Source organism: Giraffa tippelskirchi, chromosome 5, assembly GCF_054371585.1.
Source record: "Giraffa tippelskirchi isolate mGirTip1 chromosome 5, T2T-mGirTip1v1.2.pri, whole genome shotgun sequence".
Taxonomy (NCBI): domain Eukaryota; kingdom Metazoa; phylum Chordata; class Mammalia; order Artiodactyla; family Giraffidae; genus Giraffa; species Giraffa tippelskirchi.
In genome coordinates this window covers 2,465,979-3,042,694 of record NC_137279.1, presented here as the reverse complement: position 1 = coordinate 3,042,694, position 576,716 = coordinate 2,465,979, and the positions used below count along the sequence as shown (strand labels likewise).

Genomic DNA, 576,716 nt, shown 5'->3' with positions numbered 1-576,716 from the left:
TTCTAGCATTAACCTCAGTCACTAAACCACACAGATTTAAATAAAACTGGAATCTCCAATGCAAGAAGTGGACATTTAATTAAAGATGACTTCTGCCATTGAGTAAGCCACATTCTTTACATGGTGGCCAAAACCACGGTATTCTCCTGTCTCTCCATAGTATTCAATTTTCTCTCCTGGAGAAATTTTAGCTTTGAACTATTCCTCTGGAAATGCAGTGTGGGCAGTAAATATTAATGACTCTAAACTTACCAACACTACTAGTTCTGGTGGCATCTTCTTCTGAGAGCTAAAATCTGCTTCTTTGTAGAGTCTGTGGTTCTTTCATTTTGCTTAAAGACTAGCTCTTGAGAGTGGGACACGGCTGAGCGCGCACACACACACACACACTCCCTCTTGACCCTTTATCCCCCCATCTCTAAGTATGCAGTGGTGTCTAAAGTCAGTGAGAGTCTGCCTTCTGTCCATCAGACGGAGTCTTTGCACATTTCTTCATCTTTCTTGCCCTCAGGTTGCTGTTAAAACAAAGATGTAGGTCTTTTAAAGAACCTCCATGCTATTCTTCATAAGGATTGTATCAATTTACATTCCCACAAAGAGTGTAGGAGGGCTCCCTTTTCTCCACACCCTGACTGGGGTTTTTGAAATTGGGTCATTTGTAGTGACGTGAACGGACCTAGAGTCTGTCATACAGAGTGAAGTAATTTAGAAAGAGCAAAAAAAAATCATATATTAGCACATATATGTGGACTCTGGAGAAAGGGTACAGATGCCCCTATTTCCAGGGCAGGAGTAGAGACACAGATGGAGAGAGAGGACCCGCGGCGGGTTAACCGTGGGAAACCGCGGTGCAGCAGCAGGGAGCTCAGACAGGCGTCCCGTGATGACCCACAGGCGGGAGGCAGGGGGCGAGGCCCAGAGGGAGGGGAGGTAGGCGCTCATACAGCTGCTTCACTTCCTTGAAGAGCAGAACCGAAGGCAACACTGTGAAGGCATTCTACTCCAATAAAAACAAACGAGCAAGTATGTGGGAAGGGGACGGACGCACGCCGCCGGGAAGCGTAGGTGTTACTTCCTCCAACCACTCCACGTGTCACTCTTTCTTTTCTCTCTTCATTCACTGTCTCTGACCCTCTTCTCAGTAGACACCTTCCTAGGACTTCTCCTGGAATGTTATTTTTTTTCATCATTGTAAATCTAGAGATTCACAGTTTATAGCTCTTTGTTTCACAGTCTTCAAGTTTATAATCTGACTTTTTGAAAGAAGCTCCAGTTCTGGTGTCTGATTTTGTCCATCATTCCACTGAAATAGATCATGACATTTCCTTTTTAAATAAAGGGAATAAATTATCCTCAATCGATCATTAGTGTCTACAGTTCTTGAGTGTAGATATTTGAGAGGCTACTTATGTGTGAAGCACTCTGTGGCCCACAAGGAACTGTGCGTGTGTGCACGTACAACTCTTTGTGACCCCGTGGACTGTAGCCCACCAGGCTCCTCCGTCCATGGGATTCTCCAGGCAAGAATACTGGAGTGGGTGGCCATGCCCTCCTCCAGGGGATCTTCCTGACCCAGAGGTAAACTCAAGTCTCTTATGTCTCCTGCTTTGTAGGTGGATTCTTTTCCACTAAAAGCCACCTGGGAAGCCCCCACAAAGAACTTTAACCAGTACCAAACTCAGTGGAAAATAAGACATGTACAAATAAGATAAATTACCAGGAAATAAGGAAAATTTTGATAACATTGAAATGACTGTGCAAAGTCCACAAAGGAGGGGATGTAGGTGTACACGTGGCTGCTTCCCTTGGCCCTACAGCAGGAACAAATACAACACTGGAGCAAGCAGACTCCAGTAAATTGGTTAAAAATGCAAAAGCAATAAATAAACTGAGTGTACAGACCAGAAGACAACGTGGCCGCCAAACGCTTGCTTCACGCTCATCATTTCCCAGCCTCACCAAGACACTTGGAATGTAAAACCGACTCAGGAACTGCCTTGTTCTTCTTTGAAGAAAATCGAAAATCTATCCATGTTTTGTGTTCCAGCCGTGAGAAATAACTTTATGACGGCAAAGGAACAGCCACATGACTGAAACCGTTCCTTTTCAAGGCCCTGAGATTCACAAAGCCCTGTCTCAGAGGCAAACTGTGGGCATAACTCCTCACTCTTTCCAGAGGCCACATTTCCATAATAGAAGCTCCTGCCAATTAGAGGCACCAAATTAGTAGGAGGAATAACCAGAACGGAGTAGGCCAGGCATACCTAACAATTTCAAATCCATTCCCAAACTATTTTTAAAATGTTTACGAGTAATTAGGTTCGGCATTTCACCACATTTTACTCAACAAAAATCAAGACCAAATGTTCCAATTCCCTTCTACAAACAAGAATTAGCAGGTAATAACAGCACTTTTTGCGAAATGTATACCATGTTGGGTAAATTCTGCAAAAACACTGGGGAGTTTTGCTGTGAGATGACCACCGCTTACAGAGCTCACCTCACATTCTGAAGGACACCTATGAGGCATCTACATCCCTGGGGTGAGGAGGGGTCTTTCCTGAGGGCTGTGCCGGCGCGTAGGCTTGTCTGAAGGGTCCCTGCTTATGGGCACTAAGGTGTCACACTTGGCATTCTCAGGCGTTCTCAGCATCCCGTGCTCTATTTTCCACGTGCAAAGTCAAGTTCTCTGTGTAAATTTCATGACCACCAGCCTCCCACTCGGCTTGGGGATATTTTTGACGATCTTTATAATAGCTCTAGTATCATTTCTTCTACAGTTGTACCCAGTTTTTCCCTTTCATTTTTCACACTCAAATTGCCCACTTTTTATTTCTCATATTAATTTAAATTTGTGTTACTTGCAAGTTATTTAACCTTTCTGAATTGTTATTTTTCCCATTTGATGGGGGAAAAAAAGTAGCTTAATGACATCTAAACTACAAAGTTTGATGAAAAATTATGAAGTTAAATGTGATAAGCTACCAAAAGGCAGAAAACTGAAAACATCCCTTTAAGCCAAATGCTACCTTCTTGATTTATCCTTTCACTTTCCTTTTACTTTTTCTTAATTAGAATGCTGTTTTTATAATACATAATAGATTTGCATTTCCAATTTGTGTATCTGATTTGAGCAGACTCAAATCAACTAACTTGCACCCTGGGGTCCTGCTTTAGATTTTTTTATATTTCCTTACGTGTCTGTGGCCTTATTTGTTTGATCTCCAACAGCTAGGAATTCCAGGAGGCCAGTGTGTTTAAAATAGGCTTGCTGGTGGCCAGGGCTGGTCAGCGGCCACAGCCTCAGCTCCATCCGTTTGAAAAGGCGTGTGGCAGAGCTGGGTGTTTCTGACCCTGCTCCCCAGCAGGGTGGGGCTGTCCAGGGTATGTGTGGGATCATGGTCAAAGGCGTTTTCGATTCCATGGCTCATACCTGACCTACCAGTCCTTCATAACCCTCATCACTGCCAAGTGACTCCCTCAAGACTGCCGCCTCCGGCCTCAGCCACAGCCCCCAGCTCATAAGTCACCCATGTGAGCCGCTTGGGGAGAAAATGGGAGCACATCTTATATTCCATTATAGATCAAATGTTTCCATCAGCCGCGCAGGCCTTTACCGCTGCAAGAAAGAAGCGAACAAACAGCTCTGTTCACGTGCTTAGTTCCCTAGGTTCCAAAGCTCTCTTTCAAGTAAGAATAAAAGCTCAAGTGTTCATTGTTTTGTTTTGTTTTTTCTCTAAAGAGCCACCATCTCATCCCATTAGTTAAAGAGGGATAGTTAGGGAGTTTGGGATGGACGTGTGCACACTGCTGTATTTAAAACGGATCACCAACAAGAACTTACTGTCCAGCACTGGGAACTCTGCTCAATGTGAAGTGGTAGCCTGGATAGGGGGCAGTTTGGGGGAGAATGGATACTTGTATATGTATCACTGAGTCCCTTTGCCGTCCACCTGAAACTATCACAACATTGTTAACCGGCTATACTCCAACACAAAATTTTTTTAAAAAAATTAAATATTTTTTTAAAATTTAATATTGCAACATTTTAAAGTTAAAGATAAAAAACGATGTAAACTTTTGAAAAGAATAGTGGGTTTCATAGGTTGAATTTAGAAATATAGATGCTTGCAAAGCATGAAGTCTATTTACCCTGGTCAAAGGCTGGGAGGCCATCGGAATTGAAGCGGTATTGTGCGAAATTTTTGCTGGATGGTTGTTTTATTTCTTTGATTCTTGCATGCAGTTTCTGCAAAGTTGGAACAGTAGCTGTTTGTGATGTGGCAGCCGCTCCTTCCAACAATACCAAGAGTTGGTCTTTTGTCCATACACACCGAGGGCAGTGCTGGCTCTGTCTGAGGCAACCCCAAGGCTGCTGCCTATTTTCTGCTGGGTTGGAGATGACCTTCCAGGCTCGGGAAAACTGAGTGCTGCTGTTACGGTACAAACCCTGGGCTTTCCTCTCAGCCAGCACTAAAAATAACCCACCGAATTTGTAATTTTCAAGATAATTTTGGCTTTGGTTTTGTAAGCAATGGCATGCATCTGGACTATGTCTTTCAAGCTTGACTTCGTTTTCAGCACTATCTCTGAATCCATCAGTTCTCAGTGTGGACTAAGCAAATGCATATTAAATTATTTTGGTTTAGTAACTATGTGAAAAAAAATAGAAATCTAAATATTTTGAAGTTTATTCTGTATATAGTTTACCTAACACTCATGTCATTTCAGAAAAATGGGGAAGAATAAATCAATGAGCAGAACATATTCATTTACTAAGGCTTAAACAGTTTTTGTGGTCAGTTAATGAGATATTTTTTTTCCAGCTACTTTTCTGATGCTTCAGACATAGGGGAAAAAAGAGGTGTCGCTGAAAAGTAACTTAAGGTATTTTTAGGCTCTGCCAAATCTTCAAGTTTTCATTCTTGTACCGGAAGGTGAAAAAGTCTTCCTTCGCTGCCCTCGGGATCCTGTGACACCCGGGAGGAGAGATTTCCAGCCGCCCTGCAGCCTCTGCCCAGAAGGATGAGGGCATGTTGTTTAACAAGGAACTCGGGGTCTTCCCTGGGAAGCAGAGGAGTCAGCTGATGCATCACCCTCTGCCCCCTGACCACCGACCCCACACGCCTATGCACCACCGGGTCAAGTATTTCAGTGGCGTGTGATGAGAAACCCTGGGGGTGGGAGCAGAGGCTGGACAACCGTGGGCTTTCCCTCAAGTCCTGAAAAAAGCCAACTCCTGCCCTTGTCTTCCTGTGCCCACCCAGAGCTTTACACATGATCCATTCATGTCATAGATGCCTGTCCTGTCCTGAGCAAGGAAGGTCAAACTACACACAAAATGGATCTGAAATTTCAACTTGGTCAGAGTGAGCTGTGAAGGAAGGAATGCTATGTTCTGACTTCAGGAAAGATGTATTATGGACAGAGAAATACTCAGGAAAACTAAGAATTTCCTCCTTAAAAAGTCTTATCTTGATCTTCTTAGGTCTTCCACCCATTTTTTGATTGTGTTGTTTGTTGTTTTTGATATTGAGCTCCAAGAGCTGTTCCTCTATTTCGGAGGTTAATCCTTTGTCCATTACTTCCTTTGCAAAAATGTTCTCCCATTCTGAGGGTTGTCTGGCTCATTGTTTCCCTGGCTGTTTAAAGCTTTTAAGTTTAATTAGGTCCCCAAACAATAGAATATTACTCAGCCATAAAAAAAGAAATGAAATTGGGTCCCTTGTAGGTATGCAGATGGACCAGTCCATCATACAGAGTGAAATAAGTCAGACAGAGAAAAAAATACAGTATATTAACACATATATGTAGAACCTAGAAAAAAGGGTACAGATGGACTTTTTTCCAAGGCAGGAGTAGAGACGCAGACATAGAGAATGGACATGTGGACACAAATGGAGAAGGGGAGGGAGGGGTGAATGGGGAGATGAGGATGGACAGGACCAGGGTAAATAGACACCTAGTGAGAAGCCCCCTTATCAGAGCACAGGGAGCGCAGCTCTGCGATGACCTTGAGGGGTGGGAGGGGGTGGGGTGGGAAGGAAGTCTGAGAGGGAGGGGTATATGCACACAAATAGCTGATTCACTTCACTGTACAGCAGAAGCTAGCACAACATTGTAAAGCAGTTATCCTTCAATTAAAAAAAAATAACTTTTCTCTCAGGAAGTTGGGGAAAGCATATAAACAGATTTTTCTTGATTTCATCAAACAGTTAAGTTCTATTTTGATTGTATCTGGTAGGAAATGACAAATATGTAAGTAGGTTTATCAGTGTTTCTTTTTTTTTTAAAGTTATATGGCGATGAGTAATAAATCTAGGATGGGAATGATAGCTTACAGTGAATGATGTCGGATTCATGATCTCCGAAGAAGATTTAATTTCAGGACCAGGGATCAGGCTTGATCACTGAAGAGCTTTTGTGAAACAGAGTTTTATTCAAGTATGAAAAGGGGCAGAGAAAGCTTCTGACACAGACTCACGGGGGTGGAGAGTGCCCCCCTTGCTAGCGTTACCAAGGGAGTTATATGCTTTTTAATTAGTTATTACAATAAATCAAAAGAATGTCTCAAAGTTGTAAAGATCTTACTAGACCCACGCCCATAATTTACACTGTAAGATAACAGGATTAGAATTTAACAATAGAAAGATCCTACCAGACCCACTCCCGTAATATACATTCTAAAGATACCAGGATTAGCCAGAAGGTTTTCAGGAAGGAAAAACTGTCCTCAAGCAGGATACATTGTTGTTATATAATCATTAGTACAGAGTTTAAACTGAGTTGTTTGTTGTGTAATCATCAGTCCCGGGTTTAAAGATTAAAAACTTATATGACTAAGACTAAGGAATGTCGAGAAAAAAAAAAAAGATGTTTGTCCTTTCCTCCTCCTCGAGAACCCCAGACCCCTCTCTCCTTGGGGACCCCCAGACTTCTTATCATCCTGCCCAGGAACTGCCTCAGGAACCACGATCCGCAGCCAGTAATTGATCTAATCACTAAGTCAGAGGAAGACTGGTTAGGAAACATGAATGCCAAGATGAAGGGGGAAGTGGCAACACTGGGGGGGGGGGCGTGTGCAGAATGGCAGACAGAGGAGAAGACAAGAGAAAAATACATCCAATGTGAGAAAGATTGTCCTGGTGACATCTCAGGGAGTAGATGTGCTTATCACAAATGGGAGGAGGAGAGAATAAACGTGCCTGGCACAGGTTCCCTAAAGAGCGGTGCAGCCACGGGGGACTGGCTGCTGCTGTGACTTGACAAGAGGGAAAGCTTCACTCGGCTCTAAAATACGACGCATCTTTTTCAGATGAACTGACACCAGAAGTTGGCTGGTGTGAAGAGTCAGACTGCCTCTGAAGCTCCCAAGAAGCATCCGTGGGGCCACTGCAGCCCCCGGAGCGGATGTCTCAGCAGCAGTAATGGGCGCTCAGCCCTGAGAGCGCCCCCCACCCCGCCCTGGGTGGGAGAAGGAGTGGCACCCCGTCCAGGTGACCGCGCGTCTCAGAACTGACAGCTAAAGGCAGCGACTGTCTATTGGAGAATTACTGGGGAAATCGAAGGTTTCAGTGCATCTCCAGGCCCTCGGACAGGCTCCAGGATGTTTTCTCAGCGTGTTCCCTCCACACCCGGGACAGTCCAGCCAGGAGGATCACAGGGGTCCTCTGGATCGGATCTCTGATTGAAAGAAAAAGGAGGAAAGGGAGGATGGAAGGAAAGAAGAGAGGGAGGGAGGAAGAGAGAGAGGAGAAAGAAAAAGCGTAGCCAGAAATAAAACACAGCTGACACAGGGTCTGTCCCATGACCACCAGGGGCAGAAGGGCTATTGAACCATCTCAAGTGGCTCACGGAACTGAAAGCTCTCCGCTGAATTCCACATGGTATCTTTTATTCATTTTATTCAATCAACTGACCAGGACAGACACCTGATCATCTGCGGGCAAATGAAGCAGCCTGGCCTCTGCTCTTTCTCCACACAGCTGGAAAGGTGACGCAGTGCCCGCACCGCAGTGGGCTGCGAGGGGAGGTCCTCGGGCCACGCGCGGTCAGATCCACCTGACGTTAGATGTCATGGACAGCCTCTCTCAGAGGCTCCAATCCAATGGGAAGAGTAGATAAGATTTAGGACTCCTGAGAACCACCCACCAAGTGTCACACACAAAGGAAGACCCCAGCCACTCAGCTCCAGAACTTATGCTTCCATCTGGGGGCATACCCTCCGTTCTAGGAAAGAATTACAATCTTTTCTGGGCCTGGAATTTTTCTTCCCTACTTCTTCCAGAGGTAAGAAGTCATCTCCAAGACACAACAGAAGGATGTGGATGTCTATCACCGACCCCAAAGCAAAGATGTTGCTTCCTCTGGGTGTCTCGCAACAGTTTAATGGAGGCATCGTTATAACCTGACCTCTTGGTACAGAAATGATGCTGTTCAGGCTCTCTCTCTGGCTTCTCCAGAGCAGGACCCGTGTCTTGTTTATATATTTCAAACTGATTTGTTGTGTCAAGATAGCAATTTTTCTCAAAAGTTATGTGATACAAATAATGACTGTAGAAGGTCAGGAGATACGGAGAGAAAATTATCAATAGATTTTCATAAATCGTCCAATAAAACTTGATTCTCATGAAAAGGAAGGGGAAGGTATAAATTAAGAGCGATGAAGTGAGGGTGTGTTTAGACAGAGGAGGGTGGGAGGGTAGGTAAGTGGAGTAGAAATAAGGAGGCGGAACGTGAGAAATAGAGACGGGGCAGCGTGTGAAGCTGGGGGATGATGCCGGGGAGCCTGTAACTTGAGACTGTGGGAATCCAGTCAAGGGGAAAAGTTGGTCACTTTTTGTGAGGAGGGAAGGAAGCATCCGTGGGAAAAACGTTGAAGCCGACACAAAAATGCTTGGCTTGAGACGAAGGGGTCAACTGGCATGTAGTGAGCTGGACCCTGCGGGGTATGTTGGGGGGGCAACACCAATAAATAAAAGATCTCAAGATGGTTCACATTGTTACTAGGACTTTAGTCACCAAAGGGACTTTTCTGAGCTTTGTATCATCTGGTCCTCATAACAACCCCATAAGGAAGGCAGAGCGGTGATCACTACCTTCACTCCATACATGACGACGTGGTTCCTGTTCTCAAGAAGCTGATGACCAGCTAAGGTGAAAGAACTCAAAAAAGAGAAATAAAAAGATAACAGCAAGCACCAGCAGTGCCTGAAGGACAGGAAGTGTTTTGTGTGTTCACACCTGGAGCAGGGGCGGGGGCTGCTACCAGGATCCAGAGAAAAGAGCCTAAGGATACAGTTAATCACCCCCAAAGCTCAGAACCGACCCCCAGCTAACAGCACTCAGTCTAAAACGTCAATAGAGCCATGGCTGAAAACTCTTGGTACGTGGAAACCCATTCAAGTTATTTATTTAGACAAACTGTTTATAAAGCCAGATACTTTGGCATGTAAGCACAAATCTCAGATTGCACTCTTCACTTGGGTCGTATGGCAGTAACTCGCTTTGGTTCAGTGTCTTAAAAGATCAGTAATTTTTTTAAAATGTCATGTTTAAATTGAAAGTAATCATTGTTTCTAATAACAAAATCCAAACCATGGGGCTCTCTACAGAATGAACTAGCTGCTTCAACCAATATCTTATGCGGAAACCACACACAAAAGAGAAGGGGAACCCTCAGTGGAAAGAGACTGAAGACTCAGATGCTGACAATGTATAAACTTCGCTTAAATTCTAGTTTGAATAAAACCTCCTTTAAAATTTCTAAAACAATCAGGACAACTGAGCACTAAAGGGACATTCGATAGTATTAAGAGGCTTTGAGTTTTAAGGTGGAGCTTCCCTGGTGACTCAGTGGTAAAGAATCCACCTGCCAATGCAGGAGATGCGAGTCCGATCCCTGGTTTGAGAAGATCCCCTGGAGAAGGAAATGGCAACACACTCCAGTGTTCCTGCCTGGGAAATCCCATGGAGAGAGAAGCCTGGCGGGCTACAGTCCATAGGATCACAAGAGTCGGACACGACTTAGCTACTAAACAACAACAAAAACAGTTTTTAGGTGATAATAACATACTAATACTATGATATATTATAAAAAGAGACCTTCTCTTTCAGAAAGACATATGGAAATGCATGTGTGCGTGCTCAGTCATGTCCGACTCTTTGCGACCCCATGGACTGTCGCCCGCCAGGCTCCTCTGTCCATGGGATTCTCCAGGCAAGAATACCGGACTGGGTTGCCATTTCTTTCTCCAGGGGATACTACTGAGCCACCTGGGAAGCACATATGGAAATAGCAAAGGATAGAAGCATGTACACTCTGAGATCTGTCGTATATGAAAAGTGATTGGTCATGAGTAGATAATTTCTGAAGCTGGGTGATGGGTAACATGGGTTTACTATACTATATTCTTTAAGTTTGTCTATATTTGATATAATTACTAAAATAGTTTTTAAAAAGTACTTCTACCTATACATACAGGTCAACCTAATATTTCGTAAAAGTGACACCTCAGTGCAATGGGAAATGCATAATCAGGTCGATAAACAGTGTTGAATTAATTGATCATCCATTTCAGAAAAGAAAAACAGTATCTTAATCTCTGTGCACCCAAGTCACAAAAATCAATGACAGGTAACTGTGATCTAAGCATGAAAGATAAAACAATAACAGTTTTAGATGAAAACATCAGTGACCATCTCCAGGAGTTTGAAATAGCATGACTTCTCTTAAATGAGACACAAAAATAGCTCAAAATTAACAAAGATTGAGGACTTCTGTTCATCAAGTGACAAAATTAATAGAAAAAGAAGATATTCATAAGATATCTACCCTACTAAAAACCACATCTAAGCTATATAAAGAGCATCTACAAGCCAAGCAAAAGGACAGAAAATGTAGCAGGAAAGTGATCAAAACGCTTAAGTGATTCACATAAATACAGAAGAAGGTACTTTGTCGTTTATTGATAAGATGCAAATTTAAACTACAGTGTCCAGGGTCTACTAACTCACCGGAATTGCTAAAATGGAAAGACATACAGACAGTATCCAATGTTGGAGAGGATCTGTAGCAACTCTAAGTTTCATACACTGCAGGCATGAGATAGACACTCATACAATCTCTTAGGAAAGTCACCAGGCAGTATCCTCTGAAGCTGAATTTACGTATACCATGTGACTCATGGTACGCACAACACAAAGCTTAGGGCTGGATTGCCCTGACAGAAATGCAGATGCATGCTCACCAAATTCCTGTACCAAAATGTTCAAAAGTATACTGGCAACCTAGGTATCAGTAAAAATGGAAGCCTGGCGTGCTGCAGTCCATGGGGTTGCAAACAGTTGGACACTACTTAGCTACTGAACAACAGCTACAGCCATTGGCAAAATCCTTCTCTCTCTATCTCCCAGGTGTGATGTCAGATGAGAAGATGCGTGCACGAAGTCGATCCAGTATAATTTAATTGCAATGACGTTTCTGCCTGTGTGCTCAGCCGTGTCCGCCTCTTTTGTGACCCCATGGATGGCAGAGCCCACCAGCCTCCTCTGTCCATGGGATTTTCCAGACAAGACCATTGGAGAGGGTTGCCATTTCCTTCTCCAGGGGATCTTCCCAACCTGGGGATCGATCGACCTGTGCCTCCAGAATTGGCAGGTGGATTCTTTACGCTACTGAGCCACCTGGTAAGCCCAAGGCAAATCTGTGTGTTAAAGCCTCAAGCGTGCTATGGGGCAATTAGATGTCCTAGAGAATTTCTTGTGATACTTCTGGAAATGTGATGTGGTGGCAGAATAAACATGTCCTTAAAAATAGAAAAACTAAACCATGATAAAAAAAAATCAAATATTGCCATAGAACAGTGACGGATATTAATTCTGATAAAATATCAAAGAAACTGGAAAGAAAATTATTATTGTATTCTTATGAGTTTAAAGTAATATTTCAATAGAAGATGAATCAATCCAGATGTGCAAAGATGTACTTGATTAAGCTATGTAATATCCTATGTAATTTGAAATATTAAAACTTGGAATTTTCTTTCTTTACTAGCCCTTACTGAAAACAAAGCGGGAAAGAAAATGTTGTAATCAAAGTGGTGTTTTGCAGAAATGGCATTGTTTACAAACGAGGAATCATTCTTTTAGGTGAGAAGTAATGCTTTGATATCAATCAGTTGGTTCTCAATATTTTTAATCTCAGCAGTGTGCAATCATGGTAGGAAAACAATGAAGTACATACGAAAAAGTACATCATTAAGAAATAATTTCTCTCTAGAAAGACTGGTGCTCATAAAACTATGAAATGGTAGGCGTGACTGATTAATAGAAGGAAAAAATTAAACTCTATCAGGTGTTTATCATGTTCTAGATTTAATTCTTGGTGGCATATATGTTTTTTGTTTTAACTCCTAAAAGAAACCATTGAGGGTGATAACATTGTCCTATTGTGCAAATCAGTAAGTTATCTAAATATGAAAAGACAATAAAAGGTGGAAATACCAGTGGAGGTGTGAATCACACAGAAGGTCATGATCTGTGTGGACCAGAATGAACAAGAGTATTTTCATGACTAATTGATTCTGAATTGGACCCTGAAGCATAGGTCATATTGAATTTTGGAGAGAGTTCATAGCAGAAATAGGAGTTATAAAATTAGATATAGACTGTGTTTGCCTTATCTTGGAGGTTTACGGCAGGATGAAAACTGGTCCCCAAAGGTGCCCAGATCCTAACCCCTGAAGTGTGTAAATGTTACCTTATATGGGAAGAGGGTCTTGGCAGATGTGATGGAGTTAGATATTTTCCTAAGTGGCCCCCAAATGTGACCACAAGTACTCTAACAATAAGGAGGCAGGGGAGGCTTCACTTAGAAGCAGAGGAAGCAACCACAAGGCCAGGAAGGCCACAGAGAGCTGGAGAAGCCGGGAAGTGAACTCTGCCCCAGAGCCCAGGGGCAGCGCAGCCTGCGAAGACCTTGCTTTTAACTGAGAAAAATTATTTGGAGCTTCTGTCTTCTAGAATTTTCAGAGAATGAATTTGTGTATATGTGTTTAAGCAGCCAAGTTTATGGTAATTTGTTTATAGCTACCACAGGAAATAATTTGCTGTTGTTTAGTCACTGAGACATGTCCAACTCTTCTGCAACCCCATGGACTGTAGCCCGCCAGGCTCCTCTGTCCATGGGACTGTCCAGGAAGGAACACTGGAGCCGGCCGCCATTTCCTCCCCAAGGGGATCCTCCCCACCCAGGGATGGAACCGAGTCTCCCGTCTCCTGCAATGGCAGGCACATTCTTTACCACTGAGCCACCAGGGAAGCCCCACGGGAAATAATACAAGGCTTAAACAACCTTAGCTTGATCCCAGTGATCGGTCCCGAATTTCTACCTTGTAGGGGCTGACCCCCAACAGTCTGATTCGAACGGGGCCCTTGAGACTTCCCTTGTGTTTCACAGTGAGGGTGAATGTCACTTGAATGACAGGTTTCGGGGGAGGGAGTGGTGAGTGGCGGCTCCTCTCTAGCTGTGTTGCACCGGCCTCTCCTGGTGGAGGCTTCTCTTGCTGTGGAGCAGGGCTCCGGGGCAGGCGGGCTCAGCAGCTGAGGTGCACGGGCTTAGCTGCTCTGAAGCACGTGGGATTTTCCAGGAGCAGGGATGGAACCCACGGCCCACAGTCAAATCCGCATTGGCAGGCGGGTTCCTATCCACGCTGCCATCAGGGAGTCCAATCCTATGCTTTCTTAACCTATTCTGTCCTTTGTCAAGAAGGGTGCTAGCTTGGGGCTAAATGGATATCATCTCATTTAATCCTCATGTAACCCTGAAAGGAAGGTAGTTTATCTTCGGTCATCAGATGAAGAATCAGCCTTCAAGAAATTAAGTGACTGCTGACTATGACAGAGAAGGGACTTACTTTGCATTTATCAAATTCCAAAGAACATGTGCTTTCTGCTTTGAAGTGTGTAAAAAAATCTTACCAAACCTGAACTTTCAGCAGAACCTGGGCACTCTGTCAATGGATGGGCTTGATTAGGTCCATAAAAGGAGAAGATGAGGACTTGTGAAAGTCTGCATGGCAAAGGATTAATTTTGTGAGTGTCAAATAAATGCAGTGTCAATGTTTACCTGGTTCTGTTTGAAAGAAAAACAACAAGTTTATTCCAGAAAGGGAAATTTGTTTAAAGTCTTTTCATGGATACCTGTAATATAGCTAGCGAGGTTTTGACACTGTACCATGCACTCTCACAATTTACTTAAAAGACAGGTAAGAGCATTAATGTTTCAGCTACAGAAAATTGGTGGGAATTGGGTGATCAGTTCTGGATAAATACCCTCCCCCTTAAATGCAGATCAATGAATCAATGCAAAGGAAGAGGATGTGTGTGCAATTTGCAACCCCCTTGGACCCTTGTTGTACAGGGTGTAACTCTTTGCAGAAGAGCTAGAATCCAGTGTTTCTAAAACCCACAATGATTCAGGATTGAAGCAGCCGCTATTGAAGGCATAGGAGAAACTGCTCCATATAAAACGCACAAGCCACCTTCCAGGTGGACAAGGAATTTGCCGCTTGTATACAGGGAGCTGGTAAGAGTCTAGAGGAGAGAGACTTATCACAATACAGAGGGTCTTCTGCAAAGGAAGGAAGATTTTGTAGCAACACAAGACAGAGATTCATCCATTTTATGATCCAGCAATATTGCAATGAATTTGCTCAAAGATAAGAGTTTATTGTGTAATAACGTATCAGATATGGAGCTAGAAGACGCAGCTTACTGTTCTTCTGACCCTTCTTAGCCAGGTGATTCTAACCAAGTAGCTTCTATTTTCTGAGTTTTCATCTTTTAAATTGAATACAATATTGCATATTCTCTATAACTGTGAATCGTTGCCACATGATGTACAGATATTTTTAAATGATGATGTGGCTGTTAGATTGGGGATTCTCTTTCTGTAGGACCTCTTAGGATGTTGCTGTAGGATGTTGCTTTTTTATTTCCCAACACATGAGAAGAAAAAGGTAAATGTGACAGGATAAAGGGAAAGAAATGTCCTTGATGCATCAAAGAGAGCGACTCCTCCTGGGCTGATGGCAAGTTGCCTTGTTGAGAAGAAATATGGCTGGTGGGTGGCTCCATCAACATGGACTTCCCTTCTGGGCACCTGCACTACTTTTTTTTTTTTTCTTTTTTTATTAATTTATTTATTTTAGTTGGAGGCTAATCACTGCACTACTTTTTACGTAGAATTACTGCACATGGTAGCATCAGTTTTTTCCCAATAGGCCATTCCTGCTAGTTCTCTCTTTCTAGCTAGATAATTAAATCTTTGAGGCTCTGTTCCCCGGGTTAGCCTTCTCTCTTCCTGCCATGTGCTTAACACAGTGCGAGGCACACAGACCATGCAAGAAATACGCTATCGTCTTTACGGAATAAATATTTAGGAAAAGCAGAATATACAGAGGGTAAGTGTGTATTTTGACATTAGATAAACCTGAGCTTAAGTTATGCCTCTCACAGCTTCAGGATTTTCAATGAGATACATAACCTCTGAAGTCAGTTTTCCCATCAGAAAAGTGGAAATAATGTGAACTACCCACTCCGACTACAACGAGTAAGGAAGATGATACGTGTCACATGCTTAGCCCAGTGTAGATGTTGGATATTATTTGTATTGTTTCCACCAGACTTGGCAACAAAAAATCGAATGGTCATGTAAGCAGGGAAAACTTCTCCAATAGCAACAAAACCCATTTCACACTTGCCCTAATTTCATCTTATTGTATTATTTACCATCTGAGTCACCAGGGAAGCCAATTTCCTCTTATTGCACTTTATTTATGTTTATCACCTCACTCATATTCTTTTGAAAATGCATAGGTTTTAAATAAAGTCAAGGAAAAAATGCAAGGAGCTATATTTATACACGTAGTTAATTTTAGGCACAAGCATATTAATGCTGTAACATTTGGCATACTTGGCATTGTGAGGTAATTACAAATGGAAAAAATGAAAAAAAAAACAATAATATTTTTACTTTCATGACCCTGTTGGTAGGTAGCATTTTTGACCTCAGTGAAAGAAAATTCAGTGACGTGTCTAAGAGATGAGCAATATATGAAAAAAATAAAATTATTAAAAAATTTTTACAGCTAAGGAATCCAATCAGTATTGCAAAATCTTAGTAAATTATAATTATATATGTAATATATAATGTATATGTTACATTCTTTTAACCCATATTTTCACAAAACCCAGTTTTGTTAATGCTCCATTATGTTAATATTCAGAATAACCTGAAGTGGAGACCAAGATATCATTACATTTTGTAATCTCACGTCATAGGAAAGAAAACTAAGGGGAAAAGGCTGAAACCCACCAAGATCATGCGGGAAATTAGAAGTTCTAGGAAGGGAAATTGGAGAAGGCAATGGCAACCTACTCCAGTACTCTTGCCTGGAAAATCCTATGGACGGAGGAGCCTGGTAGGCTGCAGTCCATGGGGTCACGAAGAGTCGGACACGACTGAGCGACTTCACTTTCACTTTTCACTTTAATGCATTGGAGAAGGAAATGGCAACCCACTCCAGTGTTCTTGCCTGCAGAATCCCAGGGATGGCGGAGCCTGGTGGGCTGCCGCCTGTGGGGTCGCACAGAGTCAGACACGACTGAAGCGACTTAGCAGCAGCAGCAGCAGCAGCAGGAAGGGAAATGCAGGGAAAAGTCAGATTATGAATGGCCTGGTGTGACCTTCAAATGACTTTGGCTCATAGAGGAAAAGGGTACTTATCATGAAGTTTTGTACATTAAAACAGCCTGGTCAAAATGGGAATTAGCTGCTGCAGTGGGGAGTTTTAATTAAAGAGGAGCAAGACAAAGACCATGAGCCACTTAGTGGTTATTCCAGGAAAAACATATGTTACAACAAAGGTGTCAAATGGGGTCATGGTCCTTAGAATAGAGAAAATGCCCATAGAAATAGGATCCTCTTTCCGTAAACTTGCTTGAGAGGTACTACAGAGAGACAGAGACACAGATTGCAAGTGGGGTGATTGGCAAGATTTTTTAAACCTGGATAAGAGCTGAGAGTGTTTAAAACTGTGGGGCAGCGTTTCGGCAGAGAAAGAAAAGTTGGGAAAAAGTGAGAGGTGGGAGGCTCGGGCGGCAAAGAGGAGGGTGAGGAAAATTCGAGAGCACCAGTCGGATTTGAAGCAGGCGGCATCCTCCCGCCAGAGTCTGGGTGGACATCAGGTCTGAACGCGCAGCCAGACCGGGAACCACTAGGGGGCAGCTTGCGTGTGCTGTGCTCAGTCACTCAGTCGTGCCCGACTCCTTGTGACCCCACGGACTGGGCCCGCCAGGCTCCTCTGTCCATGGACTTTTCCAGGCTAGAATACTGGAGTGGGTTGCCATTTCCAATTCCAGCAGGGTGGTAGCTTACTCAGTAGTAATTTAGTACCTACTGTGTACAAAGCACCGGGTGATGGCATTTGCATCAATTCAACCTCTGGCTCACACAAAATGTTGGGCTATTTTGTTTCTGTCTCAAGAGCAAGGTGTTGCCTTAAGGAGCATCTGTTTAGTCATCAGAGCAAGGCTCTCAATGTCAGGATGTTTTGTTTCTGCTATTGGTTCTTCTCTGCAGAGTACTGAACGCACAGCTGAGGGTGAATCCTTAACCTCTTAAATACGACCTCTACCTGTTTCCTTGTGAAAGAGAGACATGTACTTATCTGTGAAGTAAAGGTTTTGAGACAATTTTCAGTAATGTCTCACTTTTCAGGAACGAATGAAAACTTTCAAAATGGACAATATCTTAAGACTCCTGATCTCAGGAAGTCCCCAACCAGAGCATATAATTATTATTATTTTATTGCAGAATGAGGAGCAATGCTGCCTGTGATGAGAGGTGCCAGAACTAACATCCAAGACCAAGATAGCAAAGCAGACACCAGGCGCAGGGTGCTTTTCTGTAGAACAGCGTCCACAGTTTTGCCTTGGTGTCCTGTAGCTGTGACCACGGTGCTAATCTCTCTTGTCTCCGGATATGCTGACCACTGCTAGAGTTTTGCTGTGATGCAATAGATTAACTAAACAAGCTCTAGTAACCTTTTCAAAGACCGTGGTGCAACTGCAGCACGATGCAGTCATTGTTTCTTTCTGTTCAGGCTGATATCCACGAGAATGATGGTCCACAGATCACAAGATAACATGACAGGGAGCCGAGCCTGACTTTTATGATGCTCAAGAGTGGATACTGTTCAACTACAATGGGAAAAAATACAAATGACTTGTAAAGACACCATTTGATGATAATTTTCATTCTTTTCCTTTCCTTTAAAACTTTTGAATCAAGTTTTATTGGATCAACACATTCATTCCATTTGTCAAATATTCACATGAATGTATGAAATAGAAGATAAAGTAAACAGCTAGCCAAAGGGCAGTCTTAGAATTCAAAACCAAGGGTGTCTGAAAAAAGCTTAAAAGCTTTCTCGTTATGTTGCATTCTTGAATAAGGTATTTGAATGTATCCTGCATATATTAAGGGTAAAATAAGTGTCGTGTTTTATTCTTAAAAAATGATTCAGGCAGGAATTGATGGCTTATGTAGGACCCTGGGTATTTTCTGCTCCTGGTCCAAGTGTCTGATGCCTCCCATTAAGACATATATCGTCACTGTGTGCTATCAGTTCAAGCTGCCTTTCATAGAAATCCTTTCAAGTCTAAATAAGATCATACACATGTTCATAAAAAGATATGAACTTTCCTCATTTATTCAAAAAATAATAGCAACATTTTGTATAAATAGTGCATGCATGCTAAGTTGCTTTACAGTCATATAGTTGCAATCCTATGGACTATAGCCTCCCAGGCTCCTATGCCCATGGGATTCTCTAAGCAAAAATACTGGAGTGGGTTGCCATGCCTTTCTCCAGGATCGAACCCACATCTTCTGCATTGGCAGGCGGTTTCTTTACCACTAGCACCACCTGGGAAGCCTGTATAAATAGTAGCTGTGGGGTTTGTGCATCTCCAGATGGTGCTAGTGGTAAAGAACCCACCTGCCAATGCAGGAGACACAAGAGATTTGGGTATGATCCCAGGGTCAGGAAGATGCCCTGGAGGAGGAAATGGCAACCCACTCCTGTATTCTTGCCTGAAAAATCCCATGGACAGAGGTGCCTGGTGGGCTACAGTCCATGGGGTTTCAAAGAGTCAGACGTGATTTCGCACACACACACATGAGATTTTTACATGAATTATTCAAGTACGAAACAAAATATCCGGGGTTTTGCTTTGTTTAAATAAACCATCTATTTTTACTACAGTAGAGGATCAAAGACATTATGCTTCTAATACTGACATGGAAAGGGATTAAATCATGGGTTAGGTGAAAGAGATTAAAGGGGGAGGCTTGGTTTTGCAGGCTAATTGGTATCTAGGCTCTGTGAACCTATGTTTTTGATGGTGATACTGCTAAAATTCTGCATAAGGGCTCCAAACTTAAGATACTGGAATGAAACTATGTTATTTCCTTTTCTAAATTGCCTGCTTTGCCTCTCAATACCGAAGCTAATAAAAGCTAAGAGCATCCTAGTGGAATACCTAAGCTAGCTTTTTGTTTTCCTGGCCTGGACCTACTCAAGAGTAAATCAGAACAAAAACAGCTATTTCAATCAACATTAATAGCATACAAATGTTAAACGTTAAGCTTTTACATAAGTTCAAGTGTAAAAGGTAACCAGAAAGCAACTATGGCAAAATGTAGTTGAAAGCTAATATTGTTCAGTAACATTTTGTACAATTGTCCAAGTTGCTACAATTTTAATCTAAGTGATTTCTTTTCAATATTAACCAAAATCTGGATTCTTAATGAAACATACACAAGGAAATGTATACGTTAGGACCTGAACAGTGGCCTTGATGGAGAAATTATTTTGCATTGATACTTCTCATTCTGGAGTTAATAAAAATTATTTCTATACTTCCACACGGATTTCATATTTTCAAATGACATTATTCAGATTAACTGTAGTTGATTATTAGTTCCAAAGTGTGCCTGTCAAAGAGCCAGCCTCTATGAGCCTGGACCTTACCTGTTATCTTTCTCTCCAGTCTTGCAAAATGAAAGCTACACTTAATTTCAAACAACACTGTTTAGTTGCTAACTCATGTCCAACTCTTTGTGACCCTATGAACTGTAGCCTGCCAGACTCCTCTGTCCATGGTATTTCCCAGGTGAGGATATTGGAGTAGGTTGCGATTTCCTCCTCCAGGGGATCTTTCCAACTCAGGGATCAAATCTGTGTCTCCTGCATTGCAGACAGAGTCCTTACCCGCTGAGCCACCAGGGAAGCCCCTCAAACAACTCTAAATAGGTTTAATTGTTTTTTTCAATTAAACACTAGACTAATTGGAGCACAGTTTTCTGATTCGTTTATTTCAATATTTATTTGTCTTTGTTAGTACTCAAAATCTTTCATAAGAAGATGTCTTTGTCCATTAACTTGTTCGCAGTCTGGAGCCAGAGGCTTCTCAAATTTTTAGAAAATAAGTTTAATAAATAACTGTTCTTGGGTGACACGCTGCTATTTTCTAAGTTGCTTTTACTTTTTAGAATTACATTGATGATTTGTGCCATGCTGAAAGTGGGTTTGAGAAAGCAGATGTAATAATCTACCTGGAAATGAGCCAACCCCTTCAGATACCACACTAGCAAATGGCCATGGGCATTGAGGGCAGAGAGCAGGCAATTCTCAACGACAGGAGGTATTTTTGACTCTGGCTATAGAAAATCTTTAACCAAAACCACTGTCAGAGTAGCAGGAGGAGCAAGAAAGATCACTGTTCACAGTCTGTATGGTGAAGGTGATGCAATCTCCTTTTTCTCCACTAGGGTGACAGGCACCTGTCCCCACTGCTTTCAATCCCTTGACTGATTTCTCACAAATCAATACTTTTTAATGGATGAAAATTTTTCCTTGTGGTTGTTGCATTAGTAACTTGAGACCACCTTTCATATGCATTGAAACAAGCATATTCTATTCTATTATTTTTATTATTATTAGGAAACCTGTTAAGGAAAGAAAGAAAATGGTCACTGTTTGCAGGTGACATGATATTGCACATATAAAATCCTAAAGACATCACCAAAACACTTTTAGAGCTCATCGATGAATTCTGTAGAGTTGCAGGATATAAAATCAATGCACAGAAATCTGCTGCATTTCTATGCACTCACAATGAATTATCAGAAAGAGAAATTAAAGAAACAATTCCATTTACTGTTGTATCAAAAATAATTAAATACCTAGGAACAAACCTACCTAAGTATATACAAGACCTAGACTCGGGAAATTATAAGAATCTGATGAAAGAAATCAAAATTGACACAAACATATAGAAACATATACTATGTTCTTGGATTGGAAAAATCAATATTGTTAAAATGAACATAATATCCAAGACAAACTACAGATTCAATGCAATCCCTATCAAATTACCAATGGCATTTTCCACAAACGAGAACAAATAATTAAATATTTTTTATGGAGCCACAAAAGACCTTGAATAGCCAAGCAATCTTGAGAAAGAAGAACAGAGTTAGAAGAATCACATCCCCTGACTTCAGATGACGCTACAAAGCTACAGTAATCAAAGTAGTATGATACTGGTACAAAAACAGAAATATAGATCAGCGGGACAGGATCGAAAGCCCAGAGATAAACCTGCACACTTATGGTCAATTAATCTGTGACAAAGGAGGCAAGACTAGACAATGAAGAAAAGACAGTCTCTCCAATAAGTGCTGCTAAGAAAACTGGTCAGCTGCATGTAAAAGAATGAAATTAGAGACGATGCTCTAACACCACACACAAAAATAAAGTCAAAATGGATTAAAGACCTAACTGTAAGACCAAATACTATAAAAATACTAGAGGAAAACATAGGTAGGATACTCTTTGACATAAATCACAGAAATATTATTTTTGGGGATCTGTCTCCTCAAGTAAAGGAAATAAAAACAAAAATAAACAAATAGGACCTAATTAAACTTAAATGCTTTTGCACAGCAAAGAAAGCCATCAATGAAACAAAAAGACAACTGAATGTTAGAAAAATGTACAAAAGATATGACCAATAAGGGACTAATACTCAGCGTATACAAACTGCTCATACAACACAACGTCTACTTTTTAATTTATTGGAAAAGTCAGAGAAAATTTTCTGCAGCATTCTCTCTTTCTCTCTTTATAGATATAAAAACACTAAACAGTAAACTAAAATGCAGGGCTGCCTTGGTGACTCACTGGTAAAGAATCTGCCTGCGATGCAGGAGATGCAGATTCAATCCCGGGGACAAGAAAATCCCCTGGAGAAAGAAATGCCAACCCACTCCAGTATTCTTGCCAGGAAAATCCCATGGACAGAGAGGCCTGGCAGGCTACAGTCCATAAGGTCTCAAGAGTCTGACACGGCTTAGAGAGTAAACCACCACCACCATCAAACTAAAATGCAAATCACTAAAAACAAACAAAAAAACCCCAAACACCTGATTTTTTAAAAGCCTAATTTCAACACTCTGCACTTACTAGAGACATTTCAAATTCTCACGAACCTATTTTGTCATTCATATAAAATACTGGCTAAAAGACCTAAGCTGTTGGGGTCACAGACATTGTGGACCTCTGAAGAATCCTATTCTCAAATAAACAGGGCTACTTTTACCCTAGGTAGAGAGTCTTATTCTGATGACAGCTGAAAAGTATAAACTTCTAGCAAAGTGGAAGTCTCAGGATTCTCACCAACAGTCAGTTCTTGCTTTGAAACTCCCAGAAGCCCATTGAAACACCACGGATGACAACACTGAGGCTGGTTTCCTAATTCACTCTGTGAATTCACTGGACTTTGAGCAAATTACTTCCTCACGGTTCTCAGTTTCCTCAACTGTCATATGAGGAATGTCAGATCAGAAAACTGCCAAGGGCTTTTACCTCTTAAAAATTCTAGAAACCCGTGATACTAGAATTTGCTATTCAACATCCTCTCTACCTAAACATTTTGAGTACTTATAATGTGTTAGACACTTTTTAAAATGTTTTACATGTACTAAGTCACAATATCTTCACATCCTCATCAGGCAAGTTATATTTGATACCAATTTTATAAGTAATCTGAAGTATATAGCTTAAGTATCATGCCTGAAGTCACAAAGTTAGTTTGTGATAAAAATGGGATTTTGACGCAGGTGGTTAAACTTATGCATTAACTATCCCATGATACTTTCTCTAGATTTCTCCAAAGTGTTCTGTAAAACATTAGTTCTCTGAAATTATGGTGAGGGAAAAAAAAAAAAAGACTTGTGGTCTATTAGTTAGAACTGTTTTCATTTTAAATGGCAGAAATATTAATCCAAACCCGCCTAAGCAAAAAAGAAATGAGCTCAAGATGCCAACATGTCCAGGGTGGGAGGTGACTGGCTTGATTCAGATCATATCAACAGCAATTCTAGTCCTCACATCCTCAGACCTTCTCATGACGGACTAACAGACTTTCTCAGGAGTCCCAATAAAAACATAGCTGTGTCATATTATCTCTGATTAGCTCACATGTCCCTATCCAAGTCCGTCACCGTGGCTGGGAAATGCCAAGAGCTGACTGGTTTTAAGCCTGTATCTTATGCTCCACCCTGGGGTTCTTGGAGGAAAGACATCACCAGAACAACAAGGACGAAAAGTGAGAGACGCGTTTTTCCAGAGAGAAGTCAGGGTGCGGTCATGAACATTGGTTGATGTGTACATGTGTGCTAACATTGGTTGATAGATATCAGTAAATGTCCAAGACATGTAGTTAAGCTTATTTTTAAAATACTCCATAATTCATTTTTATGTCATATTTGTATATCAGTTCAGTTCAGTCGCTCAGTTGTGTCCAACTCTTTGCGACCCCGTGAATCGCAGCACGCCAGGCCTCCCTGTCCATCACCAACTCTGGAGTCTACCCACACCCATGTCCATCGAGTCGGTGATGCCATCCAACCATCTCATCCTCTGTCGTCCCCTTCTCCTCCTGCCCCCAATCCTTCCCAGCATTAGGGTGTTTTATAAGCACCTTGAATTAGCCAAGAAGTTCTGCAGTAAAGAATTTGTTTCAACTCATCATTTTCCAAATTTATTTGGTATGGAACAAATTATTCACGTAAAATTTATTAGCATCTCTTTGAACTAGTATTTATGCAGAACTTATTTTGGAGGATGACACTGAAGTTCAGCTTCAGACATTTAGAAACTGACATAATATATACGACACGCAAATGATTACTCATTTCATGTTTCATGTTTCCTACACCATCAACATCCTCTGACTCTCATAAATCTGCCTTGTATTGAGCAGCATTAAAAATAAAACTCATACAGCATATAATAGTTTCAACAATGCTCTTCATTAAACCATTTCAAGATGTGGCTGTTTGATTATTAAAACGTCGGTGGAAAGCAGGATCACAAGTTAGAATGTCCATATGATTGATAAGGAGTTTGCATCAGCTTTTGCAAAATTGGAACAAGCTTCAGTGGTTTCCCTGTGTGGCTCAGACAGTAAAGAATCTGCCTGCAATGCAGGAGACCCAAGTTCAATCCCTGGATCGGGAAGATCCTCTGGAGAAGGGAATGACAATCCACTCCAGTATTCTTGCCTGGAGAATCCCATGGACAGAGAAGCCTGGGAGATTACAGCCCATGGAGTCCCAAAGAGTGAGACACGACTGAAAGACTAACACCTTTTACTTTTCAGTGGTTTAAACCACAAACATTCATTATTTGTTATGACTTTGTAGGTTGACCAGGCAGTTCTTCAGGGCTGGGTCAAGTCAGCTGGGCTGGGTGGTCCAGGATGGTCTTGGGCTTCCATCTGGTCTTTGGTTGACTGTCTGGTATGACATAGCTCATCTCTGTTTCATGTGGTCTTTCTTGTCCAAGTAAACAAGCATGGCTTCTTAACATGACTGCTTCACATTTCGAAAAAGATCAATAAATGAAGGCAAACTTCAAAGTTCAAACACTCTGCAAGCCCCTGCTTCCATCATCTGTATTGTCTTGGTTACCGTCCCAATTGCTGAAGTAAGTGACATGATCACACCCAGCTGTCAGTGAAAAACGCTGCATGGGCACATGACAAAGTGACGGGGCGCCGATGTAAGATGGGGGGGCTCGGGGCCATTTTTATCATCTACTGCAAAGCTCTTAAAATCTGCTTACCTGAACCCCAGGTTTAGTTTGTTAATCAAATGGGTTAACTGCTTAAATGAACTGCAAATATCAAGCTTTCACTTATTATCAGAAAGTATTTATTAGCCATATATTTGTATTTCTTCCTATGCTGGTTTTCAAGCAGGTAACTACAATAAATGGGCTTCTTAGGTGATGTTAGTGGTAAAGAACCCGCCTGCCAATGCAGGAGAAGGTAAGTGATGTGGGCCTGATCTCTGGGTCAGAAAAATCCCCTGGAGGAGGGCATGGCAACCCACTCCAGCATTCTTGCCTGGAGCATCCTATGGACAGAGGAGCCTGGCGGGCTACAGTCCATGGGGTTTCAAAGAGTCAGACATGACTGAAGCAATTCAGCACACACACAACTACAATAACTAGACTGGTCCTCATTGATCTGTGTTTACAAACAGATGTGGCTTATGGCAATGTCTATCTGGTACATATATTTGATCAATTTGCAGCTAAAACAGTCATTTTGAACAATATTACCACTAGGTACTTAGTCATCAGTATAGGGTTCATCTGACAGTTTCATCTTAATGACTAAAATGTCTAGTTGACCAGTTCAGTTTGACCGTTTATAAAGTAATCAATTGTTTTAAATATTGATCTGTAAATTACATATCCAGGAAATCACATAAACCTCATCTCAGGCTCTTTATAATTTAAATGTACTTTTAGTCAACTATGCCTCTGATTCACTATGTACCAATGTAGATTTGAGTCACATGAAGAACTAAGAAAATAAAAGCTTCAAGTCCTCTAGTTTGATTGTTAAGGTGGAAAGTATAACTGGAAGGTGTGTGTGTCTGTGCGTGTGCTTCGTTTCAGTTCAGTCAGTTCAGTCGCTCAGTCGTGTCCGACTCTGCAACCCCATGGACTGCAGCACGCCAGGCCTCCCTGTTCATCACCAACTCCTGGAGTTTACTCAAACTCATGTCCATCGCATCAGTGATGCCATCCAACCATCTCATCCTCTGTCGTCCCCTTCTCCTCTCGCCTTCAACCTTTCCCAGCATCAGAGTTTCTTCCAATGAGTCAGCTCTTCACATCAGGTGGCCACAGTATTGGAGTTTCACCTTCACCATCAGTCCTTCCAATGAATATTCAGGACTGATTTCCTTTAGGATTTACTGGTTGGATCTCCTTGCAGTCCAAGGGACTCTCAAGAGTCTTCTCCAACACCACAGTTCAAAAGCATCAATTCTTCGGCCCTCAGCTTTCTTTAGAGTCCAACTCTCACATCCACACATGACTACTGGGAAAACCGTAGCCTTGACTAGACAGAAATTTGTCGGCAGAGTAATGTCTCTGCTTTTTAATATGCTGTCTAGGTTGGTCATAACTTTTCTTCCAAGGAGCAAGTGTCTTTAAATTTCATTGGTTCAGTCACCATCTGCAGTGATTTTGGAGCCAAAAAATAAAGTCTGTCACTGTTTCCACTGTTTCCCCATCTATTTGCCATGAAATGATGGGACCGGATGCCATGATCTTAGTTTTCTGAATGTTGAGCTTTAAGCCAACTTTTTCACTTTCCTCTTTCACTTTCAAGAGGCTCTTTAGTTCTTCTTCACTTTCTGCCATAAGGGTGGTGTCATCTGCGTATCTGAGGTTATTGATATTTCTCCTGGCAATCTTGATTCTAGCTTGTGTTTCTTCCAGCCCAGCATTTCTCATGATGTACTCTGCATATAAGTTAAATAAGCAGGGTGACAATATACAGCCTTGACGTACTCCTTTCCTGATTTGGAACCAGTCTGTTGGTCCATGTCCAGTTCTAACTGCTGCTTCCTGACCTGCATACAGCTTTCTCAGGAGGCAGGTCAGGTGTTCTGGTATTCCCATCTCTTGAAGAATTTCCCACAGTTTGCTGTGATCCACACAATCAAAGGCTTTGGCATAGTCAATAAAGCAGAAGTAGATGTTTTTTCTGCTTTTTCAATGATCCAGCAATTTGATCTCTGGTTCCTCTGTCTTTTCTAAAACAAGCTTGAACATTTGGAATTTCATGGTTCATGTATTGCAGAAGCCTGGCTTGGAGAATTTTGAGCATTACTTTACTAGTGTGTGAGACGAGTGCAATTGTGTGGTAGTTTGAGCATTCTTTGGCGTTGCCTTTCTTTGGGATTGGAATGAAAACTGACTTTTTCCAGTCTTGTGGCTGCTGCTGAGTTTCCAAACTTGCTGGAATATCGAGTATAGCACTTTCACAGCATCATCTTTTAAGATTTGAAAGAGCTCAACTGGAATTCCATCACCTCCAGTAGCTTTGTTCATAGTGATCCTTCCTAAGGCCCACTTGACTTTGCATTCCAGGATGTCTGGCTCTAGGGGAGTGATCACACCATCGTGATTATCTGGGCCATGAAGATCTTTTTGGTATAGTTCTTCTATGTATTCTCCCCACCTCTTCTTAATATCTTCTGCTTCTGTTAGGTCCATACCATTTCTGTCTTTTATTGTGCTCATCTTTGCATGTAATGTTCCCTTGGTATCTCTAATTTTCTTGAAGAAATAATTGCTTAGTCTCTGCTATACTGGGGAAGGAAGAGAGTTCTCAACAGGTAAACACTAAAATATTTTTTAAAGTTTAAAAATTCATTTCTGGGAAAGGGTAGAGTTATAAGGGTCCTTTATGTATTACTTCTTTGTTTTTTGTATTTTCTGAATTTGTTTTTGCAATTAACATATATCAACATATGATCAGAAAAGGAAACTATGAAAGCACAAACAAGAAATGGGTAGATGACATATCTGAAGAAAATTTACATCCTTTTAACAATATCTCGCTTTTTAAAAAAAATTACTTGATGTTTTTCTCTACAATTTTCCTGTGAAATGGATAGGGTAGGTAATATTGATCTCATTTACTTTGTCAAAACATAGTCTTACCAGAGATGTACTCAGGGGAGTGCATTGACTTGGAGGTGGACTTTGGGTAGAACTGAAGGATTCATGGTTTCTCTCTCCCCAAACATTGAGATGAGAATCATAGTTATTACTTTATCTGTTTCTCTGGTGGTATCATCTCTCAATACAGCTTTTTTTTTTTTTTCTTTTCCTTTTTGGTCATTCATAGAAATTTTAGTTATAAAAATCAAATTGGAAAGACTTTGAGGCTTCATTAAATTCTATGCACACAAAATCCACTCAATGGAATAATTTGAGGATATAATTTGTTTTAACTCTCTGCCTTCACAGCTTTCTGAAAAGATTACAGTATTAAGGGCAGATAATTTGCTTTAAGATACTGTCAATTACTTTTGAGAAGATGAGAATTACTGAGACATGAGCATTTTGTATAATGTTAAGAGAAACTTTCAACTCTATTTTGAAATGAGTTGCAGTGTTCAATAGTTTTTCAGTAATTTGATATTTTTATTTAACTTAGAGAAAACAAAAACAGTAGGACCTAAGAAATAGTGTATCTTAGTGTTGTTAGATATGACTCTAAAATCATAATTGACAAATCCTTCCCGTCTAACATCAGTGTTACAGACTTTGTCATTGTGCTTGTGGTTTAGTTACTCAGTCATGCCCAGCTCTTGTGCAAACGCATGGACTGTAGCCCACCAGGCTCCTCTGTCCATGGGATTTCCCAGGCAAGACTACTGGAGTGGGTTGTCATTTTCTTCTTCAGGGGATCTTCCTGACCCAGGGATGGAACCCGTGTCTCCGTGGCTGCTCTATTGCTGGCAGATTCTTTACTGCTGAGGCATGGGGGAAGCCTTTTAGTGATTTTTAAATTTATTATCTTCAAGACTCAAAAACTCATGAGATAAATAATTACAATGATAAGGAACTTTTTGGTCTGAGTTGAGATCATGATTTGAGCCTCTTTTGTACTCATTCAGCCTCACTGATTTAACTATACGGTTTGTGATCCACACAGACTGCTTTCTATAAGGGTCTGGACAATCAATCTGACCACAGTCTTATGTCTTGGGTTTGTAAGTAAGAGAAAAAAACAAAACAAAACTTTAATTAGTGCCTATTATGTTCTCAGTGTTTTATATTTATTTATCTTGATTAAATCTTAATTCAAAACTACAAGTTAGGTATTGAAACCCTAATTTTTCAAATGGGGAAACTGATGCTTAGAGAGGCTAATTAACTTGTCCTCAGTCGTGTTTATAAATGGCAGGACTGGAATATGAAACCAGCTCATTTGTCTTTAACGCTGGTGACAGCTTCACTGTTTCTCAGTGCGGGGACGCACCCTGGCACCTGCATCACAACCGCAAAGGAAATTTGTTCCTTTCCAAATCCCAGTGCATCGGTCTCTGCATGCGGCCCTGGGAAGTTCCAGCTGACAGTAACTCAATGGATGCTTACACATTTTATTCATGGTGCATCCATAAACCTTCCATAAGCCCTAATCAAATGCATCTCCCAGAAGGTGATGACCCTGGGATATTTGTTCACTTCTTTGGTCGGTTCTTAATCCTTAATGATGGAGATCAAGAATCCCCGGGCAGAGACTGTATGAGCATTTTATCAATGATTGGATGAAGGTATGGATTGTATGCTGGATCAGCATGTCGGCTGAGAGTCATTTACAAAATCAAAATGGTCTTGACAGAACAATTAACCAAACTGGGCATTAGGAAATGTTGGAGAGAGAAACCGTATATACACTGCAATTGGGTTAGTCACTCAGATCTGTCTGACTCTTGGAGACCTCATGGACTGTAGCCCATCAGGATCCTCTTTCTGTGGAATTCTCTAGGCAGGAATACTGGAGTGGGAAGCCATTTCCTTCTCCAGGGGATCTTCCCAACCCAGAGAGCGAACCTGGATCTCCTGAATTGCAGGCAGACTCTTTACCATCTGACTCACCAGGGAAGCCTATATACTGCAAAGAGGGCCAAAAAAACTGACCACAAATGAGCAGTAAAGAGAAGATAGTTCTAAAAACAGTATGGAACATATCACTCCTCTTGATAAAATAAAAAATTTGACACAATCGTCTGTGTAGTCAAGGCTATGGTTTTTCCAGTAGTCATGTATGGATGTGAGAGTTGGACTATAAAGAAAGCTGAGCACCGAAGAATTGATGCTTTCGAACTGTGGTGTTGGAGAAGACTCTTGAGAGTCCCTTGGACTGCAAGGAGATCCAACCAGTCCATCCTAAAGGAGATCAGTCCTGGGTGTTCATTGGAAGGACTGATGTTGAAGCTGAAACTCCAATACTGTGGCCACCTGATGCGAAGAACTGACTCATTTGAAAAGACCCTGATGCTGGGAAAGATTGAAGGTGGGAGGAGAAGGGGACAACAGAGGATGAGATGGTTGGATGGCATCACCGACTCGATGGACATGAGTCTGGGTAAACACCAGGAGTTGGTGATGGACAGGGAGGCCTGGCGTGCTGCAGTCCATGGGGTTGCAAAGAGTAGGACACGACTGAGTGACTGAACTGAACTGAACTTAGACTTTATTGATACATGTAATAAAATACGAGAAGGCACAGTTTCACCTCTTTGAATCTGTGTGAGATGGACTGTCTTGGAGTTTGGTTAAAGGTTGTCAATACCAGCCCTGAATGATGCCACTGACAAGTTGCATTGCATCCGGAGGACATGACTGCAAGGCGAGGAGACGCGATTCCAGGACATGCGTGGGGTGCATGACGACACTATGTTTAGCCTTAGAAAGTAGTCAATAGCTATGAGATGTGATAGCAATTGTTTTAAACATGAAAGTCTACTCCATAAAATGAGGATAGGTTTACTCTATAGGGTTACAAAGTCTGAATTACAAACAGGAGTGGAAGCTTTAGAGATTCCAGATCCACCTAAGGAAGGATTTTTTTTGATGCATGGAACAATTTTATGGACTCTGAGGGAGAAGGTGAGGGTGGGACGTTCTGGGAGAATAGCATTGAAACATGTATATTATCCTATGTGAAACAGAACACCATTCCATGTTCGATGCATGAGACAAGGGCTCAGGGCCGGGGCAATGGGATGACCCAGAGGGATGGGATGGGGAGGGAGGTGGGTGGGGGGTCCAGGAAGGGGAACACATGTAAACCCATGGCTGATTCATGTCAATGTATGGCAAAAACTATTACAATATTGTAAAGTAATTAGCCCCCAACTAAAATAAATAAATTTATTAAAAAAAAAAAAGAATTGATAAAGACAGGAACCAGCGGTCTTGATGCAAACCTACTTATTTAAGGTATTGCAGAGGGTTAAGCGACACCTGGCCACTTTTGCTCCATCTTGGCCTAAATCTCGCCTGTCTTGATCTCCATCTCATCTCCAGTATCTCATACAAAGTCATTGCTTAATAACTATTTTTATTTATAAAAATATTTTATAATATGATAACTGCAACTTTTATGCATATATCTACTACATCTGGCAACTCTCACTAGAAAAATCTCTTGAAACCAAATTGATTCATTATGGCTATTTATAATTGGGCTTCCCTGGTGACTCAGTGGTAAAGAATCCTCCTGCCAACGCAGGAGACATGGGTTGGATCCCTGGGTAGGGAAGATCCCCAGGAGGAGGAAATGGCAACTCACTCCAGTATTCTTGTCTCGGAAATCCCATGGACAGAGGAGCCTGGCAGCAGGCTACAGTCCATGGGGTCGCAAAGAGTTGGACATGACTCACTGACTAAACAACATTTATAATTTGCTTTGACATCTCACTGCTGCAAATTTATTTAAATGATGAGGTTTGCCTTGACAATGTAAATTGTGACTTCTGTTTTACATGTGGCTTTCTATAATTCGGGCTTCCCAGGTAGCTCAGATGATAAAGAATCTGCCTGCAACGCAGGAGACCCAGGCTCGATCCTTGGGTCAGGAAGATCCCCTGGAGGAGGGTATGGAAACCCACTCCAGTATTCTTGCCTGGAGAATCCCATGGACAGAGGAGCCTGGCGGGCTACAGTTCATGGGGTCGCACAGAGTCAGACACAACTGAGCACTTTCACTTTTCTATATATTTAATTTTCCAGCTTTTAAGATACAACACGTTTTGTGTAATTTGGTATAATTTTTAATTTTTTATGTTATTTTAAAAGCCCAGAATACCACTCTGAAATGACTATAAATACATTTAAAATTCTCTATTTTAGATATATTAATAAAAGTCACCACTTAATAAATACTTTAATGCATTAATGCACATGATTCTATGATTCTGAACAGTCAAATGCCTATTCCACATCTACCCATGTTATGAGGAAAGAATTAAATTCATTTTTCTGCCAACCCTGTCCCAGTGGCCCATGCTCAGTTTTCATCCACTTTTAGACAACCAGGAAACAGCTGCCTCAGTCTGATTAACTGTGATCCATAATTGAGAGTCCTTTCTTACCAGCATAATGCTGCTACCTAGAATGACACCTAGAAATCTTGGGGTTTTATGATTTTTGCAAGCAAATCACTCAAATGGTCCAAATGAGTTGGCCACTTGACTAAACTCCAGTAAGCTACTGCTAAGAACGCATGCCAGAAAGACACAGACTTCAAAAGGAAAAAAAAAAAAAATGAGATGATTGCAAATAAGTCTCTGCTGGTCGTGAAAAGAAAATTTGAGATATCTGACCCACAAAAGTGTACATGAGTATCCTTAAAACAGATACTCAAGGTCACTGTAAAGCTATATATATTATGTATATAGTTAATAAATGCATATTTATATATAACTGAAATATTTTGCTATATACCTGAAAGTAACTAAAACGTTATAAGTCAACTATGGTGGTGGTTTGGTGGTTTAGTGGTTTAGTAGCTAAGTCATGTCCGACTCTCCTGACCCCATAGACTGTAGCCCGCCAGGCTCCTCTGTCCATGGAATTCTCCTGGAAAGAATACTGGAGTGGGCTGCCATTTCCTTCTCCAGGGGATCTTCCCAATCTAGGAATCGAAGCCGGGTCTTCTGCATTGCAGGCAGATTCTTTACCGACTGAGTTACGAAGGAAACTTTAACTCAACTGTATTTCAGTTAAAACAACATGCAAAAAATAATAACCTCCCAGCTAAATTATGTATAAAGTTGCACCATTAGAGTTTAATTTACTTTAATTATTCTTATTTTGGGGGCCATTTTAACATCTTGGGTCAGGGGAGGAATGAAGTTTGGTGAATTATGAAACATCTACTTTACTGTTATACAGAAAACAGCACTGCCTCAGTCAGTGTGGAGCAATAGGTGGTCCCAGCCAAGACTTGGTCCCCTATATACTATAATTATATATTATAATTCTTCATGACAAGCATGCATTTGACTTCCCTGGTAGGTAACTAACTTGGAGGCACGCCATACTGATTTGGAGGGACACCATATTGACTGAGGGCTTCGCCGGTGGCTCAGTGGTTTAAGAATCCACCTGCCAGAGCAGGAGACGCAGGAGATGCAGGTACAACCCCTGAGTCAGTAAGATCCCTTGGAAGAGGAAATGGCATTCCCCTCCAGTATTCTTGCCTGGAGACTCCCATGGACAGAGGAGCCTGCGGGGGGTTACTGCCCATGGGGTTGCAAAGAGTCGAAAGCAACTGAGGGACTAACTCGATTTTTCTTATTGATTGAGTTACACATGAATTCAGATTTGTTTCTCTTTAGTAGATATAGCACTTTTATTCAACTCTCAATAATAGGTATGCAGGTTTTTAGGGTTTGGATTAAAGTTGAAGTGCTCACTAAGCACTTATTAATGATGGCATCGGCCCCTCACTCATCTTGGAAGAAACAGCTCTCACTAGTAATTTTCCCAAATTAACCCCCTTGGGTTGTTATGCATTACTCGCATCTCAATTTCAGCTATTTATAGGCTCTATTTAACTTTCCTCAGTCGTGGCCAGCTCCTTGTGACCGTTACAGTCCCATGGACTGTAGCCCATCTGGCTCCTCTGTCCATGGAATTTTTCAGGCAAGAATACTGGAGTGGGTTGCCATTTCCTCCTTCAGGGGATCTTCCTGACCCAGGGATCATAACTGTGCCTCCTGTGTCTCCTGCATTGGCAGGCAGATTCTTTATCACTGAGCCATTGGGGAAGCATAGGGTAAGGTAGTATAAATATATTCAAGATCCTTCAGAATGTTTTATTCCAGGGGGTTATATTCTGTAATACAGTTGTGGTTGGAAGGTAACAATGGTAACTAGACAGCAAATTATAAATCTCCTGTAAACATCTTAAGTCAGAAGACATTCTTGAATGTAGTACTTACTGAAAACAGGTAAATTATCCAGTAATAATTTGATATACACCAGAAACCATAAGCTTTTTCCAATTATTTTATCATATAGAATTTATCAGTGCATTAGTCTGGGAAAATACGGAGTAAAGGCATCTTCCCTTTTGTTCTAAAATCAGAGAAATTAAGGCATGAAATGAACAATTCATCTTCAGACATGTTTCATTTTGTACACTAACAACATATTTTCACTATACATTCTAAACAGCTGGTGGTATCTAATTTAGTATTTCTTTCAACAAGCTTTATGTCATTGGACGTTTATCTTATTACCTTGTGAACCAAGAACGTTATTAGTTGGTTCTCAGAATTTTGAATATTCTTGCTACCTGACAGCTTTGGTCTGCATCTGGGACCTATTTTTGTGTTGGATTCTGTGTATTTCAGGAACTTAACCAACAATGTGATGTCTCCAGGTTTTCTGTTTTCTAATTAGTATCAACTTTATAGCTGACTCTGCATTCTGCTTTCTTAGGAGGACCTGTACCTTTTTATACACACATGCTCACACACACGCTCACACACACATGCATACACACGCACACACACATTACAGCTTCCCAGATAACTAGTTTTATCAGAATCAGAACTTAGTGGAAACATTTCCTCCAAGTAGGCGGGATTTACCTGTTGGGCCAAAATATACTGATGGGAAGGTGAGCGAGGGGACTGTCATAGTGGCCTAAACAAGCAGTATGGTGAAGGGCGGTCCCAAGACAGTAGCAATGAGTGGGGGGAAATTAAAAATTATCAAAGTGGCGTAGAGAACAGACTTGCAGACCAAGAGGAAAGAGAGGGTGCGGGGAACTGAGACAGTGGCACTGACGCATGCGCATTACCGCATGTGAAACAGCTGGCCAGCGGGGATGCCGCACAGCACGGGGACTGGGCAGCTGGCTCAGCGCTGGGGGTGACCTGGAGGCCTGGGGCGGGGGGCGGCGGGAGGGAGGCTCCAGAGGCGGGGGTTATATGTATACACACGGCTGGTCCACGCTGTGGTCGAGCAAAAGCTAACACAACACTGTAAAGCAAGGATCCTCCAATTAAAAAACAAATAAGTAAACATAAGGGTCAATAGAAAATAAACTGTCAAGATGGTAAGTTGGCAAACCTTCGTATGAAGGGCAGCAGAGAGTGTCACCCTCCCCTTTGCTCTCACGTTTTCCTCCCCTTGATTCTTCTCTCCGCACCCTCTCTGGTAGCTGTTCTGTTTCTCTGAACTGACTGCAGTACCACGTTTGTCCTTTACGTACTGACATTTCCCACAGGTTTTTCCTCAGTCTGAGTATTCACTTACGTAATCATTCCTTCGCTTACTGTTCACAGTTTCTGAGTGCACACAACCCACCCTTTACGGTAGTTGAAATACAAAGAGTTACAGTATTCACTCTATCCTGAAATCAGTCCTGGGTGTTCACTGGAAGGACTGAGGCTGAAGCTCCAATACTCTGGCCACCTGATGTGAAGAACTAACTCATTGGAAAAGACCCTGATGCTGGGAAAGATAGAAGGCGGGAGGAGAAGGGGACGACAGAGGATGAGATGGTTGGATGGCATCACCGACTCAGAGGCCATGAGTTTGAGCAAGCTGCGGGAGTTGGTGATGGACAGGGAAGCCTGGCATGCTGCAGTCCATGGGGTCGCAAAGAGTCAGACATAACTGAGTGACTAAACAGCAACTCCATCCAGAAAATAAGCATCTAATCTCAGAGGTGATAAAATCAAGTAATAAAAAAGGTAAAAAAACTTGGTAATCATGAGTTTGCCCCCAGATACATCTCTTCCTGCTTATCCAAGTGTTACCTGAGAGCAAGGTTTACATATGCTTTTTCTTTCCAGTCTAAATGTTAACATCGTGCCTGACAGGTAAGAAACTAAGTAAAATTTTCTCTGAATTCTTTAAAGTTAATTGTTTTATTCTCACAAAATTAATTTTCACTCCTCATTCTAAATAACCAGTGAGTTGCTTAAGCACTTAACAGTAAAGCTCAATGTCATTTGTCCTTATTAAGTATTCATGTTTCCTGGGCCACTTTAATCAATATCATCATAATGATAGAAATACAAGATGCCCATTGCGTGTTTTCTGTTAAGGTATCCAGTGCTATTACTTTGTATTTCCCAAATGAAATAATGATGATTACAATCACCAGTGGAGTTATCCACATGTCTCATCACTGCATCATCTTAGTGTGTGTATTTTCTTAAATACGGAATTGATTGTCAGTGTCAGTAGAAGAGACTGTTAAGTGGGTGTTTGTTCACTTGCTCCACGGCTTCATATTAGCTTGTGCTTGGTGAGTGATGATTGAAAAAGGAGATTTTGCTGTGACTAAGAGCTGGTTGACTTATGTCTTCGTTTCTGTCCTCTTTCCTTGGTACTCCAAAATGGAAACCAGAGATTGACATGCATTGATGGACAAATGCTGCAGTGGATAACACAGTTGAAAAAGGAACAATTTTTTTTTTTAACATTATCACATCTGAGATGCTGTATTGGACTCTGCCGAGATGAAGACAAAGATACGGACTGCACATGTCTTGCATGTTAATATTATACAGAGACGCAACTGTAAATATTTCTCCATAAAAGATCTTACAGCCACATTTTGGATTTGATCTCTGCTCAGAAGCCTTTTCATAATTTGTAAATCTCTGTGAGATTACTAGTGATCTTTTCCAGGTGAAAGCTCTTCCCTCAGTTTACCTTTTTCCTCCACACGGTACAGAAAGCAGCAAGAAGCAGCTGTGTAGCTCCTTCACTTCTCTGCCGGACGTCAACCGAGCACCCTGTCCCTTAGGGATCCCTTTATTTTCTTTATTTTCCCACTAACCTCTGGTAATGGTGTTAGCCAGCCTTTTGCCACTGTATGCCAAGCTTCCCGCCAGCTCTCCAAAACCTTTTCCTCACTTACCTTTATTCTTCACTAGCAGCTTTCTTGAGGGCCATCGAACATTAACTAATAGCCTTTTTGCGGCCCTTTAAAATTTCTCTAACATTTTCTTCCAGGTCTTTCCAGCTTTTTTCACCCCTCTTACAGTCCCAAAGTGACACATTTTCAGTTGTGTTATGGCAGTTTTCTACTCCTACTACAAAAATATATTCCAAGTAATACGACTGCCTAAGAAGTTGCCACAAAACTTAGTGGCATAAATCAACCCCACATTATGGTCCCGAGTCAGAGTTTCAGGCAGGACACATGGGAAAAGGCTCATCTCTGCTCCATCCAGCTTCAGCCAGACTGTTCCAAGCTCAGAACCAAGATCACCTGAAGGCTCACTCACCAGTCTGGCAGGTGGAAGGGGGCGCGAACACTGGAGCTTCTCAGGCTCCTCCCTTTACTTCCACGTGTTCCGCCCATGTAAGCCTTCCATCATGTGCGGTCAGGGTAGCCACGCTGCTTCCGTGTCAGCTCAGTGCTCCCAAAGCACGCATCCTGAGACAGAGCTGGGCAAAGGGTGAATCACCCGTCCTAAGCTATCCAAAGAGGTCACACAGCATCACCTCTGCCACATCCGACTTACGTATTTATCCTCACTATCTCTGAATGCTTGCGTGTACTCAGTCGTGTCTGACTCTTTGCAATCCCATGGACAACAGCCTGCCAGGCTCCCCGGTCCATAGGATTTCCCAGGCAAGAATACTGGACTGGGTTTTTGTTTCTTCATCCAAGGGATCTTCTTGACTGGCCCCCTCGATTGTCACTTGGAGGAGAGCTGCCTAAATCATTAGAATTCCTGCCTGAGATATTTGTAAATGAGAAATAAGCTTAAATGATGTGAAGCTTCTGAAGTTTGAGGGTATATCTGTTACATCAGTACCCAATCCATTACCTAATGGAGAAGGTGCTTTTGAGTTAGGAAAACCAAATAGAGAGTTTCTGCACTTCTGTCCTCCATGAGCTTTTATCATATTCTTGAAAGAGAAGCGTGTCCACCTGGCAAGTTTGCGACCCCATGGACTGCAGCCCACCAGGCTCCTCTGTCCATGGGGATTCTCGAGGCAAGAATACTGGAGTGGGTTGCCATGCCCTCCTCCAAGGGCTCTTCCCAACCCAGGGATCGAACCCAGGCTTCCCACATTGCAGGCAGATTCTTTTACCAATTGAGCCATCAGGGAAGCCCTAGTGAATAAAAAAAGGGATATTAATATAAAATCAATACAAGTTCTGTGGAAATGTATCAGTGGGTATTTAGCAATTCTTGAGGAGGTATTAATAGGATATTAACTAGGTTATTAACTAGGTTTTTGGAAATTGGCAAAGTTACTCATGGAAATAAAGAAGGAAGGAAGGAAGAATATTTTAGGATGTGGTACTGATGGAGATGGGCTTCCCAGGTGGCGCAATGGTAAAGACCTCCCTGCCAACTCACAAGAAGCCAGAGGTGCGGGTTCAATCCCTGGATCCGGAAGATCCCGTAGAGAAAGAAATGGCAACCCCCTCCAGTATTCTTGCCCGGGAAATCCCATGGACAGAGGAGCCTGGTGGGCTACAGTCCATGGGGTCACAAAGAGTGGGACACGACTGGACATGCACTGGCTGGACTGTTGAAGGTAGGAAGCAAGACAGATGCCTGGTTCAGCAAATCACCACTAGACATGGTTTGCCGGCATTCAGGGCTGAGCAGGATGGCAGAGATCATTATGTATATAAAGGTATATTGAAAACAGACTTCAGAGATGCTTCCATACAAAAGAGGGGATTTATAATTTATTTTATCTGCAATAAAAATATTTTGGATAGAATCGAAATGGTGATGGCAACATTTGGGGAAAAGGGAGACACGGGACAACAGGTGTCCTGAATACCAGTGAGAAAAACATTGAAATCCTTGTCATGTTGGCAGGACATGCCCAGCCTGAGATGCAGGACACTTCTGCTTTTAGATGGATTCATCTGCATGAGACTAAGCCTCCCCCATAAGCAACTATAAAATCGGGGGAAACATACAGGAAATGTCTGCTTCAGGCATCAGACAACAGAAAGGATGAGAAGAGGTTCCTGTAAGGAGGGACACTGGTCCCTGGGGGTGCCATGGTGCTCTGATCAAGGACAGTCTATCAGCAACGGGACCGCACGCTGGAGTCCAAGAACAGCAGGGTGGTCTCACTGAGATCACAGAGGCGGAGGTCAGAGAACAGAGACTCTGATGTGGATGGGAGCTGCCCACGAGGACTGGGAGCTGAGGAGCTACACAGAGGAAGGGTCTCAGAAGCCTGTGTGGAAGTTTCTTGGAAAAAACAAGTTTGGGATTGACGTGTACACACTGCGATATATGAAACAGATGACCAATAAGGACCTACTGTGTGGCACAGGGAACTCTACTCAACACTGTGATAACCTATATGGGAACAGAATCTGAAGGAGAATAGAAACATGTGAATCTATAACTGAAGCAAGCTGCTGTACACCTACAACACACAAAACGTTGTGAATTAACCAAACCCCTATATAACATAAAAATTAAATGAAAATAATTTTTTCTTTAAAAAAAGGAAAACATGACTTCCTGACATTAGAGAGAAAAGAAGGAAAGAAAGTCAAATAGTTCTCTATCTACAGAGAACTAAAACTCATCACCAAACCTTCCCACAAAAATAACTGCAGATCCAGGTGATTTCATGGGTGAATTCTATCAACATTTAAAAATGAAATAATATGAGACTTACATAAACTCTTTCAGAATCTAGAGAAGGAAGAAACTAAGAGCATAATCCTGATAACACATCACAAGAATGAGGTTATAAGAAAAGAAAACTGAAGACTAATATCTGCCAAGAACATAGAGTTTTGCCAAGATCCTCAACCAAATATTAGCAAAATGAGTCCAGCGACAAAAAAACAATAAGATTTTATAGCCAAGTAGAATTTATTTAGGAATTCCACATTTGTTCAGCATTTGAAAGCTTGATAAAATTCACCAAAATAACAGAATAAAAGAAAAATATCATGTAGATCAATAAGAAAAACAACGTTAATCAATTGTGTCCACAAATGGACCTACTTGATTAATTTCTGACAGAAGTTCCAACATATGCAATGCTAAACATTTTGTCTTTCTTCAACCAATGGTGCTGAAACAACTGAATAGTTACATGGGAAAAACTGGACTTTGACTACTATGTTATAACACTTAAAAAATAATTTGAAATGGATTATAGATCTAAGTTTAAAAGTAAAAGCTGTAAGGCTTCTAGAAGAAAACACAAAGGAAGATCTTCGATTTGGTAGAAAAGATTTCTTAGATCTAAAAAAGGGCCTAAAATCAGCATTAACCACTGGCAGTGTATCAAAATTAGGGTGGTGGCAGAGACTGCCCCAGAAGTTAGATGTTGCATTATTTGTGGAGAATTTAAAAACAATAATACAACTAGCTAAATTTAGCCTGCTTTTTTTTATCATCATGTACTCACAATTCTAATTAATGTCTGTGATAAAATACTCTTCCAGAGGGTAACGTGGAATTTCCCCTTTTTAGGGCTAAGTTCTAAACAATCACTAGGATTACTTTGAGTTTTAATAATACTTATGTAAGCTTTATATTGTTGCTGCTGTTTTCCAGTCGCTAAGTCATGTCCACTTCTTTGCGACCCCATGGACTCCACCATGCCAGTCTCCTCTGTCCTTCACTATCTCCTGGAGTTTGCTCAGACTCATGTCCATTGAGTCGATGATGCCATCTAACCTTCTCATCCTCTGTTGTCCCCTTCACCTCCTGCCTTCAATCTTTCCCAGCATCACGGTCTTTTCCAATGAGTCAGCTGTTCACGTCAGGTGGCCAAAGTATTGGAGCTTCAGCTTCAGCATCAGTCCTCCCAATGAATATTTAGGACTGATTTCTTTTAGGATTGATTGGTTTGATTTCCTTACTGTCCAGGGGACTCTCAAGAGTCTTCTCCAATACCACAGTTCAAAAGCATCAATTCTTCAGTGCTCAGTCTCCTTTACGGTCCAACTCTCACATCCATACATGACCACTGGAAAAACCACAGCTTTGACTATATGGACCTTTGTCAGCAAAGCGATGTCTCTGCTTTTTAATATGCTGTCTAGGTTTGTCATAACTTTCCTTTCAAGTAGTAAGCAATTTTTAATTTTGTGGTTGCAGTTGATACTAATTATATATCTTTTAGCAAACATTATATTCCACATGGAGGTTAATGCAACACACAGTCTACAGCTGTTGGTTACCCAGTCAGCTCAGAACATGTCTAGAATCAGCTACCCATGTTCATTTCAGGAGGAAGTCCGTTTTGTTTCAGAGTTGTCCATGCCTGAACTGGGCTGATATCATGCTCATTCTTTGATACTGCTCGTACTCCTGTGTCTAAATAATCATTTGGAAATTAAAATGATAGCAAAGTGATTGTAAGACCAAGAAACTACCTGAGCCTATTCAATTCTGTCATTTCAGTGTCAATGGTTGGAATTTTATTTGTGAAAAAATTTAAACCAGTGAAACAGACTGTGAAACATGGGGTGTAATATTTTTATTTTCAAGTGAAAATTTTTGTTCATAGAGGAGATATTTTCTGAATTTGAATACTATTTTTAAAATTAATATTTCTTCTTTTGGTTGTTAATGATTTATATTAAAACTAAATGGTGAATTAATGACACAGGGATTGCAATGTTATTATTAATTTCTGTGAAAGATCAAGAGGTTGATTAGGTTATTTTCCTTTTGTAGAAAGTCTACTTTTATATAGTTAAAAGTATTGTGGCATTATGCTTTCCTTTTCTCCACTGTAATGTTTATTTCATACTTTATTTTGAAATGACTATTTTACGAGTATTGATATGTATCAGTAAATCTATATTGTTCACACTTTTCAGTTCAGTTCAGTCGCTCAGTCGTGTCCGACTCTTTGCGAACTCATGAAATACAGCACGCCAGGCCTCCCTGTCCATCACCAACTTCCGGAGTTTACCCAAATACATGTCCATTGAGTCAGTGATGCCATCCAACCATCTCATCCTCTGTCGTCCCCTTCTCCTCCTGCCCCCAATCCTTCCCAGCATTAGGGTCTTTTCCAATGAGTCAACTCTTCCCATCAGGTGGCCAAAGTATTGGAGTTTCAGCTTCAACATCAGTCCTTCCAATGAACATCCAGGACTGATCTCCTTTAGGATGGACTGGTTGGATCTCCTTGCAGTCCAAGGGACTCTCAAGAGCCTTCTCCAACACCACAGTTCAAAAGCATCAATTCTTCGGCGCTCAGCTTTCTTCACCGTCCAACTCTCACATCCATACATGACCACTGGAAAAACCATAGCCTTGACTAGACAGACCTTTGTTGGCAAAGTCATGTCTCTGCTTTTAAATATGATATCTAGGTTGGTCATAACTTTCCTTCCAAGGAGTAAGCGTCTTTTAATTTCATGGCTGCAATCACCATCTGCAGTGATTTTGGAGCCCACAAAAATAAAGTCTGACACTGTTTCCACTGTTTCCCCATCTATTTCCCATGAAGTGATGGGACCAGATGCCATGATCTTAGTTTTCTGAACGTTGAGCTTTAAGCCAACTTTTTCACTCTCCTCTTTCACTTTCATCAAGAGGCTCTTTAGTTCTTCTTCACTTTCTGCCATAAGGGTGGTGTCATCTGCATATCTGAGGTTATTGATATTTCTCCCAGCAATCTTGATTCCAGCTTGTGCTTCTTCCAGCCCAGCGTTTCTCATGATGTACTCTGCATATAAGTTAAATAAGCAGGGTGACAATATACAGCCTTGACGTACTCCTTTTCCTATTTGGAACCAGTCTGTTGTTCCATGTCCAGTTCTAACTGTTGCTTCCTGACCTGCATACAGGTTTCTCAAGAGACAGGTCAGATGGTCTGGTATTCCCATCTCTTGAAGAAGTTTCCACAGTTTATTGTGATCCACGCAGTCAAAGGCTTTGGCATAGTCAATAAAGCAGAAATAGATGTTTTTCTGGAACTCTCTTGCTTTTTTGATGATCCACCGGATGTTGGCAATTTGATCTCTGGTTCCTCTGCCTTTTCTAAAACCAGCTCGAACATCTGGATGTTCACGGTTCACGTACTGCTGAAGCCTGGCTTGGAGAATTTTGAGCATTACTTTACTAGCATGTGAGATGAGTGCAATTGTGTGGGAGTTTGAGCATTCTTTGGCATTGCCTTTCTTTGGGATTGGAATGAAAACTGACCTTTTCCAGTCCTGTGGCCACTACTGAGTTTTCCAGGTTTGCTGGCATATCGAGTCCAGCACTTTCACAGCATCATCTTTGAGGATTTGAAATAGCTCAACTGGAATTCCATCACCTCCACTAGCTTTGTTCGTAGTGATGCTTTCTAAGGCCCACTTGACTTCACATTCCAGGATGTCTGGCTCTAGGTGAGTGATCACGCCATCGTGATTATCTGGGTCGTGAAGATCTTTTTTCTACAGTTCTTCTGTGTATTCTTGCCACCTCTTCTTAATATCTTCTGCTTCTGTTAGGTCCATACCATTTCTGTCCTTTATCGAGCCCATCTTTGCATGAAATGTTCCCTTGGTATCTCTAATTTTCTTGAAGAGATCTCTAGTCTTTCCCATTTTGTTGTTTTCCTCTATTTCTTTGCATTGATAGCTGAGGAAGGCTTTCTTATCTCTCCTTGCTATTCACACTTTTAAATAAATACAAAAATGCACAGTTTGTTCTATGCTAAGAGGATGAGTGTGTGTGGGCTCAGTCACTCAATCATGTCCGGCTCTTTGTGACTCCATGGACTGTATCCTGCCAGGCTTCTCAGTCTATGGGATTTCCCAGGCAAGAATGCGGAATTAAACGGCCATTTCCTTCTCCAGGGGATCTTCCTGACTCAGGATTCGAAGCCATGTCTCATGAATCTCCTGCATTGCAGGTGGATTCACCAGGGAAGTCCCAGATAAGAGAATACTAAGAAAAGTAAAACATAGTGTTTGCTTGTAAGAGATAGAAAACAGTATCTATCCTCTGAAGAAAAGAGCTGTTCTTTTCTCCTCCCCAGGTAGACTGGGGAAGTACACTGATGCTGAAGCTGAAACTCCAATACTTTGGCCACCAGATGTGAAGAACTAACTCATTTGAAAAGACCCTGATGCTGAGAAAGATTGAAGGCGGGAGGAGAAGGGGACGACAGAGGATGAGATGGTTGGATGTCATTGCTGACTCAATGGACATGAGTTTCTGTAAGCAATGGGAGTTGGTGATGGACAGGGAAGCCTGGCGTGCTGCAGTCCATGGGGTCGCAAAGAGTCGGACATGACTGAGCAACTGAATGGAATTGAACTGAAGTAGATACATGAAAACCTGCTTAAATGCTACCTCTTTTCTGGTTTACATATGAATATAGCTTCTCATGGGCTCTACAGGTGGCTCAGTGTTACAGAATCTGCCTGCCAAGCAGTAGATGGGGATTTGATCCCTGGGTCAGGAATATTCCCTGGAGAAGGAAATCGCAACCCACTTCAGTATTCTTGCCTGGAAAATTCCACGGACAGACGAGCCTCGAGGGCTACAGTCCATGGAGTCGCAAAGAATCAGGCATGACTTAGCGACTAAAACAAACAAACAATAGCATCTCACACTTAACCTCTTCTTTTATCCAATAAAGTCCATGTGCAGAAATTAGTGATTACACACGTGAACAATGACGGCATGTGGCAAAAAGGCACGAGACCTTAGATCTGGAGATAAACACTTCGAAGTTCCAAACAACTGGGTTACATAGAAAATGGTTTTAAAGTAGTTGTTCTCAATCTACTCTATCTGTGAACTTAGTGTATCAGATAGGTCCATATCCACATGCTCTCAGCACAGCTTTCCATTCCAGCAGGCGTTTCTTGGGTACACAGTCTCCATTTTATCCCATGTAAATCAGAATTTGAGGATAAGCATCAAGATAATTATTATTTATTGAAATTATGTTCCATTCTCCCCCAAGAAAAACGATGAAGTGTGATTTAAAGATTTTAAACTTCATTTGGACAACCAATTGCAACTAATGTGCAAGACATTACATAATAAGACTTTCAATTGTGTGATCCACTCTCTGATTTCAACAGAAATCAGAGAAAGAGGCAAATGTGAGCTAATAGATTCTAGAAAGTCTTTGTGATTATAATATTACTTGAATCTAAACCTTACAGAGTGAGATGTAAATATAATCATTCCTGAAAAAATAATTCAAGAATATGTTCAATCAACAAAGATTCAACAGTACCATTTGTGTCTTAATTTATTACAGAAACTAGCAATTAATGTCTTATCACTTTTTTGCGTATTTTCATTTCCTATAGTATTTCTTTGACTTATGACTTGTTTATACTGTATACCTGCATTTAGGCTAACAATTATAACCAATAATTTTATAAAATACAAGTTATGAACAACATAAAAATCAACTCAGACAGAGTCCAAACAGCAATGAACAACTGGAAGAAAAGTAAATGCTGAATTTTTATAATCTAGAAGAAAATTAAGTGGGTTTTTTTTTTTTCAGTTTGATTATGGGGACAGTGTTCATTAGAATTAATTATATTTACAAAACATGTTTTTATGGGCTCAAATATGATTTTAAATAATGCTTAACTTTTATTTATTTGTACTTTTTCAAAACAATGGAAGACCTATAAAAGCAACCAGTAGATTAAATTGTGGCACAAATCACAATTCACAATGAACAGTGCAATGTTATATGTATAGCAGGTTTAACCACAAATCGCTAGAGTGGAAGAAAAAGAAATGGCCTCTTTAATTAAATTGGGAAACTTTTCTAACCTTAAAGCCATGATCTGGGAAGATAAGAAATGGACGTAAAGGAAGACATAATCCCTAAAAAAACTTCAGAGCAAAACAATAAAGAATATTTATAGGGATATAAGATTTAATCTTAACTATTACAGGACCTTCATACACATTGCCAAAATACTAATGTGCCAAAGAGAACCAGAAGGTTTCTGGTTGCACATATAAGGAGTTTGAGAATTGCCTCTCTGTCTTAATAAGTAAAAAGCTGCCCAGACTTAAAAATTAGCAACTCTTTTTGGATCTTTAAGAGAGAAGAGGACACAGGAAAGAACATTCTCCCCAAGACTGGAGGGATCGGATGGGCAAATACACGGATTAACAGCTCACGAATGGCTCACGGACGGCTCACGAGGGCAGAGATGAGAGGAAGCCGCTGCAGCAGTGCAGGGGTAGAAAAATTGGAAACATAATTGACAAATTACTCAGATGACCCTTGAGAGTTAAAATCTCCAAGGGAGCCAGTCACAGGCAGACCCCTACAATATGGTGAGATTTACCCCCAGGAGCTCGACCAGCTTCCCACAGTAAAGAGCAGAGAAAAATTCCCTTGTGCTTCCAGTAGGGGGAGGAGAAAAGGAACCATTCTGAAATTTGCCAGAGGACTGTTTTTAAACAAGTCTGCTTCCCCCCTGGCGGCTCACGGGTAAAGAATCTGCCTGCAATGAAGGAGAAGCAGGAGACTCGGATTTGATCCCTGCATCTGGAAGATGCCCTGGGGGAGGGCATGGCAACCCCCTCCAGCATCCTTGCCTGGAGAGTCCCATGGACAGAGGAGCCTGGCACCACAGGGTTGCACAGACTCGGACACGATTTAAGCTACTGAGCGGCACACACAGCAGAAGCTAGCTGACCAAAGCCTGGTCTGCTGAGTGATGATCAGACGTAACCACCTGCAAAGGGAAATCCCCAACCCCACCCCATTCTAGCTATCCTGTCCCACCTAAACTGTGAGGAAAAAAATTAACTGAGAAACTCTTGTGAAACTTACAGTGTATGGCATAGGCTCACTAGAAGACTGAGACCTAATTATAGGGCTAGAAGTGCACGCCCTCCCCCTGGACCTCATAGCCACATCACCAAGAGGCTATGTAGAGCAGTTCCTTTTACCCAGTACATCATGTCTGGCTGTCACGAAAAAATTACTTGCTATATCCCACAACAGAAAACAAGAGAGGGCAAGCATCAGAGCTAGACATGGCAGGGATGTTGGAATTATCAGAGCAGGAATTTAAAATAACTAAGATTAAAATGCCAAGGGCACTGATGGGTAATGTAGACAACATGCAAGAACAGATGGTCCGTGTGAGTGGAAACACGGAAATTCTAAGAAAGAACCAAAAAGAAATGCTAGTGATCAAAACTGTTGTAAGAGAAAGAAATCCTCTGATGGGCTTATTAGTAGACTAGACACAGCTGAGGAGAGAAACTCTGGTCTAGAGGATGTATGAACAGAATTCTCAAAAATTAAAAAGTTAAGAGAACAAAGACTAATATAAGACAGGATATCCAAGGACTGTGAAACAACTATAACATGTGCAGTATACACATATTGGGAATACCCGAAGAGGAGCGGGAAAGGAAGAAGAGAAATACTGGAAACAATAATAACTGAGAATTTCCCCCAAATAAAGGTCAGATACCAAACCACAGATCCAGGAAGCTCACAGAACATGAAGCAGGATATACGCCAAAAAGTAAAAAATAAATAAATACACCTTCACATATCACTTTCAAACTACAGATAATCAAAGATAAAGAGGGAGCATTGCTTTTTCAGGCCCCACAGGAAACCTTCTACGTAAGGCTACTCCTTCAAGACCAGGAGACATAGGTGATCCAGCTAACGCGCAGAAGCAGACACAGGAAGCCAGGTTAAATGAGACAACAGAATAAAAAGACAAAGTCTCAGAAATAAACAATGGGATGAAGGTAAAAATTATTCAGGTAAATGTATCTGAAAAACAATTCAAAGTCACAATGATAAGGATGCTCACTGAATTCATTAGAGGAATGGATGAACACAGTGAGAACGTCAACAGAAAGGCAGGAAATATAGAAGAGAAGCAGTTGGAACTTCAGAAAACAAGAACGGAAGTGAAACATACCCTAGAATGAGCTGACGGTGGATCAGAGGATTCAGAAGAAGGAAGCACAGTAGCTCAGCCAATGCGCCACAACCACTGAGCTGGGGCCCGAGAGCCCAGGAGCCGCAACTGCTGAGTCCACGTGCTGCAGCCACGGACGCCCTCCCGCCCCAGAGCCTGCGCTGTGCAGCCAGAGACACCACTGCAGAGACGCCAGCGTGCTGCAACTGGAGAAGAGGCCCCCTCACTGTAGCTAGAGCAAAACCCGGGCAGCACTGAAGACCCAGCACAGCCAAAAACCAATAAATGAATAAGCAATTTAAAAAAAAATGAATGAACCAGCAATCTGGAAGACTGGGTAGGGGAGATTACCCATTTGTCACATCAAAAAGAAAAAAATATCATTAAAAAAATGACAGTTTAAGGGATCTCAAGATACTAACACTTGTACTACAGAGGCACCAGAACAGAGGGACAAAATGTATTTGAAGAAATATTAATGTTAGCTGAAAATTTCCCTAACCTAGTGAAGAAAACAGATATCTGAATACAGGAACTTTGGCCACCTGATGTGAAGAACTGACTCATTGGAAAAGACCCTGATGCTGGGAAAGATTGAAGGCAGGAGGAGAAGGGGATGACAGAGGATGAGATGGTTGGATGGCATCACCGACTCGATGGACTTGCGTTTGAGTAAACTATGGGAGATGGTGAAGGACAGGGAAGCCTGGCGTGCTGTAGTCCATGGGGTTCCAAAGAGTCAGACATGACTGAGCTGCTGAACTGAACTGAGTACAGGAAGGACAGTCTCAAAATAGATAAGCCCAAAGAGGCTCATGCAACCAAATATTATAATTAAAATGTCAAAAGTTAAAGACAGAGAATCTTAAAGGCAGAATGAGAAAAAAACTAGTTATATACAAGGGGACCCCATTAAAAAAAAAAAAAAGCTGATTTTTCAGCAGAAACTATGTACAGGCCAGAATGAATGGTGTGGAACTTTATCAAAGTGCTAATGAAAAAAAAAAACTTACAATCAAGAGTACTCTACCTGACAAGGTTATCACTCAGAGTGGAAGGAGAGATAAACAGTCTTACAGACAAGCAAAATCTAAAGGGATATGCCACTACTAAACTGGCCAGATAATCACGATGGTGTGATCACTCACCTAGAGCCAGACATCCTGGAATGTGAAGTCAAGTGGGCCTTAGAAAACATCACTAGAAACAAAGCTAGTGGAGGTGATGGAATTCCAGTTGAGCTATTTCAAATCCTCAAAGGTGATGCTGTGAAAGTGCTGCACTCAATATGCCAGCAAATTTGGAAAACTCAGCAGTGGCCACAGGACTGGAAGAGGTCAGTTTTCGTTCCAATCCCAAAGAAAGGCAATGCCAAAGAATGCTCAAACTACCGCACAATTGCACTCATCTCACATGCTAGTAAAGTAATGCTCAAAATTCTCCAAGCCAGGCTTCAGCACTACGTGAACCGTGAACATCCAGATGTTCAAGCTGGTTTTAGAAAAGGCAGAGGAACCAGAGATCAAATTTCCAATATCTGCTGGATCATCGAAAAAGCAAGAGAGTTCCAGAAAAACATCTATTTCTGCTTTATTGACTATGCCAAAGCCTTTGACTGCGTGGATCACAATAAACTGTGGAAACTTCTTCAAGAGATGGGAATACCAGACCATCTGACCTGTCTCTTGAGAAACCTGTATGCAGGTCAGGAAGCAACAGTTAGAACTGGACATGGAACAACAGACTGGTTCCAAATAGGAAAAGGAGTACGTCAAGGCTGTATATTGTCACCCTGCTTATTTAACTTATATGCAGAGTACATCACGAGAAACGCTGGGCTGGAAGAAACACAAGCTGGAATCAAGATTGCCGGGAGAAATATCAATAACCTCAGATATGCGGATGACACCACCCTTATGGCAGAAAGTGAAGAAGAACTAAAGAGCCTCTTGATGAAGGTGAAGGAGGAGAGTGAAAAAGTTGGCTTAAAGCTCAACGTTCAGAAAACTAAGATCATGGCATCTGGCCCCATCACTTCATGGGAAATAGATGGGGAAACAGTGGAAACAGTGTCAGACTTTATTTTTTGGGGCTCCAGAATCACTGCTGATGGTGATTGCAGCCATGAAATTAAAAGACGCTTACTCCTTGGAAGGAAGGTTATGGCCAACCTAGATAGCATATTTAAAAGCAGAGACATTACTTTGCCAACAAAAGTACGTCTAGTCAAGGCTATGGTTTTTCCAGTGGTCATGTATGGATGTGAGAGTTGGACGGTGAAGAAAGCTGAGCGCCGCAGAATTGATGCTTTTGAACTGTGGTGTTGGAGAAGACTCTTGAGAGTACCTTGGACTGTAAGGAGATCCAATCAATCCATCCTAAAAGAGATCAATCCTGGGTGTTCATTGGAAGGACTGATGTTGAAGCTGAAACTCCAATACTTTGGCCACCTCATGCGAAGGGTTGACTCATTGGAAAAGACCCTAATGCTGGGTAGGATTGGGGGCGGGAGGAGAAGGGGACGACAGAGGATGAGATGGTTGGATGGCATCACCGACTTGATGGACATGGGTTTGGGTAGACTCCGGGAGTTGGTGATGGACAGAGAGGCCTGGCGTGCTGCAATTCATGGGGTCGCAAAGAGTCGGACATGACTGAGCGACTGAACTGAACTGAAACTGGCCAAACAAAAAAAGCTGAAGAGACTTCTTCAGGCAGAAAAGAAAAGTCTATGGCTAGAAATAAGAAAATATATGAAAGGAAAAACCACATTGGTAAAGGCAAATATATAGTATAAATACTGAATCAAACACTTACAAGGCTAATGTAAAGGTTAAAAGACAAAAGTAGTAAAATACACAAAAACTACAAAAATTAGTAAAATGATACACAAACAAAATGATGTAAAATATGATGTCAAAAATGTAAAATGTGGAGTGTAGTTTTTAGAAGGCATTCAACCTTGTGATGATCAACTTAAAATAGAGTGATATATGTACATATATATATAAAATCTCAAGTGTGTGTTAGTCACTCAGTTGTGTCTGACTCTTTTGCAACCCCATGGACTGTAGCCCACCAGGCTCCTCTGTCCATGGGATTCTCTAGACAGGAATACCGGAGTGGGTTGCCATTTCCTTCTCCAATAAAATCTCATATATGGTCTTTATTATGTTAAGGTATGCTTCTTCTAAACCCACATTGTTGAGAGATGTGTTTTATCCTGTCTGGTATGCCAGAGCAAACATCATAGTCAGTGATTAATGACTAAAAGTTTTTTCCTGTAAAATCAGGAACAAGATAAAGATGTCTACTCTTGCCACTTTTATTCAACATAGAAGTCCTAGTCACAACAACTAGACAAGAAAAAAAAGACAGCTAAATTGGACAGAAAGAAGTAAAACTGTTACTTTTTGCAGATTGCGTGATATTCTACACGCGTGTGTACTAAGTCCATTCGGTCGTGTCCAACTCTTTGCAACCCCATGGATTGTAGCCTGCCAGGCTCCTCTGTCCATGGGATTCTCCAGACAAGAATACCAGAATGGGTCCCATGCCCTCCTCCAGGGGGATCTTCCCTACCCACTGACTGAACCCACATCTTTTACATCTCCTGAATTGGGAGGCAGATTCTTTACCACTACTACCACTTGGGAGTAAAACTACCATGAAACTATTAGAACTAAAAAATGAACTCAGGAAATTTGCTGGATACAAAATTAATATACAGAAATCTGTTGCATTTCTGTGCACTAATAAACTATAAAAAGACACATTTAAATAATTCCATTTATAACTTCATCAAAAAAGAATAAAACACCTAGGAATAGATTTAACCATAAAGGTGAAAGACGTGTACTTGGAAAATTATAAGACATAGTTGAAAGAAATTAAAGATACTTCAAATAAATGGAAAGATCCCACACTCACAGATTGGAAGAATTGGTATTGTTAAACAGTCCATCAGTTCAGTCGCTCAGTCGTGTCCAACTCTTTGCGACCCCATGAATCGCAGCACACCAGGCCTCCCTGTCCATCACCATGCCCCCAAAATATACAGATTCAATGCAAACCCTATCAAAATATCAATAACATTTTTCACAGAACTGGAAGCAAGAATCCTGAAAATTGCATTGAACCTCGAAGGATGACAAATAGCCAGGGCAAGCTTTTCAAAGAAAAACAAAACTGGAAATATCATGCTCCTTGATTCAAACTATACTACAAAGCTATAATAACCCAGCAGTATTGTACTGGTGCAAAAACAGACATGTAGATCAATGGAATAGAACTGAGAGCCTAGGATAAACCCACAAACATTGGTCATTTATGACAGAAGAAGCAAGAGTATTCAATGGGGAAAAAGACTCACTTCAATAAACGGTTTTGGGAAAACCAAAGAGCTAAAAGCGAAAGAATGAATCTGGGCCAGCATATAACACCATGTATAAAAATAAAATCAAAGTGGGCTAAAGACATGAATATCAGTTTGGAAACCACAAAACTCCTAGAAGAAAGCAACAGTGTCAGCTCTTCTCCATTAGTCTAAGGAAATTGCTTTGGATCTGTCTCCTCCGGCAAGGGCATCAAAAGCAAAAATAAACAAATGAGACTACATGAAACTAAAATGCTTTTTCACAGTGAAAAAAACCAGCAGCAAAATGAAAAGGCAATCTACTGCTTGGGAGAAGATATTTGCAAATCATATACTTAGTAAGGGGTTGATATCTGGAATATATATAAAGAACTCATGGAACTTAATATAAAAATTGATTAAAAATTGGGCAAAAGACCTTAACAAATATTTTTTTCCCCAAAGAAAACATACAGATAGCCAATCATCACATGAAAACATGTTCAACATCACTAACTTACAGGGAAACATTTCAGGATCTACAGAATAATGAAAACACACAAATATTAAAAATCTTCAGGTAAGCTCAGTTTGCGTTTGCACATCTTATTTGGCAGACTTGAGTTGATGAAAACTCTTAACTCTATTAAAACCATAGTAGTTCATGGCCACACGGGGAAAGACTTTAGGAAAATAAAAGGGTGATGGAGGAAGTTATGGGTATTTTCTGACAGCATGTATCACCTGTGTTAGGATAACAAAGCTTAGACTCTTCCTTTGGCAGCTAAAAGACTCTCCTCTAGAATATTCATCAGCAATATGAACAGACCTGGCTTTGTGAAACAAGTAAATCCAAAGCTTGAGTGGATTCCTCACTAAAAGGTCTTCATGTGGCTTCAACATAACAGATTTTCATGATTACCAAGGGTGAGATGTATTAGCCTTTGGGGCTTCCCTGGTGGCTTAGTGGTAAAGAATCCGCCTGCCCGTGCAGGAGACGCAGGTTTGATCCCTCGGTCCAGAAGCTCTCCTGGAGAAGGGAATGGCAATCCATTCCAGTATTCTTGCCTGGAGAATTCCGTGGATACAGGGGCCTGGTGGGCTACAGTTCTTGGGATCACAAAAGAGTTGGGCACAACTTACTGACTAAACAACAAATATTAGCCTTTTAGGCCCCTAAATTAAGGACCATTAACATGGATAGTTTTAACTTTGGCTTATATGAGATTTTCTTTTTCCCTGTACAAATTACGTTGCAGGATGTTGCTTGAAATCCAGATCAGGTGAACTGACTGTAGTGGCATCTAATTTCTCTAGCTACATCTAATTAAACATTACCTAAGGATTCACTGTGTGCCTACATGTGTACGCGCGCACTCACTTCAGTCGTGTCCACCTCTCTGTGACCCCATGGACTGTCGCCCGCCAGGCTCTGCTGTCCATGGGATCCTCCAGCCAAGAATACTGGAGTGAGTTGCCATGCCCTCTTCCAGGGGATCTTCCTGACCCAGGGATCTAACCTGCAACCTGAGGTTCCTGCATTGTAGGTGGATTCTTTACCACTGAGCCACCGAGGAAGCCCAAGGACTCACTAGATAATGGCAAATCAGTTCTATAACATGTATAATTGCTCTTTTAGTACTCTCTCTCTAAAAAAGTAATATGAAAGCATTTTCTATTGCTGGACTCATCAACTATTTGCAGGAGACTTTTGGGGGGTTACAAATAAAGAGACCCAAAAAGCATAAATTAGGAGAGTTAATTGTTCTATTTTGACTGTGAAACAGAGTTAATGTCTCCCTACTGTGAATAACATGACCATTGTGAACCGTTATGTGATCATCCCTCCCCTATTTCCCTCCCGATGTATAGACTTTCCATTTCATATCCATTGCTCAGATTAGCTCTTTCTTTGAATTTGATTATAATAGACATATTCGGGTTGGCTGGTCCTTGTTCCATCCTTTCTTGTTAAGAACCCTGTCATCCTGGCCCAGGGCTTTGCATATGACTCAGACGTTGCCTTTCACAGAAGCAACTTTTAACCTGCGATGCAAACATTTTATGGGAGGGGTGAGAACAAATGACGGAGTGAGCTGGCTGTCTTCTGGCTGTGCTTATTGACCTACTTACCGATTATAGCCATCTCGCTTTAACATTGTGTGTTATGGGCACACACAAAGGGCGGCAGAGAACTCAATGCTTATGAAAAAAAGAATCCATTTTAGCATGAGGTGAGGATACTCTGTTTCCTAAAAAAATTTACCCAAGTCGAGTGTTCAGAACCTTAGATGCCAGACTGAAGATCTGGATTAATCTGTAACTGTTTCTGTGCTCCTACTGTGGTGTGACGGACTGGTTAGCATTTTGGTGTGCCTTCAATGTACATTAATGTGAGTATTCATGTTACATACCTATGCTGCTGATATAAAATAAGAGATTTTTACATTTTTTTCTCAACGGTTAACTAAATAGGACTGCACAGTTATCAAAAACATTTTAGAGCAATGTTACAGGAGACATTTGTCACTGGCAGTTTCCAAGTTCACGACATGAGTGGTAAGGGAACCACGCCAATCCACAGTGTCACATCTTTGTCACTTCAAGTGTGACAAATGCAAACAGGTGTGTGTGTGTGTGTGTGTGTGTGTGTAAGTAGATCAAACACTCTTTATACACTTAAGCTTAGTGAAGTCATCAGATGATATGAAAATGGATTAAGAACTAAACTCCATCATTCTCAAAATTTGAAGCTATATTTAGAAGAACCAATCTTAATTATCTTTCCTCAGAAAGTGCCAATAATATCTTACATTAATTCAGGATTTTTTTAATACTTTGAAGATATGTTGATGTATATGTTCATTTTTAGTTTTTATTCTTTTCAGAGGTATACAGTGGATGGAAATTACTTGAGAAACACATATTGCTCAGTCGCTTTAGTCATGTCTGACTCTGTGACCCTATGGACTGTAGCCCACCAGGATACTCTGTCCATGGGAGTCTCCAGGCAAGAGTACAGTGGTGGTTGCCATGACCTTCTCCAGGGCATCTTCCCGACCCAGCGATCAAACTCGCGTCTGCAGGCAGATTCTTTACCCACTGAGCCACCTGAGAAGCCCAAGACACATATTAAGTATGAATAATGTGCCTCAAAAACACAGAAGTGTAGATTATTCATTGTTTTATTATGAACATATAAAAACATTCCAGAAGTAAAAGTTAGCTTAATAGATATGTTAACTAAATTATGAATAATCACAGCCAAGAAACACATCTAACGCCAAGAAAAAATTAACCTTTGATTTTTGCTAGAAAGGTTAGTAGTCACTGAAAAAGTAGGTCAGTGAAATAACTGAATTACTGAAAATAATCAGAACTGACAGGTAGACTACCAGAAGTCTATAGGCTACAGATTTTTGGTTTCTATGTTTTGTAAAAATGGCATTTCTTGAGAGGTAGATGAAAATTAATAAGATTATGTTAATTTACAGCACAAATCAGATTATTTTATAAAACTAATAACATGGAAGATTTTTACTGGTCAATGTTAAAAAGTTAGGTAAATTTAATCATTATTTTTTTTGTATATTCATTTTACATTTTTCAAAATCACTAAATTTCCAAATTAATGTAATTATGTGTAGATAGATAAAACATTTTATAAGGTTCAATCTCTAAATTATGGTAAAATTTCAAGTACTACATTATATTTTCAAGTTCATGCCATGTGAGAATAATCTAATTGATATAAAGAAAATAGATGTAAGCAAGTGTAAACATAGAATTTCATTTAAAAAATAGTTTCTATGCAGATGAACACTTCTCTATTGTTATACTTTACAAATTTAGCATATTGAAAAAGTGTATCAGAAGGTTAGAATTTAGAGAAGAGTGATAATGGATTTACTTATGCAGGCCAAGGTTTAAATTCTGTGTATTATTCTGAAATGACTTCTTATGTTACTTGATCTGTCACTACACTCTCTGGACTTCACAGTGATGGTAAATGTCTTTGCCCCCAGTTGAAGACCCCATGTCGAATATGCTGTCTAAAAAAAAACAAAAGAAGCATCACTCTAAAGTATATTTTAAATCTATTAGTAAGGGCACTTTCCACCCTGATAATTTGCATAGAACACATTGAAGCAAAGAAGCATGCAGTGCCTTCCAGCTAAATGCTAATAAGGCCACAGGGAAAAAAAAAAGAAGTTATTTCAAGTATATGCTGCATAATACCTCATGTCTTCCTCTAAAACAAGCTGAAGATTCCTCTATTGCTTATACTGCAGAAATTTAGAACACTTTAAAATAAAAAATATCTTTACCACTTTTCTGAAGGAAATTATTACATGTTGCCCTTAACTGATCTATTTTTAGGAGCCTAAAGCAGCAGGGTATGTCAGAAAGGACTGGTTCATGAATTATGCATTTGTCCTTTTTCCACTTGGCTACATTGCCTTTATTTTATGAATCCTTGAAATCTTGAGAATGGTAAGTTTTAGGTTGAAATTTTCAATATTTCCTGGCCACATGCTTCCCTGGCCACATGCTTCCCTGTCCAGCTACATCTTTTGGCTAGTCACTTGCTTCTGTGAGAGACCCATTCCAGATCTTTTTTTTGTGAAGAACAATAAATAGATTCATCCCCTTAAGTCAAAGTTGTAGATCATTTGAACTGCTTTTGTTCACATCACAAAGTTATTAATGATTGCTGTTATTTTTCACTTTCCTAAAGTTGTAGTTAAGGGTTCATTCAAAGTGTATGAGCTCCTCAAGGCTTGTATGACATTATATAGCTCATATCTTATTATTGCCTTACTGCTTTGCCAGGAAACAACAAATTATTGAAATTAAGTAAAAATGGAAAGGAAACTGGTTGTACAAATCCTAAAATTCCCATTAGTAAAATTGTGTAGCTACAAAATTATGAACTCCATGTGCACAATTCTACTATAAAACTTTGAGTAACAAAAATAATTCTGCTAATGTCTGTGACTAATACTCCTGAAATAAGAGTCCCTTTTCTGCCCATGAGCTGCATATTGAACATAAAAATATTGATTTGTTCCTCACCCACACAAGAGCATTGACTCGGAGGTGAATGGGAATGACTATCTTCTCGGCCCCTGCATCCTTCAGTCTTATCTGATCCTGTCATCTCAGATACCAAGACAGTGGTCTGCAGTTGCTTGTCACGCATGACCTGCTGTCTTGTCCTTCTTCTTTCTCTGCCCCTGGAAAAGCTAAAGAGGAGGAAAAATAATAGTTTTACTTCCTTCCCAAAGCATGTTCATACTCTGCTCTCTCTGGAGCAGGTCAAAAAAGGTGAAATTCCTTTTCCATAGACTGGGCTTTTTCACCTTAGATGTCCACAGTGTACTTTCATAATATATCAAATGTAATTTTAGCCATTTAATTATGATTCTGAACAGCAAAATTTGAAGAAGTTAGTTAAAATTTATTATAATTATTTCTAATGATACTATTATGAAGTAAAGTAAATGTGGTAGTAAGATCTTTTTTGTAATAATCTCTTTAGAGATGAGGGATAATATTTGTTGATAATTTGTTTGAGAGTATCAGAAACAATATTACATAAAATAAAAGTGCACTGCTTAAACTGAATATTTTTTTTCTTGTAGAACATTTTTTATTGTAAATGATTTTGAAGTCATTTAATTTGCAATAAATAATTATTAAATATTCAATAAAATAACTTTCTAGAATTGCATTCCAATAAAAGTAAAATTTGTACTCGTTTTTCCTATTCAAAACGTTAAAATTTTTGTAATTTCTGGTGGTATTAAAATGTAGCAATGGTATGTCAAAACAAGTGTTAACTATAAACAGAAGTCAATAACGTGAAAAGACAAAATCCAGAGTGTGTAAAGAGGAAATTTATAAATTATGACTCCTATAGTTTAGAAATTATTGTTGGAGAAAAAGAAGTTATTACTAGTGTACACTTATTTTTATTTTTTAACTAATATTTATTGATTTTAGAATTTCTTCCAAGTGTTCATCTATTCTAAACTGTAGTATGTCTCTGTGAACCTATCATACATTTCCTATCCTTAAAGTGAAAACAAAGTTTCAAATTGCTGCTGCTGCTAAGTCTCTTCAGTCCTGTCAGACCCTGTGCGACCCCATGACAGCAGCCCACCAGGCTTCCCCATCCCTGGGATTCTCCAGGCAAGAACACTGGAGTGGGTTGCCATTTCCTTCTCCAGTGCATGAGAGTGAAAAGTGAAAGTGAAGTCACTCAGTCGTGTCTGACTCTCAGCGACCCCGTGGACTGCAGCCCACCAGACTCCTCCGTCCATGGGATTTTCCAGGCAAAAGTACTGGAGTGGGGTGCCATTGCCTTCTCCAAGTTTCAAACTAGGATAGGCTGTTTTTCATACATTATAGATGCATGATTCATAATGAATACTTACTTGATGGTTTTAGAAACTTTCATCTACTTTTATTTGTCAGAAAACAACATTTGTAACCAATACAAGGTAGAACATCCCTCTTGGTGCCAATGTCTTTTCTTTATAGTAGTCACATTTAATGTATATGATAAAATTATGATACATTTATGTGTGATTCACAGCAGTTACTAACAATGTCTATTGGCTCATAACATATAATGAATATTCCATCAACGCTTAACTTTTTTAGAAAAACAAATTGAAGCTCTCCAAATCAACATAAGTATTCACATCTATTCATAAATACATTCTTCAAATTAATAAATTGAGTTTATTTTCAAACTGATTTTTAAATTTTACATTATTAACTGATTAGGAAAATTTCTAAAGGAATAAATCACCTATGGTGTATTAGTTATAAGAATTCATTATGAACTGGTGGTACATACCTTCTTATCCATCCTACGTTTTACTAAATTAAAATGAATCAGAAAAAGAAAGCAGGTGGATAGTTGTAACAATGTTTCATTAAAAAAAGCACGCTGTAGCACATTAAAAGGATTACTCATCGTGATCAAGTGGGATTTAACCCTGAGATGAAAGGATGGCTCAACTTATGCATATCAATAAATGTGACACATCACATTAATAGAAAGAAAAAATCATATGATCATCTCAATTGAAGTACCAAAGGCATTAGACAAAACTCAACATCTCTTCATGGTGAAAACACTTAATAAATTAGGTGCAGCAGGAACATGAAAGGGAAAGTGAAAGTCGCTCAGTTGTGCCCAACTCTTTGCAACCCCATGGACTATACAGTCCATGGAATTCTCCAGGTCAGAATTCTGGAGTGGGTAGCTATTCCCTTTCTCCAGTGGATCTTCCCAACCCAGGGATCGAACTGGGGTCTCCTGCATTGCAGGCAGATTCTTCACCAGCTGAGCCACAAGGAAAGGAACACACCTCAACACAATAAAGTCCATATATGACAAGCCCACCACTAATATCATACTCAGTGGTGAAAGATTGAAAGCTTGTCCTCTAAGATCAAAAACATAATAAGAGTACCCACTCTTATCAACCCTAATCATTCACAGTGCTGGGAGTCCTAGGCACAGCAATCAGGTGAGGAACAGAAATAAAACACATCAGAAGAGCAGAGGAAGAAGTCAAACTGTCTCTGCTGACAACATAATATTATAGATAATCGTAATAACCCCACCAAAAAACTCTTAGGTCTAATCAACCAATTCAGTAAAGTTGTAGAATATAAAACTAACATACAAAAATCAGTAGCATTGCTGTACACTAACAATGAATTATCTGCAATAGAAATAAAATAATTCCATTTAAAATAGCATCAAAAACAATAACATATTTAAGACTAAATTTAACCAAGGAGGTAAAAGATCTCTACACTGAAATCTATAAAACAATGGTGAAAGACACTGAAGGCACACATGAATGTAAAAGTATCCTGTGTTCATGGACCACAAGAATTAATACTATTAAAGCATCTATACTACCCAAAGCGATCTACAGATGGAATACAACCTCTATCAGGAGTTCAATGGTATTCTTTATGGAAGTAAAAACAACAATCACCAAAAGAGGCCCTAAACAACCACAGCAATCCTGAGAAAGGAGAACAAAGTGAAAAGCATCACTTTCTGACTTCAAGTTACATTATAAAGCTACAGTAATCAAAACACTATGGTAGTAGCATAAACCCAGGAACATTAATCACTGGGACAGAATTGAGAGCTGCAAAATAAATACAAGCATTTACAGTCAACTATATCTGACAAATTGGGGGTGGTCAAACAGGAGATGGCAAGAGTGAACATCCACATTTTAGGAATCAGCAAACTAAAATGGACTGAAATGGGTACATTTAACTCAGATGACCATTATATTTACCGCTGTGGGCAAGAATCCCTTAGAAGAAATAGAGCAGCCCTCATAGGCAAGAAAAGGGTCCAAAATGCAGCACTTGGAAACAATCACAAAAATAACAGAATGATCTCTGTTCGTTTCCAAGACAAACCATTCAATATCACAGTAATCCAAGTCTATGGCCCGACCAGTAATGCTGAAGAAGCTGAAGTTGAATCATTCTTTGAAGACCTACAAGACCTTCTAGAACTAACACCAAAAAATGATGTCTTCTTCATTATAGGGGACTGGAATGCAAAAGTAGGAAGTCAAGAGATACCTGAACAAATTTACCAAAGCAAATATGGCCTTGCCAATCAAGTTGTTTTTGAATTAACTGTGTGAATTGACACTCAGCTTCCAACTAGGTCACCTTGTCTCTTCATGAATGACAGCTATGGTTGTGATTGCCCAAATAGAAGAAAAGTAAAAAGGAATTATTCTTACAAAGCACCTGAAATCCTGGTGTAGAAGGTCTTCTTCAGTAGAATACTGAGGACCCTTCCTGGTCTGGACTGTCTTTTCAGTGGGAGGTGCTGGCCACGCTCTGTGTACCTGACGCATAGTCATCCCGGGATGTCGCCTCACCCCCACCCCCCACCCCCACTGCTCCCAGGTCTTCTCTGAGTTCCACTCCTGATAAGAGACCAATTCAAGGAGTATCTCCTCTTCTCCCTTCCTTTTTCAGTCTCCACATTCCAAACAAATCACTCAGCCCTTCATGCTAACATTGTAGCAACTAAGTGTGCATACCACGTCCATTAATTTGTCAGCTTCTCAAAGAAAAGGATTATATATTAGTCTTTTCTGATCCTTTTAGCATCCAGCACAGTGTGTAAATATATAGCAACAGAATAGAATTGAAAAGATATCATTATCAACCATTCATTTGGGCATGGGAAAACTTATTCCTCTTGAATCTTGGCCAAAGATCTATTTTAAAATTAGTACTTTCTATTCTTTATGTACATATAATCAAATATTATCTTCAAAGGAGAAATAGGGACTTCAGCAACAGTAATTTAATTATTGCAAATTTTTTGGCCATAAAACAACTTCTTTGCAAACTGGATTTACATTGTTGTTGCTGTTCAGTTGCTAAGTCGTGTCTGACTTCTTGAGACACCATGGACTGAAGCATGCCAGGCCTCCCTGTCCATCACCAACTCCCAGAGTTTACTCAAACTCATGTCCATTAAGTCAGTGATGCCATCCAACCATCTCATCCACTGTCATCCCCTTTTCCTGCCCTCAATCTTTCCCAGCATCTGAGTCTTTTCCAATGAGTCAGCTCTCATTGGCATCAAGTGGCCAAAGTATTGGAGCTTCAATCCTTCCAATGAATATTCAGGGTTGATTTTCTTTAGGATTGACAGGTTTGATCTCCTTGCTGTCAAAGGAACTCCTTGTAGTCCAAGGGATTTACATACTATAAGGAAATTTGGTTGGCATACTTGATACCATTTTATGTAATAACAACTTAATGGCAACCCTGAAAAAAAATTCCACATGGAGGTCATGAAATCACCCTCTCTCACCCCTGTGCCAAATGCTCATGGTGTTTCTAAAATGAGAGGAAGGAAATAGTTATCCCTAATTATGTCTTGTTCAATTGTGTCATTTAAAGCATTAACCTGCTTTTAGCAAGGCTGTTTTTAGATATTCTCTGTTTGCTAAGCAAATGCTGCTCTTTTTTGCAGTCTTTTCGCTGTGGAAAATAGTTCAGATTATTTGCCAATCATTAACATTAGGAAAAATTAAAATATAAATGTTAGCCCCAATTTCCAAGGTTTGGAAAGAAAATGTCTATGAAAATAAATTATGGACCAGCTCAGGAAGTGTGGTTCTTCCAGAGAAGAGTGTGAGTGCACAGAATCGTGTAAGAAGTCCAGTGTCGTCACACACACGTGTATCTGGAAATACTGTTCACTCTAGCTTGCTCTCAGTGCTTTCCCAAACCAGCTGCATAGAAGATATAGAAAGAGAATGTGCTGGATTTGATTCTGGATTTCTCGACTGTGGCACTATGGGCATTTAGGGCCAGGTCATTCTTCTGCTGGTGGGAGGTGCAGGAGTGGCTTCTGGGCACCACACATGGTCAGAGCCTCCTTGGCTTCTGTCCACTAGTGCTGCCTCCCCTCCCGAGTCATCATGCTTCCAGACAGGGGCAAAATGTCCCTTCTGGACAAAAATCACCTCTGCTTGAGAACCTCTGATTTAATTCAAATCTTCCCAAAGGCTTGAATCCAAGAATTTCTTATAAAAGTCATATTACCACCAAAATAAGGCAACTGGAGAAAAGTTACTGGAAATACCTTACCTCCTTTTGCACTACTGCTAATGACTAACTCTTATGTACACCCCTAAGTAAGAGACCTGAACTCTTCTCAGCCGTTTTCACTAAATTCATGAAATTGACACCACAGTAACTCAAATATTTTTGTTCCTACTGCTTTTGGATCACTGGTTTACACATGAAGATGGACACAGAAATACTGGGTTGGACAAAAATTTCGTTTGGGCTTTTCTGTAACATCTTAGTCTTTGGCCAACTCAATACTTTCTTTTTTTTTTTTTTTCAAGTTTGTTTTTGACACAAAAAGTAGAGGGATCAGGGGAATAAGAAGACAAGCCACAGACTGAGAGAAAATATTTGCAAAAGACACATCTGATAAAAGACTACTATCCAAAATGTACAAAGAACTCTTAAAACTCAACATTAAAAAATGAACAACCCAATTAAAAAATGACCAAAATGAGATCTGAATGAATACTTCACCAGAACAATACACAAGTATGATGGTAAACAAATATAGGAAAAGTCACTCTATATTATATGTCATTAGGAAATTGCAGGTTGAGACAACGAGGTAATGACACACCTATTGAAGAGTGGAAAGCTGGACCTTGGCCAAATGCTGATGAGGATGTGAAGCAACAGGTGAGAATACAGTCACCTGGGAAGATGGTGTGACTGTTTCTCACAAAACAAAACACATTCTTACTGTACTATCCAGCATTTAGGCTCTTTGGCATTTACTCAGAAAATGTCCCCACAAAAACCTGTACGTGGATGTTCATAGCAGTTTTATTCATAATTGTCCAACTTGGAAGTAACTGAGACGTCCTTCGGTTGGTGAAGACATAAACTGTTGTACAACCAGATAATGGAATATAATCCCACACTAAAGACAAACGAGCTATCAAGCCATAAAAAGACATGGAGGAAACTAAAATGCATATTACATACTGAAAGAAACCAATCTAGAGAGTCTGCCTGCTGTATGATTCCAGCTACGTGATACTCTGTTGAAGGCAAAATCATAGAGATAGTAAAATAAAAACTCAGTGGTGTCAGGAAAAGATGAACAGGCAGAGCATAAAGGATTTCTAAGACAGTGAATACATTTTGTATCATACAATAAAAATGGATATATACCATCATCCACTTATCCAAACACATGTACAATACCAAGAGTGAACCCTAACCTAAACTGGATTTGGGGTGAAACTGATGTGTCAGTGTAGGTTCATCGATCAGAGCAAATGTACCATCTGGTGGGGGGTTGACCATTGGAAAAGATATACCTGTGTGAGGTCAGGGAACACACGGGAACTCTCTGCGCTTTTCTGCTCAATATTGTTGTGAACCTAAATCTCTAAAAGATAAAGTCTATCAGAAAAAAATGCAGGGTGTGTGATAGCTGAAGCTTGAAATCTTCCAGGATGATGACCATGCAGCATTGTACACTAGCCCTTCTGCACGCAGGTGGCACCAGTGTGCTGTCCATTTACAGGGCGTCACCAGGCGCAGGGGGCCACTCTCAGGATACATGAGGGGGACCAGGCACTCGGGGCCAGATGACTGCACAGTCAGAAAGGACGAGAGTGGACCGTGGTGCAAAGAAAGACGCTCGAGAGCTGGGCCTGCCTCCTCCCAGGAACTCTCTGGCCTCTCTCAAATGTCTCCTAACAACGTTACTCAAACAGGGGCTCCATATCAACCTGGAGGGCTGGGATGGGGAGGGAGACGGGAGGGAGCTCAAAGGGGAGGGGACATATGTATACCTATGGCTGATCCATGCTGAGGTTTGACAGACAACAACAACATTCTGTAAAAGCAACTATCCTTCAATTAAAAAAAAAACAGTACTTTTCCCCCTTTATTATTTTTCTTCCCCTGTTTTTCTCAAATGCTGGAAAAAGAAGGATTACTATAGTCCTCATAAAGCGCACAGGGGCAGACATTTATAGTTGAGAAAATGACGATCGGTGTAGCTGAGATCTGGGGTGCTGTTACATCTTTAACTCATTCTCCTAATTACAGCCCTCTTGACACTTTCTGCTTTTGAGCTCCAACAACGCATGGTGGAAATGACCTCAGCACATTTCGTTAACTAGATCTCAATTTTTTTTTCCTCCTTGTTAGTCACTTAAGCAAACCATCTCTGAACCCCATCTGTCCTATGAAAGGTGAGGTCTCCTTTGTGATCTGAATGAGCCCTGTGGGGTTTGAGGGTCATTTCCCTTGGGTTAGGACAGCGGACGGAATGGCGCATGTTTGGCTCAGGGTTCTGGCTCGGGGACCTGGGTTGAGAGGCAGAGGGTGGCTTCAGATTCAACCCCACACAAGCTTTCCAGGGCCCTCAACTACTGAAGAAAGCTACGAATGACTATCATTAAAATGTAGGTCCAGAAGTGGTTTCAATAATAAATAATTGCTCCGTTGTTCAATAATAAATCATTGTCACTTCTTTTCTACAACCTAGCAATGGTGGGTTCTCATTTCTTAGAGACATGAGAAGAAAGACTTCCTTATTTGGATGTTTATTTCTTCTGCTTTTACTGTAGCCATGTCAAAACATCATTATTAAACACCTTATGTTTATTAAATAAAAGCCCAGAGAGAACATAATGCATGCCTCCAAATGATCAGAGTTAGTTGAAAGAGATGAGGTGGCTACATTTAGTAGGTGCCTGCTGCGTGCCAGGGGAGGTGCTGGGCTGTTTACAGGGTGTTACCATCTTTCTTTTTCAGTCACTTGATTGTTTTTGTCTCTCTTGGGCATGTGAAAAATTGGAGACTTAGAAATGAGAAAAGTTTGCCCAAGTTTACACAGCTGGTAAATGACAAAGTTGGGATATGAGCTCATCTTCCGTCTCTTACTACCATACTATCAACAGAAAAATGCAAGATGGCGAAATTTGAACCCAAGTCTTCTGGACTTAAGTGTATGTTTTTTTGACTATGCCCACAGTCAGTCCATGGTGTCACAAAGAGTCAGACTTGACTGAGCGACTAACACACAGTCCTATAAAATGCCTGAGAAATGTCTTGTGGAATTAGTACAAAACTGGGAGTGAACAATAAAGTATACTGAAAAATTCATGTATCTTTTGAGCAAGGCTCATGTGGGTCTAAATCTCAATGCAGCAATTTAAGAGATATATGATTTGGGCAAATTGTTTAATCTCTGGGAGCTTCCCAAGTGTCACTAGTGGTAAATAATCCACCTGCCCATGCAGGAGATGTAAGAGACACGGGTTAGATCCTTAGGTCAGGAAGATTCCCTAGAGGAAGGCATGGTAACTCACTCCAGTATTCTTGCCTGAGGAATCCCACGAACAGAAGAGCCTGGTCAGCTATAGTCGGGTTATGGGTCACAAAAAGTCAGACACAATTTAAGCCACTTAGCATGCACGCACAGCTGTAGACAATGGATAATTTTCAAAATATTTTAACATTGGCATAATATAAAAATATCTTGAAAATAGAGTTTGTCTTTCTGAGTCTATTGATCCAAGTTGGAGCCCAATAGCCTATGGAGTAGGGGATGATCTGAAAGCAACGATGATAACAGACATAGGAAACAAACTTATGGTCACCCAAGGGGAAAATATTCATTCAAATATTCATTGGAAGGACAGATGCTGAAGCTGAAACTCCAATACTTTGGCCACCTGATGCAAAGAACTGACTCATTGGGAAAGACCCTGATGCTGGAAAAGATTGAGGGCAGGAGGAGAAGGGGACGGCAGAGGATGAGATGGTTGGATGGCATCACCAACTCAGTGGACATGAGTTTGAGCAAGCTCTGGGAGTTGGTGATGGACAGGGAAGCCTGGTGTGCTGCAGTCCTTTGGGTCACAAAGAGTCAGACATGACTGAGTGACTGAACTGAACTGAACTGAAGGGGAAACTGAACAGGAAACTGAACTGAAGAGGGAAAGGCGGGAGGGATAAATTAGGAGTCTGAGATTAACGTATACACACTACTATACATAAAGTAGAAAACCAACAGTGTCCTACTGTATAGCACAGGGAAATATACTCAATACCTAGTAGTAACCTATAATAGAAAAAAAATGTGAAAAAGAATATACAACTGAATCACTTTGCTGTGCACCCGAAACTAACACAACATTGTCAGTCAACTGTACTTCAATAAAAATTATTTTAAAAAAAAAAAGGCATCTAGTTTCTCAAATGCACAATAGGAGGTGTAGGAAAGGAATGACATTGCAAGACAGATCAATGTCTGGGGAGAAAATTATTCAAATTTCTTCTTCCTTCCTACCTTCTCCCACGTGAACATATTAATGACTTAACCACTCTGATGTGAGTGGAGAAAATGCCAGCATGGCTGTGACAGCCAGGCAGCACCAGCAGTAAGACAGTAAGAGAACCAGATGGAGCATCACACGCACGAGGGGTCCAAGAGCAGAGATGGTCCTCCTGGGCTGCCTCTCCCATCCCAGCCTGGGTTTGCATCACTTGTGCTCTCTTCACTCTCTTTCCAGTGCTCCTGAGCCCAGAACCTAACGCTCTTCATTTACATTTTTTTTTTTTTTTTTTGCCTTTTGGTTTTGGTTGTACTTTTTTTTCTTGATCCAATGTTCTCTTCTTAAGCAAACATTACCACCAGGATTGAATTATTTTGCCCCAGGTTGGTGGTTTCTTCCTCAGCAACAACAAACAAACAAGACAAAACCTATCAAGCTGTGGAGGGTCAGGAGCCTGGGAGTAAGTTCTGATTGGTCATGAATAAAATTTTAAAACTTCTAAGTAAAGCTCTCTTCCCCTCTTCCCCAATTCTCTCTTTTCTGTGTCTTTCAAATCAGCTATACATTCTAGTGAGGGTCCCGTGGAGGAAGCTGGAGTTGGGAGGAAGGACAGGAACCTGGACATTGCCAGGGGTCCGCAGCCACACCATTCAGAGCCAGAACTGGTCTCTGGGCCCCTGCTCTTTCTGTCTCCTTCTCTGGTGTGTACCAGTTTGGAAAAAAAGATTTGTGCGAATCTAGACTTTTCCTTCTCCATCAGAGGGCAGACAGTCTAAAAACAACAATCACAGAAAACTAACCAATCTAATTATATGGACCACAGCCTTGTCTAACTCAGTGAAACTATGAGCCATGCCGTGTAGGGTCACCCAAGACAGACGGGTCATGGTGGAGAGTCTGACAAAACATGGTCCACTGGACGAGGGAATGGCAAACCACTTCAGTATTCTTGCCTTGAAAAGCCCATGAACAGTATGAAAAGGCAAAAAAGATGGACACTGAAAGATGAACTCCCCGGGTTGGTAGGTGCCCAATATGCTACTGGAGATCAGTGGAGAAATAACTCTAGAAAGAATGAAGAGACGGAGCCAAAGCAAAAACAACACCCAGTTGTGAATGTGACTGGTGATGGAAGTAAAGTCCGATGCTGTAAAGAGCAATACTGTATAGGAACCTGGAATGTTAGGTCCATGAATCAAGGAAAATTGGAAGTGGTCAAACAGAAGTGAACGTTGACATCTGATAAATCAGTGAGCTAAAATGGACTGGAATGGGTGAATTTAACTCAGATGACCGTTATATCCACTACTCTGGGCAAGAATCCCTTAGAAGAAATGGTGTAGCTATCATAGTCAACAAAAGAGTCTGAAATGCAGTACTTGGATGCAATCTCAAAAACGACAGAATGGTCTCTGTTCATTTCTAAGGCAAACCATTCAATATCACAGTAATCCAAGTCTATGCCCCGACCAGTAATGCTGAAGAAGCTGAAGTCGAACGGTTCTATGAAGACCCACAAGCTCGTCTAGAACTAACACCCAAAAAAGATGTCCTTTTCATTATAGGGGACTGGAATGCAAAAGTAGGAAGTCAAGAAGTACCTGGAGTAACAGGCAAATTTGGCCTTGGAGTACAGAATGAAGCAGGGCAAAGGCTGACAGAGTTTTACCAAGAGAACGCACTGGTCATAGCAAACACCCTCTTCCAACAACACAAGAGAAGACATGGATATCACCAGATGGTCAATACCAAAATCAGATTGATCATATTCTTTCAGCTAAACATGGAGAAGCTCTATACTGTCATCAAAAACAAGACCAGGAGCTGACTGTGGCTCAGATCATGAACTCCTTATTGCCAAATTCAGATTTAAATTGAAGAAAATAGAGAAAACCACTAGACAATTCAGGTATAACCTAAATCAAATCCCTTATGATTATACAGTGGAAGTGACTATTAGATTCAAGGGATTAGATCTGATAGACAGAGTGCCTGAAGAACTATGGACAGAGGTTCGTGACATTGTACAGGAGGCAGTGATCAAGACCATCCCCAAGAAAAGGAAATGCAAAAAGGCCAGATGGTTGTCTTAGGAGGCCTTACAAATAGCTGAGTAAAGAAGAGAAGCAAAAGGCAAAGGAGAAAAGGAAAGCTATACCCATTTGAATGCAGAGTTCCAAAGAATAGCAAGGAGAGATAAGAAAGCCTTCCTCAGTGATCAATGCAAAGAAATAGAGGAAAACAATAGAATGGGAAAGACTAGAGATCTCTTCAAGAAAATTAGAGATACCAAGGGAATATTTCATGCAAAGATGGGCACAATAAAGGCCAGAAATGGTATGGACCTAACATAAGCAAAAGATATTAAGAAGAGGTGGTGAGAATACACAGAAGAACTATACAAAAAAGATCTTCATGACCCAGAAAATTACAATGGTGTGATCACTCACCTAGAGCCAGACATCCTGGAATGCGAAGTAAGTGGGCCTTGGGAAGAACCTCTAAAAACAAAGCTAGTGGAGGTGATGGAATTTCAGTTGAGCTATTTCAAATCCTGAAAGATGATGCTGTGAAAGAGCTGTACTCAATATGCCAGCAAAGTTGGAAAACTCAGCAGTGGCCACAGGACTGGAAAAGGTCAGTTTTCATTTCAATCCCAAAGAAAGGCAATGCCAAAGAATGCTCAAACTACTCTGCAGTTGCACTCATCTCACAGGCTAGCAAAGTAATGCTCAAAATTCTCCAAGCCAGGCTTCAACAGTACATGAACCATGAACTTCCAAATGTTCAAGCTGGATTTAGAGAAGGCAGAGAAACTGGAGATCAAATTGCCAACATCTGTTGCATCATCGATAAAGCAAGACAGTTCCAGAAAAACATCTATTTCTGCTTTATTGACTAAGTCAAAGTCTTTGACTGTGTGGATCACAACAAACTGTGGAAAATTCTTCAAGAGATGGGAATACCAGACCACCTGACCTGCCTCTTGAGAAATCTGTATGCAGGTCAGGAAGCAACAGTTAGAACTTGACATGGAACAATAGACTGGTTCCAAATTGGGAAAGGAGTACTTCAAGGCTGTATATTGTCACCCTGCTTATTTAACTTATATGCCGAGAAATATCAATAACCTCAGATATGCAGATGACACTGCCCTTATGGCAGAAAGCAAAGAAGAACTAGAGAGCCTCTTGATGAAAGTGAGAGAGGAGAGTAAAAAAGTTGGCTTAAAGCTCAACATTCAGAAAACTAAGATCATGGCATCTGGTTCCAACACTTCATGGCAAACAGATGGAGAAACAGTGGAAACAGTGACAGACTTTATTTTGGGGGGCTCCAAAATCACTGCAGATGGTGACTGCAGCCATGAAATTAAAAGATGCTTGCCCTTTGAAAAAAAGTTATGACCAACATAGACAGCATATTAAACAGCAGAGACATTACTTTGCCTACAAAGGTCCATATAGTCAAAGCTATAGTTTTTCCAGTAGTCACATATGGATGCGAGAGTTGGAGTATAAAGAAAGCTGAGTGCTGAAGAATTGATGCTTTTGGACTGTGGTGTTGGAGAAGACTCTTGAGAGTCCCTTGGACTGCATGGAGATCCAACCAGTCCATCCTAAAGGAGATCAGTCCTGGGTGTTCTTTAGAAGGACTGATGCTGAAGCTGAAACCCCAATACTTTGGCCCAGTGATACAAAGAACTGACTCATTGGAAAAGACCCTGATGCTGGGAAAGATTGAAGGTGGGAGGAGAAGGGGACAACAGAGGATGAGATGGTTGGACGGCATCACGGACTCAATGGACAAGAGTTTGAGTAAGCTCTGGGAGTTGGTGATGGACAGGGAGGCCTGGCGTGCTGCGGTCCATGGGGTTGCAAAGAGTCGGACATGATTAAGTGACTGAACTGACCTGAACTGATACATTCTAATAGAGAATTTTACTTAGATAGCTGAGTGACCAATATACTAATCAATATCCGGATTGGTATTTGATGGTGATTTGAAATAACTAGCCTGGTTGGATCATTTACTATTTTAATTTCCTTGCTCTTCCGCTCATCAGCATGCAGTCTGCTCTGTGCTCATTGCCTTAGGGGAGGGATGAGGCAGAGAACGCAAAAGTTAGCAGCCACAGTTTCATTCATTTAAATAATTAATTCACTCTTTCAATATGTGGAACTCCTGAGAGAATTCCAAACTGGAAATCCCCTTATGGAGTGCCACTATAATTTATGTAGTTGTTGCACATAAGTCCATTTTACTTTCTATGAACATCTAACTGTGGAGGTATCTCTGCCCATAAACTGTGAGCTCTCTGAAGGCAGGAACCAGGCTCACTTCTCTGTGTCTCTGCTGCTTGCAATAATGCTTGGTCTGTAATAAGCATTCAATTCATGTTTGTTGAACTGAATAAAATTATCAGTCTGGCAACACTTCAGGAATCTTTCATCAGGAATCTAATTTTAGAGCATCCAGATGTTTCCAGGCAGGCAAATTAATGTGCCCGTAATTCTTCAGGGACCATCAACGTACACTTCAGCTGATGAGTCTAAGGACTTATCAGATGTTGCTTCACAGATGGGAATGTGTAGAGCTGTTTTTGAGGCAAGATGCTTTAATTATGTGGATGTGCCTTCAGGTTTGTATTCAGTTGCACTATCACCATCACAACAACAAGAATCCCTTGCTTTTATATAGCATTGCATAGTGTACAATGGATTTTCTGACCCATAACAGCTCTAAGACAGAAGCAGGGTAGGCATTATTATCACCACTTTATAGATAACTGAGGTTCAAAGCGATTGAGCATGTGGTCTAATACCTCAAGACTATCGAATTGCAGATTCACGGCTGAACTGAGTTGTTCATCTTGGATTCATGCTGACTCTTGACACTCAAATCAACTATGTTTTTTTGGTGATACTAGGAGTTTCCAATGCAACTGACTTTTTCTAATATTAAATCAAGATGCAGGATGAAGCTACAGAAAAACAGATAAATAGGTCAAGAGTTCTGGTACATACATTGATTTGAAGTGCTCCAAATAAATCAGTTAAACTTCAGCCAATTTCTAGTAGATAAATGAGTCATATACTATAACTGCTACTGAACATACGAAGGCAAGGTAATGGTTACCTAGCTAACTGTTTTCAAATCTAAACACAGGATTTGCACAGTTTAATTGGGAGGAAGAAAGCAAAATCTTCTGGGTGCTTCTTGACCTTTCTTTTTGGTGTCATCTCTTTAAGTCTACTCGATAAACTGAAAACAACTAATCTCCCAATAAGTCTGTTCTGTGCCCATGTCTTATTTCTTGTTTTAGTTGTCAAGTACCATAAAGGTAGCATTAATATCTCATTCACTCTAACATAGTCAATCAACATGGATTGAATGCCAACTGAGCGCCACAATTCTCAGACACTCTGACTAGGGTGTGTATGTGTGCTTGCTAAGTCGCTGCAGTTGTGCCTGACTCTTTGCGGCCCCATGGACTGTAGCCTGCCAGGCTCCTCTGTCCATGGGATTCTCCAGGCAAGAATACTAGAATGGGTTGCCATGCTCCCCTCCAGGGGATCTTCCCAGCCTAGGGATCGAACCTGCATCTCTCATGTCTCCTGCATTGGCAGGCAGGCTCTTTATGACTAGTGCCACCTGGGAGGCCCAGACCAAGGTGAGTAGGACCTAACTAGTCTCTGCTTTTGAGCACAGCATACGATCTACTGGGGGAAAGAGGCCACACTAAAATCAGTGTTTTTGCAGGTCACAGAAACACGTGATATCATACCTGTACCTCAAAGAAAGAGTGAGACAAGCAGTTAAGCTTGGGGAATCCCTGTAGACATCAGAGAGGATCCATTCGATTCCCAGGCTCCAATTTCATGGAATCTCACCAAGTACCTAACATGTAGTCAGTGGACAGTATATACATGATGGTCAAATAATGACATCCCCTGGTCCAACGTAGTTATCAAACCTCCCTCTCCTAGAGGTGTTAACCTCGTAGCCCCCTGCGTTTGTGGATTTGAGCTTATTTCTCTCTACTAGAACCTTCTAAAGGGTAGGACAACAATACTCTAGTGAGACATCCTCCCAGTCCGTGTGGCAATCACCCCCACACCTGTGAGCAGGCGGTGAGCCTCATCTCCCGAGTTCCTCACGCTGCATGAATTCTGTGCCCCTTTTTCTGGGGATCTAGCTCCTCCTACACAAGAGAGGCCTGTTTCTCGCTCAACTTAGTCATTTTCTCCATTGTCCAAAGATTAAAAGTGTACTAAATAGAGGTTCTTCCCACCTACCCCTTTCATAGTCAGATGAATCCACATGAAACAACAAAAGATCGATGATTACTTAAAAATACTCTGTGATCTTTCAGAGTTGATCCTAAGTTAATTATGGCTTCTTTAGATCAAGGCCAGTAAACCGAATGAACCGTCCTATTATATTTTCCCTCCTTTACTGATAGTCCCTGAAAATTTGCTTTAAAGCAAAACATTTCAGTAGTTTTTTTTTTTTTTTAATTTGTTTTGCCATACATTGACATGAATCCACCATGGGTGTACATGTTTTCCCCTTCCAGAAAGCCCCTTCCACCTCCCTCCCGTTTTTAAAAAGACAGTAGGAGAACAGAAATAATTCCAATATTTAAAAGTTTCATGTTCCCCAAAATGGAGTCAAAGACTTTTGAAAACATGTATTAGTGGTTCCAGGAAATCCAAATAAAAGTACTAGTGTTTGAAGACTTCAATAAATTTCCAATGGAGTTATGGTCTTCTGGAACAAATGTGAAATACTTTTTGCCCTTTGGGTGTATTTCTTTTGCACAATTCCTATTTTAAGAATTTCCTAGTGACACTAACTCCAGTGCTACATTAGTTTCCTAGTATAAATAAGACTGAAAACCAAGCTCATATACAAACAGTTGGCTGGATGCTTAAATCCTAAAATTAAATGAATCCTCTATTCATCATTTGTCTTCATCCTCCCTAACCCCTTTCATCTCATCCCCAAACCAAATTTCACAGCCTGAGAAGCAGAGATCAAAAGACTGAAATACTAGTGATATTTTGTAAGTAAAAAATACATAGAGTCCAAATGGATAGGAACCTTTATTGGATTCTTGCAAACATGACCACATGTAACTGTTGCATTCATCTCTGTCATTGGCTTCGTTGTTCTTTTAGTTTCATGGCTTCTGCCAAAATAATCTTTCCAAAATGGGGGGAATATTGTAAAATAATTAATATAGTACTTATATGGAATAAGCTTCAGAAAAACACCTTTCTCAAAAAGTTTATGTAAAAATCTAAAATATAACTTGTTGAATATTGAATAGCGTTAAACAGCAAATAAAATAACCCTACTTTCAATCTTTATTTATGTCAGGTGAAAGCTGAAATGATTTGCTTCCAATCAAAATGCAAGCTAGTGACATGACAGCTAGAAATGTTTTTTTATTTTCTTACTCTTTATGTGAATAAACATTCAATTAGTATCATTATTCTATGATTAATAAATTCAGATACAATTAAGCTGTGCTTTCATCATTTAAATAAGGGTGCCCAATGATCACATATTAACCTACAATTAACTCTTCGGAATAAAGATGAGTTAAAACTTAACGATTTAACTTCTCAGGCATTAGAAGTAACACATAACATAGTAGAAAAAATGATGAATGACACATTAAAAAGACAAAGACTTTTCCTCCAGATCTGTGACTTTTTAGCTGTGGGTACTAAAAGAATTACTAAACATCCACTTAAAAACAAAGCACAACACCACATGAATATAGTTATAATTCCCTAAAAATGTAATTGAGTTTTCATAGCTAGTGGGATATTGTATGTAAAGGAGTTGTTTTATATAAGTCACAGATAATAGAAGAAATACCTAAATCCATTTGTAATATTTGAGACAGATAGAATAGAAATGGAACATATTATCCATAGAAGTAACAGTTAAGCCTTACTGAACCCCTACTGTGTGCCAAGTATCACCACTGTGCATACTAAGTCACTCGGTCGTGTCTGACTGTTTGCGACCCCATGGACTGTAGCCCGCCTCTTCTGCCCATGGGATTCTCCAGGCGAGAATACTGGACTGCATTGCCGTGCCCTCCTGCAGGGGATCTTCCTGACCCAGGGATCAAACCTGTGTCTCCTGCAGCTCCTGAATTGCAGGCAGGTTCTTTACTGCTGAACCACCAGGGAACAGATTTTTATTCCCCAGGATAACCCTTGTTATCATCAGATGATAACAGTGTGATGTTAACACTTAATAGTTAACATGCTAATGATGTTAATAGTCCTCTGTTCTTCCTACTTTCTTCTGTTTGCAGAGCCTCTACATTTGAGTATGGGCATCAGATTTTCAGTCATTCACTTGTTAACACCAAGGTCTTCCTACAAAATCATCTCTAGGTGAATGAGGCTAAAGTTTAGGTAACAAAATGCTAAGTTTCATTTGCGGGGTTTATTCCTACTTTTGGATATTTCTCTCTCTCCCTCCCTCCCCCCAGCAGATAGCGGAGGACAGAGGAGCCTAGCGTGCTGCAGTCCATGGGCACAACAGAGTCAGACATCACTTAGCGACTGAACAACAACAACTCCCTCGCCTCCCTCCACAGATGATAGATAGATCAATAGATAATTGATGGATGGATAGATAGAGAGATGGATGGATACATGGAGAAATAAGTAGATGATATATACATACACACATAGATGATAGATAGGCATCGATTTATCTCCAGAGTATGCCCATAAACAACTGAGCTGACCATCCTTGAAAAAGCTTTGGATCTCTATACACAGCACAGTAGCACATTAATTAAGTGACTTTTAATTTCTTTCAAGCTAAAAGTTAAGTCATAACCATTATGGACTACTGTGATATCTAAAAATGTTTCTTCTTTAGAATTTTTCCTAAATTACTTTTTTAACAAGAAAAACAGTATACTATTACTTCATCAAGAATACAATATAATTGGATAGCTTACACCATCAGATATATTTTCCTTGTTGAAAATATACAAATTCTTTAAAAATGAGATATTCCTTTGACTTTGGTTAATGCATTATTATATTTGGTATCACAAGTAACAATTAAAAATGTTTCTCTGTAATTATTTTAAGGTATCTAATTTTGTATTAAATAGTAGTCAGATATTCAGAAATTTTAAAACAAATGTCATGCTCTTTAACACAGATACTTTCAATAGTGAAAGGACAACTGATGCAATCACTAAATTCTTTTAAAATGTTACCTTATTTTGAAGAAATAAAGATTTCAATTTTTACTCAGATGCCCTGATTCTAAGGAGACCAGACTTAAAGCAAACATTTAAGTCTGGGCAAATAAATGTCATCATATTATTCAGAGTGTTAAATCTCTACACTGTCTAATTTAAAAATATGTTCAGTATTTACAATATGCAATCATATCAATGTATTAAAAATCAGAGATATCACTTTGCCGACAAAGGTCTGTATAGTCAAAGCTATGGTTTTTCCAGTAGTCATGTATGGATGTGATAGTTGGACCATAAAGAAGGCTGAGCACCAAAGAACTGCTGCTTTTGAATTGTGGTGCTGGGGAAGACTCTTGAAAGCTCCTTGGACAGAAGGAGATCAAACCAGTCAATCCTAAAGGAAATCAACTCTGACTATTCATTGAAAGGACTGATGCTGAAGCTAAAGCTTCAATACTTTGGCCACCTGATACGAAGAGCCAACTCACTGAAAAGACCCTGATGCTGGGAAAGACTGAGGGCAAAAAGAGAAGGGAGAAGCGGAGGATGACATGATCAGATGGCATCACCGACTCAGTGGACACGAGTTTGAGCTCCATGAGATATTAAAGGACAGAGGAGTCTGGTGTGCTGCAGTCCAAAGGGTCGCCAAGAGTCAGACATGCGTTAGTGACTGAACAACAACAACAGAAATTATATTTTCAATATTATAGCTCTATCAGCTTGCTGGAAATATTACATACAACATTCAGTCAACTAATAATCTATGTGTATTCAGTGGGTCCAATATTGTGCTAACTGCCAAGAGGGATATACAAAATATTTTAAAAGCCCCTGCCCTTCTGAGCTTATAGTAGGAGGAAACATAATAAACTGTACTGAGGTATATACAGTTCAGTGTTAGCCCTAAAGGAGTTGCCCAAAAATAGACTATGGAGACAAGACTCTGAGCTAGAATAACTTGTCTGATGCATGTAAAATTTACGTCATCTAATGCTACAGAGTCTCTAACAGAAATATACTACAAATTCTAATATTCACCAATCTGAATTCATGCATCCCATAAACATTTTTAAAAATCTATTATATGCCAGGGGGCTTCCCAGGTGGTGCAGTGGTAAAGAACCCACCTGCCAATGCGGGTTCATTGCACCTACCAATGCACCTGCAGGAGATGTGGGTTTGATCCCCAGGTTGAGAAGATCCCCTGGAGGAGTAAATGGCAACCCACTTCAATATTCTTGCCTGGAGAATCCCATGGACAAAGGAGCCTGGCGGGCTGCAGTACACAGGGTCGCAAAAGAATCAGACACGACTAATGCATGCATTCCACATTACATACCAGGCTTTATGTAAGGCGCTGTGGAGGAAACAAAGATAATTAAACTAACAAGCTGTTTGGGAAGGGAAAAAAAATAGAGCAGCAAGTGTCACACAAGTCAGAATGTATCAGCTGCAGTGAAAGCCTTATAGAATTCAGGGAGGGGAGAAATCCACTTCTAATTGCAGTAAAAGAAGGTTCCAAAGACATTTGGCTGAAAACTACAAGTGAGAAAAAGGATATTCTCAGGGATGGATACACCAAGAAGGAAGAATAAGAGCAAATATGCGAAGGAAGGAAGCACACTTATCTGGGGGGAGAGAAAGGTGAGATGAGGATGCCTTTTCATCAGGTAACCAAGAAGCACTGAATTTTGTCTTTTGTGACCCGACTCCTGATTTCCACAAGGTCACCAGAAGACAGGTAGGCACAGAGGCAGTGACCAACCAAAGAGTCACCTTTATTTCTGTGAGGCTGTGACTGCAAACATGAAGGTAATGCCTTAGTGAATGAAGCTGACCTAGGGAGAGAAATCCATTCCCGAGACTAGCATCAGCCTCAAACTCAGGACCAACGTATGCACCGCGCTGTGCTCTCACCCTTTCCCCCAGAAGATCGTGCTCGGGTTTCGGGTCTTCCAATGACACAGAGAAAAGACCAGACAGAGGATACAGAGAGGAAAGAATTAGGAGGGAGTGAAACCATCAGCAGGAAAGCAGGAACTGGAGCTCATGGCCACGTGTCTCGGTCTTCTGAGACCACGGCCTCCCAAAGAGATGGCACAGAGCCTGGCCCTCCTGGTTGATCCAGACACGCAAGAGTCCGGAGACTAGAAGAGGGGGAGGGATGAGTTGGGAGACTGGGATCGGCACACACACTTCTCTCTATAAAGCAGAAAGCTAACAAGGACCTACTGGACGGCACGGGGAACTCCGCTCAGCACTCTGTGAGGACACAACACTGTGAGTTAACTATGCTGTTGCTGCCCAGTCGTGTCTGACTCCCTGCGACCCCACAGACCGCAGCCCGCCAGGCCTCCCCGGCACGTTGTCGACCAAACAACCACATAGTTGACTCACCAGGTTGTGTTAGCTTCACAAGTACAGAAAAGTGCATCAGCTAGAGGTACGCGTATGTCCACTGTTTTTTTAGATTCTTTTCCTATATGGGTCATTACAGAGTAATGAGTGGAGTTCCCTGTGTTACACAGTAGGTCCTTATTAGTTATCTATTTTCTAGAGAGTAGTGTGTACGTGTCAATCCCCATCTCCCAATTCATCTCCACCCCCCTCTTCTGCCCCAAGTAACCATAAACTTTTTTTTTCTTTACATCTGTGACTCTATTTCTGTTTTGTACCACGTTTTTAGAGTCTACATATAAGCAATATCATATGGCATCTGTCTTTCTCTGTCTGGTACATACATACAATGGACTATTACTCAACCCTAAAAAGGAATGGAATGATGCCATTTGCACCGCGTGGGTGGACCTAGAGCTTGCCATCCTGAATGAAGTAAGTCAAACATGAGTTTCTTATCTCATATAATTTAACTGATCCATGAACGCTCATGCTTTTACTTTGCTGATCCAATACATCCCACCAATTTTCCAGCTTTCATGGAAGTGGGCAAAGGTTATCCCACAGTTCAAGAGAATTGAAGAGCTCAGTCTGATTGCAGCTGGAAAAACTAAAGAAACCAGCAGGGATGGGCCAAGCCTTTGCCCAGTGGGAGAGTAAAGAGCAAAGTCTGCTGCTGGAGCCTTGGCCTGAAGGTCTGGGCTCAGGGGAGCCAAGGACACAATGAGGGCTTTTCCAAGAGCAGAGCTGGCCTGGGGCCATCTTACTTCCTGCCTTTTGAAGAGCCCAGGGGTGAGTAACAAGGTTCCAGAGGAGAAAGGCAGTTTGAATGTATCGCTAAAAAATAATCGAGGGTTAACTGAGAAAAATACATCTTATATGTCATGAGAAGCACCTTTGATCCTTCTGAGTGAAGGCGAGATCTTTTAAAAAGGCATAACAATACCCAGGAGAGAAAGGATCAGCTTTAAATATCTGCCAGGCATGGAGGGAGTGCAGTCATTCTGTGACAGCACTGGCCCTGCAGGAATTCACCTACCACCCAACCCCTCCTCCCTCCCACATCTTATATTGACCCCAATGTGAGGCAGAACCCATGGTTAGCCAGATAAGGAAGAAGAGGTAGATGGTACATCCATATCCCTACCCCCTGCTTCCTGCCTACAGACATCTCTAAAAGAGAAATTTTAACTTTAAATAAAGCTTCAAAATGCTAATGATTAAATGGAACAAAGGTCTGTCTAGTCAAGGCTATGGTTTTTCCAGTAGTCATGTATGGATGTGAGAGTTGGACTATAAAGAAAGCTGAGCACCAAAGAATTGATGCTTTTGAACTGTGGTGTTGGAGAAGACTCCTGAGAGTCCCTTGGACTGCAAGGACATCCAACCAGTCAATCCTAAAGGAGATCAGTCCTGGGTGTTCATTGGAAAGACTGATGCTGAAGCTGAAACTCCAGTACTTTGACCACCTGATGCAAAGAACTGTCTCATTTGAAAAGACCCTGATGCTGGGAAAGATTGAAGGCAGGAAGAGAAGGGGATGACAGAGGATGAGATGGTTGGATGGCATCACCGACTCAATGGACATGAGTTTGAGTAAACTCCGGGAGTTGGCAATGGACAGGGAACCCTGGCGTGCTGCAGTCCATGGGGTCCCAAAGAGTTGGACCCAACTGAGTGACTGAACTGAACTGAAATGGCACTGGACACAATTAATGATGTGCTTTTAAATTGACCATAAATGTGACCAGAAAAGCTGTAACCTTGAATAAGTTTTCATTTAGGGGCAGAGAATAAGTATTCAGTGGGAGGTGGAGGGTGGGTGAAATTGATTCCTTTTCACACCCCACAAGTCCCGCTTGGTTCAATCTTCAGGTTACACCTTCATCTCTGGTGTAACAGCGAAACTTCTGAATCCCCACTGTCCTCCAGCCCTTTCCAGTCTAGATCGGGGCATCTTACTGTACTCACCCTTGGGTTGTGGACTGCTGACCTTGCTGAGTCAGCTGCTGAAGCCATTCACTGCCTTCTCTCTAAGCTTGGGACGTGCACACCCATCTCTCCAGGAGGGTCTCAGCAGGCCTTCCTACTCGGCCAACAATCCAAGAAGGAGTGGGGAGAGCCTCCTCAGTGGAAGACCCCTTGACATGGAGGATGGTGTGAATTCCTGAGATGTGGGGGACTCCTCTTCCTGCCTGAGTGCATGGCCCCCTCCGCAGCGCTCTGCAAGCGCACCCTTTCCCTGCGTATTTCAGCTCCCATTCAGACCCCTCACTGGGCAGCAGAGATGTCGGATCTTCCTCACCCATCACTGGACTGGGCAAGGTGAGCAGAATCTCTGTCTCTCTGTTACTGTCTGTCTGTCCCTCTCTCACAATGTAGAACATTCTATGAGGATGCTTCTGTGTGCATGTGTGCTAAATCACTTCAGTCGTGTCCGACTCTTTGTGACCCTCATGGATTGTAGCCCGTCAGGCTCCTCTGTCCCTGGAATTTTCCAGGCAAGAATACTGGAGTGGGTTGCCATGCCCTCCTCCAGGAGATCTTCGCAACCCAGGGATCAAACCTGTGTCTCTTCCATGTCCAGCATTGGCAGGTGGGTTCTTTACCACCAGCGCCACCTGGGAAGCCCAAGGATGCTTCTAACCAGTTCATAACACTTTCTGTGGAAAAAGATGCATGAACCCGGAATATGAAGATTAACACTTTATTCAGTATGCACCATGAACTGGGGTAGATAAGAAAAGAAGATTCAGATCAAGCAAGTATTGATGGACTTTTCCTCCAGGAAAGGTAATTTAACAGGAGACAGATCAGCTAAGGGGCTGGCAAAGAAACCAGCTGAGGTTCAACCAGCAGGACCCGGGTGGCTGTTGGACATAGGAAAACAGATGGCCAGAGGACCTCGTTTCTCCCTGAAGTAGCTGGGAGAAGGCTCAGGTCATAAGCAGAAGTAGAAAACCAGGAGGACGAGCAGATCTGAGTTCTGCTTGGAAGCGTGGGGGACGGGCGGCCACGGGGCCGCCAGCAGGTGTGGAGATCAGGCTGTGATTGGGGCCCGGGGTCAAGGCCTGCACCCTGCAGGTGGAGGCTGCACTAGAGAGGGTCTTCAGGTGCTGCGGGAGCCGATGCCAGCCCTGAGGGGGACAGTGCTGGAAGATACTGCCGAGGTCAGGGCACTGGGGCCCTACAGGAAGGGACTTCCCAGGGGGCGCCAGTGGGGAAGAACCCGCCTGCCCATGCAGGAGACACGAGAGACGTGGGTTCAATCCCTGGGTCAGGAAGATTGCCCTGGAGGAGGAAATGGCAACCCACTCCAGTATTCTTGCCTGGGAAACCCCATGGACAGCGGAGGCTGAGGGGTGTGGTCCATGGGGTCACAAAGAGTCAGACGGGACTGAAGAGACTGCCCACGCACACACAGTAAAGGAAAGAGGAGGAATCGGAAGAAGGAGAAAACATCGTAACACAAAGATAGTATGAGCGCCATTGTTCATGAAAGCTATGCGAGAACATCCTTCAGGGACTTTTCCCTCAGACTCAGACTGCATTCCGGAAGCTGATTTTTTAACAGACATGCTAAACACAAGATACACACCGATAAAATGCCCTGTCTTGCTTAAACAATAAAATGTGTAATATAAATGCAATGTACATCTTTATGACAAATAATATGGTTTTGAAAATAGCTTTGCTAAATCAGTGTGTCATTTCTTCTCATTTTTCCTAAGGATATAAAGTCAGCTCATTTCATCACCCACATTGCTGTAAAATATGGGAAAGTAGGAAAAAATGAAGAAACCTCATTTGTTATTTATAGCTTGTGGTAGCGTGCAGTGAAATGATAGTTCTACTGTTTCTCCAATTTGTCCTCATATCGGACAGAGGGATGGTCAGGGAAGTAAAGTGACTCATAGGATTTTATTAAAGACATGTTAAATAGCTTTTCCCTTTCCCTGTTCATATTTATGTGAAATACACAAAACCATATGACTGGAAAACAGGATATGATGTTGCATTTAGAATAGTTTTCATCATTACACCTCCAATTACTGAGTAAGATAATAAAATATATCACAGTAATTGAAAGAGAATATAAATAAAGACTACCAAGATTGGTGAAAACATTTCATTGAGAACTACAGAGATCAGTGTGAGGGCTTCTAAATGCGTTTATTTTTTCTTTTAAATTTACAAATTACGAGAAATCCTCAAAAATAAGGCTCTCTAGATTTGGTGGTTGAAGTCGGATTACAGTGGGATTAAGCAGTGTGAGGGGACAGAGGAAGCGGAGCTAGAAGGTGTGGAATAGTTTTTTATAAGGTATAATATGCAATGAAGAGGGAAAAAAAGAGATTTTAACTTAATGAGCTGACAGGGCTGGGAAAAGGTTTTTCTCTTTTTGTAGCATAGCAGAGGAAATGGCACCCCACTCCATTGTTCTTGCCTGGAGAATCCCAGGGACGGAGGAGCCTGGTGGGCTGCCGTCTGTGGGGTCGCACAGAGTCGGACACGACTGACGCGACTTAGCAGCAGCAGCAGCAGCAGAGATTTTTAAAATGTTTGTTGAACAAACGCCTGAGTGACTAGTTAGAGCAAGTGACCATGAGATACAGTAATGTCCACAGAGATTTACATGCACGTCCCTGTTTTTCCCAGCCTCCCTCAAGGTTAGGTTCGGCTCACGTGACTGGTTCCAGCCAAGGAACTGCGGGCGGCAGGGAGGTGAGTCCGTCCAGGTGTGGACTCTCCAGGGTCTCTTTTCCACGGTCAGTGCCATGTTGCTATGCTGACACCACAAGGTGCAGCCCCTGAATCCCCAAGCTGGCAGATGTATCAGTTATCAATCGTTACGAAACAAATGACCCATAAGCAAACATTTATTATCTCACAGTTTTTGTGGGTTAGGAATCCAGGCACAGCTTAGCTATCTGCCTCTTGCTCAAGCTCTAACACGCTGCTGCTGTGAGACTCCTCTCTGGGGTCGCTGTCTACTCTGAAGGCTCAGCTGTGGTCAGCAGGATCCGTTTCTCATGTGTGAGGGCATGCCTTGGTCCCTTGCTATGTGCGTCTCTCTTTAGGCTCCATTTGTAACATGGCAGTTGGCCTCCCTGAGGGATATGTGTTCCAGGAGACACTGCGAGATGAAAACCACAGTCTTTTATAACCTAATCTTGGAAGTGATACGCTATACTTCCGCAGTGTTGTATTCACTGAAGTGAGTCAACAAGTCCAGTCCCTACCGGAGAAGAGGAGATAACTTAAGAAGACGTAAAAGGGATAAATACTTCCCTGGTGGCTCAGAGAGTAAAGAATCCGCCTGCAATGTAGGAGACCCAGGTTCGATCCCTGGATCCGAAAGATCTCCTGGAGAAGGAAATGGCAACCCACTCCAGTATTCGTCTTGGAGAATCCCATGGAGAGGCAGGCTGCAGTCCATGGGGTTGCAGAGTCGGACGTGACTGAGTGACGAAGATGCACACGTGCAGAAGGCATAAACACAAAGAGGCAAGGGTCACTGGAGACCATCTTTAAGGTGGTCCTACCTAAGCAGCACCGGATGAAGATCAGGACCCAATACTGCGGTCTGAATGTGTGTGAGCTCCCAAAATCCATGCGCTGAAATCCTCGCCCCCAGAGTGATGGTGTTAGAGGCGGGGCCTCACGGTGCTGATCAGGACACGAGAGTGGGGTCCTCATGAGTGGAGTCTGTGCCCTTATGGAAGAGACCAAGGCAGGTCCCTCATCCGCCAGCCCCGTGCAGTTACAGGGAGAAAAGAGCCGACCGTCGGTGAGGACCTGGCTCTTACGGGACATCAGATCTGCCGATGCCATAATCTTGGACTTAGCCTCCGAAACCACAAGAAGTAAAGTTCAGTTGTATATAAGCCACCTAGTATAATTTTATTTTAGCAACTCAAATGGACTGATATCCACCAACATGCAACTTTGTAGGAATAAGAAGAAAACATTTATTTTATGCTTGTAAGATGTTACTTCAGTATGATACCCTGGAGAAAAGAATGGCTACTCACTCCAGTATTCTTGCCTGGAGAATTCCATGAACAGAGGGTAAAGTCCACAGGGTCGCAAACAGTCCAACACACCTGAGCAACTAACAGTTACTTACTTACTTACTTAGAACTTTATCTAATAGGAGATAGAACTGAACGATACAAAACAAACCATGAAAGTACATGGGGATGATAGAGCATAATAATATATTCAAGTTGTACCCAAATATTATGCTCATAAGAGACTTAAGAATAATTTGTATACTGGTGGAATATTACTTGGTCATAAAAAAGAATCAAATAAGGCTATTTGCAGCAACATGGATAGACTTAGAGATTATCATACTAAGTGAAGGAAGCCAGACAGAGAAAGACATATACCATAGGATATGACTTATATGTGGAATCTAGAAGATGACACACATGGGCTTATCCATGAAACAGAGACAAACTCACACTCATAGAGCATGACTTGCAGTTGCCAAGGGAGAGGCAGGGCTGGTGGAAGACAGATTGGGGGTTTGGGATTAGCACACGTAAACTATTATATGTAGCAGGAATGGACAGCAAGGCTCTACTGTACAGCACAGGGGACTCCATTCAATATCCCGTGAAGAGCCATAATGGAAAAGAATATGAAAAAATGTAAATACATATATATATGTATAAGTGAATCACTTTGCTATACAGCAAAAATTAATACATTATAAATCAAGTATACTTCAATAAAATAAAACTTTAAAATTTATTTATTATATTCACTACTATACTGGGGCTTGCCAGGTGGTGCTGGTGTTGAAGAACCCATCTGCCAGTGCAGGAGACAGAAGAGACAAGGGTTTGATCCCTGGGTCACAAAGATGCCCTGGAGAAGGGCATGGCAACCAACTCCAGTACTGTTGCCTGGAAAGTCCCATGGACAGAGGAGTCTGGTGGGCTACAGTCCATGGGGTCGCAGCGTCGGGACAACTGAAGCAACTTAGCATGCACTCATATTACTATCCAGAGAAGGCAATGGCACCCCACTCCAGTACTGTTGCCTGGACAATCCCATGGACGGAGGAGCCTAGCAGGCTGCAGTCCATGGGGTCGCGAAGAGTTGGACACAACTGAGCGGCTTCACTTTCCCTTTTCACTTTCATGCATTGGAGAAGGAAATGGCAACCCACTCCAGTGTTCTTGCCTGGAGAATCCCAGGGACAGCGGAGCCTGGTGGGCTGCCGTCTATGGGGTCGCACGGAGCTGGACACGACTGAAGCGACTTAGCAGCAGCAGCATATTACTATGCGCACTCTTCTTTTTAAAACAGTTACTCTAACATGGTATCAAACATCATTAGCACTCCAGAATGACATCAGTGTGATAGAATCCTTTTCTGTGGCGAGTACCTGTGGCTGCCTACATATATGAGTCTTGAAAGATGTCTGGAGGCTTCACAAACAGATGGCTCCCTGGCTCTTCCCTCAGACTGTCAGTATGAGAGCACACAGAGCGGCTTTCTGTGATCTTCCTACCTCTGCTTCCTCCTTCAGTTACCAAAGTTGATTTTACTTTCTTTTTTCACACCTCCAGTTTTGATCATCTAAAAGTAGGTCACTGTAGCATCCGAAAAACTCACAGGAGCTCTGTTCAGAGAGGGTGCGAAGTCAGACACTTTTAACTCATTCAAAGTGAAAGCCAGCTCTGGGAACAGAAGCATAAAATGTGTCCAAGTACTTCTCTAACAAAGCAAGATACAACCCAGTGCCTTTAATAGAGTAGAATCGGATAATTTTCAATATGTGATTTCCATAGAGGTTAGGATATACATAGGGGTTAGCCATCATCAGAAGTCTTAGCATCATCTTCTTCTCTCCACTTTTCATATTTCTCAGCCCTGGAACCTGAAAGTGTAGTGAAAGTGTTGGTCGCTCAGTCATGTCCGACTCTTTGCAACCCCATGGACTGCAGCCCACCAGGCTCCTCTGTCCATGGGGTTCTCCAGGCAAGAATATTGGAGTGGGTTGCCATTCCCTTCTCCAGGGAATCTTCCCAACCCAGGATCAAATCCAGATCTCCTGCATTGCAGGCGGATTCTTTACTGCTGAGCCACCAGGGAAGCCCCATCTGGAACCTGAGCCTGGCCCCAAAAGGCCTATTAAAGAGAGACACTATTTTAAATAGTATTCCACCAGAATTCACCTGCAGCTAGAACCTGGGGTTTTGGCCTTTATTTAGAAAAAGGCTCTTTGCAGGTGGACCTGAGTTAAGATGCGGTCATGCTGGGACAGGATGGGCTGTATAAGAACTGGAAAATTTGGACACAGCAAGGCACAGACAGAGGGAAGGTGCCAAATCAAGACAGAGGTGGAGGTTGCAGTGATGTACCTACAAGTCAAGAAATGCTAAAGAGCGCTAGCAGCTGCCAGAAGCAGTGGGGGAGGCTGGGGAAAGATGCTCCCAGAGTCTCCAGGTGCCACCTCTGATGGCACCTTGACTCTGGACTACTAATGCCCAGGTCTGTGAGAGAATACATTTCTCTTGTTTTAACTACTCTGTGTGTGTGTTCAGTCGCTCAGTTATGTCCGACTCTTCACGACCCCATGGACTGCAGCCTACCAGGCTCCTCCATCCATGGGATCCAAGAGTACTGGAGTGGGTTGCCATTTCCTTCTCCAATAAAGAATTCTTTACACACACACACACACAAATAACCCAACTAGAAATAGACAAAGGACTTGAATACATATCAAATATCTAAAGAAAATATGCAAATGGACAATAAGTACTTAAAAATATATTCAACATCATTAGACATTAAGGTCTAAGTCTAATGGACCTGAAACTGAAAGCTGAAACTGAAGCTCTAATACTTTGGCCACCTGATGAGAAGAACCAATCCATTAAAAAAGACCCTGATGCTGAGAAAGGTTGAAAGCAGGAGGAGGAGGGGATGACAGAGGATAAGATGGTTGAAGGGCATCAGTGACTCAAAGAACATGAGTTTGAGCAAGCTCCAGAAGATGGTGAAGGACAGGGAAGCCTGGTGTGCTGCAGTCCATGGGGTCGTGAAGAGTCAGACATGACTGAGCAACTGAACGACAATAAGACATTAAGGAAATGTAAATTGAAATATCAATAATACATCACTTCATATACAATAGGATGCATGCATGCTAAGTCACTTCAGTCATGTCCGATTCTTTGCAACCCTATGGACATAGCCTGCCAGGCTCCTCCGTCCATGGGATTGCCCAGGAAAGAATATTAGAATGGGTTGTCATGCCCTCCTCCAGGGGATCTTCCTGACCCAGGTATTGAACCTGCATCTCCTGCACTAGTAGGCGATTCTTGACCACTAGCACCACCAGGATAAGTATAATAAAAAAGACAGACAAGCAGTGTTGTAAAGGATGTGGAGAAATCAGAATCCTCATTGATGGTAAGAATGGAAACTGGTGTCTCCATTTTGGAAAACCCTTTGGATGTTCTTCAAAGTGCAAAGTACTAAGTTGTTATATGGCTCAGCAATTCCTCTCATAGACACACATCTATATAAAAATAATATGTCCACATAAAATGGATATATACATGACCGTTCATGTCAGTGTTACCCATAAAAGTCAAAAAGCGGAAACCACCTGAGGTCCATCAGGTAATGAGTCAAGATGTAAATGATGAAGTATATCCATATGATTGAAAATTACGAGGCCATAAAGAGGAGTAGGGATGAAATACTGATGAGTGCTGAACATGAACGAAACTTGAAAAGCTTGTACTAAGTAGAAGTCAATCGATGGTTCCATTTATGCAAATTGTCCAGAAGAGGCCAATCCAGAGAAACAGTTGATTCGTGGTTGCCCGAGAGGGTGTGGCTTGAGGGAGCCAGGAACAATTGTTAGTGGGGACAGGGTTTCTTTGGGGGACGAGGACGTTCTTCCAAAACTGGATTGTGGTGATGGCCGCACAACTCTGTGACTGTCCTAAAAACCATTAAACAGCTTTAAAAAATCAAGAGATTATCATTGAAGATGTTATGTAAATTTAAATATTATTAGAGCAAAGTGAATTGTGCATAACATTCAAATTAATAATTTTGTAGAGCTTATGGTATTTTAAATATGATATTAAAATGAAATTATAGAAATGGCCTTATCCTAAGTACTCTTTTAACATTTTAATAGCTATATTTTGTGTGATAAAAATTTATTTTTCAAGTGAAAAAAATTTTATAAAATTACGTCTGTTCAGTTGAAATTTCAAAATCAAACTTTTCTTTGCACTTTTCTCATGGGCGTGACTTAATGACCAGTTTGTATACCATCTGGTTTCTGCACATCCACCTTCTCAGATTCATAGATGCCCTCATATGAGTGATTTTGTCCCAGCTTTCCTTTCCCTGCCTTTTTTGCTTTACTTGTGCCTTGCGGTAGTGAATCAGAACCCAAAAAAGACAATTTGTTTCCCCTTGTTCAGCGATGTTCAGAAAGCAAGCTCCTGTGGCATGGAGCTAAAAATATTTCATTCAGAGTGATGCCATACTTTGATAAAATATCTCATTCAGAGTGATGCCATACTTTGATAGGAGCTTCTGTGGTTTTGTGTTTGAAATGGAAATCTGGAAACCAGAGAGTTCTTTGCAACATTTTTTTCATTTTCAAAACAAAAAAATTGTGATGCAGTGTAACTTTATGTCAAGGTATTCGTCTGTTCAATTAAAGCATTTTTGTGTTCTTGAGTTTTTTAAAAATGTCTCTCCAAATTAAAGCGCATTTTTGGCTAAAGACATGTGCATTTTTGGCTAAATATACATGCATTTTCTTGGGAAGAGTTGATATGAACTGAAAAGAATCATTCTGTTTAAAAATCAAGAACTTCCCCGGTGCCTTTTGAGATTTTGTTATGCTCAGTGTAAGAATCCCCACCAGGAACACCATCCACCGTGGACTTGGGGCCCAACCCCATCCAGCACATGCTGGAATTAAGGTCCCTGGGTGAGCAGAGACTGAGAGTAGGCACAAGTAATGAAAAGAGAAAGGCGAAAACCAAAGGATCCCTTAATAGAGATAGAGGCTAATGGTACTGAGTATTATGGGCTCTCTAATTCCATAAAAACAGGCAAACAAATTATTTTCCTTTCCCAGAGACTATGCGAACACTTCCTCCCCCATTATCCTGAAGTACTACTGTGGAATTTTCTTTTTGAGGCTTTCATGTCTAAGTTTTCCAGCAAGAGAATCTCTTTGAAGTCAGTCCGAAGCAGTGTCAGAATATATAGGCTAGAGCCTAAAACAGTTAAGACTCTGTTTTAAAAGGCTAGGAAATTCCTCTTTAAAATAACAAGTTGAGAGGCAGTAAGCCCTCACAGTGCAAACGCTGGTGCTTTTGTTTTATTTTGATTTTGGAAGGTGGGGCTTATAACTTGTATTACTTTTCTTTTTAACTAGGACTGATGTAGGGGTCTCATGCAGCTCTGGTTAAGACCTGAGTGTTTTCAGATTTACGGAAAAAAATCTGAAAACCATCCTAGGGGTAAGATATTGAAAGAAAAGTTTGACACACACTGGTTTAAAGTAATCATCATTCATGCCTTTACCAGAGAGTAAGACCAGTGAAGCCCATGGCAACAAAATAGTGAAATTAATCAGAATCTTATTCATAAACAGAGTACAGTGGCCATTGGTGATTTCCGCTGAAGACTCGACTAAAATGGTATAATCTTTGGGGAGGATCTTTTACTCCCTACACCTAGAATTAATTGTGTCCACACTTCTCTATCATAAGCACATATTTTGGGCTGTTTTGTATTTAATTTATGCTGCTCTGTATTATGACCTGCTGTCGACAGAAATACCCCACTCTCCCTCCAACTGCATACGCTGCCTTGCAATAAGGTAGGGGTCTCAATTCTTTCAGGTTTCCCAAAGAATCTTTAAAAGACACTGAGACATTTATTGAATTAAATTAAATGCATTTATTTACTTGCATATATATATATTTTTTTAATAAATTTATTTATTTTAGTTGGGGGCTAATTACTTTACTTGCATATATTTATGTTTACTATGTCCTAAAGGTCCCCATCTCTAAATGTCACCACATTAGGGGTTAGTATTGAACAGTGTGTGCACGCTCAGTCATGTCCGACTCTGTGCAATCCCATGGACTGTAGTCTGCCAAGCTCCTCTGTCCATGGGATTCTCCATGTAAGAACACTGGAGTGGGCTGCCATTTCCTCCTGCAGAGGATCTTCCCGATCCTGGCATTGAGCCTGCATCTTCTTTGTTGGTAGGTAGGTTCTTTACCACAGAGCCACATGCGAAGCAAGGATGACCTTAAAGCATTTCTGTTGATAAACCACTTTGTGCCACTTAGAAAGCCCTACATTAGGTGTTAAGGCTTCTATATTCCTCTTTATATAGATCTGCCTCAACTTAGAATAGGATTACATCCCAATAAACTCATTGCAAGTTAAATATCAGTTCAGTTCAGTTCAGTCGCTCAGTCGTGTCCAACTCTCTGCGACCTCATGGACTGCAGCATGCCAGGCTTCCCTGTCCATCACCAACTCCCAGAACCTGCTCAGTTAAACATAACATAAGTGAAATAACATTTTTGAATGAAAGTGAACAATTTAAAAATTAATTTTACTATATATGAAAAAAACATTTCATTATGATGTCATAATATCATAATAAAATGCATTTAATACAGCTGACCTACTGATCATTGTAGCTTAGTCAAGTCGACTTTAAATGTGCTCAGAACACTTAAATTAGCCTACTTTTGGGAAAAATCATCTAACCCAAATCCTATGCTATAGTAAGTATTGAACATTTCATGGAATTTTTTGACTACTGTACTGAAAGTTGTCTGGATGCAGAATGGTTGTGAGTATATCAGTGTTCACCCCTGTGACTGAGGGGTGACTGGGAGCTGAGGCTGCCACTGCCAGGCATATTTTCTACTGAATGCGCATCCCTTTCCCACCATCATAAAGTCAAACACTCATGAGTCGAATTGGGGACCATCTGTATCTATCATGTATGAACTGAATTGCCATGTTGAAATGCTAACCCCCAGTGTGGTGATATTTGGAGACGAGGTCTTGGGACATAATCAAGGTTAGATCAGGTCATGAGATGGAACCTTCACGCTGGGATTAGTGGCTTTATAAGAAAAGGAAGACAGAGAGGAAAAGACTACGTGGAGACAGCAAGAAGGCGGACATCAGGCAGCCTGACGTCCAGGAGAACGGTCTACCCAGAAATGCAATCAGCTCGCACCTTCATCTTGGACTTCCCAGCCTCCAGGACTGGAAATAAAGCTCTGTTGTTTATGGCACCCAGTCTGTGCCATTTTGTTTTGGGATCTCAAGCAGACTAAGATGTAAATACATATAGACAGATATTCATGAAATTATGTATAGTGATGCTCATCTCTAAACATACTTAATAATCTGTATTAAGATTCAATCATTTAAAGCAGGCAGAGAAGGTAACATTGTCCAAATTATTTTTTACAGCTGCAAAACCCAGAGATCTAAGAAAGTAGGTGACAGAACTAGTCTAAGGCAGAAAGGCTCAAAATCCTAATTGAATTGAACCCTAATTGAGAAAAATCACATCTAATCAAATTCCCATGCTTTCTAAAATACTACCATCTAATTAATAATGATATTGCATCTGAAAGCAGTGTGAACTATGTATTACAAATTATAAACTAGACAGAATAATTAGGAGTAGAAGTGGTCATTTCAATAGAAAATTTATATCCATTCTGAGTAAAATATGCAAAAATGCTCACTTACTGAATTTTCAAGTAAAAGAAAAATCCTACTATTTTTTTTAACCTTCTCTTAGTCCTATATTAATTCAATCACATCCCAGTTGTTGAACTGGATCAAGCAAAGGCTGAGAAGTCAGTCCTGGGTTAATTAGGGCATCACTAGTGACAGCTGTGTGATCACAGGTGCCTCCACACCTGCCACGTTGACCAGGAAGGATGCAGGGTGCAAAAGCATAAAAGCATCTCATTTTTATCTCCCCCAGCCCCAACAAGCCTCTTCAGTGGAGCCAGAAACTTTCTCGTCTCTTGGAAGAAATCTAGAGCAAGTTTCGACTTTTCTTGTCGCTCTGTTCATAACAGCAATGCCTACTCCACGTAATAGTGAAAATCTCCAAACTCATTTGAAGAAAAAGTCTCTTTCGTTAACTCTGCTCATTTCCGACCTGGCTCTCGGTGTGGACAAGGGACACTGCCACCTACCTCTTAGTCTTCCTCATGCAGCTCCTCCTTCTCACTGGGCTGCACTGGCCCCTCCGAGGTGCAGAGCTGAGGGGAGCATGGGAGGTGAGGGCAGCTGACCCCATCCGGGCGGTCTGGAGGCTCTGGGACTGAGAGCGTCAGGAGGGCTTTGCTGGCCCACAGTCACTGATTGTGAACATCCACATGTTACCCTCCCCGTCACATGGGTAAGTGCAAGTCCTGGACTCTCAGGTCGGACTCCTTTCACCCCTAGAATTTCAGGAGTCCACCTGAAGCTCCTTTTGTCCATCTAAGCAGAAGTCAGGGAGAAGGATATGAAGCAATATTTTCTGATTTGTTTTTCTCTTTTGGGAATGACTGAAACTTTGTCCTAGTGGTTTGGTTACACTTGCTGACTCTTTGGGAGCATAAACACAGCAAGGTACCGTTGCAAATACAGTAAGAAAGCAGGAATGAATTTGTGGGCTCAAGTTGTCAAATTCAGACACGGTTCTCCTGGGCTAAGGCTTTTTTTCCAGTACATTAGCTTGTTAACAGCAAAGCCTGTTCACCTTACACCTTCAAGGATTGGCACTTAGCTATTAAGATTTTACATGCAAAGTTTATTCTAAAAGGACTTATAAGAACAAAAACTGGAAAGGTCAAAGAGCATGCTGTATGGTTGACAAATTCCTGCTCCTTGGGTTTAATTATCTCCTCGGCAAGAGAAGATGGTAAGAAATAACAAAATTATAGTTTTATTATAAAATAATCACTCCTAGATGAGAAAAAGTCTTAGTTAAAATAACTGTGAGAAAGCAAAAGTATTTACAGGCTTTGTATTGACCTTTCTGAATGCGTTTCTCCTCGACACTGCACTGGGTAAAATACAGTGTTTAGAATAGTGCTGCCTAAGAACCAAGCTTGAAAATGAGGAAGGGGACGAGAGGAAGCCGAGTGACCCTCCCAGGGTGACCCCTGTCATCTCAGCTCCTTTCTTTATGAATCTGGCCTGAAAAGTGAGTTCTGAAGCTCAGTCTGTGTCTGCCACTCTTCCCTATAGCTTGAAACATTTAATATTAGGATAAAACAAATGTACGGATGTTTACAGTAACAAAAAGTCAAAAAAAACTGAGGCAGAACAAGATGACACATGGTAACAATGCATAAAACTTCGCACCATTTGCTTCACTGACTCCAAGCGTTCATTTCCCAACCTACAGCTCACGCAGGCGCAGTCAACCCCTAGTCTCTGACAATGTCAGTTGCCAGTGGGTGTATTTTAGTCCTGATGTACTTCACTGCTTCTTTTTCGAGAACCTTCCTCCCTAGGCTGTGAGCCATCCAGTGCGTGGCAGCACACAGGTGTCTCAGTAAACTGTTAGGGTGACAGATGTTTTGTAATGACAAAAGAAGCTTAGTTTTTAAAATACAATAAATGCATACAATTTGTCATTAAAGTGACCTATAAGCCTTTATAAAATTTTCAAATAATATTTTTAAAGTATTTTACCAAGCATGAATGAAAGTAATATTTCAATTTTATGAAATGGCTATAATGTGTAAATTTGATGAAGATTAATATTCTAATACTATTTTATCTCAATTTAAGGTCAAATTTTTTTTCTTGAAATAGATTTAATGACTTTAGAATTTCCTCTAATGTAACTTTTTTTTTAATTAGTTTATTTTCTATGAAGGTCAAATTTTCATAAATTTCTTTTACAATATTCTTAAGAATGTTGAATAGTTTAGAAATAAATTTCCTGCCACTATAATGACCTACAGCATTTTAAATACTTTATATTTAAATTTATGTACTTCACTAAAATACATATTTTCCAAAAATAACCACAACTTTTTGATTAAAGGTGGCAGGTCATCAGAAACAGACATGGTAATCTAAATGAATAAAGTTACAGTCACTAAATAAGCAACATAATAAAGATAAGATAAAATTTGGATTTATGTGCCTGGTGAATATTCTCTTCTTCAGATGAAATATCTTATTTTTTCTTATTTGCACAGGAAAGTTATCAAAAAAAAAGTAATGAGGCCAAGAAAACTATAACCATATTACACAGAAAATTATGACAAGATTTTTTGAAAGTTCAAAATGCAAAATAAGAGACAAAGTTATTTTCAGAGTTTAGTTATTTATAACAACACTATTGGAACAAGCTCAAGAAGCGAAATACAAGGTCATTCTATCCATATCTGAAGTCAAAATGCCTCAGTTACAGAATTGCTTATTTTACAAGCCTGCTAGGAAACTGTCAACACTATAATATGGGACTAATAAAAATGAAAGAAATAAGAGACATTGCCTGGTTAACAACACAGTAAGTTCAATTTACCCCATTTAATTTTTTAAAACAGTTTTAGTTGTATTTGCTACATAAATTCAATATTAAGTATATTCCCTAATATTAGAAACTTTATTTCCCTTTATAAAAATTATTGTCTAAAGAAAATATAATAATTTGCCCATACATATGTTCCAAATCTACTACAATTTATCCCCCCTGTACTGTAGAAGTATTACTATTTTCTATATGGTATGATATGGAAAAAAGCTCATGAATCATTGGACAAGTGTTTACCAACAGTAGGAATGTAGCTTATTAACCTATTCCAGAAACACCTATAAGTCCTGAAACATGGTGGATAATCAATAAATGTTACATGCATGCAATGAATGAACACACCCTTTTATCTTCACATGACAGGTTTTTCAATGGTAATCAGCTTTGGGTATGGTTCTTTAACTTCATTTTTTAATATTTATTGATTTTATTTATTTATTGGGCTGCCTTGGGTCTTAGTTGCAGCATGTGGGATCTAGTTCTCTCACCAACGATTGAACCTGGGCCCCCTTAGCCACTGGGCCACCAGGGAAGCCCTGATTCTTTAACTTTTTACTATGAAAATTTCCATACATATAATAAAGTAGAAAAGTAAAATGGGCTTCCCAGATGGCTCAGTGGTAAAGAATCTGCCTGCAATTCAGGAGACACAGGAGACGTGGGTTCAATCCCTGGGTGTGGAGGATCCCCGGAGGAGGGCATGGCAACCCACTCCAGTATTCTTGCCTGGAGAATCCCATGGACAGAGGAGCCTGGGGGTGTACAGTCCATGGGGTCGCAAAGAATCAGACACGACTGAAGCCACAGAGCACTCATGCACACAGAAAAGTAAAATAAACACCCACATGTTCACCACCCAGATTCAACATTTGATAATAATTTGCCACATTTTTCTTATGTATGTGTATATTCAATGAACTACTGAAAGCAAATTGCATGAAACTTTGACACAATCTTCCTCGCCCCACCAGATACCAAATATGCCCGGTAAGACATACATACATGAAATGAACACAGGACTAAAGAAAGAGTCTCGTTTTCTTCATTTCTAACATATGTCATCATCATCACTCAGTCTGTTTATTTGAGCTTTTCTCAGTGCAAACATCTGTACATTTGTTTTATTCTGATTTTACATGTTTCAAGTGACAGGAAAATATGGCTAACTCAGACTGAACTTCAGAATCTCATGTACGTATCTCCAGAAAATAAGAGCGTTCTCCTCTATTGTGACAATATCATTTTCAAATTTGACAAAGCAGTTCCTAGAATTATTTAATATGTAATCCATGTTGAAATATACTAGTTATTCCCAGACTTTAATTTTAAAGTTATTCAAATCAGGATCCAATCAATGACAACAAATTATATTGGATTATGCTCCTTCTTTTCCTTCTAATTTCAGCTTTATTAGGTAGGACTGACAGAAAAATTGTAAAATATCAAATTTACCTTTCCTTTTTTTTGGTGAAAACATTTAAGGTCTATGCTTTTAGCAAATTTCAGTTATACAGGACACAATTATCAGCAATAGCCACCATGTTTTACATTAGATCTTCAGATCATGTTCATTTTATGGATGTAAGTTTGCACAGTTTAAGCAACCTCCCCCTAATTCCCCACCCTTAGCCCTTGGCAACCACATTTTTACTCGGTCTTGGTAAGTATGACTTAGATTCCACATATAAGCAATGTGTGTGTGTACGCGTGCTAAGTCACTTCAGTCGTGTCCGACTCTTCGTGATCCCATGGACTGTAGCCGCCAGACTCCTCTGCTCATGGGATTCTCCAGGCAAGAATCCTGGAGCGGGTTGCCATGCCCTCCTCTTCTCTACCCAGGGGTCAAGCCCGTGTCTCTTACATCTCCTGCATTGGCAGGTGGGTTCTTTGCCACTAGCGCCACCCGGGAAGCCACCTCATAGTTGCTTTTTAAGTGGTTTATTCACCGTTGCAATATATTTAATCTTTACTGATGAGATTTATACTTTTACATTATTTCTTGCTACTAATTGGCATTCTTTAATCAACTTGAAGAAGTTCCATTAACATTTCTTGTAAGACTAGCCTGTTGGTGATGAATTCTTTCAGCTTTTTTCTATCTAGAAAACTATTTATCTCACTTTCAATTCTGAAGAAAAACTTTTCCAGGTAGAGTATCTTTCATTGGCAGATTTTTTTTTTCTTTCAACACTTTGGATATAGTAAGCTCTTCTGGCTTGCAAAGTATCTGCTGAAAACTCTTCTAGTCTCATAGGGGTTACTTCGTAAGTAACAAGTTGTTTTTCTCTTTCTACTCTTAAGCCGTTCAACTTTTGACAATTTAACTATAATGTGTTTTGATGTGAGTCTCTTTCAATTTATGTTAATCAGAACTCTATGGGTTTCCTGGATATGGTATCTGTTTCTTAGAAAACAGGTTAGACAAATATTTAGCCATAATTCCTTTGCATAAACTTTTTGCCGCTTTCTCCTTACTCCCTTTGTGACCCCTGTCATGTGTACATTGTTCTACTTGATGGTGTCCTAAACATCCCTTTGAGTGAGAATGTGAGCAGTGGCTTCAGTCGTGTCCGACTCTTTGCGACCCCATGGACTGTAGCCCACAGGCTCCTCTGTCCATGGGATTCTCCAGGCAAGAATACTGGAGCGGGTTGCCATGTCCCCCTCCAGGGGATCTTCCCAACCTAGGGATTGAACCCGCGTCTCCTGCATTGCTGGTGGATTCTCTACCATTGAGCCACTAGGGAAGCCCCATAAGTCCCTTTACTCTCTCTCTTTTTTTTTATGTTATTATTCTTGCCTTTCTTTTTGCTGCTCTGATTTGATGCATTCCATTCCCCTGTCTTCGTGTTAATTCTTTCTTCTCCTTGGTCCACTCTTCTGTTGACTATATTATATTGTGTGTTTCGGTTCACTTCTTATATTTTCTGCTCTGTGATTTCTGTTTGGCACTTTCTTGTATCTTCCATTTCTCTGCTGAAATTCTCACTTTGTTCAGGCGTTGTGCTCCTGACTTCAGTGAGCATGTTTATGCCTGTTGATCTCTACCAGGCATATCCATTACCTCTGTTTCATTAAGATCCGTTCTGGAGTCTTACCTTGTTCTTTTGAAACATACGCCTTTGCTTCTTTGTTCTCCCTGACTCTCTGAGTTGGTTTCTGGGCGTCAGGTGAGACAGTTACTTCTCCCACTCTTGACTGAGTGGGCTTGCGCAGCAGGTGAGAAGCATCTTTCAGCCCGGCTTAGATGCTTGGTCCAAATCCTTTGCTTCTCAGGGAGAAGCTGGCAGTTCCTGTACGTCACTGTGCCAGGAGCGGGGTTTAAGGCAGAGAGCATCTCTAAGCCTTTCCTAACTGTTTTGATGTAAGTATTTTTTCATTTGCTCAATGAGGACTCACTCAGCTAGTTCCTGGATTTATTTCCAAGAGAACCGTTCCATGTGTAGCTATAGATGTGGTGTAACCATTGGAGGAGGTATGCTCAGAAGCTCCTATGCTCCATCTTATACCAGATCCAAACTCTTTAATGGGGTGAAATTTGAAGGGTATGTGCCCTCTATTAAAAATAATAACATTTGAAGCATTTTTGTTGTTGTTGTTTAGTTGCTAATTGTATACAACTCTTTGCAACCCCATGGACTGTAGCCCACCAGGCTCCTCTGTCCATGGGATTTCCCAGGCAAGAATACTGGAGTGGGTTGTCATTTCCTCCTCCAGGGGATCTTCCCCACCCAGGGATCAAACCCACATCTCCTGCGTGGCAGGAAGATTCTTCACCACTGTGCCACCTGGGAAGCCCTATTTAAAACATATTTAATTAAAAAATCCTATTAGTTTTCTAGAGTTAGTTATTAACACTTCTGTTTATGCTTATCACTCTTAAAAATCATTAATAGTTATTACACTAAATCACTTTAAGGTTTTGTTTTCTATTTTCTGACCTAAAAAAGAAATAAACTTGAAAACTTACCAATATTTTTGCAAGAATAATTCAAAGGACCTTGTAATATGCATTTTGCATGCAAGTGATTCTACTATGAACATATTCTGCAATCCCATTTGAAATGTACTTCTCCTATAACACACATGATGCTACATAAAAGCATTATATTTGTATAACACGTAATATAACCAGCATGATAAACTCAGATCCTTCAAATAGATGAATTAAATTCAATTTAGAATAAAGGAAAGGGGTATTATGAGATGCTAAATAAATAAATAACAATTGATGTTAAAGTAGCAAATACCCAAGATATAGTTTAAATATCTAGACCCAGGATATGGATTTACCTGGTGCTTTCAGTAGGCTTTTTAAATGATTTGTTAATAAATGATATTCAACTATGTGGCCTTATTCTCTACAAAGAAGTTTGGAAGGTTAGTAAAAAGTAGAATAGTGTCAATAACCATAAATGAAGTACCCACCATGAAAAAGAGGAAAAACAGGTGCTAAGAGTTTAAGTCAAAAGAAAAGATTAGTGAGCCCCAGATGGCTTCCTAGGTAGGTCAGTGGTAAATAACCCACCTGCCAATGCAGGAGATACAGATTTGATCCCTGGGTCTGGAAGATCCCCTGGAGGAGGAAATGACAACCCACTCCAGTATTCTTGCCTAGGAAATCCCATGGACAGAGGAGCCTGGCGGGCTACAGTCCATGGGATCACAAAGAGTCAGACACTACGGAGAGACTGAGCGTGCATGCATGAACTCCATGCTGTCCTGCATTATTTATCAGGTGAGTTTATGCTGTGATCTTTGCAAGTCAGGTTTACAATGTGAGGGTAAGAATAAGTGGACAAGAGAGCAAATTTCCTTTGTCCTGTTTCTAACCCATTCAGGACAAAATGTGGGGGATTCTGTTGTGCTTCTTCTTCTCGTTAGTGCTACAGATACTTAAGTCAGGAAAACTTTTTAAGAATTTGCTGAGTTAATTCCTGATCAATGACTTTTTTTGAATAAAATTTTGCTTAGGGACCCAAAATGTCAGCCATTTACCAGCTTTCAAAATAAAGCATTCTTAGTGATCTGGTAGAACTCCCCAAAGACGGGAAATTTAAACCTGCATGGAAAGTAAGAAAAGGGTATTGTTGATTTGTATAACAGAGTGCACACACTGATATTCAAATGACATGGTAGATTAAACAGATGTCACTGAACCACGGGTTTTGCAGAATGTCCGTCTATTTTAGTGGAAATGAGGTCAGAGTTTCAGAAAAGATTCAGAGTTTCATGAGTATAATCAAGCCCGAGGTTTCTGAGCTTGCATCTGGGATAAACCTTTTGGATAATTCTGCATTCTTAGTATGGGCTTCATCAGTGTGATCTAGTTTAAATTAAGTACATAAATTAAAAGCCAAATGCCATTTTAAAAAAGCAAAAACAAAGCAAAACAGTCTCACCTGAATTTGGGAAATGACGTTATTGACTGTAATGTACCCTAACTAAACAGGCCCATTAGGAGTTTAAGATGAATTCAGTCTCTTGTATTTATTTTGAGAATGTGTCTGTTCACTGCTACCCTAGCAACTAGCCTAGTTCCTAACATGAGGATATACTCATGAAATGTGTCTGGAATAAAGGAGTGAATACATTAATTAATATTTATATATTTTTCCTAACTGGATAAAGCTTATTTGATGACCAACCTGTCCTTAACTGTGCACTCAAGTATAATCAAAGTTTATTTAATTGTTTTATCCATATTTTGAAAAGTTGAAAGGCTATCTTTTACTACTATTGTGAGCAACATTTGCAAAATATTCAAAACAGACCTACTATAAATTTATAGTCATATGACCAAGTAAAAACATGGAATTCCTAATGGAATTATTTACTTAGGAAATACTCAATAATGCAAATTGGCTGTATATAATGAAAATGATATGGACACATAAAATTTTAAGCTTTGCTTTCAGTTTGGTGATTTAAATAAATAATCAGTACCTACTTTATCATCTGCTATTATGAGAGAAAAACCCATAGAAAAGATCATATATAGGAAGCCAAAGGAGATTATATAAAATAATTATAACCAGAAATGTAATATTTATATTTTTCTATTCTTATTCATTATGTACTTTATTTTTTCTATTCCTGTATTTCTAAAATAAAGTATTTCTCATTTTCTTTAGTATATATCTATCTATATCTACTTCATGTCTATATCTATGTCTATCTACATATATATATAGAATAATAAAAAGAAAAGATAAAAGCTCAAAACAACCAAAGTTTAGTAAAATAAGACATGAGAAAAATAAGTTTATAATCAAACTAAACTGCTTCTATATAGTTAGATCTATATGGATAGATAGCTATGGTTAGAGGTATATGTGCATATATTATATATAATGGTATATGTGCATATATTATATATATACGTATCTCACCATGTGCCAAAGTACAGCACACAAAAAAATCAGTTTCTAAGACCTCAGAGTGGGTCCTTTGGTACTGGGATGACAATAGCTAAGCAGATAGAAAGGGATTGTTCTTTTTAAATGCTCAAAAATTTAGTAAAATTCAGCAGTTCCACAAACACAATCAAATTCTGATTAGTATATTGGCTTAAGTTGGGAATAAGTCTATATAACTCACAGTTAATAGATTGGATAAGGGTGTTGGGACATTCCAAATTTTTTAAACATTCCAATTTATCCCACTGCAGCTGTTGCACCTAAATCTTATAATGGGATTAGAATCTCAGTTCCCACTTGGATTTTTTTTTTTTTTTGGTTGATATTCCAACTGTAAGTAAAATCACAGATACCACCCCCGAGGGCTGAGATACATTTTTAATGGGGATACACATGAGCTAACTAACAAAGAAAGAACAGGATTTGTGGGAGTGGGTCAGAGCCAAAGAATTCTTAGCAGGAGCTACCTTTTCCAGCCACATCCAGATAAACTCACCAGCAATAGGTTTCCATCTAAACACAGAATTTATTCTCTGTGTGTGAGATTATTTTTCAAAAGAATACAGGTTTCCAAAGAATAAGTACAACCTAGAAAAATATGAATTGATTCATCTTTGTCACATTATAGCTATCCATAGAGAATAAAAAATACATATAAGTTAAAAAAAGAAAGGGTAAAAGCTTAAAACAACCAAACCTCAGTAAACTATGACCTGAGAAGAACTGTATTGTAATTGAACTAATCTTCTTCTAAACTTTCCCTGCAACTCTTTTGTCAGCACCCTTCCCCAACTCCTGACCCTAATGCACCTTGTAAGGACTAAATGAGATCATTATCATCATGCGCTCAGTATAGTGCCTGGCATAACTATAACCAGCAAAAGGTGTTCTTTTCATTATTTGAAAGCAGAAGAAAAGGTATGGGTTTTGTTGAATGAACGTGTCATAGTTACTTCTCTCACCAGCTGGGTACCCAGGGGCAAAACTATTATCTTTTTTCCCCGCTTAGTTTTCACAACCGTCAAATAGAAAGATTCTATAGAAAACGAGTGGTTGAGAGAATCATGTGAGAGGATGAATTGAAAACAAATTTGTCAAATTTCAAGTCAACTACAAATGCCAGTGACTATCTCCCGTTCCGTTCCCACTGGCCTGAGACGGAAGTGACCTCCGAGTACGCTGAAGAAATAGGAACTGACAAAACAGAACATGGTTCTTTGTAGGGAATGTGAGCAAAGACTCCAGGTAAATGCTACTTTACGTCTCAAAAGTCTTTCTTTAATTACAGTGAAATGACTCAGTTTGCTTGGAATTAAATTTGATTGGAATGCATAGCCATACCCCCCCTATATTCTGGATCATGCCTTTCTCGCGGTTGCAGAAAATACGTGGATGGCATATAATAAATAGGCTGGTGTTTTCTCTCTCAGATCCATTTATGCAGCTTTCCTGTTTTCTAAGATAATGAGGAACAGAGCATGTATTATTTCACATCTGCATGTAACTAAGTTGCTAAATTATTTTTCAATTTCCTTCCCATCAAGCCCCTTACCAGACTTGTGCACAGGTAAAAGATGAGCTTAAATTCAGGCTTGTTCCATTTCATTCTGTTTTTATGTGAGGATGCAGTGTAGGAACCAAGTGAGTGAGTAAAACACGAGTACTCAAATATTTCTGAAACTGAGCAATTAGTCTCTGAATAATTTAAAATGTACCATCTTTATTTTTATGTATTGTTAAAAGTTCATTTTTAGCTTATAAGAGGTTGAAAAATTATAAAAGAGCTAGTCTCAGTACAAAGGATAGGAAATACTCAGATGGTGCTTACTGTTTTTTTTTTCAGGAGTTCCAATGTAAAAGCTACTGATGCTTGAGACAACCATATTTCCACATTATGGGTGTTTATATAGCTTGGTGCTGTGTTCTTTATGAGAAAAGGAATTAAAACTTCAAAAGAAGCTTGATCTGGGAGCTTGTCATTCAAGCTTCTTGGGACAAAAAGTTTGCACTGTGTGACCATTTTTACTTTAAACGAAAATACATATTTTCCCAACATGCCATTTCAATTCCACAAAGAGGGGCAGTCAGGAGACTTTATGGTGAAATATTTAGAGAGAACCTTGAACATTAGCCAAAAATATGCCTGTAAGCTCTCTTAAAACAACTCAGATCCAGGATTTTATTTGCTCGTTAGGCTTGTAAGGGGCTCAGGCAGGCTTTCGTAAAGAAAGAGAAATTCCTTTCTAGGTTATGACTCTAATGGCTTCATGAATTATTTAAAATAAAAACTGGAGTGAGAGGGGCTCATGGTTTTGAAAAAGACCCTGGAAAGAGAGGGAGCAACTTTGGAAGAGAGAATTCAGCAAGAGAATGCAAAGAGAACTTAAATGTGACGTAAATAAAACACAGTGGCTAAAAGAAATATTTTTACAAACAGTGATTTAAATGAAATCTCTCAGAATCTCTTTGTATGAACAAAGCCACACAAGAGCTGCAAACAGGTCTGGAGGACCAGGGTTGGAACAGGGACAGCTCAGTTCTTATGGCTTCCCTGGTGACTCAGACAGAAAAGAATCTGCCTGCAATGCGGGAGACGCATGTTCAATTCCTGGGCTGGGAAGGTCCCCTGGAGATGGGAATGGCAACACCTCAGTATTACTGGCTGGTGAGTTCCATGTACAGAAGAGCCTGGTGGGCTATAGTCCATGGGGTCGCAAAGAGTCTGAAATGACTGAGTGACCAACACTTTCTCTTTCACTTCAGTTCTCTGCCTTGGTGACTGTTAGAGCTGACCATTACTTGCCGTCAGTCTGCTGTTCCTGGCCCTGAAAAGAGGGGTTCCTGGTGGCTCTCAGATGAGAGGAGGATCCCATAAACTGAGGATAGTAGATTCAGTGCCTCAAATCGACCCACTCAAATCCCTTCCACCCCAAGGCCAACTCATATGTCACTTCTCCCGTGAGTGAAAGTGAAAGTGAAAGTCCCTCAGTCGTGTCCGACTCTTTGCAACCCCCATGGACTATACAGTCCATGGAATTCTCCAGGCCAGAATGCTGGAGTGAGTAGCCTTTCCCTTCTCCAGGGGATCTTCCCAACCCAGGGATCGAACCCAGGTCTCCCTCATTGCAGGCGGATTCTTTACCAGCTGAGCCACAAGGGAAGCCCTCTCCCTTGAAAACGTCACTATTTTCCTACAGAGCATGTGTCTCTGACCTATAGATTCCTCTTTCCATTTACTTGCATCTCTACACAATGTTTGCTTGCACCTCTATACACTGTTGTGCTTTATTCAATGGTCAGTGCCTTTAGGATCTGAACCTGTGTCTACATGTTTTCATCATTTTCTCCCCACAGAGAATTCCGTGCACTAGTGTGCAGAGAATCGGTGCTCAACAAGTTTGAGTTTAATCACATGAAATGAATTGAACCCAAGTTTACACAGAATAGCATGTCCTGTAGTGAAGCATTTAAATATAAGCCCCAGGAGGACAGAGGCCTTGGGTGCAATTCTATATTCCCTGCTCTTAAAGATGTGTCTGTCCTATGGGAGGGATTCTGTAAGGATTTGTCAAATGACTGTCATTCACTGCGTAAGTAAGATTCACCCATGGAGAAGGGAATGGCAACCCACTCCAGTATGCTTGCCTGGAGAATCCCATGGAGAGAGGAGCCTGGTGGGCTACAGTCCATAGGGTCTCAAACAGTCGGACCTGACTAAGTGACTAACGCATACACACAAGATTCACCTAACTTTTCCTGTGTGCAGTCAGAACTCGGTCCTGGAAGGAGATTCTGTAGGAATGAGATACAGTGCTTGTTCTTGAGAAATGGAATGTGTGTGGACGTGTGTGGATGTGCGTAAACTCAGTCACATGCAACTCTTCGTGATCCCAAGGACTGTAGGCCACCAGACTCCTCTTTCCATGGGATTTTCCGGGCAAGAACACTGGAGTGGCTGTCATTTTCTACTGCAGGGGATCTTCGCGACCCAGGGATCGAACATGCTTTTCTCGCGTCCCCTGCATTGGCAGGCAGATTCTTTACCACTGCAGCACCTGAGAAGCCCCCCAAATTTAATATTTCCTGCCAAATTCAAGAAAGAAAAAAAATACCTGCTATCTAGCCAGCCTTCAGACTGCAGTCACTCCCCACAATGAGCTCTGAGACAACTCAGGATGTGAAAATACCACATACTGGCCCCAGACAGCTGGGGTGCGCATCAAAGGAATGATTTCAGTGAGCCCAGATTCTTGCATCTTCCCACACACAGAAAAGTCCTATATTCCTTAACTTGAGATATCTGGTTTTCTTTAATTAACAATAACCTTTTAATGTTCCCTGACTACCTGCCCTTTGTTGCAAAACTCCTATATTTCCTAGCTTCCCCTTGCCTCCTCGGAGCCATTTCTCAGAGCTACCTGAAATGCTGTCTTCTGGGCTGCAATCCTCATTTTGCTCCAAGTAAAACTTAACTTGCAACTCTCATTTTGTACATTTTTTTCAACATTCTCAAGAAGTTTAAAAGCCCAAGAGTCGACACACATGAAAATAGCAGAAGTAATGTGGTGACAGAAGGTAATAAAAGCTGGGAATTAACAAGGTAACTGTCATGAAAAGGAAGGGAATTAGGCACAGATAATAATGCATGGCTTTCAGAAAGGAGTCCCAACACTTCAACCCTACACTCCAGAGTTTAAAGAAAGAAAAGGTAGACTTCAAGGAAAGAAAAAAGAATGAAATTCAAGAGAAAAGAATATATTCAAACCTGCAGGAAAAGCTAGATTACCATTATATGTACATGGTTTGAGTAAAGCCGGAAATATAAAGAACATGTGTGTTTGGGTAATTCTTTGTTTATAATTTGATGGAAAGACAGAAGGATTAAAGTTTGCTGTTAGATAATTGAAAGCCTGGAGATAAGCTGAAAGCAATGTTTACAAATTACTATTTCAGTGATTTTACCTAGATTGACCCCAAAACAATCAAAATGGCCCCTCCGCAGAAGAGATTATAATGAATTCATGACCAGTGGTAAAAGTGAGTGGAAGAGCACGGCAAACCTACCCAAATGGGAGCATTAAGGACTCAGATCCCTTAAAAAATAAAGGACTGGGTCATTTCTCCAGATAAAGAACAGACGAGAGATTTTTTTTGAAAGCAAAATGGATCATGAAACAATTAGGGCAGGAAGAAAGTATAAATAACAGCTATAGCCTTTTGACCAATTACAGATACGAAGACTGCAGTACCTACCCAATATTCTTTCGGTGAATTTATTTCCATTAATAACAATGACAATAATAATACATGAAACCAACTAAAAACATCAAATCAACATAGGAATAAATAAGTTTGTAGATGAAAATTGCTCTCCATGTGATAAGTAGAATTTCATCATGGAATTTTATAAATTGAATTAAAAAAAAAAAAAGACCCCAAAACCTTCCAGAGGAAGAAACAGAATAGAGAAAGGTCATCTTGAAAAGGACTCAGGCCACATCGCCGTCAGTCTTCTCATCGGCACCATGAAAAGAGCGTTAGATGCAAACACACCATCACCACCACAGTCAATAAGATGGTCTCCAAGGCACTTATGGGAGCAGGAGCGCAGAGCTCTATGCCTGGGCGATGTAGCAACTAACTGTCAGGGCCATAAGAAGACATTTTAAATGATCAAAGTCTCTGTAGAAATCATCTCCTATACGTTATTTCCTGGGAAATTACTTAAGAATGTATTTAGAAAACAATGTTAAAATTTGGAAAAGAAAACTATTTGGAGTATATGAACAGAAGACTCCAGGGAATCCTCCTGGGCTAGGGATCAAACCCGTGTCCTTTGGTCTCTACACTGGCAGGCGGGATTCTTTACCCCGAGAGCTACCTGGGAAGGCCCCTAGAAAAAAGCAATAAGCAAGAAGTCAGTGAGCTATAAAACCATCTTAAGGACAAATTGGATGGAAAAATTTTGGAAGGAAGAATTGGATTTTAGAAAATTAAGAGAAAATAATCAAGGTTCTGGATAACTTTGGAGGAACAGTGAAGAAAATAGAATGTCTTGTATCGACCAATAGGAAGAAAGCCATAAAATCCCTGGAGGGAAAGAAAACGTAGAAGCCTGTATAAGAAAGTAAAATGCGGAATTAACAGAAAGAGGAGAACTCCTCGGTGTTAAACGTGAGAGAAAACCTTTGAGTTGGCAGAGGGGTGCTGAATGAGGCAGATAAGGTGACTAGCACACACACGTGACTTGCAGTGAGCAGCACCTGCCTAGACCTAACACCTCATCTAGGCGATACATATCTAGCAGCAGCGTAAATGCTACTTTTATTTTCAGCATTTATCTTCTAGAATCAGCACAAACTTTGCAGGTGGAAAATGAGTGTGGATTCAGAAAAGAATGAAAATGTTAACTTCCATAAAAATGTGGAAAAATGTATAGGTGCCTAAAAACAGGAAGTGAAATGTAGACCCAGACATGGAAAAACTGACTGGTTCAAAATTGGGGAAGGAGTACAAGGCTGTATATTTTCACCCTGCTTATTTAATTTCTATGCAAAGTACATCATGTGAAATGCTGGACTGGATGAATCAAAAGCTGGAATCAAGATTGTCAGGAGAAATAACAACAACCACAGATATGCAGATGACACCACTCTAATGGCAGAAAGTGAAGAGGAATGAAAGAGCCTCTCGATGAGGGTGAAAGAGGAGAGTGAAAAGGGGGCTGGAAACTCAACAGTCAAAAAACTAAGATCATGGCACCCAGCCCCACCACTTTACAGCAAATAGAAGGGGAAAAGTTGAAACAGTGACAGATGTTATTTTCTTGCGCTCCAAAATCACTGCAGACAGTGACTGCATCAATGAAATTAAAAGACACTTGCTCCTTGGAAGAAATGCTATGACAAACCTAAACAGTGTATTAAAAAGCAGAGATACCACTTTGCTGACAAAAGTCCACATAAATCAAAGTTATGGTTTTTCCAGTAGTCATGTACAGATGTGAGAGTTGGATCATAAAGTAGGCTGAGCACCAAAGAAATGATGCTTTCAAACTGTGGTGCTGGAAAAGACTCTTGAGAGTCCCTTGGAGATCAAACCAGTCAATCCTAAAGGAAATCAACCCTGAATATTCACTGGAAGGACTGATGCTCAAGCTGACGCTCCAGTACTTTGGCCACCTAATGCAAAGAGATGACTCACCGGAAAAGATTTTGATGCTGGGAATGACTGAAGGCAAAAGGAGAAGAGGGTGGCAGAGGATGAGATGGTTAGATAGCATCACTGACTCTACGGACATGAATCCGAGCAAACTCCAGGATACAGTGGAGGATGAAGGAGGCTTGGGTGCTGCAGTCCATGGAATCGCAAAGAGTCGGGCGTGACTTAATGACTGAACAACAACAACAAAAACGGGAAGTGGAATGTAGAGGGGTGCACAGGGCTGAATGTTGGCCTCTAAAATATGTCCATGTCCTAATTCCTGGAACCTCTGAATATCACCTTATCCTGCAGAAAAAAGAAGTGTGATTAAATAAAGGATGTAGGGGGTGAAGCTTATCCTGTATTACCTGGGTACCTGGGTGGACCCTAAATGCAGTCCTTATAAGATGGACATAAGGATCCTTATAAGAACTAGGAAAGGAAGTTGAGAGACAGCAGGAGAGGTAGTGGGACCGAGGGAGGCAGAGGCTAGACGGATGCAGCCACAGGCAAGGAACATCTGGAGCAATCAGAAGCAGGAAAAGGCAAGGACCAGACTTTGAAGGAGCACAACTTGGTTGAAACTTTGAGTTTAGACTTCTGGCCTCTAATACTGGAAGAAAATAGTCATTAAGATCAGGAATAAGATAAGAGTGCCTACTCAGTCATTTTTAGTCAATGTAGTGTTTGAAGACCTAGACAGAGCAACTGGGCATGAAAAGAAATAAACAGCATCCAAATTGGAAAGGAAGAAGTAACAGTGTTGCTATTTGCAGATGACATGACATTGTATATAGAAAACCCCAAAGTCCCCCTCAAGAAACTGTTACAACTAATAAAGTTTGATAAAGTTGCAGAATAGGAAATCACTACAAAAAATCGATCACATTTCTACAAAACAGTAATAAATTATCATAAAGAGAAATTAGGAAAACAATGCCATTCCAATTTCATCAAAATTGAACCAGGGTCTCCTGTATTGCAGGCAGATTCTTTACCAACTAAGCTATCAGAGAAGCCTGTAAAATACCTACAAATATCAAGAAAGTGAAAAACCTGTATATTGAAAACTATAAGACATTAATGAAAAAAAAAATTGAAGCATACACAAATAAATGGAAAGATATGTCATGCTTATGGATTAGAAGAATTAACATTGCTAAAATGTCTATACTACCCAAGACAATCTACAGAATCAATGCAATTCCTATCAAAATTCTAGTGGCATTTTTCACAGAAAGAGAACAAGCAACCCTAAAATTTGTATAGAACTATAAAAGACCACAAATAGCCAAAGCAAGCTTGAGGAATAAAGGCAAAGCTGGAAGCATCATACCCCCTGATTTCAAATTATATTACAAAGCTATAGTAACTAAAATAATATGGCACTGGTATGAAAACAGATTCCTAGATCAAAGGAACAGAATAAAGGGCCCAGAAATAAACCCAGGCATATATGATATGCTTAGTTATTTTGTGACAGTGGAGTCAAAGATATACACTGTGGAAAGGACAGTCTCTTCAAAAAATGGTGTTGGTAAAAGCTGAGCAGCCATATGCAAAAGAATAAAAATGGACCACTATCTTACACCATGCAAAAAAATTAACTCAGAATGGATTAAACACTTGAATGTAAGACCTGAAAACATGAAATTCCTAGAAGAAAACATAGGTGGTAAGCTCCTTGACATAAGGCTTGGTGATGATTTTTTGAGTCAGATACCAAAAAAAAAAACCCAACAACAACAAAAGCAACAACAAACAAATGGAATGACATCAAATAAAAAGCTCCTGCATAGCAAAGGCAACCACCAGACAAAGAAAAGGCAGCCTACTAAATGAAAGAAAATAATTGCAAATCATCTATCTGGTAAGGGACTAATATCCAAAATAAATAAAGAACTCATACAATCAATAGCAAAATGGCTCAAAGAGCAAAACATCTGAATATATATTTTTCCATAAAAGATACACAGAGGGCCAACAGATACATGAAAAGGTGCTCAATGTAAGTAGTTATCAGGGAAATGCAAATCAAAACCACAATGAGATATCACCTCCAACTTGTTAGAATAGCTAGTACCAAAAAGACTCCAACTAACAAGCCTTGGTGAGGAGGTGGGGAAAAGGGAACACTTGGGCATTGTTGGCAGGAATATAAATTGGGGTAGCTACTATAGAAAGCAGTGTGGAGGCTCTTCAAAAAAATCACGAATGCAACTGTCATATGATCCAGAAATTCCACGTCTGAGTATTCATCCAAAGAAAATAAAGACAATAACTCAAAAAGATATATACATCCCATATTGCTTGAAACCTTATTTACAACAGAAAAGATACAGAAACAACCTAAATGTTATCAATGGAGAAATGGACAAAGTAATTGTAGTATTCATACAAACCCAATGGAATGTTATTCAGCTGTAAAAACAAATGAAATCTTGCCATTTGTGACAACATGGATGGGCCTCGAGGACATTAGGCTGAGTGAAATGAGTTAAAGACAAATACCAGATGATCTCTTCTATATGTGGAACCTAAAAATACATACATATTTTTTAACAAGCAAAGCTCATAAACACAGAGAACAGATTGGTGGCTGCCAGATGGACAAGAGAGAAAGGTGGATAAACTGTTTTTGTTTTTCTTTAGCTTAAATAAGTCAAACTTTTTAAATGGCAAAAGTTAATATACTTAAGTAGGTAGATATATATGACCTAACATAGAGTCTTTAATATACTTAAGAAAGCAAATCCAATTAATATGATTTTATTTATTGTTAAGGGCTTCCCAGGTGATGCTAGTGGTAAAGAATCTGCCTGCCAACGCAAGAGACATAAGGGATGCAGGTTCAGTCCCTGGGTTGGGAAGATCCCTGGAGCAGAGCATAGCAACCTACTCCAGCATTCTTGCATGGGAAATTCCATGGACAGAGGAGCCTGACAGGCTATAGTCCATAGGGCTGCAAAGACTCACACATGACTGAAGCAAAAAATTCTGCATTTATTGTTAAACATCAAATTAGAATGTGTGTATATGTGTGTGGGCTCAGTCGTGTCCAACTCTATATTACCCAATGGACTGCAGCCTGCTAGGTTCCTCTGTCCATGGAATTTTCCAGGTAAGAATTTTGGAGTGGTCCATATAGCAAAGGTCCATATAGTCAAGCTATGGTTTTCCCAGTAGTCATACATGGATGTGAGATTGGACCATAAAGAAGGCTGAGCAACAAAGAATTGATGCTTTTGAACTGTGGTGTTGGAGAAGATTCTTGAGTGTCTCTTGGACTGCAAGGAGATCAAACCATTCCATCCTAAAGGAAATCAGTACTGAACATTCACTGGAAGGACTGATGCTAAAGCTGAAACTCCAATATTTTGACCACCTGATACGCAGAACTGACTCATTTGAAAAGACCTTGATGCTGGGAAAGATTGAAGGTGGGAGGAGAAGGGGGAGACACAGGATGAGGTGGTTGGATGGCATCACCGACTCAATGGACATGAGTTTGAGTAAACTCCGGGAGTTCATGATGGACAGGGAAGCCTGGCGTGCTGCAGTCCATGGGGTCACAAAGAGTCAGACATGACTGAGCAACTGAACTGAACTGAACTGAACCAAGGTCAGAGTTCCCAATCATCTTGAGTTTTTAGAACATGGTTCTTTAATACCAGAATTCTGTATGATGAGAACATTAGGAAATGCAGGATAGAAAATTCAGGTAAAACTCCCTGATAATCTATCAAAGTGTAGACAACATAATACACAGGTTTAATTTCTCCCAAATCCCTTCTGTTACTCAGATAATGTGCACACCAGGCCAATTATCTCTGTCTGATTTATTTGGCCCATGTTTTACTGAGTGGTAAGCACAAGGCATTAGGGGATATTGAAGTTATTAAAAATATAAAAAAATTGGAAATCAATAATTACAAATTTCAAAATGTAACTATAGAATGAGGTGTAACATAGTAGTGTTTAAAAGGTCACAACTGTAATTCCCCAGATGCACCTACATTTCATTTTATTACCAAAAATAGAATAAAGTAAAAAGGATTATATTTAAGGCTTGATTTATTACAGCAGCAGTGACTAAGTGTCTGCCAGAAGTTTAGAACGCACTGAAAATATGGCAGACTTACATTTTCAGCATAATTAGATCCTTTTGGATCTCTCAGAAATAGCTTACACAAGAAGCACTTAGTTTTTTTGGAAGGCCCAGGACTAAGAACATGTATTAGTAATTAAGAGTTACTGGCAGAAGAAAGAGATGGGGTGTGTAGACAAAGCATTTGTGGCTTCGTATTTTATGCTATGCCAGGAAAGAAAACCCTCTCTTTAACCTCGAATACAAGTTTGCTTTTTAATTAACATAAATGATGTTATCTAAATTAGTTCAAACATATTAACACACAAAAACTCTGCCAAATTCCCAGGAAGTAGAGAGACAAATTCTGATGACCTTCTCCACGACTGGAAGTGCCTTTGCCTCTCATTCAGAGAACTGGGATCTCCCACAGTACACTAATAGCCTAAGCAGATTTCTCAGTAGAGAGCACATTTCCAGGAAATAGTCAAACTTGGGTACATGTTCCTGGAGTGGATATATATATTTATATACTCAATGAGTTTCAGAGACGCCAGGTTTCAGGCAGCAAAAGATATATGCTTTGTATTCAGAGAAAGGGAAGAATGTTAAAAATAAAATCGATTTAGGAACTAATGTGATGCAAAGTGTTATCATGTGCAGACTTTGTTATAATCCAGGTCCCCACTTCATGGTGTGGGAACCACGGTCTGTATGTCTATAGACAGTAAGTCTATAAGACCCTGTAAGATCACTGTCTTACAGACTCAATGTCAGGACTTAATTAAAGAAGGGCGAATGTTAAAGGTTGAGAAGCTTAAATTCCCTGAAAATAGAAATGCTTTTTTACTGCTTCTCTGAACCCATGAAGAATTTCACGTAAGAACATTTAACATTTTAAGAAAACGTACACATTGCAAGCGTGCCTGTGTCTCAGTGACTCAGTGACTCCAGGGACTGCAACCCACCAGGTTCCTCCATCCATGGGACTTTCTGGAGTGGGGTGCCATTGCTTACTCCAGGGGATCTTCCCGACCCAGGGATCGAGCCTGTGTTTCCTACATTGGCAGGTGGATTCTTTACCACTAGTGCCACCTAGGAAGCCCAACTTACGCATTACTTGTTTTCTAGAAAGCTTCTACATTCAAAGTTAACACCATCCCATTCATTTTAAGAATACTGTATATTAATGCATATGTGTGGAACCTGAAAAAATTGGTATAGACGATCAGAAATTGAGAGACAGACGTAGAGAACGAACAATAAACATATGGACACCAAGCGGGGGTGGTGGTGAGTGAGATGAACTGGGAAACTGGGACTGACATATATATATATACATATATACACTATTGATATTATGAACCAAATAGACAACTGATGAGAACCTGCTGCACAGCCCCGGGAGCTCTCCTCAGCGCTCTGTGGTGACCTAAATGGGAAGGAAATCCAAAAAAGAGGGGGTACATGTGTATGTATAGCTCATTTACTTGGCTGTATAAGCAGAAACTAACACTTCATTGTAAAGCAATTATACTCTAATTTTTTTTAAAGACTATTTAGAAAAATATTAGACCAAGAGCCAGCATGTGGTTAAATCTAAATTGTGAAACATAGCAAAGAACACGTTCAGTCTCAGCCAAGTGCTATGTCAGGTGCATCTTCTTCAAGAAGTTGTTCAAGGGAGCTAGAATCCTGGTGTGAAAATTGTTGGGCAAGGTAACAGGAAGCAAAATGTGCTTTGTGGTAACAAAGCAAATGTGTTCGCTTCTTGAGTCTTGCCAACACCCAGGAAAATCTATTCACTGGGTAAGGGCTGTGTCAAAATGCGCTGCCTGCATTAAAAACTGCCAACTCCCTGGCACGTTCAAGGTAGTTTAGAACCAGCTCCCAAAGCTAACTGTGGAGTCTCAGTTCCCACCTCCTCTCTGTAGTGACACCGACTACCCAGTGGGGCTGTGCTGGGGACACACGTCAGTTCGTCCACCAGTGAAGCTGCTCCCAAGCTCCGGCTCTTCCTGAGACATCCTCTGGGGTCCCTGACAGCTGCTCGTCACCCTTCCAGGCCCGGATCAAACTTTACCACCCGGATGACACATCCCCTGAGATTTAGGCAACGCAAGTCACTTAGTACTTTGTGCGTGATGTACCATTCACTCTGTTTATATCTCTTCCTGACCTTTTCACCAGACAGTGTAGAGGGCAAGGAAATTACATTATTCATCTGTGAATTCTCCAAACTTAGCATAGTATTTATCAAAGTGCTCTTTAGGGTATCATTCAGTTCAGTTCAATCTCTCAGTCAGGTCTGACTCTTTGCAACCCCATGAATCGCAGCACGCCAGGCCTCCCTGTCCATCACCAACTCCCGGAGTTTACCCAAATACATGTCTATCAAGTCGGCGATGCCATCCAACCATCTCATCCTCTGCCGTCCCTTTCTCATTCTGCCCCCAATCCTTCCCAGCACTAGGGTCTTTTCCAATGAGTCAAATCTTTGCATGAGATGGCCAAAGTATTGGAGTTTCAGCTTCAACATCAGTCTTTCCAATGAACACCCAGGACTGATCTCCTTTAGGATGGACTGGTTGGATCTCCTTGCAGTCCAAGGGACTCTCAAGAGTCTTCTCCAACACCACAGTCCAAAAGCATCAATTCTTCGGTGCTCAGCTTTCTTCACCATCCAACTCTCACATCCATACATGACTACTGGAAAAACCACAGCCTTGACTAGACGGACCTTTGTTGGCAAAGTCATGTCTCTGCTTTTAAATATGATATCTAGGTTCGCCATAACCTTCCTTCCAAGGAGTAAGCGTCTTTTAATTTCATGGCTGCAGTCACCATCAGCAGTGATTTTGGAGCCCATAAAAATAAAGTCTGACACTGTTTCCACTGTTTCCCCATCTATTTCCCATGAAGTGATGGGACCAGATGCCATGATCTTAGTTTTCTGAATGTTGAGCTTTAAGCCAACTTTTTCACTCTCCTCTTTCACTTTCATCAAGAGGCTCTCTAGTTCTTCTTCACTTTCTGCCATAAGGGTGGTGTCATCCACATATCTGAGGTTATTTCTCCCAGCAATCTTGACTCCAGCTTGTGTTTCTTCCAGCCCAGCGTTTCTCATGATGTACTCTGCATATAAGTTAAATAAGCAGGGTGATAATATACAGCCTTGACATACTCCTTTTCCTATTTGGAACCAGTCTGTTGTTCCATGTCCAGTTCTAACTGTTGCTTCCTGACCTGCATACAGGTTTCTCAAGAGACGGGTCAGATGGTCTGGTATTCCCATCTCTTTCAGAATTTTCCACAGTTTATTGTGATCCACACAGTCAAAGGCTTTGGCCTAGTCAATAAAGCAGAAATAGATGTTTTTCTGGAACTCTCTTGCTTTTTCGATGACCCAGCGGATGTTGGCAATTTGATCTCTGGTTCCTCTGCCTTTGTAAAACCAGCTCGAACATCTGGAAGTTCATGGTTCATGTATTGCAGAAGCCTGGCTTGGAGAATTTCAAGCATTACTTTACTAGCGTGTGAGATGAGTACAATTGTGTGGTAGTTTGAGCATTCTTTGGCATTGCCTTTCTTTGGGATTGGAATGAAAACTGACCTTTTCCAGTCCTGTGGCCACTGCTGAGTTTTCCAAATTTGCTGGCATGTTGAGTGCAGCACTTTCACAGCGTCATCTTTCAGGATTTGAAATAGCTCAACTGGAATTCCATCACCTCCACTACCTTTGTTCGTAGTGATGCTTTCTAAGGCCCACTTGACTTCACATTCCAGGATGTCTGGCTCTAGGTGACTGATCACACCATCGTGATTATCTGGGTCGTGAAGATCTTTTTTGTACAGTTCTTCTGTGTATTCTTGCCACCTCTTCTTCATATCTTCTGCTTCTGTTAGGTCCATACCATTTCTGTCCTTTATCGAGCCTATTTTTGCATGAAATGTTCCCTTGGTATCTCTAATTTTCTTGAAGAGATCTCTAGTCCTTCCCATTTTGTTGTTTTCCTCTATTTCTTTGCATTGATCCCTGAGGAAGGCTTTCTTATCTCTCCTTGCTATTCTTTGGAACTCTGCATTCAGATGGGAATATCTCTCCCTTTCTCCTTTGCTTTTCACTTCTCTTCTCTTCCCAGCTTTCTGTAAGCCCTCCTCAGACAGCCATTTTGCTTTTTTGCATTTCTTTTCCACGGGGATGGTCTTGATCCCTGTCTCCTGTACAATGTCACGAACCTCTGTCCATAGTTTCTCAGGCACTCTGTCTATCAGATCTAGTCCCTTAGATCTATTTGTCACTTCCACTGTATAATCATAAGGGATTTGATTTAGGTCATATCTGAATGGTCTAGTGGTTTTCCCTACTTTCTTCAGTTTAAGTTTGAATTTGGCAATAAGGAGTTCATGATCTGAGCCACAGTCTGCTCCCGGTCTTGTTTTTGCTGACTGTATAGAGCTTCCCCATCTTTGGCTGCAAAGAATACAATCAATCTGATTTCGGTGTTGACCATCTGGTGATGTCCATGTGTAGAGTCTTCTCTTGTGTTGTTGGAAGAGGGTGTTTGCTATGACCAGTGCGTTCTCTTGGCAAAACTCTATTAGCCTTTGCCCTGCTTCATTCTGTACTCCAAGGCCAAATTTGCCTGTTACAGCAGGTGTTTCCTGACTTCCTACTTTTGCATTACAGTCCCCTATAATGAAAAGGACATCTTTTTTGGGTGTTAGTTCTAAAAGGTCTTGTAGGTCTTCATAGAACCGTTCAAGTTCAGCTTCTTCAGCGTTACTGGTCGGGGCATAGACTTGGATTACCGTGATATTGAATGGTTCATTAGGTTATATATTTTTAAAAAAAACTCAAAATATGCTTGAAAAATATTCCATTAAGCAAAATTAAACAGGTTTATTTCCTACAGGACTTCTTAGAATTCCCACTATGCTAATTGACACTCATTCATATCTAATACTGCTGGGTGGCAGTGTGCATGCCCAGGTCACTCAGTCGTGTCTGACTCTTTGCGATCCCATGGACTGTAACCTACTAGGCTCCTCTGTCCATGCGATTTCCCAGGCAAGAGTAATTAACTGGGTTGCCATTTCCTCCTCCAGATGATTTTCCTGACCCAGGGATCGAACCCCCATCCCCTGAATTGGCAGGCAGATTCTTTACCACTGTGCCTCCTGGGAAGCGGAGGTTGTCACCACCTATGTATGATTTCTATGAATAAAAATACGTGTAAGTGGGAAGATATAATATTAATTGTTACTCTTAGCATAATATCCTGGATTTCAGTCCTTGGGTTACAGAATCCTATTTAGAAGAAATCTTCCCTGTAGAATATACTTTGCCAGTTGCCTTCTTCTTAGCATATGTTAGATACTTGGAAAATGTTTGTTAAATAAATAAGGAAATGGTTATTTTTTATACTATGAACTATTTACTTTATCCCAGAGTTTGGATCTCTCTGTGGAAATCCTGCTCAGTGCTTGACCTGCTCACTTGGAAAATGACTATTCCTGCATTTCCTGGGCAATGGAGTTTATGGCAAATCATACAGCTTGTCTGAGTCTCTGTTTTCCTAGGTTTGGAGCAGGTAATAATCACCTCCACGGTGCCTGAGCATAGTTTTGAAGTGCTCTATCCTGTTGAAGTGCAACTTGCAGTGAAGACATATGATTATTAACAGAAGCCATTATATAAAAAAAAAATAACTGCCTGCTCCGGCATGGATAAAAAGACCTGGTCTGTGTCACTTTGCCTGAGATATAATCACTATTTTTGGCCATCGTGAATAAGTCTTTCATTTTGGTTTAATGGGAGTTCTTATTATGAGCAAACCATTTCCTTGGAAAAAATAAATAAATAAGTAAGTCTCCTTACCCTCAACTGTCTACCATAACTAATTCTTTCAAAGTCATTGGGAAAAAAATAGACATATTTTCTGACTTTGGCGTCTGGCTCAAGATCTTTCTAAGTTCCCTGAATATATTTAATTAAAACCCTCATATAAAAATCACATGAAACAGATTTTTGAAGCCCTATAATCTAGGCTGTTTGTAGGAGCCATCACCTTACTCTAGACAGACTTGGTGGAAAAATCCTTTTAACCAGCTTCCAACGAAGGGTTGCTTAGAAGTGTGCTGGTTTCAGTGTGTCTCCAGGCCCGGTTTTTCATTGCTTCTTGTTTCACTGTGGGTATTTCTTAGGCTTTTAAGCTAGCCATTAACCCCATAATTAAAAGGTCTTTCGAATAAAGAAAAACAAACCATTTTATTGCATACTTTTGTATTTTCACTCTACTACAAATTAAATGCATATTTCTTTCTGTTGTTAGTAATAGATACATAAATAAAATAGTTTAGTTAGCTCTTCAGCACATATTTCTAAATAGATTGATTAGACCAGGTAGGGCCGTTTCACACGAAGGGAGCTTGTTGGCAAGAACATCTTGTCCTGGGATATTTCGTTTCCCCACCTGGAGGCTAAACTTCTAAACTGTTTATCTGCTGTCATGGTCTTTGTTCTTTGTATTTCCTGGCAAGTGGTATCCATGGAGAATAATTACTGCAGTAAAACAATCAAATTCCATTGTATTTAGTCAACTTTAAGGGAGGGCATGTGAAATCAACATAATTTCATTCATACTCGCTAAATGAAAATTATTAAATTTGGATTCCGTGACTCATCTGGGAAGTATTAATATTTACTGCAGACCTGCTGTGTTCCGGGCAGTGAGCTAGGCACTAAAGACAGAGCAATGAACTAAACTGACACCATCTCTTCCCTGGTCAAACTTGCTCTTGCTCTGAAGCTCAGCAAAATATGCTTTTTCTTCTGTTTCTGTTGCTCTGGAATGAGAAAAATGATCATGTTAAACTCTGTAAAACTGAGCAGAGACTCAGGTTATAATTTATGGGGGAAAATGAAATGATTTCCCTCCAGTTACAGTGGCTCAAAGTTAATTTGTAGATAAAGTAAGCTCGTATACCTGACCATGCTCACTGAGTTAAATAGACTTTATACCCAGTTTCCCAGCCACCCAGGTAGTTCTTCAGTAAAAGGTGACCCTTTGTGACATTTTCACTCGACACTATTTCTGATCCTTGCAGTGATTTCTGACATATAAGTATACACAGTGTGTATATCCCAATCTTCCAATTTACTGACTTGTATATACTACTACACATAAAATAGAAAGCTAATAAGAACCTGCTGCACAGCACAGGGAACTGGACTCAATGCTCTGCAATGGCTGTATAGGAAAAGAATCTAAAAAAGAATGGATATGTATGTATACATATGGATATGGATATGTATATACGTACAGTCACTCTTTTTTATACAAATGTGTATACATATATATACATATACATCCATTCTTGTTTAGATTCTTTTCCCATACAGCCGTTGCAGAGAATATATATAGATAGATAGATAACCGATTCACTTTGCTTACACCTGAACTAACACAACATTTTAAATCGACTATACCCCCCCAATTTTTTTTTTAAATACACAGGAGACTGGGGCTTCATAGAGTGTAATTTTGCCTCAAATAATTCCTCTAGTATTAGTCTGAACCTTGCTCCCTCATGATACATGCTCTATTAAGGGACACCTTAAAATCTCACAGACCGATACTACACATAAAACAGATGACTAATGAGAACATATTGTATAGCACAGAGAACTCTACTTGACGCTCTGTAATGACTTGAGTAGGAAGGATGTCCAAAAGGGAGGGGATCTATGTGTATGTATGGCTGAGTCATTTTGCTACACCGCAGAAATTAACACAACATTGTAAGGCAACTATACGCCAGTAAAACATAACTTAAAAAGCCTTTGGATTTAGATTCAGCATCTCAGAGCCGGAGGAGACAGCGGAGGTCTTGTCTCCTTTCTCAGTTCTTTGCCCACATGTCCTAGCTGCATCCTCTTTATTCCCAAGAGTCCTTCATCAATGGGGAGAACACGCAGCAGATATCCGCAGCAGACTATCATTATGACAAACCACTAAATCACTTGCGTTTGTAAAACTAGTAGTTTAAATGTATGTTTTGTTTTTAAAAAAGTGAAAGTTTAATTCCACAGAAAGATAAAAAAGTTTCTTTCCCCCACCGCTGACAGCACTGGCTCCAATCCACTAAATAAGCTATTCAGTTATTTAGAAACACATCTTCAGATGGATCTGAAGCCTCCGCTTTTTCCTTCTCCTTTAGTAACCTCTCTCTGTTCCTCCAAGCTCTTCACCTGCTCAACTGGAAGGTCTGATTTGCCTTCTTTCAAACTCTATTTCCCTATACTCTTCTCCTGCCCCAGAGAGTTGTCTAGGCAATTACACCACTTCTCAGCTACTTGACAGTTATAAATAAATGCTTTAATCTATCTGCCTTTGTGTTTGCTAGGAAATGGATCACACTTCCTTCAGAAAGTATAATTAAAGTCTTGTTCTAGTCAAAATAAAATATTCCATAACAGTCAGGGAAAGGAATGTTCTGAGCTTCCACAAGTGGTGGCCAGTAACAGAAGTGTGTGCATGTGTGTGTGTGTGTGTGTGTGTGAATTTTAACACCCTGAGAGTCACCTGAACATTCTATTAGGATTGGCTGGAAAGGCAAATGGGTTTTGGCAATATTTAAATGAGCCACTTACTTCTACTGATGGCACTGCAAGTAATCTAAGGCTCATTTACTAAGTAAACAGGAGTAGCTGTGACAGAAGTTCCTAAATTTTGTGTTTTTAAAGTTTTTATTAAAACGTAGTTGATTTACAATGCTGTGTTAGTGTCAACTGTATATATGTATATATGTGCTTAGTCACTCAGTCGTGTCTGACTCTTTGCAACCCCAGGGACTGCAGCCCACCAGGCTCCTCTGTCCATGGGATTCTCCAGGCAAGAATACTGGAGCGGGTTGCCATGACCTCCTCCAGGGGATCTTCCCAACCCAGGGATCAAACCCAGGTCTCTCACATTGCAGCAGGCAGATTCTTTACTGACTGAGCCACCAGGGAAACCCATTGCAAGGTGATTTAGATATATATATGCATGTATGTACGTATATATGTGTATATATATTCTTTTTTAGATTCTTTTCCATTGTAGGTTATTACAAGATACTGACTATAGCTCTCTGTGCTATACCTTAGGTCCTTATTGGTTATCTATTTGATATAGAGTAGTGTGTGTATGTTAATCCTAAATGCCTAATTTATCCCTTCCCTTTTTCCCTCTTTAGGAACCATAAGTTTATTTTCTAAGTCTGTGAGTTTATTTCCATTTTGTAAATATGTTCATTTGTATCAATTTTTTTAGATCCCATGTGTAGGTGATATCATGTGATATTGTCTTCAACTTACTTCACCTAGAATGAGAATTTCTAGGACCATCCATGGTGCTGCAAATGGCATTATTTCGTTCCTTTTATGGCTGACTAGTAGGCTTAACTTGTGTTTCATGATTATGCTTCGGAATCTTCACTCACATCTTGTGGATGATTGAATCTGATATTTGTTTGTCTCCACCAGCAAATCACCCAAAGAGGAGTTGTTAGGAACACAGTTCTTGCATGCCCTGAGTCCTCAGCTCATAGGCACATGGCTTTCCTTGTCATAGGATCAAACATTTTTATTTATTTTTAGACTTTCTATTTTATATTGGGGTATTCCCTGGTGGCTCAGTTGGTTAAGAATCCACCTGCAATTCAGGAGACCTGGGTTTGATCCCTGGGTTGGGAAGATCCCCTGAAGAAAGGAAAGCCTATCCGCTCCAGTATTCTGGCCTGGAGAATTCCACGGACTATAGAGTCCATGGGGTTGTAAAGAGTCAGAACGACTGAGTGACTTTCACTATAGTGGATTAACAATGTTATGTTAGCTTCAGGTGGACCGCAGAGCAACTCAGTCATACATTTACATATATTCATTCTCCCTCAAACTCCACTCCCAGCCAGGCTGCCACATAACACTGAGCAGAGTTCCCTGTGCTATACGCTAGGTCTGTGTTGGTGATCCATTTTAAATAAAGTAGTGTGTACATGTCCATCCCAAACTCCCTAACTATCCCTTCCCCTAGCCTTTCCTCCTGGCAACCATGAGTTCATTCTCTAAGTGTGCGATCAAATATATTCTAAATAACAATAAATCAACTTGGAAACATAGGCCTTGTAAGAATAGTGCCCCTCCATGATCTTTATTTTAAAATAAAAAGCCTTGCCTTAACTTGTTACCTGTTTATTAGAGTCAAATCTATACTGATTCCAGCTTCACACCTGGACAGTGGATTGACTCCCATTGACTATGTTTTCAGGAACTCAAAGATTAAAATCTCATTGTACCAACAATGAGACAAGGATATAAACAGGTGAATAATTCACTAAATAAACAGCAATAAAAATAGCAGTAAAGGACCTAAAACATTCACTGTGTCCAGATATGGGTAAGATCAACATAGAGGCAGACAGAGAGAGAGTAAGATGGAGAGAGAGAGAGTGAAAAAGAGATAAATCATTGGAATAAACTGATCCGAACATTTTAAGAATTTAAAGGTGCAGGTACATTTTTGATAGGTAAAGAGGGACAGCTAAAAAGGTGGACTGAGGGCAAAATTTGGAGGCTCTTCAATATGAGGTTAAGAACTTTGGATTTCATTCGATAAACTAGGAAACTAGGAGACATTGAATGTGTCTAAGTAGGACTGCAATTATCAAAGTGATACAGTAGGAGGATTAGTTTGGTGACCATGTGGAGGATTACTGAAAATGAGAGAAACAGGGAATTTAAGGTAGAGTGGAAGTGCCAGCCCAAGAGTAGCAAATGATGGATGGAGAACTCCCTAAGGGGAGTACATGGGGAAAGATACAGGCTTGCGAGTCTCATAGGTACACCGACTTCTCGGAACATTAATCTTGTAAAATTTGAATTACCGTTGCCTTAGATTAGCAAGGGCAACTGGCAACATGCGGAGAGTCTGGGGCCAGTATAGACAACTTGTGGGTAGAAACCAGAGATGCTGCTGAACTCCCCACAGAGCGCAGTACAGCATCTCCCAGCCCCCAGCAGAGAATTCTTGGTCCAAAATGTCAATAGTGCAGAAGTGAAGAGACTGCCTTAGAGTGAAATGGTCCCCACTGCTGTTTTGTGCTTTCTGTATTTACTAGGTACATTTGTTTTGTTTTTTTCTCAAGATGCTCATATTTTAATAGAAGCATAAATCATCTTGCTAAATTGGTGGGTAAATATTTCATAATAAATTCTAAAAGAAGGAGAGTGCCTTTAAAACCTACTTATAGGGAATTACTGTAGAGATACAAGAAAATGATTTTTCTAGTCCTCATGCTTAGAATGGTCACTATATTAAAATATCGCAATGACACTACATGAGAAAAATGTATAAAAAGGATAAATCTTGACTATGTCTGTTCTATAGGAACTGATCCATCCTCTTTTTTCATAGCAAATCAGATGTCCTTCATATAGCTCCACCCTTGAGATGACCCAAAAGTCATGACAGACAAGGAGAGGATAAGTGAGTGGCATTACAGATTCTCTGGTCCTCCTGAGGCAAAATAACATCCTGATTAAAGGTTTGTTTCTTTTTTCAAGGTCAACCCCCATCGTGGATGTCTCTTTTATCCTGGTATCTGCCCTTCCCACCCTCCTATAGAGATTACCCAGATAAAGTATGGAAAAGAAATCAAGGAAGATCTGGGATAGTAAAGGTGATGTTTCTCATATTTCAAGAAGGTCCCAGGTCATTTCCATCTTCTGAAACCTCAGCTTCATTAATAAAACAAAATAAATAAATAAAATAGACAGTATTACCGAAAGAAACTGTGTTTTAATGTAATAATTTAGAAAATTACCACTTTTGTCCAAATAATACAAATAATATTGTTCACAGAGATATTAGATTTATAAAACTATCAATTTATAGTCTATCTCAGAGAGTATGCTTTCAAACTGTGATGCTGGAGAAACTCTGATGCTAAAACTGAAGCTCCAATACTTTGGCCACCAGATGCAAAGAGCCAACTCATTGGAAAACACCCTGATGCTGGGAAAGATTGAGGGCAGGAGGAGAAGGGGGAGACAGAGGATGAGATGGTTGGATGGCATCACTGACTCAGTGGACATGGGTTTGAGCAAGCTCAGGGAGATACTGAAGAACAGGCAAGCCTGGCGTGCTGTAGTTCATGGAGTCGCAAAGAATTGGACATGACTGAGGAACTGAACACCAACATCAATCAGAGTATGATCTGATAATGAGATGATGGGACCAGGTTTAAAGTCGCACAATAAAAATAAAAAAAAAAAAAAACTGTCTTCTTTCAAACCTGAGAGTACATCTCCGGAATGTATCTTGATTATCTCAAGATAGTATCAAAATGTCTACATTTGTTAATTGAGTTAGTTATTAGTAAAAATGGAGACCTTCTCTCCCACCTGAACACTCCTGGGCTCTGAGGGAAGCAGAAAAGATGGAGAAGAGCACTTAGAAATGGCAGGTGGGCAAAGAGAGATCCCGTGGTCCTCCTCCAGACTCACAATGTGCGGTGAACGCACAAGGTCGTGTTGAAAAGGGTGGCTGTCAATCACCACTGAAATGGATGTGGATGGTTTGTGTAAGGGGGGAACACCTTAAACTGGAAAAAAGAATCAATTTGAAAATTAATATAATGCTTTTATTAACTTAAGCATTTTAATTTTCTAAATTATTGCTTTAATTTTCTTGATTACTATGAACATTGACTTTAGTACTTTTATATATGTGTGAGCTTTTACAATTTCATTGTATTTTTCTAGTTCTGGGAAGACCAACTCCCCACCCTAGACCTCAATATATGAGGTCTTTCCTCCCAGGACACCCAAGGCTGTTGGAGGCTTCTCTTCAGAGTACTCTCTCTTAGAAGCCTGGCTTCCCAACCCTTCAGATGTAATCAGTGCTGATGTAAAAAGCTCTAGGTCCACCAAGAAGAGCTCCTGACAAAAAACACAGAGCCTCTGCTACTGCTCTTGCCCCAGTTTTCAATAATCGATTGATCGATCGATTGATTCATTCATTCACTCCTGAAGCAAGCATTCACCAAGTGCCAAATGTAAGTGTCAAGAAATAAACCAATACAACACACAAAGATAAATAAGATATCAAAATATTATCATTTTTGAGTGCTGCCCTGAGTTATCATTAGTAATTATCAGGGTCCCAAGTCACCATCTTTGGATCTAAGTCATTTATAACAAACTTCCAATGGACACAGTGAAAAGTAGTGAGGTTTTCACAAGGTTTTAAATATATTAAATTTAAAAGATGGCTCTTTGTTCTGAGAATATGTCCACTATTTCCCTTTTGAGATATTAAATTTATTTATTCTTTTAGTAAACAATGGTAACCAGAGAGGGTGGTATTTTTTCTTTGATTTCTTTGCTTTTTAAAATTACCTATGGCTGATTCATGTTGAGGTTTGACAGAAAACAACAAAATTCTGTAAAGCAATTATCCTTCAAAAAAAAAAAAGAAATAAAAAGAAAAAAAATTGTTGTTGACAAAATAATAGTTTTCATTTCCTGTTGCACAGTTCTTCTTGCTTTTTAATTGTGTGGACTATGGAATCTCATAAGTATGAGAGTCAGTGATTTATGTCTGAGGTCAGGCTTTAAGCTTCTGTAAATTCTGGGAAGTTGTCCTTTCATTCCTGTTGGCACAGTGGACATTTAATATCCCTGGGCACTGCACACCGCATCCAGTCAGCAGGCGTAATCACTCCTTTGGATTCTCCTAAGTTTTCAGAATGTAAGCACATATTTCTGTCTTTCCAATTTACATCTTATGGGTTTAGGTCCAATTCTTGCTGCCAGGGACTATGATTATACTATATTTAGCAAACATCTTCATTAGGCAAATGGCTCATGAGATTTATTACGAGGTAGAGTGTAATACAGGTTTCCCGGATGGCTCAGCAGTGAAAGAATGCCTGCCAATGCAGGAGACACAAAAGACACAGGTTTGATCCCTGGGTTGGGAAGATCCCCTGGAGGAGGCAATGGCACCCCACTCCAGTATTCTTGCTGGGACAATCCCGTGGACAGAGCAGCCTGCTGGGCTACAGCCCATGGGGTCACAAAGAGTCGGACATGACTGAGCAACGAACACACACAAAGGAATGACCAGCATCCACGGGGGGACAACGTCCATTGAGAAAAGAACAGAAAACTTCCTTTCAGCCTCTGAAATCCAGCGTGTGGCCGGTTGTGCACCTGTGTGACTGGGGACAGCAGCTCAGGAATTCCATCACTCAGCTGGAGAACCCACCCACGACACAGGGATCTGGGGTTGCTTCAATCTGACATCTCGGTACCTGAGCAGGGGGCCTCAATGATCACATTTTCAATTGCTGAGGGTTCTGAGCTCAGTTTATCTGGTTTTTCACTTAACAAATAAAGCCAATGGGATCCAGAGGGGTGAAGGGACCTCCCCAAGGTCACACAGCTAAGAAGAGCCGACAGGAGAGATCTGGAAGGCCAACAGGTTTGACACACGTGGACGTTCTCTACGAGCATATTCAATAGGACACTCTGCTGAAACAGAAAATAAACGACCACCAGCTTGTCTTGCATCACACAGAACATAAACATCTTTTAAAGCTTTGATTATGATTTTAATATTTAAAATTTTAAAGTAGTAAAAATGTAGATGAAGATTGAAGACTGTAATACTAAAAGAGATTCATAAATACATTTGGAAAACTTGAGGCCTTAACCTGAACAGGAAGCACAGGATAAGTACAGGACAAGAACAGGAAACCTCTGCCTGGTGACAAACGTCTCTCCTCCGTCCTCCATGGTGACAGCATCACTTAGGAACCTGGCTGACGGCCGAGACCTCACATGGCCTCTGAGCCCTTCTTAACATTGTCCTTCAGGGCTCCACTAAGAAGTGAAGTGACTTGGTGTGCAAGATGCAATCTATCTTTATCCTTGAAGTACCAGCGAGAGAAAATGGGCCAAAAAGACATCCATGTGGGCATACACGGGCCGTTCAAGGAGAGTAAGTTGACTAGGGTTCCTGCATCCAGCTCCCAGACAGCAGAGTGTGAATGTGCTCGAGGAAGGCACTGACCCAAAGCTTAGATGAACCGTATTCTTTGTCGCCTTCCAAGTCATGGCTCCAAGAACCTCATAAGATGGTTTTGAGAAACGTTTGAATTCCTAGACCATTACCCCTTTGCCCCTAGGTGAAGACATGGCTTCCTCTTTCTCTCCCAAGTATTGAATGGGGCAGTTTGAAGGATTTGAACATGTGCTGAATGATCAAGGCGGCTCCCGGAATCACTTACAAATTGAGGCACTCAGATAATCTACATCAATCTATTCCTGTGTCCGCACGTGCCCACATGTCTGAACAAGTAAAGGGCTCTTTTTTTTTTTTTTTAAAGAGCATTTTCAGCAGCTTCAAATGTCTATACATTATATATTCCTGAAACCCTGATATAACTTACAAATTGAAGCACTCTGGAAAATTTGAAGAGCTTGAATAATTTTAAATTGCTCTGTACATGGCTCAGAGTTTATATACTTCACCAGTTGGAGAACCCTCTCGATTTCGAAGCATTTCAATAATTCTGAATCAAAGGATGTGCACCTAGGCATAATTTTGTATTTGAATTTTGACTTGCAGTCACCTGACACTGGCCAACTGAGAAATAGAGACAGCCTTCATGCTGAGACATTCTTCATCATTCACTTTCATCTGCAAGGGTGTTTTTAGTTAGGTTTCTCTCTTCTGTTTGTGATTAATTCAACATGGCCAAAATATCTCAGGCTGAAGAGGTATGTTTGCTCCACAAACAACTTAACCTTGACTGTGTCTGCTACACTTGAACTTGAACATGTCAGTACTACAATGCGCTTTGCTCAGAAAATTAAAGCCATGTTCCACTAAGGCTGACATTTGGCTGTTACACTAAATATCACAATTGTCGAGATCTGACAGCTGCAATAAAACTTTGCCCTGCTCTTAAGCTGAACTAGTGATGATCATGACAGATGGGGAAGGGGGGAATTGAGGCACTAAAGGGTTTTTATTTTAAAAGGTACATGATTGAATTTAGGGTCAAAGAAGCCCCTGAGGTTACGTATCAAGTCTACAGAGTTATACCACACGCCTAAACGAGAGAATAAAAGTTCTGTACATTATAATTTGGGATGCACTGGATCAGCTAAACTCCCCCACCCCCGACTCCCCTATAAAGGAAAGATGTGTAAAGTAGAAGAGTCTGCCATTCAGCCTCACAGAGTAACTCCACAGGGATTCTCCCCATGAGCAATCACAGGATATGACCAGGACAACACATCACCCTACACAGTCATAAATTAAATTTACTGTAACAACCATACAAACAGAGAAAAAGGAACCATGGAGTCACACAATCAAAGCAAGACTAAAATTAAGGGTATTGATCATTTCCTCCAAAGCAAGAGCACAAAGCCATAAAGTGACTAATAGTATTATTATTAGCTGAGTTCACCCAGCCTCCTATGTGCCCAACAAAAAATTGACATTGCTTTCAAGGTTCCACCAACGGTAATTTTTTAATACGTCTTCCAAATGTTTTGTCTCATCAGAAATCAATTTTAATTCAGTCTAAGGATTTAAGAGTTTAAGTTTCATGTTCAGTGGCGAGAAAGCCCACACTTGATCTAATTCTGTATTTTGGGGGGGAGGGTTGCTTTCTTCTTATGTGGAATTCGTAGACAACCTAGTGGAGTTTTGTTCTTGTTTTCGTTTTCCTGAGTAAACATGAGTAAGTCAAACCCAGACTGCATTCCCCAAAGTGAGAAGACTGGGGATGTCCTTTCCCACCCTGCGTTCTCAGATGAACAGCCGCGGGTGCGCCTTAGCAGCTGGGACAAGGGGAAAAGAGATACATGGGAAGTATCCCTCTGTTTTTAAATAAAAGTAAAGGCTTGATTTTAAGTAGAGGTGAGGGTCAGGCCAGGTCAGACGTTCGATTCCCGGGTCAGGCCTCTTCAGCCCGTGAGCCACCAGGACAGGCAGCACGTTCTCACTCTTTTCTGACAAAAGCAGTGAAAACAAAGCATTTTAATACAATCTGGACCAATTAGGCTTCCAAGTTAGAATAAAGGGATGCTTGGGGAAAAAAAAAGGCATAGAGCCTTTCTTATTTTATGGCAATTAAAAAGTGCATTGTGATCAAAGTATGGCCTATTCAAAAAGTGGCATGAAGCAAATTATCCTGTTTTCCAAATTTCAGGAAAATCATTTTCCCAAACTAATAGGATTACCCATCACAAAGAATGTTTGAAACTCTGCTGTTTTATATGCCAACAAATCCAACCATGGAAAAAAGGAAACAGAATGAACAGTCTCAAGAAGACGCATAATGGAAGAGGCTCATGGGGGGTTGTGTTTGGCCCATTATTTACAAGCGAAAAATTCCTTTGTTAGCTGTATGTCTTGAGCAGACTTTATGGCAAAACCTGACAGACCGGTCTCTGACCAAACAAAACCCCTCGTTTTTGCAGGAATTTGACTGGTGTACACTTAAGAGGTCTTGGTCTTAGGGCCTATTATTCACAGGAAAAGAGTTCTTGTGTATATTATAAATAAAAATTATGCATAATTGATTCCATAATGAACATTCCAGCATTAAATGCATGCCACCTCCTTGTGAAATCTGAGACTTTTCTGCCACAGGATTTCTGTTGTGCTTTTGAGGCATATTTAATACTTTTGAGGTTCAAAAAATGTTTTGTCTCTTTACTCTGAAATTCCTATTATGCTAACTTTAATTTTCTGTAAATGAAATTAGTCATATTAATCATCCAGTAAAATAATACTGAGGAAATAAACACTGTAGAAAATACTGAAAATAAAAATGTTGAAGGAATAACTTACATCCTACTCCCATAGGCAACTTTGTAGATAACGACGCTGTAGATATTTTCAAGAATAGACAGAAAATTTCTAAAGTTTCTTTTTCTGGTTCCATTATTTCTTTTCATGTCCAAGCTCTGGGTACATTATTAAAATAAACTGTTTATTTTATTTCTCCATTTGCCTGAGCTGAACAGTAATTTTAGTCAAACCTCCTCAAACAATAAAACCTCACTATGTGATCATCTCCAACAAACTAGCTGGGGGTTGGGGGGGTGGTCAGCTATCATGTTCCCTCATCACACAGTTAACAATACAGAAAGAATTCACAAGTCAATGAGCTAACACAGACTCTGATTTTTTTCACGCATTTCAGAGTTGTTTGTAAATACATTTGACACAACATAGAATGTAGCCAATGGTAGTAATGGTTCCCCTTTCTGTAAAACGCACACTGGTTCTTATATTTATGTGCTAGGCATAGATAAGGACAGTGTAAGTGACTGTAAGGAAGAAAAACTAAGGCTAAAGGAGCATTTGGAAGGCAAAATATAGGTCTTTGTGATGGAGTAAACACCCACAAGAAATAAATGGAGAAATCAACATTTAATCAAAAAACTTCAGGAAAAGAATATTTTACAAAGAATGTATACATAACTGAATCACTTTGCTGTATGGCAGACATTAATACAACATTGTAAACCAACTGTACTACAATTAAAAAAAGGTAACAAAAGTGGAAAAAAATATCATGGATGGAAGGTTGATATTAAAACAAAGGAATGAACTACAAGTGTAGCCTGAGGAATAAGCAGTATTTGTGAAATGTTCAGGATGTGTATGCATTTCTATTTCATTTCTTTTCCAGGTGGAGAGCCTGAGATACATTTGAAAACCAAGACACCAGTCAGTGGACAGACAGAAGGGGCTCCGTAAGACCAACCAGAAAACCAGAGAGCATTTCTTGGATGTTCACAAATCACAGTGATTACACCACAAGCCCAGAGAAAGAGATTTTGGAACAGGCAGCATGCAGATCTCTACTTCCCTTTCAGTTGCTGAGCCAGAGTTTCTAAGAACTGGTGGGAGAATGAGCACCTTTTTGAAGATTCTGAGAGAAATTCCTTGGATTGTCCATGGGACCTAATATTTGTGAGACACAAATTGCTTGGCTTATGTATTACCACTTTGGGAAGTCACATATACATTAGACTCTGGTCTAGGTAAAAAGCAGACACCTATTAATGTGGTACAGATATACTTAGCAGGTCAGGTGGGAACCTCATGCTCTGTTGCAGAGATGACTATGAGTAACATAAAAATTCATGAGTCTCTTCTTGCTGTTTTAAGAGAAAAACCACTTCCAATTTAGATAGCATTGGTTGAGTGGTTTAGTGGAAGTTCACAAGTTAGCCTAATTACTTTTGATAATCAGATTACCATTCAGTTCAGTTCAGTTGCTCAGTCATGTTCGACTCTGCGACCCCATGGACCACAGCAAGCCAGGCTTCCCTGTCCATCACCAACTCCCGGAGCTTGCTCAAACTCATGTCCATTGAGTTGGTGATGCCATCCAACCATCTCATCCTCTGTCGTCCCCTTCGCCTCCTGGCTTCAATCTTTCCCAGCATCAAGGTCTTTTCCAATGAGTCAACTCTTCGCTTCAGGTGGTCAAAGTATTGGAGTTTCAGCTTCAGCATCAGTCCTTCCAATGAATATTCAGGACTGATCTCCTTTAGGATGGACTGGTTGGATCTCCTTGCAGTCCAAGGGACTCTCAAGAGTCTTCTCCAACACCACAGTTCAAAAGCATCAATTCTTCAGTGCTCAGCTTTCTTTATGGCCCAACTCTCACATCCATACATGACTAATGGAAAAACCATACCTTTGACTATATGGACCTTTGTCGGCAAAGTAATGTCTCTGCTTTTTAATATGCTGTCTAGGTTGGTCACAGCTTTTCTTCCAAGGATCAAGCATCTCACTACCATGCTCACTTCATTGTGTCTCACAGCGTCTGTGGATCAGGAACTTGGAAAGAACTTGAAGATGTGGTTTTGGCTCAGGGCGTCTCATGGGGTTAGTCAGCCAGCAGCTGGAACTACAGCTGGGGGGAAGCTGGGGCTGGAGGAGCATTTCTCTCTGCATGTGGTCTCAGAAACTCTCCAAGTGACCCCTCAGGTTCTACTAGTTGAACTTCTTAGCCTGGCAACCTTAGGGCAGTCAGATTATTTATATGTACATAAAGGTCTAAAGGGTCAGTCCTCTAGTAAATAAAATGGAAGTTTAAGAACGTGTTACAATATAGCTGCAGAAAGCACAAGGCATTGCTTCATCAACAGATGAATGGATAAGGAAGATGTGGCACTTATGTACAATGGGATATTACTCAGCCATAAACAGGTACAAAACTGTGTCATTTGCAGAGATGTGGATGGACCTAGAGACTGTCATACAGAGTGAAGTAAGTCAGAAAGAGAAAAAAAAATATCATATATTCAAGCATACATGTGAAACCTAGAAAAATGGCATAAATGGTCTAACTTACAAAGCAAAAGGAGAGACACAGATGTATAGAATGAACCACTGGATCATTCAGGGGGAGAGAGGGTGGGATAAATTGGGAGACTGGGATTGACACATATATACTATTGATATTATGTATAACACAGATAAATAACTAATAAGAACATATTGTAAAACTTGGGAAACTCTACTCAGCGCCCTGTGCTCTGTGGTGACCTAAATGGGAAGGAAATCCAAAAAAGAGGGGATATGTGTGTAAATGTGATGTTCATTTTGCTGTACAGCAGAAACTGACACAACACTGTAAAACAACTATCCTCCAGTCTAAAAAAAAAAAAAATTCATAAAATAAGTCACAGAAGTCTCGTTGGGAGGAGAGTCAAAGTCAGGTTGGAGGAAAAGTGTAAGAGGTAGGAGACACCATTGCCGCCATCTTGGGAAAGCCCAGCTCTGGACAACACCTCTAGCTGACATCATCCATGGCACAGTCATCTTTATGGTCAGCATAACTACACCTGTATGTGCCAACAGATGCAAGTGATTTTCAGCTCACTACATCTCTAGGAAGGGATACTCACTAAAATCATGCAAGATAGAAAGAATAAAATCTATACAATCAGCGAATAAAGTTCACATTTTTGGAGAATTCACCATACGTCAAATGCTACTAAATGGTTTCAATACGTCAGCTCATTTAATTCCACATAATAATCTGTAATAAACATACATATAAGGAATTTGAGATGAGAGAAAAGCATTTTGCTCACATTTCTACAGAGCATGACTAAATTTCCCATGGTCTTTCACAGCTGAAGAGAGAGACCTGACAACTCTAAATTCATAGTCCTAATGTGTCTAACCTCAGGAATAGGGACAAATCATACATTGACTATTATCTGAAGCCTCTGTGATTGTAACAATGTCTTTTCTCAAATAAAAAGTTACAAGACATGAGACGATTCATAACTAGAGAATACCCACGGTGAGCATCGAGAAAAAGAGGAGGAAGAGACTGGAGCTGAAGTACTATTTGAGGAGTAATGACTCCAAGTTTTCCTAAAGTAATGCGAACACACTGACCCACGGATTAGAGTCGCTCAGAAAACCCCATAATGAAAACTGGAAAACAAAAGACTTAGGCACCTCGAAATTCAAATGCTGAAAACCAAAACCAAAGACAAAACCTTAAAAGCAGATGGAGATAAATGACCCATTACTTTTTTTAAAATGTGACTTTTTATCTGATGACTAACTTTTGAAGATAAACAATAAACATAGAAGAAGGGCAATAAAACTACATCTGCTAAAGCACCTAAAGGGTAAAAATCTGCAAGTTCATAATTCTAATCCCTCAATACAGATTCCTCAAAAACTGAGGCAATACAAACTCATGTTCAGATACCCACCCCCCAAAAAAGAGCTAAAAAATATGTGCCAGTTGACTTGCACCATAAGAACTACTAGTGGAGTTCCTTTAGGCTGAAATTATATCATAACAGATAGGAAAAGAATGTTCCAGAAGAAAGGGAGAGCGCTAGAAAAGGTAAACTTGTGGAGAAATACAAGTAACTGTGACTTCTAAAGCCAGACTGATAATTCTGCCTTGTGAGCTTATAACATAAGAGGAGCTAAAACGTTTGTAAATAATATCAGAAAGTGTCAAGGGGTGAGAGGAGATAGTAAATCAAATACTTTTAATTTTTTTAAATCATTCAAAAAGTGGTAAATATTCTAATTTAAGGGAGATCGTAAGAAGTCAAGGATGCATATTTTAAACCACGAAAATAAAACTGTAATTTAAACAACAGAAGAGATAAAACTAGTAAAAGGTCACTAAGAATATAGAATATTTAAACAACCTTATTACACAAGTGGACTTAATTGATATTTATAGAACCTCACAAGAGTTGAAGAGTAGATATTATTTTATGGTACATCATGGAACATCCAAAATAATAGATGCAATCAGTGCTAGAACACAAATATGAACACATTTTAAAATACTAGATAGATATAGAATAAATAGATACACTACATTCATTCATCATCAAACTAAAGCAAATAAAGCATATCCTGATAACAGAAATTAAATTAGAAGTCAACAAAATCTTTTAAAAAGACATAAAAATCGAATGAAACCATAAGTAGAAAATTCCCACATGACAATATTAAGCAGCACATTTCTAAATAACAATGGGTAATGAAAATATCAAAATAAAAATTAGAAAACAAATGATCAAGAAAACACGCAGATCAGTTTGTGGGATGCAGTTTAAACAGTGCTTAGAAGGGGATTTATAGACACATATGCATATACAGAAAAAGAAGACTGAAATCAATTACCAAGAGAGCATTTCAAAAAACCGGAAAACACACATCAAAGAAAGCTAAAGGAAGGAAGTAGCAATGACAAGATTAAAAATTAATAAAATTTAAAACTACATAGGTAAGTATATAGCATATACACAAGTATATAGTATATACAAAAGTTTATGTGGCTTCCCAGGTGGTGCTAGTGGTAAAGAACTCCCCTGCAAATACAGAATACATACGAGACACAGGTTCGATCCCTGGGTTGGGAAGATCCCCTGGAGGAGGAAATGGCAACCCACTCCAGTATTCTTGCCTGGAGAATTCCATGGACAGAGGAGCCTGATGGGCTATAGTCCATGAGGTCTCAGAGAGTCAGCCACGACTGAAGTGACTTAGCATGCATGTATATACTTCTTGACTAAATACCAAAAAATATTGCTGAGAAAAATGTAAGAAAAACTAAATAAACAGATACACCATGCTTGTCCATCATCAAACTTAATACTGTTGAAATGTCAAGTTTTTCTAAATTGAATAAAAATAATGTGATCTCAGTTAAAATCCTATACTCCTTTCTATGGCTATAACCATTTCTATATGGAAATATAGCCATTTCTATGGCTATAGTCCATTTCTAACGACTATCAAGAGGGTGGCTTGAAACAACGGAATTGTATATTTCACACACATCTGGGGCTGGAAGCCTGAAACCCAGCTGTCAGTGTGGTGAGCCTCCCTCCAGAGGTTCAGGGGACAACCTGCTTCTCCTCTCTTCCAGCTTCTGTGACTCCAGCATCCTCTGGCATTCTTTGGCTTGTGGCTGCCTCACTCCAACCTCTGACTACGTCTTCACACGGCCTTCTCCCCTGCGTGTGTCTCCAATCACCCTGGCCTTCCTCTTAGAAAGATTTTTTTTTAAGCTTTCTCTTTATTTATTTGGCTGCACCGCAGAAGTGGGATCTTAACTCCGCCACCAGGGATCAAATCCTCGCCCCTTGCATTGGAAGATGGAGTCTTAACCACTAGACCTCCAGAGAAGTCCCCTAGAAGGATATTTACAATTTGATTTAGGCCCACTGCCATAATCCAGGACAATCTTCTCATCTAAGATCCTTAATCACACGTGCAAAGATCCTTTCTCCAAACAACATTTGCAGGTTGCAAGAATTTGAAGGTGGATTTGTTTTTTCAGGCTACCACTCAGCCCACTACAAACCTCAGTAGGACCTTTTTCTTGGAAATTAATAAGCTGATTCTAAAATTATACAGACATGCTTGGAATAGCCAGGACACTTTTGAAGAAGACGGATGAACCCAGAGTCCTTCCACTATTTGATAGGAAGACTTACTATAAAGCAACCATCATTAAGACAGAATATGTATAAAAATAGATAAACTCATGAAACACAATGGAGAACTCCAAAATGGTTTATGGTTTAAAACAAAAGGTCCATGACAATTAAGTGGGAAAAAATAATCTTTCAACAAAATGATGCTGCAGCAAGTAGATACCGATGCAAAAACAAAGCAAGAAAAAAATAAATGGCTTCTTGTCTTAGATCAGGCTGCAATGATAGAATACCACAGACTAAATGGCTTATGAACAACAGAAATGTCTCACTCACGGTTCTGGAGGCCGATGTTCACCAGCAGGGTGGCAGCAGGTCAGGTTAGGGTGAGGGAGCGCTTCCTGGCTGCAGACAGACAGCCCAACATGCCCTTGTATCTCCAGGTGCTGGGAAGACAGCAAGAGAGCTTCCTGAGGCTTCATTCATAATTGCACAGAGAGCAACACTATGACAAAATGATTATTTTGCGTTGGATAGAATAGAAAAACTGTAGAGTCTCCCCAGTTTTCAGCTTTCTGGGATTACTGCATACATCATGTTTTTCAAACTGAAAAACTTAGAATTTTTGCTTCACAGGCAAAGCTGAAAATCAGCTGTCTGCTATAATGCCTAAAACAGTTGATTTAATCCAAGTTCTCCTAAGGATCCTGTTTTATTCACTGACCTGAGCTTATGTTGGGCTTCCCTGGTAACTCAGCTGGTAAAGAATCCACCTGCAATGCAGGAGACCTTGGTTCAATTCCTGGGTCAGGAAGATTACCTGGAGAAGGGATGGAGTACCCACTCCAGTATTCTTGGACTTCCCTGGTGGCTCAGCTGGTAAAAAATCCTCCCGCAATGTGGGAGACCTGAGTGTGATCCCAGGGTTAGGAAGATCCCCTGGATGAGGGAATGGTAACCCACTTGTTTTCTTACTTGGAGAATCCCCATGCACACAGGAGCCCGGCAGGCTATAGTCCATGTGGTTGCAAACAGTTGAACACAACTGAGCAACTAAGCAAGCTTATGCTGGCTCTGAGTGCAAGGTGACAAATTCACATATGTCATTTTCAATGGTTTAAAGTATAATAAAAATAATCTTCAAAGCAAATGCATGAGAAAACTTTGATTTCTTAAGTCAGCATTCAAAACAGGCAAGGAAAGAAATGGAGGGACATTTAAACTACATGTACCATGCCAGGCACTGTTAATGGGTATGAATTATATTTACTGTGTTTCATAACGTTATGGATAAACATGGTGACCTGATAAAAAGGTCCAAGACTTAGATGTTAGACTCTCCTCTCCACTAAGGTGTGTTACTCCAAGCTACTCACCGAAATTTCTGTGTAACTTAGTTATTTCTTAGAAAAGGCTGCAATGTACAACTGCATTTCCAAATTTTTGTGATGTGGGCCACCAACATGCAAACACTCCCTGTGTTGATAGGGATCTTCAAACAGGGCTGAGGCGGGGTCCTAACTCCCACCCCAGGAGCCAAACAGAAAGAGACGATTCTATTTGTTCTGTCAATTGAAGGACAGGTTTGTAGAGGAGGTTCTAGATCTTAAGTAAGGGCTGGCAGATGAAGAGTCAGGTGGGGGTTCTCGTGGGACAATGGTGAATTAGGAGTAGTAGGTGGCGCTAGCAGTAAAGAACCCACAGGAGACCTAAGAGACACAGATTCGATCTGTGGGTTCAGAAAAGCCCCTGGAGGAGGGCATGGCAACCCCCTTCAGTACTCTTGCCTTGAGAATCCCATGGATACAGGACCCTGGTGGGCTATAGTCTCTTTGGCGTTGCACAGAGTCAAACACAACTGAAACGACTTAGCATGCACACGCGAGGCAGCGCGAGTCCAGAGCCCTGCTGATTTCTTGGCTGCCTCGCCCCAGTCATTTCCAATGTGATTTTCTATAATGTGTTCTCTTGCCTTTCCATTGATGCTGCGAGTGACTCTAAATCAGGTCAATGTTTTCCCCTTTCCCACTTCCCATAAGCGACTCTGGTTTCTGCCGTTTGCAGCCAAGAACCTTGGCATGGAATACGAAACATTTGTCACATTCAACTCAGAAAAGTGAAAGCGAAGTCGCTCAGTTGTGTCCGACTCTTTTCAACCTCATGAACTGTAGCCCACCAGGCACCTCCGTCCATGGGATTCTCCAGGCAAGAACACGAGTGGGTTGCCATTTCCTTCTCCAGGGGATCTTCCCGACCCAGGGATCGACCTCAGGTCTCCTGCATTGGAGGCAGATTCTTTACCATCTGAGCCACCAGAGAACAAACACAGTAATGAAATTCATTAAACCATTTAAATAAAAACTTACAATCTATGAAGAGTTTAATAACTAATAAATTGAGATAACTTGTAAGCATTCACATGTAATAATAAATTATCAAGTGACTTTTATCAAATATTTCCACATAATCAGTACAAACTTGTGAGCTACGAAGTAAAATAGATCTTAGTACATATGTGCAGCTTATTAACTTTTAAAGAAAATTTAAAAACAACAAAACTCTTTATTCAGACATAACGTTCTCATTTCTCAAATAAAAATTCTACCATTTAGCATATTGCGATCTTGGAAAAATGACCTACCACCTCTAAACTTAATTTTCCTCTTCTTCAGAGGGGAGGTACTACAATTTAATATTGGCCATGCTAATACTTGTTATAAGTAGCAAATATATTATGAATTTGAAAGTCAAGCAAAGTCTAGAATACAGAAAGTCACCCTAAAAGTAGTGATGAGTTTCCAACGTAGTTGTGACTTAGTCCTCTTTTTATTATACTAACAATTAACTCACAGAACCTGACTTTGAAATTAATAGCTGAGTGAAGCAAGTCAGAAAGAGAAAAACAAATATCATATATTAATGCGTATATATGGAATCTAGAAATATGGTACTGATGAACCTATTTTCAGGGCAGCAACGGAGATACAGGCATAGAGAACAGACTGTGGACACAGCAGGGGAAGGAGACAGAGGGACGAACTGAGAGAGTAGCATGGAAACGTACACACTACCATGTGTAAAATGGATGGGCAGTGGGATTTGCTGTGTGACTCAGGGAGCTCAAACCTCATTCTCTGTGACAACCTAGAGGGGTGGGGTGGGATGGGAGGTGGGAGGGAGGTTCAAGAGGGCGGGGACATATGTATACTTATGGCTGATTCACATAGGTGTATGGCAGAAACACAGTATTCTTCCAATCAAAAATAAAAGTCAGGAAAAGAAAGAAATTAATAGCTAAGCATGGCTTCTTTTTAGTTTATCATGACAAAACTCCCGGACAGATATCCTCTCTGCACCAATCTGCATTTTTCCCCGGAAAATAAAACACTTGGTTTTATTTTTTGCTTGCAACCCCCTTAAAGATCAGTCCCACCTTCCCTTATGGAGAAGCAGACATGAGCAGGTCAGGTGGTCTGCTATTCCCATCTCTTTCAGAATTTTCCAGTTTGTTGTGATCCACACTGTCAAAGGCTTTGGCATAGTCAATAAAGCAGAAGTAGATGTTTTTCTGGAACTCTCTTGCTTTTTTGATGATCCAAAGGATGTTGGCAATTTGATCTCCGATTCCTCTGCCTTTTCTTAATCCATCTTGAACACCTGGAAGTTCTCGGTTCACGTACTATTGAAGCCTGGCTTGGAGAATTTTGAGCATTACTTTGCTAGCGTGTGAGAATAGTGCAATTGTGTGGTAGTTTGAGCATTCTTTGGCATTGCCTTTTTTGGGGATTGGAATGAAAACTGACCTTTTCCAGTCCTGTGGCCACTGCTGAGTATTCCAGATTTGCTGGCAAATTGAGTGCAGCACTTTCACAGCATCATCTTTGAGGATTTGAAATAGCTCAACTGGAATTTCATCACCTCCACTAGCTTTGCTCATAGTGATGCTTTCCAAGGCCCACTTGACTTCACATTCCAGGATGTCTGGTTCTAGGTGAGTGATCACACCATCGAGATTATCTGGGTCGTGAAGATCTTCTTTGTACAGTTCTTCTGCCTATTCTTGCCACCTCTTCTTAGTATCTTCTGCTTCTGTTAGGTCCATACCAGTTCTGTCCTTTGTTGGGCCCATCTTTGCATGGAAAGTTCTTATTTTCTCCCAGGGTGAGAAGAAACAGCTAGCTCCCAAAGTGACCACCCTTCATGCTGCTCTTTCCCCACCTGCCTGTGTATTCATCTGCCCTGTGAGCCTGACCACCTGTTAGCTCTTTCCCCCAGAGGCAATTCCCCAAGGCCACTTGGCTTACTGCTTTTGTTATAATCTGTGAGTCTCATTCTGAGACACACACCATTCCTTACACAGAGCAGCAGCCAGCACACTCCTTGTCATTTGCCATATTTCTGCCAGCTTCCTATTCCTCCTTCCCTGCTCTATCCCATGGGCCTCTCTAACCCCCATCAAGAACAACTGGCAAGAAACCACTGACTGGACGTTCAGAAGACCAGGTTTCCCAGCTCTACTCTGCTCCGTGAATTCCCTGGTGGCCTCCGTTCCTCAGCTGTTATTTAAGGGGTTTTGACCAGGATCAAACATCCCATGACTCGGGGTTCTGAAAAAGGCAGAGGGACCAAATTCAGAAATGGGCAGGAGAGGAAACTAGGATAAAACCAGAGAGAGAAGAGAGGACAGAAGTGAAGAGGAGGGGAGGGGAGAAGAGAGGGGGAAAGGGCCAGAGGGGAGATGTGATTTGGATGAAGTAAAAGGAAAGCGGTGATGGAGTGACCACGAGCAGCAGCTGCTGCTGCTGCTGGTGAGGCAGACCTGAAGACCATCTTCGCCTACAAGCCCCACCCCCGCCCATCTAGCTCGGGCGTGTCCCCTGCTCCAGGCCTCCTACGGCTGATGAGCACGTCCCAGACTTGCTGGGGCTCCAGCCCCAAGACTCAGGCCTCTCCCTCCGCTCCTGGTCTCTCGACTCCAGTCCCTGGCTCTCGCCCTCTGCTGCTTCCTCCGCTCTGTACTTCTGAGGCCCTGACTCATTCTGGTCACTCCTTTTCCTTATGGTCCCCTCGAGCTGGAGGCAGGATTGGGGGTGTGGGGGCCAGAAAAGAGGGCTGGGGTGGAGGAGAAGGTGCTGCCCGCTGGGGATGGGGGCACTTACCCCGCACCTCCTGCCCTGCTCTTGCTGTCTCTGCAGGCGGCCCCGAAGCTGAGCGTCCCCAGGACAGGGTACGAGGTTGACCCAAGGTAGGAGGCTGCAAGAGTTTGTAGGGCAGGTCGGGGAAAGTGGGCACCAAGAAAGCAGCCTTGCTCTGCTCCAGCAACTTCTTAAGGAAGGCCCTGGCTTCCAGGTCCCATGGGGCCCCTGCGATGGGAAGCCGGGCACCACGCAGGGCTCCGTGGGGTGGGGCTCCGTGAGGGCGGGACTCCGTGCGGCGGGACTCCGTGGGTCGGGGCTGTGGGGGCAGGGCTCCGTGGGAGCAGGTATCCAGTTGGTGGGGTTCCATGGGGCGGGGCCTCCAGGACGGGCTTCTGGTTGGCTAGGCTCCAGAGGGGCGGAGCTCCACAGGAGCAGGGGTCAGGACCCGCTTGGCTGGGGTGCAGAGGCGCCGGGCCCGTGCGCAGGCTGCTCTGCTCTGCCGTCCAGGAAGAACAGCCGGCCAGGGTATTCAGGGCTTCTCTCACCCACACCAGGGTCCTCCCAGGACCTCTTAGGGGTCTGGGGCGCTTCCCCAGTATGAGGGCGGCACAGCCCGCTCCATGGCCCCTGCAGCCCGAGGGTCCCTGGAGAAGACAGAGGCTGGCTGCCACCCAGCCACTGGGGCAGGTGGTCCTGGAGGGAAAGGCCGCACACCTGGAGGAGGCCCTGCACCTCAAGCCAGGTAAGCACCGCTCGAGAGCACGGCAGGGGCGTAAAGCACAGGCGCACAGAATGGGGGGTGGGGTCGCGTGCGCTGGGGTCCAGGCTGCAGGGCCTTGGCCTGTGTGCCCAAAATCCTGACCTGAGGGTGGAGGTTCACCTGCGCTTGGCATCCCTGAATTTTGCCTCCTCGCAACAGTCCGCTAATCTTGTGCAAAGAGCCAGCTGGCTGGGTCCAGCTTCGTTTTAAGATCTTTCCAACAAATATTTGGTCCCCGCTTCTGCTCCTGGTACCATTCTTTTCCCCGGACATTATACACAAAAGCGACCTAGTTTTGCCCCAGGCCCTCCACCTCGCCTTGGTATAATCAGATGTCAAGTTCTGTAGATTGTCCTTCACAATCCATCCGAATTCATTTTGTTCACAAATTATTTTGAAGACCACTAAGCAGAGACATTACTTTGCCAACAAAGGTCCGTCTAGTCAAAGCTATGGTTTTTCCAGTAGTCATGTATGGATGTGAGAGTTGGACTGTAAAGAAAGCTGAACACTGAAGAATTGATGCTTTTGAACTGTGGTGTTGGAGAAGACTCTTGAGAGTCCCTTGGATAACGAGGTCCAATCAGTCCATCCTAAAGGAAATCAGTCCTGAATATTCATTGGAAGGACTGATACTAAAGCTGAAACTCCAAAACTTCGGCCACCTGACCCAAAGAACTGACTCATTTGAAAAGACCCTGATGCTGGGAATGATTGAAGGCAGGAGGAGAAGGGGATGACAGAGGAGGAGATGGTTGGATGGCATCACGGACTCAATGGACATGAGTTTGAGTAAGCTCTGGGAGTTGGTGATGGACAGGGAAGCCTGGCGTGCTGCAGTCCATGGGGTCACGGCTAAAGTGAACCATAATGTAAGGCCTTCCCTGTGGCTCAGGTGGTAAAGAACCTGCCTGCAATGCAAGAGACTTGGGTTCAATCGCTGTGTCAGGAATATCCCCTGGAGAAGGGAATAGCTACTCACTCCAATATTCTTGCCTGGAAAACTCCAGAGGAGCCCGGCAGGCTATATAAGTCCATGGGATTGCAAAGACTCGGACATGACTGAGCAACTGAAACGTTCACTTTTCACCATAATCTAAAATTAATACTTTAGAACTTATTTGGACCACAGGCCAGCATATATGAATATGACCTAAAATAGACCTAAAATATCAACATAGAACCTAGAGTTCCATAGTGTATCTCTCCATGCACAGGAACTAGAGGAAAATGTGGTCACCTCCAGCAGAGAGGGGTACAAGGGGGCGGGCAAGAAGAGGAGTTATTGAGTCCAGGAGACAGGTCTTGCCATAGCTTTGGCATTGCCACTTTCCCTCTCTCCCAGTCAACTTCCAATCTGGTCAGTCTTTGCAAAATATTGCTTTAATTTTGAAGATTAAAAGGGACAGATTACTGTTTCCTAGATGCTAAGTTAGGCATTTTAATTTTTATTTGGAAAAATGAAGAATCATTGTAAGAAATGGAACAGGAGCTAGTAATGTTGAGTGAGCATGTTGGCCTAGAAATCGAAAGGTTTGTTTCCATAACTTGGATAACAAGTTTTCTGGAAAGAATGAAGAAAAAATTATATATATATATATATTCATTCCCTCTAGGAAACTTCTATTTTATATATATATATAAAACATAAAATATATATAATATATATGCATTTTGAATGATTTTTAGATGACTGACAAATGGTTGCAGTAATGTCTAGTAATCTAGATTTTCTAATATGAGGCCAATTTTGGACAAAATAGTGAATTAATGCAGTTTATCTTCAGTGCCTTGAAGTTCTTTATTTGTTGCCACTTGAGGTGTTCCTTTCTCAACTCAACCACCCCAAACCTTCATATCCTTCTATAACCTCCTTTCAAATCCTGTTCTTAAGTACTTTTGGTCATACTAAGGCGTCAGTTACTGATATCAGCTCAAATTGAACATCTTCCCTCTAAAATTTATAGGTGAATATATATAAAATCCTCTACTGGTACTATCTTTGTATTTTTAGCAAAGTCCTTGGCTTTCACTGACTGGGCAAATAAACATTAATACAGGAATAGATGAAAAATAAATGATTGGATGGAGGCGTAGAGGAAAAAGAAACAACAAAAATGACTAGAAAGGCGAACTAGAGTGGAGAATGAAGGGAAAAACCAGCATTAAATTGCTGGTATTAACCATTGGAGAAGGCAAGTCCTGGGGGTAGATAGTGGTGTCTTCCAATATTCAATAAAATAACATCGTATACAATTGTGCTGATGGTTAAGTCACACATATGAATAATAACCACTTTATAATGAAGGATACAATGAGTAGTCCCATGTTTTCTTGTTCTTTAATATTTTTGTGTCAGGCAGCTATCTGCGAGGTGTTGTAAAATAAGTTTTCACCTAAAATTACATGTACTTATCACTAATGCTGTTACATATATGTGCATACACCAATTATGCCTATACATATATACAAATTGAAGCACATGGCTTAATTTAATAATAATAAAAAAAAACTAGACATTTTTGCAGCAGTTAAAAGTCCTCATTTTAAGTCAATAGAATTTTAGGGGAGAAAATTTCCTTAACTAAATTCCATCATTTTAGGGTAAAAATTCTGAATGTGGAAGCATTTTCTGAAACTGAATGTATGCTATCATTGATAATCATATTGGAATAAAAGAATATCCTTTATCCACCTTATAGTGCATGTGACTAAGTAACAAAGCTAACTATACAGTATGGAAAATTTTCTTCTGCTTTCTGACATAAATTCATCTAATGATTTGCCTGGCCTGGAAAGCTATTTTTTTTCCCTAAGCTTTCCTCCTCATGTCTTATTCAGCATACATTTTGAGGACAGCTGGAGAAGTCTATAATGAGTTACATTAATAACTGAAGATGGAGACTGATGGGCATTCTTGAAGGGAGGGGGAGATAAAAACTGAGAATATGCAGATGTTTGGGCACAGCGAGGAGTGAATTAGTAATGAGTGTGGCATAACTAAGATCAGAGATGAAGACACAGTCAAAGGCTGCCAGGCGATGTGACTTAGCACCATAGCAACATCTGACATCCTGGAATGCCACTGCCTTGAAGCCACACAGCACATCAATTCAATTACCCCACCTGGAGAAGAATGGGAGGAAAAATTCACTCAAACTGACTCTTGTGTTTTACCTCTAGGAGAATTTTCGTCAATGGGAAGCTGTTTTTATTTAAAAAGTCAGGCAATCTAGAAGAAGCCAGCATTTCATTATATAAGAGGGTAGACCAGAAGGTAAAAGAATTTGAAAGGAAAATTAATTTTCCACAGAAATCGGGATGGGAGCAGTGCATAGAGTAAGAATTTCACTTAGGTTTTCTGTCACAGTTAATCTTTAATGAGCAAATGATGATCTCTTGTTAAATGATATAAAAAATTAAGCAAAAGTGAGACTTTCATAAAATTATTTTTAAAAAGATTTTCAAGCAGTAAACTTTGACGCTCAGTTGTGTCCAACTCTTTGTGACCCCATGGACTATACAGTCCATGGAATTCTCCAGGCCAGAATACTGGAGCAGGTGGCCTTTCCCTTCTCCAGGGGATCTTCCCAACCCAAGTATTGAACCCAGGTCTCCCACATTGCAGGCAGATTCTTCACCAGCTGAGCCATAAGGGAAGCCCAGGAATACTGGAGTGGGTAGCCTATCCCTTCTCGAGTGGCTCTTCCTGACCTAGGAATCCAACCAGGGTCTCCTGCATTGCAGGTGGTTCTTTACCAACTGAGTTATCATGGAGCCCAAACTTTGATCAGGAATGCTATTTTCTATGCATTTTTATATTTTCTTTTAATATTTCTGTTTTCTACAATGTATCTGTACCCCCAACTGCAGTATTATCTGTCTTAATCTTATCTATTCTACTTAAAATTATATTCCTTGTCAATGCTCTGGGTTTTTTTATTTGTTTTTTGTTTTTTTATCACTGGTATTTCTTAATTCCATAAGATATCACCTATGATAAGGCAAAGCTCTTTTCATGCTCATTTAAATCTCATAAAACTACCGGGACAGAGGTGAGAGAGTTGAAAGCAGATAAATATTGATTTAAGTGTAATTCTTTGTCTGTAGAAACAGATGACTGTGTAGATTTTACCAAAATCGATTTTCAACTCTACTTTTAGGCCTTTTGCAGAGGGAACAGGGAGGAGGGAGTGTTGTGTGAAGCATAAGTGGATGTGTGTCCAGGAAGAGCTCTTATTGAGTGTGTAGTGACGGGCAGAGGGATGTGCCAGGTTTGTGCCCCTACCTGGATTCATCACTGACTGTATCCACTGCAGATGCAGGCGAGTGCATTTGTAATGGAAAAGCTCAGATTGACATTCCTCTGTTCTGGTTCATTAAAGAGGATAAGTAATGCTCTGAGGCCAAATGAAAAAATAACCCAAAAGGAAACTCAAAAAGAAAAATGTTCTGAGGGACTGAAGAACACGTGAAAGAACATGACTCAGCACAGAAAGTGGATATAAAATAGATTGGAAACTCCTATGAACGAGGATTCACGGCTTCTGAAGAAGCATCATCTTGCCTTCAAGGCAGTCAGTCCTTTGTTCCAGCACAACACGTCCAATTACTCTCAGGTGCATCTCCTAAAGCATCCCTGATCTTGAGCAAACACAGCATGTGATGGACACTTTTCACCTGTTGTTGTTTAATTGCTAAGTCGTGTCCAACTCTTTGCAACCCAGTGGACTGCAACAGGCCAGGCTTCCCTGTCCTTCAACATCTCCCAGAGTTTGCTCAAACTCATGTCCATTGAGTCAGTGATGCCATCCAACCATATCATCTTCTGCAATCCCCTTCTCCTCCTGCCTTCAATCTTTCCCAACATCAGGATCTTTTCTAATGAGTTGGCTCTTCGAATCAGGTGGCCAAAGTATTGGAGCTTCAGCTTCAGCATCAGTCCTTGCAATGAATATTCAGGACTGATTTCCTTTAGGATGGACTGGTTTGATCTCCTTGCAGTCCAAGGGACTCTCAGGAATCTTCTCCAACATCACAGTTTAAAGACATTAATTCTTTGCCACTCTTTATGGTACAACTCTCACATCCATATATGACTACTGGGAAAACCATAGCTTTGACTCTATGGACCTTTGTAGGCAAAGTAATGTCTCTGCTTTTTAATATGCTGTCTAGGTTTGGCATAGCTTTTCTTCCAAGGAGTAGGCATCTTTTAATTTAATGGCTGTAGTCACCATTTGCTGTGGTTTTGGAGCCCAAGAAAATAAAATCTGTCACTGCTTCCATTGTTTCCCCATCTATTTGCCATGAAGTGATGGGACAAGATGCCATGATCTTCATTTTTTGAATGTTGAGTTTTAAGCCAATGTTGAGTTTTTCATTCTCTTCTTTCACTTTCATCAAGAGAATCTTTAGTTCCTCTTTGCTTTCTGCCATAAGGGTGGTGTCATCTGGTACCTGAGGTTATTGATATTTCTCATAGCAATCTTGATTCCAGCTTGTGCTTCATCTAGCCTGACATTTCACATGATGTACTCTGCATAGAAGTTAAATAAACAGGGTGATAATATACAGCCTTGACATACTCCATTCCAAATTTTGAACCAGTCCGTTGTTCCATGTTCGATTCTGACTGTTGCTTCTTGACCCCCATACAGGTTTCTCTGGAGGCAGGTAAGGTAGTCTGGTATTCCCGTCTCTTTAAGAATTTTCCATAGCTTGTTGTGATCCAAGCAGTCCAAGGATTTAGCATAGTCAGTGAAGCAGAAGTAGATGTTTTTCTGGAATTCTCTTGCTTTTTCTGTGATCCAGCAGATGTTGGCAATTTGATCTCTGGTTCCTCTGCCTTTTTTAAATCCAGCTTATACAGCTGGAGGGGCTTTCCTGATGGCTCAGATCGGTAAAGAATGTGCCTGCAGGGCAGGAGACCGCATTCTATCCCTGGGTTGGGAAGACCCTCTGGAGAAGAAAACGGCTACCCACTCCAGTGTTCTTAGCCAGAGAATTCCATGGACACAGGGGCATGGTGGGCTACAGTCCATGGGGTCACAAAGAGTCAGACATGACTGAACAACCAATGCACTAATGCACCAGGCAGTAAAAAGTGGGAGGCTCTATGGCCTCTTTTCCTTTCTTCTTCTCTGACTTCTTCAGTCCAAGCTTTGCACTGTTTCTGTTGAAATAATTTTCTAAACAACTTTGTACCATTCAAGTCATTGGCAAAAGTCACATCCACAGTTCTCTTTAAGATAAACCTTTCTATAGGGTGGCCTCCTTCTGTAATGGCTGAGGAGCAATTCCCTTCAATTTTCTTGATGCTCTCTGGTTTGATTGAAGGCCTGTGAAGCACACCGTTTGTCTCTTGGGACTGAGCACTCTGACCTTTTAATCTTTCTGAGGTTTTACCAAAAGTTTGTATCGTCTCATTCTTGGCCTTTCCTCTGATGCATGCTTTCCTGCCAGGAAAAAAAAAATCTTACCTTTAGCATCTTTTGCCATCTGGAAAGGCTAGGAACTTTTAAATCATCAAGCACTGGTTCCTTTTTGTTTGACAGTTCTCCACTTAATTTACTTTACTCCCTTCACATCTTACCATCAGCAGTGAGCAGAAACCAAGTAACATTCCCATGGCTTTGCTTGGAAAGCTCCTTAACTGTATATCCAGCTTTACGACTCACAGGTTCTGCCTCCTGTGCAGGTCCAAGAGGCAATCTCATCAGACTTTCTGCTGCTACATAACAGGGATTCCCATCCCTCTGGTTTCCAGTAACATGTTCCTCCCTTCCTCAAGCATTCTTAAAATCCAGATTTCTATAAACAGTTTATTCAAGGAAAATCAGACTCTCTACCGTGCTCCCCAGAATTCTCTGGGACCAGCCTCTGCTCACTGTCCAGTTTCAAAACCAACCTTGTGTTTTCGGTGTTTGTTACAGCAGCAACCAGCTTTCAGAAGCCCAAACCTGTATTTGCTTTTTTCTTGCTGTGCAACTAAATACAACAAATTTAACTGCTTCAAACACACACACATTTATTATCTCACCGTGTCCATGGGTCAGTAGTCTGGGCAAGACTTAACAGGTACCCTGCTCAGAGTCTTGGGTGGCAATGAAGGTGTCAGCTGGGCCTCATTCTCATCTGGAGACTCCCCTGGAAAAGAATCTACTTCCCAGCTCACATGGGTTGTGGGCAGAATCCATTTCTCAGCTGGCCTCTGATAGAGATGGGCCTTCAGCAGGCTGCCAGCTGCAGACCACTGTTAGGTCCTAGAGGCCGTCTTCCTGTCCTGCGTCTGCCTGCAGTTCCTTGCAAAGTCAGCTTCATCAACCTGACTGCTTTCTCCATCAACTGAGCAAGAAGAATCTCCCACTGCTGTTGGCTGAGACAGACTCCCCTATAACGTCATCACAGGAATGCTGACTCGTCACCACCTTCTGGTTCTGCTGATTCGAAGCAAGTCACAGGTCCCCTCCACACACAAGGGGAGGCGGTCACCCACAGCATGGACACAGGCCCCTCCCAGGGCCTGTCGGCCACACATGGCCTCCTCCACGTTCCTTCCTTGTCATCGTTTGTGCGTATCGTTAGAAAACAAGTACTTTCACGTGGAAGGTGTCCTAGTCCACTTGATCTGCTATAACCTTTTACCATAGATAGAGTGGATCTTAAAATAAATTTATCTCCCACAGTCCTTGGGAGATTAGGGCGCCAGTGTGGCTGGGCTCTGGTGAGAGCTGGGTTCCTCACTGTGCTATCACCTGCTGGAAGAGGCAGGGTCACCCTCTGGGGTCTCTTTCCTGAGGCCACTCACCCCATTCGTAAGGGCTCCATCCTCAAGATGGAATCACCTCCCAGTGGCCCCACCTGGGGCTGAAAATTTCAACCTATGAACTATAGGGAAACATAAACATTCATTTCATTGGAGAAGATGTAAGAAGGGGAACTGAAATTTGACTCTCCTTTTTCCTCCTTGCAACCTCTACAGAGAAGGTTGAAGCTATGGGAAACGTCTGTTCATTTTCAAAAGTTCAGCTATCTGTGTTGTTCCTGGGCCCCGTGACCACAGGCAACCAAGGTGACTACCTTCAGTTTTAAGAAGTTTATACAGTTACATCACGGGCAGTACGTGGTGTGAGTTACACCCTTCAGGGAATCATTAGGACACTGTGACTATCTTCTGTAAGGAAGAGAAAGCTTTATTGGCTGAGAATTTCAGTTTTGAATATTCATCATAAGCATTTTCTGGATAGAAGCAGCTGGACTGTTAAAGCACAGCTATTGGTTATAGAAAATTAAATAATTTGGGGGTCCAATTGTGTTCCTAAAGTGTTTTCCCCAAAATTAAATGTCCTTTAGAGGAAGATTGAGATTAACATATACACACTACTCTCTCTCTCTCTCTCTCTCTATATATATATATATATAAGTATACACATATATAAAGTACTATAGACTCTATATACATAAAATAGATAGGACTCCCTGGTGGCACAGTGCATAAGAATCCTCCTGCCAATGCAGGGAACACAGGTTCAATCCCTGGCCTGGGAAGATTCCACATTCTGTGCAGCAACTAAGCCTATGCACCACATCTACTGAGCCCATGTGCTGCAACTACTGACGTCTGCGTGCCTAGAGCCTGTGCTCCACAACAAGAGAATCATTGCAGGAGTAGTCCCCACTCACCACAACTAGAGAAAGCCCTCAAAAAGCAATGAAGACCCAGCAGAGCCAAAAATTTTAAAACTACAAATATTTTTAAAAGTAGATACTCAACATGGACCTACTGTATAGCACACTAGCGTACTGTATAACTCAGTACTCTGCCATGGCCCATATGGGAAAGAATCTAAACAAGAGTCGATATATGTGTATGTACAACTGGTTCACTTTGCTGTACAGCAAAAGGAGCACAACTTTGTACATCAACGATAATCCAAGACAAATTAAACAAAAACAAACAAACAAACAAATGCTCTTTAGAGATTTAAGACATTGGATCTCAGTCCTTCAGTCATCAATGAGGATTTAGAAGTTATCTTAATCTTTAGTATATTTTTTAAAAAGCCCAAGGCCAGGCCTGTTTTAGCACTGTTCTTTGCTTTTTGAAGATGAAGTGTAAAAGATCAAGAAGAGAACTGAAGAGCCTTGCAGCACAGCTCTGGGCTGAGTTGATAGGGTTTAACTTCCTCCCTGTATCCTGCTAAGGTGCAGGTGCCGGGGGCCAGAGCCTGCTAGCACAGCCTCCCCACCTCCTTCTCCCTTTCCTCATTCCTCTAACCTTTATTGGGCACCTTTGATTCCTGCTGACACCTGGTAAAAAGTTTAACACACAGGGTTGCTACCCTCAGGTGTCCCTCTGAGAAACTTTGCATGGTAGTTTCTGTGCTGTTTTTTTAGCAGAAAAGTTTCAAATCACAAAAAACTTCTCTCTAGCATTTTATTGTTTTGAGATCTGGTTACCAAGTGGCTCTTGGAAGAAAGAAGCACCCGCCAGCCCAGCTCTCAAGTGGGACTTTTGAAATCAGGCTTAAAGGTTCTCAGATATCATTGCTGATTGCTTGACCATATTCACATATCTGGCTTAAGTTCAGAAGGTTTTGTTTGCCAGAATTTTTTTTAATCAGCTCTGTTTCCGTCAGCAGCCGTGTTATGACGTGAGCAGCGCTGTTTCCTGCTCCATGGTTTTGTCTCTCTAACAGGGCTGTCAAGTGTCTTTGGAGGTTCAGGCTGTGTCTTATGAGAATGATGCCGGGCACACAGTAGGCCTTCATAACAAACACGCCCTCAGATAGAACGAATCTCTAATATTCTAATACCACGTACTTTTCCCACTCTTAATTGTAGGACTAAATCCAGGCTGACATTGGAAACTCTGAATTTTATGACGCATTTTTCCTTTGACAAAGTGATCACTTTAATGATTCAAACAAGAATCATGAAGTACAGTACAAATCTCCTAATCCAACCTACAAACTACCGTGTTTCACACAGTATTAACACTCTATCACTAGAACATCATCAGGCCATACTGACTAATAAGGAAGGCATTTCCTGGCAGCTAATGACCAGCACAGGGGAGTTGGCTCTTGACACAAGGCCAGCAGCCCACGGCCCAGCTGGCTACTCCCAAAACCGGACATGCCGGGCCTCCCTCAGAGGTTACAGGGTATTTATTTATAAACTGTTAGTATAGTAACAAGCAGAGGAAAATGAAGTCATGTTTAGGTGCTGTTCAGTTGGAAGTACCCGTAGGTGTGTTATGGCACTTAGCTGTTGTAATTGGATGCCCCAGATTTTTCTTCCTCTGTCTGGGTGACAACTAGTCAACACTTAAAACTTTGAACATTAAATGAAGTCTGCTTTTGGAAGTGCACAAGCTGTATAAAGGTAAGAATAGCAACATCAATAAAGCTGGCATTTAGTTAGCATTGACAGGGTGCCAAGGTCCATGCACTAGTGGTAAAGAACCCTCCTGCCAATGCAGGAGCTGTAAGAGATGCAGGTTCAATATCTGGATTGGGAAGATCCCCTGGAATAGGAAATGGCAACCCACTCCAGTATTCTTGCCTGGAGAATCCCACGCACAGAGGAGCCTGGTGGACTGCAGTCCATGGAGTCGCCAAGAGTCGGACACCACTGAGCATGCGTGTACTGCAGGTCAATGAAGACCACTTTGAACTGGAGGATGGATTCGGCAGAGTGGCTCTAAACCACAGGAAGGGGCACAGCACAGGTGGGCGAAAGCAGCTTGCCCCAAATTCATAAGTAGTTCGCAGCGGAGCTTGGATTTAAGGCAGTGAAGTCCACCTCCAAATGCCTTGAGGTGAACTGCTATTCTGCATTGTCCCATCTCCACCAATAGCAAAACAAAACAGCAACTGTTAACAAAGGATGAAACCCCAAAATCTCGCATGCTCTATACCATATTATGCATATAAAAGATCACCTCAAATTTTTCAATAAAAAATATTTGGAAGTTATAAAAATGTCCTTCAGTTCACTTATGTAACACCCAACACGTGAGACAAAATAAACAATTTTTTAAATTTAAAAAGCACATCATCGATGAGGCTGTTTTCACAATCTATGACAATTCTGCAAGATGTTTTCAACTCACCATGATAACTTTTCCAGAAACTTACAGTGAGAATTTACAAGTAGGGATAACGAGGAGAGAGACACAGGGGACACAGGGAAGTTTCCTTTCCAGAAAGAGCTCCCTTACTGTCTGAAAACTTGACTCTTCTTCTAGCAGTGCCATCCACTTATTGGCAATCCGCTTAACAAATTCCCATTACTGAAATAAAAGCACCCCCAGAGAGGCAGGACAGTCTCCTATGGTGTCTTGCATCAAGTTAAAAGTGATTCCATTGAGCTTTCTTTTAATATCTAGCTAGTTGTTAAGGTATTGCCATGGGTTTGTCTAGTTGTAAATGATGGTTGAGATAGCAGTGGAGGCTGAGCTGTTTTGGAACATTAGAAGCTGCTTGGTCTTAGCTGTCCTGTGCCCGACCACAGCGGTCCTCCCCCAGGACCGGAAGGTGGTGAGGGCCGGGAAAGGAGAGGGGGAGATTCTCTCAGGTGGGCAGCATCGGGGCCTCCACGTGCACTTTCTTTTGAGATTCAAGATATTCAGACCCTCCTCTACTCTTTTATAGTTGAAGTATTTGTTTATTACTTTACAGTATTGTGTTAGTCTCAGGTGTACAACACAGTGATTCAGTTACACACACACACACACACACACACACACACACACACACACACACACACACACACACACACACACACACACACACACACACACACACCCCAATCTGGACAGCACATTAAAAAGCAGAGACATTACTTTGCCAACAAAGGTCCCTCTAGTCAAAGTTATGGTTTTTTCAGTAGTCATGTATGGATGTGAGAGTTGGACTATAAAGAAAGCTAAGAACCAAAGAATTGATGCTTTTGGACTGTGGTGTTGGAGAAGACTCTTGAGAGTCCCATGGACTGCAAGGAGATCCAACCAGTCCATCCTAAAGGAAATCAGTCCTGAATATTCATTGCAAGGACTGATGTTAGAGCTGAAACTCCAATACTTTGGCCACCTGATACAAAGAACTGACTCATTGGAAAGGACTCTGATGCTGGGAATGATTGAAGGCAGGAGGAGAAGGGGATGACAGAGGATGAGATGGTTGGATGGCATCACGGACTCAATGGAGCTACCAGGGAAGTATATATATAATATATATCTATGTGTATATATAGTATAAATCTATATATATTTATATATGTTGTTGTTGTTCAGTTGCATATATACTATATGTTGTATATATCAGTTCAGTTCAGTAGCTGAGTCATGTCTGACTCTTTGCAACCCCATGGACTGCAGCAGGCCAGGCTTCCTTGTCCATCACCAACTCCCGGAGCTTGCTCAAACTCTTGTCCATTGAGTTGGTGATGCCATCCAACCATCTCACCCGCTGTTGTCCCCTTCTCTTCCCACCTTCAGTCTTTCCCAGCATCAAGGTTTTTTCCAATGAGTCAGTTCGTTGCATCAGGAGGCCAAAGTATTGGAGCTTCAGCTTCAGCATCAGTCCTTCCAATGAATGTTCAGGACTAATTTCCTTTAGGATGGACTGGTTGGATCTCCTTGCATTCCAAGGGATTCTCTAGAGTCTTCTTCAACACCAGAGTTTGAAAGCATCAATTCTTTGGTACTCAGTTTTCTTTATAGTCCAACTATCACATCCATAGATGACTACTGGAAAAACCATAGCTTTGACTAGACAGACCTTTGCTGGCAAAGTAATGTTGCTGCTCTTTAATATGCTGTCTAGGTTGGTCATAGCCACTCCAGTATTCTTGCCTGGAGAATCCCAGGGACGGCAGAGCCTGCTGGGCTGCCATCTATGGGGTCGCACAGAGTCGGACACGACTGAAGCGACTTAGCAGCAGCAGCAGCAGGTTGGTCATAGTTTTTCTTCCAAGGAGCAAATGTCTTTTAATTTTGTGGCTGCAGTCACCATCTGCAGAGATTTGGAGCCCAAGAAAATAAAGTCTGTCACTATTTCCATTGTTCCCCCATCTGTTTGCCACGAAGTGACGGGACCAGGTGCCGTGATCTTCATTTTATGAATGTTGCATTTTAAGCCAACTTTCTCACTCTCCTCTTTCACTTTCACCAAGAGGCTCTTTAGTTCTCCTTCACTTTCTGCCATAAGGGTGGTGTCATCTGCATATTTGAGGTTATCGATGTCGCTTCTGGCAGTCTTGATTCCAGGTTGTGCTTCACCCAGCCCGGCATTTCTCGTGACGTCCTCTGCATAGAAGTTAAATAAGCAGGGTTGATGGTCTCCTTTCCCAGTTTGGAAGCGGTCTGTTGTTCCATGTCCAGTTCTGAGAGCTGCTTCTTGACCTACATACAGATATATGTATATAGTATATATCTATGTATAGTATATGTGTGTATTTATATATAATGTATGTGTACAGTGACTAAAGGACAACAACAATGTATGTGTATATTTATATCTATATTCTCTTTCATGTTGTTTCCCCTCATGAGTTATTACAAGATATTGAGCATAGTTCCCTGTACTATACAGTAGGTCCTTGTTGATTATCTATTTTATATATAGTCATGTGTATATGTTAATCCCAAACTCCTAATTTATTCCTCCCTCCAGATACATTTAAAAGCAGGATTTTTGTCTCCTCCAGACTTTAAGTGCTGGAAGCAGGTGACTGGGCCACTGGGCTGGACAGTCTCCTCCAACTTGGCCTGGTGTTGCTGGGACGGAGCCAAAGCCAGGCCCCCCGCCGTGTCCTCTGCCACCTGCCACCTGCTCCAGCCCCTCAGGTGTTCTCAGCTGAGCTGCTCTCAGGCCCGGAATTGTTGCCAGTTGGGCTCAGTATCTGAGGAGCTGTGTTGCCCTTTCTCTGTGTCTGGGGCTTATTTTATTGCATTTAAAACTTTCATAACAGCTCAGAGCTGTCTACAAGTATGGCACAGGTTTTTTTGTCTTTTTTTTTTTTTTAACCTAAATGGGGTATAAGGTTTATATGGGTCTTTGTATTTTCTGGTGAATTCGAGCACAGAGAAGGACCTGACTTAATAGCGTCTTAGGTGTGGGGCTGCTACTCATTGGCTCCTTACCTCTACTCTGCCGTCACCTACCTGGTGGATGAAGGTCACAGGCACATTCCTGCCCCATAGATACCCTGGATTTAAAAACAAACATTAGAGGTGACCCACGATGCCAACAGCAGCAGCTGTGGGGACAGTGGCGTTGGTCACTGTGGTGGCAGAGCAGACAGAGGCCGTGACCTGCAGGCAGCTTCTCAGTGGCGTGACTGCAACACCATAGGTTTCTTTAAGGAAATGCATTCACTTCTTGTGAGTGGGTTACAGGATCATCCTCAAACCCAGCCTTATTTTCCATTTTTTTACATGACTAGAAAACATTTTTTAAAATATGCTAGTTATTTAAATACCGCATGAGGTAGCGACAAGTTAAAACAAGTTACTTTCCACACGTCTCACAAAAGATAGTCACTCAAGGCTTGCTCTGACTCACCATTCGAAATCAAAGGCCAGTACCCGACCTGCTGTGAGTCACTTCTCTATTTGAGACAGTGTAACTGAATCCAGAATTGTTCAGTTCGGGGGTGGTCATTGCTGTAGACTGACCTGTGCCGCCTCACAAAATACACGTTAAACCCTCAGGACCTCAGAATGTGGCTGTACTTGGAAAAGTGAAAGTGTTAGTCCCTCAGTCATGTCTGACTCTTTGCGACTCCATGGAGTGTAGCCCACCAGACTCCTCTGTCCATGGGATTCTCCAGGCAAGAATCCTGGGGTGGGGTGCCATGCCCTTCTCTGGGGGATCTTCCCAACCCAGGGATCAAACCCAGGTCCCCTGCATTGCAGGTAGATTCTTTACTGTCTGAGCCACCAGGGAAGCCTCATTCTAAAGGCCTTGTTTGCTTAGAAATGAGGCCTTTCAAGGAGTGCTTAAGATAAAATAGATCCTGTGAGGAAGCCCGAATCCAATAGGCCTGGTATCTTCAGGAGAAGAGGCTGTGAGGACACAGGCACACACAGAGGATAGGTCCTGTGAGGACACAGCGGGAGATGACCGTCTCCGAGCCAGGGAGAGAAGCCTCTGAGGAAACCAGTCCTGCAGACAGCTTGACCCTGAAGTTCTAGCCTCCAGAACCGTGAAAAACACATCGCTGCTGTTTCAGTTACCTGATCTGTGGCGCTTTGCTGTGCAAGCTCTGACAAACTGTAGTCACTGAACCTCAGTGATTTAACTTTCCTGTTGTCAGATTTCCGTTCTAGATTGATCATAATTTACTGAAAAAAGTGTCTGGATTGAGACTCAAACTATGCGTGTTTTATTCATAGTTTCCTTGTTGATTTCTTTTGTAAACAAAAACCTTCTCTGAACCTAAATCACCTCTCCTGTAAAATCAGAGATTTGACTCAGTTTGTCTCCCTTTCCTGCTTTGACCAGAACAGCTCCACTTGTATTGATATTTTATATTGTGGTCTTATGTAAGACTTCATTTGAAAAAGATGAGAGATGACGTAAGACATTGTTGAAACCCGCTGAACTAAAGGCTCTTGCAGACTGCAGCCAAGTCTACAAGTCACCGTGCCAGCCGTTGACTCTATTTTCATTGTCGCGTGTCAGTGATTTATTCTGAAATGCACACAATGTGCTTCGTGAGCCTGTGATAGGACAAATACTACTTCAGTGACTTGAGCTCCTTACATCCACGGAGGACTTCACTTTGGAGTTGGTAAATAGGTGTTTTATAATTAGCAAACAAATGGAAATTAGGTTCTATAAAAATCCTTCTTTCCTTCATGACTAATTCAAGATAAATCTGTGGGGCTGGATCTCATTTATTATGTGCTTTCATGTTTAAAAAGTCCTGTGGGCAGGGCAGGTCTTATAGGGACAGTTTACATTGGTGAATATCATTTACTCTGTGACCTTCTGGATTTAGTGGCCTTCGAGCAAAATGCAAAAGTCTGTCCCTGTAGCTAGTGTTCTCACTGATTTCCTGAAGCTGTGAAGAGTCATAAAAATCTAATTTTCTAGGGGCCTCTCGATTCTCAGTATGTCTAGGTGTGGCGAGGGTTGCTTTATATTTAAGCACTGGTACCAAGTGGTCCTGCTATGGCAAGAGGTTGGCTCTGAGCAATCTGTGAAATGTTAGTCACTCAGTTGTGTCCATCTCTTTGCAACCCCGTAGACCGTAGCCCTCCAGGCTCTTCTGTCCGTGGAATTCTACAGGGAAGAATCCTAGAGTGGGTAGCCATTCTCTTCTCCAGGGGATCTTCCTGACCCAGAGATCAAACCCAGGTCTCCTGCATTACAGGAGGGTTCTTTACCGTCTGAGGCACCAGGGAAGCCCAAGGAATCGGTACATTTACACAAAGCTGGTCATGGGGCGGGATGGGGTAGGGAGGTGAGAGAAGATCAGAAAAACTTTCTCCTGGGGATGGAGGGGGCAGTGAGGTACAGAAAGGGAAGTGAGGAAGAAAGAAAATAACATCGTGATCAGTAAGTCCCCTATATGTGAACGAGTTCTGTTCCAAGAGCACGTTCGTAGGTCCAATTTGTGTGTAAGCCCAACAAAGTTAGTCTAGATACCTTCTAACACAATTGATTACATAATTCTGTGTTGTAATAGGTCTATAAAACTTTGCACACATGTAGTACATAAAAAGCAAACAAACACAAAAAACAGACATTTTTAATGTCACGGTGTAGCACCTTGAGAAGTACAGTAGTACGGAACAACAGCTGGCACACAGCGGCTGGCATCGAGTGAACAGGCAGGAAGAGTTGCTGACTGGAGGAGGGAGGGGGGTGGGAGATGGTAAAGCTGAAGGGTCATCAGCAATGGGAGACGGAGCGCAAGCTGCGAAGTCACTCACAGCTGATGTTGATGGAACACACAATCACATCTTTGAAAACTGGAAACTTGAAGGTTCATAGGTAGGAGATATACTCTAGAAGAAAACCCCAGATTGTCCAATATTCTGATCTGAATTATTTTATTTATTAATATCACACTGTGCTGAATTCTCCAAAGAATACTGAACACTGAGGTTCGAGTGAAGATTCCATGGAGTGATGCCTCCTCAAACAAATCTTCCTTGAAATGTTCCTCCAAAGGAGAGCTGATGTTTAGAGATGTTAAAGTTGCTGTTTGGGGCTCTGGTTCTAGCCATTGAGTTGCTGAGATGCAGGTGCAGACCATCCTATCAGACACGCAAAAGATGTTTTCAGTAATTACTGTATACCTGTATTTCTTTTTAATTTCTTACTCTTTCAAAATTCTAGACATCTAGCAATCATGGTGGAGAAGGACATGGCAGCCCACTCCAGTGTTCTTGCCTGGAGAATCCCATGGAGAGAGGAGCCTGGTGGGCTGCGTCTATGCAGTCACACAGAGTTGGACACGACTGAAGCAACTTAGCAGCAACAGCAGCAATCATGGAATGAGTCAAAATTCCCTTTGGGCAGGAAGCATTATGTGCTGATTGAGTTTGAGTTAAAGGGGACCCCCCTCACACATGGAAAGGCGGGTGACAGGGTCACCTCCTGGGTGGCAAGGTGAACACCGCCCTCAGCCCAGAACAGTGCAGTTGCTATTTACCATTCGCGACCAGCATCTTCACGTGGGGTGCAAGCAAGAAGTGAAAGGGAGGAGTAAAGAATCTGTATGCTGCACACTTGAAACTAATATAAGGTGGTACGGTAATCATAGCTAAAGGCATGGTAATCATAACTCAGTACAAAATAATTTAATTCAGACAGATATTTTTTTAAAAAATCTCGCCTCCTCTCCACCAGGCGTTCAAATCCAGACTCCCTGTCAATTATAAACATCTCCATCTCTCTTCTTAGCTCTGTTCTCTTCCTTAGCAATTTTTTGACCATATTTTTCTCATCCATAAGCATGTGCTGTGCTGTGCTAAGTCACTTCAGTCGTGTCTGATTCTGTGCGACCCCATGGACTGTAGCCCACCAGGGGTCCTCTGTCTATGAGGTTCTCCAGCAAGAATACTGGAGTGGGTTGCCATGTCCTCCTCCTGGAGATCTTCCCAACCTAGGGATTGAACCTGTGGCTCCTGTATCTTTCCTGCTGAGCCACTGGGAAAGCCCGTCCATAAGCACATTCTTCTATTATTTGGTCTAGAAACCCCCATCCTGCCACCAGAGCTGCTTCTGAGCGAGGCTCTGCTTTTGGAGAAGCTCCTTGCTTTGCCTCAGGAGTAGTGTCATTTACCCTGTGGATCATCCCCCACAGCTGACCCCTGCGACTCAGGAGAAGGGTGACGGGCTCTGCTCCCCCAACCTCATCCCTGCCTCCTGGCTGTGTCTTGCCCACAGTTTCTGGGTTGTTATCTGTCAGTAAGTCTCTGGGAAAGAAGGGCCCAGCATTCTGTGCCCCTTGTCACACTAGGGATAAAAAAAAAAAAAAAAAAAAAAGAGTAACTGACAATAAATATTATAGTATCAATGGCTCAAGAAAACAATGATTATTTTCCCATTATGCAAAAGCTGTTATTGTGTGAGATTTTTTAAATTTTTTAGCCAAGTGATTTTACTCTACAGACCAGCGCTCTGATGGGTGAACATACTATGTTCTACTTCATCCAAGTCACACTGATGTCTTTATGTATTTAAATTTTTTCTTAAGTTCCCACTTTGCCATAATTTAATGGTGCTTTTCCCAGACTCTAAAGAATTTTAATTACCTTAGGCTGGAACCAGTAGAACTGTGAATGGTTGAAACTGATTATTTTCTAGTGATCAGGTTTCCTATTTCTTCTAGGTCAGACTCTCAATATCTGTGTGCTCTTTTTGATTCCATGTTTAGTCTAGTACTCTTCTTAATCACGAGTTGTTGGCAGGCACAATTGGGGGGAAAAACAGTGGATCGTGTTATGTCTTAGGCCGTTTGGAGAAGTAGAAGAGATCGCCTCCACTTGGAATACATCCGCCATGTGCTGCTTGATAAAATTCTATAATTACTTAATCCGCATTTCAAAACAGTGTGAGCTTAGCTTCTCAAATTTGCAAAATGAGAGCCTCTGCAGTTCAATTAGAAATTGAACCAACAATTCATTACATTTATTTACTGGCATGTTTTAATCTCAAAGTAATTTAGACTCCACTGTTTTTAAATTGATGGTTAGAATTACAATTTAAAAGCTACAGTAGAGTATAACACATCTTCCTAGATGTGTCATTTACCTCTGAAGTAGAAAATACACTGTGAAACCATGTAGCCCTATGATCTATAAATGTCTACATGTGCCCTGATCAATTATGAAAATTATTCAAGACACAATCACTATATCTGGCTTTTTTTTTTATGTATTAAGAAAGGTATCACCAACTCAGAATTTTTAATGTTAAAACTCAGTATCTGTTGTCATACCAAATAAAATTTGAAGTATTCTTTCAAAATTTAGTTGTAGAAGCCACAGCATATAATTTAAAGCAATGTTTCCAATCAAAGAGTAAATGGAGTAAATATCTCCTAAGTGTTATTCTCATGATTTGTATTGCTTCTTGAAAATTTGAAGAAACTTTACATGATATGGATCTGAGAAACGTGTTTTAATAACTGATTTCAATTAGTGCACATTTTGTAGTTTGGGATAGATAATCCTGGAAATAGTAAAATGCATTTCATTAAATGTATTCTCTTATCTAAATTTAACCCCACAGTCCACTGTCAATCTTAAAAATCAATGTGATTTTATGATAGTTATACGCCAAAAGACATTCACTTTTGTAATGTAAGGGGATTTTCGTTGTAGATTTTTTTTTTAAACTTCCAAAAGTATCATGTGGTCCTTATGCTCCATCTTTTTATTGTTACCAAAAGTGAGGTCTGGTTGCTGGAAAGCCAACACTTGAAAGGTAAGGCTGGTGAAAAGAAGAGTCTGCTTCACTCCGGAGGCCCGCAACTGGGGGAAGAAGGCAGATATATGTCCAAATGCTGACTCCCTTATTGATGATCAGTGGATAAGAGCTTGTAAAGGGGAGCTTAAGTGCTGGCAGCTTATGTCTCGGCTACAGTTTGCTCATCGTGTAGCTAACTTCACCTGGTGGGGGTTTCCGCGTCTATAAGAGCTACCAGGACATGGCTCAGAATATTATCTATAGCTCTGGAGGAGGAACTAAAGATCCTTGACTGTGTTAAATGACTGAACTATTATTATTTTGTCCATTTGACTGCTTTCCTTTGCTTCTGCATTTTCTCACTTCTCTGATTAAGCTTATTCTTCGACTACAGTTTTTCTGCAGTAAAAACATCAGGCGGAGAACATAGGGGGAAGGACCATAGGGTCCTGTTCTGCTTCACTGTTTATCCATTCAACTAGTATTTACTGAGTTTCCATGTAGAGATGACTCTGCTCATTTCTGAAGGTATACACATAAAATAAATGGACACAGATCTTGCTCAACGTTATCATTTGGTAGATAAGATGTCCATACCTTGCCTTAATAGTTAGAAAATGATGACTGTCAATAAATTGAGTGTGAATTTAGATAAGTTTTAAAGATAGGGTCCAGGGAGTAAATGGAGAGAAGCTGGGTAGAGGAGGTGGTATCTGAAGCGAGTCTTCCAGTCTACACAAGCAGAAGTGGAGTTAAAAGAATGGCTCAGGAAAGACATTAGCAAAGTCAGGAAGAGAGGAAAGGTTGTGCCATGTGGAGGAAATGATTAGTAATGCTGTGGTCATGAAGAAGAGGCAAGGTGAGCATACCTGGGATGTTTGAAACAGCAGGTGCAGGGTCCCCCTGCCATCCCAGGGTACCTGGACTTATGATGACCATGTGGCCAGTGGGATGAGACGCAAACTTCCCCCTTGGGCTTCCAGTGCCTGCAAGGCTTGGTCTTGACCAGCTTTCCCAATAAAGCCTGTAGTTGCTCAGTTACATCTGTTGATTCACACTGAGAGTGACTCCCTAACTGTGAGCCTGTGTTCTTTCCAGTCCCCGTGGACCCCCCCAAGTTTCCTGTACACAGCCTGAGATCTCTGGCTCCCAGTCCTCATGCACAGCTCATACCACTGCCTATCCATTTATTATTAAAATGCTCTGTTATTCATCATCTGTGGCTCACCTCTGATCCCCCAGCTATAAATAAATATCTGTGTTCTCTTTCATTTTCCCTAACACACCTGTGATATCCTGCGATAGAGTAACTTGAATATATTTTTAACTTTCCTATAGAAAAATTCAAAGAGGAGGTAGTTTGCAATACTGTCATTGAATTTCAGTGAAATTATGCTAACACGTATCAGTTAAATAACTGAGAAGACGGAAAGAACTCAGCTGTAGCTAATAGGGATCGAACAGCACAGAGATTTCAAGTGTCAGGAGAGAGAACAGATGACTTCACCTCTCAAATATCGAGCAGACTCAATACACATATTGGGAAAATGCTGTGTTATGTCAGCTTTCTAGAGAAATTGCAGTCTACACTATAGATACATAAGAATTCTCTAAAAGCATCCCCAAACTATTACCTGGCTCCTCCGTTCCAGTAGAAGCAAAGAAAATCAAAGAAAGTCTACAGTTCTGCAGCTCGCACTCATCCAGACCCGGTGAAGGCAGAGTTCCTTGCAAGTCTGCTCTATGAACTCCATCTTTCCTGAGATAGGTTTTCATTGCCCCTGCCAGGAAACTGGGAAATCGTTTAACTTACTAAAACTGATTGATCCAACAGTGTGGCAAGGGTCCTGCTCTCCAGAAATGCCAGGTGAAATAGCAGACTGCCAGATTCGCACAGCTGGGTGTGTTCTGCCTCTCTGGGCTGTCCAAGTTTGCCACACGTCAGTTCAGCAGTTCGGGGTGGACTGGAGACGATCCAGTGGGAAGACAGGGAAAGCTGTGTGGGCTGCAGCCTGCAGGTTTTCTCCTCCCCGTGTTCTTAATTCCTCTCTTTCTCAGATGTTTGTGATTTGTTTGTCTTTTCAGCTGTGGCAGTGGTTAATAGTGTTGATGGTAAAATAATTTGTCCAACCTGGGCAGGTCTTTTAAAGTTGTAAGTTTACTGAATGTTAATCTGCAGGTGCCCAAATATTAGCTATTTGAAGATTTATGTCACCGTTGCATAAACGCTTAAGATTTGCATCCATCAGTGAGATTTGCCAGGTTTTTTTTTAATCCTTTACTACCCACTCAGAGTGGCTAAATTTAGGTTTGTTCCACTGTCTGTTCAGCTCATTTAAATAATTACCATCTCAGCTTAACCTATAAAATAAAGACCCAGAATACGATGCTTACTTAGATCAAGCAACCTTTAATGTGTATAAGAAAGTGTTCTAAGGGTCCTTAACAAGACAAGGGCTAGGCTGAATTTGGAGAACAAGGGGAACCATGCTATTTTCTACTTCCCCAGGCCAGGATGGTTCTACTTGTTTATAATTCCTTCACCGTTATATTAATGTATTTCACCAGATATTTCATACCATTCTCTAATTGAAACTAACCATCATTTTTGTTCCATTACTTTTTTTACCATGTACCCCTTATCATCTCAAAAATATATATTAATATATATTAATACTGCCTTTTTCTATTCTCTCCATCAGAGTCATAAGTAGCAATGCTTATATTTGGTTGTGTAGATGAAGCTTACAGTAGTAGCTTATTTGCTCTTCTGACATAAGGGATATAAAATTAGGGCATCTGGCTTAAGGAGGGCATTGCTGTCTTTCTATGAGCCCACTGTACAAACCTGGGCAGACATTCCACCTGTGCAGGTTAAAGAACTCTCAGATCTAACAGTTTCCCGACAGAAGGTCCTGAAAGGTGCAGTCCTCTTCTACTTTTGAAGTTTCTCATATACAAAAAGTGAAGATAGGTCCAAAGAGTTATGAAAATTACAATACAGATGAATGCTCATACTTAAACAAATCTAACACCCATATCAGAGAAGGCAATGGCAACCCACTCCAGTACTCTTGCCTGGAGAATCCCATGGATGGAGGAGCCTGGTAGGCTGCAGTCCATAGGGTCGCTAAGAGTCGGACACGACTGAAACGACTTAGCAGCAGCAGCAGCAGCAACACCCATATACTTGGTATAAATTCATTTGGAAGTAATACAAAATGTAAAAAACCATAGGTTTTTTGTGACTGTGAGGCTTGGGAAAATGTCTGTTCCCTTTGTCCATCAGTTTGGGTTCTACATTCGGTTCACTCATTTGTCTTAGTCAGGGTTACTGGTTTGTAAGGGTACTGCCTACCTCTACTCTGGTCTCCAAGCGACATCTGCCCTCCATGCTGAGCCAGGCATCCTAATAAAAAATGTGTTTGACATTCCCCATTATTCATCTGGGACTTCCCAGGTGGCTCAATGGTAAAGAATCCACCTGCCAATGCAGATGTGGGTTCCATCCCTGGGTTGGGAAGATCTCCTGGAGAAGGAAATGGCTAACCACTCCAGTATTCTTGCCTGAAAGATTCCATGGACAAAGGTGCCTGGCGGGCTGCCATCCATGGAGTCGCAAAGAGTCAGACATGACTGAGTAACACTTTCACTTTCAAGAATATGCTTGACTCTCTCCTACCAGCCCCCGAATGCCTTTGAGATAAAGTGATGGGTTTGGAAGATCTGTAGCGTAGGACAGAGTTATGAAATAAATACTTTATTTCAGTTTTCTTCTCAGTCTTACCTCTGGCCAGCCACCTTTTAAAAAACAATTTTTTTTTTGGTTCACACTTTACCACATAAGAAATTGTCTCATTTCTGTTTTATCATGGACATTCTATTTCAGTCTCTTCTGAGAAGAGATAGAAGCTCTCCGAAGCCTGACATCACACAGCCCAAGTGATATTAAGTGATTTTGATTAGTTACAGGTATCTTATGTTCCAGAATAGAATGCCTTTGATTAATCTACAGCTAAATAACAATCTAATCAAATATATATGAAAAAGTATTTGGAATTTCAGTGATCTAATTGTTCGTGTTTTACCATATTTAAATCACAATGTGCCTTTCACTGTTGGTATTCATTAAATGATTTGGTGGCTGAGGAGAAAAAAATCAAATTAGAGAAAGAGTAATAGGATGAAACAGGTGATTAAATTCGAGTATTGTGTCAACAAAAGCCTTGCTGAGCCATCTTACATCTCCAAACCTGACTCATGGACAAGGCTTCAGGGAAACTCAATGCCATCAAGCCCACCCTCACGAGGATGACACTTACTGAGGATCAGAAATTCACTCAAGGGGCAAGTCAATGAATGATGACAATGTAAACCTTTAGATCCTTCACAAGAGTATCTCGGGCTTCCCTGGTGACTCAGATGGTAAAGAATCTGTCTGACACGGGAGACCCAGGTTCGATTCCTGGGTTGGGAAGATACCCTGGAGAAGGAAATGGCTACCCAGACTAAAAGTCTTGCCTGGAGAATTCTGTGGACAGAGGAGCCTGGTGGGCTACAATCCATGGGGTCACAAAGAATCAGACATGACTAAACAACTAACACTTTCACTTTTAAGAGTAATTCACAGTTCAGTAGGGCTCAAAGTCTTAAGCTAAACTTAGGAATCCAGGACTAGCATCCAGGGGAGCATTTTAAGCATTAGGGAATCAAAAAGGAAAGGTGTGTAATGTGTGTGTACTTGTACCATTCTCAGCAGTCTGTAATGATTTAAGTAAATTTTTAAACTTTGCCTATGTGTAATGTCTGATACCTGGAGTAGAAAATGGCAACCCACTCCAGTATTCTTGCCTGGAAAATTCCGTGGACAGAGGGACCTGGAGGGCTGCAGTCCACGAGATTGCAGAGAGTCAGACATGGCTGAGCACGCATGCAAAATGTCTGATATGTGAGGATTCTCTTTGGCAAAATCTAATTTGAATATATTTGAGGACCTGGACCAAGTTGTCTAATTTTCTAAATTCTCCAGTGTTTCTTGGTACATGAACATTTGATAAAATTATCAGATGAGCTGATTGATTATTAGATGAGCTAAAATTATCAGATGAGCTTACTGCAACAATGGTCAAGGAGAAAGTTTTATTCTAATACTTTAAAAGTAGTTTTCCCAGCAACTTAAATGTCTATCAACAGATGAGTGGGTAAAGGAGATGTGGGGTATATATGCAATGGAATATTGCTCAGCCATAGAAAAAGAATGAAATAATGCCCTTTTGCAGCAACATGGATGGACCTAGAGATGATCATACTAAGTGAAGTCAGAGAAAGACAAATAACAGATGATTTCACTTACATGTGGAATCTTGAAAAATGATACAAATGAACTTACTGACAATACAGAAATAGACTCACAGACATAGAAAAAAAAGCATATGGTTGCCAAAGGGAAAAGAATATATAAATTAGGAGTTCAGGATTAACATACACACGCTACTCTATATAAAGTAGATAAGCAACAAAGACCTACTGTATAGCGTAGAAACATATATATGGACTGGAGCCTGGAGGCAAGAGCACTGGGGTGGGTGCCATGCCCTCCTCTGGGGGATCTTCCCGACCCAGGGATCGAACCAGGGACTCTTAGGTCTCCTGCATTGGCAGGCAGGTTCTTTACCACTTGTGCCACCTGGGAAGCCATATATATATGTATATAAAATGATACAACATTATAAATCAACTATTTCAAGCAATCAATCAGAAAAATATAACCTTCAAAAAAAAGTTGTTTCCCTGAGTTATAAGCCCCATTTTTTTTTTAAATATCACTGAGGGAAGACTCAGAGGCTTGAGATTGAACCAAGTGAACTTTCAGAGTTTCTTTCAGCTTTCAATCACCCAAGCTGTGCCTAGTCCACGACCCCCAGCAGCAGCTCCTTTCAGGACCCTCACAAGCCTGGCTGATTTGCTGGGCCCAGGATCTAGATCAAGTACCTTCAAAGCCCCCTCAGTCAAATGCAAATAGGATTGACTACCTTAAAGACCCAGCTTTTGATTTTAAGCGCCAAGAAATTGTTTCTGGCTCCACTTTCAAAGAAAACCAGAAAAGTTAAAAAGAGAGGGTGATAGAATATAAATGTTGTTTAAAAACATTTATAAGATACAACATTGCGTTTTGGCAGGGCTGACATTTCTTTTACAATAGTAGACGGTGTTTTGTCGCCTTCCAAGTTGGCTCTGAGACAGAGACTCTGGTGTTGGTGAGTCGCTGGGGAATGCCGGCGCTGTTTCCCACACTGGTTCTCACGTCGTTTCCCCGCTTGCACGCCTGCAGAACAGTCTAACGTGCACAAGGAGACGGGCCGCAGGAACAGAAGTTTCAGATACAATGACCTGAATGAAAATGCCTCCCTGGCCTTGAGTGAAAGCAGCGGCGGCCTGACCCTTCTCTAGAAGGGCTCTCCGGCCGTGACCGGACGAGCAGCCAATGGTGTGCAAAGAACTCGAGGTAAACGCCAGGAAAAACACAGGCGCGGGACAGTACTTTGTACTTTATGGAGTCATAAAAGCTTTGTTCTGGAAAGTTCAAAGCCCCTGACAGACCTTTCATTCGTCCTCCCCCTCTCCTTTGAGGTACACAGGTGGCAAATGTAATTATTGTCATTTTTATGAATGGGAAACAGCGAGGCCCGGGAGGTTAAGGAACGCTTTCAAAGCCACATAGAATCACAAACACGAGGATGACGCCAGCTCCTCCCCGATGCTTGCTTCAACGCCTCGTGACCTTTTTCACTGCTTTGGGCTTATATTATGCTTTTCCTCAAAGACGCTGCCTTAAAAGACCTCTTTCTACTCATGTGCTGTTTCTAAAGTTAAAGAAAAGCGCGGATTGAGACAGCAAAACAACCCCAAGGTCTTGGCACGTCTCCAACAGCCACATCATTCTTTCAATGCTACTGATACTCCTCCTCATCCATCAAATTTATTATCTTTCTAACAGAACTCACAGTTTGGCGTCTTGTGCCAACACTGCCTCTAAAAGCTTCCTTCAACCCGCACTGCTCAGTCACATGCTCAGATTCTCAAACCTTTCTGTTAGGATGAACTCGTCACGACACTGCTAAGCATCTGAGAGGAGATGAGTCATAGGGCCGGTGGTGAAGACCAAGAGGACGTGCTCCCCGGCTTCTGGACGATCGGCAGGCACCACCCAGTGGGAAGCTGGGAGGCCACACTGGCGTCCACCCCCATGTCCTGAAAAGACGTCTTTGCTTGGCAGCTCTTCCAGTAGAAACGTAAGAAAAATAAACGGTAATAGCAACCAAATGGAACAAGCTGGAAGTTACTAGAGAAGAGGAAAGTTTTAACTTCTAAGAAGATATTAGAAAGTGGAAACTTTACAAAATCCCTTAGCCGATGAGGTGGTCCAAAAATCAACCAAATATATTGTGGAATAAGAATAACCAACACTGTACATGAATCAGTGATGATGTAAAACTATATGATATCAACATTGCTAAAGGTTTGTTCCTATTTAATTTACCTTCAAAGTAAGACTTTAGAATGAGGCTCTGCCCTGCATGTCACTATGCTGTGGGCTTTGACTTGGCTATATTACCTCGGATCTGAATCTAATATAGTTTGATGTGTTGAGACTGAAATGAAACCTGCGTTATTTTTTCATGCCTTTTTCATATAAGCACATGGTGAAATAAATAACTAATTGAAGTGTGGGAAGTGTCCAGTTTGAGTTTTAAAGATATCTTTTAGGAGATGATTTTTATCTACTAGTTAGGAGAAATATTATGTAGCCAAATGAAAGTGTTAGTTGCTCAGTTGTGTCTGACTCTTGGCCACCCCATGGACTGTAGCCCGCCAGGCTCCTGTGTCCATGGGATTCTTCAGACAAAAATACTGGAGTAGGTTGCCATTCTGTTCTCCAGGGGATCTCCTCAACCCAGAGATTGAACCCAGGTCTCCTGCACTGGAGCCAGATTCTGAGCCACCAGGGAAGCCCTTATTATGTAGCCAAATCCTGTCTCTATTAGTCCTAAAATATCAGAGTTGAGAACAAAATATTTGGTTACTTCATGAGGATAATTTAATGAAATTTACACTGTCTAGTAATTCACCAAACGAGGCTTCAACACTACGTGAACCGAGAACATCCAGATGTTCAAGCTGGATATAGAAAAGGCAGAGGAACCAGAGATCAAATTGCCAACATCCCTTGGATCATAGAAAAAGCAAGAGTTCCAGAAAAACATCTACTTCTGCTTTATTGACTATGCCAAACCTTTGACTGTGTGGATCACAAGAAACTATGGAAAATTCTGAAAGAGATGGGAACACCAGACCACCTGACCTGCCTCCTGAGAAATCTGTATGCAGGTCAAGAAGCAACAGTTAGAACTAGACATGGAAAAACAGACTGGTTCCAAATTGGGAAAGGAGTATGTCAAGGGTGCATATTGTCACCCTGCTTATTTAACTTATATGCAGAGTCAATCATGTGAAATGCTGGGCTGAATGAAGCACAAGCTGGAATCAAGATTGCTGGGAGAAATATCAATAACCTCAGATCAGATATGCAGATGACACCACCCTTATGGCAGAAAGTGAAGAAGAACTAAAGAGCCTCTTGATGAAAGTGAAAGAAGAGAGTGAAAAAGCTGGCTTAAAACTCAACATTCAGAAAACTAAGATTATGGTATCGGGTCCCATCACTTCATGGCAAATAGATGGAAAAACAGTGGAAACAGTGATAGACGTTATTTTGGGGGCCTCCAAAATCACTGCTGATGGTGACTGCAGCCATGAAATTAAAAGACGCTTGCTCATTGAAAGGAAAGTTATGACCAACCCAGACAGCATATTAAAAAGCAGAGACATTACTTTGCTGACAAAGGTCTGGTCAAAGCTATGATTTTACTAGTGGTCATGTATGGATGTGAGAGTTGGACTCTAAAGAAAGCTGAGCGCTGAAGAATTGATGCTTTTGAACTGTGGTTTTGGAGAAGACTCTTGAGAGTCTCATGGACTGCAAGGAGATCCAACCAGTCAATCCTACAGGAAATCAGTCCTGAATATTCTTCGGGAGGACTGATGTTGAAGCTGAAGCTCCAGTACTTTGGCCACCTGATGTGAAGAACTAGCTCATTGGAAAAGACCTTGATGCTGGGAAAGCTTGAAGGCAGGAGGAGAAGGGAATGACAGAGGATGAGATGGTTGGATGGCATCACCGACTTGGACTTGAGTTTGAGCAGACTCCAGGAGTTGGTGATGGACAGGGAAGCCTGGTATGCTGCAGTCCATGGGGTCGCAAAGAATCAGACATGACTGAACAAATGAACTTAACTGAGACAAAAAGAAAATTTGTTTAGCTTTATCTGATAGATTATTAATGACTCTCACATCAATATATGAATGTATTTATATGTATAAATACCACATTTCCCCCTTTGTCTTTTGATATACTAAAATAAATACAAACTTCTTAAAACTGACATTGAAGCTAGTCATAGACTAGTTAAATAGCTGTCAAATGTGATATTGATTTATTAATAACTCCCATATGGTCAAGAACAATCCTTTCTAGACCTTTAACATCTTTCAATTGCTGCAGCTAATTGTCATGTTGAAATAATTTTCTTGATCATTCTTACCTAATTCCTCCATATGAGATTATATGTACTTATTTTACTTCTTAAAAATTCACGTTGCTTTGGAGTTCATTTCTTTTCTGAAAGTAAATACTTTATTCATGGGAGGGGAGCACAGTGCTTACATATAATACAGCTGTGAAACAAATGTAATATTGTATGCTCTCTTGTACAGAGACCTTCTAAAATCTAATTTCCTAGGCTGATACTAAATGGTATCTATTTCTATGCTTAACAGTCTTTCAAAATACTTTCTTCTCCCTAACAGCAGTGTCTGTCAGTATTGGCACACATTATGAAACACTTAGCCTATTGGAAGTTTCCAGGGCATGAGTTACAGTAGGAGTAAAGCTGGTGTGTTTTGTTACTACCACAACTCCTACTACAATTTATAATTAAAATTTGATTTCACGAATGGCACAACTTGGAAATTTAACTTAAGATGGCTGACAGATGGAAACCCTTAGCCATTTTAAGCTCATCCTCCACACTGTGAAGATAACATTTTGATTTTTCTCCTGTACCTTTTTATCTTTTATATTCCTAAATATACAGCCTTGGTAGCTAGGCTTCCCCGGGGTCCCCCTGAGCATCTGTCTTTGCCTGGGATATGTTAAAGCACATGCTCACTCTCAAGGTACTTCTGCAAACACTTTGCTTCCTCCAGCTTGTCCATATCCTCTTCTTCACGGGCTATTGCTCCAGAAAGACACTTTTTAGCCTCATCTTCCATCTCCTTGACATCATTGTCTAAATTCCTGCATCGATTTTCTACTGCTCATACTAAGTTCATTCCTCATTCACTTTTTATATAATATTTCTAATGTGAAAAGTTAGGTAGTGAACAAAAAATTTATTTCAAAATTAACTGGATTTTGAGCCCTGGCATGGAAGAAGATATATTTCATTTATCTTGGTAACATAGTATCTTATGTACTACCTGTCGTGTCGTAGGTTCCTAAGAATAATACCAATAATAACAATAATGGTAAATGTCTAACGCTTAAAATACTATGTGCCACTACCATGATAATCAGGCTTTCCAGGTGGTGCTAATGGTAAAGAGCCCACCTGCCAATGCAGGTAGATGTAACAGATGTGGGTTCGATCCCTGGGCTGGGAAGATCCCCTGGAGGAGGGCATGGCAACCCACTCCAGTATTCTTGCCTGGAGAATCCCATGGACAGAGGAGCCTAGTGAGGTATGGTCCATAGGATTGCAAAGAATGGGACACGACTGAAGCAAGTTAGCACATATACACCATGATAATCATATTATTATGACAGTAATACTATCTGACACTTAAAGTACCTGCTGTGTGCCAGCACTATTATAATAATAAGGAACACCTGAAGTCTTTACCCTGTGTTTACATTTTGCTACATGTTTTTTTTTTTTTTTTCTCATGGAAGCTTACAGTAGTACTTACTTTACAGAGTAAATGTTATTATTCCCACATTTTGGAGATGGAAAATGAAGTTCCAAGCACAGAAGTAGTTTACCATGGTGGCAGAGCTTGGGCCTGAGTCATCCAGTTCTGATCCTCTGTTCCAGTCACCATAAATGTTGGTCAGAGATGATGTTTGATCGCTCACCATACTTCTCCTGAGTCCCATCCCCCACCACCAAGTGTTTGCTTTGCTCATTAATTCTCAAGGTCGGCTTCTCTCCAGAAATAAATAATCTGGAGGAAGGATGACAGATTTATTTTAATTTTCTTGATAATTGTCCTTTATGGCAAAAGACACATTTAAAACTTTATTTAGAGGAATTGTGAGGTTATGTAGAATGTCTGAGGTAAAGGCACTATAACAGCCAACATTTTGTCTCCCAAATCAAGATGTATCTCTATTTCTTGGTTTTAAAAAAAATTCCCAAATGTCCATCATTCAGGGAAGCTGGACACTGACACGTACTGAATTCCAGCCAAATTTATCTGCCAAGATAAAACTATGATATATTAACATCTCCACTCAACAGTCAGGTAAGGTAAATATATTTGTCTAAGGTAAAATTTACAGCTGCAGACGAGCCATAGGAAAATAGGTTGATTACCTTGTTTCTACATAAAGAAATACTAAAAAAAAATGAATAAATAAAAAATAATAATAATAAATAAATAAATAAAAATAAAATAATAATAATAAAAAAGAAATACTAAGATAACATTTTAATTCAGTTTCTAACCTATCAGTTCCCATGGGCATATAAAGTTTTGTGCTTGATAATAAATATGTGAAACATCAGTATAGATATTGAATGTGGACATTTTCTAATATAATATTAATAAATTTTAATTAATAAAAATATAAAATTAATAAATATTGATAATCTGGTTTACCGAGAGATAATTTAAAACCTAAAACATAACAACTGTGATGTTGAAATTATCTTAAAGATAAATTTTTCCTCTGATTCAGGATGTATTTCATGCCATCTGGTCATCCTGTGAACACTGATTATAAAACGTGGTCCTGACAAAACTATTATTTGAAAAGATACCTGCACCCCAGTGTTTCATAGCAACACTGTTTACAGTAACCAAGACAAGGAAACAGCCTACATGTTCATCACCAGATGAATGAATAAAGAAAATGTAGTCCATTTATAGAATGAAATATTACTCAGCCATAAAAAAGAATAAGATAATGCCATTTGCAGCAACATGGATGTCATACTCAGAGAAGGCAATGGCACCCCACTCCAGTACTCTTGCCTGGAGAATCCCATGAATGGAGGAGCCTGGTGGGCTGCAGTCCATGGGGTCACTAAGAGTCAGACACAACTGAGCAACTTCACTTTCACTTTTCACTTTCATGCATTGGAGAAGGACATAGCAACCCACTCCAGTGTTCTTGCCTGGAGAATCTCAGGGACGGGGGAGCCTGGTGGGCTGCCGTCTATGGGGTCGCACAGAGTCGGACACAACTGAAGCGACTTAGCAGCAGCAGGATGTCATACTAAGTGCAGTAATTCAGACAAAGACAGATCCCATTTGATGCCACTTACATGTGGAATCTAAAATACGACACAAAAAACGTAACAGGAACAGACTAATAGACATAGAGAACAGAGTTGTGGTCGCCAAGGGGGAAGGAGGAAAGACTGTGAGTTACGGATTACCAGATGCAAGCTAGTAAATATAGAATGGATGGACATCACGGTCCTACTGTGTGGCACTGGGAATTATGTTCAATATCTTGTGATAAACCATAATTGAAAAGAATATGAAAAATAATATATATATGTATAACTGAATTACTTTGTCATACAGCAGAAATGAGCACAATTTTGTAAATCAACTATACTTAAAGTTAAATAAAATAAGGTCCTAAAATTGAACTGGGGCAGTTTGCACGGTGGCAGAGCTGGAGCCATGTTTCCTGGGTTGATCTCTTTGCTCCACCATTTTTATTAGCTCTGTGCCTCAGTTTCCTCATCAGAAAAATGGGGAGAAAAACAGTATTATCTACAGTTCTTCAAACACCACTAGCATATAGCAAGTTCTCCACAAGTATTCATTGTTACTGTCATTGTTATAAAGTAGAAAATTGACCCAAATTATTTTTGTAACTGGAAGACAAACACTGAAGTTCTGTGTTTGTGTGTGTGTGTGTGTGTGTGTGTGTGTGTGTGTGTGCATGTGCACTGGTGTATGTGTGCATACATATTTTTTATTTTGGCAAATCCATATTTTGCCCATTTTCTTGTCTTGTTTCTCTTGAGACTAAAAGAACATTTTTTTCATGCACTCTAGGTATTTGCACTTCCTGATATATGACCTGCTAAGATAAGGTGGTATTTTACTGTTTAGTTTACCATGTTATGGACTGAATGTCCTTGTTCCCTTAGAAATTATGTGTTGAAACTCTGCCCTCCAATGGAGTAGGAGGTGGGGCCTTTGGGGAACACTTAGGATTAGGCTGAGGTCGTGAGGGTGGAGCCCTCCTGGGTGGGATTTGTGTCATCATATGAGTCATAAGCTGAGCTTGCTTCCTGTACCTGCTCCCTGCCGTGGGAAGCTAGAACAAGAAGTCAGCTGTCTGCAGCATGGAAGTGCACCCTCACCAGCACCCAGCCATGTGGCACTCTGATTTCAGACTTACAACCTCCAGAACTGTGAAAAATGGCATTTATAAGCCACTCAGTCCATGGTATTATGTTATAATAGCTCTAACTAGGATACCATATCTTCATTTATAGTCAGAAGGAGACAAATTTTTGTTCAATAATATATCTTTAACGTATACTCTCCACCACTAAAAAAAAAATGAGCAGGAAGTTTTGGAGTGACAAACACTGATTTTTATAAAGAAATTATTTGGTAAGAGTCAATTGATAGCCAACTGGTACATGAAAAGATGCTCTACACTACCAGTCATCAGGGAAATGAAAATCAAAACCATAAAAAGATACCACCTCACACTTGTTATAATGGGTATTATCAAAGAGAAAGCAAATAACAAGTGTTGGTGAGGATGCGGAGAAAAGGGAGCCCTCATGCACTGTTGGTGGGAATGTAAATTGGTGTAAACTCTATGGAGTACAATGTGGAGACTCCTCAAAAAGCTAAAAATAAAACTACCATATAATCCAGTAATTCCACTCCTGGGTAGTTATCCAAAGAAAACAAAAACAGTAACCCAAAAAGATATATGCACCCCTGTGTTCATTGCAGAGTTATTTACAACAGCCAAGCTATGGGAGCAACCTAAGCTCTGATGGATGAATGGGATTTTTAAAATTATGGTGTATATATGTACCATGTGTCCGACTCTCAGTGACCCCGTGGACTGTAGCCTATCAGGCTCCTCCGTCCATGGGATTTTCCAGGCAAGAGTACTGGAGTGGGGTGCCATTTCCTTCTCCAATAATTATATATATATATATATATATATATATATATATATATATATATATATATATATATATGCACATATACAATGGAATATTATGCAGCCATAAGAAAAAAAATAAATCTTACCATTTGCAACAGCACAAATGAATCTCAAAGGCCTTATAGTAAAATAAGTCTGAGAAAGATGAATGCTGTGTGATCTCTCTTTTATGTGAAGTCTAAAACAAACTCATAGATACAGACAACAAATTGACTTTGTCAGAAGTAGGGTATAGGGGAGAGAGAAATGGCTGAAGAGCGTAAAAAGGTAGAAAAAATAACAACAACAACAAAAAGCTGGCATTGTAAGACATGGTGATACGTTAAAGACGACCGGCCGTGAGTTAATGGTTGAAGCTGAGTGATATTAAATTGGGTTCATTTTTCTCTTCTTAAGGAACACAAGTCAATCGAACTCCCTTCTTAGACTCTAAAAATGCTATTTCACACTATTTCCTCGTTCAGTGAGATGCTTTTTTATATGTTCTACTTCAAGTGGGAGGACTTTTATTTTAGATGTCATGGGTTGAGCAGGGCATACATGAGCTAAGTGCAAATATTTACCCTGCTTGGGCTCTCTGCTGAATGGGCTGAGAATATTAGAACCAGGTCCTGTGTGCCTAATGAAGAACAGATTTTTATATGAAAACAGAATTCTCTATTTGGTTGTCTTTGATCTAAGACAACTAAACGGAATAGTAATTGTGGTTATAGGCAAGTATCTGTTAAAGATGGGCAAATTAGAACTTAAAAAATAATCACTGGCTTTAAATATCCAAACCAATTTCCAAAAAGAAATACATTATTTAAGTGTGAAAATATTTGACGTTTTTCTTCTCTTGCCAGTGGTTTTTCTCATATCTGTCAGCATGCCAAGCCCTGACACACTATAAAAGTCTATTTTGTCAGTCTCCCATCCCAAGGGACCCTACGGGTACTAAATTCTTAAGTCTAGATGTGTAGGTTTAGATAAGGTTTTGATAAGAATTCAAATACTTTGTTGATTAACCACATCAAATCAAAGCTGTGGATTTAGCCAATCACTAGTGATTCCAAGGAACTTGAATGAGATCATTGTATGCAAATCTACCGGGGTTTAGGGCTTAGCCTAGGACCCTAGAAGGTAAAAGGCAAACCCCTTCTTGGCTGAGCCCACCTGTTGGTTGTGTGTAATTATCAAAGACACCCTGGGAATCTGTCCAGCAGTGGTTCCCAAAGAGAAGCACATGGACTTCACCTGCAGTTAGCACCGCAGATACCTGAAGAGAAGGAGGTCAGGAGGTTTGCTTATGTGAGATGCTCTGGTGCTTTAACTCTGGACCAGTCCAGTGACCTTGGCACTGGGATTGTTGAGGTGTCTAAGAGTCCTCCAGCTCCAAGTGCTGGATCTGGGAATAGGAGAGGGAATGGGTTGATGAGGATTTCTCTTGGACACGGTACTGACGAGAGCTGGACGGGAAACGTCGCTCTGCCAGGGGCACCGCTGTAACTCAGCTGGGAGTCACCGGGAGTCTTTCAAGCCAAAGTGAAGTGTTAGTCGCTCAGTTGTATCTGACTCTTTGCGATTCTGTTGACTGTAGCCCGCTAGCCCCCTCTGTCCATGAAATTTTCCAGGCAAGAATACTGGAGTGGGTAGCCATTCCCTTCTCCAGGGGATCTTCGTGACCCAGGGATCAAACGCAGGTCTCTCACATTGCAGGCAGACTCTTTACCATCCGGGCCACCAGGGAAGCCCCTCTCAAGCCAAAGGGTCTCAGCATTCTGCAGCTCCAGGAGCAGGGAGCTTGTGAATGTGTGCTGGCTGTGTCACAAGCACTCGCATAACCCAAGAATCGGAAATCTTTGAAGGAAGCATAATGCATTGTAGGTGCAAAGCTCTAATTTGTATTTTAAATTTTTCTTAGATTATAAAAGTGGATCCTCTTAATTTTTAAACCTAGTATAGGCTTCCCTAGTGGCTCAGGGGTAAAGAATTCGCCTGCCAATGCAGGAGATGCCTGCCGAACAGAAGACGTGATTCAATACCTGGATCAGGAAGATTCCCTGGAGAAGGAAATGGCAACACACTCCAGGATTCTTGCCTGGAGAATCCCATTGTTAGAGGAGCCTGGTGGGCCCCAGTCCATGGGGTCACAAAAAGAGTCTGATACGACTAAGCGACTAAACAACAGCAGTAAGCCTGTAAGAACTGGCTGCTACAAATACAAAGTAATCTTGTCCCATCTTGTGTGGTAATATCTGTGCAGAGAAGGAAATAGGTTTCATGGTCATCATCCTTGTTTTGTGTTTGAAGACAGTTATTAATAGTATTCAAATATAACTTCTTCAAGTGATGATCTACCAAATTTGATTTGTTAATAGATGACTTTATAAAATATTTTTAAAGATTCTCTGCTACAAAGTAAGAAAGAAATGGCTTTGAAGAACTAAAGGTACATGATGTAGATTAATGAAGTGATATGTCAATTTAAAAATGTATAAGGACTTAGTTCTTAGTGAATTAAAGCTTAAGAATATGACTGAAGCATATTCATCACTTTGTGATTTATTCTGAATCCCCCCCAAAGGGCCACAGACAACACAGCCTTTCACATATCAGATTTTCTCTAACTCAGCAGTTTTCAGGAATCCTGGTTTTCTTTGAATAAAGCAACATCCACCACCCATAAGTGCCTTTTATTTTTCAATTTTTGAAAGAAACACCATGCTTTCCCACTAGACAATCCCCAATCCTGGGTGTGCTAGGACAGAAGATTTCTCCCCCAATATCGGAAAGATGTGAGTGTTTTGGAACTTTTTCAGCAGAAATAAATCCCTGACTGTCATGAAGACATCATGAGCTCAGCCAAGCCAGGATCAATTGCATCTTCTCAGGGGCAGGTGGATTAATCAGAACCATGAATCCTTCCTCCCCCACTTCCAGTACAGAGCACCTTCCATTTTTGTCAAATTTATGTAATTTGCCTGTAGCATGAGGGCCTCTGAATGGGATATCCTTAACATTAAAAATGTGTTCCTTTTGTGGAGGTAATAGCCTTTGTTTTTGTTTTTGCCTGTGTGCTTAAAAGTTTTTTATTTGTGTTTTTTTAAATTCACCAGGTAAACATCCTCTTCTATTCTTCAACTAAATTATTTAGCAGATGCATTCATTCGAGCCTTGTGTGTGCGCTAATGCTTTTCTGATGGGCGCTGCCTCTGCAGGTGCCTTTTAAAAGCTGCATGCTGTTCTCTATGTCTGTTTCTCCGTTGCTGCCCTGTAAATAAATTCTTCAGTACCGTTTTCTAGATTCCGTATATACGCGTTAGAATACAATATCCATCTTTATCTTTCTGACTCACTTCGCTCTGTATAATAGGTTCTAGGTTCAGACTTAAGGACATGAGGAGAGGGGAGGAGAGGGTGAGATGTATGGAAAGAGTAATGATGTAAAGATGTAATGGAAACTTACATTATCATATGTAAAATAGATAGCCAACGGGAATTTTCTGTATGGCTCAGGAAACTCAAAAAATAAATAAATAAATAAAAGCTGCATGCTGTGCCCCTCTGGTGGACGTCTCCTGAATACAGCCAGACGAGGAGGGCTGGGGTTAGCAACAGATGCGCATCAGCTCAGTGGGAAAGAGCAGGCTCCTCTGCTTCCCCCGTGCTTTGTCTTTGTTGTGTCCAACTCTTTGCGACTCCATGGACCGCAGCACGCCAGGCTTCCCTGTCCTTCACTGTCTCCTGGAGTTTGCTCAAACTCACGTCCATTGAGTCAGTGATGCCATCCAACCATCTCATCCTCTGTCGTCCCCTTCTCCTCCCGCTTTCAATCTTTCCCACCATCAGGGTCTTTTCCAAAGAGTCAGCTCTTCTCATCAGTGGCCAAAGTATCGGAGCTTCAGCTTTAGCATCAGTCCTTCCGTTGAATATTAGGTCTGATTTCCTTTAGGATTTACTGGGTTGATCTCCTTACAGTCCAAGGGGCTCTCAAGAGTCTTCTCCAGCACCACAATTTGAAAGCATCAGTTCTTCAGTGCTCAGCCTTCTTTACGGTCCAGCTCTCACATCTGTACATAACTACTGCAAAAACCATAGCTTTGACTATAGGGACCTTTGTCGGCAAAGTGATGTCTCTTCTTTTTAATACACTGTGTTGGTTTGTCATAGCTTTCCCAGCAGCTGACTTTCATACTTCCATGACATGTGATGGTGAGGAGACATTGGTTAGCCCAAATTCCTCATCACTCAAGAGGTTACCAATGACAACTAATAACCCTTTACCGACCTTACTTCTATCCTTGCTCCTTCCACATTACAGTTCTCAGGCTGGTGGCCTCACTGCTGATGCTTCTCTTTTTCAATGCCATTTCCATCTGTTTGATTGTCTTACTCAAAGAATCTCAGGGTGACAGAAAGTCAATGGTGAGGGGGCAGAGATTAGGGGAAACAGCTCCCTATAGTTTTCCCACCCCGCCAGACATGAGAAGGGCCATCATCTGCTCATACCATTTGTAGGGTTGTGGAAATGGATGATTATGTTTAAAAGACTAATGGCTATCAAACACAACCAGCTATTAGGGGGAAGATCCCGTTCCTAGGATTTATGTTGGTAGTAATAACCATTTTCTATATCCACTCAGCTGGCCAATCATGAAAATATTTTGACAGTTGCATTTATTTGATCCATTCTAAGGCTGTAGTCCATGATCCTTTCCAATAAGAAATGTTGCTGTGTTGTATCGCCAACTGGAACCCTCAAACTGGATATTTGCCCTGGATTGCCCACCTGACTCTTCAACCACTTGCATGAACTCAAATGCATGTGTTCTGTTTATCTCAACCTTCTCTTGCCATCTTTGCAGTTACTCACTTTATTTTTCCCTCGGGGTCAAATATAAAATCTATTCTGTCTACAAATCCGTTGATTTCCGTATGCTCTGCTATTGATATCTCAGTGTTCTCTTAATCCTCTTCACCTGTGCCCTGCCATCTTTTCAGTTTCACCACTGTAAGGATTGATTCTCTGTTAATCTTTCCAGTAATTTTGGTGCAATGCCTGCTTGCTCACATGCCTACAACCATTATAACCTGATTCACATGTTCTAGTCTCTGGCTACCCATGTTCTGTTACTCAGTGGACACAGATTGTGTTTTGTAGACATGCAATCATGTCGCTTCCTCTATAGGAAATCCAAGAATCCACTTTCACTGAACATCCTAGAACAGGTACCTTACTGTCACTGGAATTATCCAGGCTCATCAGGATATATACAGTATAGTTTCTGTAAGTCCTTCGTACTCATTTTGCCAATAGGTCAACCAGAGTTATTAATTGCACAGAAGGTCATTCCTCTGCTATGAAAATGATGGTGTTTTGTTTTCCTTCTGGGGGGAGTGTTTATACCCCTTGTGGTTCTGTCCTTCTGCTTCCAGGTGGCTCTGATTGCCCATACCCCCAGTACCCTCCTCTCCCCCCGCCACTGCCAAATATCTTTGGTTTACAAATAAATATCTCTTTTCTTAGACAGTCATCACTGCTTATTGGTTATTTAGTGCTCCTCAAAGGTTTTTGGTGTGTCTTGCAGCCTTGATTTGGTCTTTGTGTTTTCCTAGTTTGAGGCACACCTGTTTGCCTTTGAAGCCATATTTACATGTGCAGTCCAGCCAAGTGGAATTGTTAGAGCAGGGTTTGTGGGCTGGCTGCCTTCCAGAGCTTTGTCGTGGGTGGTCCTGCCTTGTCATTGGCTATTGAACGGGACGTTAGGATTATATTAGGAACACTATACAAGGAGCAGTAAGAGTTTTCCATGGCAGGTCCAAGACCTAAGTGCTGTTTGGAAGAACGTGGGTTAAATGGCCTGTTAATACTATCATCTAGTCTCCTGCATGCTGGCTCTTATGATATGGCTTCCAAATTCTTTATTTGTATATATTTGTTGTTGTTGTTCAGTGGCTAAGTCGTGTCCAACTCTCTTTGTGACCCCATGTACTGCAGCATGCCAGGCTTCCCTGTCCTTCACTGTCTCCCAGAGTTTGCTCAAACTCATGTCCATTGAGTCAGTGATGCCATCCAACCATCTCATCCTCTGTCACCCTCTTCTCCTCCTGCCCTCAGTCTTTCCCAGCATCAGAGTCCTTTCCAGTGAGTTGGCTCTTTGCATCAGATGGTCAAAGTGTTGGACTATGTTGCTTCATCATAAGTCCTTTCAGTGCATATTCAGGGTTGATTTCCTTTAGGATGGACTGGTTTGATCTCCTTGCTTTCAAGGGACTCTCAAAGCACCACAGTTTGAAAGCAATGATTCTTTGGTGCTCTGCCTTCTTTATGGTCCAACTCTCACATCCGTATATGACTACTGGAAAAACTATAGCTTTGACTGTATGGGCCTTTGTCAGCAAAGTGACTGTCTCTGCTTTTGAATATGCTTTCTAGGATTATCATGGCTGTCTTCTAAAACTGTAAAATCTGTTACTTTTAGGTTCTTCTGTTTAACTGAGGTTATGAATGTGAGATGTCTGTTATAAACTCTGTTGCCCTTAAAGTAATTCCATGCACAGTGTTTTGACCATGGAGGAAAGAGAGGAGAGAACTGTATAACATTGAACGATTTTCTAATTTTGAGACCTTTATGGAATGCTTTTTGCATGCTTACTTACAGCAATGAAAGTGTTAAAGAGAGTCTAAACGTTATGTAGTCACATTTTTCTGGGTGTCTTGCTTTATCTTAATCATGATTCTATAAAAGAATTGAATAAATAGGTAATGGTATGATTTTTTTAGACTCTTTCAGTTGTTCACATGACATGATGATTGATATTCATCTTTAAGCCAAATATGTGGTGGGTTTTAGGAAAACAGAACAGCCAGCTACAGTGAGATAAATTCATCTTGGTGGATCCAGGAATATCTCATGGAGAAGATAACTAGGGTGAGTTTTGAAAAATAGAAAGTTTGAGAGAGATGGGAGTGGGAAAAGTGGAAAAAAATCAAGCATCAGGGAACAAGTGTTAAACTTCAGAGGTCTGATTCAGCATAAAATGTTTGAGGAAAGACAAACAACACAGTGATTCTATTTATTGATTGCCTGTTATGTGGTAAGGTCAATTATAATTTCATTCTCAATATGATTCAGTTACCTAAAATTCTCTGTAGGATGAGTTAGAATTTAGATAGATAGATAGATGATCATGGGTATTAATTGATAGTGCATGTGTGCCTGCTAAGTCGCTTCAGTTGTGTCCAACTCTTTGTGACCCCATGGACTGTAGCTTACCAAGCTTCTCTGTCCATGGCATTCTCCAGGCAAGAATAATGGAGTGGATTGCCACGTCCTCCTCCAAGGAATCTTTCCAATCCAGGGATTGAACCCAAGTCTCTTATATCTCCTGCATTGGCCAAGTGGGTTCTTTTACCACTAGTGTCACCTGGCAAGCCCATTAACAGATCACTTCAGTTCAGTTCAGTCACTCAGTCGTGTCCGACTCTGTGACCTAATGGACTGCAGCACACCAGGCCTCCCTGTCCATTGCCAACTCCCGGAATTTACTCAAACTCATGTCCGCTGAGTCGGTGATGCCATCCAACCATCTCATCCTTTGTTGTCCCCTTTTCCTCCTGCCTTCAATCCTGCCCAGCATCAGGGTCTTTTCCAATGAGTCACTTCTTCACATCAGGTGGCCAAAGTATTGGAGCTTCAGCTTCAGCATCAGTCCTTCCAATGAATATTCAGGACTGATTTCCTTTAGGATTGACTGGTTTGAGCTCCTTGCAGTCCAAGGGACTCTCAAGAGTCTTCTCCAACACCACAGTTCAAAAGCATCAATTCTTTGGCGCTCAGCTTTCTTTATAGTCCAACTCTCACATCCATACATGACTACTGGAAAAGCCATAGCTTTGACTAGATGGACATTTGTTGGCAAAGTAATGTCTCTGCTTTTTAATATGCTGTCTAGGTTGGTCATAGCTTTTCTTCCAAGGAGCAAGTGTCTTTTAATTTCATGGCTGCAGTCACCATCTGCAGTGATTTTGGAGGCTCCAAAAATAAAGTCTGTTTCCACTGTTTCTGCATCTATTTGGCATCAAGTGATGGGACTGGATGCCGTGATCTTAGTTTTCTGAATGTTGAGTTTTAAGCCAAATTTTTCACTCTCCTCTTTCACTTTCATCAAGAGGCCCTTTAGTTCTTCGCTTTCTGCTATGAGGGTGGTGTCATCTGCATATCTCAGGTTATTGATATTTCTCCCAGCAATCTTGATTCCAGCTTGTGCTTCATCCAGCCCAGTGTTTCTCATGATGAATGGATAGTACATGTATATTTAACTCTTACAATACCCTCACAATTTGGATAAAATTGTCTTTATTTTATAAGTAATAAAACTAAGAATCAGAAATATTAAGACATATGTCTATACATGTCAGGAGAAGGCAATGGCAACCCACTCCAGTACTCTTGCCTGGAAAATTCCATGGACAGAGCAGCCTGGAGGGCTACAGTCCATGGGGTTGCTTAAGAGTCAAACATGACTGAGCGACTTCACTTTCACTTTTCATTTTCATGCATTGGAGAAGGAAATGGCAACCCACTCCAGTGTTCTTTCCTAGAGAATCCCAGGGACGGAGGAGCCTGGTGGGCTGCCATCTATGGGGTCGCACAGAGTCAGACACAACTGAAGAGACTTAGCAGCAGCAGCAGCAGCAGCAGCAGCCTGCATATCAAAACCACACTCTTATTCCTGTCCTCTACTATGCGTCTGTCTGTCCATATGCACATGTGAAATCGTAGCTATAACTCATATAAAGATAAATCAAGCTTTAGCTTCGTCTAGGCAGTAATTGTATCTTGTAAGTCCTTTAAGTTATCATAGTGACTTAAACAGGACACTTAATAATTCCTTTTCAAAAACTGCCTTTCAACTCTGGGTCAAAGATAATGACTTAAAAAGTTTAAATAAGTCATCCTATTAGATGCAGTTTTGCTGATCTGTTGATCTTTCCCTGCTACACACACACACAACGATCAATGGCTTTTATAGACAGGCAAAATCTGGAACAAGATAATAAGGTAAAAAAAAATATAGTAGTACTAAAAGAAAATATGTCATGAATATGTAATAGGTGAATTCCTTTTGCTATATTTAAAAGAAAAACTAATTGAAATAATATACTGGTAGCAAATAAAAATGTTTTTCAATATAAAATATCAAAATTATATAGAGATCAGTGAAAACTGACCTTTTCCAGTCCCGTGGCCACTGCTGAGTTTTCCAAATTTGCTGGCATATTGAGTGCAGCACTCTCACAGCATCATCTTTTAGGATTTGAAATAGCTCAGCTGGAATTCCATCACCTCCATTAGCTTTGTTCCTAGTGGTGCTTCCAAAGGCCCACTTGATTTCACACTCTGGGATGTCCGATTCTAGGTGAGTGATCACACCATCATGGTTATCTGGGTCATTAAGATCTTTTTTGTATAGTTCTTCTGTGTATTCTTGCCACCTCTTCTTATTATCTTCTGCTTCTGTTAGGTCCCATACCATTTCTGTCCTTTATTATGCCCATCTTTGCATGAAATGTTCCCTTGGTATCTCTAATTTTCTTCAAGAGTTCACAGTCTTTCCCATTCTATTGTTTTCCTCTATTTCTTTGCGTTGATCACTGAGGAAGGCTTTCTTATCTTCCCATTCTTTGGAACTCTTCATTCAGCGGGGTATATCTTTCCTTTTCTCCTCTGCCTTTAGCTTCTTTTCCCAGCTATTTGTAAGGTCTCCTCAGACAACCATTTTAACTTTTTGCATTTCTTTATCTTGGGGATGGTCTTGATCACTGCCTCCTGTACAGTGTCATGAACCTCTGTCCATAGTTCTTCAGGTACTCTGTCTATCAGATCTAATCCCTTGAATCTATTTGTCAAGTGAGGCTTCAACAGTACGTGAACAGAGAACTTCCAGATATTCAAGCTGGATTTGGAAAAGGCAGAGGAACCAGAGATCAAATTGTCAATGTTCATTGGATCATAGAAAAAGCAAGAGAATTCCAGAAAAACATCTACTTCTGCTTTATTGACTACACCAAAGCCTGACTGTGTGGACCACAACAAACTGTGGAAAATTCTTCAAGAGATGGGAATACCAGACCACCTGACCTGCCTCCTAAGAAATCTGTATGCAGGTCAAGGAACAACAGTTATAACCAGACATGGAACAATGGACTGGTTGCAAACTGGGAAAGGAGTATGTCAAGGCCGTATATTGTCACACTGATTATTTAACTTCTATTCAGAGTTCATCTGAATATAAATGTGAAATGCCGGGCTAGATGAAGCACTAGCTGGAATCAAGATTGCTGGGAGAAATATCAATAACCTCAGATATGCAGATGACACCACCCTCATAGCAGAAATCAAAGAAGAACTAAAGAGCCTCTTGATGAAAGTGAAAGAGGAGAGTGAAAAAGTTGGCTTAAAACGCAACATTCAGAAAACTAATATGATGGCATCCGGTCCCGTCACTTGATGGCAAATAGATGGTGAAACAGTGGAAACAGTGACAGACTTTATTTTGGGGGGCTCCAAAATCACTGCAGATGGTGACTGCAGCCATGAAATTAAATTGACGCTTGATCCTTGGAAGAAGAGTTATGACCAACCTAGACAGCATATTACAAAGCAGAGACATTACTTTGCCTACTGAGATCCATCTAGTCAAAGTTATGGTTTTTCCTGTAGTCATATATGGATGTGAGAGTTGGACAATAAACAAAGCTGAATGCTGAAGAATTGATGCTTTTGAACTGTGGTGTTGGAGAAGACTCTTGAGAGTCCCTTGGACTGCAAGGAGCTCCTATCAGTCCATCCTAAAGGAAATCAGTCCTGAATATTCATTGGAAGGACTGATGCTGAAGCTGAAGCTCCAATACTTTGGCCACCTGATGTGAAGAAGTGACTCATTGGAAAAGACCCTGATGCTGGGAAAGATTGAAGGCAGGAGGAGAAGGGGACGACAGAGGATGAGATGGTTGGATGGCATCACCGACTCAATGGACATGAGTTTGAGCAAACTCCGGGAGCTGGCAATGGACAGGGAGGCCTGGTGTGCTGCACTTCATGGGGTCACAAAGAGTCGGACACAACTGAGCAAGTAAACTGAACTGAACTGATAGGGATCAATTGCTTCCTTTATTGGGAAATCATTTTAAGGGATTACCCCCAACCAAGAAGACAACAAAACCCATGATTTCAATATTAAAATATTATACATAAATCAAATGCTTAATAATGGGTGAAGGGTTAAATAATGACTGGCCCTTTTCCACAGTTTGCCCCTCTACTAGAGTGCACCATCTCAGTTTTCACAAAAATAAAATGTCTCACCCTTTGTAATAGGCAGAGGAAGGAGACCTTGCTTTCAATGTAATCTTGGAATATTGTTGGATAGACTCACCCGAAGAGGTGCCTTTGTATGATTCACACCTGTTATTTATTAAAGGCTCACATTCTAGGAACGTACATGTTACCTTGAAGGGTTTTGTTTTGTCAAGATGCAAATCATTACACTGTTATTGAACTTGGGGCTATGAACAAGTTTGGTATCTAAGGTAGTGAGCTTATTGCAGCCTTGCTTCTCTGAGCCTGTATAACTCCTGGCCACCTTTCATTCTCCTTCAAACCAGCGTTACCCATCTCCTGATTTCCTCACCCACAATATTTGTATGAGAGTCATGTTTTTAACTGTCTGAAAAATCTCTTTTGACATAGTCAATGGCATGAATTGCCCAGGCTCAAAATCTTGAAGTCATCCTTTATCTTTCTTTCTCTTGCATCTCACAATTAACCCATGAGCAAATCCTGTTGCTTCTGTTTTCTATCTCACCACTCTTCTCTGCTCAGCCTCGAGCATTAATGGCAGCTGCCTGCTGGCCTTCCCAGTATCACATCTTGTCTCAGTCTCTGACCAAGCTCCTACAAGGAGCTGACTGTGCCGGTCGGGGGAACAACGCCCTCAAACTTCCAAAGATTTTAATACACAAAGAAACACCAGGTCCCACGTATGTGTCCTCAGCCCCAGCCCCGCAAGATTTGGCCTCCTGTTGGTTTGACCCTCTCATTGGACTGAACAATATCTTTGGGCTGACTTCCTTCAGCTTCTGCAAGCCTTAAGTGTGACAGCATCTCAGGGCTTCTGTACTTTGTCTCCCCTCTGCCAAATGCTTTTCCCTCATGAGATTTCATGGAGGAAATCTCCCTCTTCCTTATTTAAATGTCTCCATCTCAGAGAGGTCTTCCTGACTCTCTTACCTAATAGAGCTTCCTACGCTGGTTTTCTATCTCCTTTTGCTGATACACTTTTTTTTCTCCCAAACATTCATCCCTCCCCAATTGGCTTATTACACAGTTATTTACATATTTACCTATTGTCTGCACTTCCCGTAAAATGACAGCTCTAGAAGAACAGAATTTGGACCTTGCATTCTTTGCTGAGCCCACTTCCTTGTTGAAAACATGAATGATTGGCTTAACCATTGACAGAATCTTTTCCAGCCCTTTAAAAGTTTGAAGATGAAGTGAAAACATGTATAATAATTATATAATTTAAATGCAAACATACTAAAAATGGGTTAGAATCATACTGAATGTGATATGAATGTTCTATGCTTGCAAAAATAAATATAAAGAAAAGTGAAATAATGAAAATTGCTTTGTAAGAACAGTAGGAGAAACATGGGTGATTCCCACTCTCTGTTTCTGGAACTTTTATTCTTTTTCATTTGTTTGCTTCAATATCCTCAGAAAAATCATTATGTGATGCCTTGAAAATCCATATTATAGCTTTACACTCTTGTGTCTTTCTTTCTTTCTTTTCTCACATTTCTTTGGTTTTGGATGCTTTAGGCCATCTCTCCTAATATCCAGGACCACCCTTGGCAAAAGTATAAAGCAGGGTAAGTTTCTTTATCCTCTTTCTGTCTTTTTCCCATTCTTAGATCCCCCTTTCTTGATCCTACCCAGAAGATATTTACCGCTGCTTTTACTAATGACTGTATTCTGATAATACTAAAAACCTAATTTATCATGGCTTCTTGTAGAATATTTACTTAAAGGGGAAAGCCAAATCTTAAAACAAAGGACTGACTTTAAAAAGGTGGAATTTGAGAATATGGGCTGATTCATTAAAGAGAGAGTTTGAGCTTCAGTTGTCCTTCGAGGACAAGGCCCTGGTGCCTGTACTGAGGTCAGAGTTTTCTGTTTCCCTGAGAGTCAAGCACACTGATCTTGTCTGGGATATAAGTCTGTCACCTAACCTGCCACTTCCGTCTCACATTCACTTGAGGAGGGAGCGAGCTGGGCATTTGTAGTCACCATGGGCAGCCTCCCAATTTGCAGTCCACGTGGAACTTCAGCTTTAGACACGCAAGCATGTCAAGACATTTTACCTTTGACAAGCAATGCTTTCCAGAATGATGCCTAGTTCTAGCCAGTCAGCATGGTCTTGAACTGTAGTGTCATTTCTGGCAAGAACTTTCAAGCCTGCTTAATGTCAACATCAATTGCCATAATGCACTTTGACACTATTTGGGATTTTCCACTAGGTAATCGGACCTCTCTCGAGTCAAAACTGAAGCGTCCGAGAATACCTTAGATACTGCAAAGTTCACGTATAATCTTGAGTCTGCCTGACCACCGCTTTGGTATATGCTACAGTCAGTATTGCGAGAAAAATCCATGACTCAAATTTTTACAGACTCACAATTTGTGGCAGGGCGGGGGTGGGGTGGGGTTGGGCAGTGCCTGATTTTATAAAAGGTTTGTTTTTTCTTATTCCTTTATATCATATTTTATAAATTCTCCTCCATTCTTTTCTGAAGTAAAGTAAGGTATGAATAAATGAATACATATTCTCCTTTCTATTTCTTTATTATATATTTCCCTTAAATTATTTTACTGCATATTTTTTTCCATTTTGAGGGAGAAGAGATTGATGGAACCCTCATTCTGGTCTGTTCTTATTCAAAAGTTGTGGGTTAATAGTCTCCATGATCTTACATGTTTTCTTCTTGAAACAGTTACTGGGTCAATGTACATTTCTTACAAAGTGTATGAGTTGATAAAATAATAGAAAAGTAAAGTGTATCTTCCCATATGACAATTCGAGTGAGTCAAAGAGGGCAGACCTATTGTTTGACTGATTCATCAAACAAAACAACAAAAAAATTCACTTGACTCACACAGCCTAAAAGCAGCCTACATAAGCCATCTGCTTGTTTGCTAATGTTCAGGTCTGCCCAAATGGAGGAAGACAAACCTTACACCTCAAGTCCTTTCCTCCTCAGTGAATAAGTCATTCTAAGATCTGATGAATATGGATTGATCCAGTGAGATGGAGCTGGGCTCTGTCTGGGGGGAACCACCGCCAGTTTCCGTATTCAGCATCCGAGTGAGTAAAAACAGCCTCTGCTCATGTCTACTCTCCCTCTGGGGAATCAGCTCATTTTCATTCTTCTTCCCCTCTCCTCAATCCTGGAGGTCCCGCTTCCAGGCGTGTCCCTTTGGTTGACAGCACAGGGAGAAAAGAGTGATGCGGACCTGCAGAAGAAGGACTCCAGAGCCTACCTATTTCCTGACTGATATTCCATGTTATCCTGCTGAAACACACGGAATTAAATGTTGAGATTTAGGGGCTGGTTTTATAGCCCCATCTGGCCTTAATTCTGCATATACAATTGTACATCATGAATTGGTCTACAGTTTTGGTTTATGTCCCTCTGTTTCTGTTTGATCTGCAAATGAAATTTTACTCTGCCCTAAATGGAGAAGTTGGCTACGAGGAGCCTTGATATTATTTTAAAATGAAGCAGATAAAATTTTAAACCTTCAAGATTATGTCTGAAATAAAAGAACATTGTCCTTGAAAACAATGAATCATATCTTCCAACATGTATCCACCACGGGATTTTCTTGAGATCAGTTTTTCCTTTTTCATGTATTATTAAACTTAGCAGTATTAATATTTATTAAACACCTATGGGGTGCCAGCAACAACTCAGAGCACATGGAAGAGGTGGTCCCTAATGTCAGAAATCTTAAAAAGCTGTTCTCTGCTATTGTGCTTAATCTCGGGCTGGCCAGAGAGGAAGGGCTTTCATCATCACCCATCAGAGCTGTTGCTTTGTTTTCTTTTGTCAGGATGTATCCATCCTACAAGTATGATTTTGGTTAAATGCTACAAAATTTATAGTAAATTATTTTGAGGGGGCAGATCTATGTCCAGTCATTTTTTTTTTCTACATTAAATTTAAAAAAAGAAAAATGCTGAAAGCTAAGTAACAGGAGCTGTGAAGCAGTGAATCACTGGGACTGGTAGGACAGACCCTTCTTGCTATGGAAATGACACGTCAAGTCTAATTAAAGTGCATGGAATCACAGGTGTAGATAATGCAGGTTACTCTTCCCTTTTCAGCTTCTGTAGCACAGAGGCTTTAATGGAAGTTAAGGAAAATAAATTTAGCACAGACATAAGGAAGCACTTTTTCATTCTGCAAGTAATAAATGTTTGGAATGGCCTTCTGGGCAGGGTTTGTGAGGTGAAGGACGCTGGGGTTATTCAACAATTGAATGTCTCACCGTAGTAAATTCTAATCTGCTAAATAGGCTTTTGCCCCCTACTTCCTATGTTGTTATGACTATACAATCAAGCAGCAATTTTCTGGCCCTGATTAGAACCAAACCTATATCCAGGGTGCTCACAAGAAAGTACATGAGGGCAATGGCAGGAAATAAAAGGAGCTAGAAATGCCTGAAACAGATCTGTGCTCTTTAGTTATTAGGAAGAAAATGTACCAATTCATTACTTTAAGGACTTTAAGGGATTTCAAGATTATTGACTTTTCAACACTCAATTTATGGCTTTAGGACACTTTTTCTGTCTTGGTAATTTGGTAATTGTATCTGTACTATGGAGATCTGTCTCACGTATCCATCTATCTCCTTGTTTATTGAATTATGCACACACTATATATAGGTAGATAGATGGATAGACAGAGTGATTTATGATATATGTCACATCCAAATTAGCAACAAGGATTCAAATGCCTGTGGAAAGAAATGAATGATACAGCAAAGTGGAATCAAGTCCCCAGAGGTCACATTTGCTATGTGAACCCCCTCACCTCTCACCCAACACACACACACATATATGCACATTAGCATTGCATTACACAGTTTAATAATGCTTGCTGGTGCTGCTGCTAAGTCGCTTCAGTCGTGTCCGACTCTGTGCGACCCCATAGACAGCAGCCCACCAGGCTCCCCTGTCCCTGGGATTCTCCAGGCAAGAATACTGGAGTGGGTTGCCATTTCCTTCTCCAACGCATGAAAGTGAAAAGTGAAAGTGAAGTCGTTCAGTTGTGTCCGACTCCTAGCGACCCCATGGACTGCAGCCTACCAGGCTCATCCATCCATGGGATTTTCCAGGCAACGGTACTGGAGTGGGGCACCATTGCCTTCCCCCTTAATAATGCTTACTTTTGGTTAAAAAACAAAATAGAAAAGTCATCAGCCCCATAGTTCTGCATACACAAGTCCACACTCTGTGTCACGGCTTGCACTGTCTTCCCGCTGTGCCCTGATGATGCACTGTGGCTTCATTTTGGTTCTGGAAGTGTCTTCTAGGTCTAAGTAGTAAAGCTTTCCTATATTCATTCTTCCTTCTTTTCACGGATGCTTCATGTGCATTATCAGACTAACCAGCAGGAATATAAACATGATCAAAATACCACCATTGACCGTTAGGAATTTAATTGGCAACATACACAAAGAGAGTATAGACAGATGAATACTAATTATAGTAAGCAAGCAAGTATAACGTCATGAATCTACACACATTATCCTGGAGGCACCAAGGAAGGGCATATAGATCACACTGGTAATTCATTAAAGGACTCTTAGCAGAGAAAATGCTTATGCTGGTCTTAAAGGACAAGTAGAAATTAACTGAACAGTGAGCAAAGCCAAGGACAGTTGAAGTAGAGGGAACAACATGTGAAACATGATGGTGTGTTTGGCATACTCTTAGCTTTCAGAACAGCAGGTGCAAAGAGTCTGCCTAGGACGGTGGCAGGAGGCTAGGCTGGAGAGATACACAGAGCCTAGCAGTGAAGGGCATAGTGTGAAACTGTTTAATTGGCCTCTATCCTGGAGTCTGAAGGAGTCACTGAAGGACATGAAGCATGCCCAGATGTGAATATGCCTGAGGCAGAAAGGACAGCTTGGGGGAAAGTCAGCCTAAGTCAGAGACGTTGTCTCTCTGAGCAGTAGGGTAAGGATGAGAATTCTGAAGGACAGAGGTCTTCCTGGGCACACAGGGGAGCAGACAGAGCTCCTGCACTGTGGCACTTGGTGACTCATCGCTTACACCATTGTATGAGAAGAGGCGATCTGGTATCATTCTCAGTCTTCTCAAATGAGAAATGCAGGAACAAGAACAAATTTCGAGAAAAGACTTAGACATTTCAGGTTGTTCCATTTAACATTTCTATGGCATCTCCAGACAGAGATGACCACTAAGCTAGGTACATGTGGAGACTGTGTTAGGGGTCAGTGATTGCTCATAGCGTGGCTCTGCATGGGAGAGGGTATAAGTGAGATGCACTGATGGCTGTGGATAAGTACGGTGGACTGTGTCCAGGGGGAAAGAAACATTTCTACACGGTGCATCTCAAAAATGAAGATCGTGGATAAAGGAGAGTGGATAGCTTCTCTTGTTAACACATGCTAATATATTTTACAGTTATGCAGTTTACAAATGGATTCCCTTGTAGCCCTCTCAGATTATACTGGAAAGGCTTCTGAAATATCTAATATGAAAAACAAGTGCCTGATTGCAGTAAGACACCCTGAGACTGAGTTTCTAACTAGATGAAAACTATTCATGACCCCTGAGAAGGGGCAAACTTTAAGAGGTGTATAATCCTCAGGCACTGAGGATGCTTACCAAGTATAATTGTTCTCTCAGTTTCATATTTCTGTGGAATCATGATCCTCAAGAGTTCAAGACTTCAAGGATGTTATGTCTAGAACATCATTGAAACATCTGTGCTTTCTCTTCAGCAGTGGTCTATTTATGTGTTCACTCATCTACACGTATTTCTTGAGCACTCTTTAATGCCAGGTACTGTTGTTGGTGCTGGAGATCTCCAGTGACAAAAACCACCACTGCCCTTGATCTAATGTAGTTCACATTCTAGATGAGGGTTTAGAGAGAGAGTACAGGTTTTTGAGAGGGAGGGGGCAGCTTTTTAGATAAATTTGTCAAGGATGGCCTCTGCAATGAGATGACTTTCAAAGGTAAGACTTTTCAAACGAGACCTACATGAAGTGAGAGGGAGAATTACCTAAATATACAGCATGTATGTTCCAGGCTAGGAAACAGCATATGCAGGGGCCCCTTGAGGAGCATCGTTGGAACATCTGAGAACCATCAAGTAGGTAAGTAGGATAAGAAGTCAGTAATCAGAGGGGAGGACGGCATGAGATGGTGACCAGGATCCTCATCACGCACATCCTTCAGGGACATGGGGAAGACTAGAGATGCCAGGAAGATGGAAAGTCTTTGGAGGGCAGAGTGCACCCAAACTGATTTTATTTAGACCACTTTGGTGGCTCTGTACAGACTAGACTGCAGATAAACAGGAACTGAAACAACAACAAAAAAAGTTAGGAATCGACAAGCAGTCCCTATAAGATATTAAAAGACCTGACCTTGGATGGTGAAAGTGAAAGTGAATGTGGCGCAGTCATGTCTGACTCTTTGTGACCCCATGGACTATAAAGTCCATGGGATTCTGCAGGCCAGAATACTGGAGTGGGTAGCCTTTCCCTTTTCCAGGGAATCTTCCCAATCCAGGAATTGAACTGGCGTTTCCAGCATTGCAGGTGGATTCTTTACCAACTGAGCTATCAGATGGTAGTGGATACAATTAGCAACAATTAGTACAATCAGTTAGGTTCATGGAGAAGGCAAGGGCAACCCACTCCCATACTCTCGCCTGGAAAATCCCATGGATGGAGGAGCCTGGTAGGCTGCAGTCCATGGGGTCGCGAAGAGTCGGACACGGCTTAGCAACTTCACTTTCACTTTTCACTTTCATGCATTGGAGAAGGAAATAGCAACCCACTCCAGTGTCCTTGCCTGGAGAATCCCAGGGACGGGGGAGCCTGGTGGGCTGCCGTCTATGGGGTCGCACAGAGTCAGATACGACTGAAGCGACTTAGCAGCAGCAGCAGTTAGGTTCAAGATATATTTTGAAGATGGTTCAAGATATATTTTGACTGGCTAGGTGATAAGTTGGATGAAAAGTAAGAGAGACTCAAAAAATTCATGAATAGGGTTTACTAACAAACTACATTAGAGCTTAGAGGAGAGGGGGTGAGCAATGGTGTAAATTTAGTCATTCTCCATCATAACACATAGAAATAATGACTACTTGTTATGAAACAAAGAAGGGCAGTGTGAGTATACTTTAGTATCATGGAAATATCTTCTAGAAGAAACAGAGAAAATAAAAATATCTCTCCCTGGCAAGTTGAAGTAGGTGGATTGGAAGTGGAAGAGAGAATTGTTGTTGTTATTCAGTTGCTGAGTCATGTCCGACTCTTTGTGACCCCAGAAACTGTAGCATGCCAGGCTTTCCTGTCCTTTACCATCTCATGAAGCTTACTCTAACTCATGTCCATTGAGTCAGTGATGCCATCCAAACGTCTCGTCCTCTGTCATCCACTTCTCCTCCTGCCTTCAATCTTTCCAAGCATCAGGGTCTTTTCTAATGAGTCAGCTTTTTGAGAGAATAGAGTTTGTAAAGTTTTTCTTTATAAATCTTTAACTGTCAGTTGATTTTAAAAATTCATGAGTGTGTATTCATTTAATAAAGTAAGTGAGTATATATGCATATATAATGAATATATTTTTATATTTGTATAAAATGGATAAATGAACACTGGGGGCAGCAAGTATAAATGGCACATTTTAAGGAGTTTGAGGGACTTCCCTGCCGGTTCAGTGGTTAAGACTTCAGCTTCCAATGGAGGGGGTGCAGCTTCAAACCCTGGTCAGGGAGTGAAGATCTCACATGCCTCATGGCAAAAAATCAAAACATAAAACAGAAGCAGTATTTGACAAATTCAATAAAGACTTTTAAAATGGTCCACATCAAAAAAGAATCTTAAAAAAAAAAAAGAAGTTTGATAGAAATAAGGAGTAAGATTGGATGAGGAAGTGAAGGTGGACCCGGAATAGCCACCACCATATGGAAGAAGACCAGCAAAGTTGGAGGACTAACGCTGCCCAACTTCAAGACTTACTCTACAGCTACAGTCATCAAGACAGTGTGGTGTTGGTGAACAGACAAATAGACCAGTGGAAAAAGATATCAAGTCCAATCTAGAACTGCTTAAATATAGTCAACAGATTTTCGACAGGGGAGCAAAGGCAATACAATGGAGCAAAGATAGTCTCTTCAATACATAATGTGGTCACAACTAGATGTCCACATGCAAAAACAATAATCTATCATAGACTTTATACCCTTCACAAAAACTTGCTCAAAATGAAACACAGACCTAAGTGTAAAACATAAAACCATGAAATTCCTAGGAGGCAACATAGGAGAAAATCTAAATGATGATGATGATTCTTTTTCAGATACAATGCCAAAGACACAATCCATGAAAGAAATAACTGATAATCTACACTTTATTAAAAGTTAAAAAATGTCTGCTATTTAAAAGAAAATATCAAGAGACTTAGAAGACAAATCACAGACTGGGAGAAAATACAATATTTGGAAAAAAAAAAAACACATCTGATGAAGCATATTAACCAAAATATACAAAGAACTCTTAAAACCCAACAATAGAAAATAAACTGATTTTTTAAATGGGTGAAAGAATTTAACAGAAACCTCAACAAAGAAAATATACAGATGACAAATGAGCATTTCAAAAGATGTTTTACAGCTTATGTCATCAGGAAAATGCAAATTAGAGCAACACTGATACTACTATATACCTGTGGACAAAATCCAGAACACTGACAACATCAAATGCTGGCTGGATGAGAAGCAACAGGAACTCTTGAACATTGCTGTTGAGAGTGCAAAATGGTGTACTTTGCAAGACAGTTTGACAGTTTCCTACAAAACTAAACATACTTTTACTGTGCATCCAGCAATTATGTCACTTGGTATTTACACAAAGGAGCTGAAAACTTGGATCTAATCAAAAACCTGCACATGGATGTTTATAATATCTTTAGTCTTAATTGCCAAAACTTGAAAGCAGGCAAGATGCCCTTCAGTTAAATGAATTGGGACAATGGAATGTTCTTCAGAACTAAGAGGGAATGAGCCATCAAACCATAAAAAAGACATGAAAGTCACTTAGTCATGTCTGACTCTTTGCAACCCCACGGACTGTAACCTTCCAGATTCTGCTGTCAATGGAATTCCCCAGGCAAGAATACTGGAGTGGGTTGCCATTCCCTTCTCCAGGGGATCTTCCTGACCCAGGGATCGAACCTAGCTTTCCTGCATTACAGGCAGATTCTTTGCCATCTGAGCCACCTCTGCCTAGACATGGAGGAACCTAAAATTCGTATTACTAAGTGAAAGAAGCCAATCTGAAAAGGCCAACTATGGTACAATTCCAACTATGTTGCTTTCTGGGAAAGGAAAAAAAAGAGAGACAGTGAAAAGATCAGTATCCAGCAGGGATGAGGGGAGATGAATAGGCAGAACACAGGAGTTTTAAGGCAGTGAAAATATTCTGCATGGTATTATAATAATGGATACATGTTATTATACATTGCAATAAGGAGTTCATGATATGAGCCACAGTCAGCCCCCAGTCTTGTTTTTGCTGACTGTATAGAGCTTCTCCATCTTCAGCTTCAAAGAATATAATCAATGTGATTTGGGTATTGATCATCTGGTGATGTCCATGTGTAGAGTTGCCACTTGTGTTGTTGGAAGAGGGTGTTTGCAATGACCAGTGTGTTCTCTTGGCAAAACTCTGTTAGCCTTTGCCCTGCTTCATTTTGTACTCTTGAGGCCAAATTTCCCTGTTACTCCAGGTATCTCTTGAGTTCCTACTTTTGCATTCCAATCCCTATGATGAAAAGGACATATTTTTTTGGTGTTAGTTCTAGAAGGTTTTGTAATCTTCATAGAACTATTCAACTTTAGCTTCTTCAGCATTAGTAGTTGGGGCATTACTGTGATATTGAATGGTTTGCCTTGGGAACGAAGATTCTGTCATTTTTGAGATTGCACCCAACTACTGTACTTCAGACTCTTTTGTTGTCTATGAGGGCTACTACATTTCTTCTAAGGGATTCTTGCCCACAGTGGTATATATAATGGTCATCTGAGTTAAGTTCACCCATTCCTGTCCATTTTAGTTCACTGATTCCTAAAATGTCAAGGTTCACTCTTGCCATCTACTGTTTGACCACTTCCAATTTCCCATGATTCGTGGACCAGACATTCCAGGTTCCTATGCAATAGTGTTCTTTAAAGCATCACACTTTACTTTCACCACCAGACACATCCTCAACTGGTGTTGTTTCTGCGTTGGCTCAGCCTCTTCATTCCTTCTGGAGCTATTTCTCTGCTCTTTTCTAGTAGCATATTGGACACTTACTGACCTGGGGGGTTCATCTTGTGGAATGAAAAGGATCTTGTGGGATGTTTTTGCCTTTTCATACTGTTCATGGGGTTCTCAAGGCAAGAATGCTGAAGTGGTTTGCCATTCCCTTCTCCAGTGGACCATGTTTTGTCAGAACTCTCCAGCATGATCCGTCTGCCTTGGGTGGCCCTGCATGGCATGGCTCATAGTTTCATTGAGTTAGAGAAATATCAATCACCTCAGATATGCAGATGACACCACCCTTATGGCAGAAAGTGAAGAGGAATTAAAGAGCCTCTTAATGAAGGTGAAAGAAGAGTGTGAAAAAACTGGCTTATAACAACATTCAAAAAATAAAGATCAGGGCATCCGGTCCCATCACTCAATGGCAAATAGATGGGGAAACAATGGAAACAGTGACAGACTTTATTTTCTTGGGCTCCAAAATCACTGCAGGTGGTGACTGCAGCCGTGAAATTAAAAGACGCTTGCTCCTTGGAAGAAAAGCTATGACCAACCTAGACAGCATATTAAAGAGCAGAGATATCACCTTGCCTACAAAGGTCCATCTAGTCAAAGCTATGGTTTTTCCAGTAGTCATGTATGGATGTGAGAGTTGCCCCGTAAAGAAAGCTGAGTGATGAAGAATTGATGCTTTTGAACTGTGGCGTTGGAGAAGACTCTTGAGAGTCCCTTGGACTGCAAGGAGATCCAACCAGTCCATCCTAAAGGAGATCAGTCCTGGGTGTTCATTGGAAGGACTGATGCTGAAGCTCCAATATTTTGGCCACCTGATGCAAAGAGCCGACTGATTTGAAAAGACCTTAATGCTGGGAAAGATTGAAGGCAGGAGGAGAACGGGACAACAGAAGATGAGATGGTTGGATGGCATCAATGACTCAATGGACATACGTTTGAGCAGACTCTGGAGATGGTGAAGCACAGGGAAGCCTGACGTGCTGCAGTTCCTGGGGCTGCAAAGAGTCCAACATGACTGAGCAACTGAACAAAAACAGTGGAGGAAAGTGAAAGAAGTTGGCTGATAGGCCTGCCTTTAGAAGGTAAGGTTTTCTCCGACTCTGGCTCACTTACCATCTGGAGCGGAGCCAATGCACCCATCCTGCAGGCAGCGGAGAAGAAACACCTCCCAAAGGATGAAAACGTGCCCCTGCAGTTGTCTCTTCCGATCGTGACTGGCTCTGAGAGCGAAACACCAGAGAGACGAGTGGACACGTTTCTCTTCCAAACGTTACAGAGCGAATGGATTCCCTGCCTGAGGTAACTGGAAAGAAATGAGACCCCAGAGAGGTGCAGCTGAAGAGAAGAATGTGAGGGTTTAATCTTGGAGGGTTTTCAAAGTAATGGGACTTAGTAAAAAACCATGGAGAGTGGTTAAGAGAGAAGAGATGCTATTTTCCCTTGAGTTTGGAGGAAAGATCAGCACAGGGATATAAACGCTGAGACGAAGTCCTGTTAGATGCTCTATGTGACGTTCTCAGATTTCTCTCCAGCAAAGGAGAAGCCACCACCTGCTGTGTCAAGAGGGAAGGCTTGGTGGGGCAGGCAAAGAGAGATGTCAAAGAAAATACCTACTTATGAAACACTGTAAACAAGATGCAATTCCATTAATCTCCACGTTAAATAAAAGTAACAGCGAGATATTTTCACAAAACATATGCATCGTGAGACACAATGAAAATAACATCCATATTTAGCATTTCCTCCAAGAGCAAGCTTTCCTCCCTGCACATCTTCTGTGTCTAATACTCCCACACAAACCAAGCAAGAAGTTGGATTGGCCAGAATGTTTGTCTGGGGCTGAAACATCTTACAGAAAAACCTAAAAGGAGGTTTTGGCCAACCCAGTACTACCGTGTTTAGGAAGAGCACAGTTTCTGAAATTTGCCACATGGTCCTTTCCCAGGGGGCTCAGGAGGGGTTGGTTTTTCCAGCAGTCGTGTACAGATGTGAGAGGAGGATCATAAAGAAGGCTGAGCCCCGAAGAATTGATGTTTTCAAACTGGGGTGCTGAAGAAGACTCTTGAGAGTCCCTTGAACAACAAGGAGATAAAACCAGTCAATCCTAAAGGAAATCAACCCTGAATATTCAACAGAAGCTGAAGCTGAAGCTCCAATAATTTGACCACCTGATGTGAAGAGCCAACTCATTGGAAAAGACCCTGATGCTGGGAAAGATTGAAGGCAGGAGGAGAAGGGGACGACAGGGGGTGAGATGGTTGAATGGCATCGACTCAATCAGTTTGAGCAAACTCCAGGAGATGGTGAAGCACAGGGAAACCTGGAGTGGTGCAATCCATGGGGTCACAAAAAGTCATACACAACTCGGTGACTGAAAAACATGAGTTAAGTCACACCGCCTCCCCCTCCAACTCTGTTGTTTAGCAGACACCGTGGCTTCCAGAAACTGAAGGAGTCTTGCTTTGCTCAGCACTTGGCCTCATCCGCTCTCCAGAGCTGACTGCCCTCATTATCTTATAAGCTGTGTCATATAAATGTCATTTTCAATAAAAGGGTACTCTCTTCATTTAGGTAACAGTGTGTCATTCCAAGTGCTCATTAGAACTTGCTTAGCTAAACACTTCTGGCTGCACTTTGACCTCCAACGGGAGCTCTGAAATGTGTTGAGTCCAAAATTTGTGCCATTTCTTTGATACCGGGCTTTGGTTTATTATGTGATGAGTTAATGTATATAATTCTGACTGTCAGCTAACTGATGGCCTTAGTTGAACTTGTAAGTATGTTTACTAATCTGCACCAAAAATCTGATGTAAGCAGTGGAGATAAAGCAGCAAGTAATAGAGTAGAAGGTGGTGGAATTTTGGTCTGGAAGGAGGATGCAAGGATTGAAAGAGGGTAGAACTGCACCATCTGCGAGAAAGACGGGAGGATGGAAAGTCAGGCAGGAGACTGTAGAAGTGTTATCAATACATGGATGAAATGTGGATGCCTTTAGACTCACATACAAGAACTGAGGTCCCTCTCTGAATAATACATGTATCCATCAATAAATACAATTTTGCATATCAGCTCATAACTGAAAGTTGAGATGTCTCACATAGGACACTGTCACAAATTATGTATTTTAAAGACAAGGCATGGCCCAAAGTGAGGGTTCTCTGGTGGCTCGGTGGTAAGAATCCACGTGGCAATGCAGGAGATGCAAGTTTGATCACTGAGTCAGGAAGATTCCCCTGGAGAAGAAAATGACAACCCATGGGTAAGGAAGATCCCCTGGAGTGATAACCACTCTAGTATTCTTACCTGGGAAATCCCACGGACAGAGGAGCCTGGTGTGCTGCAGTCCATGGGGTCACAAAGAGTCAGACGTGTCTTAGCAACTAAACAACAAAAAATGGACCAAAGTATGTGGAGGACATCATCGTGTTTAAAAGGCACAGTCACGGTTGCAGAGATTAAGCTGTGATTTTTTTTACTTCTAATCCAAGGGTAAGAGCTGGTGAAAAATACATCATCATCTTCCCCTAAAGAAAAAAGAACCTGAGTGTGATGCTTCTGGACCGGCGCCTATAGGCTATTAGGTTTCCCATTTCTAGAAATGAAGCAAGTTATTTCAAAAGCTCTGCCAAATCCAATCCCATTTGCTTCACTTTTCCTCGGGCTGCACAGAAATTCCCGGAGGCGGTGAGAGTTCCCTGGAAAAGGAAGCTTCTTGGGAAGACTTTGTGCGGATGCTCACGGTCAACTGAGGCAATTTGGCATCGCTCCTGGCGATGATGACTAACACCACCTCACCGGTTGTTACTTTCCTAATGTTTCTATCTTTAGATAAATGTTCGTGTAAACCCAGAGTGAGCCGTTTCTGGGTTAATGAACAAGCAGGCATACATAGATAATCACAAAGAAATGACAGTTTTTATTTAAGGAACAAGTGTAAATTTAAGAACTTTTACAGTCCTGAAGGCTAAGGATTTAGGACCTCCGTTTTCTTAGTTAGCTAACATCTTCTCTGCCGTGTCTAATAGAAATCATCTAAAAATCGTAAAGTCACTCCTTAGTAAATTTATGTGCATCTTGTAAGAATATCGCACTTTGACTTTTACAGCAAGCTGTAGAACGCTGAGGTATAGGCAGTCTGTTCAGAAAGCTGGTTGTCAAGGAAACTGCACCTTCATCCAATGAAAAACCAAAGGGATCTTCCAACAACATATTGGGGAGGAAATGTTTAAGCTTTCATGGCCCTCATGCATGTTTTGCTTTGATCCATAGGTGGTGATATGTATGTCCTTATTAATGTTACTTCATAAATCAGTAAAAAGATACTTTCCTCCATTTAATTATAAGTAGGAGCAAAACCTGCTGTGGCCAAAGATATTAATACTCGCGTTACATTTCATGGCTTTTCTCAGAGCATTTTTAGCATATGTGAGAAAAAGAATTAAAAAGGAAAAAGTATCCAAATCTCTTGTCTTAAATGGTGAGCAATACGACTATTTAATTTTCTAACTATCAAAATACAAAACTCCAGCACACTCTTCCCCTACTGTCTTTTTTTCCTGGCTGGCTCTACTGTTCTGACATGTACAAAGATCAGATGATGAAAGCAACACAGTGAAACAACTCCAAAGATGTCCTCAAATCAAGTCCCCGAGACAACATTTATTACATATCCCTTCATGGGTTTGTCTCCCTTTTTCATCTGAAAAAGAAAAATGATTAAGATTTCATTAGGTAATTGAGAGAATCACATGAAAGAGTGTGATGGGACAGTATCTCATAAAAGACAGGAGACCAAAGGTGTTAGGATGGGAAGCACATGAAAGGCAGTGTAGCCTCATGGTTAGGAGGGTGTATAGCTGAGTTAGACAGACTGCGTTATAACCCTGACTATATAGCCAAGACAAATTTTTCTCTGTGTATCAATGATCCTGCCTGCAAAATGGCATGATAATATGTATGATTACTTCATGGAAGCATAGTGAGTTAGTCTTTCATGAAATTAGGTACATAAAGCCATTAGCAATGCCTAGAGGATTGATTGCTATCAGAAGCAAAGGAGTAGATTAAGAGGAAACTCTTGAGAGTCTCCTTGGATCAAGGAGATGAAACCAGTCAATCTTAAGGGAAATCAGCCTTGAATATTCATTGGGAGGACTGATGCTGAAGCTGAAACACCAATACTTTGGTCACCTGATGCAAAGAGCCAACTCATTGGGAAAGACCCTGATGCTGGGAAAGATTGAAGGCCAAAGGAGAAGAGGGTGGCAGAGGATGAGATGCTTAGACAGCATCACCAACTCAATGAACATGAATTTGAGCAAACTCCAGGAGACAGTGAAGGACAGGGAAGCCTGGTCTGCTGTAGTCCATGGGGTTGCAAAGAGTCAGACATGACTTAATGACTTTGTTCAGGAGATCCCATTTCAAGTGGAACCAATCCAAGTAATACCACTTGATCTTACTGCTTAAAAACCTGAGAACACTCAGGAAATAACACAATAAACATGTTCAAATGGAGGAGCTGAGAACACCCTCTCACCTCCACCAGATTGTTACCTGACCAAATGTAGGTCCCTTTACCCAACTCACAGCAAAGCCAATCCACTGAGCACTGGATGTGATGAAGGAAAGTATAGCATTTATTGCAGGGCACCCATTAAGGAGAGCAGGTGGCTCTTGCTTCCCTGAACTTCACAGTGGCTTTTGGGGAAAGGTTTTTGTTTTATTGGAGTATAGTTGCTTTACAATGTTGGGTTAGTTTCTGCTGTTTAGCAAAGTGAATCAGTCATATGTAAACATATATCCTCTCTCTTTTGGATTTCCTTCCCTTTAGGTCACCACAGAGCATTGAGTAGATAGAATTGCTCGATCTAAACAGTAGGTTCTCATCAGTTATCTGTTTTACGCATAGATCAATAGTGAATATATATCAGTCCCAGGGTCCCAATTCATCCCACCTCCTTTTCCCCCTTGGTGTCCATATATTTATTCTCAACATCTGTGTCTCTATTTCTGTTTTGCAAATAGGTTCATCTGTACCATTTTTCTAGATGGCACATAAGTGTATTACGATATTTGTTTTTCTCTTTCTGACTTACTTCACTGTGTGTGGCAGTCTGTAGGTCCCTCCATGTCTCTGAAAATGGCACAGTTTTGTTTCTTTATGTGATCTGGCCACCCCTCTCCTGGGCATATACCCAGAGAAAACCATAATTCCAAAAGATACATGCACCCCGATGTTCACAGCAGCACCATTCACCATAGCCAGGACATGGAAGCAACCTAGTGTCCATCAACAATGAAATGGATAAAGAAGATGTAGCACGTGTATGCAATGGAATGTTCCTTAGGAAAAGGGTTTTAAAGGCAAGATGAGGGAGAGGGTTCGCAGGCGGCCTGGTCATCTTGTGGACATTTTTCTGATTGATTTCTGATTGGTGGTGAGGTAATACTCAGTGGTATTTTGGGAGTCAACATTATTAGCCTTATCATGGTTCCAAATGGTCTGGGGTCTATATGCTTTTGTCAGCATGCAGTCAACTTCTTCCATTTGGCCAGGAGGCTTAGTATTTGTAAAACAACTCAAAGATATGGCTCAGAATATTATTTATAGCCCTTGAGCAGGAACTAAGCGTCCTTGACTTTTGTTTTAAGGCTGAATTATTTTATCTTATTTGACAGTTTTCCTTTGTTTCTGCATTTTCTCACTTCTTTGACTGAATTTGCTATTTGGAACTTGGGGAAGGCCCAGAGCCTAAAATTTTTCTACAAAAAAGAGGTGGGTGCATGCAGAGTGAGGGGTCAGTCCTGTGGAAGGCCTCACAGAGTCCAGCTTTAAACTCCATCTGCAGTTTTAGGAAGAAAACTCAATGCCAACTAATGCTGGTGGAATTCCAGCATCTGATGCCTCTAGTTTAAAAAGTCAGTTTCAGGAGGGAAGAAAAAAAAAAGCAGAAAGATGCATTCAGTTTTACACCCAGATGGGGGTGAGGAGCTCTGTGCCGCTGAGAGAATGAGGCTTCTTATGAGGGACAATGAGAAAGGGAGTGGTCCATTTTCAGGGAAAAAAAAAAAAAACAACTTGGGTCTACCTAGAAGTCATAAAGGATGTTAAGCTCTTCAAGCAGCTAATGGCTTGAAGGAAGGGGTGGTTTTTCTATATGATTTGGTCGTTTAGAAAAGGCAGTTGGCTTGCCCCCCACAACAGCAGCTGAATCATGGTGGCACGGCCGAAAGTTACGAATGAATTTGAAAAGGTATGTCACGTATCACAGTTCAGTTCAGTCCTGCACTCATGTCCGACTCTCTGTGACCCCAGGGACTGCAGCACATCAGACTTCCCTGTCCATCACCAACTCTCACAGCTTGCTCAAACTCATGTCCATTGAGTTGGTGATGTCATCCAACCATCTCATCCGCTGTCATCCCCTTCTCCTGCCTTCAATCTTTCCCAGCATCAGGGTCTTTTCCAATGAGTCAGTTCTTCGTATCAGGTGGCCAAAGTATTGAAGCTTCAGTATCAGTCCTTCCAATGAGCAGTCAGGAATGATTTCCTTTATGATTGACCATTTTTATTTCCTTGTAGTCCTAGGGACTCTCAAGAGTCTTCTCCAACACCACAGTTCAAAAGCATCAGTTTTTTGGCGCTCAGCTTTCTTTATGGTCCAACTCTCACATCCCTACATAACTACTGGAAAAACCATAACTTTGACTGCATGGACTTTTGTCAGCAAAGTAATGTCTCTGCTTTTTAATATGCTGTCTAGGTTGGTCATAGCTCTTCTTCCAAGGATCAAGTGTCAATTTAATTTCATGGCTGCAGTCACCATCTGCAGTGATTTTGGAGCCCAAGAAAATAAAATATGTCATTGTTTCCATTGTTTCCCATCTATTTGTTATGAAGTGATGAGACCAGATGCCATGATCTTAGTTTTTTGAATGTTGAGTTTTAAGCCAGCTTTTTCACTCTCCTCTTTCACTTTCATCAAGAAGCTCTTTAGTTCCTCCTCGCTTTCACACTTAGCATTTTTCTCTGCCACCAACTCCAAATCCAGGTTTATTGCTTGACCTTCCTTACTGTTCTTGTTGCTCTCGTTGATCTTGAAAATGGTTATCATATTAATATTGCCAATATAACATTTCTTATCACAGGATTCCCTGGAAAAAGACCTGCCATGGATCCCATTGGGTATCATTGACTCAATGCATATGAGTTTGAATAAACTGCGGGAGATAGTGAAGAACAGGGGAGCCTGACATGCTGCAGTTCAGGGTTTGCAAGAGTCGGATATGACTTAGTGACTATACAAAAACAACAACGGATCCTGTTATGATCAAAACCCGCTGTAATCCCATCTGGCCTGCCTTTGTAACCCAGTCCCCCGCCTCTACCTGACAGGAGCCCCCACTTCATCCAGGTAATCCCACCCTGCCCAAGCATCCTTGGCAGGCTTACCCTCTTTCCTCGTGTTTTCAAGTACTGCTCATTCTTTTAAAGCTCTGCTCAAATTCTGCCTTCTTGTCAAATGCTTTCCCCAACCTTCAGTCCCCCATGGTCTCCCATCGTCTGACAGTACCGTCTCCCTTCCACCCTGCGCTTGGTCAGATATTTTCTTTCTTGTTTTTGAAATAGTTTTGCCTAATCTCTTCTACCAGGACAGTAACCATTATTTTTTTTTAAATCCTCACTGCTAGCACAATGCCTTATACATAACAAGTATTCAAAATATATTTATGGATAGATACAAAATCCTAAAAGAAATCAGTCTTGAATATTCATTGGAAGGACTGATGCTGAAGCTGAAGCTCCAACACTTTGGCCACCTGATGTGAAGAACTGACTCGTTGGGAAAGACCCTGATGCTGGGAAAGATTGAAGGCAGGAGGAGACGGGGACGACAGAGGATGAGATGGTTGGATGGCATCACCGACTCGATGGACATGAGTCTGAGCAAGCTCTGGAAGTTGGTGATGGACAGGGAAGCCTGGCGTGCTGCAGTCCATGGGGTTGCAAAGAGTTGGAAATGACTGAGCAACTGAACTGAACAGCATTAGAAAGTCTAGTCTCTCACATTGTTTACATACCATCTATGTTACATTTTCAAATAAATAGAATTCTCTCCACCCACACTAAAATTAACTGAAGTCTTCTAAATGAGTGTCTGAACAACAGATACTGTGCTTGCAGACTCAGCTGTCAACTCTTATTTCTGAATAGCTAAATAAGCAAATGATCTGACATTTCTAACATTTCAGTACATATCCTACTTTCTTGAGTACAAGAAAAGGTCTGTGAACCTAAAATTCCTAGCTGTGAAATACCCGTCTTTGCCTTTCGCTCAAGTTTTCCTTGAATGAAATGTTATCTCCCACACATTTACCCTAAGAATAAAATAGCAACATATTAGAAGCCAGGCAAAGAGGCAGTCTTTTTATTCATGAAAGCTGCTGCTGCTGCTGCTGCTGCTAAGTCGCTTCAGTCGTGTCCGACTCTGCGCGACCCCATAGACAGCAGCCCACCAGGCTCCGCCATCCCTGGGATTCTCCAGGCAAGAACACTGGAGTGGGTTGCCATTTCCTTCTCCAATGCATGAAAGTGAAAAGTGAAAGTGAAGTCGCTCAGTCGTGTCCGACTCTTAGCGACCCCAGGGACTGCAGCCTACCAGGCTCCTCCATCCATGGGATTCCCCAGGCAAGAGTACTGGAGTGGAAAGCAAAAGGCAAATTTAAGATTTTTTGTAGAAAGCAGTGTTTATAGTAACACTGTAGAATTAGAAATTCTTAGTTCTAAGACAGGTCTTGTTTGACTAGTACCTTCTGTGTTTCTTCACATATTAAGTGGTGGCAGTCATAATCTTAATTAATATTTCACACCTCGGGTTTTCCTACTTCTATTTAGGTGAATTCTAGAGGGAATCATTATGGGGTTTTTTCTTCGCATCTTCTAGAAAATTAGATTTGAATCAACATTTATTCAGTTTCCATACTATTCTCTCAGGTTTTTGATGCAATATAAAATGCAGGCATTCAAAAGGCTATAAATCTAAAATGGGCACAGGTTAAATGAGAGTAAAGAATATGGCGGGTCGAGGGGTGGAGTGGGAGTTGGGATTAGTAGATGCAAACTATTACATGGATGGATAGCAGAATGGATAGCAACAGAGTCCTCCTGTAGAGCACAGGGAAGCATCTCAATCTCCTGTGATAAACCATAGTGGAAAATAATATTAAAAAAGCATGTATATACATGTAAAACTGAGTCATTTTGTTGTACAGCAGTAATCAACACAACATAGTAATTCAACTATTCTTCAGTTAAACAATTAAAAATATATATTAATGAATATGGCAATAAGGCAATTAAAAGAGAAAAGAAACAAGTTGGTGTGGACCAAAACTCTCCTAATGTTAATCCCACAAAACATTTGCCTAAAACTTGTGCATTGCAGAGCACTTTATATTTTCCATTTTGATCCCCCTGACCTTGTGAGGTAAGCCTTGGCTGTATCCACCTTCTTCCCACCCACCCCCAACTCCCAGTTTTTTAAGCATCTGAAGAAAATGGTACTGAGAGGTTAAGTGGTTTTTCAAAGATTTTCCAGTTGTTAGTAGCTGCGGCAGGATGCCAGCTCATAAATGGCAACCCACACTCTTTTTGTGACTCAGGTGACTCCGGGTGCAGACGGACTGAGTGTGTAACTGCTGCATCCTCTAAAGACCCAGATGGAGCAGTCTTCTCACCTTCTCCCCAGCACACCGAGGCTGGGAGCCAACAGGGCCCAAAGAAAGACACTTCATTCATAAGAGGGGAAGGAAAGACATTTGACGGGCATTTAGCCTCCAGGGGCTTTATAAAAATAAAGCCACCCTTGAAAGGTTTATGTGACGCTTTCTAATCACACCCAAGAATGAGGCACCTGGCTCTTGTTTCTGGTTGGAAGTGATTTTCACTGCTAGTGAAATTTAGAACCTCATCATTAAAAAATAAATAAATTGGCACTCCTAAGAAATTCCTCTGTAGGAGAAAATGAGACTTGCCAAACCAGCATAACAATGGGAAGGTCGTATTTTAAAGAAAGACTCAAGCCGTTCTTCCTTCAGCCTGCTGAGCCCCAAGCCACTGTGTTGGCCACAGTGGGAATTCAGTCCTGCCCAGGTCAGCAAAGGGCCAGCAGCCGATGTCCTGTCCTGAGCAGGTCTGTGGACCAGACCCAGCTCAACGGCAAGTCCATCTCAGGTGCTGGCTCGTCCATCCATCTGGCCATAGAACCAGAAGTAGTAACTGGCAGAGTCAGTACTCCAGGTGGTTCTTCTCCAGAGACCGTGCTCCCTGACGCTGCTCACCATTTCTTTCATCAGCAAGACTTTTGCGAGATCCCCTTCTGGATGAAAGTGCTGTTGATATTTTAGGAGGCTGAGAGAGATGAGGAAAAAGTGCAAGACCTAGGGATAACCCTCTGCTGTGGACAATTTCAGTCTATTTCTACTACACTCATGGGCTTCCCCAGTGGCTCAGATGATAAAGAATCTGCCCGCAATGCAGAATTGTAAACAAGGATTTGACCCCTGGGTCAGGAAGATCCTCTGGAGGAGGGCATGGCAACCCACTGCAGTATTCGTGCCTGGAAAACCCCATGAACAGAGGAGCCTGGCGGACTACAATCCACAGAGTCACAAAAAGTCGGACACGACTGAGGCGACTTAGCACGCTGGCATGGAAGACCAGGGAAGCAGTGACGACTGGGACTGATGACCTGGAAAATCAGCTCAGATTAGGAAATGGCAAGTCAGTGGGACTTGAGATGAAAGCAAATGGAATTCTCCCCCACCCCTTTCACTTTTTATTTTTATTTTATAAAATGAAAGGGATGGTTTACAATTTTCTTTAACAAACCATGCTTTAACAAACCCAATTTACTGGTACCATCTGCATTGTATATGCAAGAGCTGCAGATCTTATAGAAAAGAAATAAATAGCAAAAAACTGTCAAGACTACAGCTAGTATTTTGCAAAGATATGTGTACCACAAGTACATCAGAGCCACTAATCCATATTTCACTACACTAGGAACCTGAAATTTCTCATTAAAAATAGCATTTCCTGAAGTGCCACCAGGATATATTGACTGTCAAAGTGGTGCTTTGTTGATTATCTACTGAAGCCCAAGAAAAGTATTATTACACTTTACATCCAGGTCTTTTTTTTTCCAGAAAATAATGAAAACACATTAGTTTGCAGCAGCAGCCTTGATTTCTTCCTATTATATTTGTTCATCTAATCACTTATCTGCCAAATTTAATAGTTTTCTTGCCACTACAAAAATGTCTTCTGAATTTAAGTGAATAGAAAGCAGTTGACTCTTTGTGCTTCCGGAAAATGAATAGACATGTGTTAATTCCAAGACAGATTTTGTGATGTTTATACATTCCTATAATTTGATGTGAGACCTTGTTGTTTCAGACTAATGTGATTTAAGATAATAATCATAGCTAACTTTTGTGGAGTGTTCTCCGTGTGCCAGGCCCTGTTCTAAGTGTTCCATGAGTACTAACTCATTGATCCTCTCATTAACCCTATATAGTCAGTGCTATCATCCCTATTTTACAGACACAAACTGTAGATAAGCTGTTAGCAGCCTTTTTGGCACCAGGGACTGGTTTCGTGGAAGACAATTTTTCCTCTGAAGGGGGGTGCAGAGGTGGTTTCGGAATTATTCTCAAGGAACGTGCAGCCTAGATCCCTCATACACACACAGTTCACAGCAGGGTTCTCGCTCCTGGGAGAATCTAGGGCTGCCACTGATCTGACAAGAAGTGGAGCTCAGGCTATGATGTTAGTGATGGGGAGCGGCTGTAAATACAGACGAAGCCTCATTTAGTCTCCTGCTGCTCACCTCCTGCTGTGCAGCCTGGTCCCTAACAGGCCACAAAGCCAGGAGCGTGGGGACCCCTTGCTGTAGATGACCCAGTAAGTAAGGAGCACACCTAAGACCCAAAGTCAAGCGGTCTCTCAAGTCGGTTTTTCAACCTCAGTGTGACTGACACTTGAGACCAGGTGATTCTTCACGGTGAGGGCCTGTCCTGCCTGGAGCAGGATATGCAGCAGCATCTCTGGCTTCATCCCACAGCCACCTGGAGCATCCCACTTCACACCCTAGCCTGCAATCGCGACAACCAGACATGTCTTCAGACGCTGCAGACTTTCCCCGGGGGTAAAAATGCTCCTGGTAGCAAACCATTGCTCTAGAGTAAGCATTCTCAAAAGGGGGCAACAGCACCTTCAAGAGGGAAAGATTTGGCTCTAGGGCATCCAATACTTTGGCCACCTGATGCCAAGAGCTGACTCATTGGGAAAGACCCTGATGCTGGGAAAGATTGAGGGCGGGGGGAAAAGAGGATGACAGAGGATGAGATGGCTGGATGGCATCACCGACTCAATGGACATGAGTTTGAGTAAGCTCCAGGAGCTGATGATGGACAGGGAGGCCTGGCGTGCTGCAGTCCGTGGGGTCACAAAGAGTCGGACAAGACTGAGCAACTGAACTGACTGAATGAACTGACCAACAATACATTTAAGTAATAGAATTTTACAGGAGGGATCAGGGGGGAAATAAGTCTAGAAAGATTCCTTAGGAGAGAAATAAGGAAAACGGATTGAGAAACGACGAGCCCAAGCTTGTGCCCTTCCTCTCCTTGCTGCACACTCTGAGATGAGTCTTTACTTGAATGACTCCCCCAACAAGATCAGGGCAACACGTTCTCTGATCTCCTCCTAGAATGAGGCCATTACCTTCACCTTCTTGAGGGTTCAACATCATCGCCTTTTCCCTGTGGACTGGAAAATTGGGGGCTTAGAAATTTGGGTTCAACAAAAACTTCAGACTATTTTTCAAACATTTTCATTCCAGCAAGAGCTAAAAAACTGTATCTGCCAAGAGCTATTTTTCTTAAACTTTTTAATCCTGGGTGTATTTCAAAGGAGATTTATCCATATGGTTCTCATTCATTTACTCTTAATTCATCAAGATGGTGTTTTGTAAAAGCCAGTTGACAACCAAGGAGCTGTATGCATGTTTTTTTACCTTGAACCAGGAAGTTGGGTTTTGCTTGTGCGAAATAGAATTTAAAACCTTTCAAGATTTTCCGTATTTGGCTAAATGTAATTTTCCTTCTTTACTAATCATTAATTTGGGGTCTACATTTATGATGCAAAATTTTTATGGTAGAAGAAGCGAGAGAGGAAAGAAAAAAAAACACTTCACTGAGAGAGAAGAACTTTAAAAACTGGAACCTAAGACCAAGGATGTGGCCAGAAAATTGTATGTTTGCAGAATATATTGCTTCTGTAATCTGACTGGCACTGGGTTATACTTAGTAATATAAGAATTGCATACCTCTTTTAGAAGGTGGGATTGTAATTGCCAAGTATTTCTCTGTTTGGGATAATACTGTATATTTAGGAGACTTGCTGGAAGACTCTTTCCTTCTCCCCCAAATCATGCCCCCCACAACCTTCTAGTTTTTCTTTACTTTGAACATAACCACCAAAAGTAAATAGTGGGTTTAATTAAGATGTGCTAAATATAGTTGTGAAACATAATGAAAGAAATGGGATAAAAACCAAGCATTCATCTTTAAAAGGTGCTTTATATACTGCATGGAATAAATTGTTCAACATTGACTCTAAATGTAAATTTTGAAACGTTTAGATACACATGCTATTAAAAAAAAAAAAGACCAGTCAAATGCTTTGGAAAAACTATTTCAAAATCCTTAATAACTTAACTCTTTGTAACCCTATAATGAAGAAATGCACTATTTTATGTGGCAGGAGACTGGGATCATTTCCCTTTTCTATTTTTATCACTATTTCGGCTCCTGGGTGTTAGGTGAATACATTAAAAAACGTAAAAAAAAAAAAAAAAAACAAATTCAAGGAACAAATCATAAAACACAGAAGATTTTTAATAAAAAAGCACATATTTTGCTTTTTTACTAATTAATTCTTATTGGAGTATAGTTGCTTTACAATGTTGTGTTAGTTTCTGCGTGTGTGCTAAGATGCCTCAGTCGTGTCCGACTCTTTGCGACCCTGTGGACTGTAGCCCACCAGGCTCCTCTGTCCATGGGATTCTCCAGGCAAGAATGCTGGAGGGGGGTGTCACGCCCTCGTCCACTGTTAGTTCCTGCTGTTTAGCAAAGTGAATCAGCCCTAAGTGCACACATCCCCTCCCTTTTGGACTTCCTTCCATTCCAGGTCCCCACGGGGCACTGAGCGGAGTTCCTTGGGCGACACTGTGCGTCCCCTTCAGTTGTCTAGTTTACATACAGCACTCATGGTGCATGCGTGCCAGGCCCAGTCTCCCAGTTCCTCCCACCACCACCCCCTGCCCCCCTTGGTATCCACACATTTGTTTTTTCTAAGTCTGAAAACATGAAGATATCTTTAATGCCATGGAAACTTACAGAACTGTGCCAACATAGTACTGATTTAGAAATATTTACAAGTCCTTTTGTCACATACGCATTTCTAAGTTAAGAAATGGGTACTGGTCTCCTCTCTAAATCCACTCAGTCAGCATCTCTAGAAGAGGAGTCCAGGAATCTGCACTTTACAAGCTCCCCAACTGATGTTTATGCATAGACGTGTTTGAGAATCACTGATTTAGGTAATGGTGGTAACTGGCTAAAAGGACTGATTATCACATCAGATTTAGATGATGCAGAGTTCTTAGCCAGGATCATTTTCACTTAATTATTGCAAGGAAACAGACATTCAGAAACCTTAGGTGGAGCAAAGAGTGTCCTGGGACGTGTGGGATGGGCCCCTCTGGCCCTGAATAGATGGGCCTTTCAGTGAGGTCCAGGGGGTCACTCACACAGTAGGAGCATCTCAGCCACAAAGCATCTCCTCCACTCTGCCCCCAGGGACCTGTACAGACTGCGTGCCTCTCTAGGAGCTGTAATCAGAGCCAAGGTATCTTTCTCCCAATAAAGTTTCTTAGCCTCTTCACCCAGAGTCCAGTTGAAAAGGAGAAATGGCGCTTTTGTTTCCCCGAGAGGCATTCTGGTAAAAGGAGTAAGCGGATCACAGGCCGACTGCTTTAACTCCCAAGTACAGAGTACCCTCTGCACTGGCTATTCCGGCTCTGGTAGCACAGAGACCATACCACAGGGTGGGTGGTGTCTCAGGCTCCAAAGACTGACTTTCTCTACCCTAGTTTGCATCCGCAACACTCAGCCAGAGTTTCTTGGAATGAAAACTTTTGATGTAACTGAGCTCCTCCTCTGACAGTATTTCTAATATTTAGTTATGGTTAGTTTTTCTCAACTAAAGGCTAATAGTTTCTGATCAATAACTGCTTCCATTTATTGACATAACACCCAAGTTGTTAGAAATAGAAATACATAAGAGTTAAATTAATCATCATTTTATGATTTTGATGATAAAAGGTAAATAGTGTTGCTCTTTTCAGAGTTTACATTAATTCTAGACATGATAGAGGTTCTCTGTATGTTTGTTAGATAATTAAATGCAAATATAATTTTTAAATAATTTTGAATACTTTCCTCTTGAAAAAAAACACCTTTTCCTTTTACTGAATAGATAATATTAGATTAATATGGCGTAATTCCAATTTGTTTATTATAAAAAGTTTTCAGCTTCAAGTTTGGAAAACTTAGGGTTCAAACTCACTGCATTTTAAAAATTCAAAATGACAAAACTCATTTGTTTTAAATCTAACAGAGTATGTGTAAGGCCACATTACTACAAGAAGTTATTGGAAACTATCTTGATGATTCTTACCAATTTTTTAGGGGCAACCACTGTAAGTGTGTGTGCTAATCGCTCAGGCATGTCCAACTCTTCGCAACCCCATGCAGTGTAGCCCGCCAGGCTCCTCTGTCCATGGAATTTTCCAGGCAAGGACACCGGACTGGTAGCCATTCTGTTCTCCAAGGGATCTTCCCCACCCAAGGATCAAACCCAGGTCTCCCACATTGCAGGTGGTTTCTTTACCATCTGAGCCATCAGGAAAGCTCTTTAGGTGTAATTTTTTTTTTCAATTTTTATTTTATATTGGAGTATAGTTGATTAACAACAGTATTAGTTTCAGGCATACAGCAAAGTGATTCAGATATACATCTACATATATCTATTCTTTTTCAAATCCTTCTACCACTGAGGTTACTACAGAGTGTTCAGCAGTTTCCTGTGCTCTGCAGTAGGTCCCTGTTGGTTGTCTGTTTTACATATAGTAGCGTGTACATGTCCATCCCGAACTCCTTCACTCTCCGTCCCCTCCCCACTTTTCCCCACTGGATACCATAAGTTCATTCTGTAAGTCTGTGAGTCTGTTTCTGTTTTGTAAATAAGTTCCATTTGTATCATTTGAGACGATCATACTAAATGAAGTTAAGTCAGACAGAGAAAGACAAATATCATATGATGTTGCTTATATGCAGAATCTAAAGGAAAAAACCTATACTTAACTATGTAGGAAAATATCCAGAGGCTCCTCTGTGGGTGCCAATGGCAAGTTCAGTATCCACTAAGCAACTAGTGACCACTTAGAGAAGTCCAAAGTTATGGATTGAAGCCCATCCGCCAACATGGGGTCTCCCTGAGCAGGTCCCGTGGAAGCCCTTGGATGGCTCAGTTAATATCATATAGCAATCACACGACATTCAGAATATCTTTCTTGGTTAGTCTAGCTAAAGGTTTGCCAATTATGTTCTACATGTTTAACTCAGTACTACATGTTTTCACAATACTATCCTCATTAAGCAAAATACTAAGACTGAGGAAAGCTTTTGCTTGAGAGTGAGTAAAAACCTTTGGGAAGTAACCAGAGTTCCATGACCACACTTCTGAATGACCTTTCTGACTACCAAAGGGAAGCTTGTATGATGGAAGAATATTCATCATTATACAGTGTATGGAACAATATGATATTAACTGCAAAATCTTAACATTTCTATTACTTTCCTTAGGCATCAAAATCGTAATCAAGCATAAAAGCTTAAGACTTGCAATACTGTTCAAGAATAACACAAGAAAGATTATGTGTTGGTACTTTTTAAAACATACATACATCTGATTTTTTCCAGTAAAATGTGTTAAGTTAGTAGTCTTTCCTACTACCATTGTTGAGGTATTACTATTTTCCAGGAAGTTTACCTTTTTACTGTATATATTTTAAGTTCTGATTATATGTCAGGCACTTGATTTAGCTTCATAACTCTATAAGACTGGACGATGACTTTTTTCTGCATTACAAATGAGAAAGCTTTTACCAAAAGAGAAGGAGAGAGTAAAGGAGGGAGAGAGACAGAGACAGAGACAGAGACATAGAGAGGGAAAAGAACAGATTAGAAGCTCATTCAAGTCCACATGGCTTGATGGTGATAAGTGATAGAACCAGGGTCTGAATCTAATCAATCTGACTTTTCTTAAAGCCTCAGTGATACATGATGTTAACAATGAGACAAATTAAGTACATATATTTTATAATTTTATCAAGACATCTGATATAATATTTTATAAATACCTTGTAAACTCTATGAAGTCAATAGCATAACTTGGTTGTTGTTTTTCAGTGGCTAAGTTGTGTTCAACTCTGTGTGACCCCTTGGACTGCAGCACACCAGGCTCCCCTGTCCTCCACTATCTTCCCAAGTTTTCTCAAATTCATGTCCATTGAGTCGGTGGTGCTATTCAACCATCTCATCTAGGATGAGTTAAAATTTTGTAAGCTTTTGTAACCAGAGTTCTAACTCATCCATTTAATACATGGGTACTGAGCACCTACTGTTGCCAAGGTACTGTATCGGGAGCTGGGAATATAGCAGCAATAAAAGAGGAAAAATGACCCCTATCTTCGTGGAGATGTTTAATGGAGGGACACAGCCAAATGAAATAGTAATAAGTAAACTAGAGTATGAGCCAGATAATGAATGTTATGGAAGAAAGTGGACCATTAAAAGGGGATAAGGAGCACCACCCTCATGGGAGAAAGTGAAGAACTAACGAGCCTCTTGATGAAAGTGAAAGACGAGAGTGAAAAAGTTGGCTTAAAGCTCAACATTCAGAAAACTAAGATCATGGCATCCGGTCCCATCACTTCATGGCAAGTAGATGGGGAAACAATGGAAACAGTGGCAGACTTTATTTTGGGGGGCTCCAAAATCACTGCAGATGGTGACTGCAGCCATGAAATTAAAAGACTCTTACTCCTTGGAAGAAAAGCTATGACCAACCTAGACAGCATATTAAAAAGCAGAGACATTACTTTGCAAACAAAAGTCCATCTAGTCAAAGCTATGGCTTTTCCAGTAGTCATGTATGGATGTGAGAGTTGGACTATAAAGAAAGCTGAGCACTGAAGAATTGATGCTTTTGGACTGTGGTGTTGGGGAAGACTCTTGAGAGTCCCTTGGACTGCAAGGACATCCAACCAGTCAATCCTAAAGGAAATCAGTCCTGAATATTCACTGGAAGGACTGATGCTGTAGCTGAAGCTCCAATACTTTGGCCACCTGATGCGAAGAGCTGACTCATTGGAAAAGACCCTGATGCTGTGCAAGATTGAAGACAGAGTGAGAAGGGGACGACAGAGGATGAGATGGTTTGATGGCATCACCAACTCGATGGACATGGGTTTGAGTAAGCTTCATGAGTTGGTGATGGACATGGAAGCCTGGCGTGCTGCAGTCCGTGGGGTCACAAAGAGTCGGACACGATTGAGTGACTGAATTAATCAGGAGTACCAAGGCTTTGGAGTGAGTTTGTCACTTAAAAGAATGTTCAAGGAAGGCCCTGCTGAGGTGACACCTAAGCAAGGAACTGAGGCAGTGAGGGAAACAGCCTTGGGCATCAAGACAATTTTGAGGATGGACTCAACAATTTGGATGACCTGTTGTTGTTACTTGCCATCAATATGTGTGGTAGCCATTCCTAGTACACTGTTTGATAAAATTAGGACCTAAAGTATCACAGTATTTGAATATGAACCAGATTTGACTCAGTAAACTTTAGAATGAATAAACACACAGCCCTTGTTGTGCATAAGAAAGTAAGTAACTACCTACCCATAAAAACCTGGATTATCAGTGATGTATTTGGAAAATAATTTGTAACTGTAGTCTTTTTGAGCTAGCTGACACAGAGATACGACTGCCAAAAATAAAGCTAATTGGTTATTGGGCATCATTAACAAAAGTGATATCCAGTAATATCAGATTGTACTTACATGTCTTGGAATCATGCTTTAAAAGACGTGCAAGGTGGAGGATATTCATTTACAGAAAAATGACAAAAGGGGTATCTTTACATTTAGGCTTTGGGGCAGCTACATGCCACGAGGAAATGCTCCCCCCAGAAAATGCACTGGGTTAGTAATCCTGAAACTATTAACCTTCCAGTATTTAGAATTACACACAATTACAGATACCAGTTGATTAATTCAACCCCTAACTGGAAAATCTAGTTTATATAAGCAACAATAGAAAGCATTTAACCTAGCTTTTGGTACAACAGTCTTTTTCAGGCTTTCTCAGTCAAGGTTCCTACAGAGGGGAAAACTAATCTTAAAATCAGCAAATGTAAAAAGATAAAGCAAGAGAAAAACGTGGAGATGATTTGGAGAGTAATAATCATATAGACACAAGTTGATTAATTGATAGGATTTCCAATTAGGAGGGTTCCACTCAGTAGAGAAACTTTTAACAGTAAGGCTTCAGCACAGAGGATGTGAATTGAGAGGCATTAACAATATACACAGTGATCTATAATCTAGTTCTCTTAGAAAGATGGTTAAAAACGTTTTTAAAGCGAGGTCTTTTTTTCAAGATCTGACACTTGTAGTCAGAAAAGGGAGCTGTTTGTTTGAAGTTTCAGTATTTACAGCTCTAGGCTCTCTCCATGAAGATCTTTTGGTATCTATCAGCAGAACTGGGGCTTCCCAGGCAGCGCTAGTGGTAAAGAATGAACCTGTCAATACAGGAGACATAAGAGACGTGAGTTGGATCCCTGAGTGGGGAAGACCCCCTGGAGGAGGGCATGGCAACCCACTCCAGTATTCTTGCCTGGAGAATCCCATGGAGAGAGGAGCCTGGCGGACCACCCCATAGGGCCACAAAGAATCGGACATGACTGAGTGACCAAGCACACATCAGCAGAATTAATTTTATCCTAAAATTCAAAGCTAGTAAACTTCTTAGTGCACCAGATTTTCGGTCAACCTACATGTATAAGGGGCTTCAGCATGTGAAGACCAACTGAAATACAATAAATGGGTGGATAAATAGATACATAAAAAGGTAATTAAAGCCAGAGAAAGGAAAAATTTTTTTTTAACTAGAAAAAAATAAAACCAAGATAAAAGCAAAGAAGAAAGGAGCTAAGAAAAATTAAGAAACAAGCTAAAAGATATGGATTTGAGGTGAAATGACGAGAAAAAAAATTTTTTGCTTTAGGAAGCAAAAATGCAAGATAGGCTAAATTCAGATTGAAATAAGCTAATGCACATTTAAAAGCTCACACACCGTGATCAAGTTGGGTTTATTCCAGGGATGCAAGGATTCTTCTATTCCAGTATTTTTTAATTAATATTCATTGGAGTGTAGTTGCTTTAGAATATCGTGTTAGTTTCTACTGTACAGCTATGTGAATCAGCTAATGTATACATATATCTGGGCTTCCCAGGTGGAATTGGTGGTAAAGAACCTGCCTGCCAATGGAGGAGGTCTAAGAGATGCAGGTTTGATCCCTGGGTAGGGAAGATACCCTGGAGAAGGAAATGGCAACCCACTCCAGTATTCTTGCCTGGAGAATTCCAAAGGACAGAAGAGCTTGGCAGACTACAGTTCATAGGGTCACAAGGAGTCCGACACAACTGTAGCAACTTAGCATGCAAACATTTATTCCATCTTTTTTTGATTTCCTTCCCATTCAGGTCACCACAGAGCACTGAGTCAAGCGCCCTGAGCTTTACAGCAGGTTCTCATCAGTTACCTATTGTGTCATAGTATCAGTAGTTTATATGTGTCAATCCCAGTGGCCCAGCCCATCCCATTCCGCCCCCGTGGTTTCCATCTATTCGTTCTCTATGTCTTTGTCTCTATTTCTGTTTTGCAAATAAGATCATCTATACCATTTTCTTCTTGGAGAAGGGAATGGCAACCCACTCCAGTATTCTTGCCTAGAGAATCCCATGGGCAGAGGAGCCTGATGGGCTACCGTCCATAGGGTCGCACAGAGTCAGACACGACTGAAGTGACTTAGCATACCATTTTTCTAGATTCTGTATGTATGCATTAATATAAATTATTTGCCTCTCTCTTCCTGACTTACTTCAGCCTGTATGACAGACTCTAGATCTATTCACATCTCTGCAAATGAAACTATTCCGTTCCTTCTTATGGCTGAGTAATGTTCCATTGTATATATGTACACATCTTCTTTATCCATTCCTCTGTTGATGTGATACATCTATGTTCCATTATTTATAAACTCGTCTTCACAACTCTTTGAGCTGGGATATCTTGCACAACTTATTGTGCTTTAGTCGCTAAGCTGTGTCCGACTCTTGCGGCTGCATGGACTATATAGCCTGCCAACTCCTCTGTCCATGGGGTTCTCCAGGCAAGAATACTGGAGTGGGTTGCCATTTCCTTTTCCAAGGGCTCTTCCTGATCCAGGGATTGAACCTGGTCTCCTGCATTGCAGGTGGATTTGTTACCGTCTGAGCCATCAGCAAAACTTACAGTTCCTGTTTTAAATGACAAGAATCACTTGACCCTATATGTTTGAAAATTCCTCAAAAAAAAATGGCAGCTAACATTTAAGTTCTTACTATGTGACAAGCAGTGTTCTAAATGTACTTTTATCACCTCATCTAATGTCTAATTCTCACCACCACACTATGAAGTATGTATTACTAATATCTCTCTTTTACAGATACGGAAACTGAGGAAGTTAAGGAACTTGCCCTAGATACATGGTATAGGATAGAATCTGGATTTCAATAGCCAAGTTCAAGATAAAGAAAAAAGAAGCATGGGGCTGTGAGAGTGCTGAAAACCAGAACTTTAAAGAAAAGGGAATGTTATTTAAAGAGAAATTTTGAAATCTTTATGATTTGTCAGGTAAACACCCTTATCATCTCTCCATGAAACCTACTGTAACCATCAATGTCACCTTTCAAGGGCTTAGCCTCAGATTTGTGGTTTTGGGATGAATGGGAATGTCCAGATTGGTCTTTAAATTACATCAGGATGATTCCACAAGGCCTGTTACATGAGGTCACGCAAAGATTAATGAAGGTTGTCAAAGCATAACCACATATTAAAACAAAGATGTTTGCACACATCCTCTGCCTCATGCACTTTTTAAATTAATCTCTATTTTAGAATGAATAAAATTATGCAAGCAAACATGACATGTTCTGTGATTTCATCAATAATGTATAGGAAATCCTTTTGCTATAAAGTAAGCTCCAAACAAAGAGAAAAAGAAGGTCAAGGAGAGGAGGAGTGACAGAATTGATTTCATTCGTTTTTGAAATGAATCATGGGCAGAAGTTGCAGAGATGAGTGACAAAGAGTTTTGTCAAAGCATCTCTGTAGATATTCAGCCTTCTTGACACATTTTGTTTATCGCTAAGGAACAATGATAACAATGAAAACAATCTCACATTTGGTAAGCAAATGTATAAAAACCCTACAAATTAAAATATAAGATATTTCTTTCCAGGAGCCAGTTGTTCACCCATTAATTAAGTGAGCTCTGTATTATCATGGAATCAAAATGTTCTTGCTAAATTGCATCCTTAGACAAGAACATATTCTCTACTTTGTCAAGAGTTACATTTGGAAAGAAATTTGCTTTGTTTTGATCAGTATCTGTGGTCATGTAATTAATAATATAATTTAGCCAAAAAAATAGTGTTTCCTCTCCTTAAATTTTTCTTTATAATTACTTCTTATTTTTGCTTTTCCAACTCAGCATTTGAAGCACAAAATGAAAAGAAAAATAATAAGATCATTTGATTCTTGGACCTGTCATATAGATGAACGTTTTCCAAGTTTGCAAAATAATGTCTATTATTGTAATTAGAGCTTGGAAAGCTAATTCAGAGAATAACACCAAACTGAGCCTTTTCCTGAACTGAACTGAACCTTTTAGGGTTCACAGGAATTCACTTCTTCCTAGAACCTTGAAAAATGTGCTGTTTTTAATTACAATGGCTATCAGTAGTAGCTCGTTGTCATCATTCTATATTAACCAGGCATGTGTCAGACAGGCATAGTTCGATGCAGTATTTCATGCTTCTTGCCTTTTGACCGCCATTGATAGACCAAGAAGATTGATGAATGTAAATAACAACGCTAAGATATGAAAGGTTAAGAATGCGAAACATTTTTTATTTAGTAAAAAATGATTTTATACAACCTAGAGGAGGCCAAGAATCCTGAAAAGGCTTGCTGTGCTTCCTGACCCCGGGGCGGGCTGGGTGGGAGGAGCACTGCATGTTGTGTGACTAGTTATTTTTGACAGTGTGATTCCAGTGGCTCTTAGTTCCAGTTTGCAGTTTTACTCCTCAGGCCACGTTCTGAGTTGTTGTTTTTTTTTTAATTCAAAATAGTCCCACTTGTGAAATTCCCCTTTTGTTTTCAACTTCTTCCTAGCCACATCTTCTACATTCGCTCTCTTATAAAAATTGTTCTTTAATCCTTTCATTACCTCCAATTGTTTGACCCATCTAGCTAGTTGATATCATGGCAATCATGATTTTTTACTAAGAATTTTATATATTGTTTCTCATTTAATATTCAAAGGCATGTACTTTGATTTTCTCCATTTGACCAGTGGAGACATGTTGGTGCAGAGAGGGTAGATTTATCAGCGATGCTCTTTCTATGCATTAAGTCTGCCCAAGCAGGAAGCTCATGTTCTGAACCACCGCAAAATATGCCCTCTGTCTTTTTACATTCATCCCTGTCCATCATTGATGTCACAGTCAGCTCGCCAACACTATATATAATATCTTGAAGTATTTCTCTCTCATTTTTGAAGACGCAATATTGCACTACCCTCAAATCCTAGGTAAACCCCTTCGTTTTCTCTGGTTTTGCTCTCAGCTCCTGAGAAATGTTAGAGAAAACTAAGTTCATGTATTCAAAGGCTATATTACAAAAATGTTATTTCAAACTTCAGTTAGAGGCTTAAATATACACGGCAACATTTTCACTCATTTTAAGCTACTTCCTTTTCTCATGCTCCATCCCAGCTGTCCAAAATCTGCAAGTTTTTCAAGGTCTCCAATTCTGCCCCAAGTTATCTTACCCTTAGAAGAACATGGATTCTTAAACTTAAATATTATTTTTTAATCAGGAAGTCCATAAATTTTCTTTCTTCCTCTAAACCTTAAAATAAAGGATATCAATAATTTTCACCCCAGCTTTAGGGACTTCTTCAACTTATTAAATTGTAAACAGAAATCTGGGTTTATGTACAATTTCTTTTGAAAAAAGGACAATAGTATTTATTAGATTCTACAAAGGAATCTGTGATCCAAAACAGATAATGCCTAAAAGATTTGACCTAAATCTTTTCTTTTTAACTTTCTCTTTAATTTCAGAAGCACATGAACCTTTTTCCAAATTTAGAATTATTGTATCTTCCTGATAAATGAAAGCTTTGTATTATAATGAAATACCTACCTTTAACATGCTTCTTGGTTTGAAGTGCTTTTATTTATTAATTTTTTTGAAGTGCTTAAAAAATTAACATAGGTATACGAGATTCATTTTGGTTAGTGTTTGCATGGGTAACTTTTTTCATTCAATTATATTCAACTTACATTAAAGTTATGTGTCTTATAAGTAACATGAGTTGAGTTTTGAATTTTTGACAATCTCCAATTGTGTCTTCAATTGAATTATTAACATATTTTCTAAAATAGTGGGGCTTAAATCTGCTACTTTTTCTTTTAATCTTGCTTTTTATCTCCTTCCTGCCCCTGCCTTTTTTAGGAATGTACTTTTTATTATTCTAATTTTCTTCTCTTCTATTGTGTTACACACTTTTTTATAATTCTTTCTGGTTTATCATGGAGATTCTGGTATTAAGTCTTTACTTATGAAAGTCTAAAATAAATTAGTACATTTCCACTTCTCAGGCAACACAAAAATCATAGAATAACTATTTATCTCTCCCCTAATTTGCATACCATTGTATTGCTGAAATTCCGCAGACATTATGTCTTATATTAACATAGATTTAGACATCTGTTTACTTTTTTCAGTGTTTTTTAGAACTTCTAATATCTCTGGAGTGTTCATCTGGGATTGTCTTCTGCCCAAACACATTTTTCAATATTTCTATATTACATGTCTGCTGTCTACAATTTTTTTTATTTTTTAATTATCTAAAAATACCTTTATTTTATGTCAATTTTTGAGATGTATTTTTACCTAGAATTCTACATTAACAATTCTATGTTGACAGTTATGTTCCTTTCAGTCCTTTAAAATTATCAATCCATTGTTCACTGACTTCCACTGATTCCATTGAGAATTCCATCATTGCTACTTTTAAAATAATGTCTTTTCTTCTCTATTAGTTCCTTTGTCTTTATCTTTGGTTTTTACCAATTTTAGCATACAGGTTAGCTTTTCCAAAACTGATGAAAGACATTAAGCCATAGATTCAAGTACTGTGACCTCTAATTCGTGTAAGTACAAAGGACATCACCTCATTACTTAGGCTTGTTAAGTTCTCAGCAGAAGTTTGTTCTGAACCCTACAATTGCCATTGCCAATTGCACAATAAGTTCTGGAAACTTTTTCCCACATTAACCGGCCATTTGCACATACTTTCCTCATTTATTTTATCTTCTATTCAGGCTTTGTTACACTCAAATCTCTCCCATAGGAAAAATATTTTAAAACCCTGCCTCATCAAAATCACCAGGGTCTTTCTTCATAATTGCAAAGTCACTGGCCTTGCTTCAGTCCATAATCACGTGGGCTTATTTATATGCTCCATTCTACTGACTCATCCCTCTTGTTAAACTTATTCATCCCTTGGTTTCTGTGACTCTGATTGCTCTTATTTTCTCTCTACATACCCTGCATTATCTCCTCTTCCTCTACTTATCTCTAAAATTTGTGTTTTTTATGGTTTTTTCCTCAGTTACCTTTGCTTCTCACTATATTCTTCACCACTATATGGCTACATCTTCATATGTAAACTTTCCATTCTTTCTTCTGTATTATGTGTCTCAAATGTTCACCTAAGTCATTTAAACTTCAATTTTATCATTAGCTACCTCACCTTAAAAAGCCTCAAATTAACATACTTTCCATTCTTTCTTCCACTAAACAAGTAACACTTACCATGCTTTAAATGTCCCATAGCTCATTTCACAGTTTAAAACATCAAGTCTCCAATCTGGATTCAGGTATATTTTATTTTTTTTAGTTTTTTGTTGGAATATTGTTGCTTTACAGTGTTGTATAAGTTTCTACTCTAGAGCCAAATGAAGCCATACGTATCAGTTCAGTCACTCAGTCATATCCAACTTTTTGAGACCCCAAGGACTGCAGCATGCCAGGCTTATCTGTCCATCACCAACTCCAGAGTCTGCCCAAATTCATGTCCATCAAGTCAGTGATGCCGTCCAATCGTCTCATCCTCTGTCATCCCCTTCTCATCCTGCCTTCAGTCTTGAACAGCACCAAGGTCTTTTCAAATGAATCAGCTCTTCCCATCAGGGGGCCAAAGTACTGGAGCTTCAGCTTCAGCATCAGTCCTTCCAATGAATATTCAGGACTGATTTCCTTTAGGATGGACTGGATGGATCTCTTTGCAGTCCAAGGGACTCTCAAGAGTCTTCTCCAATACCACAGTCCAAAAGCATCAATTCTTCAGCACTCAGCTTTCTTTAGAGTCCAACTCTCACATCTGCACATGACTACTGGAAAAACCATGGCTTTGACTAGATGGACATTTGTTGGTAAAGTAATGTCTCTGCTTTTTAATATGCTGTCTAGTTTGGTCATAACTTTTCTTCCAAGGAGCAAGTGTCTTTTAATTTCATGGCTGCAGTCACCATCTGCAGTGATTTTGGAGCCCCCAGAAATAAAGTCTGTCACTGTTTCCATAGTTTCCCCAACTATTTGCCATGAAGTGATGGCACCAGCTGCCATGATCTTAGTTTTCTGAATGTTGAGTTTTAAGCCAGCTTTTTCACTCTCCTCTTTCACTTTCATCAAGAGGCTCTTTAGTTCTTCTTTACTTTCTTCCATAAGGGTGGTGTCCTCTGCATATCTGAGGTTATTGATATTTCTCCTGGCAATCTTGATTCCAGCTTATGCTTCATCCAGTCCAACATTTCTCATGATGTACTCTGCATATAAGTTAAATAAGCAGGGTGACAATATACAGCCTTGAAGTACTCCTTTCCCAATTGGAACCATTCTGTTTTTCCATGTCCAGTTCTAACTGTTGCTTCTTGACCTGCATATGGATTTCTCAGAAGACAGGTAAGGTGGTCTGGTATTCCCATCTCTTTCAGAATTTTCCACAGTTTATTGTGATCCACACAGTCAAAGGCTTTGGCATAGTCAATAAAGCAGAAGTAGATGTTTTTCTGGAACTCTCTTGCTTTTTTGATGATCTAATGGATGTTGGCAATTTGATCTCTGGTTCCTCTGCCTTTTCTAAATCCAGTTTGAACATCTGGAAGTTCACAGTTCACGTACTGTTGAAGCCTGGCATGGAGAATTTTGAGCTTTGCTTTACTAGCGTGTGAAATGAGTGCAGTTGTGCAGTAGTTTGAACATTCTTTGGCATTGCCTTTCTTTTGGATTAGAAGGAAAACTGACCTTTTCCAGTCCTGTGGCCACTGCTGAGTTTTCCAAATTTGCTGGCATATTGAGTGCAGCACTTTCACAGCATCATCTTCTAGGATTTGAAATAGCTCAACTGGAATTCCATCACCTCCACTAGCTTTGTTCATAGTGATGCTTCCTAAGGCTCACTTAACATTGCATTTCACAATGTATGGCTCTAGGTGAGTGATCACACCACCGTGATTATCTGGCTCATGAAGATCTTTTTTGTATAGCTCTTCTGTGTATTCTCACCTTGCTTCTGTTAGGTTCATACCATTTCTGTCCTTTATTGTGCCCATCTTTGCATGAATTCTTCCTTTGGTATCTCTAATTTTCTTGAAGGGATTTCCAGTATTTCCCATTCTGTTGTTTTCCTCTATTTCTTTGCACTGATCACTTCGGAAGGCTTTCCTATTATCTCTCCTTGCTATTCTTTGGAACTCGGCATTCAAATGGGTATATCTGTACTTTTCTCCTTTGCCTTTCACTTCTCTTCATAGCTGTTTGTTGGCGCTTCCTCAGACAGCCATTTTGCTTTTTTACATTTCTTTTTCTTGGAGATGGTCTTGATCCCTGTCTCCTGTACAATGTCACAAACCTCTGCCCATAGTTCATCAGGCACTCTGTCTGTCAGATCTAGTCCCTTAAATCTATTTCCCACTTCCACTGTATAATTGTAACGGATTTGATTTAGGTCATACCTGAAGGGTCTAGTGGTTTTCCCTGCTTTCTTCAATTTAAGTCTGAATTTGGCAATAAGGAGTTCATGATCTGAGCCACAGTCAGCTCCTGGTCTTGTTTTTGCTGACGGTATAGAGCTTCTCCATCTTTGGCTGCAAAGAATATCATCAGTCTGATTTTGGTATTGACCATCTGGTGACATACATGTGTAGAGTCATCTCTTGTGTTGTTGGAAGAGGATGTTTGCTATGACCAGTGCGTTCTCTTGGCAAAACTCTGTTAGCCTTTGCCCTGTTTCACTTTTGTACTTCAAGACCAAACTTGCCTGTTACTCCAGGTGTCTCTTGACTTCCTAGTTTTGCATTCCAGTCTCCTATAATGAAAAAACATCTTTTGGGGGTGTTAGTTCTAGAAGGTCTCATAGGTCCTTCATAGAACCATTCAGCTTCAGCTTCTTCGGCGTTACTGGTCGGGGCATAGACTTGGATTACTGTGTTATTGAATGGTTTGCCTTGGAAATGAACAGAGATCATTCTGTCATTTTTGAAATTGCATCCAAGTACTGCATTTCAGACTCTTTTGTTGACAATGATGGCTACTCCATTTCTTTAAGGGATCTTTGCCCACAGTAGTAGATATAATGATCATCTGAGTTAAATTCACCCATTCCAGCCCATTTTAGCTCACTGATTCCTAAAATGTCGACGTTCACTCTTGCCATCTCCTGTTTGACCACTTCCAATTTGCCTTAATTCGTGGACCTAACATTCCAGGTTCCTATGCAATATTGCTCTTTACAGCATCGGACTTTACTTCCATCACCAGTCACATCCACAACTGGGTGTTGTTTTTGCTTTGGCTCCGTCTCTTCATTCTTTCTGGAGTTATTTCTCCACTGACCTCCAGTAGCATATTGGGCTCCTAGGGACCTGGGGAGTTCATCTTTCAGTGTCCCACCTTTTTGCCTTTTCATACTGTTCATGGGGTTCTCAAGGCCAGAATACTGAAGTTTGCCATTCCTTTGTCCAGTGAACCATGTTTTGTCAGACCTCTCCACCATGATCCATCCATCTTGGGTGGCCCTACACAGCATGGCTCATAGTTTCACTGAGGTAGATAGGGCTGTGGTCCATATGATCAGATTGGTTAGTTTTCTGTGATTGTGTCTGCCCTCTGATGGAGAAGGATAAGAGGCTATGGAAGCTTCCTGATGGGAGAGACTGACTGAGGGGGAAACTGAGTATTGTTCTGATGGGCGGGGCCATTCTCAGCAAATCTTTCATCCCATTTTCTGTTGATGGGCAGAGCTGTGTTCCTTCCCTGTTGTTTGACCTGAGGCCAAACTATGGTGGGGGTAATGGAGACAATGGCTACCTCCTTCAAAAGGTCCCGTGCACTCACTGCTACACTCAGTGCCCCCAACCCTGCAGCAGGCCACCGCCGACCCATGCCTCTGCCAGAGACCCCTGGACACTCACAGCAAGCCTGGGTCAGTCCCTTGTGGGACCAGCACTCCTTTCTCCTGAGTCCTGGTGCACAAGGTTCTGTCTGTGCCCTCCAAGAGTGTTTCCCCAGTCCTGTGTACAGTCTGGAGGCTCTATGGTGGGTTAATGATGGCCTCCTCCAAGAGGGCTTATGCCATGCCCAGGTCTGCTGCATCCAGTGCCCCTGCCCCGCGGCAGTCCACTGCTGACCCGTTCCTCCTCAGGAGACACTCAGACACAGTTCTGTCTCAGTCTCTGTGGGATCTCTGGGTCCTGCTGCGCACAAGGTATGTTTGAGCCCTCTGAGCGTCTCTGGCAGGTATAGGTTTGATTTTAGATGCGATTTTGCCCCTCCTACCATCTTGCTGGGGCTTCTCCTTTGCCCCTTTTCTCTCTTTGATATCATAGAGAGTATCTTAAATATAAGATGCATACCTGCATCCTGAGAGATATGGAGTCATGATATGAGTGGTATTCAGAAGAAATAATGACTAGATCTGTGACTTTTCCTATGTTTTCTTTCCTTCAGTATCTTCCTTCAGCCATTAGACAACTCGCAGTAGCTACGGTATCTATCCATAGGTTGTTGTGACAATTGAATATCAACACACATTCCCTGGTGGGCTTCCCTGGTGGCTCATTGTTAAGAATCTGCCTGCAGTGCAGAAAACCTAGGTTCGATCCCTGGGTTGGAAAGATCCCCTGGAAGAGGACAGGGCAACCCACTCCAGTATTCTTGCCTGGAGAATGCCATGGACACAGGAGCCTGGCGGGCTGCAGTCCATAGCGTCGCACAGAGTCAGACAGGGCTGGAACAACTAAGAGGCAGCAGCAGCACACATTCCCTGGAGACTCAGGCGGTAAAGAATCTGCCTGCAATGCAGGAGACCTGGGTTCGATCCCTGGGTCAGGAAGATTCCCTGGAAAAGAGAAAGGCTACCCACTCCTGTATTCTTGCCTGGAGGATTCCATGGACAGAGGAGCCTGGCAGGCTATATGTAGTCCATGGGATCGCAAAGAGTCAGACACTACTGAGCGCTAACACTTTTACTTATGAAAGTGTAGTCCCTAACACAAAATAAGCATTGTTAAATTTTTTTGTCCTCTGCTAGTAAGACAAAATGCAGATTTAGAGAACAAACTTATGCTTACTAGTGGGGAAGGATGGGGGGAAGGCGTAGCTAGGGGTTGGACATGTACACACTGGTATGTTTAAAAGGGACAGCCAACAAGGACCTACTGTACAGCACAGGGAACTCTGCTCAATGCAGAGCTGCAGCCTGGATGGGAGGGGAGTTTGGGGGAGAGTGGATGCATGTGTATGTATGGCTGAGTCGCTCTGCTGTGCACCTGAAACAGCATTGTTAATCAGCTGTACTCCAGTAAAAAGTAAAAAGCTTAAAAAAAAAGACAGATGCCCAAGGAAACAAACATTTAAAGGACAGGTAAAAGAGGGGGTTGGATGCGAAAGAAGCTGCACAAGAAACTGAGGAAAAGTGGTTGAAGAGGTGAGAGTACACACCACATACATGCTGCTGCTGCTGCTGCTAAGTCGCGTCAGTCGTGTCCAACCCTGTGTGACCCCATAGACGGCAGCCCACCAGGCTCCCCTGTCCCTGGGATTCTCCACGCAAGAATACTGGAGTGGGTTGCCATTTCCTTCTCCAATGCATGAAAGTGAAAAGTGAAAGTGAAGTCGCTCAGTCGTGTCCGACTCTTCGTGACCCCATGGACTGCAGCCCACCAGGCTCCTCCATCCATGGGAGTTTCCAGGCAAGAGTACTGGGGTGGGGTGCCATCGCCTTCTCCGCACCACATACATACATGTAAGCAAACACACATACACACACAAACATGTATGCACACAGGAGTACATAGTCATAGGACCCAAGAGGAGGATGTGGCAAGAAGAAAGCAAGGCAATAGTATTGAATGTACCCATGACATTAAGAAGATGAGCAATGGAAACTGCTCCCTGAACTTAGGGAGTAGGGGATATGTGAACCCTGGAAGCGGTAGCATAAGACCAGGTCAGCAGATTGAGAAGTGAACAAAAGAAATGGAAGAAGTAAAGGTAGGGATAATAGACAATTCACTCAAACAGTCTGAATCTGAAAGAGGAGAAATAAAATAAAAGCTGATGGAGCATGGTTGACAGACTGAGAGTTGTTTTTTATTTTGTACTGGGTTGACCAAAAGGTTCATTTGGGTTTTTCTGTAAAATGTTACAGAAAACTTTTCAGTCACATAAATGAGAGAAACTATTAACAGATGGAGTAACTTTTTTAAGGTGTTTTATAAATATCAACTCATTTCATTTGCACATATTTGAGGTAGACTGTGGTAGAAATAACCCAGTACAAACTTGGAATTACAGGAGAATACTGATGGAGTATCTCTGGGAAATAATTGGTTAACATAACTGCCTTATAAGATAAAATAAAACATTTGTCATTTCTCTCTCTCATTTGTGTAAATATAAATATACTTGTCCTGATTTGAAATAGATGAGATACATATTTATACAAATATAGCTATAGATACGTATATATATCATGATCAATCAGGATCTGTCATTCAAAAAAGACAGAACAAATGCCTAGAAAGACACTGTGTTACAAGAAATCAATAGTTACTTCAGTGATGTATATCCCATATCATGGGATTTATGATACAAAAGAGGGATATAGGAAATGCAGAGACAGAAGGAAGTACATTAATAAGTTTAATACAAGGTGGTAAGTAAGAAGTGATTGTAAATGCTGCTGAGTTTGGAGGGGGAGAGAATTGAGGTGGTCAGAGAAACTTTCCTGGGAGAAGTGACTTTTGCATTTGAACTTTATGAACAACTTGGATTTGGAAATACAGGTGGTGGGCTTATTTTATTCCAGGTAAGAGAGAAATGTTTCATAGAACACAAGAGATGAAAAGGCTATAAAAGGAGGAAATTGAAGAATTTCAAGAACATACATTTTCATATTTTATGTTATTTCCACAAAAGAGCATGCATTTTGAGTGGAAGTCACTTGACCATTAAAAAAGAGAATGGAATAAGAAGAAATGAGCTGATGGTCAACATGTGGACAGTGCAAATTACTATCACACTTGCTGTGCTGTCCTCTCTCAGAGCTTGGAGGGCAGTGGACAACAACACTATAGGACCATACTGAGTCGCTTCAGTCGTCTCCGACTCTGCAACCCCATGGACTATAGCCCGCCAGGCTCCTCTGTCCATGGGCATTCTCCAGACAAGAATACTGGAGTGGGTTGCCATTTCCTTCTCAAGGGGTCTTCCCAGCCCAGGGACTGAACCTGTGTCTCTAATGTCTCCTGCACTGGCAGGTGGATTCTTTACCATTAGCACCACCTGGGAGCCCATAGGACCACAGGCCTATTGAGAAATGTTCCATCAGAGACTTCAAAAATCATGAGATAGAAACTCTAGGCATTTATTATTATTGTTAATTATTGCTATCATTAATATTTATAGTAATAATAAATATTAATATCAACATTAATGTTAATATTAAAATGGATAGAATTCATTTAATACTACTGACAGCAGTACGCATCAGTAACATTAATATTAGTGATGGTAGTAACCCAAAGCCTGGCCTGGCTATGCCACAGCTGATCTGCTGAGCCTGTGCAGGGGGCCCATAATGTGGTAGGTGTGGGCAACTGGCAAGACAGGAATATTTTACAACATGAGAGTCTAGACCAGTCAGCATCTTAAAGACATTTCAGGTCCTCTACGTAAAGGCTCAGTCATTGGAAGCCATTCCCAACCCAAGCTGTATAAACCAATTTAGGTGATGAAGGTAGCAGGCGCTGCAAGCACAAGGGATTTATTCATAAGAATATTTATGGCAAAAATTCTCTGTCTGCCTGTCCCTCCTTCTATGTATGCAGAATTATAGAAAGGCCTAGTGCTCCTTACAATACGGAATTCAGGACTCATCTTAATTTTTTGTCGTGTACGGAACTGCTGATCTGTTCAAAAAATTAAGAGCAGTGTTTAAATTGCTTTTCTTTAATCAATTCGCAAATATTTGTTGGGACATTTAGCAAAATTGGAAATGGTAGAGTTGCCCAGTTTTGCAGAGCTCTAAGCTTGGCAGCAGAGCCTGCTGCCGCGTTCAGGTTTCATGAGAAGCCCAGACTCAGGGTGAGTCTTGAAGGTTGATCCATCGTAAAGCTTCCTCCATCTCCCTTTGTGCAGGGCTGACTGGAGAAACGCTTAAATAAGAAGGAAGCTGGAAGGTGGGGGCGGGCAGAGGGTAGAGGTGGGGGTGGGAGCATGTACAGCTGTGGGTCATTAGCAATAATCACAGCCCGCCAGCAGGAGAGGAAGCCGAGCGTGGTGAGTACCCCCTTTCTCCCTCTCCCTGTAAGAAGCCATCTGGCCAAGGCAGTTTCGAATAAACGCTAGTAAGGGAATTTTATTCTGTTTGACTTTATTTAAGGTCCTAGTGTAGACCACGCCTTGGCTTTGGCTTTGAAATGTGGGACTGCAATAAAAGCACACCTCTGGGTTTGCAGCACCACGGAGTTGTCCTAAATGAGAGTTCACCGCGAGATGGGGCGCGTCTTGCCCTCCGTGGGTGACGGAGGGGAGGGCGAGTCACCCGAGTGCCCCCGTCCACCGCCCCTGGGTTCTGAATGGGGTTGAATGACAAGCACTCTCCTTGCTGTCTGGTAGAAACGTCAGCGTGCTTATAATCACTTTACTTAAAAATCCAGCCCTAATATTTATTTAGAAATGAAAGACACTAAAGGAAATATTTTCAAGAGGAAAAAAAGGAAAAAGAACCAACTCCCAGATTTCTTTTGGAGTATAAAATCTACTGATGGCTTCGCCTTTTTTTGTCTCAAAGTTGTCTTTTATCTCACTCACCAAGGTCATTCTGTGTGAAACTTTAACATATCCAAGCAATTGTAATTATTCATGTGGTGCATGAAGCAGGACTCTGCTACATTAAATTCTTCTTTTAATGCCATCTTTGACATTTTTATTACACTTTGAGGATTGTATAGAAATATGTTCAGTTGAAACAGCCATTTGTTTGAAGACACCATTTTTGATTGGCCAGTTTATTACAGAGAAGCAAAATAATGTGTGATTTGTAATGAAATCATAGAGGCCCCTGAGTTGCCTCTTATTAGGAATGGAGTTGCTCTCTTGTTATATTTTAGAACACACATGTGAGGTTTGACATCGAGAAACCAGTGATGTGGTAAAGATGATTTAAATACTAGAGGATACATGTGTGAACACTCAAAGTTAGTCCTTCAACTTCTCATAAGTTACATATTGGCTCAAAATTGTTGGCCTTAAAGCAACATCTCTGAGCCAGTGGGCAAAAAACAGGATGCTGCATTGTGGCACCATAGATGTCCACAAATAGTCAAACACGCAAAGCCCAGCTGGCAAATATTGTATAAAATTAGCCCAAAACTTAGGCATTCTCACCCAAAAGGAGTAATTTTAGTTCCCCAAAGAATTCCATCTGTCTTTTGCTTGAGCATATAATATATGGTTGAGATTGGAGCAGTAGAATTGAAGATGAGAAAAGATTGTGACATTCAGAGAAAAAGGTGATTTATACATTTCTACCCAGGGGGAAAAGTTTCCTTGTGGCATCTTTATGTAATTTTATAGCATGTTTGTTGTATAATTTGCATTTTAAAATAGTATAGGTTTGGTAGAAAGAAATAAGGCAAATACAATTTTAAGCTTGATTTTTTTAAGACGTTACTTAGAAGAATAAATTTTCTTGTTGTTTTAGTGTTAGCACTAAAAAACACATGCAATTTTATTTTCCCTCCTCTTATCTGATGTCTTTATAAGGTTCTATATTTAGCCCCGCTTAAACCAATCAGTCAAGACATGAAGCTAGAAAGCTGCTAATGGTGCCTTGATGCTCAAAACCTTTTTGTGTGAGGATTGACTTAGTGAATTATGTCAGTTAGAGTTTTCTCCTCAAGATCTAACTGGAGCTCGGTTTACAAAACTCAAAATGAATCCAACAAAAATAAGCTGAGAAAAGACCAGCTGTCCTCATTTGTCCCGCTGTCCTCTTTTCAAGCTATTTTTTTCCTTCGGTGGTAAAGTTTTTACTTTGGGGTTTCTGAAATGCCATAGCTGGCTGTATTTACGTTTTGAGTACCTAGTCATGTGGAAGTTTTAATTCTCTATTGACACAGCTTGGAATGACGTGTTTCTTTGAGAACGGTCCAGAGAGAATGTTCTGGATTCACAAACAGCTGATGCCACCCCTTATGTCTAAAACGGAAAAAAATAAAAAGAGAGAGAGACTCAAACCTTCACAGCCACAGAGTGGTTCTGTTGCTGCTAGAATAATGTGTACAACTAAAAATGATGGGCTCATTTTAAAGGCAGTGTTGTTAGAATGCTTTACTCAGTTCCTGCTGTGGTGGAGGCCCTCCCTACTCGAGAAAGGACTCAGCAGAAATAAACGGTCATTGTCCGGAGATGTCGTGGCAACATGACAGAATGAAAAGAAAGGACTGCACTTTAGAATCACCTAGGGCAGCTTCCCTTGGGAGGAAGGGGCACCGGCGACCATTGAAGGGGGTAAAATACGGATTAGGAGCTCTGCCAGGAAAAGAAACACCAGCTGAGAGTCTGGGGTTTACCAGTGAGTTTCAAGGGGTGGCCTGAGTCTATGGGGAAGCTGGTGCTAGGCTCATCTGTATCACCAGTCCTTGGGGCAGCTTCCACCCTGAGCAGAGGCGGGATATAAGTGGAAACAGCTGATGCCACAGCTGACAATCTTCTTCACCTGTACTGAACCTCGTGCCGGGGATTCTCCACTGCCCACCCCCCAACCCCGCCCCCATGAAAATGCCTGTAAAGGAGCTCTGGCTCCACTGCAGAGTCCATGCCCTGATCTCCAGGGACAGCTTCTCTGCAGGCCCGCCCCTCCTGCTGACCCGGACTCACGTCGCCCCTGAACCCCTAACCGTTTCTGGGACTTCTTTCAGGGAGGCACACAATCCTAGCTTTCTATTTTGACCATGTACTGTTCGTCTACTTAAAAATCTTCCCTTGAATGTTAAAAAAAAGAAAAAAACCTCAAAATGTCTAAAAGCAGAGCTTTTGTATTTTCCATGAGCTTCTGATCCTCATCTTTCCCCTCGATAAACGGCACCACCAGCCTGTCCCGTCCCCTCAAGCAGTCATCCTTGACTTGAATCATCCTCTCAGGCCTATAGCCGGTCCATCGCCAATTCCCATTGGCTGGACGCCCAGCCAATCCACCATCTCCTCTTCAGTGAAACCCATCATCTTGGAGGCAGAGAGCAGCTCGTCCCGCCCCTCCGCCTCCCTACCCCCCACCCGCCTCCCCCGAGCCGACTCGTTCATCAGGCAGCATTCAGGATGCTTGTATGAAACTTTGCTTCCTGTAATCACCTTCCTTTGCTTAAAACCCCTCTGCTCTTAGAGTAAAGTCGGCCGCCTCACCTCAGCCTTCAACATGCTCCATGTTACTTTTCTTAGCTCACCTCCTCAGCTTCGTTCCTTTCTCCTCTCCCTCTTTTCCATTTTGTTACAGCCCCCTTGTCTTCCCTTCTGACAACGTGCTGTTTGCTCAGACCCTAAACGTTTCTGTGAACTGAAGCCAGCCAGCCCACGAGACCCACCAGAGCTCTCCCCTTCTGTCTTTTCCCCGTGGTTCTCGGCCGTCCCTCTCTGCAGTGTCAGCCACACCAGCACTGTATCTGACGTCCTTTCTGTCAGTCTGCACCCTCCCGTGCCCTTGTCGAAGCAGCGGATGTGCTTCTATGCCTCCGTCCTTCAGACATGGTTTTTATGAGCTGGGGGTAGGGGGACTTAATGACTGGATATCAGAGGATACTCACTATGTTGAAGATTTTGCTGCCAGATTTGCTGGGTTTTATTTCTAAGTCTGTCACCGATTAAACGTATGGCCTTGAGAAAGGTGCTTGGACTCTCTGAAGTCCCAACACTCTACCTATAGAATGAAGCAACTAGGCGGTATAACATGTGAGGTGAGCAACACAATTCCGGGTCCAGAGTGAGCATAAGAAAACATAACCTGTAGTTTTCTGTTTCAATGGGTAACTTTAGGGGAAAAGTACCACTGTGTAATCACAAGAAATTCTGAAATGAGTATTTGATACGGGAGGAATACAAACTAAACCCTTCCAGGACACTTGAAACCCATTTATTCAGCCCTCGTGCTCTATTGTCTCTGCTCTTGAACTCTGGGTTGAGAACAATTTGCTCTCAAAATTATGACAAACTAGTGAACGCCAAAAAGCCAAATTTTCCCCAGGCGATAATTGCAATAAATTTAAAATGTGTTCTAAGAGAGTGATACAGTGACCCAAATTCATTGAAGTCGTTCTAATTATGCTGTTGTTTATTATTCTGACAAGTGTTTTGACCACAGGATTGATATTAGAAACAAACAGAGGCTTTATTAACTGGCCATAAATTTTTAAAAATATGTGAGCTGTGTTCTGAACAAAACGTGCAGCTCTTATAATTGCAGGATCGTGTTTTAAAAGTTCCAAGAAATAGATAGACGATCGTTTTTTATTTAAAAGGTATAAAAGGATAAAAAGGTTTAAAAGGATAAAAATATTTTGTTTGGTTTTCTTTTTTTCATAACGTAAAACAACAGAGTTAACTGCTCAGAGGCTGAGATAAGCAGTGAGCCCACAGGCTTCCAGCAATCCTGAGGGAATGGTGAGAGGCCTTCAGTGCAGAAAAAGGTGGGCAGGATTCAGGGAGAGAGAGTAAGAAAGTGCCAGCACACGAAACCTATGTGTCCATCAACAGAGGCATGGATAACGAAGATGTGGTACATATACACATGTGTGTGTGCTAAGGCACCTCGGTTGTGTCTGACTCTTTGCGACCCCATGGACTGTAGCCCACCAGGCTCCTGTGTCCATGGGATTCTCCAGGAAAGAATACTGGAGTGGGTTGACATTCCCTTCTCAGAGGTTCTTCCCTGACCCAGGGATCAAACCTGTGCCTCGCTTGTCTCCTGTGTGTTCTTTACCACTAGTGCCCCCTTACAATCTGGTATATATAGACAGTGATTATTACTCAGCCATAAAAAGGAATGGATTTCTGCCATTTGCAGCAAGATAGATACAACTAGAGATGATCTTACAAAGTGAAATCAGACAGAAAAAGACAAATACCATATGATATCACTTATATGAGGAATCTAAAAAAAAATGGTACGAATGAACCTATTTACAAAACAAACAGAATCACAGATGTAGAAAACAAACTTATTGTTACTGGGGGAAAGGACGAGGGAGGAATAAATTTGAGAGACTGGGATTCACAGAAAGCCAACACCACATATAAAATAAACAACTAATAAAGACCTTCTGTGTAGTACAGGAAACTCCACTCAATACTCTGTAATGGACTATATGAGAAAAGAATTAAAAGAGTAGATATATGTATAATATGTATAACTGAATCACTACTGTACTATAGAACTAAACACTGTAAATCAACTATACTCCAATAAAAATTAATTTTAAAGATTTTTCTTAAATTATAACAGCAAGAGTGTGTTAATGGCTTCTTTTGAGCATTGACCACTTGGAATGCTACCAAGGTTTCTCATTTCTCTTAGGGATTTGACCCCACCATTTTGAAAGAGGGGGAAAGAGGGGGTAGGGAGGGAAGGTGGGAGGGTAATGCTGATAGAATACATTCCCTGGAGGCTCTTAAAAGCAAGGAGAGAGAGGACACCGAGGCGGCCGTGCTGTCCACCCAGGCCTGGGAAGTGTGGGCCGAGCCTCAGGCAAGACTGAGAGATGGCATTCGGAGAGAACCTTCCCCACACACCACCTGCCCTCCAAGGAGGTGAAGCTGGTGCTGACTGCAGTTCCCATTCTTGTCCATGAACTTGTCCAAACTTTGATCTTTGAATCTAGACTTGAGCCTTGACTCACATTTCATTAAATGGGCTAAAAGCAAACAGAAAATCCTACCCAATTTAGAATGATAATGTAACTACAGCTCTCATAGCATTCTTCTCTTTTCCCCTTTGTAATTTCTTTCCCCCAGAATGGTCTTGTTTTCAGCTACAAACAACCTTTCCCACATGGCAGAGATGTGTTTCTCTCGGTGGGAGCAGTGACATCAGGGAGTTAGTAAGCCTGCAGATTCCCAGGCCCTGGCCCAGACCTACAGATCTGCTTAAGTCACTGCTACAATTTGAAAGCTATTGGATTAAAAAAAAAAAAAAAGCCTAAAACCTTGAAGTCTTAGTACAACAGGGTCTGTGTCCTTGTTCATTTTTAAACCCTAGAATATCAAACAGAGTTGCTGGCATATAAGAGACAACTGATCAATAGTTATGAAATAAAATGTTGAATTTTGGACACCAGGACTGAAGAGGGGGGTCTCCCTGTGGCCCACAAGTACTGTCCAGCCCAGCCTTCTGACGTGGGGTCTCCGGGGATGGGAGGCTGGGGAAGGGGCAGCTCCAGGGTCCCAGTTAAGTGAAAGGAGGTCGCTCTTCTGATTTGCAAGGTGAATATTGAGGTAACTCCCCCAAGGACATTCCTGCAGAGAGCAAGAGCTGCTTTCAGGGGAAGCACATTCATTTTCAAATTTGCACAATTGATTGGGGAGTTCTTATAGGCTCTCAGAGGAATTTAGCCAAGTACTTAGTTGTACATTTCTGTAAACTGCTACTTCCCATGGGAGGATTTCTGTAGAGTCTACTTTTTATGATTTTCACCTAAGGAATTTCGTCAGTTGGTGCTCAGATTTATCCAGAGTAATCTTAGCTAATAGCAAAGTGTTTCAGTCTCCAAATGATTTGCTAATAGCACAAATCCAACTGCTGATCCTACGTTTGTGTAGCACTTCATGGATTTTTAAGAATGAGCATAAAAAGATAGGAGAGTTACCATTTCAAGGTAGAGCCCCTGAAGGGTAGTTGCTGCAGTTGGGGTGCCTTTCGTCTTCCTCCTCCATCATGCTTTCTAGGTCCCCTTTGCCCCCAGCTGTCCCCACCATTGGTCTTAGTGGTCTACCTGGTGGTGTGACCCAAGCCCCATTGCTCGCATCACCAGGACAAGATCAACATTTTTGTGTGCAGACTGTGTTGTCTTCTTGTGCTACCATCTAGTACTTCCCTTTTTGTGTTGTGGAATGCAAGATTTAATAATTCATCTTTTACTTTGCAGGGATGTCCCCACATGCTCCAACCACTAAAGCCCAAAGAGAGTACTGATATCCAAGCCCTATGGTGTCATGGCAGACTCCCACCAGCATCTCAACCCACTTATCAGAATCTATAATAATGGTTATCTTATCATTACCTTATGGTCAGGAAACCCATGCCCATGATTATCTCTGGTGATGGTAATGACAATTTCTGGCAATTATTTTCTTGTTCTGCTAGATCTCCTATGTTCTTTTCCAGGATAATGTCAGCAATTCCTCCTCCCACATCAAAATGTCATTCTCTTTATTATTATTGCTACAGCATCTATAACATAGATGCATGTTCTTGTCTTTATTACAGTGAAACCATTGATCCAATTTCTTTGCCACCTAATGAGCTGTTTCTCTTTTTCCTCTTACAACAAAATTCATGCAAGATTTACTACACTTTCTTACAGTTCTCTCTTGAACACCTTCTAACAGATTTTCAGCATCACGAGTATACCAAAATTTTCTAATAGATTTTCACCATCACAACTATACCAAATTTTCTCTTTCCAAACTAGATCAATGATCAGATTTTAATCTTCATCTTAATGATCCTAATAGAAGTAACTGACAAACACACATACTTCATATGGCTTTGAAATGAGAGTAAGTGACTTTGAAATGAGGGAAAGAATGTAGTTTTATTAGGATATGATTTTGCCAACATCAGTTGGGTCACAGAAAAGGCAAGAGAGTTCCAGAAAAATATCTACTTCTGCTTTATTGACTACTCCAAAACTTTGACTATGTGGATCACAAGAAACTATGGAAAATTCTTAAAGAGGTGGGAATATCAGACCACCTTACCTGCCTCCTGAGAAATCTGTATGCAGGTCAAGAAGCAACAAGTAGAACCAGACATGAAACAACAGACTGGTTCCAAATTGGGAAAGGAATATGTCAAGGCTGTATATTGTCACCCTGCTTATTTAACTTATATGCAGAGTACATCATGCAAAATGACAAGCTGGATGAAGCACAAGCTGGAATCAAGATTGCTGGGAAAAATATCAATAACCTCAGATATGCAGATGTCACCACCCTTATGGCAGAAAGCAAAGAGGAACTAAAGAGCCTCTTAATGAAAATGAAAGAGGAGAGTGAAAAAGCTGGCTTAAAACTCAACATTCAAAAAATGAAGATCATGCCATCCAGTCCCATCACTTCATGGCAAATTAATGGGGAAACAATGGAAGCAGTGACAGGCTTTTATTTTCTTGGGCTCCAAAATCACTGCAGATGGTAACTGCAGCCATAAAATTAAAAGATGCTTGCTTCTTGGGAGAAAAGCTATGACCAACCTAGACAACATATTAAAAAGCAGAGACATTACTTTACCAACAAAGGTCCATCTAGTCAAAGCTATGGTTTTCCCAGTAGTCATGTATGGATGTGAGAGTTGGACTATAAAGAAACCTGAGTGCTAAAGAATTGATGTTTTTGGACTGTGGTGTTGGAGAAGACTCTTGAGAGTCTCTTGGACTGCAAGGAGATCCAACCAGCCCATCCTAAGGGAAAGCAGTCCTGAATATTCATTGGAAGGACTGATGCTGAAGCTGAAGCTCCAGTACTTTGGCCACCTGATGCAAAGAACTGACTCATTAGAAAAGACCCTGAAGCTGGGAAAGATTGAAGGCAGGAGGAGAAGGGGATGACAGAGGATGAGGTAGTTGGATAGCATCACCAACTCGACAGACATGAGTTTGAGCAAGCTCTGGGAGTTGTTGAAAGGCAGAGAAGCCTGGTGTGCTGCAGACCATGGGGTTACAAAGAGTCAGACATGACTGAGCGACTGAACTGAACTGAACTAGGATATGTTTAAAACTCCAAATGGTGATTTTGTTTATCTGATATGAACCTTGATGCACAATGTTACTTATACTTATCTGTGAATAGCTCTAGTTAACCAAGATATTACTACTTCCTCAAAAACAGCAGAATAAATTCATCTTAACAAAGTCCATCCAGGAATTATCTTTGGAATTGAATCTCTGTAGCTGTGTGGGTTGTTCTCTGTCTCTGCACTCAGTCCTTCCCTATTTCTGCTCTTCTTTGTGGCACAGGAAGTGACTACTGTGGGCTACATGGGCTGGGCTCCTTACAAGCTGATTTCCAGCTGGGTTCAGACATGGAATTGTACTGGCAGGAAAGCTTCCCTGGTAGCTCAGCTGGTAAAGAATGCACCTGCAATGCAGGAGACCCCAGTTCTATTCTTGGGTCAGGAAGATCTGCTGGAGAAGGGATAGGCTACCCACTCCAGTATTCTTGGACTTCTTTGGTGGTTCAGCTGCTAACAAATTTGCCTGCAGTGTGGGAGACCTGGGTTTGATCCCTGGGTTGGGAAGATCCCAACTGGCAGGAAACTGAAGGCAGAAGAGGAAAAGTTAGGATGTTTCTTCTCTGACCCCTCTCTGTTTGGCAGGGTGTCTCAGAGAGCAGGTATGTTCCTCCATGACAATATAGCTCCTACAGAGAAGCCCCCTAAGTGTTCCACTCCCACCGAATCTCTGTGAAATTCACTTCTCTTCTTGCTATTTCAGCCCTATGTTATCATTACTCAAGAGTGGAGTAATAACTTCCCACTGTTGCTGGTCTGCAATTGTTTCAACATCCATTCTTTTCTCTCTTACTTCTCCTTGTACATATATAAATCCCACCCTTAAAATTCCCTTTACTAGCAGAAATAGAGACACAGATGGAGAGGACAAACATATGGACACCAAGGAGGAATGGGAGGGGGATGAATTGGGAGATTCGGATTGACGTATATACCCTACTGTATGTAAAATAGATAACTCACGTGAGCCTCCTGTGTATCACAGGCAACTCTACTCAACGTTCTTTGTGTGTGTGTGCTGAGGCGCTTCAGTTGTGTCTGACTCTTTGAAACCCTGGACTGTAGCCCGCCAGGCTCCTCTGTCCTTGGGATTCTCCAGGCAAGAGGACTGGAGTGGGTTGCCATTTCCTACTCCAGAGGATCTTCCCAATCCAGGGATCAAACTTGCTTCTCTTATGTCTCCTCCATTGGCAGGTGGGTTCTTTACCACTAACGCCACCTGGGAAGCCCACTCAATGCTCTGTGGTGACCTCAATGGGAAGGAAATCGAAAAAAGAGGGGATATATGTATACGTATGGCTGATCCACTTTTCTGTACAGCAGAAACTGACACAGCAGTGCAAATTAACTATCCTTCAAACAAACAAAACAAAAAAATTCTTTATTTGCCTTTACTGAGCCACGTGAGATGAATTTTTAAATGTGGCCCATATGTGGCTACTGCTTTCAGGCATGAAAGATCTACTAAGGTATCGATGACATGTTACCAACTAGGCTGATCTAAGCCTGTCTACTGAAACCATTTTCCACCATATTTCACTACCGGTGAAACACATGTAGTAATGCTCTCCAGTTCTGAGTCAATTTGATTATTTTGGAAACAGAATTGTACAGAGCCCTAAGATCAGATTCTCTGGGTTATATCCTGTAAACATAAACTCATAAAGATGTTCTGTTTGTTTTGTTTTGTGTCATGAAATAAATTGACTAACATATTAGGTCTTGACTCTCTTAAATGTAAATTAAGGAAGTTGAACTGCCAGATAATCTCCAAGGTGCCTTTAAAGTTTCAAGATTCTTTGGTGAAACTCATCGTAGAAGGGCTGACATTATAAAGTGTCAACAGCCACTGATAGCATTTTTTCAAGTTCCAGTGGATGGAACCATCACAGCAAGACACCAGTTGCTTTTAGTGACAACTAAATGGGACATATACAAAAGAGAAGTTTCCTCTCCACAGATGAACTGCTTTCTCTTGGCTTTTTAAATATGCTTTTTCTAGTGTGTAATAGTGTTTTTAATTAATATGTCCTTTTACAGGTTCTTTTCAGGAATGGTTTAACCTTAATAATTGAGGTAGATGCTATTCTAAAAATGTATTTATAAGTTATTTTGTATGATCACAATGATCATAACCAGTCTTAAAATAAATGTTATCAAGATGTCTAACTGAAATCAGTTGAAGAAACAAATCGGTTGAGCCCTAAACTTTCTCTGACTTACTGTGTTGAGAGTTTCTAAGCTGCAGTACAGGGAGAGGGAACCCAGATATAGACATCCCTAAGGAGAGAGACTTGAAAATATAAGAGACAAAGGAACTGTGTTTGCAGAGCAGAAGCCTGGAGGGAAGAAAGTCACACAGAAATAGAATCCTTCGCTGGGGGGATGGGGGTTGGGAGGGGAGGGGAATGGACACATGTGCACGTAGGACTGAGTCCCTTTGCTGTCCACCTGAAACTACCGCAACACTGTTACTCGGCTATTGTTGTAATCAGTCGTGTCCGACTCTGCGACCTCATGGACTGTAGCCCGCCAGGCTCCTCTGTCTATGGGATTTCCCAGGCAAGAATACTGGAGTGGGTTGCCATTTCCTTCTCCAGGGGATCTTCTGGATCCAGGGATCAAACCCATGTTTCTTGCATCTCCTGTATTGGCAGGAAGAGCCTTTATCACTGAGTCACTTCCAGTATAAATTTAAAAGTTAAAAAAAAAAAAAAAAAAAAGAATTGGTCTCAAGGAAATGGAAACAAACCAACCCTGGAGCCAAAGGCTAACTGTACTTAAAACAGTCAAGGTGACACTGGTCAGACCACCGATGACCAATGTCAAGATGACTGTCAGAGCTGACTGTTCTGTTTCTACACATAGCCCCCTCCCTCCGTCTCTAAATGCTCCAGCCATGGATGGTCAGTGATGGGGAGTTGGCCCTCAGACAGGAGTTTGCCCTCCCTAACCCACCCCACTCCCATTGCTGGCATCCAAAGTAAAGCAAACTTTCCTTTCCACCAAAAAATAAAAAGAATAGAATTCTGGATGTTTGTGGGGTGCTCTCCGCACTTACTTTTCAGCTGATCAATGTAAGAACACGTGCATGTGGAAACCACTTGAGGCCAGGTAAAGAACCACCCGGAAGGGGTCCTCAGGGCTCACCCAGGACCTGTGATCACTGATACTCCCACCAGCCAGAGTGGGAAAGACACTGGACTACATTAGGGAATTAGGTAGAGGACTGAGAGAGCAACATGGGACAAAGTCACCCCAAGACTACAGGTTGCTCTCGTCTTGCCAAACAAACAAGCACAACCTTAAAAGCGAATGTTGAATAAATCAAAATCTTTCTAAGTACCTTAACTACTCCCAGAAAAATAAAAAATGTGGGACAACTTCAAGCAGTCTCATACACATATAATCAGGAGGCTTGAAAAAGAGGAGAGAGAAATGAGTACATAAAAAATATTTGAAAATATGGCTAATTTTTCCTCCAAATTTGACAAAAATTCTAAACACACAGATCAAAGAAGCCCAATGAAGTACAAGTGAAAGTAAATTTAGGAAGCCTGAAAGCATATCAAGCATCTTTTAGCTCAGACGGTAAAGAGTCTACCTGCAATGCAGGAGACCTGGGTTCAATCCCTGGGCTGGGAAGATCCCCTGGAGAAGGAAATGGCAACCCACTCCAGTATTCTTGTCTGGAAAATCCCATGGACAGAGGAGCCTGGAGGGCTCCAGTCCACAGGGTTGCAAAGAGCTGGACATGACTGAGTGACTTCACTTCACTTCACAAGAAAAAAAGCCTGCAGAAAACACAAAGATGTGGAGGTGAAATGATATGCTACTAAACAACCAATGTATCACTGAAGAAGTCAACGAGGAAATAAAAAATACCCGGAGACAAATGAAAACAGAAACACAACAATTCAAAATCTATGGGATGCAACAGAGGAAGTTTTAAGAGGTTAAGTTTTTAGCAATAGAAGCCTAATTAGGAAACAAGAAAAATCTCAAATAAACAAGCTAACCCTAACCTAAAAGAAACAGAGAGAGAACCAACAAAACTCAAAATTCATAGAGGAAACAAACCATAATGATTGGAGCAGGAATAAATGAAAATTAGACTAAAATCAATAGAAAAGATTAATGAAAGAACTGGTCCTTTGAAAGATAAATGAAATTGAAAAACCTTTAATTAAACTTCTCAAGAAAAAGAGAAGGCCTAATAAATAAAACCAGATATGAAAAAGGAGAAGTTACAACTGACACCACAGAAGTACAAACATCCTAAGAGATTACTATAAACAATTATACACCAATAGAATGGGCAACCTAGAAGAAATGGACAAATTCCTAGAAATGTACAACTTCCCAAGACTGAGCCAAGAGGAAATAGAAAATATGAATAGACCAATTACTGGTAATGAAATTGAATCAATAACAAGAAAAACAAAAGAGATCAAATATTGTATGACTTCATTTAGACAAAATGTCCAGCAAAGGCAAATTTACATGGATAGAAAGCAGATTTGTGGTTGTCTGGAGCTATGAGTGGAGGAAGAATTAACTGTGAATTGGCACAAATGACATTACTGGGAAATGAAAATGTTCTAAAATTGATGTATTATCATGGTTGTCACTTGGTAAAGTTACTAAAAATCCTTGAATTGTACATTTGAGACGGGTAGATCTTGTGATATATGCAATTCATATCAATAAATTTGTTAAAGAATGTTAATTTGCTATATGAAGGCAAAAATACAACATTTTTATTGTAGGATTTGTAACCAATGTGGAAGTGAAGTGTGTGACACTAGCACAAGGACTAGAGTGGGAAAAGAAGAAAAGAAATGTATGCTGTGGTGGCTCCTAACCGGCGCCCCAGGGACACAGCAGCGCGCAAGCAGACCGTGATGAGTTCAATGCGCACACCCCAAATACCAAACAGCAGCAAAACAAAATGTCACAGCTGATAAGCCAACAATGGTGAAATAAATTACTTAAAAAATAGTTGATCTAGAAGGCAGATTACGTGTGTAAAAAAAGAAGTAGAAATGAGACCTACAGAAAACAAACTGTAACTGATAAATTTAAACACAACCATAATGACACACATGTTAAATGTGAATGGTCTATATAGCCCATTTAAAACACAGAGACTGTCAAATGTAGAACATAAAAAAGCAAGACCCAGTTACATGCTGCCTATAGGAATCTGTGTAAAATACAAACATAACTAAGTTAAAAGATGGAAAAAGATATATCATGCTAATACTAATCCAAAAAAATCCCCGGAATGGCGATATTAATGTTAGAAAAAGTTGGTTTGAGATCATAGAATATTGCCAGAGATAAAGAAGTTCATTTCAATGCAAAGGTCCATTGGTGAAAAGGATATAAACAATCCTAAATGGTTATGTACTTTATAACAAAGCTTCCCAATATATGAAGAAAATACATCATGGAATATATGATAGAACTGAGAAGATATGGGCAGCCAACAGTTATAGTCAACAATTTCAACATCCTTCTCTTAATAATTGGTAGATGTAATATCAGTTAACCCATAGAAGACTTAAACAATATGGTTAATCAACTTGACCTAATTGATATGTATAGAATATTCTACATAAGAATAGCAGAATGCAGAATTACGTCAAGTGTGTGTGTTTACAAAATATTTACCAAAGAAGACTGTATTCTGACTCATTTAAAAAACAATAAATTTAAAAGCACATAAATCATCAAATTTATTATCTGACTAGTTATTAAGTTAGAAATCAATGACAGAAAGCAAAAGGAAAACTGAATGAAATTAATGTGTGGGACTGAATCATTATATAGATGAAAATTTATAACACTAAATACCTACATTGGAAAATAAAGGTCTAATATCAGTTACCTATGCTACCACCTAGAGACACTAAAGAGTAAAGCAGAATGAGGAAATTATTAAGATAATTATGATAATTACATATGACTATATTTATTATTTAATAGTTATATATGATTATACTAATTATACATTTTTTTAATTATATGTTTAAATCAGTTCAGTTCAGTCACTCAGCCGTGTCCAACTCTTTGCAACCGCATGGACTGCAGCACATCAGGGTGCCCTGTCCATCACCAACTACCAAAGCTTGCTTAAGCTCATGTCCATAGAGTCGGTGATGCCATCCAACCATCTCATCCTCTGTCATCCCCTTCTCCTCCTGCCTTCAATATTTCCCAGCATCAAGGTCTTTTCCAGTGAGTCAATTCTTCCCTTCAGGGTGACCAAAGTACTGGAGCTTCAGCTTCAGCATCAGTCCTTCCAGTGAATATTCAGGACTAATTTCCTTTTGAATGGACTGGTTTGATCTCCTGTAGTCCATGGGACTCGCAAGAGTCTTCAATACCACAGTTCAAAAGCATCAATTCTTTGGCACTCAACTTTCCTTATGGTCCAACTATCACATTCATACATGACTACTGGAAAAATCATAGCTTTGACTAGATAGATCTTTGCTGGCAAAGTAATGTCTCTGCTTTTTAATATGCTATCTAGGTTGGTCATAGCTTTTCTTCCAAGGAGCAAGTGTCTTAATTTCATGGCTAGAGTTACCATCTGCAATGATTTTGGAGCCCAAGAAAATAAAGTCTCTCACTGTTTCCATGGTTTCCCATCTATTTGCCATGAAGTGATGGGACCAGATGCCATGATTTTCATTTTTTGAATCTTGAGTTTTAAGCCAGTTTTTTCACTCTCCTCTTTCACTTTCATCAAGAGGCTCTTTAGTTCTTCTTTGCTTTCTGCCATAAGGGTGGTGTCATCTGCATATCTGAGGTTATTGATATTTCTCTCGGCAATCTTGATTCCAGCTTGTGCTTCATCCAGCTGGGCATTTCGCATGATGTACTCTGCATAGAAATTAAATAAGCAAGGTGACAATATAAAGACTTGATGTGATGACCCAGAGGGATGGGATGGGGAGGGAGGTGGGTGGGGGTTCCAGGAAGGGGAACACATGTAAACCCATGGCTGATTCATGTCAATGTATGGCAAAAACTATTACAATATTGTAAAGTAATTAGCCCCCAACTAAAATAAATAAATTTATAAAATAAAAAAAAATAAAAAAAATAAAGACTTGATGTACTCCTTTCCCAATTTGGAACCAGTCTGTTGTTCCATGTCCAGTTCTAACTTGTTTCTTGACCTGCCTTCAGGTTTCTCAGGAGGCAGGTCAGGTGGTCTGGTATTCCCATCTCTCTAAGAATTCTCCACAGTTTGTTGTGATTCTACACAGTCAAGGATTTAGCATAGTCAATGAAGCAGATGTTTTTCTGGAATTCTCTTGCTTTTTCTATGATCCAAGAGCTGTTGGCAATTTGCTCTCTGGTTCCTTTGCCTTTTCTAAAACCAGTTTGAACATGTGGAAGTTTTTGGTTCATGTACTGTTAAAGGCTGGCTTGGAGAATTTTGAGCCTTACTTTGCTAGTGTGTGACATGAGTGCAATTGTGTGGTAGTTTGAGCATTCTTTGGCATTGCCATTCTTTGGGATTGGAATGAAAACTGACCTTTTCCAGTCCTGTGGCCACTGCTGAGTTTTCCAAATTTGCTGACATACTGAGTGCAGCACTTTCACAGCATCATCTTATAGGATTTGAAAAAGCTCAGCAGGAATTCTATCAGCTGTACTTGCTTTGTTCATAGTGATGCTTCCTAAGGCCCACTTGACTTCACACTCCAGGTTGTCTGGCTCTTGGTGAGTGATCACACCATCATGGTTATTTGGGTCATTAAGATCTTTTTTGCATAATTCTTCTGTGTATTCTTGCCACCTTTTCTTAATATCTTTGTTTCTTTTAGGTCCATACCATTTCTGTCCTTTTTTTGTGCTCATCTTTGCATGAAATGTTCCCTTAGTATTTCTAATTTTATTTTTTATTTTATTATATATTTTATATTTTCTTTAAATAAATATAGCATAATATAAAACATAATATTCTCTTATTTTTAGAGAAAAATCAATAAAATCCCCACAATTTTTTCTTTGAAGAGATCAAGAATATTGATGAGACATTAGTAAGATGTTAAAAAATACAAAAGATAGAAATTGCCTGTATCAGGAATGAGGCTAGGGTCGTTACTACAGAGCCTACAATTACACCTGTTACAGTAATTGAATCTATAGCTGAAAACTTCCCCAAATCAAAATCCCCAGCATATAGTTTCAGCAGTGAATTTCACCAAATATTTAGGGAAGAAATTATAAAAATTCTATACAAACTCTTCCATAAATGTGAGATAAGAATACTTCTCAAGCCATTCACCAAGGGGAGTATTAACTGGATACCAAAATAAGACAAAGAAAATACAAGTAAGTAAAACTGAAGATCATTAGCCCTTATGAAGATAGAGAAATTCCAAATTAAAATTTAGCAAATTGGACCCAGCATCATATTGAAAGGATAATTATTCATGATCAAGTGAGGTTTGTCATAGAATATAAGACTAGTTCATCATTTAAAACTTGATTAATATAATTCACCGTATCAACAGCTTAAAGACAAAAAATACTCAACCTAATAGAAGAGAAAAAAAAAAAGACACAATTCAACATACACTGAAAATAAAAAATTAGCAAACTAAGAAAATATACGCTTCCTCAATTTGATAGAGAGTATTTGCAAAAAGCTTACAGCTAATATCATGCTTAATTGTGAAAGAATTATTTCCCAATAAGATCAGTAATAAGTAAATATGTCATTTTCCACTATTCCTATTCAATATTATACTGGGAACCATAGGCAGCAGAATCTTAACAGAATGAGATAAAAGGCAGACAAATTGGTAAGAAATAAAATTATCTCTATATGTAGGGAAATAATTTTCTATGTAGATTTTTTTTAAAAAATTACAAAATTGCTACTAGACTTTTTAAGTGAGTTTAAAGTTTTTCAGGATAAAAGTTTAGGTAAAAAAATCAATAGTATTTCTGTGTGCTAGCAATGAATAATTGGAAATTTAAATTAAAAGAGCATCAAAATATATGACATACTTTGGAATAAATCTAACAAATTCTGTCCAGAATCTGTATGCAGAAAAGTACAAAGTACTGACAAAAGAAATCAGAGTTCTAAATAAATGGAGAGATAGACTATGTTCATGAATCATGAAACCCAGTATCATTAATATGCCAATTCTTCCCATGGTTATCTATAAATTCAATGTAAATTCAATCAAAATTCCATCAGAGTTTTTGGTGGAAGTTGATGAGTTAATTCAAATATTTACATCAAAAAGGCAGAGGAAGAAGAAGAGCCAAAACAATTTTGTAAAAGTAAAAAATTGGAAAATTCATACTACCCCCAACTTCAATTCTTTAAGATAGATTACAAAACTTGTAGTAAGCAAGACAGCATGGTATGATGAAGGTAAAGATTTATAGAAAACGGGATAGTGTCCAGAAGTGGATCCACACATATGATAAATTGATGTTTCAACAGAACATCAAAGGAAATTCAATGGAGAAAGGATAACGTTTTTCAACAAATTATGATATTTCAATTGGATATTCACATTTTTTTAAATCAGACTCATCCCATACCTTCTACCATACACATACCTCAACTGTTTAGTCACTAAGTCATGTCCAACTCTTTGTGACCTCATGGACAGCAGCCTGCCAGACTCCTCTATCTATGGGATTTCCCAGTCAAGAATACTGGAGTGGGTTGCCATTTCCTTCTCCAAGGGATCTTCCTAACCCAGGGATCAAACCCACATCTCCTGCACTGGCAGGTGGATTCTTTACCACTGAACCACCATGGAAACCCCAATGTGGATCATAACTCTACACTAAAAATCAAAACCATAAAACTGCTGGGGAACACATGAAGGGGAAAATCTTCAAGACTTTAAATTAGACAAAACTTTCTTTGATAAAAGAGTAAAAGCATTTTCCATAAGGAAAAACAGTTTAGTTAGACTTCATCAGAATTTTAAAATTTCTATTCTTCATAAGACACTTTGAAAAGAAAAAACAAGCCATAGATTAGAAAGAAAGTAAAAAGTGAAAGTGAAGTTGCTCAGTCATGTCCGACTCTTCGCAACCCCATGGACTGTAGCCTACCAGGCTCCTCCGTCCATGGGATTTTCCACACAAGAGTACTGGAGTGGGTTGCCATTTCCTTCTCCAGAAGATCTTTGCCGATCCAGGGATCAAACCCGGGTCTCGCGCATTGTAGGCAGACGTTTTACCGTCTGATCTACCAGAGAAGTCCTCCTAGATTAGAAGAAAGTATTTATAATTCACATATCTGATATAGAACTTATATCTAGAATATATGAATACTCTAAATACAATAGGAATAAAAGAAACAGTGATTTTAAAGTGAGAAATGATTTGTAAAGACACTTCACAAAAGATAAATCAATGGTAAATAAGCACATGAAAAATTCTAAATATTAATAACTATTAGAGAAATGCAAACCGAGCCCACAGTGAGCTAACACACATCTATTAGAATGGAAATATTAACAAACAAATGAAATTTATCAATATCAAATGCTGGCAAAGATGTTTAGAGCAACTGGAGTTTTTCAAACACTGCTGGTAGAACTACAAAATGGTACAGGCACTATGGAAATAGTTTTGCACTTTCTGGTAAAATTAACATATACTAATCATGTATTCCAACAACCCTATTGCTCAGTATTTACTCTTGAGAAATGCAAACTTACATTTATATAAACACCTGTACATTAATGTTTGTAACGGTAGTCAAAACCTGGAAACCGTCAAAATGCACTTCATGTGGAGAATGGGAAGACAAATTGTGAGTTCTTACAATGGAACACTCCTCAGAAAAAAAGGGAAAACACACTACTGACAATATAACAATATGTATGAATTATGCACATATGCAAATATGAATAGTAAGCATATCATGATAAGACTCCAGAGGTTTCCTGCCATAGGATTCTGTCCTTATGATGCTTTGGAAAAGGCAAAATTTAGGGATAAAAACCCCAGTTGTCAGAGACTGGGGTTACGGGAGAGGGTAACCATGGGTAAGTTTTGAGGGGTAGTAACTGGTCGGTATCTTGATTTTGCTTGCCTATTTGTGAAAATTCACAGGACTATACTCTTAAAAAGAGAAAATAGTGTACCTTGATAAAATAAGAAAAAAGCCAGCTGAGTTTTTACAAAGCCTTTTGTATGAAAATTCAGGTCTAATAAATCTAATACAAAAATTAAGAACTTGCTTTCTCACTAAAAGTTGCCTGTAAGCCCAAAATCTGTATCTGGGACACTTTCAGGGTCACATGTGGCCACATGTAGATGGCGAAAAATTTGAGTCGCCCAGTGACCATGTTCCCAGCTGAAGCCAAAGAAGGTAATATTCAGGTGGCATGCTGTAGGCAAGGGTCCTTTTCCTGGACTGTTTAGTAAGACATTCACACATTTCTGTGCTTTTTGTTGGTGATTTTGCTCTTAAAATGAAACAGATCACCAGTCCAGGTTCGATGCACGCTCAGGGCTGGTGCACTGGGATGACCCAGAGGGGTGGGATGGGGAGGGAGGTGGGAGGGGGGTTCAGGATGGGGAACACATGTAACCCATGGCTGATTCATATCAATGTATGGCAAAAACCACTACAATATTGTCAAGTAATGAGCCTCCAACTAAAATAAATAAATTAATTTTTAAAAAAATAAAAAATAAAATGACCCCTAAGTATAGTGCTGAAGTGCTGTTTCATGTTTCTCAACTGAGGTGGGCTCAGACGTATCTTTTGGTACCATCCTCTTAAATCCAATTTAAAGAGCATCTCTATCTGTAAGTCAGTTCTTGGATAAGCATGAAATATGCAGACTTTAATAACTTTAATTACTACAATCTTTTCATCTTTAAACTTAAATAGCATCTATTTAATGCATTTTTCATTTGACCTCACTTTGAGATTACTGTGTATAGCTGAAGAAATAATATCAACATAAAGTCAAGAAGTGCTTTGATTGATACTCAATTGAAAGCATTTTGTAGAATAAATTTTAGTAATAATAGGAATTATTAAAGTAGATTTTTAAAACTTCACTTTTACAGTCATTTTATGAAGCAGGAAGATCATTCCCCAGTTTTAGAGATGAAGCGTCTAGACTCAGTGTGGCTGCACCTTCCAGGTAAGAGAGCTGATCCAGCACCTAAGGGAAGGGGGCTAAACCTAGTGGGTCTGACTGCAAAGCCCTTGCCTGCAGCCATTATGAGACAGCAATGTTTGCAGACTTTCTTTTTCTTCTTTTGCCAATGAATATTTAGTTTTAAAAAATAGTCCAAAATGTCAAAGTTCAAAGTTCCTATTGCTTACAGTTCACATCATTTTGCCATCACAGCCAGCAAGTTTAGTTAGGGACAAAGTGTATATTAGAAAACTGTCCCTACAAATAGGTCAATGATTAGATAATCCTTCCTGTTTATCGTTCTGTTCATGCAGGAGCATTCCCATGTGTTGTTTTTATAGCAACAACTAAATGTCTCTTTCTTTCTAAATAAAACTTTCCACAATGCATTTTTTTCATGGGGGTGTAGGTATTGAGAAAATCCTGCATTAACCATCTAAATACATGATGTTTTCCAGTTTACACAAGGAGCAAACAGCAAACTTGTTGGTCCAAGTTTCTCTTCATTATATATGTAAATCTTGTTGGCTCTGATCAAAACCTGGACCTGGTAGCTCAGAAGATACCTGAAATCTGGTTTCTGTCCTGAAACTTCTCCTAGAGCGTGTGTGCCAGCCTCTGTTGAATTACAGAAAAGTATACACAAAAACAGAGAAGGCAGTGGCACCCTACTCCAGTACTCTTGCCTGGAAAATCCCATGGACGGAGCCTGGTAGGCTGCAGTCCATGGGGTCGTGAAGAGTCGGACACGACTGAGCGACTTCACTTTCACTTTTCACTTTCGTGCACTGGAGAAGGAAATGGCAACCCACTCCAGTACTCTTGCCTGGAAACTTCCATGGATGGAGGAGCCTGGTAGGCTGCAGTCCATGGGGTCGCAAAGAGTCGGACACGACTGAGCAACTTCACTTTCACTTTTCCCTTTCATGCACTGGAGAAGGAAATGGCAACCCACTCCAGTATTCTTGCCTGGAGAATCCCAGGGACGGGGGAGCCTGGTGGGTTGCCGTCTATGGGGTCGCACAGAGTAGGACACGACTAAAGCGACTTAGCAGTAGCAGCAGCATACACACAAAAAGGACTTGGCTCATAGCTCAGTTGGTAAAGAATCCATCTGCAGTGCAGGAGACCTGGGTTCAATTCCTGGGTTGGGAAGATCCCCTAGAGAAGGGAATGGCAACCCACTCCAGTATTCTAGCCTGGGAAATCCCATGGACAGAAGAGCCTGGTGGACTACAGTCCACGAGGTCACAACAATTGGACACAACTTAGCGACTAAACCAACCAACTATACACAAAAAAGGAAAACAGCTTATCATTTCTTGGTTTTATTTGGGCTTTATATGGTTAGTTTTGAGAGATAAATACAGAACATTCAATATAGACAATTCAAGTGATTTTGAGAAGTCTGGGTACCATTAAGTGATCTGAGAATTGTAATTCTGAACTTATACCTTTCTCAGGTCAGTGTGATTCCAAACCTGTAAACTTAGTCGTGGGGTGGGTGGAAGGAAGAGGACCCTAACTCTGATTCTTCCTGCATGGGTCCAGTTATGAATTCCTGCATTCTCTCAACTCACTTTAAACATAGTGTATGTGTGTGCCAAGTCACTTCAGTCGTGTCCAACTCTTTGTGACCCTATGGACTGTAGCCAGCCAGGCTCCTCTGTCCATGGGGTTCTCCAGGCAAGAATACTGGAGTGGGGATGCCTTCTGCCGGGGGATCAAACCTGTATCTCTTATGTCTCTTGCATTGGCAGGTGGTTCTTTACCACTAGCACCAACTGGGAAGACCTTAAGCCTAGAACTGTTCATAATTGTCAAATGGGGAAACACTATTTAAAAATAAACCAGTATATACCAGTTATCAGAGGAAGTAATAAGGATTAAGTCACAGCAACATTAATGCCCCAAAGGGAGCCTTTGGTCACTGTCTACCTTCAACTGCCTACTTCTTCTAGCCACAATATTTCCATCTTCTAATCAACTCAGCATATCTGTTGGCCACTGAAGTACTTTGCCAAATAAAGCTATTGACTTTAAAAAAGCAATACCAATAGTAATACATCAGTAGCCAATAGGATTTTTTTTTGCAGTTGTATAGAACATATAACAGCTGTGTTTATAATGGCAGAAAAATTGGGTCTTAGGTGGTGGGGCTGAGAATTGCAGATGTATAATATCATTCAGACATTGGGTGTTTATAGTCCATTTCCACGGGAACATACTATTTCTTATTTCCTTTGATGTCATTAATCACTTTCCCGAGATGTATTTCTATAGCCCTTCTTGTCCTCCTAAATCAATTTATCTTGAAATGCAATTAATGACTCTTCAAATCCACTCTGAAAACAAAATTGTGTTCAGATAGTAATTATTTTTCTTAGGAAAATGCAAATTATAGTAATGTCTAATATATGAAAATGGAACTCCATCACACAAGAGCAAATAACTTGTTTTGTACCCAAAAATCCATTTCACTAATACCATGATATTCTGAAGTGAGCATTCTGTTAAAAAATAACAACAACAACAAAAAGGAGAGTCAAATAGAAGCAGTGAATCAGAGGATGAGACTTTCCCATATTTCAAAGAACTTCTTTCTTTTTTCTTCATGTGGACAGTTGCCATCTAAAGCTCCATTAAAAGCTTGCACTTCCTCTGGGAGAACGTACGATAGGATGTTATTCCAGGAAGAAGGAACTCGAGTTTCTCATGCTTCTTCTTTGGCCTTGCATAATGAAACTAAACACAGGGTGTTTTCTTGGCCGTTGGCAGGCTAGCAACTTTTGGAGTAAGACCAGTGAGTAGATTTGATTTTAAAACTTACCATGACTTTTCTTTGACATTTATAGGCAGAGAGACAGATGTTAACTTGTAATAAACTTGAAAGCATAATTCCATTCTCAGAGCCATGAACCAAATCTGAACTTTCCATGGCTCTATCCATTCAGCCATCACTTTTTAGTATTTAACATAATTCAGTCTAGTAATTTTCTAGAAATTCTTCTATTTAGATGAGTTGAAATACTGCAATACTATCTTTTGTTTTTTAACCAGCTTTGTGCATGTTAAGTTGCCTCTGTTGTGTCCAGCTCTTTGTGATGCCATGGATTGTGGCCTGCTAGGCTCCTCTGTCCATTCTCCAGGCAAGAATACTGAGTGGGTTGCGATGCCCTCCCCCTGGGATCTTCCCAACCCAAGGATCGAACTCGTGTCCATCTCCTGCGTTGGCAGGAGGGTTCTTTACCACTAGAGCCACTTGGGAAACCCTTTTATTGAAGTGTAATTCAAATATCATACAATTCACCCATTAAAAATATATGATTCAGTGTTTTTTAGTATATTCAGAGTTGTGCAACTGTCACTACAATGTAATTTTAGAATATTTTTATCATCCCCAAAAGAAATCCTGTATTCACTAGCAGTCATCCATATTCTATCCCTAAACTCCGGGTAACCACTTACTAGTTTCTGGAGATTTGCCTACTCTGGACATTTATGTAATGAAGTCATACAATTTGTGATCTTTAGTAGCAGACTTGTACTTAGCATAATGTTTTCAAGGTTCATTTAAGTATGAATTACTATTCCTTTCCTTTTATGGCTGAATAATATTCCATTGTGTATGTAAATAGCTATAAATATATAATGAATATTTGGGATTTTTCCACTTCTTGGCAGTCATGAATAGTAGTACTATATATGCTCATATACAAGATTTTGTATAAATGAAGGTTTTCATTTCTTTGGGTATATCCTAGAAGTAAAATTGCTCTAGAAACTCTATGTTTAATATTCTGAGGAACTGTCAGACTGTTTTCCAAGGCAGCTGTACAGTACTGTATTCCCATCAGCAGTGTGTAAGCGTTCTCATTTCTCCACCTCTCCAACACATGACACTGGCTACCTATTTGACTATAAATATCTAAGTAAGAATAAAGGGCAAAAACACATAATCATCACAGTGTGCTTTTGGCTTGCGTTTCCCTGTTGACTAATAACACTGAGCCTCTTTTCAGGGGCTTGCTACCCATCCGTACATCTTCTCTAGAGAAATGCTATTTGGATACTTTGTGCATTTTAAAATTGTGCTGTCTTTGTACTGGTGAGTTGTAAGAATTGTGTATTATATATTCTAGATACAAGTCCCTTATCAGATAAATGATTTGTAGTTTTTCCCTTCCTTTGAGTTGTCTTCACAGCTCTATACTTTTCGCATTTATGGTGTTTTTTGTTGCACCGCAGTTTTTGGTTTGATAAAATCCAGTTTATCTACTTTGCCTTTGGTAGGTTGGGCTCTTAGCACGGTATTTAAGAAGAAATCACTTAACTCAGGGTAACGAAGATTCACTCCTATGCTTTCCTCTAAGAGTTTGATAGTTTTAGCTATTACAGACAGGCCTATGGTCCAATGTGAATTAACATCATGTATGGTGTTTGGAATGGGTTCATTTTTACTCTTTTGCATGTGGATATCCAGTAGTTTCAGTACCATTTATTGAAAAGATTATTTCTCCCCATCAAATTATTTGACATCATTGTTGAAAATCAAGTATCATAAAGGTAATGGTTTCTTTCTGTACTCTAGACTCTGTCTCACTGGCCTGTATGTCCATCCTGTGTCAGCACCATGCTGCCTTGATTATCCTAGCTTTGTAAAAAGTCTTGAAATCATGAAGTGTGGTTCTTACATTTTTATTCCTGTTTTTCCAGATTGTTTTAACTAATATAGGTGCTTTGCAATTTCCTATGAATTTTAGAACTAGTTTGTAAATTTATGCAAAAAAGGAAGCTGAGAGTTTGACAAAAATTGTTTTGAAATTGTTGACCAGGTTAGTGAGTGCTGACATATTGACACCTTAAGTCCTCTGAGCTATGAACACAGGAGGTTTTTCCATTCTTTCATGGTTTTATAATTTCCTTCAACAATGTCCTGAGGTTTTCTGAGTATGAATTTTGCACTTGTTTTGTTAAATGTATTCCTAAGTATTTGATTCTTTTTGATGTTATTGTCCATGGGATTTTCTTAATAATAATTTTCAGATTGCTTACTGCTAATGTATAGAAATACAATTGATTTTTATATATTGACTTTTATCCTGAAATGTTACTGAACCTAATTACTACTTCTAGTGGTTTTTTAGTGAATTCCTTATTTTCTGTATTCAAAATCACGTCATCTGTAAGTGGAGATGTAGTTTGCTTCTTTCTTTCCAGCCTGGGTTTTTTTTACTTCTTTTGCTCATCTAATTGCCCTATCTAGAACTTCCAGTAAAATATTGTATAGAGGTGGTTTAAGTAGACATGCTTATTTTGTTCCTGATTTTATGGAGAAAGCATTCAGTCTTTCACTATTAAAAACATTAGCTGTCAGTTTTTCATAGATGCCTTCATCATGTGGGAAAACTCCTTCTATTCCTGGTTGTTACGGATTTTTACCATGAAAGTATGTTGAATTTTGTCAGTGTTTTCTCTCTATTGACATGATTGTGTGTTTTTGTCCTTTCTTCTATTCAGTTCAGTTCAGTTCAGTTCAGTCGCTCAGTCGTGTCCAACTCTTTGCAATCCTATGAACTGGACTTCTTTCTTCTATTAATAAGGTATAATTAATTTTCCCATTTTGAATCAAACCAGGATGAATCCCCTTTGGCCATGATGTATAATTTTCTTTTTTGTGTTGCTAGATTCAGTTTGCAATTATCTTGTTGAGAATTTTTGCATCAATTATTATAAGAGCTATTGGTATGTAGTTTTATTTTCATGAGTTGTCTTTGTCTGGTTTTGATGTCGTGTTAATGTTGGCCCCACAGAATGAGTCTGAAAGTGTTCCTCCTTTTCCTGTTTTTTGAGAGGAGTCTGTGAAGTATTGGTAATATATTTTTTAAATGTTTGGTAAAAATTACCAGTGAAGGCATCTGGAACTATTTACACATTCTATTTCTTGTTAAGTTAGTTTTGATTGTTAACATCTTTCTAGGATTTGGCTATTTCATTAATATTATTTCATCTGTTGACATATAGTTGTTCACAGTTTTTCCTTGTAATCATTCTTATTTCTGTGAAGGAAGTAGTAATATTCACTCATTCCTGACTTTAGTTATTTGAGACGTCTCTTTCTGGCATGGTCATACTAGCTAATCATTTGTCAATTTGTTGATATTTTCAAATAAATATCTTCTGATTTTTTTCATCTTCTCTGTTGTTTGAGTGCACAAATTTTGGCATATTGTAATTTCATTTTCATTCATCTCAAAGTCACCCCACTCTAGTACTCTTGCCTGGGAAATCCCATGGATGGAGGAGCCTGGTAGGCTACAGTCCATGGGGTCACGAAGAGTCGGACACGACTGAGTGACTTCACTTTCACTTTTTACTTTCATGCACTGGAGAAGGAAATGGCAACCCACTCCAGTGTTCTTGCCTGGAGAATCCCAGGGATGGGGGAGCCTGGTGGGCTGCCGTCTATGGGGTCGCGCAGAGTCGGACACGACTGAAGTGACTTAGCAGCAGCAGCAGCAGCAGCATCTCAAAGTATAATGTTTCCTCATTCCCTTTGTGATTCCTCCTTTGATTCACTGGCTATTTAGGAGTACGTTTTTTAATTTCCACATATTAGTGAGTTTCCCAAATTGCCTTCAGTTATTGAGTTCCAATTTAGTTCCATTGTGTTGGGAGAACATACTTTGTGTGATTTAAATACTGTTCAGTTCAGTTCAGTCCCTCAGTCGTGTCCAACTCTTTGCAACCCCATGAATCGCAGCATGCCAGGCCTCCCTGTCCATCACCAACTCCTGGAGTCCACCCAAACCCATGTCCATCAAGTCAGTGATGCCATCCAACCATCTCATCCTCTGTCGTCCCCTTCTCCTCCTGCCCCCAATCCTTCCCAGGATTAGGGTCTTTTCCAATGAGTCAACTCTTCGTATGAGGTGGCCAAAGTATTGGAGTTTCAGCTTCAATATCAGTCCTTCCAATGAACAACCAGGACTGATCTCCTTTAGGATGGACTGGTTGGATCTCCTTGCAGTCCAAGGGACTCTCAAGAGTCTTCTCCAACACCACAGTTCAAAAGCATCAATTCTTTGGCGCTCAGCTTTCTTCATCGTCCAGCTCTCACATCCATACTCAACATGTGGTCTACTCTGGATAATATTTCATGTGCTTGAGAAGGATGGGCATTTTGCAGGGCAGAATATTCTATATATGTCTGTTAGCTCTGATTGGTTTATAGTGCTTTTAAGGTCTTCTGTATTCTTACTGATGTCCTAAAGAGTTTTCTATTTGTTACTAAAAACGGGTTATTAAAATTTCCAACTACTTTAATTGTCTATTTTACCCCTTTGGTTTTGTCAGGTTTCGCTTTATGTATTCGGAGAAGGCAATGGCACCCCACTCCAGTACTCTTGCCTGGAAAATCCCATGGACGGAGGAGCAGGGTAGGCTACAGTCCATGGGGTCGCTAAGAGTCAGACACGACTGAGCGACTTCACTTTCACTTTTCCCTTTCATGCTCTGGAGAAGGAAATGGCAACCCACTCCAGTATTCTTGCCTGGAGAATCCCAGGGACGGTGGAGCCTGGTGGGCTGCCGTCTATGGGATCGCACAGAGTCGGACACGACTGAAGCGACTTAGCAGCAGCAGCAGCAGCTTTATGTATTTAGGAGATTTGTTTTTAGATGCGTATGTATTTTTAATGATATCTTCCTGGTGGTTGACCTTCTTATGATAAAATGTGTTTCATTGTCTTCAGTAACATTTTCTTTCAATATCTGTTTTGTTGGATATTAGTGTAGGCTTTCCAGTTCTTTTAGGATTGTTATTTGCATAGTATATAATTTTCCTTTCTTTTACTTTCAACATATTTTTATCTTTGAAACTAAAGTGTGCCTCCTGTAGACAGTGTATAGTTAGATCTTGTTCCCTACCTTTAATTGGAATGTTTAAAACACTCACACTTACTGTTACTATTGATATGATTGGGTTTATGTCTGCCATTTTACTTTTTGTTTTATGCCTGTCTCATGTCTTTTTGTTCTCTGTTCCTTCTTTCCTGTTTTTTCTCACATTAAGTGATTATTTCCTGTGTAACACTTTGATTCCTTTAATAATTTAAACTTAAAAATTAGTTTTCTTAGTGTTTGCTCTAGGGCTTAAAATATGTATCATAATAAAATCTATTTCAGATTTATACTAACTTAATTCCAGTGAGATAGTGAAAATTTACTCCTTTATTTTCTCTTCCCCTTTTAAGCAGCAACAGTATTATATATAATACATTTATATATATTATAAACCCAACAGTACAATGGGTTTATCACTGTTACTTTACCTAATTTCATGTCTCTTAACAAATTGAGAAATTAAAGGGGAGCAAGTATATATAGTTTGTTATATTAACCTTGCTTGGCATTTCTTCTCTTCATTTCTTCCTCTTTCAGTTACCATTTGGTGTCACTTCCTTACTCCAATATAGCTTTGCTCCCACTCACCTTTTTTGTGCTGTTATATTTTATATTACATATGTATTAAATTACTATATGGTATAAACTCAACAATACAATTATATCGATATTGCTCTATGCATTCATTTTAAAATACGTGAAGAAACAAACAGAGAAGAAATATGCCATTATACAGTCTTACTTACCTATTTATCTTTACTAGTCTCTTTGTTTTGTCATGTAGATTTGAAATATCTCCAGTGTCACTTGTTTTTAGCTTGGAAAACTTTCTTTAATGTTTCTTATAAGAGTCTGTTAATGAATTCTGTATTTATTCATGTGGGTATATATTTTGACTTTGTTTTTGAAAGATAGTTTTGCTGGAAATAAGATTCTTGGCAGACTGCTTTTTTTATCCAGCACCGAATAGCACTTGTATTTTGGCATTGGTTGTTTCTGATGAGAATTAAGCTTTTAATCATATTGGGGTTCCCCCTTAAGTAAAGAGACATCTTTCTTTTTTGTGTTCAAGGTTTTTGTGTTTCTTCTCAGTTTTCAACATTTGACTGACTGATTTGTCTGTATGTGGATCTTTGAGGTTTTATCCAAACGTGTTGAGCTATTAAGCTGTGTAGATGAAAGTTTTTCATCAAATTCAGGAAATTTTCAGCAATTTTAAAAATATTTTTCTATTCCTCTCTCTCCTTTCCTGCAGATACTCTTATCATGCAAGCGTCAGTATACTGCATTTCTCAGAGGCTCTGTTAAGTTTTGTTCATTCTTCTTCTCTGTTCTTCAGATTGCACTTTTATACATTTCCAAGTTCACTGATTCTTTCTTCTGCCAGGTCAGATTTATTCTTCATCCCCTCTTGTAAATAGTTCCCTTTTTTATTATCATACTTTTTACCACCAGACTTTCTAATTGGTTCTTTCTCATAATTTCTGTCAATCTTTAATAGTCCTACTTGATGAGACATTGGCATTTTAAAAATTCTTTAATCACAATTTCCTTAGCCATCTAGGCTACTCCAAAGGCACTATGAACTTTTTTTTTCCTGTGTATCATTCAAACTCTTGATGTTTCCTATTTTTTGGTAAAAAGTGGACATTTTAGACAATATATGGCAGCCAACTCTGGATGCTGATTCCCCACCCCAAGAGTTTTTGCTGTTTGTTTTCTTGTTTAATGTCTCAGCTGGACTGGTTCAGTGAAGTCTGTTTCTCCCCCACTTTGTGTGCCCTCTGAGGTTGTTTTCCAGAAGGGCTGGGGCAGTGTCAGAACCCAGTGTTCTCAGCCTGTTGTGCCTGAAGTAGAGGTTCTACCCGCTGAGTGGGTCTGGGTGGAACAAAGGAGCTCTCAACCTCAGCTGCCTGGAATAGAGCTTCTGCCACTTGGGGCTGGGGGCGATGAGAATTCTGGAGTCTTATCTCTCGCAGGGAGAAATGGTTGCCCTAGATTGGAAACTAGGGGTGAAGTGAGCTCCGTCTTCTTGATGAGAGACACCCAGAATAGTGCTTCAATCCCATTGAACTGGGTTTGGGTCATGTCTTCAATATTGTATACCTTTACAGTTCTTACTCAGATCAGTAAATTTCCTTTAATAAATATTTCTCCATCTGCTTATATCCTTAGGATAACTTCCAGAGACTTTAAATAGTTGCTTTTTAAAATAATTGTTACCACTTATGGTTGTTCCATTGGGAACAGAGTTCATAGATATACTTACCTATCCATCCCAGAAGTGTTGCTGCCAAATCACCTTGTTCATCTTCACTGGAACTTGAAAAGATTTTTAAGTTCTTAGCATTGTCAAAACAACACAGATATGGTCACTGTATGGTCCTTTGATCACTCATCTCTGATTCCTAATTTTCTTCCTGACATGACAAGATGTGAAGAGACGAGGGAAATATAACACCTTTTTCTCACTTCATACTTTCAATTGCTGACTTAGAAAAGATGTTGCAAGTGAAGAACCCTAAGCCCTGCCGGCTGTATTCAGCTTTTCACAGATTTTACTAAAAGTGCTGCTGTGATGTGCTGTGCTGAGCTCAGTCACTCACTCGTGTCTGACTCTTTGGTACCCCATGGACTGTAGCCTGCCAGGCTCCTCTGTCCACTGGGATTCTCCAGGCAAGAATCCTGGAGTGGGTAGCCATGCCCTTCTCCAAGGGATCTTCCTGGGGAAGCACAAATCATACCCAGAGCAGCACTTTTGTTTGGTAGATTGATGATACTTTTTAGAGTGCCTTGATAAAGTTCACATAAATGTGTGCTGAAAGTGTTTCTATTAAAATATATTTAAATATACCAATGGCTGAGAGAAACTAGTTAGCCTGAGTAGTTCAGATTTTCCCCTTGGTCTTCCCATACAAGAAAAAAAAAAAAAACCTTGTCCTCAACCCTTTGAGAGTTCTTGAAAATTTATGCCACAAATATCATCTATAGTGGTATAAGAACCATTGCACATGTGTGTACATGTGTTAATGTTGCCATGAAGCCATATTTAAAGTACATAAAACCATTTTACTACATATAGTAGCCACTTTTGCCTCTATAAGGTAGCTCTTAGGAGTGTAAATCATAAGCTAATACAAGTGGTAATATAGTTAACGTTTTTCGTTTAAAAAAATGGCACTTTCAGTTTCAACTCCAGAGTTGTCACTCCAGATCTTACAAGAAATGATTTGAGCAAATTGGAAGTAAAAAAGGGAGTTTTCTTGAGGCTGCAGGGCAAACTGGCATCCAAAAATCTAGAGAGACAGACAAATACAGAGAAATATGACTAGTTACTCAAGCCATAAGTTTAAAGTTAAATTAACAATTAAATGTTAATTTTGATGAATTTCTAGAATCTGAGTGTGGACCTCTTTGAGAGGGAAAAACTCCCCGTGGCTGTAGTTTTAGGGGATTCACAATACTTTCACGGGTTTTTACCCCCCAAACCCCATCAGGTTTGAAGGATGAAGAAAAATCATTTCCTATCTTTGGCAGGAGGATTGGAAAAATAACCATTCTGTTGTATGACCAGTGCTATTCCATAACAAAGGTCGACTCTTAACTGAAAAGAACTTTACCAGAGGCTTATCTCTTGTAGGCAAGAGGCCACTTCAGCCCCCTGTAGACTTCCTCTCTCACTTAGGGAGTGGTTGGGAGGTGGGCGGGGGCAGGGTGAAGTAGGGAACCAGAGATCAAAAGCACCTGCGAAGGTCACAGTCCAGGGACTTATCATCACAGTTTCCATGCCTCACTTGCTCATGGAGCTGGTTAAGGGCAGAGCTTGGACAGCAAGGAGAACAAAGCAGTCAAAGGAAATCAATCCTGAAAATTCACTGGAAGGACTGATGCTGAAGCTGAAGCTCCAATACTTTGGCCACCTGATGAGAAGAACTGACTCATTGGAAAAGACCCTGATGCTGGGAAAGATCAAAGGCAAAAGAGAAGGGGGCAGTAGAGGATCAGACGGTTAGGTAGCATCACCAACTCAACAGAAATGAATTTGAGCAAACTCCAGAAGATAGTGAAGGACAGAGGAGCCTGGCATGTGGCAGTCCACGGGGTTTCAAAGAGTCAGACATGACTTAGTGACTGAAAAACAACAATTATAAAAAAGGTATCAAAGCACTTTAGTAGTAGCAAAAGGGACATTCTTGAGACAACCAGGTTGAAAATAAAACAAAAATATTTCAAGTTTATAAAATAAAAATTGAAAAATTCCCATCTATCAGTGTAAACAATAATAGTTCAAAGTACTCAACTGTATTTTGAGACATCATAGCAAATATTTGTAGATTGGCAAAAGTCCCTGGAACCAAGTCTTTCTGGAAAGAGTGGTTGATCAAACTATTTTTATGTGGTCAGTGGCAAAAGGTAGTTATGAAGTAATACAACTAATTTTCAAATGTGGGCTATAAATTAGCTCCAAAGGGTTATAAATTCTAAAATAAGTTAGGTTTCTAAAGTAATTGATGTCTTTCCAGACTGCATCAATCTAAAGAATACATAAAAATCATTGTAATGGAAACAAACTGTTCTCATTGGCTTGGTTCACATCTTCAGAACTGCTGTCCCTGCCAGCACTTCTACCATCTGTTCCAGTTCCACTACAACAGTGAGGGACCCCAAAGGATGTCTCATAGTGGCCATTTACAGACCTTCAGCGACTTGCCCTTTGTTATGCTCCTGTCTGTCCCCCACACTCACCCAGGACTGGGCTTTTCTGGTGGTTCAAATGGTAAACAATCTGCCTGCAATGCAGAAGACATGGGTTCAATCTGTGGGTGGGGAAGATTCCCGGAGAAAGGAATGGCAGCCCACTCCAGTATTCTTGCCTGGAGAATTCCATGGACAGAGGAGCATGGCAGGCTATAGTCCATGGGGTCGCAGAGAGTCAGACACAACTGAACGACTAACTATCTGCCCCCCAGGGATGGTTGCAAGGATCCCAGTCACTGCTTGCAGAGGCCCCAGGCCTGGCCCAAGGGGAAATGCCCCTCCACAAAGCAGCAGTGCCTGGTCCTTACTCAGAAGCCCTCATTTCGGTGGTATCTGTTTAAATAGTCACTGCCTCTCTCCAAAACACTGGGTCAGATTTTGAATTGTGGGTGATGAGTAGAAGAGAGAAAAAGGTCCACACTAAATCCAAATAATACACATTATCATTTTTGCATTGTCCTTTCCATCTGTCCTCAGAAGTGGCTACGTGTCTCTTTCTTACAGTGAGTTTCTTCCCATGAAATACTGAGTCCTTCCTACAAACAGAGCTAAAGCAGCCTCAGAAATGGGCTTCCCAAGTGGCTCAGTGATAAAGAATCCACCTGCCAATGCAGAAGATGCAGAAGATGCCAGTTCAATCCCTGGATCAGGAAGGTTCCCTGGAGTAGGAAATGACTACCCACTCCAGTACACTTACCTGGGAAATCCCATGAACAGAGGAGCTTGGAAGTCTACAGTCACAAAGAGTCAGACACAACTGAGCACACACACATACAGGGCTAGTTATAGCTGTATTGTCAGCAGTTTATATTTTTGGATCTGGAACTTTGATATATTAGTACAGATAAAAAATTAGATTAAAATTTACTGGATTTTTTGTCCAACATGAAATGTGTGCTATTATTTTCTTAACAGAAATATTTATGTTTAACTTGTGCAAAAACCTGTACAAAGAGAGAGGAAATAAAGAAGGTTGTTTTGGTTTAGAAGTTTCTGGCTTATCAGTACATACCACCACAAAATGTTTTTTTTCCAGAACAGAGTAGAAACAACTCATTCAAGGTTTGAAGATTGTCTTTATAAAGCTTCTTATGAATCACAAATGAATACCCTAGATTAAAATTTCTCTAATATTGCTTTTCCCAGTATTAACTGCTGAGCACTCATCTGTTCAAGTAAGACACATCCCTTTAGTCCTAGATTGACCTATAAAGGTTACATTTCTTAGAATTATTTATACTATGACTTGAATTCAAGATGGCTATTGAGTATGAAAAAGCACTTAGATTCCTTCTATCTCTGAAATTCTGCATTCCAGGACCTAAAGTAAATCATCTATGATCAAGAAAATAAATTGTTGCTTTTTCTGGCCTATTTAGCTTTAAGCATTTATTGAGGACCAACTGTGGGATTAAGTTATTTCCATAAGATGTAGTAACTTGCAGATGTTATAGTCAATTTGGAAATAAAAATACGCATATAGGTAAAATAATTTGAAGTATTGCATCACAATGGGAAAAAATTGTCTAGTAAGAAGTAATAATGCTATACATAAATGAGTGGTGAAAATAATATGAAACCTTCCTAAATAGCTATTGGAATAATGCATATTTTCATTTCAAAGGCCAAATCTCACACACATTTTTGTAAACAATTTTGTTTAAACTTTCTATTTTGAAACCTCATAGGAGTATTATTTATATCTCCTTTTCATTTTTATCTGTAATTATTTGCTTCAAAATAAGTTTTTTATTGTTAATTGTTAAGTTTAGATTAACCCTCTCACTGCATACAGAAATATACAGGGTTAATACTATCTCATTGCAGTACTGTGGGTATTGAGGCTTTCTTTCTCCTCATTGTTCCTGAGGATGCATATGTTACTTTAGTAATACTGCTCTCTAAACATGAACGAATTGTTTAGACTGAAGACATGAAGGTCAAATGTTGACCATGTTGTAAGCTAAGTATCAGAATTGGTACAGACATATTTCTGCCTATTCCTCTTACTAAGAAGAGCAAAAACTTTGAACATTATATATAAAAGAAACATAAGGAGACTCTCTAAGTGGAGAGAAGACCAATCCATGACCATTGGAACCAAGGAGTGATACGGTGGTGAGTTTCCTAGGTTTTCTTGTTGTCTCATATACCCTGGATTGGGTACTAGATTCCCTAGTGCCCAGAGATGCCGTCCAACACAGACAAAGGTGACCCAAGTAAAGCCTGCTCTATAACCAAAGGACCAAGAAGGTGGCCTGGCAAGACCAAACGTTTTTAGATGATAACCACCCCCTCAGGTCAAACGTCAAAACAAACAGTTCTGCAGCCTCCCCTACCAACTCTATCAGCAAGGTTTAAGAAGAGAGTCTGGGCTCCACCATCCTCAGACTATAGCACAGTGTCCCAATTTCCTACCTATGAGGGGGTCAGAGAAGGATGAGTAGCAGGGAGCTGAAGATGTTATTCCCACCCCAAAGGAACACCCTACCCTTCTGTGTCAGTGGAGGCAGGACTTAAACTCTGACATGAGAGTGATGAGATGCCCAGTTCCCTCCTTGCTGGATTAGTGTCAGAAGGGGATAAATAGGAATCAGGGGCTTGCATGACTTCCCAGCAGTAAGGACTGGCTCGCCATCCCTGTATCAGTAGAGGCCACAAGGTGAGGGGCAGCAACACTCTATCTCTCCTCCTTGGGTATCAGTGAAGGCCAGGTGGTGAAATACTCCCATCTGGCAGTAATGAAGTATCACCACATTTCCTCCACCAGGATAGTGTCAGAGTTGACCTGCTAAAATCGAAGATTTACCTACAACCCAGATCTTCATAGACTAATGCCCCAAACATCCAGAATACAATGGAAAATTATTCATTATACCAAGAACAAGGAAAAACTCAACTTGAATGAGAAAAAGCACTCTCTGCCCAGCTGAACAGAACCTCGGGGACATGTGGGGCTGTAGCTAAGATTGAACATCTATGTCATTACAACACAGTCCCAGAAGGAAAGGAGAAAGAAAATGGGACTGAAAAGGGTTCTTAAAAAAATGATGACTGAAAGGTAAAAATTTGGCAAAAGATATAGACTACAGTTTCAAGACGCATGCTGGAAGCTTAAATAAGAAAAACAGTCCAAAATTCTGTGCCATGATATACCACAAAATTACCTCTGAAATTACAGAAAAAGAACAAAATCAGGAAAGCAGAAGGGAAACTGCACCTTAGCTATACGGTAAAAATAATCTGAATAACAGCAGATTTCTCATCAGAATTCCCGAAGGCCAGAAGAAAGTGGTACTTTTTTGTCAAGTGTTGAAAGAAAAGTATTATCAGCCAGAATCCAGTATCCAGTATAAATATCTTTTAGGAATGAAAGAAAAATCAAGACTTTTTTAGAAGAAAAACTAGGAGAATTTGTTGCCATTATTGAAAAAAAAAAAAAGGTGACTAAAGGAATTTCTTGAAACAGAATTTAAAAAAAAAAACTTGAACCATCAGAGCAACAGAAATAGTAAAAATGTGGGAAAATGACATAGACTTCCCTTCACATCTTAAGTTTTCTAAATTTGTTTTATGTTAGAAGCAAAACTTATAACACTGCCTGAAGTGGCTTGTGGTGTATGTATAGGAATTATTTAAGACGATTTTATTATAGTCATGAGAAAAAGGGGACTTAAAGGGAAATAATGTTACTATACATGCATGCTTAGTCGTTCAGTCATGTCTGACTCTTTGCAACCCCATGGACTGTATGTAGCCTGCCAGGTTCCTCTGTTCATGGGATCTTCCAGGCAAGAATACTGGAGTGGGTTACTCAAACTGGGTAAGAGGACAGCAGTGATATACACCGATATAAGAAGTAGAATGTAATAAATTGCATATATATATAGTGTAACATATCTAGAACAATCACTTTAGAATTTATATAGAGATACACTAAAATACCACAATAAGTAAATCAAAGTAGAAGTCTAAAAAATGTTCAAATAACCCACAGAAAAAAGAAACAGAGAAGTGAAAAATGGTGAGAACAAACAGAAAACAAGAAACCAGAATGTCAGGCTTAAACCCTAATGATTAACCATTACATCAAGTGTAAATGGTGTAACTACACCAACTAAAAGACAGCGATTCACACGGTGGATTCTTACTGATACATACAGCTACTTGATGAGTTTCAAGGGCATTACGCACCTCCACAGAGCACCAGGCACACAGCTGTTATGGTGCCTCAACCACCTGTTCCAGGAAAGAGCAGCTTTGGTACCATCATTGTGGGTCTCACAGCCACCAACTGTCACAGCAGTGATGGGGAGGAAGACTCAATAAGTGGCAGACGCTAGCAAGGGTGCAGGAAGAAAACAACACAAATGAGTGAACATAACTGAGACCCTCGTGGTTTTCCATATAATGACTAGGATGGATTCAACTTTAATTAAGTTAACAAGGCCAAAGAATGCTATGATGAGATGATACTTTATATTTTATTAGTGTTATTTTTCACTTTCCCCCATCAAAGTTTTTACCAGAGTGGAGGATGGAGAAGAAAAATTCCCAGATAAATATACACACATTGGGCTCTGAAAAAATTATGCAAAAAATGAGATAGTTTCATGAGGTATTATCTTGGATACAATGCTATCTATAGACCAACATCTATGTTATGAGTAATACCCTGATAATATCAATAGGCAAGTTAATTAAAGTACATTGAGGCTTTAGTTCAGCACAGTCATAAGCTTCAGAGGATTCACTGTAACTTGATGTGATTAGACTCCTGGTCAGCATGAAATGATAGGAGTGTAACTTAATTCAAACAGGCATAATTAACGGTAGGTGAAACGGTATTGTAGCCCAATTAAAGAAATTGTCAGTCTGCAGTCGAAACCCATGAATCTTAAGCATTGATGCATTTGCCTGGCATTTATGAGAAGAACAAATAGGAAGGCTGAGTAGGACTCATATCCTTCAGGCATATATTACACACTACAAGGCCAGATATAAAAAAAGGAAGGACATTTTCTGGATGCAGTGCACAAACTTGACAAGTAAATGTAATGCTGTGGAGAGTCAAAAATAGCTGGATGTCTCCTTTTGGGAAAAAAAAAACCAGAACACTTAAGAAATACTCTCCTTGTCTTGCTCAAAATTTTAACTCCCATGAACCACATTTTAGTGGGGAATAAAGCCAATAAATAAGTAAATAAATAAGACAAGACTATAGTTAACGATAAAGTTCTCTGAAGAAAATAAAGGTATGCTGATGGCAAAAAAAAAACCAGGACATAGCTGCTGTTTATCACCGACAAGAGATGATACAAAGAAAAACTGAGTTTTTTTAACCTTTCCTTCTAATGTTTTTGTCAAACAAAATTATTTTTCATACCCAAAAGAATGAACACACGTTGATAGAATAAATTAAATCTAAGATTGGTAAGATAATAATGAAACTGTATTTTGAGTGTCTTCTTTAAATTGCCAAAATATGGAATGGAATATGTTATATACCAGATTAATACATTGTCATCAGGGTAGACTGATGTTGAGTCAAACTTAATATGATGTAATCTGATGGCAATAAATATAAAAACTTTCACTTGTGGCCAAAAAACTCACAACTGAACAAGAACAAGATAGGGAAGACATGCCGTTTTTTATATCCTACTTCATCACCAGACAAGGTCATTATAAAATGTGACTGATGGAAGGCTAAGAGCAAAGATAGAAATAGCAACTGTTGTGTTGGATTACAGGGAATGGGGTGATATGGACTTTGATGAGAAGCCAGAACCTTGTCAATGATGAAGCAGAGATTGGTTTGGTCAGATACTGTGTTTCCTTAAAAAGACATGTCAAACTGAAGCATGGAAATATCAGAATCAGAATCCCTAGGAAAATCAATGATCAAACTATTAAAAGACAAAATACAGGTCCCTAAGCAGGTGTGCAGACAATCCATACAAATAGTTATGGACAGCGTTTCTGCCAAGTTTTTTTTCTTAAGGACAGTTAGCTTTACCACTATGCCTAAAATTTAATATGACATCAGGTAGCTTAATATAACCATATAAAATCTTTAGAGGTTTGTATCTGAGGACAGCCTAGTTTGAGTTAGTATTGGGATGCAAATACCAAAAGTAATAATAATACTTACTCAGTTCAGTTCAGTCACTCAGTCGTGTCCGACTCTTTGTAACCCCATGAATCACAGCACACCAGGCCTCCCTGTCCATCACCAACTCCCAGAGTTTACCCAAACTCATGTCCATCGAGTCGGTGATGCCATCCAGCCATCTCATCCTCTGTCATCCCCTTCTTCTCCTGCCCCCAATCCTTCCCAGCATCAGGGTCTTTTCCAATGAGTCAGCTTTTCGCATGAGGTGGCCAAAGTATTGGAGTTTCAGCTTCAACATCAGTCCTTCCAATGAACACCCAGGACTGATCTCCTCTAGGATGGACTGGTTGGATCTCCTTGCAGTACAAGGGACTCTCAAGAGTCTTCCCCAACACCACAGTTCAAAAGCATCAATTCTTAGGCGCTCAGCTTTCTTTATAGTCCAACTCTCACATCCATACATGACTACTGGAAAAACCATAGCTTTGACTAGACGGACCTTTGTTGGCAAAGTAATGTCTCTGCTTTTTAATATGCTGTCTAGGTTGGCCATAACTTTCCTTCCAAGGAGTAAGCGTCTTTTAATTTCATGGCTGCAATCACCATGTTCAGTGATTTTGGAGCCCAAAAAAATAAAGTCTGACACTGTCCACTGTTTGCCCATCTATTTGCCATGGGGTGATGGAACCAGATGCTATGATCTTAGTTTTCTGAATGTTGAGCTTTAAGCCAACTTGTTCACTCTCTTCTCTCACTTTCATCAAGAGGCTTTTTAGTTCTTCTTCACTTTCTGCCATAAGGGTGGTGTCATCTGCATATCTGAGGTTATTGATATTTCTCCCGGCAATCTTGATTCCAGCTTGTGTTTCTTCCAGCCCAGGGTTTCTCATGATGTACTCTGCATATAAGTTAAATAAGCAGGGTGACAATATACAGCCTTGACGTACTCCTTTTCCTATCTGGAACCAGTTTGTTGCTCCATGTAACCACAGAAAACTAGCCAATCTGATCACACGGACCACAGCCTTGTCTAACTCAGTGAAACTAAGCCACGCCATGTGGGGCCACCCAAGATGGATGGGTCATGGTGGAGAAGTCTGGCAGAATGTGGTCCACTGGAGAAGGGAATGGCAAACCACTTCAGTATTCTTGCCTTGAGAACCCCATGAACAGTATGAAATAATACTTATTAGTACATATTAAGAGAAGTACAGTATGAATAACTAGAGAGTATTTGGTGTTTCACGGCTGTATTCTAGTTCAAAGATTCATTAAATTTTTACTGGGTGCCATAATTTAAGAGAAGCGAAAAACAGGAGGGTTTTCATAGGACAGTAAACTTAATGAAGAGTGAAATCAAATGTTTATTCTGGGTTAGAGAAACCTCAGCTAAAACAAGTTAGCTGTGTTCAAATACTTGAAGACTTACCATTAAAAGGGGTATGATTTGTCCTACGTAATCTCAAGGAGTGGATCTAAGACTAGTGGTTGATCTAAAATAGATGCTTATCTTAATTAAAGATAAAAATGAACCCTGAGGATTTTTTTTTTCAAAATTCGAATGAACTAGATCAGGATATAGTGAATTAAAAGCATAAATTGTAATAATAAGCTTATAGGGAGAAAAACTCAAATGCTGAATAAGGTGATTCAAGTAAATGACTAGGACCTTTTGACCCTAAGGTTCCATAATTGCGTCATTAAGTGTCAAAATGACTGATTTGAATCTTTAATTTTAGGCTGTTGACTCAACTATTGAATAAGGATAGCATGGGAGACTATGGTGAAAAGAAAGCACATGAAAGGCAGAAGTAATTCCAAGAAATAGCAATCTGTTCTCACTGTCTTTTTCCTTGATCTTATCCATCATTATCACTACTATAATCATTCAATTCTCCTTAAAATTTTTTAAATAATTCTAGACTTCTCATTCAGTAGAACTTCTCGGTCTAATATTCAAATGTTTCTAGTAATTAATCTATAACAACTCTCCAACCCAAGCTTTTGATTCAAGTCAAATTCATTCTCATCTTTCAAATCTTCCTTCTCCACCAGTGACCTATACTCTTACATAATTTGTTCCCACTAAGATATGTAGCAAAATACCAGTCAGAGAACAGATTCTTAGCAAAAAGCTGTAGAGTAGACAATGACTAGCCATGCTCTAAAACCTGAATCTGCATTGTAGAGTGGAACTCTTACAAGGTTCACTTTTTCCTACAGCTTTAAGAATCTCTAGGAACATCTGTTTAGCTGTGGAAGCACTGATGAACTTACGATCCACTTTTCCGTCAGTTGATACCTAGGCATAGCCAGTTTCAACCATAGAAACAAATACTGAATATCTTAACATGAGAGATGCAACATCACAGGCCTAAAGGAATGCATAATCGAAGAGGTAAGAAAGAAAAGAAAGCAGAGTGTGAGGTTGCCACACAAGAATCTCAGTGTGTACTGGGGGAGTCCCTAACAGTGGTACTAAAGCATGTGCTTGTGGCAATCGGTCAGGTTGATTTGAAGGGTAAGACTTAGCTAGGCAATGAAAAGCTGTCCAGAGTCCGGAAGCAAAGGGAACTATATGTAGAAAGAGTCAGAAACAGGAGGAGCTGGCATATTCAGTGATCTGCAATTTTTTTAATTTAAAGGGGAGGTAAGAGATGAAACTGAAGAGGTAAAAAGGAGACAGTGAAAGATCCTTGATGCCATGATAAAAAGTTTCTTTCTTGTCTGTGGATGATAATCCATAAGACATTATTAATGTAAGAAGCAATTTTGGATCCATGGAGGAAGATGCTGTCTCAGAGTCTTGCTATCAGAGATTTGTGTCTTTAGGTCTTCAGTACTTAAGTTCAACTGTGTATATCATGGTGTCCCTAGTATTGATACTAAGCCAGTATGGTAACAGCTCAGTCAGTGTGCAATGGCTGCAGACAAGGCCACATGAGAACATAACGAAGACCAAATCCCCAGAGATCAGGGGTGGTCCTTCCTGTGAGAAATAGAAGGTAGATGAAGGCAAAGTGAGGAGCTTTGTTCTTCGGTGATTTCTAGGTCGTTGGTTGGAACTCATGAAGCATTTCCTCCTGGAAACATTTTGGCAAACGGTGGTGAGACCTTCTTCTTCCCTCCTTCCAACCAGTAGGAGCTAGGAACTCTGGCTTCTTGGACCTCAGGGGGATTTTATCAATAAAGACAGATAATGAGATGGGTGGAGTGTGTGGCGATCCCAGGATAAGAAACAGGAGGCAGAAGAGAGAAGAGCTGCTCCAGGGAGAGACACTGTAAGCGCCCGGAAGGTGCAGTTCCTCCGACTCTCTGGGGACCTTTCTCTCCCTCTTGCTTCCATTTCTAGCTTCTAATCATCCATACTTTCTCACCTGAGCCAGTCCGATCGTGGAAACAGTCTGTCAGCCTTATGTAACTCTGAGAGAGAGAGTGTGTGTGTGTGTGAGAGAGAGAGATTTTCTAAAGGATGTTTTTATTGTCGTGATGTCTTTCTGTCTTCAGAAAGACAGATGGGGCTCATTCTGAAGGTTAAGGCACAGATCATCAACGTTTTTCTGTCCCAAGTGTTTTTAATCTAAGGAGGAAGTGAGACAAGGTGTAAACAGGGAAAGGCTGTGAACAACTTTCTCTTTTTCCCTCCCTTTTCTTTTTGTCATAACTAATCTTTCTGTCCAATACCCTGGCCTGAACTCTCACCTTGGGCTGGAATGAGAAGTTGGAACTCCACTTCTATGGAAGGCAGGATTAGAAAATTGTGCAATTAAACACTGAAAACTGAAGACTTAAAAACCGCCTTAAATGTTGATTTTTTTTATTCTAAAGAATTTCTTTTACATTTAATTTCAAAATCTTTATGTTTTTAATAAAATATAAAATATAAAGACAAAGATCTAGCTAATTCATGGTTTATAGCTATGTTTAAATTATTTTCCTCACATAAATAGGCCTTTGTGTCATTATAGTTTTGGTCAACTCTTACTAACTGGAACATAAGCTTTTATTTTTGGCTTCAACTTCCTCAATAAAAATGCCTTTTTAGAGGGGGAAAGTATCTTCCTGTTGGACAAGTGCACGATGAATAAAATATTAAAGATCTTAAAATAGCAAAGTGGTGTGATCCCAGAGAGAGGACTTCTTTATACATGTGGTACTTCCCTGATTAGAACAGATACGTTTTGTTATCTCTGAACTGAAGGTTGGTCTCCTTAACCTTAACCAACCTGTGCAATCAACCAATGGTGTTTTAAGTGATGCTTCCAGTAGCTACACATTTAACATGGAAGATATCAAATCCCAGCTCCATTTAACAAAATGCAACTTCAATATTGAACTATTAAACAAATTTTCTAAAAACCATGTGAATCCAAAGAAAAAGGAATTCTCTTAATCAAAACATCATTAGTGTAAATTAGCTAATTCTAGCCAAGGGAGCATAAACTATTTAAAAACACAATTTTAATAAGATGATAAAACATTGATTTAAAACATATATTATTAATCACAAGTATCAGCTGTTAAAGTGGTGTTAAGGGAAACTAAATGATTTAAATCACAAATTACCACCATTTAGAATCTGACACCATTTAGAATCTTATAAGAAAATTGATATCCCCAAAATTTGGGATAGATGTGAGTAAGATGCTAATTTTATTTTTAATACCTTCCAACATCACCAACAATGAGGTTCTATTTTTATTTTTTCTAATAATATGTCTGTTCAATTTTGAGGGGGAAATTAAAAAACATCAAGAGCCAGAAGAACAAGCATGAATTAGATTCAGTTCAGTTTATAGAAATTCAATCTGACACTCTTGAAAGATAGCTAATAGTCAAGAACCATTATCCCTGATCCCTTTATTCTGTAATATTCTATACAATGCCTGGTGGGCTGCGGTCCATGGGGTCGCAAAGGGTCGGGCACGACTGAGTGACTAACACTTACTTACACAATGCCTTCTCCATTATAAGTTGCAATAAGACTTTCAAGTTCTTTTTACCATTTGGTTTTGACTTGCATGTCACATTTCTTGACTTGAAGGCTTCCTCAGGTGTACTGCAAGCTGAGTTTCCCATGGCAGTGCTGGCCCAAATTACTACTCAGCTGCCATAATTGATGGTTCCATTCCTATTCTCTGAAGACAGAGTATAGTACTCTCTGGGGGTCAGTGATGTTGAATAAGTATGTTTGTCACCACTTGATTGAACAGTTCTGTATTCTTGGGATTTCAACTCTCATATTTTCTGTGATGTGGGCACATCAAGAGCCGAACTTCTCTGTTGGATGAAAGAGATCACTCTGGCAGCAGTTGTAAAGCTACCATTCAGCAAAAAGCACATTGCCCGGAACGTTGTCAGATGTGTTGGAGGAGTAAGACAAGGTGCACTGGTTAGGATTCTGCCAGTATTTATACCTGAGTATTCTTTCTCAGGAGAAGGCGATGGCAGCCCACTCCAGTGTCCTTGCCTGGAGAATCCCAGGGACGGCGGAGCCTGGTGGGCTGCCGTCTATGGGGTCACACAGAGTCGGACACGACAGAAGCGACTTAGCAGCAGCGTTCTTTCTCAAGGGCTTCCCAGGCAGTGCTAATGGTAAAGAAACTACCTGCCAACGCAGGAGACAGGAGAGACATGGGTCTGATCTGGGTCGAGAAGATCCCCTGAAGGAAAAAATGGCAACTCACTCCAGGATTCTTGCCTGGAGAATCCCATGGACAGAGGAGTCTGGCAGGCTGCAGTCCGTAGGGTCAGAAAGAGTCGGACACAACTGAAGCGACTTAGCACACACGCACACATCCCTTCTTAACTCTTCTTATGAGGAGCTTGCAATCTGGATCCATGATATTCATTAAGCAGAGAATAATCTGTGCATGCTGTAAATTTCAGCAGATAGAATGATTTTATTTCGGGGAAGACTGACAATAGAGCCATTGTAATGCTTGAGGTGAAGGAGAGATATTAGATTAATATTTATTCAGTTCTAACTATGTGGCAAGCACTTTCACATATAATATTTCATTTAAAACTTCCATTTGAAGAGCAGTCACGATGGATGAGTAGAAACCCCTGAACTCACCTCCTCTCATGAGCTCACCAAAATCACAGATATCTGCAGAACAATCATCAGTGAACAAGATTGGAACCGACAGGAAAAGATCTTCTACAACTAAAGACATAAAGAAGGAACCAGAATGAGGCAGGTGAGAGGGGTGGACGTGCAATATTAAGTCCTGTAGCCCGTGGTGTGGGCAGCAAACAGACTGGAGAGTAAGTATATTTCAGAGGTTCTCCCATAGAAGTGGGGGTTCTGAGCCCCATATCAGGCTCCCCAGCCGGGGATCCAGCACCAGGAAGATGAGACACCAGAGCGTTTGGCTTTGAGGCTCATCAGGGCTTAATTGCAGAAGCCCCACAGGCCTGGGAGGAATAGAAACTCCGCTCTTGAACGGCACATACGAGATCTCGCGTGCACTGGGACCAAGGGCAAAAGCGGTGATTTGATAAGAACCTGGACCAGACCTACCTGCTGGTCCTGGAGAGTCTCCTGGAGAGGGAGGGGTGGCCGAGGCTCACCCTGGGACATGGACACTGGTGGTTGACATATTTGGGAATATTCAGCTGCCGGCAGCTGACACCTTGGCTCATTAGCACCGAGACCTGGACCCACTCAACAGCCTATAGGTGTCAGTGTTGGGACGCCTCAGGCTAAACAACGACTAGGAGAACACAGCCCAGCATCGGCAGGCAGGCTGCCTAAGACTTTCAGAGCCACTGTGGTTGTTCCGCGGCTCAGTCATGTCCGACGCTTTGTGACCCCATGGACTGCAGCACGCCAGGCTTCCCTGTCCTTCACTACCTCCCGGAGTTTGCTCAGACTCATGTCCAGTGAGTCAACGATGCCATCCAACCATCTCATCCTCTGCTGCCCCCTTCTCCTCCTGCCTCTAGACATACCACAGACATGGATGAGCCCACCAGAGGGTCAAGACCCAGCTCCACCCAGCAGGAGGCAGGCACTGGCCCTTCCCACCAGGAAGCCTGCACAAACTTTAGACCAGCCTCACCCACGGGAAGCAAGAAGACTATGCTCCTACAGCCTGCAGAACAAGTCTGGCCAACACAGCCAGACCCTGCCCTGGGACCTGGTGACCCCCAGACCTGCTCACCAGCAGGCCAATGGAACCTTCTGGATACCGTGGATCCCACACCCGATTATATCAGGAATAGTACCCACCCCCCACCCTTAGTGATCTGACACAAGCTCTGGAACCAGCACTGCCTGCCCGTAGTCTGGCACTAACCCCAGGTTCTGGCTCTACCCATCAGTGGGTGGGCAACAGCTCCAGCACCTTTGGGACTCTGACCCCCTCAGCACTGAGCCAGTACTAGCCCCAAGGCCCCTAGGGTGTCCCGCCTCTGGGCCAGCAGCCAGTTGCACACACGCAGGGTAGGGCCTGGCAGCCAACCAGACTAGGGACCAACCAAGCCTAGCGGATGGCCCACACAGTCAGCCTGCCCCAACAGCGGAACCCAAGCAGCCCTCTTAGGGGGCCCCTGGAGCATATGGCTCAGGTGGTGGGAGGGGAGTGCCCGGCGGGGATGCACAGGACATCTCCTACAGAGGGCTGCTGCTCTCAGGTCGAGAAATGTAACTAGCCTGCCACATACAGGAAAATATAAGTGACAGCTCCGACTAAATGAGGCAGCGGAAGAGTATGTTCCAGCCTAAAGAAGATAACAATCCCGGAAGAACTAAAGGAAGTGGAGATAGGCAGTCTACCCGAGAAAGAGTTCAGAGTTCATTTCAGATCACTGGTGCAGTTGGGGTGGGGGCACCATTCCTAACACAGTCGGGTGTGGGATCCAGGGTATCCTGGTTCCATTGGTCTGCTGGTGAGCAGGTCCAGGGGCCAGATGGTCCCAGGGTTAGGGTCTGTCCTGTGTTGGCAGACTTGTTCAGAGTAATGATCATAAAGATGATCAAAGAACTCAGTAGGGCAATGGACGCACAGTGAGAAGGCAGAAGTTTTTTAACTAAGAGTTAAAAAATAAAAAGAACAAAACAAAAATGAGGACTAAAATAACTGAAAGGAGAAATACACTAGAAGGAATCAGTGGTAGACTAAATGAGGCAGAAGAACGCATCAGTGACCTGGAAGACAGAGACGAGGGAATCACTGTCACCAGAAAGGAATCAGAAGGGATGAGGGCAGTTTAAGAATCTCTGGGACACCGTCAAGGGCACCAGCAGCACTCACCTTACAGGGGCGCCAGGATGAGAACAGAGAAAGGGCCTGAGGAGACAGTGGAAGGCCTAACAGCTGGAAACTCCCCTAACTGAGGGAAGGGAACAGTCCCCCAAGTCCAGGCGGCCCAGAGGGCCAGGTACAGAATTAAACCAAAGAGGAATATACCACGGCACATTGTAATCAAAATGACAGAAACTTAAAATACAGAGAGAATGTTAAGAGCAGCAAGAGAAAAGCAACAAATAACATATTAATACAGGGAAACTCCCATGAGACTACCAGCTCAATTTTCAGCAGAAAATGAAGGCCAGAATGAAGTAGCATGACATATGTAAAGTGATGAAAGGGACAACCTACAACCAAAAATACTCTACCTGACCTGGACTCTCATTCAGATTTGATAGAGAAATAAAAATTTTCACAGACAAGCAAAAGTTAAAAGAATGTGGTAGATTAACAGTACATTTTAATTCTATATTAATGAATGAAAACAAATAGGAGAATTTCTATTTTTATGTATTGTGTATATGCCTACTTATAAGTCACAAAAAATAATGGCAAAAGACAGATGGTTCTTTATTCTTAACTGAAGCAAAAAATAAAATATTACTTATCACCAACCGGGACTAACGATGACACGTGGGTGGAGAAGGCAAGGAATAAGGGTAAAGCCTCGGTGCTAAAACACGAGAGTGGCTTGGCCTTGAAATTCCAGCACGGGACAACCCAGGTGGAGGTCACTGTAATTTCCAAACTGGATCAGAGAATCCAGCCCGTTTGTTATTTTGTCTCTCTGGTAGCACAAAATGACTTTTCTTTAAGACAAAGTTTTCTCTGATAAGTCTTTTTGGAAGTGTTCGCTATGGCGTAACATAAAAATATTTCAAAACCATTTGTATTTTTAAAATTTTTCTTCTAGTTATATTGCCAGAGTCCAGAAAACTGATAAAATAATCCTTGATACAGTAAGAATGGTTTTACTATGACAATAGTGATAATGTCACAAATATCTAACACTTGCTCTATACTTTACAATTGACAAAAGAATGGGATTTCCCAAGTATCTCCTCAGTTGAACCTCATATCAGCTGCATGATATGAGTTATTACAAGTCCTGTAAATGAGTCAATGAGCTAACCTCCTTCACATTTTAACAGGGGCCATTTGGAGATAGGATTTCTTGACACCCAAGATCAAAGCATTGTTACCAGTGTATAATCATGATTTTAATTTATTTTTTTTTGCAGGGGACAAGGGAGAGGCTTGGTCACCAGGATGAAAAACACAGTGTAAAAGGTACCAACATTCCTTTTGATAGAATCCTCATTCTTGAAGGCCAAGGGTGACTGTTAGTTTCTCTGAGAAGAATGCCTCGCTGCCCTAGGACTTGCTTTGTTCTTTCCCTGCTGCCAGAGGTACTTGATCAAAGCTTCCGTGTATCCTCCACAGACTGTGAGTTCTTTCAGGATTCTTTTATCCTCTTGTACATGAGCAGCATGCAAATCAGTGCTCAAAGCACAAAGTAGATGTTCAGTAAGTAATATTGACTGCCCCATGACCTAAATGAGTAAATGAATTGATAAATTATTCATAAGTGGGACCATGTCTATGGGTTGACGATGTCTCACAAAGTCAGGATTTCTAAATTTAGCAAGGATTTATGAACTGGAGGATCAGGAAGTCTCTATAAAGTTTTAATGCAGAACCTCACTTGTCAGAATCAAGCGCAGCTTGCCATCAGCACTCTTGTCTGTAATGCTTTAAAATCTGAGTAACATTCTTAAGAGATACACATATATGCAGAAAATGATTAGACTATTAGACATGTTTAGGAGGATGCCTTACAATTCTGTCCTTTCCATAAACTAAAGGATCCATAAGGGATGGAATTCATTCTGGTTACTCTTTTAAATGCTTGCAAAAATTCTCAAAGGCAGCAGTTTGTAGGCAAGGCTCCTGGGAACATTCTGGTGATTTACATACTCAGTTCTGAAGAAGGCAAACGTGGAGAGCGTCCTCTTCACACAGCGGTTATCCTTAGCACTGATAAGCTGCTTGTCAGCACTGACTCCACGTTCCATGGAAAAGCTGCAGGCTCTCCTCACTGATTAGCACAAGAGCTCGTAAAAGGCTTCAATAGCGACATTTGAGACAGATCTCTGTAGCTTCAAACATGTAATCAACAGAGTTCTTTATGGAAACCCAGCTGAAGTTCATACTTCACACCTTGGTACATTAATAACATTAATTTCACTCTGCCTTTATAATCAGAGAGTCCCACCTACAGACATTTATTTGAAGATGTCTGAGGACCCACATGAGTAGGGAGGTAATAACACTTCTTTTCAAGAGAACTGCTCCGTGGAAAAGGTGGAGATTTAGGAAAAGTAATAATTATACCTGAAATGTTAATAACTGGATATCTTTTTCTGAACTCTTACAAGTATTTACATTTAAAAAGAAAACTGCTAAAAAAAATTTAGAAGAATAAGAGCGGTTTCAGTGGAAAATGGGCAATTTTCTTTTTTGTTGATGTTACTGCTAGTTTCCTTAGTGATTCTTCTGTGTGAGCCTGGAAAACTGAAGGGGACCATTATTATGCAAAGCATTCTGGCACAAACGGCCTCACAAATCTCCCAGGATAGGGGATTTCTTGAAAAAGAAAAGAAAAACGAGGCGTTCGGTGTTTGGGGTTCTCAGTGAAAACCATCACTGTGCTTGCCGATAGTGTCCTGCAGCTGGATGTATGCTCAGTGCTATACCAGGAGGGGGGACTGGGAATTCAAACCGTTCATATTCATAGTAGACTCTTCAATTCAAGCTAGGGGATACCAGGACATAACTTCTGATACCTTTTAACATTCCTCTATTCACAAAAATCAGGTAAGGAATATTATTCACAGAGACTGGAGAGTATAGAAAAAAATCAAATGTCTTTAAATTTATTATGAGATAATATTAGTGAAAAATGGGAAAAGCAAGCATTGTACATTTTTAAATTCAATATAGAGGAACCCTAATCCTAACAAAGCAACGAACTCAGCTACTAAAAACTCGAAATCTGTAATATTTGCAAGGTCTATCTGTTGCTTCCCTCTTGGCCCAAATGAGAGTTAGGTTTACTTGATGTAAGAAGAAAATCAATCCTGTCTATTTCAAATTTAGATTCAAGGCTATCCTGTCTTAAAAAAGAAATTCCCGGAGGGCTGGTGGGTTATGACAACTCTTCCCTTTAACCCTCAGCCAAGGCTAAGTTAGTCTTATCTCAACCTTTGTTTACATCTTCTTCGTCCATAGACTGGTCCTCAATCTGGAAGGGGTGGAGGAACATAGTTAAGAAGGAATTTTACACGAAAGCAGATCTCCAGTTCCATATACATTATATTCCAAACTAATTAAAGATCTTAAGATACTTCATGATGTTGTTTCAGTAGCACATAGAGTAATAGTGAAGAACAAAACAGTCATAAGAAGTCTAGAGAAATGCAAATACTATTTGGTTTTTTTTTTAATCTTTTATTGTTGAGAATTTGAAATGTGTTTGAAAATAGAATAATAAAACAAAGTCCCTTAAACTTACTATACAGCTTCAGCAATTATCCACTCTTGTTCTATCCCCCACTGCCTATGGTGTATCTACTTTCTCCAGCCTGTAAACTTTTGAAGTAAACCTCAAACTTCCTATTATTTCATCTCTCCATTTCAGCATCTGTCTTAAATAATTCACTTATTAATAAATGAAATTATCAATTAATGAAAACATCAACATCCTATCTAGAAACTGCACACTTTAAAAAATTGTCAAATATCCAGTAAGCATGGTAACTTCCCATTATCTCATAAATGCTATAAATGGATTATTTTAGTTTATTTGAATCAGAACCCAAGTAAGTCCATATGTGACAGTTGATTTTTTTTTACATTTCTTTTAATAATTTTCTTCTATATCTCTACTTCTTTACCCCTCTTTTATTTCTTGCTTTTGTTGTGTTGTTGCTAAAGAAACACAGGATGTTTTTACGTATTTGAACAACTATAGACAGAGAGGAATAGATTTGGGACAGAGACAGTTGCCTAATAGAACTCCGCATGATTAAGTTTTCAGCCAGCAGCTAAACATGATGAATTTGAGATTAACATACTAATTGTACATGGAAAGAGTCTGTTAGGATTCGTGACCTGCTGGAGGTTAAATTCTAGTGGTGAACAAAGTGATACAGTGCTCACCAAATCTGATTCCAAAACTTTGCTAACTACAAAGGGATTAATCATGATATTTGGATAATTTGCAGAAGCCACAAACCTTGAGGGGCATAACTAGTGTGCTTGTGGATACAGTGTTTATTTTTATATTCATCAGCAGAGATTGATATTTATTCAGTGAAGTATAAATACAGCAATAATGGGCACATCTTAAATATGAAAGTTAATAAGTCTTGACAAACATAACTCAAATTTCAATCAAAATACACAGGGCTTCCATGACCCAGATGGAGTCCCTTCTGCCTCACTCCATTCAGTTCCAATTGTGAGAGCAACTACTCCTGCAGTTTCCATCACCATCGACTAGTTTTGCCTGTTTCTGAACTGCTGTACATAGTGGAATTATATGTAAGCACTATTTTGGGTTGGATTCTTTCTCTCAACATAATTCTTTTGAGATATATGCATATTATTCTGGGTCAGTTGGTCACTCATTTTTATTCCTCAGTGGCTCAACAGTAAAGAATCTGCCTGCAATGCAGGAGACACGGGTCAGGAAGATCCCCTGGAGGAAGGGCAAGGCAACCCGCTCTAGTGTCCTTGCCTGGAGAATCCCCAAGGACAGAGGAGCCCGGCGGGCTGCAGCCCATGGGGTCGCAAAGAGTCGGACATGACTGAAGTGACTGAGCATGCATGCAGATTCTTATAAATTTTGTTCCTCTGTTTTCTAATTGTTGGATGTAGAAGCTGTTTCCATTTGGCAGGGAGAGCTTTTAATAATACTTCTTGTACATGTCTTTTAGTGGAAATATGTTTTCACTTTTCCAGGAGTATTATTGCTAGGGCATGTGAATGTTTACTTTATAAGAATTTACCCAACAGTTTCCCAAAGTGTTTATACTCCCACTAGCAATATTTGAAAACTCCAATTGCTTCATATTCTCACCATTTCATGTTGTCAGTTCTTTTAATCATTCTTTCATGTTCTTTCATGTTGTCAGTTCTTTTAGCCATTCTTGTGAGTGTGAAGTATCTCATTTTAGTTTTAAATTGTTTTAAATTTAAATTTATCCAATAACTAACATTATAGTATATCGTGTTGAGTACTTAGTAGCCATTTCATATCTTTTTTTTTTGATGTGTCTGTTTAATTGCTTTATTTTCTCAGGAGTTATTTATTTTAGATATAAGTTCTTATTAGGTATTTGTAATGTGCATTTTCTTTTGGTGGGTAATGAATTCTTTAAGGTTTCATCAATTGTAAAATGTCTATTTTCAAAGGATATTTTTGCTAGATATAGAATTCTAGGTGGATATACTTTCTTTCTTTGACACTTATGTTTCATTGGCTTTTAGCTTTCATTTTTCTGGTGAGAAGTTAGCTATCATTTTTACCATTGTTCACTGAAAGGTGAGTTCCCCCCTCTCCCTGATTTCTTTTAAGATTTGCTCTTTATACCTTATTTCCAGAAACTTGATTATGATGTGCCTTTGCATTAGCCAAAATTGAAGTTATTACAACCCTTGAATTTCTGAGCTGACATTTTAAATTTAGAAAACTTTTGGCTGACATTTTTTAGGTCCTCTTTTCCATCTTCATTCGGTCTCTCCTCTCCTTCTGGGACTGCAGTTACCCATGCCAGGTGGTGTGACACTGGCTCACCTGTCACTGAGCCCTGTCTTGCTTTCTTCAGTCTTGTCTTTCTCTCTTCGCTTCAGCATGAGCATCTCTGTGGTTCAGGGGGTTTTCTCCAAATGTCTGTGTCTCCTGTGTGTGACGGGTCACACTTTCCTGCTCTTTGTGTGTCTCAAGTTTTAAATTCTATTGTGCATAAAAGCTAGCGGATATTCATGTACAGTTTTGTTCTACTTATTTCATAAAAGGATGCCAGTCTTTTTCTCTGTCTAGGGTTGGGTAAGGGTCTAGGAGAGCAAGTGTTCTGGGGACTGGGTCTGAGCTTCGCTTGGGCTGAGCTCAGTGACTGGCCATGCTGAACCCCTACAGCACTATCTCCACTTTTTCTACAAGTCAGAGCAGAGAGGCAACTGGGCATCAGAGTTTTGTTTCCTTTTGCTCATCTCTGGATTCATTTCCTCACAGCCTGAGAACCGTGCAGATGTAGGGACTACCGCTCCTTCCTCCACTTCTAAGCCTGCTGTCCACAGCTCCTTTCCTGGCAAATGCAGAGCTTGCTTAGGACAAGGGACTAGCTGGGCCACACAATTTGTCTGTACACTTGCCACTCTTCCAGATCCCTCCAAACCCCACCAGCCCTCATTCCCACAGAGTCTCTTTCTTTATAGAGATTCAGCCCACCACCATCCATGTGTTCTCAGACTTGAGAACTCTCCATCTTAGAAGGAGCTGAGGCCCTCTCCTTACTGTGAAGGGCTCGTTTCTGCCGGCAGCTCAGTTTAGCTAGGATTCTTCTCATCCTCTTCTTTACTATACTCATAGCAATGTATTGTTTCTGTGTTTCTCCAGAAATCTGTGTTTCTTGTGATTACCATGGAGTCACAGGTATTTCACATTCTATATCCTAGCTGGAAGCAGAAGTTTGGTGAACAATATAAAGATTTTAAGAGATCAGAGTGAACTTCAAATATTGCCAATATCACCAAAAATAAAATTTTCTATGTGAAGACGCTTTTTTGGATTAATAGCATTGATAGAAAGTTTACAGAATACAGAAAAATTAGAGTAAACCTAGTATAATCCATAATCTCATCTGGCTAATAAATCATTCTTAATATTGTAGCTCAGTTCAGTCACTCAGTCATGACCAATTCTTTGCGACCTCATGGACTGCAGCATGCCAGACTTCCCTGTCCATCACCAACTCCCGCAGGTTGCTCCTACTCTTGTCCATCGAGTCGGTGATGCCATCCAACCATCTCATCCTCTGTCATCCCCTTCTCCTCCTGCCCTCAATCTTTCCCAGCATCAGGGTCTTTTCCAATGAGTCAGCTCTTCGCATCAAGTGGCCAAAGTATTGGAGCTTCAGCTTCAGCATCAGTCCTTACAATGAATATTCAGGACTAATTTCCTTTAGGATTGACTGGATGGATCTCCTTGCAGTCCAAGGGACTCTCAAGAGTCTTCTCCAACACCACAGTTCAAAACCATCAATTCTTCAGCATTCAGCTTCTTAATTTCTTTAATATTTAGCATTTAATATTTAATTTATGTAGCAGGTTTATCTAATACAGGCTTCCCTGAGAGCTCAGTTGGTAAAGAATCCACCCGCAATGCAGGAGACCCCAGTTCAATTCCTGGGTTGGGAAGATCCACTGGAGGAGAGATAGGCTACCCACTCCAGTATTCTCGGGCTTCCCTGGTGGTTCAGCTGGTAAACAATCTGCCTGCAATGTGGGAGACCTGGGTTCGATCCCTGGGTTGGGAAGATCCCCTGGAGAAGGGAAAAGCTACCCATTCCAGTATTCTGGCCTGGAAATCTCCATGGATTGTATGATCCATGGGGTTGCAAAGAGTCGGACATGACTGAGCAACTTTTAGTTCACTTCACTTTGGGAGATAGATATGGGTACAACAAAGTATATGACAGTATTTGTCCTTGTCTATCTCAAGGACATTTCACTAGACTTGAGGTCACATTAGGATTCAACGAGTATGGGTGTGAGTGTTGTATTGTGTGTATGTGTGTGTGTGTGTCTGTGCACAACTGTGTGGTGAGCAGTTGCTCAGAAGAGGGATGAAGACATTCCAGCTGGACTGAGTGATGCAGAGGCGGAAATGTGTAAGATACACTCAGGGAGCAGCTGGGGCCCAAAGAGCAGGACACGACTGAGCACACAGGGGCAGCGCGCAGGGTCCAGCGTGGCTGGAGGGGGCGTCCGTGGAGGGGCTGGTGGGGGGAAAGCAGCAGGTGAGGGTGGGCAGGAGGCTGGAGGCAGGCTGTGGGGGCACGCGGAAGGCCGGCCGACGATTACAGATCGTGCCTTAGAATAAAGACTTTGCATCCCTAAGGAGACATCTGCAGTGTTGAAGCCCAAGAATCATGTAAATTATCTGTAAGCCAGAGCTGTAGCTATGCCAATAGTGCGGATGATGAGGTCAAATGGGAAGAGACCAGCCTGGAGGCAGGGAGGCTCATACTCAGGCTGCCCCATTAGCCAAGGGTGAGGATCAGCAGAAACTATGCTAAGAGGCTGTAGGGGTGAGGGTTGGGATGTCCTCAGGGGCAGACTGGCTGGTTTATACCCACACACTAGTCTGTGACCTCAGGAGTCTCATGAGCCTCTCTGTGCCTTGAGGATAATAATAGGGTGGTTCCTCTTGAGGTTGTTGGGATAAAGTGAGTTAGTGTCTTTATAGTGTCACTATAGTTGGTGCACAGTGGCTGACACTCAGAGTTATGCATTTGCTGAACAAAAAGTGAATAGAACTAAACACATAAGGCAGTAGATATTAAACCAGTCAGATGTGGGGCAATTTCAGGAGAACTGACAGTGTTTGTTGATTTGTGCAGATATGGCCATGACCCTGAATCTTCTCGCTTCGGGTGTCGATTGTGACACTGGGATATGAGAAGGAAAGCAGAGCGTCCATGGTTCAGAGGGGAAAAAATAAGGTCAGCGGAAAATAGTGTTTAGATTTGGTTTTGTCTGTTTTTTGGTCAGTCCTACAAGACCAGGACTGAAGAAACTTGGTGTGAAAATAATTTATATACAAACCCAGAGGAGCTGGGTGACCCACAAGCTTACGTGGGCATCGCTGAGGCTTGGGTTAGTCTGAGTTATCAGACTCGTGATGCTTGCCCTGTACTCAGCCTGAGCCGGACCGCTTTCTAAGGTGCGGTGTTAATTCCCAGCCCCACGTGGAGTCTGGCACTTACTCTCTGGACCGTACCCAGAGAAAAGTGACGCAGTGAGAAAGCGACTTACAGTTGTGTCTGTTGCCCAGTTCAAGGTCCCGGGAGTATTTGGTCTCTGTGTCCCCACAGCACTTCGCTTCTGCCACTTGGTAACGTAATGTACCTCACACTCTGGTGGAGATAATTACACCACTTCCAGTATATTACAGTCCTGTTTGTCATAACTGAGCACCTACTGTATGCCTGACATAGTCATGGGTAGTTCACAAAAATTATTGTATTCAGTTCCTATAGCAAACTTATGTGGAAAGTATCATAAATAACCAGTCAGGGAATGGACTCTCTCTGAGTATATAAGATAAACACACAGTACACTGGAACTGAAATGGGCAAAACCATCTGAAAGAGGTAGGGGGCTATTTGCGCCTCGTAATTAATACACTTAGATAACATTTCAGTCCAAAGAAAGCGTGATCGTTTGTAGAGGCACAGGGAAATAAATAGTAGAAATGAGGAAGCCTTGCATTTTCTGGTCCCAGCGGCTCCGGCTCTCATCAAGGGAGAGACGATGTAAAGCTGGCAGCACTGGCCTCCCACTGTTTCTGCGCCCACGACAGAATCACCTTCTTGGCATAGTGAGTGGATCCAGATTCTCTCAGGGGTGTGGCGCTGTTAAATACCCACTTCTTTGTACTTGCTTTATTCTGTTTGCGTACTCAGCACCGCGTTCTCATCCCCACAGGAGGTAAAAGCGCTCATCGTGTAGGTACTTCCGTCCCGCTTCACAGTGATTTTTCCTGAGAAGTCCGTGCACTGCTTCCTGATGCGGTTTTGGCTCTCCGAGCAGCTTGACACAGGAGCGCGTTGCTGTGCAGACGGCCAGCGCCCGCGTCTGATCTGGGTGACAGAGTCCCTCACCGTAAGTCAGTGAGCGAGCCCTCTGGCATCTGAGCCCATCTCGTGGGGGCTTCTGTGCTCATGAATCCAGCTGTCAGGGTCTGATCACCCCTTGATATGACAGGAGTTAGTCTTCCAAGCAGTCGGCCAGACCACACTGCTGGTTTCCTTTAGATGACAATGATGTGTGTGTATATGTATACACACACGTATATATATGTATATTTTCAACTTATTATTAAATGTTTATTATAGTTGATTTACAATGTTGTGTTAGGTTCAGACATACAGTGAAGTGAATCAGTTATACATATACATATACCCACTCTTTGTTGGATTCTTTTCCCATACAGGTCATTACAGAGGATTGAGAAGAGTTTCCTGTGCTATACAGTAGTTTCTTGTTAGTTGCCTGTTTTATATATAGTAGTGTGTGTGTGTCAATCCCGGTTTATTGCGCCCCCACCCCCCCCACCGCCCCAGCTTTCCTCCTGGAAACCATCAGTTTGTTTGCTACATCTGTTGCTCTATTTCTATTTTGTAAGTTTATTTGTACCCTTTCATAGATTCCACATGTAAGTGATATTCTATAATATCTGTCTTTCTCTGTCCAACTTACTTCCTTCAGAATGACAATCTATGGGTCCATCCATGTTGCTGCAAATGGCATTATTCTGTTCTTTTTTACAACTGACTAGTATTCCATTGTGTATATGTACCACATCTTCTTCATCCATTACTCTGTCAATGGACATTTAGGTTGCCTACATGTCTTGGCTGTTGTAAATAGTGCTGCAGTGAGCATGGGGTGTGCATGTGTTTTCAAATTATATTTGTTTTGTTATGTGAAATAAAGCATGCTGTAGACTCTAAGCTGCAAGAGATCCACATCTTTTTTGTTCACCACTGTTTATGGTTGGTGATACTCTGACATGTGTCAGAAGCTTCATGATTGTGTTTTCCTCATTGACTAATCAGCACATTTTGCCAAAGAAAAACTGGAGAATGTGAGTAAGCAAGAAGACAACAGACAGCTCAGATACGTGGAGACAAGACTGAAGACAGCCTTGGCCAGGGGCAGTGAGCTGTTTCCATACAGAGCTAGTCAGTATTCTAGTCTTCCCAGCCTGCAATAAGCTGTCTGTCAAAAGCACTCAGCTCTGCAGTAGTGATGTGAAAACTGCCGCAGGTAATATGTAAATGAAAGAGCGTGGCTGCATTCCAGTAAAGCTTGAAATAGGTAATGGGCCACATTTGGCTCATGGGCTGTAGTTTGCTGACCTCTTATCTAGACCGTTACACTCTGGAGTAAGGATGATGAGATATTGAACCTTATGTTCCTAAATGCTAAATACATGCTGCATTGGAAGGAACCTAAGGTTGAAGAATGTTGGGGAATATTTATCACATACAATCTCATATCTACTCACTCCCTTACCCCCACTCTCCTACCCTGAGTAAGTTCCCTCAGAGGGTCCAGAGGGTGCTTCACAAAGCCATTGAGAAAGGCACAGGGAGGGTCACTGACATTCCTGAGAGACTGCACAGGGGCTGTGCTCTGTGGATGGAGGATCTGCTTTGGGGGTGGGCTCTTTTACTTCAGGGGTATCATGGGGCCCTGGAGAGGCCAAGACCAACGTGGCAGCACTTTATTGCCAAGAACATGATGGCACACTGACCATAAAGGGAGGTGAGGAGGACATGGTAATCAGAGTTGTGACCTTCAGTAGCCCACCAGGCTCCTCTGTCCATAGGATTCTCCAGGGAAGAATACTGGAGTGAGTTGTGATTCCCTTCTCCAGGGAATCTTCCTGACCCAGGGATAGAACCTGGGTCTCCTGCATTGCAGTCGGATTCTTTACCATCTGAGCTATAGGGAAGCCCCGTGGTCTTTCACGCCGGCTAGTTAAAAATGCAGGGTCTGAAAGCAAATAATTGAAGTTGGAGAATCACCTCTTGTTATTATATAAAATGGATCATTTGAATGACTTAAGGCTTCCCAAATCTGGAATGTTAGGCTCTAGTGATTTTGATATCTTAGTTCTCAAGAAAGAAAAGGTTCTACCAGGAGACTCAACAGTGCAATTCCATTGAGCGGGGAATCAAATTTCCACCTAATGATACTGGGCTCCTCATGACATTGAAATCACAGGCAAAGAAGGGGATGTCTCTGCTGGAGTTACTGACTCTGATTATTAAGGAGAAAGTGGGTGGTTGAAGCAAAGTGGGAGTAGGAAACACTATATCCAGATTCCAGGAGATGTTAGGTCAGGAACTTCCTTGTTCCTTTTTCTGTAGTAAAATTTAAAAGCGCACTGGAGCAACCGAATAAACACAGTGCTCCTAATTATTCATATTCTGGCAAATAAAGTTGTCACTCTAACAGGTATAGATCTGTTAGGACAGGTATAGACTGGCTGAGGACCAAAGGACAAGGAATAGACAGAAGAACAAGGAAGATATGAACATCATCCGTTTTTGTACATTGAGATTTACAATTGACCATAGCAACTAAGCTATATTTTCCACACAGTTAATATATAATAATTAAAATTTCCATTTATTAGCCTTTCTCCTACCCTTTTATGTAATGGTTGCTTTTTGTTGTTCTTGTTTTTAGTGGTTGCTTTTAGTGGTAAACTTCCTCTTTATGTTATAGAATATTCGGGTGGAGGTTTTAGTGAATTAGAAGAGGAGTAACATCATTCAGAGATGGGTATGGTAACTTTTGGAATTTTGTATCTCCTCTTCTGGGGGAGATGAGAGAGTTTTTGTTTTTATGAGTGCTCATTGCATCTTGGCAGGAAGACGCATGAAGCCATGGTTGCAATGGTGGTGTGTGTGTGTGCTCAGTCGTGTCTGACTCTCTGCAACCCCACAGATTGTATGTAGCCCACCAGGGTCCCCTGTCCATGGGATTTCCCAGGCAAGAATACTGGAGTGGGTTGCCATTTCCTTGTCCAGGAGATCTTCCTGACCCAGAGACGGAACCCCTGTCTCCTGCGTCTCCTGCATTAGCAGGCAGATTCCTTATCACTAGGCCATCTGGGAAGTGTTGCTATACAGATGTTTAAATAAAAGTGAGAAAATACGTAGGTATGCTGGGAAGCCAAAAAAGTAGATTTTGCTAGTTATCTATCTGTTGTGTCTTAGCATCAGCCTTACCTTTACTTTACCTTATGAAGCTGGGGTTGGGATTCTCTAAGTTACATTTTCCAGACTACTTTGTAAACCTCTTTCCAGTTGGTTTTGGCCAGTGGCAGTCACTGACGGCAGGCAGGAGGGAGAGGAGAGAGAAAGAAGGGTTTGTGTTCTGCTCTGAGCTCTGTCAGCTTTCCGCAGGCAGTCAAGGACAGCTATGGCTCTATTCTTCAGCCTCACTGCACCCTCATTACCGGTTGCGCCAGGCCCCTTCCGGGTTCCAGAACCAGCCGAGTACTCCACTTCCGGCGGTCACGCCGCCATTACTGAGCATCGTTACCCCAGGGACCGCTGAGCACCAGCTGCACTGTGCGGCCCACAGAGGTCTGCGGGCCCACCCCCAGGTGGCGCGATTCTCTTAGCTCTGCCTCTGTAATGGCGACCCCTGCTTCCTGCCGTTACTAATGTCTTGGGCAGTAATGCTTCCTGCAGATACTAATAACTGGTGACTCAGCATCCTAACCGTTTCAGCCTTTCAACTCTTAGCAGTCAATTCTCTGCATTAAACCCTACTTGCTTGAAATTTTTGCTATGCCTTGTCTCGATTTTCCACTTGCGGGGCTAGCGTCTGGCTGGTACGTTACTTGAGGACCGGCATTACCTCTGATGGATCTTTGATTCTTGGCACTTAGCCCAACACTTGACACACTGCATTGCTGAATAAAGACAAAAGGTGAGACGCAACAAGTTTTAAACAACATTGGAAGCACTGCCAAGTTGATGATGGAAGACGGTTTTCAAGTTGTGTCTGGTTATACTAGAAATTGGTGGTTCAGATGGTAAAGAATCTGCCTGCAATGTGGGAGACCTGGATTCGATCCTTCAGTTGGGAAGACCCCTTGGAGGAGGGCATGGCAACTCACTTCAATATTCTTGCCTGGCGAATCCCATGGATAGAGGAGCCTGGGAGGCTACAGTAAGTCCATAGCGTCGCAAAGAGTTGAACATGACTGAGTGACTGCTGCTGCTGCTGCTGCTGCTGCTAAGTCGCTTCAGTCGTGTCCGACTCTGTGCGACCCCATAGACGGCAGCCCACCAGGCTCCCCCGTCCCTGGGATTCTCCAGGCAAGAACACTGGAGTGGGTTGCCATTGCCTTCTCCGGACTGAGTGACTAGCACTTTCATTTTTCATACTAGAAATTAAGATATCAGTCTAACATAAGGATAAAATTTCTATTTCTTTTTAGCTGAATAAACTGCCTAAAAAACACCAAACTGCCCATTGCTGGAATTATTGAAGCAGAAGTTAAGTGACACCTTGTCAAAAATGCTGTAGAGGACAATTCCTTAAATGTGTTGAAGATCAGACAATATTATGTTTGGATTACCTTCTAGGACTAAGATTCCATGATCCTTGTCTATGAAATATGCCCTAATTCAACTCTAGTATGCTCTTTCTCTCGATAATGACAGACGCTCTTACAGCACAGGAGAATGGTAATCATTTATATATTCATATAGTGCTTGACCATTTGCAAAATGCCTCTGATTCATGTTCTTTAAATTTCACCCATTTGTATGAGGTAGAAAGAATAGTAATTATGTTTCAGATGGGAAAACTGAGGCTCTGAAGGTACAGCTCATCCCTTGTTTATCTGGGAAAAAAAAAAAGTCAAGATCGCAACTAGAGCTCTGTGTTTGGACTCTTTAAACTCTGTCCTGTGTGTGTGTGTGTGTGTGTGTGTGTGTGTGTGTGTGTGCGCGCGCGCACGCACACACGCCTGCGCACATGTGCACATATGTGTGAGACAGAGAGAGGACTCAGAGGGCACCAAGGTAGGATCTGGAATTTCGGAATCCCTAGAGGCTTTGAACTTTGATTTGTAAAAAAAATTTAATGTCACTTTCCAAACCATTATTCCTGTTTCCTGGTACAAAATATATTTTAAAATCTAATCGTTTGCCCAGAATTCCAAGAACAGCTGAGCTTTTAAAAGAATGTTTTCTTTACTAAAAAGCAAATAACATACTCTGTACTGGTGGAATACCCAATTCTGAAATATTGAGCTTAGGACTATTCCTGGTTTTTGACCTTTTTTCTGCCTTTGGCTCAGTGGTTCTCTGGGTTTAGTTTTACATGTGAGAACGAAACGGTGTAAACCCTTCTGATTTTATATGTGCAAAAACAAAGGAATGACGCCAAGCAAATACTTCTGCTAAAATGTGGAGGTTATGGAAGCATTCTTTTGGCACCAGTATCTCGAGAAGTCAGACTTTTCTGACCCCCCAAAACAGTGTGGCATTTAAACACTGAATGCACACAAGCACTTAGTGTTCATTAAAATTAGTAACAGGAAACACAGAGCTTTGGAAGTCTGCTCAATGCTGAACTCAACACCAGGAGCTCAATATGCATTTGAACTAGGTGTAGTTTTAGGCCCAGGAGACATCTTGTACACTTATAAATATTCTCTGGTTCAGACATACCCTCCTAAATTTGAACACTGAACTACCTACAATTATATTTTGTGTATTTACCTTGGCAACAAACAAATATAAGCATACACCTCTATTCTGTAACATTTTCTGTGACATTATTAGAATTAATAAGCACTGCTTTCAGGGGGAAAATACAGTAGGCCCAAATCTATTTTCCACTTTCTGGGTAATATTTGAAACTGCTTCTCCTAAGTGTTTGCAGTGATGTAACAAATATGTGGTACTGTCTGTCCCCAAGGGGCCTCCCTCTGGGTGATGGGATGATCAGCCTCCCAGGTGGAGCAGTGGTAAGGAGCCCACCTGCCAATGCAGGAGATGCGAGTTCCATCCCTGGGTCAGGAAGATGTCCTGGAGAAGGAAATGGCAACCCACTCCAGTATTCTTGCTGGGAAAAACCCCATGGAAAAAGGAGCCTGGTGGGCTACAGTCCATGGGGTTTCAAAGAGTCAGACACAACTGAGCAAGCAAGACTACTACTAAGAGGAAGATGGGCCACTTGGGTGTTCAGTCAGTGATGGGACAAAATCCATGCAATTAATAAATGATAGAACAGGTATTAAAACCAAAGGCTTAAGAGGTCCCCAATAACTTTTGAGTTATTCTGCCATACTCAAGAAGTTCTTCCATCTATTTTCTTAAATTATCAAGCAAATAGCCATTGCCTCTTCCCATTGAAAATAAGTGATTTTGGCAGGTTATGCTGGATGATTCAGGAGTTATAGTTCTAATTCTTCCCATTCTGGAATTACCTTTATTTTTTTACTCATTTTTATATATTGAATGCCTATTCTTTTTGACAATAAGGTTATGCTAGGGGATAAAATAGATCAAGGAGAGGGAAAGAGGCCAAGATGGCAGAGCAGGAAGACCCTGAACTCGCCTCCTCCTATGGACACACAAAATTACAACTATTTACAGAACAGTTATCAACAAGAGTGATATAATGACCAGCAGAAGAGATCTTCTACAGCCAAAGCTGTAAAGAAGAAGCCACAAGGAGATGGGTAGGCAGGGTGGAGATGCAGTACAGTCATGACCCAGACCCCTGGATAGGTGGCCCACAAATGAGATAAGAGTGTTAGTCGCTCAGTTGTGTCTCTTTTCCAATTCCATAGTCTACAGCGTGCCAGGCTGCTCTGTACATGGGATTTCCAGGCAAGAATACTGGTATGGGTAGCCATTTCCCCCTTCAGGGGATCTTCCTGTCCCAGGGACCAAACCCAGGTTTCCTGCATTGCAGGCAGATTCTTTACCACTTGAGCCATTAGGAAACCCATACCCTTGAGTAGGTGGCCCACAAATAAGAGGCTAAGCACAACTGCAGAAGTTCTCCCCAAAGAGTGAGAGGTCTGAGCCGCACATCAAGCTCCCCAATCAGGGCGTCTTGCACCAGGAAGACAGCCCCCAGGACACTTGACTTTGGCTCCAGCGGAGCTTGCTTTTTGAGAGCCAGAGGGCCGTGGGAAATGGAGACCCCACTATTAAACAGGTCAGGATATCTTGTGGGGGGGGGAGCTTAGTCTTTCCATCTTCCTTTTTTCTGTAGTAAAATTTAAAAGAAAGTTAGAGCCACAGAATAGAGTCGTATGTCACTCTAACAGGTTCAACCCCTAGGTCAGGAACAGCCCCTGGAGAAGAGAATGGTAACCCACTCTGGGATTCTTGCCTGGAAAATCCATGGACAGAGGAGCCTGGGGTTGGCTACTATTCATGGGGTTGCAAAGATTCAGACATGACTGAGTGACTAACAACAGCAGCTAATAGGTAAGAACATGACCAGAAAGAACAAGGAAGATATGAACAGCATCTGTATTCCTGAGACTAGATTTACAGTTTATGACTGAAGCAACTAAGCATTTTTCCTTCATACTATTTCATATATATGAACAAAAATTTTCTTTTTATAACCTGCCCCCTATCTTTTTATGTAATGGTTGCTTTTAGTGGTAAACTTGGTCTTTGTGTTACAAAATAGCCAAAACAATCTGGAGAATGAAGAACAAAGATAGAGATATCACACTCTTGATCTCAAACTACACTGCAGCCAAAGTAATCAAATGGTAGTGCAGAAAAACAGACACGTAGATCAGTAGAACAAAGTAGAGAGCCCAGGAAGGAACCCAAGCTTATATGGGCAGTGAATCAATGACAAAGAGGCAAGAATTTACAGTGGGGAAAAGACAGCCTCTTCAATAATGGTGTTGAACAACTACATGTGTGTGACCCTATGGACTCCAACACACCAGGCTTCCCTGTCCTTCACAATCCATTGGAGCTTGCCCAAACTCATGATGATTGAATTGGTGAAGCCATCCAACCATCACGTCCTCTGTTGTCCCCTTCTCCTCCGGCCTTCAATCTTTCCCAGCATCAGGGTGTATTAAAGTGAGTCAGCTCTTCAAAACAGGTGGCCAAAGTATTAGAGCTTCAGTTTCAGCATCAGTCCTTCCAATGAACACTCAGGACTGATCTCCTTTAGGATTGACTGGTGGGATCTCCTTGCAGTCCAAAGGACTCTCAAGAGTCTTCCCCAACACCACAGTTCAAAAGCGTTGATTCTTCAGCATTCTGCCTTCTTTATGGTCCAACTCTCACCTCCACACATGACTACTGGAAAAACCATAGCTTTGCCTAGATGGACCTTTGTTGGCAAAGTAATGTCTCTGCTTTTTAATACACTGGTTGGTTTGTCATAGCTTTTCTTCCAAGGAGTAAGCATCCTTTAATTTCATGGCTGCAGTCACCATCTGCAGTGAAGCCCAAGACAATAAAAACTGTCACTGTTTCCATTATTTCCCCATCTATTTGCCATGAAGTGAGGGACCAGATGCCATGATCTTAGTTTTTTGAATGCTGAGTTTTAAGCCAGCTTTTTCACTCTCTGCTTTCACCTTCATCAAGAGGCTCTTTAGTTCCTCTTCACTTTCTGTCATTAGGGTGGCGTCATCTGCATATCAGAGCTTCTTGATATTTCTCCCAGCAATCTTGATTCCAGCTTGAGTTTCATCCAGCTCAGCATTTCACATGATGTACTCTGCATATAAGTTAAATAAGCAGGGTGACAATATACAGCCTTGACGTATTATCCTTTTCTAATTTTGAACCAGTCCATTGTTCCATGTCTGGTTTCTAACTATTGCTTCTTGACCTGCATACAGATTTCGCAGGAGGCAGGAAAGCTGGTCAGATATTCCCATCTCTTCAAGAATTTTCCACAGTTTGTTGTGATTCACACAGTCAAAGGCTTTAGCATAGTAAATGAAGCAGAAGTAGAGCGTTTCTAGAATTCTCTTGGTTTTTCTATGATCCCAACCAGTGTTGGCAATTTGATCTCTGGTTCCTCTACCTTTTCTAAACCCAGCTTTTACATCTGGAAGTTCTCAGTTCACATACTGTTGAAGCCTAGCTTGGAGGATTTTGAACATGACCTTGCTAGAATGTGAAATGAGTGCAATTGTGTGGTAGTTTGAACATTCTTTGGCATTACCCTTCTTTGGGATTGGAATGAAAATTGACAGTTTCCAGTCCTGTGGCCACTGCTGAGTTTTCCAAATTTGCTAGCACATAGAGTGTAACTCTTTAACAGCATCATCTTTAAGGATTTGAAATAGCTCAGCTGGAATTCCATCACCTCCATTAGCTTTGTTCATAGTGATGCTTCCTAAGGCTTCCTTGATTTCACATTCCAGGATGTGTGGCTCTAGGTGAGTGATCACACGATCATGATTATCCGGGTCATGAAGATCCTTTTTGTACAGTTCTTCTGTGTATTCTCACCACCTCTTCTTAATATATTCTGCTTCTGTTAGGTCCATACCGTTTCTATCCTTATTGTGCCCATCTTTGCATGAAATGTTCCCTTGGTATCTCTGATTTTTTAAAGAGAACACTAGTCCTTCCCATTCTATTGTTTTCCTCTATTTCTTTGCATTGATCACTGAGGAAGGTTTTCTTATCTCTCCTTACTATTCTTTGGAACTCTGTGTCAGATGGGTGTATCCTTCCTTTTCTCTTTTGCCTTTCACTTCTCTTCTTTTCATAGCTATTTGTAAGGCCTCCTCAGACAATCATTTTACCTTTTTGCATTTCTTGGGGATGGTTTTGATCACTGCCTCCTGTACAATTTTACGAACCTCTGTCCATATTTCTTTGGGCATTCTGTCTATCAGATCTAATCCCTTGAATCTATTGTCACTTCTACTGTATCAGTTCAGTTCAGTCGCTCATTTGTGTCCGACTCTTTGCGACCCCATGAACCACAGCACGCCAGGCCTCCCTGTCCATCACCAACTCCCGGAGTCTACTCAAACCCATTTCCATCGAGTTGGTGATGCTATCCAGCCATCGCATCCTCTGTCGTCCCCTTCTCCTCCTGCCCCCAATCCTTCCCAGCATTAGGGTATTTTCCAATGAGTCAGCTCTTCGCATGAGGTGGCCAAAGGATTGGAGTTTCAGCTTCAACATCAGTCCTTCCAATGAACAACCAGGACTGATCTCCTTTAGGATGGACTGGTTGGATCTCCTTGCAGTCCAAGGGACTCTCAAGAGTCTTCTCCAACACCACAGTTCAAAACCATCAATTCTTTGGCCCTCAGCTTTCTTTATAGTCCAACTCTCACATCCATAAATGACCACTGGAAAAACCATAGCCTAGACTAGACGGACCTTTGTTGACAAAGTAATGTCTCTGCTTTTTATTATGCTATCTAGGTTGGTCATAACTTTCCTTCCAAGGAGTAAGCGTCTTTTAATTTCTTCTACTTTAATTTCTTCTACTGTATAATCGTAAGAAATTTGATTTAGGTCATACATGAATGGCCTAGTGGTTTTCCTTACTTTCTTCAATTTAAGTCTGAATTTGGCAATAAGGAGTTCATGATCTGAGCCACAGTCAGCTCCTGGTCTTGTTTTTGCTGACTGTCTAGAGCTTCTCCATCTTCAGTGCAAAGAATATAATCACTCTGATTTCAGTGTTAACCATCTGGTGATGTCCATGTGTAGAGTCATCTCTTGTGTTGTTGGAAGAGGGCGTTTGCTATAACCAGTGTGGTCTCTTGAGAAAACTCTGTTCAACTTTGCCATGCTTCATTTCGTACTCCAAGGCCAAACTTGCCTGTTACTCCAGGTCTTAACTTCCTACATTTGTATTCCAGTCCCCTGTGATGAAAGAAAGTGAAGTCGCCTAGTTGTGTCCAACTCTTTGCGACCCCATGGACTTTAGCCCACCAGGCTCCTCCATCCATGGAATTTTCTAGGCAAGAGTACTGGAGTGGGTTGCCATTTCCTTCTCCGGAGGCTCTTCCCAACCCGGGAATCAAACCCAGGTCTCCTACATTGTGGGCAGATGCTTTTCCATCTGAGCCACCAGGGAATCCCTCTGTGATGAAAAGGACATCTTTTTTTGGTGTTAATTCTAGAAGATCTTGTACATCTTCATAGAACCGTTCAGCTTCATTGTCATTAGTGGTTGGGGCATAGACTTGGATTCACTTGTATGTGGAATCTTAAATAAACTAAAGGGAAACAGTCTCAGATACACAGAACAAACAAGTGGTTGCTGGGGGTGGGGGGTAGGGAGATGAGAGAAACAGATGAGGAATATTAAGAGGTACAAACTTCCAGTTATAAAATAGTTCACTGCGATCAAGTACAGATGTGCGAGTTGGCCAAGTGCTAAAGAATTGATGCTTTTGAACTGTGGTGTTGGAGAAGACTCTTGAGAGTCCTTGAACTGCAAGGAGATCAAGCCAGTCAATCCTAAAGGAAGTCAACCCTGAATATTCATTGGAAAGACCAATGCCAAAGCTGAAGCTCCAATATTTTAGCCACCTGATGAAAACAGCTAACTCATTGGAAAAGACCCTGATGCTGGATAAGATTGAGAGAAGGAGAAGGAGGTGACAGAGGATGAGATGGTTAGATAGCATCACCAAGTCAACGGACATGAATTTGAGCAAGCTCCAGGATACAGTGAAGGAGAGGGAAGCCTGGTGTGCTGCAGTGCATGGGGTCACAAAGAGTCAGACACATCTTGGCTATTGAACAACAAAAAAATCAAGTGTACATATGGGAGTGTAGTCAATAATTATATAATATTTTATCTAAGATAAGAAGATTGCTGCGCGAGCAGGTTAGACATAACTTGCCATGAGAGGGATATCCCTTGTAATCTTTTCTCAACATATTGACCATAGAAGTCTTCTGACATGGAGCTGTTTTTAAGATTCATTTACAAGACATATATATGCTTTGAGGAATGCTGTTCCGGGTTTTATATTTCCTGGTAACACATGACATCACCCCAAAATGCAGCCCCAGTCAAAGCATCGGCACACCCCACTGAGCAAAGAATGGCTGTAAAGTCCTTACCTGACTTTTTCAGTCTCTGTGGGAGACAGTTGGCTTTTGAGTGCACATGATGGTGAGCATCAGCAGGAATTGCACATGTGAGAAATCAGTTAAGAATTGGTTCACTCACTTTTCCAGTCTTCAAACCCAAACTGATGACAGCTATTTTTGCTCTGTCTTCATGGTTCTCTGGAGTAAATACATTAGTGATAAAGACAGAGATAAAGTCTAAAATGGGAGACAGTCCAACACTAGATGCCCTATTGGCATTCTCATCCATCTCCTTAATGCGTTCTCTTTCCTGTTTTTAATTTAGTCTAAAAGAGGAAGTCCTCTATTTTTTCAAGGATGAAGCTCCATCTCCTTTAAACAGGAGAAATTTATTTGCTTTTTATGTAATTTTCCTGCTCTTTGCAGCACTTAAACCATGCTTAGTTAGTATTTCCCATTTTCTTATTGTCAAAATAATGCTGCAAAAAGATGTTACAAAAAGATGTATTTGTCAGTATATAAAGTAAGGACAATATGGTCAAAATCATGTGCAAATTCTTTACAACATTCTTTACAATGTGTATGTGGAGCCATGCATAAATAACATTTCTATTTGTAGCCAAAGAAGTTGAATAACAGAGGACTTAAAGGACTTGCTTTAGGTCAAACAGAAATGCGCAATGCACACCTGACCTACTAAAAGGGAGGGTTCTGATATACAGTACAAAGCGATAAGTAATTCACCCTGTATCCTGCTATCATAGCAACACTGAGTTCCTAATATCAACCAAATAGACAGCTAGAATATTAAATAATGATTTGTAATTTAAAAAGTAAAGCTTAAGATGGGTCTTTAAATAGGTCATTCCCGTCTCTGCTTTAAAATCTATTCAATTCAAGATAATGGAGCCAGGAAATACCAGCTTTAAAGGGAACTGCCCCAGAGGCAGAGAAAACAGAATGCTCTAAGAGGACAGCCATTGGGAGAATGACAAGAGCATCTCTAGGAAAGAGTGGTGGGCACTCCGGAGTAGCAGAGTTCAGGCAGTGTTGTGAGCATCTGGGGCACTGTTTGCCATTCTAAGCTCTTGGGATCCTTAACCAACCCTGAGTACTACACGATGGAAGTCCAGTTGTAAAGCCAAACTTCAGGATTCATTTGGCTTCATATTGTTTCTTAAAGTGGTGAGACCAAGCTTCCAATATTCGTTCATAGCAGCACAGTGATTTTCCTTTATTGATTTCTTTCAGTATTAGATTTTGTTGCCATTTTGAATTTTAATATTTTAGCTTTATTCACACATCTAGTTTAAAGGCATTAAAGACCCTTAATGCCTTAAGAAAACAGAGGGAATCCAGGTCTACTTGACAAGTCTGTGAGAGCAGGAAAGATATACTGTAGAGAAAATCTATCAATATAGACACATGTCTTCTCCTTTAGATTTATGATTAAATCACTGGTGTCAATAATATTACAAATACCTTCAAAATATTTACTTAGCAGGTTTAGTTAAGCCTGTGAAATTCTGCCAAAAGACCCTGTAGGGGAAGATTTTGAAAATTCTCTTTTGTGAGGAATCTCTAATGAAAGCAAAACTTTGTAGGGTGAAAGGCAGTTTTGGTCACTAAATTTGTTATGGATGTGTTTCTCTCTGGTTTACATGAATTAAAAACTGTGTAAATGTGCTAAACTGATGACCCTCTAGAGATGTCCATGTCCTACTCCTCAGAAGATTTGATGGTGGTGTGTTACACGGCAAAGGGAATTAAGGTAGTAGATGAATTAAGGTTGCTGTGTGTGTGTGTGCTCAGTCGTGTCTGACTCTTTGCGACCCCATGGACTGTAGCCACCAGGCTCCCCTGTCCATGGGATTCTCCAGGCAAGATTATTGGATTGCTAGTTAGCTAAATTTCATACAGGTAGATTATACTGGATTGTGTGCCTGGGCCCAATGTAATCACAGGGGTCTTTATCTGTGGAAGAGAGGCTGGTGAAAAGGTCCGAGTGATGAGATGTAGGAAGGACTCAACCTACTGTTGCTGACTTTAAAGATGAGGAAAGAGGGTTATGAGCAGAGGAATGTGGGCAGCCTGTTGAAGCGGAAAAGGAGACTCAACGAACACTCCCTTGGGTCTCCAGGATGAAAGGCAGTTCTGCAGTCACCCTGTGTGTGTTCAGTCGCTCAGTCATGTCTGACTCTTTGCAGCCCCATGGACCGTAGCTTGCCAGGCTGCTCTGTCCATGGAATTCTCCAGGCAAGAATACTGGAGTGAGTACCCTTTCCCTTCTCTAGGGTATCTTCCCAACCCATCCCAGGGATCGAACCTGGGTCTCCTGCATTGCAGGCAGGTTCTTTACCATCTGAGCCACCACGAAGCCCTCTTAGTCACCTCAGCATGCCTAATGAGACTGCTTCAGTTTTCTGCCCTCCAGAATTATAAGAAGATAATAAATGACATAAGTCATGTGAGTGTCAAGTGTACGGCATGGTAGCTCCACATTGAGACATAACAAGATGAGCCCCATGATGTCCAGCACCATCTGTCACCATTTAAAGTCATTACTGTATTATTGACTATATTCCATATTCTGTATTTTACATTCCCATGACTTACTGATAACTAGAAGTTTGCGCCTCTTAATTCCCTTCTCCTGTTTTGCCCAAATCTGCCCCCTCTCTGACAACCACCAGTTTGTTCTCTTTATCTATTAATCTATTGCTTTTTTATTTTTTAAAATTGCACATGTAAGTGATATCATACGGTATTTGTCTTCATCTATTTGTCTTATTTCACTTACATAATACCCTCTAGGTCTACCCACGGTGTCGAAAAAAGGGAAGATTTCGTTCTTTTTTGTGCCTGAGCAATATCCCATTGTGTGTGTGTGGATCCTACAGTGTGTGTCTGTGTGTGTGGGTATTGCACCCTTACCCATTCACCCATCGGTGGGCACTTAAGTTGTTTCCATATCTTGGCCATCTTAAACAGTGCTGCAGTGAACATGGGGTGCATATAGCTTTTTCAAGTTTTTGTTTTCTTAGGTGAATACCCAGGGGTGGAGTGGCTAGCTTGTATGGTAGTTCTTTTATTTGCAAGGGGAACCTCCATACTATTTTCCATAGTGGCTGGTATGAGATGGTATCTCACTAGAGTTTTTACTTGCATTTCCCTGGTTAGTGACGTTGAACATCTTTTCATGAGCCTGTTGGCCATCTCTCTGTCTTTGGGAAATGTTCTGGTCCTTTGCTCATTTTTAATGTTGTTTATCTTGGGTATTAAGTTGTATGAGTTCTTTGTATATTTTGGGTATTACCCTCTTATCAGACACATTGTTTGCAAATATTTTCTCCCATTCAGTAAGTGGGCTTTGTTTTGTTGCTGGTTTCCCTCACCATGCAAAAGCTTTTTACTTTGATGTAATCCCATTTGCTTATTTTTGTTTTTGTTGCCCTTGATTGCACAGTCAGATTCAAAAAAGTATCCTTAAGACTAATGTCAAAGAGCATACTATACCTATGCTTTCTTCTAGTTTTATTGATTCAGGTCCTACATTCAAGTCTTTAATCCATTTTGAGTTCATTTTGTATACAGTATAAAATAATGGTCCAGATTCATTCTTTTGCATGTAGCTGCCAGTTGTCACAATGCATTTATTGAAGAGGGTGTATTTTCCCTATTGTATAGTCTTGCCTTCTTTGTCATAAATTAATTGTCCGTATAAGGGAGGGTTCTTTTCTGGGCCCTGTATTCTGTTCCGTTGATCTCTGTCTGTTTTCACGCCAGTACCATATTGTTTTGACTACTATAGCTTTGTATATAATGTAGCTTGAATTCAGGGCATGTGATGCCTCCAGTTTTCTACTTCTTTCTCAAGATTGTTTGGCTGTTCGGGATCTTTTGTGATTCTATACAAATATTAGGATTATTTGTTCCACTTCTGTGAAAATGCTATTGATAGAAATTGCATCGAATCTTCATTGTATTTGCTTTGTGTAATATAAATATTTTAACAATACAAATTCTTCCAATCCATTAGCACCATATATCTTTCCATTTATTTGTGTCACCTTTAATTTATTTCATCAGAATCTTATGGTTTTCCAAATATAGGTCTTTCACCTCCTTAGTTAAATTTATTCTAAGGTATTTTATTCTTTTGAATGCAATTGTAAACAGAATTATTTTCCTGATTTCTCTTTCTGGTAGTTCGTTATTAGTGTATAAAAAGGCAATTCATTTCTGTGTATTACTTTTGTACTCTGACTTTACTGAATTCACTTATTCTAATAGTTTTTTGGTGGAGTCTTTAGGGTTTTCTATATATAACATGTCATTTGCCAACAGGGTTAGTTTTACTTCTTCCTTCCAGTATGCATGCTTTTATTTCTTTTTATCACTCTTGTGGCTTGGACTTCCAATAAGAAGTTAGAAGTGGTGAGAGTGGGCATCCTTGTCTTATTCCTGGTTTTGAAAGAAAAGCTTTCAGTTTTTCATTGTTGAGTATGATGGTAGCTGTGGGTCTGTCATAAATGGCCTCCTTTATGATGAGATATGTTTCCTCTATACTAACTTTCAGAGCTTTTATCATAAATGGTATTGAATTTTGTGAAATGCTTTTTCTGCATCTATTGAGATGTTCATGATTTTTATCATTTATTTTGCTAATGTGGTATATCCTGTTGATTGATATTCAAATGTTCGACTCTCCTTGCATTCTTGAATGATATTTTTTATATTATTGAATTCAGTTTGCTAATATTTGTTAGAGGATTTTTCCATCTGTGTTCATCAAGGATATCAGCCTGTAATTTTCTTTGTATTTTTGTAGTATTTTTGTCTATTTTTGGTATCATGGTAATGCTGACCTCATAACATTAGTTTAGAAGCTTTTCTTTTTCTTCAACTTTTTGGAAGAGTTTGAGGATAGGTATTAACTCTTCTGTATTAATAATTGTTTTGTGAAATTCACCTTTGAAGCCATGTTGACTTGGACTTTTGTTTGTTGAGAGTTTTTTGATTACTGATTTAATTTCATAACTAGTAAAAGCTCTATTCAGATTTTCTATTTCTCTCTCAGTCTTTGAAGATTGTGTGTTTCTAGGACATTTTTCCCCCTAGGTTTTCCAAGTTTTTGGCATATAACTTATTTGTAGCAGTTTTGTTATATTTGTATTTCTGTGGTATTAGTTGTAACTTCTGTTTCATGTCTGATTTTAGCTTTTAGTCCTTTTTTTTTTTCCTGGTGAGTCTGTTTAAGGGTTTGCCAATTTTATCTTTTCAAAGAATCATCTCTGAAGTTTCATTGATCTTTTCATTTTTTTTAGTCTGTTTCCTTTATTTCCATTCTGATATTTTTTATTTCCTTCCTTTGGGCTTTGTCTTTTTATTCTTTTTCTAGTTCCCTTAAATATCAGGTAAGATATTTTATTAGAGATTTTTCTTCTTTTTTGAAGTAGATTTATGTCACTATAAACTTCCCTGTGTGAACTGCTTTTGCTGTGTCCTACATATTTTGGAAGGTTGTGTTTTCATTTTTCTCAGGGCATTTTTAACTTTTCTCTTTATTTGTTGATTCATTGATTATTCAGTAGTATATTGCTTAGCCTCCATGGGTTTGTGCTTTTTGAGTTTTCTACTTGTAGTTGTTTTCTAGTTTTATACTGTTATCGTCATAAAAGATGCTTGATATAATTTCAGTCTTTTTAAATTTCTTGGGACTTGTATTGCAACCTAATATTTGATCTGTACTTGTGAATGTCTCATGTGTACTTAAAAAGAATGTGTATTCTGGTGTCTGGGGATGGAATGTTCCGTATGTATACACACACACACACACATATATAGATATAGATATGTGTGTATATATAGATAGATACAAAGTTCATTTGGTGTAATATGTCATTTAAGGCCATGTTAAGTCACTTCAGTGCCATCTGATTCTTTGTGACCCTATGGACTGCAACCAACCAGGCTCCTCTGTCCATAGGATTCTCCAGGCAAGAATACTGGAGAAGGTTGCCATGCCCTCCTCCAGGGGATCTTCCGGACCTGGGGATCAAACCCACATCTCCCGTGGCTCCTGCATTGCAGACAAATTCTTTACCACTGAGCCACCTGGGTAGCCAACCTGTGTTTCCTTATTAATCTTCTGCCTGGAGAATCTTATCCATTGCTGTAAATGGGGTATTAAAGTTCCCTATTATTATTGTTTTCAATTTCTCTTTTATGTCTGTTAATATTTCCTTTATATGTGTAGATTTTCCAATATTGGGTGACTGAGTATTTATAATTGTTATGTCTTATTGTTGGATTAATCTGTTTATCATTATATAATGTTCTTTTTTGTCCCTAGTTATAGTCCTTGTTTAGAGTCTATTTTGTCCAAGTATTACTACTCCAACTTTCTTTTTGCTTCTATGTGCATGGGATATTTTTCCCATGCCTTTTTTTTCAATCTGTATGTGTCTTTGGATTTGTAGTGGATCTTTTAGGCAACATATATATGGGTCATGCTTTTCTTTCTTAATCCAGTCAGCCACCCTGTGATTATTAATTGGACCATTTATACCAATTATCTGGGCTTCCCAGGTGGCTTGGTGGTAAAGAGTCTGCCTGTCAATGCAGGAGACGTGGATTCGATCCCTGGGTTTGGAAGATCCCTTGGAGAAGGAAATGGCAAACCGATCCAGTATCTTACCTGGGAAATCCCACGAACAGAAGAGCCTGATGGGCTACAGTCCACAGGGTCACAGAGTCAGACACGACTGAGTGACTGAGCATACATGCACACATTCCATTTACATTTAAAGTGATTATTGATAAATTTGTACTTATTGCCATTTTGTTAACTATTTCCTGGTTGTTTTTGTAATTTTCTCTGTTCCTTTTTTATTTTCTTGCTCTCTCCTTTTTTGATGTAATGACTTTCTTTAATGTGTTTGGATTTCTCTTTATTTTTGTGTACCTATTATAAATTTTGTGTTTATTGTTTGCATGAGGTTCATGTATAATAATCGATGTGTATATTAGTCTGTTTCAAACTGAAGTATGAACACATTCTAAAAACATTGCATTTTTACATCTCCCTCCTTGTATTTTACATTTTTGATGTTATAGTTTACATCTTTATATTTTTGTGTTCAGTTCAGTCGCTCAGTTGTGTCCAACTCTCTGCGACCCCATGAACCCCAGCACACCACGCCTCCCTGTCCATCACCAACTCCTGGAGTCCACCCAAACCCATGTCCATCAAGTCGATGATGCCATCCAACCATCTCATCCTCTGTCGTCCTCTTCTCCTGCCCTCAATCTTTCCCAGCATCAGGGTCTTTTCAAATGAGTCAGCTCTTCACATCAGGTGGCCAAAGTATTGGAGTTTCAGCTTCGCGTAACTAATTATTACATACAGCTGATTTTACTACTTTTGTCTTTTAACCTTTATATTAGCTTTGTGGGCAGTTGATCCACTACCTTTACTGTCTGTTTGCTTTTACTGGTGAGATTTTTCCTTTCATATATTTTATTATTTCTAACTCTGGCCTCTTTATTTCTGCTTAAAGAAAACCCTTTAACATTTCTTATATGACCCATTTAGTGGTGATGAAATCATGTAACTGATGCTCTGCTGGAAAACTCCATATATTTCCTTTAACTCTGTATGATATAGCCTTTCTGGATAGGCCACTCTTGGTTTGTTAAGTTTTTTTATTTTTATTTTATATTGGAGTATACTTGATTAATAATGTTGTATTAGTTTCAGGTGTATAGCAAAATGATTCAATTAAACATATACATATATTTATATTTTTTCAGATTCCTTTCCCATTTAATTTATTGAAGAATATTGAGCAGAGTCCCTGTATTGTACAGTAGATCCTTGTTGGTTATTTTAAATATAGTAGTCTGTATACGTCAACCCCAAACTCCTAATTTACCCCTCCTAATCTCATTTTCCCCTTTGGTAGCCATAAGCTTGTTTTCTGAATCTGTGTATTCCTGGTTTTGTTTTTTTTTTCCAGGAAAAACTCACTCAGGGCTCTTTATTTTATAGCCAAAACGAAATGAATTCTGCCAACAACTTGAGTGAGGTTGAAAGCTGACTCAGCCTTTGCATGAGAACGCAGCTTACCAACACCTTGATTGTAGCCTGTGAGCCCCTGAGCAGAGGACCCAGTTAAGTCACGCCTAGACTTTTGACCACAGAAACCATGAGATAAAACATGTGTATTGTGTTAAGCTGCTCAATTTGTGGTCATTAGTTACACAGCAACAGAAAACTAATACACCTGAGAAGACGGCCCCTCCCAGCAGCCGTTCCGTGCTCGGAAGTCAGTTCTGACTCTCGTTCAGTGGGGACCTGACCTTTGCTCTGCAGGCCTTGCTTCAGCTCCACTTTGCTTCCCACCACGGTGCCCCTTCTGCCAGGCTCCTTGGTCATCCTGCAGCTACTTCTTGATCTCATCTGTGCCACAGAAGGACCAGGTAAAGTTGCTCAGAAATGCTAAATTTTAGTACCTTTCTTTGCCTGACCAAACCACCCTGGCAGATTGACACAGCAACTCCTTGAGTTAGTGTGAGAGCCACACAAGGGCCATCATTTCTAGAAGTCTGAAACAAAATGGGGTCAGATTTTCCTCTGCCTTCAGCGTTGTCTTTACTTGTTCAATGCACAGAAATCAGGGCACACATTCTAGGAGTCTTTCTCCTTCTTTTCTCTTCTTCTATAATCTCCTTGGGGAGATAAGGGTGAAACCTCCTTCCTGCCCCCTCCTCTCCCAGCAGCACATTATTTCTTTGATAGAACAGGCCTTCATTATTACAGAAAGTTTTACTTTCTACTCTAGGGGAGAATTCCATGAATTTGGCAACTCCAGGTTGAATTGGCAACTCCAGGCTTGGTTGCTGATATATTAAAGGAGGAGATAAAGATATAAACTCCCTCGTTCTTTTGTTCATTCATCCACTAAATATTTGTTGAATGTCTGCTCTTTGTTGAGAGTCTGTTACTGGGCTCTGTTCATAGGGGATGCAGCCATAAACAAAACAGAAAATCCCTATTCTCCTGGAGATTATAGTCACTCAAAAGGAATGCCTGACATTCAAAGTTATTTCTTGCTGCATAATCTTATTTTGCATACTAGAAGCTGGAAATCACTTCATTCTTTCTCTTTGCATCCTTAAAAAAATAACTTATTTGTTTATTTTTGGCTGTGCTAGGTCTTTGTTGCTGTACAGGTGTTTCCTCTAGTTGTGGCAAACAGGGGCTACTGTCTAGTTATAGTGGAGAGGCTTCTCATTGCAGTGGCCTCTCTTGTCGAGCATGGGCTCTAGGATGCACAGGCTTCAGTAGCTGTGGCGCACAGGCTCAATAGTTGTGGCACATAGGCTTTGTTGCTCTGCAGCATGTGGGATCTTGCTGGATCAAGGATAAACCCGTGTCTCCTGCATTGGCAGGCAGATTCCGTACCACTGAGCCTCCAGGGAAGCCCTTATTTGCATCTTTGAGTGAAAAAATCTTTCTCTCTACTCTCTCCCCCAGCCAGATGTCAATCAATATGATGGTCTCATACTCAAAAAGTCAGAATAAAAAGCACATTAATGGCTTTCAAAATATTGCAATCATTGAAAATATTTCAGTTCAGTCACTCAGTCATGTCTGACTCTTTGCGACCCCATGGACTGTAGCAAGCTAGGCTTCCCTGTCCATCACCAACTCCCTGAGCTTTCTCAAACTCACATCCATCAAGTCAATGATGCCATCCAACCATCTTATCCTCTGCCATCCCCTTCTCCTCCTGCTTTCAATCTTTCCCAGCATCAGGGTCTTTTCAGATGAGTCAGTTCTTTGCATCAGGTGGTCAAAGTATTGGAAGTGATTATTTCTTGTGAATTTAGTGTTAGAAAGTGTTTTTTAAATTTTTTTTTTCATTTTTATTGTTTCTTTTATTTTTTATTATTTTTAAATATAAATTTGTTTATTTTAATTGGAGGCTAATTACTTTACAATATTGTAGTGGTTTTGCCATACATTGACATGAATCTGCCATGAGTGTACATGTATTCCCCACCCTGAACCCCCCTCCCACGTCCCTCCCCATGCCATCCCTCTGGGTCATCCCAGTGCACCAGCCCCGAGCACCCTGTCTCATGCATCGAAACTGGACTGGTGATCCGTTTCACATATGATAATATACATGTTTCAATGCCATTCTCCCAAATCATCCCACCCTTGCCTTCTCCCACAGAATCCAAAAGACTGTTCTATACATCTGTGTCTCTTTTGCTGTCTCGCATATACGGTTATCGTTACCATCTTTCTAAATTCCATATATATATGTGTTAGTATACTGTATTGGTGTTTTTCTTTCTGGCTTACTTCACTCTGTATAATAGGCTCCAGTTTCATCCACCTCATTAGAACTGATTCAAATGTATTCTTTTTAATGGCTGAGTAATATACCATTGTGTATATGTACTGCAGCTTCCTTATCCATTCGTCTGCTGATGGGCATCTAGGCTGCTTCCATGTCCTGGCTATTATAAACAGTGCTGCGATGAACATTGGGGTACACGTGTCTCTTTCAATTCTTGTTTCCTCGGTGTGTATGCCCAGCAGTGGGATTGCTGGGTTATATGGCAGTTCTATTCCCAGTTTTTTAAGGAATCTCCACACTGTTCTCCATAGTGGCTGTACTAGTCTGCATTCCCACCAACAGTGTAAGAGGGTTCCCTTTTCTCCACACCCTCCCCAGCATTTATTGCTTGTAGACTTTTGGATAGCAGCCATTCTGATGGGCATGAAATGGTACCTCATTGTGGTTTTGATTGGTGTTTCTCTGATAATGAGTGATGTTGAGCATCTTTTCATGTGTTTGTTAGCCATCTGTATGTCTTCTTTGGAGAAATGTCTGTTTAGTTCTTTGGCCCATTTTTTGATTGGGTCGTTTATTTTTCTGGAATTCAGCTGCAGGAGTTGCATGTATATTTTTGAGATTAATTCTTTGTCAGTTTCTTTGTTTGCTATTATTTTCTCCCATTCTGAAGGCTGTCTTTTCACCTTGCTTATAGTTTCCTTCGTTGTGCAAAAGCTTTTAAGTTTAATTGGGTCCCATTTGTTTATTTTTGCTTATATTTCCAATACTCTGGGAGGTGGGTCATAGAGGATCCGGCTGTGATTTATGTCGGAGAGTGTTTTGCCTGTTTTCCTCTAGGAGTTTTATAGTTTCTGGTCTTACGTTTAGATCTTTGATCCATTTTGAGTTTATTGTTGTGTATGGTGTTAGAAAGTGTTCTAGTTTCATTCTTTTACAAGTGGTTGACCAGTTTTCCCAGCACCACTTGTTAAAGAGATTGTCTTTTCTCTATTGTATATTCTTGCCTCCTTTGTCGAAGATAAGGTGTCCATAGGTGCATGGATTTATCTCTGAGCTTTCTATTTTGTTCCATTGATCGATATTTCTGTCTTTGTGCCAGTACCATACTGTCTTGATGACTGTAGCTTTGTAGTAGAGCCTGAAGTCAGGCAGGTTGATTCCTCCAGTTCCATTCTTCTTTCTCAAGATTGCTTTGGCTATTCAAGGTTTTTTTTTTATTTCCACACAAACTGTGAAATTATTTGTTCTAGTTCTGTGAAAAATACCGTTGGTAGCTTGATAGGGATTGCATTGAATCTACAGATTGCTTTGGGTAGTATACTCATTTTCACTATACTGATTCTTCCAATCCAAGAACGTGGTATATTTCTCCACCTATTTGTGTCCGCTTTGATTTCTTTCACCAGTGTTTTATAGTTTTCTATTTATAGGTCTTTTTTTTCTTTAGGTAGATATATACCTAAGTATTTTATTCTTTTCGTTGCAATGGTGAATGGGATTGTTTCCTTAATTTCACTTTGTGTTTTCTCATTGTTAGTGTATAGGAATGCAGGGGATTTCTGTGTGTTAATTTTATATCCTGCAACTTTACTATATTCACTGATTAGCTCTAGTAATTTTCTGGGGGAGTCTTTAGTGTTTTCTATGTAGAGGATCATCTGGAAACAGTGAAAGTTTTACTTCTTCTTTTACAATCTGGATTCCTTTTATTTCTTTTTCTGCTCTGACTGCTGTGGCCAAAACTCCCAAAACTATGTTGAGAGTGGGCACCCTTGTCTTGTTCCTGACTTTAGGGGAAATGCTTTCAATTTTTCACCACTGAGGACAATGTTTGCTGTGGGTTTACAATATATGGCTTTTATTATGTTGAGGTATGTTCCTTCTATTCCTGCTTTCTGGAGGGTTTTTATCATAAATGGATATTGAATTTTGTCAAAGGCTTTCTCTGCATCTATTGAGATAATCATATGGTTTTTATCTTTCAATCTGTTAATGTGGTGTATTACATTGATTGATTTGTGGATATTGAAGAATCCTTGCATCCCTGGGATAAAGCCCACTTGGTCATGATGTATGATCTTTTTAATATGTTGTTGGATTCTGTTTGCTAGAATTTTGTTAAGGATTTTTGCATCTATGTTCATCAGTGATATTGGTCTGTAGTTTTCTTTTTTTGTGGCATCTTTGTCTGAATTTGGTATTAGGGTGATGGTGGCCTCATAGAATGAGTTTGGAAGTTTACCTTCCTCTGCAATTTTCTGGAAGAGTTTGAGTAGGATGGGTGTTAGCTCTTCTCTAAATTTTTGGTAGAATTCAGCTGTGAAGCCATCTGGTCCTGGGCTTTTGTTTGCTGGAAGATTTCTGATTACAGTTTTGATTTCTGTGCTTGTGGTGGGCCTGTTAAGATTTTCTATTTCTTCCTGGTTCACTTTTGGAAAGTTGTACTTTTCTAAGAATTTGTTCATTTCTTCCAAGTTGTCCATTTTATTGGCATATAGTTGCTGATAGTAGTCTCTTATGATCCTTTGTATTTCTGTGTTGTCTGTTGTGATCTCTCCATTTTCATTTCTAATTTTGTTGATTTGATTCTTCTCCCTTTGTTTCTTGATGAGTCTGGCTAATGGCTTGTCAATTTTATTTATCTTCTCAAAAACCAGCTTTTGGCTTTGTTGATTTTTGGTATGGTCTCTTTTGTTTCTTTTGCATTTATTTATGCTCTAATTTTTAAGATTTCTTTCCTTCTACTAACCGTGGGGTTCTTCATTTCTTCCTTTCCTAGTTGCTTTAGGTGTAGAGTTAGGTTATTTATTTGACTTTTTTCTTGTTTCTTGAGGTGAGCCTGTATTGCTATGAATCTTCCCCTTAGCACTGCTTTTACAGTGACCCATAGGTTTGGGGTTGTTGTGTTTTCATTTTCATTTGTTTCTATGCATATTTTGATTTCTTTTTTGATTTCTTCTGTGATTTATTGGTTATTCAGCAGCGTGTTGTTCAGCCTCCAGATGTTGGAATTTTTAATAGTTTTTCCCCTGTAATTGACATCTAATCTTACTGCATTGTGGTCAGAAAAGATGCTTGGAATGATTTAAGTTTTTTGAATTTACCAGGGCTAGATTTATGGCCCCGGGTGTGATCTATCCTGGAGAAGGTTCCATGTGCACTTGAGAAAAAGGTGAAATGCATTGTTTTGGGGTGAAATGTCCTATAGATATCAATTAAGTCTAACTGGTATATTGTATCATTTAAAGTTTGTGTTTCCATGTTAATTTTCTGTTTAGTTGATCTATCCATAGGTGTGAGTGGGGTATTAAAGTCTCCCACTATTATTGTATTATTGTTAATTTCCCCTTTCATACTTGTTAGCATTTGCCTTACATACTGTTGTGCTCCTATGTTGGGTGCATATATATTTATAATTGTTATATCTTCTTCTTGGATTGATCCTTTGATCATTATGTAGTGTCCTTCTTTGTCTCTTTTCACAGCCTTTACTTTAAAGTCTATTTTATCTGATATGAGTATTGCTACTCCTGCTTTCTTTCGGTCTCTATTTGCATGAAATATCTTTTTCCAGCCCTTCACTTTCAGTCTGTATGTGTCCCTTATTTCAAGGTGGGTCTCTTGTAGACAGCATATATAGGGGTCTTGTTTTTGTATCCATTCAGCCAGTCTTTGTCTTTTGGTTGGGGTATTCAACCCATTTACATTTAAGGTAATTATTGATAAGTATGATCCTGTTGCCATTTACTTTGTTGTTTCGGGTTCGAGTTCATACACCCTTTCTGTGTTTCCTGTCTAGAGAAGATCCTTTGGCATTTGTTGGACAGCTGGTTTGGTGGTGCTGAATTCTCTCAGCTTTTGCTTGTCTGTAAGGCTTTTGATTTCTCCTTTATATTTGAATGAGATCCTTGCTGGGTACAGTAATCTGGGTTGTAGGCTTTTCTCTTTCATCACTTTAAATATGCCCTGCCATTCCCTTCTGGCCTGAAGAGTTTCTATTGAAAGATCAGCTGTTATCCTTACGGGAATCCCCTTGTGTGTTATTTGTTATTTTTCCCTTGTTGCTTTTAATATTTGTTCTTTGTTTTTGATCTTTGCTAATTTGATTAATATGTGTCTTGGGGTGTTTTGCCTTGGGTTTACCCTGTTTTGAGGCTCTCTGGGTTTCTTGGACTTGGGTGACAATTTCCTTCCCCATTTTAGGGACGTTTTCAACTATTATCTCCTAAGTATTTTTGAATGGTCTTTGTTTTTGTCTTCTTCTGGGACTCCTATGATTTGAATGTTGGGGCATTTAACATTGACCCAGAGGTCTCTGAGATTGTCCTCATTTCTTTTCATTCTTTTTTCTTTTTTCCTCTCTGCTTCATTTATTTTGACCATTCTATCTTCTATCTCACTTATCCTATCTTCTGCCTCCATTATTCTACTGTTGTTTCCCTCCAGAGTGTTTTTGATCTCATTTATTGCATTATTCATTATATACTGACTCTTTTTTATTTCTTCTAGGTCCTTGTTAAACATTTCTTGCATCTTCTCAATCCTTGTCTCCAGGCTATTTATCTGTAACTCCATTTTGTTTTCAAGATTTTGGATCATTTTCACTGTCATTATTCTAAATTCTTTATCAGGTAGATTCCCTATCTCTTCCTCTTTGGTTTGGTTTGGTGGGCATTTATCCTGTTCCTTTACCTGCTGAGTATTTCTCTGCCTTTTCATCTTATTTATATTGCTGTGTTTGGGGTGGCCTTTCCCTGTTCTGGCAGTTTGTGGTTCCTGTTTATCGTGGAGGTTCCTTGCTGTGGGTGGGGTTGGACGAGTGGCTTTTCAAGGTTTCCTGGTTAGGGAAGCTTGTGTCGGTGTTCTGGTGGGTGGAGCTGAATTTCTTCTCTCTGGACTGCAATGAAGTGTCCAGTAGTGAGTTTTCAGATGTCAGTGGGTTTGGTGTGACTTTGGGCAGGCTGTATATTGAAGCTCAGGGCTATGTTCCTGTGTTGCTGGAGAATTTGCATGGTATGTTTTGCTCTGGAACTTGCTGGCCCTTGGGTGGTGCTTGGTTTCCATGTAGATATGGAGGCTTTTGATGCCAGTGCCAGTGAAGTTGCTCAGTCGTGTCCGACTTTGTGATCCCATGGACTGTAGCCTACCAGGCTTCTCCATCCATGGAATTTTCCAGGCAAGAGTACTGGAGTGGGTTGCCATTTCCTTCTCCAGGGGATCTTCCCAACCCAGGGATCGAACCCAGGTCTCCCACATTGCAGACAGACACTTTACCGTCTGAGCTACCAGGGAAGGCTGTTGATGAGCTCTTATCGATTAATGTTCCCTGGAGTCAGGAGTTCTCTGGTGTTCTCAGGTTTTGGACTTAAGCCTCCTGCCTCTGGTTTTCAGTCTTATTCTTACAGTAGCCTCAAGACTTCTCCATCTATACAGCATTGATGATAAAACATCTAGGTTAATCATTAAAAGTTTCTCCACAGTGAGGGACACCCGGAGAGGTTCACAGAGTTACAAGGAGAAGAGAAGAGGGAGGAAGGAGATAGAGGTGACCAGGAGGGGACATCAAAGACAAGAGGACATCAAAGACAAGAGGGGAAATCAAAAGGGGAGAGAGCAAGTTAGCCAGTAATCACTTCCCTATGTGCTCTCCACAGTCTGGACCCCTCAGAGATGTTCACAGAGTTACACAGAGAAGAGAAGAGGGAGGAAGGAGACAGAGGTGGCCAGGAGGAGAAAAGAGGGAATCAAAAGGGGAGAGACAGATCCCTCCAGTAATCAGTTCCATAAGTGTTCTCCACAGCCCGGAACACAGAGATTCACAGAGTTGGGTAGAGAAGAGAAGGGGGAGGCAGGAGATAGAGGCGACCTGGTGGCGAAAAAGGAGAGTCAAAAGGGGGAGAGAGCAATCAAGCCAGTAATCTCATTCCCAAGTAAAAATGGGTGCTGAAGATTGGGTTCTTAAAGGTACAAAATTGATAACAAATACCAAAAAGCAAAGAGTAAAAATCTAGAGTAGAGGTTAGATTCTCAAAAATACAACATTGAAAAAACAAAACAAAGTCATAAGAATTATAAAATATATATATGAAGTTTGCTTTAAAAATAGGGTCTTTGTTTTTTGTGAGGTAATAGCAGGTTATAAAAATGAAAATTAAAGGAGTAATAGAGGACTTAATTTTTTTTTAATTTAAAAAATGATAATAGTAAAAATATATCTAGGACTTTCTCTGGAGCTGTTGTGGACAGTGTGAGGTCAGTTCACTTTCAGATAGTTCTTTGGTCCAGCTTGTACTTCTCAAGGTCTCTAGGCCCCTTCCTATGTAGTTGGTGCTAACTACAGGGTTTTAATTGATTGCACCGGTCACTTTCAAAGCTGTTCCCTCTGTTTATTTTAGCTTCTTCCGTTTGCTGGTCTCTTCAGTGTCTAATTTCCACCCTGACACAAGGGGCGGTGGTGGTCACTTTTTTAGGCTCACTTGTTCAGTCGTGCTGTGGGGAGGGAGGAACACTGCAAACAAATATCACTGGCGTGTGTGGGGAGTGCGCACAGTGTCTCAGCCGCACTGGGTTTGCCCCCGCTCACGGCGTGTGTGTTTTCATGGTCTACACTTCTCAGGCTCTAGGCTGCTCTGCCGGGAACTGTCTGAGGCTGGCCCTGGGTTGCGTGCACTCCCCAGGTCTAGGCCACTCAGGTTCCGGTTCTCAGGTACTCCACAAAGGTGCAGACTCGGTTGGGCCTGCGTTTAGTGCCCTTCCCAGGTCCGAGCAGCTCAGGTGACCAGGTGCTTGGCGAGCACGGTCGCCCCCATCTGGAGGCTGCGTCTTATTGCCCCCCTGCTCCAGCCACTCAGTTTTCTGGGTGTACAGTGGGCGCGCCTTCCAGGTGTGCCATGTGTCTCTTCTGGGGAGCTAATCTCTGGCTGTGACCCTCCCGGCGGATGTCAACCATCCAGAATCCCAAGAAGTCCTGGTTAGCAACGAAGCCTGCTTGCAGTTTGGTAGAGGATGCCTCTCTGGAGCCGTGATTGTGCCCTTCCAGCTCTGGCTGCCCTCGCTTGCCTGTCTCCAGCAGGGGGTGGGTCGGTCCGCAGCCGGCTAGCTCTGCTCAGTCCTTTGTTCTGTGGGTGGGCCTGGCGGTGTCTTAGGTTAGGGCGTTTCAAAGGATAGTTCTCTCTTTTTCCCTCTCTCCCTCCAGCTATCCCACAGTCTGGGTTGCTATCTCAAGTTAGTTCCCTCATAATGCCCTCGGGGCATTGAGGCCTGGTCCTTACCCTAAGCAATGCAGCCCGCGCCTCCCTGTCCAGCCCCTGCTTGCTAGAGGCAGATGCAAGTGTCTAGGCTGCTTCTCCACTGGGAGTTGCCGTTAGGCATGTAATCTGTGGGTTTTCATTATTTATTTATTTATTTTTCCTCCCAGTTATGTTGCCCTCTGAGATTCCAAGACTCACCACAGACCCGCCAGTGAGAATGTTTCCTGGTGTTTGGAAACTTCTCTCTTTTTTAAGACTCCCTTCCCAGGATGGATCTCCATCTCTACCTCTTTTGTCTCTCTTTTTATCTTTTATATTTTGTCCTACCTCCTTTCCAAGACAATGGGCTGCCTTTCTGGGTGCCTGATGTCCTCTGCCAGCATTCAGAAGTTGTCTTGTGGAATTTGCTCAGCATTCAAATCTGTATTCCTGTTTATAAATAAGTTCATTTGTATATAAGCAAAATCATATGATATTTGTCTTTCTCCATCTCACTTCAGGAAGTATGATAATTTCTAGGTCTATCCATGTTGTTGCAAATGGCATTATTTCATTCTTTTTTATGGCTGAGTAATATTCCAGTAATATTCCACATCTTTATCCATTCCTCTGTTAATGGACATCTAGGTTGCTACCATGTCTTAGTTATTATAATAGTGCTGCAGTGAACAGCTGGGTACATGCATCTTTTCGAATTATGATTTTCTCCAGATATATGCCCAGGAGTGGAATTGCTGGATCATATGATAGCTTTATTTTTAGTTTTATAAAGAAATTCCATACTGTTCTCCATAGTAGATGTACTGATTTACATTCCCACCAACAATGTAGGAGGGTTCCCTTCCCTCCATGTCCTCTCCAGCATTTATTTGTAGACATTTTAATGATGGACAGTCTGACTGGTGTGAAGTGATAGTTCATTTTAGTTTTGATTTGCATTTCTCCAACAATTAGAGATGCTGAGCATCTTTTCGTGTGCCTGTTGGCCATCTGTATGGTTTTTGTTGTTGTTGTTGTTAAACATTTATTCAGGTCTTCTGCCTAATTTTGGATTGGGTTATTTGTTGTTGTTTTTTTTTAATTGTGACCTGCATGAGCTGTATGTAAAATCTGGAGATTAATCCATTTTCTGTTGCATTGTTTGCAAATATTTTCTCCCATTCTGTGGGTTGTCTTTTAATTTTTTAATGGTTTCCTTTGCTGTGCAAAAGCTTTTAAGTTTAACTAGGTCACATTTGTTTTTGTTTTCATTTCCATTACTCTAAGAGATGGATTGAAAAAGATATTGCTGTGCTTTACATCAAAGTGTGTTCTGCCTATATTTTCCTCTAAGAGTTATAGAGTGTCAGGTCTTAGATTTAGCCCTTTAATCCATTTTGAGTTCATTTTTGTGTATGGTATTAAAGAATGTTCAACTTTAATTTTTTAATGTGTATAAGTCCAGTTTTCCCAGCACCATTAATTGAAGATCCTGTCTTTTCTCCATTGTATTGTCTTGCTTTCTCTATTATAGCTTAATTGACCATAGGTGTGTAAGTTTATATCTGGGCTGTCTATCCTATTCCATTGATGTATATTTCTGGCTTTTTGTGCCAGTACCATATTGTTTGGATGACAATAGCTTTGTAGTATAGTCTGAAATCAGGGAGCCTGATTCCTCCAGCTCCATTTTTCTTTCTCTATATTGTTTTGGCTATCCGGGGTCTTTTGTGTCTCCATAAAACATTTAAAACTCTTTATATTTTTTAAAACTCTGTATGATAACCTTCCTGGGTAGACTATTCTTGCTTGTACATTTTCTCTTTTCAGTACTTAGAACATATTGTGCTACTCCCTTCTGCTCTGTAAAGTTTCTGCTTAAAAATCAGCTGATGGTTTTATGGAGGTTTCCTTGTACTTAACTAGTTATTTTTCTCTTGTTGGTTTTAAGAATCTTTATGTTTAACTTTGAAGTTTTAATTATAATGTCTCTGTTTCCTGGACTTGGATGCCTGCTTCCTTTACCAAGGTAGGGAAGTTTTCAGCCATTATTTTTTGAAATAAGTCTTCTGCCCTTTTCCCTCTCTCTCCTCCTTCAAGGAACCCTAAAATAAGAATGTTAGTATGCTTGATGTTATTCCATAGATCCTTTAAGCCAGGGTCCCCAACCTCCAGGATCTAACTCCTGATGATCTGAGGTGGAGCTGATATAATAATAATAGAAATAAAGTGCACAATAAATGTAATGTGCTTGAATCATTCTGAAACCATCCCCCTCCCCAATCCATGGAAAAAGCTGTCTTCCATGAAACCTGTCCCTGGTGTCAAAAAGGTTGGGGATCATTGCTTTTAACTATCCCCCTTTCTTCTTTTTTGCTTTGCAATTTGGTGATTTCCTCTACCCTTTCTTCGAGATCACTGATCCATTCTTCTGCATTATCTAACGCTGTTGATTCAATGTAGTGTATTTTTCATTTCAGTTATGGAATACAAGTCTTATTGGTTCTTTTTTTTACTCTTGGTTCAAGATCTTACCATGTTTATCCATTCTTCACCTAAGCTCAGTGAGCATACTTATGACCATTATTTTGACCCCTTTATTAGGAGATTGCATGCATGCTCAGTTGCTAAATTGTGTCTGACTTGGTGACCCCACAGACTATAGCCCACTAAGCTCCCATCTGTGGGATTTCCCAGGCAAGAATACTGGAGTGGGTTGCCATTTCCTTCTCCAGAAGATCTTTTCAGAGATTATGTATCTCTATTTTGTTTAGTTCTTTTTCTCTGGGGTTGTCTTGCCCTTTCATTTGAAACATATTTCTTTGTCCCCTCATTCTGCCCAGTTTGTGTGCTTATTTATGTGTATTCAATAGTTCAGCTACATCTCCCATTTTTGAAGGAGTGGGTTTATGTAGAAGGTTTTCTGTGGGGTTCAGGAGAGCAATCCCCCATGGTCACCAGAGCCAGGTACTCCAGGGTGTCCCCTCCTTTAGTGGTGGTCTGTGGTTGCTGTAGGTGCTTTGGTGGGTGGGGCTGGCCAGTGTGACAGTCTGTGAGGCCTGGTTTCTGCAGGCAAACTGGTTGCCTATAAACATGTTTAAGCCACTATCTTTGTAGTTACTAATTACAGCAGCCATAGAAAACTAACATAATGCATGATCTTCAAAATGACATTGATTATAACTTTAAGTAGAAGTTCATAATGGAGTGTTTCCTCATGAATAAAGATGTATATATTTTAAATAATAAAGTATTTACTCATAATTAAATCCTATTTTGTGTGAGTTACAATTAAACTATCATGTATAGACCTTTGAGTTTTTTAATTTAAAAGTTTTGTGCACTCTGTGGTTTAATACTCTTCTTTTGGTTCAGAAAAAGTGAAATTTCCAAATCTTATGTCCTTTTATTACTAGTAAAATAATAAAAAAAAAATTGTCCATATATATTTCTCCCTTGGTAATAACAATTTCTAGTTGCTATTTCTTGAACTAACTCACCTACTTCCCAGGAATAGAAAATAGGAAATTAAGCAAGGGAAACTTTGCAATGTTATAATTAAGGTATTCACTCTATTTCTGAACTATCATTTCATTTTTTTAAAAAAAGCAAGCAAAGGTAGACTTCCTTTAGTTATTTCTTTTAATTCATGGTTTCAAAATATCACAACTACCTAAACAATCCTGTTTTGAACCTCAAAACTGACATAGGAATCCCTTGCATACTGAGAGTATATTTTTTGGATGCTGTATTCACTAACAAATTTTCTAAAACATTGAGAGAGTGTTTACCGATAAAAAGCACTTTTCTCTCACATTTTCATCCTGCCCCTCTGGGGCTGAGGAACTTGGAGCCACCAGCTCCAGCTCTTGGATAAAATCGTATCAGTGCCAGGAGGGAGCAGCCCCATAAAAGAGGCTGTGTCAGCAGTTCTACGTGCACTCTTATTTTTAGTGATTCCTAAGTGTGCCATAAAACATCTATTGTAAGCTGAAACTTGACACACCAAAACCTCAGCCTAGGAGCAGTTTTATTTTTCTTCAATTTGGAGGAAAGCATCTCAATGGATTGAATTTCCAGAAACATTAGAAGTTAGGTGTTTCAAAGATTCCCTGTGTTTTCTTATAATAAGATGGCTCGCTTCTCTTAATTACAGAAAAGAAGGATGATGTTATTACTGTGGCTCCCTCCCACCCAGAAAGGGCCATAGGTTGACTTATTTGTTGGTTAACCAGTGGCTGCGAAAACACCGCACTGCTGTATGTTAAAATAATGATTAAATGACGTGAAGTTGCAATTTACAAAGAAAGTCTTTTACAGCAAACACTCCCCTAACAAGACCATATAAAATCCTGTCTAATAATCTCTCGGGCCAAATGAAAATAGCATCTAAAATGAAACACAACCATATTACCAACTTGAACTAAATGACAAGGGGCAAAGGCCAAACTGAATTCATCTGAACTTGCAATCTTTTTAAAGAGATGAACATCATTAAAAGGGGAGTGAAAGCTCAAAATAGGCAAGAAAATTAAGAGACAATTGTTTTAAATGAATTCACAACTCTAGGCCTACACAGATGATACACCAGAATAATGAAAAAACCTAGAGATGGAATTGCAAAACCACTCTGTGTCTGAGGAAACGTGGAAGCTGCCAGAGAATTTAAAAGGGCCAGTGTTGCACAGGCTTCACAAAAGGAATAGATGGGTTTAGAAAATGACAAATCGGGAATAGGTTGTCTGTCTTCAGAAATATTACAGGAAAAAAATCGGCAAAAAATTGTGTGACCTTAGAAAATAACCAAAGGAAAGCGTTACTTGTTAGGAATCGTACGAACAGTCCACCTGCCCCCCCCCCACACTGCCCTTCCCCACCTGCTCACTTGCAGTCCCTCCCCTGCCACTCCGCTGTGCCCCCCATTTCTCGGGATGGACTGTCATCCTGTGTTTCAAGGCTCAAAGCCAAGTCTTCCTCAACTTCTTCTCCTTCTCTGTATTCATGTCAAATTTCTTGGAAGACATTTGGAGAGTTACATGATCCAGGGTCTTATAGGGCATTTTTTACAATGTTTTAGGACAACTCAACTTTCTATTCTCTTTGTGGAAACTTCAAAGGCAACAACTTCTGCATTTCACAAATTTTACTGTGGGCCCTTGAAAATGTTATTATGCTAGTTATTTCTCATGACCATTTGAAGCCTTCCTGGGTTTAGTTAAAATCAACTTTTATGATTCTTTATGAACCTAAGAGAACACGTAAACATTTCCTTATTAAGAGTCCTTATTTTTGAGAAGAGTAAGGAAGATCCCCTGGACAAGGAAATGGCAATGCACTCCACTATTCTTGCCTGGGAAATCCCATGGACAGAGGAGCCTGGAGGGCCTCAGTCCATGGGGTTGCAAAAGAATCAGACACAACTGAGCAACTAAACAATTTAATTCATGGCACAGAAACTTTACCTTCATCAATAGTCTTTCATTCACCAAACCTTGCTGATATTTTAAAATCACATAGATCCTGGATGGCTATTGTTTAGTCTCTAAGTTGCGTCCTACTCTTTGCAGCCCCATAGACTGTAGCCCGCCAGGCTCCTCTGTCCGTGGGATTCTCCAGGCAAGAACACTGGAGGCAGTTGTCATTCCCTTCTGCAGGGGATCTTCCCGAGCAGGAGAAAAAAAAAAAAAAACCTCTATCACCTACCTTTGTTAGTTTCATTTTTAAAAAATCTGTTGAAAACCCTAAGCCACTTTGACGGTTCCCAGTTGTAGATTCTTTGATAAATGTCAGTAGCCTGTGGCCATTGGAAGCAAGTGGGGACCGTGTACCCCTCTGCCCTCATCCTCACCACCTATAATGATGTTACAGACCCAAACACTAAGGATGAACTTGCTATGAATGCAAACATTTATTATCACACAGCCCCCAAATAATCATAAGGCCAGCTCCAGGAGGTGGGCAAGCCCTTTGCTTTCTGGCTTTGCAGGCATTCCAATAACCACTCTGCAATAAAGGTGACCACAAGGTGGAAGCAACATGATTCTTTAGGCAGAACCAACAGACCTCTTCTTGTTCATCCTCTCCCAGGTGGAAGGAGTCAAAAACCAGTTTTTCTCTAAAGCTGCTAGACTGTTGGACTTGCTGTTCTCACATTTTGATCTTGCAAAGATACAGATAACTATACACTGTTTCTAGCCAATGACATGTCTTGAATGCTGCTCACGTGTCCAGTTATTTATAATATACTTTATCTAATTGACGAGCCTTCTCATTCGGTTATTCATACTTGAAATAGCTGCTCTAGACTGCCCTGTGTTGTCGATTCTTGATTGTCAAGAGCAAACCAAGCACCCTGTAGATTCTGAATTGCTGTTGTTTAGTCGCTAAGTTGTGTCCTACCCTCTGTGACCTCACAAACTGTAGCCCCCCAGGCTCCTCTGTCCATGGACCTCTCCAGGCAGGAATACTGGAGTGGGTTGCCATGCCCTTCTCCAGGGGATCTTCCTGACCCAGGGATCAAACATGCAACTCCTGCATGGGCAGGCGGATTTTATACCAGTGAGCCACCTCGGAAGGCCCAGATTCTGGATGAGAGTACTTGATAGGCTAACAACTTGCACAGATCCTCACCTAGGATACAGATTAAAGAAAAATTACACATCTGAACAAACTGCTTGTACTGAACTATTTTAAAGAGAAATAATAGACTATGTCCCAAAAAAATGTTTTAAAAGTCATAAATAGTTATAAATAGGATTACCATTTTATCAAAATGAGGATACTTTAAAAAGCAACAACAAACAGTAATTTGAAAGATCCAAGTCTGGTCATTCTACATACAAAGGGTAGTTCTTTAAATAACATTACACATGTAGTACTGTCTCATTTGATAGTTGTTATTAATTTGGCTGCCTTATTATCTAGTTGTAAGAGCTCTCTCTCTCTGTAGCCTCAATTTAAGTCCCTTTTGAGCTGTATACTACAAATGTTTTCCTGGTCTATGGTTTGCATTGTTCTTAAGAGTGTCTTTCTTTATAAAAGAAGTTTTTCACTGTGATAATTACCAATTTATCATTTTTCATTTTATAGTAATCATTTTTTGTCCCAAGAAATCTTTGCCTGCTCTAGAATTATAAAGATTATAATTTATAATTATAAAGATTATAATTCCTATGTTTCTTTTTAAAATTTTCATGGTTTCAGCTTTCACATTGAGGTCTCTGGTCTCTTCTAGTTTATTTTCTGAAGCAGTGAGGTAAGGGTCAGGGATGTCTTTTCCCATGTGAATTAGTAAAAGTTCATTTGTTGAAAAGGCCTATTCTTCCCTCCATTAAATTACCTTGGTCACTTATTGAAAATCAGTATGTGTCAATGTATTTCAGGACTCTCTCCTCTGATCTATTGATCTATATGCTTTATCTTATACTACACCATTTTGATTATTGTAACTTTATTATAAATCATAAAAATCAAAGTGTGAATCCTCCAAATTATTTTTCCTTTTTAAAAATTGTTTTAGCTATTCAAGGTCCTTCCAGTCAATTCTACCCCAAAAAAAACCCTGAAATTATAGAATCTGAGGATTAATTTTGGAAAAACTTTATCTTAACACTGAGCTGGCCAAAAAGTTTGCTTCACAGCACTTTATGCAAAAATCCAAATGGACTTTTTGGCAAACTCCAGTACAATCTCACAATGTCCAAAAAGGATGCAGTTCACCACGTCTTCAAGATTTCTTTAACTCCTCTCAGCAGTGTTTATAGTTTTCCTTATGGAGTTCTTATATGTCTTTCTTAATTTATCCTTAAGAATTTTATGTTTTTGATGCTTTTGTACATGCAATTATTGTATACATTTAATTTTTCATTTGTTTGTTGATAGGATACAGAAAAAATGGCTTTTGTCTATTGACTACGTGTGCTTTGACCTTGCTAAATTCACTTATTAATTATAATAAGCTTCTCTGGTGGCCCAGATGGTAAAGAATCCACCTGCAATGCGGGAGACCCAGGTTTGATCCCTGGGTTGGGAAGATACCCTGGAGAAGAAAATGGCAACCTACTCCAGTATTCTTGCCTAGAGAATCCCATGGACAGAGGAGCCTGGTGGGCTACAGTTCATGGGGTCGCAAAGAGTCAGACATGACTGAGCGACTAAACATAGTTATAATAGCTCTTATGCAGATTTCTTGGGATCTACATACATGATCACGTTGTACAGAAATAATGAGAGCTGTACTTTTATCTTTCCAGTCTGAAAGCCTTTTCATTTTCTTGTCTTACTTTTGGAGGGCATCCAGTGCAATGTGTTAAATAGCAGCTATGAAGGACAACATTCCTACTTTTCTTAATATTAGAGATTCGTATTTAAATGGAGGTTATCTTCTGGTTTTAATAGATACTTCTTATCAGGTTGATATAATCCCTTTATTTAGTTTACCAAGAGATTTCATCTTAAGTGGACGTTAGATTTTGTCAAATGCCCCTATAGCTATCAAGATGATTATGTTTCCTGTTTATTCTATTTAATGTAAAGAACTACATTATTTTTTTTTTTATTTTTGCTTTTATTGATTTATATTTTCCCTTTATTCTGATAATGTGATTAAATACATTAATTATTGATGCATGGTTGTTTTGAATGTTAATATTACATCAATGGGATAAACTCCATCTGATCTTGAAACCATAAATTGTTAATATTTTCTTTTCTTTTAATATCTTTCTCTGGTTTTAGTATTGAGATATACAGAATTGAGAAATGTTTCCTTCTCCTCTACTCTCTGAAAGAGTTGATGAAAGATCTGTATAATTTATTATTTAAATGTTTGATAAGTTCACAAGTGAATCCACCTGGACAAGGAATGATTTTTAAAGGAAGTTCATACTATGAATTCAGTTTTTTCTTAGGTATGTAGCTAGTGAGAATTTTAATATTTTATCTTCCAGTTTGTGAAATTTGTATTTTTCAAGAAATCCATTTATTTTATCTAAGTTCTCAAATTCATTGGAATAAATCTGTTAATAAAATATCTTATCCTTTACATGTCCATAGGGTCTGTAGTGATGTCCCATCTTTTATTCCTGATATGAGAAGTAACACGTTAGAACACTTGATATTTTTCTAGAACTTACCAATGCTCTATTCATTATTTTTTCCAGTTTTCTTTTTTTCCTTCTTTGTGCTTCAGTTTGGTTAATAGCTATTATAAAATATTTAACTGATCTTTTATTTTGAAACATCTAATCTATTAATCCCATAAAGCATATATTTGACTTGAGACTGTATTTTTTCAGCTGTAGAAGTTTCTTTGGGTTATTTTAAGTCTTTCATTTTCCTCGAAATTATGTTAATCTTTCTTTTTAAATCACTGAAATTTATAAAAGATGTTCCTTTATTCTTTCTCTGTCTGTGTATAGTGACTGATTTTTCTTTGAGCTAAAATGAATCCCATGCACATCACATATCTAGAGGTTTTTGGATTAGATGGCTGACATTTGAAGTTTTGATCTGTTTGTTGTTCCCTTTTAAAGATCTAGATGGTTTCTGTTTGTTTGGTAGATATGTATTACAACTTATTGGTCTGTCCTGTTCTGGTCTGTTTAGTCGCTAAGTCGTGTCCAACGCTTTGTGACCCCCATGGACTGCAGCATGCCAGGCTTCCCTATCCTTTACTGTCTCCCAAAAGTTTGCTCAAATTCACATCCATTGAGTCCATGATGCTATGTAACCGTCTCATCCTCTGCTGCCCTCTCCTTCTTTTGCCTTCAATTCTTCCCAGCATCAGGGTCATTTCCAATGAGTCAGCTCTTTGCATCAGGTAGACACAAGTATTGGAGCTTCAGCATCAGTCCTTGCAATGAGTATTCAGAGTTGATTTCCTTTAGGATTGACTGGTTTGATGGTCTTGCTGTCCAAGGGACTCTCAAGAGTCTCCTCCAGCCCCACAGTTCAAAAGCATCAAGGACTCCAGCCCCACAAGTTCAAAAGGTGCTCAGCCTTCTTTAGCTTACTTGTGCTTAGTCACTCAGTCATGTCCGACTCTTTGTGACCCCATGGACTGTAGCCTGCTAGGCTCTTCTGTCCATGGGGATTCTCCAGGCAAAAATACTGGAGTGAGTTGCCATGCCCTTCTACAGGGGATCTTCCCAACCTAGGGATCGGACCCAGGTCTCCCACATTGTGGATGGATTCTTTACCATCTGAGCCACCAGGGAAATCCTTAACTTACTTCTGGATCACCTTAATTTTTGAGGCTTATTTTTAAGCTGTATTAGGAAGGTTCTGTAGTAGTCTTTAAAGATAGTTTAGCTCTTTAAGGTTTATCTTTTTAGAATCTCTATTTAGTATCCTGCCAAAGATTCAAGAGTCTCCTCTGTGTGACTTTTGGATTTTTTTTTTAAGTATTGCTTTCCTTTCTGGTGGCTCTGCCTTATAAATTCTAGCCATGTTGGCTTCCCCACGTGCTCATTTCTCTGCTGTGTGAGACGCACTCTGCTTAGATCATGCTTCCTTGCACTTTAGTCTGGAAAGTGCCTCCAGCCAGAAAGCCAGAGTAATGTTAGGGCTTGTTTTTCCTCCCGTCTTAGCAATCACACACTTTGTGCTGTGTTCATGGCTATAAACAGTTGTTTCATATTGTCCACTGAAACAAATAGACTGTCAGAAATTCCTCCAGCAAAGGTAATTTGGGATCAGCAAAGAATTGCAATTTGGGACCTGAAAACACGGTGAGCCACCTGCAAGTTCCCCACATGGTAAGGGAAGGAGAACGCTTTTAATAAAAAATAGGAAGTCAGAAGTCGGGAGGGCTATGTAAACAGAGAGTCAATGGCTTTTCATTGGCTGAGTCCTTGCCAGTCAGGGCTCCTTCTTCTTCCCATTGGCTCTGTTCTTGTACCAGGGCATGAGAGCTTCCCCTGCTGGTCTCCCAAGTCTACTTAATTGAGGTTTTTGTTTATTAATTTTTTAGAGTATTTAGTCCAGTTCTCTAATCATTTCCTGTTAGGCAAATCTGGTAACAGTTACTCCATCATGACTAGAGATGAAAGTTAAGGTTATCTTTTAAAAATGCATACTTTTAATGATACTATTCGGAGGGAAATAAAACAGCTCATAAAACTATTTTCATTTGTATAACAGTTTATTAATATATTCATAGAAAGGACACAAGTGTGCAGATTTAAAACATGACTGTGGGGATTCGTAGTGAAATTCTTGCCTTTAGCTTTATTTTACAAATTTTCAATAGCCAAAATGCATTTATTTTTACATTAGAAAGATGTTATTTTTTATTGAAGTATAGTTGATTTACAATGTTTCAAGGTATACAGCGAAGTGATTCAATTATATAATTTTTTTCAGATTCTTTTCCCTTATAGGTTATTACAAGATATTGACTATATTTCCCTCTGCTATATACTAGGTCCTTGTTTATCTATTTTATATATTGCAGCTTGTATATGTTAAACCCAAATTCCCAATTTATCCCTTTCCCCTTTGGTAACCTTAAGATTATTTTCTATGTCTGTCAGTTTGTTTTGGTTCATTTGTATTATTTGAGATTCCACATATAAGTGATGTGCTATGCTATGCCTAGCCACTCAGTCATGTCCAACTCTTTGCGACCCAATGGACTGTAACCCCCCAGGCACCTCTGTCCATGGAGATTCTCTAGGTAAGAATACTGGAATGGGTTGTCATGCCCTCCTCCAGGGGATCTTCCCAACCCAGGGATTGAACCCAGGTCTACTGCATTGTAGGCGAATTCTTTACCATCTGAGCCACCAGGGAAGCCCACATATAAGTGGTATCATATATTTGTCTTTCTCTGTCTGACTTCACTTAGTATAATAATCTCTAGAAGAATGTTATTGTAAAAGTTCTGTTTAGAATGTTGTATGATATAGAAAATGGTATGGTCTTTCTATACTGTATACTTTTTAATAAGCCTTATTAACATGACATTAAATAAATACATGCTTACAAATTCCAATTATTAAATTTAGGGAGACTTTCTCTACAAACCACATTTGAAAAGTTGGGTCATTGTTAATTTAAGACTTAATAATGGCCATGAACCTTAGAGTTGACAGGAACTTCAAAAGCTTGTCTGGTTCAGTCACTGTAAGTATCTGATAATTTACAAAGTGATTTTGTGGAGGTTTGATAGTTAATTAATAACAGAATCAGAACTAATTTCCATTATAGGGGTTTTATGAAACTAGTCCAAGCTGCATCCTTCTTTGAACAGGTCTGGAGATAACTTATAGGTTAACAGGTCATTTCTAAATTAAAGATTTAGGTGTTCATTAGAATTAAGAAACAAAGCAGAACTAGATGATACTACTAATCTAAGACTGTAAAACTGGGTAGAAAATTAAGTTTTCTGTTGAGACAAAATTGGAATATACTTCCAGCTAGAATAAGGATGCATTTTTATATTTATAGGGGCACACATTTTTTTTTTATCATAAATAGGATTTTACTGTGTGAAAATGCACTCATGTATATATTTATAACACATTAAATGACTCACTGGTAATTAACAGGATCAGTTTAACTCATTTATGTGCAAATGTCATGGAAAGAGTATTTCTAAGTAAGTTAAACATCTGCAATATCATTTGTATTAATAATTTGTTAAGCAAACCTTAGCTTCATACACCATAAAACAATAAGCTTTAGTTCAGCTCAGATCAAAATAAGACAACTTCTTTATCAATTTGTTCAGAATAAATGAGGTTTTATTAAGGACAGTCATGATTCATATTGTGGGACACATTTAATTCTCTTTGTAAGTTCCTTTTGTGGCTTTGACACTAGTCTTGACAAAGTCAGGCAAAGATTGGCAAGGCAACAATTAGAATTGATTGTTCATCTCATCTCAAAATGCAATTATTCTCTTCATCCAAAGTTATTTTAATCTTCATAAGCCCAAGTTGGTGTTCAGTTGCTAAGTCATGTCTGACTCTTTGTGACCCCATGGACTGCAGCATGCTAGACTTCCCTGTCCTTCACTGTCTCCCAGAGTTTACTCAAATTCATGTCCATTGAGTCAGTGATGCCATCTAACTATCTTGTCTTCTGCTGCCCACTTCTCCTCTTGCCCTCAATCTTTCCCAGCATCACAGTCTTTTCCAGTAAGTTAGCTCTTCGTATCACATGGCCAAAGTATTGGAGCTTCAGGTTCAGCTTCAGCATCAGTTCTGGTAATGAATATTCAGCGTTGATTTTCTTTAGGATTGACTGATTTGATGTGCTTGCAGTCCAGGCAGTCTTCTCCAGAACCACAGTTTGAAAGCGTCCATTCTTCAGCTGTCAGCCTTCTTTATGGTCCAACTCTCACATCCATACATGATTGCTGGAAACACCATAGCTTTGACTATATGGACCTTTATTGGCAAAGTGATATCTCTTCTACTTAATATGCTGTCTAGGTTTATCATAGCTTTCCTTCCAAGGAGCAAGTGCTTTTTAATTTTGTGGCTGCAGTCACCATCCACAGTGATTTTGGAGCCCAAGAAAATAAAATCTGCCACTGTTTCCCAAGATTCAGTCTCAAAACCTCCCATGTCCCCAAACCCCTCCACCGTGCCTTGAGACATGTTACTTTTCAGAATTAAAATCCTAGTATGCCCATCCTCTTCTGTGAAAGTATCTTTACCTTCTGCTACTAAAGCGGGGATGCTCCCTGAGGAGCATCTGATTCCACAGAAAATGCTTCCCTCCTTTCACGCTCACATCCAGGTGAGGCGGGGAAAGGGAGTCAGTGCTATTATAGCTGCTGCTTCCTTTTCCATAAAACACCCTGAGCCTAAATCTCCGTCACCCATTCCAGCCAAATGATGCAGGGGCACAGAGTGCCCGCAGGGTAACTTCTAACCTGAGGGCATACTAGGCCTCTTCTTGGTAAGTCAGGAGCCCTTGCTCAGGGATGGAACCACGCGTGAGTGAGGTTCTTCTTTCTTAGGGGCTCAAAATACCATTCACTTCCAAGCTGACCTTCTGCACAGCAGTGTCTGTCCAGAGGGCTTGCTGGGATGTGTGTGTGTTTTTCTCATGTGTGTATAGGCATCCTGTGGGTTGGTGGTCTTGGCTTGTCATGCACAGATGTCTGGGTCCCTCGCCCTTATTCCTCAAATCATTTCCTATCTGGTTTACGGCTACTCTCTCCGAAACTGCCACCATCATAATCTCAGTGATTCTTCAGTTTTTTCGTCCCGTAGTTATTATCCAGGTGTATTTATTACCAATGAATCACTGCAGTGGTTCTACAATCTCCTTTCAAACATCCCCTTCTCTGATGCCTGCTGCCTGCTTTTCAAGCTTGTTCACTCCAGAATCTAAACCCCAAAAATGTGCGACTCCACTGGGGTTTCCAGTCTATCAACCATTCTTTATCCCATGCCCTCTCTTCCCTCCTTACTGAGTTTAGATTCCGTGACCCATCATAGAAATCACTCCTTCCTGTGGATCTCCAGTTATCTTACCACTGTCTCTTTTTTTCCTGCTTTCTCTTTGAGACCCCAACACCAGCTAAACTTCAACTCTCCACTTATTGCACCCCTTTCACCCGAACAACTGAATGTAACTGAAGAGAAACAAGCTCCGACTGGCCCTGCTTTAAGATGACGACCACAGACTTTGAGTCTCAGGGTTAACTGTGATCCTACTGTGTTGCATTAGTCCAGAGACTGGCCCTCTTCTAGGTGACTCTTTCCTGTAATCCCCAGCCCAGCAACTCCTCAGCATACCTTCACATATTCAGCTTCTTATTTCAGGAGAAGATAGGAGCCATCAGATGAAAATTCATACAAGTTCCCACCAACAAACACGTAAACCACATACAGGGTGTCTTTCCGCAAGTTGCAATGCCCTACTCAGAGCTGAGTCCAGCTTTTCCACTTGTGTACTGTGGAAAGGGTCTTATCCCTTCACCTGCTAAGGGCTTTACAGGAGCAATGACCTATATTATCTATTTTCCCAAGAACACAAAAATGTGATACATATTATTTTTGTACTCAATGAATGTTTGTTACTATTTTTAAGTAAGCTAAAAATAATGCTTGTGGTAAGTGCTACATTGGAAATGCGCAGGTTTCTAGGATAGACGATTGTGGGGGAGGGAGCACATAAAGCTACAGATTTTTAAAAAATCTGAATTGGATGATAATTGCTTTAAAGTGTAAATACGATGGTTTCTGCTGTACCATCAATGTGAATCAGTTATGGTATACATATATTCCCTCCCTCTTGAGCTTCCCTCCTGCCCGAACCCCTCTAGGTCATCACAGAGCACCAGGCCGAGTTCCCTGTGCTATACAGCAGCTTCCCACTAGCTATTTTCTCGTTCCCCCACTGTGTCCAGAAGTCTGTTCTCTGTGTCTGTGTGTCCTGCCCTGCACATAGGGTCACCAGTACCATTTTCTAGATTGCATATATATGCTCAGTATACAATATTCCTTTTTCTGATTTTCTTCCCTCTGCATAAGAGGCTCTAGGTTCATCCACCTCAGTTCAACTGACTCAAATTTGTTCTTTTAATGGATGAGTAATATTCCACTGTGTATATGTACCACAACTTCTTTATCCATCTGTCAGTGGGCTTTTTTAATTGAAGGAATTTTTTAAATTACCATCAGTTAAAAAGAGAGCATGGAAGATCAAAGAGAAAAAGTGGAACTAGTAGAAAACCAAAAATAAAATGATGAAAATAAAATCAAAATAGTATTATTAAAATAATTAGGCTAGACTATAAAACTCAGATATATCACATTTAAAAGTACCAACCCTAGAATATAAGACTGTCCATATAAAGGTTCTATGTAAAATTGTAGGAAAATACATACCAGAACAAGACATACAAAGGAATGAGTTTCAGTGTTTCATGAGGATTCAATAATCAACATCCAGAATATGGGAAAGTATATGACAAACAACACAGCTTTCACTAATTAAAATCCATGGAAAAAAGAAGTTGGATGCAGACACCTTAGATTAAAAGAGACACGAGAGACATATTAAGCTATTGTTGAAAGCCTTTTGTATTACCATGAGGCTGGGCGAGGGGAACCTGGGACCTCTGCAATACTTCTGCAGCACTTTGTGCATCTACTGACATTTCAAGATTAAAAGTTCAAAAATAATCTTTCTCTTTACCCAAATCTGTGTCTAGCTGCACCTTATGTATCTCTCCTTTTATAGGAAATCCCCTATAAAGAACTGTATACACTTACTATTTCCCCTGTTCTTTCAAATCTTTGGAATACACTTTAATGACGTTAGTCCCCACTACTCTATTGACTACTCTATGAAGCACAAGCTGGAATAAGATTGCCAGGAGAAATATCAATAACTTCAGATACGCAGATGACACCAACCTTATGGCAGAAAGTGAAGAACTAAAGAGCCTCTTGATGAAAGTGAAAGAGGAGAGTGAAAAAATTGGCTTAAAACTCAACATTCAGAAAGCGAAGATCATGGCATCTTGTCCCATCACTTCATGGCAAACAGATGGGGAAACAATGGAAACAGTGAGAGACTTTATTTTGGGGGGCTCCAAAATCACTGCAGATGGTGACTGCAGCCATGAAATTAAAAGACGCTTGCTCCTTGGAAGAAAAGCTATGACCAACTTAGACAGCATATTAAAAAACAGAGACATTACTTTGCCAAGAAAGGTCCCTCTAGTCAAGGCTATGGTTTTTCCAGTAGTCATGTATGGATGTGAGAGTTGGACTTTAAAGAAAACTCAGTGCTGAAGATTTGATGCTTGTGAACTGTGGTGTTGGAGAAGACTCTTGAGAGTCCCTTGGACTGCAAGGAGATCCAACCAGTCCATCCTAAAGGAGATCAGTCCTGAATATTCATTGGAAGGACCGATGCTGAAGACAAAAGTCCAATACTTTGGCCACCTGATGGGAAGAACTGCCTCATTGGAAAAGACCCTGATGCTGGGAAAAGTTGAAGGCAGGAGGAGAAGGGGACGACAGAGGATGAGATGGTTGGATGGCATCACCAGTGGGATGGACATGAGTTTGAGCAAGCTCCGGGAGTTGGTGATGGGCATGGAAACCTGGTGTGCTTCAGTTCATGGGGTCACAAAGAGTCAGACACGACTGAGCAACTAAACTGACTGATTGACTCTACGGACATTGATTATGTCAATGACCACTTCATCACCAAAGTCAATCCATCATTCTCCATCCTCATCCTAAACTGCTTTTCAGCATGTTTTGACAGAGCTGACCTCCCTCCAAAAACCCCTACCTACTTTGGCTACCTGGACTTCAGAGGTGGAGGAGCAATGCTTTTTCCTTTTTCTCCATCCTCTTCTCTTCAACTTGGGGCTTCCCCGACGGCTCAGTGGGTAAAGAATACACCTGCAATGCAGGAGACATGGGTTCAGTCCTTGGTTCAGGAAGATCCCCTGGAGAAGGAAATGAAAACCTACCCCAGTATTCTTACCTGGAGAATCCCAAGGACAGAGCATCCTGATGGGCTGCAGTCCATGGGGTCACAAAGAGTCAGACATGACTGAGCACACACTCATTCTCTTCAACTTGTTTTGACAAAACACTGACGTGCCCAGGGCACATCCCTTGATCTCTGTGTATATAGTCACTGCGTAACCTCACCCCATCCATGACTCCAGACCCACACCTCCAGGCTCACATTCTGCCATCCATTGCTGACTCCTATGATCACCTCTCTACATCCCCACCTGTATGTCAAACAGACACCTCAGACTAAAGCTGGTGACAGGGCTCAGTTCCCGCGAGCCCAGATAAGGCACCTTGGTATATTAAATACCTTAAAAGAGTTTCCTCACATGGAAGAAGCAGGAAGTGCATTCTGACTAGTCCTTTCCCCCTCCTCTGAAACTTCTCTGGACTTCAGAAGTAGACGGGCACCTCTGGTCATCAAGCTCCCATGTGAAAGCTACCATCCCTGTACCAGGAGGAGGGAACACCTTATTACCGGGTCTGGGGACTCTGGACCAAGAAATTTGTACAAGCAGACCTTGTTAAACTAACCTTCATCTTCTTAGCTGCTACTTCACACAAATACCTTTGTCTTGTCAGTTCTTCACAATGGCTCGTTTCTTTGTCTGGAAGGTATAAAAGCTTCCCACTGGGGCCACTTCTTCATGTCTTCATTCTCTTGTGAAAACTCCCATATATATAACAATTTAACAAAACGTATCTACTTTCCTCCTGTTAATCTGTCTCTGTCAGTTTCACTTTTGGACCCAGCCGAGGCCCCTCAGAGGGTCAAGGATAGCTTTCCCTCCAGAGCACTGTCCAGAGCAGGGCTCCTCTTTCATCCACACCCACAAACTAGCTCTTCCCTCTGCGTCCTCTCCTCAGGACGGAGCAGGATCACTGAGCAAATTAGTCAAGCCCCAAATTCCGAAGGCACCACTAATCCAGATGTGCATCTCACCATTAGGGAATGGTGTGGGCTCTGCCTTCTGGACGCTTCCATTATCAGTCCACTTCTCAAGCCCGGGTCTAAGCCCCCAGCAGCTCTCTTGAACCATCTCAGTGGCCTCTGAACCAGGGTTCCCGCGCCCACCACGGCTCCATACAGGCTTCCCTACCACAGTATCCAGAGTGATACTCTAAACACTGAAAGTCGCTCAGTCTTTTCCAACTCTATGACCCCATGGACTACACAGTCCGTGGAATTCTCCAGGCCAGAACACTGGACTGGGTAGCCTTTCCCTTCTCCAGGGGATCTTCCCAACCTAGGGATCGAACCCAGGTCTCCTGCATTGCAGGTGGATTCTTTACCAGCTGAGCCACAAGGGAAGCCCAAGAGTACTGAAGTGGGTAGCCTATCTCCTCTCCAGCGAATTTTCCTGACCTAGAAATTGAACCAGGTTTCCTGCATTGCAGGCAGATTCGTTACCAACTGAGCTATCAGGGAAGCCCTACTCTAGGGCTTTAAACACTAAAGCCATGTCAGTTGTGACTTTATGTTATGTCAATCTGGTGTTCTAGAACCTTCTGACAAATTTCCATCACACTTAGAATAAAATCCAAAACCTTTGTCATAGACTTAAAACACCTGCATGAAAGACTTTTCAGACCTAACTAGCTACCCTCCCCTTCTTTGCTGCCGCTGCCTCACTACTGTCCCTTAAGCTCAGTGGGTACCATTTTGCCTCAGAACCTTTGCATCTGTTGTTTCCTCGGCATGGAATGCTCCCCCAACCCCCTGATACCTGCATCATCTGTTTCCATGTGTCCTTCAGGTCTTTGCCCACATAGAGTCATATGTGAGGTGGTCAGGCCTTTTGGAATCGCTGTCTGTAAAAGACAGTACCCTCCTATCTGGGGTCCCTCTGTTTCTCCACTTTGCTCAATTTCCTTCAGACCACTGATCACAACCTGATACTTTCTCTGTTTGTCATCATCTTCATCCTTTATTAGAAAGTAATCTCAATGGCGATTTTTTCTCTTTTCTTCACGGTGCTAAAGCTAATGCCTCGACAGTGCTTAATTAGCATATAGTAGGTGCTCAAGGAGTAGTTTTGGATGACTGATGACTCATTGAATGAATGGACTTTAAGGCCCAGCTCTATGAGAACACAGTTTACTCTTTATCTGCCTTTCCCCACCCCCCACCCACAATGAACATTTAAGAACATCCAGGTGCTGTGCTAGGCATCAGAAATAGAAAGGTAAAAAAAAAAAAATGGTAAGAAAAAAGAAAAACACTATACCCAGTCAATAGTAGACAGAAAGACAAAAATAGACATCTATTGAAATAAATTCAACTTGTGATTCATTCTAACAATGAGACAAGGCATTTGGAAAGCCTATGGAAAGAGACCACTAATTCAGCCTGAGGAAGGAAGGAGTCTTAGAGGAAAAAATATTTGGCAGAGAAAGTGAGTTGATGAAGATGCATATTGCACACAGAGAAAATAAGATAGAAAGACATTCTGCCTGCTCATAAGGGTTGCTAGGGTCTCATCATACTTAACAATAGTCAGAAAAATAAAGTAAAATCAGTGCTGAAACCAAAGCAGCCAAATAGGATTTGGTCTTTGGCCAATTTATTATTCTTCCCCCACTCTTCTTATCTCCATCCTTCTACTTGTTAGTTGCAGAGTCTAGCTGTTAAGAGACCTGATTTGAAAAAAATTGATTTTCAGAGTCAGAAAAGTTCAAAGTCATTTGGAGTAAAGCCCTAAGAGACATAAATGTTAAGATTTCCTTTACCTATAGATATCTAAATATTGATTTTTCTTTAATACATCTGTGTTTCCTTAGGGTACCTAGTTCTATGCTTTGTTCTTTTTTTAATTGAAGTATAGTTGATTTACAACATTATGTCATTTTCAGGTATACAGCATAATGATTCAATATTTTTATATATTATACTCCATTTAAAGTTATTACAACATAATGACTGTACTTCCTTGTTCTATACAATACAGTCTGATTGTTTATTTTATACAGTAGTTTGTATCTCTTAATCTTATGCTTCTATTTTGCCTCTCCCCTATTTCCTCTCCTCACTGATACCCACTGGTTTGTTTCCTATATTGGTTACACATTTGCTTGTTTTGTGTTTTAGTTTCCACATATAAGTGATGAAACCATATTTATCTTTCCCTGCCTGAATTTCATTAAGAAACATACTTTCTGGGTCCATCAACATTTGCAACATTGCTGCAAATGACAGAATTTCACTCTTTTCTATGGCTAATATTCCATTTTGTGTGTGTGTGTATACATCACGTCTTCTTTACCCATGCATCTGTCAATGGATGCTTGGGTAGTTTCCGTATTGTGGCGATTACAAATAATGCTACTATGAACACTGGGGTGCGTGTATCTTTTGGAATCCATGTTTTTACTTTTATTTTTGCATATATACCCAGGAGTGGAATTGCTGGATCATATATATGCTGAAAATAAGATATTCTATAAAATATAAAGCTCTTAAAATGTTAATATATAGCATGACACATAGTTAAAACTCAGTCATATTTAGTGAGGTGCGAAAATAAGAACCAGGGTTTTATACCTGTTTCCTTATACTTCTTAACCTTTCTCCAATTTGAGTACTCAGGCCATTAATCTTCAGATGCAGTAGGAAAGAGGTATTACATAAACAAAGTGCAGAGAAGGGCCATTTCTGACTTCTTCTTGACAAAGCAAAAACCTCAAAGGGATGGGGCCCAAGTAGTCGCTCAGTTGTGTCCGACTCTTTGTGACCCCATGGACTGCAGCACACCAGGCCTCCCTATCCATCACCAACTCCCGGAGCTTACTCAAACTCATGTCCATCTAGTCGGTGATGCCATCCAACCATCTCATGCTCTGTCGTCCCCTTCTCCTGCCTTCAATTTTTCTCAGCATCAGGATCTTTTCCAATGAGTCAGTTCTTCACATCAGGTGGCCAAAATATTGGAGCTTCAGCATCAATCCTTCAATGAATATTCAGAACTGATTTCCTATAAGATTGACTGGTTTGATCTCCTTGAAGTTCAAGGGACTCTCAAGAGTCTTCTCCAACACCAGTGGTAGTTCCAAAGCATCAGTTCTTCGGCACTCAGCTTTCTTTATAGTCCAACTCTCACATCCATACATGACTACTAGAAAAACTATAGCTTTCACTAGATTGTCCTTTAGTGGCAAAGTAATGTCTTTGCTTTTTTATATGCTGTCTAGGTTGGTCATAGATTTTCTTTCAAGGAACAAGTGTCTTTTAATTTCATGGCTACAGTCACCATCTTCAATGAATTTGGAGCCCAAGAAAATAAAGTCTCTCCCGGTTCCCAATGTTGCCCCATCTATTTGCCATGAAGTGATGGGACTGGATGCCATGATCTTAGTTTTTTGAATGATGAGTTTTAAGCCAACTTTTTCACTATCCTCTTTCACTTTCATCAAGAGGCTCTTTAGTGCCTCTTCACTTTCTGCCATAAGGGTGGTGTCATCTGTGTATCTGAGGTTATTGAAATTTCTCCCTGCAATGATTCCAGCTTGTGCTTCATTCAGCCCAGCATTTTACAAGATGTACTCTGCATATAAGTTATATAAGCAGGGTGACAATATACACCCTTGATGTATTCTTGTCCCAATTTGAAAGTAGCCCATCAATCCATGTCAGGTTCTAACTGCTGCTTCCTGACCTGCATACAGATTTCTCAAGAGGCAGGTCAGGTGGTCTGGTATTCCCATCTCTTTCAGAATTTTCCACAGTCTGTTGTGATCCACACAGGCAATGGCTTTGGCAAAGTCAACAAAGCAGAAGTAGATGTTTTTCTGGAACTCTCTTGCTTTTTCGATGATCCAACCAATGTTGGCAGTTTTATCTCTGGTTCCTCTGCCTTTTATAAATCCAGTTTGAACATCTGGAAGTTCTCGGTTCACATACTGTTGAAGCCTGGCTTGGAGAATTTTGAGCATTACTTTGCTAGCGTGTGAGATGAGTGCAATTGTGTGGTATTTGAGCATTCATTGCCTTTCTTTGGTAATGGAATGAAAACTGACCTTTTCCAGTCCTGTGGTCACTGCTGAGTTTTCCAAATTTGCTGGCATATTGAGTGAAGCACTTTCACAGCATCATCTTGGAGGATTTGAAATACCTCAACTGGAATTCTGTGACCTCCACTAGCTTTGTTCATAATGATGCTTCCTAAGGCCCACTTGACTTCACATTCCAGGATGTCTGGCTCTAGGTGAGTGATCACACCATTATGGTTATCTGGGTTGTGAAGATCTTTTTTGTATAGTTCTTCTGTGTATTCTTGCCACCTCTTCTTCATATCTTCTGCTTCTGTTAGGTCCATACCATTTCTGTCCTTTATCCAGCTCATCTTTGCATGAAATGTTCCCTTGGTATCTCTAATTTTCTTGAAGAGATCTCCAGTCTTTCCCATTCTATTGTTTTCCTCTGTTTCTTTGCATTGATCACTAAGGAAGGTTTTCTTATCTCTCCTTGCTAGTCTTTGGAACTCTGCATTCAGATGGGTATATCTTTCCTTTTCTCCTTTGCCTTTCAGTTCTCTTCTTTTCACAGCTATTTGTAAGGCCTCCACAGACAACCATTTTGCCTTTTTGCATTTCTTTTTCTTGGGGGTGGTCTTGAATACTGCCTCCTGTACAATGTCACAATCCTCCGTCCATAGTTCTTCAGGCACTCTGTCCATCAGATCTGATTCCTTGAATCTATTTTTCACTTTCACTGTATAATCATACGGGATTTGATTTAGGTCATACCTGAATGGTCTAGTGGTTTTCCCTACTTTCTTCAATTTAAGTCTGAATTTTGCAATAAGGAGTTCATGATCTGAGCCACAGTCAGTTCCCGGTCTTGTTTTTGCTGACTGTATAGAGATTCTGCATCTTTGGCTGCAAAGAATATAATCAATCTAATTTTGGTGTTGACTATCTGGTGATGTACATGTGTAGAGTCATCTCTTGTGTTGTTGGAAGAGGATGTTTGCTATGACCAGTGCGTTCTCTTGGCAAAACTCTGTTAGACTTTGCCCTGTTTCATTTTGTCCTTCAAGACCAAACTTGCCTGTTACTCCAGGTATCTCTTGACTTCCTACTTTTGCATTCCAGTCCCCTATAATGAAAAGAACATCTTTTGGAGGTGTTAGTTCTAGAAGGTCTCGTAGGTCCTTCATAGAACCATTCAACTTCAGCTTCTTCGGCATTAGTGGCTGGGATTACTGTGATATTGAATTGTTTGCCTTGGAAATGAACAGAGATCATTCTGTCATTTTTGAGACTGCACCCAAGTACTGCATTTTGGACTTTTTTGTTGACTATGATGGCTACTCCATTTCTTCTAAGGGATTCCTGCCCACAGTAGTAGATATAATGGTCATCTGAGTTAAATTCACCCATTTCAGTCCATTTTAGTTCACCGATTCCTTGAATGCCGATGTTCGCTCTTGCCTTCTGCTGTTTGACCACTTCCAATTTGCCTTGATTCATGGACCTAGCATTCCAGGTTCCTATGCAATATTGCTCTTTACAGCATCGGACTTTACTTCCATCACCAGTCACATCCACAACTGGGTGCTGTTTTTGCTTTGGCTCCATCTCTTTATTCCTTCTGGAGTTATTTTTCCACTGATCTCCAGTAGCATATTGGGCTCCTACCAACCTAGGGGGTTCATTTTTCAGTGTCATGTCTTTTTTCCTTTTCATACTGTTCATGGGGTTCTCAAGGCCAGATTACTGAAGTGGTTTGCCATTCCCTTCTCTAGTGGACCACGTTTTGTCAGAACTCTCCACCGTGACTCATCCGTCTTGGGTGGCCCTACACAGCATGGCTCACAGTTTCACTGAGTTAGACAAGGCTGTGGTCCATGTGATCAGACTGGTTAGTTTTCTGTGATTGTGGTTTTCATTCTGTCTGCCCTCTGATGGAGAAGGATAAGAGGCTTATGGAAGCTTCCTGATGGGAGAGACTGGCTGTGGGGTAAGCTGGGTCTTGTTCTGATGGGCGGGGGCCATGCTCAGTAAACCTTTAATCCAGTTTTCTGTTGATGGGCGGGGCTGTGTTCTCTCCCTTTGTTTGACCTCAGACCAAACTATCTTAGGGGTAATGAAGATAATGGCAACATCCTTCAAAAGGTCTTGTGCATGCACTGTTGTATTCAGTGCCCCTGACCCTGCAGCAGACCACTGTCAACCCACGCCTCTGCAGGAGACTCCTGGACAGTCTCAGGCAAGTCTGGCTCAGTCTCTGGTGGGGTCCCTGCTCCCTTCTCCTGGGTCCTCGTGTGCACAAAGTTTTGTTTGTGCCCTCCAAGAGCCTGTTTCCCCAGCCCTGTGGAAGTTCTGTAATCAAATCCCACTGGCCTCCAAGGTCAAATTCCCTAGGGGTTCTCAGTCCCTTTGTCAGATCCCCAGGTTGGGAAATCTGTTGTAGGTCCTAGAACTTTCTTAACCATGCAAGAATTTATTTCATATCATTGTTCTGCAGTTTGTGGGTCATCTGCTTGGCAGCTCTATGGTGGGGTTAGTGGCAACCTGCTTCAAGAGGGCTTATGCCCCACACTGTGTGACCCAGGTCTGCTGCACCCAGAGCCCCTGCCCCTGCAGCAGGCCACTGCTGACCTGTGCCTCCACAGGAGACACTCAAACACTCAAAGGCAGGTCTGGCTCAATCTCTGTGGAGGTCCAAACGACAGATTAAAAGCCCACATGAACTCAGAGCAGGGCTCCTGTCGAGACCCAAATTTTACTCTTCCCAGACTGCAGTGGGAAGCTCCTTAGAAGGAAGACAGGAGAGTTTAAACTGCTGAGGTTTTCAGAAACTGCTGTATCCTTGGGATGTGGGCCCATCACCTAATGCGGATGTGCAGAACCCTAGGTAGTTGTGCAGAGCCACCAAGGGCAGAGGCTGGGCCCCTGCAGTCTGCTGTGCCAGACGGAACAGGGCATTCACAGTCACGCTCAGGGCTGGCCTACACGTCAACAGGGTTTTCATCCTACAGAATTCCTAGGGTTAGTATTATCTGGGGACAAGAAAATGATGCTTTTCCCCAGGAGAGGCACCAAAGTGACAATGGCCAGACCCCGCCCGGCCTTGAGTTCAGAGGTGAGGGACAGTGCACTCAGCCTCATGAGGAGGATGGAGGACCAGAGGACTGACGATGTGACCATGGATATTGTCTTAAACAACAGAGACCAAATGGGACCTCTCCCTCCCCTCAACCTCTGCGTGTATGCTGTTAACTTCAGTTGTGTCTGACTCGCCTGCCAGGCTCCTCTGTCCATGGGATTCTCCAGGCAAGAATACTGGAGTGGGTTGCCATGCCCTCCTCCAGGGGATCTTCCTGACCCAGGGATTGAACACACACCTCATATGTCTCCTGCATTGGCAGGTGGGTGCTTTACCACTAGCACCACCTGGCAAAACCAAACTGAGGGCAACTGAAGTGAAAAACAGAAGTCAGTGACAGAGGAGCCAAGAAAGTTCTTCTCACACCTTTGAGTCATAGGCTAAGAATTCGACTTGCTACACTTGTTATCACCCACACAGTCATAGCAAATGTCTAAACCTTTAGATGTGCCTGTTGGTCACAAATCTAAAGGTACAATCCTCTTTCACTTTGTGGGATTGGAAACAAAGGATAGTATCGAGTTCTTCAACTTGGCAAATTCTTTATCTTTTTAAATATCCATTGTTCTTAGAGGTGTTTGAGAAATAGTGTTTCTGACAGAGAAACACACGAGACAAGACAGGATAGCAAAGGGCCTCCACGCGATATGTTTTCCTCTTAAATGAGTTGTTTCCAGCTCTTTGCGACCCCATGGACTGTAGCTCACCAAGTCCCTCTGTCCATAGAATTTTCCAGGCAAGCATACTGGAGTGGGTAGCCATTTCCTTCTCCAAAGGATCTTCCCAACCCAGGGATCAAACCCAGGAAGTTTTAGGCATTTAATTCACATAAAAATGGCCTCAGACCTACTGAGAAGGTAGGTTTAACTCGCCATCATGAAAAAACACTTAAAAACTTAGGAGAGCCAAGATCCTGCTTAAAATACAGACCACTAAAGACTGAAAGCTTTTGTCAGGCTTTAGGGGGAAAATATCTGGGTGTTTGAGGAGCTTTAGCATATTATTATCACTAATAACGCGGCATCTGAATGCTGATCTCAGAGAAGCCATCCACTTGGCAAACACGTCAGGGCCTCCCACTCCCAGAGCAGCTGAGATGAGTGTCAGGCCCCGACGTGGGAGATTCATTTCCCGAGAACCCGTCGTTAACGCCATCTCTGAGTCCAGGAGTCTGTTCTTTGGCGTCTGTGTCTCCCTTGCTGCCCTGCATGTGGGACTGTCAGCAGGATGACTGGAGAGCGGCACTGGAGCAGGTACATGACCGTATGTGACCTGGAGGACCGTGCAGGTCCTGCGCGTGGGGCAGGGCACCCAACACCGGCGCTCTGGGACAGCGCAGGGGACGGGGTGAGGGGGGGCTTGGGGGTGGGGGCCACATGTCCCAACGCCGGCGCTCTGGGACAGCACAGAGGGACGGGGTGAGGAGGGGCTTGGGGGTAGGGGACACTTGTAACCTGTGGCCGATTCATGTTGATGGATGTATGGCAGAGACCATCACAATATTGTAAAGTAATTATCCTCCAATTAAAATAAATTAATTTTAAAGAGAAATAAAAAGTAAAGCCAGCTCTAGAAAATTAAAAAAAAAAAAAAAAGCAAGCTCTGCATGCTACATACCACGTCTTGGCAATGCGAGGTCTGTGGCATCAGAGACCTCGCGGTCTGCGGCATCAGAGACCCCGCGGTCTGCGGCATCAGAGACCCAGGTTACCTCCCGCGGAGGCACAAAATCCTGTGCGGGAGAAGAGAGGCAGGGCGGGGCCGCCCGAGGTTTTGAGTCGTGTGCTTTTCTCGTATTTCCTGGGACTCAGCTGCTGTGATCTGTATTTCCCTGGAGTTTAGCTGTGACAGACCACTGGCGAGGTTTGGAAGGTGTCCTCTTAAGTATTTATGCAGAAAAGAGTGGAAATGTCAAAAAAAAAAAAGTCAAATGGCTTTTTTTATGCTCTTTGCATGTGCTCATACGGCGCCTTAATTTAAAATAGCATCTACTGCACAGTATGCAACGTATTAACCAGCTGGAATCTCTGGTCCTTGAGATTGAGAGGAGAGAGGCAGCCACGTAAAAACTGAGAAGACTAGAAGCCTCGTGTGTTGACTGTCTGATGAGAGCTGCCTGGGGGGGTCCACAGAGCTCTGTGGCCTCAGATGAAGTCCCCCAAAGAAAAGCACACTCTGCTTTCTGCTGCATTTCGTATTTTTCATGCAGAGGATCAGATCTGTTGCTTTGATTCAGTGCACCCATCGCTCTTTCATTAGAAAAAGGATTTCAGAGTGAATCTTATACTTGAACTAATTCACTGTTATGCGATTAGCTGTAAAAAAAAAAAAAAAAAAAGTTACCACCCCATGGACTGTAGCCCACCAGGCTCCTCTGTCCATGGGATTCTTCAGGCAAGAATACTGGAGTGGGTTGCCATTCCCTTCTCCAGGGGATCTTCCCGACCCAGGGATCAAACCCAGGTCTCCTGCATTACAGCTGCCTGCATTCTTTACCATTATGAGCCACCAGGGAAGTCCCATTTGGAAAATTAAGGGGCTTGAATTTACTGAATACCGAGTACTGGTCTGATCACTTGCTAAATATTTGCATGTGTTGATTCATTAAGCATCTGAAGTAGATATTACCTCCTGCTTACAGATGAGGAGGGGCCTCCCAGGTGGCAATGGCAAAGAACCTGCCTGCCAGTGCAGGAGACACGAGACTCAGGTTCAGTCCCCCTGCAGGAGGGCACGGCAACCCACTCCAGTATTCTTGCCTGGAGAATCCCATGGAGAGAGGAGCCTGGCGGATACAGTCTATGGGGTCACAGAGAGTTGGACATGACTGAAGTGACTTAGCACGCCTTTACAGATAAGGAAGCTGGAGTTAAGAATGCTCCTAGTCACAGAACTAAAAAGAATAACAATGCCAAGTCTCAAAGGCAAGTCTCTCGGACTCCAAAGTCCTTGTTTGTCCTACTATGCCATGCTCCTCCTTTTCCTGAAGACGGAGCAGTAGTAAATACCGTACTGGCTCTCACAGGGGGTCTCCGAGGTTCGGTGGAAATGCACACCTTGGCGTGCAACATCCGATGAGCTCCGTGGGAAACCAGGCAGGGGCTCATCTCCCAGGAGCCACGCTGCCAGCATCCCCTGCCTGGCGGGCTGACATCACTGCCCAGATTGTGCAGAAAAGATAATATTATCCCTTGAGGGGGTCTCGAAAGTTACTGGCTGAAAAAGGAACAGAAAACAAATCCATTGAACATTTAAACACGAAACTAACAGAAAAATAGGCACTGGGGCTGTCGGTTGAAGGAAATTACACTGAACCAACCTGTCAGTTCTCGGAGTAGGTAAGTAAAATGCAGATGAGGAAGAACAAGGGGTCATAACTGGAAATGGATTGAGGCTTTCAAATATCTGTCCCCAGCGAAAACTGTTGGGCAACAGAATGACGGTAAGTCCTGTGGCCTCTCTTGCCATGCCTGCAGAGCCACAGCAAAGATGGAAGCCAGTGGAGGAAAGAAAGACACACTTTACATCAAGGAGAAATGTGGGTGGTCTGGCCCCCAAGGGTTCATGCTTGGGAAAAGTTTACCTTTAAAATTGTATATACATAATCTTAAAGAATAAAGGCAAAAGGAGAAGGGGGCGGCAAAGGATGAGATGATTAACTAGCATCACTGACTCAACGGACATGAATTTGAGCAAACTCCGGATGATAGTGGAGGACAGAGGAGCCTTGCAGGCTGCAGCCCGTGGGGTCGCAGAGAGTCAGACACGACTTAATGACTGAACAACAAAAGAAAGAGAATAAAACTCCACATCATACACAACAGAGTCTAACTGGAAATACTGAGATAACGAAGACGCTGGCAGATTTCGCCAAGATCATGTGAATGGGCCAGGAGTCAAGAGATGAATCCGAAGTAGGCAAGAAGGAAGTAACATGTGTTCGGTCATTCCCGTTTCAGGTTTGAGACCAGACACTGGAAACAAAAGGCTCCGACAGCAAATGAACTCAGGGCCCTGGTTTGTAAGTGCAACCCTGTGGTCTGTGATGCCAGATAATTTGAATAAAGCGGATAAAAGTTTCTGTCTGTAAGCGTATCAAGTGTAGATACAAGGAACTACCACACAACATGACAGATACACGGGAGATACACGCAAGGAACGCTTCAGCACAGGGCTTCTCTGCCTCAGTGTCACTGGCATTTTAAGTTGGGTGATTCTGAGATGCAGGAGCTGCCCTGTGTGTTTTAGGATGTTTAGCGCCATCCTTGGCCTCTGCTTAGTGGATGCCAGTGCACCATCTCGCCACCAAAAATGTCTCCAGATATTGTCAAATGTCAGAAAGGAGGGGTGTGACCCTGCTCTTCCTTGAGAACCCCCACTCCTTAGCAGCTTATACAAGGGGCCTCTAACTCAGCCCTGAGATGATGGCGGGGAGAGGCAGTCTGGAGGTGAGAGGGGGCGGGAGGCTGGAGGAAGGCTGGGGGAGATGTCTAGGCAGAGGTTTTGAGGATGAGTAGGTGGCAGCCAGCCAGAGGCAAGACTTGGCGGATCAGAAGCATTCCTGAAGGTAGAAGCTAAAGAAAACCATGGTTCCCAGTTTGGAAATTCAGTTTGCTCTACTTCATTAGACATCCTATTGAGTGCCTACCATATGCCACAGGCTCAGAAGCCAAAAGTTCAAGGGAGCTCCCAGTCCAGTTAAACAGCCCCCAGTCTCAACATCTCCCCACACTTGCGTATTGTGATTGTTCATGGGGATTGTCTTACACAATTTGTTACCAACACTTCATCTTTAAAAATGTCTGGTAGTGGTTTTGCTGCTACAGTCAGTGATCCCTAGCTTTCTGATGTTTGTTTTGAGTGACAGGTAAAGGGGTGGTGTTCATGGAAGGCTATTTTACTGAGTGAAATATGGTTTGTCCTAAATTTGTCTTGTTTATGATGCAGCTCAGAGATGGTTGCCCAAGTGGCTATTATTAGTTTTGTTGGACAGAAGCCTGAGATCTATTTAAATCAGAGGAAAGAAACAATTAAAATACTGTGATAAAACTGAAACAGACTCACAGACGTAGAAACGAAGCTTATGGTTACCAAAGGGGCCTGGTGAAGGGGAGAGATAAATTAGGAGTTTTCAGTTAACAGATATAAACTACTATATATAAAAGAGATGAGCAGGATGGACTGCTATACAGCACAGGAAACGAATCTGAAAAAGAATATACATAAACGAAGTGCTTTGCTGTACAAAGGAAACTAACACAACACTGGAAATCAACTGTATATCCATGAAAAATTAATTCAAGTGGGGTGTGGACAGAAGAGCTAAGCAGACATTTCCCCAGAGATGACAGACAGCCCACAGGCACGTGAGAAAATGCTCAACGTTGCTAATTATTAGAGATATGCAAGTTAAAACTACATTGAGGTGTCACTTCACACTGGTCAGAAGAGCCATCATAAAGTCTACAAACAATAAATGCTGGAGACGGTGTGAAGAAAAAGGAACCTTCCTACACTGTTGGTGGGAACGTCAATTGGTGCAGCCACTGTGGAGAACAGTATAGAGGATCCTTGAAAAGCAAAACACAGAGTTACCATGTGATCCAGCAGTCCACTCCTGGATATATATAATCTCCAAAGAAAACCATAATTCAAAAAGATACATGGACCCCAGGGTTCATAACAGCACTATTTCCAATAGCCAAGACATGGAAGCAACCTAAATGTCCACTGATAGAAGAATGGATAAAGTAATCTGATACATATATAAAATGGAATACTGCTCGGCCATAAAAAAGAAAGAAACAATACCATTTGGCAACATGGATGGACATAGAGGTTATCATACTAAGTGAAGTAAACCAGAAAAGACAAATTTTATCATATACCACCTGTATGTGGAATCTAAAAATGACACAAATGAAGTTATTTACAAAAGAGAAGCAGACTCACAGACATAGAAAACAAACGTGGTTACTGGAGAGGAAAGGGGTGGGAGAGGGATAACCTTGGAGTTTGAGATTAACGCATGTTGTGTGTGTGCTCAGTCGTGTCCAACTCTTTGAGGCTCCAAGGACTGGAGCCCACCAGGCTCCTCTTTCATGGAATTTTCCAGGCCGGAATACTGGAGTGAGTTGCCATTTCCTACTCCAGGGGATCTGCCTAACCCAGGGATCAAATCTGGGTCTCTTGGGTCTCCTGGCATTGGCAGGTGGATTCTTTATAACTAGTGCCACCTGGAAAGCCCCTAACATACACATCAGTATTAATGTGTGTGTGTGTGTGTGTGTGTGTGTGTGTGTGTGTGTGTGTGTGTGTAATAGGTAAACAACAAGGATCTATGGTATAGCACAGGGAACCATACTCAATATTTTATAAGAACTCATAAGGGAAAAGAATGTGAAAAAGAATATTTCTTATACACACACACACACACACACACACATATATATACATGTACAACTGAATGTCTTTGCTGTACACCTGAAATTAACACAACATTGTAAATCAGCTATACTTCAGTATTTAAAAAAACTTGATATCCCCTAAAAATAGAGTGTGGTAAACCTACTCACATACTTTCGACAGTTTTTATCTGAGTTTTTCTCTCTCCTTTTGGTTTCTTTGGCACCATCCTTCCTGGTTTGCCTTCGCCCTCTCCATCTGCTTTCTGCTTTAGTCTTGCCTGGCGTTTTCTCTTGCTGCGGTCAATATTTGGCACATGTTTTTTGAGAGCCCCCTGTGTGAGGGCCACTATTTTCGGTAATTCTGCTGCTCCTCAGGGATGCCTGTGCTGGTGAATTCTATTAGTGGCTCCCAGTCACGTAGGCATCAGGTGGAGACTATGAAAATGGGTCTGTTTTGTTTTGGCTGTTGTGGCCCTCTCAACTTGGGGTGAACTTGCGGCACTGCTCAAAACCTCTGCAGGAGGAAAGGGCTGGTTGTGAGGGGCGTATGCCTTAAGTGTCCAGTATATTGGGTAAAACAGCAACAAGAAAGATTTAGCATCCTGATGGTTTCAAATACCCTTCTAGAACGATCATGCAAAGTTGCGGCCTCCAACGCCACCTCTACCTTGATGACTGATTCTCTCTGATGCATCCAGGCCTTCCTCCCAAGCCCCTCAACTGTTCCTACACACTCTGAAAGTAGAAAGTTAAAGTGTTAGCCGCTCAGTCATGTTGGACTCTTTTGCGACCCCGTGAACTGCAGCCCACCAGGCTCCTCTGTCCAAGGGATTCTCCAGGCAGGAATACTCAAGTGGGTTGCCATGCCCTTCTCCAGGGGGTCTTCCTGACCCAGGGAAGACACACTCTGAGCACACCCACAAACTGAGCACACCCAAACATCAATGTATTATCCCCAAATCTTCTGTCTCCTGCAGTTTTTCCCTCAAAGTCACAGCCCTGCACTTGGTACCTCAGCCAGAGATCCGCTCATCTGATGTCCCATCCTCCGTCATCCCTACTCGTCACTCATCAAGAGCTGGGTGTTCTGTCTTCTTTATATGTTTTCTGTCATTATGTCCTCTTTTTCTCTTTCTCACTGACTTGTTCAGAAAATCCAGCTTGCCTTTGCTCTTTTGGTCCACATGGTCCTCATACGATGGTCAGATTAACTCATATCCCAACTTAAAAATCTGAAAATTCCACATTTCCCCACAGTGGTGAGATAAATGGATGCCTGCCACCCAAATTCGCTCACATTTTGCCATTCCTATCCGTTGACCTGTCTTTCTTCAACCCCAAGGCCACAAGCCTGCCCACATCTCTGTCGTATCTTGCCTGGGTAAGTAAGCTTTGCTTTTGTTTGCTCTGTGGTCATACTTGCCTCCTCCTAATCCATCCTCCTCAGGGTGTCCATCCCTCTGTAAAGCCCTTAATAGCTTCTCTGTGAACTGAGGACAAAATACCACCTTTAACTTGCCTGCGAGTCACTGCTGGAGGCGCCTCTCCCAGCCACCCCGACCTCCGCTAGCTCCCCGCCCAGGGTGCCCTCTACACTGCTCCCCTTCAGCTCTGCAAATGCGCCTGGCTCCCCCCTTCCCCAGGGTCTTCCCACACGCTGTTTTCTCTGCCGAAAATACTCGTCCCTCCACGTCTTCCCCAGCTAAGTCTTACTCATCCTGTGGGTATCGTGAGTCCAAATAACTTGTGGTTTTGCAAAAATGCTGGGTTATTTATGCAACCATTCCTTGCTATTTTTTATCTTTTTTTTATTTGAAGTAGTTTCTCCCCCACCCAATATTGTGTTACTCTGTCTTAAAGAACTCGGTTCATCAGTGTTCTCATTCTGAACACTTTCTGAAAGTCTTAGGCTGACGTGGAAAGCCTCCTCTGTGTTCCCATGGATTTTGATCTTCCTCTGCCTACTTCGTTCCGATGAAAGTCCCCAGGGAGCTTTTTCCTTGCTGAGTTTCTCCTCACTCGTGAAAATATTAGCCAGCCACCTTCATTCAGTATATAGGCCAGGAGGAATGCAGTGCCTCCTTCCCTGGGGATTTAGTTTTAAAAGTCAGAACTTTGCTTTTATTGCTCACATTTAATTATTTTCTCCAGTGACCCATAGGACAGAAATCATAAGGACCACTTGCTTAAATGAACTTATATTTACATCTCCTCAGAGTAAAAGTATTTTGGATGAATCTGAGTTTTGCTAGAATTTTTATTTTTTCTTTTGAGATTGGAAGACGGATCTAGAAGGGGAGAAATGAACTATTTTGTTTTGCTTATTATTGTTTTTGCCTCAATAACCTCCTACTTCTACGGCTCTTAAGCAGAATTCTCTGCTTGTCTGTGTTGTTTTTCATTGTCTCTGAGCCTACTGGCAGCCCTGCCGGGCAGTCTTCACAAGGTCACAAGGCTGGTGTCTCTTTTGCACATGACAGAGGCCCTGGAGCTTCCTGCAGGAAGAACTCCTGGGGACAGCGTTTCTCCCGGGGGTGGTGGGAGCGGGGTTCATCAGGCAGCCCCACTGTGTGGTCGGCGTTTTCAAAATGCTCCACCATAACTGATTCAGTGATCGCCTTCACTGTCTCCAGTATTGAGGGACAATTAGAATGGACTCAAATGAATCAGATGGTTAATAATATTCCGATTTACCCTCAGTCATTACAGTTATTGGCTCTCTCACCCTTTCTTTGTTTTCCTTCCTATGTCTTTATCATCTTATCAACTTATTAGACATGTATCTGTGTCCATAATTCAATATTTGATTGTAGTTTTCTTTTTTTCTGCCTCAATACTTTTCTTTGTTAGGAATATCAATATTATATACAATGAATCACTTCTATATATTTTTTACATTATTTTCTCCATTCCTTTTACATTTCTTCTTCATTTCCACTTTACCTCTTTTTGAAATCTCTCTTGTCTCCCTGGCTTGGGGCAGTATCTTTTCTCCTTTATGCTAACACTGACGTGGCCTTCACGTGTCTGATCCGTTTTTCTCCTGATTTCCGATGGCTCATCTCCACAGACGCTTCTCCACTCAGCCTCTCTGACTCACTGGTTCATGCAAGTATGACTTCCTTCTCACGACACATACATTCATCATGTGAGACATACTTTCATCAAGAATTAAGTTCCTGCTGTCAATCACCAGTTTGAATCAGTCAAATAATGTGTTTTGAACGCATGCTCTGTCACACGATGTTTTATGCCGTACTGATAGTGCTGCTTTATATTTTCATTCTTGCCAAGTTGTTGATAAATTCTCCAAGAGCAGCAGCCATAACTTTTTTCCCCTTAAATCTCTGCTGTGTAGCATAGCGCCTCAAACACTGTAGGTGCTCAAAAAATAAGAATAAATTAGGTTGGTAGGTAAGGAAATTAAGCAAAAGGTATTGATCACACAGAGAAGGTTTTACAGACAATGGAACATTTAAATTTGATGTTGAAAAATTAGGAGTTTTCCAGGACAGTAAAACTGGACAGAGGATTGCTAAGCCAGGAGAAGGTTACAAACAAGCTTGGGGCTCAGGTTTATCGGACTTTAGTGATTCCCCGTGAATCACAGGCCATCTTTGAACTGGTCACAGTGTTCTCCAGGCCGGAGTCAGATTTATGCTGATGGTTGTTTGGATGTTTTGATGAGGCAGATCCCACCTCAAATGAGAGGGACTATAAATGGGAGAGAAATAACCTTATAACAAGTAATGAACTAGAAAAGTGTGTTCAGAAGAGGTCTTCTGACATTTCCTAGGCATATCATTTCTCTATGGCAGTTGTAACAAATTATCACTAGCTGAATGGCTTTAAGCAAGAGAATTTATTTCCATAGCTTAGGAGGCTAGAAGTCCAAAGTCAAGGTGTTGGCAGGGCCAGGCTCCCCCAAAGGGTGTAGGAGCGAATGCTTCCTGGCCTCCGCCTGCTGCTGGTGATTCACTGGTGGTCTTCTGCTCGTGACAACATACCTGTCGTCTCTGCCTCTCGTATCAGATGGTCTTCTTTCCTGGGTCTGTGTCCAAGGTTCTCTCCTCTTACAAGGATACTAGTCATTGGATGAGGGCCCTAGTCTAGGAGGACCTCATTCTAACTTGATAATGTCTGTAGAGACCCTCTGTACACATAAAGTCACATCCCGAGGTGCCTGGGCAGGTGTGGATGTTGGTGGGGACATTGTCAACCCAGGACAGGAGGTGTCATCAAGCTCTTCCTCTGCCTGGAGCCTTTGCACCTGCAGATAACAAAACTCTCTATCAGGACCTATTAAATGTCACCTCCTTCAGGAGGAGTATAATCTAAGGTAATGTCTTCTTATTGTTCTCTATGGTGTATCTGTTCAGCTTCTTTCATTTCATTTATCAGAACATGTAATTGTTGCTTTACATTCTCCCTCAGAAAAGTACAATCTCCCTGAAATTGAAGAGCCCACTACCATTATTTGCTTAGTCACATGCAACTCTTTGCGACCCCATGGACTGTAGCCCGCCAGGCTCCTCTGTCCATGGGATTCTCCAGGCAACAATATTGGAATGGGTTGTCATTTCCTCCCCCAGGGGATCTTCCTGATCCAGGGATTGAACCCACATCTCGTGCCTTTCAGGTAGATTCTTTACCATTGAGCCATCAGGGAATGGAATGGAATGTATGGAATAACTGATTATAAACAATAGGAATTTTCTGCTTAATTACACTTGTTCAAGCAACATTTTGCCTTTCACGCTAATAAATGACTATTAATTCATACACGTAAATATTTATATCTCAGTTAAGATCTGCAGAAAATATTGAGGACTTTCAACAGTGTCTATGAGGAAAAATGAAAACAGCCTGGATTCAGTCCTTACTCCCAGAGGCTTATAATTTAAAACAGAAGAAACATATTTTAAAAAAGAAAAAAATAATCACCCTTAGGGTTTTTATCTTAATGTTGGTATCAATTCAACATACTCAAAAAACTGCAAAAGTGTAGGTTCATATGTAGTTCACTTTCTTCCGAAATTGCTACTGCGTAGCAATAGTAAGAGTTAGCTGTCTTTGAGCTCTCTTATGCCTGGAACATAATAAACACTCAGTAACTATTAGCTGGATAAATTAATGAATGAACAGTTTGTCAACAGGCAGAGGAACCCAATTCTTATCGCTAAGGAACAGGCACCGGTTTTGCAGAGCTTAAGTGGACAGGAGCCATTCATACTTGCAGTGTTCCTGACAGTCTTTCCCACCAGAATTCCTGGCTAGACTGACTCGTGTGTGGCAAAGTTTGTCTTGCTGTCTGAAAATTTGCGGGAAACGATCCAAAAGTGACAACCGACTTAGCTGGAGTCCTCTCTTTTAAATTTGGGAACATTCCACGATCTCTGTCAAAGAAGGATTGATTAGCAGATTTTTTTTTTCTTAGTGAAACCCTCCATCTTGATAAGCAACGAAAAGCTTAGTAGTAAACTGAATTGTTTATTTCTATTTTTAATTAGAGAATGATTGCTTTATAATTGCATAAATTGTAATCCTAAAAGAAATCAACCCTCAATATTCATGGGAAGGACTGATGCTGAAGTTCCAAGACTTGGGCCACCAGATGCAAAGAGCTGACTCATTGGAAAAGACCCTGATCTGGGAAAGGTTGAGGGCAGGAGGAGAAGGGGACAAGAGGGTGAGATGGTTGGATGGCGTCACCGACTCGATGGACATGAGTTTAACCAAACTCCAGGACATAGTGAAGGACAGAGACACCTGGAATGCTGCAGTCCATGGGGTCACAAAGAGCTGGACATGACTTAGCAACGGAACAACCATTTCTTTACAATGTTGTGTTGGTTTCTGCTGTAGAACAGTGTGAATCAGCTACAATATATGTACATCCTCTCCCTCTTGAGCCTCCTGGGCCCTTTAAATATATATATTTCTTGCTCTCCAATATATAAGGAGAGTGAATTTTGGCTTTTTTGACTTCCGGCGAAACATGTCTCATGACAGTTTGAGCCACGGTGTTGGCAGCTTCCTCGGCCAAAAGCCTGAGGCTGTATTACTAATGCATCAGTGTCACCATGCACATCTGAGCTGCCTTCTGTAATTTTCTTGCTCTCCCTCTCTTGGACCCTTACAAGGATTCTCCACATTAAGAGTTAACAGCATTCCTCCTTTCTAGTGCACCTGCCTTTAGATAAATAATTTTCTCCATCGCTGTCCAGGAACCCTTTGAAATCCCCTTTGTTGGTCAGCCCCACAGCTGTATCCTGATCCAGGGGCCGTGTCGGAGGCCCGAGGACGCCGGCTCTCACGATTCTTATTGTCCGTCTCGGGAAGCGCCTCTCCTTGCATGCATGTTTCTTGCAAATAATGTCGTCTTGAGTTTCTGACTTGATCCCAAACAGTCAAGCTGGCGCTTTATTCTCTTGGAATTGAAGGAGCAGGAGTGACTGGTTTCTTCCCCCGACCCCTCCCAATTTGCTCAAACCTGCGAGCAGCTCAGAGAGAAGGCACGGCCACACGTGTCACAGGCACTGTCAATTAGGGTGACGGGCAGCCGGGCCCTGGCCCTGAGCTGTGCCAGGCGCGACGCTGGTTTACAGAGACCAAAAGCGAGAGGGTCAGGAGCGCTCTGGCTCATGGCGTGCTCTTGTTGAAGAGCGCATTGTGATTTCTGACAGAGGAAGGAAGGCATTTGGACAAAACAAAGGAAGGAAGAATTTGTTATTTCTTTCCACCAGCCAAGTCTCTGGTTCCTGTTGCCAAGAATATAACTTTAATTTATAAGACAAATACAAACCTAATTATATACCATTTAAAATTTAATTCAGAGTCACACCATCTCTTTGGAGTCAAGTTCTCTATTTTGAGGTTTAAAAAAATGAGAAAGATAAGAATCCTGGCAGATCCCTTAATGCAAATTCTGTCACCTGTATGTGTGGTTACCAAAAGTATGGGTGTCAAATAAAATTTAATGAATTATATCTATTTTTAAATTAAGTCTGCTGAATATATTTGCCATACTACAATCAGGAGTGTATTCTGGTTTTCAGCAAACTGGATAACAGGAAGAAGAAAAGTAGAGAAATGCCATAAATACAAACTGGAATTATTATATGACAGCGTTGTTGTCAGGATACAGCTTGAAAGGACCAAGCTTCACCATGTCACCTGCGAAGCTGAAAGCACAAAGTTACATTAAAAACACACGAGAAATCTGAAATCATGCTGAAAGAATCCTTTCCTGGTTTTTTCCCATCCCGAAGTAAAAACGTTCCCCACCAAAGCTCACCATTGAGAAAATGTCTGTAAGGGATATATTTCAGTTGAGTTGACCCTTATTTTATTTAACGCAATAGTTTGCCTGTCACCGCAAAGGCTTCGCATGAACACGTCTCTCAAGTTCCAAACAATTAGCTTCAAGAACAAAAGAGTGACTGTGCACAAGTCATCGGCTGGTCAACCTCGACTGACAAGTCACACCAAGGCAGCTGCTTGAGGTCTGATCAACCTTGAGAATGAGCTTTGGCCTCACGTCTAGTGATTCCCGATGTTAGTAAACCTACGTGAGCGACGGCTTTTCACCTTTCCATGCCCATGTGAGTAAAACCATAGAAAATGTGAGCAAAAATGTTTTAAACAAAATACAAATTACATATTCAAATAACATATTCAGGAAATATCAATATTAAGGTGGTTTTTAGCAATGTTAAATTAAGAACGTTGTTCACTGCCTTTTCACGGAATTGTTTATTAGAATAAAAATTATTATAGCACACTATGTAAGTGGGGTGTGATAAAAATTAACACTGCACTAACAAGAAAAGAAAACCCAGTAGAGAAAAGAGAAAAAACAGCCATAAGGGATCCATTATTTATTTTACTCTCACAGAGAAAAGTAAGCAAAAATTGTACCTGTTTTGCATTTTAATAGTAATGTTCAGAGTTCGTGTTTCCCCGTAGCTCTAAAAATGCCTAGGAATTTTTTAAAGTTAATAAATCTATGATGCTATATTTTGGATTATAAAAACATTTATTCTACAGTTATATTTATTTATTCTGCATAAAACAAGAGAGAAAACTCACTGCATTTTCCTGTGAGAAATTTTCATTCTAAAGGAACAATGTATCTTCCCACTTGGTAATTCAACAAGTTTCCAGGCTCCTCGTGATCCGTAAGAGGGCACTCCTGCTCCTTCATCCTTCATGGAGCAGAAGCAGAGCTCACCACTCCTGTCTGTAAGACAGACATGCAGATTCTAAAAGACTGAAGGCAAGAGGAGAGGGGTGACAGAGGATGAGATGGCTGGATGGCATCACCGACTCCATGGACATGAGTTTGAGTAAACTCCGGGAGCTGGTGATGGACAGGGAGGCCTGGCATGCTGCAGTCCCTGGGGTCACAAAGAGTCAGACAAGACTTACATGTCAAACAACAACAACATGAACCTTCGGACTGATGCTTGCAAAAACCCATCAGTTAGTACACTGCTTAGAAAGTTAAGAAACAAAAACAAGGTATAGAATCGGTGTGGTTGAAATTTCTACACTAAGTCATTGGCAACAGGAATCATATGTATTTCGGACCATAACAAAGTTTCACCAGAGAAATTTGCAGCAGGGACTTTGCACATGACAGTGCCCCATCCCCTACCTGCATGGATCTTTAAACTTTCCATTTTAGCTGAATCAGCATATAACCCTATAATACTTTTAAATCCTGAGAGAGTCCCTTGATCTGCCATCCCCCATCCAACTTCTGCCCAATTTCTATGCCCTCCTTTACAAAACTCATAGCAAATAGTAGCCCTGTTCCCCCAGTCCAGCTCTTAATGCACAGCCTCTTTAACCCACCAGTCACAGCAGCACTAAAACCGTTCTGTGGAGCTCAAGGTCACCAACAATATCCACGTCCTCCAACCAAATGTTTAATTCTCTGTCGCCATCATTATATGCCCTAAGCAACGTTTGCTAGAATGGGTCACTCCTTTATGACAAGCCTGCCAGCCTGCATCTTGCATAAGCAAGTGCTATGACTTCACCATCTGTTCATGTCAATATTCTTTTAGGGGATCTTTTCTGTATCTACTCTGGCTTCACAGGTGGTTTTATTCAACCGTGTCCTTCCTTTTATCCCTCCCCTCTAAGGACACTACTATTCTGACAGCTGTCACCTGAACCTTAGGACTAGCTTTGCTTGCTTCCTCTCACTTACCATCACAGCCCTGGGAGTCACTGCTGCTTCTGTTGCATTATCAGTAGTTTGTTCTTTTACACTGCTATACAGTATTCCATTGTATGAATATTCCACATTTATTTCCTCTATCAACTGTGGGTGGTTTATAATTTGGGGATATTATGAGTCAAGATGCTATAAACATTTATGAGCATGTGTTTGATTGGACGTAAGCACTTGTTTTGGTTGGGAATGTGTTCAAGGAAGGAAATGCTCAATTCCATTCTTAGATGTAGGTGTTTGTTGTTGCTGCTGTTCAGTCACAAAGTTGTGTCTAACTCTTTGCAACCCCATGGAATGCAGCGTGCCAGGCTTCCCTGTCTTTCACTATTTCCCAGAGTTTGCTCAAATGCTTCCCTGATGGCTCAGACAGTAAAGGATCCACCTGCAATGTAGGAGATGTGGGTTTGATCTCTGGGTTGGGAAGATCCCCTGGAGGAGGGCATGGCAACCCACTCCAGTACTCCTGCCTAAAAAATCCCCACGGACAAAGGAGCGAGGGAGGCTACAGTCCATGGGGTCACAAAGAGTCAGACACGACTGAGTGACTAAGCACAGCACAGCACAGACCATTAAGTCGATGATGCCGTCCAACCGTCTCATCCTCTGCTGCCCCCTCCTCCTGCCCTCAGTCTTTCCCGGGATCAGGATACAGGTATAAGCATATTTATTTTAGTTGGTACTACCAAAGAGTTTCATAAAACATTTATATCAAGTTAAAGACCTATAGTCAATGTAGGAGAGCTCCATTTAATTCAAATTTACACCACACTTGATACTAATTGTTAATTTTAGCTATGGTGAATATTTAATGGTAGCTCATGATTTTACTTTGTATTTTTTCCTAATGCTGAATGATACTGAGAATCTTTTCATATATTTTAGTGTCTATTTTTATATCTTCCTTCATGAAGTGTCTTTTCAAGTCTTTGCTTATATTTCTCTTGAATGATCTTTGTATTATCAATTTGAAAATTACTTTTTAGAAATGCTAAATGGATTTATGCATTTTCTGTGTATGAAATATCTTTTACTCGTCTGTGCTTTGCTTACCTTTTACTTTCTTAATAGTGGTTTTGATGAGTAGAAATTTTAAGTTTAAAGAAGTCCAATGTACTGTTGATTTCTTTTATCATTAGCAATTTCTGTTATCCTGTTTTGTTTTTTAAGTTTTATTGGCGTATAATTGCTTTACACTATTGTTAAGTTTCTGCTCTACAACAGTGTCAATCAGACAAAGCTGAGCTCCATGTGCTGACAGCACGTTTCTACTAGCTGTGTATCTCACACATGGCCGTGTATGTATGTCGACGGTATTCTCCCAGTTCATCCCCCCTCCCCGCCCATGTTCACGGGTCCATTCTCTACACTTGTGTTCCTACTCCTGCCCTGCAAGTAGGTTCCTCTGTACCATCTCTCTGGGTTCCACGTATACACGTTAACATATGGTATTTGTTTCTGCCCTTCTGAGTTACTTCACTCTCTGTGACACATTCTATGCCCATCCACATCTCTACAGATGACCTAATTTTGGTCCTTTTTATGGCTAAGTAATACTCCACTGTATATATGTACCACAGCTTCTTTATCCATTCATCTGTCGTTGGACATTTAGATGGCTTCCATGTCCTGATTATTGTAAATAGTGCTGCAATGATCATTGGGGTACATGTGTTTTTTGCATTATGGTTTTCTCAGGGTAAATGCCCAGGAGTGGGATTGCTGGGTCATATGGCAGCTCTATTTTTAGTTTTTTAAGGAACCTCCATACTGTTCTCCAGAGTGGTTGTATCAATTTAAATTCCCATCAACAGTGCAAGAGCGTTCCCTTTTCTCCACATCTTCTTCAGCATTTATTCTTTGTAGATTTTTGATGATGGCCATTCTGACCTCTGTGAGGTGATACCTCATTCTAGTTTTGATTTGCATTTCTCTAATAATTAGTGGTATGCTGCAGTCCAGGAGCTCACAAAGAGTTGGACACACCTCAGCAATCTAACAACCACAACAAAATAATTAGTGATGCTGAGCATCTTTTCATGTGCCTCTTAGTCATCTGTATGTGTTCTTTGGGGAAATGTATATTTAGGTTTTCCACCCATTTCTTATTAGGTTGTTTGTTTGTTTGATATTGAGCTATTTGTATATTTTGGACACTATACCTTCTCAGTTGATTCATTTGCAAATATATTCTCCCATTTTTATTTTTTCATCTTGTTTATGGTTCCCTTTGCTGTGCAGAAGCTTTGAAGTATAAGTAGGTCCCATATGTTTAGTTTTTATTTTCATTACAGTAGGAGGTGGGTCAAAAAATATCTTTCTGTGATTTACATAAAAGAGTGTTCTGTGTTTTCCTCTAAGAGTTTTATAGTACCCAGTCTTACATTTAGGTCCTTAATCCATTTTTAGTTTATTTTTGTGTATAGTGTTCAGTTCAGTCGCTCAGTTGTGTCCAACTCTTTGCGACCCCATGGACTGCAGCATGCCAGGCCTCCCTGTCCATCACCAACTCCCGGAGTCTACCCAAACCCATGTCCATTGAGTCAGTGATGCCATCCAACCATCTCATCCTCTGTCGTCCCCTTCTCCTCCTGCCTTCAATCTTTCCCAGCATCAGGGTCTTTTCAAATGAGTCAGTTCTTTGCATCAGGTGGCCAAAGGATTTGAGTTTCAGCTTCAGCATCAGTCCTTCCAATGAATATTCAGGACTGATTTCCTTTAGGATGGATTGGTTGCATCTCCTTGCTGTCCAAAGGAATCTCAAGAGTCTTCTCCAACACCACAGTTCAAAAGCATCAATTCTTCGGCACTCAGCTTTCTTTATAGTCCAACTCTCACATCCATACATGACTGCTGGAAAAACCATAGTTTTGAGTAGACAGACCTTTGTTGGCAAAGTAATACCTCTGCTTTTTAATATGCTGTCTAGGTTGGTCATAACTTTTCTTCCAAGGAGCAAGCATCTTTTAATTTCATGGCTGCAGTCGCCATCTGCAGTAATTTTGGAGCCCAAAAAAGTAAAGTTTGTCACTGTGTCCACTGTTTCTCCATCTATTTGCCATGAAGTGATGGGACTAGATGCCATGATCTTAGTTTTATGAAGGTTGAGCTTTAAGCCAATTTTTTCACTCTCTTTCACTTTCACCAAGAGGCTCTTTAGTTCTTCTTCACTTTCTGCCATAAGGGTGGTGTCATCTGCATATCTGAGGTTATTGATGTTTCTCCCGGCAACCTTGACCCAGCTTACCATTCCCTTCTCCAGCAGACCATGTTTTGTCAGAACTCTCCACCATGACCCATCCGTCTTGGGTGGCCCTACACGGCATGGCTCATGGTTTCATTGAGTTAGACAAGGCTGTGGTCCATGTGATCAGATTGGTTAGTTTCCTGTGATTGTGGTTTTCAGTCTGTCTGCCCTCTGATAGAGAAGGATAAGAGGCTTATGGAAGCTTCCTGATGGGATATGTGTGTGTGTGTGTGTGTGTGTGTGTGTGTGTAGTGTTAGAGAACATTTAATTTCATTCTTTTACATGTAGCTGTTTCTTCCCAGCACCACTTATTGAAGAGACTGTCCTTTCTCCATTATATATTCTTGCTTCCTTTGTTTATTTGTGTATTTGTATATACAAATATCCTTGTATATTTGATTAGGTGACCATGGGTGCATGAGTTTACCTCTGGGCTTACTGTCCTGTACAGAAATTGAGCTATATTTCTGTTTTTGTGCCAGTACCATATTGTCTTGATGACTGTAACTTTGTAGCATAGTCTGAAGTCAGAGAGAGAGAGCCTAATTCCTCCATCTCCATTTTTCTTTCTCATGATTGTCTTGGCTATTTGGGGTCTTTTGTGTTTCCAAACAAATTTTTGGACAAAATTTTTGTTCTACTTCTGTGAAAAATTCTATTGGCTGTTTGATAGGGATTGCATTGAACCTGTAAACTGATTTGGTTAGTATAGACATTTTCACAATATCGATTATTCTAATCCAAGAACATGGGACATCTTTCTGTCATCTTTGACCTCCTTCATTGGTATTTTATAGTTTTCTGACTACAGGTTTTTGCCTCCTTAGGTAGGTTTATTCCTATGTATTTTATTCTTTTTATTGCAGTGGTAAATGGGACTGTTTCATTACTTTCTCTTTCTGATCTTTCATTGTTAATGTAGAGGAATGCAAGAGATTTCTGTGCATTAACTTTGTATCCTGCAACTTTACCAAATTCATTGATGAGCTCCAGTAGTTTTTTGGTGGCATTTTTTGAATTTTCTATGTATGGTATCATGTCATCTGCAAAGTGTGACAGTTTTACTTCTTCTTTTCCAAGTTGCATTCTTTTTCTTTTTCTTCCCTGATTGTCATGGCTAGGACCTCCAAATCTATGTTGAGTGAGTGGTGAGAGTGGACATCCTTGTCTTGTTCCTGATCTCTGATAAAATGCTTTCAATTTTTCACCATTGAGAATGATGCTTGCTTTGGGTTTGTCATATATGGCCTTTATTATGTTGAAGTAGGTTCCCTCTATGCCCACTTTCTGGAGAGTTTTTATCATAAATTGGTGTTGAATTTTGTCAAAAGCTTTTTCTGCATCTATTGAGATGATTATATGGTTTTTATTCTTTAATTTGTTAGATCTCCTGGAGAAGAAAATGGCAACCCACTCCAGTAGTCTTGCCTGGAAAATTCTGTGGATGGAGGAACCTGGTGGGCTACAAACCATGGGGTCACAAAGAGTCGGACACGACTAAGTGACTTCACTTTTCACTTTCTGGTACATCACATAGATTTACATATATTGAAGAATCCTTGCGTCCCTCAGATAGATCTCACTTGATCATGGTGTCTGAGCCTTTTACTGTGTTGTTGGATTCTGTTTGCTAATATTTAGTTGAAGATTTTTGTGTTTATGTTCATCAGGGGTATTGCTCTTATTGTCTTTTTTGTGATATCTTTTACTGGTTTTGGAATCAGGGCGATGGTGGCTTCATAGAATGAATTTGGGAGTGTTCCACCCTCTGCATTTTTTTAAAGAGTTTCAGGAGGATAGGTGTTAGCCTTTCTCATAAATGTTTGACAGAATTTACCTGTAAAGTCATATGCTATTGGACTTTCGTTTGTTGAAAGATTTTAACTACTAAACTAGCAGACACTCAGTTGTGTCTGACTCTTTGGGACCCATTGACTGTAGCTTGCCAGGCTTCTCTGTACATGGAATTTTCGAGAATACTGGAGTGGGTTTCCATTTCCTTCTCCAGGGGATCTTCCCAACCCAGGGATTGAACCCGCATCTCGTGCGTCTCCTGCACTGGCAGGCAGATTCTTCACCACTAGTGCCACCTGGGAAGCATTACTTTTTGTCATTATGTGTGATTGTTCTATTTATATTTTTCATTTCTTCATGATTCATTCTTGAAAGGTTTTACCTAAGAATTTATCCATTTCTTCCAGGTTGTCCTTTTTATTGACATATAGTTGCATGTAGTAGTCTCTTATGAGCCTTTGTATTTCTGCAGTGTCAGTTGTAATTTCTTTTTCATTTCTAACTTTATTGACTTGAATCCTCTCTCCTTTTTTTTTGATGAGTCTGGCTAAAGGTTTATCAATTTTATCTTCTCATAGAACCAACTTTTAGTTTTATTGATCTTTGCTATTTTTTATTCATTTCTATTTCATTTATTTCTGCTCTGATCTTTATGATTTTTTTTCCCTTCTACTAACTTTGGGGGTTTTTTGTTCTTTCTCTAGTTGCTTTAGCTGTAAGATTAGATTGTTTGAGATTTTCTTCTTTCTTGAGGAAAGACTGAATTGCTATAAACTTCCCTTAGAATTGCTTTTGCTGCATCCCATATAATTTGTGTCATCTTATTTTCATTGTCATTTGTTTCTATATATATTTTTTTATTTCTTCTTTGGTTTCTTCAGTGATATCTTGGTTATTTAGTAATGTATTATTTAGCTTCCTTGTGTTTGTGTTTTTTTATACTTTTTTCCCCCATAATTGATTTCTAGTTTCATAATAGCTTTGTGGTTGGAAAAGATGCTTGATATAATTACAGTTTTCTAAAATTTACCAAGGTTTGATTTGTGACCCAAAATGCTATCTATCCTGGAGAAGTTCCATGTGCATTTAAGAAGAAAGTGTATTCAGTAGCTTTCAGGTGGAATGTCCTATAAATATCAATCAAGTCTATCTGGTCTATTGTGTCATTTAAAGCTTGTGTTTCCTTATTTATTTTCAATCTGGATCATCTGTCCATTGATGTAAGCAGGGTGTTACTGTCAATTTCCCCTCTTACGGCTGTTAGCATTTGCCTTACGCTTTGAGGTGCTCCTATGCTGGGTACATAAACATTTATAATTGTTGTTATCTTCTTGAATTGATTCCCTTATTATGTAGTGACTTTATCTTAAAGTCTATTTTACTTGATATGAGTATTGCTACCCCACTTTTGATTTCCATTTGCATATTTTTCCACCTCCTCACTTTCATGAAAGTGTCCCTAGATCTGAAGTGGATCTCTTGTAGACAGCAGAACTATGGGTCTTGTTTGTATATCCATTCAACTAATCTGTGTCATTTGATTGGAGTATTTACTCCTTTTACACCTAAGATAGTTATTGATAAGTATATTTTTATTACCATGTTATTTTGGGTTTCTTAATTGAAGTATAGTTGATTAATAATATTAGTTTCAAAAGTACAACATAGAGATTCAATATTTTTATAGATTGTTATCCATTTAAAGTTATTATGAAATAATAGGTATATTTTCCCATGCTGTACAGTATATCCTTGGTGTTTATTTCATACACAGTATCAATTGTTTGTGCCTCTTAATCCCATACACCCATCTTGCTTCCCTACCCACCCATCTTCTCCCCACTGGTAACCACTAGTTTGCTGTCTATATTGGTAAGTCTGTTTCTGTTTTGTCATATACATTTGCTTTATTTCTTAGATTTCACATGTAAATGATAGCCTAGAATATTTGCCTTTCTCTGATTTATTTCACTGATCATAATTCTAGGTCCATCCATACTCTTGTAAATGGCAGAATTTTATTCTTTTTTACAGTTGAGCAAATAGCCCCAGGTCATTCACCTTAAAACCTAAATAAAGAAATAATCGGCCAACCAGAGGTATAGAATTGGTATAGAATTTAAAGACTCAAGAGATGGTTTTCTATAACAAGTTAACCTGGGGTATCCTCTAATGCACATTAACGAAGTCTCCTTTATGTACAGTTGAGAAGGTCCCCTGGAGGAGGAAATGGCAACCCACTCCAGTATTTTTGCCTAGAGAATCCCATGGACAGAGGAGCCTGGCGGGCTACAGTCCATGGGGTCACAAAAAGTCGGACACGACTGAGCGACTAATACTAATACTAATATTCCATTATATATATGTACACCACATGCCCTTTACCTATTCATTTGTTAATGGGCACTTACATTGCTTCCATATCTTGGCAATTATAAATGATGCTCCTATGAACACTGGGGAGCATGTACATTTTTGAACAAGTGTTTTCATTTTCTTTGGTTATATACCTAGCAAGAAAATTGCTGGATCTTATAGTATTTCTATTTTTAGCTTTTAAAGGAAACTTCATACTGTATCTTTATATCTTCTTTGGAGAAATGTCTGTTTGGCTCTTTTGTCCACTTTTTAATTGGGTTCTTGTTTTCAATATTGAGTTGTGTGAGCTGTCTATAAATTTTGGATATCGATGACTTACCAGTCATGTCATTTGCAAATATTTTTTCCATTCGGTTGGTGACTTGTTCAGTTGGTTGCTTTATTTTGCTGTGCAAATGCTTTTAACTTTAGGTCCCATTTGTTTATTTTTCCTTTTATTTCTCTTGCCTTAGGAGAAGGATCCAAAAAAAATATTGCTACAACTTATGTCATAGGATGTTCTGCCTATGTGTTTTGTTTTTTTTTTTTGAATGTTATCATTTCAGATCTTACATTTAGGACTTTAATCCATTTTGAGTTTATTGTTGTATATGATGTGAGAAAATATTCTAATCTCATTTTTTCCTTGTAGCTGTCCAGTTTTCCCAGCATCACTTATTAGCAGAGGTTGTCTTTTCTCCATTGCATTTTGTTACCTCATTTCTCATAGATTAACTCACCGTTAAGTGTGTGGGTTTATTTCTGGACTCTCTAGTCTGTTACATTGATCTGTTTTTGTACCAGTACTGTGCTGTTTTAAATACTGATCATTTACAGTATAGTCTGATATCAGAGAGCATGATACTTCCAACTTTGTTCTGCTTTCTCAAGATCAGTTTGGCTGTTTGGAGTTTTGTGGATCTATATAAGTTAGGGGTTTTTGTTCTAGTTCTGTGAAGAATTTCATGGGTATTTTGATAGAGACTGCATTAAATCTGTAGATTGTTTTGGGTAGTATGACCATTTTAACAATATTAATTCTTCCAATCCAAGAACACAAGATATCTTTCCATTTCTCTGTATGATTTTCAGATTTCTTTAGCGATGTTTTGTAAGTTTCAGAGTCTAGTTATTTCACCTCGTTCGTTAAGTTTATTTCTAGATATTTTATTCTTTTTGATGATATTGTTAAGGAATTGTTTCCTTAAATTCTCTTGCTGATAGCTTATTACAAATGTACAGAAAAGCAACAAATATGAATCTTGTATCCTTCAACTTTACTAAATTCATTTATTCTAATGGGGTTTTTTTTTTTTTTGAGGTGGAGCTTTAGTATGTTCTATGTGTAGCAATCATGCAATCTGCAAACAGTGGCAGTTTTACTTCTTCCTCTTCAATTTGGATTCCTTTTGTTTCTTTTTATTATCTATTGCTGTGGTGAAAACAGCCAATGATTTTAACTATATTAAGTAGAAGTGGTGAGAGTGGACATCTTTTGTGTTATGCCTGATCTTAGAGGAAATGCTTTCAAGCTTTTCACCATTGAGTATGATATTAGCTGTGGGTTTGTCATGTATGGCCTTTGTTATGCTGAAGTGTCTTCCCTCTATACCTGTTTTGTTGAGAGCTTTTATCATGAATGGATGTATGATCCTTTTTATCTATTGTCAAATTTGGCTTTGTTAAGGATATTTGTATCTATTTTCATTAGAGATGTTGGCCTACAATTTTCTTTTTTTGTAATATCTTTCCCTGATTTTGGTATCACAGTAATAGTGGACTTGTAAGTTTGAGATTGTTACATTCTCTTCAACTTTTTGGAACAGCTTGGGAAGGAGAACTCTTCTTTATATGCTTGATAGGATTTCCCTGTAAAACTATCTGGTCCTGGACTTTTATTTGCTGTGAACTTTTAAAATTATATATTCAATTTCACTATTCGGGAAATAGGTTGTCTATTTCTGATTTGGTCTCAGAAGGTTATCTATTTCTAGAAATTTGTCCATTTCTTCTAGGTTGTCCAATTTGTTGGCATATAACTGTTCACAATATTGTCTTAAAATTCTTTGCCTCTCTGTGGAATTGGCTGCTGTTTTTCTTCTTTTATTTCTCATTTTGTTAATTTGAGTTCTCTCTCTTTTTGATGAGCTTGGCTGAAGGTTTATCAGCTTTACTGTCTTTTTAAAGAGCTAGCTCTTGTTTTACTGATATTTTCTATTTTTGTGTCTACTTCCTCTCTGATCTTTATTATTTCCTTCCTACTGCTAACTGGGCTTTGTTAATTCTTTTCTAAATTCTTTATGATGGAAAGTTAGGTTGCTTATTTGATATTTGTCTTGCTTCCTGAGGTCTGCCTGCATCACTATAAACTTACCTCTTAGAACTGCTTTTGCTGTATCCCACAGATTTTGGAAAGTTACATTTCCATTTTCATTGTCTAGAGGTATTTTCATATACTTAAAATATTTCATATTTCGCATATAACTATAATTATTTGTTTTAAACAGGTAGACCTTTAAGTTCAAACATTCTAAAAGATCTACATTTTCTTTACTCCCTTCACACTTTTTTCTTTTTAAGTATAGTTGATTTACAATGTTATGTACAGCAAAATGAGTCAGTTTATATCAGTTCAGTTCAGTTCAGTCGCTCACTCGTGTCCAACTCTCTGCGACCCCATGAATTGCAGCACGCCAGGCCTCTCTGTCCATCACCAACTCCCAGAGTCTACCCAAACTCATGTTCATGGAGTCGGTGATGCCATCCAACCATCTCATCCTCTGTCATCCCCTTCTCCTCCCTCCCCCAATCCTACCCAGCATTAGGGTCTTTTCCAATGAGTCAACCCTTCGCATGAGGTGCCCAAAGTATTGGAGCTTCAGTTTCAACATCAGACCTTCCAATGAACACCCAGGACTGATCTCTTTTAGGATGGATTGATTGGATCTCCTTGCAGTCCAAGGGACTCTCAAGAGTCTTCTCCAACACCACAGTTCAAAAGCATCAATTCTGCGGCGCTCAGCTTTCTTCACCGTCCAACTCTCACATCCATACATGACCACTGGAAAAACCATAGCCTTGACTAGACGGACTTTTGTTGGCAAAGTAATGTCTCTGCTTTTAAACATGCTATCTAGGTTGGCCATAGCCTTCCTTCCAAGGAGTAAGCGTCTTTTAATTTCATGGCTGCAGTCACCATCAGCAGTGATTCTGGAGCCCAAAAAAGTAAAGTCTGACACTGTTTCCACTGTTTCCCCATCTATTTCCCATGGAGTGATGGGACCAGATGCCATGATCTTAGTTTTCTGAACGTTGAGCTTTAAGCCAACTTTTTCACTCTCCTCCTTCACCTTCATCAAGAGGCTCTTTAGTTCTTCTTCACTTTCTGCCATAAGGGTGGTGTCATCTGCGTATCTGAGGTTATTGATATTTCTCCTGGTTTATATAGTATCCATATATATCATATATGTGCCCAGGTGGCACAGTAGTAAAGAATCTGCCTCCCAATGCAAGAGACACAAGATAGTATATGTATGTGTGTGTATATATATTTCCATAATCTTTTCCATTATGGCGTATTACAGAGTATTGAATATAGTTCTCTGCTTTCTGTACCTGGATATCTGTTTCCTTCATGCTCAGATAGTTTCAGCCTAAATTTTATTAAATACATTTTCAACCACATTTTCTCCCTTCTCCTTCTGGGGCCACTGTAATGTAAATGTTTGTACACTTATTTTATACCAAAGATCCCTGAAGCTGTTTTCATTTTTTTTAATTTTTCTTTTTGCTTTTCTCATTGTTTTCCGTCATTCTTTCAGATCACTTCAGTGTTCTTCTGTGTGATCTAGTCTGTTAATTCCTTCCAGTGTGTTTTTATTTTTAGTTATTGTATTCTTCACTGGCAGGTGAATTCTTTTAACACTGCACCACTTAGGAACCCCTGGGTCAGGAAGATCCCCTGGAGTAGAAAATGGCAATCCACTCCAGTATTCTTGCCTGGAAAATTCCATGGACAGAGGAGCCTGGAGGGCTACAGTCCATGGGGTCACAAGGAGTTGGACATGACTGAGCACATCCACACAGAAACACTTTATTTTTCAGGTATGACTGGCTCTTTTTTATATTTTCTAATTCCATGTTAAAATTCTGTGTTCATCTATTCTTTTCCTAAGTCAGTCAGCATCCCTATTAATAATGCTTTGAAGTTTCCAGTAGACTGTATATTTATATTTTCTGTTTTTTAAGGTGTTTTCTCTTTCTCTTTCAATAGAGACAAATTCCTCTGTTTTCTCATTTTGCTTCTCTCTGTCTCTATGAAATTAGGTGCAACTATTACCTACAGTGGTCTTTAAGGGTGTTATTATGTGGGAGCATCCCTATACAGACTCTTTATGCCCAGCACCTTTGGCGGGAAAGCTGGATTCGACATGAACACAAGTCACATCTTTCCTCAGGGTGTGCTGGCAGCTGGCAGCCTGGTAAGAAGGTGAGGCTGGAGCAGGAGGGATGGGGGCTGGAGCCAGATATGAGCTAGGGCTCCTCCTCTGCTCAGTGGCCATCACTGCCCTGTGGGGGCAGGGCCAGGTCTCAAGTTCCTGGAGCAGAAGGAACATGAGGCTCTGGTCCTAGCTAACTCTGTCCCTTTAAGGGTGTGCCCTTCCCCTTCCAGCAGCACCCTCAGCCGCAGAGAGGAGCAGGGCTGGGGCAGGAGGCTCTGCTGGGGATTCAGCAAGAGCTGGGGCACTGCGTGTGGTGACCTGTCTCGCGTTAGCAATCTGGTCTACCTCTCACTCACTCCAGTAGTGGCGGCCTGCCCCCTGCTCAGGTGCTGCTGAGGGTCTGAGCTGCCACATCACCTCCTGGCCGAGCTTTTTCCTCACTGTCAGCAGCCCTCCTGGCTCCAGTGTGGAGCAGAAACGAGAGGCCAACACTGCTGGAGGATTACGCGGCTCAGGCTGGGGTGTGAGTGGGGTGGTTGTGGGAAACCCATCAGCCAGACACGCGGCTTAAATCCACCCTTTCTGCCCTCTCTGCTCTGCCTCAGGGGCAAACACCCTGTAAGCGGAATCTCTGCTCCCCATGTGGAACTCCCCCTGTTAGTCCCACCAGGCCCGCAACCAGCCCAGGGGACTCGTCCTTCCTTTGCTGGACCCCGGGGCTGAGGAGACCGATCTGTGACTTGACTGCTCACTCCCCAGGGAGGGTCCCCACTTCCCTCTGACTCCTCTCTCAGGGCCACAGGTCCCCAGCTGGTCGCTTCTCTTCCCTTCTGCACTGACCATGCATGTATCGCTCTTGCAGCCTTGATGGTACAGGGGTCTTACCGCCAGTCACCAGTCAGTGTGCAGTGAGAACTGTTCCACAGGTAGATGCGCTTTTCTTTTTGTGGATGTAATTTTGACATGTTCCTGAGGGACATGAGTTCTGTGGCCTCTACTCTGCCATCTTGATTCTTTCCTTGTCCTGTTTAGAAAAAAAAATCTTCGCACATTCCAAGGTTATAAAAATATTATCCTGTGTTTTATTTTAAAAGCTGTCAGATATAGTCTGTTTGCAGAGGGGAGTTGGTTCAGGTAGTGACCAGGTTCATTCTTTTCCCTTGGATGTATCACTGGCACAGCATTGTTGATTATAAATAGCAGCCTCTCCCTCAGTGGATTTCGGTGGCGTCTGTTATAATTCAGGTAACTGTGTGTAGGCGCCTGTTTCTCCCCATCCCGCCCCACTGCTGCATTAGTCTATGCTTGGAACAGTCCCTGCTGTTTTCACCAGTGCAGATGTGAGCCCCGCTGTGTTCTTATGTAAATTCTGCTCTTACCTACTTTCATGCTAATTTTGCTGCTCTGGGTCCTTTGCCTTTCTATATACATTTTAGAAACAGCTTGTAAATTTACACACACACACAAATAAACCACAGAAAACCAAATGTGGCTTTCACAGATTGTACTGTACAGACTGATGTGAAGAGAACTATCTTAAGAGTTTTAACTCTTCTAATTCACATAGTAATAAACCATTTATTGAGGTCTTTCATTTTCTTATAATGTTTAATAATTTCCAAGGTAGAGTTCTTATAAATCTTTGTTATACTTAAAGTATTTGATATTTTGAGGTAATTGTGTTATTGGGTTTTAAGTTTCATTTCCATTTACCCATTGTTACTACCTGCTGCTGCTGCTAAGTCCCTTCAGTCATGTCTGACTCTGTGTGACCCCATAGACGGCAGCCCACCAGGCTCCGCCATCCCTGGGATTCTCCAGGAAAGAATGCTGGAGTGGGTTGCCATGTCCTTCTCCAATGCATGAAAGTGAAAAGTGAAGCCACTCAGTCATGTCCGACTCGCAGCGACCCCATGGACTGCAGCCTACCAGGCTCCTCCATCCATGGGATTCTCCAGGCAAGAGTACTGCAGTGGGTTGCCATTGCCTTCTCCATGTTACTACCTAAAAACATGATTTTTGTATATTGGTCTTGTGTTCTGAGACCTTGCTAAATGCACTTATTAGATATAGTAGCTTTTTATAGAATTATCAAGATTTCCTAAGTCTATGAATAAAGTCCATTTTACTTTATGTTTTGCCTCAAAAACCACTAGCTGGCTTTTCCAATACAATGTTGAATGGAAGTGACGAGAACATATTGTTTTGTTCCTGATATGAGGCAGAAAGCAATCAGCATTTCAACATTACATGTGGTATTAGCTGTAGGTTTTTCATAGATGGCCATTTTAGAAAGTTTAATTGTCCCTATTCTTGTGTGTCAGTGTGTGTAAATCATAAACAGATGTAAATTTTGCTCATCTTTGAGCTTATATTTAATTTTTAAAATTCTGTTAATATGATGATTGCATACATTTTTAAATGTTAAAACCACATTGTTGGAGTGAAATTTACCAATTTTATTAGGATTCTCCATAGAAACAGAACCAACAGGATGATAAAGGCATATATATGTATAGAGATATGTATGTATATAGTTATATATATATATGTATATAAATATGGGCTTCCCTATAGCTCAGCTGGTAAAGCATCCACCTGCAATGCAACAGACCTGGGTTTGATGCCTGGATTGGGAGGATCCCCTAGAGGAGGGCATGGCAACCCACTCCAGTATTCTTGACTGGAGAATCCCATGGGCAGAGAGGCCTGGTGGGCTACAGTCCATGGGTAGCAAAGAGTAGGACACAACTGAGCAACTAAGCACAGCACAGCATGTATATGTATATAAAAATATAAAATGTATATATAGGGCTTCCCTGGTAGCTCAGCTGGTAAAGAATCCGCCTGCAATGCAGGAGACCCTGGTTTGACTCCTGGGTTGGGAAGATCCCCTGGAGAAAGGAACAGCTACCCACTCCAGTATTCTGGCCTGGAGAACTCCATGGACTATATAGTCCATGGGGTCGCCAAGAATCAGACACGACTGAGCGACTTTCACTTTCACATATATATATGAAATTATATATTTATATACAATATATATTTATGATATAATAAATATTATTATATATTATAAACATATATTACTTATATAATATATATACACACATTATATATACATAAGAAATTAGCTACACAATTCTGCAGTCTGAGAAGTCTCATGATCTACCTTCTAGAGACCCAGGAAAGCGAGCGGTAGTCGCTCTGAGAATCCGAGGGCTGACGTGTGAGGCTCAGTCAAGGGCAGGAGTGAATGATGCTCCAGCTCAGCCCGGGGGAGAATCCACCCCCCAAGTCCCCTCCCCATCTCTGCTCTGTGCTCTCAGTGCATAGGCAATGCTCCCACACACCAGGAGGGGGATTGCTGTGCTCTGTGAAGTTCAAATGCTAATCTCTTCTGAAAATACCTTGTAAAGACACTCAGAAATAATATTTAACCTGATATATGAGCACCTCCTGGCCCAGATGACACATCACAGTAATCATCACAGCCACTAAATATTATAATTTTAGGTATTTTAGATATTGTTGGATGTGATTGGTAAAATTTCAGTTAAGATATTTGCATTCCTGAGAAGTTAGTTGTAATTTCCTTTCCTGTAACATCTAGTTTTTATAGTAAGATAATTGTTGTTGTTCAGTTGCTTAGTCATTTCCGACTCTTTGTGACCCCAGGGACTGCAGCGCTCCAGGCTTCCCTGTCCTTTACCATCTCCCGAAGTCTGTTAAAATTCATGCCCATTGAGACAATGATGCCATCCAGTCATCTTCTGTCACCCCCTTCTCCTCCTGCCTTCAATCTTTTCCAGCATCAACATCTTTACAATGAACTGGCTCTTCACAGGTGGCCAAAGTACTGGAGCTTCAGCTTCAGCATCAGTCCTTCCAATGGATATTAAGGACTGATTTCCTTTAAGACTGACTGGGTTGATCTCCTTGCAGTCCAAGGGACTCTCAAGAGTCTCCTCCAACACCACAGTTTGAAAGCATTAATTCTTCTGTGCTCAGCCTTCTTTATGGTCCAATTTCACATCCATACATGACTACTAGAAAACCATAGCTTTGACTAGACAGACCTCTGTCGGCAAAGTGATGTCTCTGCTTTTTAATATGCTGTCTAGGTTGGTCATAACTTTTCTTCCAAGGAACAAGTGTCTTTTAATTTCATGGCTGCAGTCACCATCTGCAGTGATTTTGGAGCCCAAGAAAATAAAGTCTCTCACTGTTTCCATTGTTTCCCCATCTGTTTGCCATAAGTGATGCGACCGAATGCCATGATCTTAGTTTTTTGAATGTTGGGTGTTAAGTCAGCTTTTTCATTCTTCTCTTTCACTCTCATCAAGAGTCTCTTTAGTTCCTCTTCTCTTTCTGTCATTAGGGTGGTGTCATCTGCATATCTGAGATTATTGATATTTCTCCCAGCAATCTTGATTCCAGCTTGTGCTTCATCCAGCCTGGCATTTTGCATGATATCCTGGCCTTCTTTGATTTTCTGGTAGCATCTGTGTAAAAATAGCATCATTTCATCTTTTAGAAACATGATAAATTTACTGATAAAGCCTAGAGTTTTCTTTGTTGGAAGAGTTTTAACCATGACTTCGATTTTCCTAACAGGTACAGAGCTGTTCAGATGACACAGTCCTTCCTGACTGAACTTTGGTAGTTTGTGTTTTGTTAAAGAAATGTGCCAGTTATTTAAGTTGTCGAATTTATTGGTATAAAAATTATTTACAACTCCCTTATTATCTTCTTACAGTTTGGGGAATCTGTGGTGATGCCACCTCTTTCAATCCTGATAGCAGTTAATTGTGTCTCCTCTTTTTTTCTCTGACCAGTCTGATAGGAGGTTCATTATCATTATTGATCTGAAAGAACCAGTTTTTGTTTTCATTGATTTTCAGTTATTTTTTTTCTTTTTTCTATTTCTTAAATTTGTTCTCTTTTCTTTCCTTCTTGAGTTTATTGGATCCTACTTTTCTATTCTTAAAAGAGGTAGAAACTTATGTCATTGATTTTAGGCATTCAAGCTTACAAAGTTTCCTCTATGTGTTGTTTATTTCACTAAGTCCAAAATATTTTCTAATTTTCATTGTGATCTGTCATTTACTTAGATATGTGTTCCTTAACTTTCAATTACATAGTGATTTTCTAGGTAACATTCTGTCATTAATTTGTAGTTTAGTTTCATTGTGGTCTCTGGCTAAACTCTGCCTGCTTTCAATTTCTTAACTTCCTGGAAAAATTTTGATGGTCCAGAATTTGATCTATTTTGTAATTATTCCATATATATGTCAAAAGAATCTATATCTTGTTTGGGTGGTAGAACCGTGTAAATCTTCATTAGATAAGTTTGGTTGACAGTGGTTTGTCAATTCTTTTACATATACTTAATAGATTTTTTTTGTTTTGCCAACTTCTCATAACTATTACTGTAGAGGAATACCGAAGTTTTCTACTATAGTTGTGGATTTTAAAATTTTCTTTTTTAGTTTTGTCAGTTTTTATGTGTGTCGAAGCTCTGTTACTAGCTTCATCTACATAAAGATAGCTACATCTTCTTGATGAATTGACACTTGTCTTATAAAATATCCCTCTTTAATCTTTTCAGAATAGACTTTGTCATCCCATTGTCTTTTCTTCCATTCATTAAAATTCATTCTACAGTAAAATTCACACATTTTATTGTACAGCTCCATAATCTCTGACAAGCACATGTAACTGTGTCATCTCCACCATAATCAGAGGCTGGAACAGCTCCATCACCTCCCAAAATGTCTCCACGGCGTTTGAAGCCACTTCTTCCTTCCAACAGCTCCTGCGACAATTGGCCAGTTTCTGTCCCTAGAATTTGCCTTTTCCATAATGTTCCACACCTGGAGTCTTATACGATATCTCTTCTTGATTCTGCATGACTCCTCAGCATGATGATTCTGGGATTCATTCATGCTGTGCCATGGGTCAGTACGGTCCCTTCTGTGTTTCTGGGAAGCACTCAATTGCATGGAGATGTCTGACATCACTGCAACCTGTTCTCCATTCATGCTATTTCCAAATTCTTAACCATCCAGACAGACCTTTAGCCACTGGCCATAAATCAGCATAGATCTGAACCTCTGGCCACCTTTTCTTACAGGAAAGTGAACAAATATCTGCACTGTCTGAAGTCCTGCCCACTGAGAGGATGTCTCTTCACAATTGTCCGCAAGGGTTACTCACAGATGGAGCTGCAGTACCCCAGCTGTTCACTTTGGGTAGAGTCAACCATGTGGAACTATCTATAAACAAAATCTGACACTTTTTTTCTTGGTCAGCTGGTTAGAGCAAATTCCCCTGGAGGTCATAGGTGTCAGCTGAGAAAATCTAACAAGAGTGCAAGATGTGAAAATGTGGACTACTTTCTCAGTAACTTGCTTGTGCTTTCAGGATCTGCTCATAACGTGATTTCATAGGTGCCGCTTCTTCTTATGAAGCTCAGTGATGCAGGCCCACCATTGTGGCTTTCTGATGGGCAGCTCACATGGCATGACTGCTTGGTGACCTGGGATCATGTGTTCAGTCTTCAGAAACTATATCTTTAAAAAGGCAGAACAATTATCTCCAAAGAAAGGCATGAATGTGCTCACAAATCTTAACTGTCTATGCAGGGTTTTCTGAATCCATGCTTTCTGCACACTGCTCCCAGCAAAGGATAAGGGCTGCGTATACACTGAGGTCCATTCCTGAGAGTGAAACTCCTCTGAGAGCTGACTCTAAGCTCGAGCACTCTGTGACGGTTCTGGCTGAACCGCGTGGCTGCCTAGGGCACTGTCACCCACCTCCCGTCCCCCTCTCCTTCAGCGGGAGTCAGACGTGCAGTCACACTGCCCCCGTCTTCTCCTACATAGCGTTTCCCCTCATGAAGTCCTTGCTTGTTTAATCTTGGCATGAGATCTGCTCTCAGTGGCCTCTTTGAGTTCAAACAATTGTCTTTGCAAGTGGAGCAACGCAGTAGCCTCCCAGCCAGCCTCCATGTTCTCCTCCAGCCCCCAAATCTGCTCACTGATATGCTCACGTTTCTACAGTTGAGGATTTTGGGACCAAAAGATCCTGCATAGTCGCGAAATTTATGACTTTCTTCCAGACATAGAAATTGGTGCGCAATTAGTGTGACAATTCTGAGCGTCCTGTTCTCATGAAGGTACTTTGTGGCCACACAAAAGAAAGGGAAGTCATGGTTTCTGTCAGAAATCTTAGAATTTGTACAAAGAGAAAAATGATATATAATAACTAAAAATTAGGTAAACTTTGAAGTCAGAGCCTTGCCCTTTGTGTTCCTTACTTTCCTCAGTTCCTAGAACTGTGCTTTGCACGCAGAAGTTCTCAATAAATATTTGTGAAATGAGTCAATAAGGCACGACTGTCAGTTGCAAGGTTATACCTTTCACAAATGTATGTTGAGCACCAACTATGTGCTCAATCCTAAATGCTGGAGATAAAATGAGGAATAAAATGGGCAAAAATAACTATCTATAAACCTTATGTTTGTGCATTTGTGTGACAGACAATAAATCAGTTAATCAATAAAAGGTGATCTGTTGGTGATCAGGAAATATGATAATGAAAATAAAGCAGGAAAAGAGGGACGGGGCACTGCTAGTGGTGGGGGGCCTCACTGAGGTGGTGACGTCACAGGAGAGCAAGAATGGACGGGGGTGAGGGCGTGCCTGAGCAGGTATGTGGGGGCAGATCGTTCCAGGCAGGAGAAGAAGCAAGCACAGGTGCTCTGAGGTGGAAGCATCTTTGGACAGCTTCCTAGGCCACTGTGAGGGTGTTGGTGTTTACGGGGGGCTTCTGGGAGGTGTTGGTTGAGGCTGGGGCTTCCCAGGTGGCGACAGTGGTCAAGAACCCACTTGCTGATTCAGGAGACATAAGAGACGCACATTCGACCCCTGGGTCAGGAAGATACCCTGGAGAAGGAAATGGCAACCCAGTCCAGTATTCGTGCCTGGAGAATCCCACGGACAGAGGGGCCTGACGGGATGTGGTCCATAGGGTCACAAAGAGTTGGACACGACTGAAGTGACTTAGCACAGTTCAGGGTGATGTGGTCACACAGATGTGGCAGAACCTCACAGACACGGGAAGTCAGCAGAAGCTGACCATCTTTGTGGAGATCAGTCTCCAGTGAAGGGGGATTCAGATTGATTTCTTACCATCTATCCAGGGCTTCCCTGGTGGCTCAGTTGGTAAAGAATCTACCTGCAATGCAGGAGACCCTGGTTCAATCCCTGGGTTGGGAAGATCCCCTGGAGGAGGGCATGGCAACCCACTCCAGTATTCTTGCCTGGGGAATCCCATGGACAGAGGAGCCTGGCGGGCTACGATCTGTGGGGTCGCAGAGTCGGACACGACATAATAACTGCACCACCTACCCAGCCGCTTTTGGTCTCTACCAGCCACAGGATGAGGACTCAGCACAGAGGAAGTGGCGGGGCCTACTGACGGCGGCCTGAGGAGAGTGAGGGTTAAAGGCAGAGAGAAAGTCTGCCGGCTGACGGAAGCGGACGTTTCGCAGGAGGCCAAGGAGGGTGGTCGGAGGCGCCACCTCTCGGCCGGCCCAGGGGTTGCGGAGGGAGGCTGAGCGGGCGCCTGTCTCATGGTGATGTTTCCTCTGGAAAGCAGGAGGCGAGGTCAGTGCTGGCAGCGCAGGAGGACGCTGAACGCTCTGATAATTCATTCATGCGCTCGGTGATTGGAAAGTCTCTGAGCACGAGTCTTGTGGTGGCCACTTCTGTTGGTGCCGTCTGTCTCCAAGTGTAAGGAAGGTTTTTTAAGAAAGCTCTGTGATCTTTATAATAGTGACTGTGATAAAAACTGGGAGCTGAGTCACAAGGTATTATTGGATGGATGGATAGACAGATGACAGATAAGTGGGTTTAGATTTCCTGACAAGTCCTGGCTCCTGCAGTGTTTTCCATGGAGTATTTTTAATACAACAATTCTGTAACACCGTCTTTTGCTACCCAGTTTATATATGAAAACTCCGAGGCTGAGAAGGGTTCATAGCCTTCCACACTTCACCATGGCAGAGTCAGAATTTGAAACTACATTTGTCTGACCCCTGAGCCAGTGTAACTGTCATCTGATTACTGTGCCCAGAAAACTTGATCCAGACTGAAAAATCCTAAATAGGGGAGCTGCATAAATGATTAGGAAGGAGGAGCAGAGGGGAGCAGTGAAGACCAGCAGGGGTGTGGGGGCACAGCTCTGGGGAAGGTGAACCCCCCAAAGAGGGGAGCCTCAGATCAGCTCTCAAACACAGGCACTGCTTTCTTTCTGAAGGAGGGAATCAAACCGTCATTGCATCAATGCCAGTAATCAGAACAGAGTGGCATGCCACTGTTTCAAGGTACCTAACTGGCCCAGGTCCTGCCGGCCGTGTGGATGGGGAGCCCCTCCACGCAGCCTGGTGATGCTGGGAAAGAAGGCATGATGGATGCCGAGGGGACACGGAACGGGAACCCCCCAGCCAGGCGGGGGTTGGGGCATTGGGAAGTCTCCCTACAAAGGTAAGGGAGCAGGGCCCAGCCAGAGAACTGCAGTCACACACAGAGCTGAAGACCAGGCTTCAGGCAGAGCGGCAGATGATCCAGAGGCAGGCAGGGCCAAGTTCACAGAATGCTCGCTGTAGGTCTGGGAGCCCCCAAGGGGCTGGGCCATGTCTTGTCCATCTTTGCCCAGCACAGCACAGGAACTGTGGTTGACCCTATAACCACACTGATGAGGACACTGTCTTGTTCTGAAGGCAGGATGAAGTACAGAGGAGCAGCACAATTGGATTTAGTGTCAAAGCTTGGGCGGAGGTGGGGGTTCTGCTGATGGTGACCTTTCGATGCCAAAGTGAGCAGTTTAGACGAAAATCGCCTATGGAAATTAAAAGCCACTGTATAGTGACAGATTGAAAAAGTATCTGAGAAAACTTGATTAGACAATGAATCATAGAGGCAAAAGTGCAGAGGGTGAGTGTTCAGTTTGGGGGCTTCGGGCAGGTGATAATGTACTAGAAGGTGAAGTTCAAGCCAGGGTCCTGAGCAGGAACAAAGGGAGTAAGAGAAATTTTCTAAAGAAATGCACTCGATGATTTCATTCATTTCCTCATAATTGTTCGATGTATTTATTAATATGCCATATCATTCAATAAACTATGTGACATAAGAATAACAGAAAATAAGTTAAAGCTTCAAGGTTTTGATCCTGGGGAGAAAAAGTGCCACTGTGCTGAACAGAAGTTTCCATGTAAATGAAGAGAGAGAAATTTAATTTGTGCATAATAATAATGTAGGAAGATAGAAACACTTTTATCAGACATGTGCAATGTACCCATCACTCTGCTGGGACACTATTTCCTTCTCCTGGTGCACTGAGATGGGCTCTCTGACTGCCCGTTCTGCCCTTGAGGAAACGGAGGCTATCTATTGGGTTGGCCAAGACCTTCGTTCGGGGTTTTCCATTAGATGTTACAGAAAACCCTGAATGAAACTTTTGGCCAACTCAATAAGTTGCCCAAGGTCACAGAGCTATACAGGGTAAGGCTGGGATTCAAAACAGGCTTGATGACTTTCGAGCCGCACTGAGGCCATGTCTGACACTGTCCTCCCCAAACCTGCGGTTCTTGGGTGATGGCTGAGCATCCAGATGGAGGAGTTCTGGGAGAAGTGGAGTATCTGCTGAAGGGCTTGGACGGGACTTTTCCCTTTAGTGTCTGCAACACAGTGGTGATGCTTGATGCTGAAAGTGCAGACTGTACTTTCAAGTAGGTGGGAGAAACAGGTCCATGGTCAGTGGACACTGGATCTGAAAATACCTAAAACACTGCCTGTTCAGGGGCTGCAGGAGGCTTCCACATTTTAGGGTACAGGTTGGTGTTTTTCTCTTTTCTAGGCGAGGTTCCCCTAGAGTGCTGTTTCGCTCACATGACTGTAAGTTGAGCACATAGTGGTTTGGAAGGTTTCCTTCAGACTTAGCAATTCAAGTCCTCCGCTTGGTAACGTATGTTGGAGACACTTTTCTTCTTAAATATGAACTTGTATTTCCGTGTCTGAAAAGTGAAGTTTGGGAAGAGGTGTGTGTGTGGAGGGGTGTGTTCTGAGCAGGAGGCTGTAGGAAATTGGGCTTGTGTGTGTGTGTGTGTGTGTGTGTGTGTTCTGAGCAGGAGGCTGTATGAAACTGGGCTTACAGTCCAGCTGGAAAGAATGGAGAATGGAGTTGCTCCTTATTCTGGCAGCAAGAGGCTGGACCAGCATGGAGTCTTCACCTGGGGAGTTTGCTTGTGCCCCAAATACACTGGTTCTGAACAACTAGAATGAACTTGGGGACAGACTCCTGGATTTTGTGATTGCATTCTCAGGACAAGGAGGAAGGGTCTAAACAGAGGGCTTTGTTTTCCAGTCTCAACTCTGATCTTGCCAAAAGCACTTAACTCCCTCTCTGTACCTGCAGTAATATGAGTGACGGAATGGGTGGCGCTAGTGGTAAAGAACTGGCCCTGCCAGTGCGGGAGACTTGAGAGATGACAGTCTGACCCCTATGTGGGGAAGATCCCCTCGAGAAGGAAAGGGCAACTCACTCCAGCATTCTTGTCTGGAGACTCCCATGGACAGAGGAGCCTGGTGGGCTACAGTCCAGGGGGTCACACAGGGTACAACCCGACGGAGGTGACTCAGCACACTCCGTGGGTCTGGGGGTCAGACCCAGCTGCAGCTCCGTCAGTGTTTCATCACTCTGGTAACCATTCCTCCCCAGGAGAGGGGCCTTGGCCTAGTGTAGGGAGGGACTGGCTTTTCTCTGAGTCCTAAGAGATCGAGGACTCGGGTGCCCAGCTGAGGCTTTCCTGGTATAGATGCTGGTCTGCCTGAAAGCCTGGCTCAGAGCCGTGTCCCCAGGACTGGCCTTTTCGTGGCCACTTCCACGGCTACTCTGCACTCGGTCATCCCCTCTCCCTCCTGGAGGAGCGGGTTAAAGCCCCCAGTGGGTCCCGGCTCTCCCTGGGGGGTAGTACAGGTGTAGCCAGGCCACATAAGCCGGCGTGACCAGCTGAGACGGTGCAGAAGGGTCTGCAGGACTCTGGCTGAAACTGTTTAGACCATAAAAGCACGAGCCGTGGTGAAGTTGTGTAACATTATAAGCACTGATGCAGCAAGAATTCTTATAAGTTGTATGAGAAAGGAAAATAAGAGAGGACTGGCTTTCCTACCATTTTAGACTTCTAAAATGATTGGCCACGACAGTACAGCTCTAGAGGTCGAGTTCAGACAGGCCTGGTGCTTCAGAAAGGGTGAGTGTTCGGAGTGCAATGCAAGTGGTGCCCTCCAGGACTGTATAATGCCAGCCCCCCTACCGTGTAAAGAAAAATACTACACTCTGGAGACTGAAGTGACTAGGGGCATCTGAACTGCATAAAAACTGTCATTATTTAATTCTGACTGTGAGCTAGGCATTGTATATTCATTACAGTGCTAATCCTTACCGTGATGCTGCTGGTGAGCAAATGAAAGTGATAGTCGCTCAGTCGTGTCCGACTCTTTGCAACCCATGGACTGTAGCCCACCAGGCTTCTCTGTCCATGGAATTCTCCAGGCCAGAATACTGGAGTGGGTAGCCTTTCCTTTCTCCAGGGGATCTTCCCAACCCACGGATCGAACCCAGGTCTCCCGCATTGCAGGCAGATCCTTTACCAGCTGAGCCACAAGGGAAGCCTGAGAATATTGGAGTGGGTAGCCTATCCCTTCTCCAGTGGATCTTCCCTACCCAGGAATCAAACCAGGGTATCCTGCTTTGCAGGGGGATTCTTTACCAGCTGAGCTATCAGAGAAGCCCTTTAGGGCTTAGAAAGAAAGGCATTTTAAAGTTATATGGTTTCCTTCATATGGTAACAGCCACAACCCTGCAATTTCTCCTTGTGTATAAATGTTCAAAAGGAGACCACGTCATGGGTACTGCAGGGTATAGTTCGGGCCGAGGCAGAAAAGGAAAGACGACCTCAACAGAAGTAGGTTACCTTTACTCAGGCAAGGAGGGGTGACAGTCAGCCTGACGAACAGGCTGAGCGCCGAGGGGGATCAGGGAGGCTCCGTATTTATAGGGGGTTGTGGAAGGTTCCTGGACAGGGGCTGATAAGTCTTCTGGGCAGGTGTAGGGGGTGGAAGGTTTTCAGAGAAGCCGGCCTGGACCATCAGGGTGGGACCTAAGGTTCTTTTTTGTTTTCTCCGAAGTTAGATGATTCAGCAAGGGCCTTTGAGACTGTTGTTTTCTTTTCTAGGCCTGAAAGACTCCTTCAGGTACCACAATTCTCCTCCAGGCCATCTCTTCAGGTAAGACTGGACAAGCAAGCATTCTGTATGCTGGTTTACTTAGATAGAATTCTTCTTAGAAATATGAGTCAAATTCTCATTCTGTTTTAAATTTGAGCAGATAATTCCCCCTGAATAGTTTAATCTATGCCTGGGAACATACTGGCTTTCCCGAGTCAAAGCATAAATATGATTTGCTATGTATATTATTCAAGACCTAGTTCCAGGTAGCAGAAAGCCCGGTTTACACTTTAGCAAAGAGAGAACGTTTGGTGTCTTAAAAAAAAAATATCCTAAGGGTAGAACAACACCCCTGCTGCAAATAGGGGTCCCTCTTCTTCTCTCTCTCTGCCTCTTTCTTACTTCATCTCTGAAGGCTTCTTTCTACTCTTTGGGCTTCATTCTCAAACAAGCTCCCTTACATGGTATCAAGATGTCCACTAGCTACAAACTTAAAAGACATTTCTTCCTAATGATGTCAACAAAGATGCCACTGTTGTGTTTCACTGGCTCTGACTGGCTGACTCAGGACCATCTGGATGCAGCCTGTGATGTATCCTCCTTAGGAAGGTCCAGATCACATGCCCCACCTCCAGTTCAGGGTGAGTAGAGGGCAGGGAGGTGGTCCTAAGGAAAATCAGAGTGTCAGTAGTAGACGATGAAGTAACAGATGCTGTGTGAAGTCAAAACGATGTTTTACTACACTGAAAAAAAAATTTAAGTATAAATAATCTCAATACTTTTATCTGTTCTGCAAAATTTCAGACTTATGGTGATGATGTCTCTAATCAAAGGGAATAACACTGTCCATGGCTTTTTAGACTCATCTTTTTTTAGGTGGCTCTTTGAATAAAGACTGTATTGAAGCAATCAATAGACAAGCAGAAGGTAATAAGAAAAAAAAGCATAACACAACATAAGCGAAAGAATATTTTCAATGATGGCTAACTATTCTATAATTACTCCACCATAGCCCTGAAAATGAGTCACCAAAGACTGAATATTTATAAGCTTTCTGACCTCAAAAAAATTCAAAATCTTAAATGAGGTCACCTAAGGAGACTGTGGAAAACTTCCATGCAACTTATTGGCAGATTTTAGTTCTTGATTCAACAAGCGTGGTATGAAATGCACGCCATCTGGTTACTGGGAAAATTCTAGTCCGTATTAACTGCTTGTGTGAGAGACATTCCTGCTATTTAGTTGTAAATGAATGCACCTGCAAATGGGGAAGAAAAGAGCGTGTCTTGTCTCTTGCTCCTCGGGCTGGAAGATTTGATGACATAACACTGCCGCTCCATCCGCTTTCAGACTCTGATCAGCACAGCTGTTCTCCCGCCCCTGCGAAGGTGCTGTGCTGTAGGCCGGAGCAGAGCGCGCAGGCGGAGGGGGTTCCAACAGACACTGAGAGGAAATGGTCCCTTCCAACATTCCAGATGAACTGCAGGCACTTCTGACTTTGGTTTTAACCCCGTCAAAGAAGTGTATTTCAGGGGAAAACAAGGCTTTACACCAGTCTATGCTCTCCAGCTTGACTCACCTGAGATTGCGGGCAGATCCCTGCCTACGATGAGGTGATGTGGGCATGAGAGAAAAATCCACATGGATGTCATCGCTTCCCCAGTGAGCAGTGAGCCAGCCCAGACGGGCAGAGTCACAGACTTCACAACTGGAAACCCTGTTACAAAGAGCCTGGGGGTGCTACGGTCCATCCTGTGGGCCCAAACTTGACTTCACAGGCGAGGCACTGTGTACTGCCCTCAAAACTGCAGCAGAGAGCAAAGGAGTTCATGGTGTGCTGGCATGATGATAGAAGTTACTTACATCCTAGTGCCGCCCCTTACTAGCAGAGCAGAGGAACTATCTGCATTCTCTATGAATTATAACGGCTTTAGTTCTTCAGAAGAGTAAACGCAATTTTCCCACAGGCAGATGCTGCTGAGTCGCGTCAGTCGTGTCCGACTCTGTGCGACCCCATAGACGGCAGCCCACCAGGCTCCGCCGTCCCTGGGATTCTCCAGGCAAGAACACCGGAGTGGGTTGCCATTTCCTTCTCCAATGCGTGAAAGTGAAGTCGCTCAGTCGTGTCCGACTCTTAGCGACCCCATGGACTGCAGCCTACCAGGCTCCTCCGTCCATGGGATTTGCCAAGCAAGAGTACCGGAGTGGGGTGCCATTGCCTTCTCCGACAGGCAGATGAGAATTATCTAATTTTTTTTATTGAAGTATACTTGATTTACAAGGATTTATACAAACATATACATGTGTATGTGTACCTATTTCTTTTACAGATTCTTTTCCATTATAAGTTATTATAAGATATTGAATATAGTTCTCTGTATTATGGACAGTAGGCCCTTGTTGTATGTTACATATAGCAGTGTGTATCTGTTAATCCCAGATGACTAATTTACCTCTCCCCTCCCCTTTCCCCTCTTCCCTCGGAACTGTAAGTTCATTCTCTAAGCCTGTGAGTCTGTTTGTACTTTGTAAATAAGTTCATTTCTATCCTTTTCTTTTAGATTCTGCACATAAGTGATATCATATGATACGTCTTTCTCTGACTTATTTCACTTAATATGATAATCCTTAGGTTCATCCATATTGCCACAAATGTCATTCTTTTTTATGGCTGAAAACAAAGAAAGAAAGTGAAAGTGAAGTCGCTCAGTCGTGTCCAACTCTTTGCAACCCTATGGACTGTAGCCTACCAGGCTCCTCCATCCACGGACTGCAGCACATCAGGCTCCTCTGTCGAGGGGATTTTCCAGGCAAGAGTATGGGAGTGGGTTGCCATTTCCTCCTCCAGGGGATCGTCCCAACCCAGGCATCAAACCCGGGGCTCCCACATTGCAGGCAGACACTTGACCATCTGAGCCACCTGGGAAGCCCAATGGACATGAGTTTGAGCAAACTCCGGGAGATGGTGAAGCCTAGCTTCAAGAGGTCACAAAGAATCCGACATGACTTAGCAACTGAACAACAACAAGAAGTATTCTACTGTGTATACATGTATATATTCTAATATATATATGCTACATCTTTTTTTAATGTTTTTAATTGTGGTAAAAGTCACATAATATAAAAAACAAATACATATAAAAATAGTACAGATGATCCTACCTGCAAAGTTGCAAAGCAGAAAGAGAGACACAGATGTAGAGAACAAATGTTTGGATGGGAAGGGGGAGATAAATTGGAAGACTGGGCTGGACATATGAACCTACTGTATAGCACAGGGGGAAGAAAAAAGGTACAACCTTTTGTAGAACATACATTAACCTTAAAAATGTATTCCAGTATAGAGTAGGTGCAGACAAATACTGTTTGATTCCACTTATATGAAGTTCCCAGAACAGTCAAAATCACAGTCAGAAGGTACACTGGTAGAGGCCGGGGGAGGGGGAGGGGGTGTCAGTGCTTGCTGGGGACAGTTTCAATTTAGGAAGGTGAATGATTCCAGAGATGGACGGTGGTGATGGGCACACAACAATACAAATGCACTTGGTGCCACTGAACTGTACAGCTAAATATGGTTAAAATAGTATGTGTTATATTAGGTGACTTTTAACCATATTAAACATTGAAAATGATGTAGGGTATATATATTAGAATATTCTATATGGAATATATACATATATACACACAATGGATTATTACTCAGCTATAAAAGAATGAAATAATGCCATTTGTGGTAATTTGGATAAACCCAGAGATGATCTTACTAAGTGAATTAAGTCAGACAAAGAAATAGCATATGCTATCACTTATATGCAGAATAAAAAAAAAAAACTGATATAAATGAACTTACTTGCAAAACAGAAACAAACTCACGTAGAACATGAACTTACAGTTCCTGGAGGGCAGGAGAGATTGAGAATTCAAGATTCACATGTACACACAGCTATATTTAAAACACATAACACACAAGAAACTGCTGTCACAATAGAGGTCTTTTTGACTGAGAAAACAGTGTCCATATTTTTTTCTTTTACAATTTTAGGTTAAATTATGTTCATGACTTTTCTACTGAAACCATTTTTGATAATCAACTTAACCAACAACATTTGCATATACCAGCATAGCAGAGCTGGGCGTTCTCAACTTGGCCCAAGCCCCTGTCCTAAGTCCTCATTTAGTTAAGTCAGGGACACATTTTGCTAACTGTTGCTCTTGGTTTTGCATAGCTCTCCATCTCATCAGCATTCAAACACTAATCATCTAAAACTGAAAGTCAGTTATAGTCTTGCAGTTATTACAGTTGAAAATTTGGTTTACATTGTTCTTTTGAGGAATAGACTTCTAAGGCAAAATACAGTGTGACACCATTCCATATCCACTAGGCTCCCCAAAGTCCAGAAGACCAAGACCAGGCATGGCAAGTAGCAGAGACAAGGAGCCACCAGGATCCTCCCACTTTGCTGGTGGGAGGACAGAGCAGGTAAACTAGAGAAAGATTCTGCATTTTCTTATTAAGTTAAAAAACTACCTTATGATCCAGAAATTCCATTTCTAGCCACTGATCCAAGAAAAATAAGAAAAGTAATAACATTTAAGAAGAACTATTAAGTCATGATGAAAGGGTACATGCCTGAAGTCACTTCAGTTGTGTCTGACTCTTTGCAACCCCATGGACTATAGCCCCCCAGGCTCCTCTGTCCATGGGATTCTCCAGGCAAGAATACTAGAGTGGGTTGCCATGCCCTCCTCCAGGGGATCTTCCCCACCCAGGGATCAAACCTGCAACTCTTGTGTCTCCTGTATTGGCAGGTGGGTTCTTTACCAATAGCACCACCTGGGAAGCTTCCATAATCAACTCTGAATGATCCAAAATGAAAAACCGATTTTATTAGACTTTATCACTAAAATTTCTATAATTTAATGTGCTATATAATTCTCTTGTCTTGATGTGCCTTCAAAAGTATAGAAAGAGCATGGTTGACAACTTCTAAAAGTTTGTAATTAAAATACCTACAATCCATTAAAACATTCTCTTATAATAACTAATGAAGTTGCTTAATATAAGGCACCAGTGCTCTTGTGCTCAATGTCCACTTGGCATTCCAGGAGCTCACCTCCGTCCCGGTCCCCGATGAGACTAGTGTGTTTGCAACCCCTGACTCTTAAGACTAAGTGCTTCTGAAATTTAAAATATTCCTGACTGTAGAAAAGGAAAACAGCATATATACCATATATGATTTAAAACGTTCAGTGGGTTCAATGTCTTATAATTAAACAAACCAACATTTTTGCAGTGAAATATGAGTACTGATACTAAGTGGCATCTGTAATGACTAAATAGCCATGTCATTTCAGATCAGGATTTAAACCGCCTGGCAATGCAGGAGACATAACAGATGTGGGTTCAATCCCTGGGTTGGGAAGATCCCCTGGAGGAGGGCATGGCAACCCACTCTGGTATTCTTGCCTGGAGAATCCCCACGGACAGAGAAACCTGGTGGGCTACAGTCCAGGGGTCGCAAAAGTGTTGAACATGACTGAAGCAGCTTAGCACACACGTACAACTTGATTCACATTATTTTAAAATGTTTTGTTTTCAATTAACAAACAAGTCACAAACTGTGGGAAAGCAATATTTGCAATACATGTATCTGGCAGAGAGCTTAAAATACATAAAGAATTCTTAACAACTGAAATATCTAAAATATGTATCTTTATTATATCTAAATATATAAAGAACTCTTAACTTTAAAATGTTATAAAAAAAAATGGGCAAAAATAATGTAAGCCACTTCATGACTAGGGTAAACAAAGGGCAAGTAAGCGCCTGTAAAAGTGCTCAATGTTAATCATCAGGAAATAGAAATTAAACATACAGTGTGACACCATTCCACATCCGCTAGACTCCCCAAAGTCCAGAAGACCAAGCAACGCAAGTATCAGAGACAAGAGCCACCAGGATCCTCCCACTTTGCTGGTGGGAGGACAGAGCAGGTAAACGACTTTAGAGAAAGATTCTGCATTTTCTTACCAAGTTAAAAAACTACCTTATGACCCAGCAATTCCATTGATCCAAGAAAAATATAAATAGATGTCCACAAAAAATACTTGTACGAAGATGATCATATCAACATTATTCACAACAGCCAACAACTGGAAACGGCGCAGGTGCCCACCAACAAGGTTCTGCAAAGTCTGCTGTATATACAGAATGGAACACAACTTAGGAAGAAAGGAATGCATCTGTAACGCAGTAAGGATGGGTCTCCAAAGTTTGACTGACAGCATTCATACACAGAGGGGAACATGCTCCATCTATGTTAGGTCCGAGAACAGGCAAAACTAACCCGTGCTGACAGAAATCAGAAGACAGTTGCTGGGAGGACTGTGAGGGAGAGGGAACAGCTTGCAGGATGAGGAAACTTTATGGGCCATGGTTTATATCTTGTTTTGGAAGCGTGGGAAGTTACACAGGGTGTGTGCTAACTGAACACTGACCCTGTAAGTTTTCTAAACTCTGCTTTCAGGGTTTGGAACTGTAGGCAAAGGACTCTGGATCTGTATTAAATACTTATTTTCCTGACAATCCTTGTCTCTGATGGACGAAGCTAAAGACACCGCGGCACAGAGGAATTGTGCTGCTAAGAACTGGGGTTTCAAAGAACCGGCCTGGGGTTTCTAGACTTCAGTGACTGACCTTACACGCTTGGGTCTGGTAAACTGCTTGGTCATACTTCAGGGACAGAGAAGGTGGTTTAGCACTTAAAGCCTCAAAGTACACCTGAGTCTGACAAACCTCATACTGAACATTTACACCTTCAAGAAAAGGCCCATTCCAGCCACCACCTCTCCTGCGCTCCAGATCAGTTGGTCAGCTTTCCTACTGCTGGGAAGAGTGAACCAGCAATGACATTGACCTGGTCACGCTTGTTACTGAGGGGTCCACAGATGGGGTGCCTGCTGTCCCTTCTCCTGTGGCCCATGGGGCTTCTACATGCCAGTCACACAGCGATGCGAGGCCTTGAACGTGCTTTCTGGATCAGGCTCCATACTGTAGCAGGAACACATGGCTCCAATGGGGAAGCTCCTCTAGTTGGCAGGGAGAGCAGCTGCAATTAGGATTCTCTGGGGAAGGTCCTTCGCTGCCATCTCTTCAATGCTGGCTTTGAGTAGAGGGGAAAGCAAGAAGCATCTCTCACAACCGTCAAAATCAAAATGCTTGTATCTCTGCATGCTTCTAGTCTAAAGAAAATGCAAACTTGGGATAATAGTAAATCTTCAAATTGTGTGAGGTGTTCCTTAAAGGTCAATAACCCCCTTGTTTACTTTATGAAGTTCTTGTCCTTGTTTAGATTGCAATCTACTGGCTGAGTGATAGAAAGCAAACAAAAACCACAGAAGGGAAGGGGGAGGCATAAATTAGGACGGGAATGACAGATATTCACTCTTGATATAAAATTGACAACCAACAAGGACCTACTGTATAGCACAGGGAACTCGACTCGACACTCCGCAATAACCTGTGTGGGGAAGAATCTAAAACAGAACAGATGTGTGTGTGTGCTCAGTCCTGGCCAACTTTCAGCAGCCCCGTGGACCGTAGCCTGTGGGCTCCTCTGCCCATGCAATTTTCCAGGTAAGAAACCTGGAGTCGGTTGCCATTTCCTACTCCAGGGGATCTCCCCAACCTAGGGATCGAACCCACATCTCTGGATCTCCGGCACTGGCAGGCAGGTTCTTTACCACTAGCACCACCTGGAAATACATGAATATGTAAAATAATGGCTACCCACTCCAGTATCCTTGTTTGGGAAATCTCATGGGCAGAGGAGCCTGGCCGGCTACAGTCCATAGGGTTGCAACGAGTGGGACACAACTGAGCGACTAACACTACTACTAGATGTCTAATTCCCTTTGCTGTGCACCTGGAACTAACACAACATTGTAAATCAACTGTACTCCAATATACATACATACACTCGTGACAACTATGCTATAAATTGTTATACAAGTAAATCTTAAGACGATTCAGTGCTTATGCTGAAAGTAAGAACCACACAAGTTCAGTGGCAACTACCCTGCTAGTTGTGGAACCAGGGACACTTTGCTGATACTCTGAGTCCGAGTTTCCTCGTCTGTGGAGTGAGGATGATAATATTTACTTCAGGATCTACTCTGAAGTGTTCGAGGAATTGAGAAAGATCTCGTTTGTAACTGTCAAGCAGAGAATTGCCATGTTCAACTCCTCTTGGACAATTATTAACCAGATTACTTTCTCTTTGTCCCATTTTCTCATCTGCAAAATAGGAATAATATCAGCACCTGGCTTGCAAGGTAAAACTGATATATGCAAAGCAGCTGAAACAATGGCCAGTCCCCAAAGAACTCAACAGGAGGCACTTCAGGAGCACTGTTTCTCTCCACCCCTCTCAGCCATGACACAGCCAGCCTGATGCCACTTTCCTCACCACTGTTGCTCTGGATCTTCAGCCGTCATTGAGGATTAAGGTCCAGAGCTGCTCCAGGCCTGAATAAGTATTGGGCTGACACTTCCATCCGCATCACCCAGGACCAGCGTAATGACGGCTGACATTGATTGCAAGCCTGTTATGCATAAGACACGACACGGCTTTACATGCGCTGTGTCACTTAATCCTAACAAAACCCATGTGATGTCAGTGATATTATTATCCTTGTGTTACAGAGGCAAAAGCTTTAAATGCTAGCCCACTCACGAATATGCAGGAAAGAATGAAGATCCAACCCATGTCTGGTGACTCAAGAAGCAGAATGAATAACCGAAATGGAGCAATACCTCCCTGGGAAAGAGATGACGTACTGAGGGTCGAGTTGGGAGCAGAGGGACCCTGAGCGTGAGTGGCTGCCTTGCGGAGCAGAATCAGCACCTCTCCTGAGCACACATGATTGGCACAAAACTCCCCAGAGCCAAAGACAGCCCTTGGTACCTACTGTGGGCTATGGTAACAGACCCTAGTGTCCTGTTCACACTCCCGGAAGGAGCACTTCCCTGCATCGCCCATATGGGGCGAAATACACCTAAACACAGGACAGTGTGGTGATCTGCAGTAAGACTCCAATCTTCTATCACATATTATTATTCAACAGAACAATATCTCTGCCCAGAACACATTCAAAAGAGAGAGAATCAGTTGTGAGCCAAATTTGCACAGATTTCTATTTCATGCAGAATTACTTAAAACAGTATAAAACTGAAAACACAAAATGCAACAAAAGAAAAAGAGCTACCTAAATTGTGAGAAAACCTTAATGTAGGGGGCTTCCCAGGTAGCACTAGTGGTAAAGAACCCGCCTGCCAACGCATGAGATGTAAGAGACATGGGTTCAATCCCTGGGTGAGGAAGATTCCCTGGAGGAGGGCATGGCAACCCACTCCAGTATTCTTGCCTGGAACATCCCATGGACAGAGGAACCTGGCAGGCTGCAGTCCATGAAGATGCAAAGAGTCGGACACAACTGAAGTGACTTAGCATTCATGCCCTTCATGTGGGATACTGTCAAAATTTTAATAATGATGCTTTCAAAGTTTGATAACTGAAAAATATTTATGAAAAACTACTGAGTGAAAAAGCACAGGTATGTGTGTCTGTCTGTGTACATATATTAATATATAATGCCAGTTGTATAGATAACCTGAACATAATTTTATAATCACAAAATGTACATGCATATAAAACATAATTACATGCATACAAACTTATGCATAGAAATAAATTATTCTAAAATATGAATTATGACTATCTCTGACAAGCTCTCAGATAATTTGTATTTGCTTCTCTTTCATTTTTATATATTTCCTAATTTTATATAGTTTTATAAATAAAAAGAAAACATTCAAAATAACAAACTACAATGAAGAGCTAAAAAAAAAATGTATGCTGTGACCTTATCTGTGCCTCTATTCCCAACCAGGGAAATAGCTAGCTAGCTAGACATAGAACATAAGGGCATTAATGAAGAATTATTAATACATATATATATATGTAAATCTCCACTTCCCAGACTGACAGTTTAACCCTGACTTGGCCTTTTTTTGCCACATAACCAAGCCTAGTTATCTACTGCCCTAGAGCTTTGGATTAGAGACAGCGCATGAAAATTGGACATATCTATAGAACACTACAGTTACTCAATTAATAACTCTACTCACTGTCATATTCTGCCTATTTTTATAATTTGATTTTTATATCTATGTTAATCAATTATAATCCCAATGAGGATGGGAATTATCTTATTCCCTACAGCACCATGCATAAAGTTGGTTAAGAGCAAGTCTTCAATTAAACCCACAAAATAAAGACTAGGCAATTAAGAAATACTTGAAAAATACTCCCAGTTTAAATCTGTCACATCAGCAGCCGCCTAAGACACAGGAAGGTGCACACCCACGACGGTGCAGGTACAGGGACCCACAGTGTTCCAAGTCCTACCGGGAACTTCAGCAAATGACTGATAAAGCTGGGTCTAGAATGCTTTCTCAGAAGCAAGCTTGACTAAGCAAAAAGTACTGTACAAAGCAAGTCAGTTCCATCTTTCAAAACATATATAACTTAAGACAGGGAAGTTTTTAATTTGGGGTAAGACATTTACTAACACAAATTATCTTTCAGCTTTATCTTCTAAACCGTAGGTCTTTCCACTGATTTTCAAAAGTACATACACATATATTTCAAACTATGATTACCTTCAAGGTCCTATATGTTGAAAAAATCTTGGGAACAGTATAAAAGGATAACATTATATTTGTCATAAAAATTTCCCAAAGTATATGTATAATATTTTAAACTATGATTGTACTTTCCTTTATCATTATCATTAATTTTCATATGATTATATTTTTCTATGTCACACTATAAAGATCAGATTCATGAATCATTTGTCATGTTTGCACACTTGAGAAGTGTCCTAAACCCTGGTTGGAAGAAAAGGGGTTTAGTGGAAAGAAGAGGGTTTTGGAAACAGGCTGGGGTTTACACTGCAGCTCTCCCACTTACTGGGTGTACCACCTTGCCATGCAAATGCCTCTGAATTCTTTCCTCATCTGTAACATAAATTAAAATGTCACCTTTTATGATTCCCACTTTCTGTTAACCTGCAGTTCAGGGGCCTGGGGCTCCAGAGTGGTGCTCTGGGGCCTTCTGGCCCCCCTGCTCCCAGGCAAACATGAACGGAGATAGGTATGAGGGCCTGTCCTCAATTTCAATGCCCTTCAGCCCTGCCCTCACTGAAGACAACGTTACCTGAGAAAGCCACCCACCCCCGACCCGGGAGACGCTTGCCCAGTCAGCGGTTAGCAAATTGGAGAAGGATCCAACGGGAGTGTGTAAATGTGAGCTAAAATGTCTTGATTGTACCTGTTTGTGGTTAAGCTTTGTATTAAAACAAAAAAAGGGAAATAAACTTGAAAACTGTCATCATAAAAATGAAACAAAAATTAAAATATTTATTGTCATGAGAAACAGTCACCTTTGAAGCAATAAAAGTCATTTAGTCCGTGAGAACTAAAGGAGCTTGCCTGTGTGGAAGCATTTTAGCTGACACGTGTTTTCTCTGCCATCGGTGTTTTAAATGTGCACTCATCCCACCCAATATTCGTGCTTCGTGACACCAACTACTTGTATTGATTGGCTGGCTGGCTGACTGAAGCAGAGTTGATTTACAACGCTGTGTTAGTTCCATGTGTACAGCAAAGTGATTGTTATAAATAGTTTTCAGATGCTTTTCCCTTTTAGGTTACTCCAAACTACTGAGTGTAGCTCCCCGTGCTACACAGTAGGTCCTGGTTGGCTATCTATTTTACATACTAACTACGTGTATTTAAATTCCACATCAGAAGCCCCAGGACCAGGCTCCATCTGAGCTCCTCCTGGAGTCTCTGGCCTCCGCTCCCTCCCTCCCACGGGGGCCAACGCTGTGCCTTGGTCCCGGGGCCTCAAACGCTCTCCCCGTCCCTTTGCCCCTCCTGCCCTCCCCCCCTCAGCTTAGGCACCACTCGGAAGATGTCTCCCTGGACACCTCTGACCTCAAGGAATCCTCCTCCCGTAATGCGGCAGTGCGCCACGCAGCTCTCCTTCACCGATGCTGTCTCCTGTTGCCTTTTCACCTTGCAGAGCCTGTTAGTCACTCACCAAACAACTGCAAAGACTGGTAAGTAAGAAGCTCTTTCTTGGCAGGCTCGAGTCAGGTTAGACATGGGGTCCAAAGCAGGCTCCGCTAAATCCAGGGTCACTCTATTAACACCATGCTATCTTGCAAGCCCTGTGACCCTGGGGAAATCATTGAACTTCTCTTGCTTGGTCTCTCAAAGAGACTCTTGGTTTCTGCTTCACAAACGAAGTCATCTATACCATTTTTCTTGATTCCACATATATGTGTTAACATACAATATTTGTTTTTCTGAACTACTTCACTCTGTGTGAGTCTCTAGGGCCATCCACAGCTCTACTAATGACCCAATCCAGTCCCTTTTATGACTGAGTGATAGTTCATTGTAGGTATGTACCACACCTTCTTCATCCATCCCTCTGTTGATGGACATTTAGGCAGGAAGAGACACAGACATAAAGATCAAACACACGGACACCACGGGGGGAAGGGGGTGGGATGGACTGCGAGGCTGGACCGACGTATATACACTACCATGTACAAAAGAGGTCACTGCTGAGAACCCGCTGGGTAGTGCAGGGACCACCTACCCAGTGGTGACCTAAAATGGGGCGGAAACCCAAAAAAGAGAGGACGTGTGTTCACACGGAGCTGATTCACTCTGCTGTGCGGCAGAAACGAACAACACCGTAAAGCACCTGGACTCCGATAAAAACGTTTCTTAAACAGACTCAGTGATACCAGAACCGAAGCGGAACTGGCGCCGGTCCCATTGGCTGCCTCGAGAAACAGGGGAGAAGACTCCCCCGCGGCGCAGCCTCCCGCCTCTGCCCCATGACCTCTGCCCCCTCCTGGTCCTGGAGATGAACCGTTTTCCCACAGAACCCTTCTGGGCCCGTGCCCTCAATCCCCGCCTCCTCTCTCCTCCTCAAGGAACTGAATCCAGCCGTTCTTCCCTGTTACTTGCGCATCACCAATTTTTCTCTCTCTTCGAGATCATCCCCAATGGGTCTCAAAATATTCTATGATTTGCCTTAAAAGTTAATTTTTAAAAATGGCTCATTCCAGCCAAAGGATGACTTATTTGCAGCAAAAATCTACAACGAAAGGGTCTTTCCTCACTCTCTACCACCCTTTCTCGTCTCATGGTCTTCTGGGTGCATGGTAGTCAAGCTTTTGCTCCAGGTAACATAGTGAAACCGTTTCCAAGAAGTGCCTCCAGTCAAGGTCATCGATGGCTTCCGTGCTGGCCCCCATGACACAGCTGACGGCTCCTACCTTGCTGACACACTCCGCTTGCTGGCCACCTACCTCACAGTGCCCTCCTTCTCAGAGGAAACCTGCAGCTACCCCTGGACTTGGACGACCCCAGGCCTCTGCTCTCCCACCCTCTCTCCTTGCACACGTTGCTTTGGCAGTCTCATCCACGTCCATGCCAACAGATGCACATTCATCTCTGTCACAGACTCATCCTCCTAACTCCAGACTCGGATGTCCAGCCCCCTGACGTAGCCGCTCCACTGTGCAGCAGACGCATGTCCAAGCCAAACTCCCACTCCGCCCACCGCTGCCCCCCCTCAGCCTACAGCAATACCAGTTGCTCAGAGGGGGAAAAACGATGCCAACATCGATCCTTCCCTTTCCTTCCTTCCTTGTCCATCCAACCCCTCAGGAAACCCTACTGGCCCTGACTTCAAATCCGCCATCCAACCATTTCCCACAACCATGTCCACGTCACCAGTAATTCTCTCTTCCCTGAAATACTACAGTAGTCTCATTAGTTTTTTTTTTTTTTAATTGATACTTCCCCTGTTGTTCACATTCATAGTCCTTCTCAGGAAATCCTTTAAATGTATAAGCCAGACCATTTCACTCTATCATTCAAAACCTCACAGTGGCTTCAAATCTCACAAAGATAAAAGCAAAACTCTCCAAGGGCCACCCAGTCCCACATCATCTGGACCGCTCTTTCTCCGTGACCCTTCTCTAAGTCCTCCCCTCATCAACTCCAGCCACATTGGCTACCTGGGCACGGTCCACACTGGGCACGTGCTCATGGGGGCTGCTGCACTGGTCTCCGGACCGGGACCAGCCTTCCCCAGATGCCTGCGTGGCTCATTCCATCCCCTCGTTCAAGCATTTGCTCAGACACCTACCTTGACGCTCATTTAAACTGAAAACTTCCAACTTCCCTCTCCCAGTCTTGCTTCTTACTTCTTTACCATTCTCTATTCTCCCCACCCCACAGGATTTATCGCCCTCTAAATAGGAAGTAACTTACTGAATTATGTTTATTGACGGCCTCCCCCTACTAGAATATAAATCCCAGGAGGCAAGTGCTTTTAACTGTTTTGAATCGCAAAGCCTAGAACAGTCTTGGCACTTGACCTATGGCACTCGATCAGTAACTGGGGGGTGAACGGGGAGACAGAGGTGGACAGCGGGGCCCCACAGCCGAACCCCGTCTGTGAAGGGTCTCTGCGTCCAGGGTCTCGTGTCTTCCCCTCGTCCCCTCCTACCGCAGGCACACTCCTTTTGCAGTGTGGCGAGGGTGAGGGGCTGGAGTGGGGACACAGCCACAGAGAGCCCCATGTTTATCTTGTCCCATCTATTGATCCCAAAGTGGAGAGCTTTGTTCTTTAGGAATCAATAGCACTCCAGGGACTCTGATTCATCTGGCCAGTGGACAAAACAATGGCCATGTCTGGGTCACAAGGCCACCCCTCCTGGGGGTGGGAACCTGTGATTGACAGCTTCATAGGAACCACACGCAGGCCAAGTGCTATCACCTAAATACAACAGAGCGTCACGGGATCAAAGGGGCTGGACGTAGCAAAAGATGATCGCTCCACTGTCTCATTCCTCTGCATTTTTTCTTTTCCATTAGCCTTTTCCTAATTTCATTTTGTTCCCTCTTCTATTTGGGCATATGTTGCTTCTGAAAACCATGTTTCTAAAAATCAGAGTATTAAAAACCTATAAAATATCACATGAGCCTTAAGATGCAGGAAAAAATTGTGAAGTCCAGCACTAGAGAAGAGGGCATCACATGTCCACAGGTGGCACCTGACGGTCGCAACAGCGACTCACTGTGTACAAAGTACTGCGCACACTAATTACAAAGACTTGTGAGATAAGTTATTATTAACCACTGGATTCAAGATATGTCCTTTGGGGATATCTCTGGGGCTCCAGTGGGTAAGAATCTGCCTTCCAATGCAGGGGACATGGGTTCAGTCCCCGGTGCGGGGATCTAAGATCCCACCTGCTGCGAGGCAACTAAACCCACGTGCTGCAACTACTGAGTGAGTGTGCTCTCCAGCCCAAGCACCCCAACTAGAGAGAAGGCCACACCCCACAAGGGAAGATCCTGCATGCTGCAATTAAGACCTGATGTAGCCAAATAAATAAAAATATTTAAAAGTATCTGGCCTTTTGAGTTCATATGTTACAAGTTTCTTACTATATGCAGCACTGCCTGCTCAGAAAAATTTTTTCTAGCAAATGACATTTTTTTCTCACTTTAAAGTTTGCACAGTGGCCACGTTCTTGCGCAGCACCCAGCTAGCATCATCATGAGTACGTAAGGCTGGAATCCTCTCCACACCAGGCCGAGTCCAGATCTTCGTAACATAGCCAGACACATGCTTCTATTTCCTCTGCAGAATCCATGCGGGAGACACCGGCGTGCGGGAGACGCAGGGCCCTGCAGTGCTTTCCCATCCGTCTTCGCGATCAGCATCCCTAGACAGCTTTCATCTCCTGTGACTGGACCAGCCCAGCGTCATTAAGAAACGGGAATTCTTTCCCAGAATCACTGTATATGACGCTGTTCGGCCACACTGTCCTATTTTCGTCCTCTCTGTTACAATGATTCAGCGTAGTTCCAAGAAAGTGCGCTGTGAGAGACTTTTAAACACAGATTCATTCTGGCGTGATGTATGAATGTATACCTCCTACTAATTCTGGGCGAGAACGTTAATTCTATACAAAATTAGGTACTAGTTTTCAGATAACCCTTTCCCTTCCAACACAAGGGTAAAAATACAGTCACTAAAGTGCTCAAAGGAACATAAGATAGGGGTTAAGAACATGGGTCCCAAGGCCAGGATCCCTCAGTGAAAACTTCAATTCTGTCCCTTCTGAACTGTGTGCTTTGAACAAACTACTTGTCTCTCTCCCTCTCTCCAGCTATAAAACAGGAGAATTGCTCGCAGATCCTACTCCATAGGAGTGCTGTGAGCACTTAGAACAGTGCCAGGGAAAGACTAAAGGCTACATACGGGTGGGCATTCTGATTTTATCCAAGCCTTTCATTTTACAGATGAGGAAGCTTGGCAAAAAGAGGCTAAGTTACGTGCCCAACATCATAAATCTAGTGTGTAAACATCTGCCAACCCTTAACCCAACTATTTTTACAAATGCATCATCTTTCCTTTTATATCCTGTCTTTTAACACATAAAATAGTTTCCATTCATTAAAAGTAAATGTTTAAAAAAATGTTTTTTAAACTGTACACTGTGTGAAAACCAACTCTGTCCACCTGAACATATACCACAGTCTAGGTGGTAAGTTGGAGAAGGAAATGGCAACCCGCTCCAGTATTCTTGCCTGGCAAGTCCCAGGGACAGAGGAGCCTGGTGGGCTGCCGTCTCTGGGATCGCACAGAGTTGGACACGACTGAAGTGACTTAGCAGCAGCAGCAGCAGGTGGTAAGTAGCTCCAGATACATAATTGAAGGACTCTTGAGAATAACGCACAAGCATTTCATGCCTTTGCACGAGCAAAGTCCTATTCTTATCTTATTCGTTTCAGGTAATTTGCTCTGCAGATGGACATCAGCAGAGGTACACTTAATAAAGTGTGAGACATAAAAACAGACAACTTGTTGTTCGTTCCGGCCACACAGACAGGAGAGGAACAGGGCGCTGATGGCTCTCACCTCACACCCATTAGGGTGTGGTGTCCAAGTCAGGTGTGTCACAGGGAGGCACGCTGGCGGTACCATTTAAGGAGACAGCGAAGGCCCAATACGCCACCCCATCCGGGCTGTGAATTACCTTTCCCTTCCCCGCCCCTCCCCTCCACGTCGGCTCTAATGCTAATGAAACTCTGCATCAGGTGTTCTGTGTCAACCTGAGGTGCATCCTCGAAGCCCATCTGTCAGCAGATGCCACGAACACACCAGCAGGCGCTGCTGCGTCTCTGCCGGGATGAAGCACAGGACAGCAGGCAAAGCCGAGGCTAGCCCCGCGCGTGCTGATGGAACGTGTGCGGGTGATACGTTGACAAGTCACCCCGGGATTCGCTGGGGGGCCGTGCCGATGCTGCTTCTACTACAGAGGGCTTTTTAGAGGGAATTTACGTGCAGAAAGAGATGGATCTCCAGATGGTCTGAAGGCAGAAGAACTGATACCACTTCTGAAGAAAAGCAAACACTGGTCCCTTTTTTCCTCAAGTAGTCAATTATGCTTAAATAGGTAGTTTCCCTTGGAACAGCAGATTAGTTTATTTTATAATATTAAGCAAATGATAAGGGCTGAATGTAAAATGAAAGTTGACCTGGAAACCTACTGCTTAAGAATGTATCTGAATCGATCAACGTCATCGCCTTCAGCAACAGTCACTCTCCCCCTCCGTCTGGGTGTTTATTCGCTCACCTCTTTACCGGGTGTTTACTCAGGTAGAATCCGCAAGCACTGCGCGCGGCCCCAGGGTCAGCCGCCATCATCTCTGCCAGGGGGCCCACCGACTAGTGAAGGGTGTGCGAATGTGCAGGAAGTCTCGGCACACTTTCCTGTGGTAAATGCACTCAAGTGTGTCTTTCAGTGAACGGCCACCCAAAGTTCACTACTGCAGCTGCGTGCCTGCTATAATACAGGCACAAATACGGTGCTGAGGGAGGAGAGAGCGCAGGGCTGACCCGCACGACAGGTCTGGAAGGACTAATAAGGCGTCGACGGGAGAAGACGCACGGAGCGTGCTTCACACACAGGTACCAGCCTGAGAAGAGCACGGAAACCTGTGGGCTGAGGTTCCGGGGGCCTGGGGAGGGGCGCCTCCCGGGTCTCTGCTCCGACCGCAGGGCAAACGGAGCCCAGGGCCAGGCCAGAGTCAGACCTTATTCCACGCAAAACATGGTTTTATCTCATGGTCATCACAGGACCACCACAAAGCTTAAGAGCTTAAGCGAGAGTGTGCCCTGTGGTTTGGGGGAAAGCAGCTGGCAGTAGCAGACAGTCGAAAGTGGAACCATCACACAGTAACAGCAGGAAGCCGCGCACACAAGACAAGCACAGGAGCTGCCCCGGCCAGACACTCGGAACAGGGCCCTGAACGCAAGAGCTGAACTTGGAGAGAATCTCCTTTCCCAAGAACGTGACTTCATTCTTCCGAATGAAGACATCTCTCTGACAGCATAGCACGTGGTTGGAGCAGACTGGGGGAAAAAGAGAGGCTCATTAGAGAAATGCAATCTGAGATTTCAGGTGAGAGTGTCAAGGTGATGGAGTGATGGGATGGGCTGTGCAACCTAGACACCTCACAGCAACGTGGGAAAAGCAGGGAGGAGGCTCTGATAACACGCCCCATTTCCAAAATGTTCAGTGACCAATCTGGGGACAGGGACGCACAGCAAGGCTCTCATGCTGAGGGCTATGTGAGGCTGAGCTCCAGGACGTGGTCTCCCGGGGTCACGGCAAGATCAGAGCGGACCTCAAACAACGAACGAGGAGGAGGAGAAACATGGGACGCGTACCCCGTGACCAGAGGTGGTTGAGGACGATCAGGCTCGTGGGTCAGAGCGGGAAAGGACACGCAAACAGGATGAAGGAGCAGCGGACGGAAGCAGAGCTGATGTCCTGGGTCTGGATGGCACGGGTGGCCCTACAGCCACAAGCAGCGGCAGTCGCAGTATGAAGACCATGAATTCCTGCCTTTACACACACAGCATTTGCCCTGCTTCCCAGAACCTTTCTCTTTCACTCCTGGGAGTCATCAGACTGGAAGGTGGTCACTGTAGAGATGCATGTGGCGGGGTGAAGGTGGTCCCTCAAAGATATGTCTCCCTGGACCCTTTAAATGTGGACCTTATTTGGAGAAAGGGTCTCTGCAGATGGAATGAAGGACCTCAGGATAAGCTCATCCTGGATTAAGGTGGGCGCTACATCCACGGACAGCTGACGGTGGAAAAGAAGGATAGGAGACACGGGGAGACCCTGTGAAGACGGCCGCCGAGAAGGAAGGCCCCGTCTGCAAGCCTGGGAACACGGAGCTCTGCCAAGGCACAGAAGCTGAGAGGCAGACAGGGAACCCACTCTTCCTCGGAGCCTCGGCAAGGGACCACCCCTGCAGACACCTTGGCTTTGGACTTCCCCTCCAGAACTGAGACAGAATACATTTCTGTTAAGTCACCCCCTTTAGAGCCCTTTTTTCACAGTGTCCACAGAAGATGACCACAGCGGGCTTGTTCTGTTGGTGCTCCCCAACTGAGAAGCCACAGTTCTGCTCAGCACTGTTCTGGCTCAGTTCTACCCGACTTAACCTAAACTGCAACTGCGGATTTTAATGTGAGGACACCGTCGAAAGGTTGAAAGAACAGGCGAACTTTTCAAACACCAAGCGAACTTTTCAAACACCAACTCTGAAAACCGGTTTCCTCCACATCCATCGGAAGACAATGCTGCGGTGGGTCCACTAGATTTTCTGGGAGCTCGAGTTGGAGTAACAGTCAGTCTCCCAGGAAGGCGTCCCATCAGCGCCTGAGCCAGCCAATGCAGATCCCTTCTGTGACAAGGCTGCTCTCGATTTTACTTCGACATTGACAGTGACTCTCATTAGCCTTCCCACTTGTGACATCCCTACTCACCATTAATTGACCAAATTAATCACTGGGATGGGAAAAAAGTCGCTCACTGGCTGTCAAGCAAACCTTGTCACTTTGTGACTTCCAGGGGCTCAGAGCCATTCAGTTCAATTAGCCTCAGTGTCTTACCTATGGTGCCCTACGTCCATTTGGAAACTTCTTTCGTGTTTGATTCTTTCTTTTCCCCCATTAGACTATGACACATCTTAATAAATTCCCTAAAAATAGATACAGAACCAACAATGGTAAATAATGCTGCTTTTGAAAGATTCAGTATCTTCTGCTTCAGTATTACCCACCGCAGAAGTCCTCTCCTCTCTGAGCGCCCCTTTCATGTCTGGAGGAGAAACCGGACTTTCTGGTTGTCCAAAGAGATCAGTAGCTAATTACAGCTAATTACAGTCAACGTTCACCTCTCCTTGCTAATGGAAGCAAGCACTGATGCAGGCAATCCCCAAATGGCAAGTCTTCCATGAGGTTGCAGGAAGTAAAAACACAATAGACACTGTATTTCAAGGTTTTTCTCATGCAGTTCTTTGAGAAAATTACCAATTAAATGAGGGGTTGACTTTTGTTTGTCTGAAAGTAATATAGATGTGTCTCTAGGACCCACTGGACTTAACATCACAACTGTGCTTATACTGGAATTAAATGTAATTTACACCCGTTAGCAGACTGAGGAATGAATGGGAGCAGCTCAGAGGGCTCCCAGCTCCAGGTCCTAGAGCCTGTAACCTGCTCCTGGACCACGAGTAACGGCAGCAGCAGCAGCAGCAGTTGCTGTTACTGAGTACCTGCTCTGTGCCAGCTACTTTTACCTTCGTTAGCGATGATCTTGGTAACAATCCTGCAAGGTGTTATTATCTTCATTTTATAGACAAGAAACTGAGCCCCGGAGAGGTTATGTGACTGACTGTGTTACCTCAACAGTGACCAACCAAGGTGGGGTTCAAACCGGATCTGAGTCCACACTCAGGCTCTTCCACAAGGCTGTCTGGTTAACAGGAGTTGACAATGTTTACTGTTCATTTTTAAATTCTCCTGTTACAAGTGCCTGGTTCGTGTGCTGCTTAAATCTCTTCACAAACCTAGATCTTTGAGTGATAAAAAAAAAATGTACTAATATCTCTATAAAGAGCAGAATTTATTGTATGACAAATGAAACTTAATGGTTTAGTTACTGAAATTTTGAAAGAACCTAGTTAAAGGTGGTTTTATTTAGAAGGCAACTGAGAGTAAAAGCAGTGAAAGGCCCATTATACCAAGTCCCTGGTGTACAAAGTTGTCATGATCTTGCTACATGAACTTTATCCACTGTCTGGTTGAGTTCTAAATAAAAAATTCTCATCAAGTTTAATTCATGTCTTCTAACTTTGTAAGCAATTATTTTCTAGAAATAAACCTTTCTCTTGAAATGATGTTAAAAGTAGATACACCAGAACATGGACAGACCTAGAGACTGTCATCCTGAGTGCAGTGAGTCAGAGAAGAAGTGTCACATGACACCCCTTATACGTGGGATCTAAAAAGAAATGTTACAGATGAACTTATTTACAAAACAGAAAGAAACTCACAGAGTTAGAGAATGAACTTTTGGTTGCCATGGGGAAGGATGGGGGAAGGGATAGTTAGGGATCTGGGGATGGACATGTCCACACTGCTGTATTTAAAATGCAGAACCAACAAGGACCTCCTGTGGAGCACAGGGAACTCTGCCCAGTGTTCTGTGGCAGCCTGGATGGGAGGGAGTTTGGGGGAGAACAGATACATGTATACGTACGGCTGAGGTTCCCCACTGTGCACCTGAGAACGTACGGCTGAGGTTCCCCACTGTGCACCTGAAACTATCACATCGTTAACCGGCTATACCCCAATACAAAGTAAAATATTTAAAAAAAAAACTGATATACTAGAAAAAGTTAACTACAGAAATGCAGACTATAGAGAAATTACACTTCCACAAAATAAAAATTATGACAACATATTATAAATGTTGTTTGTGTTCCTCAATCAGCTCATTGTCCTTGAATAATATTAGCTCAATTAAAAATGTCATGCCGTGACGGTAGTGATTAAGTTACTACCAGCAAAGGCCATGCCTGTCCACACAGTGCCTGTGGACTGAGTCAACCGCTATGCTAAGTGCTGGACCTCGCGAGCTGTTAGTAGTCTCTGACCACATTCTAGTGGAGGAGACACACATATACACGGAGGATTACATCAGAAGCAGAGCTCCTGTCGACACCACCTCCATTCACAATGGCCCTAAAGCAGAAACTGGGGTGACTCCTCGCCCTCTGAAGCCTCTGCTTTCAGTCACTCTCGACGTTGAGATCATTTTACTTCATGACTGTTCTCAGTCCCAGCTCCCCCCCTCCACCCGCACGCTCACCTCTCAGGCCTGAGTCCTCGCTCACCTAGACTTTTCCAACAGCCTCTCGTCTGACCTTCCTGTCTCTAACATATGACCCACCCCCATACTTATCCCCATAAATTTATCTAAGTTGAAAATCTGACCATGTAATTCTCACGCTTTCAGTCAATAGATGTCTTTTTGACATAAACGAGGTTTAGTGGCAAAAAGAAATCCTAGACTTTCAATGCATTAAATGTGTGATCTTGGGCATTAGTTATTCTCTTTGAGCCTTATTCCTGATGAGTAAACTGTCAGTAACAGTATCTTGGCAACCTCAGGAATAAATGAGAATAGTATAAATAAGATGCAAGGCATATTAACAATCACTCAATAAAAGCACCCCATAGAAACCCCAGTCACAATCATTATCTCACGCTCTCTAACTCTGCCCACGTAAGTCCTGCAGCCTCTCTCGGCCCTGTGGTCTGTGCTCTAAAAACGTGTGAACATCTGTGGCACCGGAAAATGTCATGCTGTCCCACCACAGCTTTGCCTGTTCTAACAGCTTAGCTCGTGATGTCCTTTCTTCCTGGGAGAGTGGTCAGCAGAGAGCTACCTCACCTGAGGTCACAACTTCCCTTAAGCAACCGACCTCCTGTGCCCAGGCTCAGGAAGGCACTAGAGTTACGTCATCTCTGGGAACATTACTCCCAAAGAAACCACCACCTCTCGTGCGTGTGAGCTCGGTCGTGTCCGACTCCATGAGACCCCAGGGACTGTAGCCCACCAGGCGCCTCTGTCCAAGGGATTCTCCAGGCAAGAATATTGGAGTGGAGTGCCATTTCCTACTCCAAGGGGGATCTTGGAGGGATCCAAGATTGGATTGAACCCGTGTCGCTTATGTCTACCTGCAGTGGTTAAGCAGGTTCTTCACCACTAGCACTACCTGGGAAGCCCAGGCTAGGCAGGGGTATAAAAGCCCAGCATCTTGGCCTAAATGCTGTTGGGCACACTAGTCTTAAAATCCGGGGGAAGCAGAATCAGTGCACTGTGAGATGGAAATGTTGCATCTGAAATCGAGCCCAACTAGGGCTGGAGGCCACAAGCACTTAGTCCAATCATCAAGCCACATCCTGGAGCTGCACCAGTGCCCCTCCCTCAGCTCAGACCAAAGACCACGTGGGGGCTGCAGAGGATGGGCCAACAGAGGAAGAGAAAAACAATCCTTGTTTACATGGAGCTTGGCCAAAAGGGTTGCTTGGGTCTTCCCATAGCGTCTGATGGAAAAACTCGAATGAACTTTTTGGCCAACCCAATATGCGAGTAAAAACCAAAAATAGATGATGACTTCACTCTAGCCACACTCGTGAGTGGTCTTAAAGGAGAGTGGAGGGGGGAAATCTTCTTAGTGGGTGGAATAGAAGGCGTTGTATCCAGTCATCCACACTGTGTGGAAGGAAAACGGGCCACTGTTAGTACATATGCAGATTCTGGGCAGTGGCCAATGGTCTGGCTGTCCGATCAGAGACACAGAAGGAAGACATGCCAGTGGCACATGGAAACGCAATGTGAGGATTTTTGTGTTACACCAACGTCCACCAGAAATCATACACCACGGAGAGGCACTGAAGAACCAAGAATACAGTTCACCCCATTGATACTAGCCAGTCATCACCACTGGCAACCCCAAAACTAACAAGGGCACACAACTGGTATAGCCATGCTGGGAGGGGTGTGGGCTGTGCATGGGACCAACAGCATGGACTTCCAGTTCCTAAGATGACCTAACTGCTGATCAGACGATATCGGAACACAGCCCCAGTAAGACACACATGCCTGAGACCAACCGTTCTGTTGGTGGCTGGTTGACTACACTGGGTTCCTTCCATTCTGAAAGGGCTAGTGGTTAGTACTCATAGGGACAGATCTCTCTTCTGGGTATGGTTCTGCCCTTTCTGCTCAGAGAACCTCAACCAGCACCATTATGTGAATGTTTACAGAGTCCCTGATGCCCAGTCATGAGATCCTGTACAACACAGCATCGAACGGGGGATTCACGGCACAGTGAAGAAAATGCACAAGAAGACTCAAGAGCAGGAGGCCAACTTGTCAAATCATTTCCTGCACCATCCAGAAGCAGCCACCCTCATAGAGGAACTGGAACTGTCTTGAAAATGGGATGGAAGTGCCAACTTAGAAGCAATGGTGGTGATGATGGTCTAGTCACTAAGTTATGTCTGACTCTGCGACCCCGTGGACTGTAGCCCGCCGGGCTCCTCTGTCCATGGGATTTCCCAGGCAAGAATCCTGGAGTCGGCTGCCGTTTCCATCTCCATTAGAAGCAACACTCTGCAGGAATACACACTGCATTAGAGAACCTCACTATGGTACTGTTTCTAATAAGAAGGATACATGAGTCAGGGGACCAAGGAGCAAAACAGGAGTGGCCTTAATTATCATCACTTCTAATGACCTACTGAGGGACTTTATGCTTCTCACAATCAGAGCTCCAGGATAGAAGTCTTGGTTCCCAAAGGAACACACTCTTGCCATGGGTCCCGTGACCTACAAATCATGGCTGCCCCTTGCACTCCGGACTTGCCTGCAAAGACCACCAGGCAAGAAGGGGAGTCATCACTGTGGCGGGGACATTTGATTCTGATCCGCATCAGAACACTGCTGCTTTCCCACAGTGGGTAAAGGGAAGAACACAGGAGGCGCCCAGGTGACCCACATGGTTCACTTCGGACGATCCACTCTTTGCCAAGTTAGGACCTGAATGTGCAACAGCGCTGACCTAAGAAAGTTATTGTCTTTCTGGGTTATTCAATCTTTCTGGGAAAGACTGAACGCAGGAGGAGAAGGGGACGACAGAGGATGAGATGTTTGGATAGCATCACCGACTCGATGGACATGAGTTTGAACAAGCTCCGGGAGTTGGTAATAGACAGGGAGGCCTGGCATGCTACAGCCCATGGGGTTGCAAAGAGTCGGACATGACTGAGTGAACTGAACTGAACTAAAGAAGGTTATGATTACCAGGGGTTCTGCTCCTCGGGAACGAGGGTGAGGATTACAGCATAAACTAAAGCACCAAGACCTGTGGAGGTGATGGCTGACTCGGGGAGAACCTGGGACAGCTAAAGCAGGGGAGATGATGAACCCCCGTCACAGCCCTGAGACCAAGAGCAGCAGTGTTTCTTCAGGCTAACCTGCCTCTCCAGGTGCCCCTCCGGAGGAGAGGACCACGGGCACCATGGAGGTGCTTCTCCTGAACACGGCTGTGGACATGCTGCCGTGGGCAGGGTGGACCAAGGCAGCCATGGGGCAGCCAGTCAGCCCCCCCTCAAGGGGTCTTTGCTCCAAGGAGAGCAGCAGTGAGCTCACAGCTGCAGGGCTGCCCCTGAGGAGTCCAACACAGCCTCCACTAAAGCTCGCTCTCCCGGGGCTGCTCCCAGTCAACAACCGAGCACCGTGGGTGCCGGATCCCGACCATTTCTGGCCCCTCCTGGGACCCTTCCAACAAGCCTTCGTGCTCTGGAGCCCTCACAGACCTGGCCAAGGAGGTCCCTGGGCTGCACTGCAGTGGGAGCATCTCTGCCTCTCGCCTCCTCCTGCGTCCTTCTCTGCTCTCACAAACATCAGGCTTGCATCCAGCTCTGAGACTCTTCCTTGCGACTCCTGTTTCCCCTCCTCTTGATCCTTCACAAGAATTTCTCTCAATAAATCCCTTGTGTACCTACTCCTTCCCACGTTGGCATCTGCCTTCTGGAGGACTCCACAGGCACAGTCCACTTTACCTGGTTTTCTTTTCTGGGTCTTTCAGTGTGTTGTTTTACTCTCCCAAACAGCTATCCTCCCCTGACCTGGCTTTGGCTTTTTTTTTTTTTTTTGCAGTGGGGGGTGGGAGGTGGATTTTTTTCTGGAAGGCTGTTACTCTTTTGGGGTAATTTCTTCTGGCCAGCTTTGACTCTAACCACTCTGACTACAGACCACAGATAATCAGAGTAGGTATCACTTCCTTCAGTAAACTTTCCCTGAGCTCTCCACCACTGCTAGGTGATGTACACTCACATCCAGCCCTCATCCCTCTGACTGGAAATTTCTGTGTGTGTGTGTCTGTCTACATCCCTCTTCAAACTGTGTCATGATGAAAGGATCTGTGTCTAGTTCTTTACCACTTTACACCTAGCATCCATCACAATGCTTTGCAGTTTACAGGGACTCAGTAAATATTTGTTACATGATATCTAGACACAAAGCAAGAGAATGAAAACCACAGAAACCAACAAAGGGATGATCCAGGGAGGAAGGACCCAGACAGAACTTACTAGAATTCCACTGAATTAAAAACACACTTCAGACATTTTTTAAAGGTACCATGTAAAATATGGCAGAGTAAGAAGACTCGAGTTTGCCTCCTCCCATGGGAACACCAAAATTATTACTACTTAGAGCCATTATTGATGAGAATGACATGAAGACTAGCAGAAAAGATCTTCTACAGCTAAAGGCGTAAAGAAGGAACCACAGTAAGATGGGTAGGAAGGACAAAGACGCAGTACAGTCGACTTATACCCTTCCGGGGTGACCCAGAAATGGAAGGATAATCACAGCTGCAGAGGGTCTCCCCAGGGAGCAAGGAGATCAAACCTCACATCAGACCCCCACGGCCAGGGGGTCCAGCACCAGGAAGATGAGCCCCCAGAACATTTTGGCTTCAAAGGCCAGCCAGGCTTGCATTCAGGAGTCCCAGAGGGCTGCGGGAAACAGACTCCATTCTTAAAGGGCACACACAAAATCGCATGCCCTTTGAGACTCAGGCAGAAGCAGCAGTCTAAAAGCAGCCATGTCAGACCTACTAGCTTGTCTTGGAGGGCCTCCTGGAGAGGCAGGAGGCACCTGGGACTCACTCTGGGGACACGGATGCTGGTGGAAACCATCTGGGAGCGCATCGTACCATGAGGACACTGGGGCTGGCCAGTGACACTGTGGAGTCCTCCCTCTAGCTTACTAGCACCAGGACACAACCGGCCCACCAGCCAGTCAGCACCAGTCTTGGGCCCCCAGGCAAGCAGCCTGGGGACACAGCCCCTCCCACCAGAGGGCTGGCAGCAGTCACAGGCCTCCACGAGCCCCCTAGGCCCCCTGGGACCCCCACCCAGACCCTAGCTGGGTCTGATGGGACCCAGCCCCACCCAGACCCTAGCTGGGTCTGATGGGACCCAGCCCCATCCATCAGAGTCACTGGGACCTGGCCCTGCCCACCAGTGGGCCAGCACTAGCCCCGAGACAGACCACAGCCACCAGGGAGCAGGCACAACCCCCCTGCCTTGCCCACCAGAGAGGGGACATCAGCTCTAAGACTCCATGGGCCCCTCATCCAGCAGCCCTGGGACCTGGCTGTATTTACCAGCCAGCCAGCACCAGCTCCAGGACGCTGCGCCCACAGGCAGCCACCCTACCCTGCAGCAGGCCAGCACAAGCCTAAGACCCCCAGGTCCCTAAGGTCAATCTCTCCTGACCTGGGCCCACCAACAAGCAGGCTAACACCAGCTCTGGGACTCCGGCCCACAGCCAGCCACCTCAGAACCCAACCTTGCTGGCAACCTCAATGGTTGACAGTCTCTGCACTAGATGGGGGCTGGTAGGCAACCTGGCCAGAAGCCAGTCACACCCCAGCAGGCCCACCACAACAGAAGAGCCCGTGCAGCCCACAGTGCAGGCACGCCTAGAAAAGTCAGCTCTGGTCACCAGAGGGGAGCATACTGCTGCAGTGCTGGATAAGACATCTCCTGTACGGTCACTTCTCCAAAATCAGGAAGGGTGACAGACCTACCGAATACACAGACACAAAAAGAGAGAAAACAGGCAAAATGAGGCAGCAGAGTGGTATTTTTAAAATGAAGGAACAAGATGAAACCCCAGAAGAGCTAAGTGAGGTGGAGATAAGCAATTTACCTGATAAAGAGTTCGAGGTAATGACCACAAAGATGTTCAGCAAACTGAGGGGGGGCGGTGTGGAGAATAGACAGAGAATATTAAAAGCAGCAAGGGGAAAACTATCAGTTATGCACAAATGAATCCCCATGAGACTGTAAACTGAGTGGAAACTTTACAGGGAAGGAAGTGGCATGATAAATTTAAAGTGATGAAAGGAAAAAACCTATTCCACCTGGTAAAGCTATTGTTTAGACTTGATGGAGAGATAAAGACTTTTACAGACAAGCAAAGGACTTCATCACTACTAAACCAATTCTACAAGAAATGTTAAAGAACCTTTTTTAAGTGGAAAAGAAAAAAACACCACTAAAAAATATAAAAATTACAAAAGAAAAATCTCTTTGGTAAAGACAATAAAAGTGATAGATCAACCACCTACAACGCCAGTAGGAAGGTCAAATAACAAAAGCAGTAAAATCGTCTATATCCACAATAATCAGCTAAGGGATATACAAAACCAAAAAAATATGTAAAATATGGTGGCAAAACATTAAATGTGGGGAGAATAAAAAATACACACACACACACACACTGCTATATGTAAACCTCACGGTAACTACAAGTCAAAAATATATAATAGATACACACACACACGAGAAAGAAATCCAAACATAACACTAAAGACGGGCACCAGATCACAAGGGGAGAGAAAACAAGAAGAAAGGAACAAAAAAGAATTACAAAAACATTACAAAACAAACTGAAAACAGTCCACAAAGTGGCAATAAGTACATTCCTATTAATAATTACATTAAATGTAAATGGACTAAATGCTGCGATCAAAAGACACAGAATGGCTGAATGGATACAAAAACGAGACCCACATATATGCTGCCTATAAAGACTCATTTCAGAGCTAAAGACACACACAGATTAAAAGTGCACTGTGGGTGGGGCTGTAAACTGGTACAGCTGCTATGGGAAACAGTAAAGGTTCCTCAAAAAATAAAGAATAGCACTACCGTACGAACCAGCAATTCCACTGCTGGTGGATACGTTAGATGAAAACAAAAACACTAATTCAAAAAGACCTGTGCAGCCCTATGTCCCCTGAAGCACAGCCAAGAGACGGAAGCAACCTAAGTGTCCATCAGCAGGCGGATAAAGAAGTCACGATCCATACACCCAGTGAAACGTGCCTCAGCCACAAAAAAGAATGAAATCCTGCCAAATGTGACAAGGTGGATGGACCCAGAGGGTTTTATGCTAAGTGGCATAAGTCAGAGAAACAAATACTATATAAGTTCACTTTTATGTGGAATCTAAAAGACAAAACAAACGAATGAACAAAGCTGAAAGAGACTCAGAGACACCAAGAGCAAATACGTGGTTGTCAGGGGGGAGTGGAAAGGAAAGAAACAGGTGAGGGATATTAAGAGGCACAACCTTCCAGTTACAAAATGAAAGTCATAGGTACGAAATGTACAGTGTGGGGAATACAGTCAACAATAATGTAAGACCTTTGTATGGTGATGTAAGGCAACTGGACTTATCATGGTGATCATTCTATAGCGTTCAGAAATATCAAATCACTGTCATGTACCAGGAACTAACCTAGTGCTATAGGTCAATTATACTTCAAAACCAAATTCACAGAAAAAGAGATCATAACGGGGTTGGGGGGGCGGTGGATAAAGACAACCAAAAGCTACAAAACTGCAGCTAAAAGATAAATAAATGTGTGTGTGCACTCACTCACTCAGTCACGTCCGACTCTTTGTGACCCCATGGACTGTAGCCTGCCAGGCTCCTCTGTCCATGGAATTTTCCAGGCAAAAACACCTGAGTGGGTTGCCATCTCCTCCTCCAGGGGATATAATATACAATATGACAAATACAGTTAATACTGCTGTATGTTATATGTGAAAGTTGTTAAGAGAGTACATCTAAGGGTCCTCACCATAAGAAAATGGTTTTTTTTTTTCATTTTGTATCTCTATGAGATGGATGTTCACTAAACTTATTGTGATAATCACTTCATGATGTACGTAAGTCAAGTCATTATGCTATACATCTTTTACAGTGCTGTACAACAATTATACCTCAATAAAACTGGACAAGAGAAAAGAAAGGTATCCTATAATCTCAGAAGTGGGCAGAGTGGACACTACTGAGGGCCCTGACCTAGCTCAGCACAAATCTTCAGAATGTTGGATTCCATCCATGACAACATGGCGTCAGGTCTTACTGAGCTGGGGACTGGTACTGTCTTTACACACTGGGAATAACCCCGGCCAGATGATGACCATGTACAAGAACTGCCAAGGGTCACTGCTCTGTTTTGACCAGTATGAGAGTCACTCTGTGTATAAGCAGGTGATGGCACCAAGTTGACAACACGGATTTACACTTGAAAACTTCGAAAAGGAAAAGAAGGAAGCACCCCAGAAGCTGAGCCTTAGGACCTTCTCTCGTTTCACCTTCCAATTTGCTGGACTCCTGTTCCTGTTCCTGTTAATTTGATCCCAGATTCCATACCTGCTTCCAACACTACTGGACTCCGTGACTCTGAATTCCTTCCTTTGAAAATTGACTTTTCTACCAAGGTTCATGCTCTCCTTGGTGTGGGGCTTTTTCTGTTCTAGCTATTTCCGCAAGAAGATTCTCCATTGTTTCCCAAAGGAAACCCAGCCCTTGTTCTCATAAATAGACTATTTCATTTGAGGCAAAGAAAATTATCATAGAAATAATCTTTACTTGAAAATTTTATCATCTGAAGCCATAAAAATTACATTCACTTTTCTGAGTTAAAAAGAATTACGTGTATGGGTATACAGGAAAGTCTACTAAATCAACAATGGTTTGAAGGTAGTTACGTGAAGTCCTCAGCAGTTGAGGTCACTTCAATTAGATGTCAGAAGTTGATAGACCCAAGACTGTAACCAATGCAGTCAATTTCGGTCTTAACGTGTCCCTTTCAAAACACCTTAAATTCTGAGAGGGATGTTTTAAAAAAAAAAGAAGGAGGAGGAGGAGGCAAGCCTGATGTAGAAAATTCCCTAACAGCATCCTTTCTCACTGACCCAGCCTCCTTTTGCAACACGGAGAACCTCCTGCGTAGGTGCAGCGGGAGGCCCACAGCTTACAGAGCTAAGCAGAGAGCAGCCGCTCCTCTCAGGCACAGCCGTGGCTCCTCAATGCCGAGGGCGGCATCTCACAGGGCCTGGCAGGCTTTCAAGCACAGAGACCCCAGAGGGCAAACCTGCCAGCCTGTCTGGGGTTGAGGAGGAGAACCAGGGACCCAAAGGAAAGGAACAGTGCGTCTAGAAGAACAAGAGGAGGGCCAGAAACATACTACAGACGGAAAAGGACAGCCCAGCCCAGATGTCAGTGCACAGCCTGCAGTAGCCGCTGCATGGAGAGTTCAGGGAACTTAAATTTAACATGCGTGCATTTCATTGTATTTAATGTTTAAGCCCTCTAATTCTTTGTGTCTATGAAAAGTCACAGAAAATCCAGATGGACAATATTAATCAGAGCGCATCATTTTAGTGGTAGACGTGCCCACTCCCAGGGCCTGGATGCATTCCGAGAGCCTTAGCCGTGTCCTGTGGTCTCGAGGTAAGAAATACGGTTGGCTCAGCAGCATTTGTTAATTTATTTAAGAAGGAAAATGAATCACATAGAAACATATGGAAACGTCCAAATGCCAATTTTTTTTTTAGGTTAGCTCGTGTCCTCATTTTCCTTTTAACCTGGGATTTATGCTATCAACTATTAACACTAAACAGATTCTAGCTTATACTCAGTTTTCAAATATATATAAATTTAAAAGATATATATGCATGCATGTACATATATAATGTCAGACTAAGTAAAATGAGTGTTTTCTTTGGATAGAAAACCGACAAAGGACGGGAAATCCTGACTTCAGGATATTGCAGTTAAGGGCTGTGAACATTTAGGCAGGAGTTACTGCCATCCAGAGGCGGGGAGCCCCGAGCTGCCATATCCTATTCCAGTTTCACTATAAAGAAGTAAGCCAAGAGAAACGAGTGCACTGTTGCAGTCTGGCTCATTAAATCATCAGAGAATGGGAAACTAAGACCCAGACTCAGGTGTTACAGGACCTGAGGTCCCACTGTCGTCATGAATCAGAAAACGTAGCCTGGATTCCTCAAAGCTACTCACAGGGAACGGGGACACAGCTCTCTGTGACAAAAGGCCAACCATTTCTGCAGACTCCTCGATGTGCATAAAATATCCTGAAAATGAACTCTTTTACATTTCTTAGAAAACCTCTATTTTTCTTGTCTTGAAGCCACACGATACTTCAGTGGAGACACTGAAACGGACGCTTCTGAAGGTAGCCCTCATCCTTTAGGGGTAGAATAGACTGTTTCCTTGCCATGAAAAGTCTATCAGCACACAGGGATATCCATCAAGTAGACCAGTGCTCAGCCTTTGAATAAGAACTTCCAAAAATATTAGCCATGTAGACAGTAAATAATTTTAGCACAGTTAATGAGTAAAATCCTGAAAGACTCTGCATAGCTGAAAAGTGCTGAGATTACACTAAGAGCTCCTTACTATACAGGCTCTGACTCAGAGAAAACCACGTGCTGTTCTTCCAGGACTTGATCATTCGACATTCCTGTCTGACTACTTAAGGGCTGGTTTCTGTAGTCGTTCGATAGGCTGAACTCCCTCTGTCAATAAGTGAATAAACATACGCACTAATTCTAGAATATTTCTGCTTGTTTACATTTTGTTAGAAACCCAAATTCAAAACTTGCATCAGTTTGGGTTTTTCACAACAGGAACAAATAATGACTTGAAATTATATTTTCTAGTCACAGACATTTTACACACCCATGACAGGTATAGATATAACCTTATGAATACTTTTTAAAACACTGAATACACATATACACACAATCTGAAAGAATAAACCAAGTAAAAATATGATAACTCTCAACCAAGCCTACTTCAATTTTCTAACAAATTTATACAGCTCAAAAGATTTAAGTCTGGGAACATTTTTGATTAAATGATTTATAGTTAGCTGAGAAAATATTAAATATTTCACTCTAATAAGATCACTTGTTGTGTATATTAGAATACTTTTTTAGAAGCCCACACTCAAAAGCGAGGTGAGGAGGGTCCCAGGGTCCCTCCCACTAGTAGTATAAATAGTTCTGACTTTCAGAAACAAAACCCCAAACTGCATTTCTGTAGATGCACTGTCTTAAAACACTATTCCACTTTTTGTTTGTAACTTTCCATGAGACTTCTTGCATCTACAGGGTTATCACTGCCCTCTACTGGTTTCCAGCCCGAAATTTAAAACAGAAAAAGAAGGAAAGGGAATGAAATGAAAAGAATGGAATAGGCATTCAAACCCTGGGAAACTTCACTCTCCTAACACAATGGGGAGAAAAAAAGACTTACCTATGCCAAAGTTACCGGCTTACTGGCTTGTTGTCTTAATAAACTATTTATACCACAGACTGATTACCAGGGAGGTTGTTTCTGAGGAGTTTCAAATCATTATTAATTCATAATTCAGTTCCAGGAAAGAAGTCAGCAGCATAAAATAAGAAAAAAATTGAAAATAAATTCCAAAAAAATCTTTATTTTATGTGTACATAAATTATTTGTAAGGGACAAATAATTATTTATAAACAACAAGTTTTTGGTAAAGGACAATAATTTGTAAATTATTTTTTCAATGACAAATAATTATTTGTAAATGACAAATTTTATATGTACATAAAAATTTGTAGATTATTTGTAGAAAATGGTTTGGTGATACATACACACTAAACTGGTGACAGTGATTGTCTCTGACAAGACTGATACTGAAGACAAGCATGTGGTGGGGTATCTTCACTCCTTCCTTACTAGAGATGCTGTTTAAAATTTTAACAAAGAGACTGTGCCCTGGACGCCTGTCTTTCTCACTTCCTCCGCAACCACCACTGTGCGCCAGGCCACCATCACCCCTCATCAGATCTCCTACCTGCCCTCCCGGGGAGCTTCGTCTTCCTCTACTTGCTCTGTGAGTCCAGGCTCACAGAGCAGACAATGATCCTTCTTAAATACGACCTACATCCTGCCTTCCCCCAAACAAAGCCAGCTGATGGCGTCTCACCATATTTAGAGCAAATTTCAGTCTGTTTTTTTTTCCCTGAATTCCCCAGAAGCAAGAACTATTCTTGGCCCAGAGTAGGAGTTTTGAAAATGAGGTTTTGATGATTAGGTGGACAGACAAACAAGAAAGTACCGTGGTGTTACCTGTGCAAATGTCAAAAGAGAGCATCTGACTGGGGGAACAGATGAAAAGCAGTCATTGAGAGTTAGACTTGAGTACATTTTCTCTGCTTCTTTGGATCTTATTTGTCATATGGACTAAATAAGGGCCCTAGTTATAAAACTGTAACAGATGAAGGTCTCCAATTTCTGCACCTAAACACACAGACAAACGTGCACACACACACGCAATGTGTGCTCAGTATAGAAGGAATCCTATCTTGAGCCATTTTCTGATAACATTAGACTTCACAAGTGATAGAACTCTGAAAAATATAAGTGACACAGAATACTTGCTACGTGCCCATGCTATGCTAAGCATTTACAAATAAATTTAGAACTTAAGGCATACTCACTTATTTATACTTCAAATAACCATTGTTGTCGGTGCTATTATAATTATTAATTTACAGATGAGGGAAATGAGACCCGGAGTGATTAAATATCATTCCTCGAGTCACACAATCCGTAAGACACACAGGGGATGCAAGTCCCTCTGTCTGGTCGCATTGCCCTAAGCCACCCAAGACCAGTGACATTTGGTCTCCTTTAGCATTCACCAAAGGAACGCCAGGTGAATTAGCTTCGTCAAACCTCTCTCACCCTGAGGTTAGGGATGGACACGTCCTCCCGTGAGTCCCACAGGAGATGTGTGAGAATCGTTACAACACTGAGTCCTGTTAGAAAGAAAAAAGAGGGGAATGGATGCCCTGTGGACAAACAGAAGTGCTTCTTACAAACGAAGCCTAGCAACGTAAATGTTCACCACTGACAGAGTTAAGTAAACGAGTCTACATCACAAAGGTAAAATATGATGAACCACTAAAAACGAGGACATCGTTGAACAATAAGAGAAATGCAGAGACACAGAAATTCAAAAGGAAAAATCAGAAAGCACTGTAATTATGCAAAATTGTACATGCATATGAACAAGAGGAGAAAAATTGTGTTTACCTTTTTATTTTTAGATTTCTACTATTCCTGATTTATTATTGTTTGTGCAGCAAAGAAAAAGAAAACCAGTAATCAACATCAAATTTCCTGAAAACTTACTCTAGACAAATGATCTAAATAGAATATAGCCTGAGCAACAGCCCAAAGAAAACCGTAACGAGTGTTTATCACATACTGAAAATATCGGTCCTCACGAAAAGCACAAGAATCTGTTACATTCCTTATCTTCCTTACTATCATTTCCTTGGAGCAATTTTTTAAAGTATATCTCATTCCTTAATTCCAGAGCCTGTCTCACGTTATATTGTGTTGGCCAAAAAGTTCATTAGGGTTTCTCTGTAACATCGTAAGGAAAACAAACAAAATTTCTGGCCAACCCAATACTTACCTCAAAATTTAATCCATGTTCTCCCTAGTTGAAACTACCCAACAGAGTTTATCCTACACTCTGTTAGCAATTCAGCGTACAAGATATTTCACATACACAGAGCTTACCGGTCATGAAGTACTGTGGAATCTTGACTATTGTATAGCGACTGTGACTGAATGAAAAGTCCACAGGTAATGCATTCTGTTTTGGAAATACGAAGACGTGGGTTTGGTGTACAAGTGGAGAGATAAGATTACTTCCTGGCATTTTAACCTATAACTTTTAAAAATTAAAATTACATGATTTTCCTGTACTTGGTTAAACAATACGTCTATGTAGGTATGTCTGCACACATGTGATACGTATGTATCAGGTTATAAATGCTTGTATTTGTGCTTATGGGTATGTGCTCCATAAATAGATTCATTTGTGTTACAATTAATTCATTTTGGTGCTTTGTTGCTGTTTTTCTGCCTCTAATGATTAAAAGTCAAAATACAATCAGTATCATCACACTGAGCAGGGTGCGATCTAAATGATATCTACACCAGACAGAACTTCCCAACCACATGATTTCTGGCCCAAAGAATTATTTATCTTTCAACTCTGTTTGCCACAAAATGGTGAGAAGGTCAGAAAATACTCAACTGGATTTGAAAAAGAAATTTTTCTAACTAGAAAAAGCCAAAGTTCACATGTCTGGCTCAAATATCTGCAAAACAAGGTTGATAAAATTATCCATTAACAAAAAGATATATTTAAGGGAAAATATTATTAAGATAACTTGAGATATTGAATAAAATTGTATTTAATGTTTATAAAATTTCAAAAGCAGTAAATCTAAGTCCTATCAAAAATAAAACTTTAAATCAACATAAGAAGAAAACAATAGATTTTTACTTCCAAAGATTTTAGATCATGGATAATCAGCTGCAAAAAATAAAATATATATATTTTAAGCATTTTTTTTTAAAACAGAGATCAATTCAAAAACACAAAAGCCTTAAGCTGCTATTTAGAATCCCATCCAGGTTCAGGCGGGGAAAACCCTAAAAGAAAAAAATATATATAATCACTGAAATTAAAAATTTAGTGGGAGATAACACAGCAGACTGCATACAGCTGAGAAGTAATGAATGACAGTCAATCTAACCCAGAAACCGCAGAGACAAAAGTGTGTAAAATATAAATAAGAAGCTAAAAAACATGGAGAAAAAAGAGTTATGTCTAACTGCAATAGCATAGGTATAGAATAGAATAAACTGGGAGACAGCCTATATTAAAAAAGCATACAGCTGAGCATTCAGATTCAAGAAATCACAAGCAGGAAAGAGAAAAAACCCAAGACAATCAGAATAGAATAGAATAAACTGGGAGACAGCCTATATTAAAAAAGCATACAGCTGAGCATTCAGATTCAAGAAATCACAAGCAGGAAAGAGAAAAAACCCAAGACAATCAGAATAGAATAGAATAAACTGGGAGACAGCCTATATTAAAAAAGCATACAGCTGAGCATTCAGATTCAAGAAATCACAAGCAGGAAAGAGAAAAACCCAAGACAATCAGAATAGAATAGAATAAACTGGGAGACAGCCTATATTAAAAAAGCATACAGCTGAGCATTCAGATTCAAGAAATCACAAGCAGGAAAGAGAAAAAACCCAAGACAATCAGAATAGAATAGAATAAACTGGGAGACAGCCTATATTAAAAAAGCATACAGCTGAGCATTCAGATTCAAGAAATCACAAGCAGGAAAGAGAAAAAACCCAAGACAATCAGAATAGAATAGAATAAACTGGGAGACAGCCTATATTAAAAAAGCATACAGCTGAGCATTCAGATTCAAGAAATCACAAGCAGGAAAGAGAAAAAACCCAAGACAATCAGAATAGAATAGAATAAACTGGGAGACAGCCTATATTAAAAAAGCATACAGCTGAGCATTCAGATTCAAGAAATCACAAGCAGGAAAGAGAAAAAACCCAAGACAATCAGAATAGAATAGAATAAACTGGGAGACAGCCTATATTAAAAAAGCATACCGCTGAGCATTCAGATTCAAGAAATCACAAGCAGGAAAGAGAAAAAACCCAAGACAATCAGAATAGAATAGAATAAACTGGGAGACAGCCTATATTAAAAAAGCATACCGCTGAGCATTCAGATTCAAGAAATCACAAGCAGGAAAGAGAAAAACCCAAGACAATCAGAATAGAATAGAATAAACTGGGAGACAGCCTATATTAAAAAAGCATACAGCTGAGCATTCAGATTCAAGAAATCACAAGCAGGAAAGAGAAAAACCCAAGACAATCAGAATAGAATAGAATAAACTGGGAGACAGCCTATATTAAAAAAGCATACAGCTGAGCATTCAGATTCAAGAAATCACAAGCAGGAAAGAGAAAAAACCCAAGACAATCAGAATAGAATAGAATAAACTGGGAGACAGCCTATATTAAAAAAGCATACAGCTGAGCATTCAGATTCAAGAAATCACAAGCAGGAAAGAGAAAAAACCCAAGACAATCAGAATAGAATAGAATAAACTGGGAGACAGCCTATATTAAAAAAGCATACAGCTGAGCATTCAGATTCAAGAAATCACAAGCAGGAAAGAGAAAAAACCCAAGACAATCAGAATAGAATAGAATAAACTGGGAGACAGCCTATATTAAAAAAGCATACAGCTGAGCATTCAGATTCAAGAAATCACAAGCAGGAAAGAGAAAAAACCCAAGACAATCAGAATAGAATAGAATAAACTGGGAGACAGCCTATATTAAAAAAGCATACCGCTGAGCATTCAGATTCAAGAAATCACAAGCAGGAAAGAGAAAAAACCCAAGACAATCAGAATAGAATAGAATAAACTGGGAGACAGCCTATATTAAAAAAGCATACCGCTGAGCATTCAGATTCAAGAAATCACAAGCAGGAAAGAGAAAAAACCCAAGACAATCAGAATAGAATAGAATAAACTGGGAGACAGCCTATATTAAAAAAGCATACAGCTGAGCATTCAGATTCAAGAAATCACAAGCAGGAAAGAGAAAAACCCAAGACAATCAGAATAGAATAGAATAAACTGGGAGACAGCCTATATTAAAAAAGCATACAGCTGAGCATTCAGATTCAAGAAATCACAAGCAGGAAAGAGAAAAACCCAAGACAATCAGAGTGACACTGCAGAATTCCAGACAAAACAACAACAACAAAAGGTTTTAAAGCCGCTAGAAAGAGAAGACATACTACTAGAAAGGAGTGATCATTAAATCAACAGCACAGTTTTAAAAATAGAATATAATCTAGAGGACCATCAAAACATCTTCAGGAACAAACAAAACAAACACCGTTTATTCAACTAACATTTCTGAAGATCTACCTCCAACAGAGCTCTCCTACAATAAGTTGTAAAGAAGTACTTCAGGAAATCGAAAATTCAAGAAAAAATAAAAAAGAATGGAACAAAAGGACAAATAAAAGTAGCTAAGATAAAGAAAATGTTGACTATATAAAATAACGACTAATATGTGATCTAAATAAAAATATTAAAACGTGAAACAAACATACACACAAGAAATGGTAAGAGTTTAAAAATCTTAACATTGTTCATTAGGATAGCAGGGAAAACTGTTAGCTTCACTGTCAACATATACACACATATGTCACAAGTAACAAAATTTAAGGATAAGCACTTTGGTAGATTGACTGACGGCCTCTAATGTTTCACACCTCCCTAAATCCATAGTTCAGCAGTGCCCTCCCATACTATTTTGGATTCGCCGTATAACTTTCTTAGGTCATGAGACAATAATAAATTTGATAAAAGCAGAGCCTTTAAAAGGACGCAACTGTTTCTTGTTGGTGTGTTCTTCCTCTTCCCGCTCCTCCTCCTTACTTCCTGGTTCCTCCCACCCTCTCCCTCTCCAACTCTTCTGTAGCTGCCATAAGTACATGCATGAGCTAACATGAAAATATGCTCATACCAGCCCGCTGGAGACAAGTAAGAACTTCAAGGAAAAAAATAAATTCATCCCAGATACATCTATCCCAGACCAGCCAGCCTCTCTCCTCCCATCCAAGCAACTTACCAGCTAACTGTAGCAGTGTGAGCAAGCCAGGCTTAGTTGAGACCAGTTCAAATCAGCAAACTACTCAGCTGACTTGTAGAATCATGAAAAATAATAAATTTCTGTTGTTTTAATTCACTAAGATTTAGTAAAGTTTGTTATGCAGTAAAAGCTAGCTGATGCAACCAAAAACAAAGAGAGAGAAAAAATCTCAAACTAATATAAAGAAGGGATTTTTTAAAAATATATTAATGTGAAATAATATCAAAAGTTACAAATGTGCATGTAATTGAAAGCTATGGTTTTTCTAGTAGTCATGTACAGATGCGAGAGTTGGAACATACAGAAAGCTAAGCGCTAAAGAATTGATGCTTTTGAACTGTGGTGCTGGAGAAGACTCTTGAGAGTCACTTGGACTGCAAGGAGATCCAACCAGTCAATCCTAAAGGAAATTAACCCTAAATATTCAATGGAAGGAATGATACTGAAACTCCAATACTCTGGCCACCTGATGCGAAGAGCCCACTCACTGGAATAGATTCTGATGCTGGGAAAGACTGAAGCCAAAAGGAGAAGGGGCGGCAGAGGATGAGATGGTTGGATGGCATCACCGACTCAATAGACATGAATCTGAACAAATTCTGGGAGACAGTGGAGGACAGAGGAGCCTGGCGTGCTGCAGCCCAGGGGGTCACATTGGACATGACTTAGCAACTGAACAACAACAAATTGAAAATAAAGCAAATGGAAGAAAATGAGAGAAAGGGGTAGAAGAAACACTTAACATAATAGTGATCAAGAACTTTCTAAAATTAGTGATAGATACAAAAGCCACAGATCTAAGAAGCTTAGATAACAATGAGCAGGATAAATGCCAAAAACATTACACCTAGATATATCATATTAAATGTTCAGAAAGTCAAAAAAAAAGAATGTTCTAAAGAAAACAAAGGAGAGGAAAAATACATTTAATCTATAGTAGAACACGGATAAGAATTACAGCTGATTTCTTGCCAGAACCACTTAAGCAAGAATAAAGCAAAATAAATTTTTAAAAGTTGAAAGAGAACAAACATAAGTCTAGAATTCTCTATCTAGAAATTACTTCTAGATTTCCTCAACCTATAAACTGTCTTCAAGTATGAAGAAGAAATAGAGACTTTCTCAGACAAACAAAATCTAGGTGAATTCACTGTCATCAGATATTCCCTTCAAGAAATATTACAAGAAGCTCATTAGGTCAAAGAATAATATAGATTAGAAACTTCCATATACATAAAGAAAGGAAGAGCTTCAGAGGATGAATAAATAAAGGTAAAATTGATTCTAATAAGTTTCTATTCTAGACTGATCTGATAGATATTTGTTTAAACTAATAGTGATAATATAATGGGTCATTATAGTATTAGGTAATGAAATAAAAGAGCAATAGCACAAGAAATAAAAGGAGAATATGGGACTATTTTGTTAGCTGAACTGCACATGAAGGGATAGGGTGCTGTTTGAAGGTGGACATGGAATACTTAAGAATACTGTAAACTTTTGGACAACCCCTAAATAATTTTAAAAGAAGTGTAATTGATATTGTATAAAGAGATAAAATGGAATCATATAAAATATTCAGTAAAAACAAGAGAAGTCAGAAAAAAAGAAAGTCTTTAAAAAAAATAAAAACAAAGCTTCCCTGGTGGCTCGGATGGTAAAGAATGTGCCTGCAATGCGGGAGACCAAGGTTCAATCCCTGGGTCAGGAAGACCCCTTGAAGAAGGGAATGGCAACCCACTCCAGTATTCTTGCCTGGAGGATTCCAAGGACAGAGGAACCTGGCAGGCTATAGTCCATAGGGTCACAAGGAGTCAGACATCACTGTCCAAAACAAAGAATAAGGACAATGAATAGGAACAGTTACAAGCATGGTTGGTATTAACTCAACTATGTCAATAATTACTTTAAATGTGAATAATCTAAAAGATAGACTTTCAGAGTGGATTTACAAAAAGACCCAGTGGCAATTTTCTATATGACTCAGGGAGCTCAAATTGGGGCTGTGTGACAACCTACAGGGGTGGGATGAGGGGGAGGAAGGTTCAAGAGGGAGGCGACATACACATACTACGGCTGATTCACGTTGATGTATGGCAGAAACCAGTAATATTGTAGAACAATTATCCTTTAATTAAAAATAAACAAACTTTAAAAGACAACTAAATTTTGTCTACAAGAAACCATTTAAATATAACTGCAGCAAGGTAAAGGAATGGAGAAAGATACACTGTACTAATACTAATCAAAGAAACCAGGAGCCACTCTACCTAATTTAAGACAAGATTTAGAACAGGGAACATTATTTTTAATAAAGAGGGTCATGTGATACAGGAGTTAATTGTGATACATCATGATACAAGAGTTAATTCTTCAATAAATCAAAATGCTAAACATATCCCTAAAAACACAGTGTCCAAATACGTCAGAAAAAAACCTGAAAGGAAAAACATAAACTAACCCACTGACATATTTGGCAACTTCAACACCTATCAGTACTGACAGCTCAAGCAGTCAGAATCAGTGAGGATATACAAAAACCTGATCAATACTATTAATCAACTTGATCTAAATTTCCTTTATAGAATCTTCAGTCCAAGAACAACAGAGTATACATTTTTCAAGCTTACACAGAACATTTCATGATAGACCATAATCTTTGTCAACAAAGCATAACAGATTTAAAAGAATAAAAATCATACAAAATATGTTCTCAGACCAGAATAAAATTAAACTAATAAGAACAGAAAGATACTGTAAAATTCCCAAATATTTATAGATTATACAATACACTTTTAAATAATACTGAGAAAAACTCAAAAGAACTTAAAAACATTTTGAACTAAATGAAAATACAACCTAACTTAAATTTGTATTGAAAGCAGTGAATCAGTGGTTAGGAGGAAATATGCACTATTAAATATAGCTACTCATGGTCTTATACAATCCAGCTATCACACCAAACAATTTACCCAACTAATTCGAAACCTTAGGTTCACACAATAATCTGCATGTAAATGTTTATAGAAGCTTTGTTCATATGCAAATTATACAGTAAAATTTATTTTATATAAAAATAAGTTACATTCCTATACAACAAAATTTTCTTTTTAATATACCCTAAACAAGTGGCAAGATATACCATGTTCATGGACTGTAATATACAATATTGTTAAATTGCTCACAAGCTATCTATAATTCAAATAAATGTAATACTAATTTAATATACAATTATATGGAATGTAGGAAACATCTGTGATATGCTATAGCTTAAAGAGTAACTATGAATCTTCATTTAAACACTTCATTAAAGAACACAAGTAAAATGAGTGATATGCTGCTGCTGCTGCTGCTAAGTCGCTTCAGTCATGTCCGACTCTGTGCGACCCCATGGACGGCAGCTCACCAGGCTCCACCGTCCCTAGGATACTCCAGGCAAGAATACTGGAGTGGGTTGCCATTTCCTTCTCCAGTGCATGAAAGGGAAAAGTGAAAGTGAAATCGCTCAGTCGTGTCTGACTCTTAGCGACCCCATGGACTGTAGCCTACCAGGCTCCTCCATCCATGGGATTTTCCAGGCAAGAGTACTGGAGTGGGGTGGCATTGCCTTCTCCAAAATGAGTGATATAGTATGTTCATATTAATAGATAGGAAAATGCAATATATTTAAATATAGTTTATCTCAAAATTAGTTAAAATTATAATGCAGAATCTCAATGAGATTTTGTGAAATTCTGCAAGTTGACTTTAAAATATATAATTTGCAAATGAAGCCAACAAGGGATTAATCTCCAAAATATACAAACAGCTCATGTGGCACTCGGTCAAAAAAAAAACAAAACATCCAATCATAAAATGAGCAGAAGATCTAAATAGACATTTCTCCAAAGAAGACAAACAGATGGCCAAAAAGAACATGAAAAGATGCTCAACATCACTAATTATCACAGAAATGCAAATCAAAAGAACAATATAGGTTGGAAACTTCCATCTACATAAAGAAAGGAAGAGCTTCAGAGGAGGAATAAATAAAGGTAAAATTGATTCTAATAAGTTTCTATTCTAGAGTGATCTGACAGATATGTGTTTAAACTAATAGTGATAATATAAGGGGTGATTATAGCATTAGGTAATGAAATAAAGAGCAATAGCACAGAAATAAAAGGAGAAATTGGGGATATTTCAAATTAGCTGAGATCAGTGGAGATATAACTCCAGAAAGGATGAAGGGATGGAGCCAAAGCAAAATCAACACCCAGTTGTGAATGGGACTGGTGATAGAAGCAAGGTTCAATGCTGTAAAGAGCAATATTGCATAGAAATGTGGAATGTTAGGCCCATGAATCAAGGCAAACTGGAAGTGGTCAAACAGGAGATGGCAAAAGAGTGAACATTGACATTCTAGGAATCAGTGAACTAAGATGGACTGGAATGGGTGAATTTAACTCAGATGACCATTATATCTACTACTGAGGGCAGGAATCCCTTAGAAGAAATGGAGTAGCCATCATGGTCAACAAAAGAGTCTGAAATGCAGTACTTGGATGCAATCTCAAAAACAACAGAATGATCTCTGTTCGTTTCCAAAGCAAACCATTCAATATCACGGTAATCCAAGTCTATGCCCTGACCAGTAACACTGAAGAAGCTGAAGTTGAACGGCTCTATAAAGACCTACAAGACCTTCTAGAACTAACATCCAAAAAATATGCCCTTTTCATTTTAGGGGACTGGAATGCAAAAGTAGGAAGTCAAGAAACACCTGGAGTAACAGGCAAATTTGGCCTTGGAGTAGAGAATGAAGCAGGGCAAAGGCTAATAGAGTTCTGCCAGGAGAATGCACTGGTCATAGCAAACACTCTCTTCCAACAACACAAGAGAAGACTCTACACATGGACATCACCAGATGGTCAACACCAAAATCAGATTGATTATATTCTTTGCAGCCAAAGACGGAGAAGCTCTATAGAGTCAGCAAAAACAAGACTGGGAGCTGACTGTGGCTCAGATCATGAACTCCTTTTTGCCAAATTCAGACTGAAACTGAAGAAAGTGGGGGAAATCACTAGGCCATTAAAGTATGACCTAAATCAAATCCCTTATGACTATACAGTGAAAGTGAGAAATAGATTTAAGGGACTAGATCTGATAGACAGAGTGCCTGATGAACTATGGTTGGAGGTTCATGACACTGTACAGGAAACAGGAGTCAAGACCATCCCCAGGAAAAAGAAATGCAAAAAAGCAAAATGGCTGTCTGAGGAGATCTTACAAATAGCTATGAAAAGAAGAGAAGCAAAAAGCAAAGGAGAAAAGGAAAGATACACCCATTTGAATGCAGAGTTACAAAGTATAGCAAGGAGAGATAAGAAAGCCTTCCTAGCAAACAACGCAAAGAAATAGAGGAAAACAACAGAATGGGAAAGACTAGAGATCTCTTCAAGAAAATTAGAGATACCAAGGGAACATTTCATGCAAAGATGGGCTCAATAAAGGACACAAATGGTAGGGACCTAATAGAAGCAGAAGATATGAAGAAGAGGTGGCAAGAATACACAGAAGAACTGTACAAAAAAGATCTTCATGACCCAGATAATCACGATGGTGTGATCACTCACTTAGAGCCAGACATCCTGGAATGTGAAGTCAAGTGGACCTTAGGAAGCATCACTATGAACAAAGTTGGTGGAGGTGATGGAATTCCAGATGAGCTATTTCAAATCCTGAAAGAGGATGCTGTGGAAGTGTTGCACTCAATATGTCAGCAAATTTGGAAAACTCAGCAGTGGTCACAGGACTGGAAAAAGTCAGTTTTCATTCCAATCCCAAAGAAAGGCAATGCCAAAGAATGCTCAAACTACCACGCAATTGCACTCATCTCACATGCTAGTAAAGTAATGCTCAAAATTCTCCAAGCCAGGCTGCAATAGTACATGAACTGTGAACTTCCAGATTTTCACGCTGGTTTTAGAAAAGGCAGGGGAACCAGAGATCAAATTGCCAACATCCACTGGATCATCGAAAAAGCAAGAGAGTTCCAAAATACATCTATTTCTGCTTTACTGACTATGCCAAAGCCTTTGGCTGTGTGGATCACAATAAACTGTAGAAAATTCTGAAAGAGATGGGCATACCAGATCACCTGACCTGCCTCTTGAGAAACCTGTATGCAGGTCAGAAAGCAACAGTTAAAATTGGACATGGAACAAAAGACTGGTTCCAAATAGGAAAAGGAGTACATCAAAGCTGTATATTGTCACCCTGCTTATTTAACTTATATGCAGAGTACATCATGAGAAATGCTGAGCTGGAGGAAGCACAAGCTGGAATCAAGATTGCTGGGAGAAATATCAATAACCTCAGATATGCAGATGATACCACCCTTATGGCAGAAAGCAAAGAACTCAAGAGTCTCTTGATGAAAGTGAAAGAGGAGAGTGAAAAAGTTGCCTTGAAGCTCAATATTCAGAAAACTAAAATCATGGCATTCGGTCCTATCACTTCATGGCAAATAGATGGGGCAACAATGGAAACAGTGGATGACTTTATTTTTCTGGGCTCCAAAATCACTGCTGATGGTGACTGCAGCCGTGAAATTAAAAGACGCTTACTCTTGGAAGGAAGGTTATGACCAACCTAGATAGCATATTAAAAAGTAGAGACATTACTTTGTCAACAAAGGTCCATCTAGTTGAGGCTATGGTTTTCCCAGTAGTCATGTATGGATGTGAGAGTTGGACGGTGAAGAAAGCTGAGAGCCAAAGAATTGATGCTTTTGAGCTGTGGTGTTGGAGAAGACTCTTGAGAGTCCCTTGGACTGCAAGGAGATCCAACCAGTCCATCCTAAAGGAGATCAGTCCTGGGTGTTCATTGGAAGGACTGATGTTGAAGCTGAAACTCCAATACTTTGGCCATCTCACGCAAAGAGCTGACTCATTTGAAAAGACCCTGATGCTGGGAAAGATTGAGGGCAGGAGGAGAAGGGGATGACAGAGGATGAGATGGTTGGATGGCATCATCGACTCGATGGACATGGGTTTGGGTGGACTCTGGGAGTTGGTAATGGACAGGGAGGCCTGGCATGCTGCGGTTCACGGGGTCACAAAGAGTCGGACACAACTGAGCGACTGAACTGAACTGAAACATGAAGTGATAAGAGTGCTGTTTGAAGGTGGACATAGACTACTTAAGAATGTATATTGTGAGTTTTTGGACAACCCCTAAATAATTTTAAAAGAAGTGTAACTGATATTATATAAGGAGATAAAATGGAATCACATAAGATACTCAGTAAAAACAAGAAGTCAGAAAAGCAAAAGGTCTTTAAAAAAAGAAACAACAAAGCTTCCCTGGTGGCTCAGATGGTAAAGAATCTGCCTGCAATGTAGGAGACCAAGGTTTGATCCCTGGGTCTGGAAGATCCCTTGAAGAAGGAAATAGCTACCCACTCCAGTCTTCTTGCCTGGAGAATTCCAGGGACAGATGAACCTGGCAGGCTACAGTCCACAGGGTCACAAGGAATCGGACATGCAGACTTAGACATGACTGAGCAACTTTCACTTTTATATATAAGATAGATAACCAACAAGGACCTGCTGTATAGCACAGGATACTCTACTCAGTATTCTGAGTAATAACCTATGTTGGAAAAGAGTCTGAAAAAGAATGAATTTGTGTATATATGTGTGTGTGTAAAACTGAATCACTTTGCTGTATACCTGAAACTAAGACAACACTGTAAATCCACTATACTGCAATAAAATGAAATCATAAACAAAACGAAAAAACATCCCTCAGAAATGGAGAAAATACTTGCAGACAAAGCAACTGACAAGGAATTAATCCCCAAAATATATGAAGAGCTCATGCAGCTCAATACCAAAAAAAAAAAAAACACACAATCAAAAAATGAGCAAAAGGCTTAGACATTTCTCCAAAAAAGACAAACGGCAAAAAAAAAAAAAACATGAAAAGTTGCTCAACGTCACTAATTATCTGAGAAATGAAATCAAAACTACAATGTGGTATCACCCATACCAGCCAGAATGGCCTTCATCAAAAAGTCTGCAAATAATAAATGCTGGAAACGGTGTGGAGAAAAGGGAACCCTCCTACACTGTTGGTGGAAAGGTAAATTGACACATCTACTACAGAGAATAGTATGGATTCCCTTAAAAAACTAGAACTAGAACAAGCATAGGAGCCAGTAATCACACTCCTGGGCATATACCCAGAGAAAAGCATACTTCAAAAAGATACACACAATATATGTTGTATGGATGACTGAGTGCCTTCACTGTTCACCTGAAACCATTACAACATTGTTAACTGGCTGGCTATCCTCCAATGCAAAATAAAAAGGTTCAAAACAGATACATGCACCCCAGTGTTCATGGCAGCACTATTTACAGTAGCCAAGACGATGAAGCAACCTAAGCATCCAGTGACAGAAGAAAGGATAAAGAAAATGTAGTATTTTGCAATATTTCTCAGCCATAAAAAAAAAAGGATGAAATAATGCCATTTGCAGCAACAGGGATGGACCTAGAGATTATCATACTAAGTAAATCCAACAGAGAAAGACAAATATTATTATGATATCACTCATGTATGAAATCTAGTTTTCAAAATAATGTCAATGAACATATTTACAAACCAGAAACAGACTCACAGACTTCAAAAACAAACTTATGGTTACCAAAGAGGAAAGGTAGAGGGAGGGATAAATTAGGAGCTTGGGAATAACATACACATACTACCATATATAAAATAATCAACAGGGACCTTCTGTACAGCACAAGGAACACTACTCAATTTCTGCAATAACCTCTATCATAAAAGAATCTGAAAAAGAATGAATATAGGTATGTGTACACCTGAATCACTTTGCTCTACACCTAAACAAACAACACTGTAAATCAATTATACTCCAATAATTTTTTGAAAATAAAATATACATGTAAGAATGAGAATCAACAGTCAAGATATTCCTGAAAAAGAAAATATTAGGGGTTTAGCCCTTGCAGATACCACATTTCATTATAAAATTAGAACAATAAAGATGCTATTACAGTGGTAATGGCTTATGAATGATGAAATAAACAGAAGAAAAGTTCAGAAATATATTCATGTATATATGTATGCTGACACACAATAGCTCTGACACGGCAAATCAATGTTGAAAAGGATGAAGTAATCAATAAGTAGTGCCAGGGCAATTGTTGTTGCATAAAAAATTAGACCTCAGCGTCTTACCTTATGCACAGATAAATTTCAAAAACATTAAAAGAACTAGATGTGAAATGCAAAGTTAATTTTTTTAAAGTAATGTAAAAAATCTTCATGACCCAGATAATCATGATGGTGTGATCACTCACCTAGAGCCAGACATCCTGGAATGTGAAGTCAAGTGGGCCGTAGAAAGCATCACTATGAACAAAGCTAGTGGAGGTGATGGAATTCCAGTTGAGCTATTTCAAATACTCAAAGGTGATGCTGTGAAAGTGCTGCACTCGATATGCCGGCAAATTTGGAAAACTCAGCAGTGGCCACAGGACTGAAAAAGGTCAGTTTTCGTTCCAATCCCAAAGAAAGGCAATGCCAAAGAATGCTCAAACTACCGCACAATTGCACTCATCTCACATGCTAGTAAAGTAATGCTCAAAATTCTCCAAGCCAAGCTTCAGCAATACATGAACCATGAACTTCCAGATGTTCAAGCTGGTTTTAGAAAAGGCAGAGGAACCAGAGATCAAATTGCCAATATCTGCTGGATCATCAAAAAAGCAAGAGAGTTCCAGAAAAACATCTATTTCTGCTTTATTGACTATGCCAAAGCCTTTGACTGTGTGGATCACAATAAACTGTGGAAAAATCTGAAAGAGATGGGAATACCAGACCATCTGACCTGTCTCTTGAGAAACCCGTATGCAGGTCAGGAAGCAACAGTTAGAACTGGACATGGAACAACAGACTGGTTCCAAATAGGAAAAGGAGTACGTCAAGGCTGTATATTGTCACCCTGCTTATTTAACTTATATGCAGAGTACATCATGAGAAACGCTGGGCTGGAAGAAACACAAGCTGGAATCAAGATTGCCGGGAGAAATATCAATAACCTCAGATATGTGGATGACACCACCCTTATGGCAGAAAGTGAAGAAGAACTAAAGAGCCTCTTGATGAAGGTGAAAGAGGAGAGTGAAAAAGTTGGCTTAAAGCTCAACGTTCAGGAAACAAAGATCATGGCATATGGTCCCATCACTTCATGGGAAATAGATGGGGAAACAGTGGAAACAGTGTCAGACTTTATTTTTTTGGGCTCCAGAATCACTGCAGATGGTGACTGCAGCCATGAAATTAAAAGACACTTACTCCTTGGAAGGAAGGTTATGGCCAACCTAGATAGCATATTTAAAAGTAGAGACATTACTTTGTCAACAAAAGTCCGTCTAGTCAAGGCTATGGTTTTTCCAGTGGTCATGTATGGATGTGAGAGTTGGACGGTGAAGAAAGCTGAGCGCCGCGGAATTGATGCTTTTGGAGAAGACTCTTGAGAGTCCCTTGAACTGCAAGGAGATCCAATCAGTCCATCTTAAAGGAGATCAGTTCTGGGTGTTCATTGGAAGGTCTGATGTTGAAGCTGAAACTCCAATACTTTGGGCACCTCATGCGAAGGGTTGACTCATTGGAAAAGACCCTAATGCTGGGTAGGATTGGGGGCGGGAGGAGAAGGGGACGACAGAGGATGAGATGGTTGGATGGCATCACCAACTCGATGGACATGGGTTTGGGTAGACTCCAGGAGTTGGTGATAGAGAGGCCTGGCATGCTGCAATTCATGGGGTCGCAAAGAGTCGGACGCGACTGAACTGAACTGAATATAAAAAAATCTCCTTTTGATTCTAAAGTAAGAAAGGAAATTATTTTTAAAAAACAAAAATGATTCACAGAGAAAAAGATTAATTTGGCAGGCATTGATATTTTAAAAGTCTGTTCATCAAAAGACATCAAACTCCAATTGAAGAAATAAGCCCATCTTGAAAAACACATTTTTAATACATATAATTAATAGTCAGGACAAGTAAACAACTTCTACAAATCAATAGGAAAAAAAGATAAATAACTTAAAATGAGCTCTCATTCAGAAAATGAACAGAGCATCTGACTGGGCAGTTCCCAGAGGAAGGAAACCAATAGCAGATCCATGTGAAAAGACGCCCAACAGGGGACAAGAAGAAGCGTGAAGAAATACCACACTGAGGAGTCACTGCACACAGTCAGATTTACAAAAAGTAACGTAAAAAGAAGTTTGACAACACAAAGGTACATTACAGAACAATGAGAATACTAACTAGTGTGACTTCACATCAATAGAAGTGCTTTGAAAACTCATCTGGACCCAACTGCCCTTCCTGTCCACGGACGGGGAACCCACAGACAGAGAGAGCTGACTGCACTGTGCCGTTTTCAATACTGGACTTGAGCATCCACAGATTCTGGTATCCACAGGGGGTTCCAGAACTAATCCTCTTCAATACTGAGGGATGACTGTCTCTTAAACTTGAAGATGCACACCTTACCACTTATCATTCTACTCCTGGGAAACTTTAAGATATGTACAAAGAAAACTAGCACATAAATGTTTCCAATAATATCCCATAAATGGACTCAATAACAATGCCTACTAAACAGAAGATAGTTTATACCACAGTCTGGCAGCAGACTATAATATATAATTTTAAATAATGAAAAGCAATTTCTGCATGAACAGGGAGAAAAACTCACAAAAATAATGGAGCAAATTCCAGATGGATAGATACAGTATTTGGGCTTCCCAGGTGGGACTAGTTTTAAAGAACCCACCTCCCAATGTAGGAGACATAAGAGATGTGAGTACAATCCTTGAGTCGGGAAGATCCCCTGCAGGAGGGTATGGCAACCCACTCCAGTGTTCTTGCCTGGAGAATGCCATGGACAGAGGAGCCTGGTAGGATACAGTCCATGGGGTCACAAAGAGTTGGACATGACTGAAGCGACTTGGCACAGATACAGTGTTTATACAAATATCTAACTGAAATAATGTTTTTACATATTTACTTTAAAGCAATAGGATATATTGTTTAGAAACATATTGGTATGCATTTAAGAAAATAAATATATGGGAAAGGTTATCACAAAATTCAGACAGTGGCTACCTCTAGACAAAAAAAGGAACAGTGTGATGAGCAATGGAACAAGAACAAAGAGAGCTCCAATTATGTCTTAAGCTACTTTGTGATTATATGAGCATTATATTAATTTTGTCATCTTTCATACTTAAATTTTTCATTAAAAAAATAAAAAGAACATGTGTGTGTGTGTATATATATATATATATATACACACACACACACATATATCTGAATCACTTTGCCGTACACCTAAACACAACATTGCAAATCAACTAAACTTCAATAAAAAAGAGCACATAATCTAGAATCAATGTGTGAATTCTAGCCTCATCATTACCATATTACTTTGAACCAGTTAATCAACTCATCTGAGCCTCATGACTTGATATAAATACAGTTACAATAATATCTGACTTACAGTTATGTGAGAATTAATGCATTATTATTAACATATGTGAAGCACTTAGCATAATGCCAGATAGAGAAATCACTCAATAAATGGGGTATGTATTTCATCCCTGGGGAGTTGTCTCTTGAACCTAATTATTATGGAATCATGTGTATACTGTAGCGCATTCAGGGTTTTCTCAAGAGGGTACACACGTGTTTCCATAAAGCTTCTGGTGCCTTTAACACCCTGTCAATTGTGTCATGGGGAAAAATTAGTTATTGTGGGTACTAGACATCACACCACATTTATACAGACTACTGACATTGAGTTAATGGATGAATGCATTAGCAAAATAACCAGAAAAATCTGACTTCTTTGCTAATTGCAAAATAAGCAGCTCTCTAGTCAAGAACTAATTCTAGACCAGCATTTAAGCAAAGTAGGTAAATGAGCTATTCATGGAACCTTAGAGGTTTTTAATAACTTTCCTCTTCTTCCATAAATCAACGTGCTGCTCCAGGGGGTGCTTAAGCTTTGCATTAAGAGGCAGCTTAGAAGTTTCTTAGTGCACTGTATTTTCTACAGAAATGAGTGAATATACCTTCCAGAGACAAGCAAGTCAACATCCAGTATAAGGTATGTCCTGTTAAGAAGAAAGGGGGAGATACCAGGACAACTGCACACAGAAGACACCACTGGAGGACCCAGCAAGTCTACACCATCTGCAGACCAGTGACAGAGGCTCAAGAGAAACCAGACCTACCAATAAATACCCTGACCTGGACTTTCAGCTCACAGAACTTGGAGAAAGTAGCTGCTGTTTAAGCGACACAGCCTGATATTATGGCAGCCCCAGCAAACTAACGAAAATGCTATTTGATTACATCACAAAAAAAAGTTAAAATTTAAAAATAATCAAGTCAATGAAGGATACTCCTTCTGCTCTTTTGACTCAATCCAGTTACCAAGGTACCTCACAGGGAAAAAGAGAGAAGTCTTGTGCTTCATCAATATTGCCCAATCTATGATTTTTGTCATTGTATTTCACTTCCACTAATAAAAGAAAAATATATATTTTGGAATAATTTGTCTATGCTAACCACCATGATAGTATATTTCTTCTCAATCTAACTGGTTGCAAGCAAATATATAAAACTGTTGGATAAAAAGTTTTTTTACTTTAAAAATAAATTTACTATAACTGATTAACATAAAATCTGACAGATGCTTTCAAATATTTTTGCAAAAATAGTAAATCCCTCCCTTGTCCCCCCTCCCCACAAGATACAGAGTAAGAACTGGGTCAGAGTTTTGCATGAAACACAAACATGAAATTCTCATTTATCAGTTGCTCCTTAAAGGTGCCAACATATTATACTCTAAGTAAAGGTCCATTAAAATTAAGTAATCAACAAACCACTGGACACTTGCTTTCATTATGATGCTCATTCAAAATTCTGAAGGACAAGAACAGGAAGAAATATTTTTTAATGAAAATAATCCTAGATTCATCACTGCAAAGAGAAACTCCAGGGGCAAAAACAGACTCTCTTGCTGGCTAGTGGGCAAATGCATTACTACTATTTACAACAGTTCATTTATATCTCCCTTCCAAATCCAGAGAAAATCATCAAATAGTGTCCTCCAAAGACCATACGTATTAAATTTTAAAAAAATTAACTGCTAGTTTCAGTTCTAGTATTCTTCTCTCCCCTTCACCTTTCCAATGTTTTTCTCTTCTGCAAGAAAATGAGACTTTCTGTCCTGAAATTGTGTAGTCTGGTTAGAACATGAAATCAAACATTATCATTAGAGGTGAAAATAATACAACCTGTGACTACACTGGCTGAACTAGAAAAAACTGTCACCTCGGGGGAGGCCCTCTCATATGTACATCCCAAATGGGCACAAGACATGGGTTCGCCACACCTCACTTCTCATGGTCTGCTCTGGAGCCTGACTTTCTCTTGTCTCAGGAAGCCTGAGTTTCCTTTCAGTATAATGGATCTTCCATCTCAGGAGGACAAAGATGTTACATGGAAATGCACTTTATAAAAAAGCAGGGATTGTTCTATTATTAGATGGAAAGAATACACGCAAAGGTTTTAAATAACACATTATAAGACTGAAGATTACAACTCACAATGAAGAATAAATGAGTCAATATGCAAATACCACAAACACAACAGCAACTGAGGTACAGAAGCAACTGCAGGGAAGGGAGAAATGGAGTCAAATGCTAGTTAGAAGTGATTTTAAATATTAATACCTCTCTCAGTCCAAGACAGATTTAGAGGAAAAGTCAGTAAAAGCACAGAAGACCTAAAAATCAAAATCGACAGGGCATATGTTATATGTAAATACTGTAACCTAGTACTTTTGACAGTGGAGAATATGTTTTTTCATGTGAACATGTAGCATTCATAAAAACTGACTACATAAAATTCCACACACAAAAATTAATAAATTCATAAACAGAGTTAGTTTTAAAATGTTAAAATAAACGGTACAAACAGCATACTTTGACCGTATACAATAAACCATAAACTAATAACAAAATTTTAAAGTCTCATCTACTTACAGTTTTTTATGGGATATTGAAGAACTCTTGAATCAAAGGGAAAAACATAAAATGAAGACAGTTTCTTGAAAATAATGACAATGAAACAGTTTTCTGAATCCAGTGGAACATTGTTAAAGCAGTGCTCAGAAAAAAGAATGAAATACTTATATTTATAATAATTATTTATTAACAAAAAAGCACCTCAAAACAATGGTAAAAGACCAAAAAAACCAACAAAATAAACCATAAAGGGCCAAAGGGACAAATTTTCAAAACAAGAGATTAGTAAAATAGAAACCATTAAGAAGACCAGAAGTCACAAACTACCCACCAACCTATAACTGGATCTGACCTTCATACACTACAACAGAATAAACCCCAACTGGACCGCAGGTGTGAATGCAAAATAATATCAACCACACAAATTCTAGAAAACAATTCAATTTAGAATTGATTGGAAAAAAATTTTCTAACCATGCTTGAAAATCCAACAACCATTGAAGAGATAGTTAATTTGACCATATAAAACAAATACCATTAATAAAGGCAAAAGTTAAATTACCTATGATAAACTGGAAGAGAAATTGTAATTTTATCACAAAGGGTTTATATCCTCCATACATAAAGTACTTCTCAAAACTGAGAAAACAACTTGTTAAAAGGTAGAACGGTAAAGGGTCCTAATGATACGGACGGATAGAAACCAAACCTTTGGTGGTGGGTACACTTCAGTGCATAGAGAAGTCAAAACAATATTGCACACATGAAATATATAACACCATAAATCAAGAAAACAAAACAAAAACCTAGGGGAAACAGGTTTTCTGGTTCTACAGGTAAGGAGCTTAGAAGACGCCATCCCATCCTAACACAACAGAAAGCTAAACAGACGGAAAATCAACAACTCCTGGATCTAGAGGCGAGGTGAAGCCACAGGAAAACTCAGGAGAGGTAGAAACGCAAAAACAAGAGACTCAGCTTACCTGAGCAGAGGCTCTGGCGCGGATAATGCTGTGAGGTCCAGGGCCTGGGTGGGAACAGCCGAGATGTAACTGAGGAGATGCGGGGCCTCCGGAGCCTGCGAGTTAGAAACTCCAGGACCCAGGCTTGGGAGGGCGGGGATAGGGGGTCCCTGAGATACTGTGAGGTTTACCGCCAGGAGGCAACCTGACTCCCACAGCACCAAAGACACAGCTCCTCCGGCTCCGGCTGAAGAGGGGGAAGGAGCCATTTTGAAAGTTCCCAGAATGCTCTTCGCTTAACAAGGCTGCCCGCAGGAGAAACCAGTTAACCAGAGCCTGACTGCTGGGGGAAGGGAAACGCCCCGCTCAGCAAGCTCTAGCCTTCCTGCGGGAGCAGGAAAACCAACGCAAGCGCCACCCCAACCCCCACGGACAGGGGAGCCTGGAGGGCCACAGAAAGAAACAAAAGGAAGTGCTGGACTTAAAAACACTGAAAAACAAAGGAAGATGCCTCTGACGGCTTATTAAGTAGACTAGACATGGTGAGGAAAGAATCTTTGAGCTAGAGGATATAGTGAAAGTGAAAGTTGCTCAGTCGTGTCCGACTCCTTGCGACCCCATGGACTATACAGTCCATGGAATTCTCCAGACCGGAATACTGGAGTGGGTAGCCTTTCCCTTCTCCAGGGGACCTTCCCAACCCAGGATTCGAACCCAGGTCTCCTGCATTGCAGGCACATTCTTTACCATCTGAACCACAGGGGAAGCCCTGAGGATATAGCAAAAGAATCCTTAAAAACTGAGAAGCAAAGAAAATAAAGCCTTAAAAAAAAAAAAAAAAAAGAATATCCAGGGCTGTAGAACAACTACAGAAGGTATAAGGTACCAGAAGGAAAAGAGTGAAAGGAACAGAATAAATATTCGAAACAATAGTGACAGAATTTCTCCAAGTTAATGTCTGACACCAAGCCATGGATTCAGGCTGCTCAGAAAATACCAAGAAGCATGAAAACTAAAAAAGACAAAAATGCACCTAAGAATATCATCTTCAAACTACAGGGAATCAAAGATAAAAAACTCTGAAAGCAGAGAAAAACCCTACCTATAGAGGACCAAAGATAGGAATTATATCTGACTTCTCAGAAACCATGCAAGCTACAAGAAAGCTGAGTGAAATATTTAGTGTTGAGGAAAAGAAAAGAAAACAAGCACTGATCTAGAACTCAGCACTCTGTGAAACTATCCTTCAAAAGTAAAGGAGAAATAAATACTTTCTCAGACAGAAACTGGGCAATTATTACAAGTAGAACTGCCCCTAGGAAATGTTAAAAGAAATTTTGAAGAGAGAGAGAAAAATAATATAGATCGGAAAGTTGGATCTTCGCAAATAAAAGAAGAACGTTAAGGAAGAAGTGAAGGGAGAATAACAACATTTTTCTTATTCTTAATTTATCCAACAAAAACAATTTGTACAAAATAATAATAGCAACAGTGTATTTGGTTATATGTGCTTATGTATATGTATGTGCATATTGTGTATACTTATGCATGAAAAGTGAAAGTGTTAGTCACTCAGTCGTGTCCCACTCTTTGCGACCCCATGGACTGTAGCCCACCAGGCTCCTCTGTCTGTGGAATTCTCCGGGCAAGAATACTGGGGTGGATTCCCATGCCCTTCTCCAAGGGATCTTCCTGACCCAGGGATTGAACCCAGATCTCCCACATTGCAGACAGATTCTTTACGATTTGAGCTAACCAGGAAGCCCTACTTACGTATAAGCATGCGTTATATAATATATGTGTGTGTATTTCTAAACTTGTATGTTAGTGGAATAAATAGCATCAATGATACAAGGGATGAGAGGAAGGATTAAGATTATACATGTATGTGTATGGCTGAGTCCCTTTGCTGTCCACCTGAAACTATCACAACATTGGTAATCGGCTATACTCCAATACAAAATAAAAAGTTAAATAAATTAAAAAAAAATAAAATTAAAGATCTCCCCACGTCATTACTTTTTCTGAATGTTTCTGCTTACTGTATGCTATACTGTCAAGGCAGTTTGCTTACATTTTGCACATATATCAGAAAAGCATAAATCAAAATGTGTTAAATCATTTAATATCCACATGCTCTTTCAATAGGTAGGCTTTCATTCCCAAGCAGCAGCAGCAGCCTTTCAGAACTCTTAAAATAACCTCTCTCTCTTCTGCTTAAAGAATAATTTTTTTGTTAAGCATATTGTTAATAGCCAAAGAGTTCAATATTTAATTCTCCATGCCATTCATGTAATAAGGGGGAAATTAAGTGATTTATATAACTAGCAGTGTATGTGGAAAATATATAGTCCTTTGTGACAGTAACAAGTTAAAATAGACCCAGCGTTGCTTTTCACTTTGAGAAGAAATAAACAGCTTAAGCTATTCCTGGGACACTTTTTTAATTGTGATAAATCATATGGAAAGATAAATGGGAATATATTTTCCTTTCAGAAGGGAAACTGCTGTGTCTGTTCCAAGTTGTTCCCAGCCTAAGTGTCAGACAGTGGTGGAATCCTGGCCTCATTTTCCCCTTCCTCTCCTTGTTTTGGTGTTTCAGGAGATGTTATCCTGAAAAAAAGAGTAGGGGAGAGGTGGGCTGTTTTGCTACTTGATAGCTGCTCTAATAAAAACCTTTAGAGAGCAGAAGATGATATACACCTTTTGGAAAAATAAGATCAAGGGATTTAGATTCAATGTGTCTCCCATCACTTCAGATGTATTCTATTTGTTTATGTTAATTCAAGTAGTTGCCATTTTTTAAGCTCTTATTTATACCTAAGGATGAATCATGTTTGAGAAAGAAACTCTATCAGTGGCCCCCTTTTATCTATTGCTTTTTTCTATACATCTATTTTGTGACAGTTGTGAATAAGTATACATAATATGTATTTTTGAACCATGTGAAATTGCTGTTTTGTAGATAAAAGAGATCAAATGTACACAGAAGTCATCAGATGATTTTGTTTTTACGTGGAAAAATAGAGAAGTAAACAGGAGAAAATATAAAATAGAAGAGAAGCTGCTTCTCTGGTGGCTCAGCTGGTAAAGAATCTGCCTGCGATGCAGGAGACCAAGGTTTGATCCCTGGGTGGGGAAGATCCCCTGGAGAAGGAATGGCAGCCCACCCCAGTATTCTTCCCTGGAGAATCCCGTGGACAGAGGAGCCTGGCGGGCTACAGTCCATGGGGTCACAGAGTCTGACACGAATGAGTGAAAATAGGCACAGAAAATATTAAACAGTAGTTCCCAATTAATACTTGTTGAATAAATGAGAAAATCATAAAAGTAACTAATAGGTTAAAGCCAACTCCAAATTAAAAAATGAATAAAACAATTTCATTGCAAACTGTTTTTGAAACACTAAGTTGAAGCCAACATTATATAAACAACATATTTAAAATAACCTGCATTTCCTGTACTGTCTAAATTTGAACTTTCATTTTAATCTCAAAAATATCTTACAAATCCAGAAGGCAACAAATATAATACTTCAAATTCCAAAAAGCATGATGGTAATAAAGTGACTATTCTTCTTTATCTGCTTCCAACATAGGGATAAGAGTAAAACTTCAGTAGAAAGCTTTTCTAAAATTGAAGTCCTAACCTGTGTTCCCAAATAGGAAACAGCCTACAAAACAAGAAATTTTCTGTGTAATCAGTTCAGTTCAGTCGCTCAGTCGTGTCCGACTCTTTGCGACCCCATGAATTGCAGCACGCCAGGCCTCTCTGTCCATCACCAACTCCCGGAGTCTACCCAAACCCATGTCCATCGAGTCCGTGATGCCACCCAACCATCTCATCCTCTGTCGTCCCCTTCTCCTCCCGCCCTCAATCCTACCCAGCATTAGGGTCTTTTCCAATGAGTCAACCCTTCGCATGAGGTGCCCAAAGTATGGGAGTTTCAGCTTCAACATCAGACCTTGCAATGAACACCCAGGATTGATCTCTTTTAGGATGGATTGATTGGATCTCCTTGCAGTCCAAGGGACTCTCAAGAGTCTTCTCCAACACCACAGTTCAAAAGCATCAATTCTTCGGCGCTCAGCTTTCTTCACCGTCCAACTCTCACATCCATACATGACCACTGGAAAAACCATAGCCTTGACTAGACGGACTTTTGCTGGCAAAGTAATGTCTCTGCTTTTAAATATGCTATCTAGGTTGGCCATAACCTTCCTTCCAAGGAGTAAGCGTCTTTTAATTTCATGGCTGCAATCACCATCAGCAGTGATTTTGGAGCCCCCCAAAATAAAGTCTGACACTGTTTCCACTGTTTCCCCATCTATTTCCCATGAAGTGATGGGACCAGATGCCATGATCTTAGTTTTCTGAACGTTGAGCTTTAAGCCAACTTTTTCACTCTCCTCTTTCACTTTCATCAAGAGGCTCTTTAGTTCTTCTTCACTTTCTGCCATAAAGGTGGTGTCATCCGCATATCTGAGGTTATTGATATTTCTCCTGGCAATCTTGATTCCAGCTTGTGTTTCTTCCAGCCCAGCGTTTCTCATGATGTACTCTGCATATAAGTTAAATAAGCAGGGTGACAATATACAGCCTTGACGTACTCCTTTTCCTACTTGGAACCAGTCTGTTGTTCCATGTCCAGTTCTAACTGTTGCTTCCTGATCTGCATACGGGTTTCTCAAGAGACAGGTCAGATGGTCTGGTATTCCCATCTCTTTCAGAATTTTCCACAGTTTATTGTGATCCACACAGTCAAAGGCTTTGGCATAGTCAGTAAAGCAGAAATAGATGTTTTTCTGGAACTCTCTTGCTTTTTCGATGATCCAGTGGATGTTGGCAATTTGATCTCTGGTTCCTCTGCCTTTTCTAAAACCAGCCTAAACATCTGGAAGTTAACAGTTCATGTACTATTGCAGCCTGGCTTGGAGAATTTTGAGCATTACTTTACTAGCATGTGAGATGAGTGCAATTGTGTGGTAGTTTGAGCATTCTTTGGCATTGCCTTTCTTTGGGATTGGAACGAAGACTGACCTCTTCCAGTCCTGTGGCCACTGCTGAGTTTTCCAGATTTGCCGGCATATCGAGTGCAGCACTTTCACAGCATCACCTTTGAGTATTTGAAATAGCTCAACTGGAATTCCATCACCTCCACTAGCTTTGTTAGTAGTGATGCTTTCTAAGGCCCACTTGACTTCACATTCCAGGATGTCTGGCTCTAGGTGAGTGATCACACCACCGTGATTATCTGTGTAATAATTTCGTGCTTTTATGCCTACTGATCATGTCAGCTTGTATTCTTAAATGAAAGCTGATTATTTTTCCTGAAGACAGTGTAAGAATTGGAGTCATATAAGTTTTTGAAGGAAGTTGATACTCAGAGAAGGAAAGGTGCTTGTCTGAGGTCCTACTAGCAGTTAAGTTTCTGAAGAAGGCAATGGCACCCTACTCCAGTACTCTCGCCTGGAGAATCCCACGGACGGAGGAGCCTGGTGGGCTGCAGTCCATGGGGTCGGTAAGAGTCGGACATGACTGAGCGACTTCACTTTCACTTTTCCCTTTCATGTGCTGGAGAAGGAAATGGCAGCCCACTCCAGTGTTCTTGCCTAGAGAATCCCAGGGACGGGGCAGCCTGCTGGGCTGCCGTCTGTGGGGTCGCACAGAGTCGACATGACTGAAGCGACTTAGCAGCAGCAGCAGCAGCAGTTAAGTTTATCTCCATAGAGATGAGTTTATCTTCCTGTTTCTAAGAGATTATTTCTTTACACCATGCCTCATGAGATGGACAGACTTCTGCAAAGGGACTAGAAAAAAAATCACAAAGCTGCACACCGCTGCTGGCTGTTAGGGGAGTGGCAGAAAGCTTATCCTGACGTGAGTCGGAGCAGGCTCCAGGGGCTGGCGGTGGACAGGGAAGCCTGGCGTGCTGGGGTCACAAGGAGTCGGACACCACTGAGCGACTGAACTAAACTGAGAAAACCGTAACCTAGTCTCTAGATTTTCATTTTCAAGCTCCTCCATTACATTTTTTTCCATCCCTCTTGACTTTTTAATGTTAGGCAATACTCATCATGAAAAAAGCGCCAAACCCTCATTCATCTATTCTATTAGTGCCTTTCTTTACTATTATTATTTATTTGGCTGCACTGAGTCTTCACTGCCGCACAGTGGATCTATCAATAGTTCTCCGACCACGGACTGAACCTGGGAGCCCTGCGTTGAAAGCATGAAGTCTTAGCCACTGGGCTGCCAGGGAAGTCTCAGCTGCTTTCTTTTTCTCTTGAAGTCCAGTTGACTCACAGCGTTGTCTTAGTTTCAGGTGCAGAGCACAGAGATTCAGATGGATAGAGAGAAAAGAATAAAAGAATCTTTTTCAGATTCTTTTCCCAATTAGGTTATTACAAAATATTGAGTGTAATTCCCTGTGCTATACAGTAGGTCCTTGCTATTTATCTGTTTTGTATATACTAGTGTGTAATTGTTTTCCTTAAAGCAGAAGATATATGGAGGTAGAATTTGTGAATGTTTCTAATAGCATTTTCTTCAAAGCAATGAGGTGAATGTTAAGGAAGGATCTTGGGGCCTCTCATTTCAGCTAACGTTCTGATAAGACTCTTCCAGGTGACGGGAAAGCAGCTGTTGCACATAACTCATCCTCCCACTCAGTGAGAAGTCCCCCTGCACATCCCACTGCTTTCACTGCAGTACCTACCCCAGAGACATTTAAAGAAGTCGGTCGTTGGAGAAGACAAGTCACAGGATATGTGCCAGCAGACCAAGCACCTCCCTGGAGCACTCTGTCAGCTCTGCCTCTATCATGAGATAACCTACGGCAATAGCAGGTGAGAAGCAATTGTCTTGCAGGTAATAGATAAGTCCCAAGTAATAGCATCCAAGAAAAGCAAGACAGAAGTCACTGGAGCACCAGCCTCCGGTGCCTGTGGTTGAAAATGAGCTTTCGTGTGAGCCCAGACTGTAAGAGCTTTCCCAGAATATTCATATAACCTGCTGTATTTTAAAATTTTACACTATTGATACTATGTACAAAATAACTAATGAGAACCTACTGTATACCACAAGGAACTCTGCTCAGTGCCCTGTGGTGACCTGAATGGGAAGGAAATCCAAAAAGAGGAGTGTGCATGTATATATATGTATATATACACATATATATGGCTGATTCACTTTGTTGTACAGCAAAAACTCACACGACATTGTAAAGCAACTCTACTCCAATAAAAATTAATTTAAAAAGTAAAATAAAGTCTATGTATGTTGATCAAGGAAAGAAAAAGCAGTGGATTTTGCTATATGTAAACTGTGGCCATGCTAGCACGCTCCACAAGATTGATCGGCCAATTCTCAAAATCCTAGATGTAATTTTCCACCACATTTGACCAGCTAAATACACATAAAGAGTTTGGCAACAGTTTTCACTTCATTGTCGGTGATTTTTTAAACACAGACAGAAATAGGGAGGAAATCCTCAAAAGAATGAAATCATTAGAGTCAATTCTATTTGTGTATTTTTAGACAATCAGAACAGTTCTTTGAAGGCAGCTTGTGGTAATAATTTTATGCATGTTTCCTATAGAGCCTGGGCCTGGAATCTGCCCTGATCTGGCTTCCTGGTTGGCTACCCTCCTATAAACAGTGCAAAAATGAAATCCTGCCAAGAGAAATTACCCCCGAGACAGGCCACTCCACAGAAGCACATGCCACAGTGGCATCTGAATCAGGAAAACCAACCACTTCATCAGACTCAAGAAATTACCACTAAACAGATCATGGGCCTTCTTCCCTCCAACTAGAACAGTGATGATGAGGATGATGGTATATTGAGAATTTAGGATCAAACACTGAGTTAATCTCCTAAACTCTTCCTTGTCACAGCACATCAGGACTGGTCATGTTCTCCCAACTTTGCAGGTGAAGATGCTCGTCCAAAGCCCCAAAGCAAGAGGCCTGTCCCCCACCCAGCATCCACCTAGAGTAGTGAAAACTGTAAGTCAGCCCGCAGTCAGTCAGATGACAGACTCCTAAAGTTGGCGGCAGCCGGCAGGCAAGTCTGAACAATAATAATGCGTGAGGGAATAGAGCTCACCCCGGAGACTGGGAGATTTATGCTGCCATCTCTCTCTCAAACCCGCTAACATGCCACCCAGAAGTTGCCCAGGTAGGAACAAAGAACTAGAGGAAGAGTATTAACAAGTGAAAGTGTGAAATGTTGCGCTGACATGAAAACCACAAAGAAGAACACTTAAATCTATTTTGAAAAACAACTTTCAATTCTGTCCAAGTAAATTGCATCTCTCTTTAGTGAATGCAAGTGACTTCTGCTGCCTAATTATGCGAACAGGGAAAGACAGACATAAAGGCAATTTGAAATGAAATCAGCTGTGACATGACCTTCAGTGCATGTAAAAACAGAGTACTTGTTTTCAATGTAAAATTAGATATTTTTAATCAATACAAAATTAGTTTCGACCAAACACCACTTGATGAAGGATGAACAATATTCTGTAAATGTCACTTTGGAGGGGTTCCAAATTATTAGGAAATTGGGGATAGTTTACATATCTTGTGGTTTTTTGCCTTTTAAAAAAATTCTATTTAATTTTTATCGGAGTGTAGTTGCTTTACAATGTTGTGTTAGTTTCTGCTGTAAAGTGAATCAGCTGTACATATGCATACATCCCCCTTTTAGGGTTTCCTTCCCATCTAGGTCAGCACAGAGCACTGAGTAGAGTTCCCTGAGCGATAGAGCAGGTTCTCATCAGTTATCTATTTTACACACAGTATCAGGAGAGAGAGAGAGAGAGAGTGTGTGTGTATATATATATATATATATACAATATATACAATATATATATATACTATATATATATATATCTTGTTTTATTCATCTGCTTATTTATTCATTCATCCCACAAATAGCTTATTAAACACTAGGACCTAAGGGTAAAATACCTTCCCTGGTGGCTCAGGGGTAGAGTATCCACCTGCCAAGCAGGAGACAGGGTTCAATCCCTGAGTCAGGAAGATCCCCTGAAGAAGGAAATGACAACCCACTCCAGTATTCTTGACTGGAAAATCCCATGCACAGAGGAGCGTGGTGGGCTACAGTCCACGGGATCACAAAGAGTCAGATACTATTTAGTGACTAAATAACGACGATGATAAAATAGAGGGTGGATAGCATAAAGTATGGTCTCTGACCCAGGGACATCTAAATGCTAGTATTTGAACATTTATATAAAAAGTGTTCATTAAGTTCCTCTATGTGCAGAGCGCTCTGTTTTATCTTTAGGATGAGAATTTGGGATACACAGGACACCTACTTCAGACCAAACTGCATGCAAAGAGCAGAAGGAAACTGAACTGCCATGGCTCAAGAAGGGATCGCAGAGGTGGTGCAGACAAGAGGCTACGGCGGGTGTGGACTGTCCAGAGCCAGGGCATATGGAGCAGGCCTGGGGCAGGCGGTCTGTCCCTCATCACAGCCACGGCCGTGGTTGATGATGGGCAGAAGGTCTGAACGAGGAGGAGGGGTGCCTGGCTCCCATCCCACGGCCGGGTCTCACCTGCAAGGGACCTGGCAGCTTCCTGCGTTAGTCTCCTCCTGGATCAGGTGAGAGAATTTGGGCCAGGCGGTCTGTGTGTTCCCATCACTTAATTTAAGCAATGTGAAACATTTTTTTGTTTTATTCTGAGAAGGGATTATCAATGTAAAAACATTTTTTTTTTTGGTGGGGGGTGGCTCACAGCATGCAGGATCTTAGTTCCTCAACCAGGGATTGAACCCACAGACCCTGCAGTGGAAGAGCGGATTCTTACCCACTGGACCACCAGGGAAGTCCCAATGTAAACATATTTTTGTCTCTAAATTCTGCAACTTAACCTTCCTGACTGGAAACACTCAGTATTTCAATACAGCTCATGACCACCTTCCAAAGCGCCTTTCAACCCCTTGTTTGCCAATGACAGTGCGCTGTGAGGTGCACTGGGTGTATCTTGGGAGCTTATTATTCAGGTAGGAATGATGACAGCCGCATAATATCCATCTATATGATACTGAGCCCTGACCAACTGTGCCGCTGCTTCCTCGGGGCTGTGCCTTCCAGGAAGGGCTCCTCCTAGTGGCTGCACGACAGCCGCCCACCTGCCATGATCCGTGGACTGAGTCCCACGGATCACTGCATCTGCAGTTCTACCAGGACCGGTGTGTGTCTTTGTGTTAAGACATCATCTCTGCGATCTCTCATCCAAGATGCACATCCCCTTAGAGAGTTCACTGCAACAGGCCATGCGCCAGGAGGAGATTAAGGAGAGAAAAGGTTTGCCCTCTCCATTGACTGACTAGGACAGAAAGTCACTCAGCGCAAAGTGAGCTGCCTGGGGGAGGCCCGCCTCCTCCGCAGGGAGAACTCTAGGCGATCAGGGGCCAAGTGAAAGCCCTGCATTTGCCCAGAGCCGAGCTCTGCCTGCATCAGGAAAAGAAACACAGAACAAGGCAGGAGATGCAGAAGACAAACTTCATTCAGTTTATAATTTCTCCGAGGGTTCAGCCTAGGGCCAGATGTCTGTCATCTAGTCAGTAAGACTCAGGGTGACTGCCCTCTTTATCTTGATGCTGAAGCATTTTCATTGTTTACATGTGTTCATGGACATGTCAAGAAGGGTGGAGATTAAATGAGATGTTGCACGTGAAATGACTTGTATCAACTCTAAAGTGTGGAACAGATGTGCTTGCTTTAATTTGCTGGAGAAAGCAAGGGCAGAGGGCTTTAGAGGATGAAGGGTAAGGGGGGGTCGCTGTACAAATGCATAAAACTGCATTCTGGCAGCATAAGCTAACTCAGCCCCAAAAGCATTCTGCTCTTTTAATCATAACATCCCTCCATCCCTTCTGGGTGGATCTTTGGGAGAAAAGCCTTCCCTGACTGAACACAGCAAGGCTGTGACACAGCAGAAAAGGGTCTCATAGGGAAAAGACGAGCTTTCAAGAGCCGTTAGCCCCCTAGCATGTCAGGATGACATCGGGGTTCAGCTGAGAGAAACCCTGCTCTGTGTCAGGAGGAAAACTGATCCAGAAGTTCCAAATGTCCAAAGAATTCATCACATTATACTGTATCCGTTCACACTGTGTTACATGAAGGACACTGAGTCCATTCACACTGTGACGTAAAGAACACTAACTGTGGGCTGACTCTGAGTCTCCCACACATGGATGACAAGCAGTATCCTGTTTCCATGGCCACCGTATCTGCAACACTTAGGGGATGGTGACAAAGCATCATCATTTCTGAAAGCTGACCACTGAACTGACTTCAGCAATAGTTAATGACCAGTTCTCCACTCTCAATGTCTATAAAGGTCCCACAAAGTCTTTTGAACCCTCTGGTTTTCAAAAGCACAATCAACACTAGGTGGGAGGGAGTTCCGGGGAGAATGGATACATGTATACGTATGGCTGAGCCCCTTTGCTGTCCACCTGTAACTATCACAACACCTAATCAGTTATACTCCAATATAAAATAAAAGGTCAAAAAAAAATCAACAGGAAGAAGATCCAACCTCAAACGGAGAAGAGACAATTTCTAATTCTTGTAGGAACATCTCAGTAGTTTGCTTCCACAATGTTCACTTCAGTTCAGTTGCTCAGTCGTGTCCGACTCTTTGCAACCCCATGAATCACAGCACGCCAGGCCTCCCTGTCCATCACCAACTCCCAGAGTTTACCCAAACCCATGTCCATCGAGTCAGTGATGCCACCCAACCATCTCATCCTTTGTCATCCCCTTCTTCTCCTGCCCCTAATCCTACCCAGCATTAGAGTCTTTTCCAATGAGTCAACTCTTCGCATGAGGTGGCCAAAGTATTGGAGTTTCAGCTTCAACATCAGTCCTTCCAATGAACACCCAGGACTGATCTCTTTTAGGATGGACTGGCTGGATCTCCTTGCAGTCCAAGGGACTCTCAAGAGTCTTCTCCAACACCACAGTTCAAAAGCATCAATTCTTCGGCGCTCAGCTTTCTTCACCGTCCAACTCTCACATCCATACATGACCACTGGAAAAACCATAGCCTTGACTAGATGGACCTTTGTTGGCAAAGTAATGTCTCTGCTTTTAAATATGCTATCTAGGTTGGCCATAACCTTCCTTCCAAGGAGTAAGCGTCTTTTAATTTCATGGCTGCAATCACCATCAGCAGTGATTTTGGAGCCCCCCAAAATAAAGTCTGACACTGTTTCCACTGTTTCCCCATCTATTTCCCATGAAGTGATGGGACCAGATGCCATGATCTTAGTTTTCTGAACGTTGAGCTTTAAGTCAACTTTTTCACTCTCCTCTTTCACTTTCATCAAGAGGCTCTTTAGTTCTTCTTCCCTTTCTGCCATAACGGTGGTGTCATCTGCATATCTGAGGTTATTGATATTTCTCCTGGCAATCTTGATTCCAGCTTGTGCTTCATCCAGCCCGGCATTTCTCATGATGTACTCTGCATATAAGTTAAATAAGCAGGGTGACAATATACAGCCTTGACGTACTCCTTTTCCTATTTGGAACCAGTCTGTTGTTCCATGTCCAGTTCTAACTGTTGCTTCCTGACCTGCATACAGGTTTCTCAAGAGGCAGGTAAGGTGGTCTGGTATTCCCATCTCTTTCAGAATTTTCCACAGTTTATTGTGATCCACACAGTCAAAGGCTTTGGCATAGTCAATAAAGCAGAAATAGATGTTTTTCTGGAACTCTCTTGCTTTTTCGATGATCCAGTGGATGTTGACAATTTGATCTCTGGTTCCTCTGCCTTTTCTAAAACCAGCTTGAACAGCTGGAAGTTCACGGTTCACGTATTGCTGAACGATAATTCAAACTTTGGCTCATGAGACTTCCTTTTCCCCAACATGGCTCCAAAGCCTCGGATCCCATATTCCAGATTCAGTTTCCGTTTCCCAAACCACTGCTCCATCCTCGACTCTATTTGCTGCTTCTTTTTTATTTTCATGATGAAGCGGAAGGAAACCAGGTGCTCACCCTGATTTCAGAGAGAAGATAACCAGACTGTTCCACTTGTGAACCCCCGTCCGGTGACCACTCTCCCCCTGAGGATGCTGCCAGCACAGGAAATACCCCGGAGGCAGAGGCGCTGCTGGAAGCAGTGAGGCTGTGATGAGAGGACCACAGAGCCCTGGGGCCTACTTCAGAGAGGTCCAACTCAGCACCAGGCCTCCCTGGAATTTCTAGCTCTGTGGACTCACCGACATCCCCAGAGGAGAGGTCACCAGCCACAAAGGTTTTTCTGGAGCTGTGTTCCAGGAGGGACGCCAGTCTGGCCAAGAGTGGCCTGTGATGGCTCAGTAGGGGCGCCTGGGCAATCCCTAGCCATGCCCTGCAAACCATCATTACTGGAAGGAAGCTTCTGAGGGGACAGGGCCCAGAGGGCAGATTGCCCCTGCACCACACCCCTCTCGGATGACCACCCAGAATCAGAAGAGACACCTCCGTCCTCGGGGAAGTTAGAACTGAAAGGCACTCTTCTGTCAGGGCACTGAGCCAGTGAAAACCAGGAGGAACCACTTGACTCCCGTTAGAATTAGAAAGACGGGGAGCTGATGACGCTAAGTAAAGGCAGAGACAGAGGCATGGGGAGAGAGTGGGACAGTAAGACTTCAAGAGAACCGACTGGGAGCATTTAAATTGTACACATTTCTCATAACCCATTGGTTTTAATGATACAAACATGCCACATACACACACACACGGTACATATATATCCCATAAAGCTCCTTTTAGGGACCACTATCTCTGTGTAAACTCGGAGTCAGGAAATTGATGACAATTTGAGTATCTACTGGGGCAAACATGCCACATACACACACACACGGTACATATATATCCCATAAAGCTCCTTTTAGGGACCACTATCTCTGTGTAAACTCGGAGTCAGGAAATTGATGACAATTTGAGTATCTACTGGGGCTTCCCTGGTGGCTCAGATGGTAAAGAGCTAGCCTGCCAATGCAGGAGATGCAAGAGACGTGAGTTCGATCCTCTGGGTTGGGAGGATCCCCTGGAGATGGAAATGGCAACCCACTCCAGTATTTTTGCCTGGGAAATCCCATGGACAGAGGAGCCTGGTGGACTACAGTCCATGGGGTCACAAAGAGCTGGACACGGCTGAGCATGCATACACACACACTGAGTATCTATTACTGAAAGAGTGAGTAGGGAGAATATGTGCACGCAAAACTTTGATTTAAACAACAAAGTACACATATTAATATAAGTGGATCTTACACATATATTTGAGGGAATAAGCAGAATGAAATAAATGATGCAACACCATTTGCATAAGTTAAAAATATAGGCACACAGGACATGGAAGCAACCTAGATGTCCATCGACAGATGGATAAAGAAGATGTGATACAGATATACAATGAACTATTACTCAGCCATAAAAAGAAATGAAATTGAGTCAGTTGATATGACGTAGATGAGCCTAGAGTCTGTCATACAGAGTCAGTCAGTCAGAAAGAGAAAAACAAATATATATCAATGCATATATATGAAATCTAGACAAATGGTACTGATTAACCTGCTTGCAGGGCAGGCATAGGGACAGAGAAGGGACTTGTGGACACAGTGGGGGAAGCAGGGGGGTACAAATTGAGAGCGTAGCATTGACATGTGCCCACGACCACGTGTCAAACAGAGAGCCCGTGGGAAGCGGCTGTGCAGCACAGGGAGCCCAGCCTGGGGCTGTGATGACCTGGGGGGTGGGGGTGGGAGTGAGCCTCCAGAAGGAGAGGATAGATGCATACATATGGCTGAGTCACAGTGTTGCACAGCAGAAACTAACATTATAAAGCAATTATATTCCAATAAAAAAATAAAAATACAGGCACACAAAACTACAATATCCATTTGGGAACAATGATGGCAAACCAAAACATCCCATTAAACACTACAGAAAATTGTCTGAGGGGGTGGGCAGGGGAGGACATAAAAGTCGGAGATGGGTATAAAAGAAGAGGGAAGGGAGAAAGTAAGAGAGAAAGGATTCTTGTATAGAGTTACGATAACTTGCCATGACTAGGAAATAGGTTTCATGCAATTATCTGCATCTGAGTCCAAACAACCTCCCATCTGTAGAGTCTGATTAACATACACAGTGCTTCTCCTCTCTTACCTCCTTCTCCATATCAACAGTCTTAGACGGAATAAAACCATATGCTTACGACAAACACTAGAAAGGAGAGGTACCAGACCAGATGGGTCTCCCTGTAGATCCACAGGGCTCCCTCCACACGCTGGCATATCCAGAGCCACACCCAGAATTCTTGCACAGACTTTCTGAAAATCACTACACTTCAAAGTTGGAAAAGAACTTAAATAGCAATCAGCCTTCACAATTTACAGATGAGGTAGCTGGAATCCCTCAAGATGACAAGTGACCCAGAAAGAGAATGAATGTCCCTTCACTCCAGCTGGGGATTTTCCACTACATACTTTAACTACACAATTTAATACTAAACGACTTTATCTTGTATAATTTTTTGAGGGCAATGGCAATGTCTTATTTGCCTCCCTCATTGAATCCAACTCAAAAATTTTGTATCAGTGAATAGAAGTTTATTTATTCCAAAACGTTGGTTGGCCAGTTCTGCTATCACCAAGTTTACAGGTTCAATCACAGTAAGGACCAACAATTTCTATTCTACAAATGGATTCTTTGGTCAGGATGAGACCTGGGTCCACAGCAGACCCAGTGAGCTGGTGCCTGGTGAGGAACAAAATCATCTCCTTCAATGATTTTTTTTTTTCCCACCAGAGTTCTCACCCGGAAAACAGCAAACTAATTAAGCCATGACTCAAGACAGAGTTCAGTACTTTCAATCTGCTGAGTCCCTTGATTTCATATTGAATGAACCTCCCTGGAGCCCCACCCTATTGACTGCTCTGCAGCTACCTCGTCACATCATGGAATGGGAGGTTGCAAACAAAGCCGTGAAACACACTCAAGGAAAACGGTTTTTCATTCTCATGGGTGCCACACTGGTTCACTCCTGTGTGGCTTTGCCATGTCCTCCAGCAGCCGGGAGAATCCCAAGGCCTTGTTAATTTGCACTCACGTTTCCAGACTCACTTCAGGTCCAGGAAACCCCCCTGAGCCCTCACCACACATCCGAAAAATAACCTGTTTACATGTCTTCTCTCCCCACCAGTAGAGCTATAACAGTGCAGGAACGGAGCCTTTCTCTTTGTTCCCCAAAGTTTCTACCCAATTCCTGACTCACTGTAGGGGCTCAAAAATTGAACTAAATAGATATGAGAGAACTAAGAAAGGCAAGATCTACTCATCGGGAGAGTAAAGTCCAGAGAACAGAGGTAGCTTACCTTCAGGCGGGCCAAGGGCACAGCTCCGTGCGGAGAAAAAGGGAAAGCTGGCTTCTCGGGTCAGAATCTGGCAATGGTTGACGGATGTAGGCTTTATGCAAGACGCAGTTCCTCAGGCAAGGAGCCTCAGCATTAAAATGGCACGATGCTGGGCAGTAAAAGGTTGCCTGTGTGCGTTCTCAGTCACTCAGTCATATCTGACTCTGTGACCCCACGAACTGTAGCCCACCAGGCTCCTCTGTCCATGGGATTCTCCAGGCAAAAATATTGGAGTGGGTTGCCCTTTCCTTCTCCAAGGGATCTTCCTGACCCAGGGGTCGAACCTGCATCTCCCACGTCTTCTGCCTCACAGGCAGATTCTTTACTGCTGAGCCACCAGGGAAGCCCCAGTAAAGGGTTTGGGTACCAGGAAGTCAGAAGTAGAGACAATGCCAGTGACTGTGAGCTGAGGGTTCTCTCAGGCTACCAGCCAGGTACAGGGGCAGGTCCCAGAATGCCAGCCAACCCCAAATCCAAGTTGACAACAAGTCAAAATAAGCTGCTAGTGTGGACACCAAAGAGACCGACAAAAGGCTGGTTTTGAAGTGACTGACATGTAGCTCAACATGAATTTAGTAAAACAAGGCTAATATCTCCATCAAAATTGTGTAAGACCGAGGCTCTTATAGAAATACAACATAAGCAGAGTATAGCCTCATAAAACCTCCCGATTCTATTTCACTGCATATTTTAATATCTTAATTTTATTATTCCAAAACTTCTATATTTAAGATCTACACAGGGATGTTGTTAAATCATTCAGAAGTAGTATATACACTATATAAGCTTTCTGATATTATCCTAGTGCATATAATTTTAATTCTTATAACACTGCTTATTCAAATCAGTCACGTTAATTGAAGCTTTTAAATTTTATCTTTGTTTTTATGTGTTTAAAAATATGCTTTTAAATTTTTAAATTTAAGTCTACAGATTTATCAGAAAATCAAGCTCCAAAGTGAAAAAGCCACTTTTAAGGATGCTCTCTAAGAGCTTGCAAAGTAATTCTTTTTGCAGTGTTGTCTTCTTCCACTGTCACCTCAGTTTAAAGCTTTGCTGGTGGATCGGTCCTTTCTGCAAAGCCCATGCAAGGAAGTTGTTCACACAATCTCAGACAACCCTGACACTTTTCCAGAATGCCAGGGAGCTACATCCTTTCCAGAAAATATTTTGGGAGAAGACAATAACCTCTATCTCAGTGTATAACATGGCAGCAATAAAAGAAAAAATAATTTAGAAATTTTTCAGAATTTTTTTTCAGAAGTTTCCAGAAGCCCTACCAAACTGCATCCCCCAACAATAGTATTCCGACACAGAAAGACCTGCTGACTTGCGTATCCCACACTTTGTTTCATGGGGGACTGATTTAATGCCTTTTTAGAGCAGTCCACTGATATTCCAACAAAAGCCTCCTTGAAGACTACAGTGATTGAAAAAAGAATTTAAAATGTTAGAACATCTGCTGGGTTATTAGAGACGCGTGACGTGGGATCGAGTTCAGGGCTTCAGAGAGTCACTCATGTGTGCAGCCTCTACTTCCTGCTCACTTACCTGAACGAAATGAGGAAAACCAGAGAGGAGGTTTAAAATTACGTCCCAGACAGTGGAAGTCGTTTCCTGCAAGGCCCTCTCACAGGAGCGAGTATTCTTCCTCAGCTTGGACTTGGGTCTGGGGTTACATACACACAACGCAGGAGGCCCTCGTTCCTAATCCTAAAATTTTATTTCCACGAAAACTTTGTCTAAATGCATGTGGTGCTCCAGGTCATGAGGAAAGGATATAGCGAAGAAACCAGAGAAATTGAATAGTCTGGAATTCATTTAATAGTAAGGTACCAATGCTGGTTTCTTAATTTTTTTTTCAAATATGCCCCAGGGCACTATAAGATATCAACAAATGAAACTGGGTGAAGGTGGTATGCAAATGGTCTGCACGGTTTTGTGAATCTAAAATTATCCAAAAATTGTATGGGCATATTTTAAAAAACCTATGGTATTATTGTTAATAAGTATAGTATTTACCATTCCACGCAAAAGTTACTTCACTCTTGCTGCCTTTGAAATGCACATAAAATAAATTAGAGCTCCTCGTAGCTAAACTGATGACTCTAACTCCTCCTGGAAGAGCAGATATTTACAAAAGCATCTGGAGATTCTGTAATCTTATTATAAATCAAGTCCTAGATAAAAGAGGATTTGTAAAATAGATGATAAAAATGCCAAGATAATCATATGGCTCTTGCAAGGATAACAAATTGAATTAATGGGGATTGTGAATTTCATATTCCTATAAAAATGTAACTTTTATCAAAGGAATTGAAACTCCTTTTTACTATGACATGCTAAACAGAGCAAATTATTGTTTTTAATTTAATTGAAATGTATTAACAGTGGGGGTCACTGCTCTGAATTATGGTGGGGGTACTAAACAAACATTGAAATGTAACACTAAACCTTCACTGACTCACAAAAACTACAAGAGTTTTTCCCAGTATATGTCTGCAGCTTGAGCCACTGAAAGAACAAATCTGAAAAGTAAAAAAAAAAAAAAACTAAAATGAGTATAGAAAGGTCAGATTTTATCTTACAAATTTATCTTTTAAATCTTCACTCCAATGAGTTCCTATTCTATCTAAAGGCAAGAAGAAAAGCTGTATGAAGGTCTAATAGAGTGTGAGATCAGGACTGTAGGGGCGCCAGTAAAAGCAGTGGTAGATATTGACAGATGTCATCCACAGTAATTTCCACATAACCATTCCTCATGAAAGGCCATGATGATTCATCTTCCTATTGGCTATGGGTATGTCCATAATCACCCTATATCATTCATCTTGCTCCTATGTCTAAAAGATCTCAGGGATTTCCCTGGTGGTCCAATGGCTAAGACTTCACATGCCCAATGCAGGGGGCCTGGTTCAACCCCTGGTCAGGGAACCAGATCCCACATGCCACAGCTAAGATTCCACATGCTGCAACAAAGATCGAAGATCCTTCATGCTGCAAATAAGGCCCGGAGCAGCCAAATCAATAAATAGATAAATATTAAACATCTCCAGGAAGGACACCCAGATGGCATGTACACTTCAACACTGCCAAGAAAATGTTGCTGACTGCAGCTTCCAAAATACTACCTGACTCCATGCAAGGAAACCAGGAAGGATATCAGTCTATAAGCCTTTCTAGCAACTTTCTATCTACTAGTATAGCATGAATTAATCCCTCAAAGATTGGCGCTCTCTAGATGAATGAATAAAATAGTTCCTGAATTAAAAATAAAATTAGCATATGATCCAACAATCCCACTCCTGGGCATATATCCAAACAAACTATAATTCATGCATCCCTACGCCACAGGACTGGAAAAGGCCAGTTTTCATTCCAATCCCAAGAAAGGCAACGCCAAAGAATGCTCAAACTACTGCACAATTGCACTAACCTCACATACTAGCAAAATAATGCTCAAAATTCTCCAAGCCAGGCTTCAACAGTACGTGAACCGTGAACTTCCAGATGTTCAAGCTGGATTTAGAAAACGCAAAGGAACCAGAGATCAAATTGCCAACATCCGCTGGATCATAAAAAAGCAAGAGAGTTCCAGAGAAACATCTACTTTTGCTTTATTGACTACACCAAAGCCTTTGACTATGTGGATCACAACAAACTGGGGAAAATTCTTCAAGAAATGGGAATACCAGACTGCCTGACCTGCCTCCTGAGAAATCTGTATGCAGGTCAGGAAGCAACAGTTAGAACTGGACACGGAACAACAGATTAGTTCCAAACTGGGAAAGGAGTACGTCAAGGCTGTATACTGTCACCCTGCTTATTTAATTTATATGCAGAGAACATCATGCGAAATGCCAGGATGGATAAAAGACAAGATGAAATCAAGACTGCCGGGAGAAATATCAATAACCTCAGATATGTAGATGACACCACCGTTATGGCAGAAAGCGGAGAAGAACTAAAGAGCCTCTTGATAAAAGTGAAAGAGGAGAGTGAAAAAGTTGGCTTAAAACTCAGCATTCAGAAAACAAAGATCAAGGCATCTGGTCCCATCACTTCATGGCAAATAGATGGGGAAACAGTGGAAACAGTGAGAGACGTTATTTTCTTGGGCTCCAAAATCACAGTAGATGGTAACTGCAACCATGAAATTAAAAGACACTTGCCCCTTGAAAAAAAAGCTATAACCAACCTAGACAACATATTAAAAAGCAGAGACATTACTTTACCAACAAAGGTCCATCTAGTCAAAGCTATGGTTTTTCCAATAGTCATGTATGGATGTGAGAGTTGGACTGTAAAGAAATCTGAGTGCCAAAGAATTGATGCTTTTGGACCGTGTGTTGGAGAAGACTCTCGAGAGTCCCTTGGACTGCAAGGAGATCCAACAAGTCCATCCTAAAGGAAATCAGTCCTGAATATTCATTGGAAGGACTGATGCTGAAGCGGAAACTCCAATACTTTGGCCACCTGATGCAAAGAACCGACTCATTTGAAAAGACCCTGATGCTGGGAAAGATTGAAGGCAGGAGGAGAAGGGGACGACAGAGCATGAGATGGTTGGATGGCATCACTGATGCGATGGACGTGAGTTTGACTAGGCGCAGGGAGTTGGTGATGGATAGGGAAGCCTGGCGTGCTGTAGTCCACGGGGTCACAAAGAGTCAGACATGACTGAGCAACTGAACTGAACTGATGCTCACTGAAGCACTATTCACAATAGCCAAGACATGGAAGCAACCTAAATGCTCATCAACAGAGGAATGGATAAAGTAGATGTAATATCATACATATATACAATAGAATACTACTCAGCCATCATAAAGAATGAAATTGTGCCATTTGCAGCAACAGAGATGCAACTAGAGATCATCATACTAAGTGAAGTCAGATAGAGAAGGACAAATACCATATGTTATCACATATGCTATCACATGTTATATGTGGAATTTAAAATATGGCACAGATGAACTTTATCTGTGAAACAGAAATACAGACTCCAGACATAGAGAACAGACTTATGGTCACCAAGGGAGTGGGGGTGGGTGAGGAAGGACTAGGAGTTTGGAATTATCAGAAACTCTTATCTATAGGATGGCTAAACAAGGTTCTACTGTACAGCACAGGGAACTATAGTCAACATTCTGTGTTAAACTATAATGGAGAAAAATATTTAAGAAAAGAATGTGTATAACCGAGTCACTTTGCTGTACAGGAGAGACTGGCACAACATTGTACATCAACTCTTCAATAAAAAATATTTTAAAAAGTAGAGATTTTTTTCCTCTGGATGGTGACAAACAGACTTCTCCATATTAGCCCAATTCTGACTCATCCCAACATACTGAAAAATATAACAACAGACCTGTGAAATCCACCATGAAATAGCCAATTTAGTTTTCCTAACATTGTACTCTCCCTAACCCAATATATATATTTATAAAAGACATAGAAAACACTGACAAGATGGTTAAAAATAGCCCTTCACTGAGGTCTGGATTAAGATTATGGCAAGACAGTCCAAGCCCTCTGTGATATCTAGTGTGACATAAGCTTCACATTCACAAAATTCCCCAGTAACGCGCCCAAGCAGGCAGTTCATTAGGAAAGCATTGTCCCACAGACACTTTCCTATACACTCTGTAATCTTCCTGTGAGCTTTATTACAGCTCCTTTAAAATACTTTTTTCTTACTAAGGAAATTGAGAAATTCACTTTGACACTAAAATTAGCAAATTACTTTGGATTTGCAATTCTATTAATTGCTCTTCCCTTGTATTTCTTGGCAGACTCTGTAAAATTTAGCTCTACCAAAAGTTGACAAAATATTTCAGGCCACTGGAAGTGTCACTAATGTCATGTTCCAGGCCAGCTTCAAATTGAAAACATGCTCGTATTTATACTCAATTTTTATCACACAACTGCTCCTTGGTGAGCTTGTAGCAATTCCAGGGTATTTTTTTAAATGAGGTTATTTGTCGGTATGTGACATGGCAATTTTTGACAGACCAAGTGAAAAGTAGATTTGTCCAAAAATGTCCATTTCTTTTTATTTAAAAATGTTTTAAATGTTAATTTTATGCAGCAAACCATATTTTTGAGCCATTTCTAAATTATTCTTTCAGTGTCCATGTTAGTCAGTACTTTTTCCACTTTATCTATGGGAAAGTGAGGTTAAAACATGTTGTTGAGAGCAGAGTTAATAAAAAGCAGAAAAGTGATCTTGAACTTTGAATTGTAGCTCAGTGTAATGCCCATAAGACTTTTCCGTAAGAATAATCCACATTTTTTCATTATAGTGAAACATCTAGATGATTGGAGCCATCTATGACTTGAGTCACTGAAAGAACAAACTTGGTAAGTAAAAGTAAACAACTGTATTAAAAAAAATACAGAAAGAAAAATAAGATTTTTTATGAGTTCATCTTTAAGTCTTTACTCAAATGAATTCCTATCCTATCTAAAGGAAAGAAAAAAATTGTATTAAGATCTAATACATTGATAATTGGGGGAGTGCCAGTGATAACTGTAGGGAAAGAGAATGTTTAAGGAATTCATGGCTCCTTGGCCAAATCTGAGTATATTTTTAGACGCAAGTTTTTAACTCCCTCTGGATAACCTTTGTTGTCAGTCACTCCTCAGTTTTAGTTCTCCTTGTGGGAATGGATCAGAAGTTTTTCCTAAAGTCAGTTTCAGATGTCTCTTGTTGTTATCCTGGGTGTGTGGCAGGATGGGTCATTAAGAGAGCCAGGGCCTGCAGACTGAATGGGGCAGGAGCCTGGGTGTGTGCAGAAGCTACTAGGAGAGGAAACCTTATACATATATATTCTGCTCAGCCATAATAAAGAATGAAACAATGCCATTTTCAGCAACATGGTTGGACCTAGAGATTATACTAAGTGAAATAAGTCAGATGAAAACAAATATCACTTATATGTGGAATCTAAAATATGATAAAAATGAGCTTACTTATAAAACAGAAATAGACTCAGACATAGAAAACAAACTTCTGATTATCAAAAGGAAAAAGGTGAGGGAGGGACAAATTAGAAATTTGGGATTATCAGACACAAATTACTATGTGTAAAACAGATAAACAATAAAGTCCTACTGTATAATACAAGAGACAGAGGAGCCTGGTGGGATGCTGTCCATAGGGTCGCACAGAGTCAGGCACGACTGAAGTGACTTAGCATGCATGCATTCATGCATGCATTGGAGAAGGCAATGGCACCCCACTCCAGTACTCTTGCCTGGAAAATCTCATGGACAGAGGAGCCTGGTAGGCTGCAGTCCGTGGGGTCTCGAAGAGTCGGACACGACTGAGCGACTTCACTTTCACTTTTCACTTTCATGCGTTGGAGAAGGAACTGGCAACCCACTCCAGTGTTCTTGCCTGGAGAATCCCAGGGATGGGGGAGCCTGGTGGGCTGCCGTCTATGGAGTCGCACAGAGTTGGGCACGACTGAAGCGACTTAGCAGCAGCAGCCGCAGTGTAATACAAGGAACTACCTTTAATATCTTACAATCGCCTGTGCTGTACACCAGGAACACAACACTGTGGATCAACTACATTAAAAAAAAGAGCAACCAAAAGGCAAGTGTGGTGTGCAAGGGTCAGTCTTGAAAGCATACCTAGGTGGGAGGTGTGGTCATTGTGACAGGGTGCCAAGCAGCCAGGAAAGATGGGGACTGAGAATTAACTGTTGGACCAACTCGGCTATGTCTCACTCATCCTTGAATCTCCAGCACAGGACCCAGTCAGCAAATGGAATGGAAGTTCTTTCTGTTGTGTGTATCATAAGACCGTTAGCTAATACAACACCAGAAGTGAGCTGGAGTGGAGTGGAGGCAGGAATGAGTGAATGAATTATACTACAAGGTACAATTCTTAGCATTCGGTGTTTTGATATCTAAGTCACCCCAATGTATATGTCTGAGCCACATCTAAATTGGCATAGATGATTTGTATAAGGGCCATTTATCTATGCACTTTACTTTTATATTGGCCATAAAACCTCACTAAATAGTTTCATATTGCTTTTGGAGAACTCTCATTAGCTTTCATGGATATAATTTGCCTGCCCTTGTTCTTTTAGATTCTCCAAAAGGAATCAGACCGTTAGTGAAAACCATGGTTAAAAAAAAAGAGGGGGAGGGGAAGAGAGCAAGATGGCAGAGGAGTAGGTGGATGTGGAGTCCATCTCTCCCCACGGATACATCAGGAACACAGCTTCAGACGCAGAAGTGCATGCAGAACACCAGCCGAGAGCCAGAGGAAAAGAATATATAGAACCACGTAAAACGCTGTAGGAGGAAGGAACTAGGGGGAAAAACAGGAGTGTCCTTAGGACTGGACCTGCCCTTGGAGGGTGGAGGAACTGAAGCAGGGGTCCGATCCCCACAGCGGGGCACTTGTCTGAGTCAGAGGAGAAACATTTAAGGCCAAGAGTAAAACAGCTGATCTGTGGCAGCCTAAATGGAATAAGAATCAGACAGTTCTTGCTGCAGCCATAAATACCCTGGGCAGAGACGCGGGTCCCCTTGAAGGCACAGCGGTTAGGAGCTGCAGTTTGGGAATTGTGGAGCGATCCCAGGGTGAGGGCTGCTGTTGACTGCAGAGAGATGGATCCAGGGGATGTGAGGGAAGAGACTGTGGTGGGAAATGCCTGTGGAGGAAAGCCAGGCAGCCATGGAAGCAAGGCGACACTGCTGAGTCACACGAAGGGGGTGGGGCCATCACCATATCCTCTCTACCTACAGGCCAGCAGCGGCAGCTGAACAATAGAGAGGCTGGCCCACCAAATGCCTGATGCACTGAACTCAGAGTAGGACTCCACCCAGGGGGCTCCTTTGAGTGACTGATGCCTGAACTACAGAGCAGGACCCCAGTCAGGGGGCCCCCCTGTGCGCCCGATGCGCTGAGCAACAGGGAAGGACCCCAGGCAAGGGAGCCCTCTAAGTGCCTGAACGGGCGGAGCTGCGGAGAAAGGCTGCCCACAGGGGCCTGCTGATCGCCAGCTACAAGAGGCTCGAAAAAAGGCTGATAGGCCGTAACTCATGCCGTGGAGGCAGTCCACGTCTCTGCACACTTGGCGCCGCCAGGGTCCCTGCGAGTCAAGCAGCTGCGCCACCTTCACGCTCAACTCTCCTGGGAGCAGAGCTGCCCCAGGCAAAAAAGAAAAAAAGAAGTCTTGTGTTTATGCGCAAAGGGTCGCTTCGGTCTTGTCTGACTCTGTGCAACTCTGTAGACCGTGGCCTTCCAGGCTTCTCTGTCAGGGAAGGGGTTCTCCGGGCAAGAATACTGGGGCGTACTGGCCAATACTGGTTGCCATACCCTTCTAGAGCACTCTATTTCCTGCTGCCCTAGCCGCCAACCTCCCTGAGTACCTGGTGCTGCCAGAACCCCTGCGGCCCAAGCAGCTGCACCACCTCCACACCTGGCCCTCACAGGGGCAGACCCAAGTCCTCCAGGGCAGCCTCAGGAGCAAACCCAGGGGATGACCCACATGCAGAGGTGGAAATAAAACCACGATTTAAATCCAGGGGCAGTGTGGCTAAGGAAGAAGACCCAAAACCTTCCCACCAGCCTTACAAGCTGCAGATTAAATCCACAGGATCAACTAGGCAGACTCTGTGTCCTTGGAATATATAAAAGGTCATTGAGAGCTCCCACAAAAGAAAACGCACTAGTTCTGATACCTGTGGACATTGGAGGCAAGAACACACAGGAGTAGGACCAGATTAGAACCTAAGCTGCCCCCACAGCAGGTCCAGAGACCAGCACAGTGTTGGAGGGCGTCCTAGGGAGGTGAGGTGGACTGTGATTCCCAGATAGAGAAAGCACTCTGACAGCAGTGACTCAAGAAAAACATTTATTGTTCTTATTTTTTGACTTGTTCTGTAGATTCTTTTGGATTTTTTTTCTTTTCCTTTTTTCCCCTCTCTGTTGTAGTTGTCGATTTTATTGGCACTAAGAAATCCAATTACGCTTTTGAGATATTTTTCCCCCCTCAGTCACATTTCTTATTGTTGTCATAAACCTCTGCCTCTACATTGGACTTTTTGCAGTTCTGTGGAGTTTTCCTCATTTTTTTTCTCTTTTTTAATTTTAATTTTCAATGTTTTAAACCTATTATTATTTTTTCTACATTTCTTCCTTTGTTTGCTTTTACTATTGTTATTTCCCCCTTGCAGTTAATCTTTAATGTAAATAAATCTTCTTTATCTACCTCTATTTAACGTTGTGTAACTATTCTTTCTTTTCTTTCTCTTCTTTCCTCTCAACATATTTGTTAGTTTTATTTTCACTGCTTTATTCCCCAATTGACACCTTGCTTTAGTTTTGTTTTCCAGTTTGTGCTTTAAATAGTTTTGTTATGGTAGATGTAATTTTTTTTGTTTCCTTTGTTCACTGGGTTGATCTATTGTACTTAATTTTTGTTGGACTGTTTTGATTTTGCCTATGGGTGTATATGTATATGTGTATATTCAGTCAAACTTTCTATTGTTGTTATAAACCTCTGCCACGACATTGGACTTTTGCAGCTCTGTGGAGTTTTCCTTTTATTCCCTTTTTTCTTTCTTCTTCCATTTTTTTTCTCTTCTTTTTTTTTAATTTTAATTTTTAATTTTTTAAACCTATTATATTTTTTCTACATTTATTCCATCATTTGTCTTTCCTACTGTTATTTTCCCCTTGCCATTAATCTTTAATGTATATAAATCTTCTACACCTACTTCTATTTAACTTTGCATATCTATTATTTCTTTCTTTTCTCTCTTTCCTTTCTTCTCAACATATTTGTTAGTTTTGTTTTTGTTGCTTTATTCCCCACTTGACACCTTGCTTTAGTTTTGTTTTCCAGTTTGTGCTTAAGTTAGTTTTGTTTTTAACTTGTAAACATAATTTTTGATTTCCTTTGTTCACCAGCTCAATCTACTGTAGTTTATTTTTCTTTCACTTTTCATTTTGCTCATGGGTGTATATTTATGTGTATTCCACTATTTTAATTATCATTTGCCTGATTTTGTAACTGCCCTTTATCTGGGGTTCATCTTTAGTTTCTTGTTTTTGGATATTTGTTTTACTCTCCCTTAATGCCATAACAGACCACTTGCAGAATCTTCGTTCCTGACCAGGGATCAAACCCTGAGCCTCTGGAGTGGGAGCACTGACTCCAAGACCCAGACTACCAGAGAACTAAAACTAGAGAGTATCAAATAGAACTCACACAAAGGAAACCACTTGAGTTCAAGATCCAGCATCACCCAACCACCAGTAGCACCTTGTGCAGGACGCCTCATCTAAACAACAAACAAAACAAAATACAAACCCAATCATCAGCAGACAGGATCACCATCTCACTCAGCCTTGCCCATCAGAGGAAAAACAAACAAACAAACAAAAACTCAGCACAAATCTCACCCTATACGAAGCTCACACAAACCACTGGACCAAACTTAGGAGGGCAGATGAAAAGGAAGAAAGAATTCAACATTCTTCAAGGAAAGAATTCAACTTCCACTGAAGCCCAGAAAAAGGAGACCTCAAATACAATAGCTTAAAAAAAAAAAAGAAAAGGCAGAGAAATACAGCAAAAATGAAGGAACAAATTAGAAACACAGAAGTCCAAATAAATGAAGAGGAAGTAGGAAAATTACCATAAAAAGAATCAGGAATAATGATAGTAAATATGATCAAAAACCTTGAAAACAAAATGGAGAAAATGAAAGAATCAATTAACAAAGACCTAGAAGAATTAAAGAATAAGCATACAGAGACAAACAACACAATTACTACAATCAAAAATACTCTAGAAGGAATCAATAGCAGAATATCTGAAGCAGAAGAACAAATCAGTGAGCTGGAGATAAAACGGTGGAAATAATTTCTGAAGAGCAGAATACAGTAAAAAGAATGAGAAAAGCTGAGGACAGTCTCAGAGAGCTCTAGGACCATATCAAACACACCAACACTTGAATTATAGGGGTCCCAGTAGAAGAAGAGAAAAGGAAGGGTATGAAAAAAAATTGAAGAGATTATAGTTGAAAATTTCCCCAACATGGAAAAGGAGATAGTCAATCAAGTCCAAGAGGCATAAAGAGTCCCATACAGGATAAACCCAAGGAGAAACGTGCTAAGACACATTCTAATCAAACTGCTGCTGCTGCTAAGTCGCTTCAGTCATGTCTGACTCTGTGCAACCCCAGAGACGGCAGCCCACCAGGCTCCGCCGTCCCTGGGATTCTCCAGGCAAGAATACTGGAGTGGGTTGCCATTTCTAATCAAACTAACAAAGGCTAAACACAAAGAAAGAATATTAAAAGCAGCAATGTAGAAGCAGCAAGTAACATACAAGGGAAACCCCATACACTTAACAGCTGATCTTTCAGCAGAAACTCTGCAGGCCAGAAGGGAATGGCAGGATACATTTAAAATACTGCAAGGGAAAAATCTACAACCAAGATCACAGTACCCAGCAAGGATCTCATTCAAAATTGATGGAGAAATAAAAAGCTTTTCAGACAAGCAAAAGTTAAGAGAATTGAGTACCACCAAATCAGCTTTACAACAAATGTTAAAGGGACTTATATAGCCAAGAAATACAAGAGAAGAAAAAAGACCTACAAAATCAACCCCAAACAATTAAAAAATGGCAATAGGAACATATATATCAATAATTACTTTAAATGTAGATGGATTAAATGTTCCAACCAAAAGACACAGACTGGCTGAATGCATACAAAAACAAAACCTGTATATACGCTGTCTATATAAAACCCACTTCAGATCTCGACACATATAGACTGAAAGTGAGAGGATGGAAAAATATATTCCATGCAAATGCGAAGCAAAAGAAAGCTAGAGTAGCAATCCTCGTATCAGACAAAATAGACCCTAAAATAAAGGAGATTACAAGAGATACGGAAGGACACTACATAATGATCAAGAGATCAATCCAAGAGGAAAACATAAAAATTGTAACTATTTGTGTACTCAACATAGGAGCACCTCAATACATAAGACAAACATTTGTAGACATAAAAGGAAAAAAGGACAGTAACACAATAATAGTAGGAGACTCACACCAATGGACAGATCATCAAAACAGAAAATTAATAAGGATACACAAGTCTTAAATGATACATTGGATGAGATGGATCTCACTGACATCTTCAGGACATTCCATCCAAATGCAGAATACACCTCCTTCTCAAGTGCACATGGAACATTCTCCAGGATAGACCACATCTTGGGTCACAAATCAAACCTCAGTAAATTTAAGAAAATTGAAATTGTATGAAGTATCTTCTCTGACTACAATGCCATGAGACTAGATATCAATTACAAGAAAAAAACTATAAGAAACACAAACACATGGAGATCAAACAACACGTTTCTAAATAACCAACAGGTTACTGAAGAAATCAAAAGGGAAATAAAAAAATTTCTAGAAGCAAATGACAATGAAAACATGACAACTCAAAACCTATGGGATGCAGCAAAAGCAGTTCTAAGAGGGAATTTTATAGCAATACAATCCTACCTCAAGAAACAAGAAAAACTTCAAATAGACAATCTCACTTTACACCTAAAACAACTGGAAAAAGAAGAAGAAGAAGAAAAAACAAAATTAGTAGAAGGAAACAAATCATAATGATCTGAGCAGAAATAAATGAAAAAGAAATGAAAGAAACAATAGTAAAGATTAATTAAAGTAAAAGCTGGTTCTTTGAGAAGATAAACAAAATTGACAAGACTTTAGCCAAGCTCATCAAGAAAAAAAGAGAAGGATCAAATCAACAAAATTAGAAGTGAAGAAGGAGAGATTACAACAGACAATGCAGAAATACAAAGGATTGTAAGAGACTACTATGAACAACTATATGGCAATAAAATATATAACCTGGAAGAAATGGACCGATTCTTAGAAAAGTTCAATCTTCCAAGACTGAACCAGGAAGAAATAGAAATTATTAACAAACCAATTGCAAGCACTGAAATTGAAGCTGTGATCGAAAATCTCCCAAAAAACAAAAGCTCAGGACCAGACGGCTTCACAGAATCTATCAAACATTTACAGAAGAGCTAATGCCTATCCTTCTAAAACTCTTTCAAAAAATTGCAGAAGAAGGAACACTTCCAAATTCATTCTGAGGCCACCATCACCCTGATACCAAAACCAGACAAAGACAACACAAAAAAAGAAAACTACAGGTCAATATCACTGACGAACAAAGATGCAAAAATCCTCAACAAAATTTTAGCAAATAGAATTCAGCAACACATCAAAATGCTCATACACCATGATCAAGTTGGGTTTATTCCAGGGAGGCAAGGATTCTTCAACATACACAAATCAATCAATGTGATACACCATATTAACAAATTGAAAGATAAAAACCATATGATAATCTCAATAGGTGCAGAAAAGCCTTTGACAAAATTCATCACCTATTTATGATTAAAACTCTTCAAAAAATGGGCATAGAAGGAACCTACCTCAACATAGTAAAGGTCATATATGATAAGCCTACAGCAAACATTATTCTCAATAGTGAAAAACTGAAAGCATTCCCCCTAAGATCAGGAACAAGACAAGGGTGTCCACTTTTGGCACTATTATTCAACATAGTTCTGGAAGTCCTAGCTACAGCAATCAGAGAAGAAAAAGACATAAAAGAATCCAGATCAGAAAAGAAGAACTAAAGCTCTCACTGTTTGCAGATGACATGATACTGTACATAGAAAACCTTAAAGAGATATTATCAGAAAATTACTAGAGCCAATCAGTGAATTTAGCAAAGTTGCAGGATATAAAATCAATACACAGAAATCATTTGCATTTCTATATACTAATAATGAAAAATCAGAAAGAGCAATTAAGGAATCAATCCCGTTCACCATTGCAACAGAAAGAATTAAATATCTAGGAATAAACTTACTTAAAGAGATGAAAGAACTGTACACAGAAAATTATAAGACACTAATGAAAGAAATCAAAGATGACATACACAGATTGAGAGATATTCCATGTTTCTGGGTAGGAAGAATCAATATTGCAAAAATGATTATATTACCAAATGCAATCTACAGATTCAATGTGATCCCTATCAAATTACCAATGGCATTTTTCACAGGACTAGAACTTAAGTTTCACAACTCATATGGAAACACAAAAGACCCTGAATAGCCAGAGCAGTCTTGAGAAAGAAGCAGTCTTGGGAAGGAAGTCAGGAAGATCAACCTTCCTGACTTCAGATTAGACTACAAAGCTACAGTCATCAAGACAACATGGTACTGGCACAAAAACAGAAACATAGGCCAATGGAACAAGACAGAAAGCCCAGAAACAAACCCATGCACCTATGGGTATGTTATTTTTGACAAAGGAAGCAAGAAAATACAATGCGGAAAAGACAGCCTCTTCAATAAATGGTGCTGGGAAAACTGGACAGCTACATGTAAAAGAATGAAATTAGAAATTTTCCTAACATCATACACAAAGAGAAACTCAAAATGGATTAAAGACCTAAGTGTAAGACCAGAAACTATAAAACACTTCGAGGAAAACTAGGCAGAACACTCAATGACATAAATCAAAGCAAGATCTTCTATGACCCACCTCTTAGAGTAACGGAAATAAAAACAAAAGTAAACAAGTGGGACCTGATTAAACTTAATTTGCACAGCAAAGGAAACTATAAGCAAGGTGAAAAGACAACCCTCAGAATGGGAGAAAATAATACCAAATGAAACAACTGACAAAGGATTAATTTCCAAAATATACAAGCAGCTCATACAACTCAATGCTAGAAAAACAAACAACCCAATCAAAAAGTGGGAAAAAGACCTAAACTGACATTTCTCCAAAGAAGACATACAGATGGCTAACAAACACATGAGAAGATGTTCAATATCACTCATTATTAAAGAAACGCAAATCAAAACTACAATGACCACCTCACCCTGGTCAGAATGGCCATCATCAAAAAGTCTACAAACAATAAATGCTGGAGAGAGTGTAGAGAAAAGGAAACGCTCTTGCACTGTTGGTGGGAATGTAAATTGATACAGCCACTATGGAAGACGGTATGGAGGTTCCTTAAAAAACTAGGAATAAAACCACCGTATTACCCAGCAATCCCACTCCTAGGCATATACCCTGAGGAAACCACAATTGAAAGAGACACATGTATCCCACTGTTCACTGTAGCACTATTTACAATAGCTAGAACGTGGAAGCAACCTAGATGCCCACTGACAGACGAATGGATAAAGAAGTTGTGGTATATATACACAATGGAATATTCAGTTCAGTTCAGTCGCTCAGTCATGTCCGACTCTTTGTGACCCCATGAACTGCAGCATGCCAGGCCTCTCTGTCCATCACCAACTCCCGAAGTCTACCCAAACCCATGTCCATTGAGTCGGTGATGCCATCCAACCATCTCATCCTCTGTCGTCCCCTTCTCCTCCTGCCCCCAATCCTACCCAGCATCAGGGTCCTTTCCAATGAGTCAACTCTTCACATGAGGTGGCCAAAGTATTGGAGCTTCAGCCTCAACATCAGTCCTTCCAATGAACACCCAGGATTGATCTCCTTTAGGATGGGTTGATTGGATCTCCTTGCAGTTCAAGGGACTCTCAAGAGTCTTCTCCAACACCACAGTTCAAAAGCATCAATTCTGCGGCACTCAGCTTTCTTCACCGTCCAACTCTCACATCCATACATGACCACTGGAAAAACCATAGCCTTGACTAGATGGACTTTTGCTGGCAAAGTAATGTCTCTGCTTTTAAATATGCTATCTAGGTTGGCCATAACCTTCCTTCCAAGGAGTAAGCGTCTTTTAATTTCATGGCTGCAATCACCATCAGCAGTGATTTTGGAGCCCCAAAAAATAAAGTCAGCCACTGTTTCCACTGTTTCCCCATCTATTTCCCATGAAGTGATGGGACCAGATGCCATGATCCTAGTTTTCTGAACGTTGAGCTTTAAGCCAACTTTTTCACTCTCCTCTTTCACTTTCATCAAGAGGTTCTTTAGTTCTTCTTCACTTTCTGCCGTAAGGGTGGTGTCATCTGCATATCTGAGGTTATTGATATTTCTTCCGGCAATCTTGATTGCAGCTTGTGTTTCTTCCAGCCCAGAGTTTCTCATGATGTACTCTGCATATAAGTTAAATAAGCAGGGATATTACTCAGCCATAAAAAGGAACGCATTGGGTCAGTTCTAATGAGGTGGATGAACCTAGAATCTATTATACAGAGTGGAATGAGTCAGAAAGAGGAAATAAATACTGTATTCTAACACATATAGACGGAATCTAGAAAAATGGTACTGAAGAATTTATTTACAGGGCAACAATGGAGAAACAGACATAGAGAATAGACTTATGGACATGGGGAGAGGGGAAGAGAGGGTGATATGTATGGAAAGAGTAACATGGAAACTTATATTACCATATGTAAAATAGATAGCCAACTGGAATTTGCTGTATGGCTCAGGAAACTGAAACAGGGGCTCTGTATCAATCTAGAGGGGTGGAATGGGGAGGAAGATGGGAGGGGGGTTCAAAGGGATGTGTATATACATATACATAGATATGTATATCTATGACTGATTCATCTTGAGGTTTGACATTAAATGGCAAATTCTGTAAAGCAATTATCCTTCAATAAAAATATGTAATTTTTTTAAAAAAAGAGGAATGGATGAGGAACTGGAAAATGCAGTGAAATTATAAAATACAAAACTTACCAAACATTCATATACTTTAAGTTGGGGAAAGACAATATCAGTAAATTGCAAACTCAACAGAGGTAAGGTACTGAGTTAGCAATTAACTAGGAACACTGCATTATTAAGCCCTCTAAGATGTTTTGTGAATGATTTTGTTAGACAACCTGTCACTGATACTGAAATAGCAAGTAATGAAAAATATCAATGCCACGAACTGAAAGAAGATAGTAGATGGGATGACAGAAGGCTGGGGGTAAGTCCTGTTTTATGTAGCATGTTAATTATTTGGAAGGAGCAAACATTTACAGATGACATTCTGAGATGGCACTAGCTTTAATGATGCTATAAAAGTGACTAACAGGGGAAAATAAAATGCACCAGGGCCTGGAAAGTTTAGGAATAATAGTAAGTGAAAGAAAAAATGATTTAAATAGAATAAATAAAAATAAGTATTGAAAGTTTTTGAGTATATAAACTTTTAAAGTGCTAGGAGTTTGAAAGCTATAATTCTAGGAGTTTTTAACACCTGCAGAGGCTAGTATATTATTCTGAGGATATTAAATGTGGTATATATGGGACTCAGGAGCTTTTGGTTACTCCTACAAAGATCAAATGGTCAAAATTTATCTTGGATGACATAGGAAAAGGGCAAAACTGTGGAATACTTCAACCTAAAACCATTTGCACTTATTAGCATGGATTGTAAGCATCACGCCAGATACGATAAGTACGAAAAGGGTTGAAACTGAAACAGTCTTCAGTTATTCTGTTTGCCCTGAAGACCACAGACTTTAAACAAAGAGAAGCCCTTACGGCTGAAATTTTTCTATCACTGGAGCTAGAAGAAGAGAGATTTCTGGTTCCAACAAGATGGCAGAATAATTTAATCTGAACATCTCTCTATATTCATACATTTCAAGAATAGTTAACAATTGTAATGCATATTTGAGATCTCCAGAAAAGAAAAGGAAATATCCAGCTGCCTGAATTGAAGCAGCAATCTCAAAGAGCGAGCACCTGGGCTTTCTCGGTACCTGCCTGGGGCGGAGCAGAGAGAGAGAGACTGTACTATTCATCTCAAGGGAGCAGACATGCTCTCTCAGAACCAGCTCAAGCAGAGTCAGAAATCAGAACCCCCAAACAGAATAAAAGTCCTGAACGATCTGTGTATAAGTCATTTCAGTGGTGTCTGACTCTTTGCGACCCCGTGGACTGTAGCCCACCAGGCTTCTTTGTCCATGAGATTCTTCAGGCAAGAATACTGAAGTGGTTGCCATTTCCTCCTCCAGGGGATCTTCCTGACCCAGAGATGAAACTGGCATCTCTTGTGTCTCTTGCATTCGTATGTGGGTTCCTCCCCACAAGCGCTGCACTCTGGGGGAAAAGGGAGCCAGGAAAACAGTGCACCAGCAGCACAAGGGGACAAAGCAGCTCATTCACCGCTGCCTGGGTTTGGGGAGGAGAGGGGGGTGGAGGAATTCCCCTTAGGAATGACCACGCCAAACTCCCTTGACCAATGCCGCTGTGCACATCATGTGGATCCAGATTTACAAACCTACAAAGTCTATGAACCCCAAAGTAGAAAAAGTAGCATTCAAAAATGTCCCTGATACATTGAGACCCTTGGAGTACTGGACAAAGAAAATTCCAGTTTACTCTGGAGACATAGGACCAGTGCCTAGGTGACACACAATTCCCACAGGAAAAAATAAACTGAAATAAAGATGAGCTCATGATTCAAATAAAATAAAATGAAATATGAAAAAACAATACATCACGAGTGAAAGTTATCAGAAATAACAGGAAGTTCAAAAACTAAGCCAAGAATTTTAAATAATTGAATTGGTTTTCTAGGACTGCCACAGCAAAACCAAAGCCTGGGTGGCTTAAACAGAAACTTCTTTTCCCAGCGTCTGAAGGCGTTAAGTTTAAGACAAAGTGTCAGCAAGGTTAGTTTCCTCAGAACCTTCTCTCTTGGGCTTGCAGACGACTATGTTCTCTCTGTCTCTTCACGAAGTTGTAGGAAACACTGCGAGGCTGTCCTAATCTTCATATAAGGACACCAATCATATTGAATTAGGGCTCACCTCATATGACCTTCCCAGGTGGTGCTAGTGCTAAAGAGCCCGCCTGCCAATGCAGGAGAGGCAAGATCCACCGGTTCCATCCCTGGGTCAGGAAGGTCCCCTGGAGGAGGGCATGGCAACCCACTCCAGTATTCTTGCCTGGAAAATCCCAGGGACAGAGGAGCCTGGTGGGCTACAGTCCACAGAGTTGCAAAGAGTTGGACACAACTGAAATGACTCAACACATAGCATATGACCTCATTTTAACTGAAGACCCTATCTCAGAATGCAGTCACATTTGAGGTACTTGGAATTAGGTATTCAACATATGATTTTTTCAGGGTGAAGAGGAACACAATTCAACTCATAATAATTATTAGTTAAAGGAAGGGAAAGGACATAAAAGAACAAGACAAAGAACAAGGAAAAGAATATTGTGGAAAAGAATAAAATACACTTCTGGATATAAAATATAATCAATGAAATTGAAAACTCCGTAAATATAAAGTCAATTGGATACAAAAGAAAAGAAAATTAGTAAATTAGCAGACAGATTTAGAGGAATATATCCAGAGATATTTAAGTAAGAAAAGATAAAATGAGATTTAAGACATGGAAAATAGAAGAAAAAGTTCTACCTTACCTTTCACATGAGTTCCAGGTAGACTGAATTAAGAGAATATAAAAGAGGCAAGGATTGAAGGTATACTGATTCAGAATTTTTCAAAAATTAAGAAATAGTATAAATTATCCACATATATAAGAAACAGTATGAATATGTCTACCTATTTTCCAGCCATAGGACTGGAAAAGGTCAGTTTTCATTCCAATCCTAAGAAGGGCAATGCCAAAGAATGCTCAAATGACTGTACAGTTGCACTCATTTCACATGCTAGCATGCTCAAAATCCTTCAAGCTAGGCTTCAGCAGTACGTGAGCCAAGAATTTCCAGATGTACAAGCTGGATTTAGAAAAGGCAGAGGAACCAGAAATCAAATTGCCAACATCTGTTGAATCATAGAAAAAGCAAGAGAATTCCAGAAAAACATCTACTTCTGCTTCATTGACTACGCCAAAGCCTTTGACTGTGTGGATCACAACAAACTGTGGAAAATTCTTAAAGAGATAGGAATACCAGACTACTTTACCTGTCTCCTGAGAAATCTGTATGCAGGTCAAGAAGAAACAGTTAGAACTGGAAATGGAACAACTGACTGGTTCAAAACTGGGAAAGAAGTACATTAAGGCAAAATTGGTAAAGGAGTACATCAAGGCTGTATATTGTCACTCTGCTTATTTAACTTCTATGCAGAGTACATAATGTGAAATGCCAGGCTGTATGAATCACAAGCTGGAATCAAGACTGCCAGGAGAAATATTAACAACCTCAGATATGCAGCTGACACTATTCTAATGGCAAAAAGTGAAGAGGTACTAAAGAGCCTCTTGATGAGGGTGAAAGAGGACAGCGAAAAGGCTGGCTTCCTCAACATTTGAAAAACAGAGATCATGGCATTGGGTCCCATCACTTCATGGCAAATAGATGGGGGAAAAGTGGAAACAGTAGCAGACTTTATTTTCCTGGGCTCCAAGATCTCTGCAGACTGTGACCACAGTCATGAAATTAAAAGATGCTTGCTCCTTGGAAGAAAAGCTATGACAAACCTAGACAGCATATTAAAAAGCAGAAACATCATTTTCCCAACAAAGGTCCATATAGTCAAAGCTATGGGTTTTCCAGTAGTCATGTACAGATATGAGAATTGTACCATAATGAAAGTTGAGGGCCAAAGAATTGATGCTTTTGAACTGTGGTGTTGGAGAAAACTTGAGAGTCCCTTGGGCTGCAACAAGATCAAACCAGCAAATCCTAAAGGAAATCAACCCCATATATTCATCGGAAGGACCAATGCTATATATGAAGCTCCAATACTTTGGCCACCTAATGCGAAGAGCTGACACATCGGAAAAGACTCTGATGCTCGGAAAGATTGAGGGCAGAAGGAGAAGGGGGTGACAGGAGATGGGATGTTGGGTATATACCCAGGAGCAGAATTGCTAAATTGCAGGATTTACCTGTGATTAGCTTTAGTAGTCATTGTCAAACTACTTACCACAGTGTTATTATACATTTACACTGCCACCAACCATATAGAAGAAATCACCTATAGCAAAATGTTGATATCTGCTAATTCTGCATGGTGGATACATAGCTATTTATTAAATGACAGCCTGATACTTTTCTTACATTTGAAAGACTTCACAATTTAAAAAAAAAATGTAAAAATAATAAAAATTAAAAGCAATTTCAGGACAAATGTTTATCAAAATGGAACAAGATTATCTTATTCTTTCCCTCCCTCCTCCTGGGAAGTAGATATATAAATATTGTGTGTGTGTGATCAGTCACTCAGTTGATGTTAGTGGAAGAGAACTAGATATTGACTAATGTGACCCAAGATTTTTAACCTAATAAGATTCAGGGGATAAGTGAAGAGACCCCAGTTGTGACAGAAGGATAAGAGCAAATTTTCCCGAAGATACTCTTTATCAGCAGAATCTAGGGTTGATCCTTCAATGTCCTATCTTTACTCGAAAGCCCAGAAACTGTTACAGGATGTCTAGGAGATGAGTCGGGGGAAAGCTGGGTTTTTAGGAGCAATAAAGAAACAAAGGGTTATGACCTCTTGCAGGGAAATAAAAAGAGCCCTAAAAAAAGTGGAGGGGGTTAATCCATTCAATGGGGGTAGCCATGTGGGGCTGCCAACGAGCTCAAGCGAAGTGTAAAAAAGGTGAGGACTTGGATAAACTAAAATGCATTCGAAGCCCACATGCTCCTGTGGACCAGTAGAAGGAATACATTTGCCTTGCAGCTGAAGTCAAGCACTCTTTTGTATATGTTGATCTCACTTAGAGTAACCTCTTTAACTTACTATAAGTTGTTCAGATGGTAAAGAATCTGCCTGCAGTCCAGAAGACCCAAGTTCGATCCCTGGGTCGGGGAAGATCCCCTGGAGAAGGAATGGCTACCCACTCCAGCATTCTTGCCTAGAGAGTTTCATGGACAGAGGAGCCCGGTGGGCTACAGCTCATAGGGATGCAAAGAGTCAGACACACCTGAGGGATTAACACTTTACAACGATAAGCTCTACCCTTCTCTAAAAGCAAAGTCTAGAGTGGCCCCCGAGTCAGCATTTCTGGGGGTGAACCCTCGGAATCTGTTTTATAAACATGCTCCCTTGGTGATGCTGCTATGCAGCCAAGTTTCAAAACCACTAACGTGTCATCTTTCATACCACTAATTTGGCCCATGGCTTTAAATTATTATACATCACTAAACCATGGATATTTCTGGCTCTTTCTTACATGTGAAGCAAAGTTCATTCAGGGGATGTTAATTCATCTGGACCTGCGATGAAGGTTAGATTTACTTTATCTACAGAGAGAGAGTTCTGGGGATTCAGCCCCAACTGGAGAATACTGCATTGGCCCGGGTCCACCAGGAGACACCTCTTCTAAGACCTGCTGAACCCTCAGGAGCACAAGGTTCAGTGTTGATCAGAGAAACCATATTATGGGACTGCATTTTTTCTGCAGTTGTATCCCCTGTTGACCACTTTGTGGAACATAATACTTCCTGGAAAGTGGAAGAGAACAATAAATTAAAGTGTTTTCACTCTAAAAACAGAATGTCTGATTTGTAAAACTGGATGCACGTTATTTAACATCAGGGCATCTGAGCTAGTGTGACAAACATTTCCATTCAGTTCCAAAGGCAAGCATTTTATTCCACGCTTTTATTATTCTCCTTTTTAGGAAATCTCTCTCTTTGTGATAAAATCACTTTTTTCTCTTAAACAATGATCTGCCTCTCTCCTCAAACTACAGCTGGATCTTTCCCTTCTGTTATCCTAAGGATTTAGGAGCTACTTTTCATTTGTCAAGACATTAGGTTTAGATGGAAATAGCATCTGATGCATCTTTTTCTATGCCAAATATTATACTAGATGCTTAGTATTTTGACATATCACAAAGGATTTAGTCTTAGTAAAAGAAAACTAGGTGTCATAAGGGTCATAACCCCTATTTTACATATGAGAAAACTAAGGCTCAGCAAAATGACATCACACACCCAAACTCACTTAGCTAGTACTTGAAAAAGTAAGGATTCCTGGACAGCTATTAGGCTGTTACATCTTGCTCTTTTCTGTAACCTGAGTGGTTTTCAAATTCTGTTCTCTGGAACTTGAGTGTTCCAAAGACATGTTTTTCAGGGGTTTTGCAAATGTTTTTCAAGGGTTTTGCAAATGTTTTTCAGGGGTTTTGCAAATCTGAGTGGTTTTCAAATACTGTTCTCTGGAACTTTAGTGTTCCAAAGACATGTTTTTCAGGGGTTTGCAAATGTTAAGTCTTAAAAACCAAACTTTCACGTGCCGAGGATCACATCCACTGACTGTAGTTAGACCCCCTTGGTTTGTGCCCTTAAATAAATTCTCTCCGTGATCTCTATGCATACATTTAAATGTTTTCTAAATGTGCTGATGATTAGGATGTTTTTTTCTGAACTGATCTTCGGTTGAATTCAGATGTGCTCATGCTTTCATAAATGCTACAAATATGACACAGGTGTTACAATCAATTAAATGCCAAGCAAAGTTGAGAAGATGCTGGATGCATCAGTTCATCATGATAGTAGCCTTCTGTGAAGTAAGGAGATAATGCAGAGCCAGTCTCGTGATGGCCATACACTAGTACAATTAACACAGGTGCCCATTACAAGTTTTGTATTCAAATGTCTATTTTATTACAAGGAATTAAATCAGTTGTTAGAAATTACTAGTGATTCTTTCTTAGAAGTTTGATTCATCTTTAACACTAAAAGTGTTTAATATTCTTTTAACCATCCTGGGATCATAAAGTGAGCTGCTTAAGGGCTACTTCTCTGTATGACTCACGGATTTTCTTGATACAGTTCAACCAAAACAAAACACAGAATCACTAGGATGGTGACCCTGATTTTAGGGTGCAGCTGCTGTCCTTAGCTCCTAAATTCAATTTCTGCACTTTCAAAAATTCATTATTTGATTTTATAGGTAAATGTTTTCAATTTCAGCTACTAAGAAGCCACTTATCCAACAGAAGTTGCATTGTTATCCATGCTATACGGAGGGGTTTCAATTAGAGCTTTCGTTGGAAAAAAACGAGCCTGATGCTTTGAAAATGTTAAGATAAGTCTACTCCACCAAGCCATTTAGCAAACAAAACTAGTACCCAGCTGTGAAAGAAAAATGAATGCTTATTGAATAAAGAAGACTACTTCATAATTTTCCATTGCAACAAACTGAGGTAAAATACATTTTACAGATACATTCTGTTATTTTCCACAAAGTCTTTACAGAAATATTATCATATTTTCAAGGGATATTTCATCTACAGCATCCCCAAGAAAGAGAAGAAAGAATTTAATTGAAATGGGGATGAGTTTATAAAATTGGATCACTTTAGCCAATACTGCATTGCATATATTTCAATGTCCACTTGTGTCACTGTTTATAGTAAGATATAAGGAAACTTGTATATGACATTCCTATACTGATGCATCTAAGCACAAAGCAGTCGATACCATGAGATCCAGAATATTTAGAAGAATATTATTTAGAAATAATATTTTTCACTACTATAAAATATCACGGTATAGTATATAATTAATAACACAACCTGCTCTTCTTTCTCCAAATTCAACGAGGCCAAACTGTTTCTTCATCTGTCAAATATATATGACGGCCCCTCTAGGGCCACTCTCCCCACCGGTACCCAAACCCCACGCCTCCCACCCACTCAAGGACATTCTTGCATCAGTTCTCCACGCCCTCTTCTGGGCCATCATCTCCTGCTGTCTACTGGGTCTTCTCATCAGGATCAAAACATCCTTTTCTATTTACCTCATTGGAAAACGCCTTCCACTTCCCCCACCAGCTGCCACCTCGCATTTCCTTTTCCCCTTTATAGTGAAACCCCCTTTATAGTGAACCCCTCCAAGAGTGGCCTGTATATATCGCTCCAGTCTCTCTCCTCCGTCCTCTCTTAAACCCTCTCCACTCGGCCCAGTTGGTAGGGACTGTGTCACCATCAGTCCCACCGCTCTCATCAAAGTCGCCGTTACCTCCACATGTCAGTCCCCAGGGATCATTCTCAGTCTCATTTGCAGACTCAGCAGTGACACTTGACACCGCTGCTCACCCCTCGCTTCTACCTGTGGTTTCCAGGACACCGGGGTTCCCGGGACCTTTTCTGTCTCAAGGTTGTTCTCTCTTGGTCTCCTTCACTAGTTCCTCTTGTCTCTCCTCCCCTGAAAACTAAAAGCGTTAGTAGCTCAGTCATATCTGACTCTCTGCGACCCCAGGGACTGTAGTCCACCAGGCTCCTCTGTCCATGGAATTCTCCAGGCCAGAATACTGGAGTGGGGTTCCATGCTCTTCTCCAGGGGATCTCCCTGACCCGGGGATTGAACCCAGGTTTCCCGCATTGCAGGCAGATTCTTTACCATCTGAGCCACATACCATGTTATTTGTCTTTTCTTCTTTATAACAACTCTATTGGAGATTCTTTTCATTCATGATCTTAAATACTATCTGAAAGTAAAAGTCACTCAGTCATGTCCGACTCTTTGTGACCCCATGGACTGTAGCCTGCCAGACTCCTCTGTCTATGGGATTTTCCAGGCAAAAATAATGGAGTGGGTAGCCAATCCTTCTCCAGAGGATCTTCCCAACGCAGGGATCGAACCCAGGTCTCCCACATTGCAGGCAGATTCTTTACCAGCTGAGCCACCAGGGAAGCCCAAGAATACTGGAGTGGGTAGCCTATCCCTTCTTCAGTGGATCTTCCCAACCCAGGAATTGAACCAGGGTTTCCTGCATTGCAGTCAGATTCTTTACCACCTGAGCTATCAGGAAAACCTATCTATGTGCTTATAGATAAGCTTATCCATGTTCAGTTCAGTTCAGTCACTCAGTTATGTCCAACTCTTTGCGACCCCATGGACTGCAGCACACCAGGCTTCCCTGTCCATCACCAACTCCCAGAGCTTGCTCAAACTTATCCATTGAGTCAGTGATGCCATCCAACCATCTCATTCTCTGTCGTCCCCTTCTCCTCCTGCCTTCAATCTTTTCAGCATAAGCGTCTTTTCCAATGAGTCAGTTCTTCGCATCAGGCGACCAAAGTATTGGAGTTTCAGCTTCAGCATCAGTCCTTCCAATGAATATTCAGGACTGATTTCCTTTAGGATGGACTGGTTGGATCTCCTTGTAGTCTAAGGAACTCTTAAGAGTCTTCTCCATGGTGGTCTACAATCCACGGGATCGCAAAGAGTGGGACACGATTGAGCACCTAACACACTTTGTCCCCATCAAAGGAGCCTATACAAGGGGGAGACACAGGGGGTCCCCAGGTAGCACTCCCTCAGCAGAGATACTGGGCTCCAAGGCCGTGTCCTCAGCAGTTCAGATTCAGAAACTATCTTTTGCTAGTTAAACTATAAGAGATTTATTCACCCAAACTCAAATTGAAGAAGACTGTTTCATAAACCAAGCGTGCCAACTGTTAACTTCCAACAGAAGTCAAACCAGGTTCACAGCCTTTGGTCATTAGCTCAGGGTGTCTCTCTTCCTGGTGAACTGATTCACTTCAGAGACTAAATTACAGGTCAGAAGTGCGCTTAAAGAGCTCAGAGTCAGAACACCGAAGTTAAACTGCCATCAATGAAGGAGAACTTTGTGAACTGGACTGGGAATACTCTTACCCCAGGAATCAATCTCAGCCTTTTGGAACTAGGACACCTCTCCTGCACTAACCTGAACACTGTTTACTAACTGTACGTCACTGCTTTTCCTTTTAACCTCTCTGTACATTGTTGCCCTTCTACGAATCCCTCTGTCCATCAGACAGTTACATTTGGAGTAGTGAAGTCACCCCCTCAGTTACATCTCTGTCACGGAACTCTCCTCCTGTCCAGTGGATGACCTGAGCAGTGTAATCCACAAATTTACAAATCATCTTTAGGGGAAGAGAAACTTCATATAGTTACCTATTGTAGAGAGATTCAGAACACTTGCTCTGGGATCAGACAGACTTGGGGTAATTTACAAATAAATGTAGGCAAGTTCATTAACCTCTCTAAGCCTCAAAACCTTCACCTGTAAAATAAAATAAAAATACCTACTCTTCAGGTTCTTCCAAAGGAAACTGAAATAATGTTTATGAAGGACAAAGTAAAGACTCAACAATGAACAGATAGAGTCAACACTTTCAAACATTTTACATTCTGTTTCTACTCATGGTTTTTTAAATCCTCTGTCTCAAAATAGGGCAGGCACCTATACTGTCCTTCCTGTCTTGACTACACATTTCAGCATTAACTTTCAGTCAGTGTGGCAAAAAGTCAAAGGCACGTGAACTTTCAAAAGCAATATACTCCTCATAACTTGATTGTAATGAACTCCCCATTCACAAGCTAATAACTAATTGTAACTCTTGGTTTTGCCAGCATGGCAATGCACTGGGCTCTTTCCTCACACTGCAAACATCACAGGATTGAACCCACCAGTTTCTGAGCACAAGCCCAGCACCCACTTGACATGTTTCATAGAAATCAACTGTACCATGAAATTCTGTCCGGTTTAAGCTTGTAATCGTCACTAGCGTGGACCATGCAAACGTTGACCTTTTAATTCCAAGACCATTTTTATTAGATTTCTTTGTTAGAAGGATCTGCTTATAAATAATTAAATGTGGCTTTCTTAAACCTTTACATTTGGTAGCTTAATGTATTTTTGTTTTACTCTGAGTACAAAGGCTATATTATGCTTTTGTTGGCATCAATGCTAGTTAGCATGCCAGCTAAACAATTCTTTACTCTGCAATATGTCAGGATTTGAGTGCCTTGGGCCCAACAGGTGGTGCTAGATAAGGTTCTGGCAAATCAAATAGGTAATATGGTTATTTCTTTTGTCAAATTATAATTAAAAACAGAGTCTGTGTAAAATGAGACATACTTTTTCTGTTTTAAAAAGGGCTCAACATCCAGTACAAATTATTTTCTAAAAGAGACACCCACTTGGAAGGAAGTGTATTGTCTGTATAAATATGTAGCACCTTCTCACCTATTATTTTATTGCTCCTCCGTACAGTTTACTTTGCAAACCTGAAGTGTAAGCATTGCTACATAAGGTCGTTATGTTTCCACCCTTCTGTAATTCAAGATTGTATTTAAGGCCATACCAAACATTTTTCAGGAAATTTAAACATTGTTATTAACTATTCTATAGACTATGAAGAAATCTTTTCTTAATTTTATTGAAGTATAAATAAAATTTATTTATTTACAACTGTATTTATTTATAATGTTAATTTTTGTTCTACAGCAAATGATTTAGTGTCATATGTTATATATATATATATGTATATAAAGTATATATATACTGTTTCATACTCTTTTCCATTATGGTTTATCACAAGATTTGAATATAGCTCCCTGTGCTGTACAGTAGGACCTTATCATTTTGAAGAAATTCTTTGATATTTTATTTGAATAATCTGCTTCAAAGCATTTCCTTTGAGTGCTCTAGTATCATTGTCCCTGATTATAGCTTAGCAAAGATGAATGCTTCCATTATCAAGAAACTGGGAACTATATTCAATTTCCTGTGACAAATCATAGTAGAAAAGAACATAAAAAAGAATGTATGTACAACTGCTCTACTTGGTTGTACAGTGGAAATTAATCAACATGGTAAATCAACTATACTTCAATAAATTTTAAAAAATAAAGGCCATGTGTAACTACCAACAAATTTAAATTTAAAAATTGAATCTTCTTCAAAAAGAAAGAAAGAAAGAAATTGGAAGGACCCTCGGCCCAGGAGTTAGGAGTCCTCCTAGAGTCTAAAGTCCAGGCTACGGAGCGGGGGCGCTTCCCCACAGCGCGATGAGGCGGCGAGAGGCGCGCACACCCGACCAGGCCTCCGAACGTCCGGCCCGATGAGAGCGACCCCTGCAGGACGCGCCTGGGTGCTGCAGGCTAGCTGCTCCCGTGTGCTCACCGCCAGTCCAGGAGGAACAAACCAGACAGTGGCTTCCCGCCACCCTGGGACCCAAGAAGAGGCCAGAGTGGTCCTCCAGGCCAGAGTATATTAATATTCTGGTTTTATAGAAAACGAAATCACTGTGCAGCTTTTTGATTTCAACAATATTTGTTCCAAGAATAGTAATTCATTATCTGCACACATACAGCAGATTACCTGAAGAAAAGTCAAAACAACCCAAAAATATTCACCTAAACGTCTTAGCTCCATACAAATATCTTGATACTTATGAACACTGGCTATTGGACATCATACAGACATGACACACGGAAGGCTGAAAGAGACTTGTCCAGGAACTGGGTTAGACTTCAGCATGGAACATCTGATTTTTCTCCTTTCCTTGAATTTTCCCTTATGCCCCATATTAAGAGATACCTCATTTCAATATATTTTCATTTCCTCTACGTCAATACGGTTTCTAAGGTCTTCATGTAACTAACATTCATGAATTATTATGTATAAATACTCTTTAGTTTCAAGATGAAGGTATATGGTTTTGGCAGACTATGCAGCATCTATATTTTGTGTCTATATTTGGCTTATTTATAAAAAGATTTCTGTATCTGGCTACAGCAGAAAATCAGCATTCCAGACTAAAAGCCAAAGATAACTAAATTTTGTGTGGATTTTGAAACAAGGTTAAGCAGATTGAATGTATACCACACATTAAACATTAGACCATGTTTCTGATCTAACACCGTGTTGTCAAGCTGAGTACATGGGAAAATAACTCTCTGCTGCTGATCAGTTTCTTCAGCTATAAAAATGAAGGTCTGGACTAGAATGAGAGGTCTTCAGTGTTCGAAATCAATATCCCCTCCTTCTCCAAGTGAAAAATAAAAAAGCTTAAGGCACAAACCTAGTCTGTGCAGCAGAATGGTCAGTGTCACCTGCATTTTCATGTCTCCTCCCTCTTGGGGCTCCAGTTGCAGTCCCTGGCTCTGGGAAGCAGAAAATTCCAAGGGCTAGTGGGCTAGAGCTAGTGTCCAGAGCTAGGGGGCCAGCTCTTCAAGCTCATTACTACATTACAAAATATCAAGCATTGTGTCAAACATTTTACAAAGTGTATCTCTCCAGTGTATGGTAGCTTTCCGCTCAGCCCACTGAAATAAGTAGTCCAGGTATCATCATTCCTGTTTTAGACAGGAGAAAGTTGAACCTCAGAGAGATTAAGGAGATCTCAATTCCACAGTGAACAAGGGCTAAAGTGAAGATTAGGGGGAAAACCCTCAGTGTTCCGTTTCCCACTTAAGAAACTTTTCTGTAGGGCACACTGCTGTAAGTTTTAATGCTTTATATTTTGCAAGGTTCAAATAAGCCCCTCAAATTTTGACTAGAAGAATGAAGACAAGGCTTTACAGAAGCTTAAAAAGAAACACAATCAAATTACCTAACTCATCGACAGAGAAATAGATAAAGAAGATGCGGTACATATGTACAATGGAATATCACTCAGTCATAAAAAGAATGAAATAATGTCATCTGCGTCATCTTGGATGAACCTAGAGATTATGATACTGAGCGAAGTAAGTCAGAGAAGGAGAAATATTTGCATAATAGCACTTACATGCAAAATCTAAAAAGAAGTGACAGAAGTGAATTTATTTACAAGACAGAAATAGATTTACAGACTCAGAGAATGAGCCTGTCACTGGCAGCAGAGGGGGGATGGGGGGAGGGAGAGCGGGAGAGCTAGGGAGTTTGGGATCCACACGTGCACACTGCTTTATTTAAAAATGGATAACAAACAAGGACCTAGTGTATACCACAGGGAACTCTCCCAACGTTTTATGGCAGCCTGGACGGGAGGGCAGTTTGGGGGGAGTGGATACATGTATACATACGGCTGAGTCTCTTTGTTGTCCACCTGAAACTCACAACATTGTTAATCAGCTATACTCCAATACAAAATAAAAAGTTAAAAAATATAATAAAAAGTGGGAGGTGGGGGAGGAATAAATTAGGAGTTTGGGATTTACATATATACACTACCATATATTAAATAAATATCAACAAGCACCTGCTACATAACACAGGGAACTCTATTTAATATTTTGTAATAAGATAAAGGAAAAGAATCTGAAGAAAAATACATGTGTGTGTATATATATAAAACTGAATTACTATGATTTACACTTGAAACTCTTAGAATATTGTAAATCAACCATACATCAAAAAAGATAAATTAAAAACATAAAAATTTTAAAAAGTAAAAAAAAAAAAAAAATTACCCACTCAGTTGGCTGAAGGAACTCTTTACCATTTACTGTTACACTAGGAAGTTGCTTAGGAACCTGGAATGTGAGGTCCATGAATCAAGGTAAATTGGAAGTGGTCAAACAGGAGATGGCAAGAGTGAACATTGAGATTTTAGGAATCAGTGAACTAAGATGGACTGGAATGGGTGAATTTAACTCAGATGACCATTATATCTACTACTGAGGGCAGGAATCCCTTAGAAGAAATGGAGTAGCCATCATAGTCAACAAAAGAGTCCGAAATGCACTACTTGAATGCAATCTCAAAAACGACAGAATGATCTCTGTTCGTTTCCAAGGCAAAACATTCAGTATCACAGTAATCCAAGTTTATGCCCCGACCAGTAATGCTGAAGAAGCTGAATGGTTCTGTGAAGACCTACAAGACCTTCTAGAACTAACACCAAAAAAAGATGTTCTTTTCATCATAGGGGCCTGGAATGCAAAAGTAGGAAGTCAAGAGATACCTGAAGTAATAGGCAAGTTTGGCCTTGGAGTACAAAATGAAGCAGGGCAAAGGCCAACAGAGATTTGCCAAGAGAACACACTGGTCATAGCAAACACCCTCTTCCAACAACACAAGAGAAGACTCTACACATGGACATCACCAGATGGTCAATACTGAAATCAGATTGATTATATATTCTTTGCAAGCCAAAGATGAAGAAGCTCTATATAGTCAGCAAAAACAAGACCGGGAGTGGACTGTGGCTCAGACCATAAACTTGTTGCAAATTTCAGACTTAAGCTGAAGAAAGTAAGGAAAACCACTAGGCCATTCAGGTTTGACTTAAATCAAATCCCTTATGATTATACAGGAGAAGTGAGAAATACATTCAAGGGATTAGATCTGATGTGCAGAGGGCCTGAAGAACTACGGACGGAGGCTCATGGCATTGTACAGGAGGCAGTGATCAAGGCCATCCCCAAGAAAAAGAATTGCAAAAAGGTAAAATGGTTGTTTGAAGAGGCCTAACAAATAACTGAGAAAAGAAGAGAAGCAAAAGGCAAAGGAGAAAAAGAAAGATATACCCATATGAATGCAGAGTTCCAAAGAATAGCAAGGAGAGATAAGAAAGCCTTCCTCAGTGATCAATGCAAAGAAATAGAGGAAAACAATAGAATGGGAAAGACCAGAGGTCTCTAATTTTCTCAAGAAAATTAGAGATACCAAGGGAATATTTCCTGCAAAGACAGGTACAATAAAGGACAGAAATGGTATGGACCTAACAGAAGCAGAAGATGTGAAGAAGAGGTGGCAAGAATACACAGAAGAACTGTACAAAAAAGATCTTCATGACCCAGAAAATCACGATGGTGTGATCACTCACCTAGAGCCAGACATCCTGGAATGTGAAGTCAAGTGGGCATTAGGAAGCATCACTACGAACAAAACTAGTGGAGGTGATGGAATTCCAGTTGAGCTATTTCAAATCTTAAAAGATGATGCTGTGAAAGTGCTGCACTCAATATGTCAGCAAATTTGTAAAACTCAGCAGTGGCCCAGAACTGGAAAAGGGTCAGTTTTCATTCCAATCTCAAAGAAGAGCAATGCCAAAAATGCTCAAACTACCACACAATTGCACCCATTTCACATGCTAATAAAGTAATGCTCAAAATCCTTCAAGCTAGGCTTCAACAATATGTGAACTGAGAACTTCCAGAAGTACAAACTGGATTTAGCCAAGGCAGAGGAACAAGAGATCAAACTGCCAACATTTGCTGAATCACAGAAAAAGCTAGAGAATTCCAGAAAAACATCTAATTCTACTTCATTGACTACACTAAAGCCTTTGATTGTGTGTATCACAACAAACCATGGAAATTCTTGAAGAGATGGGAATACCAGACCACCTTACCTGCCACCTTCAAAATCCGTATGCACATCAAGAAGCAACAGTTAGAACCAGACATGTAACAATGGACTGGTTCCAAATTGGGAAAGGAGAATGTCAAGGCTGTATGTTGTCACCCTGCTTAATGAACTTATATGCAGTGTACACCATGCAAAATGCCAGGCTGGATGAAGCACAAACTGGAATCAAGATTGCCAGGAGAAATATCAATAACCTCAGATATGCAGGTGACATCACCCTTATGGCAGAAATCAAAGAGGAACTAAAGAGTCTCTTCATGAAGGTGAAAGAGGAGAGTGAAAAAGCTGCCTTAAAACTCAACATTCAAAAATCTAAGATCATGGCATCTGGTCCTACCACTTCATGGCAAATAAATAGGGAAACAATGAAAACAGTTACAGACTTTATTTTCTTGGGCTCAAAAGTCACTGTGGATGGTGACTGCAGCCATGAAGTTAGAAAAACTTAGCATATTAAAAAGAAGAGACGTTACTTTGCCAACAGAGCTCCATATAGTTAAAGCTATAGTTTTTTTCTGATAATCATGAATGGATGTGAGAATTGGACCATAAAGAAGGCTGAGCACTAAAGAATTGATGCTTTCGAAATGAGGTGTTGGAGAAGACCCTTGAGAGTCCCTTGGACTGCAAGGAGATCAAACCTGTCAATCCTAAAGGAAATTAATCCTGACTATTCATTGAAAGAACTGATGCTGAAGCTGAACTGAAGTTGGGTTGGCCACCTGATGCAAAGAGCCAACCCATTAGAAAAGACTCTGATGCTGGGAAAGATTGAAGACAGGAGAAGGGATGACAGAGGATGAGATGGTTGGATGGCATCACCGACTCAATGGACATGAGTTTGAGCAAACTCAGGGAGATGGCAAAGGACAGGGAAGCCTGGTGTGCTCCACTCCACGGGGTCACAAAGAGTCAGACACAACTGAGTGACTAAAGAAGAACAACAAAGAAGTTGCTGGGATTAATGTCTCTCAGGGTCCTCATGGTGTTTTAATGCAGAGATTTGGGGTACAGCTACTTTATATTGAAGGTTGTTGTTTTTCCGTTGCTAAGTCATGTCCGGCTCTTTGTGACCCCATGAACTGCAGCACGCCAGGCTTCCCTGTCCTTCACCATCTCCCAGAGTTTGTTCAAACTCATGTCTGTTGAGTCCATGATGCCATCCAAGCAGCTCATCCTCTGTCATTCCCTTCTCCTCCTGCCCTCAATCTTTCCCAGAATCAGGGTCTTTTCCAATGACTCAGCCAAAGTATTGAGCTTCAGCATCAGTCTTTCCAATGAATACTTAGGGTTGATTTCCTTTAGGATTGACTGATTTGGTCTCCTTGCTCTCCAAAGGACTGAAGGTACAACACAGCATTAACCCTATGCCATCAAGGAGTCTAGGAGGCCAAAGTATTGAGCTTCAGCATCAGTCTTTCCAATGAATACTTAGGGTTGATTTCCTTTAGGATTGACTGATTTGGTCTCCTTGCTGTCCAAGGGACTGAAGGTACAACACAGCATTAACCCTATGCCATCAAGGAGTCTAGGAGGCCGAAAGTTTTGTTCTACTTTCTCAGATATCAGGGTAATATCAAAGAGAAAAATCTATATTGTAATGGTGTTGATACTCTCCAAATTCCTTTAAAAACAATACAATTTCATTTAAAATTCTAAAGGATGTCTTTTAAATAGTAAAAATTATTTTTATTTTACCTGAAAAAATGTGTTAAAATGGCTACAAAACTTTGTGGAGGGACAGAGAAGGACATAGTAGTTCAGAGTTTTGAACGTACTGTAAACACGCACTGGAGCGACAGTGAAGAGCCAGTTCAGGAGGTAGACACGCACGCAGACGAGAAGGGAGAATTCTGTAAACAGACTAAAGCAGCTGCTGCTAAAATGTGGTCCAAAGACCCCTGGGGGTTCCTGCGACTCTTCCCAACGACATGTCTATGTGAGTCCAGATTTTCTTCATATTCTTCAAGGAAAACGCGATATCATAGCTGACTGACCGAACAAGCAGATAGGAGAATCCAGCTGTGGTCTGTGAAACCAAACATTAAGATGTTTGTAAAATCAGTGAAACAATGCCACTTTTCTCACTAGTTTTGTTTTCTTATAGGAAAATAGAGCTGCTGCCGCTGCTAAGTCGCTTCAGTCGTGTCCAACTCTGTGCGACCCCATAGACGGTAGCCCACCAGGCTCCCCCGTCCCTGGGATTCTCCAGGCAAGAACATTGGAGTGGGTTGCCATTTCCTTTTCCAATGCATGAAAGTGAAAAGTGAAACTGAAGTCGCTCAGTCATGTCTGACCCTTAGCGACCCCATGAACCGCAGCCTACCAGGCTCCTCCGTCCATGGGAGTTTCCAGGCAAGAGTACTGGAGTGGGGTACCATTGCCTTCTCCAGGAAAATAGAGGCATTTTCATAAATAGAAATTATATGCATTAACATCTAATAGTCATTGTTTTAATGAATTAATATTTTAAAACACTTCCTAGTTTTAATTTCTAATATGATAAACATCACTAGAGAGAACCCACATACACCAAAGCTCTTTGAGATTCTAACAAAATGTTAAGAGCATAAAAAAAATATTAAAAAGGATGCATATATATGTATGACCGAATCACTTTGCTGTACAGCAGAAATTAACGCATTGTAAATCAATTATGTGCTGCGACACTCAGTTATGTCCAGCTCTTTGTGACCCCATGAACTATATCCTGTCCTCTGACCATGGGATTTTTCAGGCAAGGATATAGGAGTTGGTTGCCATTTCCTCCTCCAGGGGATCTTCCTGACCCAGGGATTGAACCCATGTCTCTGGTGTTCTATATTGGTAGGCAGGTTCTTTCACCACTGAGTCACCTGGGAAGCCCCAGGCATATTCTTTACCACTGAGCCACAGGGAGGCCCCCTTTTTACTATACTACACTCTTTATTTTTACATAAAATCAAGTATTACTTGAAATTACAAAATACAACACTAAATACACTCATTTGATATGTTTTTGCATTTGGTAATGAAATAAGAAACTAGAAAAACATGATGTATTAATGATAAACCTTCCTTCTTTATATTTCTGAAAAAAAAGTTAAGTATAATTAAAGAAAAGCCATGAATAAGTATAATATATTTTGGAGAATGTGTCCATTATATATTGAATATTTAAACTAAAATTACTGCTGAACATATAAATTTACTACAGAGCTTCAAATAAATTATACTTATTTTATGAAAATGCTTGAGTTTGTATTGTTTTATGTGTTTACTTAAGACATTATTTCACTTGTGAATGGTTTTTACAAAGATATAAATCTTTCCCTTAACAATAAAACTTCATAAGCTTTTTTTTAAAAAATACTTTTCCAAGTCTCACATCACAGGGTGGGTAATGTTAGAAAATGTGGTAAACCAACATGAATATGCATATATAAACAAATATGTAGATATAATTGTTGCCCACTTTTTACACATGTTGTATATTAGAGTATAATAGTTTTATATTTTTCTTGGCCCCCAGGAGTAATTTTTTCTAAAATTGTGCATGTTAGAAGTAAATACAATATCAGTCGATGTCCATAACAAGGAAAGAAAAATCCAAAATATAATAAATTATGGGAATTTTTCAGTGATTTATCTTCAAATGTTTAGACAAAGGCAATGCCTTCACTAGAGCACTCTTCACATTAAGGTCTGATTTTTAGATTGATTTATCACTCAAAATAATGCATAGCTGAAGTAAGGGTGTGCTATTTCTATGTAAAAACATAATTAGCTGTATAATCAAAAGCTAAATTGAAAACAAATGTATTTTTTTTCTTTTTGGAAACATTAATTATATTTGCCTTTCAGCAGTACTATAACTAGTATTATAAACATGCTGAAATTGCCAGTTACCAATATTTCAGCAAATGAATTGTCCAAAACTGATTCCACTCCTCTTATCCCTTCTGAAATTCCTTTTTGGTTCCATTACTGGTTAAAACATTGCACAGAATTGGGGGTTCTTGTCATCAATTTTATTTGTCTTTGGTCATTAATTTGTTTTTCTTTTTGATAAGATCTGCTTGAGGAGGATTTCAAAAGAAGTTGCTGAACCATTATTTAAGGAATTATTGCTGGCTTTATTAAAATGGCTTTATTCGCACCTCATGCAAAGGGTTGACTCATTGGGAAAGACCCTAATGCTGGGTAGGATTGGGGGCGGGAGGAGAAGGGGACGACAGAGGATGAGATGGTTGGATGGCATCACCGACTCGATGGACATGGGTTTGGGTAGACTCCAGGAGTTGGTGATGGACAGAGAGGCCTGGCGTGCTGCGATTCATGGGGTTGCAAAGAGTCGGACACGACTGAGTGACTGAACTCAACTTATTAAAATGGTAGAATGTGGTAATTAGGTCAAGGGTATGTACTCTTGAACCAAATGGCTAGAGCTTGAAGTTTAGCATGGCTGATGAGCTCTGTGTCCTTGGGCAAACTGTTTGAACTCTTTATTCATTAATGTTCTCATCTATAAAATGGGTAATAATGATAATACTTACTAGTGCAGTTATTTTGAGAAACCAGTTGATAAATAATTATGTAATAGTTTGAAAACTTGGACTTGAGTTATTGATTTGGGTTATCTATTTTAAAAACTTAATCTTTTGTATGGTGACTTTTTAAAGGAAAAATGAATACTGAAATAGAAATAACATTTTATTAATTTCTACTGTCTAGAGCAGTAACTAATACATTTCAAGTAACCAGAGGCTTGAAAAAGAAAATGACAACCATAAACAAAATGAAAAGACAGCCTACAGAATGAGGAGAGATATCTGCAAATGATCCAATCAAGAAGGGATCAATTTCCAAAATATACAAATTGATCAAATGACTCAATAGCAAAGAGGCAAACAACCCAGTCAGAAAATGGGCAGAAGATCTAAACAGACATTTCTTCAAAGAAGACACACAGATAGCCAACAGGCACAGGTAAAGATGCTCAATGTCGCTACACATAGAAATGCAGATTAAAACCGCAGTGAGGAGCCACCTCACACTAGTCATAGTAGCCATCACCAAATGGGGAGGAGGGAGCCCTCCTCCACTGTTGAGGGGAATGTAAGTGGGTGCAGCCACTATGGCGGACAGTATGGAGGTTCCTTAAAATAGTAAAACTAGAGCTAAAATATGACCCAGCAATGCCACTTCCAGGCATATATCTGGAAAGAACTCTAATCCAAAAAGATATATGCACCCCAGTGTTTGTGCCATCACCATTTACAATAGCCAGGACATGTGAAAGTGAAAGTTGCTCAGTCGTATCCAACTCTTTGTGACCCCATGGACTGTAGCCCGCCAGGCTCCTCTGTCCATGGAATTCTCCAGGCAAGAATACTAGAGTGGGATGCCATTCCTTTCTCCAGGGGATCTTCCAAACCAAGGGATCAAACTCAGGTCTCCTGTATTGCAGGGGGATTCTTTGCCATCTGAGTCACCAGGGAATCCAGGACAAAGAATCTGCTTGCAATGCAGGAGACCAGGGTTTGATCCCTGGGTCGGGAAGATCCTCTGGAGAAGGGAATGGCAACCCACTCCAGTATTCTTGCCTGGAGAATCCCATGAACAGGGGCGCCTGGCGGGCTACAGTCTGCAGGGTTGCAAAGAATCAGACATGACTGAATGACTAACACAACACACCAGGGAAGCCAGGACATAGAAGCAACCTGTGCACTGAGAGGTGAATGGATACGGAAGATATGTGTGTGTGTGTGTTGTGCTTAGTTGCTCAGTCATGTACGACCCTTTGCGACCCCATGGATTGTAGCCTGCCAGGCTCCTCTGTCCATGGGGATTCTCAAGGCGAGAATACTAGAGTGGATTGCCATGCCCTCCTCCAGGGCATCTTCCCAACCCAGGGATTGAACCCAGATCTCCCACATTGCAGGCAGATTCTTTACAGTCTGGGCCACCAGGGAAGCCTACACACACACACACACACACACACACACACACACGACAGAATATTACTTATCCATAAAAAAGGATGAAATAATGTCATTTGCAGCAACATGGATGGATCTAGAGATTATCATAGGAAGTCAACTAAGTCAGATAGAGAAAGACAAATATCATATGATATCACTTATATATTGAATCTAAAAAATGATACAAATAAACTTATTTACAAAACAGAAATAGACTCACAGACACAGAAAACAAACTTATTATTACCAAAGGGGCAAGGGGGTCAGAGAGGGATAAATTAATAGTTTAAGAATAACAGATACAAACTACTACACATTAAACAGATAAACAAGGACCTTATAGCACAGGGAACTATACTCAATATCTTGTAATAATCTATAATGGATAAGAATATGAAAAAATATATATATTATATATGTATAATATATATAAAACTGAATCACTTTGCTGTACATCTGAAACTAGCAACATTGCACATCAACTATGTTTCAATTTAAAAATATGCCTAATTTATATAATTTTAAAATTTCTTAAAGAAAGATAAAGAAAATCAAATATACTGACAAAAAGAAAATGGAGAGGGAGAAAAGGTCCTTCTGAGACAGAGGGGCTGCATCTCCTATGTCATCAAGCCAACAGATTATTTACTATCCATTAATCAGGAGAGATTTCAATGATGAAAAAGCATGTCAAAATGGGAAAAAAAGTAACATTTTAGAATAGTTTGTGTTTATTTTTTTTTAGTGTATTGGTATCCTAGAGCAAGAAGGGCAGTACTAAAGAATGTTCAAACTACCAGACAATTGAACTCACTTCCTGTGCTAGTAACGTTATACTCAAAATCCTTAAAGCTAGGCCTTGGCAGTACTTGAATTGAGAATTTTCAGATGTACAACCTTGGTTTAGAAAAGGCAGAGGAACAAGAGATCAAATTGCCAACATTCCCTGGATCGTAGAGAAAGCAAGGGAATTCCAGAAAAGCATCCACTCTGTTTCAATGACCACGCTAAAGCCTTTGACTGTGTGGATCACAACAAACTGTGGAAAACTCTCAAAGAAATGGGAAAGCCAGACCATCTTACCTGTCTCCTGAGAAACCTGTATGCAGGTCAAGAAGCAACAGTTAGAACCTTATATGGAACAACTGACTGGTTCCAAATTGAGAAAGGAATATATCCAGGCTGTATTTTGTCACCCTGTTTAACTTCTATGCAGAGTACATCATGCGAAATGCCAGGCTGGGATCAAGTTACAAGCTGGAATCAAGATTGCCAAGAGAAACAGCAACAAGCTCAGATATGCAGATGACACCACTCTAAGGGCAGAAAGTGAAGAGGAACTGGAGAGCCTCCTGGTAAGGGTGAAAGAGGAGAATGAAAAGGCTGGCTTAAAACTCAACGTTAAAAAACTAAGATCAGGGCATACAGTCCCATCACTTCATGGAAAATAGAAGGGGAAAAGGTGGAAGCAGTGACAGACTTTCTCATCTTGAGCTCTAAAATCACCACAGATGGTGACTGCAGCCATGCATGAAATGAGAAGAAGAATGCTTTTTGGAAGGAAAGTTATGAAAAATCTAGACAGCATATTAAAAAGCAAAGACATCACTTTGCCAACAAAGGCCTGCGTAGTCAAAGCTAAGGCCTTTCCAGTAGTCACGCACAGATGTGAGAGTCAGACGATAAAGAAGGCAGACTGCTGAAGAAATGATGCTTTCGAACTGTGGTGCTGGAGAGGACTCTTGAGAGTCCTTTGGACAGCAAGGAGATCCAACCAGTTCCTAAAGGAAGTCAACCCTGAATATTCAAGGACTGATGCTGAAGCTGAAGCTCCAATATTTTGGCCACCTGATGCGAAAACCTGACTCATTTGAAAAGACCCTGATGCTGGGAAAGACTGAGGGCAGGAGAAGGGGACGACAGAGGATGAGATGGTTGGATGCCATCACCGACTCGATGGACATGAGTTCGAGCAAGCTCTGGGAGATAGTGAAGGACAGGGAAGCCTGGTGTGCTGCAGTCCATGGGGTCACAAAGAGTCGGACATGACATAATAACAACGACTATATATTGAAATTAAGTTAAATGATTTTCTATTAAAGAACTGAAACTGTTTTTAAAATATTACTAAAACTGACTCAAGAAGAAATATAAAATCTGAAAGTGTCTATGTATGGGATAGAGTAAAGGCTAAATAAGATGAAAATGGATTAACATAATTCACCATATTAACAAAATACAAGAAAAACTTATATTCATGACCATCTAAATAAGGGTATAAAGAGCATTTTCTAAAACTCAGTATCTAATTACAATTTTTTTAAAGCAGAAAATGAAAACTCATAGAAAGCTAAAAATTGAAAGGAAATCCTTACAGTGATAGACAGCATATGCTCACCTATCCCTCGCCAAAAAAGACAAAACAAAACAAAACAAAATCACATACAATACCCATGATACTGAATGGCAGGAAAAGCATAAAAGACATTTTGTAGAGAATGATTTCTACATATAAAATCTAAATAATCTACTACTTAAAATTAATAAAGTTTAACAAACTTTCTGGTGATAAAATCAATACACAAAGGTCAATTTAATTTATAGAGACCACCAAAAATCAGTTTAAAGTATACATTAAAGATAATGCTTAGAATTTTTAAAGCACCAAAAAATAAATCTAATAACACATGGCTGATTTCTGCTTTATTGACGATGCCAAAGCCTTTCACTGTGTGGATCACAATAAACTGTGGAAAATTCTGAAAGAGATGGGAATACCAGACCATCTGACCTGCCTCTTGAGAAACCTGTATGCAGGTCAGGAAGCAACAGTTAGAACTGGACATGGAACAACAGACTGGTTCCAAATAGGAAAAGGAGTACGTCAAGGCTGTATATTGTCACCCTGCTTATTTAACTTCTATGCAGAGTACATCATGAGAAACACTGGACTGGAAGAAACACAAGCTGGAATCAAGATTGCCAGGAGAAATATCAATAACCTCAGATATGCAGATGACACCACTGTTATGGCAGAAAGTGAAGAAGAACTAAAGAGCCTCTTGATGAAGGTGAAAGAGGAGAGTGAAAAAGTTGGCTTAAAGCTCAACATTCAGAAAACTAAGATCATGGCATCTGGTCCCATCACTTCATGGGAAATAGATGGGGAAACAGTGTCAGACTTTATTTTTTGGCGCTCCAAAATCACTGCTGATGGTGACTGCAGCCATGAAATTAAAAGACGCTTACTCCTTGGAAGGAAGGTTATGGCCAACCTAGATAGCATATTTAAAAGCAGAGACATTACTTTGCCAGCAAAAGTCCATCTAGTCAAGGCTATGGTTTTTCCAGTGGTCATGTATGGATGTGAGAGTTGGACGGTGAAGAAAGCTGAGCGCCGAAGAATTGATGCTTTTGAACTGTGGTGTTGGAGAAGACTCTTGAGAGTCCCTTGGACTGCAAAGAGATCCAGTCCATCCATCCTAAAGGAGATCAGTCCTGGGTGTTCATTGGAAGGACTGATGTTGAAGCTGAAACTCCAATACTTGGGCCACCTCATGCGAAGAGTTGACTCATTGGAAAAGATCCTAATGCTGGGTAGGATTGGGGGCAGGAGGAGAAGGGGACGACAGAGGATGAGATGGTTGGATAGCATCACTGACTCGATGGACATGTGTTTGGGTAGACTCCGGGAATTGGTGACGGACAGAGAGGCCTGGCGTGCTGCAATTCATGGGGTAGCAAAGAGTTGGACACGACTGAGCGACTGAACTGAACTGAACTGAGCTTGTTAAAAGAAAATTATAAAATGTTGATGACAACATTTTAAAAAGAGCTAAGCAAATTGAAAAATAGAACATTTATGTCAAGAATATTCAAAATTATAAAAAGATAAATTTTATTAAAATCAGGTATCAAGAATTCTTATAAAGCTCCTCTGTCCATGGAATTCTCCAGGAAAGAATAGTAGAGTGGGTTGCTATTTCCTCCTCCAGGGGGTCTTTCCAACCCAGGGATGGAACCCACAATTCCTGCAGCTCCTACATTGCAGACAGATTCTTTACCGCTGAACCACCAGGGGAAGCTCCTTTAAAATAATCTCCGAAGTATAATTTAACCAACAGAACAGGATAGAGAGCCAGGGAGCAGACACACATACATATTAGAATTTGACTTATGACAGAGCAGTTAATACAGGCCAGTGGGGAAAATGCAGACTGTTCAGTAAGTACAGTCGTAAAAGTTAACATCTCTGACTGCTGGTTGAGTGTGAATTCGTACAACCATCCTGGAAAGCAATCTGACCTTACCTGGCAAAGTTGAACATGCCCCTTTCATATTACTCATCACTTACATTCCTGGGTACATACACCATGATGCCTTCTTCAAAATCAGAAGTGGAATCATCCCAACCCAGTCATAGCATCCAGACTTGTAATGGACCCCTCTCCCCAAATATTAGGCGCTACTAAGAAAGGTGAACAGATCCTGGAACAGATGCCCAGAACAGGGTACACAAAGGTTCCAAATTTTATTTTCCTATTTATGATCACTACTCATCCATCAACTTGATTCATAAATGTGTATTTCTGGCTCCGACACCTGCTCTGAATTCCAGTGTCCTAAATTAGTGATCAAGGGACATCTTCAGCCCAATGTCTCACATAGATCTCAAACTCATCATCCAAATTTGAACTCATTATCTCCCCCAAACTTGTTCGTTGTCCTATTAGACCCCTCCTGTTTGTTATTACTTCTATCCACCTCAACATAGAAACACAGAAATCACCCTAGACAACTCTCCGGTCCCCTCACCCTTTCATTCAATTGGCCCCTTGATGTGATACATTTCAACCACCCCAACAGCTTCCAAACGTGCCTTTTCATGAACACCTCCTTGACTGCTTTTGTTCAGGCTCTTCTCATTTTTCATATAGTTTTGCGCAAAGGCTTCCTGACTGGTCTCTGTCAGGCCAGCACATTGCCATCATGGTGATGCTCCTATGACCCGCCCCTGATTTACGAGCTTAACACTCAACAGTGGCTCACCATCAGCTTCCAAATAAGACACGCAGCTTCTTAAAGGGATACATAGGCCTCTACAGCGGTTTTGCACCCACTCCGTGGGGTCTTTTTGGATACTTCCTCACCAAAACCTTACTCACCCGCAGACCTGAATGCCGTGCCCTTCCTAGAATGAGCTATGCCCTCTACCTCCCATCTTCCGAGATGTAGCTCAGACATCACAGCTCTAGAAATCTCTCCTTGAAACCACCACTATTCCTCCTCCCAACCTGCTCCCATAGCACCATGCATACTTCTATCTGAGCATTTACCTGTTGTATTCATAGGCACTTAGGTGTCTCCCTTCTCATCTGTAAAACAATCTAGAAAAGTACACGTCTTCCCTTCTTTTTATCTGATCATCTAGACCAGTGCCCAGCAGATAGATCACTCAGGGGAAGTGCCCAAGTAAACACTCAGACCAGTGGAAAGAGCTGGTCTTACCAGTCACTGTCACCATGCTGTGTCCTAACGGGTGACTTATCAGAACTCATGTAAAATACAAAAAATAACAGAAGTTAAGACTACATTCTTAACTATAGCAATCCCACTCCTGGGCATATATCCAGAAAAGACAAAAACTCTAACGCAAAAAGATGCCTGTACCCTGATGTTCACAGCAGCCCTGTTCACAACAGCCAAGACATGGAAGCAGCCTAAGTGTCCATCAACAGAGGAATGGATAGGGAAGACGTGGTACATACATACAACGGAGTATTTCTCAGCCATAAAGAGAATGAAATAATACCATTTGCAGCAACATGAGCGGACCTAGAGATTACCACACTAAGTGAAGTTAAGTTAGATAAGGACAAATATTACATGATATCACTTACCTGTGGAACCTAAAACAATGATGCAAACAAACTTATTTACAAAACAGAAACAGACTCACAGACTTCAAAACAAACTTAAGTTTACCAAAGGAGAAAGGGGAGGGGAGGGATACATTTAAGAGGCTGGGATTAACATACACACACTACTACACATAAAATAGATAACCAACAAGGACCTACTGTACAGCACAAGGAATGATACTCAATATCTTATAATACCTATAATGGAAAATAATCTGAAAAAGAATATATATGTATATGTGTGTGTATAACTGAATCACTTTGCTGTATACTTGAAACTAACAACATTGTAAATCAAACTATATTTTGATTAAAAATTTTTTAAATTATAGAAAAATGACATTTGAGATTTTGCTTCTTCACGGTTTTTCCATTTACTGTAATACATTCAGCCTCTAATATTATGGATATTCAACTCACTGTCACTAAGTACTCTGTGTATTGCAGTGAATTTCCATATATGTATTTAAACATTTAACACTGAATAGAATGAACAACAGAGTGTTTAATGTAAACTGATCCAAAAATATTTGCCAGTGTACATATTTTGATAATAGAAATAAAATAGGTAGTTATTACACAGCACGTTATTTATTCCTTAGAGCTGCTTTCACTGAATCCTTGCTCCTGCTCCAGAAGAGAGTGTGGATCTTTTACATATGACATATACTTAAATCTTCTGTGCTATTAACCCAGAGGGGTTTAGCCTTCTTAAACTATACACCATAGTTCCAGGGAATATATCTTGCAGTTTGGGTGCAGTCTGGGTGTGTTTCCCACAACTATGGTTTAGGTACATTATAAATCTGAGGACTCAGACTTAACTCACTCAGACGAGTTTCTCTCCTCAAGGCTCAGCCCTGTGCCTGTCCAAGGGAAACACACGTCAACGTTTTAGTGAATTGAGTGGTCCAGCTCAGTCCTCTGGATGATGAGGACTTACTGAGAAATGGGCTACCTCCTTTAAGTGTTTTGCTTCTGGGAATGTTTAGATTGCCGTTGAATTTTGGTTCTGAAATTATAGTCGATTTTTCTCTAAAAGCATAAAGTATCACTTTCATAAGAAAATCCAAAAGAGATTAATCACTGCAGCTATAAACATTAGCTTAGACATCACCCCTCTCCTTTCTCCATCCCATTTCCTGGCCCATTCTTATAAGGATATTGTTTTTGTTCAGTCGCTAAGTCATGTCCAACTCTTTGCGACCCCATGGACTGCAGGACACCGGTCTTCCCTGTCCTTCACCATCTCCCGGAGTTTGCTCAAACTCATGTCCATCGAGTCAGTGATGCCATCCAACCTTCTCATCCTCTGTCGTCCCCTTCTCCTCCTGCCCTCAGTCTTCCCCAGCATCAGGGTCTTTTCCAATGAGTCAGTTCTTCACACCAGGTGGCCAAAGTATTGGACCTTCAGCTTCAGCAACAGTTCTTCCAATGAATATTCAGGGTTGATTTCCTTTAGGATGGACTGGTTGGATCTCCTTGCAGTCCAAGGGACTCTTGAGAGTCTTCTCCAATACCACAGTTCAAAAGCATCAATTCTTCAGCTCTCAGCCTCCTTCAGGGTCCAACTCTCATATCCGTACATGACTACTGGAAAAGCCATAGCTTTGACTATACAGATCTTTGCTGGCAAAGAGATATCTTTGTTTTTCGATACGCTGTCTAGTGCATTAACCAATGTGATTGCAAATACAAACTATCTTCTCCACTGACTCCCTTCCCATAACTGTCTGTCTCATGCCTACTGTTTCCATAGAATTGGTGGTGAATGGTACATAAATTCTTTAACAAATAGAACACTTATTTTCTAGGTGTGAGATTTATAAGGGTTCCTAGTCTTCAATATGCTATAGATCCTGCATGATGTTAGTACTGAGATGTATTCTACAATTGACAAGTTTGAGTATCAGGCATTGGGTGTCCTTCCAGTGTGAGAAGCTTATTAGTTTATGGACTTCATTATGTGCAGACTGTCAGCTGTCAATCTTTCAAGTTCAGATTACAAAGACCAACAGAAGCAGAAAACAAGAATCATCTGATGCTTTCTGGTTAACCTACCGTATACAAATTAATAGAGCAAAGGAAGGTGATTTAGGGGAGTCAGGATGGGCCAATATACTGTTAAGTTTCCCATGGAAATTTGTTGCAAATAAACTTTAATTGGATTCTTACTATATTTAGTCAGCTATATTTGAAATATTTTTGAAATGAATAACATCATTGAGTCACATTTTTAGAAGAAACGATTGAATAGTAACCTTTAAAAAAAACTCATGAATACAAATGGATTTTAATGGGGGTCTACTATCCCCTCCATGCTGGTATGCAGCTGCATTAATATTAATGACTTAGACATACACATTTATGAGAGATGAGCAGACTCTCACTGTATTCACTACAAGATTGGTTGGCTTGTCTACAAATATATAGCATTGAGATTAACCAGAGTTGCCAATAACAATGTGTATAAAGAAAAGAGGAAAACTTCTTTAATATTTATCCCCTTTTTTCCCTCACTCTCTCTTAAGGATATACCATTTCCTGCAGGAAAGGGGAGTTTTAAATATCTGCATTGCTGGTTTGTAAAATTTTGCTGCAAGTGACATGCTCACATCCTGCATAAATAATTAATAAGGTAGAAATGAATATGTAGGAGGCTGTTCTCATTCCCCTAAGGGTTCAGTTCCGTTTCTGTAAATTGGTTTATACCCAATTTCAGTTCTTAAGTGTCTGCACATTTGGGCGTTTTCTTTGGCTCTTTCCCGGTGTACTGATCACCAGAGACTTGTGAGTAATCGACCTGCCTGGATCACACATGATTGGCGTCTGTTAAAAGACAATGTCATCCTGCAGTTCACTGTGCAGGGCCAGCCACATGATTAACTGTGGCCAAACCACTATAAAGTCTCCTGAGATATCATCTTCCTTTAGACAGCTTCATTTTATTCTCACTGCAATCTCCATCATAAACGAAGTACTTTGGCTCAGAACAAAGGTCTGTGTGTCCTGCAGTTCGTCAGCCCCACATATGAGGTGCCTAGTGATACAGAGCTTATGGCCTCATGTATACCCACTTCCTTTCCTCCATGGGCGCCGCACTCCAAGAATAACAACCACTGAAAATCAACTCAGCTCTCCCGAGGAGAGAAAGGATCAATAGAAAGTGAAAGTCAGATGAGTTAATCTCCACTACTTAAATGGTAAGGTAACCACCACTCATATGGGCTTCCCTAGTGGCTCAGTGGTAAAGTGCCTGCCTGCCAATTCAGGAGACGCAGGAGACACAGGTTTGATCCCTGCTTCAGGAAGATTCCCTGGATGAGGAAATGGCAACCCATTCCATCATTCCTGCCTGGGAAATCCCATGGACAAAGGAGCCTGGTGGGCTACAGGCCATAGGGTTGCAAAGAGTCAGACAAGACTGAGTACACACACAACCGCCACTCAAGGCTCATTTTCATGCTTCAGAGCATAGTGCATCTCGCAGTTTCTTTCCAAATGCCCAGACCGGCCTTGTTCAGCAAGAAACGTTGTCAGAGCAACCCTTGCTCTCCTTTCATGACACTAACAGAAGTCAATTTGAGCTAAAATTTGCACTGAAAAGCCAGAGGTTAGCAAGGAAACACAAACACTCTCTTGGAAAGAACAGAACAGAACAGCAAAATTGCTGACCTTTGCATTTAAGAATAGCAACCCAAATGTAATACTGTGAAACTGGCAATAATCTAGAGACTAATTAACTGTACATGAAGTGGGGAGCACTTTATTAACATGGGTAAACTGAATTCCACCCAAGTCCCTTTAGACCAATAAGCATATTTAGACAACCTGACTGAAAATTGCTCAAAAGAGAGACGACTATGTTTAAGCAAAAAGATAAATGATGTGATCTCATTTAGAGTATAATTTCTATGTCAACTGATTATCAGAGTGATACATGAAGTAAGTAATAAGTGCTCAGTTATGTTTGACTCTTTGTGACCTCATGGACTGCAGCCTACCAGCCTCCTCGGTCCATGGAATTCTCCAGGCAAGAATACTGGAGTGGGTTGCAATTTCCTTCTCCAGGGGATCTTCCCAAACCAGAGATCGAACCCATGTCTCTTGTGTCTCCTGCATTGGGAGGCAGGTTCCTTACAACTGCACCACATAGGAAGTCCCAGACAGCAGATATCAGAGAGATACAACTGAACTCAAGTTTCTGTTGAAACCGAGCAGAACCCTGTGCCTCCTCCTCGCGTACAAAGGCCCCTCTGTGTCCCCTGCCTCTCGGTAGAAAAGCTGAAATCTCCCAGGCCTCCCAGAGTCGCAAAAGAGCAAGTGCAAACAGCTAGCGATTATGACAACAGAGTCCAAGGCTGAGTGTCTGATGCTCACTCCTGAGTTGTTTCACAGATGCGGTACCTGCCAGCGGAGGAAACGGCCAACTGCGTGACGGCCACACTGCAGCCGCGACATCGGCTGCTCTCCCTTGAGTAGAACCGAGTCTGTGGCAGGCACAGCTCCAAGAACTGACTTGAAGAGAGCGCGATCAACGCTATTGCTCATAACAGCCCATATCTTTGTGTTCATCAAAATAATTGTAGCTCACTCTACAGTATATGTAAGCAGGCAACTAAGATTGTCAGCAACAAGATGCTACAGACCCATGTCAACATCTTCCACCCTGAGAACACGGTGCCCTGTGGCAGTGTGACGTTACAGAAGTCGGGCCTTTGCCCCTGACCCCATAGAAACAGAACGCTGTCTGACACCAGGGGCCTCTCAGCAGCTTTTTGCAGGAAAGAGCTCTCTGCCCAAGGGCTTCCCTGGTGGCACTACTGGGAAAGAATCTGCCTGCCAATTCAGGAGACGCAGGAGATGAGGGTTCTATGCCCTGGAGGAGGAAATGGCATCCCACTCCAGTATTCTGCCTGGAAAATTCCATGGACAGGAGCCTGGTGGGCTACAGTCCATGGGGTCACAAAGAGTAGGACATGACTCACACACACACACACACACACACCTCCAAGTGTATAAAATACAACCATCATGAGCTATGTTAAGTATTCCAACAACACAGTCTTAGCTCTCTAAATTTGAACCAAAGGCATTCTGCATAGAAGGTTATAAAACTTGTAACCTTGCTTACATGAAGCAGACCACTTTGTAAAAGTCTAAGGAACATCTAGGGTACAAAACCTCCACCTTTCCTAACAATGCCAATCATAGTTCACAGCCAAGCTCCAGCCTTTACAGTTCAGTGCAAACACTGAAATAGGACTGAGATCAATTTAGTAAGCTTTACCTGAAGCAGCAAGAGAAAAGTGCCTCAGTGTGTCCGCTAACCATTAAATAAGAAGCACATTACTACGCACAGCAAATGACCTTTTAAATTAGTTGCTCTGCATTTCTAGATAACTCATGAAGTTCAAGCCCAGGCCACAAGGAAAGGGGAAAAAAAAAAGAAACGCTAGCAAATTTTCAATATAATCTGCTCCCAGAAAAAGCATCATTGTTGAAGTAAGGCTATATTTCTTGATTGCAATAGAAACATAACAAAAGTGGGCTATGTTTAAATCGCAGCTATGAAATACAAGAAGAAAACTACAATAAAATTATAAGAAATACAATTGGTTACACAAGGACATTATTGCCCTTCATTGAAGAATACCACCTTAGGTAAAATAAATAATTTACTTTGGCAAATAAATGCAACTGAAGCCCAGTTAATCCGTGTGCTTGCTTTCCCCTCCTGTTGCAGGAAATTGTCACCTGTCCGTCTCTACCCATACACGTACCTATGTCTGGGTTCTCGGTTTTAAGTCAACTAGGAAATGAAGAAATCATCTTGTCAAAAAGAGAAATGCATGCACATCTTGAGTGGCAGCTCTCTAGGCATCTGAATTGCAGCATTCATAGAAAAATAATTTTCATTACTTCAGTGTAGATAATAGGAATCTCTGATAGATCAATGGCATTATTCTTTCTTTTTTTCAAAATGCTGCCTCAATCTAACTTCCAAGAAACCTTTCCTCACATCATCTCTGCTTTCTTTTATTTTTAAATATGGATCCTTTAGATCCATATGCATTTATACTTTTAAATACTATCAATCCGTGTATGTACATGTATTTCCATTATTGCTAAGTCACTCATGGCTAAGTATCTATCTATTCTCCCACCAACTATAAAAACGTCCATTATTTTCCTTCAGGTTCTACTGAGCATAGCACTATAACACGGAAGGCACAACTTAGATGTTAAAACGGTCACAGTATTGGGAGATCCTGCTTGCTACTGTCCAAAGGACCAAGCACAGACACTTTCATCTCTAGCGGGAATCCATATTTCAGTAGGAATTTCTTTAGAATATTTAAACCTTTGAAAGATGCCAGGTCCCACTCTCTGTAGCATCTAGTTAATGACTGGTTGTTGTTTTTTTTTCCATTGATACACTTTATTAGGAAAATACCTGATCATATAGCAAAATTTGAATGATTTCTTGGTGGCAAATCTTACTAACATTTCCAAAGAAGTCTGTTCCATCTCAGATTACCATAGACATAAAGACAATAGGCTGAATTCATGACGTTAGAAAGGTTACTGCCAAGAGAAAGTTGTCTTTAAAACTGTAGGAAGCCTGGGGCTTTTAATTCATGTTTAAATCACAGAGAGGGAAAAGTGTCTACAGCAAACAAAACCGTAAAGTGACTTCATTTAATTATTTAATCCAACATAAATTATCAATACTTAGCCATGGAAGAGATGGGAGTACCAGACCAACTTACTTGTCTCCTGAGAAACCTGTATGCAGGCCAAGAAGCAACAGTTAGAAGCAGACATGGAAAAACTGGTTCCAAACTTGGAAAGGAGTATGTCAAGTGTGTATATTGTCACCCTGCTTATTTAACTACTATGCAGAGAATATCATGTGAAACACCTGGGTGGATGAATCACAAGCTGGAATCAAAATTTCCAGGAGAAACATCAATAACCTCAGGTATGCAGATGATAACATTCTAAAGTCGGAAAATGAAGGGTGAAAGAGGAGAATGAAAAAGCTGGCTTAAAATTCAACATTAAATTTAGTTGCATTGAGCAGCTTCAGCTACATGTAACAAATTCTGATAAACTTTCTTTTCATTTTTATTGTGTTACAAACATTTTTCAATTTTCCTTGATATGGTTGCTTAGATACATCCATCATTTAAAGGTGGAAATTTCCAAATACATGGGTTTTGTAAAGTATAATGATAATTTCTCACTTAAATGCTTTCTTCTCTGCCATCACCCTCTGTGACTGCAGTGCGCTAGGCTCCTCTGTCCTCCACTGTCTCCTGGAGCTTGCTCAAACTCACGTCTATTGAGTCGGTGATGCCATCCAACCATCTCATCTTCTACCGCCTCTTCTCCTTTTTTCATTCTTCTGACTTTATTGAGGCTTTCAATGGCTAAGTCAAAGATCTCTCTTGGTAGATGTCACATTGTACTTGAAAATATGTGGGTTATTTTCAAACACCTTTGATATTGATTTCTAACATAATTTCACAGTGATAAGAGAACAGACTCGGTATGATTTCAACACCTTTAGACCATGAAATTTTTGCACCTTGTTTTATGTCCCTGGACATGTTCCAGTGTCTCCTGGTTTATAGTCTATGAGGACTTGAATAGAATTTGTGTCCTACTGTTGTGTGAAAATCGTAAAATTCTTAATTATATTGAGTTGGCTCATGGTCCTTTTCAGGCCTGTTATATCCCTTTACTTTTCTGTATATTCATTTTATTAATTTTTGAGAGTTTGATATTGAAATTCTAACTAAAAATCTAATTTATCTACTTAAAAATAATTGTAATATATAGTGGAACTAAATGTAACTTTGCCCTGCATTTTCCAAGTCTCCTACAATGTAAATGTGTTACCATACCTTCATAATAAAAAAATTTAAAAAAAAACCTCACCATTGAAAAAACTAAGATCATGGCATCTGGTCCCATCACTCCATGGCAAACAGAAAGGAAAAAAGTGGAAACAGTGACAGACTTTATTTTCTTGGGCTCCAAAATCATTGCAGACGGTGATTGCAGCCATGAAATGAAAAGACACTTGCTCCTTGGAAGGAAAGCTATGACAAACCCAGACAACCTATTAAAAAGCAGAGACATCACTTGGCTGACAAAGGTCTGTAAGTCAAAGCTGTGGTTTTTTTCAGTAGTCATGTACAGATGTCAGGGTTGAACCATAAAGAAGGCTGAGCGCCAAAGAACTGATGGTTTCAAATTCTCGTGCTGAAAGCAAGCCAGTCCATCCTAAAGGAAATCAACCCTGAACATTCACTGGAAGGACTGTAGATGAAGCTCCATATTTTGACCCCCTTACGTGAAGAACTGACTCATTGGAAAAGACCCTGATGCTGGGAAAGATTGAGGGCAAAAGCAGAAGAGATGGTAGAAGATGAGATGGTTGGATGGCATCACCGACTCAATAGACGTGAGTTTGAGCAAGCTCCAGGAGACAGTGGAGGACAGAGGAGCCTAGCGCACTGCAGTCCATGGGACTGCAAAGAGTTTGACATGACTTAGCAACTGAACAACAATCTATAGAAGAATGTGTCTCTTACTTGTTCAGAATTATTTAACAGCTTTATTGAAATCTAACTCACATACCATATGTCACTCATTTGAAGTGTACGATTCAGTGGATTTTAGTATATTCACAGATATGTGCAACTACTACCCCAGTCAATCTTAGAATATTTTCATTGCCTCAAAAAACAAAGTAAAACACTTTAGCTATTGTTCCCTATTCTAACTTCCTCCCTAGACCTAAGAAATGACTAATTGACTTTCTAACTACATGGATTTCCCTACTCTGAACTTCTACATGAATAGAATCACATACTATATGGACTTTTGACTGACTTCTCTCACTTACCATGTTTTTGGGATTCATCTAAGCTGTAACATGTATTAGTACGTCATTCCTTTTTATGGCTGAATAATATTCCGTGGCATAGATATAGCACATTTCATTTATCTTTTCATCAACTGACAGACATTTAGCTTGTTCCTACTTTGGCTGTTATGGACAATGCTACTGTAAAGGCTTATGCACAAGTTTCCGTGCAGCCATATTTTTATTTCTCTTGGGTACATACAGTGCTACTAAAGGAGGATTTTTACAGTTGTTTTCACATAGTGCATTGTTTGTGTGTAGACGTGCAGGTGATCTCTGTATGTTGTTACTGTATTGCTGTCTATTACTGCCTTCAGTTCCATTAGCACTCGCTTAATATATTCAGGCACTCGGATGGCACGAGCATTATATATTTACAATCATTACATTCTCCTGTTCATTTGAACCCATCAAAATAGTTTTCCTCTTTATGATGTTGCCAGTTTGCTTAGGTCATTAAATAGCTTGACAGGAGCCCAAGTACGATATGAAGGCTTTTTCACGTGTCTGCGTTCTCAGTCATGTCTGACTCTTTATGGCCCCACGGCCAGTAGCCCACCAGATTCCTCTGTCCATGGGATTTTCCAGACAAGAAGAGTGGAGTGGGTTGCCACTTCCTCCTCCAGGGGATCTTTGACCTTGGGATCAAACCTGCTCTCCTGCATTGTTAGGTGGATCCTTCACCACTGAGCCAACAATGCAAAGCCTCATGTCCACAACTCGATTCTTCTAGCTGGCTTGAGAAGCAGAGGAGGGTAAACAGTGCTAAGCATGGAGGGCCAAGAGCACCAGAATCCCTTATATGGGTTCATTTTTGTTCACAGCAGGACACAGGATGAGCCATGGTGGTGGAGGGGGTTGGAGGGGGAACTTCTGTGAATCTGGTTAAAGACAGAAGAGGTAGGAGGAGCAAGGTGAGGACTAATTGGAGGAAAAGACCTTCATACAAGGCCCTCCTTTGACTAGAAATTGAGAGTTCTCTATTGACTTGAGGATCATGTTCTCTGCTATGGATTCCCTGACCGTCACCATTCCTGGATTTGTTAGAGAGGATTTATTTGGGTGATGATGAAAAGAGATAATTACAGAGAAAGAGGTATATTATTAGAAAGGAAAGAATCCTCCTCTGATTTACACATGCAATATCTTGTCAATTTTCTCGATTCAATAGATAGTTTCATAGCTAAAACATCAAAGGAACACTTTTTAAGCTGCAACCCATTCCTATTCATGCATTGTTCCTCCGCTTCCATGGCATAATTATAATAAACTTAACTTCCACACAAGAACACTTAAAACAGGTGGCATGTTGTTTACTAAGTCCACTACATAAGAACAAGTTCTGTTTTGAAAGCAAAGTCCAATTTATTCATAAGTCCAACAAAGTTAGTCTAGATACCCAGCTAACAATTGGCTATACAGTACTGTACTATAATAGGTTTATAATATTTTTTACACAAATACTACCTAAAAAACAAATGCACAAAAAATAGAGAAAACATTTTTAATCTTACAGTGCAGTGCCTTGAAAAGTATATCAGCTACATCACCACAGCTTTTACACTTGCTTCTGGGTATCTTGGGCTTGAAAGAAAAATACTGCACTACCGTTCTCTATACAGCACTGTACAGTAGAGTGCACACAGGCACAGCTGCTTGCAGAGGAGGCTCACGCATGGCAATGGACGCCCGCTTCATGAACTCACTCACACGATTAGACACGTGAACACGTGCTGACAGCTTTGAACGTTCATATGGAGGGGACTTGTTGAATTTTTACTATCACGCCTTTGCCTTTAACAACAGTTTGATATCTGGAAACAACCAAAGTTATTCTGAGTCTCCGTGGTGGCTCAGGTGGTAAAGAATTAGCCTGCAATGCAGGAGATGCGGGTTCAATCCTTGGGTGGGGAAGATCCCCTGGAGAAGGGCATGGCTGTCCACTCCAGTATTCTTGCCTGGAGGATCCCATGGACAGAGGAGCCTGGCAGGCTACCGTCCATGCCCAAAGAGTCAGACACAACCGTGCAACTCACACCTTCACTTTCAAAGTTATTCTGGGCTAAACGTTCTCAAGAAAGTAGCAACCAAGTCACACCATACTGTTTTGACAAAAAAGAATAAAATTAATTTCTTTACACATTATTTGATAAATATCCATATTTCTTGAGTCCTGGTAGGTGCCAGGTGCTATTCTAAGTACTGGGGACATAGCTGAGCTCAGGACAAAGCCCCTGTTCTCACAGAGTTTACATTCAAAATGGGGAAACAGACAACAAAATATCAGAAGTTGGTGAGTTCACTGAAGAAAAATGACGCAGCTTGAGAGGACAGTGGAAGAATCAGGGCTACTTTAGGTAGGGTGGGCATCAGAGGAGCCTTCTCTGATGAGGCAACATAAGGAAGAACAGGGAAGGGCCCAGGGGTTAGGATTCAGGGCTTCCACTGCAGGGGGCATGGGTTCGATCCCTGGTTGGGGACCTGAGATCCTGCATAACACACTCACACTCACACACCCAAGGGGCAGGGAAGAAAAGAACAATGGTGTGTCAGTGCCTACGTGTGAGCAGGTCCCATCTGTCCCACTCGTTCAGTATGCTGGCCGCACTTCTCAATTCTATAAACACCAATTTCACTATTACAGTGCAGTGCTGTGACACCCTTTCTTAACAATTAAGCCCTGACTCCTCAGAAATATTTTCACATTCCCCCAAGAAACCATACTGATAGTCAGGAATTCCTACCACTTTGTCCACGTTACAACAATCGGGAAGAGTTTTATTTCATCAAGTACGAATAGATAGATAATCACAAGTAGGATCTGTCTTCCAAGTAAGTTTTCTAAAAATGTTATGGTGGAAATTTTCCAAAAGTGAAAATAGAGAGCTTACGAGAACTTTAAGAAAGCATCTCTTTCTTGCTCTGCTCAACCCTCCTGAGAAAGATTTCTCTCTAATCCTCTAATCATTTGTCTAAATTTCCCAAGAGAGACTATACCCAGCCCTTTCTTCTCCTTTGGTTTTGCCATACATAAGGACATAACTAGTAACAGACACTTTGGCCAACTGAAACCATTATTTTGGGTTTCCTAAAAACATACATACTCTTAGATATGCTCTTCAAACAACAAATTATTTAAGAAAAGCTCTATTCTGCAGCCCTGCTTTGTTCAAAGTCTAGCAAGTCACAACTTCTACTGAGGATTCAATGACTGCCAGAACTGTTTCATCCGTTGCAAATCACACCAGGCACAAATTTGGCTCTCGCAATTTTAGGCCAGATGCAAGTTTCCAAGCTTTTTTGTCCAAAGATACACAAACTATTTTCTGATTTGACAGTTGAAATGAATTTATGTTTCCCACCCTTCAAGCTCAAAGTCAGAACAGTTGCCTCACGCAGTGGTTTTGAAATTCTCTTAATTTGATATTTATTGATATGTTTATAAGTGTAGTGATGGAGAAGGCAATGGCACCCCACTCCAGTACTCTTGCCTGGTAAATCCCATGGATGGAGGAGCCTGCTGGGCTGCCGTCTATGGGGTTGCACAGAGTCGGACATGACTGAAGCGACTTAGCAGAAGCAGCAGCAGCAGATCAAAGCAAACATTGTTTTTTAAAAATTCATTATTGTATTTGGAGCCAGTGAAAGCTTACCCTTGACTTGTGACTGTTACCAGTGCCTGTGCTACGTGTGCTCAGCTGTGCCCAACTCTTTCCGACCCCTGGACTGTAGCCCCCAGGCTCCTCGGTCCATGAGATTCCCGAGGCTAGCATATGGGAGCGGGTCGCCATCTCCTTCTCCGGGGATCTTCCTGCCCCAGGAATGGAACCTGCATCCCCTGTACTGGCAGGCAGATTCTTTACCACTGAGCCACCAGGGAGCCCAGAGTTTTGGTTCTTCAGTTCAGTTCAGTCGCTCAGTCGTGTCCGACTCTTTGCAACCCCATGGGCCCCCAGCAGGCCAGGCCTCCCTGTCCATCACCAGCTCCCAGAGTTTACCCAAACTCATGTCCATTAAGTCGGTGATGCCATCCAACCATCTCATCCTCTGTCGTCCCCTTCTCCTCCCACCTTCAATCTTTCCCAGCATCAGGGTCTTTTCAAGTGAGTCAGTTTTTCGCAATCAGGTGGCCAAAGTATTGGAGCTTCAGCCTCAACATCAGTTAGTGGTTATTTTAAGATGTGTTGCTGTGTACAGCTGATATTACATTCTGCTGTTTTCCTCTTTATGTGTGTCTGCTCCTCGCCATGTGCCATGTCCCTACCTCTCACTTTTCAGAAGTCACCGGGAGCCTTGACGACAGAGGAGACCAAGAGTTTCAGAGAGAAGCAGAAGCAGTTCTAGTCTGTAGCAACATCATAGACGTGTGCTGTTGAAAAGAGTCACGTAAACAGTTATAGGTGGCCTTTGCTTTATTATTATTTACAGTACCATGAGACCACTTGTTTATCTAAACTATGACCAAAGCAATTCTACTCCAAGGAAATTACCTCACCACCTTTCTATAGACACAGCTTCTTCGCATCCGTCCTTAAATAAAAACAAGCACATACAAAGGGTTGGAAAAGACGGACTGCATGGAGCCAACATTTTCTTGATTAGTCAATATCTGGGCTCCCAATCAAAAGTAATCCCATTCACATCCTATTCTTTTTTCTAACCAAGACATAGTCGTCTCGAAAACTATTTGCTTTCCATGAAGAAATTTATGGTGGAAAATGTAACTCAAGAGAGAAACTAAGAAAAGAAAACCCTAAGAGAAAAAGGAAGACTAGGAGGCTATCTTCTTTCACATGTATTTTAAATTCATCCCCATTTTGCGAAGCAGTCAAAGTGAGCTTTGCACCTCATCAAACCCGCCGGGCAGGCGCAGCAACACAGACCGAGCAGCAACCGAGAGCACAGAAGAGCAGGCAGGGTCTGTAAAGGGCCGAAGTCCTTTCTCCCAAGAGCAGCAGGAAGCACTGTACTATGTGGATGCCCACCAGAGAATGCCACTTGGCACACTTTCAGTCATCCTCAAAACAGGAGCTTCTCTTCTTGAAAATAAAGAAATCAACTGAATCCAAGTGACCCCTTTATTCAGTTTCTCCTTCCTTGTAGGACCTAAATGTACGCCTCTGATCCAGATGAAAGATGTACAGGTTACCTCTTCTAGCCGCAGAAAGAACTAAATGCAAAGGGAATATGGGGTGGGGGAGGGGGCAGGCAGGAAATGAGTTACCCCAGGTATTCTGAATCTCCCAAGACTTCACTTCCCAGGTGGCTCAGTGGTAAAGAATCCACCTGTCAATGCAGGAGACTCAGGTTCAATCCCTGGGTCAGGAAGGGAGAAGGAAATGGCAACCCACTCCAGTGTTCTTGCCCGGAAGATCCCATGGACAGAGGAGTCTGGCAGGCTGCAATCCATGGAATTGCAGAGTCAGACACAACTGAGCAACAATAATACTTTGCATACATTTCATCAACCATGAAACATTATTCAAGTTTGTCCAGGAACAAGGCATTTTCTCATTTCTACTTCCAAGCAGCTTTTTGTACCCTCTAAACCATCATTAACGACATCGTGTGAACTGCCCACAGGCTCTAAATCCAACTTGAATTTGCACATCTCACTCTTTAAGCAATGTTTGGGTATTACCAGTACCCTGCAAGACAGATGAGACGTGCTCATGGCAACACAGCCTTTAACCTTTCCTCTCCTCTCCCACGACACGGGTGAATTACTGTCAATGATGGGGACCTTGTCTGCAGCGTGCACAATTGATTTGACCTGACTGCCTCCTGAGCTCTAATGGACTTTGTGGCCAAATCCCCTGGGATATAAAATATGTCGGAGTGAATTGGGGCAGGTTAAAGAACAGACTGGCTTTCCGTCGAAGCTCAAATGATCATACATCTCCCAGTTGTTCGAGGCAAAAGATTAAAAATGATCAATACCCAAATCATTTTTTTCCAAGTGTTACCCTCAGTAAATCTATTCTGGTTATTTTTCTCCCTCTGCCAAGCCTGGTTTTACAAACCTTGAAAGAATCCTTTTCTTCAGACACAGAATTGCATACACAGCTGTGTCCTCAGTTTATTTTTATTTAATTTATCCTCATCTGTCCAGTATTGATTCCTCAGGCTGTACAAAAGTCCTTTGGATTTAGATAGTGAATTTCTCATTCTTCTAGTTTACACTGAAGTTTCTATTCACAGCGAGAAAAAGCTCATCCAAAAGGAAGGAAGTACTTTGGGCAAACAAAAGAGAAAGTAGTAAAGAAAAGGAAGTCCAGATAAGGTACAAGAAATAGAAAAAACAGATTAAAGAAGCAGCAATGTATCCCCTCTAAGAGGAGATTCATGTACAGAGAAAATAAACAGGAAAGAAAGCATTCAGAAAACCAACAACAGAATCCTCTGACGAGCTTCTGCATGGACGGAGAGAAACGCTGGTAAATTCTTGGCTGCAAAAACTAATCTTCAATATTTAAACTCAGTTCCCTAACACACTCTTTATTTTACATGCATTTATTAAGTAAATAATACTTATGATCATTATTGTTAAATTATTTGATTCATGTAAATATGAGTATTTGTATGGTCACAGACGATGTCAAGGAAGACAGCATCAAGTCATTATTTTAAAAATACAGCTGTATGAATTCAAAATAAACTGTGTAAGTATATCTATTTAAAAAACAAAAAAGAAAAATTGGCATCTGAACAATAATGTCTTAAACTAGATCTCACTGGGTCCAAGAACTTCTTATAGGATGTCATCCAACTCTGCGTTCTGGGAATCAACACTGGACATGTAACAACAGACTGGTTCCAAATAGGGAAAGGAGTACATCAAGGCTGTACATTGTCACCCTACTTACTTAACTTATATGCAGAGTACATCATGTGAAATGCCAGGCTGAATGAAGCACAAGCTGCAATCAAGATTGCCGGGAGAAATATCAATAACCTCAGATATGCAGATGACACCACCCTTATGGCAGAAAGTGAAGAAGACCTAAACAGCCTCTTGATGAAAGTAAAAGAGGAGAGTGAAAAACTTGTCTTAAGGCTCAGCATTCAGAAAACTAAGATCATGGCATCCAGTCCCAACACTTCATGGCAGATAGATGGGGAAACAGTGGAAACAGTGGCTGACTTTATTTTTCTGGGCTCTAAAACCACTGCAGATGGTGACTGCAGCCATGAAATTAAAAGATGCTTACTCCTTGGAAGGAAAGTTATGGCCAACCTAGATAGCATATTCAAAAGCAGAGACGTTACTTTGCCAACAAAGGTCCGCCTAGTCAAGGCTATGGTTTTTCCAGTGGTCATGTATGGATGTGAGAGTTGGACGGTGAAGAAAGCTGAGGGCCAAAGAATTGATGCTTTTGAACTGTGGTGTTGGATAAGATTCTTGAGAGTCCCTTGGACTGCAAGGAGATCCAACCAATTCATCCTAAAGGAGATCAGTCCTGGGTGTTCATTGGAAGGACTGATGTTGAAGCTGAATCTCCAATAGTGTGGCCACCTGATGCGAAGAGCTGACTTATTTAAAAAGACCCTAATGCTGGGAAAGATTGAAGGCAGGAGGAGAAGGGGATGACAGAGGATGAGATGGCTGGATGGCATCACTGACTCGATGGACATGGGTTTGGGTGGACTTGGGGAGTTGGTGATGAACAGGGAGGCCTGGCGTGCTGCGATTCATGCGTCGCAAAGAGTCGGACACGACTGAGCGACTGAACTGAACTGAACTGAAGAGGAGCTAAAGAGCCTCTTGATGACAGTGAAAGAAGAGAGTGAAAAAGTTGGCTTAAAGCTCGACATTCAAAACACTAAGATCAAGGCATCCGCTCCCATTACTTCATGACAAATAGATGGGGAAACAATGGAAACAGTGACAGACTTTATTTTGGGGGGCTCCAAAATCACTGTGGATGGTGACTGCAGCCCAGGCATGAAATTAAAAGACGCTTGTTCCTTGGAAAAACAGCTATGACAAATCTAGACAGCATATTAAAAAGCAGAGACATCGTTTTGCCAACAAAGGTCTGTATAGTCAAGTAGCTGTAGTAGTGTTGTTGCTCAGTCATGTCCAACTCTTTGTGACCCCGTAGACTGTAGCTTACAAGGCTCCTCTGTCCATGGGGTTCTCCAGGCAAGAATACTGGAGTAGGTTGCCATTCCCTTCCCCAGGGGATCTGCCTGACTGGGGGATCAAACCCAGGTCTCATGCATTGCAGGCAGATTACCATCTGAGCTGCAGGGAAGCCCTATGGTTTTTCTAGTAGTCATGTATGGATGTGGGAATTAGACCATAAAAAAGATTGAGCATAGAAGAACTGATGCTTCTGAACTGTGGTGCTGGCAAAGACTCTTGAGAGTCCCTTGGACAGCAAGGAGATCAAACCAGTCAATCCTAAAGGAAATCAACCCTGAATATTCATTGGAAGGACTGATGCTAAAGCTCCAATACTTCAGTCACCTGATGTGAAGAGCTAACTCATGTGAAAAGACCCTGATGCTGGGAAAGATAAATGGCGGGAGGAGAAGGGGACGACAGAGGATGAGACGGTTGGATGGCATCACCAAGTCAATGGACATGAATGAGCAAGCTCCAGGAGATAGTGAAGGACAGGAAAGCCTGGCGTGCTGCAGTCCACGGGATCACAAAGAGTCTCGGACATGACTAAGCCACTGAACAACAACAAAACTTTTCTGCAGACAGAGGGCCAGAGAGGTGGATAGTTGGGCTTCCGTTGAGGCCTAGTGGTTAAGAATCCACCTTGCAATGCAGGGGACATGGGTTCGATCCCTGGTCTGGGAAGATCCCACAGGCCACGAGGCATCTCAGCCAGTGAGCCACGACGACTGAGGCCTGCAGACCCTAGAGGCTGTGCTCCGTAAGGGGAGAAGCCATCGCAGTGAGAACCTCTGCACCACAACTGGGGGGTAAACTGTGCTCATTTTATCTAGAAAAAGCTTTCACACAGCAGCAAAGACACAGCACAGCCAAAAATAAATAAATTTTTAAAGAAATTTAAAGATACATCATGATTCCATTGAAGGGGTAGGGGTGGCAGATAGCAAATATTTTATGCTGTGTGGGCCAAATACATTCTCCATTGTAACCACTCCACCGTAGACAGTACGTAAGACTGAGCATGGCCGGGTTCCAATAAAACTTTACTGAGGGACACTGAAATCTGGATTTCATATAAATTGCACATGAAACAAAATATTCCTCTCTTTGTATTTTTTTTTAACTATTTAAAAGCATAAATGTCATTCTTAGCTCCCAGGCTGCAAAAAATACAGATGGTGGGCTGGAATTAGTCTATAATCTATAGGTTCTCAACCCCTGTTATGCTTTAGAATGTCAGCATCTTATTCCAGACACACATCTCTTTGTAATTTTCAACCTATCACATCTTCCTCAGACCTCATCTTTCCAAATTATCTTTAGAATATATTCAAAGAAAAAGAAAAAAACACTTCCATTTCTATATATGTTTGTAGTTACACTTTTTGGAAATATTTCAGCTCTTTTCTGATTTTCTTGGAATGAGTTACCAGTATGTACATGGTATATGGCATTATATTGCATAGTTTTTTTAAGAAGGGCATGGCTCCAATTTTCATTTGAGCTTTACACTCCAATGCCCTTCCAGATGACAACCAATATTTTCATAAATTTTTTTTAGCAACAGCATATGAGTCAAAGATGATACATGTTTAATATGCTGAAGAGTTCATCAGAAGCATAGAAGGAGAGGAAGTACAGCGGATGTATTGACCCTAACATGGAATTTAAAAGAACTTTCTAACATGAACGCTCATCTTGCAGTACCTGAGGACCCATTCCTGTGACCTTCAGAAAAGAACATTGATGGGATACATGCTAAGAATCCCTATTCTGTGTTAACCTACCTGATCTCATCTGATCCTCACTTTAACCCTGTGAAGGACATGTTATATCATTTCTATTTTTTAAAGCCTGGAGAGAGTAAGTGACTCACCTAAAATTAACACAGTACATGGTTAATACAAATTGTAAAGCTAGACCTCCTGCCTCCAAACTCAAAGACCATTTTGTTTTGCTGTTTCACTTCTGATCTGGAGTCAAGGTTATCTTAACCCGTCTTTCAATATCATTAAATATTAAGAAACTGACCAAGCAGATGGAATACACACATAAAAGCAAATCCACATACATTATAGTCAACATATCAGTCATCATTGAGCAAATATTTCATAATAAATACATATTATATGGCAGATAGATAAGCAACAGTAACATCTTCTGAACTCAGTAAAGAGGCTTAATGTCTCTACAGCAATTCTAATTTTAATTACAAAGGAATCCTGACTAAAAAGAGCTCATGGTTCTGATACTTTGTTACTAAACAAACCACCTTCTTTCTGCACAATGATTACAAAAAATGCACTTATACCATCATTTTCACCTGTAACAAAAACTAAGCTTAAAAAATAAAATATTCGAGTAATACTTCAGGAGAACATTAGAAATATTATATAGATAGGAAGAACAGAAATATGAATTGCCGCTCCTCCTAAGATGGTGCCCGACACTGTGCATCATCCCAGAGCATCAGAAGTGGGATAGGTAAAAGGGTTCGGTCATTCTTGCCGAGATGAGCTTACATTAGAGAGTCCAGAATTATTAAAAACTAACTATGGTGCATGTTATGAAAAGCATAATCCCCGCTTTCCAACAGTGGTAAAGGGATACTGAGGTACAGAATCTATCCTAGAAACTAATAAACCAAGCCATTGAGATGCACTTCTTGAGATTATAGGACTTGAAGTGTTTTGTTCCTTTTTAAAAATTTTTTTTAATTGAAAGATAATTGCTTTCCAGAATTCTGCTGTTTGCTGTCATACCTCAACATGAATCAGCCATAGGTATACATATGTCCCCTCCCTTTTGAACCCTTCTCCCATCTCCCTCCCCTCCCACCCTCTAGGTCGATACAGAGCCCTCGTTTAAGTTTCAAGAGCCACACAGCAAATTCCCATTGGCTCTCTATTTTACATATGGTAATGATGCTTACTCCTTGGAAGGAAGGTTATGGCCAACCTAGATAGCATATTTAAAAGCAGAGACATTACTTTGCCAACAAAAGTCCATCTAGTCAAGGCTATGGTCTTTCCAGTGGTCATGTATGGATGTGAGAGTTGGATGGTGAAGAAAGCTGAGCGCTGCAGAATTGATGCTTTTGGAGAAGACTCTTGAGAGTCCCTTGGACTGCAAGGAGATCCAATTAATCCATCCTAAAAGAGATCAATCCTGGGTGTTCATTGGAAGGTCTGATGTTGAAGCTGAAACTCCAATACTTTGGCCACCTCATGCGAAGGGTTGACTCATTGGAAAAGACCCTAATGCTGGGTAGGATTGGGGGCAGGAGGAGAAGGGGACGACAGAGGATGAGATGGTTGGATGGCATGACTGACTCGATGGACATGGGTTTGGGTAGACTCCGGGAGTTGGTGATGGACAGAGAGGCCTGGTGTGCTGCAATTCATGGGGTCGCAAAGAGTCGGACACGACTGAGCGACTGAACTGAACTGAATGTAAGTTTTCATGTTACTCTTTCCATACATCTCACCCTCTCCTCCCCTCTCCCCATGTCCATTAGTCTATTCTCTGTCTGTTTCTCCATTGCTGCCCTGTAAATAAATTCTTCAGTACCGTTTTTCTAGATTCCATGTTTATGTGTTAGAATACAATATTTCTCTTTCTGATTCACTTCACTAGTATAATAGGTTCTAGATTCATCCACCTCATCAGAACTGACTCAAACATGTTCCTTTTTATGGCTGAGTAATGGTACATTGTGTATATATACCACAACTTCTTTATCCATTCATCTGTCAGTGGGCATTTAGGTTACTTCCACATTCTAGCTATTGTAAATAGTGCTGCAATGAAAAATGGGATATATGTGTCATTTTCAATTTTGGTTTCCTCAGGGTATATGCCTAGGAGTGGGCTTGCTGGGACATATGGCAGTTTTATTCCTAATTTTTTAAGAAACCTCCATACCGTCTTCCATAGTGGCTGTATCAATTTACATTCCCACCAACAGTGCAAGAGCATTCCCTTTTCTCCAAACTCTCTCCAGCATGTACTGTTTATAGACTTTTTGATGATGGCCATTCTGACCGATGTGAGGTGATATTTCATTGTAGTTTTGATTTGCATTTCTCTAATAATGAACGCCATGGGAAATAGATGGGGAAACAGTGGAAACAGTGTCAGACTTTACTTTTTTGGGCTCCAGAATCACTGCTGATGGTGACTGCAGCCATGAAATTAAAAGACGCTTACTCCTTGGAAGGAAGGTTATGGCCAACCTAGATAGCATGTTTAAAAGCAGAGACATTACTTTGCCAACAAAGGTCCGTCTAGTCAAAGCTATGGTTTTTCCAGTGGTCATGTATGGATGTGAGAGTTGGACGGTGAAGAAAGCTGAGCGCCAAAGAATTGATGCTTTTGAACTGTGGTGTTGGAGAAGACTCTTGAGAGTCCCTTGGGCTGCAAGGAGATCCAATCAATCCATCCTAAAAGAGATCAATCCTGGGTGTTCATTGGACGGTCTGATGTTGAAGCTGAAGCTCCAATACTTTGGCCACCTCATGCGAAGTGTTGACTCGTTGGAAAAGACCCTAATGCTGGGTAGGATTGGGGGTGGGAGGAGAAGGGGACGACAGAGGATGAGATGGTTGGATGGCATCACCGACTCAATGAACATGGGTTTGGGTAGACTCCGGGAGTTGGTGATGGACAGAGAGGCCTGGCGTGCTGCAATTCATGGGGTCGCAGAGAGTCGGACACGACTGAGCGACTGAACTGAACTGAACTGAATAATGAACAATATTTTCACGTGTTTGTTAGCCATCTGTATGTCTTCTTTGGACAAATGTCAGTTTAGGTCTTTTTCCCACTTTTTGATTGGATTGTTTGTTTTTCTGGCATTGAAGTTGTATGAGCTGCTTGTGTATTTTGGAAATTAATCCTTTGTCAGTTGTTTCATTTGCTATTATTTTCTCACATTCTGAAGGCTGTCTTTTCACCTTGCTTATAGTTTCCTTTGCTGTGCAAAAGCTTTTAAGTTTAATCAGATCCCACTTGTTTACTTCTGTTTTTACTTCCATTACTCTAGGAGGTGGGTCATAGAGGATCTTGCTTTGATTTATGTCATCGAGTGTTCTGCCTATGTTTTCCTCTAAGTTTTATAGTTTCTGGTCTTACATTTAGGTCTTTAATCCATTTTGTGTTTATCTTTGTGTATGGTGTTAGGAAGTGTTCTAATTTCATTCTTTTACATGTAGCTGTCCAGTTTTCCCAGCACGATTTGTTGACGAGGCTGTCATTTCACCATTGTATATTCTGCCTCCTTTGTCAAAATTAACATACCCATAGGTGCATGGGTTTATTTCTGGGCTTTCTATCTTGTTCCATTGGTCTATATATCTGTTTTTGTGCCAGTATCATACTGTCTTGATGACTGTAGCTTTGTAGTCTAATCTGAAGTCAGGAAGGTTATTCCTCCAGTTCCATTCTTCTTTCTCAAGACTGCTCTGGCTATTTAGGGGCTAATCAGGGTCTTTTGTGTTTCCATATGAGTTGTGAAATTTTTTGTTCTAGTTCTGTGAAAAAATGCCATTGGTAATTTGATAGGGATTGCATTGAATATGTAGATTGCATTTGGTAGCATAGTCATTTTCACAATATTGATTCTTCCTACCCAGAAACATGGAATATCTCTCCATCTGTTTATGTCATCTTTGATTTCTTTTATTAGAATCTTATAATTTTCTGTGTCCAGTTCTTTTGTCTCCTTAGGTAAGTTTATTCCTAGATATTTAATTGTTTTTGTTGCAATGGTGAATGGGATTGATTCCTTAATTGCTTTTTCTGATTTTTCATTGTTAATATATAGAAATGTAAGTGATTTCTGTATATTGATTTTGTATCCTGCAACTTTGCTAAATTCATTTATTAGCTCTAGTAATTTTCTGGTACTATATTTAGGGTTTTCTAAAGGCAATGGCACCCCACTCCAGTACTCTTGCCTGGAAAATCCCATGGACGGAGGAGCCTGGTGGGCTGCAGTCCAGGGGGTCGCTAAGAGTCTGACACGACTGAGCGACTTCACTTTCACTTTTCACTTTCATGCATTGGAGAAGGAAATGGCAACCCACTCCAGTGTTCTTGCCTGGAGAATCCCAGGGACGGGGGAGCCTGGTGGGCTGCCATCTATGGGGTTGCACAGAGTCAGACACGACTGAAACAACTTAGCAGCAGCAGCATGTACAGTATCATGTCATCTGCAGTGAGATTTACTTCTTCTTTTCCAATCTGGATTCCTTTTATTTCTTTTTCTTCTCTGATTGCTATAGCTAGGACTTCCAAAACTATGTTGAATAACAGTGGTGAAAGCAGACACCCTTGTCTTGTTCCTGATCTTAGGGGGAATACTTTCAGTTTTTCACCATTGAGAATAATGTTTGCTATAGGCTTATCATATGTGGCCTTTACTATATTGAGGTAGGTTCCTTCTATGCCCATTTTTGAAGAGTTTTAATCATAAAAAGTGATGAATTTTGTCAAAGGCTTTTTCTGCATCTATTGAGATTATCATATGGTTTTTATCTTTCAATTTGTTAATATAATGTATTGCTTTGATTGATTGATTTGCATATATTCTGCCTCCTTTGTCAAAATTAACATACCCATAGGTGCATGGGTTTATTTCTGGGCATATATTGAAGAATCCTTGCATTCCTGGAATAAACCCAACTTGACCATGGTGTATGAGCTTTTTGATGTGTTGCTGAATTCTGTTTGCTAAAATTTTGTTGAGGATTTTTGCATCTTTGTTCATCAGTGATATTGACATGTAGTCTTCTTTATTTGTGTTGTCTTTGTCTGGTTTTGGTATCAGGGTGATGGTGGCCTTATAGAATGAGTCTGGAAGTGTTTCATCCTCTGCAATTTTTTGAAAGAGATTTAGAAGGATAGGCATTAGCTCTTCTCTAAATGTTTGATAGAATTCTCCTGTGAAGCCATCTGGTCCTGGGCTTCGGATTTGGGGGAGATTATTGATCACAGCTTCAATATCAGAAATAAAATTACATGTTTAATCTTTGGGACATGATAGAGGAGGTAGACGGAGAAGACAATGGCAACCCACTCCAGTTCTCTTGCCTGGAAAATCCCATGGATGGAGGAGCCTGGTAGGCTGCAGTCCATGGGGTCGCTAGGAATCGGACAAGACTGAGCGACTTCACTTTCACTTTCAATATCAGTACTTGTAATTGGGTTGTTGTCCATAATTTCTATTTCTTCCTGGTTCAGTCTTGGAAGATTGAGCTTTTCTAAGAATCTGTCCATTCCTTCCAGGTTATCCATTTTATTGCCATATAGTTGTTCATAATAGTCTCTTATAATCCTTTGTATGTCTGCATTGTCTGTTGCAATCTCTCCTTTTTCATTTCTAATTTTGTTGATTTGATTCTTTTCTTCTTGATGAGTCTGGCTAAAGGCTTGTCAATTTTGTTTTTCTTCTCAAAGAACCAGCTTTTAGTTTTATTAATCTTTACTATTGGTCCTTTCATTGCTTTTTCATTTATTTCTGCTCGGATCTTTATGATTTCTTTCCTTCTAATAATTTTGGGGGGTTTTTGTTCTTCTTTTTCCAGTTGCTTTAGGTGTAAAGTTGTCTATTCAATGTTTTTCTTGTTTCTTGAGGTAGGATATTATTGCTATAAACTTCTCTCTTAGAACTGCTTTTGTTGCATCCCATAGGTTTTGAGTTGTCATGTTTTCATTGTCATTCGCTTCTAGAAATTTTTTGATTTCCGTTTTGATTTCATCAGTAATCTGTTTACAAAGGTGTTGTTTATCCCTCATGTGCTTGTGCTTCTTACAGTTTTTTTCTTGTGATTGACATCTAGTCTCATAGCGTTGTGGCTGGAGAAGATGCTTGATACGATTTCAATTTCCTTAAATTTACTGAGGCTTGATTTGTGACCCAAGATGTGGTCTATCCTGGAGAATGTTCCATGTGCACTTGAGAAGAAGGTGTATTCTTCTGCATTTGGATGGAATGTTCTGATATCAGTGAGATCCATCTCATCTAGTGTATCATTTAAGACTTGTGTTTCCTTATTAATTTTGTTTTGATGATCTGTCCATTGGTGTGAGTAGGGTGTTGAAGTCTCCTACTATTACTGTGTTTCTGTCAATTTCTCCTTTTATGTCTCTTAGTGTTTGTCTTATGTATTGAGTTGCTCCTATGTTGGGTGCATAGATATTTACAATTGTTATGTCTTCCTCTTGGATTGACCCCTTAATCATTACGTAGTGTCCTTCCTTATCTCTTGTAATTTTCTTTATTTTAAGGTCTATTTTGTCTGATATGAGGGTTGCTACTCCAGCTTTCTTTTGCTTCCCATTTGCATGGAATTTTTTTTTCCATCCTCTCTCTTTCAGTATATGTGTGTCTTGAGGTCTGAAGTGGGTTTCATATAGACAGCATATATGTGGGTCTTGTTTTTGTATGCATTCAGCCAGTCTGTGTCTTTTGGTTGGAACATTTAATCCATTTACATTTAAAGTAATTATTGATATATATTATCCTATTGCCATTTTTTAATTGTTTGGGGTGATTTTGTAGAGCTTTTTTCTTCTCTTGTATTTTTTGACTATATAAGTCCCTTTAACATCTGTTGTAAAGCCGGTTTGGTGGTACTGAATTCTCTTAACTTTTGCTTGTCTGAAAAGCTTTTTATTTCTCCATCAATTTTGAATGAGATCCTTGCTGGGTACTGTGACCTTGGTTGTAGATTTTTCCCTTGCAGTATTTTAAATATATCCTGCCATTCCCTCTGGCCTGCAGAGTTTCTGCTGAAAGATCAGCTGTTAAGTGTATGGGGTTTCCCTTGTATGTTACTTGCTGCTTCTACATTGCTGCTTTTAATATTCTTTCTTTGTGTTTAGTCTTTGTTAGTTTGATTAGAGTGCGTCTTGGCACGTTTCCCCTTGGGTTTATCCTGTATGGGACTCTTTGTGCCTCTTGGACTTGATTGACCATTTCTTTTTCCACGTTGGGGGAATTTTCAACTATATCTTCAAAAATGTTCTCATACCCTTTGTTTTTCTCTTCTTCTAGGACCCCCCTATAATTCGAATGTTGGTGCGTTTGATATTGTCCCATAGTCCCAGAGGTCTCTGAGACTGTCCTCAGCTCTTTTCATTCTTTCTACTCTGCTCTTCAGAAGTTATTTCCACCACTTTATCTTCCAGCTCACTGATTCACTCTTCTGGTTCAGATATTCTGCTATTGATTCCTTCTAGAGTATTTTTGATTGCAGTAATTGTGTTGTTTGTCTCTGTATGCTTATTCTTTAATTCTTCTAGGTCTTTGTTAATTGATTCTTTCATTTTCTCCATTTTGTTTTCAAGGGTTTTGATCATATTTACTATCATTATTCCTAACTCTTTTTCAGGTAATTTTCCTATTTCCTCTTCTTTTATTTGGACTTCTGTGTTTCTAGTTTATTCCTTCATTTGTGCAGCATTTCTCTGCCTTTTCATCTTTTCTAAGTTACTGTGTTTGAGGTCTCCTTTTCCCAGGCTTCCAGGAAAGTTGAATTCTTTCCTTGAAGAGGGTTGAATTCTTTCTTCCTTTTGTCTTCTGCCCTCCTAAGTTTGGTCCAGTGGTTTGTGTGAGCTTCGTATAGGGTGAGATTTGTGCTGAGTTTTTGTTTGTTTGTTTGTTTTTCCTCTGATGGGCAAGGCTGAGTGAGATGGTGATCCTGTCTGCAGATGATTGGGTTTGTTCTTTTGTTTTGTTTGTTGTTTAGATGAGGTGCCCTGCACAGGGTGCTCCTGGTGGTTGGGTGATGCTGGATCTTGAATTCAAGTGGTTTCCTTTGTGTGAGTTCTCACTATTTGATACTCTCTAGTTTTAGTTCTCTGGTAGTCTAGGGTCTTGGAGTCAGTGCTCCCACTCCAGAGGCTCAGGGTTTGATCCCTGGTCAGGAACGAAGATTCCACAAGTGGTTTGTTATGGCATTAAGGGAGAGTAAAACAAATATCCAAAAACAAGAAACTAAAGATGAACCCCAGATAAAGGGCAGTTACAAAATCAGGCAAATAATAATTAAAATGATGGAATATACACATATACATATGCACCCATGAGCAAAGTGAAAACAGTACAACAAAAATAAAGTACAGTAGACTGACCTGGCAAACAAAGTAAATCAAAAATTGTATTTACCAGTTAGCAACAAAACTAACTAAAGTACAAACTGGAAAATAAAACTAAAGCAAGGTGCCAAGTGGGGAATAAAGCAATGAAAACAAAACCAACAAAGATGTTGAGAGGAAAGGAAAGAAAGAAAGAGAAAGAAAGAATAGATATGCAAAGTTAAATAGAGGTAGATGAAATAGATTTATATACATTAAAGGGGAAAAGAACAGTAGGAGAGGCAAACAAAGGAATAAATGTAGAAAAAATGCAATAGTTTTAAAAAAGTTAAAATTATAAAAAAGAAAAAAATGGAAGAAGAAAGAAAAAAGGAAAATTCCATAGAATTGCAAAAGCCCAACATAGAGGCAGAGGTTTATAGCAACAATCAAACATGTGACTGAATGTACACATATACATCCATAAGCAAAATCAAAACACTCCAACAAAAACAGAGTACAATAGATTGATCCAGCAAACAATGGAAACCAAATATTATATCTACCAGAACAAAATTAACTAAAGCACAAACTGGAAAGCAAAACTAAAGAAAGCTGCCAATTGGGGAATAAAGCAGTGAAAATAAAACTAACAAATATGTTGAGAGGAAAGGAAAGAAAGAAAAGAAACAACAGATTTGCTAAGTCAAATAGGGGTAGATAAAGAAGATTTATATACATTAAAGATTAACTGCAAGGGGAAAAGAACAGTAGGAAAAGCAAAGGAATAAATTAGAAAAAATAATAATAGGTTTAAAAAATTAAAATTAAAAGGAGAGAAAAGAAAAAAAAAAAAAGAAAAACCCCACAAAACTGCAAAAGCCAAACTTAGAGGCAGAGGTTTATAACAATAAAAATGTGACTGAGAAAAAAAAAATCTCAAAAGCTTAATTAGATTTCATAGTGCCAATAAGATAAAATCGACAATTACAACAAAGGAGGAGAAGAAAAGAAAAAAGAAAAAACTCCAAAAGAATCAACAGAACAAGTCAAAAAATAAGAATAATAAATTTTTTTATTGAGTCACTGCTGTCAGAGTCCTTTCCCTCGCTGGGAGTCAGTCCACCTCACCTCCCTAGGACGCCCTCCAACACTGTGCTGATCTCTGAACCTGCTGTAGGGGCTGTTCAGGTTCTAATCTGGTCCCACTCCTGTGTGTTCTTGCCTCCAGTGACCACAGCTATCCGAACAAGTGCGTTTTCTTTTGTGGGAGCTCTCAATGACCTTTTATATATGCCATAGACACAGAGTCTGCCTAGTTGATCCTGTGGATTTAATCTGCAGCTTGTATAGCTGGTGGGAAGATTTTGGTTCTTCTTCCTTAGTCACACTGCCCCTGGATTTCAATTGTGGTTTTATTTCCACCTCTACAAGTGGGTCGTCCCCTGGGGTTTGCTCCTGAGGCTGCCCTGGAGGACTTGGGTTTGCCCTGTGAGAGCCAGGTGTAGAGGTGGTGCAGCTGCCTGGGTCACAGGGGTTCAGGCAGCACCAGGTACTCAGGGGGGTTGGTGGCTAGGGCAGCAGGAAATATAGTGCTCTATAAGGGTATGGCAACCAGTATTGGCCAGTATGCTCCAGTATTCTTGCTTGGAGAACCCCCATCTCTTCAAACTTCTAATTGATTAATAACATCATACACAATGAAATAGTAAGAAACTTTTGTTTAAGAACAAAGGAGTTTCCAGACACTAAAATGCTCTTTAATTACCCTCAATGCATTCCTTCAGAAAGGTTACAGTATTTATTTATAATTTATGGGTACTTATAACTTTATAATAATTAGATAAAATTATTCAATTTGGTTTAATTCTACTAAAGGTAGGGTGGTGGTTTGCTGTTATCATGATTTCCTCTACAGAGCCCAAACGTACTTAGACACAGAGCTCCCACGACCTTAATTTGCTCCCAGTGACATAATTCACAAAGATAATCATTTTCCTCTACATACCTGGACTTTTGTGAATCTGCTGCTTTTATAGAACTTGCCATACATTGACTTAAAACTTAGAGATCCAGTAATTAAGTAAATTTCATCAAACAACCTAATAGCAACCAGTTAGTTTGATAGAATTCTAAATTCTTTACCCAGATATTTAGCATAATATTAATACAGTTGTTTTCCATTTGCTTCAGTTTCTTCACCTGTACTATATGTGTCCTTTCATAGTATCTCTCATTTATGCTTTTTCATCCCAGGACTTAATGGTGTAGTCTCTAGAAGTCCTTTCCAAGAGGGCTGTACATGCATGAAGAAGTTAGGGTGGAGAGGGGGGAGGCACTCCTGGAGGCCAGAAGGTGTGTCTGTGTAAGTGAGTTGATTTTTTAATTAACTTTGTTCTATAACTTGTCTTGGTGAATGTAAGAGTTGGACCATAAAGAAGACTGAGTTCTACAGAATTGATGCTTTCAAATTGTGTTGCTGGAGAATACTCTTGAGAGTCCCTTGGACTGCAAGATCAAACCAGTCAATCCTAAAAGAAATCAACCCTGAATATTCATTGGAAGGACTGATGCTGAAGCTCCAATACTTTGGCCACCTGATGTGAAGATCTAGCTCATTGGAAAAGACCCTGATGCTGGAAAAGATTGAAGGCAAAAGGAGAAGAGGGCAGCAGAGGATGAGATGGTTGAGTGGCATCACCAACTCAATGCACATGAATCTGAGCAAACTCTGAGGGACAGTGAAGAACAGGGAAGCCTGGCATGCTGCAGTCCACGGGGGTCACAAAGAGTCAGACACGACTTAATGACTGAACAAGAGTGGACCTCTTTAACAAACGTGGATGTCAAATGTAATCTTTATAAACTTTTCAGCAGAAGTATAACCTCCATCAAGAAACGATATAGCCCAAGGTATTTAACTTAAATAAATAATAGTGAACACACCCAAGAAACATCCTCTAACAAGACACACATCATCACTAGCATCCCAAAACAGGCCTTCTGTTCCCTCCCAATCACTAGCTCATCTTTCCTGTCCACAAAACAAGCACCATTGATATCAGTGTTTGTTCTTTTTTGATGTTATTTAAATCTACTCTTCCAAGGACTTCCCTGATGGTCCAGTTGCTAAGACACCACACCCCCAATGCAGGGGGCCTGGGTTTTATCCCTGGTCAGGGAACTGGATCCCACATTCCACAACAAATACCTGTTGCAGCCAAATAAATAAATAAAATAAACATTAAGAAAAAAGCTACTCATTCAGCTCCATGTCACCCCTGCTAAACTGTGTTTCAAGATCAACACATCTTGTAACAGCCTATTGAACTACCAGTAGCTTGGCCTCCAGTAAGAAAGAGGTGGCTCTATCTCGTGCTGATTTTGTGACCATGCACTTAAACTCTCCAAGCCCCAGTCATTTCCTCAACAAAATGCAGGCCATCATAGTTTCTACCCGTGCAGGGTTATCATGGGGAGTAAATGAAAGACTATACGTTCAACTGTGAACACTTTGCCTATTATTTAGTAAGAAAAGCATAAATAACCATTTTTATTATTATTTCAGTTTTTACTAAAGATGAGGCAAACGGGACAAGAGAGGATGAGATGGTTGGATGGCATCACAGACGTAATGGACATGAGTTTGGGCAAACTCCAGGAGATAGTGAAGGACAGGGAAGTCTGATGTGCTGCAGTCCATGGGGTCACAAAATGCCAGACACAACTTAGAGACTGAACAACAGCAGCAGATTTTACTAGTCTAGCATAAACACCGGCAGTCAATAAATATCAGAGTCCCTACCCTGGACTCAGTGTAACTCTGTTTGTATAAACTATATAAACCTCCATGTGTTTATAAAATGATCCCTTCCCTAACTTTAAATGTAGTCAAGACAAATTCTTGAGCAAATATCAGAAACTCTTCATTATTTCTAAAATCTAGTTCCCAACAGATACACACTTATGTGTATGTGCTGTGTTTAGCTGCTCAGTTGTATCCAACTCTTTGTGACCTCATGGACTGTAGCCTGCCAGGCCCCTCTGTCCATGGGATTCTCCAGGCAAGAATACTGGGGTGGGCTGCCATACCCTCCTCATTTGTGTGTATAGCACTCCTAAAATGAAATAACATCCACCTGGTTTTCTCTCAAAAATCTAATGATATTTTAAAACTCATCTCAAATACTACCTTCCTTTTCTTAATCCTCTGATTACAAGTAACCCCCCGTCCTGTGGCTTCCTAAAGCCTAGAACTTCCCTTGTTCATCTCAGAGAGGTTTATGAGTGACTGTATTCATGACTATATTGCACCCGCTACAGGATGGATCCTTTGGGCACAGAATCGGTCTCCATACCCTTAGCCAGCCCAGTGTTATATCTTAAATATAGAAGCAATAATATAGTAATAAACATATTATCAAATAACCATATGAGTTTATGTTTCACTTTAATACTGAGAGCAATCCTTCCAAATATGGCAGCGAGACCTTATAATTATTCTCAGCGTACAGTTATTTGAGACACACTAGCATTTACACAGCACCACGTCCAGGCAGTGCTCTGTAAGCTTCACACAGAATCAGCTCATTTCATCCTACTGCCTGAGATAAGTACCATTATTTCCTACTTTACTGAGAAGGAGACCAAGACACAAAGTGGTTGAGCAAGTGGCCCAAGGTCACCCAGGGCTACGGACTAAATGTCTGTGTCCCCCCAGATTCACATGCTGAAATGCAGACCCCCAGCGTGATGGTGTTAGGAGGTGGTCCTTTGGGGAGTGATTAAGTCATGAGGGTGGTGCTCTCATGAATGGTATTAGCACCCTTTTATTTTTTTATTTTATTTTATTTTTTTTTTATTTTTTTATAAATTTATTTATTTTAGTTGGGGGCTAATTACTTTACAATATTGTAATAGTTTTTGCCATACATTGACATGAATCAGCCATGGGTTTACATGTGTTCCCCTTCCTGGACCCCCCACCCACCTCCCTCCCCATCCCATCCTTCTGGATCATCCCATTGCCCCGGCCCTAAGCCCTTGTCACATGCATCGAACATGGAATGGTGTTCTGTTTCACATATGATAATATACATGTTTCCATGCTATTCTCCCAGAACGTCCCACCCTCACCTTCTCCCTCAGAGTCCATAAAATTGTTCCATGCATCTGTGTCTCTTATTCTGTCTCGCATATAGGGTTATCGTTACCATCTTTCAAATTCCTCTTTTAAAAGAGGCCCCACAGGTCTCTCTCAGCCTTTCACCATCTGAGAACCAGGTCCTTCATGAACATCCATCTGTGAACCAGGGGATTCACAGGGGATTCTCTGCAGACTCTAGATCTGCTAGCACCTGAATCTTAAGACCCTCCAGCCTGCAGAGCTATAAGAAACACATGCTGGTTGTTTAAGCCCCACTGTCCAGGATATTTTTGTAACAGCAACCTAAGTGGACTAAAATACCCAGGTAGTGTATTATACCCCTGGGGTTCACCTCCAAGAAGGCCAGCTTGGGTGGCTATCCACCTAGCCACCATGCACAGGATGGTGTAGGCTGCTGCCTGTGTGTGGCAAGAAGCCGACAGACAGGAGAAGGAATTGACTGAAGATAGCTAATGCTTTTTGCCTTTTTATTCATGGGGTTCTTGCAGCAAGAATGCCCAGTCTGCTTAGTTGTATAATTTAGGGCAGGAGACAAGATGGTGGAGTAGAAGGATTTGCGCTCAGCTCCTCCCACCAGCACCCAAAACCACAACTACCAAACAGCCACCAGTAAAATGTCGTGTAAGTCATTGTACGAAAGAGAGAGATTTTAAGTGTCTGTGTGGAAGGAGTGGGCAGGTCTTCCCTTCCTGCCTTAACTTGATCTTCAGCTGTGTCCTCCCCAGGTGGGCCTGGGTACCAGGGTGCTGGGCTCAGCACGACCCTGTGGCAGGCAGCCAGGGCAGACACCCCAGGCTCCTGACGCCCTGGAAGCAGGCAGATCTAAAAAGCACTTACATGTTTGTTTGTTTTTTTCCCCCAAAGACTTTAGCAAATAATTCTTTCAGAAATCTAAGACACTTAGACTACAGGAAGAATAATCTGCTTTATGTTCAGTATTTAATGATAATTTTTCAGATCTGTAGCTTTTCCATTACCAGGCATCTCCTCTGTACATTAGCTTTTTTCAGTATTATCATCAACATATGTTTATGAAATGTCTACCCTGGGCTTTGCACTATCTAAACTACCAGAGATATAGAAATGAGATGTTACTTCAATTAGCTCCTCATCTAGTTTTCTCTTTTAAAAATTATCTTTTGCTTTAATTAACTGGTTAGTTAAAATCAGATCTACCGGGCTTCCCTCATGGCTCAGTGGTAAAGAATCCACTTGCCAGTGCAGGAGACACAAGTTCAGTCCCCAGTCCAGGAAGACCCCACGTGCTGAGGAGTAAGTAAGCCCGTGAACCCCAACCCCGGAGCCCCTGCTCCACAACAAGAAAAGCCGCCACAGGGAGAAGCCCGCACACCACAACTAGAGGAAGCCACGCAGCAACGAAGACTCAGCACAGCCATAAAAATGACAAAGTAGGGTCCCAAGTATCAACTTAAAAAAATGTTTTTCAAAAATCAGATCTACGAAGCATTTTCTATTTTCAGTACGATGTTACGGAAAAACCTGAATGAATTTTTTGGCCAACCAAGTATTTCTTAGAAAGGAGATAATACATTATGCTTTATGTGAGCGTTGCATTGTTTTAGATGTCCGGAAAGAGTATTTTTTAAGTGCTGTTTCTGTTTGCCTCCTTCCTCCTATTGAAGTGAACAGCACCCCTATAACAGCACATTTGTTCTATCCCGTGGGCTACAGTGGGCGACCTCTCGGGCTTCCGTTCCTGTCCCTGGAAGCACAGTTGCTGACCTCCTGTCCCCTTAAAGGCCAGAGGTGAGCCCTACATTATCTGGGCAGACGACACCTGATTCTTATTCCTCAACAATTCTAACAACTCATAACCCCGCTCGGCCCCTTTATGAACATAGATGTCACTTTAATGGGGGGAGCGCTGAAGTGACAAGAAGGTGACCTGTGGGTGAACCCAGGAGCAGGTGAGGCCTGTCAGTTTTTAATTTGAAACTGGTGTCAAGTCTGAGGAACGGCTGACATAATCACGTCTGTAACTGTTCTCCTATAAACTCTGCAGACTTCCTCAGGGTGGTCACGGTGGGTGATATGAAATTAACAGTTCATGAGGGTCTCTGGGCACCTAACTAAATCAAGCAGAGCTTTGAAATCAGTATAAACATACCATGTTTTCCAGATGACAAGATCGGCATCGCAAAAAAGATACTGATTGTGCTCTTAATGAAATATTTTGGGGGGCATCGCTTTATAAAGATGCCACTTTTTAAGAAGACAAGTGCAGTTTCAAAGAAAAATTTATATTTAACTTAGCACATAGTCCAAAAGAAAATGTGTATAAAATTAAACTCATTTCTACCATCGCATATTTATCTCCAAAAAAGTAATCCTAAGATATATTTTTACTGAATGTTGCCTGCTTCAATACAGTCCCTCAATATTTCATTTAGCAAAGAAGAAAAAAAGATTCTAATTGTTACAAAGAGGGGTATTCAATAATTATGCCTTTGCTGTTGCTAAGTAGCTTCAGTCGTGTCGACTCTGTGTGACCCCATAGGCGGCCGCCCACCAGGCCCCCCCGTCCCTGGGATTCTCCAGGCAAGAATACTGGAGTGGGTTGCCATTTCCTTCTCCAATGCATGAAAGTGAAGCCGCTCAGTCATATCCGACTCTTAACGACCCCATGGACTGCAGCCCACCAGGCTCTTCTGTCCATGGGATTTTCCAGGCAAGAGTACTGGAGTGGGTTGCCATTGCCTTCTCCGACTTATGCCTTAGACACAATTATGCCTTAGACACAATTCAAAACTTTACACTTATTTGAAAATTCAAACTTGAGACTTGCCTATAAAAGTCAAGTTCAAACGTTCTGGAATATTATAATGTGTCTCCACCAAACCTAGAAGTACCCCAAGGCTCTCCCAGGTGGAGTGTCCTTATAGGTTTAGAGGGAGATGTGACGTTGGGCACTGAGAAATGTCAAGTGACACTGGAACAAGACTGTCAGAGCACATATCATTCTCTTCCACTGATTTAGGATGAGAGACATAATAATAGTCATAATAACAACTGCTCGTGTTTAAGGAGTTTTTTTACCGAGAAGTATTCTAAGCCCTTCACACGTACTGACTCATGGATCTTCACAACAGCCCATGAGAAAAGTCTGTGTGTTATCCGTGTTTTACAGGCCAAGGAAGCTCAGGCACCATATGCTTAGAAACTTACCAAACTGCCAAGAGTGGGAGTGGGATTTAAACCCAAGTCTGCCTGAGAGCCTTCACTCTTCTCTGCTCTCTAGCATGTTCTTGGTCATCTCACTGCTGCCGAGATTCTGCAGACCGTGAATATGTGGTCAATTTCCAACACACCTGAGGGACATGTGAGCTAGACTGACAGTATGTACTTCCATAATGTCCGTATGTTTATAATGTCCATAATGTTCCAATAAAACCAATGAACTGTTCTTAAGGTGTCTCCTTAGAACTCAGTCTTCTGAAGCACCATGTCAGGTGACATCACTCCCTAAATTTTAGACATGTGGAGTTCCTCCACTTCCAGGTAGTCCATCCCATAATCTCTCCTCTCCCAAAAGCCATTCATATGTTTTATAGAAGAAAACACAATATAAGGAAACAAGCCTAGATTATAGAGTCAGAGAACCTGGCTCTGAATCCCAGATCTGCAACTTTCTATCAGGGTCAATTTGCTCAAGTGACTCAAATTTACTGCACCTCGGTTTCTTTAGCCCCACGATGGGAAGATTACTTGATCTTGCTTTACTCTTTTAGAAGAAAAGCTATGACAAACCTACAAAGCATATTAAAAAGCAGAGACATCCCTTGGCAGACGACAGTCTATATAGTAAAAGCTATGGTTTTTCCAGTAGTCACGTATGCATGTGAGAGTTGGGCCACAAAGAAGGCTGTGCGCCAAAGAATTGGTGCTTCTGAACTGTGGTGTTGAAGAAGACTCCTGAGAGCCCCTTGGATTGAAAGGAGATCAAACTAGTCCATCCTAAAGGAAGTCAACCCTGAATATTCATTGAAAGGACTGATGCTGAAGCTGATACTCGGGCCACCTGATCAAAGAGCTGACTCATTGAAAAAGCCCCTGATATTGGGAAAGATTAAAGGCAAAAGGAGAAGGGGGTGGCAAAGGATGCGATGGTTGGACGGCATCACTGACTCAATGGACATGAGTTTGAGCCAACTCTGGGATGTGGTGAAGGACAGGGAGGCCTGGCGTGCTACAGTCCACGAGTTCACAATGAGTCGGACACGACTTAGTGACTGAACAACAACAGCTTTTTCAGAGTTCTTTTGCAATTCAAAGGAGACAATGTATGTAAAACTACCTTGCAAATAGAGAAATACAAGAGGCAATCCCAAATAAACTAGTGACCTGGGCTGGTGACGTCACGTGGGGACCAGATCAAGAAACAACACGACCCTGGATTTCTTCGCTATCTCTTTGTTTCTTTCCTCTCGGGAGTGTTTTATGTATCAGTCCTCTCCTCTTGTCCCAAGTAATCTAGCTGAGCTAGATTGCTAGGTACCCATTCCCTAAGGTTTCAAGACTGCACAAGGTCAGAGTGCTACAGAGTTTTCACAGACTTGTAATCTCTGGGTTTCAGTCTGTGCTGTTTCCTTTGCTTGGTTCACTCTTATGTACTTACTTCACCTGGGTAATTCCCACATAACCTTCCAGAATCCATTCAATTCACTGTCTCTATTAAGTCTTCTCTGAGCCCCATGTAGATCTGAATTCTCATCCCCTATTATCCAACGGCATCTGTTTTCTGTCTCTATTATTATATTGATACTCAGCACTTCATATCTTAACTATTTGCCTGTCTCTCTCCCCAGTTTAAGTGCAAGACCCTGAAAAACAGAGAGCCTTGCTGAGTTTATCTGTATATTCCTAATATCTAACACAGTACATCTATAAGAGAGGCTCAATATGTGTTTGCTGAGTATAGACCGGGATCCATGGTTTATAGCCAAGCAGACACAAGAAATGAATGTTGACTGAAAAACAACAGAATTCCATAAAGGGAAGGCAACTCAGGCGGGGAAATACATAAACCACACGTTCATAATATGAGCAATATGGAAGCAATTTGCCAGAAATTATTTGGTATTAGCAGCCTATATGGAAAAGATGTATTTTAAAGAATATAGATTTTTTTAAAAGAACATAGATAATAGTCTTTTGAAAATGAGTTCCAATCATTTAGATGTAATATAGTAGGTTATTAATCACTCATTAATCAAGGTCTTCATTCAGTCAACAAGCATTTTTGAGTACCTGCTACATGTCATTCAGTAAATCATAAAAATTAATAGGATGTGGTTTTCTCCCTTGAATAGCTTATTGTACTGTAATTTCACATGAAACATTTGTAGAAAATGTCATAGCACAAAACCAAAAGAGTAGTCTGGTGACTAAATGTTTATAAACTACTGGAGCAGGTATGTATCTGGGGAGCACACAGCCAAGAAATTGGGGAGCACTCTCACCCCTCCTCCCATCTCCATGATGCTCATGGTGCCAAGGTCGAAGTCCTGAGCCATCTGCTCTCAGTTAAACCAAGGAACTTCCCAGGGATCTGTCCGCACAGCAAGGCAGACAGAGCTGCTGTCAGCAAATTTCATTTTCACAGAGTGCTTCACAAAGATTTTCATTTCCTCTTCTTTTCTTCCTTCTTCCCTACAGTCATGTGATCCCTCTACTTGTTTGCTAGGGTTGGCAAAGGAAAGTACCACAGATTGGGTATTGATTTTCCAACAGTTCTGGAGTTTGGAAGTCTGAGGTCAAGGCGTCAGCAGGGTTGAGCCCTCTCTCTTTGTCTGTCTCGTAGCTGGTCATACTCTCCACGCCTTCACACGGTCTTGCTTTGGTGAGTATGTCTGTATCCTTATCTTCCTTCATAAAAGGACACATGTCATTTTGGATTAGGAGCCAACCTAATGACCTCATGTTAATTTAGTTACCTCTCTAAAGATCCATCTCTAAGTACAGTCACAAGGTCCTGAGTGCTACAGAGTTTTCAAAGACTCGTTATCTCTGGGTTTCAGAGGTCCTGAATCTCTGAGGTCCTGAGTGTTAGGGATTCAATACATGGATTTTGCAGGGACACAACTCAGCAGATACCAATCTCTGTCCTGTATCCTCCTAAAATCAATGGATTTAAAGTCTACAGTCACCTGTACCTCTGAGTGGGCACAAATCTACAACAGCTCTGTAAAGAGAGTTTAATAATGAATGCACTCTGGAGGGACTTGGGAAGTTTAGGACACCCGCAAGAAGCCTGCTGCTGCATCTCATACCTAGAGATCTGAGTTAATTGTTTCAGGGGGCAGCCTGGGCACAGAGAGCATGAAAAGCTCCCAGAAAAGATTAAAATAGGCAACAAAGGATGAGAACCAGGGGAGGAACTCTTCAAGTTAAGATAAGTAGGAATTTCAGGCATGAATTCCAGAGGAGACTGAGGGTTCAGATGAGAAGAGAGTCATTAAGTATTTTTATTATACAACACTACCAGGGACTTCCCTGGTAGCTCAGATGGTAAAGAATCTGCCTGCAATGCAGGAAACCCTGGGTGGGAAGATCCCCTGGAGAAGAAAATGGCACCCCACTCCAGTATTCTTGCCTGCAGAATTCCATGGGCAGAGGCTATAGTCCAAGATGTTGCAGAGAGTCAGACACAACTGAGTGACTAAAAATTACACACCATACTTCAGGAGAACTAAGACCTAACTGACATTACTAGCGTCCACAGATGTTTCCACCAGTGCTGACCTGGTCACTCACTAGCACTAAATTTATGGAAAGAAAGCTGGCCTGTGTTGCAGCCAACGCTCCACAAGATGTTCTGCCATGAAGAACTGGAAGTTGGAGTGGGGGAAGGGGAGTGTAGAGCAAACCCACTCTCACAGTCCCCCTACTTGAGGGAAATACGCATGCCAAACTCAAATAAAGTATGTTGAAAGAGTCCTTTTTTCTTCCATTTTCCCATTCGTGAAAGCGTTATCTTTAATCAGTGTCACTGTTGTTCAGTCGCTAAGTCATGTCCAGCTCCCCAGGACCCCAAGAAGTGCAGCATACCAGGCTTCCCTGTCCTTCACTATCTCCCTGATTTTGGTCAAGCCCATGTCCACTGAGTTGGCGATGCCACCCAACCATCTCATCCTCTGCCACCGCTCCTCCTCCTGCTCTCACAGTTTGTCTCAGCATCAGGGTCTTTTCCAACCAGTCAGCTCTTTCCAGTCAATGTCATAAAGTTAATTTAATAAAGAATTTTGGAAATTCTGATGGCTTTTATAAAAAAACTAGGTTTTTAACTGATTGTTTTACACTGAGTTCTCATTATACCCTCAATTTAGCTGGTACAAAAATAGAGCTGGTTTCTCCCAAAACATTAGCAGATCCTAGAGAGTCATGGACTGATGCTACATTTGAGTTCAAACGGCAAAACACAGAATTTACAGAAAGAATTCAAAGGTATGAAATTATTAATATCTACCAAAACTAAAATTCCTGGCTTCTAAACTGTATAACTTTGAATAGTTGCAGTTATCTTAGAACTCTTTTTTATTCATTTAACAAACAATTGGAAGGAACATATCTCAACATAATAAAAGCTATATATGACAAACCCACAGCAAACATTATCCTCAATGGTGAAAAATTGAAAGCATTTCCCTTAAAGTCAGGAACAAGGCAAGCATGCCCACTTTCACCACTACTATTCAACATAGTTTTGGAAGTTTTGGCCACAGCAATCAGAGCTGAAAAAGAAATAAAAGGAATACAGATAGGAAAAGAAGAAGTAAAACTCGCACTGTTTGCAGATGACATGATCCTCTACATAGAAAACCCTAAAGACTCTACTAGAAAATTACTAGAGTTGATCAATGAATATAGTAAAGTTGCAGGATATAAAATTAACACACAGAAATCCCTTGCATTCCTATACTCCAATAATGAGAAAACAGAAAGAGAAATTAAGGAAACAATACCATTCACCATTGCAACAAAAAGAATAAAATACTTAGGAATATATCTACCTGAAGAAACAAAAGACTTATATATAGAAAACTATAAAACACTGATGAAAGAAATCAAAGAGGACACAAACAGATGGAGAAATATACCGTGTTCATGGATTGGAAGAATTAATATAGTGAAAATGAGTATACTACCCAAAGCAATCTATAGATTCAATGCAATCCCTATCAAGCTACCAATGGTATTTTTCACAGAACTAGAACAAATCATCTCACAATTTGTATGGAAATATAAGAAACCTCGAATAGCCAAAGCAACCTTGAGGAAGAAGAATGGAACTGGAGGAATCAACCTGCCTGACTTCAGGCTCTACTACAAAGCCACAGTCATCAAGACAGTATGGTACTGGCACAAAGATAGAAATATAGATCAATGGAACCAAATAGAAAGCCCAGAGATAAACCCACGCACATATGGACACCTTATCTTCGACAAAGGAGGCAAGAATATACAATGGAGAAAAGACAATCTCTTTAACAAGTGGTGCTGGGAAAACTGGTCAACCACTTGTAAAAGAATGAAACTAGAACACTTCCTAACACTATACACAAAAATAAACTCAAAATGGATTAAAGATCTAAATGTAAGACCAGAAACTATAAAACTCCTAGAGGAAAACATAGGCAAAACACTCTCCGACATAAATCACAGCAGGATCCTCCATGTCCCACCTCCCAGAATATTGGAAATAAAAGCAAAAATAAACAAATGGGACCTAATTAAAATTAAAAGCTTTTGCACAACAAAGGAAACTATAAACAAGGTGAAAAGACAGCCTTCAGAATGGGAGAAAATAATAGCAAATGAAGCAACAGACAAACAATTAATCTCAAAAATATACAAGCAACTTCTGCAGCTGAATTCCAGAAAAATAAACGACCCAATCAAAAAATGGGCCAAAGAACTAAACAGACATTTCTCCAAAGAAGACATACAGATGGCTAACAAACACATGAAAAGATGCTCAACATCACTCATTATTAGAGAAATGCAAATCAAAACCACAATGAGGTATCATTTCACACCAGTCAGAATGGCTGCTATCCAAAAGTCTACAAGCAATAAATGCTGGAGAGGGTGTGGAGAAAAGGGAACCCTCTTACACTGTTGGTGGGAATGCAAATTAGTACAGCCACTATGGAGAACAGTGTGGAGATTCCTTAAAAAACTGGGAATAGAACTGCCATATGACCCAGCAATCCCACTGCTGGGCATATACACCGAGGAAACCAGAATTGAAAGAGACGCGTGTACCCCAATGTTCATCGCAGCACTGTTTACAATAGCCAGGACATGGAAGCAACCTAGATGTCCATCAGCAGACGAATGGATAAGGAAGCTGTGGTACATATACACAATGGAATATTACTCAGCCATTAAAAAAAAAATACATTTGAATCGGTTCTACTGAGATGGATGAAACTGGAGCCCATTATACAGAGTGAAGTAAGCCAGAAAGAAAAACAACAATACAGTATACTAATGCATATATATGGAATTTGAAAGATGGTAACGATAACCCTATATGCGAGACAGAATAAGAGACACAGATGCATGGAACAATTTTATGGACTCTGAGGGAGAAGGTGAGGGTGGGACATTCTGGGACAATAGCATTGAAACATGTATATTATCATATGTGAAACAGAACACCATTCCATGTTCGATGCATGAGACAAGGGCTCAGGGCCGGGGCAATGAGATGACCCAGAGGGATGGGATGGGGAGGGAGGTGGGTGGGGGGTCCAGGAAGGGGAACACATGTAAACCCATGGCTGATTCATGTCAATGTATGGCAAAAACTATTACAATATTGTAAAGTAATTAGCCCCCAACTAAAATAAATAAATTTATAAAATAAAATAAAATAAAAAAAACAATTGGGAGCTGAAATAGGGGTTAGCAATATGGAGAAAGAAGACCAGAAAAGAAACTTTTACTTTAGTATCAATAAAGCCTTCTCTGGTGGCTCAGTCAGCAAAGAATCCACCTGCAGTGCAGGAGACTCAGGTTCAATCCTTGGATTGGGAAGATGAACTGGTGAAGGAAATAGCAACCCACTCCAGCATTCTTGACTGGAGAATCCCATGGACAAAGGAGTCTGACGGGCTACAGTCCATGGTGCCACAAGAGTTGAACACAAAGTAGCAACTAAATCACCACCAGTGTCAATGAAATGTACCTTCATAAATATGAAGAGATGTTTGAAAGTTTTGACGAGCATAATTTTAAGCAGTGTTTCTAAAACAGCTTTTAAACTTTATCACTATAGTAACTACAAAGGTCTCAACATGAATTTTAATTTACGTGTAATTCATGTTTTTACCTCCAGACAAACTTCAGGAAATATTCCTGGCTCCTAAAATCCATACACTTCTTCCTTGTATTACATATGAATTGTGATTCTCAAGCATCACCTTCTTTAATGGGAACTTCTATCCTCTGTTTCATTCTACTTCCATATTTCTACACAAACCCACACACACGCGCATGCACACAGAGTTCATGAAATGAGAATGGCTTCTGTATACTACGGGGAAATATGATTGCAACCTTACAAGTCAGTGAGGGCAATCCTCAACTTACAAACTAGCTTTGCTCCAAGGTCCATATGTGATATGACCATAACTTGAAAAATATTTTCCTCTAGAAATAGCTTATAAATAGTGGTTATAATTTCAGACCTGTCAACAACAAAAACATAATTAAAATTTCACTTTATCATTAGCCATTGACATGCTAGTGTGGACGTGGCTGGTGCTCAGCAAGGCCAAGGGCTGTATGGGAACAAGGAGGGAAGCACTTGCTTCTCTCTGCTCAAGTTCCACAGCCACCATCCATCCGCACTCGACATGCGTACCCTCTCTGTGCCGTTGACTTTCCCTGGGAAGCGCCGGCTACTTCCTGTCATCCTCACAACAGCATTGTGAGGATTTACCTCCATCTTACAATAATGGGTCAGAACACTTTAGACGTTTGCCTGGGACAAAACCATAGAGCAGGAGTTCAAGTTCACACTGCTCATCACCCAACCAAACCGAAGGAGCCTAGTAGGACTGCTTACACTTCCTCCGCTAGTCTCTAGGCTTCCCAACGCCCATATCCAAAGGCCTCTTTTTGGTCCTTATCTGAACATTCGTTACTAGTTATAAACCCTCCTTGGCTGCTCTAGCAACCAGGCTGAGTATTTTCCTCCCTCTTCTCCTCATCTTTCTCCTTAATCTGTTGACCTCCCTCACCTTTCTACATCGGTCAGGCCAGAATCTGACAACTGTTGATCTTCTCTAAATTTTTCCAGTAGTCAGGTACAGATGTGAGAGGTGGACCACAAAGAAGGCTGAGCATTGAAGAATCGAAGCTTTAAAACTGTGGTGTTGGAGAACACTCTTGAGAGTCCACTGGACTGCAAGGAGATCCAACCAGTCAATCCCAAAGGAAATCAACCCTGAATATTCATTGGAAGGACTGATGCTGAAGCTCCAATACTTTGGTCACCTGATGTGAAGAGCTGACTCATTGGAAAAGACACTGATGCTGGGAAAGATTGAAGGCAGGAGAAGGGGACAATAGAGGATGAGATGGTTGGATGGCATCATTGACTCAGTGGACATGAGTTTGAGCAAGCTCCGGGAGATGGAGAAGTACAGGGAAGCCTGGCGTGCTGCAGGCCATGGGGTCGCAAAGAACTGGACAGGACTGAGCCACTGAACAACAGCAGCAGCAATCAGGCCAGAGAGGGGCTGCTTGCAGAGTCAAGGGAGATGCAGCCGAGAAACAACAGTGCAGTCCTGGGCCAGGGTCCACCTCAAGTGAGACGCAGAACAGTGCTTTTAAGCTCTTTACAAATGGAAAATGGAGATGAAAGAGGTTAACATTCTTCATTCCAGAGACCACCACCTGAGGCCAGATTAAAGGAACCAGTGAAGCTCATCAAGAGATTACTTGAGACTAGACCCACACTCTAATATTATCAGCAACCTCACCCTTGAACGACTGCTGTAAAGCTCACCAAATCCTCCTGAATTGTGGCAGTTTTCAGGGTAGGATCCTGCTGTGTCCCCCTTTGCTTGGCAAAGCAATAAAGCTATTCTTTTCTGAAAGTGTTAGTAGCTCAGTCATGTGCCACTCTTTGTGACCCCATGGACTATAGCCCACCAGGCTCCCCTGTCCCTGGGATTCTCTAGGCAAGAATACTGGAGTGGGTTGCCATTCCCTTCTCCGGGAGTCTTCCCAACCCAGGGATCAAGCCCGTGTCTTGTGCATTGCAGGCAGACCCTTTACTGTCTGAGCCACCAGGGAAGCCCATTCTTTTCTACTTTGCCCCAAACTCTATGGTGGTGGTGGTTTAGTCACTAAGTCATGTCCAACTCCTGAGACCCCATGGACTGTAGCCTGCCAGGCTCCCCTGTCCAGGGGATTTCCCAGGCAAGAATACTAGAGTGGGCACAGGGTCTTCCCAACCCAGGGATCAAACCTGGGTCTCCCGCCCTGCAGGCAGTCTCTTTACCGACTGAGACACCAAGGAAGCCCCAAACCCTGTATCTAAGATCAGTCTGGTGCTGGCACATGGAGGTCAGGTTTTGGCATCAGTCCCTTTTAATCTGTAAGTGTCTGGGAAGATTTGGAAATAGATACAACAGTTATGACACAAAGGAATCCCACATTACTAATTATTTTGTGTTAAATTCAAGATAATCTGTGTTTAAGTACTGGTCCTATTTAAAAGATTTGAGAATCTGACAGCTAAACTTGTGATTCTAACTTGAATAAATAATTGAGCTTAAAGTAATGATTTTAAAGTGAAAAGAATAGAAAAGAATCAAAAAATATATAAATATATTGCTGTTGTTCAGTCACTAAGTCGTGTCTCACTCTTTGCAACCTCATGGACTGTAGCACGCCAGCTTTCCCTGTCCTTCACTATCTCCTGGAGTTTGCTCAAATATATAAATATATATAAAGAATATACACGTTAAGCACAACATTGCAAATCAACTATATTGTAATAAATTGTTTTAAAAAAAGATAAAACCAAAACTTAAAATAAAAGGTATACAGAAACTGATCAACTTTGCTAATAGTGCCAAACCATTTTTTAACTTGATTTTCTTTCCAAGTTTAAGTGATTAGACTTTCAAGCGTTGTTTAAGGTACTTGAGAATTATTACTACCAGAATTCTATATTTTTCCAATTATGTGTTTTAAATGTTTAAAGAGAAAATATATTAACTTTAAAAATTACTTTTAAATATCTAAGGGAATTCCATTAACTAAATTTCTAAAGGAGATCAAACTGTTAAGGGGCTTTACTCTGTTTAAGTAGGATAATCAGACACAAAGAAAAAGTGGAAGAGAATGTAAAACAGAGTTAAATATAAACTTCCAAGGAAAGCCATTGTAATTTTAATATAGATCTAAATAACTGTAAATAGTTCTCTCTACTATAAAAGCTAACCACAATAGAACTTGTTTTGATGATTAAACTATGAAGATGTGTTATATGTTGACCTCCCCTACAGACTATAAGCCCCTTGGAAACCAGAGTTTAAGCCAGAAAATACCACCTTGCCTGGTACAATTGATACCCAGTAAATATCCACAAAAGAACCGTCCCCTGGTCCTACCCCGCAGTTTGCTCAGGCTCTGTGCTTGTCATAGGGTGGCTTCCTGAGTCTTGGATTCTCTAGGGTCCTCATTCTTCCTGCTCCCGCTGTTACATCCACCTTGACGGTCATTCTGCTTCTTCCCCATCCCTCAACTTCACCTCTACGCATTCATCCTCCAATCCAAATTTAGCACCACCATACAGCCATATAAGGAACCAAAGCCAAAAGTATATACACGCGTACATGTAAGTATAGCGTGTGTTAAACTCATGACATAAGTAACAAAAGAAAAATATTCCTTGATTGTTGAAATTTTATTTCCAGAAGTACAGTCTTGTTTGCTTTTACAAAAGAAAATATGATGAGATATTATTAGTTAGCCACATCTTTTTCAAGAAAAAGCATTCATGATACTATAATCCTACTGAAACAAGCACATAATTAGAAAACATCAAATTACAGTTTTGTTTACAACATTTGCATCATATTAAAAATCCTACCTTTATCTTCTTATCCTTAAAATGTGAATATTTTTAAAGCTTTCTAATAAATTAGATCTAAAAATATCTTACGGTTATAAAAACATAAGAAATGTGTAAAAAGGAAGTCCTAAGTTCACAATGCTTCATCATGAAATAACTGTGTCATTTTCTCTAATAAGAGATTTAAGTTGCGCTTTCAGCACTTCCTAGGATTAAACCCATACACGCCAAGTATTTAGTTGTTTGGAAATTTGAAAGCTTTTGTGCCCCAAGTGTTGACTTACTTCTGCTATCAAACAAAACTAGGCTGTATTAGACAATATCCAAGTGGATGTATATTGTTACTAAAATATCTAACAAAGTGGCAAGTTCTTCATTAAAAATAGTAGTTGGGAATTTCTGCTTCTAGCCATGATGAAGTTAACTAGAAACAGATCAGCCTTCCTGCCATGAACCACTAGGACACTGGACAGAATATACGAAGCAACACTTGACAGATGTTGGACAACCAACAGCACAGGACTGTGATCTCTGAAAGAAAAACACACTCACAACTTTAAACAATCTAGTTTACATATAGACTGCATTCCACCCAAAAGCTGCAGAATACATGTCCTTCTCAAGTGCAAAGGGGCTGTTGTCCAGGGTAGATCACATGCTGGGCCACAGAACAAGTGTTTGTAAATCTGAGAAAACTGAAATCATATCAAGCATCTTTTCCAAACACAAGGGTATAAGATTAGAAATCACCTACAAGAAGAAACTAAAAAAAATCAACACATGGAGATTCAGTTCAGTTCAGTTCAGTTCAGTCACTCAGTCGTGTCTGACTCTTTGCGACCCCATGAATCACAGCACACCAGGCCTCCCTGTCCATCACCAACTCCCGGAGTCTACCCAAACCCATGTCTATGTTACTAAACAACCAATGGATCACTGGCGAAATCAAGCAGAAAATAAAAACATGCCTAGAGACAAATGAAAGTAATCATGATTGAAAACCTATAGGATACAGCAAAAGCAGTTCTAAGAGAGAAGTTTATATGCAATAGAATTCTATCTCAGAAAACAAGAAAAATCTCAAACAACCTAACCTTACACCTAAAGTAACTAGAGAAAGAAAGACAAACAAAAACCAAATTAGAAAAAGGAAAGAAATCATAACGATTAGAGCAGAAATAAATGAAATAGAGACAAAGAAAACAATGGAGAAACTAATTACAAACGAAGCAACTGACAAAGGGTTAATCTCCAAAATATACAAGCAGCTCATGCAGCTCAATATCAGAAAAACAATCCAATGAAAAACTGGGCAGAAGACCTAAACAAACATACAAGTGACCAACAAACACATGGAAAGATGCTCAACATCACTGTTATCTGAGAAATGCCAATCAAAACTACAATGAGGTATCACCTCACACCAGTCAGAATGGCCAACATCAAAACATACACAAACAATAAATTCTGGAGAGGATGTGGAGAAAAGGGAACCCTTCTTCACTGCTGGTGGCAATGCAAATAGGTACAGCCACTATGGAAACAGTTTAGAGATTCCTTAAAAACCAAGAATAAAACTACCATATGGCCCAGCAATCCCACTCCCAGGCATGTACCCCGAGAAAACCTTAATTCAAAATGACACATGTATCCCAATGTTCACTGCAACACTATTTACAATAGCCAAGACACGGAAGCAAAATAGATGCCCATCGACAGATGAATGGATAAAGAAGTTATGGTACATATAGTCAATGGAATATTACTCAACCATAAAAAGGAATGAATTTGAGTTTCAGTTGAACTGAGGTGGATGAAGCTGGAGTCTGTTATACAGAGTGAAGCAAGTCAGAAAGAGAAAAACAAATACCATATATTAATGTGTATATATGGGATCTAGAAAAATGGTACTGATTAAGTTGTTTGCAGGGCAGGAATAGAGATATAGAGAATAGATTTGTGGATACAGTGAGGGAAGGAGAGGGTAGGATGAATTGAGGGTGTAGCATTGAAATACATACATTACCATGTGTAAAAGAAACAGCTTGTGGGAAGTTGTCCTATAAACACAGGGAGATACACCCAGTGCTCTGTGATAACATAAGGAGTAGGAGGGAGGTTCAGGAGGGAGGGGATATGTGTATACTTATGGCTGATTGCAGCAGAAACAATACTGTAATCCAATTATTCTCCAATTAAAAAATAAAAAACCATTTTGAGCTCTTAGATTATTTAATTACTTCTATGTCTAGAACTTTCATTTTATTCTCTTTCAAAATAAATGGTTCTCTGGTAAAATAAGGAAAGAAAACAATAGAAAAGATCAATGAAATTAAAATCTAATTATTTTAAAAGATAAACAAAATTGATAAACCTATAGCCAGACTCACCAATAGAAAAAGGGAGAGGGGTCAAATCAGTTAAAATTAGAAAGAAAAAAAAAAGAGAGGTTACAACTGACCCACAGAAACACAAAGCAAGGTGAGACTGCTGCAAGCCCCTCCATGCCAGTAAAACGGCCAACCCAGAAGAGACGGAAAAATTCTCTGAGAGGTACGACATTCAAAGACTGAACCAGGAATAAACAGAAAATGTGAGCAGAAAAATCACAAGTAATGAAGCTGAAGCTGATTTTAAAATTTACAACAAACAAATGTCCAAGAATAGACGGCTTTACACGTGGATTTTATCAAACATTTAGAGAAGAATTAACACCTATCCTTCCGAAACTACTTCAAAAAATTGCAGAGGAAGGAACACTCTCAAACTCATTCTATTAATATGAGGCCACCACACCCTGACACCAAAACTAGACAAATATATCACAAAAAAGAAAATTACAGGCCAGTATCACTGATGGGTATAAACGCAAAAATCCTCCACAAAATACTAGCAAATTGAATCCAATAATACATAGAAAGATCATAAACCATGAGCAAGTGGGATTTATCCCATGGATGCAAGCATTTTTCAGTATCTGAAAATGAATCAATGTGATACACCACAAGCAAACTGAAGAATAGAAATCATATGATCATCTCAATAGATGCAGAAAAAGCTTTTGACAAAATTCAACACCCATTTATGATAAAAAAAAAAAAACTCTCCAGAAAATGGGCATAAAAGGAATCTACCTCAACAGAATAAAGGCCATATATGACAAATTCACAGCCACCATCATACTCAATGATGAAAAGCTGAAGGCATTTCCTCTGAGATCAGGAACAAGACAAGGATGTCCACTTTCACCACTTTTATTCAACATACTTTTGGAAGTCCTAGCCACTACAATCAAAGAATGAAAAGAAATCAAAGGAATCCAGATCTTAAAAAAAGAAGTAAAACTGTCACTGTTTGCAAATGACATAATACTATGCAAAGAAAACCCTAAAGATGCTACCAGAAAACTATTAGAGTTCAATAAATGTGGTAAAGTTGCAAGATAAAAAACTTACATATAGAAATTTATTGCATTCTTATACACTAACAAAAAACTATCAGAAATAGAAATTAATGAAACAACCCCATTTACCATCACATTAAAAGAAATAAAATACCTAGGAATAAACCTACCTAAAGAAGCAAAAGATCTGTACTTCAAAAACTGTAAGACACTAATGAAAGAAGTCAAACACATCACAAACAGATGCAAAGACATACCATGTTCTTGAACTGGAAGAATCAATATTGTTAAAAAGACGATACCACCTAAAGCAACCTGCAGATTTGATGCAATTCCTACTGAATTACCAAAGGTATTTTTCACAGAATTAAAATAATAATTCACAAACAATTTTAAAATTTGTATGAAAACACAAAAGACCCCAAATAGACAAAGCAATCTTGAAAACGAAAAACGGAGCTAGAGGAATCAGGCTTCCTGACTTCAAGAAGCTTCGATTACCAAGATACAGCAATCAAGACAGTCTGGTAGTGGCACAAGGACAGAAATATAGATCAACGGGACAGGATAAAAAGCCCAGAGATAAACCCATGAGCCTATGATCACCTAACTTATGACAGAGGCAAGAATATACAGTGGAGAAAAGACAGTCTCTTCAAGAAGTGGTGCTGGGAAAAATGAACAGCTGCAAGTAAAAGAATGAAATTAGAACATTCTCTGACAGTACATACAAAAATAAACTCAAAATGGATTAAAGGCCCAAATGTAAGACTATATACTATAAAACTCCTAGAGGTAAAAACAGAATGCTCTTTGACATAAATCACAGCAATCTTTTTGGATCTATCTCTTAGAATAATGGAAATAAAAACAAAAATAAACTATTGGGACCAAATTAAATGTAAAAGCTTTTGCCCAGAAAAGGAAATCATAAATGAAACAAAAAGACAGTTCACAGAATGGGAGAAAATAATTACAAACAAAGCAACTGACAAGGGGTCAATCTCCAAAATATACAAACAGCTCATGGAGCTCCAGATCAGAAAACCAAACAACCCAATAAAAGAACTGGACAGAAGACCTAAACAGGCATTTCTCCAGAGAAGACACACAGATGACCAAAAAGTACATGAAAAAATGCTCAACATAATTATTACAGAAATGCAAATCAAAACTACATTGAGGTATCACCTCACACCAGCCAGAATGGCCATCATCAAAAAGTCTACAAATAGTAAATGCTAGAGAGGGTGTAGAGAAAAGGGGATGGTCCTACACTGTTGGTGGGAATGTAAATCAGTACATCCACTAGGGAGAACAGTATGGAGGTTCCTTAAAAAACTAAAAATAGAACTCCTTTGCGACCCAGCATCCCAGTCCTGGGCATAGATCTGGAGAAAACCACAATTTCAAAAGATGCATGAGCTCCAACGATCATGGTAGCACTATGTACAAAAGCCAAGACATGGAAGCAACCGAAATGTCCATCAGCACACAAAGATGTGGTACATGTATAATACAGAATGTTACTCAGCCGTAAAAAAGAAGGAAATAAGGCCAGCTGCAGTGACACAGAGGGACCCAAAGACTATTATACTAAGTGAAGTAAGTCAGACTGAGAAAAACAAATATCATATGATATCACTTATTTGTGGAATCTAAAAAATTATATAAATGAACTTATTTACAAAACAGAAACAGACTTCCAAACTTCAAAAACAAACTTATGGTTACCAAAGGGGAAAGGTGGAAGAGAAGGGATAAATTAGGAGTTTGGGATTAACATATACACACTACTAAAATATTATATATATCTATTATATAAAATAGATAAATCCACAAGGGCCTCCTGTATAGCACAGGGAACTCTACTCAATATTCTGTGGTCATTTATATGGGAAAAGCATCTGGAAAGGAAAGTGTATATATATATACACGCACAACTGAATCCCTTTGCTGTATACCTGAAACTAACACAACACTAAATCAACTATACTTCATCAAAAATAAAAAATTAATTAAAAAATAAAAATAAAATTCCACATCTGAGAAAAAACAACTGATAGGGAAAATGGCAAAACAGAAACACAGGAAGGTTAAATGAGAAAACAATAGTTATGATACGTACATGATGAAGTGGGTGGTGACGAACAGGTGGGCATGTGGCGAAGGGGGTGGGGCTTCTAAGTATCTCCTGACACATGTCTGAAACAAGTTTCCAAAGGGAAAAACAAACTAAACCGAGACAGAAACAAGTAAATTCAATTGAATTGTATTTAAATGTGAGTAATGTAATCACACTTAAAATAATTCCTATGACTGCATTTATATTAAATTGTAGAACAGGTAATCCATGTTGCAAGAAATCACAAAAGTGGTTGCCTGGAGGAACAGGGGTGGGAGTGGAGGGTGCAGAGCTTGCCTGGGCAGAGGTTCGAGGGAACTTTCCCAGGAGATGAAAATGTTTTGAATCTTGACAGAGGATGTGGATTACACAGGTGTCTGCATTTGGTTAAACTCACTAAACCATAACACTGCATTTCAACTGTGTGTAAATTATACTTCAGTTTTTTCAAGTAAGAGGACAAATTATGGCCTGACTTTATAATTGCCATGTTAACGATAATCAGCTTTGTCACGTTGTCACTAAGGAAGCTTTCTCAGTATCAGTGCATGGATATATACAAAAGACACAGTTAGCAAACTTGAAAGTCTTTTCTTCAGCATGAAACTGCTTGTAAATATTTTGACTTTCACCACTTCTTTACAAACTGCTAACAATTTACACCACAGCAGCTCCTCCCTAGCTGTTCTAGAGGAAATGATGATCTAAAGGGACAGCAATAAGGTCGGTCTGACCTGCTGATAGTTATAAAGAGAAACACAAGCCATCTGCCTTAAGTCCTAACCAGCATTTTTCTCACTGTGAATACTACTGTCTGGTGTATGCAAGTCCATACAGAGCAACTGACACAGCTGGGTTGTCCTCTCTGACGAAACACCCTTTACAACAATGCTGTATGTCTGCTGCAAGTTTCATAGAACCCACAAGAGGGGAGGGACTGAGGAAGGAAGTCAATTCTTCTGAAAAAGACTTCTGCAAGGAAACCCACATTTTGAAAATTTACCAGATCCCATGTCAAAATATCTCTTATTCCTGGCAGTTAAAAACTCTTTGCCTAGGAATGGCATTCTGCAAAACTAGCTACTACCTTATCACATTGTTTAGACTGCTGTTCTCTACATCCAGTAACTCCTTGAATAAAAACGCCCAGGACTTTTCCCCGAAAGATCCAATTTCAACTTTATAATCTGCATTGTATTTCCTTACTCATCTGGATTCCTATACCTTAATTATAACAAATGGGCACTTTCTTTACAAGACATCTTGTGCTTAAAATTTCCTATTGGTGTGATTAATTCTTTTGCATATTCCTATAGTAATAAATGAATTTTTCTGATAGTCAAAATAAAAGCAGTTTAAAACTCATTCTACTTGTTCATTATCAATACCTGAGTCTTAGAATAATGCCACATTTTTAACACTTTTACACAATTCATAAGTGATAATTCATGTTAGAGTAAGTAGATAAGAACTTTCCCAGCATATCTCTCAAGCAGGTAAGTGAATATCCAAAAAGAAATTATAGGGAAAAAGAAAATAAGTATTACAATTCTGTGAAGATATTTATATATTTTATAAGCTTTTACTATCAATGTGTTTCAATCCTTTTCAGCAAACTAAATAAAACTAAATTTAGATATTTGGTCTTTTTTTTCACTCCAAGCTGGTGCACATTCTTTCAAAGCTCTGTAAAGGAAGTATTCTTCATTTCCAGAAGTTTCTCATTTCTATCATTTTACTACAATCTAGTGCAGTTGAGACAACAGTTTCTTCAAATGTGATTTTTCCCCCATATAAATAATATCCTGAAGGGGGAAAAAAACAAAGCTGTAAACAGCACCACTGTCTTATATCCACTAGATGTCAGTCACGCTGTTAGCATCGTTTACATTCTTAATCCTGACTGACACAGACAGAAACTTAATCCTAATACCAAATCCACCCCTGATTCAGTATGAATAAACCACAGAGATACCTAGGATATTACACAATTCGAACTAAGCCTTGTTCCCAGAAAACTGCGGTTCTACCATCAATAGGATGCAGGCTTTTGCCAAGTGCCATGGTTACTTGCTGCGGTCCGTGGGGTCACAGAGTCTGACATGACTGAGCAACTGAACTGAACGGTGAGGTGGGGACAGTTGTGACGCCAATCAGTTTATAAGAAAGAGTCACGAGCTAATAATTTCAGAGAAATGTTTTCAGAAACTCAAGCTTGAGGAAAGAGGGAAGCAGAACACTTTTTATATAGAACACTAAGAATATCTCAAAGAACACCATTCTTTCCCCCCCTCAAAAATGCTATTTATATTGAAAATAGAACATTCAGGAGAATACTGACTTAAGAAGATAGAACATCCTGGGTTGTTGCCACCGAAATCACAAATTAGTTCTATTCTTTCAGATACCTGAAGTCCTCTTCTCAGTAAAACACTGTGTGAGGTTTGCAAGAAAAGTTCTTAAGGATTCTCATGGAAAAGTACCTTATAAGGTACTTATTGTTTCTGGGAAGGCAGTCAAGTGATTGTTTACGCAACTCTCAGATGGCCCCAGGCCACTTCAACAGGGACTGGGCAATCTCACCATAACGCCAAGGGTTCTACAGCATCCCTAAGTAAATGGAGGTAAAATTAAAATAAGACCCATAAAGATCTTTGGAAAAGCCTTGATTTCATTGACAGTGAAATTAAGAAATAAATTAAGTCATCTCAAATTTTCTTCTAGGGTCTTCCATTCTGTGATGCAAACATGTTCTTTTCCTCAAGATACTCATCTTTTCTGGTGACTAGCTGTAACATGTTAGCTGTTCTTGAAGACAGAAAAATATAAATACATGCTGTCAATTACAGTAATCACTGAGACCGCTGGTCCCTGGCTTTTGTGATAGAAAGCTTTGGGTTCTCCAGCGCTCACATCCAGGGCAAGTCAAGGGTTTCTTACCCAGAATTTTCTCTGTGTTGCCTCAGCTCCCTTTTCTCACCACCTAACCCCCTTCCTGGGCTTTCCAGGTGGCTCAGTGGTAAAGAATCCACGTGCCAATGCCAGAGACAGAAGAGACGCGGGTTCAATCGTTGGGTCAGGAAGTTCCCCAGAAATGGCCACCCAGTCCAATGTTCTTGCCTGGGAAACCCCCTGGGCAGAGGAAACTGGCGGCTACAGTCAATAAGTGTCTGTGTGCAAAGTCGGACATGACTGAGCACACACACCCAACCCCCTTCCTACGCTCCCGCCACACACGCTCCTCTCTGAAGAAGTATTAGTTTGGAGGTTGAATTGCGCCCCGTCTAAGCTGGGCTGCAGACAGGTTCACCGTGAGATCCTTGTGTGGTGTGTTTTCTACATGCTGGAAGCAGCATCCACTGCTTTCACGATCGCCAACACCTGATTTCGTAACTGCGGGTGAACTGAGCACACCATCTGACTTGTCACACACGCTGGGAGGAGCAAACAGTGGGGCTTGGAACTCCAAGGTGAGGAGATCCAACACACACCCTCAGTCTGGGCATCACCCCATTTCTGGGCACACTGTTAAGGAGATCGTGTATTCACTGAGTTTTTCAACACATGTATGTCTGCCCGCTATGCCAGGCACTGGGCTAAGCATTGAGGAGGAAGCTGTGAAACGGGCAGATGAAATCTGCTCTCAAAGAACTGAAAGTCTAGTAGAGAACAGTGATGAGTTAAATCACATAAGGTTCTAATGGGAAGTAAAATCACCAGAGAGGTTATTAACAGTTAGGATACCGCCCATGGTACGTTTACCCGTATAAACGTCACATGCCATGCCACGCCTGCTGCTCAGTCACATCCAACTCTTTTCGACCCCATGGGCTATAGCCCAACAGGCTCCTCTGTCCCTGGGATTCTCCAGGCAAGAATACTGGAGTGGGTTGGCTTCCCGGGTGGCTCAGTGGTAAAGAATCTGCCTGCCAACGCAGGAGACACCAGAGATTCGAGTTCAATCTCTGGGTCTGGAAGATCCTCTGGAGGAGGCAGTGGCAACCCGCTCCAGTATTCTTGCCTGAAGAATTCCGTGGACAGATAAACGCCACAGCGTGCTGCACGTAATAGGAACACACGTTCCCCCAGGTAGTATGTCCTGAACTGCATGATGATTCCAGTGTAGATTCCGGAATCATAGTTCAAGGGAGTCTGGGTGCCTGAACCTGGCACTTCTAGAGCATTGTTATTCCAGTTACTTCCGAATTCTGGGAGCCCGGATGAACCTCAGGAGACAGATTCTAGCCCACTGCTTTCATTATTAATTTAAAATTTTATTTCCTCAAAAACCTTAGCAAAGGATGTTACCAACTGCCAGAGAGAGAGAGAGAGCCAAGATGAAAAGCCATCCCCCTTTCCTTTACACTTCTGATGTTAGACTCCCTAGCAAAGACTTTAAGGAGAAAACCCTGCAAGACCTCAAAACCAATCCAGCTGTCACTTTGCACAACTTATAGGGGAGAAAGTAGCTAATAGACTGTCAGAAGCGAGAGGTTTATTAAAGCAAGCAATTAGCCCTTTACTTTAAAGGAATGTGAAGTCAAGCACGCGAGGTGATTTAAGCCTTTTGAAAGGAAGGACGAAGCATTCAGGGCTGTAGGGATAAAGGCACAAAGATTTAATGAACATCTGTCTAGCGTCTTCCACTTGGTAAGTGGCTTCCACTTATTTTATTAGCTTCTCACAGTCACCCTGTTAAACAGCAGGGCAGATACACGTCTTTCTGTGATCCCTGAAGGTGGGTCATTTAAGTCACAATGAAACGCACACTCCATGAGTTTACATAGACACACAGCGACATGGGCAGGCACTGATGGAGCCACCAACCAGTCACCCCACACAGCTCAGAGACCTGACGGATGTTGGCAAGAATGGGACGGGGCAGAACCTGGGGCAAGTACGACCCTCAGGAGGCAGATTGAGGAGGTTTTAGACAAACACGAGCCGTGTCTCACCCAAGTTCAAATGACTTGGCTAAGACTGGACCCAGCCCACAGACAGAAAACAAATGTATGGCTCCCAAAGGGGAAAGGGAGGAGGGGTAAATCAGGAATTTGGGATCAACATATGCACACTATTATATATAAAACATGGAGAAGGAAATGGCAACCCACTCCAGGATTCTTGCCTGGAGAATCCCATGGACAGAGAAGCCTGACAGGCTACAGTATATGCGGTCGCAAGAGTTGGACATGACTGAGCAACTAAGCACATAAACATATATAAAACAATCAACAAGGACCTACTCAGCACTGGGAATTATATTCAAAGCTTTGTAATAATCTGTAAGTGAAAAGAATCTGAAATATGTGTGTGTGTATATATAGATATATATATATGGGCTTCCCAGGTGGTGCTAGTGATAACGAACTCGCCTGCCAAAGCAGGAGACAAGAGAGGCAGGTTTGATCCCTGGGTCGAGAAGATCTTCTGGAGGATGGCATGGCAACCCACTCCAGTGTTCTTACCTGGCGTTCCCATAGATGGAGGAGTCTAGTGGGCTACAGTCTTTGGGGTTGCAAAAGAGTTGAACACAACTTAGAAACTAAACAATATATGTACAACTGAATCACTGCTGTACACCTGACACTAACACAACATTGTGAATCAACTAAACTCCAAGTAAAAGGAAGCATCAGGCCCAGCCCCTAGTCTTTCCAGTATACCCTATTTTCTCTTAAACAGTTTTTAAAGCAGGGAAAGAAGCGAGGGTACTGGCATTTGTTGAACAACAGGCCAGCTGTGTGCAAGGGGTGTCCCAGGTGCTGATTCCAGACCTTATTTCCCTCCCACCGCAAGCCTGTAAGACACCGTAACGGCCTCAGTTTCAGAGATGACAAAAACGAGTCTCAGAATTTGAGTGGCTCACCCACTCATCTGACCACGGGAAGATAGGAAGCCTGGATTTGAATTCAGGTCTGTTTTTGAAAGTTTGTGATATTTATGGGAATGTAAATTGGTGTAACCACTGTGTAAAACAATATGGCGTTTTCTCAAAAAAAAAAAAAAAAACATGATCCAGCAATTCTGCTCCTGGGTGTATATATCCAAAAAAAAAAACAGAAACCACTAATATGAAAAGATATAAGCACCTCAATGTTCACAGCAGCACTATTCACAATGGCCAAGGTATGAAGCAACCTAAGTGGATAATGAAGATTTGTGTGTGTGTGTGTGTGTGTGTGCGTGCGCACACACAATGGAATATTACTCTGCCAAGAAAAGAATAAAATATTACCATTTGCAGCAACATGGATGGACTTGGGGATATTATGCTAAGTGAAAAAGTCAGACAGAAAAACAAATACTGTATGATATCATGTATATGTGGAGTCTAAAAACTACAATCTAAAAACTAGTGAACAGAACAAAAAGAAGCAGACTCACAGATAACAGAGAACAAACTAGTGCTTACCCGAGGGGAGGGGCAACATAAAGGCGAGGGGAGTGAGAGGGACAAGCTTTCGGGTGTAAGACAGGCTCAAGGACGTATTGTACAACGTGGGAAATATAGACGATATTTTGTAATAACTATAAATGGAGTGTAACCTTTAAAAATCATATAAAAAAGAAAAAGAAACAAGTTTGTGATTTTTTAAAACTATGTTGTTACTCGTTGTTGTTCTTGACTCTTTTCAGCCCATGGACTGCCAGGCTCACCTGTCCATGGGGTTTCCCAAGCATTACCATTTCTTCCTCCAAGGGGTCTTCTTGACCCAGGGATGGACCCCGAGTCTCCTGCATGGGATTTTTTGATCATACTATGTTTATTTCTTGAGTTGATCCCACAGCACCCCTCTCTGCATTTTAAGAAGTGTAGCGTACATTTTCAGGGCCAGAACCATGTTTGCTAGACCTTGAAATACTTGGTATTTCTGAAATAACTGCTTTTGGCCGTGTTATCCAAAAGGACATTGAAGAAAACATTAAAACACTTAACTCAAAAAGCAAACAAATGCCTGGACACAAGATATTACATAACAGAATTAAATAGATAGTTGAATAAACAGTTAAATAAGAGATTGAGCAATTTGAATAACCTCAACTTTTTAATCACCAAAACAAACACATGCTTTTGAGAGATTAGGCAACTATTCCGGTATGAGCTTAATCACATAACTTAATTTGATTAATATCCCAAGGAAATATGAAATCATATTGATGATATTAGAAAAATTTGCATTTACCATAGGGCTATCCACAAAATATTTTTGGCAATATACACTGCCATAGCAAAGATATTTGAATATTCCTTTTTTCTATAACAAATTTTCAGTGCCCTACAGAAAAAAACTCCTATAATCAATTATCTCAGAAAGTGAGAAATTGTGTTATGAAGCAAGTATTTTACTCTTTATCCCAATTTACCTTCTATTGTCTTAAAGGGAACTCTTCAGATGCCAGTCATATCCCGGCATGAAAAACAATCAGGTTGCTCTTAGAAAAAGTATAAACTGAGCCCATCCAAACCCCAAAAACACTTCACCCAAGAGCAAACAACCTGAAGCTTGTTCTCCATCAGGAAAATTGTTCATCCATATCCCTCCCATTTCCTCAATACTGTGACCTTACCCCAGCCAGTGAGCCTGTCCCGCAATCCATTTTGACTCCACCGCAGAAATAAAATGCACACATACTGTAGCTGTAATTCAATTAATCTTCTCCTCGGGTTTCCTCTGCTCCGTGCCAGGGTCATTTGTAAGGCCATCACTCACGCCAAACTGTTGCACCTGTGCTGCTATGGAAATAGCCCCTTCCTCCCCACCCACCCTCCATCCTCCCAGGCACGGTGCCCTAATCACCTTGTTCCCAGGCACAAAAGCTTTCCTCTGCAAGCCCGGAATGCTAGAATTCCCCCAAGCACTGGCAAGGAAACATTTGAATATAATCAGAGGATCTTCCTTTGTTTTATTTATTTTTTTCCTGGGGAAATTCATCTCTCAAAGGTATTTGGTGTATTCTTTTGCTCTTCCGTGAGGCCACATCGTTGCACAGTGGCGGAGTGGTCACAGCCTGCAAAACTAAATATTTTCTTCTCTTATTCGGGGCAGACATGGATGATACGTGCCTGGTCCCTTCAAGCGTCTCTAATTGAATCCCTTGCTTCATTTAAACTGTTTAAACCTGGCTGTGAGAAGCATGTGCCCGGCAGTCCCTTCCTCCCCGACTGGACCGGACATGGAGCCCCTGACCACCGCCCTCTCACCTGTGGTTCCCTCGCCCCAACCAGCTCCAGAAACCTGGCTCAGCTCTCCCCAGATCCTGCCAGGCTTTGGTCCTTCCAACTTCATAGAGCTTCTAGCAGAAGAGGCAAATTGTGTTCTTTGTGTATATATTCATATGGTTGAAAGTCAAACTGGCCTTCCATCTCTGCTCTGTCGCTTTGGAGCTGTGTGAGCTTAGACAACTTACTAGACATCTCTGAGTTTCAGGTTCTTTATAAAGTGGGAGGGGGATAACAGCATTATACAGGGTTGCTGTGGGCATTAAATAGGGTAATGCAGGGGTTCCCAACCTATTTAGCACCAGGGACTGGCCTCATGTGAGGCAGTTTTTCCAGGAATGGGTTGGGGTGTGGAGGGGATGGTTTGGAGATGTTTCAAGCTCATTACATTTATGGTGCTCTCTGCTGCTGCTGCCAAGTCGCTCAGTTGTGTCCGACTCTCTGCGACCCCATGGATGGCAGCCCAACAGGCTCCTCTGTCCCTGGGATTCTCCAGGCAAGAGCACTGGAGTGGGTGCCATTGCCTTCTCCGGATGGTGTGCTCTAGCTCTAACCTAAGGCCGCCACTGATCTCACAGGAGTTACTGGTCCGCAGCCTGGAGGCTGGGGACCCCTAGGACAATGGATAAAAGGCCTCTAACATAATATCTGGCCCACATTCTGCACACAAAGGATGTGGTGGCCCTCCTTCCCACGTCCCTGAATGATTACCAAGTGTCCCAAATTATAATCAGAGCAAGCAAAGATGCAGACAGATCTCATTCCATCAGTATCAAGACAACAGGCTCCCCTAGTAGCTCAGACGGTAAAGCATCTGCCTGCAGTGCAGCAGACTGGGTTCAATCCCTGGGTCGGGAAGATCCCCTGGAGCAGGAAATGGCAACCCACTCCAGTACCCTTGACTAGAAACTTCCATGGACAAAGGAGCCTGGCGGGCTATAGTCCTTGGGGTTGCAAAGAGTGGGACACGACTGAGTGACTAACACGCATAACACACGTCAAGACTACAAGGAGCAGACAGACCTACAGGCTTGTGGGGGTCCAAGCTCCCGGGGCCGGGGTCCTCAGACTTCAGCCAGCACCTCCCCCGCGATGAGAGCTGGGAAAACACGGGCCACGGGTCCCTCCTCCTCGGAGCTGCAGGTTTCGATGGCCTGGGCGGGCCCTGGATAATCTACCTTTACAAGAAGCTCCTGGTGCCCTTGGCTTCCCAGGTGGCTCAGATGGTAAGGAATCTGCCTGCCAATGCGGGAGATGTGGGTTCAATCCCTGTATCAGGAAGATGCCCTGGAGGAGGCTATGGCAACCCACTCCAGTATTCCTGCCTGGAGAATCCCATGGACAGAGGAGCCTGGCGGGCTACGGTCCATGGGATTGCAAAAAGACTGGATATGACTGAGCCCGCAAACACCCTGCACGCCTCTGATGCTCTTGCTAGTGACTTAGGGGCCATATTTTGAGGACCACCACTTTACAGGACGTGACAGTAAGCAGTCTGGGGGAACCTACTGACGTGACAGGATAAACAAAAGTCTCAAGTTGAAAAAAGTCCAAGTTTTGGAGTTCTGAGAGAGCGTCACCAAAGGCAACCCCTGCTTCATGGCAGAGTCTGGGTGACCCAGCCAGACCTCCCCGAGTAAATCGCACTCTCCCAGCCCCAGCGAGTGACACTCAAGTTACTCGCTTTTCTTCTTTCTTCAGGGGGCGGGGGGTTTCAGATGAACACTGTTTATTTCCTCTTTCCTATGTATTTTGGCCAATAGGATCGAGGTTAAAGCTTATATTTAATCCCGCAAGTAAAGTACTCTACTTTTTGAGACAGGCTAGGAGCTGGGACCTGCGACCCTTTGTACCCTGCTTACACCCGGACACACCTCTCCTCCAGCAACAAGACACAAAAAAACCTCATGGGACTAAAACTGCTGGGCGCATGTGCAGCTGGGGGAGATTCTGGACCTGAAAGATACAAAGACAAAAAAAACCCCAACTGCCACTTCTGGAGAGTCTGGGGCAAAAACAGGCAGTGGGTACTGCGCATGCCCCCTGCACTCAACCAGCACCACCAGAGGAGGGGGCAAACCACCTAAACCACCCTGTGACTGGACCCCTGGGCACCCCCGCCAACCATCACCCCATATAAGAAAGGAGATTGCCCCTCTCCCCCACCAGGGAGAGAGCAAGCAAGGGAACCTGTTGTTTGTTCTTGCCCCATACCCCAGCCCACTCCGCTCTGCTGCAGCAGGGGCCCCCATAAAGCCTTGCTGGATTTCTTGTCTGGCCTCTAGTCAGTTTCTATTGATGGCAGAGCCAAGAACCTGGTCAGTATCACTTTGATGATAAATAGGCTGATGACTATTACCTGAACAACCCAGTGCGGCTCTGGTGGTGTCTGGACCTCAGGCAGGGCTCCCTCCTGCACAGCCACTGGGAGAGAGAGGGGAGCAGGTGGCAGCCACCCGTGATGGCAGTTCTGGGGCTTCTGTGGGCTCATTTAATCCTCGATGGGGTTCTGTAAGGGAAACACAGCCATTCCCACTTTTAAAGTGGAATGGAAAGAAAAAACACAGGCACCCCAGTGCTCACAGCAGCACTGTTTGCATCGGTCAAGACGTGGAAGCCACCTAAACATCCATCGAGAGAGGAAAGGATAAAGATGTGTACATGTATACAATGGAGTATTACTCTGCCATTAGAAAGAATGCAATAATGCCATTTGCAGCAACATGGAGGAGCTAGAGATTATCCTAAGTGAAGTAAACCAAAGGCAAATATAGGAAATCCCTTATATGTGGATTCTAAACTGTGATACGTATGAAGGTGTTTACAAAACAGAAACAGAGTCACAGATGTGGAAAACAAACTTATGGTTTCTGGGGGTGGAGGGGGGAGAGGGAGGAGGGATAAACTGGGAGAGTGGAATTGACATATACACACTATTGTATACGAAATAGATAACTAATAAGAAGCTGCTGTTTATATCAATTCTCTGTAATGACCTATATGGGGAAAGAATCTGATAAAGAGTGGATATATGTATATGTATAGCTGATTCAACTTGCTATCCATCTAAAACTAACACAGCATTGTAAATCAACTGTACTCCAATAAAAAAATTTTAAAATAAAAATAAATAAAAATGGAATGGAAGTTAAAGCTAAGACAGTACACGTCACTTCCCCACTATTCCCGTTATGATGTGATGTGACCTGTTGTTTTCAGGTCTGACTCCAAGGCAGTATTTCCTTTCTGCCATTTCAGTGCCTTTTCTGTAAGATCAGGGGATTGAACTCTGACTCTGCTTCCTCCTTGCTGGTTCATTCTGTGATTTACTGGATCTCCTCATCCAAATTTACAGTAAAAAAAATTTTGTTAAATCCATACAGTCCCAACGCACGCTCAAATGCTAAGTTGTGTCCGACTGTTTTGCAGCCCCGTGGACCATAGCCCAGCAGACTCTTCTGCCCACGGAGTTCTCTGGGCCAGAATACTGGAGTGGGTTGCCATTTCCTCCTCCAGGGCATCTTCCTGACCAGGGATCGAACCCGGGTCTCCTGCCTGTCCTGCACTGGCAGGTGGATTCTTCACCAATGAGCCACCGGGGAAGCCCACATACAGCCCCAATGTGGCGACACAGAGGATCACCCTTTTAAACTGTCAAACATCAGCTCAGAACGGTGAATAACAACAGAATTTTTTCCACCTGTGCTTGGTCTCAAGCCTCATCCTCTCCTCCAGGTTGCTGAGAATGCACAAAAGGATCCTTTTGCCTCTGAGTTAGTTAATGACCTCTAAGGAAATTTTGTGGGTTGTAATTGGGGTTGTCAGATTTAGCAAATAAAAATACAAGACACCCAGTTAAATTTAGATTTCAGGTGAATAACAAATAATTTCTAAGTATGTGTTTACCCCACACAGTATGTGGAACATAGTCATACTGGCAACTTCTTTATTTGAAATTCAAATTTAAGTGAGCATCCTGTATGTTATCTGCCATAAGGACTCCCTGGCAGGTCATCCTTAGGCTCTGCATTGTCAGAGAACAGCATGTGAGATAGGAACAGGGGGTGGAGGGAAGCCGCCCCCCTCTGGGAGCAGCTCCTTCCTCTTGCACGTCCCATGTGGTGAGGAGACGTGTTAACTTCAGCTCCAACATCAGTGTATAAATCATCCTTTGCTTCCTGTCCATTAGCATTGTCAGACAGCAGGGACCACTTCTGAGCTATTTTCCTACAGTAAAGCCCTTGGTAGAGGTACATCTGGAACAGTGAGCACACTAAGTAAAGCTGTGCATTTTAATACAGACCAGCTCTTTCCTCTTTCTTATTTGTAAATATTTTTTAATTTATTTTTTAATTGGAGGAAAACTGCTTTACAATGTTATGATGGTTTCTGCCATGCAACAAGGCAAATCAGCCATAATTACACATACATCCCCTCCCTCTCCTGAACCTCCCTCCCCTCCCCTCATCCTGCCCCCACCCTGGATCATCACAGAGCCCCAGACTCGGCTCCCTGTGTTATACAGCAGCTTCCCACGAGCTGTGTATTTTACACATGGTGGGTGCATATATCAGGTGGCACAGTGGTAAAATATCTGCCTGTCAATGCAGGAGACACAGGAGACCTGGGTTCCATCCTTGGGTTGGGAAGATCCCCTGGAGGAGGAAATGGCAACCCACTCCAGTATTCTTGCTTGAGAATCACATGGACAGAGGAGCCTGGTGAGCTACAGTCCATGGGGTTGCAAGGAGTCGGACACGAGTGAGAGCGAGCACACACACAGTGTATCTGTGTCGACGCTACTGTCCCCACTTACCCCACGGTCACCCTCCCTCCCGTGTCCACAGTCCCTTCTCTACATCTGCACCTCCATTCCTTCCCTGCAAACAGGCTCATCAATACCTCGTTTCTAGATATACGATATTTTTCTCTCAAATCCCCCCATCATTACCACCTTTTTTAACCCATAAATGCCCTGACTTACTTCCCTCTTTCACTACATCACACTCAAATGACTCAAGTTTCCAATTTTTACCATTTTCCCCAACATCGTCAATAAAACGAAGACATTAAAATACCTAAACCATTAGAAAGCGCATAAAGTCTATCAGGAGATCTGCTCTTGAGAACTGGCTTGGTGCTGAGGGCACGCAGAAGAGTAATTCACCCGCCGGGACTGAACTGCCGCCCCCCCCCTCCCCCCACAACTCCTATGCTGAAGCCCTAAGCCCCGATGTGATCAGATCTGGGGTCGGGAGGTAAGTAGGTTCAGGTCATTCCCAGTGAGGTGAGTCCTTGTGAAGCAACTAGCGCCATTTTAAGCAGAGGGTTGCTCTGACTTTCCATCTCTGCCAGGTGCGCCCAGCAAAAATGCAGCAGTCTGCAAGCCAGGGAGAGAGTCCTCACCAGAGCCCAACCCTGCTGGTGCCCTGAACCCAGATCTCCAGCCTCCACGTCTGTGAGCAATGCTTCTGTTGTCTAATCCACCCAGCAGTTGGTATTTTTTTGTGGCCACTTGAGCTACCTAATACAATACCCTTTCGCGAACCCATTTAAAATAGGTAGGACATTTAAAACAATGTGAAAGGCACCCATCAGTCCTCTTGAACAACCATCAGTCCTTGTTGCCCATTCAATGCACAATTACCCTTTTCTTGGAATTTCCTGCCTCTCCCAGAAAAGCAGACCCTGGAAACGATCTTAGTGGCTTCTTTGTGTCTCCAGCATCCTGGCCATGACTGCTGCCATGTGCACTTCTGATGCAAGTGGCATTAGCATTACTTCTGTGCCTGCACATCTGGGGTTGAGGCTGAGAAACAGCAAGTAAGCTCCGCGACGTGAACACTAGCACGGGGGAGGGGGTGGGGGCTGTACCATCTGTGCACGAGAAACACGGAGAAAGGAGGAGCAGAGAGGGTGGCCTTTTTTTAACTCATCCATCCGTTCAAGACACACATGTTAAGTGCCTGCCACAGTCACACCCAGCTCTAGACTCTAGAAACAGAGCACTGACAAGACAGCTACTGCCCAAGACTAACAATCAATAAAGGCATCGGAGGAGGAGGCGACAGGCGGATGAGCGAGGGGAGGAAAGGAGGAAGGAAGGAGGGATATGACGTGTCAGATAAGTGCTAAAAAGAAAATCGGAACTGAAAGAAGAAGCTCCAGAAACGTGGAGGACAATTCCAAACAGGAAGACCTCACCAAAAACAAGATGTTTCAGGAAAGACCTGAGAGTGAAGCACTGAATGGTTATGGGGAGATAGTAATAACTTGACACTTTGGAGGTGTCCTGAACTCACACAGCAGGCAGCCAACACCGTCATTTAGTCTGAAGTACATTTGCAAACACACTCTAGAGCAGCCATGTCCTCTGCCATTGGCAAACGCTCAGCAAACACTGTGAGTCTGAGTCAAAGCAGAAAGCTGGACAGAGTGGATGGGGTGCGGTGACCTGGAGATGCTGACATCAGGGACAAGAAGAGGCAGGAGAAAGGCTCTGGTACACAGCGCTGGGCACCTGGTCACAGCCGCCCACAGATCACAGAGGGCACTCCTGTCCCAGCACAGAACCACACAGAATGTGAGGAAAGGGGCGGCCACCATTTCAGCCTGCCCCCCAGAGAAGCAATATCCTGGGAAAATGTCAAGGTTCAGTTGAAAGACAGGCATGGCCCAGAACCGAGATCAGGAGACGCCACCGTCTTGAAAGACTAGGTATGAATGGGTAGCCGAGAATGTTTCATGCTGACTAATGATCTAAAGATAAAATGTGTTTTGTGCTCTTGGTTTATTTAAATAAGAGGCATTGAAAGAAAGCCTGCCTCTATTTGTAGGAGATTGGACCATAATCCAATCTAAAATATGTTTTTATAGTGCTATGACTCAGCGGGTAAAGAATCTGCCTGCAATGCAGCAGACACAGGAGACATAGGTTTGATCCCTGGGTCAGGAATATCCCCTGGAGAAGGAAATGGCACCCCACTCTAGTATTCTTGCCTGAGAAATCGCATGGACAGAGGAGCCTGGCGGACTGCAGTGCAAAGGGTCGCAAAAGAGTCAGCCACAACTGAGCACAAAGTCAAAATAACTCGCATGAGCAGCAAGTGACATTCATTTGGATGGAAAAATAGGCATAGAAAACTTGAGTCTTCATATGTTAGTAAGCAAATTCCTGAGACCAGAGAAGAGGGGGAGATGCTACATTAAAGGAAAGAAAATAATGAGGAAGAGAGAATCATTTTCTTGAAGGTGGAGGGGCAAGCCTGAGACTGCGGTGCTAGGTAGGGCAGCTGCAGGAAGCCCTGCGGTCGGGTCACAGCTAGAGATGATGGAGCCGGAAGAGCTTCCTTTCCTCTGAGTGTCTGCCAGTCTCGGGTGCCACCACGAGCAAGCGATTCGTCTGAATTACTATGCAGCATGCAGTATTTTCAATCATTTCAGGCTTCATTAGATTACAGTATCACATAAGTCATATTACACTGTGCTCGGGAGAAGTGGCACAGACTTATTCTTTTTCTGGGAGTTAAAATATTGGCTTCCCCCCATTTCTCTTCAATATGTAAATATCAAAGCTCAGACGATTTCACTTTATCCAATATACCAAAAAAAACCTTGGGCATAACTGTCATTGTAACACAAGGTCAATATGAACCAATGATGCAATCCTTCAAATCACGATTTGGCTCTCGACTCCCTGGACTGCAGCCCGCCAGGCTCCCTTGTCCATGGGATTCTCCAGGCAAGAATACTGGAGTGGGTTGTCATTTCCTCCTCCAGGGGATCTTCCTGAGCCAGGGACTGAGCCCCCATCTCCTGCATTGCAGGCAGATTCTTTACCATCTGAGCCACCAAGGAAGCCCTTTCTTTTTCTTTCACTTTTCATCTCAGGTTTAGGATGGAGTGGCGGGAGAGTGGGGAAGCACAGAATGAAAGGAGAGGACGTTGCTCGGAGGAAGGAAGAGTCAGGACTGCAGGAGGCAGGAG

At 41.1% G+C, this 576,716-nt stretch overlaps 4 long non-coding RNA genes across 8 annotated transcripts; 1 reads left to right on the top strand and 3 right to left on the bottom strand.

Moving 5' to 3' along the window:
• The first annotated feature begins 143,235 nt into the window (after window positions 1–143,235).
• Window positions 143,236–411,314, top strand: LOC145504613 (uncharacterized). Of its 5 annotated transcripts, none has more exons than XR_014052330.1 (5): window positions 143,249–143,544; window positions 256,936–257,012; window positions 285,287–285,335; window positions 389,960–390,011; window positions 390,756–394,372. It is a non-coding gene; the product is annotated as an uncharacterized LOC145504613 (long non-coding RNA). The 5 variants fall into 5 exon arrangements; XR_014052331.1 differs by lacking the exons at window positions 143,249–143,544; window positions 256,936–257,012; window positions 285,287–285,335; window positions 390,756–394,372 and adding exons at window positions 297,438–297,848; window positions 401,971–402,137; window positions 405,761–406,808; window positions 406,912–411,314; XR_014052332.1 differs by lacking the exons at window positions 143,249–143,544; window positions 256,936–257,012; window positions 389,960–390,011; window positions 390,756–394,372 and adding exons at window positions 288,514–288,650; window positions 293,820–293,996; window positions 294,328–294,847 and having other exon boundaries at window positions 283,356–285,335.
• Window positions 296,573–308,898, bottom strand: LOC145504616 (uncharacterized). Its single transcript, XR_014052337.1, has 2 exons — window positions 305,984–308,898; window positions 296,573–297,831 (listed from the first exon to the last, which is right to left on the bottom strand). It is a non-coding gene; the product is annotated as an uncharacterized LOC145504616 (long non-coding RNA).
• LOC145504614 (uncharacterized) lies at window positions 359,424–364,709 on the bottom strand. The gene is made up of 2 exons (XR_014052335.1): window positions 360,810–364,709; window positions 359,424–359,846 (listed from the first exon to the last, which is right to left on the bottom strand). It is a non-coding gene; the product is annotated as an uncharacterized LOC145504614 (long non-coding RNA).
• On the bottom strand, window positions 389,683–446,399 carry LOC145504615 (uncharacterized). The gene is made up of 2 exons (XR_014052336.1): window positions 446,127–446,399; window positions 389,683–390,617 (listed from the first exon to the last, which is right to left on the bottom strand). It is a non-coding gene; the product is annotated as an uncharacterized LOC145504615 (long non-coding RNA).
• Between the last annotated feature and the right edge of the window lie 130,317 nt (window positions 446,400–576,716).